Raw genomic sequence first — 576,716 nt, 5'->3', positions numbered from 1 at the left:
GTCCTATTCCCCCGCTCTTCCCCCGTAACCCTGCAAATTTTTTCCCTTCAATGGGATAAGTAAAGAAACAAAAGATGGGTCTGGAGGAGCTGTAAATGGCAATAACAGAACCATTACCAGCACCTGCTGTCCGAAAAAATGGGAGCAGTGGTTATGATCTGAAGTTATTGAAATCAACGTTGAGTCCGGAAGGTTGTAAAGTGCCTAAACAAAAGATGAGGGGCTGTTCCTCGAGCTTCTGTTGAGCTTCATTGGAACAGTGTAAGAGGCCGAGTACAGAGAGGTCAGAGGGGGAGTGGGATAGAGAATTAAAATGGCGAGTGACCGGCAGGTCAAGGTCACGCTTGTGGACAGAGCGGAGGTGTTCAGCAAAGTGATCACCCAATCTGAGTTTGGTCTCGCCAATGTAGAGGAGACCGCATTGTGAGCAGCAAATACCGTGTACTAAATTGAAAGAAGTACAAGTAAATCGCTGTTTCACCTGGAAGGAGTGTTTGGGACCCTGGAGGGTGGGAAGGAAGGAGGTGAAGGGGCAGGTGTTGCATCTCCTGCGCTCGCATGGGAAGGTGCCGTGGGGAGGAGAGCGGGTGTTGGGGGTGATGGAAGAGTGGACCAGAGTGTCGCGGAGGGAGTGGTCCGTTCAGAATGCTGAAAGGGGAGGGGAAGATGTGTTTGGCGGTGGGATCGTGCTGGGGGTGGCGGAAATGGAGAAGGATGATGGAAGCTGGCGGGGTGGAAGGTGAGGACAAGGGGGACTTTATCGTAGTTCTGGGCAGGAAGGGAAGGGGTGAGCGCAGAAGTGCGGGAAATAGGACAGACACGGTCGAGGGCCCTGTCAACTACAGTGGACGGGGAATCCTTGGTTGAGGAAAAAGGAAGACATATCGGAAGCACTGGTGTGGAAGGTGGCATCGTCAGAACAGATGCGACGGGAGATAGAGAAACTGGGAGAAGGGAATAGAGTCCTTACAGGAAGCAGGGTGGGAAGAAGTGTAATCAAGGTAGCTGTGGGAGTCTGTGGGCTTATAATAGATATTGGTTGACAGCCTATCCCCAGAAATGGAGATAGAGAAGTAGAGGAAGGGAAGGGAAGAGTCGGAGATGGACCATGTGAAGGCGAGGGAAGGATAGAAATTGGAAACAAAGTTGATGAAATTTTCCAGTTCGGGACGAGAGGAGGAAACGGCACTGATACAGTCATCAATGTAGCAGAGAAAGAGGTGAGGGAGGGGACCTGAGTAGGACTGGAACAAGGAATGTTCCATGCATCCCACGAAAAGGCAGGCATAGCCGGGTTCCCATAGTGACATTTTTTATTTGGAGGAAGTGAGGGGAGTCAAAGGAGAAGTTGTTCAACATAAGAAAAGTTCAGCCAGGCGGAGGAGGGTGGTGGGTGGATGGGGACTGGTTGGGCCTCTGTTCAAGGAAGAAGCGGAGGGCCCGCAGGCCGTCCTGGCGGGGGATGGGGGTGTAGAGGGACTGAACGTCCCTGGTGAAAAGAAAACGGTTAGGGCCGGGGAACTGGAAACTGTTAAAGTGGCGGAGGGCACGGAAGAGTCGCGGATGTAGGTGGGAAGAGACTGGACAAGGGGAGAAAAGATAGAGTCGAGATAGGAAGAAATAAGTTCCATGAGGCAAGAACAGGCTGAAACGATGGGTGTATTGGGGCAGTCCTACTTGTGAATCTTGGGAAGGAGGTAGAAGCAAGCTGTGCAGGGTTGGGGGATTATGAAGTTGGAGGCCGTGGGGCGAAGACCTCCAGAGGACATGGGATCAGTGACGGTCTGGGAGACTATGGCTTGATGTTTGGCGGTGGGGTCATGGTCCAGGGAGAGGTAGGAGGAGGTGTCAGAGAGTTGGCGTTCAGCCTCCGCAAGGTCTAGAGGTCTGTTCGCCAAACAACAACAGCGCCGTCCTTGTCAGCAGGTTTAATGGCAATGTCAGGGTTGGACCTGAGAGAACGGAGTGTTGTGAGTTCAGAGGGAGGGAGGTTAGAGTGAGTGAGGGGAGTAGAGAAATTGAGACAGCCGATATCACACCGGCAGTTCGCAATGAAAAGATCAAGAGAGGGTGAGAGGCCAGAGGGAGGGCCCCAGGTGGAACGAGAATTCTAAAGGCAGAGAAAGAGTGCGCTGTGCGGGGGGAGGACTCCTGGCCAAAGAAGTGGGCGCGGAGGCGAAGGTGACGGAAGAAGAGCTCAGCATCGCGTCGAGCTCGTAATTGATTGAGGTGGGGGCGTGAGGGGATGAAGCTGAGGCCTTTGCTGAGGACTGATCGTTCGGGGTCAGAGAGGGGAAGATCAAAGGGGATAGTGAAAACACGACAAAGGGTGAGATTGGAAGGAGGGGTGGGGTCAGAGGAAAGTGAAGGGGAAGAAGGATCAGGAGGGGTGTTGGTATCTAAGAGTTGTTGAAGCTCGCGGCCCCTGACACCTGAAAGGAAGAAGAAAAGTTTTTTGTTAAAGTGCCAGATGAGGCGAAGGATGAGAATGAACTGCGGAACAGGATAACTCTGAGGTAGAATGAGGCGGTGCTGCTGGAGAGAGAGAACATAGGAACATAGGGAATAGTTGGAAGGGTAGGCATAAGAGTTGGCAACCTTTTGAGGTCAGCTGGGAGTGCAGGGTTTGTGCCTTAAAAAGATCACCAACTGTAATTTCTACAGGCGTCGGCCTCCACCCTGTACATCCGACATTGGCTTCTTCCCCGATACATTTGGAAGTTTAGATGTTCACAATTTTGGGAGAGATGTGCTGGCATTTCTTCATTCCACACTGAGGACTGTTCCTTTTTAGTTGTCCCTACACAGCCCATTATAATCAGTAATTGATCCAAGTCAATCATTTTTTTTTATTTGGGGCAACTTCCATCTGTTTCTCTTTCCATTACCTGGTTTTCCCGGGCCCCGCACTAATACTGGAGCTCTCCCCAAAAAATTCCCTAATATCATGTGCTTCCGAAATCGTGCGTCCTAATCGGGATGGGGTTGGTCCTCCATGTGCTTCTTTCAGCTGTCATTGAGGTTACAGTGCCTGGTGCAGCCAGTGACATCTCCTTCCTCGTTCACCGGTAATGATTCACCATTCTGATTTTAATTTTGTAATTCTGCTTGCAGCCAGAGGTGGAATTCCTGGCTTGTTCCTATCATTCCTGAGTATCCCTGCTTTGCCAGAACTCCCTTTTGATTTTCCTGCTCTACTCCTTGTTCTTCTCGCTGTTTCCCTCAGACCCCTCGCTGTACTTGGTCCTTTGCCCACGTTCTTTCCTCAGTACTTCCTTCTGCCAGCTCTTTCCATCATCTCTTCTAATTATCCCTGCTTTAACCATTCTCTCATTGCAATCAGAGCAAAATACTGAGAATCATAGAAGCATACGGCACAGAAGGAGGCCATTCGGCCCATCATGCCCGTGCCAGCATTTTGAAAGAGCCATCCAACTAGTCCCACTCCCCCTGCTCTTTGCCCATAGCCCTGCAAATTTTTTCTTTGCAAGTATTTATCCATTTTATTTTCATTTATTCATTTCCTTTCCTCTTTTCATTGCCAGCTCCTTTCCATTCTCTTTTCCTTCCGCTTCTCTCTGCCTGTCCATTCATTCTCACTTTCCCTATTTCTGACACTTCCCCCCCCCCCCCTCCTTTGGTCTTCTTTCCAATTGCATCTTCGGTCATGCCAGAGGTCACGCATATGTAAGTCGTGTTGACCTGCAGAGAGGTCATGTATGGGTGAAGGGGCAAAAACCATTGAGAAAGGCCAACTGAGTGACTAGAAATGGAACAGAAGGCAAACCCAAGGTCCTCTTGAGTTAGGAGCAGGGTTGCCAACCCTCCAGGATTGACCTGGAGTCTCCAGGAAGTGAAGGTCAATCTCCAGGACATTGCTGCGAGCAACTAGGGAGAAAAATCATCGGGACATTAAAAAAAAAATTTTTTCATTTTCTTTGAACACTTTCGCATATTAATTATAAAAATATTGGGGATGGGGAAAAAAGGCTGTTTGACTGAGAGTGAAGAATCATCCAATCGGTTAATGAAGAGTCTATTCATTTCCCAATTGACTGTGGAAAGGCGGGGAGCTGCGATGATGGACGTTCCGGGCGACCAATGGCGGGAGTGTGGGGGCGGGGCGGTTGGAGGCAGTAGGTCATGTGATGAAACCTCCAGGAATACATCCAACTGGAGTTGGCAACCCTAGACGGGAGGCTTATGCAGAGGATAGCTATTGGAGCTACTGGAAGATAGGACGCGTAAGTTTATGCGTAAAGTTTATGATTTACTTTTTAGAATTGATGAATTTTTTAATGTGTTTAGTGTGTTATAAATTGGATTTTTATGGGTATGAAGTGGGATTGTGGGGAACCAACATGGCCACTTATCAAACTTTCAACAACATTTAAGGATGTGATCGGTCCCTTTTCTCTGAATGGGATTTTTTTTTACGTTGGTGAATTGTGCTGAGTGCACTGATGGATACTTATATGTTTTTGATTTGTTGCTTTTTCGTGAATAGTCCAAATTTTACAACGAGCACACTTCACAACCCCATGCCCACGGCAGATACTTTGCAAACTGTGGACACATGCACTTGAAGCAAAACTAAATATATCACAGTCCAGATCCAGCCCTTCCTTTACGCCTTTGAACAGAATAACAAAATTCTGCATATTATAAATATACTTTTTTAGAAATTTCTGCGTCCCCCAGCAAGAAAAGAAACACTTTCACCTGGAGAAGTTACGGTATCTTGTCGATGTAGAGTTACTTTCTGGGTAGATGGGGAGAAGCTATTTCCTCTGGTGGGGGGAGTCCATAACAAGGGGGGCATAACTTTAAAATTAGAGCTAGGCCGTTCAGGGGTGATGTCAGGAAGCACTTCTTCACACAAAGGGGGGTGGAAATCTGGAACTCTCTCCCAAAAAGGCTGGGGGTCAATTGAAAATTTCAAAACTGAGATTGATTGATTTTTGTTGGGTAAGGGTATTGTGGGTTACGGAACCAAAGCAGGTAGATGGGAGTTAAGATACAGATCAGCCATGATCTAAATGAATAGCGGAACAGGCTCGAGGGGCTGAATGGCCCACTGATGTTCCTACATTGGGACAGAGATGGATAATTACCCCTCCGATCTCTGCCCCTCTCTCTGACAAATATTGAGAATTAATAGACCAGCGTGTGAAACAATGTTGATTCACCCAGTCCTTGAAGTGAATCTTTGTCCTCCTTCCACTCAGCCCAGTTATGACTCACCATATCACACCGTTCGAGACAGGTGGATTAGAAAGTCTTATTAAATTGTAATTGCTGTCAGAGGCAAATAAAATTGGAACATGTGTGAAGGATTATTTATAAAAAAGAAATCTATAGCGACTGTCAACGTTCATTAATCTCCATAAAAATTAATTGGATTTGTTTTTAACTATTAGAACTAAATTCAAACGTTGCTCCACCATTCTTTTGAAAGAGCACCGTGATTAAGGTCTAAGTGAAAGGTCAAAATAATAAAACATCCTGTTTATTTGGATAAGGATTTGTAGCTAAACCTTGATCTTCTACTGGTCTCAACAAGCTTGTAAAAGGTTTAAAAGGATAAGTAACTGGAGTGCGTCAGCACAATACACCTGAACACTAAGTTAAAGGCAATAGCTCCATTGTTTTATTTCTTGAAGGGAGGAGCCTGCAATATTGGCTGTGGTTGTGCATCAAAGGCAGAAGTCTGTCGGAGTTAAATTGTGTCCAAACATTCTAGATCAGAGTGGAGAACAATGGTGGGAGTAATATATGCGAAGGAGGAACTGGGGGAAGAATGAGGAATGTCACACATTAGTAGCCATGGTCCATCTTTGTCGCATTGCTGTATCTTGGTTCCGTTTCTACCTGCCCCCCAGTAACCATCGCTAATGGCTTCTCCTCTCCATCTCCTGCATGCCCCAATTCTCCAGCCTTGCTGTCAGCCATGTGTGGCTCAGCGGGTAGCACTCTCACCTCTGAGTCAGAAGATGGTGGGTTCATGATCCCACTCCAGAGACTCACAGCACAAAATCTAGGCTGATATTCTCAGTGCCAGTACTGAGGGAGTGCTGCGCTATCGGAGGTGTCGTCTTTCGGATGAGATGTTAAACCGAGGCCCCGTCTGCCCTCTCAGGTGGACGTAAAAGATCCCATGGCAAAATTTTGAAGAAGAGCAGGGGAATTCTCCCTGGTGTCCTGGTCAACATTTATCCTTCAACCAACATCACTAAAAACAGGTTATCTGGTCATCTATCTCATTGCTGTGCGTGGGATCTTGCTGTGCGCAAACTGGCTGCCGCGTTTCCTACATTACAGCAGTGCTTACACTTCAAAAAGCACCCAGTTGGCTGTATTGCATTTTTGGACGTCCTGAGGTTGTGAAAGGCGCGATAGAAATGGGAGTTCTTTCGTTTCTATTTCTTCTTAGTGTTGCTTCATAACCTTTTGAAGGATGAGTAGCATAATTTATATCTCCTTTTGTGGTCAGATTTAGATTATTCCTCTTCCTCCCCGCCCTCTCCCCCACAACTCGGTGTCTCCTCAGCATGTCTCCTATTACCAACCCTTGGAAATGTCTGCTCCTTCACAAACAAGGCCGCCCCCCCCCCGCCACTTCCCCACTACTGCCTCCCACCCCCATTCCACGGCCTCATCCTGGATGAGTCCGTCAATATCCTGAGTCTTTTCCCACATATTCCATCATGTTTTCCGCCAAAATTTTCCCCGGTGGTGTTATGGCTCTCATCATTGGGTCCTATCTCGGCCTGTCCTCTTCCCCCTCTAGCAGGCTCTCTGGGTTTGAACACCATAGCCCCGATTCTAACTCAACCGGGCCAGAACGGGGCAGGCTCGGCATGGGGGGTGGGGGGGTCAGATGCCTGATTTACACCCCAGTCCCAATTTTACTCTCCGTTGAAGTCAACGGAATTTGGGGCAGAATATGCCAGGACGTGGCCTTCCCACAGCGGTTTCCACGGGGCCTTTGTTGGGGGAGGGTTGCTGAACCTCTGTCCAACCAAATAAGGTCGCCCTGCAGCAGAGGGGGGTCACGGCTGGAGGGGAGGACTCCGAGACTGGGATTTTCCTCGTCCCTCATCTGGCTGAAGTTACAGTTTATATAAAGCTCTGGTTAGACCTCATCTGGAGAACTGCGTTCAGTTCTGGGCACCGCACCTCAGGAAGGATATACTGGCCTTGGAGGGGGTGCAGCGCAGATTCACCCGAATGAAACCAAGGCTTAAATTATGAGGACGGGTTGCACAGACTAGGCTTGAGTATAGAAGCTTTAGGGGTGATCTAATTAAGGTGTTTAAGATGATTAAAGGAGTTGATAGGGTAGATAGAGAGAAACTATTTCCTCTGGTGGGAAAGTCCAGAACAAGGGGGCATAACCTTAAAATTAGAGCTAGGCCGTTCAGGGGTGATGTCAGGAAGCACTTCTTCACACAAAGGGGAGTGGGAATCTGGAACTCTCTCCCCCAAAAAGCTGTTGAGGCTGGGGGTCAATTGAAAATGTCAAAACTGAGATTGATAGATTAATGGTATTGAGGGTTATGGAACCAAGGCGGGTAGATGGAGTTAAGATACAGATCAGCCATGATCTAATTGAATGACGGAACAGGCTCGAGGGGCTGAATGGCCTCCTCCTGTTCATAGGTTCCAACGAACAGCCAATGAAAGGATGTGTACACCAGCCACTGCAGGAGTCCAGGCTTAGAATTTGACCATGACCCATGAAGATTTTAACAACTGGAAAGGTAGTGGCGCCTCCTTAAAGGGGGCTGATGGGGTACATGCAGCACGTCTCTGGTGGTCTCTGGTGGTCTCTGGTGGTCTCTGGTGGTCTCTGGCACCCCCCCATCGGAGCAGGTTGTCTCCACTGCTTTTTGAGGCCTTCCTTGGTTGGTTGGTTGGTTGGTGGGTGCCTAAAATACACCTAATGGTGGAGATGCCCCAACCCAGATTATTAAAATTGGGGAACACCCCCTGTCCTTAGTGGGGGGAGCAGGGAAGGGTCCCAACAACGACGACGACGACGACGACTACTACTACTACGACTACTACTACTACTGCTACAACAACAACAACTACTACTACTACTACTACTCGCATTTATATAGCGCCTTTAACCTAGCAGAACATCCCAAGGCGCTTCACAGGAGCGATTTTCAAACAAAATTTTGACACCGAGCCACATAAGGAGATATTAGGACAGGTGACCAAAAGCTTGGTCAAAGAGGTAGGTTTTAAGGAGGGTTTTAAAGGAGGAGAGAGAGGCGGAGAGGCGGAGAGGTTTAAGGAGGGAATTCCAGAGCTTAGATGTAGCACTTATGCCGGAATGAAAGGCCGGTGCTCCTTGACACACACCCCTCCCCCCACCCCCGCAACCTCCCCTCGGGTTTTATAAGAACGTGATCCCAGTGGGGAGCTTGATCCGCCTGGAGCTCAAACAGAAATTCAGGTTCACACTGCCCACTAACTATTGACTATCCATGAGGTAGGCTGGCATCAGTGCAGAATAAGTGAGTATCAGGGCAAAAACACAGGAAACATAGGAACCCAGAGGAGGAAATCATTCCTTGTTACGTCAGGAAGGGACATAAACCTTGTTTTGATTGGACCAGGACTTAGAGTTAGAACATTATTGTTATGAATCTTCAGTAATGTTATTGCCTTATTGTGAAGTGGAAGGTCATTCATGTATTACTGATCTGAACACGAGATCCAGGGTCAGTGTTCTATGTCAGTCAATCCAAGGATAATTGATCCATAACTTGATATGTATCTGTTATTGCGTTGCAATATAAAAATTTATATTTATCTGTTCTGTATTCTATATAACAATACAAACTGCTCCAAAACTATCTCAGAACCAATAAAGACGAGCAGTTTATTACCTATAACTATGATTGAACCTCATGGTGGAAAGAAAGAAGCAGGTGAAGAGTGCAGTTCTTCAGATTCAGAGGAATCACTAATCTGATTGAGCCTATCGTTAGTAAAACAAAATTATGGATTCATAGAATGATACAGCACAGCAGGAGGTCACTCGGCCCATTGTGCCTGTGCCAGCTCTTTGTAAGAGCTACCCACTCCCTCCTGCTCTATTCTCGTAGCCCTGCGAATTTTTCCCCTTCAAGTATTTATCTAATTCCCTTTTTAAAGTCAGGAATACAAAAGGAAGATAACTGGTTAAACCAGGGGGCGGGGAAGGATATTGATCATCATTATTGTGGCAAGGAAGTCCAAGAAGAGGCTTCTTCCTACGTCCTCACTTGGAGCCCAAGTGTACAAAAGCAGCTTTGATCTTTGAAAGACGTACATTGTGTCTTGGAGGGTAGTGACTTTCCACTAGCGGAGTTAGTCAACGTTTGAGGTTCATTCCTGGAATGACTTCCAGGTCCTCAGTAGGCACAATGGGCCGATTGCCTTTCTTCCATGCTGTATGATTTTATGACTGTAACTGTCATCTTGTCTACCAACACAAAATCACCTTCAAATTTGACTTTAAGGGCTGGATTTCCACCTTCCCGTCCCTACAGTGTTGAGGCCAGTCTTCTGCCACCTTCATGCTGCCCAATTCCCTGGGTTGAGGTCTTTAAGCACTCAGGGTGGGATCACTGTCAGTGGCCCCTGGCAAAATCCCGACTGAAGTGACTGGAATCGCATTAAAGGACAGAAAAGCCCTGAAGACTACATTAAATCTCCCACTGAAGGTAGGGTCGCCAACCCTTCAGGATTAGCCTGGAGTCTCCAGGAATTAAAGACTAATCTCCAGGACACTGCAGCCAGCAAAAACCCAGGGAGTAAAATCATAGGGGCAATGAAGTAATTGCGTTTTTAAATTTTATTTGAACGCTTTTGTTTACTAGTTAGAAAAATATTGGATATGGGGGAAAAGGCTGTTTGACTGACGGTCAAGAATCATCCAATCAGGTAATGAAGAGTCTGTTCGCTTTCCGATTGGCTGTGGGAAGGCGCGCAGTTGGGCATGTTGGGTGACCAATGGTGGGAGGGTGCGGGCGGGGCAATTGGAGGCATGTGATGACACCTCCAGGAATATGTCCAACCAGAGTTGGACCCCTGGTCCCCAGAGGTGCAGTTTGTCCTGGGGTTCCTGCTCCTGATCACGGTCTAGTGACTCTTGGTGGAAAATGCATCTGTCTAGACGTTGGTCGTGAACAGGATTGGATTCAACTGTAATGCCCCTGCACACCCCCCCCCCCCCCCCCCGCCCCATGGCAGTATAACTCAGCACCACCCACTGTCTAGACTCATGTGAAGAATGGCCACTCCGACGAGGTATGGGAGAATGTCCAGTGCCCACGGAACAGTCATTAGCATGGAATATTAAGGAGTACAGAAGGGTAACTAATGGAAAATACATCAGGAAGTGGAGCTGGGAGGAATATGGTCAGTGCATGTACACTATGTCAAAAGCAACAACAACAACTTGCATTTATATAGGGCCTTTAACATAGTAAAACGTCCCAAGGCACTTCACTGGAGCGATTATCAAACAAAATTTGACACCGAGCCACATAAGGAGATATTTGGACAGGTGACCAAAAGCTCGGTCTAAGAGGTAGGTTTTAAGGAGCGTCTTAAAGGAGGAGAGAGAGGCGGAGAGGTTTAGGGAGGGAATTCCAGAGCTTAGGGCCAAAGCAGCTGAAGGCACGGCCGCCAATGGTAGAACGATGAAAATCGGGGATGCGCAAGAGGCCAGAATTGGAGGAGCGCAGAGATCTCAGAGGGTTGTAGGGCTGGAGGAGGTTATAGAGGTAGGGAGAGGCCGAGGCCATGGAGGGATTTGAAAACAAGGATGAGAAGGTCATAGAATGATTGGAATTACAGCATAGAAGGAGGCCATTTGGCCCATCAGCTCTCTGCCTGTAAATAGATATGGATTCAGCTGTATTTCAAACTCTGTCATATTGATGTTTCATTTGAGAAAGTGATGACTCTTAAGATTCTAGGAACTATTTTGTAAAATACTACTTGTATTTTTGTTTTGCTTTTACATAGAATCTTACAGCACAGAAGAAGGCCATTCAGCCCATCATGCCTGTGCCAGCTCTTTGAAAGAGCTATCCAAAATAGTCCTACTCCCCCTGCTCTTTCCCCATAGCCCTGAAAATTTTTCCTTTTCAAGTATATATCCAATTCCCTTTTGAAAGTTACTATTGAATCTGCTTCCACCGCCCTTTCAGGCAGCGCATTCCAGATCATAACAACTCGCTGTGTAAAAAAATTCTCCTCATCTCCCCTCTGGTTCTTTTGCCAATCACCTTAAATCTGTGTCCTCTGGTTACCGACCGTCCTGCAAGTGGAAACAGTTTCTCCCTCTCTACAAAACCCATCATAATTTTGAATACCTCTATTAAATCTCCCCTTAACCTTCTCTGTTCTAAAGGAGAACAATCCCAGCTTCTCCAGTCTCTCCACATAACTGAAGTCCCTCATCCCCGGTACCATTCTTGTAAATCTCTTCTGCACCCTCTCTAAGGCCTTGACATCCTTCCTAAAATGTGGTGCCCAGAATTGGACACAGTACTCAAACTGAGGCCTAACCAATGATTTACATAGGTTTAGCATAACTATCGCTGTGTCATGATCTTGGCTTTGCAGAACATTGTAAAGTTCTGATATTGTGCCAATCTGTGTCTCTGTTGTGGACTTTCCATTGGTTTTCAGTCTACTGAGAGGCTCATTTAGCTTTACCTGCAATCTAATGTTACATATTGGGCTAATATTGGACTTTGTTGGTTATAAGTATCAGAAAGAATGTTCTGATTCATTTCACGATCATTTAATCAATTCAGTACAAACAAATTCACACCTTTGAGTATTTTGCAACATCAAGCTAGAGCCCCACCTCAAACAAAGCCACTGGAAACTCTGAAATCAGGTCAGGGCCCAACATACCCAGGTCCTGCAGGAGTTACAGGAGGAGAGTGCCAGAAAGGGCTGAGGGTTTTCAGCCCTCATTGTCTCTGCCTCAAAAGCCACTTGTGGTAAAGGATTCCATGTCCTCATAACCCTCCGTACACTGTGCGTGTTGAATTAGAATAATTTTCATTATTAAATGCAGTAAAACGTCCCAGGGCGCTTCACAGGAGCACAAATCAGACACAAATTGACACCGAGCCAAAAATAGGAGACATCAGGACAAGTGACCAAACGCTCGGTCAAAGAGATAGGTTTTAAGCAGAGTCTTAAAGGAGGAGAGAGAGGGGGAGAGGTTTAGGGAGGGAATTCCAGTGATTAGGGCCTAGGCGGCTGAAGGCACGGCCGCCAATGGTGGGGCGAAGGAAGTGGAGGATGGACAAGAGGCCAGAGTTGGAGGAGCGCAGAGATCTTGGAGGGTTGTAGGGCTGGAGGAGGTTACAGAGATAGGGAGGCCATGGAGGGATTTGAACACAAGGATGAGTATTGTAAAATTGAGGTGTTCCCAGACCGGGAGCCAATGTAGGTCAGCGAGCGCAGGGGGTGATGGGTGAACGGGACTTGGTGCGAGTTAGGATACAGGCAGCAGAAATTTTGGATGAGCTGAGGTTTACGAAGGGTGGAGGATGGGAGGCTGGCCAGGAGACCATTGGAATAGTCGAGTCTGGGAGTAACAAAAGCAATGGATGAGGGTTTCAGCAGCAGATGGGTTGACTTCCCCAGACTTCCCAGCATGTTTTCTATGGCAGGTGCCCTGGATGCGCTGCCAGTGATGTTGGCTCCCACCATTGGCAGGAGAATCTGGAAACCTCCCCCAACTCTGGAAAGTCAGCCAGGGTCAGCAGCGACGGCCCCCAAAGGGGAACATCTTGGCACTCCATTGTGGGGTTATTTCTAACCTTCCCTATAGTCCTTTTTGCGATTGTGTTAAACTTGTGCACAGTGAAATGCCAATTACTTTCTTTTATTATCACAATCAGGAATTGTTCCATCAGTTATCCTGAGGTTTTTCTCTGTGCTACAGCACCATCTACTGTATAATTCAAATATTGTAATAATGTCCCTTTTAATAATTCTCAAACAGCTAATGGGTCACTTAACTTGGCATGTGAAAGAAAGAAAGAACCTGCATTTATATAGCGCCTTTCACTACCTCAGGACATCACAAAGCACGTTACAGCCAATGAAGTACGCTTTGAAGTGTTAGTCACTGTTGTAATGTAGGGAAACGCGGCAGCCAATTTGTGCACAGCAAGATCCCACAAACAGCAATGAAATAAATGACCACGTAATCTGTTTTTGTGATGTTGCTTGAGAGATAAATATTAGCCAGTGCACCGGGGAAAATGGAATCTTACAATCTTACAGCGTAGAAGGGTTTTCATAGAGTAGATAGGGACTGGTAGGTACCCACTGGCAGGAAGGTCGGTCACCAGAGGACAAAGATTTAAGATCATTGGCCAAAGAACCAAGGTGGGAGATGAGGAGAAATTTTTTAAGCAGCGAGTTGTTATGATCCGGAATGTGCTTCCTGAAAAGATGGTGGAAGCAGATTCAGTAGTAACTTTCAAAAAGGGAATTGGATAAATATTTGAAAAGGAGAAATTTGCAGGGCTATGGAGGAAAGAGCAGGGGGAGTGGGACTAATTGGATAGCTCTTTCAAACATAGAAGCATAGAAAATAGGAGCAAGAGTAGGCCATTCGGCCCTTCGGACCTGCTCCGCCATTCAAAATGATCATGGCTGATCGTCTAACTCAGTACTCCGTTCCTGCTTTTTCCCCATATCCCTTGATCTCTTTAGCATTAAGAAATATATCTATCTCCTTCTTGAATACATCTAATGACTTGGCCTCCGCTGCCTTCTGTGGTAGAGAATTCCACAGGTTCACCATCCTCTGAGTGAAAAGATTTCTCCTCATCTCGGTTCTAAATGGTATACCCCGTATCCTGAGACTGTGACCCCTGGTTCTGGACTCCCCAGCCATCGGGAACATCCTCCCTGCATCTAGTCTGTCTAGTCCTGTTAGAATTTTATATGTTTCGATGAGATCACCTCTCATTCTTCTAAACTCAAGTGAATATAGGCCTAGTCGACCCAATCTCTCCTCATACGTCAGTCCTGCCATCCCAGGAATCAGTCTGGTAAACCTTTGTTGCACTCCCTCAATGGCAAGGACATCCTTCCTCAGATAAGGAGACCAAAACTGCACACAATACTCCAGATGTGGTCTCACCAAGGCCCTGTACAACTGCAGTAAGACATCCCTGCTCCTCTTGCAGTGAAGGCCAACATACCATTCGCCTTCCTAACTGCTTGCTGCACCTGAATGCTCGCTTTCAGCGACTGGTGTATAAGGACACCCAGGTCTCGTTGCACCTCCCCTTTTCCCAATCTTTCACCATTCAGATAATAATCTGCCTTTCTGTTTTTACATCCAAAGTGGATGTAAAAACATTATACTGCACATGTTCTTGCCCGCTCACCCAACTTGTCTAAATCACATTGGAGCCTCTTTGCATCCTCCTCACAGCTCACATTCCACCCCAGCTTTGTGTTGTCTGCAAACTTGGAAATGCTATATCTAGTTCCCTCATCCAAATCATTGATATATATTGTGAATAGCTGGGGCCCAAGCACTGATCCCTGCGGTACCCCACTAGTCACTGCCTGCCACCTGGAAAAAGACCCGTTTATTCCTACTCTCTGTTTCCTGTCTGTCAACCAATTCTCAATCCATGCCAGTATATTCCCCCCAATCCCATATGCTTTAATTTTTGCACACTAACCTCTTTATCAAAGGCCTTCTGAAAATCCAAGTACACCACATCCACTGGTTCTCCCCTATCTATTCTACTAGTTACATTCTCAAAAAACTCCAGTAGATTTGTTAAGCATGATTTCCCTTTCATAAACCCATGCTGACTTTGTCCAATCCCGTTAATGCCCTCCAAGTGTTCTGTTATCACATCTTTTATAATAGATTCTAGCATTTTCCCCACTACTGATGTTAGGCTAACTGGTCTGTAATACCCTGTTTTTTCTCTCCCTCCTTTTTTAAATAATGGGGTTACATTTGCCACCCTCCAATCTGTAGGAACTGTTCCAGACTCTAGAGAATTTTGGAAGATGATCACCAATGCATCCACTATTTCCAGGGCCACTTCCTTTAGTACTCTGGGATGTAGATTATCAGGCCCTGGGGATTTGTCAGCCTTTCGCCCCATTAATTTCCCTAGCACTTTTTTTTTACTGATACTGGTTTCCTTCAGTATTAGTAAAAGAGCTGGCACAGGCACGATGGGCCGATTGGCCTCCTTTTGTGCTGTATGATTCACTGATTTAAGTAATTGCTGGGCCCTGCTGTTTATTCTAGCCAAAGTGCTGTGGTTTATTGTTTATCATGAGGCATTCAGCAAGTCTTGTGTAATGGGAACAGGTAAAATTAGTGCAGTTTTTCGGAGGCAGGAGTCCCATGCTAATTAGAATTGTCTGCCTTCCCCTGTGGTCGAAGGTCTTGATGCAATCTGGAATCTGTCCATCTGGTCAGATTGTACCTGAATCCCTCGATTACACTTTACTGCACTTAATCACAAACCTTTATTTTTTCAGGAAAAAGTTGCCAAGGTCCAGAAATGAATTTATGAGAGGTTATTGGCCCAGGTGAACCGAATTCTGAAAGTAAACTCCTTATCCTGACATACCACACAACAACATAAAAACCAAATAGATCAATGCCAGGACTGCGGCCGATGGACTTTAATGGACGTTGTCTCTGGGTGTTACGCATTCACAGTCGAACACAACTACATGACAATAACAATAACTTTCTCTGAAGCCCTGTCTTCCCTCTCAGGTGGGCGTCCGTCCTCAGGCAGGGTCACCCGCCACTGGCCGCTCCTTGCCTGCCTGCCACAGGCAAACGCCACGGGGAGGAGGGGTGGAGGAGGTGTGGGGAGGGGGGGGAGGTCAGGGGGAAAGGGGAGGTGCAAGGGGGTAGGAGGAGCATGGGTGTGTGGGGAGGGGGGGCAGGGGGGAGGTGTGGGGAGGGGAGGTGGAGCATGGGGGTGTGGGGAGGAGGGGCAGAGGAGGAAGTCTGGGAACAGCAGGGGAGGGGGGAGGTGTGGGAACAGCAGGGGAGTTCTCCCCGCTGTCCTGGCCAATATTTATCCCTCAACCAACAACACTAAAAAAACAGATTATCTGGTCATTATTTCATTGCTGTTTGTGGGATCTTGCTGTGCGCAAATTGGCTGCCGCGTTTCCTACATTACAACAGTGACTACACTTCAAAAGTGTTTCATTGGCTGTAAAGCGCTTTGGGACGTCCTGACATCATGAAAGGCACTATATAAATGCAAGTTCTTTCTTTCTTTGGAAAGCTACCTCGTGAAGTGAGTCTCCATGTGCATATTAAAATTCAGTGAGGTAGAATGCCAGTCTTAAGGACTGGAGTTTCCTCTGTTATTCAGGCAGGACAGCAGCAGAAGAGGGGTCAAATTTGGGTGGTGAGGCCCAATGCTGTCACACCACTCCAGCCTGAATTTCCCTCCCCCTCCCCTGGCAGGGCCACCCACCACTGGCCACTCCTTCCCTGCCTGCCAAAGGCAAACGCCATAGGGAGGAGGGGTGAAGGAGGTGTGGGGAGGGGGACAAGGGGGAGGTGTAAGGGGAGGAGGAGGAGCATGGGTGTGTGGGGAGGAGGGGCAGCAGAGTGTGGGGGGGAGCGTCAGAGGGGAGGTGTGGGGAGGGGGGCATGGGTGGGGGGGGAGGTGTGAGGGGAGAGGTGGAGCATTGGGGTGTGGGGAGGAGGAGCAGAGGAGGAGGGACAGGGGAAGGGGGAGGTGTGGGGGGGGAACAGGGGGAGGGGGAGGTGTGGGGAGGGGGGCAGGGGGAGGGGGAGGTGTGAGGAGGGGATTGGGGGTGTGGGGAGGAGGGGCAGGGGGAGGGGGAGGTGTGAGGAGGGGATTGGGGGTGTGGGGAGGAGGGGCAGGGGGAGGGGGAGGTGTGAGGAGGGGAGGATGAGGGGATTAGGGGTGTGGGAAGGAGGGGGAGGAGGGGCAGGGGGAGGGGGAGGTGTGAGGAGGGGAGGAGGAGGGGATTAGGGGTGTGGGGAGGAGGGGGAGGTATGAGGAGGGGAGGAGGAGGGGATTGGGGGTGTGGGGAGGAGGGGCAGGGGGAAAGGGAGGTGTGAGGAGAGGGGGAGGAGGGGATTGTGGGTGTGGGGTGGGGGAGGTGTGAGGAGGGGAGGAGGAGGGGATTGGGGGTGGTGGGGAGGAGGGGGGAGGAGGGTGGGGAGGTATGAGGAGGGGAGGAGGAGGGGATCGGGGGTGCGGGGAGGAGGGACAGGGGGAGGGGCAGGTGTGAGGAGGGGAGGAGGAGGGGATTGGGGGTGTGGGGAGGAGGGGGAGGAGGGTGGGGAGGTATGAGGAGGGGAGGAGGAGGGGATCGGGGGTGCGGGGAGGAGGGACAGGGGGAGGGGCAGGTATGAGGAGGGGAGGAGGAGGGGATTGGGGGTGTGGGGAGGAGGGGCGGGGGAGGTTTCCCAGCCCCATTCCCTCCTGATCGCCCCTCTTCCTACCACTCCCTGGGCCTGGGTAGAGCCTGGAGGTGACGGTAAGAAGTTCCCCAGTCCCGAGGGTAGGTTAGAGGGCTTTGTAGCCTCCTCCTCTCCTTTGATTTCACCCCCCCCAGCGCTTCCCTGATGTCGGCTTTGGTCTCGGCCAAACTCACTCTTCAGTGGGAGATTTAATGTAGTCCTCAGTGCTCTTCTGCCAATGAATGCGATTTCCGTCACTTCTGTCTGCATTTTGCCAGGAGCCACTGACAGTGACCACTCGAAGTGTTTAGAGACCTCAACCCAGGAAATTGGGCAGGGCCAGGGAGGCAGGTGGAAGACCTGCCTCAACTCTGTAGGGATGGTGCAAATCCAGCCTTTAAGGTCAAATTTGATGGTGATTTGGTGGTGGACAAGATGACAAGCACTGTTACAATCACACAATCTTATAGCACAGAAAGAGACCATTCGGCCCATCGAGTCTGTGCCGACTCTTTGAAAGAGCATTTCAATTAGTCCTCTGTTCTTTCCCCGTAGCCCTGTAAACGTTTCCTTTTCAAGTATTTATTCAATTCTCTTTTGAAAGTTATTATTGAATCTGCTTCCACCGCACTTTCAGGCAGCGCATTCCAGATCATAACAACTCGCTGCGTAAAAAAACAATTTCTCCTCATCTCCCCCCTTTGGTTCTTTCGACAATTATCTTAAATCTGTGTCCTCTGGTTACCGACCCTCCTGCCAGTGGAAACAGTTTCTCCTTATTTACTCCATCAAAACCCCTCAAAATTTTGAACGCCTCTATTAAGTCTCCCCTTAACCTTCTCTGTTCTAAGGAGAACAACCCAGCTTCTCCAGTCTCTCCACACAACTGAAGTCCCTCATCCCTGGTACCATCCTGGTAAATCTCCTCTGCACCCTCTCCAAGGCCTTGACATCCTTCCTAAAGTGCGGCGCCCAGAATTGGACACAATACTCTTAGCTGAGGCCTAACCAGTGTTTTATAAAGGTTTAGCGTAACTTTCTTGTTTTCAGACAGTCTGGCCCAGCTTTGACGAGATGGAAGATTATGCTCGATATCTATTAAAAACACAAAGCGATATATCAAAATTTGGGCACATGGCACACAGCCAGGTGTAACCGTTCTTTTTGTTCAAATTTAATGGGTGTGGCTGGAGATCACATCATCTCTCCGAGACACCTGCGGCTCAATTTTGAAATGGTGGTGGGTTGGCGGGGGAGGGGGGGAGTCAAGGTGCGCGTGGCAAACCCGCATAAACAAAACTTACCGTTTCCGATGCGATCGTATTGCGATCGATGGTGATTAACGTCCTCTCCGAGTTTCGCGCCCGGCGGCCATTCTGATTGACTGCCATCAGGAGCTGCAACGCGAGGTGGGGGAGGGGGGAGAGAAAGAGAGAGAGGGAGACGTCATCCAACACTGGAATGGAATCGGGGGGGGTGGGGAGAGGGGAAGATCGGGAGGGGAGAGGGGAAGATCGGGAGGAGAGAGGGGAAGATCGGGAGGGGGGAGAGGGGAAGATCAGGGGTGAAGAGGGGAAGATCGGGGGGGAGAGGGGAAGATCGGGGGGGAGAGAGGGGAAGATCGGGAGGAGAGAGGGGAAGATCGGGAGGGGGGAGAGGGGAAGATCAGGGGTGAAGAGGGGAAGATCGGGGGGGGAGAGGGGAAGATCGGGAGGAGAGAGGGGAAGATCAGGAGGGGGGAGAGCGGAAGATCAGGGGGGGAGAGGGGAAGATCGGGGGGGAGAGGGGAAGATCGGGGGGGAGAGAGGGGAAGATCGGGGTGAAGAGGGGAAGATCGGGGGGAGAGGGGAAGATCGGTGGGAAGAGGGGAAGATCAGGGGGGAGAGGGGAAGATCGGGGGGGAGAGGGGAAGATCGGGGTGAAGAGGGAAAGATCGGGGGGGGAGAGGAGTAGATCGGGGTGAAGATCGGGGGCGAGAGGGGAAGATCAAGAGGGGGAGAGTGGAAGATTGGGGGGAGAGGGGAAAAGCGAGGGGAGAGGGGAAGATTGGGGGAGAGAGTGGAAGATAAGGGGGAGAGGGGAAGATCGGGGTGAAGAGGGGAAGATCGGAGAGGGAGACATCAGACATCGGAGCAGGGTGGAAAGGTAGGTTGATTTTGTGTTTTAACTTCATGCAATGGTTTGTTCTTTAATTTATTTTGTTCCTTTTTGTCTGATCTGGCCTTTCATGCCTGGTGAAACCAGGAGTGAATCAGAAGCCGTGGGAAAGCTGCCCAGGTAAATTAAAAATCGTTCTAACCATGTAATCCGTCACAAGTAAAGTGCCTTAAGGACCTCAATGAGGTACATTTGGCTCTTTAACTGTCATCCCTCCGGCGGGACTTCGGGATTCGGGACGCCCGCGTGCACACAGGTGCGTCCGTGGGGAACTCGGAAGTCGGCGGGATTTCCCCGATTTTCAGAGCCCCTCCCCCGCCCCCAACGCACCCGCAATTTCCCCGTTAAATTAAGCCCCTGATTTTACTCAGTCCTTCTGCACTCTCGATATTTCTTAGGAGTTGTTTAAGATGTTGGCGAGTTGATTATATTTGAACAACAAAGATTTTAATGTAATGCTGCAGATTAATTCCAAACCTGAGCTTCATTTTTTTTTTGTGTAACTGCACATGAAGTAAAATTCCAAAATTATGAAGGGTTTCGATAGAATAAATAAGGAGAAACTGTTTCCAGTGGCAGGAGGGTCGGTAACCAGAAGACACAGATTTAAGATAATTGGCAAAAAAAGCCAGGGGTGGGGGGAAATGAGGAGAAATTTTTTTAAGCAGCGACTTGTTATGATCTGGAATGCGCTGCCTGAAAGAGTGGTGGAAACAGATTCAATAATAACTTTCAAAAGGGAATCGGATAAATACTTGAAACAGAAAAATTTGCAGGACCATGGGGAAAGAGCAGGGAGAGTGGGACTAATTGGATAGCTCTTTGAAAGAGCTGGCACAGACACGATGGGCCGATTGGCCTCCTTCTGTGCTCTACGGTTCTATGATCTGTAGAGATCTATCTGTCAGCAACTTTTGGATCAAAGGCTGGCTCCAAAAAATAGTCTCAGATTCATCCGGAGGTCCCATTTTGATTACTCCTTCAAGATACAAACGGAGCCAGTTGACTCCTAACTCAAAGGCCCAAAAGCTACAAAAAGCTCCCAGTTTCCTCTGGAGAAAGATGGGCCAGGAAACTCAGATGCGATGGCCCACACCTCTCCTTGGACCTGGAGTACTCAGCTGAGCTAGTCGATACCGGCCCTAGTTCGACAATGTGCAGTGAGAGCTGTGTCGGAGAAGAAGACTGTAAAAAAATTACACCATTCAGCCGGCCTGAAGGGAAGATCAGTTTTGTTTCTTCTTCTCCCAAAGGAAATGCCCCAAAATTGTCGGCCGTGCCTTCAGCTGCCTAGACCCTGGGCGCTGGAATTCCCTTCCTAAACCTCTCTACTTCACCATCCCTCTCTCCTCTTTTTAAGACGCTCCTTCAAACCTACCTCTTTGGCCAAGCTTTTGGTCACCTGCCCTAATATCTTCACCTTTGTCTCAGTGTGAATTATTGTCTGATAATCGCTCCTGTGAAGCGCCTTGGGACGTTTTGCAATGTTAAAGGCGCTGTATAAATGCAAGTTGTGGCACAAAACCAGCTCCCCAGTTGCCACACAGAGACAGATCGGGATAAGACTGTATTGCCTTATGTTGTTGATTCTGATGTTGTTGATGATGAAATAACTGTGATAAGAACTAGAGATCCCTAAGCCTGTGAATATTAAAGCTGTTTGCAGCTGAATTTGTTTGCTGTCAGGTATGGTTATGTAATGGTATTTACACTGCTCCATCAACTCTTCAGGTTATGAGTTGAAATCTGTCTATGGCTGGGAACTTCCTTGAAGCAGCTGCAAGAAGTGCAGCAGGAACCCTGTTTGCTTGTATAAACAACAACAACCTGCATTTATATAGCACCTTTAACGTAGTAAAACATCCCTAGGCGCTTCTCAGGAGCGATTATCAAACAAAATTTGACACCGAGCCACATGAGATATCTTGATCATAGAGGTAGGTTTTAAGGAGCATCACAAAGGAGGAGGAGAGAGGCAGAGAGATGGAGAGGTTTAGGGAGGGAATTCCAGAGCTTAGGACTAAGGCAGCTGAAGGCACGGCCACCGATGGTGGAGCGATTAAAATCGGGGGACGCGCAAGAGGCCAGAATTGGAGGAGCGCAGAGATCTCGGAGGGTTGTAAGGCTGGAGGAGGTTACAGAGATAGGGAGGGGGCGAGGCCATGTAGGGATTTGAAAACACGGATGAGAATTTTAAATTTTAAGTTTACTGGGCAGCGCTCTATTGTGCGGGGAAAAATAGACCTTTTATCTTAAAAAGAAATAATTTTATCAGGAAACCTAAGTGAAAATCCTAGGTTGAAAAAAGTAGGAGAGAAATCAAAGCAAATCTGGAAATAGAGGCTCCCTGAGGTCCTCGAGTTTTAGCAACTTCAAAATTGTGAAAGGAGCAGAAGAATGGAGAAGGTAAGAGATTGTTACAGCTCAGAGGTCCTGAGAAGGGAAAGCCTGGATTTCCAATCAGCAATGCTTTAATGTCATCACTGAGAGAAAGAAAGAACTTGCATTTATATAGCGCCTGTCACCACCCCGGGACATTTCAAAACGCTTTTACAGCCAATGAAGTGTAGTGACTGTTGTAATGGAGAGAAACGTGGAAGACAATTTGTGCCCAGTGTTAATTGTATGATTTATATCAATGAGTGTTAATTGTATTCAGGTGGTGGGTATCAATTGGGGACTCTCTTGTATCCTTTTTATATGAGAGCTTATCAATGATGTGGGGTGTGTGTGTGAGGGGAATCTCTGTGAATAAACATTTGGAAACAGCTAAAGACCAGGCTCTAGTATTCAATCCTTCACCACATGGCTATCCAATTTATAACACACAGCAAGATCCCACAAACAGCAATGTGATAATGACCAAGTAATCTGTTTTGAGTGATGTTGGATGAGGGATAAATATTGGCCCAGGGCACTGGGGAGAACTCCCCCCTGCTCTTCTTCGAAATAGTGGCCGTGGGATCTTTCACGTCCACCTGAGAGGGCAGACGGGGGCCTCGGTTTAACGTCTCATCCGAAAGATCACTTATGAGGAACTGTTTGGGGCCAGGATGCTGTTCTTTCACCCCTGAGGCCTCAAATTGAACCCTGCCTGAAAGTCTCCTCTTTCCGTCAGCTGTAAGGGTCCTGATTGAAATGAGTTTGGATGGTCTCTCAACTCAGGCCCTTGTACCATGGCCATGTGGCTGGTCTCCCATTGGCCAGGACAGTCAGGCTTTCGAAGTTTCCACTACAGTAGTTGTGGTCTTTGCTGCTACTTTATTTTTCTTCAATAACTTTGGACAAAACAAAGGGAAACTTGTAAAACTAATTGATAACATCACGCCTACTGCCCACTATGCACTCCAGCCCCTGTGGTTCCCATCGGTGGCGGACGGCCTCGAGCTGACCGACGGACATCGCGTGCTCCTTCTCCAGGGCCACCTGGGCACGGACAAGACCGTGGAGGAGAGACAGACAGACCGACTCCACTCGCTCCCCACGGGCCGCGTCCATCCTGGACCTCTGGATGGCCACCCAGCCCAGGAGCCGACCCACGAGGGGGTCCTCTGACCAACCCAGCCCCCTCCACGCTGGGTGGTCAAAGATCAGGAACGTGGAAGTGAAGTACAGCCAGAAGTTGAGGAGCAGCCCCTACTAGTAATCGAACAGGGGGTTTTTAAAAGTTGCTGCTGGTTTAAACCTTCCCAAACTCACCAGCAGATGGCAACGACAAACGTCAGTAAATTTAAAACATTCTGTAAATCTTTCACATTGCAGAAACAACAACAGCAGCAATTTGCATTTATATAGCGCCTTTAACGTAGGAAAACGTCCCAAGGCGCTTCACAGGAGCGATTATCAGACAAAATTTGTTGCCGAGCACGTAAGGAGATATTAGGACAGGTGACCAAACGCTTGGCCAAAGAGGTTGGTTTTACGGAGCGTCTTAAAGGAGGAGAGAGAGGCAGAGAGGTTTAGGGAGGGAATTCCAGAGCTTAGGGCCGAGGCAGCTGAAGGCACGGCCGCCAATGGTGGAGCGATGGAAATCGGGGGATGCGCAAGAGGCCAGAATTGGAGGAGCGCAGAGATCGCAAAGGGTTGTAGGGCCGGATGTGGATACGGGGATAGGGAGGAGCGAGGCCATGGAGGGATCTGAAAACAGGGATGATAATTTTAAAATCGAGGCGTTAGAACATACTTTAAAAAAAATTGTTCTGGGGATGTGGGCGTCGCTGGCAAGGCCGCCATTTATTGCCCATCCCTAGTTGCCCTTGAGAAGGTGGTGGTGGGCCTCATGGTCATAGTGGTGTTGGAAGGGGGAATTAAGGATTTTGACCCAGTGGTGATGAAGGAACGGTGATATTAATGTCCAAAGCAGGATGGTGTGTGACTTAGAGAGGCACTTAAAAGTGATAGGGCTCTAACTGATGTGGAAACCCTTTAATGGTCCACAGAAAGACTTGCATTTCTATAGCGCCTTTCACACAATCTCAGGACACCCCAAAGCGCTTTACAGCCAATGAAGTACTTTTTGAATTGTAGTCACTGATGTAATGTAGGAAATGCGGCAGCCGATTGGCGCACAGCAAGGTCCCACAAACAGCAATGTGATAATGACCAGATAATCCGTTTTTTAGTGATGTTGGTTGAGGGATAAATATTGGCCCCAGGACACCGGGAAGAACTCCCCTGCTCTTCTTCGAAATAGTGGCCGTGGGATCTTTTACGTCCGCCTGAGAGGGCAGACGGGGCCTCGCTTTAACATCTCATTCGAAAGACGGCACCTCCGACAGTGCAGCGCTCCCTCAGTACTGCACTGGAGTTTTTTTGTGCTCAAGTCTCTGGAATAGGACTTGGACCCACAACCTTCTGACTTAGAGGTGAGAGAATGCTCCCCACTGAGCCATGGCCGACACACTATCAGTACTGTGTGGGGCAGCTGCATTTGTTTTTGATCCAAACTTGCAGCTTTTGTTACCACAATACAAACTGTCCTGTACAGGCTCGGGACGCTGAGGGCAATCGCAGGTTTCATTGGCGGTTCGACTGGCCAATCCCCAGGCACGGAGTGCAGGGGCAAATTCAGAGGTTAAGTTTTTTTGGCGTCCTCTCGAGTTGGAGCACTGGGAGGGGCCGGAAGAAATCCGATGCAGAAGACAGACACAGCGGGAGAGAATTTTCTCCTAAAGGTTACCGCTGACTAGTTTCAGAGACTGCCGGCCAGTAAAAAAGAAAGAACTTGCATTTACAAGGATGATACCAGAACTGAGAGATTATACTTATCAGGAAAGATTGAACAGGCTGGGGCTCTTTTCTCTAGAAAAGAGAAGGCTGAGGGGTGACCTGATAGAGGTCTTTTAAGATTACGAAAGGGTTTGATAGAGTAGATGTAGAGAAAATGTTTCCACTTGCGGGGGAGACCAGAACTAGGGGCCATAAATATAAGATATGATGTGGAGATGCCGGTGATGGACTGGGGTTGACAATTGTAAACAATTTTACAACACCAAGTTATAGTCCAGCAATTTTATTTTAAATTCACAAGCTTTCGGAGGCTTCCTCCTTCCTCAGGTGAACGATGTGGAAACGATGTGAACGATTTCCACATCGTTCACCTGAGGAAGGAGGAAGCCTCCGAAAGCTTGTGAATTTAAAATAAAATTGCTGGACTATAACTTGGTGTTGTAAAATTGTTTACAAATATAAGATAGTCACTAATAAATCCAATAGGGAATTCAGGAGAAATTTCTTTACCCAGAGAGTGGTGAGAATGTGGAACTCGCTATCACAAGGAGTAGTTGAGGTGAATAGCATAGATACATTTAAGGGGAAACTAGATAAACACATGAGGGAGAAAGGAATAGAAGGATATGCTGATAGGGTGAGAGGAATAGGGAGGGAGGAGGCTCGTGTTGAGCATAAACACCAGCATAGACCGGTTGGGCCGAATAGCCTGTTTCTGTGCTTTAGTCTCTATGCAACTCGATGTGTGTATATATATATATATATATATATAGAGCCTTTCTCAACCTCAGGACGTCCCAAAGTGCTTTACAGCCAATTAAGTACTTTTTTTGATGTGTAGACACTGTTGTAATGTAGGGAGATTCAGCCCAGTAACGGGAATAGTGTCGCGTACTTTGTTATTTTCTATGGTATAAGTGTTAGGAAATAAGTTAAAATTCACTGGACACTTCAGTTATGCGGAGAGACTGGGGAAGCTGGGATTGTTCTCCTTAGGGAAGGTTAAGAGGAGATTTAATAGAGGTGTTCAAAATCATGAGGAGAGTAAATAAGGAGAAACTGATTCCAGTGGCAGGAGGGTCGGTAACCAGAGGACACAGATTTAAGATAATTGCCAAAAGAACCAGAGGGGAGATGGGGAGAATTTTTTTTAACGCTGTGAGTTATTATGGTCTGGAATTCACTGCCTGGAAGCAGATTCAATAATAACTTTCAAAAGGGAATTGGGTACAGACTTGAAATGGAAAAATTTGCAGGGATATGGGGAAAAAGGAGGGGGGTGAGGGAGTGGGACTAATTGTGTAGCTCTTTCAAAGAGCCAGCACAGGCACGATGGGCCAAATGGCCTCCTTCTGTGCTGTATGATTCCATGATGAAGCTACCAGCTTAAGTCAAACAGGCCAGAAGATCTCGGGTTCAATTCCTGGTCTGTGTTAAGCTAGCTGAGATGGTGGTGTTAATCTAACAATTGACCTCATTGGGCTGGGCTGGAGGGAGATCAGCCAGGGTTCCCGCACCTGCTTGCTATCCAGTGGATCCTGCCTCAAAGTGCGTGTGTGCGCGGGCATTGGGTGAGTGAGAGGTTGGGATCTTACTGTGCGGTTTTAACCTCACGCCACCAGAGATGCCCGTGACACTAATGGTGAAATAAGTGGCAGGTGTTGGGAGTGCTGGACGGTGCAACCCACCAACCTTTCCCCGGCTCCAGGGCGATTACAGCTGTTCAGGAACTGCGTGCGTCCACTTGTTTTCCCCTTTACCTCCCATCCTTTCAGATCAGGTGTGTCTGTATTTAAGCAGAGATCCCAGGAGGTCAGCGCTCAGAGACTTGCAACCTCCCTGTGTTGCTCGCTCCTGTTTCTTTGATTCTTACTGCTGTTTCTAAGCTAGGCCCGGCACATTTTGTCGGTGAGAGGAAGTAATGAGGCCTATAAATTCGGCTGCACAGCACCCTTTAAACGGGCGTTAACTGGCCTTCTATTACCCCAATATGGCGGGTAGAAAGCAGGCACACATTTCCAGGGAGATATTAACCAGATAATCTCTTTTCAGTGATGTTGGTTGAGGGATAAATATTGGCCCAGTACATGGGGGAGAACTCCCCTGCTCTTCGTCAACATACTGTAGTGCCGTGGGATCTTTTACACCCACTTGAGAGGGCAGACGGGTCCTCGGTTTAACATCTCATCCGAAAGACGGCACCTCCGACAGTGCAGCACTCCCTCAGTACTGCACTGGGAGTGTCAGCCTGGATTTTGTGCTCGAGTTTCTGGAGTGGGACTTGAACCCACGACCTTCTGACTCGGAGGCGAGAGTGCTGCCCACTGAGCAATGCATAAATGCCTCATGTAAAGAGGGCGGTGTGCGCAGCCTGGTAACCTCAGCCCATTCAAGTACTTCGAGTAGAAGCGGTAAAGAGATGAAATTGTCAAGTAGTAACCCGTCAGCAAGAACATGTCCCCATTGTGAATTGCAGATCTTTTAACAGTTTCTAAAGCAACAGCCTTGAGCCTTTCTGAGGCACCTGATACAGCAATAATCTCAGTTATATAACTTGTTCCTGTATTGCTATGTAAATAGCACTACCGCCTGGAGCTGATCCTAGCACCTGCTGCTTTACTACGCGATTGTCGCTCTTGGGCTAGTTTGACACTGGGTGTAAATGGGAAACTCGTGCTTTTGGGTGGGATCGAGCTTGGCCAGGAGCAACTCCAGAGTGAAACACACTTGAGTCCTCTGAGGCTGCTGATCCGTGAAGGATTTGCCCGGGGGCTGACTCCGCTTTGGATTCCGGGAGACTGGCATCAGCAAGCTCGCACCCAGAACCTATGCTTCTAAATCTCTCTCTCTCTTATGCCATGTGAAAGTGCCATGGAAGACGGGGCCTGCACTTGGGATAATGGAGGGTAGGGTTAATGGTGGGACTCCGACTCAGACTAAAGCAGCAGCGATATAGAAATGGCTTTTAGGGACACTGTCTTCATAAAAAAATTATTTGGCAAAACCTTTCTGTTATTTGTTTAGAAGAAAAACACAATGACATAAGTCACACCAAAAGTACATTTATCGTGTACACACTGTGACTCTCCTGTCTCCTCTTCTTTCTCAAACATAACCGGATTTTCCAAGTAGATCTTTTCCATAAGGGAGGCCCCTCTAGATAAGTTTTTCCACTTCATGGGAGTTTTTTTTATTGCTCCTCCATTTTCTTCTCTCACCCCTCTGTTGCAGGTGGCAGGGAGGGCGGGGGAACTTATCAAAAGCAAAATACTGCGGAGGCTGGAAATCTGAAATGCTGGAGAAGCTCAGCAAGCGAGGCAGCATCTGTGGAGAAAGAAACAAAGTTAACGTTTCAGGCCGAAGAACTTTCGTCAGAACTGGAAGATGTTAAAGAGTTAAAGTTTTTAAGCAAGTACAGAGCCGGGGAAAGGGGAGGGAGAGGGAGGGAGGGGAGGAAAGAACAAAAGGGAAGGTAGAGGGCAAACATGATTAAATGACAAAAGGGACGATGGTGCAAGGCAAGGAGGGTGGTAATGGGACAAGTTAAGAAACAAAGGATCGGTCTAGAGTAGCTGTAAATGGCAACAGCAGAACCATTACCAGCACCTGCTGTCTGAAATAATGGGAGCAGTGGTTATGATCTGAAATTATTGAAATCAGTGTTGAGTCCGGAAGGTTGTAAAGTGCCTAAACGAAAGATGAGGGGCTGTTCCTCAAGCTTCCGTTGAGCTTCATTGGAACAGTGTAAGAGGCCGAGGTCAGAGCGGGAGTGGGATGGGGAATTAAAATGGCAAGCGACCGGCAGGTCAGGGTCACGTTTGCGGACAGAGCGGAGGTGTTCAGCAAAGCAATCACCCAATCTGACTTATCAGTTCCTTTTATAAAGAAAGAACTTGCATTTATATAGCGCCTTTCACGACCTCAGGACATCCCAAAGTGCTTTACACCTTACAATATTCATCCCTCAACCAACATCACTAAAACAGCTTATCTGGTCATTATCACATTGCTATTGTGGGACTTTGCTGTGTGTAAATTGGCTGCTGCGTTTCCTACATTACAGCATTGGTTGAGGGATGAATATTGACCCAGGACATCGGGGAGAGCTCCCCTGCTCTTCTTCGAAATAGTAATCTTGGGATCTTTTACATCCACCTGAGAGGGCAGACGGGGCCTTGGTTTAACGCCTCATCCAAAAGACAGCACCTGCGACAGTGCAGCGCTCCCTCAGTACTGCACTGGGAGCGTCAGCCTGGATTATGTGTTTAAGTCTCTGGAGGGGACTTGAACCCACGACCTTCTGACTCAGAGGCCTGGGAAACTTTTGCCCTCCTTAGACTGAGCTGATGAGATCAACTACAGCTTTGCCTCTATCTTTCTGAACAGCACATCCATGTTTTTTTTCCACGAATTCGCCAAATACAAAATCCAAGCTTTCACAGAATGTTCAGCTGAGAAAGACGCCTTCCTCAGAACTCTGCAAATGAAATTAATATCATGTGCGGGAACCGTGAGTGATGTTCAGAATGATAAAATGGCCTCCGCCACACATTGGGTAAATGAGGAAAGAGAGGGCTGCATTTATAGAGTCATAGAGTCATAGAGTTATACAGCACGGATAGAGGCCCTTCGGCCCATCGTGTCCGCGCCGGCCATCAGCCCTGTCTACTCTAATCCCATATTCCAATAGAGTCATATGGCAGCTCATCATATTATCAGGATATCCCAAAACGTTTCACATCCAATTAAGTACTTTTGAAGTGTAGTCACTATTGTTACGTAGGAACACCTAACATTGCATGTTGGAGTCTCTTTGTTCTGTTCATCATTGAATGTTCAAGATTCCTTGTTCTGTCTCTCTCTCTCTCTGTCTCTTTCTCTATCTCTCTCTGTCTCTCTGTCTAGCTATCTCTCTCTTTCGATCTTTCTCTATCTATCTCTCTCTCTGTCTCTATCCATCTGTCTCTCACTCTGTCTCTCTCTTTATCTATCCAGCTCTCTCTGTCTGTCTCTTTCTTGCTCTCTCTCTATATATATATATCCGTCTCTCTCTCTCTGTCTATCTATCTCTCTATATATATTTCTCTCTGTCTCTCTCTCTGTCTGCCTGTCTCGCTCTCTCTGTCTCTCCATCTATCTTTCTCTGTCTCTCTCTATGTCTCTCTCTATCTCTCTGTCTCTCTCTATCTATCTTGATCTCTCTCTGTGTCTTTCTCTTTCTCTCTCTCTCTGTCACTTATTTTCTCTCTCTCTGTATCTCTCTCTATCTCTATCTCTCTCTTTATCTATCGCTCTTTCTCTAGTTCTCTCTCTTTATCTATCTCTCTCTCTGTCCCTCTCTATCTTTCTCTCTCTATATAGCTCTCTCTGTCTGTAGATGAAAACATAACATTACAAAGGGATATTGATAGATTAGGCAAATGGGCAAAACTGTGGCAAATGGAATTTGGTAGACAAATGTGAGGTCATCCACTTTGGATCAAAAAAGGATAGAACAAGATACTTTCTAAATGGTAAAAAGTTAAAAACTGTGGATGTCCAAAGGGACTTAAGGGTTCAGGTACATAGATCATTGAAGTTTCATGAGCAGGTGCAGAAAATAATCAATAAGGCTAATGGAATGCTGGCCTTTATATCTAGAGGACTGGAGTACAAGGGGGCAGAAGTTATGCTGCAGCTATACAAAACCCTGGTTAGACCGCACCTGGAGTACTGTGAGCAGTTCTGGGCACCGCACCTTCGGAAGGACATATTGGCCTTGGAGGGAGTGCAGCGTAGGTTTACTAGAATGATACGCGGACTTCAAGGGTTAAGTTACGAGGAGAGATTACACAAATTGGGATTGTATTCTCTAGAGTTTCGAAGGTTAAGGGGTGATCTGATCGAAGTTTGTAAGATATTAAGGGGAACAGATAGGGTGGATAGAGAGAAACTATTTCCGCTGGTTGGGGATTCTAGGAGTAGGGGGCACAGTCTAAAAATTAGAGCCAGACCTTTCAAGAGCAAGATTAGAAAACATTTCTACACACAAAGGGTGGTAGAAGTTTGGAACTCTCTTCCGCAAACGGCAATTGATGCTAGCTCAATTGCTAAATTTAAATGTGAGATAGATAGCTTTTTGGCAACCAAAGGTATTAAGGGATATGGGCCAAAGGCAGGTATATGGAGTTAGATCACAGATCAGCCATGATCTTATCAAATGGCGGAGCAGGCTTGAGGGGCTGAATGGCCTACTCCTGTTCCTATATTCCTATGTTCCTATGTCTCTTTCTATCTCTCTCTCTGTATATAGATATCTCTCTCTATCTGTCTCTCTCTCTCTATGTCTCTCTATATATTTCTCTCTGTCTCTCTCTCTCTATCTGCCTGTCTCTCTCTCTCTCTCTGTCTCTCTATCCCTCTTTCTATCTCTCTCTTTATCTATCTCTCTGTCTCTCTCTCTCTCGGTCTCTCTTTCTCTATCTCTCTCTCTCTGTCTGTCTGTCTCTCTATCTCTGTCCCTCCATCTCTCTCTCTCTGTCTTTCTCTCCCTCTGTCTCTCTCTCTCCATCTATCTCTCTCTGTCTCTCTCTCTCTCTGTGTCTGTCTCTCTATCCTCGGTCCCTCCATCTCTGTCTCTCTTTCTCTCCATCTCTCTCCCTGTCTCTCTCGCTCTCTCTCTCTCCCCCTCTCTTTGGAGGTAATTTGAACTATCGCCAATAGTCTATTATGGGTGATATCGGATCAGCCGCCCATCAGATACCTCTCTCCATCTGCCTTCCCATTCACCACTCATTTATTCCCCGTTTTATACTATAGCCAAAAGTTAAAATTCTCTCTCTTTCTCTTTGTGTTACTTGGAAGCAGGTATCTTTATTATTTATTCATTCTAAATTTATTTTTTTAAACAAGTCTGCAGGCGGTACTCAGAAACCAGGTTCAAGAGAAAGTGACTCACAGATGCATGGCTTTCAAAATAAGATGAACAATATCTCAGACCTTAGAGTAGCTGGGTTACATAACATAGAATTATATAGAATCTGCAGCACCGAAACAGGCCAACTGCTTCGTGCCGATATTAATACTCCACACGGGCCTCTTCCCACCCTAATTGCCTCTTCCCACCCCGCCCATATCCCTCTATTCCCTTCTCCCTCATGTAAGCAGCAAGCCTCCCCTTAAATGCAGCAATGCTATCTGCTCCATGTGGCAGCGAGTTCCAAATTCTCTCCACTCTCTGTGTAAAGAAATTCCTCCTAAGTTCTTTATTTGATCTGTTAGTGGCCATCTTGTATTCATGCCCCCTTGTACTGGGCTCACCCGCGAGTGGAAGCAGTTTCTCCACATCCACCTGCGATCAGGTCTCCTCTTGGCCTTCTCCTTTCCAGAGAAAAAAGCCCCACCCTGTTAAGTCTTTCCTGATAATTATAACCTCTCAATTCCGGTAACATCCTTGTAAATCATTTCACCAGTGCTTTGGGATCCTTCAAGAGACCAGAACTGCACACAGTGCTCCCAAGGTGGTCTAACCAAGGCTCTCTACAAGTTTAACATTACTTCCCTGCTTTTGTATTCTATTCCTCTCTGAATGAACCCCAGTTCTTTGTTTCCACCCTTTATGGTCTCATCGACTTGCCACTTGCTATTTTTAGTGATTTGTGTATCTGTATTCCCAGATCTCTCAGCTCCTCTCCCCCATTTAGTTTCTTACCTTCCAAGGAATAAATGGCCTCAATATTCCCCCTACCAGAATGAACCACCTAAAACTTTGCGATATTTAATTTAATTTGCCATTTTTCCACCCATTCTCCAAGCCTACTTATGTCTTCCTGTATCTTGCTGCAATCTTCCACATTATTAGCTACACCCCTCAGTTGACTATCATCTGCAAATTTCGACACCTGACCTCCAATTTCTGAGTCCAAATCGTTTATGTATCTGGTGAACAAGAGTGATCCCAGCACGGATCCCTGCGAAAGGACGGAGGGCGGGGGCGATTAAATGGCATAAGGGAATGATGGTGCAAAAGGCAAAAGCGGGTGATAATGGGACAAGTATAGAGACAAAAGATGGGTCCAGAGGAGGTGTAATTGGTTACAGCAGAATAGCAGAGGGGGAGGGAAGTCTGGAAAATCCGGCAAAGAGAAGAGGGTTGTTCTGAATCCGGGAATGTGGCAGAAGAAAGGCAGGTAGATCCCTGAGGCGACCTGTACCGACAGGGGATTCCCACGGCAAGCACCAGCCCTCACCGCCTCCACTCCACAGACCACAAAGAACAAGACTGCTCCCCACATCCACTTTCCCGAGACAGTCAGTCATTTCCTGGGTCTACAATTCTGCCACCAGGATACAGCAGTGTAAACACGTGGAATCAGTGCGAGGACGTCAGTCTTCCAGAACATAAAGTAAGCAAGTACAGTCCCATTGTTACAGCAGCTATTTTTTTTTCAAAAAATATACTTTATTCATAAAATTTGCAACAAAACATTTTTTTTCATTCACTCATGGGATGTGGGCATCGCTGGCGAGGCCGGCATTTATTGCCCATCCCCAATTGCCCTTGAGAAGGTGGTGATGAGCCGCCTTCTTGAACCGCTGCAGTCCATGTGGTGAAGGTTCTCCCACAGTGCTGTTAGGAAGGGAGTTCCAGGATTTTGACCCAGCGATGATGAAGGAATGGCGATATTTTTAGAAGTCGGGATGGTGTGTGACTTGGAGGGGAACGTGCAGGTGGTGTTGTTCCCATGTGTCTGCTGCTCTTGTCCTTCTAGGTGGTGGAGGTCGCGGGTTTGGGAGGTGCTGTCGAAGAAACCTTGGCGAGTTGCTGCAGTGCATCCTGTGGATGGTACACACTGCAGCCACGGTGCGCCGGTGGTGGAGGGAGTGAATGTTTAGGGTGGTGGATGGGGTGCCAATCAAGCGGGCTGCTTTGTCCTGGATGGTGTCGAGCTTCTTGAGTGTTGTTAGAGCTGCACTCATCCAGGCAAGTGGAGAGTATTCCATCACACTCCTGACTTGTGCCTTGTAGATGGTGGAAAGGTTTTGGGGAGTCAGGAGGTGAGTCACTTGCCGCAGAATACCCAGCTTCTGACCTGCTCTTGTAGCCACAGTATTTATGTGGATGGTCCAGTTAAGTTTCTGGTCAATAGTGACCCCCAGGATGTTGATGGTGGGGGATTTGGCGATGGTAATGCCGTTGAATGTCAAGGGGAGGTGGTTAGACTCTCTCTTGTTGGAGATGGTCATTGCCTGGCACTTGTCTGACGCAAATGTTACTTGCCACTCATGAGCCCAAGCCTGGATGTTGTCCAGGTCTTGCTCCATGCGGTTTGCAAATGGAACTGAACACTGTGCAATCATCAGCGAACATCTCCATTTCTGACCTTATGATGGAGGGAAGGTCATTAATGAAGCAGCTGATGATGGTTGGGCCTAGGACACTGCCCTGAGGAACTCCTGCAGCAATGTCCTGGGGCTGAGATGATTGGCCTCCAACAACCACTACCATCTTCTTTTCTGCTAGGTATGACTCCAGCCACTGGAGAGTTTTCCCCCTGATTCCCATTGACTTCAATTTTACTAGGGCTCCTTGGTGCCACACTCGGTCAAATGCTGCCTTGATGTCAAGGGCAGTCACTCTCACCTCATCTCTGGAATTCAGTTCTTTTGTCCATGTTTGGACTAAGGTTGTAATGAGGTCTGGAGCCGAGTGGTCCTGGCGGAACCCAAACTGAGCATCGGTGAGCAGGTTATTGGTGAGTAAGTGCCGCTTGATAGCACTGTCGACGACACCTTCCATCACTTTGCTGATGATTGAGAGTAGACTGATGGGGCGGTAATTGGCTGGATTGGATTTGTCCTGCTTTTTGTGGACAGGACATACCTGGGCAATTTTCCACATTGTGGGGTAGATGCCAGTGTTGTAGCTGTACTGGAACAGCTTGGCTAGAGGTGCAGCTCGTTCTGGAGCACAAGTCTTCAGCACTACAGCTGGGATGTTGTCGGGGCCCATAGCCTTTGCTGTATCCAGTGCACTCAGCCGTATCTTGATATCACGTGGAGTGAATCACATCGGCTGAAGACTGGCTTCTGTGATGGTGGGGATATCGGGAGGAGGCTGAGATGGATCATCCACTCGGCACTTCTGGCTGAAGATGGTTGCAAACGCTTCAGCCTTGTCTTTTGCACTCACTTGCTGGACTCCGCCATCATTGAGGATGGGGATGTTTGCAGACCCTCCTCCTCCAGTTAGTTGTTTAATTGTCCACCACCATTCACGACTGGATGTGGCAGGACTGCAGAGCTTTGATCTGATCCGTTGGTTGTGGAATCGCTTAGCTCTGTCTATAGCATGTTGCTTCCGCTGTTTAGCATGCATGTAGTCCTGAGTTGTAGCTTCACCAGGTTGGCACCTCATTTTTAGGTACGCCTGGTGCTGCTCCTGGCATGCTCTTCTACACTCCTTATTGAACCAGGGTTGATCCCCTGGCTTGTTGGTAATGATAGAGTGAGGAATATACCGGGCCATGAGGTTACAGATTGTGCTGGAATACAATTCTGCTGCTGCTGATGGCCCACAGCACCTCATGGATGCCCAGTTTTGAGCTGCTAGATCTGTTCTGAATCTATCCCATTTAGCACGGTGATAGTGCCAAACAACACGTTGGATGGTATCCTCAGTGCAAAGACGGGACTTCGTCTCCACGAGGACTGTGCAGTGGTCACTCCTACCAATACTGTCATGGACAGATGCATTTGCGACAGGTAGATTGGTGAGGACGAGGTCAAGTATGTTTTTCCCTCGTGTTGGTTCGCTCACCACCTGCCGCAGGCCCAGTCTGGCAGTTATGTCCTTCAGGACTCGGCCAGCTCGGTTAGTAGTGGTGCTACCGAGCTCACTCTTGGTGATGGACATTGAAGTCCCCCACCCAGAGTACATTTTGTGCCCTTGCTGCTCTCAGTGCTTCCTCCAAGTGGCGTTCAACATGGAGGAGGACTGGTTCATCAGCTGAGGGAGGGCGGTAGGTGGTAATCAGCAGGAGGTTTCCTTGCCCATGTTTGACCTGATGCCATGAGATTTCATGGGGTCCAGAGTCAATGTTGAGGACTCCCAGGGCCACTCCCTCCTGACTGTATATCACTGTACCACCACCTCTGGTGGGTCTGTCCTGCCGGTGGGACAGGACATACCCAGGGATGGTGATGGAAAAGTCAGGGACGTTGGCTGAAAGGTATGATTCTGTGAGTATGGCTATGTCAGGCTGTTGCTTGACTAGTCTGTGGGACAGCTCTCCCAATTTTGGCACAAGTCCCCAGATGTTAGTGAGGAGGACTTTGCAGGGTCGACTGGGCTTGGTTTGCCTTTGTCGTGTCCGGTGCCTAGTGGTCCGATGCCGGGTGGTCTGTCCGGTTTTATTCTTATTGTGACTTCTTTTAGCGAGATTTTACAACTGAGTGGCTTGCTCGGCCATTTCAGAGGGCAATTAAGAATCAACCACATTGCTGTGGGTCTGGAGTCACATATAGGCCAGACCGGGTAAGGACGGCAGGTTTCCTTCCCTGAAGGACATCAGTGAACCAGATGGGTTTTTACAACAATCCGGTAGTTTCATGGCCACCATTACTGATACTAGTTTTTTTTAAATTCCAGATTTTATTTAATTAATTGAATTTAAATTCCCCAGCTGCCATGGCGGCATTTGAACTCATGTCTCCGGATTATTAGTCCAGGCCTCTGGATTACTAGTCCAGTAACATAACCACTATGCTACCGTACCCCTGGTAATACAATACAGTGGTCATGTCACATTCCAAACTTACACAATACAGATTATACAATTTGCAGGTTACATCAAGTACAGTTCAATGAACACATTGTACATAATTACAGTTCATGACACTCTAGGGTGCCTCATTGCATTACACTCAGTACAGATTATTGATTACAGGTACATTACAGATTCATTACAGTTACATTACATCAATTTGAATTTTACGTTCTGCCCGAGGGGGTTTTTCCCTGATTGCATCCCCTCGGTATACAATGGCGGGAAGGCTCTAAACGGTTGCCTTTCCCCACAGAGCCTTTGCGGCGGCCGCACCCATCCTCAGTGCGTCTCTGAGCACGTAGTCCTGGACCTTGGAATGTGCCAGTCTGCAACACTCGGTCGAGGACAGCTCCTTGCACTGGAAGACCAGCAAGTTACGGGCAGACCAAAAGGTGTCTTTCACCGAGTTGATGGTCTTCCAGCAGCAGTTGATGTCCGTCTCGGTGTCCGTTCCCGGGAACAGCCCGTAGAGCACAGAATCCTGTGTTACGGAACTGCTCGGGACAAACCTGGACAGATACCACTTCATCTCTCTCCAGACCTTCTTTGCAAAGGCACATTCCAGAAGGAGATGGGTGACGGTCTCGTCTCCACCGCAGCCTCCTCGGGGACAGCGCGCGGTGGCGCTGAGACTCGGGGAGTGCATGAAGGATCTGACGGGAAGGGTCCTTCTCACCACCAGCCAAGCTAGGTCTTGGTGCCTGTTAAAGCAGCAATTGTCCCACATTTCCGTGGGTCTACACAGTGGCTGTTGTTTCACTCCAGGTTGGTTCATATATACAAGAGGATGACCAATTGAGAGAGAATGCACTGTTGCTGATGGCTGCAATCCTCTTGGGTGAAAGTGCCTTTTAACAGGAGCTTCCATCTGTATCTTCTCCGGAGATGGCTGCAGACAGAGAGGGGCCATTCATTTAATTTCCCAACTCTTTCTCTTTTGTCTTCACCCAACACCATTTAGCAAACATTATGCAAAGTACTACACTTAACATCTCATTCCCCAAGATGCCTCAAGACTCTTTCCCCTTTGTCAGCTGTGGCATTTCTCAGTATTTTTGGTACCTCTCGACTATTCCAATGCTCTCCTGGCCGGCCTCCCACCTTCCACCCTCCATGAACTTGAACTCATCCAAAACTCTGCTCCCTGTATCCTAACTCGTACCAAGTCCCATTCACCCATCACTCCTGTGCTCGCTGACTGGCTCCCGGTCTGGGAACACCTCGATTTTAAAATTCTCATCCTTGTTTTCAAGGCCTCGCCCCCTCCCTATCTCTGTAACCTCCTCCAGCCCTACAACCCTCCGAGATCTCTGCCCTCCACCAATTCTGGCCTATTGCGCATCCCCGATTTTCATTGCTCCACCATTGGCGGCCGTGCCTTCAGCTGCCTCGGCCCTAAGCTCTGGAATTCCCTCCCTAAACCTCTCCGCCTCTCAACCTCTCTCCTCCTTTAAGACGCACCTTAAAACCTACCTCTTTGACCAACCTGTCCTAATATCTCCTTATGTGGCTTGGTGTCAAATTTTGTTTGAGAATCGCTCCTGTGAAGCACCTTGGGGTTTTTTAATACGTTAAAGGCGCTATATAAATGCAAGTAGTTGTTGTTGCATCCAAACTTTTGCTTTGTGAGCGGCATAAATGTGCCAAGGAGCCTTGTGGGGGGGGGGGCACAAATATAGAGCTGGATGTTCCTCTGCTATCCTGCCTTAAAATGGTGCAAAGAAGGGTAAAATGGTGCAGTAAGGCCTACCAGCATGTTCCAACCAGGAGTTATATCTCCCGAATTCCCACCCCGCTAGGACTGCCATCGATCACCGTTTTCTCCAACCACTGCATGGGGGGTGGGGCTACAGGGCCCAGTTATCCTGTCCCGTTTCTCTCTCGTTCACCACCGTCACCACCGCATGCCGGGGGGACTGCCTGGTGGAAGGTGGTGGCTGGCCCAGGGTAGTGATGTCTGGAAATAGAGGGAGAGGGTCTCCTTTACCTCCAGTCAAGCCCCTAAGACTTACCCTTGTAGGCCTCAATATCTGCTGAGACTTAACAAAACTGCAGCTCAATAACAACAACCACCTGCATTTATATAGCGCCTTTAACGTAGTAAAACGTCCCAAGGCGCTTCACAGGAACGATTATCAAGCAAAATCTGACACCGAGTCACATAAGGAGATATTAGGACAGGTGACCAAAAGCTCGGTAAAGAGGTAGGTTTTAAGGAGAGTCTTAAAGGAGGAGAGAGAGGTAAAAAGGTGGAGAGGTTTAGGGAGGGAATTCTAGAGTTTAGGGCCCGGGCAGCTGAAGGCACGGCCGCCAATGGTGGAGCGAAGGAAATCGGGGGATGCACAAGATGCCAGAATTGGAGGAGTGCAGAGATCTCGGAGGGCTCCTGTCGTCTACTGCCCATTTAAGGTCCCTCTCCCCTTCTTCAGATGTTCTTCGATTACACTGACCTGCTCCCTCTAGGCCTCCAAACAGGGAAAATAAGTCAGGATTGTGGCACTGTCAGAGGAGTGAACGGACGCTGGAGTATTGTGTCCCAATTCTGGGCACCACACTTTAGGAAGGACGTCAAGGCCTTTGAGAGGGTGCAGAGGAGATTTACTAGAATAGTACCAGGGATGAGGAACTTCAGTTATGTGGAGAGACTGGAGAAGCTGGAGTTGTTCTCCTTAGAGCAGAGAAGGTTAAGGGGAGATTTAATAGAGGTGTTCAAAATTATGAAGGGGTTTTAATAGAGTAAATAAGGAGAAACTGTTTCCACTAGCAGGAGGGTCGGTAACCAGAGGACACAGATTTTAAGGTAATTGTCAAACAACCAGAGGGGAGGTGAAGAGAATATTTTTTAACGCAGCGAGTTGTTACGATCTGCCACAATCCTGACTTATTTTCCCTGTTTGGAGGCCTAGAGGGAGCAGGTCAGTGTAATCGAAGAACATCTGAAGAAGGGGAGAGGGACCTTAAATGGGCAGTAGACGACAGGAGCCCTCCGAGATCTCTGCACTCCTCCAATTCTGGCATCTTGTGCATCCCCCGATTTCCTTCGCTCCACCATTGGCGGCCGTGCCTTCAGCTGCCCGGGCCCTAAACTCTAGAATTCCCTCCCTAAGGTTATGCACTTTGGCAGGAAAAATCAGAGAGCAAGTTATTTTCTTAATGGCGAGAGACTGGAAAGTACTGCAGTACAAAGGGATCTGGGGGTCCTAGTGCAAGAAAATCAAAAAGTTGGTATGCAGGTGCAGCAGGTGATCAAGAAAGCCAACGGAATGTTGGCTTTTATTGCTAGGGGGATAGAATATAAAAACAGGGAGGTATTGCTGCAGTTATATAAGGTATTGGTGAGACCGCACCTGGAATACTGCATACAGTTTTGGTCTCCATACTTAAGAAAAGACATACTTGCTCTCGAGGCAGTACAAAGAAGGTTCACTCGGTTAATCCCGGGGATGAGGGGGCGGACATATGAGGAGAGGTTGAGTAGATTGGGACTCTACTCATTGGAGTTCAGAAGAATGAGAGGCGATCTTATTGAAACATATAAGATTGTGAAGGGTCTTGATCGGGTGGATGCAGTAAGGATGTTCCCAAAGATGGGTGAAACTAGAACTAGGGGGCATAATCTTAGAATAAGGGGCTGCTCTTTCAAAACTGAGATGAGGAGAAACTTCTTCACTCAGAGGGTGGTAGGTCTGTGGAATATGCTGCCCCAGGAAGCTGTGGAAGCTACATCATTAGATAAATTTAAAACAGAAATAGACAGTTTCCTAGAAGTAAAGGGAATTAGGGGTTATGGAGAGCGGGCAGGAAATTGGACATGAAGCTGAGTTCGGATCGGTCAATGCCCTGTGGGTGGCGGAGAGGGCCCAGGGGCTATGTGGCCGGGTCCTGCTCCGACTTCTTGTGTTCTTTAGATTTGTGGTTGGGATCAGATCAGCCATGATCTTATTGAATGGCGGAGCAGGCTCGAGGGGCCGATTGGCCTACTCCTGCTCCAATTTCTTATGTTCTTATGTTCTTATGTTCTTATGGAATGAGCTGCCTGAAAGGGCGGTGGAAGCAGATTCAATAGTAACTTTCAAAAGGGAATTAGATTCTCGGGAATGAGATGGGCCAAGTGGAGCAAGTGTCAGTGGGGGAACATTTAGGGATCAGCGATCATAGTATCATAAGGTTTAGAATAGCTTTGGAAAAGGACACGGGCCACTCTAAAATAAAAATACTCAATTGGAGGAGGGCCAATTTCAATGGGATGAGAACAGATCTGGCCCGGGTAAATTGGAATCAATGATTGGCAGGCAAAACTGTAATTGAACAATGGGCGGCCTAGAAAGAGGAGATGGTTCGGGTACAGTCTGGGTACATTCCCACGTGGGAGAAAGGGAGGGCAACTAAAGCCAGAGCTCCCTGGATGACAAAAGAGATAGAGAGTAAGATGAAGCGGAAAAAAGGGGCGTATGACAGATGTCAGGTTGATTACACAAGTGAGAAACAGGCAGAATATAGAAAGTTCAGAGGGGAAGTGAAAAAGGAAATAAAAGGGGCAAAGAGAGAGTACGAGAATAGACTGGCGGCAAACATAAAAGGGAATCCAAAAGCCTTCTACAGGCATGTAAACAGTAAATGGGTACTAAGAGGAGGGTGGGGGCCGATCAGGGACCAAAAAGGAGATCTACTCATGGAGGCAGAGGGGATGGCCGAGGTACTGAATGAGTACTTTGCATCTGTGTTTACCAAGGAAGAAGATGCTGCCACAGTCTCAGTAAAGGAAGTTATAGTTGAGATACTGGATGGGCTAAAAATTGATAACCATAAGACCATAAGAGATAGGAGCAGGAGTAGGCCATTCGGCCCCTCGAGCCTGCTCCGCCATTCAATGAGATCATGGCTGATCTGATTTTTACCTCAACTCCACTTTCCCGCCTTTTCCCCATATCCTTTGACTCCTTTGCTGATCAAAAATTTGTCTAACTCAGCCTTGAATGTATTCAATGACTCAGCCTCCACAGCTTTTTGGGGTAAAGAATTCCAAAGATTCACGACCCTCTGGGAAAAGAAGTTCCTCCTCATTTCCGTCTTAAACAGGCGACCCCTTATTCTGAGACCATGCCCCCTAGTTTTAGATTCCCCCATGAGGGGTAACATCCTCTCAGCATCTACCCTATCGAGTCCCCTCAGAATCTTGTATGTTTCATTAAGATCTCCTCTCATCTTTCTAAACTCCAATGAGTATAGACCCAACCTGTTCAATCTTTCCTCATAAGACAACCCTTCCATATCCGGAATCAACCTAGTGAACCTTCTCTGAACTGCTTCCAATGCAAGTATGTCCTTCCTTAAATAAGGGCACCAGAACTGTACGCAGTATTCCAGGTGTGGTCTCACCAGCACCCTGTACAGTTGTAGCATGACTTCCCTGCTTTTATACTCCATCCCCCTAGAAATAAAGGCCAATATTCCGTTTGCCTCCCGAATTACCTGCTGCACCCGTATGTTGACTTTTTGTGTTTCATGTACGAGGACACCCAGATCCCTCTGTACCGCAGCATTTTGTAGTATTTCTCCATTCAAATAATATTTTGCATTTTTATTTTTCCTCCCAAAGTGGATGACTTCACATTTTCCCACATTATATTCCATCTGCCAAATTTTTGCCCATTCACTTAACCTGTCAATATCCCTTTGCAGACACTTTGTGTCCTCATCACAACTTGCTTTTCCACCTATCTTTGTATCATCAGCAAATTTGGCCACAAGACACTCTGTTCCTTCATCCAAGTCATTGATAATAATTGTAAATAGTTGAAGCCCCAGCACTGAGCCCTGCGGCACCCCACTAGTTACAGATTGCCATTTTGAAAATGACCCTTTTATCCCGACTCTTTGTTTTCTGTTAGTTAGCCAATCCTCTATCCATGCCAATATATTACCCCCAACACCATGAGCTCTTATCTTGTGCAGTAATCTTTTATGTGGCACATTATCGAATGCCTTTTGGAAATCCATTGGTTCCCCTTTATCCACCCTGCCCGTTACTTCCTCAAAGAACTCTAATAAATTTGTCAGACACGATTTCCACTTCATAAAACCATGTTGACTCTCCTTGATTGTATTATGAGTCTCCAAATGTCCTGCTACTACTTCCTTAGCTGTACTTAATGTAGATAAGTCACCCGGTCCAGATGGGATGCATCCTCGGCTGCAGAGGGAGGTAAGGGTGGAAATTGCAGAGGTACTGGATATAATCTTCCAAATATCCTTAGATACAGGGGTGGTGCCAGAGGACTGGAGAATTGCAAATGTTACACCCTTGTTCAAAAATGGGTTTAAGGATAAACTCAGCAACTACAGGCCAGTCAGTTTAACCTCAGTGGTGGGGAAGCTTTTAGAATCGATAATCCGGGACAGAGTTAACAGTCACTCGAACGAGTGTGGATTGATTAGGGAAAGTCAGCACGGATTTGTTAAAGGCAAACTGTGTTTAACTAACCTGATAGAGTTTTTTGATGAGGTAACAGAGAGGGTCGATGAGGGCAATGCAGGTGATGTGGTGTATTTGGACTTTCAAAAGGCATTTGATAAACTGCCGCATGGTAGGCTTGTCATCAAGATTGCGGCCCATGGAATAAAGTGGGCAGTAGCAACATGCATATGGTATTGGCTAAGTGATAGGAAACAGAGTAGTGGTGAACAGTTGTTTTTCGGACTGGAGGGAGGTGTACAGTGGTGCTCCCCAGGGGTCGGTACTAGGACCACTGCTTTTCTTGATATATATTAAGGACTTGGACTTGGGTGTACAGGGCACAATTTCAAAATTTGCAGATGACACGAAACTTGGAAGGGTAGTAAACAGTGAGGAGGATATTGATAGACTTCAAGAGGATATAGACAGGCTGGTGGCATGGGCGGACACATGGCAGATGAAATTTAACGTGGAAAATGTGAAGTGATACATTTCCGTAGGAAGGACGAGGAGAGGCAATATAAACTATAGGGCACAATTCAAAAAGGTGTACAGGAACAGAGAGATCTGGGGGTATATGTGCACAAATCATTGAAGATGGCAGGGCAGGTTGAGAAAGTGGTTAAAAAAGCATACGGGATCCTGGGATTTATAAATAGAGGCATAGAGTACAAAAGTATGGAAGTCATGTTGAACCTTTATAAAACGCTGGTTCGGCCACAACTGAAGTATTGTGTCCAGTTCTGGGCACCGCACTTTAGGAAAGATGTGAAGGCCTTAGAGAGGGTGCAGAAGAGATTTACTGGAATGATTCCAGGGTTGAAGGACTTTAGTTACGTGGATAGACTGGAGAAGCTGGGGTTGTTCTCCTTGGAACAGAGAAGGTTGAGAGGAGGTTTGATCGAGGTATTCAAAATCATGAAGGGTCTAGACAGAGTAGATAGAGAGAAACTGTTCCCATTGGCGGAAGGGTCAAGAACCAGAGGACATAGATTTAAGGTGATTGGCAAAAGAACCAAAGGTGACATGAGGAAAAACTTCTTTACACAGCGAGTGGTTAGGATCTGGAATGCACTGCCCGAGGGGGTGGTGGAGGCAGATTCAATCATGGCCTTCAAAAGGGAACTGGATAAGTACTTGAAAGGAAAAAAATTTGCAGGGCTACGGGGATAGGGCGGGGGAGTGGGACCAGCTGGATTGGTCTTGCAGAGAGCCGGCACGGACTCGATCGGTCGAATGGCCTCCTTCTGTGCTGTAACCTTTCTATGATTCTATGATTGCAAATACTCAAAGGGGAGAAAATTGGAGGGCTATGGGGAAAGAGCAGGGGGAGTGGACAAATTGGATAGTTCTTTCAAAGAGCCGGCACAGACACAATGGGCCGAATGGCCTCCTCCTGGCTGTATCATTGTATGATTCGAAATTCCAACCTGCCGGAACATCGTCACAAAGAGGAAAATCCAGCCCATAAAGTTTAAATCCATGTTTCCATTAGCTTGCTTTTATCTCAAGTTATTGATGTGCTCACAGAGCTTGGTGTTGGTTTAGGATTTACCCAGCAATGAGGAACAACTCGAAGGATTGCCCTTTTCAAAGCTCCGGGCCCATAAAATCCAAACAGGATCAACCAGCAAATGAGAATTATAAGTGCAAATTGGTGCAGTTGCTGAACCAGGTTGACTCAGGAGGCTGAATTAACATCAGCAAATCCATTCATTAACCCAACAATGCTTCTATTCTAGGGATTAGTTCAACCTCTCAAACAATTCCACTGTCTCACTAACTCCTTCCAGCCATTTCCTTATTGAGATCATCTGTATTTGTTGTTTAAACCATTTTTTAAAAAAATGAACAAAATAAAAGAAACAAGAAGACACCGAAAGTTAATGACTGATTTGACTTTAAGAAAGAACTTGCATTTATATAGTGCCTTTTACCACCTCAGGACGTCCCAAAACGCTTCACAGTCAATGAATTTCAATGTAGGGGTATTTTCAACGGAAGGTGTAGTGTGAGACCCTCTCCCTGGGTCTCATATGACTGGGTTCGACATGGCACGCAGTATAACTCCAGTCAATTCAAGCTAAAACAACATCAACTTGCATTTATAAAGCGCCTTCAACATAATAAGATGTCCTAAGGCACTTCAAGAAAAAAGCCTGCATTTATATAGCGCCTTTTACGACCTCTGGGCGTTCCAAAGCGCCTTACAGCCAATTAAGTACTTTTGCAGTGTAGTCACTGTTGTAAAGTAGGTAGAAGTGCTCAGGTGGTTTTTTTGGACCCCCCGAGTTCTTTTTAAACTTACCCGAAGTTGGCTTAAATGTTTAGAGAGTGGGGGCACTCGCGACCATGCTCACCAAAATATATATGGATAGATATTCTAATTGGAGGGCATCGCCTACAAATACTTTAAGTCGCTCGCACTGCACCCCTGCACTAATTCTATGTGGTTACGTATGTGACTGTTAACAACAACAACTTGCATTTATATAGCGCCTATAACGTAGTAAAACGTCCCAAGGCGCTTCACAGGAACGTTAATCAGACAAAATTTGACACCGAGCCACTTAAGGAGATATTAGGGCAGGTGACCAAAAGCTTGGTCAAAGAGGTAGGTTTTAAGGAGCGTCTTAAAGGAAAGAGGTAACGAGTTGGAGAGGTTTAGGGAGGGAATTCCAGAGCTTAGGGCCCGGGCAGCTGAAGGCACGGCCGCCAATGGTGGAGTAACATTAAATCAATAAGATGTTCTTTTTAAAATTGTTTTGTGACAAAGCACACCAATCCTTTTAAACAGAAGTAAATGATGTAAATTGCAATACAAAGAGCCCTGAAGCAGCTCCTCAGCATTTGAGCATTTTTGAATCTTGCAAAAACTTTTTCTAAGAACACATTCCCTTTAAATGCATCATTACATTTCCATGTGTGTGTCATAATATACAAATTCAAGTTTGCAGCACTCGAATTGTCCCTGCATTTAAAACAGCAGGCAGGGAGAGGAAATCAAGATAGTTGGAGTTTGCACAGGTTGGATTGGAGGTGTGTGTGTCTAGACACTGGGAGGAGTCTCTGGGATTACTGGAGGCAGCGGGTCCACACTCTGGCACTCAGTCACCGGCAGCAGGGCAATGGAAAGTAAAGAGAGCGGCAGCGCTCCCGGGGGCAATGGCAAGCGGAGGAACCTCGGCTTCTTCAAACCCAGGCTGTACATCCTGGAGCGGCGCCGGACCGACACCATCATCGCCGAGAGTGCGGGGGCCGGCGAGGAGGAGAAGAGCAGCACTCTGAGGAGAAGCCAGTCTGATCGCACCGAGTACAGCCACAAACTACAAGGTGAGAGAGGAGAGGAGGGGGGAGAGAGAGGGAGAAGAGAAGAGGGGGGAGAGGGAGGGAGAAGAGGAGAGGGGGGAGAGGGAGGGAGAAGAGGAGAGGGGAGAGAGGGAGAAGAGGAGAGGGGGGAGAGGAGAGGAGGGGGGAGAGAGGGAGAAGAGAAGAGGGGGGAGAGAGAGGGAGAAGAGAAGAGGGGGGAGAGAGAGGGAGAAGAGAAGAGGGGGGAGAGAGAGGGAGAAGAGAGGAGGGGGGAGAGAGAGGGGGGAGAGGAGAGGAGGAGGAGAGGAGGGGGGAGAGAGAGGGAGAAGAGAAGAGGAGGGAGAAGAGAAGAGGGGGGAGAGAGAGGGGGAGAAGAGAGGAGGGAAGAGAGGAGGAGGGAGAAGAGGGAAGAGAGGAGGAGGGAGAGAGGGAGAAGAGGGGAGAGAGGGAGAAGAGAAGAGGGGAGGAGGGAGAAGAGGAGGGGGAAGAGAGGAGGGGGAAGAGGAGGGGAGGGGGAGGAGAGAAGAGGGGATGAGAGGGAGGAGGGGAGAGGAGAGCGAGGGAGAGGAGGGAAGAGAGAGGGAGGGGAGAGGAGGGAAGAGAGGGGGAGGGAGAGGAGGGAAGAGGGAGCAGAGAAGAGAGGAGGGGGAGGGAAAGAAGGGAGGGGAGGGAGATGAAGAAGGTGAGAAAAGGAGGTGGGAGAGTCAACCAAATGCACTAAAATATTCCAAACAGTTCTTAAGGTTTCAAATGTCAGCTTGCCACAGTTGGTACCACTCCACCTCTAAACTGGAAGGTCATGGGTTCTAAGTCAAGTCTAGGATTTGAGCCCCTGAATCAAGGCTGGCACTATCGGGTGGAAGGGGGTACTTTTCTCTATCAGGAACTGATGGCCTGCCTTTTATAGAACCCCGCCTGATTCTTATTACATTGATTTCAATGGAATGAAAGCTGGGCGGGTTCTGCAATGGTTCCTCTCAGGATATTACCCAGGTGGTGATGTTAAAAACGACCCTAGCTATCTTTTGGGTGAGATTGCTGTGGAATATTCGAACTCGCACCAAGTCCCGTTCACCCATCACCCTCTGTGCTCGCTGACCTACGTTGGCTCCCGTTCCGGGAACACCTCGATTTTAAAATTCTCATCCTCATGTTCAAATCCCTCCATGGCCTCACCCCTCCCTATCTCTGTAACCTCCTCAGCACTACAACCCTCCCAGATCTCTGCGTTCCTCCAATTCTGGCCTCTCTCTCTCCCTCCTCCTTTTAAGACGCTCCTTAAAACCTCTCTCTTTGACCAAACTTTTGGTCACCTGTCCTGATATCTCTTTATGTGACTTGGAGTCAAATTTTGTTTGTTAATTGCCCCTGTGAGGCTCCTTGGGACGTTTTACTACGTTAAAGTCGCTATATAAATGCAGGTTGTTGTTGTCTGTCGTCCTGGTCCCAGTTACGGTGAGGCTCCCCCAGTCCATCTGTTTAAAGCAACCCCAAGGCCCTGCTGAAGAAGATGGAGTTCCTTCCACTTTCCCAGCGAACTCCACTTACCCACAGAAAATAAGAGTGACTGGTCATTTCATTTTATGTGTTGTTTGTAGTGATTGTGTTTCAGAAATAATTCCTTGGTTATGGAATTATCAAGATGTAATGAGTTCTTTCTTTTAAAAAAAATATTAATTTAAATTGGGCGTTATTAAAAAGATACTCTTTCATAGGAGTGAAATCAACAACAATTGATCTGTTCATTGGACCTTTCCTACGATGTACGAGGATTTCTTAAAGGCATACAGCATTCATGTTTATTAATGGTCACTAATATCCTTAATTTTTTTTTGTTTTGTTTTTGGTTTTAAAATTGAGTTCCAAAAAAAACTATTTGATGCTGAGATTTGCAAATTGCTTGAAGATTCAGGCTCGTAGCCCCTGAGTTATGGCTGCTCTTGACTGTGTACGTCTTATCTACGCTACATATCCCTGTCAGAATGTCATGGTTAGCAGTCAAATGAAGCCACACATTTGAGCTGTGACTAACCTTTAAGTTAGTTTGAATTATTTATTGCATCCAGTCATTTTTTTTTTAGGTAGTTGTGAGCTGAATCTATACCACGTAGAACGGTGATTTAGTGGTGTGTAGCTAGGTAACGTACAGGTCCTACAGCAGGTTAGGCATGAACTCATCGCTGAGTCATTGTGTAATCAGAGCCTGGCTCGGGCTCAGGTACGTCCCAGTTGATATGCATATTCTAAGGTACCTGAGCCAACAGGTGCATAGCTGAGCACATGATGTAATGTGTTAACAGTTCCCAGTGAACAGGTGAGTACCGCATTCTGCAAAGCTCAAAGACACCTGACTTACAAGGAAACAGCAAAATCCATGACTTCGTCCACAGACAGTACAGAGATTCTATGGTAATAAAGTGCAAAAATTATGAGGAGTATTTTAGAGTGGAGTTTCCCAATGTTTTCCAGATAATTGCTGAGGCCATTTTTATATAGTGCACAGGGCTAAGTTTTAAACTTAAGTACTTTTTTATTTAACTTTTTAATTCTTAATAATGTGAGTGTAAGAGCTGTTAGTGTATGTAATCACACCGAGCTCAAAAAATTCATGTAAAACAATAAACCAATCCACAATTCAACCAAAGCAACACAAGTATCTGTTAGTCAAGGTGACCTATGTATGTGATCTGCTTCTGAACTGCCGTTCACAGGGTGTATATTGTGAGCATTCATGTACTGGGCAGGTGCAATTTATTTCATTCTGCTCCCTGCGATCCTGGCTGAGAGCGCGGAAACAGCTCGATAGAATGCAAGAAATGGTCCTTTTCCAAATCTTGTTAGAGCTAAATCAAACTACGCTACCTTACAACAACAACTTGCGTTTATAAAGCGTCTTTAACCTAACGCTCCTTAAAACCTATCCCTTTGACCAAGCTTTTGGTCACCTGTCCCAATAACTCCGTGTGTGGCTCGGTGTCAAATTTTGTCTGATAATCGCTCCTGTGAAGAAGTTTGGGACCTTTAACTACATTAAAGGCGCTGTATAAATGCAAGTTGTTGTTTATATACAAGTGTTTTACTACATTAAAGGCACTTTATGTAAAGACATCTTGCTGTTGTCATTGTTATCTACATTGAAAATAAAGCCTAGTAGTTCTAGGAGTAATTTGTTCTTGCTCTTCCAGAAACTGACCTGTCAGAGGAGATGATAATCCCTCTCCTTAATCTGTCATTAACTAAAGATTGACATTTGAACATAAGGATTTCTATATATTTTTTAAAAATCTATTTGAGATGCATACCCATTGACAATAACAGACCCACAGTTTAGAAGCATAGAGTACAAATCTGGACCATTTGTAAATCAAATATTTCTCTGAGAAGGGGAAGCATTTTCAGTTATAATTTCCCCGTTAGTTAGCAGCATTACAAGTCTCTTCTCACCCAAAGTAAGGTGTTGAAAAGCAAAACAGTTCATTAAACATTTGGGAAAGTGGCTTAATCTCCCAAGTTCAGCAGCTTTAAAATCAGCAGGTCGATTTGTGAGGTGTAGCAGGTTAGTGAGGGAAACAAGAAATACTGAAAGCCTAGGGCCAATCACCAGTGGGACCATTGTAAACCATGCCCGTGTCAAAGGCTGACCTGGGTCCAATCACTGCTTACTGGATTAATAGCTGTAACCTGTGCCGGTGTTCGTAGCCCTGTAGACAAATGAAAACCTCAATTCAGGTCCCAGATCACTTCACTAGAATCTGTTGGTTCTGTGACGTGTGATTCCAATCACACTGGCCTGAGGGGGTTGTACAGTATTTAAATAAAGGAAAGAAAGAACTTGCCTTTATCGAGTGTCTTTCACAACCTCAGGGCGTCGCAAAGTGCTTCACAGCCAATTAAGTATTATTGAAGGCTAGTTACTGTTGTAATTTAGGAAACGCGGCAGCCCATTTGCACACAGCAAGATCCCACAAACAGCGAAGTGCTAATGGCCAGATAATCTGTTTTAGTGATGTTGGTTGAGGGATAAATATTGGCCAGGACACCGGGGAGAACTCCCCTGCTCTTCATTAAATGATGCCATTGGATCTTTTACATCCACCTGAGAGGACAGACAGGGCCTCAGTTTAGCATCTCATCTCTAAGACGGTGCAGTACTCCCTCGGTACTGCACGGAAGTGTCGCATGTCCTGGAGTGGGTTTTGAACTCTCAACTTTCTGACTCAGAGGTTGAGAGTGCTTTTGCTGAGCGAAGGCTGGCACCTTATTAAAGAAAGAAAGAACTTGCATTGATATAGCGTCTTTCACAATCTCTGGATGTCCCAAAGCACTTTAAAGTACTTCTGAAGTGTAGTCACTGTTGTAATGCAGGAAATGCGGCAGCCAATTTGTGCACAGCAAGCTCCCACAAACAGCAATGAGATAATGATAGTAGTGGTTGTTGGAGGCCAATCATCTCAGCCCCTGGGCATTGTTGCAGGAGTTCCTCAGGGCAGTGTCCTAGGCCCAACCATCTTCAGCTGCTTCGTCAATGACCTTCCCTCCGTCATAAGGTCAGAAATGGGGATGTTCGCTGATGATTGCACAGTGTTCAGTTCCATTCGCAACCCCTCAAATAATGAAGCAGTCCGAGCCCGCATGCAGCAAGACCTGGACAACATCCAGGCTTGGGCTGATAAGTGGCAAGTAACATTCACGCCAGGTAAGTGACAGGCAATGACCATCGCCAACAAGAGAGAGTCTAACCACCTCCCCTTGACATTCAACGGCATTACCATCGCCGAATCCCCCACAATCAACATCCTGGGGGTCACCATTGACCAGAAACTTAACTGGACCAGCCATATAAATACTGTGGCTACGAGAGCAGGTCAGAGGCTGGGTATTCTGCGGCGAGTGACTCACCTCCTGACTCCCCAAAGCCTTTCCACCATCTATAAGGCACAAGTCAGGAGTGTGATAGAATACTCTCCACTTGCCTGGATGAGTGCAGCTCCAACAACACTCAAGAAGCTCGACACCATCCAAGACAAAGCAGCCCACTTGATTGGCACCCCATCCACCACCCTAAACAGTCACTCCCTTCACCACCGGCGCACTGTGGCTGCAGTGTGTACCATCCACAGGATGCACTGCAGCAACTCGCCAAGGCTTCTTCGACAGCACCTCCCAAACCCACGACCTCTACCACCTAGAAGGACAAGATCAGCAGGCACATGGGAACAACACCACCTGCACGTTCCCCTCCAAGTCACACACCATCCTGACTTGGAAATATATCGGCCGTTCCTTCATCGTCGCTGGGTCAAAATCCTGGAACTCCCTTCCACACAGCACTGTGGGAGAACCTTCACCACACGGACTGCAGCGGTTCAAGAAGGCGGCTCACCACCACCTTCTCAAGGGCAATTGGGGATGGGCAATAAATGCCGGCCTTGCCGGTGACGCCCACATCCCATGAACGAATAAAAAAAAATGACCATGCAATCTGTTTTAGTGATGTTGATTGAGGGATAAATATTGGCCCAGGACATCGGGGAGAACTCCCCTGCTCTTCTTTGAATAGCGTCATAGGATCTTTTACGTCCACCTGAGAGGGCAGATGGGGCCTCGGTTTAACGTCTCATACAAAAGACGGCACCTCCGACAGTGCAGCACTCCCTCAGTACTGCACTGGGAGCGTCAGCCTGGATTTTGTGCTCCAGTCTCTGGAGTGGGACTTGAACCCACGACCTTCTGACTCAGAGGCGAGAGTGCTGCCCACTGAGCCACGGTTGACACATTATTATAGCTATAGGACAGAAAAAGACAGGTCCCCTAGTTAATTATTTTGATGCCTGTCCATCGGTTGATAAGGGAGAGTAAACTTTCCACTTCTGTGTTCGTGCCACAGGCAGCGCATATCAGAACATTGCAGGGGTTCAGCCCATGAGGTTCTGCCGTTAAAACCAACGAATGGGAAATAGAGGCCTGCGCCATTTTTCGATGTGTGCTGCAGGCGGGAGAGGCTCCGCGCCAGGAACAGGTGTGGGCCATTTCAGCCCGTCCAGCCTGTTCCGCCATTCAGTTAGATCATGGCTGATCAGTATCTTAACTCCATCTACCCGCCTTTGTTCCGTAACCGTAAATTTATTTAACAAATTTATTGTTAAATAAATTTAAAACAGAAATAGACAGTTTCCTGGAAGTAAAGGGAATTAGGGGTTACGGGGAGCGGGCAGGAAATTGGACATGAATTTAGATTTGAGGTTAGGATCAGATCAGCCATGATCTTATTGAATGGCGGAGCAGGCTCGAGGGGCCGATTGGCCAACTCCTGCTCCTATTTCTTATGTTCTTATGTAACCCTTAATACCCCTTACCCAACAAAAATCTATCAATCTCAGTGATGAAAGTTGACCCTCAGCCTCAACAGCTTTTTGGGGGAGAGAGTTTTCCAGATTTCCACTCCCCATTGTGTGAGGAATGCTTCCTGACATCACCTCTGAATGACCCCCGACGGTTATGCCCCATTTTTCTGGACTCCCCCCACCAGAGGAAATAGTTTCTGTATATCTAGCCTCTCAGAAGGAGCAGAGAAGTGGAAAATTTATTGAGATCCCCTCAGACAGATATGGCCCAGTATTTCCAACTTGGTTACAAGTGCTGGTTCACTCACAGAATTGGGTATAATGATGGTGGATCTGTAAATAAACAGCAGTTCCTTATTATTGGTTGTGACACACAGAGGTTTGAATACGCATTGTTTGTTTGTAATTCTTTTAGGATTGCAAAGCTGCCACATGCAACTTTTTAGTTCTGGAGTCAAGATTAGATAAATCATAGCACAAGCCCTTCCCCCACTTTACAGATATCCTTTAAAGGGGGGAAAATGTGAACTTATCCACTTTGGCGGGAGGAATAGAAAAGCAGTATATTATTTAAATGGAGAGAGATTGCAGAACTCTGAGGTACAGAGGGATCTGGGTGTCCCAGTACATGAATCGCAAAAAGTTAGTACGCAGGTACAGCAAGAGATTAGGAAGGCAAATGGAATGTTGTCATTTATTGCAAGGGGAATGGAATATAAAAGTAGAGATGTTTTGCTACAGTTGTACAGGGCATTGGTGAGACCACATCTAGAATACTGTGTGCAGTTTTGGTCTCCTTATTTAAGAAAGGACATAATCGTTTTCGAGGCGGTTCAGAGAAGGTTCACTCGACTGATTCCTGGGATGAGGGGGTTATCTTATGAGGAAAGGCTGGACAAGTTGGGCCTGTGTACACTGGAGTTTAGAAGAATGAGAGGTGATCTTATTGAAACATATAAGATCCTGAGGGGACTAGAAGGGGAAGATGCTGAGAGGATATTTCCCCTTGTGGGAGAGACTAGAACTAGGGGCCACAGTTTAAAAATAAGGGGTCTCCCATTTAAGACGGAGATGAGGAGAATTTTTTTCTCTGAGGGTCGTGAGTCTGTGGAACTCCCTTCCCCAGAGAGCGGTGGAGGCAGGGTCATTGAATATTTTTAAGGCTGAGTTCGATAGATTCTTGATTGACAAGGGAGTCAAAGGTTATAGTAGGTAGACGGGAAAGTAGGGTTGAGGTCACAATCAGATCAGCCAATATCTTATCAAATGGCAGAGCAGGCTCGAGGGGCCGAATGGCCTACTCCTGCTCTTAATTCGTATGTTCGTATGAAATGGGTTTCAGATTTGTACGTAGTTTAAAATTATAATTGCTTTTCACATCAAAAACATCTCTTAAGAGCTTCACGATGAATGACTATTGTTATGTGGGATACTGACTGAGGCTGGGTGTGAGGATTTTAAATACGATCTCATAAATTGTGTCTGCAATCTTACAAACAGTGCTTGCACGCACTGGGGTAGAGTTACCGCTTTTACAAAGAACGTACAGCACAGAAACAGGCCATTCGGCCCAACAGGTCCATGCTGGTGGGCGCAGTTGGTAATTGGGTGAAAATTGCGCTGGTTTGGTTACATTCCAGTAGTATCACAGTAGGTACAGCACAGAAGGAGGCCATTCGGCCCATCTGCCTGTGCAGGCTCTTTGAAAGAGCTATCCGATTAGTCCCAATTCCCCTGCTCTTTCCCCATTGCCCGCTAAGTTTCCCCAAGTTTCCGCTAAAATGCATTGGCATAATCGCAGATGTAAAATCTTCCATGAACCAATGCAATCTGGCTGTTTAATCGAGTGTAACCGTTACTTTTTATTGCTAAGAAAAGAAATAATTCCTTGGTGTATTTAAGAGTGGGAACCTGGTGTGGTTTTAGTAAAGCAGCTGAAAATGGGTTCATTGCAAAAAATAAGCATTTTTAATAAGTGTCCAGTCCTCTACCTGTGAGTAACCTGATCTAAAATCACTGAAAATGACTTTAAAAACCTATACTGAACCATTTAATAGTTTCTTTGGTGCACACTGGTCAGTTTCTTAGTAAATTAAATATTTTTTAATTTGTAAAAACGTTTAAAACATGCCGACTAGTGCCCGTGTGCCTAAGAAAATGAGCTCAATTTGAAAGACGCTCCTCGAACGGGTGCAATTGGCAGAAACTCGCCGCCTTCGTTATTTCGGGCGTGATAATTTTTGAACCGACGCGATAGATCGCAGGGACTCGATTTCCGCCTGATGTAAATTGCGGTTGATTTTCCACGATCTTTTACGCTGGTTTAGGCGGATTGCGTTGATAAAACCAATGCTGTCTAACGGAGACTCTACCCCGTTCTCTCCGTGCGAAAACAGGACCTTTAATCACGAATAATAAAAACAGAAAATGCTGGAGCTCAGCAGGTCAGTCAACGTCTGTGGAGAGAGAGAAACAGAGTTAAACACGTTTCAGGTCGATGACTTTTCGTCCGGACTGGAAGAAGTTAGTTAGAGGTTTAACAGTTTTTAAGCAAAGTACAGAGACAGGGAAAGAAAGATTGGGGGGAGGGGGTGGAGGAAAGAACAAAAGGGAAGGTCTGTGATAGGGTGGAGGGCAGGAGTGATTAAATGACAAAAGGGATGATGGTGCAAGGCAAAAGGGGGGGTGGTAATTTGACAAGTAAAGAGACAAAAGATGAACCTAGAGATGCTGTAAAAGGAGCCCTATTCAGTATGAACGTATTCATTAATCTGGTGCTTTGGTCTGGACTCTTTCTCCCAGCCCCCAGCTATTGAGCAGATGATGGACGCACTCAGTCATTGTGCAGCTGAAGCCAAACCACTCCCCCACCCGATGCCCACACATTTTCATTAACAGCAGGGATTACTGGAGAGCAATGGGGAGTGGGAATGCCCATCTATTTTCCCTTCATTTGGCTCACAGAGAGTGCTGCCAAGTGTCCGACTCTGGGAAAGGACTTTGCTGCCGACTCTGCTGCCCGTCTCCTAACTCGCACCAAGTCCCGTTCACCCATCACTCCCCTGTGCTCGCTGACCCACATTGGCTACCGGTCCGGGAACGCCTCGATTTTAAAATTCTTATTGTTGTTTTCAAATCCCTCCATGGCCCTTGCCCCTCCCTATCTCTGTAACCTCCTCCAGCCCCTCCGAGATCTCTGCGCTCCTCCAATTCTGGCCTCTTGCGCATCCCCTGATTTTAATCACTCCATTGGCGGCCGTGCCTTCAGCTGCCTAGGTCCTAAGCTCTGGAATTCCCTCCCTAAATCTCTCTACCTCTCTCTCCTTCTTTCAGATGCTCGTTAAAACCTACCTCTTTGACCAAGCTTTTGGTCACCTGTCCTAATATCTCCTTACGTGGCTTGGTGTCAAATTTTGCCTGATAATCACCATTGTTGAGCGCCTTTGTGACGTTTGACTACGTTCGAGGTGCTGTATAAATGCAAGTTGTGGTTGTTGTCTCACTTATAGCAATTTCCCCTCTCAGTCGGAAGGTTGTGGGTTAAACCTCCCACTCCAGGGACATGTGCATATAATCCAGGCTGACACCTCAATGCAGTACCGAAGGAGTGCTGCACTGTCAAAGGTGGCGTCCTTCAGATCTAACGTTAAAACCCCATCTACCCTCTTGGGAGCTTGTGAAAGACCCCATGGCAGTATTTGAAGAAGAGCAGGGGAGCGGGCCAACATTTATCCCTCAACCAATGCCACTAAAAACGTCACTGGTTCTTTTATCTCATTGCTGTTTGTGGGACCTTGCTTTGAGCAAATTGGCTGCCGTGTCTGCCTACAAAATAACAGTGTCTACACTTCATTGACTGGCTGTGAAGTGCGTTGGGACGTCCCGAGGTAGTGAAAGGTGTTGTGTAAATGAATGTCCTTTCCCAGAGTTGGACAGGGAAACTAATTGCAGCATCTCTCCTTCCCCATCACCTGGCTCTGACTTCCTGGTCTATAGAGCTAACCAGATAATCTGACTGTTACTTCCTTGAAGCCTTTGTTGCAATGTAAAACACATAGCAGGGAATGAAGTCCCTTTCATTCTCAGTGAGGTGTGGCGAGCTAGTTTTTATCCACTTACCAGTGTTACGTAACAGCAAAATCTAGCTGCGTCCTGTAACCCCGTCACGGAACTGGACTGCAGTTATTCTCAAGTGCTTTGAAGTGCGTGTTACAGGATTTGTGGTTGTATATGTTATGAGTCATTTATATCGTAAACGCAAGTGAGGCAGAGACTGTAACATCATTTAAAGTAGAATTGGGTAAGCATTTGAAAAGGATGAGTATAAAAGGGCGTGGGGGAAGGGCAGGGGACTGGGATTAGAGAAGATAACTCTTGTTGAAGAGCTAGCAACAACAACTTGGATTTATACAGCGTCTTTAACGTAGTAAAATGACCCAATGCGCTTCACAGGAGCGATTATCAAACAAAATTTGACACCGAGCCACACGAGGAGATATTAGGACAGGTTGGTCACAGAGGTAGGTTTTAAAGAACGTCTTAAAGGAGGAGAGAGAGGCGGAGAGGTTTAGGGAGGGAATTCCAGAGCTTAGGGCCTAGGCAGCGGAATGGCCACGGCCGCCAATGGTGGAGCGAAGGAAATCGGGGATGTGCGAGAGGCCAGAATTGGAGGAGTGCAGAGATGACCGGCAGAGGTGTGAGGGGCCAAATGGCCTCCTTGTGTAATATATTTCCCCCAATTCTAGGAGAAAGGTTTGCATTAAGTTGGCTAATGCGTCGACTCTCACTTCCATATAACACCCTCCAATCTGTACTTAACTTTTAGTACAATATTTACTGGTTAAAGGGCAATTTGTGTTGGGTTATGCTAATATAACTCTTACACCAATAGTTCCCCTATACTTCTGTTCAATATTAACTTTGAATGAATTGTAGTTAGAGGGCCTCCCCCCTCCCAGAATCGGGAGTTTTCCCTGTTTTAGTGGATCAGATGCAGTTGGATGCCCTTGTAGCACGTGTTTGTATCATTGGAGCTGATTTTAACTCTGGGCGGAAACCGGGCTGAGTGGGGGGATGGGCTTTTAAAATGAGGGCAGTCAATTACCCCCCTCGTATCCCGCTGACTGCTCGCCGTGTCCCGAAGTTATCCCGCTCTTTTGAGCAGGACGCCCGCGGGAAGGCAGCGAGGGGCCCGATCAGCCATTTTAGTCGGAGGCCTGAGCGGAGCGGGGATTGGGGAGGGAGGCAGTGACAGCTTTGGGCCTCCCTTGCCCCGGTCTCCCCTGATCGCATCCAGAGTTCCCTCCTCACCCCCCTCCCCCGCACACTTACCAGGGTTCCCGGCTGTGGCCTCCTGCCGCTGAATTCCCGCTCTCCCCCTACCCCGGGCGGGTCAAGGGGTTGCCAGCTCTGCTTGGACATATTCTTGGAGGTTTCAACCCAGGACCTCCTGCCTCGGGGCTCCCCGCCCCCACTCTCCCGCCAATGGTTGCCCAACATGTCCATCCTCACAGGGAATCGCCTTACCACGGCCAATTGGAAAGCGAATAGACTCTTCATTACTCGATTGGATGATTGTTGACTCTCTGTCAAAAAACCTTTTATATTTAACCCCCTGCCCCCATCCCCAATATTTTTATAATTAATAAACCAAAATGCTGAAAGAAAATGAAGGAAAAATCCCACACTTTTGTTAAAGCCCCTTTGATTTTTCCCCCTCGGGTTTTTGCTCCCAGCAGAGTCCTGGAGATTCATTTTTCATTCCTGGAGATTCCAGGACAACCCTGGAGGGTTGGCAACCCCATAGGCAGATCACCGAGATGGTAATAAGACCAGGCCCCCATGTCCCCAGACCCCCCCCCCCCCGGGTTCTCCCACCCACCCCCCGCTTTGTGGCTCGCTCGCCTGCGCCCCATATCAAAATCGGGGCCGTTGCGTTTTTTTTAAACAAAGGCGGAAGGGCATTGTTTCAGACCATTCAGAGTATTTGATGTGCGTTATTAATAATCGGCAGAGACGGAGAAGATCAACAAGAGGGTGAGTGTCCTCAGGAGAAGGCGAGAACCACGGCAACGTCCTACCAGAGAGCCGGATGTATTGCGAAAACCGACAGCCAGCAGCGAGCATTGCTACTGCCATGCAGTTGGTGCCAACAGTATTAGTTATCATGGCACAGAGTGCCCTTGTCATCCAATGCAGTGTGTTTGATCTCCCAGCTGTAGTGTGCAGCTAGAAATTTACAGCTCATAAAATCTGCACAAGTGTGTGATTTGTGCATCAGATTTCTGCACAGCTTATTCAGTAGTTTGAAACTCGAGTGGTACTTTACCTGAAACTTAAATAGATAGAAAGAACTTGCATTTCTATAGCGCCTTTCATGACCTCAGGACGTCCCAAAGCGCTTCACAGCCAATTAAGTACTTTTTTTTAAAGTGTTGTAACGTAGGGAAACGTGGCAGCCAATTTGCGCACAGCAAGATCCCACAATGTGTGATAACAACCACATCATCTGTTTGAGGTGGTGTTGGTTGAGGGATAAATAGTAGTCAGGACACGGGGGAGAACTCCCCTGCTCGTAAAAGATCCCATGGCGCTATTTCAAAGAAGAGTTTCAAAGTGCGTGAAAGGCTCTGTATAAAAGCAAGTTCCTCTGTTACAGTTGTCAGAATCCAACAGAGTGAAGCGATCGCGAGAGTAATTTTCCTGTCCGGCAGGGGACGGTGTGGGTGGTGGAGGGGGGAGCGGGGTTGGGCGGGGGTAGAAAGCAGTAGCTTCATTTTTCACCTGCGGTCGTTCACTTTTACCGTTGCCGGTGGGTTTTTTTTGTTGGATCGCCACTGCCTTAAAAAAAACCCACTTCTGTTAAACTTGCCGCTGGATCCCCCCCCCGACTCCGGCTGAGGAAGATGTCAATTGAGTCGACACAAGCTGCACATCTCATTACGCCGAGGAAAGAATTATAGGGGATGATTCCCGAGTCCCGCACTTCCGGCAGGGAGCAGCACTCGATGGGAGTGTGGGTCGGAGGCCTGGGGTTGTGATGTTGTCGCCCTGTCTCCAATCAGCGCCCTCTTCGAGCGCGACCATCCGCTGGGAGCACGGAATCGCCGCTAGTGACCGGAATGTTTCCTCACTTTCAGCTGGTTGCCGAGTGGCTTCCTGACCCCTTCGTGTTTACCATGAACGCCTGAGTAGATTGTCAGGGTGTGCAAGTCCGAGGCCAATGTTTCATGTCCATATTATTTGCATGAATTTGTTAACCTTATCCAACCTCCCAGAACCAGAGTACAAAATGAACTTGGAAACAGAGTTTGTATAATGGGTGTGAAACAATCTAATGTCGTCAAGTAAAATTCCTAGAGAGTTGGTTAAAGATGGTTACACATGAAGAACTGACATTTCACACAACTTCTGTAGAAACAGGAGATTAGCAGTAGATTGAGTAGGTGATTAAGCCTCACTGTTGATCCAGGATACAATTACAATCAGGCAGACTTTAAACCACCTTCCCTGCTGGTTGATGTTTCAAAATGACCTTGAATGTGAAGAACTCTATTGGCGGTTTGAGAAATTGGATAGCGCCTTGTATTTACACACTGTCCGTCTCTGGGACTTGGGTTACTATCCAGCTCAGACTGATGGGATTAAAATTCTCTCTCTCTCTCTCTCTTCTTCCAACATCACATTTTTTAAAAAAAACGATTACAGTCAGCACAGGCCTGTTGCACCCAATGGAAAAGAGTTGAGAGATGGGCATTGCGGAGCCCACCGAATCTTTCCCTGCTCCTTGACAGAGAGGGCGCCTGAAGGCACTACACATCGAAAACTAGTGCTGGGACCCCTGCGGACCGAAGAGGTCTTTGGGCGGGGAGGTGGTCGGGGGACGTGAGGGGACAGAGATAACCTGCAGGCAAGTTCTTTTACATACTTAAACCCCACCCCTCCCCCTGTAACGGGGAGATCTTTGGGTCTCAGAGACTCTTGGCCTCCGCCCTCCACCTTAAGGCCCCGATGTCTGGACGTCCAGGCAGGTGGGCTCGAAGTTTTTCATCCTTTATGGATGGCCCTATTAGGGAGTGGGCCTGCACTGGTGGGGTGGGGAGGGGGGTGTACCTCTGGGTCATGCTAATTGCCTGGGGTGGGAGGTTTCTGGGGGAAAGAAAATAAGTCCCATGTTAGTTTATTCTTTTAACTCGTGATAAACTTCACACGGCCACACTGCTGCATTTTGTATAATTTTACTGGAATGACACCACGAAACCCAACTGCACCCTGGAAGGAATATTGATTTGTGTCATGGAATCATAGAATGATACGCCACCCGATGTCCATTTGTGCACACTTCGAATTGTGGAGGCCATTCGGCCCATTGTGCCTGTGCCATCTCTTTGAAAGAGCTAGCCCATTAGTCCCACTTACCCCGCCCTTTCCCCTGCACATTTTTCCCCTTCAAGTATTTATCCAGTTCCCTTTTGTCTCCTAGTCACAAAGGGTTGGATCTGATAACCAGCTCCTAGCCACATTAGAAGTGTTTTTTTTTTAAAAGAAAAAGTCCGGTTGACATGACAACGCACACCATAATTTGGTGAGTTTCTCTTGTTAGGTTCAGAGGGCATTGAGGAGGAAAGGAGAAGCGAAATGAATTAGGACTGGAACAGCAACTAAATAATAACAATAGAATATTGTCTGGCTGGATTGTTTAACTGGTTGGATAACTCTTCAAAGACTGGTGTTGAAATATTAGAGCCGTGCATTAAGATGTTTGAGGGCGATATTTTACTCTCTCTTAAGTGAACTATAATGAGAAAAAGGAGATCACTAGAAATTTCCTCGGGGGGCTTCTCCCCATCAGCCGCCATAACTGGAGCGGAATCCCGTTAACACGGTGTATCTGGGGTTTACAGCAATCCTTGCTACAAGGGTTTTGATAGTGAATAAGGAGAAGCTCTTTCCATTGGCAGGAGGGTCAGTAACCAGAGGACACAGATTTAAAATAATTAGCTAAAAAACCACAGGGGGAGATGAGAATTTTTTTTTTACGCAGCGAGTTGTTATGATCCGGAATGCTTTGCCTGAAAGGGCGGTGGAAGCAGATTCAATAGTAACTTTCAAAAGGGAATTGGATAAATACTTGAAAAGGGGAAATTTGCAGGGCTATGGGGAAAGAGCAGAGGGAGTGGGGCTAATTGACTAGCTCTTTCAAAGAGCAGGCACAGGCACGAAGGCCCGAATGGCCGTCTTTTGGACTGTATGATTCTAAGTGTGGACATGAGGTGAGGATAGAATCGGACTCGGCCGTAAAAAATCTCACCTACGATCACAGCCTGAGGTCACATGCGACAAATAGTCACTTGGGACAGGGTTATATTGGTGGGCAACAGAAAAAATTGGTTGGACAAGAGAATAAAAGTTAGCTGAGTTTCCAGCTAAAACAAATGAGAACCTCGAGGATGGGAATGAGTATGTCTAGTAACTGGTTCAACAGAGATTACTCAAGTTCTGTGTGGTGACTAAGTTATTCCTGCAAAAGGCGGATACAATTGCTGCAGGGTACAAATTACATATTGAAATTATCTCTGCTTATTTTTTCCTCTTTTGAATTCCTGCTGGCAGCAATTCTACAAACAAACTAAAATATTTATGAGTTTCCTACCACGTCCTAAAGGCCCATTTCATTCCTCCTCCTTCCCCTTCTCCTCCTTCTTTGTCGCCGACCTCTGGATCCGCAGAGAGTGGCTGTGCCCTTCTGTCTTGTACAAGTGGCCGTTACTGATGTGCGGACGCTGACCAGTGTGAATGACGTGTGGACCTCCAGCGGGGGGGGTGGGGCGCTGGGGAGCAGCCATCTTTTCCTTAGTCCGTACACTCTGCCTTTCGTTTTACCATTTTGCCAAACAAACGCACAAAAAGGTTAAAATTTACATGCACATGCTGTGCAAATCAGAATTGAGAATCACATGCCCAGCGATGGTGCCTAATACTCATTTTTTGGTTACTAAGCGAAACTGCTATTAGCCACATCTGGATTCTCAATTAGTCACATGTGGAAGTCCAAGGCAAGGACTATGCTCAACAGTGGAGATTCCACCCCCCCACCCAAGGAACTGGATATTGGCTATGGGAGGGGTGAATTCTGTATGGGCCAGCAATGCAGTTTTTGCACGGACCTCCCTACGACCTCAAGGGGAGTGCCCAGCAAGAACTTCTGACCCCTGACCCTGCTGCGCTATCCAGAGCTGGGGTGAGGTTCCCTCATTTGCCTGCGTCATTATGGACCCATCTTGGAGGCCCGTCAGAGTGGGGGGACGTGCCAAGGTGGAATAGGGCAGCCGCCTGCTCTTCTGCTCGCAGCCCCAGCTCGATTGGAAATTTTTAAAGGCCCCTTCTGTCTCCTTTTGAAAGAGGTTGGTCTCTCCTCACAGGTGGTGATTGTCATTATGGGATGGAGGGGATGACCAGACCTGTATCCCCAGCCACTTGCGCCGGGCCGAGATCTGTTGTACTTCCCATCCCGGAATGGGAATTCCCTTCCCCTCCCCTCCCCTCCCCCGGGGGCCCTGACCGCCTCCACCCAAGGCATCAGGAACAATGTTTGGGGCAGGGGGTGGTTTTGTCCCAAACGTGTCCTTGCAGAAACTACCAGTGGAGGCTGGAGCCAGTGTCCAGGTCCCAGCCCAATTGCTAACCCCCCCCCCCCCGCCCCCAGAAGTGCACCAGTAGGGCCTGGACCTTTAGTCCCCAGCCTCTTTAGCTGGGAGGAGAGGTGAGGGGGAAATCCAGAGCAGCCTGCAACTTGATTTGGTGTTGCTCAGTACTGAGTAGCATAAACCTGCATCTTCTCTATGGTAAGGTCCCTGTTGTGATTTATTTTTTCTTCTTGACGTGATTCATTAAGCAATTGCTAGGCAACCTGGCAACAATCAAGAATAGGTTATCACTTGGGAAGTATGCAGGTGGGGATTGGAAAAGGATAGAGGGTGTAAAGGGAGCTTGACACTGTACAATAATTTGATCTGGGAGTAACTAATCTTTACAATGCGTGTGGAAAAAATATTCCATTCCCCTCCTTTTTTTCTTAAAAAAAAACATTTCTTGACAAAACAAGTTGTACATTATCAGGATTCAATTGTACAATCCTTGCTGTTGTAAGCAAGCGTCCTATCACACCATCGCACGGTTGATGAAAGAATGTTAAATGTAGGTAAATCCTTACCTAGGAAAGGATATACTTGCCTTAGAGGGAGTGCAGCGAAGGTTCACCAGACTGATCCCTGGGACGGCAGGACTGTCGTATGAGGAGAGATTGGGTCGACTCGGCCTGTATTCACTCGAGTTTAGAAGAATGAGAGGGGATCGCATTGAAATATATAAAATTCTGACAGGGCCAGACAGACTGGATGCAGGGAGGATGTTTCCCCTGGCTGGGGGGTCCAGAACGAGGGGTCACAGTCTCAGGATACGGGGTAGGACATTTAGGACTGAGATGAGGAGAAATTTCTTCACTCAGAGGGTGGTGAACCTGTGGAATTCTCTACCACAGAAGACTGTGGAGGCCAAGTCACTGAATATATTTAAGAAGGAGCTGGATAGATTTCTAGACACAAAAGGCATCAAGGGGTATGGGGAGAGAGCGGGAATATGGTATTGAGATAGAGGATCAGCCATGATCATATTGAATGGTGGAGCAGGCTCGAAGGGCCGAATGGCCTATTCCTGCTCCTATTTTCTATGTTTCTATGTAGGATAACACATCAGCTGGAGTACGTTACAAGGGCATAACATGCCAAGCAAGGGGTTAAGCTGAAAACATAAGCCTCTCGAACAAAGCTAGAATTCACCTAGTGGTTATTCAAAACCCAAGAGGTTACCCACTTGAAGCTCTCTCCAGTATGTGCAGTTCTGTCGAAGGTCGGCAGGTAGAGTCTACACCCAGCTTATTCCATTTTCCTTTTAGTTATGTGAAAAGTGACTAGCCTACCTAATATGGGTAGAATTACATAGAATTTAACAGCACAGAAACAGGCCATTCGGCCCAACAGGTCTATGCCGTTGTTTATGCTCCACACAAACCTCCACCCTACTCCATCTCACCCTATCAGCATATCCTTCTATTCCTTTCTCCCTCATGTGTTTATCCAGCTTCTCCTTAAATGCATCTATTCTATTCACCTCAACCACTCCTTGTGGTAGCGAGTTCCACATTCTCACCACTCTCTGGGTAAAGACGTTTCTCCTGAATTCCCTATTGGATTTATTGGTGTCTATCTTTTATTTATGGATAGATTATTTATGGTAATATGAATTTATGAAAGTGTGGAATGAGAAAAAGCCTTTCACCCCGTCAAGCCTTCTCCTCCCGCGTGGTGACTTCTCAATACATTTAACCTAATGAGAGAAAGTTCTGAATAAATACTTCCTGATCCCAAAAGTTATCAAACAGATTTGCAGCCTATCTATCAGTTTCAACATCTTCATCATTAGACCCATAGTCTGCTGTCCCTCAGGCAGTGCTACAACAACGCAGGAACACTGGGGCATTTGATCAGCTCCAGACTATACCTATCCTTATAACCACCTGTTGTATCCCGAAAGAGAAACTTGTAGAATCTTACAGCACAGGAGGACGTCATTTGGCCCATCATGCCTGTCTTTGAAAGAGCTATCCAATTAGTCCCACTCTCCTCTGCTCTTTCCCCATATCCCTGCAATTTTCTCCCCTCCAAGTATTTATCCAATTCCCCTTTTGAAAGTTACTATTGAATCTGCTTCCACCACCCTTTCAGGCAGCGCATTCCAGATCAGAACAACTCGCTGCATATATAAAAAAAAAATTCTCCTCATCTCCCCTCTGGTTCTTTTGTCAATTACCGTAAATCTGTGTCCTCTGGTTACCGACCCTCCTGCCAGTGGAAACGATTTCTCCTTATTTACTCTATCAAAACCCTTCATGATTTTGAACGCCTCTATTAAATCTCCACCGTAACCTTCTCTGCTCTAAGGAGAACAATCCCAGCTTCTCCAGTCTCTCCACACAACTGAAGTCCCTCATCCCTGGTACCATTCTAGTAAATCTCCTCTGCACCCTCTCCAAGGCCTTGACAGTTGTTTTGAAAAGGTTAAATGATATTGTCTCAACTACTCTTGCTAAGAGCCTCCATTAGTCTGTGCCCTCTGGTTCTGTGCTGCACTAGTCTGTGCCCTCTGGTTCTCCGTAGTAACGGGCCTCAAAAAGGGGTCAGTGGGCTTCCTGCCCCGTTATCGCCAACCATTGGCTCGCTATAACTTTCAGAGGGGTCAACTGCTGAGTGTCGGAAAGGTCACCTGCTTCAGGACGCAGGCCCTTTAAATATGCAAATCAGAGTCTTCGTTACGATCTGGAATGCGCTGCCTGAAAGGGCGGTGGAAGCAGATTCAATAGTAACTTTCAAAAGGGAATTGGATAAATACTTGAAAAGGAAAAATTTGCAGGGCTACGGGGAAAGAGCTGGGGAGTGGGATTAATTGGACAGCTCTTTCAAAGAGCTGGCACAGGCACGGTGGGCCGAAGGGCCTCCTTCTGTGCTGTCCCATTCAGCTGTGTTGCAACTAGGCAACATGGCACTCAGTGTTTCCCCATCCACCACTAACCCTGTCATCTCCTGGAGGAGGCTTAAAAAAAACAGATGGGGGAAAAAATACCCTAAGCCAGTTCAGGGAGAAAAGGTGAACAAAAAAACGAGTTCCAGTAGATGCCAGTGACCACAAGGTACAGTATCCAACATCTCACCTACCTTTTTATATGCAGAGATATCAGCCTCCTCCAGGAACTTTGCCAGCTCCCTTTTTGATTGTTTGTTGTGAATCTGGACCCACTGCACTAGCCGACAATTTATTCCAAAGGTCACTGACCTTCTGGGAACAGAAAACCTCCTGACATCTAACCTAGTTCTCTGCTTATGCAGCTTGTACACATATCCCCCTTGTTCTCCCTAATTTATCGAATTTGAATAATCTGTCCGCACTTTAATGCTTCAATCAAAGCAATCCAAGCACTGGGGTTCATTGGGATACAATTGAAAAGCAGGGAAGTTTTGTTAAACTTGTACAGAACCTTGGTTAGACCACACTTGGAGCACTGTGAACAGTTCTGGTCTCCATATTGTAAAAAGGATATAGAGGCACTGGAGAAGGTGCAAAAAAGATTTATTAGGAATGATACCAGAACTGAGAGGTTATACCTATCAGGAATGATTGAACAGGCTGGGGCTCTTTTCTCGAGAAGAGATGGCTGAGGGGTGACTTGATAGATGTCTTTAAGATTGTGAATGGGTTTGATAGGGAGACCCAATCCTCTGTCCCCTTCACTGTCAGGTCCGACTACCTGAAGGTGCTGGGGATCTGGTTTGGAGGCCCCAGGCCTGCACCAAGAACTGGAAGGAACGGGATGCCAAGGTCAAACAGAAGCTTGGTGTGTGTTGTGGGGGGGGGGGCGGGGACCTGGTGATACGGTCTGAGGTACTCGCGGTGTTGCTCTACATGGCCACGGTCTGGCCAATTCTCCGCCGTCACAGTCACCCGAGCTATCTTCCACTTTGTCTGGAGGTCCAAGGTAGAACGTGTCTGCAGGGTCACCATGTATAAGCCCCCAGACAAAGGGGGGGAAGGGCGTCCCCAATGCTGCCCTGATCTTGATGACCACCATTGTGTGCGGCTGCCTCAGGATGCGTGTAGAGCCCCAGTACGCAAACACCAAGTGTCACTACGTGCTGAGTTTCTACCTGTCCAACACACTGAGAAGGCTGGGTCTGGCCACACTGGCCGAGCAGGCTTAGGATGTCCCGTCCAGCTGGACCGTACCCCACCACCTGTCCCAGGTGGAGAAGTTCCTGAAGAGGAACCCCTTCGACCACAAGGCCGTCAGATAATTCGATGACACGGAAAGTTCTGGGGGTCCTGCAGGGAAAGGAGAGGGTGGATCTGAGTGGGCAGTTCCCCAACCAGACGGTCGAAGCCATTTGGCAGAACATCTCGTTACCGGAACTGACCAACAGACACAGGATGTAGTTTGGATGGTGGTGAGAAAGGCCTTTCCAGTGTGGTCTTTCCTGCATGTACACAATCTTGGCATCACCGCGAGTTGCCCTCGAGGCTGAGGCTGGGACGAGACCATCGCCCATCTCTGGGCGGACTGCCCCTTCACGCAGAAGGTGTGGAGAGAGATGAGTTGGTAGCTGTTGCAGTTCATCCCCAACAGCTCGGTAACACCAGGACTCTGTGCTCTATGGACTATTCCCCAGGATGCACACCGGGACAGATATCAACTGCTGCTGGAAGATCATCAACTCGGTGAAGGAGGCCCTTTGGTCCATCCGAAACCTGCTGGTCTTCCAGCTGAAGGAGCTGTCCATGACTGAGTGTTGCCAACTGGCACACTCGACGGTCCAGGAGTACGTGCTGCGGGACGCACTGAAGCAAGGTGCGACCTACACAAAGGCTCTATGGGGAAAGGCCACCGTGCACGACCATCCCACCTTGTATTGTACAGAATGTATTGGTAGATATTTACTGTGTTTTGTATTATAATAATGGGATCGTAGTGTGTACGATCTGTATTGTATTATTTTAAATTGTAATTGTGGTATTTACTTTGAACTGTGAGTATCCTTAAATTTTATGAAATAAAGTATATTTTGAAATTTAAGAAAGGATTGAACAGGCTGAGGCTCTTTTCTCTAGAAAAGAGAAGGCTGAGGGGTGACCTGATAGAGGTCTTTAAGGTTATGAAAGGGTTTGATAGGGTAGACGTAGAGAAGATGTTTCCACTTGCGGGGGAGACCAGAACTAGGGGATATAAATATAAGATAGAATCATAGAAATGTTACAGCATGGAAGGAGGCCATTCGGTCCATTGAGTCCGTGCCGGCTCTCTGCAAGAGCAATCCAGCTAGTCCCACTCCCCCGCCCTTTCCCCGTAGCCCTGCAAGTTTTTTCCTTTCAAGTACTTATCTAGTTCCCTTTTGAAGGCCATGATTGAATCTGCCTCCACCACCCCCTCGGGCAGTGCATTCCAGATCCTAACCACTCGCTGTGTAAAAAAAGTTTTTCCTCATGTCACCTTTGGTTCTTTTGCCAATCACCTTAAATCTGTGTCCTCTGGTTCTTGACCCTAATAATCGCTAATAAATCCAATCAGGAATTCAGGAGAAACTTCTTTACCCAGAGAGTGGTGAGAATGTGGAACTCGCTACCACAAGGAGTAGTTGAGGCGAATAGCATAGATGCATTTAAGGGGAAGCTCGATAAACACACGAGGAAGAAAGGAATAGAAGGATATGCTGATAGGGAGGGAGGAGGCTTGTGTTGAGCATAAACACCAGCACAGACCAGTTGGGCCAAATGGCCTGTTTCTGTAACTTCGATGTAAAGTCTCCCCGATGTCTATGCTTTTCTAGAATAAAAGTACCCAGTTCCCTCAGCCTCTCGTGATCGCTAAGGGTTTTTAAACTAGGTATTAATCTACTGGCCCTCTTATGAACATTTTCGAGGGGCTCTATATCTCCCACTATGACGTACAAGGTTAAAATAGTCAAGATCTAGCCACATTTTTTTAACGCAGCGAGTTGTTATGATCTGGAATGCGCTGCCTGAAAGGAAGCAGATTCAATAATAACTTTCGAAAAGGGAATCGGATAAATACTTGAGGGGGAAAAATTTGCAGGGCTACGGGAAAAGAGTGGTGGAGTAGGACTAATTGGATAGCTCTTTCAAATCATTCTATGATTATTTAGTTAGTTTTATTGATAAAAGCTTCTTATTGATTGATGACTTTAAGTCCACCCCTATGTGATACAGGGGAAGGTCCATTTGAGAAAGTCATTTCGATTTAAGATGTTTGATTCCATTTCTTCAGGTAATGCCCTCGAGCAGAAAGATCTTTGACTTGGTAAATTTTAGGGACACAAAGAGTTTCAAACATGGTATCAGGGCAAAGCTTCTGAAAAGAATGGTGCATGCTTGGTCTTGGTTTTGATGTTGCTGCTGCACTGTGGAATCTTCCAGGTCATATAAATAGGGGCCAAGACAAAGAGAACCTGCTCCATTCAACGTAGGAGAAGGACAAGAAAAAAAAAACCCCCATCAGAACCTTCCAACTCCATCCAGACAATGCTGCACCCTTGTACGCCACCCTCCCATCCCATCCCACTAACCACACCACCTCCCGGAGGAAGAGGTGAGAAAACAGAGATAGAAAAAATACCTGCGGCGAATTCAATGAAAATCCTCTCCAACTGCCTATGGCATTCGATTAAGGTTCCAGGAGAATGTGGTAGCCTGCAACACCTCATAATCCCAACAGACTGGCAATTTACCATCTATAACCGCAAATGCCCTCTTCTTTCAAGAACAGGCCAAGTTCCCTTTCAATGAATCCACACCCATCATGTGTTTTTGATAGTTTGTTGCCCTGTTGAACATAGTAATACTTCTTGCCATTTAGCCTAGCACTTTGTCTTCAGATTTAAATGCATGCTCTCTAGTCTGATCAACCCTATCCATCTCCATTTAAAAGTGACATAAGGAAGTCATTGTACTTAACCTAGTGTCAGCTGTGGCCCAGTGGGTGTATCTCTCTGAGTCCTGAGAAGGTTATGGGTTCGAGCCCCACTCCAGTGGTTTGAGCGCATAATCTAGGCGGGCACTCCCAGTGCAGTACTGAGGGAGTGCTGCATTGTCAGAGGTGCCGTCTTTCAGATGAGACATTAAACTGAGGCCCCGTCTGCCCTCTCAGGTGGATGTAAAAAATCCCATGGCACTATTGAAAGAAGAGCCGGGGAGTTCTCTCTGGTGTCCCCGCGGCCAATATTTATCCCTCAATCAACATCACAAAAAAACAGATTATCTGGTCATTATCTCATTGCTGTTTGTGCACAAATTGGCTGCCATGATTCCTACATTACAACAGTGACAACAATTCAAAAGTATTGGCTGTAAAGCATTTTGGGACATCCTGAGGTCTTGAAAGACGCAAGTTCTTTCTTTACTAGTGCAACATTGTGATATTTTCCATTTACTGCGATAGTTACCCTTCTGTTCTTTTTGACTGCGTTTGTCAGTTTTAGCGCTGAATTATTGATGCCTGCTGGTTTTGTGCGATGGCTTCTTTTCCATTATGCGCAGATGCCGGTGATGGACTGGGGTTGACAAATGTAAGGAATCTTACAACACCAGGTTATAGTCCAACTGTTTTATTTGAAAATCAGAAGCTTTAGGAGGCTTTCTCCTTCGTCAGGTGAAGTTTCCATTGGGGACTTGTAATGTGACTGCTCAATCTCATTTCACTTATAACTGGCAGGGATACAGACTTTCAACCCATCAGTCAGGTTGAATGTAAACTTGGGATCCAGAGATGAAAGGACAAGAGTTCAAAGCTCAGCAGACCAGTTGTCCCTCTGTGTGTGTGTAGCCCTGGTTACAGAAAGTCTATGACATGCACTGGTTATCACTGAGCGTGGTATTTGGTCATTGTATCTCCAGCGATAGCAAACTCTCTCAAATGACGTTTGTTGTTGATTTACTTTCAACAAAGACTAAATACATTTTCTTGATTAAATATTTGTTTTTCCATTTTTATTCAAAGAAAGGTCTAGTCACAAGACAATAGGGTAAATACAGATGAGAATGGCCATTCAACTGATCTTCGTTCATTCATCCATAAAACCTACAGTCCCCTATCACAAGTACCAACTATTTCTTGAATGACTCTTTACCTGCAAATCCATTCCTATGTTAATCACTCTCTGCATGAAGAACTTCCTGACATTAGTCTTAAATTAGCCTTTCACCAGACCTTACATAAGAATGACATAGTATTTACAGCACAGAAACAGGCCATTTGGCCTAACTGGTCTATGCCGGTGTTTGAGCTCCACAAGAGCCTCCTCCCTCCCCTCTTCATCTCACCCTATCAGCATATCCTTCTATTCCTTTTCCCCTCATGTGTTTATCAAGCTTCCCCTTAAATCCATCTACACTATTCACCTCAACCACTCCTTGTGGTAGCGAGTTCCACATTCTCACCACTCTCACACTAGAGGTAATGACCTTTAACTTTTTTGTTAACGCAGATTCAACAGAATGATACTGGGACTAAAAGAGTTACGTTATGAGGACAGGTTGCACAGACTAGGCTTTTATTCCCTTGAGTACAGAAGATTATGGGGTTTATTCAGATGCTTAAGATAATTAAAGGATTTGATAGGGTAGATAGGAAGAAGCAATTTCCTCTGGTGGGGGGATTCCAGGACAAGGGGGCATAACCTTAAAATTAGAGCTAGGCCATTCAGGGGTGATGTCAGGAAGCACTTCTTCACACAAAGGGGAGTGGAAATCTGGAACTCTCTCCCCCAAAAAGCTGTTGAGGCTGGGGGGGTCAATTGAAAATTTCAAAACTGAGATGGATAGATTTTTTGTTAGGTAAGGGTATTAAGGATCATGGAACCAAGGCAGGTACATGGAGTTGAGATACAGATCAGCCATGATCTAATTGAATGGCAGAACAGGCTCGAGGGGCTGAATGGCCTACTTCTGTTCCTATGTTTTGGTACAGTCACTGCTGTTTCCGAACCACTTCCCCAGCGTTCTCTGATCGTAGATTGTAATGTTTCTTCCTTTCTTTCCCCCCCTCCAACAAAAAAACACCCAGCTAAGATGACTCCTCATGCGATTCCGGAAGTGCCAGTGACCCCAACACTCGACCCGAAGGAGCAGAGGCAAACGATGATGCGCAGGAGGTCAAAGGTCATTGAAGAACTAGTGCAGACTGAAAAAGATCACCTGAATGATCTGGAGCTGTTCATCACGAAAGTTGTTCAACCCCTGAGAGAGAAACAGGTAATATTCTCATGGCATTTTTTAACCTTTTGGATCAAAGTTTGATTTTTCATCTTTGTAGGCTAGCTTTATCATCATACTTTTAATGCTCTAATATTTTGCTGATCAATTGGCCTTTTAAGAGTCAAAGCAAACTCCACATTATTACCTTTGTCAAATTCTTTTTCACGGGGGGAGCAAAGCTGTGCTCGTTCCAATAGGTGGCGGCAATCACCCATATCTTCTCCACCGCCAAGACCACCTCATTTCACCCCCGTAACATCACCCGTCTCCGCCCCTGCCTCAGCTCATCTGCTGCTGAAATCCTCATTCATGCGTTTGTTACCTCTAGACTTGACTAATCCAATGCTCTCCTGGCCGGCCTCCCACCTTGCACCCTCTGTAAACTTGATCTCATCCAAAACTCTGCTGCCCCCGTATCCTAACTCGCACCGAGTCCCGTTCACCCATCACCCCCTGTGCTCGCTGACCTACACTGGCTCCCGGTCCGGCAACGCCTCGATTTTAAAATTCCCATCCTTGTTTTCAAATCCCTCCATGGCCCTCGCCCCCTCCCTATCGCTGTAACCTCCTCCAACCCTACAACCCTCCGAGATCTCCGCGCTCCTCCAATTCTGGCCTCTTGCGCATCTCAAATTTTCGTCGCTGCACCATTGGCGGCCGTGCCTTCAGTCACCTAGGCCCTGAGCTCTGGAATTCCCTCCCTAAATCTCTTTGCCTTTCTACCTCTCTCTCCTCCTTAAAGATGCTCTGTAAAACCTACCTCTCACCTGTCCTAATACCTCCTTATGCAGGTGTCAAATTTTGTTTGATAATCATTCCTGTCAAGTGCCTTGGGACGTTTTACTACGTTAAGGTGCTATATAAATGCAAATTGTTGTTGTTGTAATGTGGGTTAAGGGCAGTGATAGTACCCATTGAAAAACAGAGCGTCATTGGTGAATCACAGATGTGTATGCAGGGCTGAACTGACTTTGGACCAGTTATGTATATGTGCACACACAACTCATTTACAGTTCTGACCAGCATATGTACAAGATATTCCTTTACATCGCCTTTCTCTTTCCTTCTCTTACTTTCCTTTCCTTTGCCCGTCCTTTCCACTAATGATTGACAGGTGTATAATGTTGAACTGGTAACAGTACAGTTCTCAGCTGTTCTGAGAGAGTTTGTTGAAAAAAAACAGCAGACAATCAATCTTTTCTGATAGTTATAATCTCTCAGTTCTGGTATCATCCTTGCAAATCTTTTTTGCACCTTCTCCATTGCCTCTATATCCCTTTTCATAATATGGAGACCAGAACTGTGCACAGTACCCCAAGTGTGGTCTAACCAAGGTTCGATATAAGTTTAACATAACTTCTTTGCTTTTCAATTCTATCCCTCTAGGAATGAACTCCAATGCTTTATTTGGTTTTTTATGACCTTATTAACCTGCGTCACTCCTTTCAGTGATTTGTGTATCTGTATTCCATGTCCTAACAACCCTCTGCGTAAAAAAAATCTTCCAACCTGACGCTTTTGATGTTCTGGTAGTGATCATCAAGGCCAGATGTAGTGCATGAGGCCATAGAAAGACTTGGGGCAAGAGCACTGCCTGAATGATACCAGGACTGAGAGGTTATACCTATCAGGAAAGGTCGAACAGGCTGAAGAAGAAGAGGCTGAGAGGTGACCTGTTAGAGGTCTTTAAGATTATGAAGGAGTTCGATAGGGTGGACGTAGAAAAAATGTTTCAACTTGTGGAGGAGTCCAAAACTAGAGGTCATAAATATAAGATAGTCACTAATAAATCCAATAGGGAATTCAGGAGAAACTTCTTCACCCAGAGAGTGATCTTGGCTTGGAGGATCAGGAAGTAGAATCAATATGGGAGAAAATTAGAAATATTAAGGGGCAGAAAACTCTAGTGGGAGTAGTTTATAGGCCCCCTAATAGTAGCAATATTGTTGGACAGAGTATTAATCATGAAATAATGGGAGTTTGTAACAAAGGAAATGCAGTCATCATTTTGGTCTTTAATCTTAATATGGACTGGGCAAATCAAATTGATAAAGGTAGTTTGGAGGCCGAGTTCATGGAATGTATTCAAGACTGTTTCCTAGAGCAATACGTCATGGAACCAACCAGGGAACAGGCTATTTTAGATCTTGTATTATATAATGAGCGAGTTAATTAGTAATCTCGCAGTAAAAGAACGCCTGGGGAAGAGTGATCATAATATGATAGAATTTCACATTGAGTTTGAAAGTAACGTACTTAAGTCAGAAACTAGTCTTAAACTTAAATAAAGCCAATTACATATGCATGAGGGGCGTGTTGTCAAAGGTAGATTGGAAAATTAAATGAAAGGGTTTGACAGTTGAAAAGCAATGGCAAACATTTAAAGAAATATTTCAATATTCTCAACAAGTATACATTCCATTGAGAAATAAAAATTCCACAGGAAAAGTGATCCACCCGTGGCTAACTAAAGAAGTTAAGAAGAGTATTAGATTGAAAGAAGAGGCCTTTAATGTTGCCAAGAAGAGTAATAAGCCTGAGGATTGGGAGAGTTTTAGAAACCAATAAAGGACAACCAAAAAATTGATAAAAAAGGAGAAAATAGAATATGAAAGTAAACTAACAAGAAATATAAAATCGGATTGTAAGAGTTTCTACAAATATGTAACAAGGAAGAGAGTAGCAAAAGTAAACGCTGGTCCCTTCGAGGCTGAGACAGGAAAAATTATAATGGGGAATCAGGAAATGGCAGATGCGTTAAACAAATATTTTGTAGCTGTCTTCACAGTAGAAGACACAAAAAGCAGACCAGAAATAGTGGGGAACCATGGGGTAAATGAGAGTGAGGAACTTAAAACAATTAAGAGAAAAAGTACTGGAAAAACTAATGGGACTAAAAGCCGACAAATCCCCTGGACCTGATGGCCGACATCCAAGGGTTCTAATAGAAGTGGCTGCAGAGATAGAGGATGCATTGGTTGTGATATTCCAAAATTCTCTAGATTCTAGAACAGTCCAAGCGGATTGGAAGGTAGAAAATGTAACCCCGCTATTCAAGAAAGGAGGGAGAGAGAAAACAGGGAACTACAGGCCAGTTAGCCTAACATCAGTCATCGGGAAAATGCTGGAATCCATTATTAAGGAAGTGGTAACAGGACACTTAGAAAATCATAATATGATTACGCAGAGTCAACGTGGTTTTATGAAAGGGAAATCGTGTTTTTTGAGGATGTAACTAGCAGGGTAGATAAAGGGGAACCAGTGGATGTAATATATTTGGATTTTCAAAAGGCGTTCGATAAGGTGCCACATAAAAGATTGTTTCACAAGGTAAGAGCTTATGGGGTTGGAGGTAATATATTGGTATTGATAGAGGATTGGTTAAGGGACAGAACACAGAGAGTAGGGATTAACGGGTCATTCTCGGGTTGGCAGGCTGTATCTAGTGGGGTACCGCAAGGATCAGTGCTTGGGCCTCAGCTATTTACAATCTATATTAATGACTTGGATGAAGGGACCGAGTGTAATGTATCCAAGTTTGCTGACTATACAAAGCTAGGTGGGAAAGTAAACTGTGAGGAGGACACAAAGAATCTGCAAAGGGATATAGACAGGTTAAGTGAATGGGCAAGAAGGTGGCAGATGGAATATAATGTGGGGAAATGTGAGGTTATTCACTTTGGTAGGAAGAATAGAAAAACAGAATATTTTTTAAATGGTGAGAATCTATTAAATGTTGGTCTTCAGAGAGATTTGGGTGTCCTCGTACAAGAAACACAAAAAGTTAGTATGCAGGTGCAGCAGGCAATTAGGAAAGCAAATGGCATGTTGGCCTTTAATGCAAGGGGACTGGAGTACAAGAGTAGGGAAGTCTTACTATAGTTGTACAGGGCTTTAGTGAGACCTCACCTGGAGTACTGTGTACAGTTTTGGTCTCCTTATCTAAGGAAGGACATACTTGCCTTGGAGGCAGTACATCGAAGGTTCACTAGATTAATTCCTGGGATGAGAGGGTTGTCCTATGAAGAGAGATTGAGTAGAATGGACCTATTCTCTCTGGAGTTTAAAAGAATAAGAGGTGATCTCATTGAAACATTTAAGATTCTGAGCGGGCTTGACAGGGTAGATGCTGAGAGGTTGTTTCCCCTGACTGGAGAGTCTAGAACTAGAGGACGTGGTCTCAGGATAAGGGGTCGGCCATTCAATACTGAGATGAGGAGGAATTTCTTCACGTAGAGGGTTGTGAATCTTTGGAATTCTCTACCCCAGAGGGCTGTGGATGCCCCCTGAGTCATTTAATATATTCAAGGCTGAGACGGATAGATTTCTGGACTCTAGGGGAATCAAGGGATATGGGGATCGGGCGGGAAAGTGGAGTTGGGGTCTTAGATCAGCCATGATCTGATTGAATGGCGGAGCAGGCTCGAGTGGACGTATGGCCTACTCCTGCTCCTATTTCTTATGTTCTTATGAGAATGTGGAACTCGGTACCACATGGAGTAGTTGAGGTAAATAGCAGAGATGCATTTAAGGGGAAGCTAGATAACCACATGAGGAGAAAGGAGTAGAAGGATATGCTGGTAGGATTAGACGAAAAGGGGTGGGATGAGACTCGTGTGGAGCATAAACGCCGGCATTGGCCAGTTGTTCCGAATGACCTGTTTGTGTGCTGTGGACTCTATGTAACTATATTTCTGTGGCTCAAGGAGATGAGGAGACACTTCACCATTCATTTCAATCTTGCATTGCAGTAGCATAACCTCACAGAAAGGACTAAGACATGGCATAAGTAATTAATAATTATTTTCAAAACAATAGGACTGTCTAATTGTGCATCACAGCCAAAACCACAGTTGGTGGGTATATTCTACAAACAGGATCCCGTTGGACTCTGAATCAGAGGCCTTCATCTTCACTTGGACTAAGACTAGAAAAAGTTGTCCTTGTTGTAGTGTGTCTTATGTAACTTGACCTGGATTTGTATCTGCAGATGGAGGGCCTCGATGTGGATGGTCTGTTCAGTAACATTGAATCGGTCCATCAGATATCTGCCAAGCTCTTGTCAATGCTGGAGGATGCTATCACAGAGGATGAGCCAGAAATGCAAATGATTGGTATGTAAGCAGTGACCTAGGATATATTTGTGTTTAACAATCATACATCTCTATAAGGACCGTGGATGCTTACAGAGAAGAAGGAGGCCCTTTGGTCCACTTGTCTGCACTGACATTTTGCTGGAGCAATCCAAAACTAATCACACTGCCCCGTTCTGTCCCCATAGCCCTGTATCTGCCTCTGCTTTTAATATTTATCCAGTTTTCTTTACAAGTTTCAACAGTCTCTGTTTCAACCACTCTCTGTGGCAAAGTAGTCCATGCTCCAATAGCACTCAGTGCAAATAAATTTCTCCTCACCTCCCTCTACACTCTCTTACTCGCAATTTTAAATTGATGACCCCTCATTATTAACTCCAGAGGAAATCGTTTTTCTCAATTCGCTCTATCACGGTCTTCATAATTTTAAGGTAATTGGCAAAAGAACCAGAGGGGGAGATGAGGAGACATTTTTTTAATGCAGCGAGTTGTTATGATCTGGAATGCGCTGCCTGAAAGGGCGGTGGAAGCAGATTCAATAATAACTTTCAAAAAAGGGAATTGGATAAATACTTGAAGGGGGAAAAATTTGCAGGGCTGTGGGGAAAGAGCAGGAGAGTGGGACTAATTGGATAGCTCTTTCAAAGAGTTGGCACAGGCACGATGGGCCGAATGGCCTCCTTCTGTGCTGTACCATTCTATGATTCTATGATCATTTAAAAAATCTCTATTAAATCTCCTCTTAGCCTTCTCTGTTCCAGTGGAAATAATCCCAGTATCTCAAGTCTCTCCTCAAAACTACAGTTTGCGATCTCTGGCATTAGTCTTGAACCTACACTGTACACTCTCCATGGCTTTAATGTCCTTTCTATAAAGGGAGGCCCAAAACTGAACACAGGACTCTAACTGTGGCCTAACCAATGTTTTGTACACATTTATCGTTAATTCTTTACTCTTGTACTCTATATAAAAGCCCAAAAAGCTGTTGGCCTTTTTTTTTTACAGCTTTACACATCTGCACTTACACTTTCAGAGAATTATATATTTTTTTCAATGAATTCAACTCAAGGTCAGCACATCAGTATTATGTTGGAACTTGTGCCAGAATTCATCATAGTTGCGGTTGGGCCGAGATGAGTGCCCCTTATACTTGGGACTTGTGCCCCTTATGCATTTGATTGACAATCGACGGGGAAAATGAGAAATAGTTTGAATCTTTAAACCTCCCTCCTCTTTCGTTCACGCGAAATGGGAGCTTAATTCAGAAGATCCATTGGGTGCGACGTCCCTCCCCGGCACTTACACCGACCCCACTTACCACAGGCAGCCGCCGAAATCGGGCAAATGGCGCCAATTGTTTGCCAGGACTGCAGGAGCCAGTTACAATGGCGCATGCTTATAATGTACTTCGGGCGGTTTAATGAGCACTTACCCCGTAATTACCCATTTAAAAAGCTCTGCTGATTTCAGACAAAGTCGGGTCTTCAAGCAGCTCTTTGCACCTCGTAAAAGTGCGATCACCTTTAGTGATGAGATTCTGGATGCCAACAATTAGGGAGAGGCTGCTGTTAAATGGAGATCGCCTGGTTTTAAAAGATATGTTGGTTGCTCGCCTTTTTGGTTTTAACCGCCTGTCGCGTATAGCGGGCAAATGGTGTTAACGCCAACGCGCCCGCTATAAACCCTGTGAACTGTGGTGTCAGTCTTTAAATCCTTCCCCTCCCTTTTGTGTCAATAACTGAAAATGCAACATTGAGTGAGGGTATATTGGATGGACGAGCTGTCTGAAGCCCCATTCACATCTCAGTGCAATCATTTCCCTCTTGTCTGAACCTTTTTAATTGTCTTTGGAATGACTGTAAGTTAATTAATGCCAGGTTATGGTTCCAGGGGTTTCTGGTACCTCTCCCCAATTTTCCCGTGTGGACACCAGATAGTGAGTGTCAGTAGGTTTCTCACCAAGGGGGATATCACAGTCAAGCCCAAACTAACAGTGAAACAATTTCTGTATGGGGCGGGGGGAGAGGGGGAGAAGGGAAGGGGGAGGGGGGTAATCACTGGAAGCAGACAGGAGCAAGTCTTCTAATTGATTTTTATGTTTTCTTCTTCCCACCTAGCTCAGACCAGTAGAGAAAGAAAGAACTTGCATTTATATCGCGCCTTTCACGACCTCAGGACGTCCCAATCGCTTTACGGCCATTGAAGTACTTTTGAAATATGGTCACTGTTGTAATGTAGGGAAACGCGGCAGCCAATTTGTGCACAGCAAGATCCCACAAACAGCGCTGTGGTAATGGCCAGATAATCTGTATTTTAGTGATGTTGGTTGAGGGATAAATATTGGCCCCAGGACACCGGGGAGAACTCCCCCTGCTCTTCTTCAAAATAGTGTCATGGAATCTTTTACGTCCACCTGAGAGGGCAGACGCAGCCTCGGTTTAAAGTCTCATCCAAAAGACGGCTCCTCTGACAGTGCAGCACTGGGAGCATCAGCCTAGATTTTGTGCTCAAGTAATGGGACTTGAACCCACAACCTTCTGACTCAGAGGTGAGACTGATACCCACTGAGCCACGGCTGACACAAATCTAAAACTAAATGTAATAACATCAACAACTTGCATTTGTACAGCGCCTTTAATATACTAAAACATCTCGAGGCTCTTCACAGAATTTTAATCAGACAAAAATTGACACTGAGCCAAAAGAAGGAACCATTGGGACTTAAAAGCCTGTTGAAAGAGTTTTAAGGAGGAGGGAGAGGTGGAGAGGTTTAAGGAGGGAATTCTAGAGCTTTTAACCCAGACAGTTGGAGTCACCGCCAATGGTGGGGCGAAGGGAGTGGGGAATGCACAAGAGGCCAAAATTTATCACTGTTGCTTTGGCTGAGATCAGTTAAGCATGTTCTTGCAGGTTTTATTTATTTTCTAGTATGTATAAGGGAAGGTTTTAGCCAGTTTCCAGGTGTTCTTTTGACTTTAATTATTATCTTCGTTTCTTTAAATAGGTGAAATATTTTTGCAGATTAAAACTCCTTTAGAAGAAGTCTATAAAATCTATTGTTATCACCACGACGATGCCAACAGTTTGCTTGAAGCCTACGACAAAGATGAAGAAATTCGGCGGCATTTAAGGAACCAAATTGACGCTCTGAAGTAAGTAACTGGTGTTTTATGAGGTAAATGTGTCAGCAGTGGCTCAGTGAGTCGCATTCGCGGCTCTGAGTCAGAATGTCATGGGTTCACAATCCCACTCCAGAGACTTGAGCACATAAACCAGGCTGATACTCCTGGTGCCAGTACTGAGGGAGTGCTGCACTGTCGGAGGTGCCGTCTTTTGGTAACGCGAGGCCCCGTCTGCCCTCTCAGGTGGACGTAAAAGATCCCACATCTACTATTTTGAAGAAGAGCAGGGGAGCTCTCTCTGTCCCAATATTTATCCCTCAACCAACGTCGCTAAAACAGACTATCTGGTCATTATCACCTTGCTGTTTGTGGGATCTTGCTGTGCACACATTGGCTGCTGTGTTTCCCTACATTACAACTGTGATTACACTTCAAAAGTACTTCATTGGCTGTAAAGCACCCAGGGACGTCCTGAGGTCGTGAAAGATGCTATATAAATGCAAGTCTTTCTTTTGTTTTAAATGGCCACAATAAATTGGGGAGTCCAGAACCAGGGGTCACAGTCTCAGGATACGGGGTATGCCATTTAGAACCGAGATGAGGAGAAATTTCTTCACTCAGAGGGTGGTGAACCTGTGGAATTCTCTACCACAGAAGGCAGTGGAGGCCAAGTCATTAAATATATTCAAGAAGGAGATAGATATATTTCTTAATGCTAAAGGGATCAAGGGATATGGGGAAAAAGCGGGAACAGGGTACTGAGTTAGACGATCAGCCATGATCATTTTGAATGGCGGAGCAGGCCCGAATGGCCTAATCTTGCTCCTATTTTCCATGATTCTATCAAATTGTGCACAAATTGTACATATTGCAACCCGTTAGAGATGAATTGACTTTATGGGAGAACAATGTTTGCTTCACTGTACGGGCGGTAATGTGGTGGAAGGGTTCTATAAAGGGCGGGCGATCTGCTCCGTCTGATTCAACCGCCTGCCTCTAGTGAAAGAGTCCTGCCTTTCTATTAGCTTCACTGGATGTGTTAGTTAAAAAGTGTGGAAGGTATTGCAACAGAAATGGGTTTTGATCACTGTGAATTCCTGTTGAAAGGGTAGAATTAGGTGTCAGATGCTTTATTGGCTTTGTTCCTTAATCCACTCCGTTATTAGTTTCATCTCTTTGAGAAAGATACATTGCTGACACTTAAACGTGTCTTTACTTGCCTTGCCTGTGGCATGACACTTGTAGTAACATCTGTGTTTATAAGGCTGAAGAGGCAGTGTTCATTCCCTAGGCACCGACTCCTTCCCTCTCCCTGGCCACTGAGGCTGAACCAGGCCGTTTGCAACCTCGGGTGATGGTGGGGGGGTTGCTGGTGGAAGCAAATAAGCCTGATTTCAGTGTGCGAGGGAGATCTCCACCCAGTCCCCAGGGGACAACAGCTCAAAACTTCTTTCAAACCAACCGCAGTCAGTTGTAGTTCATTTCTAAAGGGATAGAATTGAAAAGCAGGGAAGTTATGTTAAACTTGTATAGTTGTAAACAATTTTACAACACCAAGTTATAGTCCAGCAATTTTATTTTAAATTCACAAGCTTTCGGAGGCTTGTGAATTTAAAATAAAATTGCTGGACTATAACTTGGTGTTGTAAAATTGTTTACAATTGTCAACCCCAGTCCATCACCGGCATCTCCACATCAAAACTTGTATAGACCACACTTGGAGCACTGTGAATAGTTCTGGTCTCCATATTATAAAAAGGATACAGAGGCACTGGAATAGGTACAAAAAAGATTCACAAGGATGATACCAGAACTGAGAGAATATACTTATCAGGAAAGGCTGAACAGACTGGGGCTCTTTTAGACCTGAGAGAGGTCTTTAAGATAATGATAGGATCGACACAGAGAAAATGTTCTCACTTGTGGGGGAGACCAAAACTAGGGCCATAAATATAAGATAGTCACTAATAAATCCAATAGGGAATTCAGGAGAAACTTCTTTACCCAGAGAGTGGTGAGAATGTGGAACTCGCTACCACAAGGAGTAGTTGAGGTGAATAGCATAGATACATTTAAGGGGAAGCTGGATAAACACATGAGGGAGAAAGGAATAGAAGGATATGCTGATAGGGTGAGATGAGGAGGGGAGGGAGGAGACTCGTGTGGAGCATGAACACAGGCATAAACCAGTTGGGCCGAATGGCCTGTCTCTGTGCTGTAAATTCTATGTAGTTCAGTGAGTTGCCTTTACCAAAAGGAAGCTGAGACTAGTGGAACAGGAATGGGATTGCCAAATCTCCCGGAATGGGGCATTAACTTCCCCGGAGGCCTTTACGCTTTAAGCACAGGCCTGCGATGTTATTGGAGAGAACACATGTGTAATGTCACAGGACACTGGGGGGTGCGGGTGCAGTTTTGACGTGTGAAGTCCAAGTATAGATCGGCTGTGTCACAGGCCCCCGGTCCAGAGTCGTCTCCTTCACACAGAACCAGAGATCGGGCCCTATTAAAAGTGGCATCGATTGGAGAGCCTAATCGCACCTTGTGCAGTGCAGGGGGATTCTGGCTCTGGTTTCAGGGTGAATATCAGGACATTACACCTATTACTACCAGTTACATATAGACTGTCAGTGAGTTATTGTATTACTGTTGGTCATGAGGGAAATCTAAGTGTTACCAGTGTTACTATTAGTTATCAGTGCAATTTCAGTGAGTTACCATTAGTTACCAGTGAAATCAAAGTTCCTCCCACTTCTGGTTTCCCATCATTCCCCCGCCCTCGGTCCGTCCCCCACCGCCTACCGCCCTCGGTCCCCACCCCCCCCCCCCCCCGCCCTCGGTCCCCCCCCCCCGCCCTCGGGGTCCCCCCCCCCCCCGCCCTCGGTGTCCCCCCCCCCCGCCCTCTGTGTCCCCCCCCGCCCTCGGTGTCCCCCCCCCCCCTCTGTCACCCCCCCCCCACTCTGTCCCCCCCCCCTCTGTCCCCCCGCCCTCTATCCCGCCCCCCCCCGCTACCCACTGCCCTCAGTGTCCCCCCCCCCCCCCGCCCTCAGTCCCCCACCCCCCGCCCTCGGTGTCGTCCCCCCCCCGCCCTCGGTGTTCCCCCCCCCCCCCGCCCTCGGTCCCCCCCCTCTGTCCCCCCCCGCCCTCGGTCCCCCCCCCTCTGTCCCCCCCCCTCTGTCCCCCCCCCCCTCTGTCCCCCCGCCCTCTATCCCGCCCCCCCCCGCCCTCGGTGTCCCCCCCCCCCGCCCTCTATCCCGCCCCCCCCCGCCCTCGGTGTCCCCCCCTTCTTCCCCTGTTGACGAGGGGCCTCCTGGTTCTCGGAAGCTCTCGTACAACAGCTGCCGGCACAAAACCACGAGCAAAAGTAACCGACTACAGGGGACCCGAACTTTATACGGTAAAGGCAATAAAAGTTGCAGGCGTCACATGATTAAACCTCCAGGAATGCCTCCAAGTAGAGTTGGCAATCCTAAGTAGGAAGTGCCTGTTTACTAAACTTGGGTTTTAGGCAGAATGATCAGGACGCTGAGAATACTTTCCATTGCATCTAAACTATGTTCTTTTTTTGACCGGTAAGTGCTTATTGAGTTCAAAGGATCAATCACCTTGAGTGTATCAATACACACACAATGGTCTTAAAACATGCACTGTGATACTTAGTAATACGTCTTTTGTTAAACTAGAGTCTGGAACTTGTATTATTATTTTTGCTGATATTTTGATTTAAATTTCTTTTTATACTTGTTTTAATTATGGTTTATTTCTTTTAAAATTAGGAAACTATATCAGGAGCAGTAAGTATTCCCTTTTATTTAAAAAGAATTATATGCTTCCCCTTATCTTTCCATGTTCCCTTTATCCCTAAGCACACTATGATTTATGCATTAGTCCTTTAACTAGCAATAACCTCTCTTTATTCTGTGGCTGTCAATCATCATTTGTTTGCCTGGCAACGTGATTAACTCAGGAGTGTAATCTCAAAATATCTGAGCAAATATTTTGGTAACCCACCAAAATAGGCAGGACTTTATAACTTGGGCTCATTATCAAATCATTAATTTACAATTTATCGCTTTTTTTTTCTCTAAATAAAAGTATTTGGTATAAAATAACAACAAAAGTGAAATCTTTTCTGAAAGGAAATTGAGTGACAGATCTGAATTCAGAACAATATGGGAAGGTCATGTGTGAAATGTAAAAAAAAGACTTCTGCCTGGAATAAACAGAATGCAGCATTGTACAATCGTTAAATGTGTAATGGACTCCATCACGTGTGAATTGTGTCTCTTTCACACCTGTGTCAGAACGCTTGCAATGTGCCATCAGCAATGGGATCCACTGTGCATATCCCAAGAGAGTGAGTGATTTCACTCACTAACCAGCAACGTAGAAACATGCAGGTCTTAGAATCAAGGAACTATATCCCGTGATTCCCGCTTGTACCCACATTTTGCAGCAGGTACTTATCCAACTCCGCCTCACCTCAGTGCTCTTCCTTCAGTTTTTCCCCTCTCGTTTTCTGTCAGGTCCTTCCAGTCCCAAAGAAATCGCCCGCTATCTGAGTGATATATATAGTCCCATATTTGTTTCACTGGGATCCATTTTCAGTCGCCAGAAATGTCATCTCACCATTCTGTTGCAACGCTCGAAAAGGTTGATTTTATGCTTGCATTTATATAGCGCCTTTCATGATCTTAGGATGTCCCAAAGTGCTTTACAGCCAATAAAGTACTTTTGAAGTGTACCATCTGCAGATTTTGAAATTGTGCCCTGTACACCCGAGCCCAAGTCATTAATATATATTAAGAGAATCAGTGGTCCTAGTACCGACCCCTGGGGATCACCACTGTACACCTCTCTCCAGTCTGAAAAACAACCGTTCACCACTATTCTTACTATCCGTTTACTATTTACCTGTCTATAGAAGACTTTTGGATTCCCTTTTATGTTTGCCACCAGTCTATTCTCGTACTCTCTCTTTGCCCCTTTTATTTCCTTTTTCACTCCCCCTCTGAACTTTCCATATTCTGCCTGGTTCTCACTCGTGTTATCAACCTGACATCTGTCATATGCCCCTTTTTTCTGCTTCATCTTACTCTGTAGGAATGCTTCCTATTCAATCAATTTTTGCATGCGGTGTGAATAAAATTGACACCACACAATTAATTAACCTTTCGGACTGGGGTAATTTTGCACGGCCCCTCTTTGGGCGTAGACCCTTGCCAGACGGAGGATAGGGTCTTGGAAGATGCCCTGTAGCGATGTAGCCCTGTCTCGAATCACTGCTCCCGTCTAAGTGAGGCTTCCTGCCGGGGGTGGAGTCTTGATTCCTAAAGTTACCCCATTATCTTCACTTGGTATCGAACATTTGTGGCCTCTTCCTCACCAATGGAGGGTTCTCAGTATTTGATGAATACAAAGGGGTGGAAGTTATGTTACAGCTGTACAGAGCTCTGATTAGACCCCATCTGGAGACACTGCGTTCAGTTCTGGGCACCGCACCTCAGGAAGGATATATCGGCCTTGGAGGGGGTGCAGTGCAGATTCACCAGAATGATACTGGGGCTAAAAGGGTTAAATTATGAGGACAGGTTGCATAGACTAGGCTTGTATTCCCTCGAGTATAGAAGATTAAGGGGTGATCTAATTGAAGTGTTTAAGATGATTAAAGGATTTGATAGGGTAGAGAGAGAGAGAAACTATTTCCTCTGGTGGGGGGAGTCCAGAACAAGGGGGCATGACCTTAAAATTAGAGCTAGGGCTGTTCAGGGGTGATGTCAGGAAGCACTTCTTCACACACAGGGGAGTGGAAATCTGGAACTCTCTTCCCCCAAAAGCTGTTGAGGCCGGGGGTCAATTGAAAATTTCAAAACTCAGATCGTTAGATGTTTGTTAGTTAAGGGTATTGAGGGTTACGGAAACAAGGCAGGTAGATGGAGGTAAGATAGAGATCGGCCCTCATCTGATTGAATGGGCTCGAATGGCCTACTCCTGTTCCTAACAATCCGAAAGGATGTAAAACTTTGACTGTAATTATTTGTTTGTAAGTATAAGGGGGAATCCCGTTATCCGTGTAACGGTTTCTGTTTGTGTGTCTCTGTTTCCAGAGGGAAAGCTACTTTGTTGGACATGGGATCGCTGCTTATTAAACCAGTACAACGAGTGATGAAATACCCGCTGCTTTTGAGTGAGCTTTTCAACTCGACCCCAGATTTACACGCAGATCGCAAACCAGTCCAAGATGCGTTCGCAGCAGTGAAGCAAATCAATGTGAATATTAACGAATTTAAAAGGAGGAAGGATCTGGGTAAGGAGAGTGTTTTAAAAAAAAAAAGTCCTTCATTGTCATTGATATAAAAGGGAGTTATTTTTCACCGGTTTTGAGGAAAGAAATTGCCTGGTATTCTCAGTCAGATCACCCATCGATGTGACTCAGATTTCTGTACGGAGTATAAATAAGACATTATTTAGCAGTGGTATAACCCGGGAGGGGGGGAGGTGGTCAGTGGTATAACCCGGGGGGTGGGGGGGGGGAAGGGGGAGGTCAGTGGTATAACCCGGGGTGGGGGAGGGGGAGGTCAGTGGTATAACCGGGGGGGGGGGTCGTCAGTGGTGTAACTGGGAGGCGGGGGGAGGTGGGTAGTGGCATAACCCGGGGTGGGGGGAGAGAGCAGTGGTATAACCCGGGGGGGGGGGGGTGGAGGAGGTCAGTGGTATAACTGGAAGGAGGGGAGGGGAGCAGTGGCATAACCCGGGGTGGGGGGGTGGGTGGGGAGAGCAGTGGTATAACCAGGGAGGGGTGGGGGGGGTGTTGATAAGCAGATTGTGGCCCATGGGCCCTGACTCTTCGTAGCCCTGGCGATCTGACCCTTAAAGTCCAAGCAGCTCAGTCCTCTTTGTATTCATATTTCTTGTTTGCTGCTTTGTCCCATTAGAACTTTTGGTGGGTCTGGCAGCTTGGTGAATGAGTCTTAAATCCGAACGCCAAGTTCTCAATGTATCTGTAGCTTGAGGTATATGCAAATTAATGGGAATGTGGGATTTCCACTTTAAATGTGGCCCTCATAGTCCAGACAATATATGGACCAAAAAGACAATAGCCTTGGACACCCATGTTGCATGGTGATTATAGTTGTGTCCTCTCCCTTGCAAATGATGGCGAGATTCTATCAAACGATCAGGAGAAAATCAGGTGAAACCTTTTCGGTAGCAGCCGCCACCTTAAGTGTTGGGTAACGTTTGAGAATCAAACCCGACCCTGCCCACCTGCTTCTGGAGTAGAGTTTTCGAAACCCGTCCTAAGGGAATACCCAATTAAAATCTCCTGCAGTAGTACTAATTTATTTTACTTGCTACCCATTCCTCAGTGATGAAGTACAAGAAAAGTGATGAGGACGAGTCTCTCAGAGATAAGCTGTCCAAGGTGAACATTCGCTCGATCAGGAAGAAGTCCAATCGAGTAACCAGTCACCTGAAGATCCTGACCGGAGGAGAGCTGCAGGTATTTACCATGTTATTCACACCGTAGGCATTTTAAGCACTAGATCTATTTGACCCTGAGCTGACCTTCCGACCCCGAATCCTCTTCATCACCAAGACCGCCGACTTCCACCTCCGTAATATCGCCCATCTCTGCCCCTGCCTCAGCTCATCTGCTGCAGAAACCCTCGTCCGTGCCTTTGTTACTTCTAGACTTGGATATTCCAACGCTCTCCTGGACGGCCTCCCATCTTCCACCCTCTGTAAACTTCAGCTCATCCAAAACCCTGCTGCCCATTTCCTAACTCGCACCAAGTCCCGTTCTCCCATCACCCCCTGTGCTCGCTGAGCTGCGTTGGCTCCCGGTCCGGGAATGCCCCAATTTTAAAATTCTCATCCAGCCCAGTGACTCCCGCTAAGGAATGTTCGTGAAGCTTTATGGGCAAGTCAGCTCAAATAGCTGTTACCATATTCCCAGCAAGTGTTCACAGTGCAGCACAGGTAGAGTCTGAGGAGCAAATCAAAAACATTTCTTCCTGGCCACTTAAAACCACTTTGTAGGTTGAGGTAGGGGAATGAAAATGCTGCAGTTCACTATATTTCTCTTAATTATCCAGAGTAAAAAGTAAAGTGAGATGATTTTTCTTCAGCGTTGACACTGGGGGTAAAATTCCAAGGAGCCCACTCCTTTGTGGGAAAGGCAGATTTTAAAGGAATGAGAAGGCTGAGAGGTGACCTGATAGAGGTCTTTAAGATTATGAAAGGGTTTGATAGGGTAGACGTAGAGAAGATGTTTCTGCTTATGGGGGAGACCAGAACTCGGGGCTGTAAATATAAGATAATCACTAATAAATCCAATAGGGAATTCAGGAGAAACTTCTTTACCCAGAGAGTGGTGAGAACGTGGAACTTGCTTTCACAAGGAGTGGTTGAGGTGAATAGCATAGATGCATTTAAGGGAAAGCTGGATAAACACATGAGGGAGAAAGGAATCGAAGGATACGTTGATAAGGTGAGATGAAGAGGAGTGGGAGGAGGCTCGTGTGGAGCACAAACACCAGTTGGGCCGAATGGCCTGTTTCTGTGCTGCACATTCTATGTAAAACATGCAGCCCGTGATTCTTCGACCATTGACAGAAAATTGCGATTGGCGTTCCCAGCATGTGTCAAGAGCGAATGCATTGGAACTTTTACCCCTAAGTTCTCTATGCTTATATAATTAGAGTGTACATCCCTATCCTCTCCTGATAGGGACACAAGCTGATTATATAAGCATAGGAAACGCAGGTGCTGATTAGCAAGAGCCAGGGCTAAGGGACCCCAAGTTTGCTCACACATGCTGCTGGAGTTTAACTGGCTAAAACCTCACTGTTCACCAGAACAGAGCACTGGTAAGGTTCTGCTGCTTGTTCAGCCCTGACCCCCTTGGCTGGTTGAGTACTGAGTGATTTGGATGAATGTGTGCAACGGATAGGATAATGGCTTATCTGCTGCCAAGTGGAAATGCCCTCTTGTGTGCACATCTGCCTAAATTGTACTTGGTTTCAGGTCAAAGACGAGACATTCGATAGAGAAGAGAAAATGTTTCGCAAGTTGGAGAAGGCTGTGAGACTTTGTGCAAAGAATACTTCCTGTTACCGTCAAAACATTCAGGTAAATGTTGGTGCTCTTCATGAGTTGATTATTAACAATGGTTTACCCAACTTTGCTTAGATGACTGAAGTTATTGTATAATCACAGCCACTTTTGTGACCTATTTCATGTGCAAGCTATAGAGACCTGAGCTGCTACTTCATGTGTGGGAGCCCGTGCCACGGTTACAGTAAGATTTTCTATTATGCGCACGTTACGGGAATATTAAGAACGAAGCATGGGATGACAAAAGACCATTTTAGACCAACAGACCTTCTCGTTCTGCAGACCACTTAGCCTTTCATGGACCATACCCCAATTATTTAATGCACAGCTGACTGGCCAAACCAGATAGCACCAGGAAAACCTCTGGCGTACGAGCTGAACAGTCACTTAAATGTTGCAAGTAGCACACGCAATCCAGCTGTGCGAGCCCGAGATTTAGAGTCATAGAGTCGTAGAGTTACGGTAGCGTAGTGGTTATGTTACTGGACTAGTAATCCAGAGGCCTGGACTAAAATCCAGAGTCACGAGTTCAAATCCCGCCACGGCGGCTGGCGAATTTAAATTCAATTAATTAAATAAAAATCTGGAATTAAAATACTAGTATCAGTAATGATAGCCATGAAACTACCAGATTGTCGTAAAAACCCATCTGGTTCACTAATGTCCTTTAGGGAAGGAAACCTGCCGTCCTGACCTGGTCTGGCCTATATGTGACTCCAGACCCACAGCAATGTGGTTGATTCTTAATTGCCCTCTTAGGGATGGGCAATAAATGCCAGCCTTGCCAGCGACACCCACGTCCGTGCCGGCCATCAGCCCTGTCTACTCTAATCCCATATTCCAGCATTTGGTCCGTAGCCTTGTATGCTATGGCATTTCAAGTGCTCATCCAAATGCTTCTTGAATGTTGTGAGGGTTCCTGCCTCCACAACCCTCTCAGGCAGTGAGTTCCAGACTCCAACCACCCTCTGGGTGAAAAAGTTCTTTCTCAAATCCCCTCTAAACCTCCCGCCTTTTACCTTGAATCTATGTCCCCTTGTTATAGAACCCTCAACGAAGGGAAAAAGCTCGTGCCCGTGCTTTGTTCTTCCATTTCTGCCTGGTGAGAGATGCAGTATGACGGGCACGGAGAGCTGCAGAGGGACAGAACCCAACCAATAACCAGAGAGACAAACAGGCGTTAGAAGCACGGGGGACAGGAGTCACGTACCTGCAGAAGCCAGAGGGATAATGGGGAAAAAGACATCTGACCTCAAGAGAAGTGAAGGAAAAGATGCCCGGCTCTTCGGATCTCTTGGGACCCAATGGAAAAAATAAAAACGTTTGCAAAGATCTTTTTCTTAAACGCAATGGCCCCGAAGTTCCTGAAGATCCACCCCATCGACGCAAGTGTGGCGGAGCAGACAATTGTCCCATCCCCAGACTTTTTCCCAGATTCCGGGGATGGAGTAATTTGCATGGCCAAGGCAGACCTGCAAAGGTGCCTCAGGAGCACCCATACTGATCCAGCCTTATAAGGTGGAGTGGCCCTCAGTGGGGCTTGAACCCCTAAAGAAAGAACGGAAGAACTTTGCAATTATACAGCACCTTTCAGGACATCCCAAAGTATTTTACAGCCAATTAAGTACTTTTGAAGTTTAGTCACTGTTGTAATATAGGAAACACAGCAACCAATTTGCGCACAGCAAGATCCCACAAACAGCAATGTGATGGTGACCAGATAATTTGTTTTTAGTGATGTTGGTTGAGGGATAAATATAGGCCAGGACACCAGGGGAGAACTCAGCTGCTCTTCTTCAAAATAGAGCTGCAGGATCTTTTACGTCCACTTAAGTATCTGAGTTGGAGGTGGCAGTACTACCGACCGAGACACCGGACATTATGTAAATATTTACTCAATGCGTTTTCACAGAGTCTGAAAGAGTCAGCCAAAATACCAGAGCCCAGTCACATTTAATGTAAGCTCCGTTTTACAGAGAAGGTGTGCGTTTTTAATTACAAGTAGTCAGTGAAGCTAAAGTAACCTCCGGCTACAGATTAAAAACCCACGCGGCATTTGTACATTGAAAGAAATGGGCCATTTGCACAAGAGATAATGTTGAAATGAAACGTGGGACTGCTTGACTTGTTCCTGTTGAAATCGGAAATAAAAACAGAAAATGCTGGAAACACTCAGCAGGCCAGGCAGCGCCTGCGGAGAGGGTTTAAGACGATTACTTGTGATCGGGTGATGCAAGCTTCCTACTTCCCAGTCCACTGGTTGGTAGTCTGTGCGGACAGTTTTAACCAAGCGACTACAGTACTGTAGTTGGAAGTGGAGATGGGTCCATACTGGTTAAGGTATTAACCAGGTAACTTGCAGCACTCCGATACAAATTAGGAAAGAGTTTGATAGAGTAGATGTAGAGAAGATGTTTCCACTTGTGGGGGAGACCAAAACTAGGGGTCATAAATATAAGAGAGTCACTAATAAATCCAATAGGGAATTCAGGAGAAACTTCTTTACCCAGAGAGTGGTGAGAATGTGGAACTCACTCCCACAAGGAGTAGTTGAGGCGAATAGCATAGATGGATTTATGGGGAAGCTGGATAAACACATGAGAGAGAAAGGAATAGAAGGACATGCTGATAGGGTGAGATGAAGTAGGGAGGGAGGAGGCTCGTGTGGAGCATAAACACCAGCACAGACCAGTTGGGCCGAATGGCCTGTTCCTGTGCTGTACACTCTATGTAATTCTATGTTACTCCACAACATGTAGTCTACTGTCAGTGAGGACTGTCCTCCTGGAGTGAGTCGCTACACTCCGTTTAAACGTAACTTACTGGTAATTGAATCCAAGTCCATGAGTGTTTCTTCAGCTCCCAGCGTTTATGACTTGACGGGGGGAGGTACCGTCCCCTAGTAATCGGCATCTGCCACTGATCCTGTCAGTAAAAGAGTAATGAGCTTAGTTTGAAGGAAAAGTCATTCAAACACTTGCATTTTGCAGCCTCTTCATAGAATCATACAGCACAGAAGGAGGCCATTCGGCCCATCGTGCCTGTGCCGGCTCTTTGAAATAGCTGTCCAATTAGTCCCACTCCCCCCTGCCCCTCCCCCTCCCCCCCCCCCCCCCCGTAGCCCTGCAAATTTTCCCCCCTTCAAGTCTTTTTTTCTCTTAAAGCTACTTTGAACAAAAGAATAATTATTGTGTTTTTGCGGATCCTAATGTTTGATCATTTGCTTATTTTCTTGCCCAGGAGGGTATGTTACTGGCTGTTCAGAATGTCCACAGCCTTCAGAGAACTTTACAAGATTCCAGCCACATCAATGGTCACTCTCTGCAGGATCTGAAGAACTATCAAAATTCCTTTGAAAGTTTTGTAAGTACTGGACACACCCCATTATAACCCGCTTCAAGTTATGGGTTGCCAACCCTCCAGGATTATCCTGGAGGCTCCAGGAATTAAAGATTAATCTCCAGGACACTGCTGCGAGCAAAACCCAGGAAGAAAAACCATAAAAGAAACTTTTTTTTTAAATTTGCTTTGAACATTTTGTTTATTAGTTATTAGCGGGGGGGAGGAGGGTAAAAAGGCTCTTTAGGTGGGGTGTTTGGGGGTAGGAGGTCATGTGATGAAACCTCCAGGAATAACCCAACCAGAGTTGGCAACCCCACTTCAAGACCCAGTGTTACCTGCCTCTGTGGCCACTTTAGTCACTAATTTTGTACCAAACCCCCTCAGGGAAATATCCACCATAGGTTCATTCTCTCAGTTGTTAGGTGACCAATAGCAAGGCTGGGGAGTGGAATATTTCCGGTTACTTCAGTATCAGCACTAACGAGATCAGATACAGCACGGCCCAATTGCAGATTATTAGGCTCTCTCGATCAGCCGTGATCTAATTGAATGGCGGAACGGGCTCGAGGGGCTGAACGGCCTCCTACGTTCCTCGACCTACCCCTCTCTTGGAGCGCCCTCTGCTGCACCAGTGTAAAATTTCACAGCTTCCGATTCAGAGAGGGCATCAAACGAGTTCTTTTTTTTTATTCGTTCACAGGATGTGGGCGTCGCTGGCAAGGCCGGCATTTATTGCCCATCCCTAATTGCCCTCGAGAAGGTGGTGGTGAGCCGCCTTCTTGAACCGCTGCAGTCCGCGTGGTGACGGTTCTCCCACAGTGCTGTTAGGAAGGGAGTTCCAGGATTTTGACCCAGCGACAATGAAGGAACGGCGATATATTTCCAAGTCGGGATGGTGTGTGACTTGGAGGGGAACGTGCAGGTGGTGTTGTTCCCATGCGCCTGCTGCTCTTGTCCTTCTAGGTGGTAGAGGTCGCGGGTTTGGGAGGTGCTGTCGAAGAAGCCTTGGCGAGTTGCTGCAGTGCATCCTGTGGATGGTGCACACTGCAGCCACAGTGCACCGGTGGTGAAGGGAGTGAATGTTTAGGGTGGTGGATGGGGTGCCAATCAAGCGGGCTGCTTTATCCTGGATGGTGTCGAGCTTCTTGAGTGTTGTTGGAGCTGCACTCATCCAGGCAAGTGGAGAGTATTCCATCACACTCCTGACTTGTGCCTTGTAGATGGTGGAAAGGCTTTGGGGAGTCAGGAGGTGAGTCACTCGCCGCAGAATACCCAGCCTCTGACCTGCTCTCGTAGCCACAGTATTTATATGGCTGGTCCAGTTAAGTTTCTGGTCAATGGTGACCCCCAGGATGTTGATGGTAGTCTCCGCAGTACAAGAAGGACATTGCAGCTATCGAAAGGATACGGAAGAGGGCAACCAGAATGATTGAGGGATTGGATTATGAGGAACGATTATGTAAATTGGGGATGTTCTCACTGGAAAAGCTGAAGGTTGAGAGGTGATATGATTGCTGTTTTTAGGACTGTAACGGGACTAGATAATGTCGACCACGATGAGCTGCTTCACCTTGTCCAGAACAGTGTAACCAGAGGACACGGCCTGCGCTTGACGGGGGTGAACTGAAAGCTGGTTTGTGGTAACACTGGGGTCGATTTTAACTGGGGACAGATTGGGGGTGGGAAGGGAACCCCCTACAGGGAACTCAGCGTGAACCCCGGGACATTTTAACTCCCGGGCCTCGTTTAAATAACCCAGGACAGTCTTCCCCCTGCCCAAAACTGGTGGGAGTGTAGGGCCGGAGGAGGTTACAGAGAAAGGGAGGGGCGAGGTCATGGAGGGATTTGAACACGAGGACGAGAATTTGAAATGTGAGGGGTTGCCAGACCGGGAGCCAATGCAGGTCAGAAAATCTGAGTCTATAAAAAGTAGGGTTGCCAACTCTCCAGGATTGCCCTGGAGTTTCCAGGAATTAAAGGTGAGTTCCCCCGGACACTGCTACAAGCAAAAACACAGAAGAAAAATAATAGGGGGCATTAAAAAAATGGTGTTTTCATTTTCTTCAAACACTTTTGTTTACTAGTTATAAAAGTATTGGAGAGGTGGGGGGAAAGAAGGCTGTTTAACTGACAGTCAAGAATCATCCAGTCGGGTAACAAAAGAGTCTGTTCACTTTTCAGTTGGCCGTGGGCAGGCGGTGCTCTGTGATAATTGGACGTGTCGGGCAACCGATGGTGGGGGAGTGAGGGGAGGCGGGAGATCATGTGCTGAAACCTCCAGGAACACGTCCAACCAGCGTCGGTAACTCCCCAACATCTGACGCCCATTTTATGTGTTTCATGGCAGAAGGACCATTTGGAGAGGTTGGTCGTGACGCCGCTCACCACGTTGCAAGGCCTGTTCTCGGCTCCTCAGAAGCTCATACAGAAGCGCTACGACAAGCTGCTGGACTACGTCAGCTGCCTCAAGCAGACGGAGAGCGCGAGGGACAAGAAGGCAGCGGAGGAACTGAGCCTGGCGAAGAAAGACTACGAAGCGCTCAACGCCCAGCTGGTGGAGGAGCTGCAGAAGTTTAACAAAGCGGCAAAGAAGATTCTAATGAACTGCATCTACTGCTTTATGGCCGTCTTCAGGGATCTGATGAGTTCGGCGCGACAGGCCTCTCCCTCCGTCAAGAACGTACTGGTGGGTTTTAGCCTGTGGGAGGGGAGGGGGCTGGTGTGAATATTCTACCTTTGGAACATCTTATTATTAAAAAAAAAGATACTGTTGAAATCTCCCCGTGGCGTTGCTTGCAGTAAGTCGGGGGGGTGTGTCGTTTTCGAAGTATTAAAGATTAAGGGGTGATCTAATTGAAGTGTTTGAGATAATTAAAGGATTTGATAGTTTCTCTCTATCTACCCTATTTTCTCTGGTGGGGAGATTTCAGAACAAGCATTAAATTAGAGCCGGGCCATTCAAGGGGTGATGTCAGGAAGCAATTCTTCACACAAAGGGGAGTGGAAATCTGGAACTCTCTCCCCCCCCCAAAAAAATTATTGAGGCTGGGGGTCAATTGAAAATTTCAAAGCTGAGATTGATAGATTTTTGTTGGGTAAGGGTATTAAGGGTTACGGAACCAAGGCGGGTAAATGGAGTTAAGATACAGATCAGCCATGGTGGAACAGGCTCGAGGGGCTGAATGGCCTGTTCCTATGCTCCGAGAAGGGGGAGTTACGTTACGCCGAGTGAATCACAGCGGCTCGGAATTTCCTCGGAACTTCTCCCAATCAAGCACCGCACTTCCGGCAAAGTTACAGCGGCACGTAAATGGTACCGTGGGGGCTCTGGCCTATCAAGCCCCCCTCCCCTCGCCCCCCTCCCCTCATATCCCTGCCTTCCACCAGTGTCGCTCCCATCCCCACCCATGGACCGCCAGGAATGGGGGTGATGGAGGTCGATGATAGCAGTGGAAGACCCGCTGGTGCCTCTTTGGAGGGTTAGGCTGCCTCGGCTCTAAGCTCTGGAATTCCCACCCTAAACCTCTCCGCCTCTCTACCTCTGTATCTCCTCCATTAAGACGCTCCTTAAAACCTGCCTCTTTGGCCGAGCTTTTGGTCACCTGTCCTAATATCTCCTTGTGTGGCTCGGTGTCAAATTTAGTTTGATTACGCTCCTGTGAAGCGCCTTGGGACGTTTTACTACATTACAGGTTGTTGGCGTTATTGTTGAGAAGGACTAGCAGTGGGCACCCCTCCTTCCCTATAGGCATCAAAACCTCATCTTTGTTAGACCTCAGCTCAGTCTAAAGCTTAAGAACAACAACAACTTGCATTTATATGGCACCTTTAGTGTAGTAAAACATCCCAATTTAAGTTGCCCTTCGATTTTTGGGGCCCTTTACGCTGGACTCCACCTCCAGGGGATAAAACAGGGGTCTCGCCCTGCATACCTAATGCCCCTTGACCAAGGAAACTAGGCCGGGGTCAGGGCGGCAGGCAGGAGTCCTGCCCTGACTCTTCTGCAAAGAGGCTTGAAGGCAATTTAGACAAGTTGAGCGAGTGGGCAAATACATGGCAGATGCAGTATAATGTGGATAAACGTGAAGTTATCCACTTCGGAAGGAAAAACAGAAAGGCAGAGTATTATTTAAATGTTGATAGATTGGGAAATGTTGATGTACAAAGGGACCTGGGTGTCCTTGTACACCAGTCACTGAAAGCAAACATGCAGGTGCAGCAAGCAGTTAGGAAGGCAAATGGTATGTTGGCCTTCATTGCAAGAGGATTTGAGTACAGGAGCAAGGATGTCTTACTGCAGTTATACAGGGCCTTGGTGAGACCACACCTGGAGTATTGTGTGCAGTTTTGGTCTCCTTACCTAAGAAAGGATATACTTGCCATAGAGGGAGTGCAGCGAAGGTTCACCAGACTGATTCCTGGGTTGGCAGGATTGTCGTATGAGGAGAGATTGGGTTGACTCAGCCTGTATTCACTCGAGTTTAGAAGAATGAGAGGGGATCTCATTGAAACATATAAAACTCTGTCACGGCTAGACAGACTGGATTCAGGGAGGATGTTTCCCCTGGCTGGGGGGTCCAGAACGAGGGGTCACAGTCTCAGGATACGGGGTAGGACATTTAGGACTGAGATGAGGAGAAATTTCTTCACTCAGAGGGTGGTGAACCTGTGGAATTCTCTACCACAGAAGGCCGTGGAGGCCAAGTCACTGAATATATTTAAGAAGGAGCTGGATAGATTCCTAGACACAAAAGGCATCAAGGGGCATGGGGAGAGAGCGGGAATATGGTATTGAGATAGAGGATCAGCCATGGTCATATTGAATGGCGGAGCAGGCTCGAAGGGCCGAATGGCCTCCTCCTGCTCCTATTTTCTGTGTTTCTGGAAACTTTGGAGCTGTTGCATTCAATTGGTTTACCAGCTTTTCCGAATGTGGCTCCTGCTCATAGTTCCAACAGCTTAACTCTATACTCATGGTGCTAAGAAAAACTTACTACAGTCTTTAAAGGGTTTTGATAGAGTAGATGAGGTGAAACTGTTTCCAGTGGCAGGAGGGTCGGTAACCAGAGGACACAGATTTAAGATAATTGGCAAAAGAACCAGAGGGGAGACGAGGAGAATTCTTTTACTCACCGAGTTGTTCTGATCTGGAATGCGCTGCCTGAAAGGGCGGTGGAAGCAGATTCAATAATGACTTTCAAAAAGGGAATTGGAGGAACATTTGAAATGGAAAAAACTTTGCAGGGCTACGGGGGAAAAGAGCAGGGGAGTGGGACTAATTGGACAGCTCTTTCCAAGAGCCGGCACCGGCACGATGGGTCGAATGGCCTCCTTCTGTGCTGTATGATTCTATGATACAATCTTTAAAAGAGATATTTAAGTATAGCTACATGATAGATCAAATTTCTGCGCCCACTTCCTATGTCGCACTTTCTGCGTCATGTTTTTTGTCACACTTTGCGACAGTATGACCACTTTGTAATGCCTGAAGTTACACCTAAAATGTTAAGACCTATTTACGTGACACCACTCCTCTTACACTCGGTGGTGCTGCTACCTTCCTCTCATCGCCTCTGTTCTTGCCTTCAGCCTCCTTAATCTTGGCCTGACGTCGTTTGCACAGAATCATACTGTACAGAAAGGAGGCCGTTCGGTCTGTCGTGCCTGTGCCGGCAGTGAGACTGATTGGATAGTTCTTTCAAAGAGCTGGCACAGGCATGATGGGCTGAATGGCCGCCTCCTGTGCTGCACGATTCTATGAAGGCTGCCGATTCACACCTTTTTTTATTTGTTTTTAGGTTTCTCCTGCAGTGAACATTCGAGAGAGGCAAAATCAAGTCATTGAAGCAATTCATAATTTGTCGTTTGTTAAGGAGTTCAGCGGTGGATCTCAGCGGGCGATTGAAAGGAGGGCCAGTTCAGATGAACGGTCAAAGAAGAGATCATCTGCCTCCATGGTTAGTAACTACTGTCCCTTTTCACGAAGATGCACGGGTGTGGTTTTATAAATGTGAACGAAAAGTCTAAAATGGTACATTCAGTTCTCAGCAGTTTAGTGCGGAGGATGATCGCCAACTTTGTACTGTACTAGATAATGCGCCCAAAGCATCGTTGGTAACCTGTAGGGGTAGTTCAGCTGCCTCAGCCCTGAGTTCTGGAATTCCTTCCCCAAACCTCTCCTCCTTTTAAGATGCTCCTTAAAACCTACCTCTTTGACCAAGCTTTTGGTCACTTGTCCTCATATCTCCACACGTGGTTCGGTGTCAAATTTTGTTTGATAATCGCTCCTGTGAAGCACCTTGGGGCATTTTACTATGTTAAAGGTGCTATATAAATGCAAGTTGTTGTTGTAACAGCTTAGACAGCCACAGCAAAGGCCCTCCCTGCATCTGTTCTTTTTTTTTAACATAGTAAAACATCCCAAGGCACTTCACAGGAGTGCATAAGGAGATATTAGGACAGGTGACCAAAAGCTTGGTCAAAGAGGTAGGTTTTAAGGAGCAGTCTTAAAGGAGGGGAGAGAGAGGCAGAGAGGTTTAGGGAGGGGGTTCCAGAGTTTAGGGTTTAGGCAGCTGAAGGCACGGCCACCAAAGGAGGGACGAAGGAAATCGGGGATACACAAGAGGCCAGAATTTAAGGAACGCAGAGTTCTTGGAGGGTTAAAGGGCTGGGGAAGGTCACAGAGATAGGGAGGGGGCGAGGCCATGGAGGAATTTGTAAACAAGGATGAGAGTTTTAAATTTGAGGCATTGGTTAAGCGGGAGCCAATGTCGGTCAACGAACACAAGGATGAACAGACACGATGCGAGTTGGGATACGGGCAGCAGAGCTTTGGAATGAGCTGAAGTTTACGGAGGGTGGAAAATGGGAGGCCGGCCAGGAGAGCATTGAAATAGTCGAGTCTTGAGGTAACAGAGGCATGGATGAGGGTTTCAGCAGCAGATGAACTGAGGCAGGGGCAGAGACGGGGCGATGTTACGGAGGCGGAAGTAGGCGGTCTTGGTGATGGAGAGGAGTCAGATGCTCAGCTCAGGGCCAAAGAGAGCCCATGCACCATGCTTGCACCGGAGCGAAGCAGAGCCCACGCACCATGCTTGCACCGGAGCGAAGCAGAGCCCATGCACCATGCTTGCACCGGAGCGAAGCAGAGCCCACGCACCATGCTTGCACCGGAGCGAAGCAGAGCCCATGCACCATGCTTGCACCGGAGCGAAGCAGAGCCCACGCACCATGCTTGCACCGGAGCGAAGCAGAGCCCATGCACCATGCTTGCACCGGAGCGAAGCAGAGCCCACGCACCATGCTTGCACCGGAGCGAAGCAGAGCCCACGCACCATGCTTGCACCGGAGCGAAGCAGAGCCCATGCACCATGCTTGCACCGGAGCGAAGCAGAGCCCATGCACCATGCTTGCACCGGAGCGAAGCAGAGCCCACGCACCATGCTTGCACCGGAGCGAAGCAGAGCCCACGCACCATGCTTGCACCGGAGCGAAGCAGAGCCCATGCACCATGCTTGCACCGGAGCGAAGCAGAGCCCATGCACCATGCTTGCACCGGAGCGAAGCAGAGCCCATGCACCATGCTTGCACCGGAGCGAAGCAGAGCCCATGCACCATGCTTGCACCGGAGCGAAGCAGAGCCCATGCTATCGTGCACAGACCCCAGAAGAAAGAACAAAAATTGAGTGGGGTGAGTTTTTTTTCCTAACAGATACTAACAGCTCCAGTACTCCCATGACTATTTTCTGGAAGCTACTTCCACTATATTAACGGCCCTGGGACTGGGGTCAGGGGAACCCTCCCCATGGTGGGTAGAAGTCCCCTCCAGCCAGCGATGCATACCGGAAATTGTAGGCCTGCAGGTTTAATATTTTAGTTTAGAAACATAGGAACAGGAGGAGGCCATTCAAGCCTGTTCCGCCATTCAATTAGATCACGGCTGATCCGTATCTTAACTCCATTTACCCGCCTTGGTTCCATAACCCTTAATACCCCTGCCTAACAAAAATCGATCAATCTCAGTTTTGAAATTTTCAATTGATCCCCAGCCTCAACAGCTTTTTTGGGGGGAGAGAGTTCCAGATTTCCACTCCCCTTTGAGTGAAGAAGTGCTTCCTGACATCACCCCTGAACGGCCCGAGCTCTAATTTTAAGTTTAGGCCCCCTTTGTTCTGGACTCCTCCCACCAGAGGAAATAGTTGCTCTATCAACTCCTTTGATCACCTTAAACACCACAATTAGATCAGCCCTTCAACTCCCATACTCGAGGGAATACAAGCCTAGTTTAGAAACATAGAAAATAGGAGCAGGAGTAGGCCATTCGGCCCTTCGAGCCTGCTCCGCCATTCAGTATGATCATGGCTGATCCTCTATCTCAATACCATATTTCTGCTCTCTCCCCGTACCCCTTGATGCCTTTAGCATTAAGAAATATATCTATCTCCTTCTTAAATATATTCAGTGACTTGGCCTCCACAGCCTTCTGTGGTAGAGAATTCCACAGATTCACCACCCTCTGAGTGAAGAAATTTCTCCTCATCTCAATTCTAAATGTCCTACCCCTTATCCTGAGACTGTGACCCCTCGTTCTGGACTCCCCCAGCCAGGGGAAACATCCTCCCTGCATCCAGTCTGTCTAGTCCTGTCAGAATTTTATAGGTTTCAATGAGATCCCCTCTCATTCTTCTAAACTCGAGTGAATACAGGCCGAGTCGACCCAATCTCTCCTCATACGACAGTCCTGCCATCCCAGGAATCAGTCTGGTGAACCTTCGCTGCACTCCCTCTATGGCAAGTACATCCTTTTCTTAGGTAAGTTTAAAGTTTCGATTGCACTAGAGTTGCAAAAACCAAAAGTCCCCACTTATCTCAAATTTTCATGATTAATGTATAATGTCTTCCTGTATCCAAACAGATTGTTTAGTGAGCGTTAGTCATGAGTTAAATGGACAAAGATTTCTGTCAAACATAGTAACACGAAGAACAATTCAGCTTTTTCAGCGTTCTTTGTTTCCTGGCTGCCCTTTTTTCTCAAGGACCCTCATCCTCCTTTTGTTCCTGTTTCACATCAACTTTGACGCACTTCTCTGTTCTTCCAGCAGAACCTACTGACGGCCCCACCACTGAACCATGAACTTGTAATTGATTGTTGAGGGACCAGTCACCATTTACAGAGTGGCCCCACTGTCCTGCCAGAAAGATTTTTAAGGAATGGATCTCCTTAATTTCCAGGCTGCTCCTACCTTTGGCTCCCACGTTCAGAGCACTGAGGTCCCACAACCTTCCTGGTATACACGCCCCCACTCCCCACTCCCCCCCCCACTCTGTTGCATCGTTGCAGGCATGGCACCCACCCATATTATTTAATTGACTCCCATCCGCGGGGTTTAGGATGAGGTCACCGCTCGAGCGCAGTGGAGGTGGAAGTCATTTCTAGGCTAAGCTCTCCTCCATGTTTCACGGCCCCAAAGCAAGTTAATAGAGTGGTGGGGGAAACACGGATAAGGATCAAAAACCCTGGCGTTAACCCAAATGCAATCAGACTTCTTGAAAGAGCTGGCGTGTTAGACTGATGAGCTTTGATGCGCCAAATGGTATTTTCTCATCCATGACCTGTTTTGCGTTTGTAGACCACTCATGATATAATGGTTCACTCAGTGCATCCTCAACCCCCAATTTTCTATCCATTTCTGCTCCTGGCAGGTGAGACTCCACATCAGGCCTGTGAACTTGAAGAAACTGTAGGGTTAATTTTACAAGTCTCTTGCAAGCCCAGTCAACAGTTGCTTACCTCTTCCCTTCTGAATGGCTCCATCCTTAGTCCTTCTTCACTTATTGAAATTCTGGGCCCTACTGTTTCCTCTGATCTCAAATGGAACTCCCCTGTCTCCATTGATAAAGCTGCTTCCAAGAACCTCAGTTTTGTCTTATCTCCTCAATGATTCTCTATCAAGCCCCAAGTCTGTCCCAAAATTTCAAAACTACTCCCATTACCTGGGGAGGACCTTCTACCACTTCCGGACAGGATGCAAAAGAAAGCTCGTCATCTGCCTGGAACTATTTCTCTCAGCTTTAACCTCCTTCCTCTCTTTCGCTCTCTCTCTCTCTCTTTCTCTCTCTCTCTCAATTTTCCCTCTCGCTTTCACTCTCTCTTTCTCTCTCCTTCTATCATAAGCTTTCTTGTCTGTCTCTATTCTGTTGATGGGGTACTGGTTATTAGTCTTCTGGATGTACTTCTCCTGTTTCCCCTATTAGCTTAAAATATTCCATCCTGCATCTCTTCATCTTCACTGTGTTGAAATTAAGACCCATCACACTGGCTCTGACTCTGACTCATTCTTTTGCAGGACCCCCAAACTATGAAATTCCTTCCCCCCCCCCCAAAAAACAATTTTCAGGATAATTACATTCCAAATTAGATCCCACCTAAATCACTGCTTTTTTTTTTACTTCCTCTCTTTTTCTGCAAATTTTCCCCTCCCCCTGTGGGAAGGAGGCACCATCAGGGCCAAGCCTAATGCTGTCTCCGCCCATCAGATTCAAAGCCAAGTCCGAGACATAAAAGGGCAGAATCATTTGCAATTAGGAACTCATTGCTCAATCACATGAGTGCACTCCTAATTGGAATCAGCTGACGGATGCAGTAAACTGTTTTAAATAACTCCATCTGGAAGTGCTTACTGTAGCCAAATTTATAGATTCTTTTTCTTGCTAGATTTAACTTCCTCTTTTCTCACAAAGTTACGTGGAGAGACTGGAGAGACTGGGGCGGTTCTCCGTGGAGCAGAGGTTGTTAAGGGGAGATTTAGTAGAGGGGTTCAAAATCATTAAGGGTTTTGATAGAGTAAATGAGGAGAAACTGTTTCCCGCGGCAGAAGGGTCGGTAACCAGAGGACACAGATTTACGATAATTGGCAAAAGAACCAGAGGCGAGTTGTTATGACCTGGAATTCGCTGCCTGAAAGGGCGGTGGAAGCAGACTCAATAGTAACTTTCAAAAGGGAATTGGATAAATACTTGAAGGGAAAACATTTACAGGGCTGTGGGGAAAGAGCAGGGGCAGGGATGGGACTAATTGGATAGCTCTCCCAAAGAACCAGCACAGGCACGATGGGCCGAATGGCCGCCTCCTGTGCTGTAGGATCCTATGATTCTATGATTTCCTTCCTGACACATGATTCCATAACAAGCATCTGTTGCCCTTTCAATACCTCACCGAAATGGCCCATTATTCATGTCAGCTGTGGCTCAGTGGGTCGCACTCCTATCTCTGAGTCACAAGGTTGTGGGTTCAAGTTTCATACCAGCGACATTAGCACAAAAAAATCTAGGCTGACACTCCTGGTGCCAGTACTGAGGGAACGCTGCATTGCCTGGGATGCCGTCTTTTGGATGAGAAGTTAAACAGAGGCCCAACCTGCCCTCTCAGGTGGACGTAAAAGATCCCATAGCATTATTTCAAAGGCGAGCAGGAGAGTTCTTCCCGGTGTCCTGGGCCAATATTTATCCCATAACCAAAATCACTAAAACAGATTATCTGGTCATTATCACATTGCTGTTTGTGGGAGCTTGCTGTGCACAAATTGGCTGCTGCATTTCCTACATTACAACAGTGACTACACTTCAAAAGTAATTCATTGGCTGTAAAGCGCTTTGGGACGTCCTGAGGTCGTGAAAGGCGCTATATAAATGCAAGTCGTCGTCTTCTATTCCATGATGTGGGATATCACAACCAAACTTGATCTCATCCTCACTCAAAATCTGCATGTGTGCACCCCAACATCACGAGTTGTTAGATCAGGATCAGGAGTTGGAATCCTTGTGAATTGGCACCTGCATAGCCCAGGAGCCCTGAGAACAACGACAAGGAATACAATTCAAAAGCAGAGAAGTTATGTTAATCTTGTGCAGAACTTTGGTTGGACCACACTTGGAGTAACTGTGAACAGTTCTGGTCTCCATATTATAAAAAGGTTATAGAGGCATTGGAGAAGGTGCGAAAAAGATTCACAAGGATGTTACCAGAACTGATAGGATATACCTATCAGGAAAGGCTGGACAGGCTGGGGCTCTTTTCTCTAGAAAAGAGGAGACTGAGAGGTGACCTGATAGAGGTCTTTAAAATTATGAAGGGGTTTGATAGAGAAGATGTTTCCACTTGTGGGGGGGGACCAAAACTGGGGGCCATAAATATAAGATAGTCACTAATAAATCAAGTACGGAATTTAGGAGAAACTTCTTTACCCAGAGAGTGGTGAGAATGTGGAACTCGCTACCACAAGGAGTAGTTGAGGCAAATAGTATAGATGCATTTAAGGGGAAGCTAGATAAACACATGAGGGAGAAAGGAATAGAAGGATATGCTGATGGGGTGAGATGAAGTAGGGAGGGAGGAGGCTCGTGTGGAGCATAAACACCAGCACAGACCAGATGGGCCGAATGGCCTGTTGCTGTGCTGTAAATTCTATGTAATTCTATCCGTGTGACTGGAGCTAACACACCGTCACGCCAGCTAGGAAACGAATCTGGGAACTTCCTGCTCTGCATGGTTCATCTACTTACGAGTGAACTTGTTGAGTCAGTGGGACTACCTGATTTACCTCATTTTCAGCCTCGGTGACGTCCTCCTGCACTCTGGGCTTTGGCCTTTCACTTGGATTTCTCAGTTTTTAAAAATAAAATACGGTCTTGGTGATAACATCGCACTATAAAGCTTTACTCATGAAGGTCCCTGGACTTTTAAAGCAGAATTCCATTTCCACTTTGCTTTTTGACACCAGTTTAGACAGTTCATTCCCGTTAACCCATCGAACTGGTAACCAGCGAACTACTACTTCATTCTGGTGTTGCTTTGACCTTTCTGTCCCATTATGGCCCTCCGGTCATGTAACTGGCTTCAGCTTTTCAATTTGCAATCCAGGAATTTAATAATATCTCCATGACTGACCTGACTGTCTCCACCACTTTCTGTTACTAAAACGGCTAGGCTACAATCTTATTAACTCTTTTTCCGATATGAATTCAACAATAAGAGAACAACATTGTCTTTGATAATACAATGAAAATTACAGGAACCTAAGCATCAGCTGCCCTATTTTTGCTGGTGTCCTTATTTTCAAAATTGGTCTTTGTGGGTGTGCTGTTTTTTTTAAAAAAAAATGTTCCCAACAATGCTACGGACTTAAGTTTGGCAGCAGATATAACAACAAAACTGATGTTGCCAAGAACAGTACCTGTACAGTGGAAGCTGCTCCTAACGACACTCTCTCGGACGTCGGATGACTGGGTCCGCATGGGCTCGGGTGCGTGCTCACCTTCTTTCGTGGCCTCGTCAACGAGGTTGCTTTTAGATGCAGGGAATGCGGCTGCAGTGGGGGGGCGGGGGTGATTCAAACCCCCGATACCAGCAGGGACAAGAAGGAATTCAGTAACAATCCACCAGTGATCGCGATCTTCAGACTCAGACACAGTACACACTTTGAATATGTGATGTCAGGCTGTGTCCTGTGTTTTAAGGTGTAACTGGTACCTGGTGCATTGAAAGCTGTCTCTAGTTCATAATTTGCGCGTGTACGTGGTTTCAGAGAGCGCCTCGTGTATATTTTACCGTGGAAGTTATTTGGGGGGTCTCTCAATAAGTGTCTTTTTTTTGCAGGTGTCTTTTTTTTTGGGAGCGTCTGTTTATACAGGTTTCACTGTATGTGGAATTGTGTGTAAAGGATGCTGTGAGGTTGTTCGAAGGTATTTACTGGTACTTCTATTTCTATTGTCCCCGAAGCCCAGTGCTCCCCATCAGACTGAAGATCACAGGTCTAAGCTGCTGTCGACACACAGCCCTGACGAGCTATTTCAAGCAAAGCGGAAATTTAATGGCGCCCAAGATTTAGACGCATCTCTCCACGAGGGTGAAATCGTGGCGGTCCTTGAGAAGCAGGATCCCTTTGGGAGCGTCAGCAGATGGCTCGTTGATACAGGAAGTGAGTCTTTTCAATGCCCATCAGCTGTACGTTGGGTCTAGACCCGTCTTTCGTTTCTTTACTTGTCCCATTACCACCCCCCCTTTTTCCTTGCACCGTCATCCCTTTTGTTATTTAATCACTCCTGCCCTCCACCCTATCACACACCTTCCATTTTGCCCCTTTGTTCTTTCCTGCTCCACCCACCCCTACCTTTCCCCTGGCTCTGCACTTGCGTAAAAACTGTTAAATCTCTTAACTTCTTCCAGTTCTGATGAAAGGCCATCGACCTGAAACATTGAATTCTGTTCCTCTCTCCACAGATGCTGCCTGACCTGCTGAGTGCTTTCCAGCATTTTCTGTTTTTATGTACGTTGTACTGAGTTCTGCTGGACTTTTAACGTGTTGTTCTTGCTTCTCTCCTCTATTGCTCTCCTTCCTTTAGGGGTTGGAGGAGGCAAAACTATATCTTCCCACAGCACACCTCCTCAGGATTGTTGCTTCGGAAATTTTGACTGAAGCATAGCCTTTCTTGGAGCGTAACTTTTGGGTTTATTGAGATTTCATGTGTAGCGAGCTTCACACATGACAGGATGTTGGGATGAAAATCCAACTGACTCCCTGACTTAATGCCATCAGCTTCAAATCAAACTCAAGCTTTCTTTGGTTTGAGTTTCTTTAGTGATAGTTTTGAAGCAGTAGAAATAAAATACAGTTAACTGGGGAAGGCTGTACTGCTCTTCATTAAATGTGTGTCAGCCATGGCTCAGTGGGTAGAACTCTCGCCTCTGAGTCAGAACGTGGTGGGTTCAAGACTTAGAGTCATAGAGTCATAGAGTTATACAGCACGGATAGAGGCCCTTCGGCCCATCGTGTCCGCGCCGGCCATCAAGCCCTGTCTACTCTAATCCCATATTCCAGCATTTGGTCCATAGCCTTGTATGCTATGGCATTTCAAGTGCTCATCCAAATGCTTCTTGAATGTTGTGAGGGTTCCTGCCTCCACAACCCTTTCAGGCAGTGAGTTCCAGACTCCAACCACCCTCTGGGTGAAAAAGTTCTTTCTCAAATCCCCTCTAAACCTCCCGCCTTTTACCTTGAATCTATGTCCCCTTGTTATAGAACCCTCAACAAAGGGAAAAAGCTCCTTAGTATCCATCCTATCTGTGCCCCTCATAATTTTGTACACCTCAATCATGTCCCCCCTCAGCCTCCTCTGCTCCAAGGAAAACAAACCCAATCTTCCCAGTCTCTCTTCATAGCTGAAGCGCTCCAGCCCTGGTAACATCCTGGTGAATCTCCTCTGCACCCTCTCCAAAGTGATCACGTCCTTCCTGTAGTGTGGCGACCAGAACTGCACACAGTACTCCAGCTGTGGCCTAACCAGTGTTTTATACAGCTCCATCATAACCTCCTTGCTCTTATATTCTATGCCTCGGCTAATAAAGGCAAGTATCCCATATGCCTTCTTTACCACCTTATCTACCTGTTCCGCCGCCTTCAGGGATCTGTGAACTTGCACACCAAGATCCCTCTGACCCTCTGTCTTGCCTAGGGTCCTCCCATTCATTGTGTATTCCCTTGCCTTGTTAGTCCCTCCAAAGTGCATCACCTCGTACTTTTCCGGGTTAAATTCCATTTGCCACTGTTCCGCCCATCTGACCAACCCATCTATATCGTCCTGCAGACTGAGGCTATCCTCCTCGCTATTTACCACCCTACCAATTTTTGTATCATCAGCGAACTTACTGATCATACCTTTTACATTCATATCCAAGTCATTAATGTAGACCACAAACAGCAAGGGACCCAGCACCGATCCCTGTGGTACCCCACTGGCCACAGGCTTCCAGTCACAAAAACAACCTTCAACCATCACCCTCTGCCTTCTGCCACTAAGCCAGTTTTGTATCCAAAGTGCCAAGGCACCCTGGATTCCATGGGCTCGTACCTTCTTGACCAGTCTCCTGTGGGGGACTTTATCGAAGGCCTTACTGAAATCCATGTATACCACATCCACTGCGTTACCCTCATCCACACGCCTAGTCACCCCCTCAAAAAATTCAATCAAATTAGTCAGACATGATCTTCCCTTGACAAAGCCATGTTGACTATCCCTGATTAATCCTTGCTTCTCCAAGTGGAGACTAATTTTGTCCTTCAGAATTTTTTCCAATAATTTTCCTACCACTGATGTTAGGCTCACTGGCCTGTAGTTCCCCGGTTTTTCCCTACTCCCCTTCTTGAATAATGGTACTACATTAGCGGTTCTCCAGTCCTCTGGCACATCCCCTGTGGCCAGAGAGGTTCTGAATATATGTGTTAGAGCCCCCGCAATCTCCTCCTTTGCCTCACACAGTAGCCTGGGATACATTTCGTCCGGGCCTGGGGATTTATCCATTTTTAGGCCTGCTAAAACCGCCAATACCTCCTCCCGCTCGATGTTAATATGTTCGAGTATATCACAGTCCCCCTGCCGTATTTCTCTGTCTACGTCGTCCTTCTCCATAGTGAAAACAGATGCAAAAAATTCATTTAGAACCCCTCCTACATCTGCCGGCTCCACACACACATTGCCATTTTTGTCCCTAATGGGCCCTATTTTTTCCCTAGTCATCCTCTTACCCTTAATATACTTATAAAACATCTTAGGATTTTCCTTTATTTTGCTCACCAGTGTTATTTCATGGCCCCTCCTTGATCTCCTAATTTCTTTTTTCAGTATCCCCCTGCACTTTTTGTACTCCTCTAGGGCTTCCTCCGTCTTTAGCCTTTTGTATCTGCCAAAAAAGCCCTCCTTTTTTTCCTAATCCATTCTCGTATATCCCCTGACATCCAAGGTTCCCTGGAGTTCTTGGAACCACTTAAGCACATAATCCAGGCCGACACTTCTAGTGCACTACTGAGGGAGTGCTGCACTATCGGAGGTGCCGTCTTTCGGATGAGACATTAAACCAAGGCGTCGTCTGCCCGCTCAGATGGATGTAAAAGATCCCACGGCCGCTATTTTTGAAGAAGAGCATGGGAGTTCTCCCCGGTGTCCTGGGGCCAATATTTATCCCTCAACCAACATCACTAAAACAGATTATCTGGTCGTTATGTCATTGCTGTTTGTGCTGATCTACAATTCTTGGTCAGTCATGTGCTTTGTTGGATCTATTTTGTTCAATATTACATGGAATTTACAGCACAGAAACAGGCCATTCGGCCCAACTGGTCTATGCCGATGTTAATGCTCCACACGAGCCTCCTCCCACCCCTCTTCATCTCACCCTATCAGCATATCCTTCTCTTTCTTTCTCCCTCATGTGTTTATCCAGCTTCCCCTTAAATGCATCTATATTATTCGCCTCAACTACTCCTTGTGGGAGCGAGTTCCACATTCTCACCACTCTCTGGGTAAAGAAGTTTCTCTTGAATTCCCTATTTGATTTATTAGTGACTATCTTATATTTATGGCCCCTCGTTTTGGACTCTTCCCACAAGTGGAAACATCTTCTCCACGTCTACCCTATCGAACCCTTTCATAGTCTTAAAGACCTCTATCAGGTCACCCCTCAACCTTCTCTTTTCTAGTGAAAAGAGCCTTTCCTAATAAGTATATCTTCTCAGTTTTGGTATCATCCTTGTGAATCTTTTTTGAACCCTCTCCACGGACTCTATATCCTTTTTATAATTGGAGACCAGAACTGTTCACAGGACTCCAAGTGTGGTCTAACCAATGTTCTATACAAGTTTAACATAATTTCTCTGCTTTTCAATTCTATCTCTTTAGAAATGAACCCCAGTTCTTGGTTTGCTTTTTTTATGGCCTTACTGACCTGCGTCGCTACTTTTAGTGATTTGTGTATCTGTGCCCCCAGATCACTCTGCTCCTCTATCCCATTTAGACTCTTATTATCCGAGCAGTATGTGGCCTCCTTGTTCTTCCTACCAAAATGTAACACTTCACACATATCTATATTGAAATGAATTTGCCAATTACACACCCATTCTGCAAGTTTATTAATTTCTTATATTTTGTCGCAGTCCTCCTCAGTATTAACTATACCCCCCAATTTGGTGTCGTCTGCCAATTTTGAAATTGTACTTCTGATTCCCGAGTCCAAATCGTTCATGTAAATTGTGAACAACAGTGGTCCCGGTACTGATCCTTGTGGAACACCACTTCCCACCTTTTGCCAGTCTGAGGGGCTACCCTTAACCCCTACTCCCTGTTTTCTGTTCCGTAGCCGTAAACTTGAGCTCATCCAATAGATCCGTCAGCTGTTTAGGCCCTAAGCTCTGGAATTCCCTCCCTTAATCTCTTCCCCCCCCCCCCCTACCTCTCTCTCCTCCTTTAAGACGCTCCTTAAAACCTACCTCTTTGACCAAGCTTTTGGTCACCTGTCCTAATATCTCCTTATGCGACTCGGTGTCAAATTTTGTTTGATTACACTCCTATGAAGCGCCTTGGGTCGTTTTACTACTTTAAAGGCGCTATATAAATGCAAGTTGTTGTTGTGGAAGCCAATTTGCTATCCATTCTGCAATGTAGCACAATAAAAGTTTGCTATTTAGAAACTAGTTTTGAAAAATATGTCTTAACATTATATTCAAGGGTGAATAATGAATACTTTTGATCTTTTGTAGTGACACAAGGCTATGTGTATTCCTCATTTCTGAGACCGTACAATCCTGCGATTGGGCAGAATGGAGTGTCCACAGATGGATCAGTTACAGACGGTGATTTTGACGATATTAGCCTATTTGTGTCTTCTTACTCCGGAGATACCAACAGTGTAAGGAGTTTGCTCTTTAGCACCAGTGACAGTGACACCACTCTCAACAGCTCTCAGGAAATAAGTCTTTGCACCTCGGACACAATTTCAATCAATGGCAGCGACGACAATTCGAGTGACTTAGGAGAGCAACAGGTAAAGCAGCCGGCTGTTTATAAACTACCTGATGGTGTTAGCTTATAGATTTAATTACCTTTCAACCCTTTACCTGCCTCAAGCCTAAACTTGAGATCAAAATTGTGCCCTGAGCCTACGCTCATCTTTTGAGGGGAGTGCCGCACCGTCGGAGGTGCCGTCTTTCGGAAGAGGCGTTAAACCACGGCCCCGTCTGCACTCTCAGGTGGACATGAAAGATCCCACGGCCACTATTTCGAAGAAGAGCAGGAGAGTTCTCCCCGGAGTCCAGGCCAATATTTATTCCTCAACCAACACCTTAAAAACAGATTATCTGGTCATTATCACATTGCTGTTTGTGGGATCTTGCTGTGCGCAAATTGGCTGCCGTGTTTCCTACATTACAACAGTGAATACACTTCAAAGGTACTTCATTGGCTGTAATGGCTTAGATGCTGAGAGGTTTATTTCCCCTGGCTGGAGAGTCTAGAATCAGGGGGCACAGTGGCAGGATAAGAGGTCGGCCATTTAAGACTGAGATAAGGAGGAATTTCTTCACTCAGAGGGTTGTAATTCTTTGGAATTCTGTACCCCAGAGTGTGGATGTTGAGTCATTGAGTATATTCGAGGCTGAGATAGATAGATAGATTTTTGGACTCTAGGGGGATTGGGCAGGAAAATGGAGTTGAGGTCGCAGATCAGCCATGATCGTATTGAATGGCGGAGCAGGCTCGAGGGGCCGTATGGCCCACTCCTGCTCCTATTTCTTATGTTCTTAAAGCACCACGGGACGTCCTGAGGTCGTAAAAGGGGCGATATAAATGCAAGTTCTTTTTTTTTCCCTTCTGCTACCTCTTTGGTCATTGTAGTACATGGGCATTTTGTCCCTTTCTCCAAATAAAAATGGTACAATGCTCTGATAGCCACTTGCAAGCTCGACCGTTCATTTTTAGCTGGCTGTCTTCCCAGCCATTTTAACTTGAACAGGTTGCTTTCTTTTTTTGATGTCCTTTATGTGGTTCGCTATCAAATAGAAGAGGTTAAGAAGAAGATAGCTGTGTGGTATTGAACTCAATGGACCATGCCAGTGTTCAGTTACACTATCACTGTAGTGTCGGACGTTGACTCAATGGTACCACTCTTACTTCTGAGTCAAGTTAGTCATGGGTTTGAATCCCACTCCAGGACCTGAGCAGATGATCTAGGCAGGCCCTTCAGTGTGGTACTGAGGGAGTGCCATGTTGTCAGAAATGCTGTCTTTTCGATGATACGTTAAACCAAGTCTCCATCTGCTAAGTGGATGTAAAAGATCCCACTGCGATATTCGAAGAAGAGCAAGGGTATTGTCTCGGCCAATATTTGTTCTCTTTCACAGTGTCAGCCGTGGCTCAGTGGGTAGCAGTTGAACCTCTGAATCAGATAGGTCATGTGTTCAAATCCCACTCCAGAGACTTGGGCACATAATCGAGGCTGATACTCAAGTACAGAACAGTACTGAGGGAGTGCTGCACTGTTGCAGGTGCCATCTTCAGATTATGTTAAACCGAGGCCCCTTCTGCCCTCTCAGGTGGATTTAAAAGATCCCATGGCACTATTTCGAAGAAGAGCAGGGGAGTTCTCCCCAGTGTCCTGGGCCAATATTAAACCCACAACCAATATCTGGGGGAAAAAAAGCAGATAATCTGGTCATTATCACATTGCTGTTTGTGGGATCTTGCTGTGTGCAAATTGGCTGCCACATTACAACAGTGACTCCACTTCACAAGTACTTCATTGGTTGTAAAATACTTTGGGTGGTCCTGAGGTCATGAAAGGTGATATATAAATGCAAGTCTGTTTTTTTTAAACCAAAAACAGGTTAACTGGTTATTTATCTCATTTGCTGTTTGTGGGATCTTGCTGTGTGCAAATTGCCTGGTGTGATTGCCTACATGTCAAAAACAATTCATTGGCTGTGAAATGCTTTGGGACATCCTGAGGACATGAAAGGCACTTCTTCCTTGGGAGAGAAAGAGAACTCCATCCAAAATCTCCTTTCGTACCAGTGACCAGTTGAGAATTCTGTTTGCACAGCTGTGAGAGGTGGAACACGGGCTAATCTGTTTACCAAATATCTTTTTCTTGTTTGATGAACTCACACATGCAGGATTAGTCCCACAATTCAACATTCAGTAGAAATAAGATTCATAAGTTTTTGATGTAGCCCCTCGTTCTTATCACTGTTGTAATAATATCTTTTTGTGTGGATTCCTGTTATTTGAAGATAACCCATTTAAATTTAGAAGATTAAAGGGTGAATTAGGTGTTTAATTGAGGTGTTTAAGATGATTGGAGGATTTGATAGGGAAGGTAGAGAGAAATTATTTCCTCTGGTGGGAGAGTCCGGAACAAGGGGGCATAACCTTAAAATTAGAGCTCGGCCGTTCAGGGGTGATGTCAGGAAGCACTTCTTCACATAAAGGGTAGTGGAAATCTGGAACTCTCTCCCCCAAAAAGCCATTGAGCTGGGGGTCAATTGAAAATTTCAAAACTGAGATTGATAGATTTTTTTGTTACATAAGAACATAAGAAATAGGAGCAGGAGTAGGCCAATCGGCCCCTCGAGCCTGCTCCGCCATTCAATAAGATCATGGCTGATCTGATCCCAACCTCAAATCTAAATTCATGTCCAATTTTCTGCCCGCTCCCCGTAACCCCTAATTCCCTTTACTTCTAGGAAACTGTCTATTTCTGTTTTAAATTTATGTAATGATGTAGCTTCCACAGCTTCCTGGGGCAGCAAATTCCACAGACCTACTACCCTCTGAGTGAAGAAGTTTCTCCTCATCTCAGTTTTGAAAGAGCAGCCCCTTATTCTAAGATTGTGCCCCCTAGTTCTCGTTTCACCCATCCTTGGGAACATCCTTACCGCATCCACCCGATCAAGCCCCTTCACAATCTTATATGTTTCAATAGGAAACTATTATTAAGGGTTGTGGAACCAAGGCGGGTAGATGGAGTTAAGATACAGATCAGCCATGATCTAATTGAATGGTGGAACAGGCTCGAAGGGCTGAATGGCCTCCTCCTGTTCCTATGTTCTTAAATTCTAAGATGGAATGTTTCGTGGGGTTCTCTTATCCCAAGCTTCAAATCTAGCCCAGGATACTATCCAATCTAATGCATACACACAAACTATGGCCATGTCTAGTCTACTTTTAATTTGATTCTTAGTTCATTTCTTTTTATCAAGCCAAAAAAACTCTTGAGCTTTTACTTAAATTGCTTAATTCAGTTTTTTTTTCAAGCAAAAAACAACTTTGAATTAACAGGAATAGAAGAGGCTATAACTATCCAGAAAGACTGAACAGGTTGGGGCTCTTTTCTCTAGAAAAGAGAAGGCTGGGAGGTGACCCGAAAGAGGTCTTTAAAATTATGAAGGGGTTCGATAGAGTAAATGTAGAGAAGGTGTTTCCACTTGTGGGGGAGACCAAAGCTAAGGGCCATAAATATAAGATAGTCACTAATAAATTCAATAGGGAATTCAGGAGAAACTTCTTTACCCAGAGAGTGGTGAGAATATGGAACTCGCTCCCACATGAAGTGGTTGAGGCGAATAGAATAGAGGCATTTAAGGAGAAGCTGGATAAACACATGAGGGAGAAAGGAATAGAAGGATATGCTGATAGGGTGAGATGAAGAGGGGTGGGAGGAGGCTCGTGTGGAGCATACACATCGGTTGGGCCGAATGGCCTGTTTCTGTGCTGTAATTTCTATGATAGGAATTTCCCCAGCAATGCGCTTGTTGTATTTTTAACGGCACTTACTGTTTTACCCTTTACAGATCTATTATGCAGTTTATCCCTTTCAAGCGCGCAGCGAGCACGAGCTCAGCCTTCAAGAATACGAGCGAGTGAAGATACTGAAATCCAGCGACTTGAGTGGGAACAAAGATTGGTGGTTGGCAGAAGTTAAAGGGAAAAGGGGCTATGTCCCCGCTAACTACCTGGGGAGGATGTCCTATGCATGAAGACTCGTCACATGTAAACCTTTTAAAGAGGACAGAAAGATATCTCCTTGTAGTTGCTCTCCTAGTTTGCTGCACCGTGGAGAAGGAGCGAAGCCCAACTAGACGTTGAGAATGGTAATCGGAAGGTATAGCTACAACTACTTGGTCAGGGCTGTAGTGATTTCTGTTGTGACTGTAGCTGCACTGTCTCATTCCCCATTCTCCAGCTCCTGCTCCCAACAGCATCCAACAAGTCTAAAAACCAAAATCATCTGTGTTTACACAACGCAATCAAATTCTTTGCAATTGAAGTAAGTTTTACTTTTCATGAAGGATAGGAAACTATTAGCACATAGCAACTTTGTAGAGGTGTACGTGTGTGTGTGTGTACGTGTGTACGTGTGTGTGTGTACGTGTGTGTGTACGTGTGTGTGTACGTGTGTGTGTGTGTACGTGTGTGTGTACGTGTGTGTGTGTACGTGTGTGTGTGTGCGTGTGTGTGTGCGTGTGTGTAAGAGGGAGATGAACACCAGTGAGAGAAATAACAACAATCCACTTGTTTCTATTATTATAATGAGCATTGGAAAGATTGATCCATATTCATAGTGCCTAAAACGATAGACGTTGCTATTAAAACACTACTCCTATGGAGTGATTCCTTTTAAATAAGAGTCGTTGGGGCCTGAAGATATAAAATGGTGCATGTTCGTTGCAGCTTTTTATATGAAGTAGAATATTTAATCAGCAAATCTTTAATTCTCAACCATTTCAGTTCTTAACTATCACTGAAAACAAAGCTTAAAAATTATTATTCAAAGAATCGTACAGCACAGAAGGAGGCCATTCAGCCCATCGTGCCTGTGCTGGCTCTTTTGAAAGAGCTGTCCAATTCAATTATCCAATCCTGTTGACGGTGTGTGTGGGTAACGTTCGCATTGAAATAGCGGATGGAGGAATGTCGGATGAACACATTAAGTGATCATCTGCTAATACGTACCAGCAATAGTAACTTCCAGACTAATTGTGAGTCTCGCTCATGTTGGAGAACCGGGTATGGAGGGCAGCGTTCCCAATTTTCCGAGCATTGAAGTCAATGGCTGGAATATCAGGAACACCATGAATTGGGTGCGCTGACTTTCATACACAGTTGCCTGATCTACATCCCTTCTAGCAAGACTCCGTACCTGGAAACGGCATCTCACAGATTCCGGCTCGGATTAGTTGAGGTAAATTTGACTGATTCAATCCCCTCCAACCACATTACGTAAGAGCTATGAAAAGCTCCACATTGCTGAATAAAGTTCCCGATCGTGGTCCCCTTCTGGGAAGAACAGGAATGTTACTGTGTATTTTTGTGAATGCAAATAAACCCTTTAGTGTCACGACTAGAAAAGTCATTTTCTCTATGAGTTAGTGCAATAAAAACAAAGCAAGAAGGAAAACAGAAAGAATCAAGCTGTCGAGGATATCAGTTTAAGAACCCGAGGGTTGAAACTGTCGGTGGTGTTATTCAACAAACACTGATGGTACTCGTACGGAATTCTTGTGCCTGTTATTTTAACAGAGAAGTTAACCTTTTTATTTATGTATTACGTGCTTGTACAATAACATTGGTAACAGTAATGGGTGTGGTAGTGCTGTGGTTATGGTCTTGAGTGCATCCAATTCTCTGCTGCCCGAATCCTAACTCGCACCGAATCCCATTCTCCCATCACCCCTGTGATCACCGACCTACGCTGACTCCCGGTCCAGCAACGCCCCAAATTTAAAATTCTCATCCCTGTGTTCAAATCCCTCCATGGCCTCGCCCCTCCCTCTCTCTGTAACCTTCTCCAGCCCTACAACCCTCCGAGATCTCTGCGCTCCTCCAGTTCTGGCCTCTTGCACGTCCCCAATTTTAATCGTTCCGCCATTGGCGACCGTGCCTTCAGCTGCCTAGGCTCTAAGCTCTGGAATTCCTTCCCTAAACCTCTCTGCCTCTCTACCTCTCTCTCCTCCTTAAAACCTACCTCTTTGACCAAGTGTTTGATCACCTGTCCTAATATCTCCTTATGTGGCTCGGTGTCAAATTTTGTTTGATAATCGCTCCTGTGAAGCGCCTTGGGACATTTTACTACGTTAAAGGCGCTATATAAATGCAAGTTGTTATGTTAGTGGACTAACAATCCAGAAGGTTGAGAGTTTTAATCCTGCTATTTAAATTGAAACCAATAGCTAACACCAGAAGAGCTGCGATCAGAAAAACCCAGCTGGTTCATAAATATCTCTCCAGAGGAGGGAACCTGCCATCATTACTTGATCTGGTCTATTGCAGTCCCAATTGACTCTTAATGCCGTCTGAAATGGCCTTGAAAGCCACCTAGTTGTTAAAACAATTGATACAAAGCAAGAAGGCCTACTGCCACCATCTCAGGCCTCAGTGCAGTCTTGTCAGTGTGGCTGCATCATGAGAACAGAATTTCTTTTTCTGGTTATGTGGCCAATGGGATCACTTCCAAGAAAGCTAATGAATTGTTTCGAATGATTTTATCACAAATTCCTATTTACTGTTGAATTAAACTATATTCATAGGAACAGGAATAGGCCATTCAGCCCCTTGAGCCTGTTCCGGCATTCAGTGAGATCATGGCTGATCTGTATCCTAACTCCTTCCACCTGCCGTGGCTCCATATCCCTTAATACCCTTGGAAAGCAAAAGTCTATCGATCTCAGATTTAAAATTATTAATTGAGCTAGCATCTACTGCTTTTTGTGGGAGAGAGTTCCACACTTCTACCACCCTTTGTGTGAAGAAGTGTTTCCCAACTTCTCTCCTGAATGGCCTGGCTCTGATTTTAAGGTTATGTCCCCGTGTCCTAGACTCCCCCACCAGCGGGAAAAGTTTCTCTCCATCCACCCTATCAATTCCTTTCAAAATCCTAAAACCCTCAATCAAATCATCCCTTAAGCTTCTATATTCCAGGGAGTATAAGCCTAGTTTTATGTAATCTCTCCTCATAATCTAACCCTTGGAGCCCTGGTGACATTCTGGTGAATCTGTGCTGCACTCCCTCCAAGGCCAATAAGACAATACTCGTTGCCTTATTTTTTTCATTTAGCTTGTGTTTTGTTTCAAATTGCACTGTGCTAACCAATACTGAACTGCAGCCTGTTATTTTCAGACAGTCGCTCCTGACCCTAATTGTACGCTGAATTCTGGCATGATGTGATATACCTTCCTCTAATTTTCCACTTTGGATGGCTAGTTACAAGTCTAGCTCCTGTGTCAGAAGATTTAGGCAAACTAGGCACTAAAGCAGAAATGAGACAATAAAGTAGTTGATCTCCATGTAAATAGGGCCCAAAGTGCCAACTCTTTAACCCATGAAATGCTGTGCGGTCCCTGCCGGTATAGTGTTTCCTTAGGGACTGGTTCTTTTTTTAAAAAATAAATGTTGTACAGGAATTTTATGCACTTTCCCAGAACATAGTTTACTCCAGAGAGGCCTGATGTAATACAGATTGCACATTAATTGCAGGTATATACAATGAAGGTCACATATAATTCTACAGATCCATACAATAGGTTGAGGTGCTTGGTAATAGGGCCGAGATCATTTCAAGTCAGGAGGGTGGGGGCTTGTGTCTGTGTGTGGGTGTGTGTGAGATTTTGCACTCGGTATAAGCAGCCGCGAGACCCTTTTGGCATTGCTGAGGCCCATCGTTCCAGCGGTCAGCCGATGAAGCTCTTCCACCTCTATAATGCAGAAAAGGCTTTCAACTCGGTGGGTGGAGCATCCTTCACCCACTCCTTGAGCGGATAGGCCTTTGAAGATGCCCAGATGATCCATCACAACTAATGGTTATACTTTCCAGTGTTCCCCATCCATCCAACCAGGGATCATCCAGGGTTTGGCCCCATCCTTCCCTCCCTTCCCCCATCCCCCAACCCCTCCCCCGCCCCCCCCCCCCCTTAGCCCTGATGCCAAAGAATAAACCCCTGCACTCAATGAGTACAGGCCAACAGATTGAAAAATAACCCCCTGTGCAGACAATACTCTGACCTACATCATAAATCCCACCACTTTTCCAACACATTCCAGTCCATCAAATAATGCAGCCAGCTGATGGACCATTAATTTAGTGATTTCCAGAATTGCTTTCGATGCCTGGAGTACGTGAAAAGTTGAAAGGATTGTTGGTTTTGATGTGACTTGACATACAAAACTAGCCTGTGATGCTTTCCGTTCAGTCCAGTTTTTCTTGTGAGAATTTCACATTTCACATGTTTAGCGTTTTAAACCTTGGCGCAATCGATGTTTTTCCTGTGAGGAAATAATTGTATTTATCTGCCAACCTGTTAAAAAAAAATCAGTGGACGAATTGATTCACTAGTTGTATGATTAACGGCTTGTACGTGATTTTTCGAATTAACTTGCACAATAAAATCCTTATTTTTTTATCTTACAATGACGGGTGTGGAATTTCTTTAGCAACGAAAGAAATCTGGATGTGGGGTAAGTAGTTTCTCCCTCCCGTGTTGCATGAAACTCTGCACCAAAGACAAAAAAAAATGTACCCCTATTCCTGAAACTAGAGGTCATAGCTAAGTTCGGTCCAGCTGATAAACTGTTTTGAGACCACTTGAAACAAGTTTTGTGTCAGTGGGGAATTTAAGCAACAGATTTCGGGAACTTGCTTTAACTCCCATCACATGAGCTGACAGGGAATATTGGTGCTGCAGCAGACACCATATAGAATCATACAGCCCAGAAGGAGGCCATTCGGCCCATCGTGCCTGTGCCTGCTCTTTGAAAGAGCTATCCAATTAGTACCACTCCCATCCCTGCCCTTTCCCCATAGCCCTGCCAATTTTTCCTTTTCAAGTATTTATCCAATTCCCCTTTGAAAGTTACGATTGAATCGGCTTCTACCGCCCTTTCAGGCAGCGCATTCCAGACCATAACAACTCGCTGCTTATAAAATGTCTCCCATCTCCCCACATCAGCTGAGGGGTGACCTAATAGAGGTCTTTAAAAATTATGAAGGGGTTTGATAGGGTAGACGTAGAGAAGATGTTTCCGCTTGTGGGGGAGACCAAAATTAGGGGCCACAAATATAAGATAGTCACTAATAAAACCAATTGGGCATTCAGGAGAGTGGTGAGAATGTGGAACTCTCTACCACAAGGAGTAGTTGAGGCAAATAGCATAGATGCATTTAAGGGGAAGCTGGATAAACACATGAGGGAGAAAGGAATAGAAGGATATGTTGATAGGGTGAGATGAAGAGGGGAGGGAGGAGGCTCATGTGGAGCATAAACACCGGCATAGACCAGTTGGGCCGAATGGCCTGTTTCTGTGCTGTAAATTCTATGTAAAGGATTATCATCACTCAACAACAATTTGCATTTATATAGTACAGTCCCCACCACACTAAAATGCCTGAGTTTAAAACGTGCAGTTGGTTATATCGGCCAGAAAGTGACATTAACCATTATCCGTTTGCGGTTTGCCAGTTATAGCATCTTAAGTGGTCCATTTACTTTGGGCAGAAACAGCTGAGCTTCTCACTAGTTCAGTGCACTGAATGCAAGAACAAACAGAAGTAGATAACACCCTGTTAATAAAATCAGAAAATGCCGGAGAAGCTCCTCAAGTGAGGCAGCATCTGTGGAGAAAGAAACAAGAGCTAACGTTTCAGGCCGAAGATCTTTCGCCAGACCACGTGGAGTAGTCATCGACCTGAAACGTTAACTCTGTTTCTTTCTCCACAGACGCTGCCTCACTTGCTGAGGTTCTCCAGAATTTTCTATTTTTATTTCAGATTTCCAGCATCCGCGGTATTTTGCCTTTGAACACCTTGTTACTGTTCAGTTACCTTTTGTGTACTTAAGCCCATCTAATCCCCTCTAAGTTATGTCGGGGTTACAGTTTGTACTAAGCACAGACTTGCAGTTTAAATACTGCTAGCTGCATTGCATTCAGCCTTGATAGACAGCGTCCTTGTTATATGGAAGAGTACTGTGATAGCGCTACCAAATTATATCGTGTATCGCGGGCAGATCGCGTTCGCACGGACATGCCCGCTATAAACGGTGGGGACTTTATCCTGAAGGCAGAAAAATGTCCCAAGCTGCTGCACAGAGTTGCAAGAAAGATAATGGAGGCTGAGCCAAGAGGAGTGATCAAAAGCTTGATCAACTAGGTGGATTTTAAAGAGGATCTTAAAGGAGGAGAGGGAGGCGGAGGGGCAGAGGGAGGAACACTGCTGGGAAAACTCAGAAGCAGCTTTAGTAAAAATGTGATGCGATACGGTCTCTGTGCTACAAATTACAACACAGTGCAGTGAAAACGCCATCGCATTGTATTAGGGGTTGCCAGCCCTCCAGGATTGTCCTGGAGTCTCCAGGAATGAAAGAGTAATATCCCGGACACTTCTGTGTATGTTGGTCTTTATTGCAAGGGGGGGGGCTGGAGTATAAGAGTAAGGAAGTCTTGCTGCAATTATACAGGGCTCTGGTGAGACCACACCTGGAGTACTGTGCACAGTTTTGGTCTCCTTATCTAAGGAAGGATATACTTGCCTTAGAGGGGGTGCAATGAAGGTTCACTAGATTGATTCCTCGGATGAGAGGGTTGTCCTATGAGGAGAGATTGAGTAGAATGGACCTATTCTCTCTGGGGTTTAGAAGAATGAGAGGTGATCTCATTGAAACCTATAAAATTCTGAGAGGGCTTGACAGGGTAGATGCTGAGAGGCTGTTTCCCCTGGCTGGAGAGAATAGAACCAGGGGGCATCATCTCAAGATAAGGGGCTGGCCATTTAGGACCGAGATGAGGAAAAATTTCTTCACTCGGAGGGTTGTGGAATCTTTGGAATTGTCTACCCCAGAGGGTTGAGTATATTCAAGACAGATTCATGGATGTTTGGACACTAAGGGAATCAAGGGATATGGGGATAGGGCAGAAAAGTGGAGTTGAGGTCAAAGATCAGTCATGATCTGATTGAATGGCGGAGCAGGCTCGAGGGGCCGAATGGCCCACTCCTGCTCCTATTTCTCACGTTCTTATGTGAGTAACAACCCAGGGGAGAAATCATAGGGGCATTTTTTTCATTTTCTTTGAACACTTTTGTTGATTGGTTATAAAAAATATAGTAGATGGCCTGGGGGTGGGTGGGGGGAGGGTGGGAGGCTGATGGACTGACCGTCACATAGTGCAACCGGGTAACGAAGAGTCTGTTTGCTTTCCGATTGGCCGTGGGAAGGTGGGGGTGCCACAAGGATGGACGTATTGGGTGGCCAATGACTGGAGTCTTGGGGCGGGAGGTCATGTGATGAAACCTCCAGGGATATGTCCAACCAGAGTTGGCAACCTTACGTTGCATATGCACAACTTCACTGTGACAGAGGGCTACGTGTTGCAACTCCTCCCTATTCCATATGAGGGCATTTCCCTTTGAGCACGGTAGCAGAAAAGACTCATCCAAATTAAATCTCTATGAATCCTTATTATGTGACGGGGGTATACATGAACCACAGAGAAAACATAGATCAACTGAAATATCACTGTGTGATCTCTTCCACTAGCAGCACTGCTAGTTAATAAGCTGTGTTCTAATTGTATTTCCTGCCACAGGTTTGTGGCCGTGTGTGTTCACACAGCAGTGTAGGAGTGAGTGAGTGTGTGTGTTTTCACAGCAGTGTAGGAGTGAGTGAGTGTGTGTGTTTTCACAGCAGTGTAGGAGTGAGTGAGTGTGTGTGTTCACAGCAGTGTAGGAGTGAGTGAGTATGTTCACAGCAGTGTAGCAGTGAGTGAGTGTGTGTTCACAGCAGTGTAGGAGTGAGTGAGTGTGTGTTTACACAGCAGTGTAGGAGTGAGTGAGTGTGTGTTCACAGCAGTGTAGGAGTGAGTGAGTGTGTGTTCACAGCAGTGTAGGAGTGAGTGTGTGTTTACACAGCAGTGTAGCAGTGAGTGAGTGTGTGTTCACAGCAGTGTAGGAGTGAGTGAGTGTGTGTTCACAGCAGTGTAGGAGTGAGTGAGTGTGTGTTTACACAGCAGTGTAGGAGTGAGTGAGTGTGTGTTCACAGCAGTGTAGGAGTGAGTGAGTGTGTGTTCACAGCAGTGTAGGAGTGAGTGTGTGTTTACACAGCAGTGTAGGAGTGAGTGAGTGTGTGTTTACACAGCAGTGTAGGAGTGAGTGTGTGTTCACAGCAGTGTAGGAGTGAGTGAGTGTGTTTACACAGCAGTGTAGGAGTGAGTGTGTGTTCACAGCAGTGTAGGAGTGAGTGAGTGTGTTTACACAGCAGTGTAGGAGTGAGTGTGTGTTCACAGCAGTGTAGGAGTGAGTGAGTGTGTGTTTACACAGCAGTGTAGGAGTGAGTGAGTGTGTGTTTACACAGCAGTGTAGGAGTGAGTGAGTGTGTGTTTACACAGCAGTGTAGGAGTGAGTGAGTGTGTGTTTACACAGCAGTGTAGCGGTGAGTGAGTGTGTGTTTACACAGCAGTGTAGGAGTGAGTGTGTGTTCACAGCAGTGTAGGAGTGAGTGAGTGTGTGTTCACAGCAGTGTAGGAGTGAGTGAGTGTGTGTTTACACAGCAGTGTAGCGGTGAGTGAGTGTGTGTTCACAGCAGTGTAGGAGTGAGTGAGTGAGTGTGTTTACACAACAGTGTAGGAGGCTATGGACGATTCATGTTATCTGCAGCATATTTACATAACGGGGGCAGTACAGCTGTGAGGGAACGAGGGGGGACAGAGAGAGAGAGAGAGGGATAGATAGAGGAGGGAGGGATAGATAGAGGGAGGAGAGGGAGGGATAGATAGATAGAGGAGGGAGAGGGAGGGAGGGATAGATAGAGGGAGGAGAGGGAGGGATAGATAGAGGAGGGAGGGATAGATAGATAGATAGAGGAGGGATAGATAGATAGATAGAGGAGGGATAGATAGATAGAGGAGGGAGGGATAGATAGAGGGAGGAGAGGGAGGGATAGATAGATAGAGGAGGGAGAGGGAGGGAGGGATAGATAGAGGGAGGAGAGGGAGGGATAGATAGAGGAGGGAGGGATAGATAGATAGAGGAAGGAGGGATAGATAGATAGGGGAGGGATAGATAGAGGGAGGAGGGAGGGATAGATAGATAGAGGGAGGAGGAGGAGGAGGAGCCGCGAAGCGCGCTGCCGCCACTCAGCGAGTTCTGTCAAGAGGAAAGTCGCCTTTTTCAGTGTGGGAGGAAACTGGAGTCCGGCCGCCCGGGGAATCGCTGCGGATTCTCGGCTCACCGTTACTCCCGGGACAGAGCGCTGGGAGCCGCTACACACAGGTAATGGGTGGGGGGAGACGGTGTGTGTCAGTCTGGGGGGTGGGGGGGGAGACGGTGTGTGTCAGTCTGGGGGGTAGGGGGGGAGACGGTGTGTGTCAGTCTGGGGGGTAGGGGGGGGGAGACGGTGTGTGTCAGTCTGGGGGGTGGGGGAGACGGTGTGTGTCAGTCTGGGGGGTGGGGGAGACGGTGTGTGTCAGTCTGGGGGGTAGGGGGGGGGAGACGGTGTGTGTCAGTCTGGGGGGTGGGGGAGACGGTGTGTGTCAGTCTGGGGGGTGGGGGAGACGGTGTGTGTCAGTCTGGGGGGTAGGGGGGGGGAGACGGTGTGTGTCAGTCTGGGGGGTAGGGGGGGAGACGGTGTGTGTCAGTCTGGGGGGTAGGGGGGGGAGACGGTGTGTGTCAGTCTGGGGGGTAGGGGGGGAGACGGTGTGTGTCAGTCTGGGGGGTAGGGGGGGGAGACGGTGTGTGTCAGTCTGGGGGGTAGGGGGGGGAGACGGTGTGTGTCAGTCTGGGGGGTGGGGGGGGAGACGGTGTGTGTCAGTCTGGGGGGTAGGGGGGGGAGACGGTGTGTGTCAGTCTGGGGGGTGGGGGGGGGAGACGGTGTGTGTCAGTCTGGGGGGTAGGGGGGGGAGACGGTGTGTGTCAGTCTGGGGGGTAGGGGGGGAGACGGTGTGTGTCAGTCTGGGGGGTAGGGGGGGAGACGGTGTGTGTCAGTCTGGGGGGGGAGACGGTGTGTGTCAGTCTGGGGGGGGAGACGGTGTGTGTCAGTCTGGGGGGGGGGAGACGGTGTTTGTCAGTCTGGGGGGGGGGAGACGGTGTGTGTCAGTCTGGGGGGGGGAGACGGTGTGTGTCAGTCTGGGGGGGGGAGACGGTGTGTGTCAGTCTGGGGGGGGGAGACGGTGTGTGTCAGTCTGGGGGGGGGGAGACGGTGTGTGTCAGTCTGGGGGGGGGAGACGGTGTGTGTCAGTCTGGGGGGGGGAGACGGTGTGTGTCAGTCTGGGGGGGGGAGACGGTGTGTGTCAGTCTGGGGGGGGGAGACGGTGTGTGTCAGTCTGGGGGGGGGGAGACGGTGTGTGTCAGTCTGGGGGGGGGGAGACGGTGTGTGTCAGTCTGGGGGGGGGAGACGGTGTGTGTCAGTCTGGGGGGGGGAGACGGTGTGTGTCAGTCTGCGGTCTCGAGTGAGGTTTGTGAGCTGGTGATGTGGAGAATAGGGTATCAATCATTGTGACTTAATTTTGATGAAACTCACTTAGGGGGCTGGATCACAAAGTGTTGGAAGTTATGTTACACTTTATATAAAGCTCTGGTCAGACCCCATCTGGAGACACTGCGTTCATTTCTGGGCACCGCACCTCAGGAAGGATATATCGGCCTTGGAGGGGGTGCAGCGCAGATTCACCAGAATGATACCGGGGCTAAAAGGTTTAAATTATGAGGACAGGTTGTGTAGACTGGGCTTGTATTCGCTTGAGCATCGAAGATTAAGGGGTGATCTAATTGAGTTGTTTAAGATGATCAAAGGATTTGATAGGGTGGATAGAGAGAAACTATTTCCTCTGGTGGGTGGAGTCCAGGACGAGGGGGCATAAACTTAAAATTAGAGCTCGGCCGTTCAGGGGTGATGTCAGGAAGCACTTCTTCACACAAAGGGGAGTGGAAATCTGGAAAACTCTGCTCCAAAAAGCTGCTGAGGCTGGGGGTCAATTGAAAATGTCAAAACTGAGATTGATAGACTTTTGTTAGCCAAGGGTATTAAGGGTTACGGAACCAAGGTGGGTAGGCTGGAGTCATACCTAGCACAAAGGAAGATGGTAGTGGTTGTTGGAGGCCAATCATCTCAGCCCCAGGACATTGCTGCAGGAGTTCCTCAGGGCAGTGTCTTAGGCCCAACCATCTTCAGCTGCTTCATCATGACCTTCCCTCCATCATAAGGTCAGAAATGGCTGATGATTGCACAGTGTTCAGTTCCATTCGCAACCCTTCGTATAATGAAGCAGTCTGTGCCTGCGTGCAGCAAGACCTGGACAACATCTAGGCTTGGGCTGATAAGTGGCAAGTAACATTCACGTCAGACAAGTGCCAGGCAATGACCATCTCCAACAAGAGAGAGTCTAACCACCTCCCCATGACATTTAACAGCATTACCATCGCCGAATCCCCCACCATCAATGTCTTGGGGGTCACCATTGACCAGAAACTTAACTGGACCAGCCACATAAATACCGTGGCTGCAAGAGCAGGTCAGAGGCTGGGTATTCTGTGGCGAGTGACTCCCCTCCTGACACCCCAAAGCCTTTCCACCATCTACAAGGCACAAGTCAGGAGTGTGATGGAATACTCTCCACTTGCCTGGATGAGTGCAGCTCCAACAACACTCAAGAAGCTCGACACCATCCAAGACAAAGCAGCCCACTTGATTGGCACCCCGTTCACCACCCTAAACGTTCACTCCCTTCACCACCGGTGCACTGTGGCTGCAGTGTGTACCATCCACAGGATGCACTGCAGCAACTCGCCAAGGCTTCTTCAACAGCATCTCCCAAACTTGCGACCTCTACCACCTAGAAGGACAAGGGCAGCAGGTACATGGGAAGAACACCACCTGCACGTTCCCCTCCAAGTCACACGACTTAATTGTCGCTGGGTCAAAATCCTGGAACTCCCTGCCTAACAGCACTGTGGGAGAACCTTCACCACACGGACTGCAGCGGTTCAAGAAGGCGGCTCACCACCACCTTCTCAAGGGCAATTGGGGATGGGCAATAAATGCTGGCCATGCCAGTGACGCCCACATCCCATGAACGAATAAAAAAAATAACACTTTGCCTTTTTTGGGTGTTTTTTCTAAATTAGTTTTCGGAGATGTCGTCATGTGTTTGCCACACTAGTGCAAGGTAAAATTTTGAAACTTAGAAACAAAGCAAGTTTGTTGGAACAATTTATTAAACGTGGTGTATTGTGCAGTGTGAACCAAGAAAAAGTGTTTCCTTAACATCATTGAGCAGCTGCCCTTAACGTATCTTGTCAGTAAAGGCAATGTGTAGCTGAGGTTACACCCATCAGACGCCCAAGGCTCAGTCCCTGTTCTGTGCTGAGTTAACTGGTCTTGTCCGTGGTGCGGGACATAAGGTGAGGACAGGATCAGGCTTGGCCTGCTTGCTTTCCCTCCCCCTGTGGGGCTTGACGTCTCTCTTTTTTCCCCCCTTCCCTCTTCCCTCCCCCACTCCACTCCCCTCCCCTCCTCATGGTTTGTTGTTTCCCACTGTCTCGGCTCTCTCGTGAATTTCAGCTTGGATGAGATAACAGCCTCCTAGGGTTGTAGGGCTGGAGGAGGTAACAGAGATGGGGAGGGGGGCGAGGCCGTGGAGGGATTTGAAAACCAGATTGAGAATTTGCCAGACCGGGAGCCAATGTAGGTCAGCGAGCACAGGGGCGATGGGTGAATGGGGGGTCACAGTGGCTGCCCAATGCTTTCCCCCTCCCCTCCACCCTTCATCCGTGTCAGACCCTCAGACTCACTTTCTCTCTCAACTTCCCCCATGTTGTATCACCTCTCTGACAAACTCTCTCTGCTCCATCTCCAACCTGGTATCTGTAGCCTTCCATCATCCTGCGTCTTAAATAGGCCTGTTACTTTTTTCTGAAAGAAGTAAGCGTTGGATATTAACTACGTCAGTAATGTGTGAGAGTCACTCCGAAATGCTGGATACGGAAATAAAAAGACAAAGCAAGACAAAAAAAAAATTCAGAAAAATAATTGGACAAATTAACGCACACCACAGTGAATAAAAGGTGTGACAGCCGTACAGAGATGGGGGTGAGGACGAAGCAGATAGTCAGTAAGGAAAGAGAGAATTGTTTTGCATTTATTATTACATAATTATTATTATGTTATCTCACTTGTATTTATTATAAAACATAATTTTCTCCGACTCACTTGTGTACAGCAGCAGCTCAGGAGATCAATGAGTTAAAATAATACTGTTTTTAAAAACCCTTCTTATACTAAACACAATACTTGAGTAATCCCTGGAAAAATCTGGACATGAAGGATTTGTGTTCACTCTTGTCCACCGCGGTATTGCTCAAACGATTTTTTAAAAATCCTGTAACATTTTAGTGGTATGTTTATGTTGCTTGCGTGACCAGAGAGAAAGTTGATGTATAACTGGGCAAACGTGTTTTTTTACTTGTACCGGCATGTAAATCGATACACAGAAAAAGATAAGGATGTATCCAGTGGCACAGAAAATGTAAAACAATTAATCCCTGGAATATAGAAGATTAAGGGGTGATTTTTGATCGAAGTTTTCAAGATATTAAGGGGGAACTGATAGGGTAGTGATAGAGAGAAACTGCTACCGCTGGTTGGGGATTCTAGGACTAGGGAACATAGCCTAAAAATTAGAGCCAGGACTTTCAGGAGTAAAGTTCGGAAACACTTCTACACACAAAGGGTGGTAGAAGTTTGGAACTCTCTTCCGCAAACGGCAGTTGGTGCTAGCTCAATTGTTAATTTTAAATCTGAGATTGATAGGAACATAGGAACAGGAGTAGGCCATTCAGCCCCTCGTGCCTGCTCCGCCATTTGATAAGATCATGGCTGATCTGTGATCTAACTGCATATACCCGCCTTTGGCCCATATCCCTTAATACCTTTGGTTGCCAAAAAGCTATCTATCTCGCATTTAAATTTAGCAATTGAGCTAGTATCAATTGCCGTTTGCGGAAGAGAGTTCCAAACTTCTACCACCCTTTGTGTGTAGATATGTTTTCCAATCTCGCTCCTGAAAGGTCTGGCTCTAATTTTAGACTGCGCCCCCTACTCCCAGAATCCCCAACCAGCGGAAATAGTTTCTCTCTATCCACCCTATCTGTTCCCCTTAATATCTTAAACTTCGATCAGATCACTCCTTAACCTTCGAAACTCCAGAGAATGCAACCCCAATTTGTGTAATCTCTCCTCGTAACTTAACCCTTGAAGTCCGGGTATCATTCTAGTAAACCTACGCTGCACTCCCTCCAAGGCCAATATGTCCTTCCAAAGGTGCGGTGTCCAGAACTGCTCACAGTACTCCAGGTGCGGTCTAACCAGGGTTTTGTATAGCTGCAGCATATCTTCTGCCCCCTTGTACTCTAGTCCTCTAGATACAAAGGCCAGCATTCCATTAGCCTTATTGATTATTTTCTGCACACTTCAATGATCTATGTACCTGAACCCATAGGTCCCTTTGCACATCCACTGTTTTTAACTTTTTACCATTTAGAAAGTACCCTGTTCCATCCTTTTTTGATCCAAAGTGATGACCTCATATTTGTCTACATTGAATTCCATTTGCCACAGTTTTGCCCATTCACCTAATCTATCAATATCGCTTTGTAATTTTATGTTTTCATCTGCACTGCTTACAATGCCACCAATCTTTGTGTCAATGGCAAACTTAGATATGAGACTTTCTATGCCTTCATCTAAGTTGTTAATAAATATTGTGAATAATTGAGGACCCAAGACAGATCCCTGTGGGACTCCACTAGTCACATCCTGCCAATGTGAGTCCCTACCCATTATCCCTACTCTCTGTCGCCTTTCGCTCAGCCAACTTCCTAACCAAGTCTGTACTTTTCCCTCGATTCCATGGGCTTCTATCTTAGCTAACAGTCTCTTATGTGGGACGTTATCAAATGCCTTCTAGAAGTCCACATAAATAACATAATCAAGTATTAGATAGAATTACACGCAGAAACAGGCACAACTGGTCTATGCCGGCATTTATGCTCCACATGAGCTTCATCTCACCCTATCAGCATATCCTTCTATTCCTTTCTCCCTCATGTGTTTATCCAGCTTCCCCTTAAATGTATCTATGCTATTCACCTCAACTACTCCTTGTGGTAGCGAGTTCCACATTCTCACCACTCTCTGGGTGAAGAAGTTTCTCCAGAGTTCCCTATTGGATTTATTGGGGACTATCTTATATTTATGACCCCTAGTTCAGGTCTTCCCCCACAAGTGGGAACATGTTCTCTACGTCTACCCTAACAAACCCTTTCATAATCTTAAAGACCTCTATCAGGCCACCCCACAGCCTTCTCTTTTCTGGAGAAAAGAGCTCCAGCCTGCTTAATCTTTCCTGATAGGTATAACCTCTCAGTTCAGGGTATATGATGTTCTGTTCATACAATCTATCCATATTATTATGGAGTCCACCCAACAATGGTGATGTGTTAGCAGTGAGAGGTGAGAGTAAAAGTTACATATAGATGTCCATGTGAGGAAACCACCTTTCCAAGATATCAGTTAATATACTGCACTGTCTTCCCCTGTGATTTATTTATAGTCATGGTAAATGCAAAGATGATGTGCCATAGCCACTAGGAACATATAAGTTATTTATACATCAATATTTATTTAGGGTTTAAGTTATTCCATTCAGAGCCCAGATCAGAGACCGTTCTCCATTCATATGTTCTTGCCAGTAAAGAATTTTTGCCTGCCTTGCTCGTGGCTGTCTGTCGTGGAGTAGAGCCTAGTCTGGTTTGAATTCCAGGTCGGGATCTTGGGCAGTGCTGGCACAGGACCTGGAGCAAGGGTCCCAGGGCTGAGACCACATACGGAGGAGGTTTTGAGGTTGGGGCTGGTGAAGAAAGAACTTGCATTTGTATAGCACCTTTCACGACCTTAGGACACTTTACAGCCAATTAAGTACTTTTGAAGTGTAGTCACTGTTGTGATGTAGAGAAGCATGGCAGCCAATTTGCGCACAGCAAGATCCCACAAACAGCAACGTGATAATGACCAGATAATCTGTCTGTGTTGTTAGCTGAGGGATAAATATTGGCCCGGACACCGGGGAGAACTCCCCTGCTGTTCTTCAAAAATAGCGTCACGGGATCCTTTACGTCCACCTGAGAGGGCAGACGGGACCTCGGTTTAACGTCTCATCTGAAAGATGGCACCTCCGACAGTGCAGCGCTCCCTCAGTACTGCACTGGGAGTGTCAGCCTGGATTTTGTGCTCAACTCTCTGGAGTGGGACTTGAAACCACGACCTTCTGACCCAGAGGCGAGAGTGACATCCACATCCACTTCTCCCATTTGGTATCCTAACTGGTTCCCTCATCCATACCTACTATAAATTCAAAAATGTGGCTCTTCATTTATGAGCTCTGTACTTGACCAGATGGATTCAAAAACTTCACAGTCCTTATGCACAATGACTCATAAGGAGGAGGCCAGTCTGGTTAACCAATGTTTCCAAGGCTGCTGAAGCTAAAGTAGATGCTCACCAAATTGTTTCTGTCCAAATCAATCAATGCTCAATGGCCGAATGGCTTTTTCCAACAACAGCTTGCATTTACATAGCGCCTTTAACGTAGTAAAACGCCCCAAGGCGCTTCACAGGAGCGATTATCAAACAAAACTTGACGCCAAGCCACATAAGGAGATATTAGGACAGGTGACCAAAAGCTTGGCCATAGAGGCAGGTTTTAAGGAGCGTCTTAAAGGAGGCAGAGAGGTTTAAGGAGAGAATTCCAGAGCTTGGGGCCTAGGCAGCTGAAGGCACGGCCGCCAGTGGTAGAGTGAAGGAAGTGGGGCATGTACAAGATGCCAGAATTGGAGGAGCGCAGAGATCTCGGGGAAGTTACAGAGAGAGGTTTCCAGTTACATGTTTCTTTCATATGGTGATCGGTATCCACTGTGGTCCTTCCTATAAGTGAGTACAATCAATCGGTGCTCTTTCGGTTGCCCCTGATAATCCAGATACACTTTTAGACCAGGGTGTTTCTCAGGCTCATTGCTCCAATTGCAATTATCAACCTTAACACCGTTATCCCACAAACAGCAAAACACGACTGTCCCCAACCCCCACCGTCTAGATGTTGCTGGACATTCCTGCTCCAGGATATAGGTGTCCTTCAAGTGGATATTTGCCATATATTTGGGTGGAGTTGGCAATGTTTTCAAGAAAATATAAACTATGGCGCCATGAGTTTGATTTACACCAGCTCCAAACTGCACGTTGGCAGGTGAGTTAGTGAGACAGCTTTTCCATTCTCGTGTTTGAACCTAGTCATTGTCTCAAAGAGAAATGTGCCTCCGTCCACTCCTGTCTTTACTCAACATTGGAGTCTGTGAGTGCAGGTGTTCAGCTATACAGTTACATAGAGTTTACAGCACAGAAACAGGCCATTCGGCCCAACTGGTCCATGCCGGTGTTTATGCTCCACACGAGCCTCCTCCCGCCTTACTTCATCTCACCCTATCAGCATATCCTTCTATTCCTTTGTCCCTCATGTGTTTATCTAGCTTCCCCTTAAATGCATCTATGCTATTCGCCTCAACCACTCTAAGGATCAACAAAAATGACCAATTCGTCTGCTTTTTAGTGATGTTGGTTGAGGGATAAATATTAGCCAGGAGACTGTTCTTCAAATAGTGCCTTGGGAACTTCTGCGTCCACCTGAGGGGGCAGATGGGGGCCTCAGTTTAACGTAGCATCCGAAAGTTGGCACCTCAGACAGTGCAGCGCTCCCTCAGTACTGTACTGGATTGTCAGTCTAGATTATGTGTTCAAGTCGATGGAGAGGGGATTGAGCCCATAACCTTCTGACTCAGAGGTGAGATTGCTGCTCACTGAGCCACGGCTGAGACCAGAAGACCATGTATTTTAAACTTTTTTTAAAAAAAAGAACAGAACCAAAAAAAATTTAAATAATCACAGAAGGATCATCTCTAAACTTATCGATAACATACTCCTCTCCTGTTGGAGATCTGCGCAGTGAGGTTTCCCATCGGAGGCCTAACCTCTCTCAGGCCTAGGGTTTGAGTGTTGCTCTTTCCTGCCACTTGCACTCTACTGGGTCATGCCTCTGATATTCTTTGGGTGTCTACGCGTGGTGACCTCGCCATCATCTGTTGCATCCAGCCCAGACATGAGTGCTCTCTCATTGCTCCCGTTCTCTCTCCATCAGGCTCCATCTCTCAACCATCCCCTCCATCTGGCAGAGACCCCCCTCCCTCCCCCACCCCCCAGGCCCAGTTCTTGCTTGTCCCAGCCATCTTGGCCTTCCATTTCCGCTCCCGACAGGCACCCGTGAGCAGCTCTGCTGGAGTCCACCTGCAAGGGTGGTGGGAGCAGTTTCAGTGGTAACTTTCATCAGGGAATTAGATAAATACTTGAAGGGGAGAAAATGTACAGGGCTACGGGGAACGAGCAGGGGGGAGTGGAGCTAATTGGATAGCTCTTTGAAAGAACTGGCACAGACATGATGGGCCGAATGGTCTCCTTCTGTGCTGTAAGAGTCCATGATTTTATATACATACACGCCCTTATCCCCATCTCAGGAACCAGAGGAACGTGCAATAATTAAGGTCTTGCTCCATGTGATAAAATGTAAGCTGAAAGCATAGAGTCAAAGTCCACGAGCTTTGGAAGAAAGATCGTATTTAGTGAGGGCAGCAGGTGTAAGGTGCTTTCCTAACGAACTGCCGATTAGCTGAATAAAGAGTAAGAACATTAGCTGGTCCTGGTCAAGCAACCCGGAGGTCATGAGTTCAAATCCCACCACAGCAATTGAATTCAGTAAATCTGGTAATTTAAGATAATTGGCAAAAACAAATCCTGGGGAAATGAGAATTTTTTTTCACGCAGCGAGCTGTGATGACCTGGAATTCACTGCCTGAAAGGGCAGTGGAAGCAAATTGAATAGTAACTTTCGAAAGGGAATTGGATAAATACTTTGAAATTTGCAGGGCTATGGGGAAAGAGCAGGGGGAAGTAGGATTAATCGGATGGCTGTTGCAAAGAGCCGGCATGGGCACGATGGGCCGAATGGCATCCGTCCGTGCTGTATGATTCTATGACTTGTCATTTGTGCTAGCACCAGGAAATCCCAACCAGTTCACTAATGTTCTTCATGGAACCTGCCATCCTTACCCAATCTGACCTACACTTGACTCCAGTCCCTCACTGACTCTTAACGGTCCTCTGAATAAGTACGTCAGTTGTAACGCAATTGCTTCAAGAAGATGGTCCACCATCCCCTTCTCAGGGTAAATAGGATGGGCACTAAATGTGGCCTCGTCAATGTCACCCAGATCCCTAGACCAAATCTGTTGTAATTTGTAAAAAACACCCCAAAGTGACTGGACATCAAGAAGACGTATTCATAGGAACAGGAGTAGGCCATTCAGCCCCTCGAGCCTATTCCAACATTCAATTGGATCATGGCCGACCTGTATCTTAATTCTATTTACCCGCCTTGGTTCCATATCCCTTAATACCCTTACCTAACAAAAATTTCAGGATATAAAAAGTATGAAGTGCGTTTTTTGAAATGTAATACTTTATTTCTAAATGTGGGCGAGTGCAAGTGATTGTGAGTTTATTTCTGGATTAGTATACAAACCTCCTGCACTGTTCCAGGACAGCTTGGATCAGCCCCTCATCTTTCGTTTAGGCTCTTTACAACCTTCCGGACTCTACGTTGATTTCAATAACTTCAGGTCATAACCACTGCTCCCATTTTCACAGACAGCAGGTGCTGGCGATGGTTCTGCTGTTGTCATTCTGGACCCATCTTTTGTTTCTTTACTTGCCCCCTTTTGCCTTGCATCATCATCCCTTTTGTCATTTAATCACTCCTGCCCTCCACCCTATCACAGACTTTCCCTTTTGTTCTTTCGTCCCCTCCACCCTCACTTCTTTCCCTGGCTCTGTACTTGTTTGTAAACTGTTAAATCTCAAACTTCTTCCAGTTCTGACGAAAGGCCATCGACCTGAAACGTTAACTCTGTTCCTATTCCCACAGGTGCTGCCTGACCTGCTGAGTATTTTAACAACAACAACAATTTGCATTTATATAGCGCCTTTAACGTAGTAAAATGTCCCAAGGCGCTTCACAGGAGCGATTTATCAAACAAAATTTGAGACTGAGCCACATAAGGAGATATTAGGACAGGTGACCAAAAGCCTGGCCAAATGGGTAGGTTTTAAGGAGCATCTTAAAGGAGGAGAGAGAGGCGGAGGGGTTTAGGGAGGGACTTCCAGAGCTTAGGGCCTCGGCAGCTGAAGGCACGGCCGCCAGTGGTGGAATGATGAAAATCAGGGATGCACATTGAAGGAGCACAGAGATCTCGGAGGGTTGTAGGGCTGGAGGAGGTTACAGAGATAGGGAGGGGTGAGGCCATGGAGGGATTTGAGAACACGGATGAGAATTTTAAAATCTTGGTGTTGCCGGACCAGAAGCCAATGTAGGTCAACGAGCACAGTGGGTGATGGGTGAATGGGGTTTGGTGCAAATTAGGATACGGGCAGCAGAGTTTTGGATGAGCTCAAGTTTATGGAAGATGGGAGGCCGGTCAGGAAAGCATTGGAATGGTCAAGTCTAGAGATAACAAAGGCGTGGATGAGGGTTTCAGCAGCAGTTGGGCTGAGGCAGGGGCGGAGACGGGCGATATTGCGGAGGTGGAAGTAGGTGGTCTTAGTGTTGGAGCGGATATGGGATCGGAAGCTCATCTCAGGGTCAAATAGGACGCCAAGGTTGGGAACGGTCTGGTTCAGCCTCGGACAGTGGCCAGGGAGAGGGATGGAGTCGGTGGCTGGGGAACGGAGTTTGCGGCGGGGACCGAAGACAATGGCTTCACGCTTCCCGATATTTAGTTGGAGGAAATTTCTGCTCATCATGTACTGGATGTTGGACGAGCAGTGCGACAAATCAGAGACTGTGGAGGGGTCGAGGGAGACGGTGGTGAGGTAGAGCTGGGTGTCATCAGCGTACATGTTGGAACCTGACGTGTTTTCGGATGATGTCTTCGAGGGACAGCACGTAGATGAGAAATAGGAAGGAGCCAAGGATAGATCCTTACCAGCATTTTCTGTTTTTATTTCAGATTTCCAGCACCTGCAGTATTTTGCTTTTGTCAAACTTATTATTTGGTTGTTCTAATGTTTTACATACGGTGATATGGAAAGTCACAATTTATATTTTTAACTGCAGTGTCCAATTTCTAGAGTACTGTGCACAGTCCTGGTCTCCACTTTAGAAAAAGGATATGGAGGCACCGGAGAAGGTGCAAAAAAGATTCATAAGGATGATACCAGAACTGAGAGGTTATAGCTATCAGGAAAGACTGAACAGGCTGGGGCTCTTTTCCCTAGAAAAGAGAAGTCAGAGAGGTGACCTGATACAGGTCTTTAAGATTATGAAAGGGTTTGATAGAGAAGATGGTTCCACTTGTGGGAGAGACCAAAACTAGGGGCCATAAATATAAGATAGTCACTAATAAATCCAATAGGGAATTCAGGAGAAACTTCTTCACCCAGAGAGTGGTTAGAATGTGGAACTCACTACCACAAGGAGTGTTTGAGGCGAATAGCGTAGATGCACTTAAGGGAAAGCTAGATAAACACATGAGGGAGAAAGGAATAGAAGGATATGCTGACAGGGTGAGATGAAGAGGGGGAGGGAGGAGGCTTGTGTGGAGCTTTATCACCAGCATAGATCAGTTGGGCGGAATGGCCTGTTTCTGTGCTGTACATTCCAGGGGGGTGGGGCGGGGGGTGAGGATGAATTTACAGGACTGTAAGTCTGAAAAATGCTTTTTATATATTTCACACAGAAGTGGTAACCAGCTAACATTGACCAGAGCAGCCCTTTCAAAGGTTTACAGATGAATGATACAAATCTTGCCTTGGAACAGAGTGCCGTAAAGTTGGACAAACATGAATTACCTGTTGGATCCACAGTCACTTTCCACAACATTTACTACAGGGTGAAAGTCAAGAGTGGTTTTCTATGTCTTCGCAAAACCAATGTGAAGGAAGTCCTAAACGATATCAAGTATGTCTTTTCATTCTACGATTTGAATTGGGTGGGGGCGGGGGGTTGATGTGTAACTATAATGTGCAGAAATGGGATCCGTCTTGAAGTATGTAAAGTGTGAAAAGGACGACAGCGTAGAACTGTCACCCCATTTTAAAAGTGGAGGGGCATTGGCTGGAGGCGTGACTCGGAACATTGGCCCCGATATTAACAGGGACGCGGGGGAAGCGCGTCCAAATCCCGGCAAGGCTGGGGACGTGGAGGACCTGCCGATCTTAACAGCACGGCCAGCGGGCGGGAGCCCAAGCAAGCGACAGGAGGCCGCAGCCGGGGACCCGTGGGGACAGTCCCCTGCAATTGGGAAGGAGGTGTTGGGTGTTGGGGGGTGGAGGGGGATAGCTAGGCTCTCGCGACCTCCACATACGCTGCTCTGAAACCAGCCGCTAAGAAGTGAGTGAGAGCAGCCTGGAAATGACTCCAACGTGTTGCTTTAATGTTGAATGTGACCGTCTTAAAGCAGAAAACTGGTGTGGAGTGAACTGGCTGTTCGGCTGAGATCCAAAACACAAGTCAACCCAATAACACAGCAAATAGCTACTAGGAAGTTGGCGTGTTCATCAATGGGTCATTATCTCATCCTTCACTGATAAGGATGCTATGCCAATTCAGACTAAGTGGTTAATCGTTAACCTGGTTTATCATAGTGGAATGAAAGGTAAAGGTAACGTAATCTTCACCTTTAGTCACGTGAATTGTTGTGGACACGATTTACTCGGTAACTTTATTCACTTTTTGCAAGTACAGGTGGTGGTTTCTGACTCTTGGAATCCCAACATAACCTTTTGAAAATTCATTATTTTTGGATGTGTCCAGCCAAGTAATGTTGCTTAATATAGGGCTTGGATTATTTTTTCTTTTTTTAATTTTATCCCAATTTTAGAGTATGTGTAACTTCCAGTATCTAATGCGAGGATAGTAAAGGGAATCGAGGGATATGGGGAGCGGGCGGGAAAGTAGAGGCGAGGTCGAAGATCTGTCATGATCTTATTAAATGGCGGAGCAGGATTGAGGGGCCGAATGGCCTACTCCTGCTCCTATTTCCTATGTTCTTATGATGATGTGCGTGTCAGTCATCAAGTGTTTGCTGAAACCATGATCGCTTCTTCCTGCATCACCTTTCACCTTTCACCCCAGGTCACCTCAGAATACCCTGCAGTTCTTGTCTGCCTGGTTACGATCACCTGGCTCTCACTCCGGCAACGCCTCGATTTTAAAATTCTCATCCTTCTTTTCAAATCCCTCGATCCCTCCCTATCTCTGTAACCTCCTCCAGCCTCTACAACCCTCCGAGATCTCTGCTCTCCTCCAATTCTGGCCTCTTGTGCATCCCCGATTTTCATCGCTCCACCATTGGCGGCCGTGCCTTCAGCTGCCTGGGCCCTAAGCTCTGGAATTCCCTCCCTAAACCTCTCCGCCTCTCTCTCTTCCTTTAAGATGCTCCTTAAAACCTGCCTCTTTGCCCAAGCTTTTGGTCACCTGCTCTAATATCTCCTTATGTGGCTCGGTCTCAAATTTTGTCTGATAATCGCTCCTGTCAAGCGACTTGGGACGTTTTACTACGTCAAAGGCGCTATATAAATGCAAGTTGTGGTTGTTGTGATTGGTTAATTGTGTTGGCATAAGATCAACACTTGTGTGTGGGTCACAAAAGGAAAATAAATCTTCACGCTGTGCGGGACCGTTCTGAGAATGAACTCAGCTGCCCTTTCGACAATTCGGAAAAACTACAAGGAAGTGAGTGAATTCTGTCCCGCGTGAAGGGAGCCACATGATGCTTGGTTGTAAAATCTGAAGTTATTGTAAATTTACTGTAACTAATTATAGCATAACAAAAATTGTTAATATTCTGAATGCTATTCTTTACTCTGATCTCAATACAACTACTTTCTCTGTGCGGTTAGGCGGTTTCACCAGCTTTAATGAATAACAGTGAATCTATTAAAATTTGCTTCAAGAAATCCTTTGAAGGGTTTGGGGGAAGAGAGAGATGAATAATAATTCTGGGCTAATTACAGTTCTCTTCGAATTATATAAAGAAATACCAAAGAGTAAAGTAAAGGTGCGAACCAGATTTATTGGCTTGCATCGGGTTTACAGCCCAGAAACAGGCCATTCGGCCCAACTGGTCTGTGCCGGTGTTTATGCTCCACACGAGCCTCCTCCCTCCCTATCTAACCTATCAGCATATCCCTCTATTCCTTTCTCCCTCATGTGCTTATCTAGCGTCCCCTTAAATGCATCTATATTATTCGCCTCAACTACTCCTTGTGGGAGCGAGTTCCACATTCTCACCACTCTCTGGGTAAAGAAGTTTCTCCTGAATTCCCTATTGGATTTATTAGTGACTATCTTATATTTATGGCCCCTAGTTCAGGTCTCCCCCACAAGTGGAAACATCTTCTCTACCTCTACCCTATCAAACCCTTTCATAATCTTAAAGACCTCTATTAGGTCACCCCTCAGCCTTCTCTTTTCTAGAAATGAACATATGGTGGGCAGGACAGCAACAGAATTCTCCTTTTTAGGCCATTGCTGGACCCTCTCAGGATGTATAGTTTCTCTTCAACCCTCCCCCCACCCCCCACAAAAGCCAAATTCTCAGGAGCAAAGGGACAACTATTTTTTGGCCTGAGGGTCCAACTCACCTTCTGGACCTATGTTTTGGTTGACTTTCGTGGGACCCATATGAATATTTTTTTGTCTTTTTTAAAAAAAAATCTTTCCACCCTAACTTTTAGATGCTTATGGTGGATTTTTAAGGAATTCTTCAGCCAGCAAGTAAAAGATTAAAATTTTGAATTTTTTTTTAAAAAAAAGTTTGAAACCAATAAACAGCAATAGGATCTTTGCCCCTTATTGGCTCCTAAAAAAAAAACAACCTACACTTATGTCCCACTTGCTCAAAGTCAAAACGAGAAACAAACCTTGAATTTAGTGTTTGTGTCGGATGGTGTATTTGCCAAATTGGCAGAGCAGTAATGGCGTGTATTGCCTTTAATCACTTCAAGGGTCGGTTTCAAACTGTAAAATTATATGATTTTGTGATAAAACTATGTGGAAATGGTGTAAACGTTTTATGTGACAACTTATTGGATAAACTGCAATAACAGGATGATTGTTCATAGTGTCAGAGGTGACAATTGCTTTTAATCAGTAATGGACTTCGATACTTGCTGAGTAGTTTGTTTATTAGTTTCATGTTTGACTGTTGAAACATTAAGTAGGACATTTAAAACAGATACGTATATTCCTGGCTTGCTGCACCTGAGGACGAGGCTTTACCTGTTTAACAACAACAACTTGCATTTATATAGCACCTTTAACATAGTAAAACATCCCAAGGCGCTTCATAGGACAGTCATCGAACAAAACTTGATATAAGGAACATAAGAAACAGGAGCAGGTGTAGGCCATACGGCCCCTCGAGCCTGCTCCGCCATTCGATAAGATCTTGGCTGAACTTCGACCTCAACTCCACTTTCCTGCCCGATCCCCATATCCCTTGATTCCCCTAGAGTCCAAAAATCAATCTATCTCAGCCTTGAATATACTCAATGACTCAGCATCCACAGCCCTCTGGGGTAGAGAATTCCAAAGATTCACAACCCTCTGACTGAAGGCCAAGCCACATTAGGAGATATTAGGGCAGGTGACAAAAAGCTTGGTCAAAGGTAGGTTTTAAGGAGTGTCTTAAGAAAGAGAGAGAGGCGGAGAGGTTTAGGAAGGGAATTCCAGAGCTTAGGGCCTAGACAGCTGAAGGCACGGCTTCCAATGGTGGAGCGACTTAAAATCAGTGACGCGCAAGAGGCCATAATTGGAGGAGCGCAGAGATCTCGGAGGGTTGTAGGGCTGGAGGGAGTTACAGAGATAGGGAGGGGCGAGGCCTTGGAGGGATTTGAAAACAACAGTGAGAACTGTAAAATCGAGGAGTTGGTGGAGCTGGAGCCAATGTAGGTCAGCGAGCACAGTGGGTGATGGGTGAACGGGACTTGGTGCGAGTTAGGATACAGGCAGCAGAGTTTTGGATGAGTTCAAGTTTATGGAGGCTGGAAGATGGAAGGCCGGCCAGGGGAGCATTGGAATTAAGGTGGAGATTTTCCTTTTGCTAGGTGATGTGATGGTGCAGGCTTCTTTATTCAACTTCCACATAGAAACATAGAAAATAGGAGCAGGAGTAGGCCATTCGGCCCTTCGAGCCTGCTCCGCCATTCAATATGATCATGGCTGATCCTCTACCTCAATATCATATTCCTGCTCTCTCCCCATACCCCTTGATGCCCTTTGTGTCTAGAAATCTATCTAGCTCCATCTTAAATATATTCAGTGACTTGGCCTTCACAGCCTTCTGTAGTCGAGAATTCCACAGGTTTACCACCCTCTGAGTGAAGAAATTTCTCCTCCTCTCAGTCCTAAATGTCCTACCCCATATCCTGAGACTGTGACCCCTCGTTCTGGACCCCCCCCCCCCAGCCAGGGGAAACATCCTCCCTGCATCCAGTCTGTCCAGCCCTGTCAGAATTTTATACGTTTCAATGAGATTCCCTCTCATTCGTCTAAACTCGAGTGAATACAGGCTGAGTCGACCGAATCTCTCCTCATACGACAGTCCTGCCATCCCAGGAATCAGTCTGGTGAACCTTCGCTGCACTCCCTCTATGGCAAGTATATCCTTTCTTAGGTAAGGAGACCAAAACTGCACACAATACTCCAGGTGTGGTCTCACCAAGGCCCTGTATAACTGCAGTAAGACATCCTTGCTCCTATACTCAAATCCTCTTGCAATGAAGGCCAACATACCATTTGCCTTCCTAACTGCTTGCTGCACCTGCATGTTTGCTTTCAGTGACTGGTGTACAAGGACACCCAGGTCCCTTTGTACATCAACATTCCCCAATCTATCAACATTTAAATAATACTCTGCCTTTCTGTTTTTCCTTCCGAAGTGGATAACTTCACATTTATCCACATTATACTGCATCTGCCATGTATTTGCACACTCACCCAACTTGTCTAAATTGCCTTGAAGTCTCTGCATCCTCCTCACAACTCACGATCCCACCTAGTTTTGTGTCGTCAGCATAACTTGGAAATATTACATTTGGTTCCCTCATCCAAATCATTGATATATATTGTGAATAGCTGGGGCCCAAGCACTGATCCCTGCAGTACCCTGCTAGTCACCGCCTGCCACCCCGAAAAAGACCCATTTGTTCCTACTCTCTGTTTCCTGTCTGTTAACCAATTTTCAATCCATGCCAGTATATTCCCCCCAATCCAATGTGCTTTAATTTTGCACACTAACCTCTTATGTGGGACTTTATCTGAAAATCCAAATAAACCACTTATCTATTCTACCAGTTACATCCTCAAAAGACTCCAGTAGGTTTGTCAAACATGATTGCCCTTTCATAAATCCATGTTGACTTTGTCTAATCCCGTTGATATTTTCTAAATGTCCTATTATCACATCCTTTATAATAGACTCTAGCATTTTCCCTACTACTGATGTTAGGCTAACCGGTCTGTAGTTCCCTGTCTTCTCTCTCTCTCCTTTTTTTAAATAGTGGGGTTACATTTGTCAGCTGTGTGTCTGGCATGTATGGGAAATCTATTACCATAGGAACAGGAGTAGGCCATTCAGCCCCTCGAGCCTGTTCCACCATTCAGTGAGATCATGGTTGATCTGTATCCTAACTCCATTTACCCGCCTTGGCTCCATATCCCTTAATAGCAAAAAAAAAATCAATTGATCTCAGATTTAAAATTATTAATTGAGCTAGCATCTACTGCTTTTTGCGGGAGCGAGTTCCACACTTCTACCACCCTTTGTGTGAAGAAGTGTTTCCTAACTTTTCTCCCGAACGGCCTGGCTCTGATTTTAAGGTTATGTCTCCTTGTCCGAGATTCCCCCATCAGTGGAAAAAGTTTCTCTCTACCTACCCTATCGGTTCTTTTCAAAATCCTGAAAACCTCAATCAAATCACCCCTTAAATTTCTATATTCCAGGGAATACAAGCCTAGTTCATGTAATCTCGCCTCATAATTTAACCCTTTGGAGCCCTGGTAACATTCTGGTGAATCTCTGCTGCACTCCTTCCAAGGCCAATCTATCCCAAGGTGCGGTGCCCAGGACTGTACACAGTACTCCAGATGTGGTCTAAGGGCTTTGTGTAGCTGTAGCAAAACTTCCTCCCCTTTATATTCTAGCCCTCTAGTTATAAAGGCTAACACTCCATTAGCCTTTTTGACTCTTTTTGTACCCGACCGCTACATTTTAGCGATCGTGTACACGGACCCCGAAATCTCTTTGGACCTCCGCTGTTATAAGAGATAAGAACACAAGAAATAGGAGCAGGAGTAGGCCATACGGCCCCTCGAGCCTGCTCCGCCATTCATTAAGATCTTGGCTGATCTTCGACCTCAACTCCACTTTCCCGCCCGATCCCCATATCCCTCTTCCCCCCCCCCCCCCCCCCCCCCCCCGGGTCCTGGCTTTTCACCATTTAAAAAAAAATACTCGCCCAAGAGTGTGCTGTGTGCTGCATGACTTTGTGATAATGAGGGAGCAGCCCTAATCACCATCTGGGCAGCAGCAAGAGGAGCAGGAGCAGGAGCGGCACGGATCATCAGTGCCCCAGAGCTCTGAGAGCAGCTCGTTCAAGAGCTGCTTCACATGAACCAACCGTCCCGTCCTTGATGCATTTAAGGGGAAACTAGATAAACACATAAGAGAGAAAGGAATAGAAGGGTGAGATGAAGAGGGGTGGGAGGAGGCTCGTGTGGAGCATAAACTCTGGCATCGACCAGTTGGGCCGAATGGCCTGTTTCTGTGCTGTACGTTCTATGTAATCCCCAACACACCAACAATTCCGCAATCCTTATCACTACCATTCGATTGTCTTCCTCCAGTTCAGCCTTATGAGTCGTGTCCTCACTGCACTACAAATATAAACACCAACGCCAAATCCAGAACAAAAAAAAAAGAATTGTCCAACATCTAATTTCCATATTTAACAAGAAAAGTTAAGAATCACCCTTCTGCAACCCATTAGTGCCTGTCTTCTGTGCTTGTTTACCTATCTTAGTGCTCTTATGACTTGCTTGCCCCAGTGGCTACAGCTTGGGAGGTGGGAGGCTGCTGAGCTTCCGTTGAGGACCCTTCAGATGGCCGTGGTGGCCGACCTCCAGCAGCAGCTCTGGGCCTTGAAAGGCCGGCCGCAGACTGCAGCCTCTCGGCCGGGGCAGTCTGGCCCAGCTGGGCGTGTGGCACTAACCAGGGCACTGGCGGAGTGGGCTTGGGGGGGGGGTGGGGGGAAAGCAGGCATGCTGTCATCCTGAGAGAGGACAGCAGGTGACTCTCCCATGGAGCCGATGCCACACCCCTGGCACTATGCCTAGGTTTCTGTGCGAGAACGGAGTGCAGGAGTGACTGGCCCCCAGAGCCAAGGTGGCAGCAGCGTGCCATCGAATTTCCAGGCCAAGTTTCTTTTTTTGTGTCTATCTTGCATCGTCCTTTCTTTCTTCTACGTACGACTTAAAGTCCACCTCTCTTTCTGGGTATCTCTCCACAATACACTTAGAACCTTGTTTGTTTTATTTGACTCCTATTGGAAAATTTATGTAGCAATTAAATCTGCGAACCATAAATTACTGGTACACAAACACATCAGAATCTTTATGCGTGATCACTGAGCAGAATTCTATCGGGAGTTAATTACTAATCACAGCCTGAGGTTTTATTTATGTATCCCTTCTGACTGCTGCTGCTGTTTTAAAAAAAATATTGCACATGGTTTATTGGATGACTAAAATTGTGTTGTAATCAGTTTTTCTTTTGTTTAAAATCTCAGTTCTGGTACCTCTTCAGTTAATGTGTGTGTGTGTGTTCTTTTCCTTCATGCAGTAATAGTGAATTTGGGTGTTTTATTGTGTAACCTTCACAGCTGTGAGTCACATAAAAGTATATGATTTGTTTATGACATTAATTTGGTTGCTTTTTCTCACAAATAAAATCTTGTGCAACGGTTCAAAATATTTACATGACCTTTGTTTCCTGTTTTTTCTGCAGTGGCATCATGAGGCCTGGGATGAATGCTATCCTGGGTCCCACAGGCAGTGGGAAGTCATCGTGAGTATCGCTGTTACATAGAATTTACAGCACAGAAATGGGCCATTCGGCCCGACTGGTCTATGCCAGTGTTTATGCTCCACACGAGCCTCCTCCCATCTCCCTTCATCTCACCCTATCAGCATATCCTTCTATTCCTTTCTCCCTCATGTGTTGATCCAACTTTCCTTTAAATGCATCTATGCTATTCACCTCAACCACTCCAAGTGGTAGCGATTTCCATATTCTTACCACTCTCTGAGTATAGAAGTTTCTCCTTATTGGATTTATTATTGACGATCTTATACTTATGACCCCTAATTTTGGACTCCCCCACAAGTAGAAACATCTTCTCTGTGTCTACTCTATCGCACCCCTTCATAATTTTAAAGACCTCTATCAGGTCACCTCTCACTCTTCTATTTTCTAGAGGAGAAAAGCCCCAGCCAGTTCAGTCTTTCTTGATAAGTATACCCTCTCAGTTCTGGTATCATCCTTGTAAATCTTTTTTGCACTTTCTCCAGTGCTTCTATATTCTTTTTATAATATGGAGACTGGAACTGTGCACCGTACTCCAAATGTGGTCAAACCAAGGTTCTGTACATGTTTAACATAACCTCTCTGCAGTTGAGTTCCTCTAAAAATGAACCCTGGTGCTTTGTTTGCACTTTTAATGATTATCCATGCACCTTTCACTAGAAAATATTGCAGTGATTCATGGCTTACATTTTTCAGTGCTTTGTTCTCTACGATGATTGTGTTTTATATAATTCGTTGATGCCATGAAAATGTCTACAAGGGGTTGATAATTTTGACCAAATCAACAAGTTGAGGGCTAATTTGGACAAGCTCGGGGACTGGGCCCATATGTGGCAGATACCCTTTAATGTGGACGAGTGCGGTGTCCAGCGTTATAGGGGTTGGGGAAAATCTATGCATCTTTTATACTGTAAAGTTCAGGAAACCGACCTGGGAGGCTGTAATTGATCTCATTGGAGGTGCACAAGCAGTATGAGGTACGGTAACAAATGGGGATTTAGGATGTATTTTAAGCATTGTCAAGTATAGAATGAAGGGTACCATACTTGGGTTATATGAGGCATGGATACATCCGCACTTGAAGTATTGTGTCCGGTAATGATCGCTGCACATGGCGAAGGATATCAAAGGATCTGGAGAAGATGCAGAGGAGGATGACTAAGATAAAACCCAACCGTGACACCCGAGAGATAGGGGTTTTTACTTTGGAGAAACGGGGACTTAGAGGGGACCTGAATGAGCTTTTGTACTGTTGAAGAAATTGGACTGTCCTGTTGAATAGGTTACTTTGAGATGAATAGGGATGGTAGAACTATGAGTCTCCTATTAGAATCATACAGCACAGAAGGAGGCCATTTGACCCATCGAACCTATGCCAGCTCTTTGAAAGAGCTATCCAATTAGTCCCACTCCCCCGCTCTTTCCCCATAGCCCTGCAATTTTTTCCTTTTGAAGTATATATCCAATTCCCTGCAAAACAGAAAACTAGAGACAGAGTCGGGTTAGGTACCAAGAAGTACTTATTTTTGCAGTCATAGCCCTCTGGGGTAAACTACCAACCACGTGGTGGGAATGGATTTACTGCACGCCTTTAAAAGGGAACTTGACAAGCTCCTGAGGGAAAAATGACATTTTCAGTTATAGAGAGTAAGTTTCGAATTAGCTGCGTTTATGAGTAATTATAAAAGACTCGCATTTATATAGTGCCTTTCACAACCTCAGGACTTCCCAATGCACTTTACAGCCAATTAAGCAGTTTTTGTAGTGTCGTCACTAGTAATGTAGGAAAAGCAGCAGCCAATTTGCGCACAGCATGATCCCACAAACAGCAATGTGATAATGACCAGATCATCGGTTTTAGTAATGTTGGTTTGAGAGACAAATATTTGCCCAGGACACCGGGGAGAACTCCCCTGCTCTTCTTCGGAATAGTGCCATGGGATCTTTTACGTCCACCTGACAGGGCAGACGGGGCTTCAGCTTAACATGTCATCTGAAAGACGGCACCTCTGACAGTGCGGCACTCCCTCATGGGGAGTGTCAGCCTGGATATTGTGTTCAACTCCCTGGAGTGGGATTTGAACCCACAACCCTCTGACATGAAGGCGAGATTGCTACTGAGCCAGGGCTCCCGCACTGTCCTGGAACTTACTTGAATGCCTTGGGGAGTCCGAGAATAGACTATGCGGTTAAAGGGTGTTGTACGTAGATGCACCATTGTCGTGTTGGGATAGTGTAACAATCTTTTCTCGCCCTTTTTGCTCGTGCGTATGATGCTAAGTCCAGTTGAGGAAATAAATTGAGCATTAAATTGAAGGTAAAGCAGACTAAAGTTAATTTACTACCTATACTTTCTCAAACGGTCATCCAATGGGATTGAATTGCCCAATAGCAGCCTTTGGTAAATTATTTAGGTGGCTGCTGCTTGGGTTCAGTAACTGGAATCACAATTTCAGTAATTAGCACAGATTTTAAAAAAAATACAACACATTTATTTTGGATAGGAAACCTGCCAGCTGAAGTTGAACGTAACCTGGCTCTGTGCGTTTGAGCTAACACCCGCACAAGGGTTTAGGAGCTCCATAGTTCCCAAGCTGAGCTTCCAACCCCATAATCAATCCATCATCACAAAGATTGCCTACTTCCATCTCTGCCCCTGCCTCAGCCCATCTGCTGCTGATACCCTCATCCATTGCCCTTGTCATCTCCAGAATTGACTATCCTAACGTTTGCAACCTTGGCGTCCTATTTGACCCTGAGATGAGCTTCCGACCACATATCTGCTCCATCACCAAGACCGCCTACTTCCACCTCCGTAACGTCGCCCGTCTCCACCTCTGCCTCAGCTCATCTGCTGCTCCGTGCCTTTGTTACCTCTCCATTTGATTCTTCCAATGCTTTCCTGGCCGGCCTCCTACCTTCCACCGTCCATAAACTTCAGCTCGTCCAAACCTCTGCTGCCCGTATCCTAACTCACACCAAGTCCCATTCGTCCACCCATCACTCCTCTGTGCTCGTTGGCCTAAATTGGCTCCCAGTCCGGGAATGTCTCGATTTTAAAATTCTCATCCTTGTTTTCAAATCTCCTCCATGGCCTCGCCCACCCCCTCCCTATCTTTGTAATCCCTGCAACCTTGTGAGATCTCTGCGCTCCTCCAAATCTTGCCTCTTAAGCATCCCCAATTTTAATCGCTCCACCATTGGCGGCCGTGCCTTCAGCTGCCTAGGCCCTAAGCTCTGGAATTCCCTCCCTAAATCTCTCCGCCTCTCTACCTCTCTTTCCTCCTTTAAGGTGTTCTTTAAAACCTACCTCTTTGACCAAGCTTTTGATCACCTGTCCTAATAACACCTTATGTGGAAATGTGTCAAATTTTGTTTGGAAATCGCTCCTGTGAAGCGCCTTGGGATGTTTTACTGTGTTAAAGGTGCTATATAAATGCAAGTTGTTGTTGTTGTTCTCTTGGCCGGCCTCCCGTATTTCCACACTCCATAAACTTCAGCTCATCCAAAACTCTGCTGCCCGTATCCTATAGTGCCTCAGTTTTACATCTCCTAACTCCACAGCCTCCTGTGGCTCAGTGGGTAGCGCACACTCTCCTCTTGAGTCAGAAGGTCATGGGTTCAAGTCCCACTCCAGAGACTTGAGCACATAATCCAGGCCGACAATCCCAGTGCATCACTGAGGGAGTGCTGCGCTATCGGAGGTGCCTTCTTTCGGATGCGACGTTAAACCGAAGCCCCACCTGTCCTCTTGGGTGGACGTAAAAGATCCCATGGCACTATTTGAAAAAGAGCAGGGGAATTTTCCCTGGTGTCCTGGCCAATATTTATCCCTCAATTTACATCACTAAAAACCAATTATCTCTATCACATGGCTGTTTGTGGGACCTTGCTGTGCGAAAACTGGCTGCCGTGTTTCCTACATTACAACAGTGACTACACTTCAAAAGTACTTCATTGGCTATAAAGCGCTTTGGGACGTCCTGAGGTTGTGAAAGGTGCTATAGAAATGCAAGTCTTTCTTTCTTTCCTTCCTTCCCTCCCTCCCTCATGCTGTAATTAACTCTACTTCTTTGATTCCCAAATTGCTATAAGTTTTGCTATTCAACTATCAATGATATAAAAGCGAACTACACTGTATAAAAATAACAACCGAATGTATGCGTTTAACAACATAAGAAATAGGAGCAGGAGTAGGCCATACGGCCCCTTGAGCCTGCTCCGCCATTCAATAAGATCATGGCCAATCTTCGACCTCAACTCCACTTTTCCTGCCCGATCCCCATATCCCTCGATTCCCTTAATGTCCAAATATCCATCAATCTCAGTCTTGAATATACTCAACAACTGAGCATCCACAGCCCTCTGGGGTAGAGAATTCCAAAGATTCACAACCCTCTGAGTGAAGAAATTTTTCCTCATCTCGGTCCTAAATGGCCGACCCCTTATCTTGAGACAATCGCCCCTAGTTCTAGACTCTCCAGCCAGGGGAAACAGCCTCTCAGCATCTACCCTGTCAAACCTTCTAAGAATTTTATACGTTTCAATGAGATCACCTCTCATTCTTCTAAACTCCAGAGAATATAGGCCCGTTCTACCAATCTCTCCTCATAGGACAACCCTCTCATCCCAGGAATCAATCTAGTGAACCTTTGTTGCACCGCCTCTAAGGCAAGTATATCCTTCCTTAGATAAGGAGATCAAAACTGTACACTGTATTCCAGGTGAGGTCTCATCAGAGCCCTGTTATAAATTGCAACAAGACCTCCTTACTCTTATTCTCCAACCCCCTTGCAAAAAAGGGCTAACATACCATTTGCCTTCCTAATTGCTTGCTGTACCTGCATGTTAACTTTCTGTGATTTCATGTACAAGGACAGCCAAATTCTTCTGAATTCCAACATTTCTTAGTCTCCCACCTTTTAAAAAATATTCTGCTTTTCTATTCTTCCTACCAAAGTGGATAATTTCACATTTCCCCACATTATACTCCATCTGCCACCTTCTCGCCCACTCACTTAACCTGTCTATATTCCTTTGCAGTCTCTTTGTGTCCTCCTCACAGCTTACTTTCCCCACCTAGCTTTGTATCCTCAGCAAATTTGGATACATTACACTCGGTCCCTTCGTCTAAGTCATAGATATAGTGCGTAAACAGCTGGGACTGAATTACTTTAGTCCAGTTATCCCCTGCCCTCTAACCCCTGCTTCACCTAAAGGTTACACTTGACCCTGATTCTCTGAATGCAACACCATGCGTGAGCGACTAACACCTTTACGGATTTATTTTTCAATTAAATAACAACTGCTGCGCATTGCTTCCTAGGTTGCTCGATATTTTGGCTGCCAGGAAAGATCCTTCTGGTTTGAAAGGAGAAGTGTTGATCGATGGTGCTCCACAGCCAGCTAACTTCAAGTGTATTTCTGGTTACGTCGTACAGGTGAGAATTCTTCATCGCTGCGCTTTCCGAAAAAAGGTGTTCAGGAGCACCAGCGCGATAGCCCCTGATTTTCCAAGGCTCCTCTCGTCCGCATACTGTCTTTTGCTTGTGGACGGGGCGGGGAGGGGTCTAAAAATCAGGCACCTGATCTTGAATGACTTACATCTCCATTTTGAACTCTGGATGCCCGTACGACGTGGTGGTGGGGGGGTCAGTGATGACCACGATTGGCCGCTCCAGCAACACTTTCCAAGGACTGAGTTATCCAACGAGAGAGAGATACCGTTTGCATCTGTTGAAGACTTTTGTGTTTCGTCTTCTCCAAGCTGGCTGGTTGTTTGGCATAACTTGTGAGCAGCTAAAGAGGTGCTTACCTTGCACAATAATGCATTGTCCATTACGTGGAATAACTCTCCCGTCATTATGTAACAAGGGGGCAGTTGTGTGTTGCGGCCTTAGCTCCGCTGGGTTTGGGAGTGGGAAAATTGGCCAGAATTTTCACTCCTGATTTGCTTTCCTGGAAATGTATATGGACTATGATGAGGACATGACCAGGATTGGTGTAAGGCCTTTCCCTCCTTATCACTAATCACTAATCATTTTATCCTGTAGGTTAAACAAGCAGCATCTTTAGAATTCCACATCTACTTCTTAAGGGGATTTAAGGAGTCACGGTAGAGGGGGATGTAGTGCTGTAATGTTCTGTCTTAGAGAGATGTATTTTAAAATACTTTGGTAAACACGAGCAAATCTCCCACAAAATTGCTTAATGGCTCAGTGGGTAGAACTCTTGCCTCTGAGTCAGAAGGTCGTGGGTTCATAGTCCCACTCCAGAGACTTGAGCACAAAATCTAAGCAGACACTTCCAGTGCAGTACTGAGGGAATGCTGCACTGCCGGAGGTGCCGTCTTTCGGATGAGACGTTAAACCGAGGCCCCGTCTGTCAAGTCAGGTGGACTATTTCGAAGACGGGCAGGGGAGTTCTCCCCGGTGTCCTGGGCCAATATTTATCCCTCAACCGACATCACTAAAAAACAGATTACCTGGTCGTTATCATCTTGCTGTGTGTAGATTGGCTGACACGTTCCCTACATTACAACAGTGACTACACTTCAAAAGTACTTCATTGGATGTAAAGCGCTTTGGGACATCCTGAGGTCATGACACAGCGCTATATGAATGAAAGTCTGTCTTTCTGCTTTCTATGATGTCTAATTGAAATTTCAGCTTCCCACACATTGCTTGAACATACGGCTCGATCTAATAATGAATTCTCGGCTGTGCTTGATCAGTGTACTGCCTGGTTTCTTAATCTTATCAACTCTTTTTGTTTTACAGGATGATGTAGTGATGGGCACGCTGACAGTGAGAGAGAATTTCCAGTTTTCGGCTGCTCTACGTTTACCAGGGAGTATTCGTGAAAGCGAAAAGAACAAAAGGATTGACCTGGTCATTAAAGAGCTTGGACTGACCAAAGTAGCAGACTCCAAGGTACAAGAGCATCCTTATCTTCTCGCGCCAAGTCCCGTTCACCCCATCACCCGCTGTGCTCGATGACCTGCATTGGCTCCCGGTCCAGCGACGCCTCGATTTAAAAATTCTCATCCTTGTTTGCAAATCCCTCCGTGGCCTCGCCCCCTCCCTATCTCTGTAAACTCCTCCAGCTCTGCAACCCTCCGAGATCTCTGCGCTCCTCCAGTTCTGGCCTCTTGCGCATCACCCGATTATCGTTGCTCCACCATTGGCAGCTGTGCTTTCAGCCGCCTAGGCCCTAAGCTCTCCCTAAACCCCTCCGCCTCTCTCCCTTTCTCTCCTCCTTTAAGTCGCTCCTTAAAACCTACCTCTTTGACCAACCTGTCCTAATATCTCCTTATGTGGCCTGGTGTCAAATTTTGGCTGACAATCACTCCTGTGAAGCACCTTGGGACATTTTACTATGGTAAAGGCGCTATATAAATGCAAATTGTTGTTGTTGTTGTATCCTGAAAGCTGAAACACGTTCTTTTGTCCTTGTTTCATGTGCAAGACTTAATGGCCCAGAAATTGCTGGAAAAATAACAGCGGGTATAATGGCACCCGCCATTATTAGTGCATTAAGAAAAGCCCAGCAATTTGTGGTGAGGAAGAGATACACCCTGCGAGTTCCAATTCGCCACAAAGTGCTGGACGATTTGGCCGTTAGTCTCGCAAAAAAAACAATGACCCTCCCCGTTGTGTGTCACAAAATTATTGGATTTGCGTTGTCCATGTGAATTAATATCGCCGCAGCCAATTAGGGCTGGTAATTCATGATGTAAGGCCCCTGTTAATGACGTGATTTATGGTCCTGACATGAAACCCAACCTTTTAAACCCAGAAAGGGAGCAATTGAAACTGTAAAGTCTCACTCCCACAGGTAGTAAATTGTTCCGAGAGCCTTTTCACATTTCAAATTTAAGACATTATTTTCCTTTCTGTCTCTTTCTTTCACTTTTCTCTCTCTATATCTAATTTGGCTCTGATCCACCCGATTTCCTTCTCTGTCGTTCCTCTGTTTCTTTTCTCTATCCTTTTTGTTTCATTGGTTAAGGAGATAGCCCATTGGACCCAACATTCACTAAGGTCCCACATGCCCCCCATTGCCCTCGCCGCCCCGTTATCAGTTCGCACTTCCAGAAATTTGCGGCACAAAATAGTAATACGATTCTGTGCTGTACCACACCATGATACTAATGACTTTTACTTCAATGCTGTGATTCAACAGTGCTGGTTTCCACAGTTATGGTTAATATCTGCCTCTGTAGTTATACACCTCGAGTAAGCATTAAGTGGACGGAAAACTGGGAGGGCTCCTTTAGGGGCGTGCTCCCCATCCTGTCTGATTTTCCTGTATTCAGTGTACCCTGGTGATCGGTAGGCCCAGGAGCAGCACCAGGAATATCTACACCCCCTACCCCACAGCTGCCATGTCCAAAAATTCATACACCATCATGGGGTTCACCCCATATCACAAATTGGTAGGAGACCTGGACCTTCAGTTTTTGACAGTAGAATGAGGCATTAGAGTACAAAAGCAAGGAAGTTATGTTAAATCTTTATAAAACACTGGTTAGGCGTCAGCTGGAGTATTGTGCTCAGTTCTGAGCACCGCACTTTAGGAAGGATGTCAAGGCCTTAGAGAGGGTGCAGAGGAGATTTACCAGAATGGTACCAGGGATGAGGGACTTCATTTATGTGGAGAAACTGGGGTGGTTCTCTTTTTAGAGCAGAGAAGGCTAAGAGGAGATTTGATAGAGGTGTTCAAAATCAGGAAGGGTTCTGATAGAGTAAATAAGGAGAAACCGTTTCCAGTGGCGGAAGGGTCGGTAACCAGAGGACGCAGATTTAAGCCGATCGGCAAAAGAGCCAGAGGCGACATGAGGAAACATTTTTTTTATGCAGCGAGTTATGGTGATCTGGAATGCACTGCCTGAAAGGGCGGTGGAAGCAGATTCAATAGTAACTTTCAAAAGGGAATTGGATAAATACTTGAAGGGGAAAAATTTGTGGGGCTGTGGGGAAAGGGCAGGGGGGGAGTGGAACTAATTGGATAGCTCTTTCAAAGCGCCAGCACAGGTACGATGGGCCGAATGGCCTCATTCTGTGCTGTACCACACCATGATACTAATGACTTTTACTTCAATGCTGTGATTCAACAGTGCTGGTTTCCACAGTTATGGTTAATATCTGCCTCTGTAGTTATACACCTCGAGTAAGCATTAAGTGGACAGAAAACTGGGAGGGCTCCTTTAGGGGCGTGCTCCCCATCCTGTCTGATTTTCCTGTATTCAGTGTACCCTGGTGATCGGTAGGCCCAGGAGCAGCACCAGGAATATCTACACCCCCTACCCCACAGCTGCCATGTCCAAAAATTCATACACCATCATGGGGTTCACCCCATATCACAAATTGGTAGGAGACCTGGACCCCTCCCCAAGTACATTTGAAGTGTGGTCACCGTTGCAGTGTAGGAAACGCAGCAGCCAATTTATGCACAGCAAGATCCCACAAATAGCAATGTGATAATGACCAGAGCCTCTTTTTTTTTTTCAGTGGTGTTGGTTGAGGGATAAATATTGTTCAGGAACACTGGGGAGAACTCACCTGCTGTTCTTCTTCGAAATAGTGGCCGTGGGATTTTTTAAAAAGTCTACCTGAGAGGGCAGGCGTGGGCCTCGGTTTAACGTCTCATCCGAAAGACGGCACCTCCGACAGTGCAGCACTCCCTCGGTACTGCACTGGGAGCATCAGCCTGGATTATGTGCTCAAGTCTCTGGAGTGGGGACTTGAACCCACGACCTTCGTGACTCTGAGGCGCGAGTGCTGCCCCACTGAGCCAAGTCTCTCAAGTGCTATGGTGCCTCAGCCCCAAGTGCAGAAGAGGGCCCACTACTGGATTGGTCTGACACTTTTCACACTATTTGTCCCATGACCTCTTTGAGTTGAGATTTCCCAATTAATGTCAAGTGTTTCTTTTTAAATTCATTCTTTTTTTGGCATGGATGCACTCATTGTGGAAGGAGACAACCCTCTCTCTCTCTGTAATTGTTTCCTTTTAATGTTTAAAACAGGTTGGAACTCCATTTATTCGAGGAGTGTCTGGTGGAGAAAGAAAGAGGACCAATATTGGGATGGAGTTGATCACTGACCCACCTGTCTTGTTCTTGGATGAACCTACCACTGGTCTGGACGCTAGCACAGCAGTAGCTGTCCTGATGTTGCTACAAAGGTGTCTTAAAATTACTGAATGAGAATCCTAGCTTTTTTTCCTTCTTAGCCTAGAGACACTGAAACCAGCTGTAGTGATGTAATTGTCCCTGCTTAGGCCTCATTTTTGGCTTATTACTGCAATATGTTGTGTCCTAAGCTCTGGAATTCCTTCCCTAAACCTCACCGCCCCTCTCTCCTCCTTTTAAGACGCTCCTTAAAACCCACCTCTTTAACCAAGCTTTCGGTCACCTGTCCTAACATCTCCTTATGTGGCTCGGTCTCAAATTTTGTTTGATAATCGCTCCTGTGAAGCGCCTTGGGACGTTTTACAACGTTAAAGGTGCTATATAAATGCAAGTTGTTGTTAACCAGATAAATTTTAACATCTTTCTCCACAATTCCATTGTTTCCCTAATGTGGGGGTGGTGGTGGGAGGTGCTGTATAGGAGTTCTGGGGTAGGAAGCTTCATAGAATTTCTGGGGAGCTTTAGAGTTCTGTATGGAATTTCACTTTGAGGTGCATTGTAGGTTCTGTATGGGAGGATTTTTAAGGACTATGATAGGGAGCTTATAGGATCTCTGGGAATTATGCTTGGGGATTTAGAAGCATAGGAACAGGAGGAGGCCGTTCAGCCCCTCGAGCCTGTTCCGCCATTCAGTTAGACCATGGCTGATCTGTACCTCAACTCCATTTACCCGCCTTTGCTCCTTATCCCTCAATAGCCTTTACCTGCTGTACGTTCTTTAAATGGGGAGTTTTATAACCTTTTTTGTATGAGTAACGTTATGTAGGGTCATCGTGAAGCTCTTTATATAGGCTACCCACGGCAGCTTTAAAATCTGAGGTTATTTGTTAGAGGGTGAGTTTCATTCTCTACTCTTAACAGGAGTCTGATGAGATGACAGCCTGTTTAATGGCACCCCCTGAACCCCTTTTCATTGCCAAGTTTGAGGAGAGTGCTGCACACAATTAAGCGAAGTATTCAACTCCTGGTAATTATCACCCCTATTAGTAATTCAGACCATGGGGGAAATTTTCCAAATCCACACCAGAGGTCTCAACAACTAATGTTCAAGCCAATGACACACGTCTAACTTTTTGGAGCAGCAAGTCCTGTTTGCCCATCACCGACTGTGCTCACTGACGTACATCGGCTCCCGGTCCAGCAATGCCACCAATTTAAAATCCTTATCCTCGTGTCCAAGTCCCCTCCATGGCCTCGCCCCTCCATACCTCTGTGACCTCCTCCAGCTCCTCTAATTCTGGCCTCTTGCACATCCCCGATTTTCATCGCTCCCACCATTGGCGGCCGTGCCTTCAGCTGCCTGGGCCCTAAGCTCTGGAATTCTTTCCCTGAACCCCTCCGCCTCTCTACCTCCCTCTCCTCCTTTCGGAGGCTCCTTAAAACCTCCCTTTTTGACCAAGCTTTTGGTCACCTGTCCTAATAGCTCCTTATGCAGCTCAGTGTCAAATTTTGTTTGATAATCGCTCCTGTGAAGCTCCTTGGGATGTTTTACTACGTCAAAGGCGCTATATAAATGCAAATTGTTGTTGTATATTCAAAAGTGAACAAGTCAATATCTGGGATAGTTAAGGCACCTTAAATTAGTTTAGCATTTCTCACATAGCAAATATTTGCCCAATAAAAGAAAGAACTTGCATTTATATAGCGCCTTCATGACCTCAGGACATCCCAAAGAACTTTACAGCCAATGAAGTACTTTTGAAGTGTAGTCACTGTTGTAAAGTAGGAAACGCAGCAACCAATCTGCGCACAGCAAGATCCCACAAGTGGCAATGTGATAATGACCAGATAACCTGTTTTTAGTGATCTTAGTTGAGCGATTAAATATTGGCCTTGGACACCGGGGAGAGCTCACCCTGCTCTTCTTCGAAATAGTGCCGTGGGATCGTTTACCTCCACCCGAGAGTGTAGACGGGGCCTCGGTTTAACGTCTCATCCAAAAGACGGCACCTCCGACAGTTGCAGCGCTCCCTCAGTACTGCATTGGGGAGTGTTAGCCTGGATTTTGTACTCTAGTCTCTGGAGTGGGACTTGAACCCACAGTCTGCTGACTCGAGGCAAGAGTGCTGCCCACTGAGCCACAGCTGACTTGAGCTTAAGACTCTTGTTGTAGACAACTCGAATGAAAATTTGTTATGATGTTTACTTTTGATAATTTTCTTCTTAGGATGTCAAGAAAGGGTAAAACAATTATCTTCTCAATCCACCAGCCCAGGTTCTCTATCTTTAAGCTGTTCGACAGCTTGACGCTTCTGGCCAATGGCAGAATGGTTTTCCATGGCCCAGCCATGAAGGCACTCGATCATTTCGCCGCAATTGGTGAGTGCTTGCGAATGAGCCAATGGCTTATTGCTGAGATTTCCAGTTTTGAAAGGGCAGAAGCTCTTGATGTAAAATACTAGGAAAATCTGTTTGTCAAAGAGTACCATGTATAGTTTTGGTCTCCTTACCTAAGGAAGGATATATTGCCTTAGAGGCGGTGCAACAAACGTTCACTAGATTGATTCCTGAGATGAGAGGGTTGTCCTATGAGGAGAGATTGAGTAGAAAGGGTCTACACTCTCTGGAGTTTAGAAGAATGAGAGGGGATCTCATTGAAACGTTAAAAAATTCTTAGAAGGCTTGACAGGTTAGATGCTGAGAGGCTGTTTCCCCTGGCTGGAGAGTCTAGAACTAGGGGTCATAGACTCAAGATAAGGGGTCAGCCATTTAGGACTGAGAAGAGAAGGAATTTCTTCACTGAGGGTTGTGATTCTTTGGCATTCTCTACCCCAGAGGGCTGTGGATGCTCAGTTGTTGAGGATATTCAAATGTAAGGAATCTTACAACACCAGGTTATAGTCCAACAGTTTTATTTGAAAATCACAAGCTTTCGGAGGCTGCCTCCTTTCACCTGACGAAGGAGGAAGCCTCCGAAAGCTTGTGATTTTCAAATAAAACTGTTGGACTATAACCTGGTGTTGTAAGATTCCTTACATTTGTCCACCCCAGTCCATCACCGGCATCTCCACATCACGAGTATATTCAAGACTGAGAACGATAGATTTTTGGATACTAAGGGAATCAAGGGATATGGGGATCGGGCAGGAAAGTGGAGTTGAGGTCGAAGATCAGCCATGATCTTATTGAACGGTGGAGTAGGCTCGAGGGGCTGCATGGCCTACTCCTGCTCCTATTTCTTATGTTCTAAAGCTATGACATCTCACTCCAGTTCAGTCTTGTTGTAAAGTTCAGTTTTATCCTGCAGATCATTATTTGCACAAATAATAGTGGCCCAGAGTTTGCTGGGAAAATAACGGCAAGTTTAATGAGGCTCGTCGCTCTTAATGTGTAAATAACCCAGCAATTTGTGGCGAGGAAGAGAATACCCGCAATGGGATGCAAATTGCCACAAATTGCTGGACGATTTGACAGTCCCTGGCATTGGAACTGGATTGAGACGACCCAAACCGCCAATAATGTAACAGCCAGATTAAACAAATGTTTTTTTTTCAATTTTAGGGTTAGTGTTTGCCCTTGTTTTTGACTCTTCCTTTTGAAACATTAAACAGGATACAGTTGCGAGCCATTTAACAACCCTGCTGATTTTTTTCTTGACATCATCAATGGGGACGCGACTGCAATGAAATCAAATGAAGCTGAAGGCCATGATATAGGTACAGTACATACGACGGGGCTTAACAAAACAATACTGTTCATGATAATCCTTTGTAGTTCCCCCCCCCCCCCCCCCCCCAATGCCCCTCCATCTGATTAACCCTTGAATGTGGCCTTTCGGGTGTGCAGCTTTTTCCTTTTTGAAGACTTTCCAAGATTTACCCTAGAATATGTCTTGCCCCCACCCTCGGAAAACTCCCTACTGCAGCAGTATGAACAGCTCACACTCACTTTACACAGGACTCTTGCAGCTGGCAAAGAGAGGAAACAGTCGCCCCATCAGAAAATGTATAAATTGTGCATTGCCCGGCATCGATTTGAGATTAATTATTTTTAAAATTAATTCTCGTGATGTTGGCGTCACTGGCAAGGCTGGCATTTAATGCCGATCCTTAGAAGGTGGTGGTGGGCCTCCTTCTTGAACTGCTGCACTAGCGGTTTGATACAACTGAGTGGCTCGCTGGGCCACTTCAGAGGGCAGTTAAGAGTCCACCACATTGGCTGGTATCAACTGCACTGCCCAGAGACCTCCTACAATAAGCTTCAAACACCCAGAATGGTGAGCCACTCAAGTTTCAAATATGCACACGGACTGGAAACCTCTCATCATCAGGTAGCTTTAATGTGGTGCCCACATTTTAGGAGCTACGTTGGTCGTACCTCCTCGTGTTTCAACCGGATTCAAACATTAAACCCCCAGGTGCTTGATTTGTTCAATGAAGATTAAGCCTGTTGGGCCCCATATTGAACGCGTTGTGTTCAACTGCCCTGTCAGTCAAAAGTTCCCTCGTTCCTTTTTGACTTGAAAGTCTTGCTTGATTTCAGAGAGTTAAGATGGGCCTTTTTGTGGTCCTCCCTTTCATGTCCATGAATAATAGCCCAAGCTTCTGCATTCAGAAGATTCCAGACGGCCAGTGGTTTAGCCATTTCTCATTATGGTGAACCAATCAGCCAAAGTGCACTGAAGGAGTCTACCCTCTAAGCTTTCAGTCCCTCACTCAATACTTCTCTGAATAGTTGGGGGCCAAATAGCTCAACTCTTTGTTGGATCAGGACATGAAGTATCCTATCCGTCCGTAGTCCGGAAATCAGCATTAATATTTGATATGTTATCTGCGAAAGTTGATCTCCTCTAAATGGCTAGTGTTAAAATCCTATTCTGCATGCAGGAGGCATGATTTGTAATTTCTGTATCATCTAACCATGGAGATTCCCATTTGGTGCTTTCATAACAGATTAACTCTGATAGCTATTTACCTGAGAGGAAAACAAAACACTTTTTTAAAAAGTCACCACAAAAGTTTTAAATTGATAAATTGCCCCCTTAACAGAACGTTCCCATTTGAGATTTTCCAAAGACTTGGTTGCCCATCAACTGATCTGTTTGCTTTGGTTGGACGTTCCCATCTACTTTTAATTCTGCTCCATCCAACTTATTGTCCTATTTATTACTGTATAAATTCAGCCCGCTATATTTGTTTATCCACACTCCCTCTGACTCCTCTTCTGCTGAAAGTGAAGACAGACCGGAAAAAGCAATTCTGATATCATCTCATTCGCTGGTTTGTGCCATTGACGTCTTAAACAAAGTGTGAGCTCCCCAACCTGAGTCATCCAGGTCCAGTTTTACAGATTTTAGGAATGCCCTTTAAGGCTTTCTGCTGTCACTTTGTGTCTCGTTCTCTGAACGGCTTTTATTAATCAGACTAAACCCCATTATTCAACTATAATCGCTCTCGAAGAGGAGCGTAGACTACCTCTAAACAGTGGCTTTCATTAATGTTGCATAGCCATAGGCCCTGTCCTTTTTTAGTCCAGGATTGCATTCCTATGGGGGCAGGGAGAGAAGCATCCTTTGTAGAAGCTACTTTTTTGGGGTTCCCTGATGTCATCCTTACAATCTTCTCATCACCATGGTCTAAATTTAGTAGGGCCAATTCCTCTTGGATGGAACAGCATTTATATTACGTAGGTGCATTTTCGTGGTTTTATGGTTTAATTTGCCCGAGAACCCATGAAAACTGATCGGCTTACCATATTCCCCAAATATCCTAATGCAGAAAAATGAAACACACCCTTAACTCATTCACTAGATGCTGGCCTTTTAAACAAAGAAACTGCCAATGATTACTAACCTTCTTCGGACTTCTGTTTACGAGAGGTAGGTGAACAAAAGACCAGGTTTTAAAAGATGTCGCATGAGCGCGGTTTGATTAAGCGTTTATTTTTTCCTCCCATCAAAGAAATGGCCCTCGATGAATCGGATTCAAGAAAGGAAACCACCATAGCAGGGAAGCTAGTAGATGAATATTCCAGATCCACCTACTGCAGTGAAATGATCTCCGAATTAAACAAGCTGTCTCAGGGACAAAATGGAGATTCTGCATCAGTTCCTAGAAGGATCACGTATGCAACATCATTCTGTCACCAACTAAAGTGGGTGACTAAACGATCGTTCAAAAACCTCATTAGGAATCCTCAGGCCTCTGTTGCTCAGGTAGGACTAAATCTCTCCGCTGCGAATTGGTTCGTGATGACGGAATTCATCGCTTTCATTCAATTCCTGTTTTTCTGACTTCAACCACTTTACTTTCAGTAGTGCTAGAATCATAGACTGATACAGTACAGAAGGAGGCCATTCGAGCCATCGTGCCTGTGCCGGCTCTTTGGAAGAGCTGTCCGATTAGTCCCGCTCCTCTGCTCTTTCCCCATAGCCCTGCAAATTTTTCCCTTTTCAAGTACTTATCGAATTCCCTTTTGAAAGTTACTGTTGAATCTGCTTCTACCGCCCTTTCAGGCAGTGCATTCCAGATCGTCATAACTCGCTGCATTAAAAAAAAACATTCTCCTCATCTCCCCATGGGCTCTTTTGCCGATTACCTTAAATCTGTGTCCTCTGGTTACCGACCCTCCTGCCACTGGAAACAGTTTCTCTTTATTTACTCTATCAAAACCCATCATGATTTTGAACACCTCGATTAAATCTCCCCTCAACCTTCTCTGCTCGAAGGAGACCAACCCCAGCTTCTCTAATCGAGAACAGGGTCTCTGAGTATTTTACAAAAAATAAAGAAGGAAAGACTTGCATTTGCAAGATCTGTCGGAAACATCCTAAAGCACTATATGTGAATTACTTTGAAGCCACAGTCACTGTTCTTATGTAGGCCAACGCGGTAAAGCTAGGTCGTACAAACAATCAAATGAATGACTTAATTTTTTTTTTGCTGTTTGCGGTCGAGGGAGAAATATTGGCCGGGACAATGGGAGAGCTCCTTCTGTGAATAGTGCCTTGGGATTTATTAGCTTCCACTTGAAGAGGCAGATGATTCCTCACATTAAAGATCTTGTCCAAAGCACAACGCCTCTGACAGTGCAGCACTCCCTCGGTACTGCACTGAAGTGTCAGCCTAGATTATATGCCCAAGTCTCTGGAGTGGGGCTTGACCTGTGCTACCCACTGAGCCAAGGCGGTCACTGAACAGAAGGGAAAACGGGAAGGGGCACAAGCACAGGATTGGAAGGAGACCATCAGAATTTGAGAGGAGGTAGTAACAGTGGTGGAGTTGATGGTGGGGGTGAAAAGGTAAAGCTCAGTGTTAATTGATGTACATGTGGAAAAGGACTCATGCTTATGGACGCTGCTGCTAAGTGACAATGTGTAAGTAATGAAGAGGAAGAACATAGGAAAGAGGAGCAGGAGTAGGCCATTCGGCCGCTCGAGCCTGCTCCGCCGTTCAATAAGATCATGGCTGATCTTCAACCTCAACTCCACTTTCCCACCCGATCCCCATATCCCTTAATTCCCCTAGAGTCCAAAAGTCTATCTGTCTCAGCCTCGAATGTACTCAGCGACTCAGCATCCACAGCCCTCTGGGATAGAGAATTCCAAAGATTCACAATCCTCTGAGAGTGAAGAAATTTTTTCTCATCTCAGTTCTAAATGGCCGACCCCTAATCCGGAGACTACGCCCCCTAGTTCTAGACTCTCCAGCCTGGCGAAACAACCTCTCAGCATCCACCCTGTCAAGCCCTCTCAGAGTCTTATATGTTTCAATGAGATCACCTCTCATTCTTCTAAACTCCAGAGAGTACAGGCCCATTCTACTCGAGAGCGAAGGGATAGAGCTCTGGAGTATGGTGAAGGTGACCGTAGGGGAACGGAAGGAGCCTTCATTGCAACAGGTAGAATCGGAACCCGGAAAGAGCAGTGCTACAAAGGTGGAGGAGAGCCATTGAGAAGGGTGAAGTGTTCAGTGGTGTTGAAAGCAGCAGAAAGGCTGAGGAGAGACGCTGAGCTACAGTCAAAGTTGCACAGTAGGGTGCCTGATGTGTTGGAGTACTGGAGGTTAAGTTCTGGTAGGGTCGAGGGTATGGAATTGCCCGAGCTTGGGGTGCTGTTCATTGGATCTTTTTCCAGAAAGCATTACCAGCCTGGTTTTGACTTGATTTCCAGCAAGTGGGATCAACGCCCCAAGAGGCATGGAGGTCCGTAGGGTGAGTTAAGCTTTAGAGTGCCGAGTCGGCACTGAGCAATGAGCAGCAGCACACAGCAAGTAACGGAGGTGTGAGAGTTTTTGGAGGGCAGGATGGGGAGTGCATTTGACTTGCTGAGTAGCTCGTCAGCAGGAAGAGACCTGGACTGTTCAACCCAGTAGGTCATTCAGTGTCTTAGAAAAATGGCTGCATACAGTGACACCACTATTCCCGGCCAGAATGGAGATGATTGGGTAATCCCCCCGTCAATCACGCCTGGAAACTGCATCGCTCCAAGTGACTGGGATTAATTTTACGCACATAATCCGCGCATATCCTCAACTCACTGCATTTTGCTGGTGAAATCTCCTTGCTTTTATCGGGAGACGTTGCTGTAGTTTTGGTCATGAGTTCTGTTTGTAGAGACTCTTTTTAAATAGGCTGTGTTTGCTGAGTAGATAGACTGTTTATTTGCTGTCAATCCTGCCCTGCCTCCAACTCACTGGCTGACAGTGTAGGAAAATGGCAGTTAAGGGCAGTGGAGCAGTAACTTTAAATCAGTAAGTTGGGGAGAGAGAAGGAACAGGCCATAAACTGGACTCTGAGGTCGACAGACCTTTTGGCACAATGGGACAAGGAAATGCTGGCAGGGTTTAGCCTCATGTATTTATTTATTTATTTTTATATTTGTTTATTTCTTATATTAATTTTTGTGTTTTTATATATTTATTTTTATATATATTTATTTATATTATATATATATATATTTATATCGCACTAAAATGTTTTTCAATGACTTTTATATCCCAGTAAGCAACCATATTAGCATTTTTCTGCTCATTTCATAATCTGACCTCATAACTCTTTCAGGAATGTGCTAAATTGAAAATTGGTAAAAAATTAATATTTTAATTGCGTTTTATAAAATGTGGTTAGTCTTTTGTGCTCATTATGATGATACTTGCCAGCGTTGCAGAAAGGAACTCTTTCCTACCATTTGCTCTTTTCAGCATCTGGTCAAGTGTGGCAGGAGCATTTTCTCCAACTTGACCCAAAAATGTTCCTTTTAAATTGTTTAATAAACCTCCCTTTAGTGTCTGGCTGTTTCGGATATCAATAATTAAATTGAAAGTTATTTTTCTTCGATAATCCATTGGCCACCTCGCACATCTGGAAGATCAGAACTATCTCCTTGTTTGGCAGCGCGACAGGACTCTGAGGTGACAGGCCTTGCGTGTCCTGGGCCAATATTTATCCCTCCACCAACATCACTAAAAACAGATTATCTGGTCATTTATCACATTGCTGTTTGTGGGATCTTGCTGTGCATAAATTGGCTCCTGCGTTTCCTACATTACAACAGTGACTACACTTCAAAAGTACTTCATTGGCTGTAAAGTGCTTTGGGACGTCCTGAGGTCATGAAAGGCGCTATATAAATGCAAGTCTTTCTTTCTTTGCATTTAGCGCTCCCCTCGCATCAGCACTGAACTGAGCGCTGACTTTTGTTTTAGCGGTGAACTGTCTTTATTTGACTTTTCATTTCAGTATTTAAAGCTCCCATGCCGTCGTGTGATACTGTGAAGCACCCTGGTACTGAATAAAATAAGACGGTGTCTTGGTTGCTGGAGAGTTACAATAGCTACACATCGCTTTCATTGCAATGAATCCATGCAGCAACACTGTGATTTTCCTGCAGTGCAGCAGTGCATTACAGAGTTTGGCAAGTACAGACAAAAGGTGTAATGGATGCTTTTTCAGAAAGAGTTTTTACAATGGTGGGACCTAAAGTCTTGCACATTGTTGACCAATGTTCCTGCCGTTTTCCTGCCTAATAAACGCTCTCTGACGGTTCAGCTGGTTCAAGTATTGGTAGCCGAGCCACAGAGCCCAGGAAGGTTCCAGATTCAATTCCCAGTTTGTGCTCAGTTGGCTCGATGGTGGGGGTGGCTACAGTTGGCCTAAGCCCCCTTTAAGTTTAGAGGAGGGAAAAATCTGCCAGGGTCCTTGCTCCTGATGGACCATCCATTGGTAACTGTTGGAAGTGCCCGGCAGCATGGACGGCAGGCAAAGGTGGGATCAGGATCAGCTGAGATGCTCCCAAAGCTCTCTGCCTGGGCTTCGGCATGGAGAATGGTCACTTGTGTGAAGGTACCAGAGGGCAACCCACTGCCGATGGCACTGTACCCCAGCAAGGTCTCCAGGCTCTTCAGGAGGAGAGAAAATGGATGGAAAAATAAGAAATGGGGAGGGAGGGGGGGGGGAAAAGATACCATCTGTAAACATTTTATTGTTCTAACCTATTTTGCTCACTTCATTAGGTGATGGTTTCAGTTTTACTGGGTCTGATTATGGGAGCCATATTTTTTGGTGTGAAAAATGATATGATTGGAATTCAGAACAGGTTAGTATAGTTTCACAGATTTCATTACTTAATTGAAAAATCTAAAGCTCTAAGAACGGCATGAATGCAGATAGATGACTATCTAGTACAACAACTTGCATTTATATAGCACCTTTAATGTAGTAAAACGTCCCAAGGCGCTTCACAGGAGTGATTATCAAACAAAATTTGACACCGAGCCACATAAGGAGATATTAGGACAGGTGATCAAAAGCTTGGTCAAAGAGGTAGGTTTTAAGGAACCTCTTAAAGGAGGAGAGAGAGGTAGAGAGACGGAGAGGTTTAGGGAGGGAATTCCAGAGCTTAGGGCCCAGGCAGCTGAAGGCACGGCCGCCAATGGTGGAGCGCTGAAAATCGGGGATGCGCAAGAGGCCAGAATTGGAGGAGATTATAGAGATAGGGAGGGGCGAGGCCATGGAGGGATTTGAACACCAGGATGAGAGTTTTAAAATCGAGGAGTTGCTGGACCGGGAGCCAATGCGGGTTAAGATACGGGCAGCAGAGTTTTGGATGAGCTCAAGTATGTGGAAGCTGAAAAGTAGGAGGCCGGCCAGGAGAACATTGGAATAGTCAAGTCTGGACACTCCTTAAAACCTACCTCTTTGACCAAGCTTTTGGTCACCTGTCCTAATATCTCCTTATATGGCTCGGTGTCAAATTTTGTTTGATAATCGCTCATGTGAAGCGCCTTGGGATGTTTTACTATGATAAAGGCACTATATAAATGCAAGTTGTTGTTGTTGTCATTAAACTGTTTTACATTTGCAGTTTATCGTCTTGTTTATTTTTGCTGCTGGGATTTCCACACAGTCCAAAAACCTCAACAGATGGGCCCACCTGCAGCCATCTTGCCTGCCTGACAATGCATTAGTCTTGATGCTACTTCCCTAGTCTGTACTGGTGGAATTCACAAACAATGTTGAACGGCAAACAAGTATTATTATATAGAATTTACGGCACAGGAACAGGCCAGTCGGCCCAACTGCTCTGTGCTGGTGTTTATGCTCCACACGTGCCTCCTCCCTCCCCTCTTCATCTCACCCTGTCAACATATCCTCCTATTCCTTTCCCCCTCACGTGCTTATCTAGCTTCCCCTTAAATTCATGTATGCTATTTGCCTCAACCAAGTTCCACATTCTCACCACTCTCTGGGTAAAGAAGTTTTTCCTGAATTCCCTATTGGATTTATTAGTGACTATCTTATATTTATGGCCCCTAGTTTTGGACTCCCCCATAAGTGGAAACATCTCTACGTCTGCCCTATCGAACCCCTTCATAATTTTTTTAAAGACCTCTATCAGGTCACCTCTCGGCCTTCTCTTTTCTAGAGAAAAGAGCCCCAGCCTGCACAGTCTTTCCCAATAGTTGTACCCTCTCAGTTCTATCATTATAGTCATACCTGGACCTACAAATTGCACTATTAAAGGACTAGAGCAGACATTGCTTCTTGCAAGCTCTGCAGTTCATTCCCATTTGTCTCGGTAACGTTCTGCTTTTATTTTTGTTATGCTGGAGGTTTTTGAATTGGGTAAATATGGTAAAGGTAACATCCACTCATGCTGGCTTATACTTTCTTACAGAGCCGGTGCAATGTTCTTCATGAACACCAACCAGTGTTTCAGCTCCCTATCTGCTATTGAGCTGTTTGTCACAGAAAAGAAGATCTTCATGTAAGTAAGAATTGACTTTGCTCAGTAAAAGTTCAAAACCCAATGCTGGTCCTGATTTTAAATTTCTTACATTTAATGCCAAACTGTTTTGTTTTTGCTGTGATTTGAATTGTAATGGAAATCTATTTGCAGCTGACAAAGCATTCAGAACATTTAGCAAAAGTGCTTAAAAATGTACTCCTGGCGCTTTTGTGCGGGCTGGGTACATTGCATTCTGGGATAAAATGGTACCATTTATGCAACGTATTTATCTTTGACCACTTCGTAATCTTTTGTTTCTGAAATTAACATTTTAACTTTGTGATCTACTTCTCGTTCTCCACCAGCAAATTATTATTTAATGCATGTTTCTTACATTGAGCAACATTATTTACATTGGGGATAACGGATATCTGTGATATCTCAATGCAATCCTAACAAAATTGAATCAATTGACTCTCCTCCTATATTTCTAATAATTTCAGCACCCCGTGACGTGCTAATTTAATTGAAATGAACGGGGTAATGCTCTTGTCAACAATTAAAATAGTGGCCTTGGTTTAAACCTGGACCTTTTTTTTGTTCTTCACTTCTAAATAAGTCTTACACATTTGGCATAATTTCTATTTACTTTGTAAAACCACAGGATGGGAAACATTACAAATTATTCCCAGAAAGTTATTTCCATCACTTGGCTGCAGGCCACATTGCCCTCAAGGAACCTGTCCCTAGCTGTCGCTCCTAATAGCGTCATAATGTGAAATGGCTGTAAATCACAAACATACTCTCCTGCATGTGGGAACTCTTCCCCACATTAGTTGTTCACCCCTGGAGCCAGCAGCATGCAGTTGGCAAATTACTTGTGCATACATTTAACAGAAGGAAGCATGTATATTGTACTTGATCATGGTAAAGATTACACTGGTGGTGGTTTTCTATCTCTGATCCCTGCTGGTAGTAATTTGATGCTATGTTTGGTGATTTTATTTTACTCGCAGACATGAATATATCAGTGGATACTACAGAACAGCTGCCTACTTCATAGCAAAGCTATTGGTTGATCTGATACCCATGAGGACAATACCAACCATGTTATTTACAATTGTAAGCTACTTCCTGATAGGTGAGCAGCAGAACTTCATCAGTTTCAGTCTCGAGCTTCTACGGGCATAATTTTACGGAGGAGCCGCAAAGAATTTTACGGCTTTACACATGGCAGTGCTAAAATTAAAATATCCATCAAGCGCATTTAATATACGAGCAGTGGGGATTAAACCTCTGCCAGTGTACTGTGTGCTTGTCATTGGGGTGTGCAAGGACTGAGCCCTGTCTGACCCATGCCATAATTGGGGTAAATGATGACAATCATGTCGAAGTGGGGAAGGGGTAATCCATCTTCACGGACATTATCTCTGTTGTGTCAATCACAAAAGGGGAAAATCGAATGGTGAATTGGTAGCTCCACAACTTTCCCAGTTTCCTAACTCTGTTAGTTCAATACACTAATTGGAAAATTGAACAGCTATTTTTGCTATTGCCACTAGGGCTAATCTCCGGTTACTACCCAGTAATGTAGCCCCAGTGACCACTGGTATGGGAATACTTCAAGTGTATCCTCCACACTGAAAGAAGTATTGGTCAAATGTTAACTAGTAGCAGCGATCAAAGGTTATGAATGTGGGTTGGGTTTAAATCTAATGCTTAAACAACAAATAGATTTTTTTTTAAGGAAACGTTCTTTAAAATTATCACAAGTAAACTTAGTCGTGAAAAAACGATATTTAAAATGAGAGATTCAGAGACCATGTAGCATGTCAGGGTGTCTTAATAACACATAAATAAAGTCTTTCGCTAGTTCTTTAAAATGGGTTTACACGTATTGCACATAGAAAATCTTCCCCAAAATCTGATGTATGTTATATGCAAATTTTATATTTCAGATAGCAGCTTTGTTTAGAAATGCTTTCTGATAAAGATGTAACTGCTCTTATTAAAATAAGTGTTTATAGTCGAGTTTATATTTGATCAGAAAGGTCACAATTTGATTGTCACTTTGAAAATTAAAGCATGTTTTGTTTTCTGATTTTTCAGGTTTAAAGTTAGAAGTTGGTGCCTTTTTCATCGCAATGTTGACATTAATTCAAGTGTCCATTACAGCCACCTCTCTGGGTTTGGCCGTTGCCACGGGACAGAGCATTGTGGCAGTTGCGAACCTCATTATTACTTTTCTCTTTGTTCTCATGGTCGTAAGTCATATCTAATTGATTTTTGCTCACTCTTGGTTTTCAGATCCCTCCATGGCCTCGCCCCCTCCCTATCTCTGTAACCTCCTCCGGCCCTACGACCCTCCGAGATCTCTGCGCTCCCCCGATTCTGGCCTCTTGCACATCCCCGATTTTCATCCCTCCACCATTGGCGGCCGTGCCTTCAGCTGCCTGGGCCCTGAGCTCTGGAATTCCCTCCCTAAACCTCTCTCTCCTCCTTCTAAGACGCTCCTTAAAACCTACCTCTTTGACCAAGCTTTTGGTCACCTGTCTTAATATCTCCTTATGTGGCTCGGTGTCAAATTTTGTCTAATAATCACTCCTGTGAACCACGTTGGGATGTTTTAATACTTTAAGTGTTAATTGTATTCATATGATTTATATCAATTAGTGTTAATTGTATTCATATGATTTATATCAATTAGTGTTAATTGTATTCAGGTGGTGTGTATTAATTGAGGACTCTCTTGGATCCATTTATATGAGAGCATAATTAGGGTGTGGTGGGGGTAATGTTGATCTCTGTGAATAAAGGCTTGGAAGCAAATGAAGACTAGGCTCTAGTATTCCATCCTTCACCACCTGGCTAACCAATTTAGAACAAAAGGTGCTATATAAATGCAAGTTGTTTTAACGTACATCTGTGTTTTTGTTATGCCGATCTTTCCCATCAGATTGCACGCTTGCAGCATTTATAGACATTCAGCCCGTGGTTGTAAACTCCTAATGAAGTATAACGTATCACAGCAATAATGACAATTTATACACGTTTCTTCACGTGTGTAAAGCCAGTAGTGAAAATGACAGACACGAGTGAACTGTGTTCACCCAGAGAAGACATGAATCAAAGTCCTGAAAATATACAGTCAGTGGTGCAGTATCGATATTATGGGGTAGCTTTTTAAATGTGTTTTGGAATATTTCTAATAAGTAATAATTGGGGATATTTTACTTATCATTTCTAATGATTACATTTTGGGGCATAAAGTGATCACAGAGCTCAATGAGAGTTGATGTGGTTGGAATCTTGGGCTATGTGCCTCTGCTAACTTTTTGTAATTGTCTCTAGATCTTCTCTGGCCTCTTGGTGAACTTGCCGACTGTTGGGAACTGGTTGGCTTGGCTGCAGTATTTCAGTATCCCTCGATATGGCGTCACAGTAAGTACCATGGAGTTATCGTCAGTATAGAAAGAGGATGTATGAATAGAAAATCATGCAGCACAGAAGGAGGCCATTCAGCCCATCGTGCCTGTGCTGGCTCTTTGAAAGAGCTGTCCTATTAGTCCCACTCCCCCCTGTTCTTTCCCCATAGCCCTGACACTTTTTCCTTTTTAAGTATTTTATCCAATTCCCTTTTGAAAGTTATAATTGAATCTGCTTCCACCACCCTTTCAGACGGCTCATTCCATATCTTAACAACTCGCTGAGTTTTTTTTAAATTCTCATCTCCCCCCTGGTTTTTTTTGCCAATTATCTTAAATCTGTGCCCTCTGGTTACCGACCCTCCTGCCAGTGGAAACAGTTTCTCCCTAACTACTCTATCAAAACCCCTCATAATTTTGAGCACCTCTATTAAATTTCCCCTTAACCTCCTTTGCTCTAAGGAGAACAATTCCAGCTTCTCTATATAACTGAACTTCCACGTAACTGAAGTCCCTCATCCCTGGTACCATTCTGGTAAATCTCCTCTGCATCCTCTACGAGGCCTTGACATCCTTTCTAAAGTGTGGTGCCCAGAATTGGACACACTACTCTAGCTGAGGTCTAACCAGTGATTTATAAAGGTCTAGCATAGCTTCCTTGCTTTTATACTCTATGCCCCTACTTATAAAGCCAAAGATCCCGTATGCTTTTTTAACAGCCTTATCAACTTGTCCTGTCACCTTCAAAGGTTTGTGTATATGAACCGCCCAGGTCTCTCTGTTCCTGTACCCTTCCATTTCACCAGTCTATGCCTTCCTGAAGTCTATTACTATCCTCCTCCTCCTCATTTCCAAGTTTTGTGTCATCTGCAAATTATGCCCCCTATACCCAAATCCAGATCATTAATATATATCAAAAGAAGCAGCGGTCCTGATACCGACCCCTGGGGAACACGACTGTAAACTTCCCTCCGGTCTGAAAAACAACCATTCACCACTACTTTCTGCCAATTTCATATCCATGCTGCCACTGCCCCTTTAATCCCATGGGTTTCAATTTTACTAACAATATGATGGATTTATAAATTGTGATAGCACTGCTAATCCAGCAAGGGCATCATTTTCCAAATCCAAAAGATACACTCAAAGTGGATGATACTCAGTAAGGCTCTGATTGGGGACTGAGCGAACAGAAAGGATGACTCCATGACAGTTCCTACTCCATGACACTATGACTCCATTGTGTACATCAACACTCAGCACCTCCATGTTGCTCTTGTATAAGTTTTAAGATGTCAGTAAAGTTTATTATGAAAAATTCTATAAATAGTCACAAATAATAGGCCAGATAATCAATCATGTGACATATTTTTGAACTTTGGTGTAGCACGTCATACCGTGAGTGGGCTAAGTAGACTCAGAACTTGGGTTTTGTGGTTTCTTTTGCCTCTTGTACTCTCAACATTATTTGAAGTAAGGAAGTGCAAAGACTGCTGTATTTACGTAATGTACTGCTTTGGTTTTACACAGGCTTTGGAGGTGAATGAATTTGTCGGTCTGAACTTTTGTAACAACTCTGAATCGATATCTACTCCAAACGGAAGCAACTGTAGCACACTTCCTGAATTTGTAACGTAAGTTTTAAAAATACAAACATATGAGACAATGAATTGTTAATTTCAGTTTAATGTCTCAAAGACCCATTATATGCTACCATTTACATATTGTAACAGGCTGAAGCGGGCCTGGGACTCAGTGGCCAATTAGACACGCAGACCAGAGCTTAATATTTAAACAAGTGAGGTTTATTCACCCATGGCAGTTGTGCAGCGATGAACCAAACGGTAACAGGGATTACTTTCTAGCGCACACGTTCTCACACTCAGTTCCTTCTTCTCCAAACTCCTCTTCCCAACTGAATTATTTCGCTGCCTTTTATCTTCACAGGCTGGGAGTTGTTCCTGATTGAAGGCAATTATGGTCAACGATTTCTTAACGCTACATCGCCTTGCCTTGGTCGTTCTGACATTTTATACCAAAGCTGTACCCCTATCGCGGACACAGAGCTCTCAAAAGCCAATGGCTCACATATCGTCCCTCACTCGCTCTGTTACAATATGTGAATGCAGATTTCCCTCCTCTTCTCTATCTTCTCTTTCCCCCTCCCCAATTTCACCCCTTTTCTCCAAATTGAACTGTACTCCAACATGAGTTAGTGCATTCAGGAGAGGAGGGGGGGAAATTGTGGGGATGGTGGGAAAAGGGGGTAGGGAGTAATATCATTGGATAGGAGCATCATATCCCTATTATTATTTATTATTATTGGAGCCAGGAAGAGAGCTCATGCTTGAGATCTCCCACTTGCTACTTACTGATGTGGGAGGCACCAAGTGAAGACTGGACCCTTTCCCATGAGCGCAAAGGGAGGGGAGAAAGGGAAGGGGGAAGAAAATCACCCTTGTGTACCTTCCTGCACGTAGTGTTAGGGCAGATAGCCTTGTCTACCTTTTCAACTGGGGATGGTGCATGATGTGGGAAGACTGAGGTGAGGGAAAAAGGAGAGAAATACCTTTTTAAAAAGATTGGACCTGTGATTGTGGAGTTTAATGATTTGTAAACAGTCATCGTTGATTGTTCATAGAATCATACGGCACAGAGGGAGGCCATTCAGCCCATCGTGCCTGTGCCGGCTCTTTGAAAGAGCCATCCAATTAGTCCCACTAGTTGATTTCCAATTAGTCCCACTCCCCTGCTCGTTCCTCATAGACCTGCAATTTTCTCCGCTTCAAGTATTGATTTCCAATAATAATATAAACCACAGTCATATGTTGCAGCAGCGATATGAAAGATTAAACTGTTGGCATTTCTATTACAAATGGAAACTTTTAAACTTATTACTACCATCTTTAGCATTTGAACATGATGGGGAAACAGTACAGAAATTGGGCTTTTCTGGGACAATCCCATCCCTTGTAGTTTGAGTTGGCTAGTTAGCCTGTAACCATTGCTCTCTCCTTTTTAAGATGCTGCTTAAAACCTACCTCTTTGGCCAAGCTTTTGGTCACCTCTCCTAATATCTCCTTATGTGGCTCAGTGTCAAATTTTGTCTGATAATCGCTCCTGCGAAGCGCCTTGGGATGTTTTACTAAGTTAAAGGTGTTGCATAAATGCAAGTTGTTGTTGTTGTTCAGTGGTCATGACTGCCGTCAACCAAACAGTAAGATATTAGCAGAAGACCAAAACCTGCGTACCCAATAAATATGTTTTGTTTCGTGACCAAATCAACATGTTTTGATTTCTTGTGCGTTGTAGGTGCACTGGAGAACAATACCTTAAGAGTCAAGGAATTGAAGCAACTGAATGGGGCTTGTGGCAGAATCATGTGGCATTGGCATCGATGATGGTCATATTCATGATTATTTCTTACATGAAACTCCGATTTATGAAGAAATTATCATAGGGTTATGGCACAGAATGAGTTCCTTTTTTGTTTTGTCTGATATTTTGCTACCTTCTGTAAATCGCAATGGAACGGAGCCCTCGCTCGGACACGGTCACTGATTTTGTTTGAATTTGGTGAATTATCCCGCAGGTGAAGGATGATCAGCCACTCTCCGCGAGTTATCAAACGGAATGCATTTGACAGTCCGCGCACGCGCGAGAGTCATCAGAGCTGCCTTCAACTGCCTTGTCTCTCGCCTCCTGAAAGGCTTTTGCTGTACACATCAGGAACAACGAAATGTCACTTGATCCTGTGAAAGGAGATGCCTTCTTTGTACTTCAGACTGCGTTGTTTGGAGGTTGTAAATGATCAATGCCACTGCTGTTATTCCTGACAAATGTAATACATGTTCTGTGGTTTGATGCCACTTTGGAAACTCCATTCTGTTCTTGTCATAAACTGCCACCCAGTGGTATGGTTATGTATGAGCAAAATTAATATTGCTTTTTTTTTATACTTTTGAAATGTAAAATATCTGAAAACTGAAGATACTATTTGAAAATCTCTTGTAAAGGACCAAAGGGATGTTTAATTTTGTAACGTTATTTATTTTTGGAAAAATCATTCTTGCAAATTAATTTTAATAAGATGTTTAATTTGAAAGAGATCACTTTATTGGATTGGTGCTTGCTGGAAAGAAGTATAACATTCTTTGAATTTTCACAACTTTAATTACTGATGTAATGTGTGTGTACTCTTGGAGTGAAATATAAAGTGGCTGCAAGATTCACGGTGTCTGAATTGAAGTGTGTGCCTGTCTCTGTAACCTCCTCCAGCCCTACAACCCTCAGATCTCTGCGCTTCTCCAATTCTGGCCTCTTGCGCGTCCCCTGTTTTCATCGTTCCACCATTGGCGGCCGTGCCTTCAGTTGCCTGGGCTCTAGGCTCTGGAATTTCCTTCCTAAACCTCTCCACCTCTCCTCCTTTCAGACGCTCCACAAAACCTAGCTCACCTGTCCTAATATCTCCTTATGTAGCTCGGTGTCAAATTTTGTTTGATAATCACTCCTGTGAAGTGCCTTATATAAATCCAAGTTGTTGTTGTACTTCTGTTCTTGATTCTTCCCATTACAAATTTTAATGGATAGCTTCACAAGTTCCTCAAGTTAGTAATTAAATGACCTGCTATCACGGCAGAACAAACAATTGACATCCTAATCCTTGCTGATGCACAATGACGCACTGTAACTTCAGAGCAAGTAGGGCTATTATAACTAATTTTTTAGTCAGATATTGTTCTTTCACAGATTTCAACAACAACTTGCATTATATAGCGTCTTTAATGCAGTAAAATGTCTCAAGGTGCTTCGCAGGAGCGTAATCAGACAAAAACTGACACAGAGCCACGTAAGGCGATACTAGGACAGGTGGCCAAAAGTTTGGTCAAAGAGGTAGGTTTTAAAGAGGCCTTAAAGAAGGAGAGGGAGGTTTAGGGAGGGAATTCCAGATCTTAGGGCCTAGGCAGCTGAATGCACGGCCGCCAACGGTGGAGTGAAGGAAAGTGGGGATGCACAAGAGAGTTCTAGGGTTCTTTCATCCTATCTTGATAAATTAGCTCTGCAAGGTGGTGTGAATCTCAGCTATTGATACATGTGTCAAGAGTTAGGTGGGAATGTGACCTGACCCAAACTGAAAGTGTTAATAACCGTATTTCCACAACATGTCTCAGACTTTCACCACGTTTTCCTATGTACTTTAGGGATTAGTTTCCCTGCACGCCGTCTTCTAAATGCACGAATACAAACACACCACTGTAAGCCGTTCTGTACTGTTAGATAGGTCTTTGATTCTGCCACCGGATAAAGGTGTTAGCCAATTCATGGAGGCCAGTCTTCCACATTGTCAACCTACCGATAGTTATAATGGCAGCTATACTTTTCTGACAGAGGGTACACATCCAAAATCTCATAATCAGTCTTCTCTTAGGTGCTGACTGCCCTGCTGTGTATTTGCAGTTTTTCCTTTTTAATTTGACCTTTCTTGCGCAAACAGGGGGAAGAGTGCGGCAAGTTTATACAATTGACGTTTCAAATGCTTTTTTTCCCTACTGTCAATGCGGGCAAACGGATCTCTACTTAATCAAGGCCCCCCCATCCAGAGCCACTCTCACACTTGCACAGCTTTGAACTTAGGTATTTTAAACTCACAAGCTTTCGGAGGCTTCCTCCTTCCTCAGGTGAACGATGTGGAAAGCTTGTGAATTTAAAATAAAATTGCTGGACTATAACTTGGTGGTGTAAAATTGTTTACAATTGAACTTAGGTGTCAGCCGTGCCTCGGTGGGCAGCACTCTCTCCTCTCAATCAGAAGTTTGTCGGTTTAATTCCTACTCCAGCGACTTGAGCACGTAATCTAGGCCGACGCACCCCCGTGCAGTACTGAGGGAACGCTGCACTGTCAGAGGTGCCGCCTTTCGGCTGATGCATTAAACCGAGGCCCCGTCTGCCCTCTTAAGATGGACGTAAAAGATCCCATGGCACTATTTCGAAGAAGAATTCTCCCCGGTGTCCTGGGCCAATATTCATCGCTCAAAATCAATTAGCTGGTCATTATCTCATTACTGTTTGTGGGACCTTGCTGTGTGCAAATTGGCTGCCGCGTTTCCTACATTACAACAGCGGCTAAACTTCAAAAGTACTTCATTGGCTGTAAAGCACTTTAGGATGTCCTGAAAGGCGCTATATAAAATGCAAGACTTTCAGGTCCATCCAGGCTGTCGCAGGGGACATCTGAAATGGCAGTCAATGAACAATGCACAGAACAATGCACAGTTAAACTAAGCAGGTCACTGATGCTCTGATTGCTTTCCTCAAGGAAAAGCAGTAGAATGAGAGGGCCCTGCAATTCTTTCGCATTAGTTGTGGGGAAGTTACTGGAATCTATCATCAGAGTGACTGAGCACTTGGACAAATATCAGCTAATCAAAGAGAGTCAACATGGATTTGTCATGGGTGGGTCATGTCTGACTAATCTAGTTGAATTTTTAGAATCAGTCACTAGCATGGTGGAGAGGGACTTTTTTAAAAATTCGTTCACGGGATGTGGGCGACGCTGGCAAGGCCGGCATTTATTGCCCATCCCTAATTGCCCTCGAGAAGGTGGTGGTGAGCCGCCTTTTTGAACCGCTGCAGTCCGTGTGGTGACGGTTCTCCCACAGTGCTGTTAGGAAGGGAGTTCCAGGATTTTGACCCAGCGACAATGAAGGAACGGCGATATATTTCCAAGTCGGGATGGTGTGTGACTTGGAGGGGAACGTGCAGGTGGTGTTGTTCCCATGCGCCTGCTGCTCTTGTCCTTCTAGGTGGTAGAGGTCGCGGGTTTGGGAGGTGCTGTCGAAGAAGCCTTGGCGAGTTGCTGCAGTGCATCCTGTGGATGGTGCACACTGCAGCAACAGTGCGCTGGTGGTGAAGGGAGTGAACGTTTAGGGTGGTGGATGGGGTGCCAATCAAGCGGGCTGCTTTATCTTGGATGGTGTCGAGCTTCTTGAGTGTTGTTGGAGCTGCACTCATCCAGGCAAGTGGAGAGTATTCCATCACACTCCTGACTTGTGCCTTGTAGATGGTGGAAAGGCTTTGGGGAGTCAGGAGGTGAGTCACTCGCCGCAGAATACCCAGCCTCTGACCTGCTCTCGTAGCCACAGTATTTATATGGCTGGTCCAGTTAAGTTTCTGGTCAATGGTGACCCCCAGGATGTTGATGGTGGGGGATTCAGCGATGGTAATGCCGTTGAATGTCAAGGGGAGGTGTCTATGGATGTTGTCTATATGGATTTCCAGAAGGCTTTTGATAAGGTTCCACACAAGAGATTATTAGCAAAAATGAAAGCACACAGAATTGGAGGTAACCCTGTGACATGGGTCTGTAATTGGTTGGGACGTAGGAGACAGAGAGTGGGGATAAAGGAGTCGTTCCCTGATTGGTGGGATGTGACAAGTGGTGTTCCCCAGGGATCTGTACTGGGGCCTCAGGTTTTCACCATATTAATGACATGGGTGAAGGAATGGAGAGTTGTATATCCAAGTTTGCAGATGACCCTAAGTTAGGAGGCACATTGAGTTGTGTAGATGGGAGCAGGGAGATGCAAAAGGACGTAGAGAGACTAAGTGAGTGGGCAAAGCTATGGCAGGTGGAGTTCAATGTGGGCAAGTGTGAGGTTATCCACTTTGGATCTGAGAAAAGACAAACTGGAATACTTTCTCAATGGTGAGAGACTTGAAGCTGCGGAGAAGCAAAGGATTTAGGTGTCCATGTACACAAATCACTAAATGTTAATGCACAGGTACAAAAAAAAATCAAAAAGGCCAATGGAATGTCTGGTTCTGCTCACTTTCTGGCACAACTATTATCATTGGAAATGGGAACTAGCTGGGCCAGCGTGGCATTGACCAGAGAGAATTCAGCCTCACCTATGCCTACTCCAGCTGTGCCCCCTCCACTCCCTTGTCATGTCCAGCGATCTCTGTCGGAGCAGGCCTCAAGGCAACAGCTAGACCAGTGGAGACCTGCATAATGGCTCCCTCTATCTGATCCAGCAGCCTGTTGAAACAGGACAAGAGGACGGGGGGGATAGTGTTTGAAACGAAAATCGGGAGAGGCGTTTTAACGAGTGGCCTGTTTTACACTGTCATCCAAAGAAAGAAAGAAAGAAAAAAAATGAGACTTGAATTTATTTTCACAAATCTTTTCACAACCTCAGGACGTCCCAAAGCTCATTCCAAGAATGTGGAACTCGCTACCACATGGAATAGTTGAGGCAAATAGCATAGATGCATTTAAGGGGAAACCAGATAAGCACATGAGGGAGAAAGGAATAGGAGGATATGCTGATAAGGTGAGATGAAGTAAGAAGGGAGGAGGCTCGTAAACACCAGCATGGACCAGTTAGGCCAAGTGGCCTGTTTCTGTGCTGTCGTTTCGATGTAACTTGATGTAACAGCCAATGAAGCACTTTTGAAGTCTAGTCACTGCCGTAATGTAAGAAACGTGGCAGTCAATTTGCGCACAGCAAGGTCCCACAAACAGCAATGAGATAAATGTCCCGATAATATGTTTCAATATGTTGGTTAAGGGATAAATATTGGCCAGGACACAGGTCTAACATAGAACATAAGAAATAGGAGCAGGAGTAGGCCATGCGACCCCTCGAGCCTGCTCCATCATTCAATAAGATCAGGGCTGATCTTTGACCTCAACTCCACTTTCCCACCCAATCCCCATATCCCTTGATTCCCTTAGAGACCAAAAATCTATCGATCTCAGCCTTGAATATAATCAACGACTCAGCATCCACACCCCTCTGGTGTAGAGAATTCCAAAGATTCACAGCCCTCTGAGTGAAGAAATTCCTCCTCATCTCAGTCTTAAATGGCCGACCCCTTATCCTGTTTCTATGCCCCCTAGTTCTAGACTCGCCATCCAGGGAAACAACCACTCAGCAGCTATCCTGTCAAGCCCCCTCAGAATTTCAATGAGATCACCTCTCTTTCTTCTAAACTCCAGAGAGTATAGGCCCATTCTACTCAATCTCTCCTCATAGGACAACCCTCTCATCCCAGGAATCAATCTAGTGAACCTTCGTTGCACTGCCTCTAAGGCAAGTATATCCTTCCTTAGATAAGGAGACCAAAACTGTACACAGTACTCCAGATGAGGCCTCACCAAAGCCCCGTACAACTATAGCAAAACTTCCTTACTCTTGTACCCCAACCCCCTTGCATTAAAGGCCAACATGCCATTTGCCTTCCTAATTGCTTGTACCTGTATGCTAACTTTTTGTGTGAGGACACCCAAATCTCTCTGAGCACCAACATTTAATAATATCTCACCATTTAAAAAATATTCTGTTTTTCTATTCTTCCTACCAAAGTGAATAACCTCACATTTCCCACATTATACTCCATCTGCCACCTTCTTGCCCACTCACTTAATCTGTCTATATCCCTTTGCAGACTCTGTGTCCTCCTCACAGCTTACTTTACCACTGAGCTTTGTATCGTCAGCATTACACTTGGTCCCTTCATCTAAGTCATTAATATAGATTGTAAATAGCTGAGGCCCAAGCACCAATCCTTGCAGTACCCCACTTGTTACAGCCTACCAACCTGAGAATGACCTGTTTATCCCTACTCTTTGTTTTCTGTCCGTTATCCAATCCTCTATCCATGCTAATATGTTACCCCTGACCCCATGAACCCTTATCTTGTGTGACAACCTTTTATGTGGCACCTTATCAAATGCCTTTTGAATATCCAAATATACTACATCCACTGGTTCCCCTTTATCTACCCAGCTAGTTACAGCTTCAAAAAACTCTAATAAATTTGTCGAACACAATTTCCCTTTCATAAAATTATGTTGACTCTGCTAATCATATTATGATTTTCTAAGGGCCCTGTTACCACTTCCTTAATTATGGATTCCAGCATTTTCCCAACAACTGATGTCAGGCTAACTGGCCTATAGTTCCCTGTTCTTGAATAGCAGGGTTACATTTGCTACCATCCAATCCGTTGGGATCTAGAATCTAGGGAATTTTGGAAAATCATAACCAATGCATCCACTATCTCTGCAGCCAACTCTTTTAGAGCCCTAGGATGTTGGCCATCAGGTCCAGGGGATTTATCGGCTTTTAGTCCCATTAGTTTCTCCGGTACTTTTTATCTACTGATATTAATTATTTTAAGTCCCTCACTCTCATTAGCCCTTTGGTTCCCCACTATTTCTGGTATGCTTTTTGTGTCTTCCACTGTGAAGACAGATGCAAGAACCTAGAGGTAGCAAATGAAGTTGGAGAAAACCAGCAAATAATCTAGCAGCAAATTAAGAAATATAATGGCCTGGAAATTGCCCATGAAATTACGACGAGGCTAACAGGGCACACCGTTATTTCAGGGCAAATGGAAGACCAAGTTCTGAGCACACATGCGCAATCAAACACGAAAATCTGGAACTTGCTCTTCCTGATTCCCTGATGATCTGACAGCGTCGCATTAAAGGGCTGGAATAAATGGACCAGCGCCAACTTGCTCTCCTGCCCAGCTGGAAATGAACTAATCTCGCCAGAAAAAAGGTACACTGAGTTACATCAAGTCTAGACTAACTTTTAACGGCATGGTAAGTATTAATGACTGCCAAAAAAACTTCTCTGGAGCTGAAAATTAACTTTTAAAAATGTGGAGTCTCATTACTCCCAATTTTAACAGTTTTTTTGGACATTTAAAGATTTAAAAATTTTAAAATGTTTATTTTTTAACTTTTTCTTTCTGTCTCTTTTATCTCTGTCTTTTAATCTTACCCTCTTTTTATTTCGCTTTCTCTATCTGATTTTATAGTACATTTACTAATCTTATCTGACATTTCCTGGTTCTTACTCGGCGTGGTTTGTGAGTGAGATTCACTTCCTGGTTCTCGCAGTGTGGTTTGCAGATTGGCGGGGAGGTGGTGGGGACATAGACATCCTTTCCCCCCTCTCACAGTTCAAAGAACCCCGGGAAAGACCCCCTGAACTTCTTGCAGCTCTCCATTGAAGCAAGTTGGCGCCCAGAAGCCTGTGAAAAGTTTGTCGGTGCGTCAGTTACTTACGAGCGGCAGGCGACATCCATTCACTGTCCAGAGCAATTTACGGCCCAACGTGAAGGTTAATGCAACTGGCTAGATTGTAGTAATGATCACTTAAGAAAATGTTGATTGGATGCTCCACGTTTAACATAATTCTTTTCCTCCTCACCTCACCACAGAGGTGTCATTGTATTTAGACGGTATCTACACCGGTCCACATTTTCTAACATGAGCTTAACACAGCAGTAAAACTGTTATTCAAATAAAATGCAAAAAAAACCCCCAGCAAATGCTGAAAATCTGAATGAAAAACAGAAAATGCTGGATGCACAGGCGAGTCAGAATCTGTGGAGAGAAAAGATGGGTTAATGTTTTAACAAGGGCCCTGTTCAAAACATTGATACATTCTGGCAATAATTAATAGCGAGTCCAAATTAATTTCAATGACAGTGAATTCTGGGCAGGTACGTAGCTATATCTTTACAGGAGTCACTGTGTTATTGAAATTAATTTGGATCTGCTGATAATTATCGGCTGAATTGATCACACCTGGCTAAGGGTTCACTCATCTACGGACAATATGAACTTCACTCTGGAACAAAATATCCCTCCTCCGGGTGAGACATTGTACTGAGGCCCCATCTGGCCTTTCAGGTGGTCGTAAAAGATCGCATGGCACCATTTGAAGAAGAGCAGGGGAGTTCTCCCCGGTGTCCTGGTCAACATTTATCCCTCAACCAACATCACTGATCAAAGTGGCCATTATCTCATTGCTGTTTGTGGGACCTTGCTGTCCGCAAATTACAAAGGTGACTACATTTCAAAAGTGTTTCAATGGCTATAAAACACTTTGGGATGCCCTGAGGTTGTGAAAGGTGCTATAGAAATGCAAGTCTTTCTTTTTTTCACTCTTAAACCAATTCTTTAGGGTTGGGCTCTTGATTTGTGTCAGCTTTGCAGATCATAAAGTTTCACTGCTATGGTTTCCCCAACATGGACAGCTCTGTCTGTTGTGTTTCTGATAGATGCCTGATGGAGGTAACTTTTTTTTTATTGCAAAAATCATAGAATAGAATCATAGAATGGTTACAGCATAGAAGGAGGCCATTTGGCCCGTCGAGCCGGTGCCGGCTCTCTGCAAGGGCAATCCAGCTAGTCCCACTCCCCCACCCCGTAACCCTGCAATTTTTTTTCCCTTCAAGTACTTATCCAGTTCCCTTTAGAAAGCCATGATTGAATCTGCTTCCTCCACTCTTTCAGGCAGCGCATTCCAGATCATGACCACGCGCTGCGTAAAAAAAGTTTCTCGTTGTGTCGCCTTTGGTTCCTTTGCCAATCACCTTAAATTTGTGTCCTCTGGATCTCGACCCTTCTGCCACTGGGAACAGCTTCTCTCTATCTACTCTGTCTGGACCCCTTCATGATTTTGCATGTATTTATTGTCCAAAATATTTAATTGTTATCTCCCAACTCTCTGCAATTGACTTGATTCATACCTAAGGGAGAGATATATCCATTACTGCTGATTATATATGTATATATTTTATAAAAGTTTAGAAAATTTCCTTGCAGTCCTGCTCCCTTTTTTGTGCTTGTGGCTGCAAAGCCCTTGTGCGTGCGTGCGCGCTCACGGAGCGGGGATGTGTGTGGACGCGCACGCACACACGTACGCGCGCGCGCGCCCCCTCCCCTGCCACGCACCCGCGCTCCACCCCCCCCCCACCTGCACCCACACCCCGATTGGCCGACGGTGGTCAGATGCTCGGCTCCCACTCGCCCGGATGTCGAGGGGGCTGGGTATAAATAGGGGCAGAGGCGGGAGCGCCGAGCGTTTTAAAAAAGGAAAAACGGCCGAGAGGAGCGCTGAGGACACGCGGTGAGCAATGGTGAGTGGCAGCGAGTGTGAGTTGGTGTGCGAGTGTGAGTGTGAAGGGGGCCCCGGCCCCGTGTTTTTATTTGCAAATTTTTTTTAAAAAAAACAAAGTATATTTATACAACCGAAATTGGTCACTGATCGTTTCTCAACTTACTTCCAATGTTCGATTTTTTTTTCTCTTCACCCACTCCAAGAAAACAAATAATTCTCTTTTTTTTTCCCCTCCTTTTTTTGTTTTGTTGGGCAGGCTGGCGGCAAAGCGGGTAAAGACTCCGGCAAGGCGAAAACAAAAGCGGTTTCCCGCTCTCAGCGAGCCGGGCTGCAGGTCAGTCAAGCGGGCTTTGGCGCTCGAGCGCGCCGGGCGCCGCGCGCAGGCCCCGTGCTGTGGGCTCGTTCGCTCGCTCGGGCGGGCGGGCGCCGCTCGCAAACTATTAATTTTTTTAAAAAAAAATCTTTAAAATAAATTTATTGTTTCTCTCCCCTAATTTTTTTTTCCAGTTTCCAGTCGGTCGGATCCACCGACATCTCAAGTCGAGGACCACCAGTCACGGGCGGGTGGGCGCCACGGCGGCCGTTTACAGCGCGGCCATCCTGGAGTATCTGACCGCCGAGGTGAGAGGAGGGGTGGCTCTGGGGGTCGGGATGGAGCCGGTACCGGGTGGGGGGGGAGAAAGAGCGAGGCCTCGGTACTGGCGAGAGAGAGGACCCGGTCCGGGTGCTCTTCACACCCGCTTGGTTTGCGGGGGGGGGAAGGGGTCAGATTTCAAACGTTGTGAGGCCAATCTCCGGATTGCAAACCCTTTCCCTTCTGGATCAGGTAATTATCCCTGTTTAATCCCATCCTCTTTGGGGGGGGGGGGGGAAAGAAGAAGGGGAGAATTTTCATTTGAATAGGAACAGGAGGAGGCCATTCAGCCCCTCAAGCCTATCCTGCCATTGTGGCTGATCTGTATCTTAACTCCATCTTACCCGCCTTGGTTCTGTGACCCTCACCTAACAAAAATCCATCAATCTGTTTTGGAATTTTCAATTAACTCCCAGTCTCAGCAGCTTTTTTTTGGGGAGTTCCAGATTTCCACTCCCCTTCGTGTGAAGTGCTTCCTGACATCACCCCTGAATGGCCTAGCTCTAATTTTAAGGTTATGCCCCCCCCCCTGTTTTGGACTCCTTGCAACAAAAGGAATAGTTTCTCTAGCTACCTTATCAAATCCATTAATTCTTAAACCCCTCAATTAGATCACCTTTAATCTTCTATACTCAAACTTCCATACTTTATGCACTGACCTGTTGTGCTCTGGGTGTTTTTGAACAACTGCAGTTGCTTTAAATACCTAAACTGTTTTGCCAGGTACTGGAGCTCGCTGGGAATGCATCCAAAGACTTGAAGGTGAAACGCATTACTCCTCGCCATTTGCAACTTGCCATCCGAGGAGATGAAGAGTTGGATTCTTTAATCAAAGCTACCATTGCTGGTGGTGGTGAGTACTGTTGTCTTGTATAAATGCATGTGCTCCCATGGGGCTGTATAGTCACAGGTGGCCTATGCCCCACACCAATTGCACTGAGGTGTTGATGCCTTGTTTGCTGATGGTTCTTTGTTTTCCAGGTGTCATTCCTCACATCCACAAATCTCTGATTGGCAAGAAGGGGCAACAGAAAACTGTTTGAGGATGGAAGCTCCCCCCTTTTTTTTAGGTTCATAATCTCAGGACTCCATCTCAGATTAACCAGCTGTACAACTGTTTGGAGGGTGTTTGCTGGAGAAAGACACTGGACTTCTGAAAATGTGATCATTTAACTTTTTTTATCTTCATAGTATATGAGGGGGGGTGGGGGGGGGCTTTTTTTAAGTAAAACTCATAGTAATACTTCCCTGTGCACTGATCTGGGAAAGTTAAATCTGGGGCCATAATCTTCGTGGTGGAACTAAGGGACCTCTGGAGACATTCTCTAGTTACTGCCTTTTAATGGAGCCCCTGTTGCAATGTTTTAAATGCAGGAAGCGCTCATTGCTTCTATAACTTTATTTTTGGAATGGCTTTAAATCTGGATGGTTTGTTCCAACTGTCTACTTTAGTGGATGAAGTTTTCAATAAAATATGTATTGAAACCTCTGTGCCTTGTGATGTCTTTAAAGGAAGTAACCCTTCATTTTTGAGCTATTGGGAGAGGACCTGGTGATGGAGTGAGTTCCATTTGGCTTCAACCCACTCTCTCCCTTGTGAACAGGGGCCCTTCCTTAGAATGGATGATTGGTGTTCAATTACAAAGAACACAACTGGTGCAGTATGGCATGGTATATTTGGAGCTGAGCCAGGCGTTATTAAATCGACCATACTCAGTGCTTTGCCAGAGTCCTTGAAATCATAGAAAGGTTACAGCAAGGAAGGAGGCCATTTGACCCATTGAGTCTGCACCAGCTCTATGCAAGAGCAATCCACTAGTCCCACTGCCCTATCCCTGTAGCCCTACACATTTTCCTTTCATGTAATTATCCAGTTCCCTTTTTTGGAGGCAGTGATTGAATCTGCCTCCACTGCCCCCTTGGGCAGTGCATTCCTAATCATCGGTGGTTTTCTTTTTTTAATAAAGTTCTTCGTCACCTTTTTTTGGTTCTTTTCACAATTAGGTCAAGAAGGTACGAGCCCATGGAATCCAGGGTGCCTTGGCACTTTGGATACAAAACTGGCTTAGTGGCAGAAGGCAGAGGGTGATGGTCGAAGGTTGTTTTTGTGACTGGAAGCCTGTGGCCAGTGGGGTACCACAGGGATCGGTGCTGGGTCCCTTGCTGTTTCTGGTCTACATTAATGACTTGGATATGAATGTAAAAGGTATGATCAGTAAGTTCGCTGATACAAAAATTGGTAGGGTGGTAAATAGCGAGGAGGATAGCCTCAGTCTGCAGGACGATATAGATGGGTTGGTCAGATGGGCGGAACAGTGGCAAATGGAATTTAACCCGGAAAAGTGCGAGGTGATGCACTTTGGAGGGACTAACAAGGCAAGGGAATACACAATGAATGGGAGGACCCTAGGCAAGACAGAGGGTCAGAGGGATCTTGGTGTGCAAGTTCACAGATCCCTGAAGGCGGCGGAACAGGTAGATAAGGTGGTAAAGAAGGCATATGGGATACTTGCCTTTATTAGCCGAGGCATAGAATATAAGAGCAAGGAGGTTATGATGGAGCTGTATAGAACACTGGTTAGGCCACAGCTGGAGTACTGTGTGCAGTTCTGGTCGCCACACTACAGGAAGGATGTGATCGCTTTGGAGAGGGTGCAGAGGAAATTCACCAGGATGTTACCAGGGCTGGAGCGCTTCAGCTATGAAGAGAGACTGGGAAGATTGGGTTTGTTTTCCTTGGAGCAGAGGAGGCTGAGGGGGGGACATGATTGAGGTGTACAAAATTATGAGGGGCACAGATAGGATGGATACTAAGGAGCTTTTTCCCTTCGTTGAGGGTTCTATAACAAGGGGGCATAGATTCAAGGTAAAAGGCGGGAGGTTTAGAGGGGATTTGAGAAAGAACTTTTTCACCCAGAGGGTGGTTGGAGTCTGGAACTCACTGCCTGAAAGGGTTGTGGAGGCAGGAACCCTCACAACATTCAAGAAGCATTTGGATGAGCACTTGAAATGCCATAGCATACAAGGCTACGGACCAAATGCTGGAATATGGGATTAGAGTAGACAGGGCTGATGGCCGGCGCGGACACGAAGGGCCTCTATCCGTGCTGTATGACTCTATGACTCTGACTCTAATTACCTTAAATCTGTCCTCTGGTTCTTGACCCTTCCACCAGTGGAAACAGTTTGTATCTACTGTCTAGACCCTTCATGAAATAGATGGGACTTTCCTAGCTAATACATGGCTATCAAGTTGCAACCTTCAGAATTTTGCTGTGAATTTCAATGTGGCTAGATCAATGTTGCCTTCTATATAGAAGTGAATTGCAGTGTATAACTAGACCTGGTTGATAGCTGTCTAAATGCTAAATCAATTGTGCTGTTACATGGCTAAAACTAAGCCTGCGCATGATCTAAAATCCTTGTTCATTAGTTAATTGGCAAACTGTTAATTCCTTTTTGCTGCAATAGGACAATTGGGTGATTCTAGTACAGCAAGGCTAGTGGCTACAAGAATTATCATAAACTAATCTTTTGAAGGCAAAAAAAATCAGGAAAATGTATCTGGATCAATGATTTTTTTTCTATTCATGGAAAATTCCACATCTTAAATGTGGAGGGATTAAGATTTAACTAGTTTTTAAAATATCACTTGCCAGTTAGTCTTCTACCCAAGGAATATAACTGAACTTGGGCTGTAAATACCAGCCCACTTTTTTTAAAACTTAAATGAATGCTTGGGTTCACTATTTCTGCATTTTCCCATCTGGACTCTAATGCTGTGGAAATTTGATCTGTAACTGGTAAATTGCTGTTCTCTACCTTTTGTGTATCCTTCCTCTGAACTTTATATTCTGCCATTTAATCTCCTGACACTGGCTTATTTAATCACTAGAAAATTTGCTTTTTTGTTGCATTGTTTCCCTACACTTACAAGTGATCCAGAGGGGAGATGACAAATTTTTTATGCAGCAAGTTATGACCTGGAACACTGCCTGAAAGGGTGGTGGAAGCAGATTGAATAGTAACACTCAAAGGGAATTGGATAAATGCTTGAAAGGGGAAACATTTGCAGGGCTATGGGGAAAGTAGGGGAGTGGGACTAATTGGATAGCTCTTTCAAAGAGCAGTCATGATGGGCCAAATGGCCTTCTGTGCTCTGATTCTATGGAATTCTCTAATCTGATAAGCAATCACGATCAGATAATCTGTGTCAGGTTGCTTGATGAATAAGTATTGTCCTGGACACCAAAGAGCAGAGGAGTTCTCCTGAATAGTGCCAGGGGATCTTTTACGTCCACCTGAGGGCAGACAGGGCCTCTTAAAAGTCTCATCTGAAAGACTACAGCACTCCCTCAGTACGGCACTAGATGTCAGCCGAGATTTTACGCTCAAAAGATTCTGCCCACTAGGTGACAGCTGTGCGATAGTGATTGCAGCACTTGCTGCACAACAACAGATGTTGGAACATAAAGGACAACTTGCACTGATACAGTGCCTTTAACATCATAAAACGCCCCAAGATGCTTCACAGGAGTATAATCAAGACAAAATTTGACACTGAACCAAATATATTAGGACAGGTGCCCAAAACCCAGGTCAAAGTTGGTAGGTTCTAAGGAGCGCAGAGATCTGAGGGTTGTAGGGCTGGAGGAGGTTACAGAGATAGGGAGGGGGCGAGGCCATGGAGGGATTTGAAAACAATTTTGTTTAAAGCTATTGTGTGCGGTATAGAAATCAAGGTCATGTGATGGGGTTAGGTCGCTCTTATAAATGACTCAACCTTCCCACTGTACACATTATCATTGCTAATTCTGACGCATAGCCACCATTGTCTTAGTGTCTGCCAGTTCCATTTACAGACCTTGCAGGTGCGTAGAGTTACAGACTATTGGTTACCTGGTTCCAGGAAACCTGGAGGGAGAGTTAACTGAGCAGTGATTGGTGGTAAAGGCATTCTGCAATTGGATTCTGTAATCAAATCCACATGGCTAGTTGAATGGGGCTGCTCACGTACATTTTACATAGATTTACATAGAATCTACAGCACAGAAACTGGCCATTCGACCCAGCTGGTATTTATACCCCACCCTCCCTCCTTCCTTCTAACCCTATCAGCTTATCCTTCTCTTCCTTTCTCCCTCATGTGCTAAACTAGCTTTCCCCTTAAATGCATCTATGCTATTCGCCTCAGCTACTTGTAGCGAGCTCCACATTCTCACCACTCTGGGCAAAGAGGTTTCTCCTGAATTCCCAATTGGATTTATTGGTGACTATCTTATTTATGGCCCCTAGTTTTGATCTCCCCCACTTACACTTCAGGACAAGCTCGGAAGTATATTTAAATGTACACTATTGTTATTTTAGCACCCACGCTACACCGACAATCCATATGTGTGTATTGTGTATACACAACTAATTTTCTTACCTCCACTATAGATTCATGCTGGGTATGATTTGCACAAGTGGCCTTTCACTAATGTATGAGCTTGGATAGTGAGTATCAGCAGCTTATTCAACTGCAGGGGCATCACAGACAAGCCGATTCCTGGCCTCACCTGACATCCGCACACAAGTACATTCCAGTGAGGTGACTGGATGTCAATCAGGAGGAGGAGGAACTTTTGCTGAATTTTTCCATTCTTATTTTGGGGGTGATTGCAACAGCCTGCTCTCTATGCCCTTACTAGAATCGGCTAATTGAGCAAAGGTTGGGGGGGGGGGTGCCTTGTACCCTCCCAGCTCATATGGACCAGTACATTAGGCAATGCATTTACCAACCTTTTAACATCACTGCACAGTCTCAAATTAACTGTCACTTTAAGACATTTTTATGTGTCCATGTACTCGCACTCTTGCCTCTGAGTCAGCAGGTTGTGGGTTCAAGTCCCACTTCAGAGACTTAAGCACAAAATCTAGGCCAATACTTCCAGTGCCGGACTGTTGGAGATGCCATCTTTCGGTTGAGGTGTTAAACCGAGGCCCTGTCTGCCCTCTCAGATAGATGTAAAAGATCCCACGGCAGTATTTTGAAGAAGAGCAGGGGATTTCTTTCCAGCATCCTGGTCAATATTTATCCCTCAACGAACATCACTAAAACAGATTATCTGGTCATTATCACATTGCTGTTTGTGGGACCTTGCCGTATGCAAATTGCCATGTTTCCCTACATTACGACAGTGACCAGGCATCAAAAATACTTCATCGGCCGTAAAGCGTTTTGGGACGTCCTGAGATCGTGAAAGACTCTATAGAAATGCAAGTCTTTTATGTCAACTTCATTTTCTTTAATTAATTTTTTTTCCCGCTTCCTTATTTTTTCCTCCCCTTCCTGGAATGTGGCTCCACAACCCCAGTTGGTTTCCAATAACCAAACATCCATTCTTCATGTGCAAGTCTAAATAGTGGGTGTCAGTGTGCTATTCAGCTGGGGGACTGGGTCCAATTCCGTTCTCACCCACTGTCCCCTCACACACACACACTTCCAGCAGGTGTTGCTGGTTGGTGATCATGACAGGCTGATTATTTTGCTTTCCCTAACCCAGGGGTATTAAAGTCAATCGCAGTGCCCCTCTCTCCACCTGGGGATAAGATTAGCTAAGTCAGAGCAGGCCGGGATCAACAACAACAACTTGAATTTATAAAGCACCCTTAACGTCCCGAGCCCCTTCACAGGAGCATGACCAGACAAAAATTGACCCCGTGCCACGTAAGGAGATATTAGGACAGGGGTCCAAAAGTTTGGTGAAAGAGGTAGGTTTTAAGGAGCGTCTTAAAGGAGGAGAGAGGTTTGGGGGAGGGAATTCCAGAGCTTAGGTTCTAGGCACGGCCGCCAATGGTGGGGCGATGGAAATCGGGGACGCGCAAGAGGCCAGAATTGGAGGAGCGCAGAGATCTCGGAGGGTTGTAGGGCCGGAGGAGATTATAGAGATAGGGAGGAGGGGCGAGGCCATGGAGGGATTTGAAAACAAGGATGAGCATTTTAAAATTGAGGCGTTGCCAGACCGGGAGCCAATGTAGGTCAGCGAGCACAGGGTGAACGGGATTTAGTGCGAGTCAGGGTACGGGCAGCAGAGTTTTGGATGAGCTCAAATGACAATTTCAAATTGATGACTCCTCATCACTGAGTCCCAGAACCCGATATCAAAACCCTTCTATAATTTTAAAAACCTCTTATTAAGGGAGGGTGGGGGAGAGTAAATCTGGCTGGGACAAAAAAAACAGTTTAAAGAAAATAAAATGATTGGTCACTTTCTTGCGAGGAAAATGTTCACAGAATGCTTAGGACAATGGATTCTGGCTTTGAAATTTAACCAGCACCAGAAAAAAAAACCTGTTCAATGAGTAGGATTCTGGTGGTTTTAAAACTCTCTGAAATTAACGTGTTGCGTACCAAAAACTGGTACTTATAATTTTCATGAAATTACAACAAAGACATACTGGCGAAACAGTTGAGATCGAACTGCCTAGAGGCCACGCTGAAACTGCCCTGGTCAGGCTGTACCTGGAGTGATGAGTGCAGTTCTGGTCAATGTCATTAGAGGCCATTAAGCCCCTGGGGCTGTGCAGAGGAGAGTAACTCTGACATCTGAGACTACAGCTAACGGGGAGGACTTGATCAATTTAGGGTTCTTCAGCTACAAAGAGACATTTCAAGTGGATCCTGTCGAGGTCTAAATGATACTTTGCAAGATAATGGAAAGTCAAAACAATACTTTCAGGTACACCGTGACCAAGGGGGCACAGGGTCAGGTCATGAAGAACAAGCTTGAACCGATGTTAGGAAGTATTTCCGTGTATAGAGGATAATCAATTGCTGGAGTGGGTTTCCAGAAAAAGTGGTTGAGATCAGGTTGCACTGGACTCATTTTGGAAACAGCCAAATGATGTAATGGAGAGTTGGTAGGATGGGTATTTTAGAAGGATGAGCTCAAATGGATTGAAGGGGCTTCCTTCATCTGAACCTATCTTGTAAGTTATGCTACACCTCTTGAGTGATTGGAGACACTCTGACCAAGATCAGGAACTTATCCTACAAACATATGAAATTGACAGGCAGGAGAAGACCAGCTAATCCATCGAGTCTGCCCCACACATCATGATAGCCGGAGGATCATGACTAAACATTTCCTCCTGGGAAAGACAAAAAAAAGAGAAAAAACCCAGGGCCAATAAGGGGAAAAAATACACCGGAAAATTCCTCTCCGACCCTCTCAGGCAATTGAAAACCAGTTCCAGGAGATCACATGGACCAAGTGTTATCTATAAAGACACTTATCTTCTATACGATGCGATCTCTGCCCCAGTCAGGAACCGGCCCAGCTCCCTCTTGAAGGCAGAGAGTCGGCTCCCACCACACCAGCCGGCAACACATTCCAGAGGCTCACTACTCTCTGGGAAATGAAGAACCGCCCAACACCCAGTCTATTCCTACTCTTCCATAGTATAAACTCGTGACCCCTCGTCCTCTTCATCCCATGGTGAAGTTACAGCACGAACCTGCAACCTGGAACTCCATGTTGCTGTCTCTTCATTGTTGTTCTGATCGGGTTACTATCTCACTGCCATATACTTAACTCATGCTTTAGTACAACCAGTCAAACTCTGGAAGTGTTAGTAGAGGTTTTATAACCAAAAATAGAGGCAGAACGTTAAAAAAACATTTAAAATTCTGCATTTATTCTTCAGCTATGAAACACATCAAAATAGGATACACTTTTAAAGCAAAAGAATGTTTAATAGTCCATATGAGGGCTTCTTTGTGGGACACATTGGTACATACTCAGGTGGACGTAAAAAATCCTATGGCACTATTTCGAAGAACAGGGGAGTTCTCCCCGGTGTCCTGGGCCAATATTATCTCTCAAGCAAAATCACTAAAGAAACAGATGATGTGGTCATTTATCACATTGCTGTTTGTGGGACCTTGCTGTGCACAAATTGGCTGCCGCATTTCCCTACACTACCACAGTGGCTACTTTCAAACGTACTTCATTGGCTGTAAAGGGCTTTGGGATGTCCTGAGGTCGTGAAAGACGCTATATAAATGCAAGTCTTTCTTTTATACCATGGTGTGTCCTGGGTCACATGTAGAGATTAAATGCATAGTCCCTTCAAATTGCATAACTTCAAGTTGCTGATACCAAGAGATCTTGTATTCAGATTTAGAATGTATCCATCAATGAGGCAACAGACCTGAAAAAAATTGGTTTTCCAAACCTTGTAGGCCCACAAAATTTAAACAGGTCAAACCAGACAATAATGCCAAATTGGACTAAGTTGCTTGGGCTTGAAGGGGCAGATTGCCAGGGCTGCTTTATAGAGGACCTCTGTGCTCGTTGACCTATATTGGCTCCCGGTCCGGCAACGCCTTGAATTTAAAATTCTCATCCTTGTGTTCAAGTCCCTCCGTGGCCTCGCCACCCTCCCTATCTCTGTAATCCCCTCCAACCCTCCGAGATCTCTGCGCTCCTCCAATGTCAGCCTCTTTCGCATCCCCGATTTCATCGCTCCACCATTGGCGGCCGTGCCTTCAGCTGCCTAGGCCCTAAGCTCTGAAAGTCCCTCCCTAAACCTCTCCGCCTCTCTCTCCTCCTTTAAGATGCTCCTTAAAACCTACCTCTTTGACCAAGCTTTTGGTCACCTGTCCTAATATCTGCTTATGTGGCTCAGTGACAAATTTTGTCTGATAACGCTGCTGTGAAGTGCCTTAGGGACGTTAAAGGTGCTATATAAATGCAAGTTGCTGTTGGAGTTTGCAATTGGCAATGCAATAAAAGTCTGAACAGCACTGCAGTACCCTAACCAGTCACTGGAGGAGGAAACAATTCCGGTAAGATTTTTTTTAACGAATATGATCCCATTCTGCATTATCAACACGGGGCGACCACCTCTACCGTGAGGGTCGAGACACACGGGAAACATCAAACGCACAGCAAGAGGCAAAATCAAGGCGGGGACCAATAATAAATCTGGAACAGCTCGCTCCTATTGGTGCAGCAAGTCAGAGAGCGAGAGAGGACTCAACGATTCCCAATCTCCATTTCGACACCAAAAAATAAAGTGTTTATTTTTTTTGCAATAAAACCAGAGCTTCAGATATATTTCAGCGGACGGTGCACCCGCTGCCCAGTTGCTGTGCTGGGTTTTTTCAGCTTGCTCTGCTGGGCTGGTGTCCTACCTGCTGGGCTGTGTGTGTGTGGAATCTGCACATTTCCTGGTTGAGTGGCCGGGCGAGAGGTGGAGAGTGGGGGGTTTAAAAAGATGGAAGGAAACAGGGACGAGGCGGAGAAGTGCCTGCGGATTGCCAGGAAAGCGCTGCGGGCCGGCGAGCTGGACAGAGCGCTCAAGTTCCTGAACAAGGCGGAGAAGCTCTACCCGTCGGACGAGGCGAAAGGTGAGGTTGCAAAAAAAAAATTAAGGGTTTGCAAAAAAAAAAGAGGCCGAGGCTTTTTTTTGGGGGGGAGGAGGGCATCTCTTACTGACCGGGAGGTCGGGTCGGGTCGGGTCGGGTTGTGTTGGGTGTTAACGCTGTTGCAGCTGCCGCTCCCGGCGGCGGGGGGGTGTTTGCAGCGAGCGCTGGTCGCGAGCTCCCGGGGATCTGGGCTCCCGGGGATCCGGGCCAAGCTCAGCTGTCAATCAATCAGCCGGGTGGCTGCGAGACTATGCACCGTCATCTCTTCTGGGGCTTTCTTCTTGTGTTTTTTTTTTGTGTGTGTGTGTATTACTTTTTAATATGCAACGGCCCCAAAAAAAAAAGAGTAAATAGCGGGTCCCCCCCCCTACAGTGGTTTGCAATAATCTCGAATGATGTGGAATTCAGTTTATAGGCCGATTTATGCGTTGCAGATTTAACCGTGCAATGGGGGGGGTTTGGGTGAGATGCACTTTAGATGGTTCCTTTCCTCCTCTTCTTTCCCGGCCTAGATTTCGTCAGAAGAGTGCACGTGACTCACACAGTAAATGTCTCCTCTGCATGGAAGGTCCTTTTTTTATAAAAAGGATTTGTATACAATGGCCATCTCACCGGGGAGCTTTCCAACACATCCGAGGTTGCACCTTCCTCCTTATTGGCAGCGAATAGCTCTTGAAATGACCATTGAGGATTCTTAACGGAGTGCTCGTTTAGAAGGGCAAGGATGCAACAAAATGTTCTGTGCAGAATAAAGTATCGGTTTGAAACTTCATTCCTGTATAACTTGCAGTTTTTTAAAGATTTCGTGTATAGTAATACCTCTCTTTTTTGGTTTTCCAAAAGTAGTAATCGTCTCTCTGTCAAATACAACTCAGGTCCTTTCAGGAAAGTACTGGTAGGTTAGAACTGAGAGTGCATTTAACATAGAATCGGACAGCACAGTAAGAGGTCATTTGGCCCATCGCGCCTGTGCTGCCTCTTTGAAAGAGCTATCCAATTAGTACTACTCCCCTGCTCTATCTCCACAGCCCTGCATTTATTTTTTTCATTTTTAAGTATATATGTAATTCTTTCTCTTAAAAGTTGGATTTGGGGTTTTTAAAAATTAATTTGCTTGAACCTTCATTCTCAACATGTGGTCTGTAGGTGAATGGAGGGAAGCTCTCCAGTGTCATTGTGTATCAGCAAATATGAAAACAAAACTTGTTTTTGATTCATGATTCATGATTCACTGGTTCTGCATTTGTGTGTTTGTTGTCTAATACCTGGTGCAGGGGGTAATTTTATTTAAGTGATGGCTACCAGTCAAGTTTTTGAAACTTAAGTGATGCTGTGACTTGGAGCAGCATTCAGTCCATTTGCTTTGTGCAAGACTGTGATATAAATCAATGTATTTGTGCATTTTTTTATATCTCCAGTATATTTAAAAATCTTGTCTGTGTGCACTTCCTGTCTACAAAATCTTACTTCTGGTCACCTTTTCTGTATGAACGTTTTCCTCCATTATAAATTCCTATGTCTATATTTATAACTTCCTATGTAAACCCCCCCCTTGAGTCTCCCAGCTCCTCGGCCTCTACAGCCCATGGGGGGGGTGGGGGATCCTTTGTTATGAAAGATAGCAAGATTTAGATGTTATCAGCACACTTTTGGACCTATTGCTTAAAAATGTGCAAATCTACCCAATAACGAGTGCTATGGATGTTTTTTGGGGGAAACTCATTATCTAAGGGGAAGCTAGATAAGTACATGAGGGAGAAAGGCGTAGAAGGTTATGTAAGTAGGGTGGGAGGAGGCTCGTGTGGAGCACAAATGCTGGCATAGACCAGTTGGGCCGAATGGCCTGTTCGCTATGAATTCTATGTAATTCACATCTAACAGTGATATTTTATGTCCCTGATTACAGTTTTGTTTAAACATATTAAATGAGCCAACTGTGCCCAATGGTAAACATGCAATGAAATGATTTTAGGAAGAGACTAATTCCACTCAATGGGATATAATGTCCAAATCTTTCAAAACCATTATTTTAAATACAATGCAAAGGCAACCATGGTAGGCTGGAACCGGAAGGAGGTTGGGACAAGTTAATTTAAGGTCTTTGCAAAGGAGATACTAATTCAGGATTGTGGTTCAATAATTCATCACAGAAAGAAAACTCTTGAGGACTACTTGTGAGGCTGATTTTATAAATAGGAGATTTTACAGAACTGTTAACCTGAAGGGGTATAAGGACTGGTGTCATGGCTACCCTACCCTGGCCTGTCTGTATTACTGTTGATCTAGTATTCCCCTTTTTAAGGAAGTGGCCTACATGGACTCCCCTTTATGCCAAATACTGTTGCTGTAGGAACTTTCAAAATATATTTAATTTGGTTAAAAAAAAATGCTTTACCATCATCTCTGTGCTCACTGGCCTTTGTTGGTTTCTGCCCCCAACATCTCAAATTTAAAATTCTTGTCTCAGTTTTTAAACTGATGCATGTCCTTGCCCCTCGCTATCTCTTAGAACCTATAACACCCATTCCCCCCCCCCCCCCCCATTCTCTGTTCCTCTGACTCTGGCCTCTTGTGCCTCCTCTTTATCCATCCCACCATTGGTGGCTGTGCCTTCAGACGCTTAATCTCCACACTCTGGAATTCTCTCCCTAAATCCCACCCCCTCTCCTCCTTTTAACACCCTCCTTAAAACCCACCTCTTTAATCACCCTCCTAGTAACTCTTTGGCTTGGCATCCTTTTTTTGATTTATGCCTCTGTGCAGCATCTTGGGATGTTTTTCTACATTTAAAGGTGCTATCTAAATGCAAGCCATTCTTGATTAAATCTCCTAGATTATATAAATGTACATAAGAGCCCAATTTGACTCTCTTCTGAAAATAAATCACTAACACCTGTAACTGGCAGCAGTTACTATTTTTAACCAACCTCTCTGCCTCTCTCTCCTTTTTAAGACGCTCCTTTTAAAACATCCCTCTTTGACCAAGCTTTTGGTCGCCTGTCCTAATATCTCCATATTTGGCCCGGTGTCACATTTTGTCTGATTGATCCTGTGAAACTCCTTGGGACGTTTTACTACGTTAGAGACGCTATATAAATGCAAGTTGTTGGCTGGGTTGTGACTGTTTTCTTATGACTTTGCAGTACATCATAATGTAGACCAACAAGAGATATTGTGTCTGTACCTGAGTGAGTTTAGAATTTTTGCACAGTATTTATTTGCTACATGTACCCACAGAACTGAGCGGTTATATCGATCAGGAAAGATTGAACAGACTGGGGCTCCTCTTTCTAGAAAGAGCAGGCTGAGGGGTGACCTGAAAGGGTTCTTTTAAAATTATGAAAGTGATTGATTTGATAGGGTAGATGTATCGCTCCAGGTGCTGCACAGGAGGAAGCTATTTGGCCCACTGTCAGCCTTTTTGAAAGAGCTATCCAATTAGTCCTATTCCCCTGTTCTTTCCCTAGAGCCCTGCAAATCTTTCCACTTCAAGTATTTATCTAATTCCCTTTTTGAAAGTGAGTTCCACTTGTTGGTGAGTCCAAAACTAGGGGCCATAAATATAAGATGGTCACTAATAAATCCAATAAGGAGTTCAGGAGAAACTTCTTTACCCAGAGAGTGGTGAGAATGTGGAACTCGCTCCCACAAGAAGTAGTTGAGGCAAATAGAATAGATGCATTTAAGGGGAAGCTGGATAAACACATGAGGAGGGCGAAAGGAATAGAAGGATATGCTGACAGGGTTAGATGAAGTGGGGTGGGAGGAGGCTTGTGGGGAGCATAGACCAGTTCGGTTGAATGGCCTGTTCCTGTGCTGTAAATTTGATGTAATTCATTAAAAGGTATGTCACAGAGTTCTTATTCTAACTACTACTTGCTTTGTATAAATGGACTTTATACAAAGAATGTCCATTTTGGTTCATCTGTTGGTTCAATTAATTTTAATAGGGGTTTTGATAGAGTAGATGGGGAGAAACTGTTTCCAGTGGCAGGAGGGTCAGTAACCAGAGGACCCAGATTTAAGATAATTGGCAAAAGAACCAGAGGGGGAGATGAGGAGAATTTTCTTTCTTACACAGAGAGTTGTTATGATCTGGAATGCGCTGCCTGAAGCAGATTCATTAATCCCTTTCAAAAGGGAATTGGATAAATACCCAAAAAGGAAATATTTGCAGGGTTATGGGGGAAAGAGCGATTTTGGTGGGGGGGGGGAAACTAAGACTAAATGGATAGCTCTTTTACAAGAGATGGCACAGGTGTGAATGATGGTCTGAAAGGCCCCCTTCTGTACTGTATGGTTCTAGAATTGGAGAAAATGTGCAAAAATAACAAGATGGAGCGTAATATTTTGATTAGCACTGTGCATGTGGCACATCTGCTGCCTGTTATAGAGCAGGGGCTTCCCAACTCTGGCCCCTGAATCCAGGCAATCTGGCCCTTGAAGCCCAGGGAACGCTGTCCTATTAGCATAGATGCATTTAAGGGGAAGCTAGATCAGCACACGAGGGAGAAAGGAATAGAAGGATATGCTGGTGGGGTTAGATGAAGAGGGGTGAGAGGAGGCTATGTCTGTATTTGTGCCTGTATTTCTCATTCACTGTCTTGTTCTAGTTGAATTTTCTGGGCCTAAAGATTTGCTTTTTCTGGATAATTGGATCTGTTTTGCTCAGCAGTTTGAGACGCATGCTGATTAAGGGGAGCGTGATTTGGTACATAACGTGTGGTCCCCAGGGCTCAGTAGAATGCACCTCCGTGGCCCATGGAGACACAAAAAAAAAACTGTTGTAGCAGACTTGTGTTTTCTTTGGTTTAAATTGGAACAACGCGAGCGATAGTTCAACAGTAATTTCCCTTTTTTGGCTTTTGTTCTATTTATTGGCATTTTCTACATCTCTCAATGCGCGTATCATGGTATGTTACATCACAGAAGGAGGCCATTCGGCCCATTGCGTCCAAACCGGCTCTTTTTTGAAAGAGCTATCCGATTACTCCCACTCCCCTCCCACCATTTGCTCTTTCCCCGTAGCCCTGCAAATTTTTCTCCTTTTTCAAATATTTATCCAATTCCCTTTTGAAAGTTATTATTGAATCTGCTTCCACCGCCCTTTCCAGATTGTAATCCCGATTTTTGGATAGTCAAAGTTTCCTTTTTGAACATTACATTAATTTCCAGATCTAATCCCTCTTTTTTGATATATTTACACTGCCGGCCTCCAAATAATCTTGCTTTTGGATGGATGCAAGAATTGGGCACTTGCAGTGGCTGTTGGAATATTCAAAGAAATCATTTTTTTCATTCTTAAATTCAGACTTACATTTTTGCATGTTAATACAAGGCCCACAAATAATGGGCTTTTCCTCAAGAACACACTTGGCATTTATGTTTGACTTAAATAATTGTAGTCTTTGAGTGGAGTTACATGGTGTCCTGTGCATACAGTACATTAACTTAGATATATGCAAGTTTCATCATGTACATAGTTTTGAACTCATAGTCTAGTACTGGATTAGTATATGAAATGTATTCCATATGTTGTTAATAGAGCAATTGTAATTTATAAGGAAGACATCAGACCCGATGCTACTGTGTTTTTGGGGGGTATGCAGGAGGTGGGTGGATCTGGTAATTTGTAACTTGTCAGCTGTGGCTCAGTGGGTGACACTCCTGCCTTTGAGTCAGAAGGTTGTGGGTTCAAGTCCCACTCCAGAGACTAGAGCACAAAATCTAGGCTGCTGACAGTCCCAGGACAGTACTGAGGGAGTGCTGCACTGTTGGAGGTGCCGTTTTTCGGATGTGACGTTAAACTGAGGCCCTATCTGCCCCCCTCAGATGGATGTAAAAGATCCCATGGCCAATATTTATCCCTCAACCAACGTCACCTATTTTTTTTTTTAAAAAAAGATTATCTGGTCATTATGACGTTGCTGTTTGTGGGAGCTTGCTGTGTACAAATTGGCTGCCGCATTTCCTACATTACAACAGTGTCTATACTGACTGAAGACTTTATTGGCCGTGAAGCGCTTTGGGGCGTCCTGAGGTCACGAAAGGTGCTATGTAAATGCAAGTTCTTTCTGGTATAGAATCATAGAAAGGTTACGGCACGGAAGGAGACCGTTTGAATCCATATTGGCTCTATGCAAGAGGAATCCAGCTGGTCCCATACCCCCACCCTATCTCTGTAGCCCTGCAATTTTTTTTCCTTTGAAGTACTTATCCAGTTCCTTTTTGAAGGCCATGATTGAATTTGCCTCCACCACCCCCTTGGGCAGTGCATTCCAGATCCTAACCACTCGCTGTGTAAAAAAGCTTTTCCTCATGTCATCTTTTTTGGTTCTTTTGCCAATCACCTTAAATCTATGTCCTCTGGTTCTTGACCCTTCTGCCAATGGGAACAGTTTCTCTCTATCTATTCTGTCTAGACTCCATGATTTTTAAATTACCTCTCTCTCAAATCTTCTCTGTTCCAAGGAGAACAACCCCAGCTTCTCCAGTCAATCCACATAACTAAAGTCCCTCACCCCTGGAATCATTCCAGTAAATCTCTTCTGCACCCTCTCTAAGGCCTTCACATCTTTTCTAAAGTGCAGTGCCCAGAACTGGACACAATACTCCAGTTGTGGCCGAACCAGTGTTTTTATAAAGGTTCATCATGACTTCCATACTTTTGTACTCTCCCTCTATTTATAAAACCCAGGATCCCGTATGCTTTCTTAACCGCTTTCTCAACCTGCCCTGCTACCGTCAACGATTTGTGCACATGTACCCCCAGATCTCTCTGTTCCTCCATCCCTTTTAGAATTGTGCCTTCTAGTTTATATTTCCTCTCCTCGTTCTTCCTGCTGAAATGTATCACTTCACATTTTTGTTAAATTTCATCTGCCACATGTCCGCCCATTTCACCAGCCTGTCTTTATCCTCTTGAAGTCTATCACCATCCTCCTCACTGTTCACTACACTTCCAAGTTTTGTGTCATCTGCAAATTTGGAAATTGGAAATTGTGCCCTGTACACCCAAGTCCAAGTCATTAATATATATCAAGAAAAGCAGTGGTCCTAGTACCTAATACCTGGGGAACTCCACTGTACACCTCCCTCCAGTCTGAAAAACAACTGTTCACTACTTTCTGCTTCCTGTTACTTAGCCAATTTTGTATCCCTGCTGATATTGACCCTTTATTCCATAGGCTTCAATCTTGATAACAAGACTATTATGTGGCACTTTATCAAACTCTGTTTTGAAAGTCCATGTACACCTCATCTACCCTCTGTTACCTCATCAAAAACTCTTATCAAGTTTAGTTAAACACGATTTGCCTTAGCAAATCCATGCTGGCTTTCCCTAATCAATCCACACTTGTCCAAGTGACTGTTAATTCTGTCACAGATTATCATTTCTAAAAGTTTCCCCACCACCGAGGCTAAACTGACTGGCCTATAGTTGCAGGGTTTATCCTTACACCCTTTTTTTTGAACAAGTGTACAACATTTGCAATTCTCCAGCCCTCTGGCACTGCCCCCATATCTAAGGATGTTTGGAAGATTATGGCCAGTAGCTATGCAATTCCCACCCTTCCCTCAGCCACCTAGGATGCATCCCATCCGGATCGGATGACTTATCTCCTTTAATTACAGCTAGCCTTTCTAGTACCTCTATCAATTTTTAGCCCATCCAATATCTGAACTATATCTTCCTTTACTGAGACTGTGGCAGCATCTTCTTCCTTGATAAAGTCAGATGCAAAATACTCACTTAGTACCTCGGCCATGCCCTCTGCCTCCAATGAGTAGATCTCCTTTTTGGTCCCTGATTGGCCCCACCCTCCTCTTACTACCCATTTACTGTTTACATGCCTATAGAAGACTTTTGGATTCCCTTTTAAGTTTGCTGCAAGTCTATTCTCATACTTTCTCTTTGCCCCTCTTATTTCATTTTTCACTTCCCCTCTGAATTTTCTATATTCTGCCGTGTACTCACTTGTGTACTCACTTGTGTACTCACTTGTGTACTCACTTGTGTACTCACTTGTGTACTCACTTGTGTACTCACTTGTGTACTCACTTGTGTACTCACTTGTGTACTCACTTGTGTACTCACTTGTGTACTCACTTGTGTACTCACTTGTGTACTCGTCATACGCCCGTTTTTTCTGCTTCATCTTACTCACTATCCCTTTTGTCATCCAGGGAGCTCTGGCTTTAGTTGCCCTACCTCTGCCTCTAGGAATGTACCTAGACTGTACTCAAACCATCTCCTCCTTAAAGGCCACCCATTGTTCAATTAGTTTTGCCTGCCAATCTTTGATTCCAATTTACCCGGGCCAGATCCGTTCTCATCCCAGTGAAATTGGCCCTCCTCCAGTTGAGTATTTTTACTCTAGAGTGGTCCGTGTTCTTTTCCATAGCTATTCTAAACCTTATGATACTATGATCGCTGGCCCCTAAATGTCCCACCTTATCCCCCAGAACCAAGTCCAGCAATGCCTCCTTTCTCGTTGGGCTGGAAATGTACTGGTCAAGAAAGCTCTCCTGAACACACTTCAAAAATTCCTCCCCCTCTTTGCCCCTTATTATTACTATCCCAGTCTTATTAGGATAGTTGATGTCCCCACTGATCACAACTCTACGGCTTTTACACTTCTCTGTAATTTCTCTGCAAATTGGCTCCTCTATCTCCTTCCCACTAGTTGGCCTATAGAATACACCCAGTAGTGTAGTGGCACCTCCTATTGTTTTTTAACTCTAGATTCTTGACCCCTCCAGGACATTCTATCCTGGCACTACAATATTCTCCTTAACGAATACTGCCCCCCCCACTTCTTCCCCCTTCCCTAGGCAAGTATTTTAAGTTTGATTCCTAACTCATTCAAAGAGATGAGATCCTGTGGCTCCTTTTTTTTAAAAAGAATGGATTAGTATTTCAAAAGGAGCAGTCCAACCTCCCCCTCAGCACAGACAAGCAATCACCTATCCTGTACCTGGACCAAGGCACCACCACAGTTAGCCATAGAAATAAAACCGTAACCCCTGCCTATGGAATAATGGGGCGTGTGGGGGGTAAGAATTCTACCCACAGAAAAAATCTGACTGTGTAATATTAAAATGGCCTATAGAACGAGGAAAATGAAGAATCGATCAGATTGTGAAGACCTCCAGCATTCCCCCACCCACCTGCCCTGATGGCTTGGGATCATTCTGGACAGGAGCCAACCGGCACCTGCATGGAGACCCTTAATGTGTCGGGAGCTGTCCTTGGAACCCAATGGCGCATCTAGAAAGGGTTAAGGACAGGCTGCGTAGACTAGGCTCATGTTCCCTTGAGCCTAGGTGATTTTGAGGTGGTGTAATTGAGGTGTTTATGATGATTTTAAAGGAATTGATAGAGAAACTATTTCCTCTGGTGGGGGGGGGGGGGGGGAATAACCTTTTTAAAATTAGAGCTGGGCCATTCAGGGGTGATGTCAGGGAGCACTTCTTCACACAAAGGGTAGTGGAAATCTGGAACTTTTTTTCTCTCCTTCTCCTCCTCCTTTTTCCCCCCCAAAAAAAGCTGTTGAGGCTGGGGGTCAATTGAAAATTTCAAAACTGAGATTGATAGATTTTTTTTTCGTTAAGTAAGGGTATTAAGGGTTACGGAACCAAGGCGGGTAGATGGACTTAAGATACAGATTGGCCATGATCTAATTGAATGGCCTCCTCCTGTTGTAACTATTTCCCTGCCAGCTCTTAATTGTACAGCTTTGTAACTCGAAAGAAACAGGGGGGGGTGGGGAAACATTCTCTGCTCGTAACCTCCCTTCTCAAGTAATCATTTTAAGTGCCTGAAATTATTTATCTAGAATGAGCCCTTGGAGACCGACTGTCTTTCTTTTCCCAGTTCCAAGAGAACAGTTAAGTGATAAAATATTTTAAGTGCTGTGACCTTGTATATTTGTAATGGAAACGTGTGTATATATATGTGTGTGTGTGTGTGTGTGTGTGTGTGTGTGTGTGTGTGTGTGTGTATATATATATATATATATATATACACACTGCTATATTAAATGTGTGCGCACAAATTGCGAGTGATGCTCCTGTAGAACCAAGTCTTGCAAGTAAATGAACAAAAACCCAGCAAGTTTTGTGCTGTGCTATAGAAATCTTTGGTCTTTTGTTACCCAAAAGATATGATCAGTACCATAATCAGAACCAGTGTGCCCTTTTAACTAGAATACCTGGTAACATAGTCATAGTAGGTACAGCACAGGAGGAGGCCATTTGGCCCATCATGCCTTTTGAAATAGACAGCCAATTGAGTAATATTTTGAAGTGTAGTCACTGTTGACTACCGTGGTTCCTAATATTACAATTTGCACAGAGCAAGGTCCCACAAATAGCAATCTGATAGTGATCAGATCTGTTTTTAGGTGTTGGTTGAGGGATAAATATTGGCCAGGACACCAGGGAGAACTCCCCTGCTTCAAAATAGTGCCATGGAATCTTTTACCGTCCACCTGAGAGGGCGGACAGGGCCTCAGTTTAACATCTCGTCTGAAAGACGGCACCTTTAACAGTGCAGCACTCCCTCAGTACTGCACTGGGAGAGACAGCCTGGATTTTGCACTCGAGTCTCTGGAGTGGGGCTCGAACCCATGATCTTCTGACTCGGAGGCGAGAGTGCTACCCACCGAGCCACAGCTGACACCACCCCCCCCCCCCCCCCCCAAAGATCTAATTGCTAAAGAGACACCAGACAAGTTTAACTAGCAATTCAAGAATAAGTTAGCAAAACAAAAAGTAACAGCCAGGTATGACTAAGAACCTACAAGTGATTTAAGTCCAGCTGCTAAAGAACACTGAACTACAGCCATCATAACTTTTTCCAGGTAGTTCGCAATCTTCAGGAACAGACCCCGGTTTAAACACCCCTGATATTTCCCACAGTGTGTGTGTGTGTGTGCATGTTAATGAATTTGTCAACTCATTTATGGATTCATTAATGCTAATACACAGAGGAAGAGTCTTGTGTCAAACTTGGCCTGGTTTTTCTTTTTCGGAGAAGTACTTTGCTTCCTCCTAGTCTATCGGAGCCTCCTTTCCATGGGGACGACTCGTTGTCCGTTTCAGCTGAAGGATGTGAGCCAGCTACAGATTATCAGGAGGAGTTAAGAACGGGGCGGGGACAGGAAGAAATGCCTCACCGAATCTGGAAGGGAGAATGGGGAGGCCCCATCATACAGTCAGCTTTTGGGGCCTTGCAGGATAAAGCACAGCAGCGTCGAGGCCCTTCTGGTGAAGGAATTGTTTGATCTTGAATTCCAGCCAGCTATTGAATAACTCCGGGGGGCGGTGGGAACAGATCTCGAGGTGGAAATCTGTTCGATACTCTGGCCTGTTATTTCAAATCACTCTAATCAGGAGGACTGTGCTTCTTCCTATCAAAAAGGGACCTTCAGGACCTGTTGCAATAAGTGGAATTGCTGTGGTGCCCTTGATGCAGCTCAGGATCTCAACAGTCAATTGGTTATTATGACTGGCACAATCATTCATGTTGGCAGTTCAGGCAGAGACCATGTTTGTCGATTTGCAAAAAGTGTTAACTAGTTGCGGGCCAGCGGACCAGATGTGCCAAAACAGTCATCAAACGATGTGAAATATTCTGAAGATTATTAATCTCTGCAGCAAAAGTAGATGTGATGGGGGGGAAAAATTCTTCACTAACCACCAATCTCTGCGTGGGTTATTGAAGACGTAGCTGGGTAAGGGTCTCCATAGGAACAGGAGGAGGCCATTCAGCCCCTCCAACCTGTTTCACCATTCAATTAGATCAGGGCTGACCTGCCTTGGTTCCATAGCCCTTAATACCCTCGCCTAATAAAAATCTATCAGTCTCAGTTTTGACATTTTCAATTGACCCCCAGCCTCCTCAGCTTTTTGAGGGGGGAGAGCTTGTGTGAAGAAGTGCTTCCTGACATCACCCCTAAACGGCCTAGCTCTAATTTTAAAGTTATGCCTCCCTTGTTTTGGACTCTCCCTCCAGAGGAAATAGTTTCTCTCCATCAATTCCTTTTTTAAATCAGCTTAAACCCCTTAATCTCCTATACTCATGGGAATACAAGCCTAGTCTATGCAACCGGTCCTCATAATTTAACCCTTTTATCCCTGGTATCATTCTGGTGAATCTGCGCTGCACCCCCTCCAAGGCCAATATATCCTTCCTGAGATGCGGTGCCCAGAACTGAACGCAGCATGGGAGGGGATGCCTCCAACCCCGAGGCAGGAATGGGATCTGTTATTGAATGTCAGCTTGGCTCAGTTGGAAGAACTCTTGCCTCCTGATTCAAAAGGTTGTGGGTTCAAGCTCCTCTTCAGAGACTTGAGCGCAAAAGCCAGACTGACAAGTCAGTGCAATACTGAGGGAGTGCAACACCGTCACAGGCGCCATCTAATTGTGGGCTTTGGAGGCATAGAGTACAAAAGCAAGGAAGTTATGCTAAACCTTAATAAAATACTAGTTGGGCCTCAGTTAGAATATTGTCTAATTCTGGGCACCACTCTTTTTTAGGAAGGATGTCAAGGCCTTGGAGAGGGTGCAGAGGAGATTTACTAGAATGGTACCAGGGATGAGGGACTTCAGTTATGTGGAGAGACTGGAGAAGCTGGGATTGTTCTCCTTAGAGCAGGGGAGATTTAATAGAGGTGTTCAAAATTATGAAGGGTTTTGATAGAGTAAATAGGTTTCTACTGGCAGGGGGGTCGGTAACCAAAGGACACAGATTTAAGACAATTGGCAAAAGAAACAGGGAAGATGAGGAGAAATCTTTATGTAGTGAGTTGTGATGATCTGGAAATGCACTGCCTGAAAGGGCGGTGGAAGCAGATTCAATTGTAATTTTCAAAAGGAAATTGGATAAATACTTCAAAAGGAAAAATTTGTAGGGCTATGGGGAAAGAGCAAGGGGAAGTGGGACTAATTCGATGGCTCTTTGAGAGCCAGCTCGGGCACGATGGGCCGAATGGCCGCCTCCTGTATCATTCTATGATTCTAACCTGACTTTAAGATGACATTTGTATTTTGAGGTTGGTGGTAACGTTATTTGTATTAAAACCCTTATTCGTGCTTTTTGTTACCTCTGGGCTTGATTTCTCCAAAACTCCCTTGCTGGTGCACTAAGCTCCAGCCTCAACAAAATGTCATCTCATCCAGAACTCTGCTGCGCGCATCCCGCCCGGACTTAAGCTCTGCTGGTTTATCTCCCGGTCCTTGCCAACGACGCCTCGAGTTTGAAATTCTTGCTCTTGCGCACGGATCCCGCTCTGCCCACGCCTCACAACTTGCTCAATCCTTGTGTCCTTCGACCCTCAAACCGTGGCCTCCTATGAACCTCCCCCTTTTTTCTGTCCCACCAAAGGCGGCCGAACCATCCGCCATCTCAGCCCGACTCTCTGGGATTCTCCTCTTGGGCCTCTTCTTTTTCCCTTTTTTTAAACAGCTACCTATTTGTACTTTTTAGTCACTTTTGCCTCTCTCCCAGGAGATTACACGGAGGGGGAGGGAGGGAGGGAGGAAGTGTTTAGCCACGATGCTCTGGCCATCATGATGTGGGACAGGCTCGATAGACCAGCTGGTCTTTTCCTGCCTGTCGATTTTCGTATGTCACCTCTCCTCAGTCTCCCATTGCTGTTTGGTGTCTTGTTCTTCCCTGTGTGAAGCATTCCGCGAGGCTTTATATGTTGATGGTGTTGTAAATACAAATTGCTGCCACTTAAGGGACTTCAGTTATTTTGGATGTGAAACAAGAGTGTGTGCAACAATGGGCCCTTGTTTAGAGGGTTTGGATGCTTATCGTCAGAGTTGTGTTGAATCATAGAATGGTTACAGCACAGAAGGAGGCCATTCGGCCTGTCGAGCCCATGCCGGCACTCTCTGCAAGAGCAATCCCGTTAGTCCCGTTCCCCTGCCCTTTTTCCCCTGTAGCCCTACAGATTTTTTTGCTTCAAGTACTTATCCAATTCCCTTTTGAAAGTCACAATTGAATCCCCCCACCCCAAATTCAGGCAGCGCATTCCAGATCATAACCACTCGCTAGAAGTTTCTCCTCATGTTGCCTTTGGTTCTTTTGCCAAGTACCTTTTTTTTTAAAAAATCTGTGTCCTGGTTCTTGACCCTTCTGCCATGGGAACAGCTTCTTTCTATCTACCCTGTCTAGACCCCTCATCATTTTGAACACCTCTTTCAAATCTCCTCTCAATCTTCTCTGCTCTAAGGAGAACAACCCCAGCTTCTCCACATAACTTGATTTTTTTCCTTCTGATTTTTTTTTTCCTTTCCCTGTTCACTTTTTTTTTTCCTTGTTTGTGCTTCCACTGTAAAGTCCATTCTTTCTTAGCAAGCTGGAGAGTTGGGGAGCTATAATCAGAGGGTGTCAGCCATGGCTCGTCTCCTTTTTTGAGTCGAAAACTTGTGGGTTCAAGTCCCACTCCAGCGACTTGAGCACAACAATCCAGTGTAGTACTGAGGGAGTGCTGCACTATTGGATGAGACGTTAAACCGAGGTCCCGTCTGCCCTCTCGGGTGGACATTAAAGATTGCATGGCACTATTTCAAAGAAGAGCAGGGGAGTTCGCCCCAATGTCCTTGTGTGGGGGGAGGGGGGGGGGGGGAGAAAGAGAGAGAAGAGAGTCCAAAACTAGAGGTCATAAACATAAAATAGTCACCAATAGGGAATTCAGGAGAAACCTATTTACCCAGAGTGGTGAGAATGTGGAACTCGCTCCCACCAGGAGTAGTTGAGGCAAATAGCATAGATACATTTAAGGGGAAGTTAGATAAACACGTGAAGGAGAAAGGAATTGAAGGATATGCTGATAGGGTGAGATGATGTAGAGTGGGAGGAGGCTCGTGTGGAGCATGGACCAGTTGGGCCAAATGGCCTGTTTCTGTGCTGCAGTTTCGATGTGACACTTTAACCGTCTCCTACTTACCATTTAAGCACTTCACAGGTGTGTGAGAATGAAACGTCGTGAAAGGTGCTGTATAAATAAAAGTCCTTTTCTTTCTACGTGTGACTCAGCAGAAGAATTGGAGGGTTGAAAAGTACAACCGTGTTGGCAGGTGTGCAGATGCTGATTGGGTTTCCCCAATCTCTTCAGGGACCATTGCATTAGAGTGGAAACTGCCGGGTATTTGGAAGAAAGCTTTTTGCGCCCTTGTGTAGTCGGGAGAGTGATCTATTCCCTTGTCTTTTTTTTCCTCTTTTTTTCCCCCCCCTCCTCCTCCTCCTCCTGTTCAGCATTAATAGACGCAGTCACCAGAAACGGAAGTGCGGCTGGTGGCGGCGGGCATCGCACCGAATCGGGTAAACCGTACCACAGGAAGTCCGCAAGCAACGCGACGGAACATGGGGCCACGTCTGAGAAGGAGCACCGAGCCGATTCAGCCAAGGTCTATACGAAGGAGCAGCAGGAAGGGGTGCAGAGGTATGGATGGCGGGCCACGAAAAGTAATAATCAATGGAACAGAGCAGCTTTGTGTGTTACACGATGACGCAAGTGTACGGTTAATGAGACGTGGTCCGACACTGTCTGTGCTTGTTGTGAGCTCTTTAAAACTGGAGAGTTGTTACTTTTTGTTACAAGACCTTTTACGAATCTGGGTGTCCCGGGGAGACCGTCCTGGGTTCAGGCATTCCCTTAAGATGTCTGTACATCTCAGTTTTGTGGGACTTGCCTCATTCTGCTTTGTATCTACTCTGGACCCAGAGGAGTAGCAATTGGACTTGTCACCTTTTGTGACCTGAACCCGACATAGAATCTCACAACACAGTAGGAGGCCATTCGGTCTGTCGTGCTTGTGCTTGTGCTGGCTGTTTGAAAGAGCTATCAAATTAGTCCCGCTCCCCTGTGCTCTCCCCATAGTCCTGCAATTTTTTTTCCTTTCAAGTATTTATCGAATTCCCATTTGAAAGTTACTATTGAATCTGCTTCCACCACCCTTTCAGGCAGCGAATTCCAGATCATAACAACTCGCTGCGTTTATATATTTAAAAAAAATTCTCATCTCACCCCTGGCTCTTCTGTCAATTACCTTAAATCCATCTCCTCTGGTTACCGACCTTCTGCCACTGGAAACAGTTTCCTCTTATTTACTCTATCAAAACCCTTCATGATTTTGAACACCTCAATTAATCCTCCCCTTAACCTTCACTGCTCTAAGAACAACAATCCCAGCTTCTCTTGTCTCTCCGTGTCTTCTGCCTGTACGTTTCTTTGATCTCTCTGGAGGTGGGCTGAGTTGACACTAGATAAGTGTAGTCAGTGTTGTAATGTAGGGAATTGTCAGCCAATTTGCACACAGCAAGATCCCACAAACAGCAATGAGACAATAACCAGAGAATTTTTTGAGTGGTGTTGGTTGAGGGATAAATATTGGCCTAGGACACCTGGGAGAACTCCCCTGCTCTTCTTCGAAATAGTATCCATGGGAACTTTTACGTCCACCTGAGAGGGTAGACGGGGCCTCTGTTTAATGTCTCATCCGAAAGACGGGACCTCCGACTGTGCAGCGCTCCCTCAGTACTGCGCTGGGAGTGTCAGCCTGGATTATGTGCTCCAGTCTCGAGTGGGATTTGAACCCATGAACTTCTGACTGAGGCGAGATGAGCCACAGTTGACACCTGAACAGTGTTGTAGCTGCAACCTGGTATCTATTCTAGTCTCCGTGATGGTGACTAGGTCAGATTTCAAATGTGCCACTAACACTACCCAACGGACCCAAGGTAGGAGTCACCTGGTGAGTGTGATCAGCGGGCACCAGAACAAGGAATATTGCTGGCGCCATGAAGCAGCGTCTATAGTCCCCACGAAGAGCGTCCAAACTTACCAGGGCAAGAAGCAAATGGAAGTGCACAGCAGGTTGGTCGATGTCTGAAAGATAAACGCAGGTTAATGCTTGAGCTGTGAGCCCTCAAGTGGCGAACGGTGCAGAAAATAGTTTTCCTGCCGCTACATGCTGCTCTGTATTGTTGAAAAATATTATTGGCAAACAATCGTTTACATTTTTAAACCATCTAAATCAAAACCATTTTGTTTTTTGAGCAATCCCAGACAGGGCTCATCCAGTCCTTCTAGTCACTAATAACATGATTCCAACTGTAAAATACAGTGTAAACTGTTTATAACAGGCTGGCTTGTATATGCTTGTTTATCTTCCCCCCCCGACCCTCTTATTTTTAAGCGGCTGTCTTGATTTTTAGTCCTTACAATATCGTCAGTGTTGGGATCATCTGGTGTGTGAGCGATGGGTATCATGTGGTGCACAGCCAGGCAGCCATTACAGCTGATACTATTTGCATGTTTCAGTTTGCAACGTTGAGCTTCTAGACTTGTTTGCTGGCAGGACCTGTGTGCTGATGGGGGTTAGGTGAAGAGGGGTGGCCTATTTAGAATGATACAGCACAGAAGGAGGCCATTCAGCCCCTCGTGCCTGTGCTGGCTCTTTGAAAGAGCTATCCGATTAGTCCCGTAGTCCTAGAAATTTTTCCCCTTCAAGTATTTATCCAATTCCCTTTTGAAAGTTATTATTGAATCTGCTTCCACCGCCCTTTCAGGCAGCGCATTCCAGATCATAACAACTTGCTGTGTTTTATTTTTTTTTAAAAGTCTCCATCTCCCCTGTTTCTTTTGCCAATTACCTTAAATCTGTGTCTGGTTATTGACCCTTTTGCCACTGGAAACAGTTTCTCCTTATTTACTCTATCAAAACCCCTTCATGATTTTGAACACCTCTATTAAATCTCCCCTTAACCTTCTTGGCTCTAAGAACAATCCCATCCTCTCCAATCTCTTCACATAACTGAAGTCTTGCATCCCCGGTACCATTCCAGTAAATTTCCTCTGCTCCCTCTCTCTAAGATGTGGAGATGCCGGTGATGGACTGGGGTTGACAATTGTAAACAATTTTACAACACCAAGTTATAGTCCAACAAATTTATTTTAAATTTCACAAGCTTTCGGAGGCTTCCTCCTTCCTCAGGTGAATGTTGTGGAAATGAAATCTTCGAATCCTTCGCATTTATAAATCACAGAACAATGCCTGGTGATTACTGCCCGTTGCCAAGGCAATCACAGTGAGCAGACAGAGAGGTGTCACCTACAAGGCCACCGAATATACAAACCCCCAAAAAAAAGAGAGGGGCAGAGACAGAGACATCCGGAAGGAAGACAGCAAATGACCCGTTATATTAAAAACAGATAACATTTGTTCGCTGGTGGGGTTACGTGTAGCATGACATGAACCCAAGATCCCGGTTGAGGCCGTCCTCATGGGTGCGGAACTTGGCTATCAATTTCTGCTCGACGATTTTGCGTTGTCGTGTGTCTCGAAGGCCGCCTTGGAGTATGCTTACCCGAAGGTCGGTGGCTGAATGTCTTTGACTGCTGAAGTGTTCCCTGACTGGGAGGGAACCCTCCTGTCTGGCGATTGTTGCGCGGTGTCCGTTCATCCGTTGTCGCAGCGTCTGCATGGTCTCGCCAATGTACCATGCTCCGGGGCATCCTTTCCTGCAACGTATGAGGTAGACAACGTTGGCCGAGTCACAGGAGTATGAATCCTGCACCTGGTGGGTGGTGTCCTCTCCTGTGATGGTGGTATCTGTGTCGATGATCTGGCATGTCTTGCAGAGGTTACCGTGGCAGGGTTGTGTGGTGTCGTGGACGCTGTTCTCCTGAAGGCTGGGTAATTTGCTGCGAACGATGGTTTGTTTGAGGTTGGGTGGCTGTTTAAAGGCGAGTAGTGGAGGTGTGGGGATGGCCATAGCGAGGTGTTCGTCGTCATTGATGACATGTTGAAGGCTGCGGAGAACATGGCGTAGTTTCTCCGCTCCGGGAAAGTACTGGACGACGAAGGGTACTCTGTTGGTTGCGTCCCGTGTTAGTCTTCTGAGGAGGTCTACTCGCTTTTTCGCTGTGGCCCGTCGGAACTGTCGATCGATGAGTCGAGCGTCATATCCCGTTCTTACTAGGGCGTCTTTCAGCGTCGGTAGGTGTCCATCGCGTTCCTCCTCGTCTGAGCAGACCCTGTGTATTTGCAGGGCCTGTCCATAGGGGATGGCCTCTTTGACGTGGTTAGGGTGGAACCTGGAAAAGTGTAGCATCGTGAGGTTGTCCGTGGGCTTGCGGTAGTGAGGTGCTGAGGTGCCCGTCTTTGATGGAGATTCGTGTGTCCAAGAAAGAAACTGATTGAGAAGTAGTCCATGGTGAGCTTGATGGTGGGATGGAACTTATTGATGTTATCGTGTAGTCTCTTTAGTGATTCCTCACCGTGGGTCCATAGAAAGAAAATGTCGTCTATGTATCTGGTGTATAGTGTTGGTTGGAGGTCCTGTGCAGTGAAGAAGTCCTGCTCGAACTTGTGCATGAAAATGTTGGCGTATTGGGGTGCGAATTTGGTCCCCATGGCTGTTCCGTGTGTTTGGGTAAAGAACTGGTTATTGAAGGTGAGGACATTGTGATCCAGGATGAAGCGGATGAGTTGTAGGATGGTGTCTGGAGATTGGCTGTTGTTGGTGTTGAGTATTGATGCTGTCGCAGCGATGCCGTCATCGTGGGGGATACTCTAAGGCCTTGACATCCTTCCTAAAGCGTGGTGCCCAGAATTGGACACAGTGCTCCAGCTGAGGCTTAACCAATGATTTATAAAGGTTTAACATAACTTCCTTGCTTTTGTTCTCATTTTGTACTTTAGGTTTATAGCACTGAAACAATGATCAGTCACATTGCAGTAAAGGCTAATTCTGCTCACACTGCAGCTAATCCAAAAGTGAAGAATTTTGTTCCAAGCTTAGAGTTCCAAACTGAATCAGTTGCTTAAAGTAAACGTTAGCTTCCAATGGAAGCAATAGATTTCCCATCAGACTCCATGGGTTTGGTTTTAGGTTCCAGGTTTTGTCTGTCGTAACCCATTGTTCACCAGTCTACTCCCGTCAATTGCTGAATTTGAATTATCTGTCAATTTGAATTTTTTTTTTTCCTGCACCTCCCTATCTCTGTAACCTCCTACAACCCTCAGATCTCTGCGTTCCTCCAATTAGGGCCTCTTGCGCATCCCCGGTTTTCATTGCTCCACCATTGGCGGCCGTGCCTTCAGCTGCCTAGGCTCTAAGCTCTGGAATTCCCTCCCTAAACCTCTATGGCTCTCCACCCCTCTCTCCTTATTATAAGACACTCCTTAAAACCTACTTCTTTGACCAAGCTTTTGGTCACCTGTCCTAATATCTCTATGTATCGCGATGTCAAATTTTGTTTGATAATTGCACCTGTGAAGCACCTTGGGACATTTTTACCATGTTAAAGGCACTATATAAATGCAAGTTGTTGTTGCAATGTGGGAGCTGTTATTCTGCAGAAGGCATGTTGATCATTCCTAAGGGGGCTTGGAGATGGGATCTTTGTAATGTTTACCATTGGGTAGTTGCTGCTTAGGTGAACCTTGCCTTTTTGGGGGAGGGTGGGTGTTATAATTGTTTGTAGGCTACCTACCCTGGTGGAAATGAAAACTACTGTGTAACAAATGAACAGTCTGTATAAAGCCACTTTAATGGGGCATCACATTTGCTTCTGTTGTTAATACAAGATTGTTTATAGGTTTGGTTTTATCAAAAATAGAAAACTTTCTGTCTGCAGTAGGGAAGGTGCAAGCACATCACTCTTTGCTTTGTAAATATGTATTTGGATGATGGTGTGAGCTGCAATTTCAGAAATGATCTTGAAAACATTCTCTGCAAAGGAATCTCAATTTTATGCATAACATTCAAATTACTTTAGATATTGTTTCCAAAAATTGATGCGTTCTAATAAATTGAGTAGTAGTGGTTTATTCTGAATAATGACATGAGTCTATGGACTTGGGTTTGGTTCTGTTCAAGAAGGAAGGATATCTAGGTTACTCTAGGCCAGTTAGTCTAACATCTGTTGTGGGCAACCATCATTTGAGATTAAATTAGGGAGTATTTAGCTATGTATGGCTTGATCAAGGACAGCCAGCATGGATGTGTTAGTGAAAAGTTGTGTTTTGATAAATTTTTAAGAATTTTTCTTTTGAAGTAGAGATTCACATAAATTGGGAAAAGTAGACTAGCAACTGTCAGAAAGGTGGTGAATTTCTTGTGTGTCCGGGATAGTTTTCTACAGCAGTATGTCCTAGAGGCAACAGGGGGGCAAGCCATACTAGATTTAGTAATGAGTAATGAACCAGATTTAGGTAACAGCTTAACTGTGCGTGAACATCCATCCAATGGCGATCATAACATGATCGAGTTCAAGATAGTGTTTGAAAGGGGAAAAAAGTGAATCAGCTGCTAAGATTCTAGACTTGGGTAAGGTTGACTTCAATGGGATGAGACCGAGACTGTCCACAGTAAACTGGGAAAATCTGTTAATGGATAAAACGACTGATGATCAGTGGGAAATGTTTAAAGAAACATTTAATGTGATACAGAATTGGTTTATACCCCTGAGGGGCAAGAACTCTACTTGCCAAAAAAAAAAGCCATGGACAACTAGAGGTAAGGGGCAGTATAAGACATAAAGAAAAGGCCTACAAAAAGGCAAAAAATGGCACAGATCCTGGCGAATTGGAAAGATACAAAGGGTCACAAAACAGATAGTAAGAGCTACAAAAAGAGAGTATGAAAAGAAACTTGCAAGGGATATCAAAACCAATACGAAGAACTTTTATAGTTATATTAGGAAAAAGAGGGTGGTCAGGAGCAGTGTTGGCCCCTTAAAAACTGAAAGTGGGGATATTGTCATTGACAATGGGGAAATGGTGGACATGTTGAACAATTACAGTAGAAAAAGAGGATAGCATGCCGGAAATCCCAAGAGAACTAATATTGAATCGGGGATAGGGACTCAATAAAATTAACATAAGTAAAGTAGTAGTAATGAAGAAAATAATAGCACTAAAGAGTGACAAATCCCCAGGACCAGATGGTTTCCATCCCAGGATTTTAAAGGAAGTAGGTGAGCACATTGCAGGTGCCCTAACCATAATCTTTCAAAGTTCTCTAGATTCAGGAACCGTCCCTCTAGATTGGAAAATTGCACATGTCACTGCTTTTTAAGAAAGGAGAGAGAGGTGGAAACCAGGGAATTATAAACCAGTTAGCCTAGCATCTGTTGTGGGGAAAATGCTGGTGTCTATAATTAAGGATAGGGTGACTGAACACCACAAATTTTCAGTTATCAGAGAGCCAGTATGGATTTGTGAAAGGTAGGCCGTGCCTGACAAACCTGATTGGTCACCTCTTCAAAAAATTCAAAGTAGTGGACAGGGGAATGTCAATGGATGTTATTTATATGGACTTCCAGGAGGCATTTGATAAAGTCCCACATAAGAAACTATTAGCTAAGATAGAAGCCTATGGAATCGAGGGAAATGTATGGACTTGGTTAGGAAGTTGGCTGAGCGAAAGGCGATCGAGTAGGGATGATGTGTAGGTACTCACATTGGCAGGATGTGACTAGTGGAGTCCCGCAGGGATGTGTCTTGGGGCCTCAATTATTCACTATTTATTAACGACTTAAATGAAGGCATAGAAAGTCTCATATCTAAGTTTGCTGATGACACAAAGATTGGTGGCATTGTAAGCAGTGTAGATGAAAACATAAAATTACAAAGTGATATTGATAGATTAGGTGAATGGGCAAAACTGTGGCAAATGGAATTCAATGTAGGCAAATGTGAGGTCATCCACTTTGGACCATAAAAGGATAGAACAGGGTACTTTCTAAATTGGTAAAAAGTTTAAAAACAGTGGATGTCCAAAGGGACTTAGGGGTTCAGGTACATAGATCATTGAAGTGTCATGAACAGGTGCAGAAAATAATCAAGAAGGCTAATGGAATGCTGGCCTTTGTATCTAGAGGACTAGAGTACAAGGGGGCAGAAGTTATGCTGCAGCTATACAAAACCCTGGTTAGACCGCACCTGGAGTACTGCGAGCAGTTCTGGGCACCGCACGTTCGGAAGGACATATTGGCCTTGGAGGGAGTGCAGCGTAGGTTTACTAGAATGATACCCGGACTTCAAGGGTTAAGTTACGAGGAGCGATTACACAAATTGGGGTTGTATTCTCTGGAGTTTCGAAGGTTAAGGGGTGATCTGATCGAAGTTTATAAGATATTAAGGGGAACAGATAGGGTGGATAGAGAGAAACTATTTCCGCTGGTTGGGGATTCTAGGAGTGGGGGACACAGTCTAAAAATTAGAGCCAGACCTTTCAGGAGTGAGATTGGAAAATATTGATGCTAGCTCAATTGCTAATTTTAAATCTAGCTTTTTGGCAACCAGAGGTATTAAGGGATATGGGCCAAAGGCAGGTTTCTGGAGTTAGATCACAGATCACCCATGGTCTTATCAAATGGTGGAGTGGGCTGAATGGCCTACTCCTGTTCCTATGATTGATTTGGATGGGTAGAGGGAATGCAGTAGATACAAAGTTTATGGATTTCAGTAGGTGTTTGATTTAAGGTGTCTCATAAACATCTTGGAGGGAAAAAAAAAGTCAGGTGTCTGGTGTAGGAAGAAATGTAGTGACATTGATAGAAAGTTGGTTGACTGACAGGAAACAAAAAATAGTGAGGGTAAGTGGGTATTGCTCCAATTGGGGAAAGGTTGGAAGTGGTGTACCCCTGGGTTCAGAGTAGAAATAATGGGTTAATTTATACAAAATGTTGGTTAGGCCAGAGTTAGTGTATAATTTTGGGAATCCTGTTATAGAAAGGACATGTAAAGCCGTAGATTCATCAGGATGCTACCAGGGGTTTCAAACTATAGTTAGTTATTAGGAGAGACTTGAGGTACTAGGACTATTTCCACTGGAACATAGGAACAGGAGGAGGCCATTCAGCCCCTCGAGCCTGTTCCGCCATTCAATTAGATCATGGCTGATCTGTATCTTAACTCCATCTACCTGCATTGGTTCTGTAACCTTTAATACTCTTGCCCAACAAAAATCTATCAATCTCCTCAGTTTTGAAATTTCCAATTGACCCCCTAGTCTCAACAGCTTTTGGGGGAGAGGGTTCCAGATTTCCACTACCCTGTGTGTGAAGAAGTGCTTCCTGACATCACCCCTGAATGGCCCTAGCTCTAATTTTATGGTTATGCCCCCTTGTTCTGGACTCCCCCACCAGAGGAAATAGTTTCTCTCCATCTACCCTATCAAATCCTTTAATCATCTTAAACACCTCAATTAGATCACCCCTTAATCTTCTATACTCGAGGGAATACAAGCCCAGTCTATGCAACCTGTCCTCATAATTTAACCCTTTTAGTCCCGGTATAATTCTGGTGCACCTACACTGCACCCCCTCCAAGGCCAAAACCTAAGAGGAGGTTTTTAATATTATGAACAGCTTTGATAGCGAATAAAGGCTATTTCCTCTGATTTGGTTGTCAGTGATGGGGGGGTTATCAATTTAAAGTTGTCACCAAGATAGTGAGGACAGGTGTTTAGTGGAAATGTCTTTACTCGAGAGAGTTAGAGCATGGATTGTAAATGTAAATAGGGAGTGGTTGATGCAGAGACTATTTCTGCTTCCAAGGGGAAATGGGATAAATATTTGAAGCAGAGGGAGATACAGGGCAATGAGGAGAGAGTGGGTTAGTGGGATTAGTTTGATTGCTCTAGCAAAGAGCCTGTACAGACGTGATGGGCCAAATGGCCTGCTCCTGCTCCTAGTTCTTCTGTGCTATAAACTTCTTCTATGGTTCTGTGATATTTAGCTTGGAAATTCTTTTGATACTAGCCAGTATTGAGCTGCTTTCTAGCAGAGTATATTATATCTACATATCTGATGCTCCTCCAGATTATTTTTTTGATCTTTTTGCGATCCGTTAGATCGTCAGTCAGCCAGACGGCTAGAGTACTGTTCCTGGATGGCAGGACTTTATAAGCCGGATTGGATGGAGAGCGTTGCTCAATTGAGTTTAGCCATAACAAGAGCAGCAACAACAACTTGCATTTATATAGTGCCTTTTAACGTAGTAAAATGTCCCACTGCTCTTCACAGGAGCCTAAAACTTGACACCGAGCCACGTAAGGAGATGTTAAGACAGGTGACTAAAAGCTTGGTTAAAGAGGTAGGTCTTGAGGAGGGTAGAGAGGCTTAGGGAGAAAATTCCAGAGCTTGGGTCCTTGGCAGCTGAAGGCACGGCCGGCAATGGTGGAGCGATTTTAAAATTGGGGGAGTGCAGAGATCTCCTGAGGGTTGTAGAGCTGGAGGAGGTAAAAAGGAGGGTGAGTGGTAATGAGACAAACGTGGAAACAAAATATGTTGTTTTCTGTTTATTATCCAAACTTCAATGAACGTGTTGCTCTTGGTGTGGAGGGGGGGGTAGCGGCCTTAATTTATGTGTTTTGTTTGGAAAAAGTACAATTTACATGAGCAAAAATTGGCAGTGATTGCTCTTGGCGTGCTTTTGTAAGTAACTTTATTTTTTTAAAAATGAACTCCTGCTTGTTGAGAGGCCATTCACATATTGAATGTTCCAATCTCTCTGTAGGATAAAGAGATGTAAAGATTACTATGAGATTCTGGGGACCAGCAAAGACGCATCTGATGAGGATCTAAAGAAAGCTTACCGAAAACTGGCTCTGAAGTTTCACCCTGATAAGAACCATGCACCCGGAGCGACTGAGGCTTTCAAAGGTGAGTTTAGAAGTCTTGTCTGGAGTATATTTTTTTTTTAAACTTTATCCATGGACTGTTGGCTTTCCCTCCTTAAGGCTCATGTATCAAAACAGCAATCTGGTCGGGTAGCCCAAAGGATGCAGTGCATTTTCTGATGGTTTTCGGAATCGACTGCAGCTGGCGTCTAATCCCGCTGCCCTGCTCCCTCCCTGTGTCACCCTCTTCAAATATTTATCCACTTTTACCTTGGTCTGTGCCTTGACCACTCCTTGTGGCAAAGTAATCCCACAGTCCAACATCTCTCCTTTTCTGAAAATAGATTACATAGAATGTACAGCACAGAAACAGGCCATTCGGCCCAACAAGTCTATGCCAGTGTTTATGCTGCACATGAGCCTTCTCTTGCCCTATTTCATCTCACCCTATCAGCATATCCTTCTATTCCTTTCTCCCTCCTGTGTTTATCTAGCTTCCCCTTAAATGTATTTAAGGGGTTCACCTCAACTGCTCCATGTGGCAGCGAGTTCCATATTCTCACCACTCTACTATAAATCAGTCTGTTTGATGTGGATTCTTCTGCTCCAGACTAGAAGACTTGAGCCAGGCACTGCATTGCTGCCAATCACTTGCCCTTCTCTGCTCGAGTGGTTACTTCCAGTGTACATGGGGACAGGAAGAGGCCATTCAGCCCCTCGAGCCTAATCTGCCATTCAATTAGATCATGGCTGATGTGTATCTTAACTTCTATTTACCTGCCTTGGTTCCGTAACCCTTAATACCCTCGCCTAATAAAAAAAAAAAGATCTACCAATCTCAGGTTTGACATTTTCAACTTCCACTCCCCTTTGTGTGAAGAAGTGCTTCCTGACATCACTCCTGAACGGCCGAGCTCTAATTTTAAGGTTATGCCCCCTTGTTCTGGACTCTCCCACCAGAGGAAATAGGGGAGGTAGAATGAAACAGTCAACTCCTTTTGATCATCTTAAACACCTCAATTAGATCACCCCTTAATCTTCTATACTCCAGGGAATACAAGTGTACATGGAGATCCATCCTTAGTTCCTTCCTCTCCACTATTTAGTTGCTATCACTTGCTGGCATTACCTGAAAGTGTAGTCAGCTTCCACATGCATACTGATGATGCCTGGAGTCTGTATTCACCCAAAGCTTATTGCCTGTCTGATATCAAGATCTGAATGAAAGAAAACTCCCTCCAACTGAATATTGGTAAGATCTTTTGTAACTCCATCGGCTTGTAACTCTCTCAGTAGCAGTTCCATGCCTCTGGCCTCAATTCCATGCACCATAAGAAATAGGAGCAGGAGTAGGCCATACGGCCCCTCGAGCCTGCTCCACCGTTCAAGAAGATCATGGCTGATCTCCGACCTCAACTCCACTTTCCCGCCCGATCCCCATATCCCTTGATTCCCTTAGTATCCAAAAATCTATTGATGATATATACTCAATGACTCGGCATCCACAGTCCTCTGGGGTAGAGGATTCCAAAGATTCACAACCCTCTGAACAAAGAAATGTTTCCTCATCTTGGTCCTAAATGGCCGACCCCTTATCCTGAGACTATGTCTCCTAGTTCTAGACTCTCCGGCCAGGGGAAACAACCTCTCCGCATCTACCCTGTCAAGACCCTTCAGAATCTTATATATTTCAATGAGATCCCCTCTCGTCCTTCTAAACTCCAGAGAATATAGGCCCATTCTACTCAATCTCCTCATAGGACAACCCTCCCATCCCAGGAATCAATCTAGTGAACCTTCGTTGCACCCCCTCTAAGGCAAGTATATCCTTCCCCAGCTACCCTCGGGAAGTGTGCAACCTTGCAGTCTTGCTTAACCCCAAACTTTACTTCCTCCCAAACGTCCAATGCCTTTCTCTGACTTTCAGTACTGCCCACTTCTGCCCTATCTGCTGCTGAAACCCTTGTCCATGCATCCTTCATGTCGAGTGTTTGCCTCCCCATGTCAACTCTCCATAAGCTTCAATTCCTCCCTTTTTTTTAATACGGCGCACATTCGCTCCCAGGCTCAAGCTCTACTGCCTTCCAGCAAGTCATTTCAAAATTCTCATCCTTGTTTCCAAATCTCTACGCGACCCCTCTACTCTACTCTACCTTGGTGATCTCCTCCTGAATGCATATTCCATTCTACCAACATAGGACCACTCGCTCCTGCTGCACCATTGATGGCTCGTACACTCCTCCTATCCTCTAGAACTGTGTAACCACAGTCCCTTCCATTCTGCCATATCTCTCTCCCTGCTTTTAAAAGCCTCTTTGACCATACCTTTGGTTCCCCATCCTATTGTCCCCTTCCCCCTTTTCCCCAAGCTCCTGATCTCTTTGCTCCTTGATTGTAAAGCTCTCTGAGACATAATGCTTATGCGAGGAGTGCTAAGGAAATGCAAGGTGGTGTTCATGGGACTTGGGCAGAAAAAAAGTTTAAGCATTAAAGTAAGGAAGAACTTCTATTTCTATAGAACCTTTTCATGACCTGGATGTCCCAAAGCGCTTTACAGCCAATGAAGTACTTTTGAAGTGTGGTCACTGTTGTAATGTAGGGAAACATGGTGGCCAATTTGCGCACAGCAAGATCCCACAAACAGCAATGTGATGACCAGATTATTTTTAGTGATGTTGGTTGGGGGTTAAATATTGGCCCAGGACACCGGGGAGAACTCCCATGCTCATCTTCAAAATAGTGGCGGTGGGATCTTTTACGTCCACCTGAGAGGGTAGACGGGGCCTCATTATTACCTTTTTTAATGAAGTTTTTTTTTGTTTAATCTGCAGCAATCGGAAATGCCTACGCTGTACTCAGTAACCCGGTGAAACGAAAGGACTATGATCAATACGGCAACAGCCAGTCCCCTGGTAACTGTCAGCACGGAGGGTTTGAATTTCACAGGAATTATGAATCAGACATTACTCCGGAGGATTTATTTAACATGTTCTTTGGAGGAGGATTCCCTGCAGGTACAATTTTAAAAATGTCCTCGCAAAAAAAAAATAACGATAAATTTTTTTTTCACAAGTGGGAGCTGAACGAGTGACAGTTGCAAGTATGTTTTGTCACTAGTTGTGCAAACTATTTTCTGACACTCTGGTTCTAATAGTGCATATACTGCAAAAACATTTTGGGTGTCTTTTAATTTGGCTATTTTAATTGTCTATAAAAAAATGTTAAATCACTGAAGACTGTAGAATTTAGTGTTAAGTCATGAAGTTAAAACCGATGTCAGTTCTTGGTGGTAAAGTGTGATTTGAAATTGAACACTTTTATATGGTGAAAGTGTTGTAACTGCAGAGGGCGGATAGTTGTCAACAAGACTTGAGGCAACCCCCCCATACTTGGTAAAGTTCAAGTGTAACTTGGCCAAATAGTAGTAGGTCTGATTCGTAGGGTGTGCTGAGTTTAGCTGAACTCCGCTGGGGCGGTGATGGAGGCGATACAATCGGCCGCAGTGTGCCTGGGTGGGGAGAGACAAATCAGCCAGGGTTCTCCTCCTGATTTCAATCTTGTTGCAAGCGTGGGGTTGCCAACTCTGGACGTACTCCTGGAAGTTTCATCGCATGACGCTCCTGCCTCCAACTGCCCCGCTCCCACTATTGGTCGTCTGACACGTCCATCCTTGCGGGGCACCATCTTCCCACGGCCAATCGGAAAGCGAACACACTTTTTATTACCCAATTGAATGATTCTTCACTCAGTCAAGCAGCCTTTTATCCCCATGTCTGATTTTTTTTTTATATAACTAGTATACCAGTGTTCAAAGAATTTTTTTAAAAAAAAATTAATTTCCCCTGTAACTTTTCTCCCTGGGTTTTTGCTGGCAGCAGTGTCCTGGAGATTAATCTTCAATTCCTGGAGACTCCAGGGCAGTCCTGGAGAGTTGGCAACCCAATGCAAGTGTATGAACATTGGGTGAGAACTGACTCGTGGCTGTGATGATTCTTCGCTCTCCCTCCCACCCAGTTGAAATAGTCTCCTGACACTCTTGTCAAGGTTCAGACCTGAAGAATGACCACTTGGGTGAGATTCCTGATCTGTCAATTTACCAAGACTGGGACATAAACGTCCCTACCAACTCCGGTGAGAGTACAGATAGACAACACAAAGGTATTCAAGGCCTAAGAGGGTCCAGAACTAGCTGCGCCTCCAGCCAAACTGTTCCAGTACAGCTACAACACTGTCATCTACCCGACGATGTGGAAAATTGCCCAGGTATGTCCTGTCCACAAAATGCAGGACAAATCCATTCCGGCCAATTACCGCCCCATCAGTCTACTCTCAATCATCAGCAAAGTGATGGAAGGTGTCGACGACAGTGCCATCAAGCGGCACTTACTCACCAATAACCTGCTCACCGATGCTCAGTTTGGGTTCCGCCAGGACCACTCGGCTCCAGACCTCATTACAGCCTTGGTCCAAACATGGACAAAAGAGCTGAATTCCAGAGGTGAGGTGAGAGTGACTGCCCTTGACATCAAGGCAGCATTTGACCGAGTGTGGCACCAAGGAGCCCGAGTAAAATTGAAATCAATGGGAATCGGGGTGGGTGGGGGGGGAACTCTGCAGTGGCTGGAGTCATACCTAGCACAAAGGAAGATGGTAGTGGTTGTTGGAGGCCAATCATCTCAGCCCCAGGACATTGCTGCAGGAGTTCCTCAAGGCAGTGTCCTGGGCCCAACCATCTCCAGCTGCTTCATCAATGACCTTCCCTCCATCATAAGGTCAGAAATGGGGATGTTCGCTGAAGATTGCACAGTGTTCAGTTCCATTCGCAACCCCTCAGATAATGAAGCAGTCCGAGCCCACATGCAGCAAGACTTGGACAACATCTAGGCTTGGGCTCATAAGTGACAAGTAACTTTTGTGCCAGGCAATGACCATCTCCAACGAGAGTCTAACCACCTCCCCTTGACATTCAACGGCATTACCATCGCCGAATCCCCCATCAACATCCTGGGGGTCACCATTGACCAGAAACTTAACTGGACCAGCCATATAAATACTATGGCTACGAGAGCAGGTCAGAGGCTGAATATTCTGTGGCGAGTGACTTACCACCTGACTCCCCAAAGCCTTTCCACCATCGACAAGGCACAAGTCAGGAGTGCGATGGAATACTCTCCACTTGCCTGGATGAGTGCAGCTCCAACAACACTCAAGAAGCTCGACACCATCCAGGACAAAGCAGCCCGCTTGATTGGCACCCCATCCACCACCCTAAACATTCACTCCCTTCACCACTGGCGCACTGTGGCTGCAGTGTGTACCATCCACAGGATGCACTGCAGCAACTCGCCAAGGCTTCTTCGACAGCACCTCCCAAACCCGCGACCTCTACCACCTAGAAGGACAAGAGCAGCAGGCACATGGGAACAACACCACCTGCACGTTCCCCTCCAAGTCACACACCATCCCGACTTGGAAATATATCGCCGTTCCTTTATCGTCGCTGGGTCAAAATCCTGGAACTCCCTTCCTAACAGCACTGTGGGAGAACCGTCACCACACGGACTGCAGCGGTTCAAGAAGGCGGCTCACCACCATCTTCTCAAGGGCAATTAGGGATGGGCAATAAATGTCGGCCTCGCCAGCGACTCCCACATCCCATGAACGAATATATTTTTAAAAAACTTACCAGAATGGTACCGGGGATGAAACTGGAGAAGCTGCGGTTGCTCCTCTTTAGAGCAGAGAAGGTTAAGGGGAGATTTGATTGAAATGTTCAAGATCATGAATGGTTTTGACAGAGTAAATGAGGAGAAACTGTTTGTTTCCAGTGACGGAAGGGTCAGTAACCAGAGGACACAGATTTAAAGCAATCGGCAAAAAAAGCCAGGAGGCAACATGAAGAAACATTTTTTTTTACGCAGCGAGTTGTTATGATCTAGAATGCGCTGCCTGAAAGGGTGGTGGAAGCAGATTCAATAGCAAATTTCAAAAGGGAATTGGATAAATACTTTTTTAAAAGGGGGGAAAAAATTTACAGGTCTATGGGGGAAAGAGTAGGGGAATGGGACTAATTGGGTAGCTCTTTCAAAGAGCTTGCACAGGCACGATGGGCCTCCTATGCTGTACCTACTATGATTTCAGTGTGTAAAGCTACCTGCTTTACCTCGGAACCATACAAATTTGGTCACATGGGATTAGCATTACTGCTCATGCGGAGGATAAACACCAGGATAGACCGAACGGCCTGTTTCCATGTTGTAATTTCTGTGTAGGCTCTCCGCTGTTTAATTCTGTTTTCACGGGGGAAGAGAAGATCGAGTAAACACTTTTTAAAAAAAAAAAAAAAAATCTTTTGGGGCACAATCGGAAAAATGCGCCGTTTGCACAATTACGTGCAAACTCATTAGCATAAACCCGAACGTGAAATCTCCCTTGAAGCAGCGTAATCGGGCATCAACGGTTTGTGGCTGGAACGGGGCCAGTGGGGGGGGCCCTCGAGTAACTGGGGTGGGCTTTCTATAAAGGACGGTAATTTTTTTTTTTTCTCTCAAATTCTGTTCAGAGTGAGGCTGATTTGACTTTTGAACCAGCGTCAAAGATCGCGGATACTCGAGCGGTCGTGGGGCCCAACTCGCTTACGTTTTTTTAAACTCCCCGGTCTTTTGCGCTATTTCAGTCCATCGTGCCCAGATTGCACTGATACCAGGGCGGAAACTTCAGGAGTTGGTGTTAAGGCAAAACCCACAATTTAAATGTAATTCGTATTGCGTTATGAAAAGATATTTTGGTACTGAAAGCCCTTGTATTGGAGTATCATCTTACCTACTGCTCGTAACATTGATTTCCCTGTTTTCAATTATTTATGTCAGTTTCAGTGTTTTTCTGTGAGGTGGGATAATTTCTAATGCATCTTAGCAGAATAAGCAAAAATGTCTCCAGGCCAGATTGTTGGACTCTTCAAGATGCTGATGCGATTACTTGACTATCCTTAATTATACATTCCTTTAGGTAGTACACATGCATATTCCAATGGAAGACCAAGATACACATCTCATCAATCGTATCACAGAGCTGAGCGAGAGGAAGAGAGAGGCGATGTATGTAGTTTCTTATAAGTTGCCCGGAAGGGCCATGTGCCAAAAAGAAAATTAGAATTATAATTTTTACTTTTTTTCTTTGGAGCGAGGGGTTATGTTGAGGATATTCTGTTTGCTTTGATTTGATAATGAGAATTATGCTCAACCTTTTGTGTTCCAACTAGAAATATAGCATGATAGTATTTTACAGCACAGAAGGCGGTCATTCGGCCCATCGTGTCTATGCTGGTTCTGTGAAAGCTGTCTGCTTAATCCCACTTCTCGGGCCTATCCCCATAGTTTTTTTTTCCAAAATATTTATTTCCTTCCCTTTTCCAAGCTATTATGGATTCTGCTTCCATCCTTGTCCCATTCCATGTCCTAACAAGTCTCTGAGTAAATAAATAACATTCTCCTGTTAATTATGTCCATATGATTTATATCAATTAGTGTTAATTGTATTCAGGTGGTGCACATCAATTGGGGACTCTCATATCCATTTGAGAGAGCATATCGAGGGTGTGGTGTGTGTAAGGGGGATCTCTGTGAATAAAGGCTTGGAAGCAACTGAAGACTAGAATCATAGAAGTTACAACATGGAAACAGGCCCTTCGGCCCAACATGTCCATGTCGCCCAGTTTATACCACTAAGCTAGTCCCAATTGCCTGCACTTGGCCCATATCCCTCTATACCCATCTTACCCATGTAACTGTCCAAATGCTTTTTAAAAGACAAAATTGTACCCGCCTCTACTACTGCCTCTGGCAGCTCGTTCCAGACACTCGCCACCCTTTGAGTGAAAAAATTGCCCCTCTGGACCCTTTTTTATCTCTCCCCTCTCACCTTAAATCTATGCCCCCTCGTTATAGACTCCCCTACCTTTGGGAGAAGATTTTGACTATCTACCTTATCTATGCCCCTCATTATTTTATAGACTTCTATAAGATCACCCCTAAACCTCCTACTCTCCAGGGAAAAAAGTCCCAGTCTACCTAACCTCTCCCTATAAGTCAAACTAGGCTCTAGTATTCTATCCTTCACCACCTCGCTATCCAGTTTATTACATCCTAACTTCTCCCTTTTTTATGCTTTTGGTAGTGGCCTTGAAATTTATGCCCTCTAGTTAACCAACTAGTAAAATAGTGTTTCCCAATTTACCTTATCAAAGCCCTTCAAATAACATCCTGTAATAAATTCACCAGCAGAGCCTTTCATTGAACCAAAATTTTATTGTGTTTGCAGCAGTGTTGCCTTATGTTGGACTTAAGGGGTTAAATTATGAGGACAGGTTGCATAGAATAGGCTTGTATTCCCTCGAGTATAGAAGATTAAGGGGTGATCTAATTGAGGTGTTTAAGATGGTTTCTATCTACTCTCTGTCCTCTGGAAAGTCCAGAACAAGGGGGCATAACCTTAAAAAAAAAATTAGAGCTAGGCCATTCAGGGGTGGTATCAGAAAACACTTCACATAAAGGGTAGTGGAAATCTGAAACACTTTCTCTTACCCCCTCCAAAAAAAAAAGCTGAAGGTTGGGGTTCAATTGAAAACTTGCACTAAGTCCCGTTCACCCATCACCCCCTGTGCTCACTGACCGACATTGGCTCCTGATCTGGCAACGCCTCAATTTTAAAATTCTCATTGTTTTCAAATGCCTCCACGGCCTCGTCCCTCCCTATCTCTAACCTCTCCCAGTCCTACAACCCTCCAATATCTCTGCGCTCATCCAATTCTGGCCTGTTGCGCATCCCTGATTTTAATCGCTCCACCATTGGCGGCCGTGCCTTCAGCTGCCTAGGCCCTAAGCTCTGGAATTCCCTCCCTAAACCCCTCTGCCTCTTCCTTTTTTAAAACCTACCTTTTTTTGAGCAAGCTTTTGGTCACCTGTCCTAATATCTCCTTATGTGGCTCGGTGTCAAATTTAGTCTTAAAACGCTCCTGTTCAGCGCCTTGGGACGTTTTACTATGTTAAAGGGGATATATAAATGCAAGTTGTTGCTGTTGTAATTAGTGGTACAATTCAATTTTGAAGAATTTTTTCCAAATCGGTAATGGATTAGAACTAGAGAAAATAACTTTTTATTTTCTTATAACTTACAGGGAGGATTTTCAATGTTTATTCAGTTGTTGCCCATAATTGTTTTGATCCTGGTGTCAGTTTTGAGCCAATTGATGGTATCTACTCCACCATACAGTCTCTACTATAGAGCGTAAGTATTACTGACTATTTTCAATGTGTCCTTTAATTCAGTCACTAGTCATAAGTTTTTTTTTTAAAAAAACAAACTAGCTGTGGTCAGAATCTTGTCCCAAACTTAACTCTATACAAAAGTGATATGTATGGTAGTTGCATATTGTTAGCTGAACACTAGATATTCCACCCCTGCCTTAATGGGAGTAAGCACATCGTAACAATTACACTCCCATGTCCTCTCTCTGGTATCACTTTGTTATTCTCTGATGGAATATTTTAGTGGGTCCGGAAATAAAAGCAGCTAGGTTTTACCACACTGATTCGAGTGTTTTTTTCCCCGACGTGGCAAAATGCCGCAAGTATCATTGGTTGTTTGCAAAGCTTGAGGGAGGAGCCAAGTTTATTTCAAGCAAACGTAGACTTGAGATTTATTCCGCTGTGTGTGACACCCAGTTACTTTTGAATGTGATTAACAATTATTCAAACCCAGATATTTTAAGGAGCTGTAACTCTTTGGTTCAGTGTGGAATTTCTACAATATATTGTTTAGCCTAGCACCACCCCTGCAGTGGTAAGACATACAAGAAAAACTGCATCTCTAGGTATTGGCTATAAGAGACTAGCCTTGCATTTACATTATCTTTTTACTGTTTGAGGAGCTAAATAGAAATGTATATTTATGTAATAAAAATCTATTAATTTGCTTGTTTGTTTTCCGTTAAAGAAACTTGCTTAATAATTTAAACCTAAAATGACGTCTGATGCGATGGTCTGCGGCTTCTTGAAGACTGCGCGAGAGCCTATGGATAATTCCAGTAGCTAGAATAATTAACGGGTTAATCTTCAGTCAACTGAACAATTGTTAACTTGACTAATCGAGTACTTCTGTAATTCTAGTGCTGTAGGACACACTGTCAAGAGGCAAACCAGTAACTTGAAAGTCATTTACTATGGCAACAAAGACTTTGACAAAGAATACACAGGTGTGATGTTACAAAAAATAGAAAAGAGCGTCGAAGATGATTATATAACCAACCTTCGAAATAACTGCTGGAAGGAAAGACAGGAGAGTAAGTTGTTTGAACTTATCTTTGATATTTCAGTCTTTTAAAGTGGTTCTTGTATTTTATTGGCACTCTAACACCATCCTGTGTGTGGCTACACTTTTAAGATTAGCGATCCTAACGTAGGGATATTGCTTTTACACTCTTGGTTGGAATTTGCAGTTAGCACAATGGCTGGATAAGGGTTGCACAGCTGCCGAGTACCCTACAGTCGTATCAATTGACTGCATTCACTCTGCAGAATTACTTCTCCTTTTTCCCCCTCCCTCCGCACCAGGTCTCACCTCATCGATTTGGCAACTGTTGCTAAGTGGATTGGAGAGTGTGACTCATCCCCAAGATGTTGCCACCATGAGATGAGACCGAGAACAACTACTTGCATTTATACAGCGCCTTGTACATAGTAAAATGTACAAAGGTGCTTCACAGGAGTGTAAATCAGACAAAATTTGACACTGAGCCACATAGAGATATTCGGACAGGTTGGTCAAAGAGGTAGGTTTTAAGGAGCGTCTTAAAGGAGGAGAGCAGTTTAGGGAGGGAATTCCAGAGTTTAGGGCCTAGGCAGTTGAAGGCACGGCCGCCAATGGTGGAGTGATTTTTAAAATCGGGGATGCGCAAGAGGCAGGAATCGGAGGAGCGCAGAGATCTCGGAGGGTTGTAGGGCTGGAGGAGGTTACAGAGATGGCGAGGGGGCGAGGCCACGGAGGGATTTGAAAACCAGGATGAGAATTTTAAAATCGCGGCATTGCCGGACTGGGAAGCTCGAGAATAGCTCGTTCAACTTCTCTCCTTTACCATACTCCCACCTTTTTGGGGAAGAAAAATACGAGACTTCTGCTTGACATACCTGTAAGCTTAGGCAATCAGTGAGGCTAGAACCTTCCTCCCACCAACAGCGTACTCCCAACATGCTGCACCAGCTAGATTTTTGCATTCTGGTAACCGTTTCAAAACAGCAAGTTCCTGTTACATAAAACTATTTTTCTTTCAAACAGTTTCTCCACCTTCTGATTGCCTGGAAAGTGATGTGATTGGAATTTCTTGCTGTATTTATTACGCCACTGTCCCAGTAGGACCTTTTTTTGTGCCAAATTTATGGCTGTGACTGCACCAATTCACTGCAACGTTTTCCAGCCAGGTCACACTGTAATTTGTGCTCTGCCTCAGCCAGATGTGTCCAAAGACTGAACAGGCTGGGGTTCTTTTCTCTAGAAAAGAGAAGACTGATGGGTGATTTGACAGGCCTTCTAAAATTATGAAGGGCGTTTCATAGAGTAGATTTAGAGATGATGTTTCTGCTTGTGGGGACTCCAAAACGAGGGGCCATAAATATAAGACAGTCACTAATAAATCCAATAGGGAATTCAGGAGAAACTTCTTTTGTAGAATAGAATCATAGAATGGTTACGGCACGGAAGGAGGGAATTCAGTCCATCGAGTCCATGCTGGCTCTCCAAGAGCAATTCAGCTCGTCCCGCCCTATCCCCGTAACCCTGAAAATTGTTTCCCTCTTCAAGTACTTATCCAATTCCCTTTTGAGAGCCACAATTGAATCTGCCTCCACCACCCCCTCAGGCAGTGCATTCTAGATCATAACCACTCACTTTTTGAAACAAAAAAGGTTTTTCCTCCTGTCGCCTTTGGTTCTTTTGCCAATCACCTTAAATCTATGTCCTCTGGTTCTTGACCCCTCCGCCAATGGGAACAGTTTCTCTCTATCTACTCTGTCCAGACCCTTCATGATTTTGAATCTCCTCTCAACCTTCTCTGCCCTAAGGAGAACAACCCCAGCTTCTCCAGTCTATCCACGTAACTAAAGTCCCTCATCCCTGGAATCATTCCAGTAAATCTCTTCACGTCGTTCCTAAAGTGCGGTGCCCAGAACTGGACACAATACTCCAGTTGTGGCCGAACCAGTGTTTTATAAAAGTTCATCGTAACCTCCTTGCCTTTGTACTCTGCCTCTATAAAGACCAGGATCCCGTATGCTTTCTCAACCTGCCCTGCCACCTTCAACAATTTGTGTACATGTACCTCTAGATCTCTTTGTTCCTGTACCCCTTTTAGAATTGTGCCCTCTAGTTTATCTTTCCTCTCCTTGTTCTTCCTACCGAAATGTATCACTTCGCACTTGTCTGCGTTGAATTTCATCTGCCACGTGCCCGCCCGTTCCACCAGCCTGTCTGTCCTCGAAGTCTATCACTATCCTCCTCGCTGTTCACTACACTTCCAAGTTTTGTGTCATCTGCAAATTTTGACAGTGGCGAGAATGTGGAACTTGTTACCACATGGAGTGGTTGAGGTGACTAGCACAGATGCATTTAAGGGGCAGTTAGATGAGGGAGAAATGAATAGAAGGACCTACTGATGGGGAGGGAGGAGGCTTGTGTGGAGCATAAGCACCAGCATGGACCATTTGGGCTGAATGGCCTGTTTCTGTTCTATGTAAATAGTTAGTGTGATACTACAGCACTGCCTGCCTGCCAACCTAGCAACCCACATCTTTTGGAAGATGTTTTTGCTGGTCTCTCTATTTAATTTTTTGTTTTTTTTCTTTAAAAGGAAATGACTATCTTTACGCAGCCAAAGTTTACCGAGATGAAAGACTTCGGAAGAAAGCAGAGCTCATGAGGATGGAAAGTTGTGAAAAGCTGGCAAGACTAAATGATTTGTTCCGAGGAGGCTGAATTAGTTGGCAGGGTTTCACTTTTTTAATTTAAATGTTTGTGTACAGGGTGACATTTCAATTTATCAACTTTTTTTTTCTTTTGGGGTGGGGGGGGGGGGGGAATAAAAGTCTGGTGACCAAGCCTTAATGTGAGAACCCTCAGCCCTTGGACTGTTTACACAGGTGTCTGATTGTAGCCAAAGCACTTTGCAGTGGCTGTCATGCGTGTGTGTCTGTCACATCCCCTCACTTTTTTTATTGTATACAATACAGTGTATTCTAGATTAGCTTTTTAAAAAAGCACATGATCAAATGTTAATACAATTAATGTCAAGTTAGTATCAAAAGTTTTAACCAGTATCGGGTGGCAGTTTTTAATTTGGAAGTCGTCCTGTTTGTTTGTGTTAATGTCCACTGCAGTTCTAACGAAACGAGTTGGAGCGCACAGACTGGGTGACCCCAATTCTTAGCTGCTTGGGCTGCATTTGACTAGTTGAGGCGTCCCTGCTAGCATCTCCAATTGAAGTTTTTGTACTTTTTTGAGATATTTAGTAGCTATGACAAAATGACCCTCCATACAATTCCAGTACTTTGCTAACAAGTGAGAGGGATTTTAATGCATTCCTTACTCCTTTAAGTCTTGAAATTTTAAACACATTCCCATTTTTTTTTTGAGTTCTAAATCTAAAGAATTATTTTGGCATGATGTGTATACTCATTAACAATTTTTGTCACTTCTTCCTATCTCTCTTTCCTATTAACTGAATAAAGCAAGCAATAGAGTGGTATATTGACATATTCCTTATATTAAGGATTATGTAGAAAAATTATTGGGATTAATGTCCACTGTTGCATGTATAGCAGTACATAAACTACTTGATTTCTGTGAATATTGTATAGTTGTGCTGTAATTCTGTAATTTTTAAGAGCTGCATTTGTTTGTACTGAGCCTTCATTTTTAAAAAAATATGACCATGTACATACAGTTTTGAAGAAATCTCATGTGAAGATTTAGGATTTGAATACTGTGATGTCTGTTCTGGGAAAACTAGGAAAGATGAAGGTAGAATAGCTCACTTGAGACCCTTTTAACCCTTGAGGGTGAGGGGACATGGGAGCTGATTCATGCGATTTTTATTAAATTTGATGTCTTCCTGTCATTAATTCCTCTCCAGTCGGAAAATGTTCAACTTTCCTTTGCACGCCCAGTATCACAGTAACATAGCGAATAGTCAATGGGCTGCTGTCAAGTATAGAATTTCATTATTGCAAGATGTACAACACTCACACGTACTTGAATTCTGAAGGTTAAACCCTACCCAAAGGTGATAATGGAATAACCTACTTAAATTGTGAATACATAAATTCCTCTGATGTTGGCTCTGCTTTTCTTGTACTATCTTTGTGAAATCAGTAAAAATGGCCTAGTTTATATTGTAAATTTGAATTGCTGATTTAAATATATATTTAATGTATCCTCTTAACCTATATCAAATAAAAGTTATTTTAAGCGTGTAACCTGGCTGGATTTGAGTTGGGCCACAGTTTTTGTTTCAAGCCCAGGCACAATGCAATCAGCCTCCTTGTGTCCTGAAGTTTGTATAATGTTGTTCTGCCTTCCAACTCACTGCTTCCAAAGTTGCCTCTTTATCTCTCCCTGAATTCTTGCCTTGATTTTTTTTTTCTCTCTGTTTGTTTAAAGATGCTTAGGGTTGCCAACCCTCCTGGATTGTCCTGGAGCCTCCAACAATTTAAAGATTAATCTCCCAGACATTTATAGCCCCAGGCAGTTATGTTGAACCTTTTTTATTAAACCACTGGTTAGGCCTCAGCTGGAGTATTGTGTTCAACTCTAGGTACCACACTTTTTTAGGAAGGATGTCAAGGCCTTGGAGAGGGTGCAGAAGAGATTTAATAAAATGGTACCAGGGATGAGGGACTTCAGTGATGTGACTGGAGAAGCTGGGCTTATTCTCCTATCAAATCTCCCCTTCTCCTTCTCCGTTCTAAGGAGAAGTGTTCAAAATCATGCATGGTTGTAATAGGGCAAATAAGGAGAAACTGTTTCCAGTGACTGAAGGGTCAGTAATCAGAAGACACAGATTTAAGGTACTTGGCAAAAGAACCAGAGGCGACATGAGGAAACTTTTTTTATGCGACTTGATATGATCTGTACTGCACTACCTGAAAATGTGGTGGGAACAGAGTCGATAGGAGCGGGAGTAGGCCATTCGGCCCCTCGAGCCTGCTCCACCATTCAATCAGATCATGGCTGATCTGTTTTTTTAAGCTCAACTCCACTTTCCTGCCCTTTCCCCATATCCTTTAGATACATTTTTAATCAGCAAGGGAGTCAAACTCAGTCTTCAATGACTCAGCCTCCACAGCTTTTTGGGATAAAGAATTCCAAAGATTCACGACCCTCGGGGAGAAGAAATTCCTCCTCATTTCCGTCTTAAACGGGTGACCCCTTATTCTGAGACTATGCCCCCTTGTTTTAGATTTCCCCCATGAGGGGTAACATCCTCTCAGCATCTACCCTATCGATAGGGTAGATGCTGAGAGGATGTTTCAATAAGATCTCCTCTCATTCTTCTAAATGCCAATGAGTTATAGACACAACCTGTTCAATCTTTCCTAATAAGACAACCCTTCCATACCCAAAATCAACCTAGTGAACCTTCTCTGAACTGCCTCCAATGCAAGTGTGTCCTTCCTTAAATAAGGGCACCAGAACTGTAGATGTGGTCTCACCAGCACCCTGTACAGTTGTAGCATAACTTCCCTGCTTTTCTACTCCATCCCCCTGGAAATAAAGGCCAATATTGCATTTGCCTTCTGGATTACCTGCTGCACGTGTATGTTGACTTTTTGTGTTTCAAGTACGAGGACACCCAGATCACTCTGTACTGCAGCATTTTGTAGTATTTCTCCTTTCAAATCGTAACTTTCAAAAGGGAATTGGATAAATACATGAAGAAATTTACAGGGCTCAGGGAAAGAGCAGGGGCAGTGAGACTAATTGGATAACTCTTGCAAAGAGCAGGCACGCTGGGCCGAATGGCCTCCATCTGTGCTGTATCGTTCTATGATTCACCACTGCAGGCAACGTAAGAGAAAAATCGTCGGGATATAAATAACACTATCGGAGATGGGAAAAGGTTGTTGGACTTAACAGTCAAGAATCATCCAATCCGGTAACGAAGAGTCTGTTCGCCCTCCGATTCGTAGTGGAAAGGTGGGGCATAGCGAGGATGGAGGGGCTGGGTGACCAGTGGCGGCAGTGTGGGGCAGGGAGGTTGGAGGCGAGAAGTTGTGTGAGGAAACCTCCTGGAATATGTTCGACCACAGTTATCAACCGTAAAGGTGCTTCTATAAACATGTTGACATGACACCAGTGCTCAGCCCTGCCCCTTACACATGTGACTAGTGCTCAGCCCCACCCCTTATATGTGACCAGTGCTCAGCCCCGCCCCTTACACATGTGACCAGTGCTCAGCCCCGCCCCTTACACATGTGACCATTGCTCAGCCCCGCCCCTTACACATGTGACTACTTAGCCCTGCCCCTTACACACGAGCAGTGCTCAGCCCCGCCCCTTACACACGTGACCAGTGCTCAGCCCCGCCCCTTACACATGTGACCAGTGCTCAGCCCCGCCCCTTACACACGATATGCCAGTGCCGCGTTGCGTTATGGGTAGCGCGATCAGTTCCGGTGTGAAAGGCGGCCGTTGGTGGGAGGAGCTCGAGCCGCGGCGGGAACCTGGATTCAACTCCCCCTCACTCAGGTAACCGAGGCCCGGGGCTTTGGGGCCTACCTCACCTCACCTCACCTCAACCTGGGCAACCAGCGTCGTCAGCAACATGTCTGATGATGGGCCGGGCCGGGCCGGTGCGGAGGCCCAGCCTCCCATCCCCCCCAGGGGCTGTCAGTCGGCTGGAGCCCGGGGATCGACAGGCCCCTGGAAACCCGGGGGGGCACAGGGTAACAGCCCGCCTCCGGTTCGGAACATCAGCTTTAAATGTCTTTTAAAATCGCCTCAGTTCTTCAGGGATTTTTTTTTAAATTACAGACTGATCTGGAAACTTCCAGCAAGTTCCAGAGAGAGAGGCGGCGGGGACAACGGTTTGGGTTCTGCAGGGGCTGGTCAGCTGACCCACCCCGGCCACTGGTCACGTGATGTGGGCTGTGTCAACAGACCTGAGTTCACCACAGGCCTTGCAACCCTGTGCAGAAAAAAATGTAAGGAGTCGTACAACATCGGGTTATAGTCCAACAGCTTTATTTGAAATCACAAGCTTTCGGAGCTTTCCTCCTTCGTCAGGTGAGTGTTGGACTATAACCTGGTGTTGTAAGACTCCTTACATTTGTCCACCCCAGTCCATCACCGGCATCTCCACATCGTGCAGAAAAAATGCATTGTTTCCACACCTAGTGGGGAGAGAGAGAGGAGGAGAAGAAGGAAGGGAGGAGGAGGAGAAGAAGAAGGGAGGAGAGGAGGAGGAGGAGAAGAAGGGAGGAGGAGGAGAAGAAGGGAGGAGGAGGAGAAGAAGGGAGGAGGAGAAGAAGAAGGGAGGAGGAGAAGAAGAAGGGAGGAGGAGAAGAAGAAGGGAGGAGGAGAAGAAGAAGGGAGGAGGAGAAGAAGAAGGGAGGAGGAGAAGAAGAAGGGAGGAGAGGAGGAGGAGAAGAAGAAGAAGGGAGGAGGAGGAGAAGAGGAAGGGAGGAGGAGGAGAAGAGGAAGGGAGGAGGAGGAGAAGAAGAAGGGAGGAGAGGAGGAGGAGGAGGAGAAGAAGGGAGGAGAGGAGGAGGAGAAGAAGAAGGGAGGGGAGGAGGAGGAGAAGAAGAAGGAAGGGAGGAGGAGGAGAAGAAGGAAGGGAGGAGGAGAAGAAGAAGGGAGGGAGGAGGAGGAGAAGAAGGAAGGGAGGAGGGGAAGAAGAAGAAGAAGGAAGGGAGGAGGAGGAGGAGAAGAAGGGAGGAGAGGAGGAGGAGGAGGAGAAGAAGGGAGGAGAGGAGGAGGAGAAGAAGGGAGGAGAGGAGGAGGAGGAGGAGAAGAACGGAGGAGAGGAGGAGGAGAAGAACGGAGGAGAGGAGGAGGAGAAGAACGGAGGAGAGGAGGAGGAGAAGAAGAAGAAGGAAGGGGGGGAGGAGAAGGAGAAGAAGGAAGGATGGGAGGAGAGGAGGAGGAGGAGAAGGAGAAGAAGAAGAAGGGAGAGGATAAGTGGAAGGGAGGGAAGAGAGGAGGGAGGGGAGGAGAAGGAAAGAGGGGGAGAAGTAGAGTTTTCATGCATTTGGGCACAATCGGGGAAAATTGTGCCCGAAATCCTGCCGGTTCGGCTACGCTTCCAAGTTTCTGCTAAAACGCATTTGTGTAATCACAATAATGTAAAATCATGCATGAACCAGCTTTTGCGTAAAAGAAGGTAATTGTTTCTTTTCTTTCCCATTAAAAAGTATTCCATGATGTATTTAAGAGTGGGAACCTGGTGCAGATTTATAAATACAGCAGAAAATGGGGTTGTCAGCAGAAAATAAACATTTTTAATAAGTGTCTAGTCTGTGAGTAACCTGATTTTAAAATCACTGAAAATGACTTTTTAAAAAAAAACTTATACTGAACCGTTTAATAGTTTCATTGGTGTACACTAGTCAGTTTCTTAGTAAATTAAATATTTTTTGATATGTAAAAACTATTAAAATGGGGTGCTGACTAGTGCCCGCGCGCCTATGAAAACGAGCTCAATTTGAAGAGCTTCCCGAACCAGCGGAATCTGGCAATGTCGGCCTGGGGGCGTGGCCAGTTTTGTGGGCGGGGCCTTATCCCGGAGCGAATTGAATCTTAAACCAGTGTAAAAGATCGCGGAAAACACAAACGTAAGTGGGTTTTGGGCGTAACTCACATGTTTAAACTCCCCCGATCTTTTATGTTGGTTCGGCTGATTCCACCGGATTGTGCTGATATTACTGGCGGGAACGAGCAGAAACTCTACCCCCTATTCTTTATTTTTAGACCCCTAAGCACTGAAATTCCCTCCATAAAGGAATTGGAAGCAATAGTTTCCCCTTCAAACTATGGATTCCAGGTTTTGTCTGTTGTAAGCCATTGTTCACTACAGTCTACTCCCTGTTAATTGCTGAATTTAAATTATCTGTTAATTTGATTATTTTTTTCCGTTCTCTGTAACCTCCTAAAACCTCAGATCTCTGCGCTCCTCCAATTCTGGCTTCTTACACATCCCCGATTTCCATTGCTCCAACATTGATGGCCGTGCCTCCAGCTGCCTAGGCCCTAAGCTCTGGCATTCCCTCCCTAAACCTCCCCACCCCCCTCTCCGCCTTTAAAACGCTCCATAAAACCTATCTCTTTGGACAAGCTTTTGGTCACCTGTTCTAATATCTCCTTATGTGGCTAGGTGTCAAATTTTGATAACACTCCTGTGAAGCGCCTTGGGATCTTTTACAACGTTAAAGGTGCTATACTTATCAGGAAAGACTAAACAGGCTGGGGCTCTTTAGAAAAGAGAAATCTGAGGGGTGACCTGATTGAGGTCTTTAAGATAATGGGGGTGGGGGGGTTGATAGGATAGATGTAGAGAAAATGTTTTCACTTGTGGGGAGTCCAAAACCAGAGGTCATCAATATAAGATAGTCACTAATAAATCCAATAGGGAATTCAGGAGAAACTTCTTTACCCAAAGAGTGGTGAGAATGGAATGTGCTACCACAAGGAGTAGTTGAGGCAAATAGCATAGATGCATTTAAGGAGAAGCTGGATAAACACGAGAGAGAAAGGAATAGAAGGATATGCTGATAGGGTGAGATGAAGTAGGGAGGAAGGAGGCTCGTGTGGAGCATAAACACCAGCATAGACCTGTTGGCACGAATGTCCTGTTTCTGTGCTGTACACTCAATATAATGTATATGCAAGTTGTAATTTTTTTGGAAAAGATGTTGGGAGACTTTAGGGCTGATATTTCCAATCAGTGAGAGTGGAACCCCTTGCAAACTCATGTAAATTTTGGGTTTAGCTTTATTTTTTTGATGTTAAAATAGGACAGCTTTTATTTGTTTTCTGTGAAGTTTACATATGTGATAGGTGGCTCAGTGGTAGCGCTCTCACCTCTGAATCAGAAGTTTGTGTGCTCAAGTCCCACTCCAGAGACTTGAGAACAAAAATCTAGGCTGGCAACACTGAGGGAGTGCTGCACTGTCGGATGAGAAGTTAAACCGAGGTCCACGTCTGCCCTCTCAGCTGGATGTAAAAGATCCCACGGCACCATTTTCGAAGAAGAGCAGGGGAGTTTAGAAATGTATTTGTTGAGGTTCAGGAATTTCTGCACTGTTGGAGGGAGAAAGAGAGATTCTTTTGTATAGGGCAGAGAATTTGGGTGTTACTGTTGTTGTCTAGATATGTGAAGCCTGCATTTGACCACTCGATGGCTTCCTAGTATATATTCTGGAACGTGCTCTCTGTTTTGGAATGGTTAGGATTGTACACTAAGAGCTGTCCAAATTCTTAATGCTGTGGAATATGGTGGGTTTGGTCACACGTAGCAGAATATTTAGTTCTCCATTTCTCCAGAATTAGTTCATTTTTAAAATCAAGAATTAATGTTCCCAATGATATCTGTTTTTCAATACGTCAAGATTTTTGCATAAATACGTTTGTGTGATTTTAAGGGAACAGAAAGGTAAACCGTAGAAATTTGGAACAGTCAGGCCTATATGTTATGCTGGCCTAGCATCTTTGGAACCTGAGATTATATCCAGCACACTGATGGGGTGAAAGCCCCCTCTGGTTGTAAGGGCCCTCAGTGAAATGAGTTTGGGTAATCTCAACCCAGTGCCTAGCGACCATGGTCAAATTGTATAAACACTACCCCAAAATCGTCAATTTTGCCCAGATAGCTGGTACGAAAAATGTCACAGTGGTGCAATAAGGAAATGAGATTGCGGCTCTGGCATGTTGCTAGGCAGAATAGAGGGAGCATCGGACCACTGGCTACCCAAAATATTCCTTTCCTCAGAAACGTCTATTGTCTTGCTGGACACAAAGTCGCACAAAAGCCATTGATTTTTAAAATCTTAAATTCCTCCACTCATCTTGCTTCTGTGTTGTGGCTCAGTTTGTATATGATAATTAGTTGTAATTCTATCATTTTGTCTTTATTGGCCAGGACACCGGGGGGGGGAACTTCCCTGCTCTTCTTTGAAATAGTGCCATGGGATCTTTTACGTCCACTCGAGAGGGCTGAAGGGACCTCGGTTTAACGTCCCATCTGACAGTGCAGCACTCCCTCAGTACTGCACTGGAGTGTCAGGCTAGATTATGTGCTCAAGTCTCTGGAGTGGGACTGAAATCCACAACCTTCTGACTCAGAGGCGAGAGTGCTACCCACTGAGCCATGGTCAGACCCACACATAAGAATAAAGTCATGTATTTAGAAGGAAGCACTTTACCACACTGTTTTGTGTTTCAGAATTGAGTTTGTCTCGTGTGAAATTTTAAAGGAAAATGGCAGATGTAAGTAACATTTTTCTAATTACTAAGAGGAAATGTGGAAATGAAGTTTGCTAGGTTGCCTAAATTGTAGCATGTTTAAAGAGCATATGTGAAGAATCTGCTTTTTCCAAGCACTATGACGTAAATAAAGATTCCGACAATTATAAAATGTGCAGATACTGTACGTTTCAACCAAGCTGTGTGCTGCAGTGAATGTGTTCCCGCTGCTGTAACCCATACAGCCAATTTAAATGTAAACAGAAGTTCCATCTAACATCTCTGGACCCCACTGGCAAGGTAAGTTGTTATTTTTTACTTCCTTTTCTAATTCTTCAAAAAACAAAACTCGGAGGAGGAAGCTTCCATTGTTTTGTTTGACTTCAAAGCTCAGTTCCAACATAGTGTTCCGCAGTGGTTCCGTGCAATCCCCTAGACCTGATATCTGCCCCTTGGGCTTGATCTTGCTGCATGTGATCCAAGAAATAATGCAAGGTGAAGTTTCGATTATATTTACTGCACGCCTGAAGATTCACTGTGGCCTTGCCCCGTTCCTCCTCACCCTCTCTCTCAAGTCCCCCCGGTGCCTCTGTGCTGTTAGACTGATTGGCTGGCATCCAATCTAGGATGGCTAAACATTGTGAAGAGTGAAGCCGTTGCCTTTGGCCCCAACGCTTATTCCATACCCTCACTGCTGGTATATTATTTTAGAATGTTCCTGTGGAATTTCATGCGTGATTGGTGTGAGTTAAATATTTTGACCAATTGAAAACAAAAGCTTAAATCAATCTTGCATGTTGGCTGCAGGTTAACATGTTTTTAAACAATCCTTTAAAATAAATCCATGGTGGCTTATTGGAACAGCGAGAGGTTTGAACCTCAATTTTTGTTTCAAACAAAGTTTGCAATGTGGTTACATTATAATAATGCAATAAAAATCTTGAAGTGGCTTTCCTTTACACAGGACTTGAAGAGATACCTTTACAAACAGTTGCCTAGGTAAGAGTATAAATAATTCTTTCCTTATTTCTACTCTGCGTTTCCATTTCTGATTTTTCTTTAGTTAATTTCCGATTGGCTAATATCTTGCATACTACCATAGCGCACATTAATAGGCTTTGTACTATTAATTCATTAATTAGGCCTTTATATTTCTTAATTGCTAGCTTTCTTTGTACTTTTTTCATTATCTTCTAAAATCATTTTCTCTTTGACTACTAATGCCGCTTTCTCATCTTTTAAGTGTAAAGAGGCCATTGTATAATCGAAATATTTCAAATTTAAAACCTGTAATGCGGAGAGTATCGGTCGGTTTCAGCAGTAGACTCGAAGCAGTTCCCCTGCTTTTTTTTTAAGACCTTGAGGTAGTGCTGTCCTCAAAGTCTCCTGCCTCAATCTATAATACGCAAGAACTCGCTTTCCGTCTACGAGTGCCAACTGTTGACTAATGCCTTTCAAGAAACTAGCTTTGATCTGGTGTTTTTGTGCCAGGATTTAAGATTCTAAACACAGAATCTTAGTTTTACAGATTTTATTAGAGGAAATGATACAAACAACATACACAACGAAGCGAAGGCTGCAGGGGACCTTGCTGAGTTCGGTTGCTGGGCCTCCAGGTCTTCCCTAACCTACTTACAGTGGTCTCTCCTTTTAAGCTCAGCTAAAAGGCCATTACATCACCTCCCCCATGACCTTCATTCTTGGTTTTACAGCTAACTTGCATCAACTCAGCATTCTAGAGAGTATGTCTCAAAACAAAAGCTGTCCTTACAAGTACAGAAAAGGTAAAAATATGTCGCCAAACATATCAGAGGATTTGAACTAGCCGAAGCTGTCTTGTATGATGACAATCGGTACAGCCATGGAGATTTGAGCTGATTTGTTGACATACTACAGATATTGCCTGTTTCAACAGATTCTGCAAAACTGTCTTTTAATTACAAAATGGGGTCCTGAACATAAAATGGATTCTGTAATAAAACCTTTGCTGCTAGCATTCTAACGTCCTCTTCCCCCTTCCCATCTCATTCTGCTGCATGCCTGTTGTCTGTCTGAATAGCAGCATTGCCTCTGCTTGTTTTCTATCTCAGCAAAGGAGATGAGTTGGTTGAATGCTGGTTGGAAGGTTAGCTGTCCCGCCCTCCTTAGTGCCAGCGAAACTGCTCTACAACCAAAATAGCTGCACTGATATTAAAGAGGATGGGCAGCTCCCCATTCTAATTCCATTCCCCTTTCTCTTCACTGTTGGGAGAGTAGAATTAGTACCATGCTTTGGACTGAGGAAGGGTAGGTTTACAGTGTATATGTGAGAGGTCCCTTTTTTGCCTAATTTTCCCTCCTGCAGGCAGGTGTTGTCCAAGTAACTGTTATTCACGTGTGAGCCCACATAGTGAATGTTGGCAGGTTATTCAACTGGAAGGGCATCACAGCCAAGTCCGAACCTCGACTCATCCAATATCCACACTCGCCCATTTCCAGCAGAGGTTATTGTATAGCGATCAGGAGGGAGACTCCTGGATGATTTTTTAAAAATTCTTTTCCCTAACCCACGAAGTACATAGACCAATTCGGATAGCAGAATTGCTCTGGCCAAGATCAGCTAACTCAGCTCTGGCTAACGACTACCGACCAGCCTGGGATCTTCTTGGACTGCAAGTAATCAGCTACTCACTGGATAAAGTTACTATTCCTCTGGGGGAGCCCCTATGAGGTGACCTTAAATAGCAAAGAAAATGAAAGGTTTTATTTGTATCGCGTTGTTAACTCAATCGTTCAACAACAACAACAATTTGCATTTATATAGCGCCTTTAAGGTAGTAAAATGTCCCAAGGCGCTTCACACGAGTGATTATCAAACAAAATTTGGCACCGAGCCACATGAGATATTAGGACAAGTGACCAAACGCTTGGTCAAAGAGGTAGGTTTTAAGGAGCGACTTAAATGATAACTAGAGAAATTTAAGAAATTAAGGATAGTATCTGACTAAAAACAAGAACATATAAGGTAGCCAAACTTAGTGGGAGGATAGAAGATTGGGAAGTCTTCAAAAGACAGCTAAAAGTAACTAAAGGATTGATTAAGAAAGGGAAGATAGATTATGAAAATAAATTAGCAAAAAATATAAAAACAGATAGCAAGAGTTTCTGTAATTATATAAAAAGAAAAAGGGTGGCTAAGGCAAACGTAGGTCCCTTAGAGGATGAGACCGGGAAATTAATGGTGGGAAACATGGAGATGGCAAAAATGCTGAACAAATATTTTGTTTCAGTCTTTACGGTAGAGGACACTAAGAATATACCAACACTGGACAAACAGGGGGCTCTAGGGGGGGGGGAGGAGCTAAATACGATTAAAATCACTAAGGAATTGGTACTCAGTAAATTAATGGGACTCAAGGCGGATAAATCCCCTGGACCTGATGGCTTACATCCTAGAGTCTTGAGGGAAGTGGCAGTAGGGATTGTGGATGCTTTGGTAATAATTTTCCAAAATTCTCTGGACTTGGCAAAGGTCCCGGCAGATTGGAAAACTACTAATGTAACACCCTTATTTAAAAAGGGTAGTAGGCAGAAGGCTGGAAATTATAGACCAGTTAGCCTAACATCTGTGGTGGGTAAAATTTTGGAGTCTATTATTAAGGAGACAGTAGCGGAACATTTGGATAAACATAATTTAATAGGACAAAGTCAGCATGACTTTACGAAGGGGAAGTCATGTCTGACAAATTTGCTTGAGTTCTTTGAGGACATAACGTACAGGGTGGATAAAGGGGAACCAGTGGACGTAGTGTATTTAGACTTCCAGAAGGCATTCGACAAGGTGCCACATAAAAGATTATTGCTCAAGATAAAGAATCACTGGATTGGGGGTAATATTCTGGCATGGGTGGAGGATTGGTTATCGAACAGGAAGCAGAGAGTTGGGATAAATGGTTCATTTTCGGACTGGCAACCAGTAGCCAGTGGTGTTCCGCAGGGGTCGGTGCTGGGTCCCCAACTCTTTACAATCTATATTAACGATTTGGAGGAGGGCACCGAGTGTAACATATCAAAGTTTGCAGATGATACAAAGATGGGAGGGAAAGTAGAGAGTGAGGAGGACATAAAAAACCTACAAGGGGATATAGACAGGCTGGGTGAATGGGCGGAGATTTGGCAGATGCAATACAATATTGGAAAATGTGAGGTTATGCACTTTGGCAGGAAAAATCAGAGAGCAAGTTATTATCTTAATGTGAGAAACTGGAAAGTACTGCAGTACAAAGGGATCTGGGGGTCCTAGTGCAAGCAAATCAAAAAGTTAGTATGCAGGTGTGCAGCAGGTGATCAAGAAGGCCAACGGAATGTTGGCTTTTATTGCTAGGGGGATAGAATATAAAAACAGGGAGGTATTGCTGCAGTTATATAAGGTATTGGTGAGACCGCACCTGGAATACTGCATACAGTTTTGGTGTCCATACTTAAGAAAAGACATACTTGCTCTCGAGGCAGTACAAAGAAGGTTCACTCGGTTAATCCCGGGAATGAGGGGGTGGACATATGAGGAGAGGTTGAGTAGATTGGGACTCTACTCATTGGAGTTCAGAAGAATGAGAGGCGATCTTATTGAAACATATAAGATTGTGAAGGGGCTTGATCGGGTGGATGCGGTAAGGATGTTCCCAAGGATGGGTGAAACTAGAACTAGGGGGCATAATCTTAGAATAAGGGGCTGCTCTTTCAAAACTGAGATGAGGAGCAACTTCCTCACTCAGAGGGTAGTAGGTCTGTGGAATTTGCTGCCCCAGGAAGCTGTGGAAACTACATCATTAAATAAATTTAAAACAGAAATAGACAGTTTCCTAGAAGTAAAGGGAATTAGGGATTACGGGGAGTGGGCAGGAAATTGGACATGAATTTAGATTTGAGGTTAGGATCAGATCAGCCATGATCTTATTGAATGGCGGAGCAGGCTCGAGGGGCCGATTGGCCTACTCCTGCTCCTATTTCTTATGTTCTTATGTTCTTCGAGTGAAGAAAGGACCAGTGACCATGATGTCCTTATGCACAACAGGACAAGTGATTAATTTTACATCTGCCACTGTTAAAATTAAACCTGCTGTGAAGTTCACTTTTAAATTTAAATTCCTAATTAGAAGATACCTGTCTGTGACCTGGACGTGATATTTATCCAAACTGTGGACCAAATAAAATAACACAATTGATGGTCACAAGTGCCATTATGTGGTTAGGTCAGCATATTGGATAAATATCATATTCATTGGGACTGGGTCCAAGCATGTGTTCTGTTCAATTTTGTTAGAAACAAAAATAAACACCATTTTAATAGCTTAGAATAGGCCACATTAAAAGTGAGACTGCCTTAATGTGGACAAGAGTGATCCTAACTTCATACCAATGTGAGACCATCTAAATGTAGCAACATTAAATGGCCCTGTAGTTATTGCAGCAGGCCGTAAAGGTTTGTAAACTATCCCGCTTGTAGATTCTTTATGAGCCACACTACTACCATTTTCTTTAGTTTGGGATTTTCTGTAGCAAACAGAGGAAAAGGAGATGGCTGTTAGAGTTCATCTAAGTTAACATTTAATTTATAAGGAATGGAAATAGTTTGATAGTCAGTCACAGTGGTTGTTACCTCACTGAATCGAATAATGCAGCTCCTGCCAGAATGTATTTTTCTGTGCATTGTTATTTTAGATTCAAAATTTAATTTAATACAGTGGATTTAAATAAACTTTTTCCTCTATTATGCAAATCTATCACGTGAAATAATAAACTGAATGACTTTTTACAGGGGGAGGAAGGGTGGGAAATCTGAGTAACTGTTGTAATTTTAATGATACTCAAGAACGGAAGTACTTGAGTTCCAGTTAAATCAATTATGTGCTGCTGAATTATCAAGGAGCTTCAGTGATGTCGTAGAAGAGCCCAAGCAGAATGTTAATATATTTAAAATTCTTAACACTTGACAACATTGCAAGCATTGATTTCTCAAAGTTAACATACAGGTACAGTAAGCAATTAGGAAGGCAAATGGTATGATAGCCTTTGTTGCAAGAGGGTTGGAGTACAAGAGTAAGGAAGTCTTGCTGCAAATGTACAGGGCATTGGTGAGACCACACCTGGATTACTGTGTGTAGTATTGGTCTCCTTACCGAAGGAAGGATATACTTGCCTTAGAGGCGGTGCAACAAAGGTTCACTAGATTGATTCCTGGGATGAGAGGGTTGTCCTATGAGAAGAGATTGAGTAGAATGGGCCTATACGCTCTGGAATTTAGAAGAATGAGAGGTCATCTTATTGAAACATAAGATTCTAAGAGGGCTTGACAGGGTAGATGCTGAGTGGATGTTTCCCCTGGCTGGCACATCTAGAACTAGGGGACATAGTCTCAGGATAAGCAGTCGGACATTTAGGACTGAGATGAGGAATTTCTTTACTTAGAGGGTCGTGAATCTTTGGAATTCTCTACCCCAGAGGGCTGTGGACGCTCACTCGTTGAGTACGTTCAAGACCGAGATTGATAGATTTTTGGACTCTAAGGTAATCAAGGGATATGGGGATCAGGTGGAAAGTGGAGTTGAGGTAGAAGGTCAGCTATGATCTTATTGAATGGCGGAGCAGGCTCAAAGGGCTGTGTGGCCTACTCCTGCTCCTGTTTCTTATGTTCTTATTAGTTCTGTGTGTTTTTCATTACAATTTTTCAATGAATAAAATCCTATTGTGCAATAATTGCACTTTTTAAATTCTGATACAAATGTAGAGATGCCTGATTAGCACAAGGTGAATAATTTTGCGTCATTGTTTTACAGTGTCGAGGGCCTTCATGCCATTGTAGTGTCTGACAGAGATGGAGTGCCTGTAATTAAAGGTAATTTATAGCTGCTCATTAAACCTGCACCTGCTCTGTTGCTGTGATCTTGTAACTTATCAGTAATTGCGTTATGGTCCTTACCATTTTATCATCTATTTGGAAGGACTACTGCAGTGTCCAAATAAACTTCAAACTAGATAGTACAGGTTGAAAATTAATGTACTTTATCACTTCCCGATTATATAAAATTAGTTACATCACTGAACAAACTTTTTAGTCTGTCCAAACACAGTGGGGGTGAAATTCCACTTTGGCAGGGGCACAAAACGCATTTATTAATGTATTTATAAAGCGCCTTTCATGTCCTCAGGGTGTCCCAAAGTGCTTTACAACCAATGAATTACATTTGAAATAGTCACTGTTGTAATGTAGGGAAATGCAGTAGCCAATTTGCATACAGCAAGGTCCAATAAACAGTAATGAGATAATGACCAGATAATCTCTTTTAATGATGTTGATTGAGGGATAAATATTGGCTAGGACACCGAGGAGAACTCCCCCTGGTCGTCTTTGAAGTAGTGCCGTGGGATTGTTTACGTCCACCTGAGAGGGCAAATGGAGCCTGGGTTTAATGTCTTATCCAAAAGATGGCAAATGGGAGGTTCTACAAACTGCAATTGAGAATGAACAACTAGATTTTTTTTTGGCGGTGCTGGTTGAGGGAGAAATGTTCCAGGAGGTTGGAAGAACTCCCTGCTCCTCTTCAAATAATTCAGTGGGATTTTTTTTACATCCACCTGGGAATGGCAGACTACTTAACTTCTCATCTGAGAGACAGTACGAAGTGTCAGCCTAGACTCTGTGCTCAAGTCCATAATGGAGCTTGAACCCACAGGCTCCGACGTGGGGGGGAAGTAATTTAGGGTGCTTCCAAACTGAGACGACTGTGCTGCTATTCTGTGGATTGCCCTTTTTAATTTTTTTTCCTCCCCAACCCAGGATTTATTATTTTTTGGTCCATGATCTCTATGAGCAAGATACTCTGGATACTGATTCAGTAATATTTGTAAGAAATCTGTTTAATGGAGACTTCGGCATAATTCTTCAGCCTTAAATGTTGAAAAATGGGACCAGTGACTTGCATAGAATTTACAGGAGATGCTGTTCTAACTTTTCCTCATGAACTAAAATGCATTATTCATATAACACTCCATTTAATGAGTGAATGAAAACTGACCAAACTTAAGCTAATTGAAACAGGGAAGTTGGAGTGACTGAACCATACTTGAACCCATGGTTTGATGATTGTTGGTTGAGTGCTCAACCCATATGAGGCTGCACTAAAATAATAATGACGATTTAGGTTCTGTTTTCAGAGCGTTGAAGTTACTTGGAATTTTCCCCGCCCCAGTCGTACCAAAAAAAATGTTCCCTTCAGAATGTCACTGCTGCTGCTTGAATAGCGATGAGATTTTCTGTTTTGATGGAGTGTTTTGTTAATGTGCTTTTCTACAGTAACCTGCTACATTTGTGCTAGTGGAGTAGTAGAAATTAATTGCTCCCATGGGTTATTTTCCTTCAGTGGCTAATGATAATGCACCAGAACATGCACTGAGACCTGGATTCCTCTCTACCTTTGCCCTAGCAACAGATCAAGGAAGCAAGCTGGGACTTTCAAAGAACAAGAGCATCATTTGCTATTACAATACTTACCAGGTAATTTTTTTGTGAACAATCTTCTATACTTAATGAGTGTGTCAATTAAAGTGGTTAGTACATGACTCTCCTCTACCCACCTCATTACATGTATTTTTACTAATAGAATCCAAATTGCATTAAAAAAAATTAACTTGGAAGTCATATTCTAATGGACAACATGCACGTTCTTGTTGCATGTTAAGTGTGGGTGCTTTTTTTTTTAAAGAAAAAGTACCCTGGTTGATATATTGGTATAGACGTACACTTTTAACAGTCTTTCCAGGAGGATGCATTGGGTGGCAGGGCTATCCATATTGGCATAGCAGCTTTACACACCTCTAGATCAGGATGGCTGGGTCACTTGTGCAGTTGCAATCAGGTTGTGATGTGTTTCTTTCTTAAATCAGCCTGCCCCTCCCTCTGCAGAGACATGTTGAATGTATTTAAATGTGATGTTTTATATTTCCTCTAGTAGGATCAGGAATATTTATTAAATTGTGGCTACTACAGGGGAACCTTTTTATATACGTGTGCAGTAAAACTTGCTCTTGGGTCCCACCTGTGGTAGGCAGTGTAACTGCACTTATATGCTGCAGTTATACTGCTAAGCTGCAGTGCCTGCAGTATCCATCCTCAAAATAAATCTCCAAAATTGGCCGGTACTGTACTGCCATTCTGACAGGGATAAAATTGTTGACCGAGCTGTTAAGATACTGTTGACATTCCTACGCAATCTTAAACTTTTAACAGCTACAGTTATGGTACAGCTTGTCAGCTTAAATACTGATACCTCTGCCTGTTAGTGAATAATTTATTGTAAGATTTTAGTCCTTTTTAATTTAGCTGCTGAACTGCCAAAGCAGATGGTACATGTGTAGTTCTTTCAGTATATTCTACTTACATATTGGACCACAAATTATTCACCCGAGGCCTCTCCGAACGCCGGCAGATCAATGGAGTAAGTTCACGAATGCGCACGTACGTAGTAAAACCCTGAAATTGTGAACATGCTCCCATTGGTTCGCTGGCGGTTTGACAGTTATGAATTAAAGGGCCACCTACGCTACAATCGAACACAATCAGGAAACATTCGTAAACTTACCCAGTTGCAACGAAGATACTTGCACCACCAAAAGGCACGGTGGAAAATGCAGTTGATGTGGTGTATATGGACATTCAAAAGGCGTTTGATAAAGTGCGGCATAATACGTTTGTCATCAAGATTGAAGCCCATGGAATAAAAGGGGGCAGTAGCAACATGGATACAGAATTGACTAACAGGAAACAAAGAGTAGTGGTGAACAGTTGTTTTTCGTACTGGAGGGAGGTGTACAGCGGTGTTCCCCAGGGGTCAGTACTAGAACCACTGCTTGATATATAATAATGGCTTGCACTTGGGTGTACAGCACAATTTCCAAATTTGCAGATGACACAAAACTTGGAAGGGTAGTGAACAGTGAGGAGGATAGTGATAGGTTTCATGAGGGTATAGACAGGCTGGTGAAATGGGCGGACACGTGGCAGATGAAATTTCAACGCAAAAAATGCGAAGTGATACATTTCCGTAGGCAGAATGAGGAGGGGCGATATAAACTAGAGGGCACAATTCTAAAAGGGGTACAGGTACAGAGAGATCTGGGGGTATATGTACACAAATTGTTGAAGGTGGCAGGGCAAGTTAAGAAAGTGGTTAAAAAAGCATACAGGATCCTGGGCTTTATAAATAGAGGCATAGAGAACAAAAGCAAGGAAGTCATGATGAACCTTTATAAAATACTGGTTCGGCCACAACTGGAGTATTGTTTCCGGTTCTGGGCCTTGCACTTTAGGAAAGATGTGAGGGCCTTTGAGAGGGTGCAAAAGAGATTTAATAGAATGATTCCAGGGATGAGGGACTTTAGTTACGTGGGTAGACTGAGAAGCTGGGGTTGTCCTCCTCGGAACAGAGAAGGTTGAGAGGAGATTTGATAGAGGTATTCAAAATCATGAAGAGTCTTGACAGTTGATAGAGAGAATCTGTTCCCAATGGCGGAAGGGTCAAGAAACCAGAGAACATAGATTTACGGTGATTGGCAAAAGAACCAAAGGTCTCATGAGGAATAACGTTTTTACACAGCAAGTGGTTAGGATCTGGAATGCACTGCCAGAGGGGGTGGTGGAGGCAGATTCAATCATGGCCTTTAAAAGTGAATTGGATAAGTACTTGAAAGGAAAAAATTTGCAGGGCTATAGGGCAGGGGAGTGGGACTAGCTGGATTGCTCTTCCATAGAGCCAGCACGGACCCGAGAGGCCGTATGGCCTCCTTCCACACTGTAACCTTTCTATGATTCTGTGAAATACCAGCTATACACTACTTTTTGAAAGTGCGATGACTGTTAATGACTGCAAAACAACAAAAAATTAAATTTAAAAAATGTGGAAAGTCAAATTACTCTGAATATTTTTTGATCATTAAAAAAAAATTTTACATTTTTTAATGATCAAAAAATTTTAATTTTTTTTACTTTTAACTTCTGTAAGTTTCAGTAAATTAAATCATTTCCTTGGCTTTTTATAATAAGGTATGTTATTTTTATTTACGATAACAGACTGTCACTTTAAATTAATGAGTTTTACTTGCCTGCTTGTGGGCGGGGCTTCTATTCTCAGCCATTTGCTGTGCACATCAGCCCACGCCGTTCAAGGCTGGGCTGAGCTCGTGATTTAATTCAAGCAATTCCACGCCCTGGATACGGAGTAAGTTAAATTGATGCATTTCATTTGTAGGGGCTGCTGCAGACTTTGCCAAGCCAGTCGTAGCAATTTTTTTTTTAAAAATTCGTTCACGGGATGTGGGCGTCGCTGGCAAGGCCGGCATTTATTGCCCATCCCTAATTGCCCTTGAGAAGGTGGTGGTGAGCCGCCTTCATTGTATTTTTAAAAGGTACAAATTTCCTTTCTTGAGCTGCTCATTTGCAGTATTAATCAGTGGAGACAGGAGCTCCACCTCTGAATTCTGGGTTGACATCCAGCGGGATTCTCGCATCCGGTGGGTGTGGGTGACCCCCCTCCCTCATCGTATGGGTTGAGAGAGTCCATAAAACCCTCCCTCTGTATAGGACTAACTCTCCTATCGGCTGGTATAAAGATGGCTACGGCCATAGAAGGTGTGATCCTGTTGCGGCCTGTCAGACTGTGAATCCGCCTGTGAATCCTTCCATTACTTCACGCTATCCTCCAAGGGAAGAGCATGAAGATACGAAAAGCCAACAAACAGCATTCATTCACATCTTTTAATGCATTTCTGAGACTAGGTGCTGAATTGTGATGCTGTATCTTTGTCCGGCATCGTTTTCGATGGGGTAATAAAGCGGTGGGAATCAATTCTATGTAGAGATGCTTCCCGTTTCATCACTTGGCCTCAAATGATGCACCAGCAACATTTGATGGGAAGCTGGTCACCACATGATAAATGTTTTTTTAAAAACTTGCATGGTTTGGTTGAGACCCACTCGTTTTATCAGCTTTATTATAGTGTTGCTTTAACACTCAACCATTCCCTCTGGCATAGTTTTCCTGTGTCTTGAGCTCCCAGTTTCATTGTAAAGAGCATCACCAAGGAAGATGACCAGTTGGATCCTATTAACTGTTCACAAACTTTAAGTACTGAATTTTTTGATTGAGTTTTGACCAGAACAATGTTTTGCTTTAGTGATTTTTGCTGTTATTGTCCTTTTTGCTTTCCAGGTTGTGCAGTTTAATCGGTTGCCTTTGGTAGTTAGCTTCATAGCCAACAGCAACGCTAACACAGGTACTTCATCTTGTATACATTATAGTGGTATATATTTTAACATTTTGGATCAGTCTGTTATGATGCTGAAGACAATTAAAATAGTTTTTCAATTTATCTTACCACATTCATATGAAGTACATTAAAGTCACATCCAGTGCAAGTATTGTTTCAGTATCTCAAACATAGAACGGAGCTCTTCACAAAACATTTTTGATAACCTTCCAGATTGGTTGGCTAAATATAAAAGCAATTATAAGTGCTTTTATTGATAAGAGCAATATTTGCTGTGCACATACGGCTGCCGTATTTACTTACAAAACAAACAGTTTAGTGGGGCTCGAACCCACCACCTTCTGTCTCAGATGAGCTAAAGCTGACATTTGCTTTTGCTCCTTTTTTCTCTCTCTATAAGAAATGGGATTACGGATGTTTAGGCGCTGACCTTTGCGGTAGAATGTCTCTTACAGTTGAAGCAGCTGAAATTAGTTACAAATGCAGGTGCTTCTGTAAGTCATAGACAGGGAAGGCTATTTTGGCATATAGTATACTGGCTTAGCAAACTGGAATTATCACCCTGAACTTCCATGTGCACAATCTTTTTTTCTTGTTAGTAAAATGAAGTCACACAAAATAAATTGAGAAAATCCTACCAGAACAAAGATTAAAATAGGTGTCTAAATTAGTTGCGTTGGGAGTTCCTCTTTGTGGCCTGTTTTAGGTAAACTTTGTTGTTGGTACGTCTGGAGATAAATTTATAAAATACGAGGTTGATTTCCTGATGATGTAATGGTGGTAAAGACTTGAGAAGGCTATGATGGCAGAACAGTTTGTGAAACGAGAAGAGATATTGTAGGCATTGACACTTCCTTTAATGACCTCACCTCAAGGTGTTTGATATTGCAATGGGTTTCACCAGACCAAATTAAGACCAAAACATAAATGTACGTAGAAATTAGATCTGTGACAGTTGACATACTTCTATCCTGAAAACATCTATTGTTTTTTAAAAATTAAAGATGGAAGTATATATTTTTTTAAGATGGAAGTTTATTCCAGCACAATCTGTAACCTCATGGCCCAGCATATTCCTCACTCTACCATCACCATCAAGCCAGGGGATCAACCCTGGTTCAACGAGGAGTGTAGAAGAGCATGCCAGGAGCCGCACCAGGCGTACTGAAAAATGAGGTGCCAACCTGGTGAAGCTACAACTCAGGACAACGTGCATGGTAAACAGCGGAAGCAACATGCTACAGACAGAGCCAAGCGATTCCACAACCAACAAATCAGATCAAAGCTCTGTAGTCCTGCCACATCCAGTCGTGAATGGTGGTGGACAATTAAACAACTAACAGGAGGAGGAGGCTCTGTGAACATCCCCATCCTCAATGACAAGGCTGAAGCATTTGCAGCCACCTTCAGCCAGAAATGCTGAGTGGATGATCCATCTAGGCCTCCTCCCGATGTCCCCACCATTACAAAAGCCAGTCTTCAGCCAATTAGATTCACGCCACGTGATATCAAGAAACGGCTGAGTGCACTGGATGCAACAAAGGTTATGGGCCCTGACAACATCCTGGCTGTAGTGCTGAAGACTTGTGCTCCAGAACTAGCCGCGCCTCCAGCCAAACTGTTCCAGTACAGCTACAACACTGGCATCTACTCGACAATGTGGAAAATTACCCAGGTATGTCCTGCCCACAAAAAGCAGGACAAATCCAATCCGGCCAATTACCGCCCCATCAGCAAAGTGATGGAAGGTGTCTTCGACAGTGCCATCAAGCGGCACTTACTCACCAATAACCTGCTCACCGATGCTCAGTTTGGGTTCCGCCAGGACCACTTGGCCCCAGACCTCATTACAGCCTTGGTCCAAACATCGACAAAAGAGCTGAATTCCAATGGTGAGGTGGGAGTGACTGCCCTTGACATCAAGGTAGCATTTGACCGAGTGTGGCACTAAGGAGCTCTAGTAAAATTGAAGTCAATGGGAATCAGGGGAAAAACTCTGCATTGGCTGGAGTCGTACCTAGCACAAAGGAAGATGGTAGTGGTTGTTGGAGGCCAATCATCTCAGCCCCAGGACATTGCTGCAGGAGTTCCTCGGCAGTGTCCTTGGCCCAACCATCTTCAGCTGCTTCATCAATGAAGTTCCCTCCATCATAAGGTCAGAAATGGGGATGTTCGCTGATGATTGCACAGTGTTCAGTTCCATTCACAATCCCTCAGATAATGAAGCAGTCCATGCCTGCATGCAGCAAGACCCGGACAACATCCAGGCTTGGGCTGATAAGTGGCAAGTTACATTTGTGCCAGACAAGTGCAAGGCAGTGATTATCTCCAACAAGAGAGAGTCTAACCACCTCCCCTTGACATTCAACGGCATTACCATCGCCAAATCCCCCACCATCAACATCCTGGTGGTCACCATTGACCAAAAACTTAACTGGACCAGCCATATAAATACTGTGGCTACAAAAGCAGGTCGGAGGCTGGGTATTCTGCGGCGAGTGACTCACCTCCTGACTTCCCCAAAGCCTTTCCACCATCTACAAGGCACAAGTCAGGATTGTGATGGAATACTCTCCACTTGCCTGGATGAGTGCAGCTCCAACAACACTCAAGAAGCTCGCCACCATCCAGGACAAAGCAGCCCGCTTGATTGGCACCCCTGCCACCACCCTAAACATTCACTCCCTCCACCACCGGCGCACAGTGGCTACAGTGTGTACCATCCACAGGATGCACTGCAGCAACTCGCCAAGGCTTCTTAGACAGCATCACCCAAACCCGCGATCTCTACCACCTAGAAGGACAAGGGCAACAGGCACATGGGAACCACCTGCACGTTCCCCTCCAAGTCACACACCAGCCCGACTTGGAAATATATCGTCGTTCCTTCATCGTTGCTGGGTCAAAATCCTGGAACTCCCTACCTAACAGCACTGTGGGAGAAACTTCACCGCACGGACTGCAGCAGTTCGAGGAGGCGGCTCACCACCATCTTCTCAAGGACAATTAGGGATGGGCAATTAACACATAAGGCCTTAATTTGCTGTGGCAGGGCATCCACCGGTGTTGTATTAGATGGAAGGTGATGTGAAGAGGGATAATTGGAAAACTTGTAGAGGAGAATGACTGGTGGGGTTCATAAAGTGATGCAAGTATATCTGTTATGCAGCTGTATGCTAGTGACCGGACAGTTTGAAATCTGGTAGTTCTGATTCATAAACTACTGCTTCTCTGTTTATGCAATAATAGAAACAATCAATGTTCTGGATAAACTCTTAAAACCAGTCTTTCAACTACATTGTTGTAAGATTTTGTTGCTGGTTTAAACCAGGAAAACTGGTTCTGGAAAAAATGTGTGCAGACTAAGACCATCTGCAAATTGAAGTGAGCTTACTTTGAAATGAACCTTTTGGCTACTTCAAACTAGTACTTAGTGTTTGTTTTTAAATAATTGAGTATAATGTAGCCACCTCTCTCCGGAGTACATTAATTTGAAGGTTGCACCCCACACTCACTGTACCTGTTTGTCAAAAAGTGCAATGGGTGCAGTTCTAATGGCAGATTAAAGGAAGGTTGGACTGGTTCTGCTTGTGAAGCATTTTGTATTTTTCTGGACAGTCTGGGTACACCTTGTTACCTCTGTGGCTTGTGTGCCTCGCTTTGCATTATCTGTTATGCATGGCTGCATCAACAGCTTTGGGGACTTCCTAAAAGAGCTGCTTTCTGCTAAATCTCTTTCCCCTCCCTAACTATGACTTGCTGTTTCCTTTCGTTTCACTATTTTACACTCAGACCTTGTGTCTCTTAACTCCCCCCTGATTCTTTCTGAATTTATCTCTCACTGCCAATACTTTGCTGGTTTTTCCAGCGCACTCTGAATTGCTTCCTTTTCTTAGTGTGCTTTCACAATAGGATTAGTGCAGAGTGGAAGCTGGGAACAGCGCTGCAGTGTGGCAGGAGGGAGTGAGCGAGACAGCAAGCAGTAGCGAGGGATTGAATTGTTGGCCTGTGCATGTGTTCACGTGAGGCAGCCCTGCAGTATCTGGGTGTGGTGCTATATGGTCATGGCATTGGGTGGGCCCAGGGCAAGGCTGTTGATTTTGAGTATTACATATGATGGTTTAAATTTAGAAGCATATATAGGATGAGTAAAGAACTGGTGGCTGTATCCCTATATTTTTTATCACTGATGTTTTTGGGAGAAAGATTTTGAGCAATATGATTGCTCACTTTTGCCTAAATTAAAAGGGGAAAAATACACAACCAATGAGAAGATGTTAACGAGTCACTTTTTAAAATGAAATAGCTAGATGTGTACAGAAAAATCAACATACTGGTAAATGGAGAGAAAATATATATTTTAATAGAAAGTGAGTATGGATATATGCACGAGTCTATGTTTGCATCATCCTGTTATAAAGCAATTGCTCAATAGTTAAAGATGGGGCAGCAAGAAAGCTGTTAAGAGGGGAATGAGGAATGTCAAAATTTACAGATGCAAAAATAGGGAGTGTGGTTAATGGTGATGAGGACTGAGCGATTTCAGGAAGATATACGGGTTAGTAGCGTGGGCAGGTAGATGTCAGATGAGGTTTGATTCAGAGTAATGTGAAGTGATACATTTTGGGAGGAAGATTACAGAGAGGACAGATACATACAGTAAACTGCAAAACTTTAAAAGAGGCAAGTTGATAAAGCTATATATTTTTATTGAAAGTCAGCCAGCAAATGGATCCCTACGTTTTATAAATGAGGTACAGAGTACAAAAGCAAAGAAGTAATACTACAATTAGAATATTGTCGATTTGTTAATATAGCAAACATGTCAAAACTATGGAGAGGATCTGAAGAGATTCATTATTTGATGCCAGGAACGGGAGCCCTTAGTTATGAGGAGAGACTAGAGAAATGGGGGCTCTCCATCAGAACAAAGACAGTTAAGAGGGAATCTGAAAGGAGTATTCAAAATTGAGGGGTTTTGAAGTAAATAAGAAAAAAGTGCTTCTATTGGTTGGAATAAATTTTAGATAATCAAACGAATGAAGGGAGAGGTTAGAAGACAATTTTTAACACGGAGTTGTTAGGACATGGAATGCCCCATCAGAAACAGTGATGGAAGCGGAATCCATAATAGCTTTTAAAAGGGAAGTGAATAAATACTTGAAAAAGGAAAGGTTGTGAGGCAAGCGAATGGGTGAATAGCTCTGAACCCTAGCACAGGTATGATTAGCCAAATGGCTGCCTTCAGTCCGATTCTCGGTTATCTGTGGTAGTGGCTATGTGTTTTACTGCTTTTATACTGTGCTGTTTTCTGTCTTGAAAGGGTTGATTGTCAGTTTGGAGAAAGAGCTTGCACCATTGTTTGAAGAGTTGCGGCAGGCTGTGGAAGTTTCATGAAGCACTGGAGCCAGAAAATACATCCGATGCAGCGTCTAGAAGATTATGACCTTATTGGCAAGTCATTAGTGCAGCATACAGTTCCCAGATATTTACTGATTGGTATGGTGGATGTAAAGACAATTCATCAAGTTTAATGCTTTTTAAACTAAAACTCAGATCACACATAACTTTCATCCAAGCTCTGGTTGACATTATTTCCTGCATACATCTGTTCCTCTGCTCAACACCTCACTGCCACTAATGATTTGTGGGGCTTCTTAGTAAGACCCCAATGTGTTTCTTTGCTTATAAAATGAACTGGTAGCATTGTTTCTGGTATCATAGATTGGATGTCATAACTCATGGGCTTACTTTGGGGGCACAGGGAAGAGGAGAGAGAATCTTGGCTGGCTTTAAATTACTGTTTGAATTGCATTAATTTTGCCTGATCTTAATGCCTATGGTGAAGATCTTGTTACTAAAGAAATGCACAACTGCATAAAACTGTTGCAGTATGTAATTTCACCCATGTACCTTTTGGTTATGATCTCTTGCTACTAAATACAGAACCACAAAAGGTGACAGTTATTGAATGCAATACAATTTGGAATTAAACATGAGTAATCAAAACTGTCAAATTTGTTGCACTTTATTTGTTGATAACGTGCATGATTCTTTGTAGTAAGTTATGTTATAAAATCTGTTAAATTAAGACTGGATGGAAGCATTTATAGGCTGAATTATTCCAAAAATCTAGCACTTCAGTTGATCTGCATAATTTGAAGGTGCATCTTTGTGCTGTCAGCCGTGGCTCAGTGGGTAGCGCTCTCGCCTCTGAGTCAGAAGGTTGTGGGTTCAAGTCCCCACTCCAGTGCGGTACTGAGGGAGTGCTGCACTGTCAACGGTTGCCGTCTTTCAGATGAGACATCAAACTGAGGCCCCGTCTGCCCTCTCGGGTGGATGTAAATGATCCCATGGTTCTATTTCGAAGAGCAAGGGAGTTTTCCCCAGGTTCTTTTTATTCCTCAAACAACATTACTTTTTTAAAAAAAATTATCTAGTCATTATCACAATGCTGTTTATGGGATCTTGCTGTGCTCAAATTGGCTGCTGCATTTCCTACATTACAGCAGTGACTACACTTCAAAAAGTAGTTCACTGGCAGTAAAGTGCTGTGGGATGTCCTAAGGTCGTGAAAGGCGCTATATAAATGCAAGTCTTTCTTTTCTTTTACTGCTAGATGTTAGTCCCACATTATCCTTCATGCAGGGGAATGGGGTTTCATGCAGCCTGCAACCATCTCTGACAACCATGTTGCTAATTAAGAATTGGACTGAAAAGTTTTACCTAGAAATGCAGAATGCATGTTAGCGTACTTATAAATAGGTCAAGATTTTCCAGGATCATCACAAAGCTATTAAAACAAGTTTGGCATGAATATAATTATTTTAATTATAGAATGGAGTTATTTCAAAAGGTGAAATTAATACTGATACAAATGAACCTGAATCTTGTAACATTTACACACTGCAACAGATTAACTTGTCTTTTAAAAAAAAAACTGGCCTGGGATTTGAGAGAAGTAAAGTCAAAACATGAAGTCCATGTTAATTTTACTTTTCTTTAGAATGTTATTTTACACTCTGGCTTGTTTTGTCCCCTCCTTGTATTATATAGAAACCATCTAAGATTGGAGTTTCCTAATAGCATTGTTGAAAAATTAAGCCCCACCTTTTTATCAATGCAAATGACTGTTCAATGCTTTGAGAACTACACTGACTATTTTGCATTAAGTATTTAAAAAAACTGGGAGGAGAATTGTTTCTTGTGCCTAGTTTAATAAGTTATACTTGTAGATGTTGTGATTTCAAAATGGACTTTGACCTAAAGGATATGTTGCTTTCACACTTAAATAGACTGGTGGTGTTGAGTGAACATGAATTATTCCTGTATCACTTCCCTTGGTTCAGCACAATCCCTTTCTTTCTTTCTCAGACAAGATAGTGGTGGTATTGTGACAAAAAAAATGGAAACTTAACCCTTAGTACAATTGCAAACTTAAAAATGCAAACAATCACTTCAGTTATAAAATGTATCAGTGCTAAATACTGCCAAAATGTTTATTATTGCCTTAACTGCAAAAAGAAAATGATATGCAATGCTTTATCCCAAGTACCTCTCCCAATTGTGGCTTACTATCTTCACAAAGTAGTATGAGAGTAGCCATAGCTGCCATTTTAAGCTAAATGGTTATCAAATCAAAACCTGTACCAACTAATAAATGGGATTTTAATTTCAGCTTGTTTTTGTCCACAGGAATCCCTGTCGCTAAAAACGTCATAAAATTACAATAATTAGTCAGGTGGTGAGTAAAACATGAGCATGTCGAAGGAAAAATGTAATTGGCAGCTAAAATGTTTTTTTTCAAATCCTTCAATGTCAGTTTAGATCCAACATTCACCTCTTTGTTTCCTTTTAAAACAAATAGGGTTTATAGTGGTGGTTATTCATTATGCAAGTGAACGGAACACGCACAAATATTTGCATCAGAAATATCTTACAAAAATGAAATACTAAACAATCAAATGGCAGAACTTCTGCAGGGGTAGAAAAAGTATATAGAGAAATATGGACTGATGAGAAGCTTAAATAACATCTGTAAGGATATGGTCAACGAATTGTTTCTAGGTTAATTTACCGCGCTGTTAATTTTCCTTCTGTTCGTAAGTGGTGAACCATGGTTGGAGTAGAACCAGCAGGTTATTCGATGGGTAAAGTGCTTCCAGGTAGCATTTAAACACTTGTACTTCCCACCATTTTAACTCACAATACGTAGAATTAACAGCATAGAAACAGACCAACAGGTTAATGCTGGTGTGTATGCTGCACATGAGCCTCCTCCCCACATTACTTCATCTCACCCTAACATATCCTTCCATTCCTTTCCCCACTCATTTTATTTTCTAGCTTCCCATCTATGCTATGGTAGCAAGTTCCACTCTAAGTAAAGAAGTTTCTCCTGAATTCCTTATTGGGTTTATTAGTGACCATTTTATATTTATGGTCCCTAGTTTTGGACTCCCCACAAGTGGAAATATCTTCTTTACATCTACATAATCTTAAAAGATTATCTCGCAGTCCTTTTTTCTAGAGAAAAGAGCCCCCTCCTGTTCAGTCTTTCCTGATAGTTGTACCCTCTCTGTTCTGGTATCACCCTTTCTCCAATGTTTCTATATCCTTTTTGTAATTTGGAGACTAGAACTGTACTTTTAAGTGTGGTCTAACCAAGGTTCTATATAAGTTTAACATAACTTCTCTGCTTTTGAATTTGATTCCTCTAGAAATGGTCCCTAGTGCTTTGTTTTCATTTTTTTATGGTGTAAAATCTGGTGCTATGCTATAATTTCAAAGAATTAAAACAACAGCAGAATTAAGTGATTTTCCTTCCAAACTCCCACTTCATTTGTAGATAGCAGTTCCTTATCAAAAGCTTCATATCTTTGCACACTGGAGATGATAATTCTTGGTCAGATTTTATGTTTTTGCTGATTTCTTTATTTGAGTCTGAAATGAAAATGAGAAATTAATTGAGTTGTGGCTGATTTGCAGCTACTTACTTCTACAATAGTCTCGGTGGCCAACTCTGTACGTATGATGCAAAAAGAAACAAGCATTTCCCACAGGATATATTGTTTCAGGTTTCAGATTCCAATCTATGGTTATAGAGAATAGAAGGGGGATTTCAAACCTTCTGGAGACTAAGCTCATACAATGTGTAACAAAGCTACCCTGTTTACAGACATGGCTTAGCAAGTTACATTACATAAACACTCCCGCCAATTCTTAGAGATGAACCATCATAACCTTTTACAATGACCAGCTGGTTGAGAAATTCTCATACTGTGATGTGAAAATAATACTGTACTGACCACACTTACACTCAAACATTTTTCTGCTCACTTGACTCCTTTCCCCTTCCCCCCCCCGCCCCCCCTGCTTGCCCTATCCCTCCTACTTTATTACTTCAATTTTATTTTTTCCCTACCTAAAATTGCAAAGGGAGCCTTAAAGATTGTGATAAAGTGGTGATCATAGCATCCAGCAATCATAATGGGTTTGGATCCTCCTGGGGATTGTCTGACTGCCCAGGAGGATTAGGGTCAGAAAGGAATTTTACTCTAAAGTAAAGACTGTAATAAAACTTGGTGAGAAGTGCTGTCATCCGACATGCTCGTTGGTGACCTACCAAGTATCATTATACCCAGCTGAATAAATATCCTTGCCCTGCCAATGTAATCACCACCTGTACACATTACAAAACTAGACCCAGTAACATGCTGCTACGGTTATAAGGACAGGGTGACATGAGATGTCATATTTCCTGTCATTACTGGCCACTTTGGGTTCTGTTTCTCGTACACGAGTACAAAATGTAGAGTTAAATTGGTTCCTAGACCAAGGTTATTGGAGTTGGTTTCCAACTCTCAAGCTCAGTTTCATGGACCATTTGGGTTTACACTACCATTGTCTTTGGTTGTACAACAACGTAATCTCAGTTTAAAAAGGAGCCACAAGCAAGGATGGTCTATATAGCCACGTCACTACCTGCTGCACCAAGAACAATTCACAGATAGCAATTACGGTAGGAGCTAAGAGACACGGGACACCAATAAGAGTATTGCACAGCAGCTGATTAGGTAGTCCAATCTTCAGAATCAGACTATTAAAACCTTTAGTGCAGTGCCATTTGCAAAGGATGCAAAAAGTATTAAAGGGACACATCAACAAAAAGCAAGCATTGCTAGTTTGAGTCAGTAGTGATTATTTTATGGATGGTTCATAAACACCATCTCACAGGCTTTGGAATTGTAGCAGTGGGGTGGGAGGAAATGGTCTCAAGTTAAAGCCTATTGCTCCCTGGTGGCACTAAAGTAATAAATCTAACCTAAGGCACTTCCAGGGAATAAAATAAACAAGGCTTTAAAAAGCTAACAGCTTAATTGCCACATTAGAGTTTCTGATGACACTAATAAAAAAATCCATCAGCTACATCCTGCTGTCAGGCTGTTTTAATCCAGAATTTTATGGATATATCCAATAAACTTCCAGCTCTCATGTGTTAGATTACTTTCCAAGGAATGGGCCAATGAAATTCTTAGGTCTGAAATTTGTTTATTAGCTTGCTTTCTTTTTAGTACTTTCTTAATTCCAGCTCACCAGTGAGGTACTCTTAGTGTAACAACTTGTAGCAAAGGGGAGATGCTGATGAGGTGAAACCCTGTGAAGCACATTGGCTTTACTGCCATGGTGTCTAACAAGCCACCCTCATACTTGTATACTGATATACTTATCAGGGAAGGCTATGGGGTGACCTGCTAGAGGTCTTTATGACAATGAAAGGGTTTGATAGGGTAGATGTAGAGAAAATGTTTCCACTTTGGGGGGGGGGGGGGGTCTAAAACCAGAGATCATAAATATACGATAGTCACTAATAAATCCAATAGGAAATTCAGGAGAAACTTCTTTACCCAGAGAGTGGTGAGAATGTGGAATTTGCTCCCACAAGGAGTAGTTGAGGCAAATAGCATAGATGCATTTATCTAGCTTCTCCTTAAACATGAGGGAGAAAGGAATAGAAGGATATGCTGATAGGATGAGATGAAGAGGGGTGGGAGGAGGCTCATGTGCAGCATAAACACCAGCATAGACCAGTTGGGCCAAATGACCTGTTTCTATGTAACTATCCTTCCCTTCCACATTCCAAAAACAAGCCCTGTGAAAATAAATGTGAAAAGCCACAGATTGCCTGTAAATAAAAGAACCAATGGCCCCTGCTAGCACAAAACTGACCACAACTATTGGGCCAGCATTAATTTAAAAAAAAAATCAACCTCTTCCTCCATAGGCCCAGTCAGTCTACTGTTCACCTGCTCTATCTTAATGCCTCTACACTGAATTCCGGGGGCTTCCCCTTTGCCCTTTAAACTGTTGACACCGCTGTTTAGCTATGATCAGCAGTTTGTATTTCAGGACAATGCTGGTGGGAATGGCAAACTATTAAACAAAAACACATTGATTTTCACCAGTGGGCATACACAATGGAAGGAACTGTTCGTTGGCGTGTGCCTGCCAGTATGAAACGCTCCCAGAAAAATGTGTACCCCTGATGGGGAGAAAGTGTTGAGAATTGAAGTAACTAACATTGGCTGATTAAGAACAAGAAACCATGCAAAATAATGAGGAACAAAATTACGGATGCTGGAAACGTTGTGATGAAGGGTTTCACACACCGACAATGTCATAACCTGTCTTTCTCTTTACAGCTACAGATTGACCTGCTGTGTATTTCCAGTCGTTTGTGTTTTTATGAAGTCATAGAATGGTTACAGCACAGAAGGCAGCCATCTGGCTCATCGAGGCTGTATAAGAGCAATCTAGTTAGTCCCATTCCACCACTCTTATCGCATGACCCTGCAATTTTTTTCCCATTCAAGTATTTATTCAATTCCTTTTTGTAATCTGCCCTTTCAGGCAGGGCATTCCAGATCATAACTACACATTGTGTAAAGTTTTTTCTCATGTCGCCTTTGGTTCTTTTGCTAATCACCTTAAATCTACGTCCTCTGGTTCTCGACCCTTCCGCCAATGGGAACAGATTCTCTATTTAGTTTATCGAAACCGTTCATCATTTTGAACACTTCTCTCAACCTCCTCTGCTTTAAGGAGAACAAACCCAGCTTCTCCAGTCTATCCACATACCTGAAGTCCCTCATCCCTGGAACCGTTATCGTAAGCTGTATAAAACACTGGTTAGGCCACAGCTGGAGTACTGTGTGCAGTTCTGGTCGCCACACTACAGGAAGGATGTGATCGCTTTGGAGAGGGTGCAGAGGAGATTCACCAGGATGTTACCAGGGCTGGAGCACTTCAGCTATGAAGAGAGACTGGGAAGATTGGGTTTGTTTTCCTTGGAGCAGAGGAGGCTGAGGGGGGACATGATTGAGGTGTACAAAATTATGAGGGGCACAGATAGGATGGATACTAAGGAGCTTTTTCCCTTTGTTGAGGGTTCTATAACAAGGGGACATAGATTCAAGGTAAAAGGCGGGAGGTTTAGAGGGGATTTGAGAAAGAACTTTTTCACCCAGAGGGTGGTTGGAGTCTGGAACTCACTGCCTGAAAGGGTTGTGGAGGCAGGAACCCTCACAACATTCAAGAAGCATTTGGATGAGCACTTGAAATGCCATAGCATACAAGGCTACGGACCAAATGCTGGAATATGGGATTAGAGTAGACAGGGCTTGATGGCCGGCGCGGACACGATGGGCCGAAGAGCCTCTATCCGTGCTGTATAACTCTATGACTCTAAATCTTTTCTGCACCCTCTCCAAGGTCTTCACATCGTTCCTAAAGTACGATGCCCAGAATTGGACACAATACTCCAGTTGTGGCTGAACCAATGTTTCATAAAGGTTCATCATGACTTCCTTGTTTTTGAACTCTATGCCATTCCATATGCTTTTTTAACCGCTTTCTCAACCTGTCCCGCCACCTTCAATGATTTGTGCACATATACCCCCAGATCTCTCTGTTCCTGCACCTTCTTTAGAATTGTACTATTTAGTTTATTGCCCCTCCTCGTTCTTCCTGCCAAAATACATCACTTTGCACTTTTCTGCGTTAAATGTCATCTGCCACGTGTCTGCCCATTCCACCAGCTTCTCTGTCCTTTTGAAGTCTATCAGTATCCTCCTCACTGTTTACTAAAGTTCCAAGTTTTGTGTCATCTGCAAATTTTGAAATTGTGCCCTGTACACCCAAGTCCAAATCATTAATATATATCAAAAAAAAGCATTGGTCCTAGTCCCGATCCTTGGGGAACACCACTGTACACATCCCTCCAGTCCGAAAAACAACCGTTCACCACTACTCTCTGTTTCCTGTCACTTAGCCTATTTTGTATCCATGTTGCCACTGCCCCTTCAATTTTGCTAACAAATGCCTTTTGAAAGACCATATACACAACATCAACCGCATTGCCCTAATCAATTCTCTCTGTTACCGCCTCAAAAAACTCAATCAAGTTAGTTAAACACAATTTGCCTTTAACAAATCCATGCTGGCTTTCCTTTATTAATCCATACTTGTCCAAGTGACTATTAACTTTGTTAGTGTTTCTAAAAGCTTCCCCACCACCGAGGTTAAACTGACTGGCCTGTAGTTGCTGGATTTATCCTTACTCCCTTTTATGAACAAGGGTGTAACAATTGCAATTCTCCAGTCCTCTGGCACCACCCCCATATCTAAGGAGGATTGGAAGATTATGGCCAACACCTCTGCAATTTCCACCCTTACTTCCCTCAGCAACCTAAGATGCATCCCATTTGGACTGGGCGACTTATCTACTTTAAGTGCAGCCACCTTTCTAGTACCTCCTCTATCAATTTTTAGCCCATCCAGTACCTCAACTACCTCCTCTTTTACTGTGACTTGGTAAAGACAGATGTATAATACTCATTTAGTACCTCTGCCATGCCCTCTGCCTCCATGATAGATCTCCTTTTTGGTCCCTAATTGGCCCCACCCTCCTCTTACTATCTGTTTACTATTTATATGCCTATAAAAGACTTTTGGATTCCCTTTTATGTTAGCTACTAGTATAGTCTCATATTCTCTCTTTGTCCCTCTTATTTCCTTTTTCACTTCTCCTCTGTACTTTCTATATTCAGCCTGGTTCTCGCTTGTCCAACGAGACCCGAGTGTCCTTGTACACCAGTCGCTGAAAGCGAGCATTCAGGTGCAGCAAGCAGTTAGGAAGGCGAATGGCATGTTGGCCTTCATTGCAAGAGGATTTGAGTACAGGAGCAGGGATGTCTTACTGCAGTTATAGAGGGCCTTGGTGAGACCACATCTGGAGTATTGTGTGTGCAGTTTTGGTCTCCTTATCTGAGGAAGGATGTCCTTGCCATGGAGGGAGTGCAACAAAGGTTTACCAGACTGATTCCTGGGATGGCAGGACTGACGTATGAGGAGAGATTGGGTCGACTAGGCCTATATTCACTAGAGTTTAGAAGAATGAGAGGTGATCTCATCGAAACATACAAAATTCTAACAGGACTAGACAGACTAGATGCAGGGAGGATGTTCCCGATGGCTGGGGAGTCCAGAACCAGGGGTCACAGTCTCAGGATACGGGTTATGCCATTTAGAACAGAGATGAGGAGAAATTTCTTCACTCAGAGGGTGGCGAATCTGTGGAATTCTCTACCACAGAAGGCAGTGGAGGCCAAGTCATTAGATGTATTCAAGGAGATAGATATATTTCTTAATGCTAAGGGGATCAAGGGATATGGGGAAAAAGTGAGAACAGGATACTGAGTTAGACGATCAGCCATAATCATTTTGAATGGTGGAGCAGGCCCGAAGGGCCAAATGGCCTACTCTTGTTCCCATTTTCTATGTTTCTATGTTTGTATTATCAACCTGACATCGGTCATACGCCCCCTTTTTCTGTTTCATCTTATTCTCTATCTCTTTTGTCATCCAGGGAGCTTTGGCTTTGGTTGCCCTACCTTTCCCCCTTGTGTGACTGTACGTAGACTGTACCTGAACCATCTCCTCTGTCACCCATTGTTCGATCACAGTTTTGCCTGCCAATCTTTGATTCCAGTTTACCCGGGCCAAATCCGTTCTCAACCCACTGAAATTGGCCCTCCTCCAAATAAGTATTTTTACTCTAGATTGCTCCTTGTCCTTTTCCATAACTAATCTAAACCTTATGATACTATGATCACTGTTCCCTAAATGAGAAGTCAAACACTATGTACTTTGTCTAGAAAATGTAACTCAGATTCAGGAAGTATGGAGGCAACAGAGGAGCTAGTAGACTAATTCATTATCCAATTGAGCCATGACTTGAGATGTTTCCATAACAAATAATCATTTGTGCTCAATTCTGCACATAAGAACAGGAGATGGACATTTCAAGCACAACTTTATGGGTGTATTTGCCTCTTGTGCATCCCCAATTTTAAAATCACTCCACCATTGGCAGGCGTGCCTCCAGCTGCCTAGGCCCTAAGCTCTGGAATTCCCTCCCTAAACTTGTCTGCCTCTCTAGCTCTCTCTCCTCCTTTAAGATGCTCCTTAAAACCTACCTCTTTGACCAAGTGTTTGGTCACCTGTCCTATTATCTCCTTATGTGGCTTGGTGTCAAATTTCGTTTGATAATCGCTCCTGTGAAGCGCCTTGGGACGTCTTACTACGTTAAAGGCGCTATATAAATGCAAGTTGTTATTGTTGTAAGAGGGGTTCGTAGAATTCCTTTGTTACAAAATTTGGAGATCTTCAAATTATAATTGTTGGGAGATGGAGAGTTGGGTGTTGGACTGAGAGCGGAGAGCTGCAGCACCATCATCATCATCAGGGGACGTTGCTAGAAGAGAGCTTTTTCTTAGAAGCCAGGCTGGGATATTCTGCTTCATTTTAACCATTTGCCAGTACCCTGCAGTTCAAGAACCAGTCAACTCCCTCTGGTCCTGAACTTGCAAAAAAAAGTTTTTGCTAACTCTTGAAAGGTGTTTACAGCAATGGTTCTGCTCTCTCCGATTTTGTTTGGATTCTGGTGCCTTAGAGCATCATAGTAGAACTGTTGTGTTGTCACATTTGCTAGGACTTACTGGTCTTACTTTGTCAGCAGCATTGAGAGGCAGCTCATGTTGACAATGGCTATTTGTCCTCTTCAAATCATGTAACGTTCACCTTAATAAATTATACTTTGAACAGTAGATGCCATTCCCATGATTTACAAAGTACCCAACAATGTCACTACTCCAGGGACTCTTCATATTCAACCACTTATCTTAAAGTAGGCACTTACCAGTTTCCATCGTATTAACTTGATCCATTCATCGGCTTCAACTCCTGTCTTTGTACACATATAATACGTTCTTTCAGGAAATACTAAACTGTAAAGAGAAGGGAGGTTTAGCAAAATATTGATGGCCATGACGGTCCATTAGGATGAAGTGTCACAATTTGAGGGTTTTAGTTTATTTGGGTTCAATTTCAATTCCAAATGACTGTCAAATGGGCAGATAGCAGCTTTTGTTAAGAAAATAAAATTGCCCTGCTGTAAATAAATTTTTGACTACTTTTTAGTCTCTCTGAGCTATGCACCACTCCACAATCAAGCAGGCGACATTTGTCAATGGCACTCAAGGTGGCCCTTAAGGAGTTGTACGAGAGCTTTGGTTAGACCACACTTGGTGTACGGGGCACAGTCCTGGTCTCCGTATCATCGAAAGGATATAGATGCATTAGAGAGGGTGCAAAAAACATTTACAAGGATGATACCAGGACTGAGAGGATATACTTATCAGGAAAGGCTGGGGCTCTTCTCTCTAGAAAAGGAGGCCGAGGGTGACCTGATTGAGGTCTTTAAGATAACGAAAGGGTTTGATAGAGTAGACGTAGAGAAAATGTTTCCACTTGTGGGGGAGTCCAAAACCAGAGGTCATAAATATAAAATAGTCGCTAATAAATGCCATAGGGAATTCAGGAGAAACTTCTTTATCCAAAGAGTGGTGAGAATGTGGAACTCGCTATCACATGGAGTAGTTGAGGTGAATAGCATAGATGCATTTAAGGGGAAACTAGATAAGCACATGAGGGAGAAAGGAATAGAAGGATATGCTGATAGGGTGAGATGAATAAGGGTGGGAGGAGGTTTGTTTGGAGCATAAACACCTGCACAGACCAGTTGGGCCAAATGGCCTGTTTCAGTGCTGTAGTTTCGAGGTAACTCGATGTAACCGCATAAGTTGATTGGGCCCAGATGTTTGTTTCCCCTTCGCCTTTCGGAAAAGCACCTCTTTAATGACAGTCCAGCTGAGATGGTGCACTCAGTACATGGGGAAACATGGAAGAGTTAGAAGCCAGGTTGATGGATAGAGAGTCATTTCATATTTCTTACCAGAAACAATTAACTTTTTCTTGAGAGTAGTCAAATTGTATCCCAGTACATTCTGTCAGATCCAGGATCTTAATTGGTTCCGTAGACTGCAGAGTAAATAAAACGTAGAAGTAACATTTACAAAGCTATTACTTAATAAATTGGCACAGATATTACACCCCTAACGTTGGTCTTATAAACTACGGATACGTATTATATAAGCGTCTTCTCTGGGTCTGTGCTTGAATTCAAGGACAACCACTGCAATATCTGAGCAGGAATATTCTAAATTATAACACAATGTCCTAAAACATTCTGTGACAAGAGTCATTTCCTGACTGGATAAACAACTGTGTAACCTAATTGCTACAAATTAAAAAGGGGGATTCAAAATAGTTCTAAATTCTGTGATATACATCAAGCCCACATTATAAACAATTACAGTCTACTCATAATTCAAATTGATTTTTACATTAAAAAAATCTGAATCTTAGGTGTCAGCTGTGGTTCAGTGGGTATCACTCTCGCCTCTGAGTCAGAAGGTTGTGGGTTCGAGCCCCACTCCAGGGACTTGAGCATAAAATCTAGGCTGACCCTCCCAGTGCAGTACTGATAGAGTGTTGCACTGTCAGAGGGGCCGTCTTTCTGATGAGATGTTAAACTGAGGCCCCGTCTGCCCTCTCAGGTGGATGTAAAAGATCCCACAGCACCATTCAAAGAAGAGCAGGGGAGTTCTCCCTGGTGTCCTGACCAATATTTTTCCCCCAACCAACATCACTAAAAAACAGATTATCTAGTCATGTGTCTTATTGCTGTTTGCGGGACCTAGCTGTTTGCAAATTGGCTGCCGCGTTTCCTACATTACAACAATGACTACACTTCAAAAGTACTTCATTTGCTGTAAAGTGCTTTGGGACATCTTTGGGCTATATAAATGCAAGTTCTTTTCTTTTTTAACCACCATGACTCTGGGATCAGCTAACTCAGCACAGAGCAAAGATTGATCCTGGGCCTTTCTTGGTCTATACAGCTGAGTTACGCACTTTGCAGTGTATTTATCAACTGAACTATCTATGAAGATTCTCTTTTTTAAAGAATGGAGTCATGAAAGACTGTGATTAGTATAGTTCTCAGTGACCCTGATGAACTCGTATGAAAAACATTCGAGCCAGCACTGGAGATTCACAAACAAAGGAATTATTTTGGACAAAGGTTCTAAACAATGTGGAGCTTTCACTAGCAATATAACATTTCAACCACAAAGGCTTTGCTTATATTACACCGTTTCCACAATTCACATGTTTATGCATAATAAGAACTTGATGGATATGCAAAACAGTTTCGTTGGTGAATGTCATGGGTGCACACGTTACAGAAAAAAGTCTGTTCGTAAAAAGCAGATATGAAACATATATTTTACCCAAAATAGATATGAAAATATGGACTTGAATAATGGGTCTCCACTGTACACAAAAATGTCAAGATGTCAAATGTATCAACTAGTGTGCCTGGTAAGCAAAGAAAGAAATAAAATGCATTTACGTAGCGCCTCATCAAAGTGCCTCACAGCCAACGGATTACTTTTGAAGAGCAGTCACTGTGACAATGTAGGCAAATGCAGCCGCCAATTTGCAGAGCAAAGTCCAAGGTAACAAAGTGTGAGATAGTACACTTTATAGACAAAAGAATGGCAGATGGAAATGCAGTGTGAATGGAGAAGGGATTCAGGGATCCAAATACCACAAGTCATTTTAAAAACCAGCTTGCAGATGCAAAGGTGATCAAAATGTGCTAATGGGATGCTGAGGTTCATCAGAAAGTATAGAATATAAAAGTAAGTGAGTACTACAGTAATTATATAGAGCACTGACCAGACCTCGTTTGGAGTATTGTGTTCAATTTTGGGAATTCATGTTGGAGAGGACATACTGACCTTGGAGGGAGTCTTAACGGGATGATGAGACTGGGAACATTTGGGTTTTATTCAAAGAGATGAGGCGGTTAATCGGACTGAGATATTTTAAAATAATGAAATAAATTGACAGGATAGGAAATGGGATTTTCCTTCAGAAGGAGAATCCAGAACAAGGGGATATCATTTTAAAAATTGTAACTAATTTTAAGCATATCCAGGAAAACAATTCATCAAAGGGTTGTGACTACCTTAAAAGGCCATATATGCAAAAGAAATTTGGATATTCAAAAAAGGGGGGCGAGTGTTAATAGGGCCATACTCTTGCCCTCTGCCTGTCTAGGTGTGAGCGCCTGAATTTGATGGACCGGATCGTGAACGTGACCCTGTCACACTCCTGTCCCAGCTCTACACCTTGGCAGGGCCTCGTGTTGGGAATCGGGAGCAGAAATAGAAGCACAACTGTAAGAACATAAGAAATAGGAGCAGGAGTAGGCCATACGGCCCCTCGAGCCTGCTCCGCCATTCAACAAGATCATGGCTGATCTTCGACCTCAACTCCACTTTCCCGCCCGATCCCCATATCCCTTGATTCCCCTAGAGTCCTGAAATCTGTGTCTCAGTCTTGAATATACTCAATGACTCAGCACCCACAGCCCTCTGGGGTAGAGAATTCCAAAGATTCACAACCCTCTGAGTGAAGAAATTGCTCTTCAAGAGTGGCCACTTGGGCAAGGCATTGGGAGGCAACGACATGCCATGGAACTGCAACAGTGGAAGTCCGCGCATTTCAGGAGCAATTGGAAAGTGATTTCTTTTTTTTAAAAATAAGGTTGATAAGCTGCTCAGGTACAATCATGCAATTTATTCCAATACTTACCATTTTGTCCTTGAAATACTTCATTTCATTCCTATGTAAAATAAACCACCTAGTTTTCCAGCTCTGAAAGAAACATAGAAGGAAAATGAAAACAAAATCAATAGTTCATCAAAATAAAACCACTCAACTTGGGGAGCGTTTTCTCTTAGAACTGAATATAGGGGTGATTCCACAATCTGGTGCTGCAGTCACGGGGAGCCTGGCCATTGAACAACAACTTGCAATTATACGACGCCTTTAATTTAGTAAAACATCACAGGAGTGATTATCAAACAAAATTTGGAACCAAGCCATATAAAGAGCTATTAAGACAGGTGACCAAAAGCTTTGTCAAAGAGGTAGGTTTTAAGGAGCGACTTAAAAGGAGGAGGGAGAAGCGGAGGGGTTTAAGGGAGGGAATTCCAGAGCTTAGAGCCTAGGCAGCTAATGGTGGAGCAAAGGAAATCCATTAACATTCCAAGTGGCTGGAATGTGGAACTCGCTACCGTAAGGAGTAGTTGAGGCGAATAGCACAGGTGCATCCAAGGGGAAGCCAGATAAACACATGAGGGAGAAAGGAATAGAAGGATATGCCGATAAGGTGAGATGAAGTAGGGAGAGGGGCTCGTTTGGAGCATAAACACTGGCAGGGACCAGTTGGGCCGAATGGCCTGTTTCTGTGCTGTACATTCTATGTAATTCTACGTAATGGACAGAAACTCAGTGGCTGTATGCCCACAATTTCCCAGTATGCATTCCCATGAGAGCTGCTCATGGCTGGGATTGCCCATTGTACACAATACAGTGTCTGTGCTCTCTGCATCTCTAGGGTTAAAGGTTTCAAACAAGCTTAACGCAAACTTCAGCAGCAGTAACTGACTTCCTGCGAGACACTGCACCAAACCCGATCTGAACTCTTGGGGTGAATTTCCGCAGGGGTTCTCCGGATCATCCGCTGTAACTTCGACAGAGACCCCAGAATAGTGCCATTCCGTGGCTCTCCCAAAGTTACGGCAAACGATCATGAGAACCACCACGGGAATTCCACCCCCTTGTCTTTAGTAACTTCAGACTCTGCTGCCTTCCCTCATTTTCCTTTGAGTTTCTGCCATTTGCATTCCACTTCCATTTTGGAGTGGTCTTACTCAACCCCTTTGCCCTCCCGATGCCTTTTCAGAGCCTGACCGAGATGAAGGGCACGATTTCAGCGCGTCCACAGATACTCGCGTGGGGAACCCGGACGCCAAATGAATGCTTCGTAATCTGTGATCGCAACTCAACCGAAGGTATTTGTGCTTGGGGGATGGGGGGGGGGGGGGAGGGAAATCGGCTGATCACAGGGGTCCTGTCACGCCAGGTGAGCTTGTTGGACTGGATGCAGCACTCCTGCTCCTCCAGGCCCAGAAGCAGTGCAGTAAAGGCCCTCACTCACCCCATGGATCCGGCCCTGCCTGCCTGCTTTCACCTGATGAGAATCAGAAGGGATGGCAAACCCGAACAGGTTAGGTTAAATGTGTTTGACATTTCTAATACACAAAAAGTTAAGTGCCTCAACTATCGCAATGAGGTACACTGTCCCTTTAAGTACCAGTCCGCCATCTTTAAGTTGGGGGCGGGACTTCCTGGTTTCTGTTGCGCACACGCAAACACGCCTGGGTCAAACCCGGAAGTGGGCACGTTGGAGCCGGGATGCGGTCCCGCTCCAAAAATCAACTGTTTTTCCTGCCCACCCGTCCCCAGTCCACCCATTCTTGGGGGTTAAAATTACCCCCAAAGTGATTTCAGGGAGGGAGGGAGTGATCCCAACTGGTCGCCCAGCACCCTGGAGATGGCATCAACCTCACAAGTGGCATTCCTCTTTGCCAAGGCCACTCACATGAGGACTTGGATTAAGCAGTTGGTGGCAAGTTGGTTTGGTACACGGGACGTGAGCTGGACGTCTAGAAGAGCACGGTGGTTTTCACATCAGAAGCTGCTCTGTGTAGAGCCTTCCACCGCACTGAAGACAGATGAGAAAACTGAGGCTGTTGAAAGGCGTTACCTGGATCCCAGGTGTAAGAACACATGCTCATTTATCTAATGTTTGCCGCCTACCCTGATTGAGTTGCAAAGAGGTTCTGTACCTCTGACGGCTGCAACCACGAGGCATGGTGCGCGTCTGTTGCTGTGGTCAGAAAGACAGTGGTCGATGCGCTCTTATGTTACGATGAATTGTGCTGTTCACCACCCCACTCATGCACGCAGTCGCTGATATCTACCATGGGCTCAAACCTGTGCTGGTCAGTTGCCTAAAAAACCCTTCCTCTGGCTGGGCGAGCAGTGGAGGCAAGCGGCTCACCTCGAGTCCAATTGGCCCTAAGAAGACATTCTTGCCGATAGAAGTTTGGAGCAGCGGCAGACTCAGTAATAGGAAACCTGAGCGGGGCAGATCCACTGTTCTTGAGCTCACTATTGATGACTGGTCAGCTCGGCAGACTCAATGAGTAGGATAATCTCGCCACAAGCCAGTGCCCGAAAGGTGACTCCAGCTAGCAAGCAGGGGAAAGCTTACCAGTTCTCTTTGCACCAGGAGTACTTGGGGAGGGTTTAAGCCTTGTACTTAAATAAGTGGTTGCGTCCAACGGGGAAAGAGTGCGCACTCTATAAATCAACAACTTGCATTTATATAGCGCCTTTCACATAGTAAAATGTCCCGAGGTGCTTCACAGGAGCGATTATTAAACAAAATTTGACACCGAGCCACATAAGGAGATATCAGGACAGGTGACCAAAAGCTTGGTCAAACAGGTAGGTTTTAAGGAGCATCTTAAAAGGAGGAGAGTTAGAGAGGTGGAGAGGTTGAGGGCCTAGGCAGCTGAAGGCACGGCCGCCAATGGTGGAGCGATTAAAATCTGGGGTGTGCAAGAGACAACAATTGGAGAAGCGCAAAAATCTCGGAGGGTTCTGGGCTGGAGGAGGTTGCAGAGATAGGAAGGGGCGAGGCCATGGAGGGATTTGAAAAGGGCGAGAATTTTAAAATCGAGACGTTCCCGGACTGGGAGGCAATGTAGGTCATGGAGCACAGAGGTGATGGGAGAATGGGACTTGGTGCGAGTTAAGATACAGGCAGCAGAGTTTTGGACGAGCTCAAGTTTATGGAGGGTGGAAGATGGGAGGCCAGCCAGGAAAGCATTGGAATAGTCCAGTCTGGAGGCAACAAAGGCATGGATGAGGGTTTCAGCAGCAGATGGGCAGAGGCGGAGGAAAGGCGATGTTACGGAGGTGGAAGTAGGCGGTCTTGGTGATGGAGCGGATATGTGGTCGGAAGTTCATCTCTGGGTCAAATAGGACGCCGAGGTTGCGAACGGTCTGGATCAGCCTCAGAAAGTGGCTAGGGAGAGGGATGGAGTCGGTGGCTGGGGAAAGGAGTTTGCGGCAGGGACCAAAGACAATGGCTTCGGTCTTCCCGATATTTAGCTGGAGGAAATTTTTGCTCACCCAGTACTGGATTTCGGACAAGTAGTGTGACAAATGAGAGACAGTGCAGGGGTCGAGGGAGGCGGTGGTGAGGTAGAGCTGGGTGTCGTCAGCGTACAATCAGACTCTTAAACATGGCGTTGGGTCTCTGCGTGTGTCAGAAACACAGCTGATATGGAAAAACAAATAACCTTTGTATAATCAAACACTTCTCACCTCTTCTAAAACAAAATCCATCCTCCAGGCTTCTTATTTGTAATATTATTTAGCATATTTGACCTGTCGCCTTTACCCCTTCTGCTTTCATCAACCTTTATCAGTTCTAATGAATGAGTCTCCACCCAAAACATTAACCTATCTTTTCATTTTCAGTTGCTGATGGACCTGGATCTTCTGCCATTTTTACACCTGTCGTGAGTAAGGATCCAGTAAGTCCCTCTTAATAGCCTTGCCCTTGGATACATACGACAGTCTAGAAATACACTGCTTTTAATTATTTAACTTACATCTCTGAATAATTAACTTTAGTGGCATGTATTAACTCTGCTGGAATGCAGATTGTGGTTAAAAACTATTTGTAAAGTTATCACCACCTTGTACACTTCCATTTGACTCAGGGTTTATTTTTATTATTTAATCATTAAATCTACTGGAATAATTGCAATGCTCAATCTTTAAGCAGCTGAGTTGGCTGAGGGACATTCCATTATTTTCAGTGAGGTGCTGGGAACCTTACGTTGGCACTACAGACCCACCCATCTCCCCCCATACTCCTGGTGGGGAGCCCTCGCCCGTCTGTCACGCAGATCGGGGAAATTGCCCGCGCACTGTCTGTTAAAAGTGAATGGAAAGATCGTGGGCTGTTCACCTGTGATTTCCCAACTTATGAATGGTTGGTTCCCCACTGGAAATCTGAACCCAGAAAATGACCCTTTACACAGAATGTACAGCACAGAAACAGGCCATTCGGCCCAACTGGTTTGTGCCGGCGTTTATGCTCCACACGAGCCTCCTGCCACCCCTCTTCATCTCACCCTATCAGCATATCCTTCTATTCCTTTCTCCCTCAAGTGTTTATCTAGCTTCCCCTTAAATGCATCTATGCTATTCGCCTCAACTCCTTGTGGTAGCAAGTTCCACATTCTAACCACTCTCTGGGTAAAGAAGTTTCTCCTGAATTCCCTGTTGCATTTATTAGTGACTATCTTATATCCATGGCCCCTAGTTCTGGTCTCCCCCACAAGTGGAAACATCTTCTCTATATCTACCCTATCAAACCCTTTCATAATCTTAAAGACTATTAGGTCACCCCTCAGCCTTCTCTTTTCTAGAGAAAAGAGCCCCAGCCTGCTCAGTCTTTCCTGATAGGTATAACCTCTCAGTTCTGGTATCATCTTAGTAAACTTTTTTTCATCCTCTCTCAACTGATGCCACCACAGAACAACATTAACCGGGCATCTCACTGCCTATTTTAAATAAACCAAATAGGGAGTGCCCCAAACCACTGTCCCAGTTGAGATCAGCCATGTTACCACACCCCAGGTACCCAACCTGAGGACCTCTCTGGTCTGTACGGCGCAGCTACTCACCAGACAAAACCACAGCTAGCCAGAGGGAGCGAGCCATAGAACCATAGAAAAGATACAGCACAGAAGGGGGACATTCGGCCCATCGTGTCCACGCCGGTTCGAAGAACAACCAGGTGCCCATTCTAATCCCACCTTCCAGCACCCGGTCCGTAGCCCTGCAGCTTACAGCACTTTAGGTGCAGGTCCAGGTACTTTTTAAAAAAGAGTTGAGTATCCTTGCCTCTACCACCAATTCGGGCAGCGTAGGTGTATTTTTTTTTAAATAAAAGGATTTACTTGAGGATAAAGTTACATCGCCCTGGAGTTTACCTTTAAAATGTGCACACTTAAAATAATATACAGAATCTTACCTTTACTCTGCCTCCTTGTTTTGTTAGATATCCTTCTTTTGTACCCAACTGAAAGATGGAAAAACATGTTTTGGATTATTTTCCAATGCAAACTCCATTAGTTCTTAATATCACAACGAACACCATGAGCTGGTTGGAGCAGGGGCCAGGTTAGTTCGGTAAATTACCCGCCGTCACAAGCTGATAAATTACCCAAAGATGGCAAAACTGACGCACTGTGCGATACATAGGTTGTAAACTACTTATTTATACTGAGATGCAGTTCTCTGCCTAGCTTATTATAAGGCCACATAAATGTTTCTTCTGACTTACATTCCAAACCAGAGACATTTATATTTTCTATGCCTGCTCAGTGCCCACGACATTTCTGTTTGCTCCCTTCCTGTGAAATGGGCTCACAAAAAAAGGCTTGCATTTATATAGCGCCTTTCACAACCTCAGGACATTCCAAAGTGCTTTACAACCAATTAAGTACTTTTTGAAGAGTAGTCACTGATGTAATGTAGGAAATGCGGCAGCCAATTTGCTCACAGCAAGCTCCCACAAACAACAATGCGATAATGACCAGATAATCTGTTTTTTTAGCGATGTTGGTCGAGGGATGAATATTGGCCAGGACACCGGGGAGAACTCCCCTGCTCTTGTTCGAAATAGTGCTGTGGAATCTTTTACGTCCACCTGAGAGGGCAGACAGGGCCTCGGACAGGACACATGCAGGCGCGCCCACACACACCCATTCTGTCATTCTTGCACATCTCCTAGCTGCTGCTCGTTTACTGGAAGAGGCCTGTGTCAGACCCACAGATCGCGTTCTCAAACAGGGGCTGTCTGGCTGGAAAACTGCAGAATTGCAGTAGCATTAAACACATTACAATAAAAAAATATAGATCTAAGGGTATAGATACACTAATCATTAAAAGTAGCAACGCAGGTTAACAAAGCCATTAAAAAAATGTGAACAAAGCACTGGGGACCATTTCTAGAGGAACAGTATTCAAAAGCAGAGAAGTTATGTTAAACTAATACAGAACCTTGGTTAGACTACATTGGAGTACTGTTCACAGTTCTGATCTCCCTATTATAAAAAGGGTATAGAAGCAATGGAGAAGTGCAAAAAAGATTTACAAGGATGATGCCAGAACTGAGAGGTTATAACCATCAGGGCTCTTTTCTCTAGAAAAGAGAAGGCTGAGAGTAGTCCTTAAAATTATGAAGGGATTTGATAGAGTAGACGCAGAGAAGATGTTTCCACTTGTGAGGGAGACTAAAACTGAGGGCTAAAAATATAAGATTGTTACTAATAAATCTAATAGGGAATTCAGGAGAAACTTCTTTACCCAGAGAGTGGTTAGAACGTGGAACTCGCTCCCACAAGGAGTAGTTGAGGCGAATAGTATAGATGCATTTAAGGGTAAGCTGGATAAACACGAGGGAGAAAGGAATAGAAGGATATGCTGATAGGGGGAGATGAAGTAAATCGAGTGGGAGGAGACTCATGTGGAGCATAAACACCGGCATAGACCTGTTGGGCCAAATGGCCTGTTTCTGTGCTGTAAACCCGATGTAACCCAGCACTTTGAGTCAGATCAGCCCTGCTGTTACGACTGACCATTCACTTTGATATACCTATCCATTTTAATACTACCGTTACTGAGAGTTTTGGAAGAAATCATTGCCTCTAAAGCAGATTACCTGCCAAAAAGCATTACTGCTGGTGTTGCTTCTATTCAAGTCAAAGTTGGAGTTAAACTAAAATTGCACTTACGGAAGGAGCCTCGGAAACAAGATCGTCCTCCGTGCGTCCAGTCTGCATGGCCGTGTGAACTCGGACAGACTCATAAATAGAAGGTTCTGCTACTTCCCGAGGATATGGTCTTTTAAGTATAAGAAGCGTACCTTTTGTTAAATATATAAAAGAAACAGCTCAGTAGTAAACGAACGTTACATTGAAAATTTCAGATTTTTTTGTTTCCTGTGCCTTTTTATGTTTGTAAACAATTTTACATCAAGTTATAGTCCAACAATTTTATTTGAAAATCACAAGCTTTCGGAGGCTTCCTCCTTCCTCAGGTGAACGTCAAGAAATCCTCGAACCTTTCGCATTTATAAATCACAGAACAATACCTGGTGATTACAGATAATCTTTCCAACTGCCCGTTTTTTTTTTCATATAATGGCAAGTAGTGCAAAGGCCCTGGAGGAGTGACATTTTTTTCCCCATTTGGGAAAAGTCTCTGGACAGATCAAGAAATGGCTGGCGAAAAAAATAAATAAAATGTGGAGGCGGGAAAACATAATCTGCGGGTAAGCAATGGAGGACCCAAGCCCCCGTTTCGTGGACAATGAAGGTGCATGAGGTGAGTGTAGGTTTGCCAACTCTCAAGGATTGCCCTGGAGTCTCCAGGAATTAAAGATTAATCTCCTGGACACTGCTCTCAGCAAAAACCCCGGAGAGAAATCATTTTCTTTGAACTCTTTTGTTCATTAGTTGGCAGTCGAGAATCATCCAACCGGGCAATGAGAAGGCTGTTCATTTTCCAATTGGCCGTGGGAAGGCAGTGCTCTGAGAGGTTGGACATGTCGGGCAACCAATGGCGGGAGTGTGGGGGACGGGGCTGTTTGAGGCAGGAGGTCATGTAATGAAACCTCTAGGAATACGTCCAACCAGGCGAACATGAGGAGGGGGTGCCCCGTTTGGCACTCCAGGGCACCCTACATTACAACAGTGACTACCCTTCAAAAAGTAACTCATTGGCTGTGAAGCACTTTGGGACGCCCTGAAAGGCACGCTATGAATGCAAGGTCGTTCGTTCTTTAAACAGTACGCAAGCCTGGCAGCTGTGTCACACCACTGTTGCTGCTCAGTGGGAGAGGAGATGAAAATGGTGAGCAGGTGCTGGTTAACACACCAATCACCTGTTTGACACACCTGTGCGAATCGGGGGATGCTGACCTCTACGGCCAAACCCCTGTCGCACGAGCGCCCTGCGCGGGAAGAGCCAAGTCGGAAAACTTACCCCATGATGCATTAAAACCGAAGGGGTTGAAATTCTTCTGTACAATGGGCTGGAAATTGCTTCAGAAAAAAGGAACGATGAGCTCAACAGCACTCTCCGTTGTTAGTGGCCAAATGGAACAGCAAGTTCCGGCATTCGCAGTGAAACGTGGAAATCTGGAACTTGCTCTTCCTGGTTCACTGGCGATCTGTCAGCTTCCCCTTATAGGGATATCGCCAGCTGCAATCAACAGAATCAACGGACCAGCGCCAACTTGCTCATCTGTCCAGCTGGAAAGTAACTAATATCGCCACAAAACAGGCACGCTTAAAAATACACGGTCTAAACTAAGTTTTAACAGCGCGGTAACTCTTAATGACTGCCAAATAACTATAAATTAACTTTTAAAAATGTGGAGTCTCATTACTCCTTATTTTAATAGTTTTTGGTCATTAAAATTTTTTTTAAAAATTAATAACTTTTTTTTTTACATTGTCCTTCTGTCTCTTTTATTTAATCTGATTATTTCTTACCCTCTCTTTTTTTTCCCCGCTGAGAGCAGCGAGCATTGTTTGGTTCGCCGCTCTGAGCAATTTCCGGCCCGTTATAATTTTACTGTGAACGTTAAAATGTTTTTGCACTAAATTCCTGCGTGCGTTACTTACTGAAGGCGATGGTCCCTTTAAACCACACAGGTTAACAACTTCAATACAGCAGCAGCATAACAATTTGATGCGAGTGTGTTTGGTGGATTTACCACCCCACTTAAGTCCCAGAGAATTTTATACATTAAACCAATTTGTCGACTGAGCATTAACCATTGCCAGCAGAGAGAGAAAATAACTCACGAACTTGCATTTATATAGCATTTTCTGTGTGCTCAGGATGCCCTAAAGCGTTTCACAACTAATTAATTCTGGTATTTTTTTTTGAAGTGTAGTCACTGTTGTTATGTAGCCAAACACAACCACCAATTAGTACGCAGCAATGGTCCCACAAACAGCAATGAGATAAATGGCCAGTTTTTTGGTGGCGTTGGTGAGCGTTAAATGTCGGCCAGGACACTGGGAGAACTCCCCTGCTCTTTCAGTAGCACCTTGAGATCTTTTACATCCACCCAAACAGGCAGACAGACCCCTCAGTTTAATATCTCATCCCGAAGACGTTCCGCGGACATTACAGTAACTCCCTCATTACTGCACTGATCCAGTCCGCGATGCAGTCAGGCTCATTTTGATGCTGAGAAAAGGTTAGATAGGCCGGGGTTGTTTTCTTTGGAACAAAAGGAGGCTGAGGGGAGATTTAATTTAATTGAGGTATATAAAATTATGACGGGCCTAGATAGAGTGGATTGGGAGGACCTATTTCCCTTAGCAGAGGGGTCGTGACCAGGGGGCATAGATTTAAAGTAATTGGTAGAAGGATTAGAGGGGAGCTGAGGAGCAATGTTTTCACCCAGAGGGTGGTGGGGGTCTGGAACTCACTGCCTGAAAGGGAGGTAGAGGCAGAAACCGAAACCCTCAGCCCATTTAAAAAGTACTTGGATGTGCACTTGAAGTGCCGTGACCTACAGGGCTACGGACCAAGTGCTGGAAAGTGGGATTAAGCTGGATAGCTCTTTTTCAGCCGGCACGGACACGATGGGCAGAATGGCCTCCTTCTGTGCCGTAACTGTCTGGTTCTATGATTAACCCCTCCTAGCCAGCACTGAGTACTACTGATTGTATCTCTACTAACGTTAATCGCGTTCCCTCACACTACTGGGCTCAGTAACTGTGCAGAGGAACTTTGAACCGCAAATGTTATAATCTGCCAAAACAACTGCAGCAATGAAAGGTTTTCTTTTCCTTCCGAGATTTCACAGAAGGATGCAGATGTGCGATTTTATATTAACGTACATGTGAAACAGGAATTTTGCATTACCCAGAATGAAAATTAAGACTGTGCAAAACACAACTGAATCACCTGGAAAAAGGTGGGAAATTACAATGTACACAACTGTTATTGATAAGAGCCTATCCAAATTATAGCAGTCCATTAGACAGAATATAGAAGCGCGTGCTAGATTACCTGTCTCACTTCCAATAAGTGGCTGATTGGCGAAGTGACTGACAAATTCCGATAGTGAGTGAAACTCATTAAATCCAAATTTAATTGAACATTCGGTCCGCTCAATCTGAAAGTGTTTGACGGAGTCTGTCCCCCTGTAATGGTAAGTGTGGGGCTGTTATTTAACTTCAACAGTTACTACAGCTCTACAATTTCTCTCGACATATTCACCACTAAAGTTGCTGTCTAATGTGATCACCGCTTTGGCTCTTGATCTCACGAGGTGATCTCCATTGCAGATTTGCTCGGTGGATTCATTGCCAGCCTGAATCTGGTGTGATCCTGTATACCACGACAGTCCGAACTTTCACCTTCATGTTTCACATGAGCATCATAGGAACAGGAGGCGGCCATTCAGCCCCTCGAGCCTGTCCCCACATTCAATCAGACCATGGCTGATCTGCACCTCAACTCCATTTTCCAGCCTTTGACTCGTATCCCTTGATATCCTTGCCTAACAAAAATCTATCGATCTCAATCTTGAAAATATCTACTGACTCCCAGCATTCACAGCCTTTTGGGGGGGTGGGGGGGGGGGGGGAAAGAGAATTCCACATTTCCACTACCCTTTGTGTGAAGAAGTGCTTCCTGATTTCACTCCTGAACGGCCTAGCTCTAATTTTAAGATTGTGCCCCCGCCTTGTTCTGGACTCCCCCACCAGTCGGAAATAGTTTCTCTCTATCTAATCTACTGAATCCTTTTATAATTTTAAACACCTCAGTTAGATTTCCCCTCAATCTTAGAGCCTCAGTGACCATATATAACATTTGAATCCATGTTCCCATTTATTTGCATATATCTGCAGTTGCTGATACTAACAAATCATTGATGCCTTTAAGGGGAAGCTACATAAGTAGATGAGGGAGAAAGGAATAGAAGGATATGTTGATAGTGTGAGATGAAGAGGGGTCGGAGGAGGTTCGTGTGGAGCATAAACACCGGCACAGACCAGTTGGGCCGAATGGCCTGTTCCTGTGCTGTACACTCTATGTAAAATCTTGGTGTTCTGATTTGGGATTTAATCCACCAGTGAGGCCACAGCACTAAGAACAATCCTTTATAAACCTCCAGCCCCATGAAATTCAAACAAAATAAACCAGGTATTAAGTAATATAAAAGTGCAACTAGAACCCAGTTTGCTTGGGCTTCCAGGCAAGCAGTGCCAGGGTTCGAGGACTAAGTACAAGCCTTGGACACCCTTGGCCTGTACAGCCACAGCAAGAGAGACATCACTACTTCAATTAATTACCCTAAACTACTATTCAGTCATTTGTAGAAAAAAGGGAATTTTTGAACATTTTTATTTATATATTATACATATATTCTATGAACTTGACACAAAACCCAATTGTAGGCACATCCAGTTTGCAGAGGACACTAAAATAGAGAGAGCAGTAGAAACAGAGGATCCAATTACAGATCTGCAAAAATACTCAATTAGTTCTGGAACTGGGCGGACAAATGGTACATGAAATGTAGTATCAACAAATGCAAAGAATCGCATGGCGTATACTAATGCAAAGAATCGCATGGTGTATACTAATGCAAAGAATCGCATGGTGTATACTAATGCAAAGAATCGCATGGTGTATACTAATGCAAAGTATCGCATGGTGTATACTAATGCAAAGTATCGCATGGTGTATACTAATGCAAAGTATCGCATGGTGTATACTAATGCAAAGTATCGCATGGTGTATACTAATGCAAAGTATCGCATGGTGTATACTAATGCAAAGTATCGCATGGTGTATACTAATGTTGCACGTTTTTCACTCGATGAGTGGAACGGAATTAGCTCAGCTACAATTAGAAAAGGAAATGAAAATATCGTTTAGACTTATTAAACATTCGACAAAGTGGGTGCAGCAATTTTAAAAAGTTAACAGAATTTCCTCCAATTAAATAATCGGGAAGACCGAAGCCATTGTCTTTGGTCCCCACCGTGAACTCTGTTCCCTAGCCACCGACTCCGTCCCTCTCCCTGGCCACTGTCTGAGGCTGAACCAGACCGTTCGCAGCCTTGGCATCCTATTTGACCCCGAGATGAGCTTCCGACCACATATCCGCTCCATCACCAAGACCGCCAACTTCCACCTCTGTAATATCGCCCTTCTCCCTCCTGCCTCAGCCCATCTGCTGCTAAAACCATTCAGCCCATCGTGCCTTTGTTACCACTATTCCAATGCTCTCCTGGCCGGCCACCCATCTCCCACCCTAAACTCTGCTGCCCGTATCCTAACTCGCACCAAGTCCCGTTCTCCCATCACCCTCTGTGCTCACTGACCTACATCGGCTCCCGGTCCGGGAACGCCTCAATTTTAAAATTTGCATCGGTGTTTTCAAATCCCTCCATGGCCTTGCCCCTCCCTATCTCTAACCTCCTCCAGCCCTACAACCCTCCGAGATCTCTACACTCCTCAAATTCTTGTTTCTTGCGCATCCCCGATTTTAATCGCTCCACCACTGCGGCCCTGCCCATGCCCTAAGTTCTGGAATTCCCTCCCTAAACCTCTCCAGCTCTCTCCCCCTTTAAGATGCTCTTCAAAACCCACCTCTTAACTGTCCTAATATCTCCTTATATGGCTCGGTGTCAAATTTTGTTTGAAAATCGTTCCTGTGAAGCTCCTTCGGACGTTTTACTACGTTAAAGGCGCTGTATAAATGAGAGTTCTTGTTTGAAAATATAGTCAGAACAGTAGGACACCTCATCAAGTTATACAAAAATATGAATTTATATAGCTAGTGAACCTGGAATATTCAAAATAAGTTGGGCTAGTAGGACCAGAGGATATAAATTTACTATTCACTGTTAAATTTATAACAGATATAAGCAAGTCCAACACATGGAATGGACATTAAATACTGTAGAGGAGGCAAAAATCCCGGAATCATTTATGAATCAATTAGAAACTGCAATGGGGGGGGTTGGGAAACTAGAAAGATAGGAATAGGAGGAGGCTATTCAGCCAGTCAAGCCTGTTCCGTCATTCAATTAGATTATGGCTGGTCTGTTTCTTTACTCCATCTACCCGTGTTGGTTCCCTAACTCTTAATAACCTTGCCTAACAAAAATCTGTTCAGGATGGATGAATTAAGATGGGCCGACTGGCCTTCCCCCACCTGCAATTATCTTGCGACTGCGTGGTCAAATTTAAAAATCGAACGCAAAGGGATAAGCAAGACTTGATCCTGTGCCATCCCACCCACTGCAGTGCAATAATTATTTATATAGAGAGCTTTAACCGTTGCTAACCCCAACTCTGCAAGGTTAAGATAATACTTTTGCTATAAAAGTTATGCTGGGAAGCCACGTGATTGCCGACCTCCAGAAAAACTACAGCTGTTGCTGGAGAGGAAGCTCTCCGGTAGAATTTGATGTGCTGGGAAAGATCTACCAACCACATCCTAACGTTAGACTGGTTCCTTGATCCATTTTGTTAGCTGCTGCTCAATGATTACACATCCCAACTCACCTACCTTATAGGAGACAAAAAGAAACGGGCATTAGATCCATCAGGATTTTATTTACCCCTCTGCCCAAACATGATTCATCCTCCATTTTTACACTGGTCTTTAAATTAAAATCCTGAAATCTGGTGCACACATTTTTATTTTCTCTCTCCTACTTGTGTCACAATTATCAAATTTAGCGGCACTGGCGTTCACATGTTGTCCTCGCTCCAAGTGGTCCATACTTCAGACTCAACAGCAAAATACTGGATCGATTATAACCCATTCCCTAATCCCCATTCTAACACGCTGCAAAAAAAAAGCGGCTCTTTATTAACTCTGCGAAAGGAACAATTCAAAAGAAAGTTTTCCCGCTGCATTCCAATTTAAAAATCATAGAATCTTACTGCACAAAGAAGGAGGAGGTCATTCGGCCCATCGTGCCTGTGCCGGCTCTTTGAAAGAACCACTCCCCCCCCCGCTCTTTCCCCAAAGCCCTGCAAATTTTCCCCCCTTCAAGTATTTATCCAATTCCCTTTTGAAATTCACTATTGAATCTGCTTCCACCGCCCTTTCAGGCAGCGTATTCCAGATTATAACTCACTGGAGTAAAAAAAAAATTCTCCTCATTTTCCCTCTGGATTTTTTTGCCAATTATCTTAAATCTGTGTCCTCTGGTTACCAACCCTCCTGCCAATAAAAACTAGTTTCGCAACAATTAAAATTGCCTATAATCAACGCCCGCTATTTTCCAGACACGTTTGAGAATTTGCTCGAATAATTCCATGGCAATTTTCTCCTCGCTTTTGTGGTCGACTGCAAGCCTAATATCTCAGCAATTTTCTAAGTCTGAAGTACGATGTGCTTACCTTACAGACAACGCATACAACTTTGGATCATCGTGACTTTTCCTTAGAAGGTAACTCCCATCTTTCCCATTGGAAAGGAGAACGGCCTCTGCAGCATGGCGAGAGAGATCATGGTGGTACCAACTGAACAGGGAGAGGAAAAAAATATTGTAGTTACCAATTAATTAGACAGCCTGTGTGCTTGAAGTGCTCATTTCTCTTGTAATAATCAATAAACGAGGAGAACAGAGTCAAAACATTGCACTGAGTCAACCTGGTCCCAGTAAGAGAACGTTAATAACGATCATATATTTTACAGAGCAAAATTTATCATTTCTCCCCATAACAAGAGATTTGTACAGATGACAAGCTTGACTTAGCTGATAGCACTCTTGCCTTGGAGTTACAAAGTTGTGAGTTCAATTATTGGGATATGGGCAAGGCCGGCATTTATCACCCATCCCGAGTTGTCCCTCGAGAAGGTGGCGGTGGGCCCTCTTCTTGAAACGCAGCAGACCGTGTGGTGAAGGAGCTCCCACAGCTCTATTAGGGAAGGGGTTCCAGGATTTTGAGCCAGCAACGATGAAGGAACGGCCAATATATTTCCAAGTCGGGATGGCGTGTGTGACTTGGAGGGGAACTTGGAGGTGGTGGTGTTCCCATGCGCCTGCTGCCCTTGTCCTTCTAAGTGGTAGAGGTCGCGGGTTTGGGAGAAAATCTAGGTTGACACTTCATTGCCGCATTGAGAGAGTGCTGCATCGTTGGAGGCGCCACCTGCCAAATCGAGGTAAAGGATCCCATGGAGTGAGCAAGGACTTCTCTTGGTATTCTGACCAACATTCCCCATCTCTGCCACTAGAAACATTGGCCAGGCCCAACAACTGCTTCTGTGGGGCAAGTCTAGCACAGGAGGTGGGAATTCTGGCAGGACCTGGGAATGCCGGGTCTCTGCTCAGAATCTCACCGGCTGCCACAACAACTTGCATTTACACAGCGCCTTTAAAGTAGGAAAACGTCCCCGAGGCGCTGGGCGTTTGGAATGGACCCTGCACAGATGTCGAGAGCTATGGTGACTTTCATCACTTCGCACCATCCATTGTAGACGTTTGATTGCACCGTGCAGATCTGGTCCAATTAACTGGCAGATCTCAATGTCAACCTCTCTGGTGAGCCAGAGATTCCTCAGGTATTGATCTGTTATGAGGCCCAATTGGTTGCTCCTCTTTCCACTCATTAACTGATGCAGCACTATATCCTCCACCCACACTGCTGAATGCACATAAAAGGAGCTTCCTTCTATATTTGGAAGCTACTGCGTCCAATTTACAAACTCTGCCGATTCCCTCCACCGCTCCAACACAAGGCTCAGCTGCGTGAAACGGACGCACAATTTGGGGAAATTTAAAGACTGTGAAATTTGGCACAAAACCCCTTTCCCTTTAATTGTCTTTAACCAGTTAAACAAGACTTAACACTGGCAATTTCACATCAGGAACATATGCAACAGAGGAACTTTATGAAAGCACATTTACAATTCAGCAGGGTGCACCAATAAATGATTCAGCATGAAACATTCCCCTTTATTCAGGCCTTAAATAGAGCAATTTCAACGCCAAGGTATATTCTTGTAACCTGGTTTTCAGATCGTTTGCATTGTTGCCAAAGCTCGCAACAATGAATAATTTCACTCCGAGACCACTGATGACAGAAATGAAAATAGTGCAAAGGGTGATGCCCTCTGAGGTTGAGATCAGGGCAGAGCAGGGTACCAAAAGCGGAAAAGTCATTCATTGCCCAGCTCGAATTTCCCTCACCTTCATGTCCACAAAAGGTCGGCAACAACAACAAAAAAAAACATAAGTTTAAAACGAAGCATCTGTGAAAAATGAATCCCCCAATCATCACCTTAACTGGACTGATTCTAGGTAGAATAGTTTAGATCAATTTTTAAACATGCTTTTTACTAATAACTTCTTATTGCCATCACTGAGAGATTGTGCAAGAAGAAAGATTGTAAAAGGATTAAAACAGCGACCCAATCATTCATACAAGGCAACTTACACAAGCAGTGATTTTCAACTAGAAAGTGAATCTTGGGAGTAGGATCAAGACTGGTTCAAGAAAGCATAATTAAAGGGGGTTAGTAACAAACTCTTATTACGAACCTCTGGTTAGAAGAATCTGATGGCTGGATCAGGTTGAACCTCCATTTAATTGTGGGTGAAGAACCGAAACCTCAAGAGGACAAAGTGTGAAATAAGCAGAACTACACTGCTAGTCCCAGGACCGTTACTGACTTTGAACTGTACAACGGTCACATAAAGAGGAAGTTGAGTCAAATATCTAAATGCTGTACGTGTTATTTGGGGGGGGGGGGGGGGGAAAAGAGACTGGATATAGCAGGGATGAGGGGTTACATTTACGGAAACTTGAGAAGTTCGGACTTTTCTTCCCCACCAGTGCCGAGAAGGCTAGGAAGTGATCTGAACGAGATGAAGATTATGAAGGGTTGTGATAGATTGTCTCTGCTAGTCACTGAGATGGTGCACAAAAAGAATAAAGCCAGATTAATTCAATTTAAATGAAATCTCACTTTGCAATCTGCAACTAAGCTTTGTACCAGTACTCAAAGAGGAACTGAACAGTTATTTTCGTCAGTCCCTCATGCATAACTTATTCAATTGCAGCAATGAATCTTTTCCTTCCTCCTGTTCAGTTTGTCTCTTCAAGCCTCTACTCGTAGGTCTGAAGACACTCCCCTCAAAATACATCTTAAACCCAATCTCAGAACAGGAACTGCTGTTACTGTGCCAATATGACATTTTTTCCCCCCATTTTGCAGTCCAGATGTCTATGGCCCCTCAGCATCAAACAAGGAATTTGTACTAAAGTGTGTGCAGTGCAGTGCAGCGCTGTGAAATCACCCAAGCCTGAAACTGGATTGAATGGCCCAATGTTATTTCACTTTGGGCCCTAACAGACACTCGAGAAAGAAGGAAAGTTGGAGTATGTTAGAAACAGATAAGCTTTTCTGGTGTTTACACAATTCTAGAAGTGGGATCAAAGATTGAAAGCAAGAAAAACTAAAAACAAAAAAGGAAAAAAAAACAAACAAAACTTTGCATTTATACAGCGCTTTTTATGTCCTCAGGACATCCCAAACTGCTTCACAGCCAATGAAGTACTTTTTGAAGTGTAATCACTGTTGTAATGTGGGAAATGTAGCAGCCAATTTGCACACAGCCAAGATCCCACAAACAGTAACATGATAATGACCAGATGATCTGTTTTAGTGACGTTGGTTGAGGGATAAATATTATTCAGGCCACCGGGGAGAACTCCCCTGCTCTTCTTTGAAATAGTGCCATGGGATCTTTTATGTCCACCTGACAGAGCCTCGATTTACATAGAAGGTACGCCACAGAAACAGGCTGTTCAGTCCAACAGATCCATGCCAGTGTTTAGGCTCCCACAGGCCTCCTCTCACCTTACTTCATCTCACCTTATCAGCATATCCTTCTATTCCTCTCTCCCTCAAGTGTTTATCCAGCTTCCCCTTAAATGCATCTATGCTATTCGCCTCAACTACTCCTTGTGGTAGCGAGTTCCACATTCTCACCACTCTCTGGGTAAAGAAGTTTCTCCTGAATTCCCTATTGGATTTATTAGTGACTATCTTATATTTTTGGCCCCTAGTTCTGGTCTCCCCCACAAGGGGAAACATCTCCTCCACATCTACCCTAACAAACCCTTTTATAATCTTAAAGGCCTGTATCAGGTCACTCCCTCAGTCTTCTCTTTTCTAAAGAAAAAAGCCCCTGCCTGTTTAACGTCTCATCCGATAGACGGCACCTCCAACAGTGCAGCGCTCCCTCAGTACTGCATTGGGAGAGTCAACCTGAATTTTTGTGCTGACGTCTTTGGAGTGGGACTTGAACCCACGACCTCTGACTCAGAGACGAGAGGGCTACCCACTGAGGCAAGGAAAATAAATAATTCTTCAGCAGAGGGGTGATTGGCTCATGGAACGAACCATCAATGCAAGTAGTTCAACAGGAAGCTTTTAAAGGGGCTTCAAAAAGTTAAAAATCGACAAGTTCCTGCATCTGAAAGGATTTACGATTATTAATTTTTTTTACAAACGGGATTGAATGGGCAGGCTAAATGGACCAGTGCTCTCCCTCTGCCTGAAAATTCTACATTCATCCCATCCGGTCTGGCTCCATTTAAAATCCAGAGTTCGAGAAGTGAACACATCGGGTGTATTTTCCATACAGAAGGATCAGAATGCAAGGGGAAGCAGGCTCCAGATGGGGCGCCCGTTTCCTGCTGACTGAGTCTGTAACCAGTTGCAATTTTGCAGCACCGGATCACTTGTGCAGAATCTCACTTACGGCTCCTGGAATGTGTGCAAAAATATTTAAATTGAACAGCTGGCGCAACCTCCCGGCTTTTGTGCCAGGTTGCACTTTCTGCGTTCAAAGGAGCTCTTAAAAGTGCGATGTGTGCTGGAGCTCTTAAAGGGGAACAGGCCTTGTAAACGTTTGCAATGAGAAAACCACACAACACCATGTTGTTTTTGTTTCAGATTTTTGTCTGAAATTTTAAATTTAGAATATTTATTCAGGGGAAAATTTTTACTTACATATTAGTGCAGCAAGTTTTTTTTTAAAAAAAAACGTTCCACAAAAATTGTCCATTATTGTCTACCAGGTCTGGAAAGCATTCTGTAAGTGAAGCCCTTGTGGGGATTCAGCAACAGGACCAGATGTGTGTAAAAACAAAAGGGCACATAAAAAAGGGGCTCTTCCAATTTCTGCTTTTGCAGGAGCTCAGAGAGCCACAAGTTATCTGAGAGCAGAGTCCCGTCCGACACGGCACGCCAAGGTAAAATTCACGGTGATCACGGATATCAGCCTCTGCGACAGCGACAACCAGAACTTGCATTTATATAGCGCCTTTAACGTAGTAAAACGTCCCAAGGTGCTTCACAGGAGCGATTCTCAGACAAAATTTGACACCAAGCCACATAAGGAGATATTAGGACAGGTGACCAAAAGATTGGTCAAAGAGGTAGATTTTAAGGAGCATCTTAAAAAGGAAGAGAGAGAGAGAGGAGGGAACTCCAGAGCTTAGGGCCGAGGCAGCTGAAGGCACAGCCGCCAATGGTGGAGTGATGAAAATTGAGGATGCGCAAGAGGCCAGAATTGGAGGAGCGCAGAGATCTCGGAGGGCTGTAAGGCTGGAGGAGGTTACAGAGATAGGGATCAGCAGGGAGTCTGTTGTGGAGCTTTGCCATTTTCTGCCAGCCTATAATACACTCAAGGCGACCACCACCCTCAACTTTTCCGTCTCGGTCTAATTCCAGTCTAGCACCTCCGTATCAGCTAATCAAATGGGCACATGTGTCGAACAGCATAACCAGCATTTTCATCTCCTTTCCTCACAGATGTTGTGATGCACATTACAACTGGGGACCAATCAACTTCAGCACACCATAAATTCATGGATCATGCTCACATAATTTCTAATATTTTCTTGTAATTGCTCCCACTTACGATAGGGTGAATTCTGTGAGGCAAGGCTCCCAATGCAGGACCTCGCTTGATGGGAAACGGTTTGAAGAATTGCACAGAGAGATCACCATGACCAATTTGTGGTGCTCCCGATTTTCCAATGATTCAAATTTAACAGTCAAATTACAGTTACATTGAGTCTACAGCACATAAACAGGCCATTCGGCCCAACTGGTCTATGCCGGTGTTTATGCTCCACACGAGCCTCCTCCCTCCCCTCTTCATCTCACCCTATCAGCATATCCTTCTATTCCTTTCTCCCTCATGTGCTTATCCAGCTTCCCCTTAAATGCATCTAAGTTATTCGCCTCAACTACTCCTTGAGGTACCGAGTTCCACATTCTCACCACTCTCTGGGTGAAGAAGTTTCACCTGAATTCCCTATTGGATTTATGAGTGACTATCTTATATTTATGACCTCTAGTTTTGTATTCCCCCCCAAGCGGAAACATTTTCTCTACATCTACCTTGTCAAACCATTTCCTTCTCTTAAAGGCCTCTATCAGATCACCATTCAGCCGTCTCTTTACAGCCCGTTCAGCCTTTCCTGATAAGGATATCTGTTCAGTTCTGGTATCATCCTTGTGAATCTTTTTTGCACCCTCTCCAATGCCTCTATATCTTTTTTTTAAAAATATGGAGAACTGATGTCCTCGCCTAGGCAGGGGGTGGGGCGGTCCCGAGGGCCGGGGGGGGGGGGGGGGTGGAGTCCGAGGGCGGGGGGGAGTCCGGGGGAGGGGAGGAGTGCGAGCGTCAGGGCAAGAGGTGAAAAAAAAACCTAAAGTGAAGTCAACATAAGGGAAGCAGCTGATTGGTGAGTAGTTGGTGAGTGATTTATTTTTAGGTCTTTATGTTTATTTTTTTGTTAAGTTTAGTTAGTAATCTGATAAATCGAAGCATGGCAGGGCACCTCAGTCCCGTTGAATGCACATCCTGTGCCATGTCGGAACTCCAGGACGCTTCCCGTGTCCTGGACAACCACAGGTGCACGAAGTGTCCTCGGTGCATCCTTGAGGCCGAGACCTACGTGGATAGCACGTTTCTGGAGGTGGTCACCCCATAGCTTAAGAAAGTGCAGGCAGAGAGGAACTGGGTGACCGCCAGACAGTCAAGAAAGACCAGGCAGGTAGTGCAGGAGTCCCCTGAGGGCATCTCACTCTCTAACCAGTATTTAGTTCTGAATACTGGTGAGGGAGAGGGTTCCTCTGGGGAGTGCAGCCGGAGCCAAGACCAGAGCACCATGGGTGACTCAGCTGTACAAGGGGGAAGGAGAAAGGTCAGGACAGCAATAGTGATAGGGAATTCTATAGATGGGGAGGAGTTTCTGCAGCTGCAGATGTGATTCCAGGATGGTCTGTTGCCTCCCTGCTGCCAGGGTCAAGGATGTCACTGAGCGGCTGGAGAACATTCTGGAGTGGGAGGGTGGTCCATATCGGTACGATCAACACAGATAGAAAGAGGGATGAGGTCGTGCAGGCAGATTTTAAGGAGTTAGGGAAGAGATTAAGAAGCAGGACCTCAAAAGGTAGTAATCTCTGAATTACTCCCGGGGCCATGCGCTGGCGAGTACAGAAATAGGAGGAGAGCGGATGAATGCGTGGCTGGAGAGATGGCGCAGGAGGGAGGGCTTTAGATTCTTGGGGCATTGGGACCAGTTCTGGGGGAGGTGGGACCTGCACAGGCCAGATAGGTTGTACCTTAACAGAGCTGGAACCAATGTCCTCACAGGGAGTTTCACTAGTGCTGTGGGGGGAGGGGGGGTTTAAATTAATTTGACAGGGGATGGGCACCAGGATGTAGCATTGGAAAGGAAAAACAAGGGCCACAAAGGATCGGGAGAGAAGGATAGCACTAGAGCAATAAATAGTCTGGTAATAGATGGGACCAAACTAAGAGAGAATACAAGAAAGTTTAAGATAGGTTTACAGTGCATGTGTGTAAACAAGGTTGGTGAGCTGCTGACGCAATTAGCCACATGGGAATATGATGTTGTGGCGATAACGAAGACCTGGCTTAAAAAATGGCAGGATTGGGTACTAAATATTCCTGGATACAAGGCGTTCAGGAAAGATAGGGAAGGAAAGAAAGTGGGGGGTGGCAGTATTGATTAAGGAGAATATTGCAGTACTGGAGAGAGAGGATGTCCTGGAGGGGTCAAGGACAGAATCTATTTGGTTAGAGTTAAGAAATAAAAGAGGTGCCGTTACACTACTTGGGGTATTCTATGGGCCACCAACTAGTGGGAAGGATATAGAGGAGCAAATTTGCAAGGAAATTACAGAGAGGTGCAAAAGCCATAGAGTTGTGATCAGTGGGGACATTAACTATGGTAATATAGACTGGGATAGTAATAATATAAGGTGCATAGAGGGGGAGGAATTTTTGAAGTGTGTTCAGGAGAACTTTCTTGACCAGTACATTTCCAGCCCAACGAGAAAGGAGGCATTGCTGGACTTGGTTCTGGGGAATGATGCGGGCCAAGTGGAGCAAGTGTCAGTGGGGGAACATTTAGGGAACAGCGATCATAGTATCATAAGATTTAGAATAGCTATGGAAAGGGACAAGGAACAATCTAGAGTAAAAGTACTCAATTGGAGGAGGGCCAGTTTCAATGGGATGAGAACAGATCTGGCCCGGGTAAATTGGAATCAAAGGTTGGCAGGCAAAACTGTAATTGAACAATGGGCGGCCTTTAAAGAGGAGATGGTTCGGGTACAGTCTGGGTACATTCCCACGAGGGAGAAAGGGAGGGCAACTAAAGCCAGAGCTCCCTGGATGACAAAAGAGATAGAGAGTAAGATGAAATGGAAAAAAGGGGCATTTGACAGATGTCAAGTTGATAACACAAGTGAGAACCGGGCAGAATATAGAAAGTTCAGAGAAGTGAAAAAGGAAATAAAAGGGGCAAAGAGAGTACGAGAATAGACTGGCAGCAAACATAAAAGGGAATCCAAAAGTCTTCTACAGGCATGTAAACAGTAAACGGGTAGTAAGAGGAGGGGTGGGGCCGATCAGGGACCATAAAGGAGATCTACTCATGGAGGCAGAGGGCATGGCTGAGGTACTAAGTAAGTACTTTGCATCTGTCTTTACCAAGGAAGAAGATACTGCCACAGTCTCAGTAAAGGAAGATGTAGTTGAGATACTGGATGGGCTAAAAATTGATAAAGTGGAGGTACTAGAAAGTCTAGCTGTAATTAAAGTAGATAAGTCACCCGGTCCGGGATGGGATGCATCCAAAGTTGCTGAAGGAAGTAAGTGGAAATTGCAGAGGTACTGACCATAATCTTCCAAACATCCGTAGATACGGGGGTGGTGGCAGAGGACTGGAGAATTGCAAATGTTACACCCTTTCTTGAACAAGGGTGTAAGGATAAACCCAGCAACTACAGGTCAGTCAGTTTAACCTTGGTGGTGGGGAAACTTTTAGAAACGATAATCCGGGACAGAATTAGCAGTCACTTGGACAAGTGTGGATTGATTAGGGAAAGCCAGCACAGATTTGTTAAAGGCAAATCGTGTTTAACTAACTTGAGAGAGTTTTTTGAGGAGGTAACAGAGAGGGTCGATGAGGGCAATGCGGTCGATGTGGTGAATATGGACTTTCAAAAGGCGTTTGATAAAGTGCCGCATAATAGTTTTGTCATCAAGATTGAAGCTCATGGTATAAAGTGGGCAGTAGCAGCAGGGATACAAAATTGGCTAAGTAACAGGAAACAGAGAGTAGTGGTGAACGGTTGTTTTTCGGACTGGAGGGAGGTATACAGTGGTGTTTCCCAGGGGTCAGTACTAGGACCACTGCTTTTCTTAATATATGTAAGGAATCTTACAACACCAGGTTATAGTCCAACAGTTTTATTTGAAAATCACAAGCTTTCGGAGGCTTTCTCCTTCGTCAGATGAGTGTGGGATTCCATGAAGGTTACCGCATATATAGTCAGAGAACAATGCCTGGTGATTACAGATAATCTTTCCAACTGCCTGTTGTCAAGGCAATCAAAGTGTTCAGACAGAGAGACATTACATACAGGACTACTGAATATACAAACGGTCAGAACAAAAGACAGACAGAGAGAGAGAAAGAGAAAGAGAAAGAGAAAGAGAAAGAGAAAGAGAGAGAGAGAAACATCCGAAAGGAAGAGAGAGAGAATGACCAGTTGTATTAAAAACAGATAACTTTTTTTCACTGGTGGGGTTACGTGTAGCGTGACATGAACCCAAGATCCCGGTTGAGGCCGTCCTCATGGGTGCGGAACTTGGCTATCAATTTCTGCTCGACGATTTTGCGTTGTCGTGTGTCTCGAAGGCCGCCTTTGGAGAACGCTTACCCGAAGATCAGTGGCTGAATGTCCTTGACTGCTAAAGTGTTCCCCGACTGGGAGGGAACCCTCCTGTCTGGCGATTGTTGCGCGGTGTCCGTTCATCCGTTGTCGCAGCATCTGCATGGTCTCGCCAACGTACCATGCTCCGGGGCATCCTTTCCTGCAACGTATGAGGTAGACAACGTTGGCCGAGTCACAGGAGTATGAATCATGCACCTGGTGGGTGGTGTCCTCTCGTGTGATGGTGGTATCTGTGTCGATGATCTGGCATGTCTTGCAGAGGTTGCCGTGGCAGGGTTGCGTGGTGTTGTGGACGCTGTTCTCCTGAAAGCTGGGTAATTTGCTGCGAACGATAGTCTGTTTGAGGTTAGGTGGCTGTTTGAAGACGAGTAGTGGAGGCGTGGGGATGGCCTTAGCGAGGTGTTCGTCGTCATCGATGACATGTTGAAGGCTGCGGAGAACATGGCGTAGTTTCTCCGCTCCGGGGAAGTACTGGACGACGAAGGGTACTCTGTTGGTTGCGTCCCGTGTTAGTCTTCTGAGGAGGTCTATGCGATTTATTCCGTCGGAACTGTCGATCGACGAGTTGAGCATCATATCCCGTTCTTACGAGGGCGTCTTTCAGCGTCTGTAGGTGTCCATCGCATTCCCCCTCGTCTGAGCAGATCCTGTGTATTCGCAGGGCCTGTCCATAGGTGATGGCCTCTTTGATGTGGCCCTAACCACATCAACAGTTCCGACCGAAAAATCGCATAGACCTCCTCAGAAGACTAACACGGGACACAACCAACAGAGTACCATTTGTCGTCCAGTACTTCCCCGGATCGGAGAAACTACGCCATGTTCTCCGCAGCCTTCAACATGTCATCGATGACGACGAACACCTCGCTATGGCCATCCCCACGCCTCCACTACTCGTCTTCAAACAGCCACCCAACCTCAAACAGATCATCGTTCGCAGCAAATTACCCAGCTTTCAGGAGAACAGCGTCCACGACACCACACAACCCTGCCACGGCAACCTCTGCAAGACATGCCAGATCATCGACACAGATACCATCATCACACGAGAGGACAGCACCCACCAGGTACATGGTGCATACTCCTGTGACTTGGCCAACGTTGTCTACCTCATACGTTGCAGGAAAGGATGCCCCGGAGCATGGTACATTGGCGAGACCATGCAGACACTGCGACAACAGATGAACGGACACCGCGCAACAATTGCCAGACAGAAGAGTTCCCTCCCAGTCAGGGAACACTTTAGCAGTCAAGGACATTCAGCCACCGATCTTCGGGTAAGCATTCTCCAAAGGCGGCCTTCGAGACACACGACAACGCAAAATCGTCGAGCAGAAATTGATAGCCAAGTTCCGCACCCATGAGGACGGCCTCAACCGGGATCTTGGGTTCATGTCACGCTACACGTAACCCCACCAGTGAAAAAAAGTTATCTGTTTTTAATACAACGGGTCATTCTCTCTCTCTTCCTTTCGGATGTTTCTTTCTCTCTCTCTCTCTCTCTGTGTCTTTTGTTCTGACCGTTTGTATATTCAGTAGTCCTATATGTAATGTCTCTCTGTCTGAACACTTTGATCGCCTTGACAACGGGCAGTTGGAAAGATTATCTGTAATCACCAGGCATTGTTCTATGACTATATATGCGGTAACCTTCATGGAATCCCACACTTCACCTGACGAAGGAGAAAGCCTCCGAAAGCTTGCGATTTTCAAATAAAACTGTTGGACTATAACCTGGTGTTGTAAGATTCCTTACATTTGTCCACCCCTGTCCATCACCGGCATCTCCACATCATTTCTTAATATATATTAATGACTTGGACTTGGGTGTACAGGGCACAATTTCAAAATTTGCAGATGACACAAAACTCAGAAGTGTAGTGAACAGTGAGAAGGATAGTGATAGATTTCAAGAGGATATAGACAGGCTGGTGGAATGGGCGGACATGTGGCAGATGAAATTTAACACAGAAAAAAGCGAAGTGATACATTTAGGTAGGAATAACAAGGAGAGGAAATATAAACTAGAGGGCACAATTCTAAAAGGGGTACAGGAACAGAGAGATCTGGGGGTATATGTGAACAAATTTTGAAGGTGGCAGGGCAGGTTGAGAAAGCAGTTAAAAAAGCATACGGGATCCTGAGATTTATAAATAGAGGCATAGAGAACAAAAGCAAGGAAGTCATGATGAACCTTTACGAAACAGTGGTTCAACCACAACTGGAGTATTGTGTCCAGTTCTGGGCACCGCACTTTAGGAAAGATGTGAAGGCCTTGGAGAGGGTGCAGAAAAAAATTTACTAGAATAGTTCCAGGGATGAGGGACTTCAGTTACGTGGATAGACTGGAGAAGCTGGGGTTGTTCTCCTCGGAACAGAGAAGATTGAGAGGAGATTTGATAGAGGTATTCAAAATCATGAAGGGTCTGGACAGAGTAGATAGAGAGAAACTGTTCCCATTAGCGGAAGGGTCAAGGATCAGAGGACACAGATTTAAGGTGATTGGCAAAAGAACCAAAAGGTGACATGAGGAAAAACTTTTTTATGCAGCGAGCAGTTAGGATCTGGAATGCACTGCCCGAGGGGGCGGTGGAGGCAGTTTCAATCGTAGCCTTCAAAAGGGAACTGGATAAGTACTTGAAAGGAAAAAATTTGCAGGGCTACGGGGATGGAGCGGGGGGAGCGGGACTGCTCTTGCAGAGGGCCGGCATGGACTGAGTGGGCCGAATGGCCTCCTTCTGTGCTGTAACCTTTCTACGATTCTATGATTTTAAGCCACTGTAAATCTATTTAAATTGCTAAAAATGTCACATTTGCAGCTACCGATAAAAGTGGAAGTTGAAAGTTGGACGGGCGGAGCGGGGTGGTTTAGAGGGATGGGCCTCCCCTCTTGCCTTCAACACGCACATTGAAAAACATTATGCTTTCAGAACCAAAAGTTTTGCCAGCTGAAAAGCCCACGGGAAGACTGCGAAAATCTACCACTGCTTCACGGACAGGCGTTGGCTTTCCCTGACTTCTGCAGTTGTGAAAGTTTTTTTGCACTCAATTGTTGTGCGTTAATCCACATTCCGAAACTGGTGATAAAGATAGATATCAGAGCAGGGGATTTCTTTCTGGAAGAAAGGGCCAGTTAAGCAATCTTTCCCCACCACTCCCCCACCTTTATTGCAAATTAACAAATTCAACTCTCTGCTTTCTACACCTCAAATATTTTCCAATGCCATCGGTAAAGCAATTTCTTAAATGAGCATTGAATTCAGAGGGATATGTATAAAAATATATATAAAATCATAGAATGATATAGAAACTGGACATTCTATTCTGAAGTGTATCAGACACAGACAGAAAGCCACCACTTCCCTGATTATTTTTAGTGTGGTTGAACTGCTGTTGCAATGTGCATTATGCATAATTCCTGCTTTTACAATTCACCAACTGACTAATGTATTCAGGCATAATGGATTTTTGGAGAAAGGTCATTTGGTTTCCAGGTAACTGAATTTATTGCATTAGGAAAATAACAAGGCTGTGGATTTTATGGCGACAACTTTGTGTTTCAACATCACTGACCCAAGACAATTATCAAATCCTGACAAAGGGGGTGATTTTAAACCCTAAGAGCGGGTGGGTTGGGGGTGGGTGGGAGTTGAAAATAGTTGTTTTTTTGGGTCGCGACCACAACCCAGCTTTATTTCCGGGTTTAACATCGCCACATTAAAGTCCAGGCTTCCCACTGGGAATGCAAAGTCCGAAAATTTTGCAGTTGCGACCCAAAAAACCCAACTAATTCCAACTCCCACCCGCCCGCTCTTGGGGGTTAAAATCACCCCCAAAAAGTGTTTAATTCAGTCCAATATGTGAGTTTCCACCAATGATTTGCCAGTTTCTAGTTACCATAGAAACATAGAAAATAGGAGCAAGAGTAGGCCATTCGGCCCCTCAGGCCTGCTCCACCATTCAAAATGATCATGGCTGATCGTCTAACTCAATACCCTGTTCCCGCTTTTTCCCCATATCCCTTGATCCCCTTAGCATTAAGAAATATATCTATCTCCTTCTTGAATACATCTAATGACTTGGCCTCCACTGCCTTCTGTGGTAGAGAATTCCACAGGTTCACCACCCTCTGAGTGAAGAGATTTCTCCTCATCTCAGTTCTAAATGGCATACCCCGTTTCCTGAGACTGTGACCCCTGGTTCTGGACTCTCCAGCCATTGGGAACATCCTCCCTGCATCTAATCAGTCTAGTCCTGTTAGAATTTTATATGTTTCGATGAGATCACCTCTCATTCTTCTAAACTCTAGTGAATATAGGCATACTCGACCCAGTCTCTCCTCATACGTCAGTCCTGCCATCCCAGGAATCAGTCTGGTCAACCTTCATTGCACTACCTCCATGGCAAGGACATCCTTCCTCAGATAAGGAGACCAAAACTGCACACAATACTCCAGATGTGGTCTCACCAAGACCCTGTATAACTGCAGTAAGACATTCCTGCTCCTGTACTCAAATCCTCTTGCAATGAAGGCCAACATACCATTCGCCTTCCTAACTGCTTGCTGCACCTGAATGCTCGCTTTCAGCGACTGGTGTACAAGGACACCCAGGTCTCGTTGCACCTCCCCTTTTCCCAATCTATCACCATTCAGATAATAATCTGTCTTTCTGTTTTTACAACCAAAGTGGATAACCTCACATTTATCCACGTTATACTGCATCTGCCATGTTCTTGCCCGCTCACCTAACTTGTCTAAATCGCATTGGAGCCTCTTTGTATCCTCCTCACAGCTCACATTCCACCCCAGCTTTGTCTCATCTGCAAACTTGGAAATGTTACATTCCATTCCCTCATCCAAATCACTGATATATATTGTGAATAGCTGGGGACCAAGCACTGATCCCTGCGGTACCCCACTAGTCACTGCCTGCCACCTGGAAAAAGACCCATTTATTCCTACTCTCTGTTTCCTGTCTGTCAACCAATTCTCAATCCATGCCAGTATATTCCCCCCAATCCCATGTGCTTTAATTTTGCACACTAACCTCTTGTGTGGGACCTTATCAAAAGCCTTCTGAAAATCCAAGTACACCACATCCACTGGTTCTCCCCTATCTATTCTACTAGTTACATCCTCAAAAAACTCCAGTAGATTTGTTAAGCATGATTCCCTTTCATAAACCCAAGCTGACTTTGTCCAATCCCATTAATGCCTTCTAAGTGTTCTGTTATCACATCTTTTATAATAGACTCTAGCATTTTCCCCACTACTGATGTTAGGCTAACTGGTCTGTAATTCCCTGTTTTTTCTCTCCCTTCTTTTTTAAAATAGTGGGGTTACATTTGCCACCCTCCAATCTGTAGGAACTGTTCCAGAGTCTATAGAATTTTGGAAGATGATCACCAATGCATCCACTATATCCAGGGCCACTTCCTTTAGTACTCTGGGATGTGGATTATCAGGCCCTGGGGATTTGTCAGCCTTTAGCCCCATTAATTTCCCTAGCACTATTTTTTTTACTAATACTGATTTCCTTCAGTTCCTCCCTCTCACTAGACCCTTGGTTCCCTAACATTTCTGGCAGGTTATTTGTGTCCTCCTTTGTGAAGACAGAACCAAAGTATGTGTTTAATTGTTCTGCCATTTCTTTGTTCCCCATTATAATTTCCCCCATTTCTGATTGTAAGAGACCTACATTTGTCTTCACTAATCTTTTTCTCTTGACATATTTATAGAAGCTTTTATAGTCAGTTTTTATGTTCCCTGCTAGTTTGCTCTCATACTCTACTTTTCCCCTCTTAAATCAATCTCTTTGTCCTCCTTTGCTGAATTCTAAACTGCTCCCAATCCTCAGGCTTGCCGCTTTTTCTGGCAATTTTATATGTCTTCTCTTTGGATCTAATACTATCCCTAATTTCTTTTGTAAGCCATGGTTGAGCCACCTTTCCTGTTTTATTTTTGTGCCAGACAGGAATGAATAATTGTTGTAATTCCTGCACATGTTCTTTAAATATTAGCCATTGCCTATGCACCGTCATCCCTTTTAGTAAAGTTACCCAATCTATCTAGCCAACTCACACCTCATACTTTCGTAATTTCCTTTATTTAGATTCAGGATCCTAGTTTCGGATTCGACTACTTCACTCTCCATCTTAAATGAGGAATTCTATCATGTTATGGTCGCTCTTCCCTAAGGGATCCCGCACAACAAGACTGTTAATTAATCCTTTCTCATTGCACAATACCCAGTCTAGGATCGCCTGTTCTCTAGTTGGTTCCTCAACATATCATTCTAGAAATCCATCACACTCCAGGAATTCCTTCCCCACAGTACTGTTGCTAATTTGGTTTGACCAATCTATATATAAATTAAAATCACCCATGATTATAGTTGTACCCTTCTTGCATGTGTCTCTAATTTCCTGTTTAATGCCCTCCCCTACATCTCCACTGCTGTTTGGGGGCCTATAGACAACCCCCACCAACGTTTTCTGCCCCGGGCAGTAAATATTGTCCATCAGATAAAGCCACTTTCTCAATGGTTCCTATCTTAGCAGGATATAGCTTGTTGAATATGCAAGCTGGACAGGATATGTTGGAAATGGGTTGGTGGAATTTCCCTATACAACAAAAACAACTTGCATTTATACAGCACCTTTACCGTAGTAAAAAGTCCCAAGGCGCTTCACAGAAGCATTTTCAAAATTTGACACCAAGCCACATAAGGAGATATCAGGACAGGTGTCCAAAAGCTTGGTCCAAGAGGTAGGTTTTAAGGAGCGCCTTAAAAGGAGGAGCGAGAGAGGTGGAGAGATGGAGCGGTTTAGGGAAGGAATTCCAGAGCCTAGAGCCTGGAGCCTGGGCAGCTGAAGGCATGGCCGCCAACACAAGATTTTTGATGGTTTTTGTAACTCGTAGTGATGAACATTTCTATTTGTCCTGGCAATTAGAAAAACCCCATTCACCAGTCAAGTACTCCCGATATATCAACACTGAAGGATCCACAACCCCCCTCCCCCCAAACAATGTTCCAGTTTTAACACCAAATAAAAAACTAGCTGCCAGTTCGCTCCTCGTAGGCCAAGAAACCACACCGCTCTCAGATTTTGGCACTTGACATAACTTTGGTTCGCCAGTCTTGTCGCCTGTTTAAAATCCTGTAGCTTTTAACTGCACCAAGCTGTCCATATTAGGCTGCAGTTAATGCTGCCAATTTTACACTGATTTGTGTCAACATCAATGTGCAAATGACAGGGTGTTGCTGTGCTGAGTTGTTCTAAGGGGGTGGGGGGGGGGGGGGAAATCCCTCCACGGGGGCCGTCCCACACCAGGTTAGCGTTTGCGATATAACTCCACCTTAAGAGTGGAATCAACGTCTTCATTCTACGTTCAGGCCTGTTTCAATGCCACAAGCAGCTGCACATTATTAGTTACCAACAATGGAGTTAATCAACTGATTTAACCTCGCCTAATTTTTCATAGTTGTCCAACATTCCGCAGGCAAGTGTTCTTTATTTTCACTAGACTGCCCTCGTAACCTGACCCTCGGAGGTCGTTTAACCCCAACATTACCTATGCCAGCATAAAACAAAAAAAAAGGTGTTGAAACATACAGCAGGCAATCAGAAGTTCCTTGGGTTTCAAGGCCAATACGTCCACACAACTGATCTTGGAAATAATGTTGCACAATAAGAACAGATTGCTTTTTGTTATTGCTGCCCCATCTTCAATAAACAGCAACCACATCCATCGGTAGAGCCATTACACAACTGCACTGCTTCAAACTTTATAGAGTCATACAGCACAGAAAGAGGCCATTTGGCCCATCGTGCCTGTGCCGGCTCTTTGAAAGAGCTATCCAATTAATTAGTCTCACTATCCTGCTCTTTCCCCATAGCCCTGTAATTTTTTTTTTCCTTTTTAAGTATTTATCCAATTCCCCTTTTGAAAGTTATTATTGAATCTGCTTCCACCGCCCTTTCAGGCAGCGCATTCCAGATCATAACAACTCACTGTGTAAAAAAAAAAATTCTCCTCGTCTCCCCCCTCCTGGAATTTTTGCCAATTATCTTAAATCTGTGTCCTCTGGTTACCGACCCTCCTGCCAGTGGAAACAGTTTCTCCTTATTTATTCTATCAAAACCCTTCATGATTTTGAACGCCTCTATTAAATCTCCCCTTAACCTTCTCTGCTGTAAAGGGGAACAATCCCAGCTTCTCCCAGTCTCCATAACTGAAGTCCCTCATCCCTGGTACCATTCTGGTAAAGCTCTTCTGCACCCTCTCCGAGGCCTTGACATCCTTTCTAAAGTGCGGTGCCCAGAATTAGACACAATACTCCAGCTGAGGCCTAACCAGTGATTCATAAACTTTTGTTAATCTTTCATCATCTTTTTATTTATTCTGCACCGTGGATCAGTTGAAACGATAGTCGGCTCCTTTGCAATTGATCATGACGTACTGTACCAGAATGTACCTGGGTGACTCGCCCTTAAAATTCTCCTCTGTCCCTTTAGACAAGCACTTGGGCTCATTATTATTTAAGCAGTAACTTACGCACTGCGCCCAACTATACTTAATTTCCCCAACAATGTTGGTATAATGTAAGTTATTGCTATTCAGTTGGGTGTTTTTAAGTTTAAAAAAAGAACTCCATTACTTTTGGTGATTAAACAATCCCAAATTCACCTCGGATTGGGGACAGTGAACTACTTGTGAAAGGATAGCCTCGTCAACCAAGAATCAAAGGGATCTTTCGGATTATCCACAGATCAAATCAAACATCAATGGTCGGCCATTTAAGACTGAGATGAGGAGGAATTTCTTCACTCAGAGGGTTGTGAATCTTTGGAATTCTCTACCGCAGAGGGCTGTGGATGCTGAGTCATTGAGTATATTCAAGGCTGAGATCGTTGGATTTTTGGACTCATGGGGAATCAAGGGATATGGGGATTGGGCGGGAAAGTGGAGTTGAGGTCGAAGATCAGCCAGGATCGTATTGAATGGCGGAGCAGGCTCGAGGGGCCAAATGGCCTACTCCTGCTCCTATTTCTTATGTTGTTATGGTTATTGACAAGAGCCTATCGGAAATGTGGTAAACAATGTACAGGATAGTAACAGACTTCAGGAGGACACAGACAGACTGGTGAAATGGGCAGACACATGGCAGATGAAATTTAATGCAGAGAAGTGTGAAGTGATATATTTTGGTAGGAAAAATGAGGAGAGGCAATATAAACTAAATGGTACAATTTTAAAGGGGTGCAGGAACAGAGAGACCTGGGGGTATATGTACACACATCTTTGAAGGTGGCAGAACAAGTTGAAACGGCTGTTAAAAAAGCATATAGGATCCAGGGCTTTATTAATAGAGGCATAGAGTACAAAAGTAGGGAAGTTATGCTAAGCCATTATAAAACGCTGGTTAGGCCTCAGCTGGAGTTTTGTGTTCAATTCTGGGCAACACACTTTAGGAAAGATGTCAAGGCCTTAGAGAGGGTGCAGAAGAGATTTAATAGAATGGTACCAGGGATGAGGGACTTGAGTTATGTGGAGAGACTGGAGAAGCTGGGGTTGTTCTCCTTAGAGCAGAGAAGGTTAAGAGTAGATTTGATAGAGGTGTTCAAAATTATGAGGGTTTTGAGAGTAAATAAGGAGAAACTGTTTCCACTGGCAGAAGGGTCGGTAACCAGAGGACACAGATTTAAAGGTGATTGGCCGAAGAACCAGAGGCAACATAGGAACAGGAGTAGGCCATTCAGCCCCTCGTGCCTGCTCCGCCATTTGATAAGATCATGGCTGATCTGTGATCTAACTCCATATACCCGCCTTTGGCCCATATCCCTTAATACCTTTGATTGCCAAAAAGCTATCTATCTCAGATTTAAATTTAGCGATTGAACTAGTATCAATTGCCGTTTGTGGAAGAGAGTTCCAAACTTCCACCACCCTTTGTGTGTAGAAATGTTTTCTAATCTCGCTCTTGAAAGGTCTGGCTCTAATTTTTAGACTGTGCCCCCTACTCCTAAAATCCCCAACCAGCGGAAATAGTTTCTCTCTATCCACCCTATCCGTTCCCCTTAATATCTTATAAACTTCGATCAGATCACCCCTTAACCTTCGAAACTCCAGAGAATGCAACCCCAATTTGTGTAATCTCTCCTCGTAACTTAACCCTTGAAGTCCAGGTATCATTCTAGTAAACCTACGCTGCACTCCCTCCAAGGCCAATATGTCCTTCCGAAGCTGCGGTGCCCAGAACTGCTCACAGTACTCCAGGTGCGGTCTAACCAGGGTTTTGTATAGCTGCAGCACAACTTCTTCCCCCTTGTACTCTAGTCATCGAGATATAAAGGCCAGCATTTCATTAGCCTTATTGATTATTTTCTGCACCTGTTCATGACACTTCAACGATCTATGTACCTGAACCCCTAGGTCCCTTTGGGCATCCACTGTTTTTAAACTTTTTACCATTCAGAAAGTACCCTGTTCTATCCTTTTTTGATCCAAAGTGGATGACCTCACATTCGTCTACATTGAATTCCATTTGCCACAGTTTTGCCCATTCACCCAATCTATCAATATCGCTTTTATCTACACTGCTTACAATGCCACCAATCTTTACGTCATCGGCAAACTTAGATATGAGACTTTCTATGCCTTCATCTAAGTCGTTAATAAATATTGTGAATAATTGAGGCCCCAAGACAGATCCCTGCGGGACTCCACTAGTCACATCCTGCCAATGTGAGTGCCTACCCATTATCCCTACTCTGTCGCCTTTCGCTCAGCCAACTTCCTAACCAAGTCCGTACTTTTCCCTCGATTCCATGGGCTTCTATCTTAGCCAACAGTCTCTTATGTGGGACCTTATCAAATGCCTTCTGGAAGTCCATATAAATAACATCCATTGACATTCCCCTGTCCACTACTTTTTTTAAAAAAATGTAGCGAGTTGTTATGATCTGGAATGCGCTGCCTGAAAGGGCGGTGGAAGCAGATTCAATAGTAACTTTTAAAAGAGAATTAGATAAAGACTTGAAAGGAAAAAATTTAGAGGGCTATGGGGAAAGAGCAGGAGATTGGAACTAATCGGATAGCTCGTTCAAAGAGCTGGCACGGGCATGATGGGCCGAATGGCCTCCTTCTGTGCTGTATGACTATGATACAATGAGACTTCTCCAACTCAAGGGCTTATTGTTAAACCACATCGTTAGCTTGGTTCAGTTAGCTGTCCACTTGCTCAGAGTCAGAAGGTTGTGGGTCCAAAGCACACTCCAGGACTTCAGCACAATTTAGGGCTGACATTTCAGGGCAGTACTGAGGGAGCCCTGCATTGTTGGAGATGACGCATTAAACTGAGGCCCTATCTACCTGCTCAGGTGGACCTAAAAAGGTGCTATTTCGAAGAAGGGCAGGGAGTTCTCCCAATGCCCTGGCCAACATTTCTCCATCAAATCAACATCAACAAAACAAAAACAGATTGACTGGTCATTGGCCTCGTTTCGTGTTTGGGGAATCTTGCTGTCCACAAACTGGCGGCTACATTTGTCTATATAAAGCAGCAATTTGAAAGAAATTGTTCAGTACGCAAGGTGAACTGAATTCGTGATAAGGCACTATCCATATGCAAGTTATTTCTTCCTTAGTCGGAATGGATCTGAAAGGTCAATAAACTACATTTGTTGTTAGATCCCTACCCTTTGGCCAGACAAAAATTTTTTTTAAATTATATTTTGCTCTTCAAATTCAGTTGTACATTTTTAGTAACCATAAAGGAATACACCCGTCCATCCAGCAGAAAAAAATTCACTAAGTAAAGGGGAAGGATACTGTACAAAAGGAACAAACACACTTCCTCTTTCTTGCCTTCTGGAAAAACACCTGGCACCAATGTCAGTCTTTATTACCAGTGTTGCACATCTCCCTTGAAGAGATCCAACATTTAACAATCAGGTCGATTCCCTCAACTTTATTCAGTTGACGCCGAGGCGTCAGATCAGTGAACACCTCTACCAACTCGGGACCTGGAAAGGGTCAATCATTAGACAATCTCAGCAGAGTAGGATCTCCCCCGGATTACAATCGCCAAAGCACAAAAGATTACTCATTTTGCATTAAAAATACTTCCCCCATATAAAACCTTTACTCTTCAATGTTTGAAGAACCTTCTTTGATACTACATTAAGAATCTTGCGTCAGCTTACACTTCCTGTCTGCACAACTTGACTTCCTGTGGTCACGTTTGTCGCAATTTTGTGTCAACCTTTTCTATTCCTATGCCCATATTTTATAATGAAAAATGCCTATGTAAGCTTTTCCAAATAAAAATTAGATATTTTCCAATAACAATATTAAAGTTATCCACTGAATTATCTTTTGTGTCTTTTAATGCCTTGATTAACATTTTTACTTGAAGCCTCTCTCTGGCTTTCCCAGGCAGAGCTGTGATGCTGTGAGCTGAATTTAGATCACGCACGTGCACTGGACATAATTTAAACATAGAAAATGTATGGCACAGAAGGAGGCCATTCAGCCCATCGTGTCTGTGCCGGTTGAAATAGAGCTACCCAACCCAATCTCACTTTCCAGCACTTGCTCCGTAGCCTTGCAGGTTAGGGCACTCAGGTGCACATCCAGGTACCTTTTAAATGCAATGAGGGTTTCTGCCTCTACCCCCTTTCAGGTACTGAGTTCCAGACCCCCACCACCCCCTGGGTGAAAATTATTTTCCTCAGCTCCCCTCTAATCCTTCTACCAATTACTTTATATCTATACCCCCTGGTTATTGACCTCTCTGCTAAGGGAAATAGGTCCTTCCTATTCACTCTATCTAGGCCCCTCATAATTTTATACATCTCAATTAAATCACCCCTCAGCCTCCTCTGTTCCAAAGAAAACAATCCCAGCCTATCCAATCTTCCCTCAGAGCTAAAATTCTCCAGTCCTGGAAACATCCTCGTAAAGCTCCTCTGTACCCTCTCTAGTGCAATCACATCCTTCCTGTAATGTGGTGACCAGAACTGTACGTATCAGTATTGTTCGTTCAGCTAAACTGAGTTTTTCTTTTAAAAACTTCTAACAGTTTCCGCTCAAAAGATTTTCCAAAATTATTTAAAGAAAAGCTAGAGGACAATAAAACGGTGGGTTTTTTTTTTAAAAAAAGAGATGAGCGACTGTGTCTGTCTGTCTGTCTGTGTGAACTTGTTCTGATTATATACAAACTTTACAAAGTGAAAGACAGCAACTAAGAGTGGTGTGTGAGAGACGCAGAGACAGAGATGTGATGGGGAAGACAATATTTATCTTTCTTCATGTAATGTTACTTTAATTTCCAAATAAGAGACCAATTGAATTTTGAAGCCAGATGATTATGTAACAGTCAACAAAACACATTTGAGATAGAGTTTACGGCACAGAAACAGGCCTTTCCACCCAACTGGTCTATGCCGGTGTTTATGGGCTATACAAGCAACCTCCCACCCCTTTTCATCTAACCCTATCAATATATTGCTTTCTCCCTCATGCTTTTATACAGCTTCCCCTTAAAGGCATCTACACTATTCACCTCAACTACTCCTTGTGGTAGCGAGTTCCACATACTCACCACTCTCTGGGTAAAGAAGCTTCTCCTGAATTCCCTATTGGATTTATTATTGACTATCTTATATTCACGGCCCCTAGTTCTGGTCTCCCCCACAAGTGGAAACATCTTCTCTACGTCTATCCTATCAAACCCTTTCATAATCTTAAAGACCTCTATCAGGTCACCCTTCAGCCTTCTGTTTTCCAGAGAAAAGAACCCCAGCCTGTGCAGCCTTTCCGGACAAGTACATCCTCTCTGTTCTGGTATCATCCTTGTGAATCTTTTTTGCACCCTCTCCAGTGCCTCTACTTCCTTTCTACAAAATATGGAGACAAGAACTGTGCACGATACTCCAAGTGTGGTCCAACCAAGGTTATCATAGAATCATTGAAGTTACAACATGGAAACAGGCCCTTCGGCCCAACATGTCCATGTCGCCCAGTTTATACCACTAAGCTAGTCCCAATTGCCTGCACTTAGCCCCTATCCCTCTATACCCATCTTACCCATGTAACTGTCCAAATGCTTTTTAAAAGACAAAATTGTACCCGCCTCTACTACTGCCTCTGGCAGCTCGTTCCAAACACTCACCACCCTTTGAGTGAAAAAATTGCCCCTCTGGACCCTTTTGTATCTCTCCCCTCTCACCTTAAATCTATGCCCCCTTGTTATAGACTCCCCTACCTTTGGGAAAAGATTTTGACCATCTACCTTATCTATGCCCCTCATTATTTTATAGACTTCTATAAGATCACCCCTTAACCTCCTACTCTCCAGGGAAAAAAGTCCCAGTCTATCTAACCTCTCCCTATAAGTCAAACCATCAAGTCCCGGTAGCATCCTAGTAAATCTTTTCTGCACTCTTTCTAGTTTAATAATATCCTTTCTACAATAGGGTGACCAGAACTGTACACAGTACTCCAAGTGTGGCCTTACTACTGTCTTGTACAACTTCAACAAGACATCCCAACTCCTGGATTCAATGTTCTGACCAATGAAACCAAGCATGCCGAATGCCTTCTTCACCACCCTATCCACCTGTGACTCCACTTTCAAGGAGCTATGAACCTGTACTCCTAGATCTCTTTGTTCTATAACTCTCCCCAACGCCCTACCATTAACGGAGTAGGTCCTGGCCCGATTCGATCTACCAAAATGCATCACCTCACATTTATCTAAATTAAACTCCATCTGCCATTCATCAGCCCACTGGCCCAATTTATCAAGATCCCGTTGCAATCCTAGATAACCTTCTTCACTGTCCACAATGCCACCAATCTTGGTGTCATCTACAAACTTACTAACCATGCCTCCTAAATTCTCATCCAAATCATTAATATAAACAACAAATAACAGCGGACCCAGCACCAATCCCTGAGGCACACGGCTGGACACAGGCCTCCAGTTTGAAAAACAACCCTCTACAACCACCCTCTGTCTTCTGTCGTCAAGCCAATTTTGTATCCAATTGGCTACCTCACCTTGGATCCCGTGAGATTTAACCTTATGTAACAACCTACCATGCGGTACCTTGTCAAAGGCTTTGCTGAAGTCCATGTAGACCACGTCTACTGCACAGCCCTCATCTATCTTCTTGGTTACCCCTTCAAAAAACTCAATCAAATTCGTGAGACATGATTTTCCTCTCACAAAACCATGCTGACTGTTCCTAATCAGTCCCTGCCTCTCCAAATGCCTGTAGATCCTGTCTCTCAGAATACCCTCTAACAACTTACCCACTACAGATGTCAGGCTCACCGGTCTGTAGTTCCCAGGCTTTTCCCTGCCGCCCTTCTTAAACAAAGGCACAACATTTGCTACCCTCCAATCTTCAGGCACCTCCCCTGTAGCGGTGGATGATTCAAATATCTCTGCTAGGGGACCCGCAATTTACTCCCTAACCTCCCATAACGTCCGGGGATACATTTCATCAGGTCCCGGAGATTTATCTACCTTGATGCGCGTTAAGACTTCCAGCACCTCCCTCTCTGTAATATGTACACTCCTCAAGACATCACTATTTATTTCCCCAAGTTCCCTAACATCCATGCCTTTCTCAACCGTAAATACCGATGTGAAATATTCATTCAGGATCTCACCCATCTCTTGTGGTTCCGCACATAGATGACCTTGTTGATCCTTAAGAGGCCCTACTCTCTCCCTGGTTACTCTTTTGCCCTTTATGTATTTGTAGAAGCTCTTTGGATTCTCCTTTGCCTTATCTGCCAAAACAATCTCATGTCCCCTTTTTGCCCTCCTGATTTCTCTTAACTCTACTCCGGCAATCTCTATACTCTTCAAGGGATCCACTTGATCCCAGCTGCCTATGCATGTCATATGCCTCCTTCTTCTTTTTGACTAGGGCCTCAATCTCCCGAGTCATCCAAAGTTCCCTACTTCTACCAGCCTTGCCCTTCACTTTATAAGGAACGTGCTTACCCTGAACCCTGGTTAACACACTTTTGAAAGCCTCCCACTTACCAGATGTCCCTTTGCCTGCCAACAGACTCTCCCAATCAACTTCTGAAAGTTCCTGTCTAATACCATCAAAATTGGCCTTTCCCCAATTTAGAATTTTAACTTTTGGGCCAGACCTATCATTCTCCATAGCTATCTTAAAACTAATGGAATTATGATCACTGGTCCCAAAGTGATCCCTCACGAACACTTCTGTCACCTGCCCTTCCTTATTTCCCAAGAGGAGGTCAAGTTTTACACCCCCTCTCTAGTCGGGCCATCCACATACTGAATGAGAAATTCCTCCTGAATACACTCAACAAATTTCTCTCCATCCAAGCCCCTAATGCTATGGCTGTCCCAGTCAATGTTGGGAAAGTTAAAGTCCCCTACTATTACCACCCTATTTTTCTTGCAGCTGTCTGTAATCTCCTTACATATTTGCTCCTCAATTTCCCGTTGATTATTTGGGGGTCTGTAGTACAATCCTATTAAAGTGATCTCTCCCTTCTTATTTTTCAGTTCTACCCATATAGACTCAATGGGCGAACCCTCGGATATATCCCCTCTCACTACTGCCGTGATGTTCTCCCTAATCAAGAACGCAACTCCTCCTCCTCTCTTATCTCCTGCTCTATCTGTACAAGTTTATCATGACTTCTCTGTGTTCCAATTCTATCCCTCCAGCAATGAACCCCCGTGCTTGGCTTGCTTCTTTTAAATGGCCTTATTAACCTGCGTCATTACTTATAGTTAGAAAAGACAAATGCTAATGGCTTACAGCTGTAAGACAGAGCGGGTGAAATCCAACTTTAGAAGAAGTGCAAGAGAGGGAAAGAAAGATGGTTCCTTTCCTCATTCTAATTTTTTTTTTAAAAGTTGAGTTTTGAAAGAGAACAAAGACTCTTTGAAGGGAACAGATAGCAGGGTAGGAATGGGAGAGGGGACGGGAGGGGGAAAAGAGGGAAATTAGTTGAAGGCCAGTCATGTGAAATGGGCTCATGGCAGCCCGTTTTTGCACCGCGCTGATTTGCCATAAACATGTTTTACGCAACGGGTGAAGGCCAATTTCACGCCCTCTGTCTCCATGTTTATAATGGAAGCAGATGATGTAAACCTGTTGCACTCTAATTACACCCTTCCCACAGTGCAGGGACTCCAGCACCACCACTGCACTCCTCCAATTTTGGCCCCTGATACCCCACCCTATATACAGACACATACACACGCATGTACAGATGCACGCACATACGGTGTGCACAGTGGATTGGAAGGTAGCAAATGTAACACCGCTATTCAAGAAAGGAGGGAGAGAGAAAACAGGGAACTACAGGCCAGTTAGCCTGACATCGGTCATCGGGAAAATGCTGGAATCCATTATTAAGGACGTGGTAGTGGGGTACTTAGAAAATCATAATATGATTAGGCAGACTCAACATGATTTTATGAAAAGGAAATTGTGTTTGACAAATCTATTCGAGTTTTTTGAAGATGTAACTTGCAGGGTAGATAAAGGGAAACCAGTAGATGTCGTATATTTGTATTTTCAAAAAGCATTCGGTAAGGTGCCACATAAAAGGTTATTATACAAGATAAGGGCTCATGGGGTTGAGGGTAATATATTAGCATGGACAGAGGATTGGTTAAAGGACAGAAAAGAGTAGGGATAAACGGGTCATTTTCAGGTTGACAGGCTGTAATTAGTGGGGTGCTGCAAGGATCAGTGCTTGGGCCTCAGCTATTTACAATCTATATTAATGACTTAGATGGAGGGACCGAGTGTAATATATCCAAGTTTGCTGACGATACAAAGCTAGATGGGAAAGTAAGCTGTGAGGAGGACACCAAGAGTCTGCAAAGGGATAGAGACAAGTTAGTTGAGTGGGCGAGAAGGTGGCAGATGGAATATAATGTGGGGAAATGTGAGGTTATTCACTTTGGTAGGAAGAAAAGAAAAACAGAATATTTTTTAAATGGTGAGAAACTATTAAATGTTGGTATTGAGGGGGATTTGGGTGTCCTTGTACACGAAACACAAAGTTAACATGCAGGTACAGCAAGCAATTAGGAAGGCAAGTGTTAGCCTTTATTGCAAGGGGGTTGGAGTACCAGAGTGCTGCAATTGTACAGGGTTTTGGTGCGACCACATCTGCAGTACTGTATACAGTTTTGGTCTCCTTATCTAAGGAAGGATATACTTTCCTTAGAGGCGGTGCAACGAAGGTTCACTAGATTGAGTCCAGGGATGAGAGGGTTGTCCTATGAGGAGAGGTTGAGTAGAATGGGCCTATACTCTTTGGAGTTTAGAAGAATGAGAGATGATTTCATTGAAACATATATTATGAGGGAGCTTGACAGGGTAGATGCTGAGAGGCTGTTTCCCCTGGCTGGGGTGTCAAGAACTAGGGGGCATAGTCTCAGGATAAGGGACCGGACACTTAGGACTGAGAGGAGGAGAAATTTCTTCACTCAGAGGGTTGTGAATCTTTGGAATTCTCTACCCTAGATGGCTGTGGGTGCTCAGTCGTTGAGTATATTCAAGACTGAGATCGATAGATTTTTGGAATCTCGGGGGAATCAAGGGATATGGGGATAGGGCGGGAAAGAGGAGTTGAGGTTGAAGATCAGCCATGATCTGATTGAATGGCGGAGCAGGCTCGAGGGGCCGTACGGCCAACTCCTGCTCCAATTCTTATGTTCTTATGTATACACACACACACACATATATACAAATGTGCAGAAACACACAGGCAATAAGGAGTGGGAACCTGTGGTGATTTGGTAGTGCTCTCCCCACACACCCCTGTCCATCCATTCTTGCCCAGTTGAGATCAGCTGACTTAACACAGGCCGGAGACTGAACCAGGACCTTCCACAGTTTAAATGTTTACTCTCGAGCGAATGACTATCGAACTCTACAGCAGTTCCAGGGTCCTGCTTCCGTTGCCTTGTGAGTCAAAGAAAAAAGATTTGCACAATATCAAACAGAAAACCTCATCTTGTCCCACAGTCCATTTCAGAAAAGATGAACTGAGCTATTCCACAGTGCACGATATTGTGTACGTTCCTAAAGGGCACGAGATCACTAAAATATATAGTGGTCAGGTACAAAACATAACCAAAAAAGCTAATGGAATGTTAGCCTTTATATCTAGAGGGCTAGAATATAAAGGGGAAGTTGTGCTACAGCTATAAAGCCCTAGTTAGGCTGGAGTACTGTGTACAGTTCTGGGCACCGCACCTTAGAAAGGATATATTGGCCTTGGAAGGAGTGCAGCGCAGATTCACCAGAATGTTACTAGGGTTAAGTACCAAGGGTTAAATTATGAGGAGAAATTACATAAACCAGGCTTGTGTTCCCTGGAACATAGAAGGTTCAGGGGTGATTTGTTTGACGTTTTTAGGATTTTGAAAGGAATTGATAGGGTGGATGGAGGGAAACTTTTTCCGCTGGTGGGGGAGTCCAGGACAAGGGGACATAACCTTAAAATCAGAGCCAGGCCATTCAGGAGAGAAGTTTGGAAACACTTCTTCACACAAAGGGTGGTTGAAGTGTGGAACTCTCTCCCACAAAAAGCAGTAGTTGCTAGCTCAATTAATAATTTTAAATCTGGGATTGATAGATTTTTTTGCTAGCCAAGGGTATTAAGGGATATGGAGCCAAGGTGGGTAAATGGAATTAGGGTACAGAACAGCCATGATCTCACTGAATGGTGGAACAGACACAAGGGGCTGAATGGCCTCCTCCTGTTCCTATGCCCAATTTCCATCGCTCCACCATTGGCGGCCGTGCCTTCAGCTGCCTAGGCCCTAAGCTCTGGAATTCCCTCCCTAAACCTCTCCGCCTCCTTTAAGACACTCCTTAAAACCTACCTCTTTGACCAAGCTTTTGATTACCTGTCCTAGTATTTTCTTTTGTGGCTTGGTGTCAAATTCTGTTGGATAAATCGCTCCTGTGAAGCGCCTTGGGACGTTTTACTATGTTAACGGCACGAAATAAATGCAAGTTGTTGTGGTCTTTGTTGCAGACAAGTCATTTATAATGGAAATATAAAAATAAAAAAAATGTATGACTTTTAACATGGGGAATTGAATTATATCTGCACTTCCTGGTCCAATTATCCCTCACCCTCTAACCCCACCTCACCTGAAGACTGCACTTGGTTTTGATCCCCCCACCACTGATCAACTTGTACATATTGAATTAAATGAGGCTCTTTTGCCTAAGAATGAATCCTGGACTATTGGACCAAATCGAGTGTGTTTGGAAAGGATCAGTTACAGTGAGAGCAATGGCTGGTCCAATGAATACTTTCAAATACCAACATATTTACTGCATTGTGATCAACATACAAATATCATCATTTTTTGTTTACACAAATTTCTTTCAACTTGCATTCATGAATGTGTACATACATACAGTATGCGCACAGAGTGCAGGAATTACATTTTGAGACTATTATAGTGTCAGCCATGGCTCAGTGGGTAAAACTTTTGCCTCTGAGTCAGAAGGTTGTGGGTTCAAGTCCCACTCCAGAGACCGGAGCACAAAATCTAGGCCGACACCTCCAGTGCTGCACTGTCGGAGGTGCTGCCTATTGGACATAAAAAATCCTATGGCACTATTCGAAGATGATCAGGGGAGTTCTCCCTGGTGTCCCGGCCAATATTTATCCCTCAACCAACATCGCTAAAAAACAGATGATCTGGTCATTATCACGTTGCTCTTTGTGAGATCTCGCTGTGCACAAATTGGCTGCCACGTTTCCTATATTACAACAGTAACTACACTTCAAAAAGTACTTCATTGGCTGTAAAGCACTTTGGGATGCCCTGAGGTCATGAAAGTTGCTGTATAAATGCAAGTCTGTCTTTCTTTCATTCATCAGCAGACAAGTGACCCCTGCCCTGCCGTGCCCTGCAGCCTTCCTCTCAAGCCCCGAGAAAGCATATTCTCAAGACCCTCTTCTGTGCTAACAAGTCATTTTCTAGAGCTCCTCCTAGAACAAAAGTACTCTAGATGTTAATAGCAACATTCAGTTTTGCAAGGGTAGAAATCCTGTTTGTAATTAGCATCGACCCTTCCTGCTATTACTAATTGATCCCAGAACTGACTTGTACACTCACAAGGCATTTAAAAATATCAAAGAATTCCTTACTCAATTTTTTTTTTTAAAAAAACAAAATTGCATTCAAGAGTTGTGATCAGGGACGTTGTGTTCTGCTGGAAGAATAAATCAACGGATAAACTACTTTTTCCAACTTCTGTAACACCAGAGTTTTTCGAGTTCAAGTTATGGAAACAGAACGAAGAGCTCCAAGAATCGTTCCACACGTCTTCATCTCATTTCCATTCAATTTTTTTGTAGCTCATGTGCAGCAGTGTAGCTTGCAGTTCATTTTTTTTAATTTTTTTTAACAGATTTGGATTCTATTGCTAAACGAACGACCAGAGGTATAATTTATATCCCCATCAGCCATGGCTCAGTCAGCACTCTTGCCTTTGAGTCAGAAGGTTGTGGTTTGAAGTCCCACTCCGGAGACCTGAGCACAAAATCTAAGCTAGGCAGAGGGAGTGCCGCACTGTCGGAGGTGCCATATTTCAGATGAGGCGTTAAACCGAGGCCCCCGTCTTCCCGCTCAGGTGGACGTAAAGGATCCCACGGCCACTATTTCGAAGAAGAGCAGGGGAGTTCTCCCCAGTGCCCTGGCCAATATTTATCCCTCATGCAAAATCCCTAAAACAGATTATTAGAATCACAAAGGTTAAAGCATGGAAGGAGGCCATTCGGCCCATCGAGTCCATGCCAGCTCTATGCAAGAGCAATCCATCTAGCCCCACTCCCCCGCCCTATCCCCGTAGCCCTGCAATTTTTTTTTCCTTTCAAGCACTTATCCAGTTCCCTTTCGAAAGCCACCAACCGGCATGTCCCATGGGCACGCTCCTGTCACCCAGCATGGGTTTGTGTGCGTGTGAACCCAGACTTTTAGCCTGAGCTCTTTAATTAATCTCCACAGGTCTGGAGGATTAGAGCTGACTAATGCTTGATTGGTGGATTGAGACCAATGACGGAGCAGCCATTTTGGAACCAACCAGGAAGCAGCCTTTACCTGTCCTTCCTCATTGAATCATAGAAAATTTACGGCACAGGAGGCCATTCGGCCCATCGTGTCCGCGCCGGCTGAGAAACGAGCCACCCAGCCTAATCCAACTTTCCCGCATTTGGTCTGTAGCCCTGCAGGTCACGGCTCTTCAGGTGCACATCCAGGTATTTTTTAAATGAGTTGAGGGTTTCTGCCTCTACCACCCTCTCAGGCAGTGAGTTCCAGACCCCCACCACCCTCTGGGTGAAAAAAAATCTCCTAATTTCCGCTCTAATCCTTCTACCAATCAATTTAAATCTATGCCCCCTGGTTATTGACCCCTCCACTAAGGGAATTGGTCCTTCCTATCCACTTTATCTAGGCCCCTCATAATTTTGAACACTTCAATCAAATCACCCCTCAGCCTCCTGAATAACGGAGAATAAGGAAATGGCGGATGAATTGAACAGATATTTTGCATCCATCTTCACTGTAGAGGATACAAATAACATGCCAGAAATAATTGTGAATCAAGAGATGAAAGGGAGGGAGGAACTTAAAACATTCACAATCACCAGGGAAAGGGTTTTGAAAAAATTATTAGAACTAAAAGCTGACAAGTCCCCATGTCCTGACAGACTTCATCTTAGGGTGTTAAAAGAAGTGGCTGCAGAGATAGTAGATACATTGGTATTAATTTTCCAAATTTCCCTAGGTTCTGGAAGGGTCCCATCAGATTGGAAAATAGCAAATGTAACTCCTCTATTCAAGAAAGGAGGGAGACAGAAAGCAGGAAACTACAGGCCAGTTAGCTTAACATCTGTCATAGGGGAAATGCTAGAATCTGTTATTAAGAAGGTTATAGCAGGACACTTAGAAAATCTCAATGCGATCAGGCAGAGTCAACATGGCTTTGTGAAAGGGAAATCATGATTGACTAATTTATTAGAGTTCTTTGAGGAAGTAACAAGCAACGTGGATAAAGGGGATCCTGTGGATGTGATGTACTTGGATTTCCAGAAGGCATTTGACAAGGTGCCACATCAAAGGCCACTACACAAAATAAGAGCTCATGGTGTAGGGAGTAACATATTAGGATGGATAAAGGATTGGTTAGCTAACAGGAAACAGAGAGTAGGCATAAATGGGTCATTTTCAGGTTGGCATGATATAATGAGTGGAGTGCCACAGGGATCAGTGCTGGGGCCTCAACTATTTACAATCTATATCAATGACTTGGATGAAGGGACCGAATGTATGGTTGCTAAATTTGCTGATGACACAAAGGTAGGTAGCAAAGTAAGTTGTGAAGAGGACATAAGGAGTCTACAAAGGGATATAGATAGGTTAAGTGAGTGGGCAAAAATTTAGCAGATGGAGTATAATGTGGGAAAATGTGAACTTGTCCACTTTAGCAGGAGGAATAGAAAAGCAGTATATTATTTAAATAGAGAGAGATTGCAGAACCCTGAGGTACAGAGGGGTCTGGGTATCCTAGTACATGAATCACCAAAAGTTAGCATGCAGGTACAGCAAGAGATTAGGAAGGCAAATGGAATGTTGCCATTTATTGCAAGGGGAATGGAATATAAAAGTAGAGACGTTTTGCTACAGTTGGACAGGGCATTGGTGAGACCACATCTAGAATACTGTGTGCAGTTTTGATCTCCTTATTTAAGAAAGGACATAATTGCTTTGGAGGCAGTTCAGAGAAGGTTCACTCAACTGATCCTGGGACGGGGGGTTATCTTATGAGGAAAGGTTGGACAAGTTGGGCCTGTATACATTGGAGTTTAGAAGAATGAGAGGTGATCTTATTGAAACATATATGATCCTGAGAGGACTAGAATGGGTAGATGCTGAGAGAATGTTTCCCCTTGTGGGAGAGACTAGAACTAGGGGCCACAGTTTAAAAATAAGGGGTCTCCCATTTAAGACGGAGATGAGGAGAATTTTTTTTCTCTCGGAGGGTCGTGAGTCTGTGGAACTCCCTTCCCCAGAGAGTGGTGGAGGCAGGGTCATTGAATATTTTTAAGGCTGAGTTATTTTAGTCATACCTTTATCTACAAGTCACCTTCAGGTGTTCACCATTTTTCTTTCTCCCCTTCCACATTTTTTTGAAATAATTAATTTTTCCTCTATTTCCTTTCACAAACACCAGAGTACACGCATGGAGTGATGTCAAGTAAGGGAATGCACATGGGGCTATAACATAACGGTGTGATGAGTCTGTTTAGACACCAATAAAAAGCAATCTATTCTTTCCTCTAAATGCATTACAGAAACTTAACTGTAGAATGGGAGGGGGCGGGCGGGGGGCAGGGAGGGAGAAAGAGGGGAAGAGGAAGGCCCAAATAGCAGGCTGAACAAACCAACTCTGAGTGACTGAAAATTATTCTCTCTGCTAGCAATACGGGTTTTACTTAGAGAATCATAGAGCACAGGAGGAGGCTATTCAGCCCATCATGCCTGTGCCGGCTCTTTGAAAGAAAATTCAATTAGTTCCACTCCCTTGCTCCTTCCCCATAGCCCTGTAAATATTTCTTTTAACAAAAGGGTGATCGATGTACAGAAGAAACTGCCAGTGTATGTGTTTGAACAGGAAGCTTGCAGGGGTTTCAAGAAGGAAACTGCCAAGTTTCTGCAACAGAAAGGATTCGTGGTTATTAATATGTTGTACAAGAAATAACGTGCAAGTTTAGATAAGCCGACAGTATCATATTTCAGTCAGCAGAAGACCATAGAGTTACATAGAATTTACAGCACAGAAGCAGGCCATTCGGCCCAACAGGTCCAGACAAGCCTCCTCCACCTCACCTTATCAGCATATCCTTCTATCCCTTTCTCCCTCATGTGTTTGTCTAGCTTCCCCATAAATTCTTCTGTGTTATTCGCCTCAACTACTCCACATGGTAACGAGTTCCACATTCTCACTACTCTCTGAGTAAAGACACTTCTCCTGAATTCCCTATTGGATTTACTAGTGACTCACCTCATATTTATGGCCCCTATGTTTTGGGCTCTCCCACAATTGGAAACATCTTCTCTACATCTACCCTGCCAAAACCCCTTCATAATTTTAAAGACCTCTATCAGGTCATCCCTCAGCCTTCTCTTTTCGCGAGAAAAGAGCCCCAGCCTGTTCAGTCTTTCCTGCTAGTTATAACCTCTCCTTTCTGATATCGTCCTTAGAAAAACTGAATTTGGCAATCTGCCAAAGTCAATTAAGAATTATCACCTTTTATTAGCAGTAAGAAAAAAATTCCCTTTACTCTTCAAAGATTTTCTTCAATTATGTTGTAAGCAGAAAGGCATCCAATAAATCTGATCAGTCACTCTCTACATATTATGACTCAGTTGAAAAATCCCCTGAAACTACAGGTGGAACCAAGAATGACAGCAACGTGTGGTACTCAGGAGGTGTAGGCAGGCCCTTACACATAAACACGTGGGTACGTCACACTGTGCACAAGAGCTAAAGACGGACTGACCTCACCTGGAAACAGTAAAAACAAAAAAAGAGTTTAAACCGCTGGGATTATTAGAAAGCCTTTCTGTTTTACATTTCAAAACACTGGAATGTCTTACAGTGGAACCCACAAGGAATGCAGGGGCAAATTATTACTAAAAGGAAGATGGCTCCTCATAAAAATTACCCTCCATCATCATTGTAACCAAGATTACAATAAACTGGACAACCCAATGATACAATGGGTCAAGGAAATCTGGCACTGGCATAGAGAAATCACAGTTAAATGTCACAGGTGAGTGTGCGAGCGGATGGGTAGTGCTCGGGAGTAAGACAGAAAGACAGACACACAAACAAACAGAGGGAAAGACAGACAGAGACAGGCAGAATGAAAGGCAGACACTGCATTTCTATAGCGCCTTGCACGACCTCAGGACGTCCCAAAGCGCTTTACAGCCAATGAAGTACTTTTGAAGCGTAGTCACTGTTGTAATGTAGGAAACGCGGCAGCCAATTTGAGCACAGCAAGATCCCACAAACTTCGAAGTGATAACGACCAGATAATCTGTTTTAGTTACGTTGGATGAGGGATAAATGTTGGCCAAGACACCCGGGGAGAACTCTGCTGCTTTTCTTCGAAATAGCGCCAGGGGATCTTTTACGTGCACCCGAAAGGGCAGACGGGGCCTCGGTGAAAGGCGCCATATCAGTCCTACATTTACCGTCACAAGTTTCAAGCTGTTCCTAATGTTTACCTTGAAGTTGTGGTCCAGGATCCCTTTACCATCAACTGCACTCATGACAATTTTAGATTTGAATGTGGAGATATTTACATATTCTTAAACAATTACCAAAACTTTCCATTCATAAAAAGAGGGTATCCGAAAGCTATTCCTCATGCTCCTTGTTACAATCTTTCTGCTTCAATGTCCTTTCAGGTTCAAAGGGAAATATAGTCCTAAGTACAATATAAATTTGTTGGAAAAAAAGTCCAGTTCAGAAGATTTAGTTCGTCTCCCTTTCACATTGTACCAAAGTATATCATCAATAAAAGTGTCATGATCACTAATCCTAACAGGGCTTCTTATCAAGAACAGGTACCTGCACCATTCTTCTTAATTTCTCTCCCCTCTTCTGACTCGTGCTGTGATCAGTTTCACTGAAACTGAAACCAATCTATTTCATAGAGTTTACAGCACAGAAACTGACCATTCGGCCAAACTTGTCTATTACGGTGTTTTTTTGCTCCACACGAGCCTCCTCCCACTCTGTTTACTTCATCTCACCCTATCAGCATATCTTCATATTCCTTTCTCCCTCATGTGTTTATCCAGCTTCCCCTTAAAATGCATCTATGCTATTCACCCCAACTACTCCTTGTGGTAGTGAGTTCCACATTCTCACCACTCTCTGGGTAAAGAAGTTTCTCCTGAATTCCTTATTGGATTTATTAGTGACTCTCTTATATTTATGGCCCCCAGTTTTGGTCTCCTCCACAAGTGGAGACATCTTCCCTACGTCTACCCTATCAAACCCTTTCATAATCTTAAAGGCCTCTATCAGGTCACACCCTCAGCTTTCTCTTTTCTAGAGAAAAGAGCCCCAGCCTGTTTTTTTTTTAATATATTCGTTCATGTGATGTGGGCATCACTGGCAAGGCCGGCATTTATTGCCCATCCCTAATTGCCCTAGAGAAGGTGGTGGTGAGCCGCCTTCTTGAACCACTGCAGTCCGTGTGGTGAAAGTTCTCCGACAGTGCTGTTAGGATTTTGACCCAGCAACAATGAAGGAACGGCGATATATTTCCAAGTTGGGAGGGTGTGTGACTTGGAGGGGAACGTTCAATTTTTTCCGATAGATATAACCTTTCAATTCTGGTATCATCCTTGTAAATCTTTATTGCACGTTCTCCAGTGCCTCTATATTCTTTTTATAATATAGATGTTTATATTCCTTTCTCCCACGTGTACTTACTTAGCTTCCCCTTCAATGCATCCATGCCATTCACCTCACCTACTCCTTGCTGTAGCGAGTTCCACATTCTAGGTAAAGAAGTTTCTCCTGAATTCCTTATTGGATTTATTAGTGACTATCTTATATTTATGACCCTAAACATTCACTCCCTTTACCACGGGCGCACCGTGGCTGTGGTGTGTACCATCTGCAGGATGCACTGAAAGCAACCCGCCAAGGCTTCTTCGACAGCACTTCCCAAACCCGTGACCCCTACCACCTAGAAGGACAAGGGCAGCAGGCACATGGGAACAACACCACCTGCACATTCCCCTCCAAGTCACACACCATCCCGACCTGGAAATATATCGCCGTTCCTTCGTCGTCGCTGGGTCAAAATCCTGGAACTCCCTACTTGACAGCACTGTGGGAGAACCTTCGCCACACGGACTGCAGCGGTTCAAGGCGGCGGCTCACCACCACCTTCTCAAGGGCAATTAGGGATGGGCAATAAATGCCGGCCTTGCCAGCGACGCCCACATCCTATGAACGAATTTAAAAAACTGTTCATAGTACTCCAAGTGTGGTCTAACCAAGGTTTTATACAAGTTTAACATAACTTCTTTGCTTTTCAATTCTATCCCTCTAAAAATGAACCCCAGTGCTTGGTTTGCCTTTTTTATGGCCTTATTAACCTGCGTCGCTACTTATAGTGATTTGTGTATCTGTACATGTGTATTTCGCATGTGTATGCGGAATAAGTGATGGGTGAACGGGACTTGGTGAGAATGGAATATTCGGATGAGCTCAACTTTACTAAGGGTGGCAGATGGGAGAGCATTGAAATAGTCTAGCCTTGAGGTAACAAATGTAAGGAGTCTTACAACACCAGGTTATAGTCCAACAGTTTTATTTGAAAATCACAAGCTTTCGAAGGCTTTCTCCTTCGTCAGGTGAGTCACTCACCTGGCGAAGGAGAAAGCCTCCGAAAGCTTGCGATTTTCAAATAAAACTGTTGGACTATAACCTGGTGTTGTAAGACTCCTTACATTTGTCCGCCCCAGTCCATCACCGGCATCTCCACATTGAGGTAACAAAGGCATGGACGAGGGTTTCAGCAGCAGGTGAACTGAGGCAGGAGTGGAGACGGGAGACGTTATGGAGATGGAAGTAGGTGGAAATAACATCACCTCACCTCAAAAGCAAATTATTTGGGGCCAGATTCATGATATTAACCCATTTTGTGATGTGCGGCACTGACAATCCTCTGCTTAATTCCATTCATAGTTAACAGGGAATGAGGCAGAAAGATTTCATTTAAGGGGGAAAAAAATCAGATTGTGGTGTCAGTTTCACACCTAACAACAACAACTTGTTACATGATAACAAAATAGCCAATCGGAAAGAAAGAATCTGCATTTCTATAGCACCTTTCACAACCGCGGGAGGTCCCAGAGCGTTTTAAAACCAATTAAGTATTTTTCCAAGTGTAGTCACTGTTGTAATGTAGGAAACAGAAACCAGATATAAAATATAGACTATGCCTAATAATTCAAAGCCCTTTTTAAATATAAAAGCACTAAAAATTTGAATTGAGCAACATAAATAACACAGCAAAGTGGGATTTTTGTGCTTCATTTTTGTTTTTTTTGGAGTGATCAGATAATTTGAAATAAGGCACTTTTACTTAAGAGCGGACCAAAGGAACACGTCGGTACATTCGAGGGGGAGAACGGCGGTTCTCAGGTTCACTCCTTGCAATTTTAACCTGTTAGGTGTCAGACAGTGGGGAACACAGGCTGGAAACACGATTATGGTTACGGAATTGCAAAAGAAAAATGCCAACAGCGTTTTAAAAAAAAACCCTCCTGTTTCAAGATGCTGATTAAAATTACAGACTGATTAGAGATTAATAAATCACTGCTAATCCTTTTCCTCTTTTTGCAAAGCCTCAATTCCCTAAGCAGTTAACTGGAGCTTCCAGAAACCGAGATATTATTTACTGGTGTCATTTTCTAATATTATTATTATTATTATTATTATTCAGATTGACATTTAAACAGAAATTGCACTCACGACCTGGCGTGTGGCTTTTCCAGTTTGCGTTGCAAAACACACACACACACACACACTTGTACATAAGGAGAATAAAGTCCCTCCACGGAACCTTGCCGACTACAGGGGGAGGCGGGTGTGGACTCACTCGAGATCGCGGAGACCGTCGTCCTCGGTACCGGCACCGGCTCGGTCTTTGGTCAGCCAGTCGATGGATGAGTCGCTCATCTCCCCGCAGTGCGCTCCTCGCCGGGAGCCCCTACCGAAGGCAAGTGCGCATCTTCATCAGTGAGTGCGGAAACACTCAGCACTTCCCAAACACTCAACTCACACTCTCTCTCTCTCCGGGAAATGTAGTGGAACAAAACTTACGGAAGTTTCTCGCAACTCCTCCCCCCAACTAACCACAGAAAGTTTATTATGCGCTGCACCCTGGGAGCTGTAGTGCAAGTTATGTGAGAGTGCACACGTGTGTATACACGCAGACATGTACGTGTGCAAACATATACACATGCATGCGTAAATCTATACACAATGTGTATAACTGTGGCGCGTAAAAACAAATTGCATTTATGGTCAAAGATTTATCTGGGATGTAATGGAAAGAGGTGCCATCTTCGTATAGTGAATGGGCGAGAGGAATTTACTGTGTCATAGATAGAGTCATAGAGTTATACAGCACGGATAGAGGCCCTTCGGCCCATCGTGTCCGCGCCGGCCATCAAGCCCAGTCTAATCTAATCCCATATTCCAGCATTTGGTCCGTAGCCTTGTATGCTATGGCATTTCAAGTGCTCATCCAAATGCTTCTTGAATGTTGTGAGGGTTCCTGCCTCCACAACCCTCTCAGGCAGTGAGTTCCAGACTCCAACCACCCTCTGGGTGAAAAAGTTCTTTCTCAAATCCCCTCGAAACCTCCCGCCTTTTACCTTGAATCTATGCCCCCTTGTTATAGAACCCTCAACGAAGGGAAAAAGCTCCTGAGTATCCATCCTATCTATGCCCCTCATAATTTTGTACACCTCAATCATGTCCCCCCTCAGCCTCCTCTGCTCCAAGGAAAACAAACCCAATCTTCCCAGTCTCTCTTCATAGCTGAAGCACTCCAGCCCTGGTAACATCCTGGTGAATCTCCTCTGCACCCTCTCCAAAGCGATCACATCCTTCCTGCGGCGACCAGAACTGCACACAGTACTCCAGCTGTGGCCTAACCAGTGTTTTATACAGCTCCATCATAACCTCCTTGCTCTTATATTCTATGCCTCGGCTAATAAAGGCAAGTATCCCATATGCCTTCTTTACCACCTTATCTACCTGATCCGCCGCCTTCAGGGATCTGTGAACTTGCACACCAAGATCCCTCTGACCCTCTGTCTTGCCTAGGGTCCTCCCATTCATTGTGTAGTCCCTTGCCTTGTTAGTCCCTCCAAAGTGCATCACCTCGTACTTTTCCGGGTTAAATTCCATTTGCCACTGTTCCGCCCATCTGACCAACCCATCTATATCGTCCTGCAGACTGAGGCTATCCTCCTCGCTATTTACCACCCTACCAATTTTTGTATCATCAGCGAACTTACTGATCATACCTTTTACATTCATATCCAAGTCATTAATGTAGACCACAAACAGCAAGGGCCCCAGCACAGATCCCTGTGGTACCCCACTGGCCACAGGCTTCCAGTCACAAAAACAACCTTCGACCATTACCCTCTGCCTTCTGCCACTAAGCCAGTTTTGTATCCAAAGTGCCAAAGCACCCTGGACTCCATGACCAGTCTCCTGTGCGGGACTTTATCGAAGGCCTTACTGAAATCCATGTATACCACATCCACTGCGTTACCCTCATCCACACGCCTAGTCACCCCCTCAAAAAATTCAATCAAATGAGTCAGACATGATCTTCCCTTGACAAAGCCATGTTGACTATCCCTGATTAATCCTTGCTTCTCCAAGTGGAGACTAATTTTGTCCTTCAGAATTTTTTCCAATAATTTTCCTACCACTGATGTTAGGCTCACTGGCCTGTAGTTCCCCGGTTTTTCCCTACTCCCCTTCTTGAATAATGGTACTACATTAGCGGTTCTCCAGTCCTCTGGCACATCCCCTGTGGCCAGAGAGGTTCTGAATATATGTGTTAGAGCCCCCGCAATCTCCTCCTTTGCCTCACACAGTAGCCTGGGATACATTTCGTCCGGGCCTGGGGATTTATCCATTTTTAGGCCTGCTAAAACCGCCAGTACCTCCTCCCGCTCGATGTTAATATGTTCGAGTATATCACAGTCCCCCTGTTGTATTTCTCTGTCTACGTCGTCCTTCTCCATAGTGAAAACAGATGCAAAAAATTCATTTAGAACCCCTCCTACATCTTCCGGCTCCACACACAGATTGCCATTTTTGTCCCTAATGGGCCCTATTTTTTCCCTAGTTATCCTCTTACCCTTAATATACTTATAAAACATCTTAGGATTTTCCTTTATTTTGCTCGCCAGAGTTTTTTCATGGCCCCTCCTTGATCTCCTAATTTCCTTTTTAAGTATCCCCCTGCACTTTTTGTACTCCTCTAGGGCTTCCTCCGTCCTTAGCCTTTTGTATCTGCCAAAAGCCCTCCTTTTTTTCCTAATCCATTCTCGTATATCCCCTGACATCCAAGGTTCCCTGGAGTTCTTGGAACCACCCTTGACCTTTACGGGAACATGTTGCCATTGTATGGTCTCAATCTCCCTTCTGAAAGACTCCCATTGCTCCGATGCGGATTTTCCTACAAGCAGCTGATCCCAGTCCATTTTGGCCAGATCCTGCCTTATCCTATTAAAATCGGCCTTCCCCCAATTTAGAACCTTTATTTCCGGCCCCTCCCTGTCCTTTTCCATGACCACCTTAAATCTCACTGAATTATGGTCACTGTCACCAAAGTGCTCACCTACTAGCACTTCTTCCACTTGGCCGGACTCATTCCCTAGAATTAGGTCCAGTACCGCCCCCTCTCTTGTCGGACTTTCTACATGCTGGCTCAAAAAGCTCTCCTGGATGCACGTTAAGAATTTTGTACCCTCTAAGCCTTTTACACTCTGAGTATCCCAGTTAATATTGGGGAAGTTGAAATCCCCCACTATTATTACCCTATTATTTGCACAATTTTCTGAGATTTGCCTACATATCTGTTCCTCTATCTCCCCCTGACTGTTTGGGGGTCTATAGTACACTCCCATCAAAGTGCTTGCCCCCTTTTTGTTTTTAAGCTCCACCCATATGGCCTCATTTGAGGAACCTGCTAATATATCATCCCTCCTTATGGCAGTAATTGATTCTTTAATTAATATTGCGACCCCCCCCTCCTCTTATACCTCCCCCTCTGTCTCGCCTGAAGATTCTGTACCCCGGAATATTGAGCTGCCAGTCTTGCCCCTCCCTCAACCATGTCTCTGTGACAGCAACAATTTCATACTCCCATGTGTTTATCAACACCTTCAGTTCATCCACCTTATTTGCAAGACTCCTTGCATTAAAATAGATGCCATCCAGCCTTGCTCTTACATATTTGCCCTGTCTTCCAAGCTGACTTGTTTTTTTCTCAATATTTGGCTGCACATCACCCCCTATTGTAGCTCCACTCTGTATCCCATCCCCCTGCCAAGTTAGTTTAAACCCCCCCCAACAGTGCTAGCAAACCTCCCCGCAAGGATATTTGTCCCGCTCTGGTTCAGATGCAACCCGTCCGACTTGTACAAGTCCCACCTTCCCCAGAAGCAGGCCCAGTGATCCAGGAAACTGAAACCCTCCCTCCTGCACCAACTCTTTAGCCACGCATTCATCTGTTCTATCCTCCTATTTCTATACTCACTAGCCCGTGGCACTGGGAGTAATCCAGAGATTACAACCTTTGAGGTCCTGCTCTTTAATCTGCTACCTAGCTCCCTAAATTCTTGATGCAGGACCTCATCTCCCTTCCTACCTATGTCGTTGGTTCCAATGTGGACCACGACCTCTGCCTGCTCACCCTCCCCCTTGAGAATGCCCTGAAGCCGCTCAGTGACATCCATGACCCTGGCACCAGGGAGGCAACAAACCATCCTGGAGTCACGTTTACGGCCACAGAAACGCCTGTCTGTTCCCCTTACGATAGAATCCCCTACCACTATAGCTCTTCCACTCTTTTTCCTCCCAGCCTGTGCAGCAGAGCTACCCCTGGTGCCAGGAAGTTGGCTGCTGCTGCCTTCCCCTGATAAGTCATCCCCCTCAACAATATCCAAAGCGGTATATTTGTTTGAGAGGGGGACGGCCACAGAGGACCCCTGCACTGCCTGCCTGCTCCTCTTACTCTGCCTGGAGGTCACCCACTTACTTCCTGCCTGTACAACCTTTACCTGCGGTGTGACCATCTCACTAAACGTGCTGTCCACAACGTTTTCAGCATCGCGAATGCTCCATAATGAATCCATCCGCAGCTCCAGTGCCGCAATGTGGTTTGTCAGTAGCTGCAGCTGGATACATTTCCCGCACACATGGTCGTCAGGGACACCGGAAAGGTCCCTGATTTCCCACATAGAGCAGGAAGAGCATAACACGAGGCTGGGCTGTCCTGACATGACTTACCCTTTAACTAATTAATTCAAATTAAATGAATCCCACCAATTTCACTTCAATTAAAAGGTATACTCAAGGGCCCTTGCTGAACAGCAGTCCCCCACTACACAACAGAGACCAGAGAATCCACAAACTCTAACCTTAGACAAATTCAGCAGGAAAATACTCACCAACCAATCACTTACCTCTTCCTTGGTGACGTCCCACTTTGGATTACTTTTTGCTTCTTATTTATCTTAGGTCCAGGAGTTAAGTCCCTGAAAACAAAATATAAAAACGAACCTACCCTTTAAATTCCCTCTACCCCCCAAAAGGTTAGAGGAGGTGGGAGGGTGGGAGTCACTACTAGTGTAGTGTCTCGGGTTTAGCAACCGCTCCACCTATATACGGGTACCAATGAATTGGCCCCGCCCCCTGCCTTTGAAAAAGCCGCGAAGCTCCCTCCCCGCTGGGGAAAAAGACTCACGTAGGTCTCTCCTAGGTCCGCTCCCGCCTGTAGCTCCGCTCCGAGTGCGGGTAGGCCCCCGAGCCTGGGCCTTTAGTAGTCTCCGAGTCCCGCGCTCTCTCCTAGGTCCGCTCCTGCCTGTAGCTCCGCTCCGAGTGCGGGTGGGCCCTCGAGCCTGGGCCTTTAGCAGTCTCCGAGTCCCGCGCTCTCTCCTAGGTCCGCTCCCGCCTGTAGCTCCGCTCCGAGTATATGGTTTCTTTTTATAGAATTACCATAGAATGTGTAGCACAGAAACAGGCCACCCGGCCCCACAGGTCTATGCCGGTGTTAATGCTCCACGTGAGCCTCCTCCCACCCTACTTCATCTCACCCTATCAACATATCCTTCTATTCCTTCCTCCCTCATGTGTTTATCTAGCTTAAATGTATCTACACTATTCGCCTCAACCACTCGTTGTGGTAGCGAATTCCTCATTCTCACCACTCTCTGGGTAAAGAAGTTTCTCCTGAATTCCCTATTGGATTTATTAATGACTATCTTATATTTATGGCCCCTAGTTCTGGTCTCCCCCACAAGTGGAAACATCTTCTCTACGTCTACCCTATCAAACCCTTTCATAATCTTAAAGATCTCAATCAGGTCACCCCTCAGTCTTCTCTTTTCTAGAGAAAAGAGCCCCAGCCTGTTCAATCTTTCCTGATAAGTATAACTTCTCAGTTTTGGAATCATCCTAGTAAATATTTTGTGCACCTTCTCCAGTGACTCCATATTCTTTTTACAATATGGCGACCAGAACCGTGCATAATATTCCAAGTGTGGTCTAACCATGGTTCTATACAGGTTTAACATAACTTCTCTACTTTTCACTCTATCCCTCTAGAAATGAACCCCAATGCTTGGTTTGCTTTTTTTTTATGGTCTTATTAACCTGCATCGCTACTTTCAGCGATTTGTGTGTCTGTACCCCAGATCCCACTGCTGCTCTACTCCATTTAGATGCTTATTTTCCAAGGAGTACATGGCCTCCTTATTCTTCCTGCCAAAATGTACCATCTCACACTTATAGCGATAGAGAGGAATTGTTTCTACTGGCGAGATGTTCAGTAACCTGAGGACATAGATTTAACGTAATTGGCAAAAGAGATGAGAGGTGAGATGAGAATTTTTTTTACGTAGTAAGTTGTTACGATCTGGAATGCGCTGCCTGAAAGGGTGGTGGAAGCAGATTCAATAGTAACTTTCTAAAGGGAATTGGATATATATTTGAAAAGGAAAAAAATTGTAGGGCCACTGGGAAAGAGCAAGGGAGTGGGACTAATTGGATAGCTCTTTCAAAGAGCCGGCAGAAATGCAATGGGCCAAATGGCCTCCTTCTGTGCTGAATGATTCTATGATTGTATGTATGCTGCTGCATTTTTGCTCGTGCTCTTTCTCTAACCTGAGGGTCATAATTGACCTCTTCATGCTGTTGTCCCCATGATGTAGAAGGACCCGGTGCCTGTGAAATATCCCCTTGTACTCCTGAGGAAGGAAAGGGTCCTCCGTCTCCAGCCATGAGCAGCCTCGATGCACCGATATCAGTCCAGGAGCACCCTGGCCGGCCTCCCACCTTCCACCCTCCGTAAATTTGAGCTCATCCAAAACTCTGCTGCCCTTATCCTAACTTGCACCAAGTCCCGTTCACCCATCACCCCTGTGATCGCTGACCTATGTTGGCTCCCGGTTCGGGAATGCCTCGATTTTAAAATTCTCATCCTTGTTTTCAAATCCCTCACCACTCCCTATCTCCGTAACCTCCTCCAGCCCTACAACCCCTGAGATCTCTGCGCTCCTCCAATTCTGGCCTCTTGCGTGTCCCCAATTTTAATTGCTCCACCATTGGTGGCTATGCCTTCAGCTGCCTAGGCCATAAGCTCTGGACTTCCCTCCCTTATCCCCTCTATCTCTCTACCTCTCTCTCCTCCTTTAAGATGCTCCTTACAACCTACCTCTTTGACCAAGCTTTTGGTCACCTGTCCTAATATCTCCTTATGTGGCTCGGTATCAAATTTTGTTTGATAATCGCTCCTGTGAAGCGCCTTGGGACATTTTACTACGTTAAAGGCGCTATATAAATGCAAGTTGTGGTTGTTGTTGTTGGAAACATCACTTCTATGTTCAAAGGGTCAGAGGTGTTTTCCCCACTGACACTTGTCGTAGGTTGGTGTTTGCGGAGGATGCCTTCCTGCTTGGACCATTTATGACCTTCTTAAAACAGTGGCTGATGCGACTGAGGTCACCCAAAGCTGCCTGGAAGGAACAAGTGGCGTAAAGATTAAGGGCTGTGGTCCCTTTAACAACCTCTCTGATAAAGCCATGCTTTAATTCCCCTATTGCCCCTGGGAGGTGGGGTTGGGTCAAAGCATAGCTTTCTCACACAACTGCCTGTCTGAGAAATCCAAGCATGACTTCCCATCCTTTGCGGTGTCGGCCGTGGCTCAGTGGGCAGCACTCTGGTGTCTGAGTCAGAAGGTCCTGCGTTCAAGTCCCACTCCAGAGACCTGGGCGCATTACCCCGACCGACGCTCCAGTGCAGTACTGAGGGAGTACTGCACTGTTGGAGGTGCCGTCTTTCGGATGAGACATTAAACCGAGGCTCCTTCTAGCCTCGCAGGTGGATGTAAAAGACCCCATGGCACTATTTACGAAGAAGAGATGGGGAGTTCATCCCGGTGTCCTAGCCAATATTTATCCCTCAACCAACATTACTGAAGAAACAGTTTATCTGGTCATTACCTCCTTGCTGTTTGTGGGATCTTGCTGTGGGCAAATTGGCTGCCGCGTTTCCTACATTACAACAGTGACTACGCTTCAAAAATGCTTAATTTGCTGTGAAGCACTTTGGGACGTCCTGAGGTTGTGAAAGGTGCTATATAAATGCAAGTTCTTTCATTCTAACTCTGCGTTATCAGCGGAGAAGGGCGCTAGTGCCTTCTATGATGCCTTGCTGTCCTCGATTCCATCCTCGCCTCTTCCATATACTCTTCATTCTCCTCCTCTTCAAAACACATGAACAAGGGAATTCCCGGAGGAAAATCCATTACTTGCCACAAAATTTTAGAAATATATAACTACTAAGTGTAATGTTGCAATTTTATTTTAAACCATTTTTGGGATGTGGTCACCACTGGCAAAGCCAGCATTTATCGCCCATCCCTAGTTGCCCTGCTTGATGCATTTATCGCCCATCCCTAGTTGCCTACTCCTGCTCCTATGAGTATGTTAAAACAAAGCTGAAATCAATATCAGAAATACAAAAAGGGCACTGGGGAGGAATATAACAACGGAGATTAAGCACAATAATAAAGCTCTTTTCAGTATCACAAAAAAGCAAAAGAGTGAATTCTTTCCTGGACCTGTTCACCAGAGAGGAACACGTTGTCTCCACTATCCAATTATTGTGGGTCAGCAAATGTTGTTGAATTTTTGGAATCAGTGAGGAGGAGGAGGTGCTTGATAAATTAAAAGGACTAAGAGCTCAGCAAATCCCAGAGTCAGATAGGCATATACTATAGAGACAGGGTTGCCAACTCTGGTTGGACACATTCCTGGAGGTTTCATTACATGACCTCCTGCCTCCAACCACCCTGCCCCCACACTCCCACCATTGGTTGCCCAACATGTCCATCCTCGTGGTGCTCCGCCTTCCCATAGCCAATCGGAAAGCGAACAGACTCTTTGTTACCCAATTGGATGATTTTTGACTGTCAGCCAAACGGCCCTTTTAGCCCCTTGTCCAATACTTTTATAACTAGTAAATAAAATTGTTCAAAGAATTAATTTTTTTTAAAAGCCCACAATTTTTAATGCCCCAATGGATTTTTCTCCCAGGTTTTGCTCGCAGCAGTGTCCTGGAGAATCCAGGGCAATCCTGGAGGTTTAGAAACCCATCGAGTGCTAAAGGAGACTAGAGAGGGCATCTGTGAGGTACCGGCTGCAGTAATGAAAGACTCAATGGGTATTGGAAGCAAGCAAAAGCAGTGCCTACAGAAAAAAGGGACTAAATCTGACCCAGGTAGCTATACGTCCAAGATCAATACCAGGCAAGATAATGGAAACTCTACTAAGGAGGAAGTTTGAAGAGTACCTTTTTTTTTTATTCGTTCATGGGATGTGGGCGTCGCTGGCGAGGCCGGCATTTCTTGCCCATCCCTAATTGCCCTTGAGAAGGTGGCAGTGAGCCGCCTTCTTGAACCGCTGCAGTCCGTGTGGTGAAGGGTCTCCCACAGTGCTGTTAGGAAGGGAGTTCCAGGATTTTGACCCAGCGACGATGAAGGAACGGCGATATATTTCCAAGTCGGGATGGTGTGTGACTTGGAGGGGAACGTGCAGGTGGTGTTGTTCTCATGTGCCTGCTGCTTTTGTCCTTCTAGGTGGTAGAGGTCGTGGGTTTGGGAGGTGCTGTCGAAGAAGCCTTGGCAAGTTGCTGCAGTGCATCCTGTACAGTCATAGTTTAATAAATAACACCAGGCATCGATTTAGGAGGGGAAGGTCATGCTTGATAAACTGAGATTCATGAGAGACGTAGTGCCAGATAGGGAAGAGGCACTGGATGGAGTATCCTAGGGAACAGGGCTCGCTTGGACTTCTCTACATAAATAACCTGGATACATTTTATTAATTCAAATTGAACGTTGGCCTTTATCGCAAGCGGGCTGGAATACAAAGGGGTTGGAAGTTATGTTACAGTTATATAAAGCTCTAGTTAGACCCCCATCTGCAGTGCTGCATTCAGTTCTGGGCACCGTATCTCAGGAAGGATATAACGGGCTGGGAGGGGGTGCAGTGCAGATTCACCAGAATGATAGCTGGGGCTAAGAGAGTTAAATTACGAGGATAGGTTGCCTAGACATCATTTTAACAATTGGAAAATTGTGAACAGCTTGTGCCTTATTTTGCAATAAGGCCATGTGCTTACATCCTGATGGTGAGGAGGAAAATCTATTGCATGTTGTGTCAGCTGTGACTCAGTGGGTATCACTCTTACCTCTAAATCAGAAGGTCGTGGGTTCGTAGTCCCACTCCAGGGACTTGAGCACACAATCTAGGCTGACGCTCCAGTGCAGTGCTCAGATGAGATGAGATGAGATATTAACCAGAAGTCCTGTCTGGCCTCTCCGGTGAACGTAAAAAAAAAAAAAATCCCATGGCACTATTTTGAAGAAGAGTAGGGGAGTTCTCCCCGCTGTACTGGCTAATATTTATCCCTCAACCGACATCACTAAAGAAAAACAGATAATCTGGTCGTTATCACATTGCCGTTTGTGGGATCTTGCTGTGCGCAAATTGGCTGCCGCGTTTCTTACATTGCAACAGTGAATACACTTCAAAAAGTACTTCATTGGCTGTAAAGCGCTTTGGGAAGTCCTGAGGTTGTGAAAGGCGTTAAATAAATCATAGAATCATACAGCACACAAGGAGGCCATTCAGCCCATCGTGCCTGTGCTAGCTCTTTGAAAGAGCTATCCAATTAAATGCAAGCCTTTCTTTTTCTATTTTCATTAATTCACTTTGTTAAATTTTGTACTTGTGTACCTGTAATGACATTTATGTTTTGATGCTGTTGTTTAAGGTAATATACATATTTTGCATTGGATTAAATTGAAGGCATGATTATAATTATTTTTACTGATACAGTGTAGTAAAATTTTAGGATCCTTCCATGCTCGGGCTTTATTAAAACCTTCAGCTATAACCAACATATTTAAATTAAAAATATTTGAATGTATAGTACTTTTATGAGCTTTGAAACTTATTCACAATTTTAAAAAACTACCAAAAATGTAGCTGCAATTAATGAGGATGTGAATTTTCAGTACATTTTAACATTAGCCAAATACCTGTGCACGGATGTATCGAGCCAGTTGTGGATGCTTTGTTTTCTAGAGCTCGCGATTTCACCTCCTTCCCCACGGACAACTTGTGGTAACATGACAGGCTACTGCAGTGTTAGACGGGCGGGATTTCGAAAGGTCCAAGGAGACACAGATTGCACCAATGTTGCCTCATGCACTCTCTTGTCACCAGAGCGCACCATCATGCGAGTGTATGTCTGCTTCCCTGGGACATGCCATGGAGCCGTCTTCCTTATCACCTGCTGCCTTTTTGTTTAAACCGGGATTTGAAAAGTACAACAAATTGTACCAGAGACTGAACGTAGGGCAAATACTTGCACAGTTGCCAACCCACACAATAAGTTAAAAACAATAGATATTTGGTCAAAATGACGAAAGATCAAATAAAATAGAAACATAGAAAATAGGAGCAGGAGAAGGCCATTCGGCCCTTCGAGCCTGCTCCGCCATTCAATATGATCATGGCTGATCCTCTATCTCAATACCATATTCCCACTCTCTCCCCATACCCCTTGATGCCGTTTGTGTCTAGAAATCTATCTAGCTCCTTCTTAAATATATTCAGTGACTTGGCCTCCACAGCCTTCTGTGGTAGAGAATTCCACAGGTTCACCACCCTCTGGTGGACAGTAAAACAACAACAACAACCTGCATTTATATAGCACCTTTAACGTCGTAAAACGTCCCAAGGCGCTTCACAGGAGCGATTCTCAAAAAAAAATGTGACACCGAGCCACATAAGGAGATATTAGAGCAGGTGACCAAAAGCTTGGTCAAAGAGGTAGGTTTTAAGGAGCGTCTTAAAAGGAGGAGAGAGAGGTCGAGAGGTTTAGAGAAAGAATTCCAGAGCTTAGGGTCTAGGCAGCTGAAGGCACGGCTGCCAATGGTGCAGCAATGGAAATCAGGGATGCTCAAGAGGCCAGAAATTGGAGGAGCACAGAGATCCCAGAGGATTGTGGGGCTTGAGGAGGTTACAGAGATAGGCAGGGGGCGAGGTGTTTGAAAAGAAGGATCAGAATTTAAAAATCGAGGTGTTCCCGGACCGGGAGCCAATGTAGGTCAGCGAGCACAAGGCAGTGATGGGTGAACGGGACTTGGTACGGGCAGCAGAGTTTTGGATGAGCTCAAGTTTACGGGGGGTGCAAGGTCGGAGGCCAGCCGGGAGAGCATTAGACTAGTCAACTCTAGAGGTAAAACAGACATGGATGAGTGTTTCAGCAGCAGGTGATCAAGAAATTGCCATTATGGTGTCATGTTGAAACCTGCTACCGTAATGACAGTAATACCCACGACTCCTAAACTTCGAACCCAGGGCGAAGGTTAAGTAACCCGACCACCTCCAGGAAGTGTCAATGGCTATGGGTGGAAAAGCACCTGGAGGAGGGCAGTTGGACCCTTGTGGAGGAAATGCCATCAAAAAGGTGGATGAGCTAATCCTGGAATCAATGAACGGCCTCCACAACCTGCAAGTCTGTGACGCGACTGCAGTACAGCGCAAGCCAGTGAAAGAGTGACCCTGGACAGTCTGAAGCACAACACCAGGGTTCAAGCCCCCTTGCCTTAAAGAGGTGCAGGGGACAGTCACAGGAGCTCCGACGATAGTCGAACGACGATAGGAACATAGGAACAGAAATAGGTCGTTCAGCCCCTCGAGCCTATTCCGCCATTCAGTTAGATCATGGCTGATCTATATCTTAACTCCATCTATCCGCCTTGGTTCCGTAACCCTTAATACCCTTACCCGACAAAAATCCATCAATCTCAGTTTTGAAAATTTTCAATTGACCCCCAGCCTCAAAAGCTTTTTGGGGGAGAGAGTTCCTGATTTCCACTAACCCTTTGTGTGAAGAAGTGCTTCCTGACATCTCCCCTGATGGTGATCAATTAATCATTAACTGCACGTTGAACTTAAAAAAAGAAGACTTACTGTATCAACCTCTAATTTGTTCTCTTTGACCGGTAACGTAAACTTTCAATGCAATTTGAAGTAAAAAATATACCAATGCTGGGAATGAGCTCATATCTAGCTTCAAATATGCACTGTTGATGTCTTTAAAAATAGCTTTTATTTTTTTTACCTTAACTAACCCGCAAAATAAAGACAATGTGAGCGCTGGGTGTTGATGTGCCTGAAAAGACACTGAGAACCCACTGTCCGTATTCCGTCATTCCATCCATCTAAAGTACATTTTAGAAACTTAACCCCACTAGAATCCACTGCAGAAAAAAAAAGCACATGTAAGACTGACTTAAAGACTGAAGCATTATGGCAGCACAAGAGTTATTACAGCTTTGGACCTTATATGCTATTATCAGCTTTATCACCATCAAAAATATTAATGTCATTTGGCAGAACGCCTCATCGCCAGAGCTTTCAAACAAGCACCAAGACCTAGCTTGGCTGGTGGTGAGAAGGGCCCTTCCCGTCAGATCCTTCATGCACTCCCCGAGTCTCAGCGCCACCGCGCGCTGTCCCCGAGGAGGCTGCGGTGGAGACGAGACCGTCACCCATCTCCTTCTGGAATGTGCCTTTGCAAAGAAGGTCCGGAGAGAGATGAAGTGGTATCTGTCCAGGTTCATCCCGAGCAGTTCCGTAACACAGGATTCTGTGCTCTACGGGCTGTTCCCGGGGACGCACGCCGAGACGGACATCAACTGCTGCTGGAAGACCATCAACTCGGTGAAAGACGCCTTTTGGTCTGCCCGAAACATACTGATCCTCTAGTGCAAGGAGCTGTCCTCGACCGAGTGTTGCAGACTGGCACATTCCAAGGTCCAGGACTACGTGCTCAGAGACGCACTGAGGCTGGGTGCGGCCGCCGCAAAGGCTCTGTGGGGAAAGGCAACCGTTTAGAGCCTTCCCGCCATTGTATACCGAGGGGATGCAATCAGGGAAAAATAAAACCTCGGGCAGAATGTAAAATTCAAATTGATGTAATGAAATGTAATGAATCTGTAATGTACCTGTAATGAATCTGTAACGTACCTGAAATCAATAATCTGTATTGAGTGTAATGCAATGAGGCACCCTAGAGTGTCATGAACTGTAATTATGTACAATGCGTTCATTGAACTGTACTTGATGTAACCTGCAAATTGTATAATCTGTATTGTGTACATTTGGAATGTGATATGACAACTGTATTGTATGTATCGTTGCAAATTTTATGAATAAAGTATATTTTTTGAAAAAAAATACATTGGTAGCCAGTTGATTAAAAAAATGTCAAGGGTTGTGCCCGTGTTAGCAGCCCTGTGCAAACGTGGATAGATTCAGCTCCTGTGTATTAATTACCCATCCTTCAGACAATATAGAATAAGTAAAGCAACAGCCTCTGAATCCCACCATTACGCTATGCCGAATGCTTCATAGGATGCGATCGCACGAAGGAACTTTTCTCTCAGAATGTCCGTGCTGCTGTATCTGGGCAGATCCAGGGTCAGGCTGCAGGTGTGGGCGGCTGGATAGTACCAGTCGGGATCATCCCTTGTGTCACAACGGATGGTGATACTGAGGCTCCCCATGCCTCCAACTGGAACCCTGTCACATCCAGTCAGGAATGCTAGTAACGATAAACGAACAGATATTAACACTTCAATAATATAAAAGATTCAAGCACTTTCCAAAAATATTGTATCACCCAGCATCCTCTTCTACAAAGAATATACAGCACAGAAACAGGCCATTCGGCCCAACTCGTCTATGCCGGTGTTTGTGCTCCACACAAACCTCCTCCCACCCCTCTTCATCTCACCCTATCAACATAACTTTCTATTCTTTTCTCCCTCATGCATATATCCAGCTTCCCCTTAAATGCATCTATGCTATTCGCCTCAACTACTCCTTGTGGGAGCGAGTTCCACATTCTCGCCACTCTCTGGGTAAAGAAGTTTCTCCTGAATTCCCTATTGGATTTATTAGCGACTATCTTATATTTACAGCCCCTAGTTTTGATCTCCTCCATAAGTGGAAACGTGTTCTCTTCCTCTACCCTATCAAACCCTTTCATAATCTTAAAGACCTCTATCAGGTCACCCCTCAGTCTTCCATTTTCTAGAGAAAAGAGCCCCAGCCTGTTCAATCTTTCCTGATAGGTATAACCTTTCAGTTCTGGTATCATCCCAGTAAATCTTTTTTGCACCTTATCCAGTGCCCCTATATCCTTCTGATAAAATAGAGACCAGAACTGTGCACCGTTCTCTAAGTGTGGTCTAACCAAAGTTCTACACAAGTTTAATATAACTTCACTGTTTTTCAATTCTATCCCTCTAGAAATGAACCCCAGTGCATTGTTTGCTTTTTTTAATTGCCTTATTAACCACCTTCGCTATTTTTAGTGATTTTTGATTATTAACCTATTCATTACTGAAATTCTCCTATTGTGACCACTGGCTGAGTACCAAATCCAGAAAAACAGGGATCACTCAAAATTAACTGATGACGATGACTTAAAACTAGTACTTAATCATTCTTAACTTGCGCGTTTGGGAGTGAATTAGTGAGAGAGCTGGAGCAGAATTTTCCCAGGGGAATTGAGGGCAAGGGATGAGGAAATTGGGGATAGGGAAAGGCAGGATGTGGCTGTTAAGGGAAACAAGGAAGTAATCAATCAGAAATGGCTTTATCATAGAATTACATAGAATTTACAATCAGAATCAGGCCATTCGGCCCAACTGGTCCATGCTAGTGTTTATGCTCCACACGAGTGATTGAGGTCTTTGATGGGGAGACACCACAAGTGATGGTGAGGTCAAGAGGCTGGCCAAGCATGTAGATGGGAAAGTTTATGTGAGGGGCGAGAGTAAGTGAGGGTAAGAGGAAAGGGAACTCAAGAGTAGAAGGGGACCAGGGGAGTTTAGATACTGTTTGAAATCACTGGGGATGAGGAGTCACGGTGCAGGGTGGGAAGATGGGAAAAGGTTTGGGTGAGGGAGTCAGTATGGGACTTGGGAGGATGGTGTACGATGAAGATTTCGACGGAGATTGGAGGGATGGAAGATGCTCAAAATAGGAGGAGAAGAAAGAAAGACTTGCATTTATATGGCACCTTTCACGACCTCAGGACATCCCAAATAACTTTACATCCAGTTAAGTTCTTATGAAGCGTAGTCACTGTTGTGATGTAGGAAACACAGCAGCCAATTTGTGCATAGGAAGATCCCACAAATAGCTATGTGATAATGATCAGATAATCTGTTTTAGTGATGTTGGTTGAGGGATAAATATAGGCCAGGACCCTAGGGAGAACTCCCCTGCTCTTCTTCAATATGGTGCCGTGGGATCTTTTACGTCCACCTGAGAGGGCAGACGGGGCCTCGGTTTAACGTCTCATCCGAAAGACAGCACCTCCAACAGTGCAGCACTCCCTCAATACTGCACTGGGACTGTCAGCCTGGATTTTGTCTCTGCAGTGGGACTTGAACCTCTGACTCAGAGACGAGAGTGCTACCCACTGAGCCACGGCTGATGCAGGAGAGGGTGCCAGAGGAGTAAGGGAGAGGCGATGGTGGGACTTGGTTATATGGGCTATGCCGCCACCACAGTAATTTGGGTGGGGCAGTGATGGACTGCGTGGCGGGATGGGGAGGCTTTGGTGAAAGGGAAGGAGATTCCGCCCATAAGCCAGCTTTCTCTCCATGTCAGAATGTCAATAGATTTATCCATGATGTAGTCATAGATGGCGAAAGGATATCATTCTTTAGGACTGATTACAAAATCGTCTGAACCTCCGATCACACTCATGCCTTGTCACTCAGTTACAGGTATCCTTTGTCCTCTTATACAATGCAGCAAAATATCAGACTTTGAAAAGTAGGTCTCAAGATACAACTGTTGCAATAAGGTTGGAAGAATGAGGTGGACAGACTGAGGAGGGATAATTTTGAGAATTCTTTATTCTCAAAATATTTCCTTGCTGGATAAGCCCTTAGGAACACAGGAACATGGGAACAGGAGGAGGCCATTCAGCCCCTCGAGCCTGTTTCGCCATTCAATGAGGTCATGGCTGATCTGTATCCTAATTCCATTTACCCGCCTTGGCTCCATATCCCTTAATACCCTTGGCTAGCAAAAAGATCTATCGATTTCTAGGGAATATTGTCTGTTCTACATAGTGAAACACAGCAAGACCACTCACCAAGAAAATGCTTCTTCTGTTCCTCTGGCAGCTCATGAAACATCTCCCAGAAATTGACAATGGCTTTGTCAGCCTCTGTGTAACCCTTGTATTTCGTGTGCTGTGAAAGTGTACAGACGTAAACGGGCATTAACAGAAGTATCGCTGTGCACAAAACATATTTCCATAAAGCTGTTTCACAAACAATGTTATTCAATGAAAGAAGATATGACTCCTGGTGACGACGACAACGACGATGACAACAACAACATTGCATTTATAGAGCGTCATAACATGGCAAAACGACCCAAAGCGCTTCACAGGAGCGATTATCAGACAAAATTTGATACCCAGCCACTTAAGGAGATATTAGGAAAGGTGACCAAAAGCTTGGTCAAAGAGGTAGGTTTTAAGGAGCGTCTTAAAGGAGGAGAGAGAGGCGGAGAGGTTTAGGGAGGGAATTCCAGAGCTTAGGGCCTAGGCAGCTGAAGGCACGGCCACCAATGGTGGAGCGATTAAAATTGGGGATGCGCAAGAGGCCAGTATTGCAGGAACGCAGAGATCTCGGAGGGTTGTAGAGCTGGAGGAGGTCACAGAGATAGGGAGGGGTGAGGCCATGGAGGGATTTGAAAACAAGGATGAGAATTTTAAAATCGAGGCGTTGCCGGACAAGGAGCCAATGTAGGTCAGCGAGCACAGGGGGTGATGGGTGAACGGGACTTGGTGCGAGTTAGGATACGGGCAGCAGAGTTTTGGATGAGCTGAAGCTTACAGAGGGTGCAAGGTGGGAGGCCGGCTAGGGGAGCATTGGAATAGCTGAGTTTAGAGGTAACAAAGGCATGAATGAGGGATTCAGCAGATCAGCTGAGGCAGGGACGGAGATGGGCGATGTTATGGAGGTGGAAGAAGGCGGCCTTGGTGATGGGGAGGATATGGGGTCGGAAGATGTAAGAAATACGATTTCTAGACCAAATCGTAGTCATGTATCCCATCCTGCAAAGCATCAGGCACTTAGCTAAAAAGCGAGGTTGAGGGCAGAACTCGCATCTGTGAGACTATAAAGGGAGCCAGCAAGCCACAGGAAATGATAGGCCTGACATCAGGCAAAGCGTTTGAGAATATTGCAAAGACAATAAAACTGTGATGTGGAGATGCCGGTGATGGACTGGGGTTGACAATTGTAAACAATTTTACAACACCAAGTTATAGTCCAGCAATTTTATTTTAAATTCACAAGCTTTCGGAGGCTACCTCCTTCGTCACCTGAACGATGTGAAACGCCTCGATTTTCACATCGTTCACCTGACGAAGGAGGTAGCCTCCGAAAGCTTGTGAATTTAAAATAAAATTGCTGGACTATAACTTGGTGTTGTAAAATTGTTTACAATAAAACTGTGAACAGACACACTGAAGACCAAATTGTCAGGGACAGATAACAAAATGTCCCAAGGCATAATCGAAGACTCAGGACTTGGACACAGACTAATCCTGTTATGTTAATTGCGGGGGCTTTGTTCAGATAATTAGGTAACCTTCATGATTGGCATATACAGGATGAGACATCTTAAATGTATGCATCCGAACAATCAAAATGCACAGAAAGATCAGGGGATGTCCCTCCCCCATAAGCTAGATAGGATGGGCAACAGTTAACACCATAGAATGGATAAAGAGGGCACCCTGGGTGGGGGGGCGGGGCGGGGAGATGTTCAGGACAGATGACATCATGGGACTAATGTCGTTAAGTTACTAGAAGCAACTATGCTTCAGAAAGATATATAAACTGGGACACTGTCCCGCTAAAAGTTAGAAGCAGCTTCTCGGGACGGTGAAGGCCCACACACCCTACGATAAGAGGCCTGATCAGCTAGAAACTTCCTAGGGACAGGTTGTACCATCCTTGTTTATTTGATATAACTGTGTTAGAATGTTATTATATAAATGCTTGTTTGTTTGGTATAACTGCATTAGAACGTTGTTCTTGTGTCTATAATAAAGCTTGCATGTTCGGACACACTCGGCCCGAATCATTGTAGAAGTTATTATTAAGAAGGATTAACAGCCCTGGGTAACATTAATAGTAGCATATTTCCAACAAAAGTTCAGCTCAGGGGCAAATAGGACGCCGAGGTTGTGAACAGTCTGGTTCTGCCTGAGGCTGTGGTCAGGGAGAGGGATGGAATCGGTGGCCAGGGAATGGAGTTTGTGGCAGGGACCGAAGACAATGGGCCAGAGAGGCCTACCGTCCGTCTCAGACTGGGGCAGCGGGTGTTCAGTGGCAGCCCCCTTACAAAATGGCGGAGGCCACAGCGACGGTGTCAATGGAACGGTAAGTCTACCAACCCCGTTTTGAGGCCCTGACCGCTCTGTTAACGCCGGTTTCCATCGACCCCATTGTTGCGCGTTTGCCGTGCGCAGATCAGGGTGACGGTTAAATACGCAAAAACAACAACTGCAGAAGACCAGAAACGCAGCAACTTACTTCCTCCAGCAGTTGCCAGTCATATTTGGTGTTTCCGTGGACAACAGCCATCAGCTCATGGGGCAGGAAGATATCTACAACTGGCAATGGGAAAACCGATCGAAATCCTCCTGAAAAGGCTTTAAAATGTCTCTCCACTGACGTGTTAAACACATAATCCACGTAGGCATCAACAAACTGCTTTCTGAAACAGAAAATCACAAAAGGGCGTCAATCAAACTGGAAATTGTAATGGACGACCCATCGACGGGTTCTAAAATTTCTGACCCAGCGACAATCCTGAGAACAACAAAGACCAGTTAAGATTAAAGGTTGCATGTAGTGACACCACTATTCCTGGCCAGAATGAAGATGTTTGGGTAATTCCCCCGTCAATCACACCTGGAGACCGCACTGCTGTAAGTAACTGGGATTGATTTTACGCACGTAATTTGTATTATGTGACTATCCTCCACTCACTGCATTTCGCTGGAGAAATAATCCTGCTTTTATTAGGAGAAGTTGCTGTAGTTTTGGTCATGAGTTCTGTTTGCTGTAGTTCATGGAGACTCTGTTTAAATAGACTGGTTGCTGTTGTGCGCTGTTTAAATACACTCCATTTGTTGTAGTGTGCAGTTTAAATAGATTCTATTTGCTGTTTGTGGAGTAAATAGACTTTGTTTGCTGTAAAATAGATTGTTTGCTGTGAGTCTTGCTGTAAGTCCCATCCCGCCTCCAACTCACTGGCTGACACAGTGGTGTCAATAGACACTTCGAAGTTTAAAATGTATCAGCCAGAGGAGACGAGTCTGAAATGACGGTGCATATTCCATTTAATTTATCGACGGCATGTCGACAGTATTTGAACTGTTTTCCATATAGTGGAATGGGATTTTGATGCAGGAGATTTCCATCTCCTAATACAGCAAGTAGTTCAAATACTGAAGATGTTGCATAGGAACAGGAGGAGGCCATTCAGCCCCTTGAGCCTGTTCCATCATTCAATTTAGATCATGGCTGATCTGTATCTTAATTCCATTGATCCGCCTTAGTCTTAGACTTTACTCATCTTGGACTTAAAGATGAATCTCCCGTGCTGTGAGCAAAAACCCAGGAGAAAAATCATTTAAAAAAGTGCGCTTTTTTCATTATCTTTGAACACTTTTGTCTATTAGTTCTAAAAATATTGGAGGTGGGGGGAGAAAAGGCTGATTGACTGGGCGAGGCGGTTGGAGGTGGGAAGTCATGTGATGAAACCTCCAGGAATACATCCAACCAGAGTTGGCAACCCTACAGCAGACTCATCACAGTTAGTAAAATGTTAATGGCCAGAAAACGTATCTCTGCTCGCTAGTGTTCATACGTTTTGAGCTGGTCTGGCTCCAACTCCCGATGACAGAGGAAATTATATTTTCAGATTGCTAAATTCAGCAATGTGAAGGACCCCATGTAAATTGTTTAGGCCAACCAGGCATGGACTGAAACCACAAGGAAGATCCATTTAGGACAACCCAGCCAGCCACCTGCAAACTAATCTTAACATAGATCCTCGCATTGACGACCCAGAGAATTACACCAGATCACCCCTCAACCTTCTGAACTCGAGGGAATACAAGCCAGGTTTGTGCAATCTGGCCTCATAATTTAACCCTTTAAGCCCTGGTATCATTCTGGTGAATCTGCGCCGTCCCCTCTCCAAGACCAATGCTTCCTTCCTTGAGGCGCGTCGCCCCAAGCTGAAGTCTCTGTACAACAGAAGCTTCACTTCCTCCCCTTTGAATTCCAGCCCCCTTGAGATAAAGGCCAACATTCAATTAGCCATTTTGATTACTTTTTGTACCTGTGCACTAGCCTTTAATGATTTGTGTACCTGAACACTCAGATCCCTTTGCCCCTCCACAGCTCCTAGCCTCTCGCCATTTAGAAAATATTCTGATTTGTCTTTCTTGGATCCAAAGTGGATGGCCTCAAACTCTCCCCACATTGAACTCTATCTGTCACAGTTTTGCCCACTCACTTAATCTGTCTATGTCCCTTTGTAACTTCCTGCTCCCATCTACACAATCAAACCACTGAAAACCGATTACCTAGTTATTCATCCTTTTGCTGTTTGCCTGTTCAGGGATACATAAAAGATCCCATGCCACTATTTGAAGAAAATCATAGAATCATAGAATCATAGAATCATAGAAGTTACAACATGGAAACAGGCCCTTCGGCCCAACATGTCCATGTCGCCCAGTTTATACCACTAAGCTAGTCCCAATTTCCTGCACTTGGCCCATATCCCTCTATACCCATCTTACCCATGTAACTGTCCAAATGCTTTTTAAAAGACAAAATTGTACCCGCCTCTACTACTGCCTCTGGCAGCTCGTTCCAGACACTCACCACCCTTTGAGTGAAAAAATTGCCCCTCTGGACCCTTTTGTATCTCTCCCCTCTCACCTTAAATCTATGCCCCCTCGTTATAGACTCCCCTACCTTTGGGAAAAGATTTTGACTATCTACCTTATCTATGCCCCTCATTATTTTATAGACTTCTATAAGATCACCTCTTAACCTCCTACTCTCCAGGGAAAAAAGTCCCAGTCTGTCTAACCTCTCCCTATAAGTCAAACCATCAAGTCCCGGTAGCATCCTAGTAAATCTTTTCTGCACTCTTTCTAGTTTAATAATATCCTTTCTATAATAGGGTGACCAGAACTGTACACAGTACTCCAAGTATGGCCTCACCAATGCCCTGTACAACTTCAACAAGACATCCCAACTCCTGCATTCAATGTTCTGACCAATGAAACCAAGCATGCCGAATGCCTTCTTCACCACCCTATCCACCTGTGACTCCACTTTCAAGGAGCTATGAACCTGTACTCCTAGATCTCTTTGTTCTATAACTCTCCCCAACGCCCTACCATTAACGGAGTAGGTCCTGGCCCGATTCGATCTACCAAAATGCATCACCTCACATTTATCTAAATTAAACTCCATCTGCCATTCATCGGCCCACTGGCCCAATTTAGCATGGAATTCCTGGCCAACACTCTTCCCTCACCTGACACCACAAAACAGATTACCTGGTCATTTATCTTATTTACTGTTTGTAGGATCTTGATGTGCACAAATCGACTGCCAGATTTGCCTATATGAACTGGAACGGTTCAAGGAGAAGGCCCACCTCCACCTTCTCAGGGCAGCTAGAGGTGGGCAATAAAATTGCGGTTTTGACAGCGTTGCCCACATCTCAAGAACATATTAAATCAAAACAAAACAGTGGCCGCACTTCAAAAGTAATTCACTGGCTTGAAGCTCTTTGGGACACTCTGAAGATGTGGAAAGCATCTTACAATCGCAAGTTCTTTCTTTCTCAGTTTGAGACTTGCCAACTGACTGTAGGACTAGAAAACGGACTGCCAGGCAAGAGTTAGGGATTCCTTCTCTCTGTGAGAGGGGAGAAGAAGAACTTACATTTATATCATAGTATCATAGTATGTTACAGCACAGAAGGAGGCCATTCAGCCCATCGTGCCTATGCCAGCTCTTTGAAAGAGCTATCCAATTAGTCCAACTCCCCCGCTCTTTCCCCACAGCCCTGTAAATTTTTTCCCTTCAAGTATTTATCCAATTCCCTTTTGAAAGTTACTATTGAATCTGCTTCCACCGCCCTTTCAGGCAGCGAATTCCAGCTCATAACAACTCCCTGCATAAAATAATGTTTCCTCATGTCGCCTCTGATTCTTTTGCCAATCACCTTAAATCTGTGTCCTCTGGTTACCGACCCTTCTGCCACTGGAAACGGTTTCTCCTTATTTAATCTATCAAAACCATTCATGATTTTGAACACCTCTATCTATATAGCGCCTTTCACAACCTCAGAATGTCCCAAAGCGCTTTACAGCCAATGGAGTACTTTTTGAAGTGTAGTCACTGTTGTAATGTAGGAAATGGGGCAGCCAATTTGCACGCAGCAAGCTCCCACAAACAGCAACGAGATGATGACCAGAGAATCATTTTTTTTAGTGATGTTGGTTGAGGGATAAATATTGGCCAGGACACCAGGGAGAACTCTCCTGCTGTTTTTCGAAATAGTGCCATGGGATCTTTTACGTCCACCTGAGACGGTGCCTTGATTTAAAGTCCCATCCAAAAGACAGCACCTCTGACAGTGCAGCACTCCCTCGGTGTCAGCCTGGATTTTGTGCTCACATCTTTGGAGTAGGGACTTGAACTCACAACCTTCTGACGCAGAGGCGAGAGCCACGGCCATCATTCAATCCTGTTTGAATCACTACATGATCAATCAAAGAATGACACTAGTTGTAAATAATGGTCATTATGGAGAGTTTCTTAGTCTAGACTGTCTCACCCCCTGGAGCAGGATATGTATTGACCAGGGTCCTGCAATAAAATAGGTGGGTACTATACAATGATAAAATAACCAGATTAGAGAAATTTTTTTAATAAACCATTCTATTTTTTAAAAAAGGAGGAACTACCTGTTATGTTTTTGTACAGGAACGTTTTTACCATTTGGAATAAGTTGATACTCAACTGTTGAGCCATCATCCATTTCTTTCCTTATCTGAAAGAGACAATGCAAAGAAAGCAAATGAAAAGGTGTGAAAATAACTTTTTTTTGTTGCACTCAAGAGATAAACAAGCCTAGAAATGACCGCGAATGACTTTATCTTTCGAACGCTTAATGCGTTTGTATCAAAATTGTCAGGCTTCCATTTCAGCAGAGGCACTAACTCATCAGGGGTAATTTTGACTTTGGATGACATTGTAAAATGGGTGATATATCGATCGAGCCGCCAGTGACTTCTGAAAATGTAAATGGGGAGAGATGTATTCCGGGCGGCTGAATCAATAGCACCCATTTCACACTATCACCCAAAGTCAAAATTATCCCCCATTACTTTAATTGGTCAACTCTCTCGTTAGAATAGAGGAGAAAGGAATTTGATGCAAATGCGTTAAAGAGGCAGTTTCCAACTCCCGCATTCCCAGTCAGGCGCCACTTTCACAGGGAGCGTGGGTCCGAGATAGGGCTACAACATTAGTCGTCCTGATTCTCCAACCCTTGCTCCCTTTGAGTGTGGCTCCCCACAAGGGGTTGCCAACCTTCCAGGATTGGCCTGGAGTCGCCAGGAATGAAAGTTTAATCTCCAGGACACTGCTGCGAGCAACACCAAGGGAGAAAAATCATAAATTGTATGTTGTTTTCATTTTCTTTGAGCGCTTCCATTTATTAATTATAAAAATATTGGAGATGGGAAAATTGGCTGTTTGACTGACAGTCAAGGAGCATCCAATCGAGTAACAAAGAGTCTGTCCGGTTTACACTTGGGATGGGAAGGTGGTGCGTTGCAAGGATGGACGTGTTGGGTGACCAATAACAGGAGCGTGAGGACGGGGCGGTAGGAGGCAGGAGGTCATGTGTTGAAACCTCCAGGAATACATCCAACCAGAGTTGGCAACCCTACTCCCCATGATATTGCAGGATGGTGGAACTACTGCTAAACGATAATATCGCTCACAGTTTTGTGTCTGGACATGTCGGGAGCAATAGAGCTAGGCTTGCAACTGACTTTCACATAACTGGGAAAACTGAGATCTATACATTTGGACTAATTACAATCCCTGATCTACAAATTGATTGGTTAATATGAGTACAGAGGGTGCAGTGGAGAATAGGGGTTTTGTGAGTCAAATACTTTCACCAGCTTTAAAAATCACCGATACGAGGTCGGGGGGGAGCATAACTTTTGTTTCCCCATTTTTCTAAAGTATTTTCTCTCTTTTGCAGTTGCTGTTGATTTAAAAGAAAAGGGAAAATTACAACAACAAAAAATGAGACTATGAATAAAATATAATTTAAGCAGTTGATTAATTTTTTATTATTATTTCTTCTTGGGATGTGGGTGACACTGGCAAGGCCGCATTTATTGCCCATCCCTAGTAACTCAGTGGCTTGCTAGGTCACTTAAAGGGTCTTGAGTATCAACCATATAGTCGGAGTCACGCGTAGATCAAATCAGATAGGAGGAGCAGGTTACCGTCCCTGGCGACCCAGTAGGGTTTTACAACAAGTTGTCATGGTCATCTTTTCCCCCCACTGCTGACATCCCACATATTACCAGATTTATTCAACTCGTGTTCACAACTTGCCATAGTGGGGTTTGATTGCCCAACCCCTGGGTTGGCCAGTCCTTCAACCACTTCACCACTGCCGCTTAAAGTAATGACGACAGAAAGATAAACCTGGGCCTTCCCAATGGGTCCGTTGATACAATTCGCCGCCCACTCTTTGAAATTGAGCCAAACAACAGACCAGACAGTCGCAGGCTCAACGTCTGATCATTGTTCGGTCAGGTGGTGTGAGTCAGGGCAGCAACAGGATGATGCAGCTGGCCAAAGTGTCCCCAGCACGGGACTCGGGAGGGGCATCAGACTGGGGCCCTGACCGCTATACAGTTACTTCCTGCTGGAGGTTGCATGTTTCTCCACATGCTGGTGAGCACAGGGTGAGGCTTGGCTGTGATAGCCACAACAGTCGAATAAATATCACGCAAGTGAAGACCAGCTCGAGCTTGTGGGACCGTACCTCAGCATGAGTTTGTAAGCTCAGAGGGGAGAGGAGAAAATCAGAGAGAGATGAGAAATGAAGAGCAACCTACTGTGAAATCCAAGCAGAATATTTCTTCCACATCATCATACTCATAATTGAGAAGTTCCTGGAGATTTCTATGTCAAAAAGAAAAGCAAGTTAATGAAAATCTACTGACTGAACTATTGTCGAAGAAAACACATACGAATATACAAACAATGACGGACAGCAAAAGACCCTCTGGTCCATCCAACCTGTCCCACCACACAATTGTGACACCTCGCAGTATTCCCTGGGAAAAGAACCACCTCCTGACAGCTAACCTAGATCTGGGCCTTATACAACTTAAAATTGTGACCCCTGGTCCTCCTGGACTATTTAATGGGAACAAACTGTCAACTCAAACACAATCTATTCCCTTCACCATCGTCTAAACTGTGACGTGTAGCATCCCAGCTCTTTTAGCCTATCTAAACAAGCATGTTTATATGCATATTCTTTTTTTTAAATAGACGACATAAACAATTAAATTTCCCATTTTTAAATCTATTTTTTTTTCCTTTTGCCCTTCAGAAGTCTGCTGTATGACTGGACGAAGAAAATGAAAAAACTTTAGCATCTATCATGTACTCAAGATGTCCCAAAACGCTTCACAGCCAATGAATTACTTGTTTGAAGCCTAACCACTTTTAAGCAAGTGCAGCAGCCTATTTGCACACAGCAAGGTCCATAGCAGTAAATGAGATGAAATGGCTGGTTAATCTGTGCTGAAGGTGTCGATTGAGGGATGAATATTTGTCCAAGGGCATTGGGAGAACTTCCCGCTCTTCTTCGAACAAGTCCCACCGAAGCTGTTCAAGTGAATGGGGCCTCCGATCAGTATCTCATCCATCTCTGATAATGCAGCACTCTTTTGGTGCTCGACTGAACTGTCAGCCCGCTTCCATTCAAAATCATGAAGGGTTTTGATAGAGTAAATAAGGAGAAACCGTTTCCACTGGCAGAAGGGTCAGTAACCAGAGGACACAGGTCATTGGCAAAAGAACCAGAGGGGAGATGAGGAGAATTTTTTTTTAGGCAGCGAGTTGTTATGATCTGGAATGCGCTGCCTGAAAGGGCGGTGGAAGCAGATTCAATAGTAACTATCAAAAGGGAATTGGATAAACACTTGAAAAGGAAAAATTTGCAGGGCTATGGGGAAAGAGCAGGGGGGAGTGGGACTAATTCGATGGCTATTTCAAAGAGCCGGCACAGGCACGATGGGCTTCCTGACATCACCCCTGAAAGGCCCAGCTCTAATTTTAAGGTTATGCCCCCTTATTCTGGCCTCCTCCACCAGAGGAAATAATTTAAGAACGTAAGAGCATAAGAAATAGCAGCAGGAGTAGGCCATACAGCCCCTCGAGCCTGCTCCACCATTCAATAAGATCATGGCTGATCTTCAACCTCAACTTCGCTTTCCTGCCTGATCCCCATATCCCTTGATTCCCCTAGAGTCCAAAACTCTATCGATCTCAGCCTTGAGTATATTCAACTCTCTATCTACCTTATCAAACCCTTTAATCATCTTAAACACCTCAATTGGATCATCCCTTAATCTTCTCTATTCAAGGGAATACAAGCCTAGTCTATGTAACCTGTCCTCATAATGTAACCCCCTAAGCCCTGGTATCATTCTGCTAAATCTGTGCTGCACCCCCTTCAAGGCCAATATATCCTTCCTGAGGTGCGGTGCCCAGAACTGAACCCAGTACTCCAGATGGGGTCTAACCAGAGCTCTGTACAGCTGTAACATAACTTCCACCTCTTTGTATTCCAGCCCCCTTGAGATAAAGGCCAACATTCCATTAGCCTTTTAAATGATATTTTCTACCTGTCCACTAGCTTTTGGTTGATTTCTGTACTTGGACCCCTAAATCCGTTGGCTCCTCCACAGTTCCTGGGCTTCTCACTATTTAGAAAATATTCTGATCTATCTTTCTTAAATGACTTCCCATTTCCCCACAATGAACTCCATCTGCCACAGTTTTGATGTTTCAATCTACAACGAGCGGCTCAGTACTCGGTCCCTTGCTTTTTGTGGTATATATCAATGATTTAGACTTAAATGTAGGGGGTATGATTAAGAAGTTTGCAGATGATACAAAAATTGGCTGTGTGGTTGATAGTGAGGAGGAAAGCTGTAGACTGCAGGAAGATATCAATGGGCTGGTCAGGTGGGCAGAAAAGTAGCAAATGGAATTCAATCCGGCTATGGGCCCCGACAACATCCCAGCTTAAGACTTGTGCTCCAGAACTAGCTGCGCCTCTAGCCAAACTGTTAGTACAGCTACAACACTGGCATCTACCCGACAATGTGGAAAATTGCCCAGGTATGTCCTGTCCACAAAAAGCAGGACAAATCCAATCCGGCCAATTACCGCCCCATCAGTCCACTCTCAATCATCAGCAAAGTGATGGAAGGTGTCGTCAACAGTGCTATCAAGCGGCACTTACTCACCAACAACCTGCTCACCGATGCTCAGTTTGGGCTCCGCCAGGACCACTCGGCTCCAGACCTCATTACAGCCCTGGTCCAAACATGGACAAAAGAGCTGAATTCCAGAGGTGAGGTGAGAGTGACTGCCCTTGACATCAAGGCAGTATTTGACCGAGTGTGGTACCAAGGAGCCCTAGTAAAATTGAAGTCAATGGGAATCAGGGGGAAAACTCTCCAGTGGCTGGAGTCATACCTAGCACAAAGGAAGATGGTAGTGGTTGTTGGAGGCCAATCATCTCAGCCCCAGGGCATTGCTTCAGGAGTTCCTCAGGGCAGTGTCCTAGGCCCAACCATCTTCAGCTGCTTCATCAATGACCTTCCCGCCATCATAAGGTCAGAAATGGGGATGTTTGCTGATGACTGCACAGTGTTCAGTTCCATTCGCAACCCCTCAAATAATGAAGCAGTCCGAGCCCGCATGCAGCAAGACCTGGACAACATCCAGGCTTGGGCTCATAAGTGGCAAGTAACATTCGCACCAGACAAGTGCCAGGCAATGACCATCTCCAACAAGAGAGAGTCTAACCACCTCCCCTTGACATTCAACAGCATTACCATCGCCGAATCCCCCACTACCAACATCCTGGGAGTCACCATTGACCAGAAACTTAACTGGACCAGCCATATAAATACTGTGACTATAAGAGCAGGTCAGAGGCTGGGTATTCTGCGGCGAGTGACTTACCTCCTGACTCCCCAAAGTCTTTCCACTACCTACAAGGCACAAGTCAGGAGTGTGATGGAATACTCTCCACTTGCTTGGATGAGTGCAGCTCCAACAACACTCAAGAAGCTCGACACCATCCAGAACAAAGCAGCCCGCTTGATTGGCACCCCATCCACCACCCTAAACATTCACTCCCTTCACCACCGGCGCACAGTGGCTGCAGTGTGTACCATCCACAGGATGCACTGCAGCAACTCACCAAGGCTTCTTCAACAGCACCTCCCAAACCCGCGACCTCTACCACCTAGAAGGACAAGAGCAGCAGGCACATGGGAACAACACCACCTGCACGTTCCCCTCCAAGTCACACACCATCCCGACTTGGAAATATATCACCGTTCCTTCATCGTCGCTGGGTCAAAATCCTGGAACTCCCTTCCTAACAGCACTGTGGGAGAACCGTCACCACACGGACTGCAGTGGTTCAAGAAGGCGGCTCACCACCACCTTCTCAAGGGCAATTAGGGATGGGCAATAAATGCCGGCCTCGCCAGCGACGCCCACATCCCATGAACGAATAGAATAAAAAGTGTGAGATAATGCATTTGGGGAGGGCAAACAAGGCAAGGGAATACACAATAAATGGGAGAATACTGAGAGGTGTAGAGGAAGAGAGGGACCTTGGAGTGCATGTCCACAGATCCCTGAGGATAGCAGGACAGGTAGATGAGGTGGTTAAGAAGGCATTCGGGATACTTTGCATTATTAGCCGAAGCATAGAATATAAGAGCAGGGAGGTTATGCTGGAACTGTATAAAACACTAGTTAGGCCACAGATAAAGTACTGCGTACAGTTCTGGTCACCACATTACAGGAAAGATGTGATTGCATTAGAGAGGGTACAGAGGAGATTTACGAGGATGTTGCCAGGACTGGAGAATTTTAGCTATGAGGAAAGATTGGATAGTCTGGGGTTGTTTTCTTTGGAACAGAGGAGGCTGAGGGGAGATTTAATTGAGGTGTATAAAATTATGAGGGGCCTAGATAGAGTGGATAGGGAGTATCTATTTCCCTTAGCAGAGAGGTCAATAACCAGGGGGCATAGATTTAAAGTGATTGCTAGAAGGATTAAAGGGGGTTGAGGAGAAAGTCTTTTCACCCAGAGAGTGGTGGGGGTCTGGAACTCACTGGCTGAAAGGGTGGTAGAGGCAGAAACCCTCATCACATTTAAAAAGTACTTGGATATGCACCTGAAGTGCCGTAACTACAAGGCTACGGACCAAGAGCTGGAAAGCCGGATAAGGCTGGATAGCTCTTTTTCGGCCGGCACAGACACAATGGGCCGATTGGTCTCCTTCTGTGCGTAAATTCCTATGATTCTAAGCAGCTGGACAGAAATAAATTCACACTAATAAATAATAATGTCAGGTACTGATTTGCCCAAAGGAAAAACTAACATGACAGAAGAAAGGATGATCCTAATGCTCCTCTTCTGGAACAGGGAATTAGATTGAAATTTCTATTTGCTGTTTTTTGTTGAGAACAGTGCGGTGGTGTGGGCAGGATTTTCTTTTCGGGATGGGGAGAGGACGTTGGATATGGGAACGTAGGAACAGGAGGAGGCCATTCAGCCCCTCGAACCTGTTACTTCATTCAATTAGACCATGGCAATCTGTATCTTAACTCCATCTAACCCCCCATTGGTTCCATATCCAGGATCTCTGAGAAGCCAGCTTGTAGTTTGTTCCACGAGTGGGCAAAATCGGCCAGGGATCCAGAGGGTGACTAGTAGATTGGTTAGAATGTGGAACTTGCTACCACAAGGGGTTGTTAAGGCGAATAACATAGATGCAATTAAGGGGAAGCTAGATAGGTACATGAGGGAGAAAGGAATGCTGATAAGGTGAGATAAAGTAAGGTTGGAGGAGGCTCGTTTGGAGCATAAACACTGGCATAGACCAGTTGGGCCGAATGGCCTGTTTCTGTGCCGTAGATCCTATGTAATTCTATGTAATCCTTTAATACCCTTGCCGAACAAAAATCTATCAAGCTCAGTTTTGAGATTTTCCATTGACCTAAATAAGAGTTTGCCAAACCAAACGGAACTACTTCAAAAGGTCTATTTTTCAAAGAGGAATTTCACAATAAGGTTCAAACAGAAACATTACTATTCCCATTAGTCTAACAGAACGAATCAAAAGGGAAAAAAAAACATGTCTTGTCAGACAAAAACTCTAAAGCACGATGTCCAGAGGTCGGTTACGTGCCGTTGGTCTGTCAATAACTCCACTACTACTCATTGCACTATCCCGGCAAACTGATAGAAACGCAAGCCCAACTAATTGGTTTTCATTGGTTAAACTGTGGAACTGACTAGATCTGGGAGAACATCCGCTGTTTCTGTGATCTATCAAGTGATTCAAGGCACGTTTCTCCGACAGAAGGAGTAGTCTGATCAAATTTTAAAAATCAGAAATTTCGGGGATGGTTGAATGTCTTGAACAACCCCCACCCCAGCTACGAGGAATCATGGGAATGCCTGCTTGTGAAACATACAATTCCTGATAAATCCAACTTCCTTAGTGGCGACGAAAAAATAGCAGCCAAACATCTGTAACCTGCAATAATGATCTTTCAACACTTCAAGCAGTCAATGAGCCACTTCACCACTGTAAGTATTGGACTGTTTGTTAATGCAGCTGTTGAATCTGCAATTATACTAAAGATTGCCAGGCTGTTAATCCAGCTGTCGTAGTTTGTTAATCCAGACATGAAGTCTGCAATTATACTAAAGAATGGCAGTCAGTTAATCCAGCTGTGATAGTTTTTTTAATCCAGATGTGGAGTCTGCAATTATACTAGAGAATGGCAGTCAGTTAATCCAGCTGTGATAGTTGGTTAATCTAGTTTTGGATTTTGTAACTAGACTAGAGAATGGCAGTTATTAAAAATCCAAAAGTGGCAACTTGTTACTCATTCAGGGCCGTGCTGGAGTGTGAACTCAGATTATGAGTGGAGCTAGAACTCATGACCCAGAGAGCTACCAATTGAGCCAAACTAAAATGTTGGGGAAAGTCCACAACAGTACAAACTACAAGATCCATTAAAGAATATGCTTGATGGCTCAATAGACCTTTTACAGAAGTTAAGAAAAATGTTTGAATTTGACTCACCGCCCTAATATTGGTGAGAGTTCCTTTAGGTCATCCAGGGTTGGACGGACATTGAGCAGCTTTTTGTACAGGGCCGATGGGAAGTGAAAGTTTGCAACAAAGCCATGGTATAGAGCGAGCCAACAGAGAATCCCCACGTGGTGAAATATGTCTTTGATTTCTGGGTCCTGTGTAGGTAAAACAGATATTATAAATCCTCCTATCAAAAGTCTTAACACAGCTTGGTACTATTGAATGACACAGAATTACAGAGAATTTACAGCACAGAAACAAGTCTATGTCGGTGTTAATACTCCCCACGAGTCTCTTCCCACTCTATTTACTTCATCTCAACCTATCGACAGAACCTTCAATTCCTTTCTCCCTCATGTGTTTATTGAGCTTCCCCTTAAATGCAACTACGCGACTCGCCTCAACCACTCCATGTGGTAGCAAGTTCCACATTCTCACCACTCCAAAGGCTGAGCCCATTATTACAAGTTAAAGGGCGTTAACATCACTAAGATTTGACTATTTTTCCTGACTGCAATGTCTCTATACTGGGACTAGAAGCTCGTTACAGGAAATTGAAAGTTTCCACTGAGCGGGAGTGTAACTACAATGGGTTGAACTGTGATCAACCAAATATGGTGGAATCTATTTTCTCAAAGTAGTGCAGTAAGAAAGTGTTAATATTAACTCTGCAAGTTAAAAGTTACAATAACAAGACTTATGACCTTGTGGCTCATTGGGTAGCATTCCCGCCTCTTAGTCAGAAGGTTCCAGTCCCACTCCGGAGACTTAAGCACAAAATCTAGGCTAACACTGAGTGAGCGCTGCACTGTCAGAGTTTCTATGATTCACGTACCCATTCTGGAAACCAAACAAGCCTGGATTCTTCGTAGTGCTTGAATATCTTCGGTTGAGTACACAGTTCCCTGGTAATGACAGAGAAGAACTCCTGGGACACTCCGCCTTCATCAATGGCCATTTCATCCTTAAACATGACCTGAAAAAGTTGTAATGAATAGACCAGAATTAAAAATGCACAATCTTATTTTCTTTAGATTTGTACCCTCCTATTTTTCCTCTTTTTAACCCTTTAGTGATGGTTATGAACTAATAGTACCTTATCGGAATGTCAAATTGAGGGAAAATATTCAAGAAAAGCATTGAAAAAGTTGGTCACCACTGTCAATGTGATTGACACGTTGTGTACCTTACAGAGTCTGACAAGATTCTACATAATAAAAACAGCAAATGCTGGAAACACTCAGCAGGTCAGGCAGCATCTGTAAAGAGAGAGACAGAGGTAAACGTCTCAGGTCGATGACCTTTCATCAGAACTGGAAGAAGTTAGAGGTTAACAGTTTATAAGCAAATACAGAGTTAGGGAAAAGGTAGTGGGGGTGGGGAAAGAACAAAGGAGGAAGGTCTGTGTTAGGGTGGAGGGCAGGAGTGATTAAATCTACATTTATTGGTGAGAACAACACAAGAGTGTATATTGGTGGACACCAGGGCTTTGACTTCACATAGGAAATAGGTATTTCAAGAAGTGTCTGACACGAGACAGACTACAGAGAACAATAAGAGACAGCTGAAGTATGCAAGTAAAGTCAGCTCACTGCTGTTACCCTGATTATTGTAAACAATTTTACAACACCAAGTTATAGTCCAGCAATTTTATTTTAAATTCACAAGCTTTCGGAGGCTTCCCCCTTCGTCAGGTGAACGATGTGTACCCTGATTGAATAAGATGCTACAGAGGCCACTTCAGCCAAAGCTCATAACCAAGCGCCTGTACGATTTTCTCCAAGATTCTTTCTCTGATCTGCAAAGCCCCCTTTGACACTTTCACCCAAACATTCCAGACTCTTGAGATTCATTCTTGATAAAAGGATGGTTTTTGTCAAGCAAGACCATCTTGAATAAGAAAAAGAAAGAAGAAAGAAAGACTTGCATTTCTATAATACCTTTCGTGACCTCAGGATGTCCCAAAGCGCTTTACAGCCAACGAAGTACTTTTGAAGTGTAATCACTGTTATAATGTAGGAAATGCGGCAGCCTATTTGCGCACAGCAAGGTCCCACAAACAGCAATGAGATAATGACCAGATAGTTTGTTTTTAATAATGCTGGTTGAGGGATAAATATTGGCCCAGGACACTGGGGAATTCCCCTGTTCTTCTTTGAATAATGCCATGGGATCTTTTATGAGAGGGTAGATGGGGGCTCGGTTTAACATCTCATCTGAAAGCCTGGATTATATTATCAACATATCCTTCTAGAAGTAAAGGGAATTAGGGGTTACGGGGAGCGGGCAGGAAATTGGACATGAATTTAGATTTGAGGTTAGGATCAGATCAGCCATAATCTTATTGAATGGCGGAGCAGGCTCGAGGGGCCGATTGGCCTACTCCTGCTCCTATTTCTTATGTTCTTATGTTCTATTCCTTTTGCCCTCATGTACCTATCTAGCGCTTCCCCTTTAATTGCATCTATGTTATTCGCCTCAACTACTCCTTGTGGTAGCGAGTTCCCCATCCTGAATTCCCTATTGGATTTATTAGTGACTATCTTATATTTATGCCCCCCACTTATAGAGCACCTTTGATGATTTTGGGACATCCCAAAGTGCTTCACCGCCAATGATGTACTTTTGAAGTGCAGTCAATGTTGTATTGTAGGGAAACACAGCAGCGAATTTGCACAAAACAAGATTCCACAAACACTAATGAAATAAATAACCAGATAATCTGTTTTTAGTGATGTTGGTTGAAGGACAAATATTGGACAGTCACTGGGAGAATTTCTTTGCTCTTCTTTGAAATAGTGCTATGGGATCTTTTACATCCACCTGAAAGGACGGATGGGGCCTTGGTTTAACATCTCATCCGAAAGATGGCACCTCCGACAGTGCAGCACTCCCTCAGTACTGCACTGAAGTTGGCCTAGATTTTGGGCTGCATATAGTTACACCGACACAGTGGTACTTTGATATTATTAACCCTGAGAAGGCACTGAGCTGAGCAATCAAGATGATTCTGGGTATCAGGGATCTAAGTGATAAGGAAAAGTTAGGGAAATTGAACATAGGAGCAGGAGCAAGCCATACAACCCCTCAAGCCTGTTCCGACATTCAATGAAATCATGGCTGGTCCATATCCTAACTCCATTTACCTGCCTTGGCCCAATATCCCTTAATACCCTTGGTTGGCAAAAATCTATCGATCTCAGATTTAAAATTATTAATTGAGCTAGCATCTACTGCTTTTTGTGGGAGCGGGTTCCACACTTCTACCACCCTTTGCGTGAAGAAGTGTTTCCTAACTTCTCTCCTGAATGGCCTGGCTCTGATTTTAAGGTTACGTCCCCTTGTCCTAGACTCCCCCATCAGCAGAAAAAGTTTCCTTCAATCTACCCTATCAATTCCTTTCAGTATCCTAAAAACCTCAATCAAGTCACCCTTTAACCTTCTATATTCCAGGGAATACAAGCCTAGTTTTTGTAATCTCTCCTCATAATCTAACCCTTGGAACCCAGGGAACATTCTGGTGAGTCTGCGCTGCACTCCTTCCAAGGCCAATATATCCTTTCCAAGGTGCGGTGCCCAGAACTGTACACAGTACTCCAGATGTGGTCTAGCCAGGGCTTTGTATAGCTGTAGCAAAACTTCCTCCCCTTTATATTCTAGCCCTTTAGTTATAAAGGCTAACATTCCATTCGCCGTTTTGATTATTTTTTGTACCTGTACTACATTTTAGTGATCTGTGTACAGGGACCCCTAAATCTCTTTGGACCTCCACTGTTCCTAGCTTTTCACCATTTAAAAAATATTCAGATCTTTCCTTTTAGGTCCAAAATGGATGACTTCACATTTACCTGCATAGAAATCTATCTGGCAAAGCTTTGCTCACTCATTTAATCTATCAATGTCCCTTTGAAATTTTATGCCCCCGTCTACACTACTTTCTATGCCACCAATCTTTGTGTCATTGGACACTACTTTCTATGCCACCAATCTTTGTGTCATTGGCAAACTTGGATATATGGCTCTCCATTGGTTATCTAAGTCATTAATAAATACAGTGTAGTGAATAGTTGAGGTCCCAGCACAGACCCTTCTCTTTGAAAAGAGAAGTCTATGAAGTTTGAAGAATATGATTGAGGTAAATAGTTCTCTGTGACAAAGAGTTCAAACACTAGGGAACGTAAATTAAAAATTAGGAAGTTAGGAGTGATAAATCAGGAAGCGTTTTTACATCAAGGGTAAGAGTCTTGTGGAATAAGACAGCAAGGAAGGCCCATTGAAGGTGATGGTCCAAATAGATTTAAGAGGCAACAAGATCGATTTCTGAAGAGAGGAGGGATGAAGGGAAGATTAATAGATGGGTTGAGATCAATTAAAAAGAGACTGGCTTGTTGAGTCAAATCATTTTGTTCCTAAAGATTCTTATTTTCTTGTATTAAGCAAATAAGAGAGGGGAGAGACACAGAGACAGAGACAGAGACGGAGAGAGAGAACGAGAGAGACAGAGAGAGAGACAGTGAGATATAGAGAGACAGACAGAGAGAAAAAGTGAGAAAGAAACTTATCATTTGTGACATGTCCCTTCCTCGTGACATTCCAAAGAATTACTTTTGTAGTTTAGTCACTGTTATGTAGTCAATGGAAAAGCAAGATCCCACAAACAGCAGAGAGAATGCCAATTTTTTAAACTGGTAATTGTACCTGAAATGAACCACGAAGGTTTGTATCAGTACAGCATCTTAATTGTGCCAGTGTGTTTTGAAGGATCTCTGTTCTTTTGATACGTAGAAAGCACTGGGGAAAAGGAAACCCGAAAGCGGCAAACAGATTAACAAGTCCAACAGGAAGCATAACATAATCAAGACAATCATAATAATCATCATCATAATCATCAACGTCATAATCATCAACGTCGTAATAATCATCGTCGTAATCATCATTGTCGTATTCATTCCAATCAAAAAAACCATCAGTGTTGTCATCGTTGTTCCCAATAGAGGCATCAATGTTCCCACCAGAAGCATCAGTGTTCCCAACAGAAGCATCAGTGTTCCCAACAGAAGCATCAGTGTTCCCATTAGAGGCATCAGTATTCCCATTAGAGGCATCAGTACTCCCATTAGAGGCATTGATGTTCCCATTAGAGGCATCGATGTTCTCATTGGAGGCATCAATGTTCCCATTAGAGGCATCAGTGTTCCCAACAGAAGCATCAGTGTTCCCAACAGAAGCATCAGTGTTCCCAACAGAAGCATCAGTGTTCCCATTAGAGGCATCAGTATTCCCATTAAAGGCATCAGTATTCCCATTAGAGGCATCAGTATTCCCATTAGAGGCATTGATGTTCCCATTAGAGGCATCAGTGTTCCTATTAGAGGCATCAGTGTTCCTATTAGAGGCATCAGTGTTCCCAACAGAAGCATCAGTGTTCCCAACAGAAGCATCAGTGTTCCCAACAGAAGCATCAGTGTTCCCAACAGAAGCATCAGTGTTCCCAACAGAAGCATCAGTGTTCCCATTAGAGGCATCAGTGTTCCCAACAGAAGCATCAGTATTCCCATTAGAGGCATTGATGTTCCCATTAGAGGCATTGATGTTCCTATTAGAGGCATCAGTGTTCCCATTAGAAGCATCAGTATTCCCATTAGAGGCATCAATATTCCCATTAGAGGCATCAGTGTTCCTATTAGAGGCATCAGTATTCCCGTTAGAGGCATCAATGTTCCCGTTAGAGGCATCAGGATTCCCATTAGAGGCATCAATGTTCCCATTAGAAGCATCAGTGTTCCCAATAGGGTCATCAGTGTTCCCATTAGAGGCATCAGTGTTCCCAATAAGGTCATCACTGTTCCTATTATTGTCAAAAATTATAGTTTCATCAATGATCTTTCCTCCCTGGAAGAAATAATGTAATATTAGAAAAATGTTTTTCAAAACAATCTAGTTAAAAGATTATCAATATACAGCAAACCAGAACTATACAATAATACTTACTAGAATTTTCAGATGGGACACTCTCTGGAAAATCTTAATTTTGTTTTCTATATTAAAGATGCAAAGGTGGGGAATTAATTGGAGCAGTGCTCTCTGTGAAAACAATAGCAAATTAACAATTCAGATTTATATTTAATAATTAATGTCTATTAATTTCAGTTTAACTGCAATTAAAATTATTATTGTAAACCTTCCTTGAACACTGTCCAGTTCTATCGTAGTGTTAGGATAAGTACTCTGAATGATTAATGTTCATTGCTGGGATAATTCCCTCCTTATCCTTTTAACAGATTCGAAAAGCTAGGGACAGTAATATGTCTGAGAATTAACTTCATTTATTCTTGTTTCAAAACATTCATCTTAAAACTTCAGATGGAATAATACACATTTAGCCCTACGTCTAAAACCATCTGTGTAGAGAACGTCAAGGGGAAAATCGTGAGAGTGGCTTATCCAAGTCTGTTGAAGTTACCTGGTCTTGAAGGTCGGCAAAAGTTCCTACTGATTAAACGTTGCATCTTCTTTTATACCATTTTCTTTTTATGTTCCTGCTGAATTCAACACTACCACGTGTTTTATGACCTTTAGAGCTTTGAACAGATTGCTAGACAGGGATGAGGGGCCCCATATCTTGTCATATCATACTCTTACTTCCTATCATTGCTTTGTTGTACAAACCTTTGACATTATGCCCTATACTAAAAGGAACCTATTGCCTTTTTATATTGTAGTAATCTCCTTGTCTTAACCCTGCTGTGATCAAAAGCCTGTGTTTTAAAAGCCTATGTGTTTTAACATATATTTAATAATCTATATGTGTCTATCCTTACAGTACAATGTCTTTGGCCCTGAAATTCATCCTCTCCAATGTCACCAGCGTCATTGAGGGTAAAAGACAGGATTTGCGAGCAAACAGTTTAAACCAATTCTGCTATATTAGCTGTTCTGTCCTATTCTGTATTAGAATAATGTAAAAACATGTCATAGTATCATAGTAGGTACAGCACAGGAGGAGGCCATTTAGCCCATCATGCCTGTACCGGCTCTTTAAAAGAGCTATCCAATTAGTCTCACTCCCCTGCTCTTTCCCCATAGCCCTGTATTTATTCAATTCCCTTTTGAAAGTTACTATTGAATTTGCTTCTACCGCCCTTTCAGGCAGAGCATTCCAGATCATAACAACTCGCTGTGTAAAAAAATATTTCCTCACGTCGCCTCTGGCTCTTTTGCCGATCGCCTTAAATCTGTGTCCTCTGGTTACCGACCCTCCTGCCACTGGAAACAGTTTCTCCTTATTTACTCTGTCAAAACCGTTCATGATTTTGAACGCCTCTATCAAATCTCCCCTTAACCTTCTCTGCTCTAAGGAGAACAACCCCAGCTTCTCCAGTCTCTACACATAACTGAAGTCCCTCATCCCTGGTACCATTCTAGTAAATCTCTTCTGCACCCTCCCTGAAGGCCTTGACGTCCTTCCTATAGTGCGGTGCCCAAAAATGAACACAATACTCCAGCTGAGGCCTAACCGGTGTTTATTAAAGGTTTAGCATAACTTCCTTGCTTTTGTACTTTATACCTTTATTTATAAAGCCCAGGATCCCATATGCATTTTAAACAGCCTTCTCAACTTGTGCCGCCTTCAAAGATTTGTGTATGTGCACCCCCAGGTCTCTCTGCTCCTGCACCCCCTTTAATATTGTATGATTTAGTTAATATTGCCTCTCCTCATTCTTCCTACCTAAATGTATCACTTCACACTTCTCTGCATTAAATTTCATCTGCCATGTGTCTGCCCATTTCACCAGCCTGTCTATGTCCTCCTGAAGTCTGTTATTATCCTCCACATTGTTTACTACATTTCTGAGTTTCGCGTCATCTGAAACTTTGAAATTATACCCTCTATTCCCAAGTCCAGGTCATTAATATATATCAAAAAGAGTAGTGGTCCTAATATCGACCCCTGGGGAACACCACTGTATACTTCCCTCCAGTCTGAAAAACAACTGTTCACCATCACTCTCTGCTTTCTGTCCTTTAGAAACGCTGCCACTGTCCCTTTAATCCCATGGGATTTAATTTTGCTGACAAGTCTATTATGTGGTATTTGATCAAATGTCTTTTGAAAGTCCATATACACAACATCAACCGCACTACCCTCATCAACCTTCTCTGTTACTTCATCAAAGAACTAAATCAAGTTAGTCAAACACGATTTTCTTTTAACAAATCTGTGCTGACTTTCATTTCACTTTTCCAAGTGCCAATTAATTTTGTCCTGGATTATTGTCTCTAAACGTTTCCCCACTACTGCGTTAGGCTGGCTGGCCTGTAATTGCCGGGTTTATCCCACTCCCCTTTTTATGAACAGGGGTGTAACATTTGCAATCCTCCAGTCTTCCAGCACCATCCCCATATTTAAGGATAATTGGAAGATTGTGGCCAGAGCCTCTGCAATTTCCACTCTTACTTCCCTCAGTAACCCAGGATGCATCCCATCTGGACCGGGTGATGTTTCTACTTTGAGTACTGCCATCCTTTAAGTATCTCCTCTTTATCTATTTTTATCCTATCCAATATCAGCCAGGCCCTCTGCCTCCACAAGAAGATCTCCTTTTTTGTCCCTAATCGGTCCCACCCTTCATATATGTCGATATTCCTATATCTATATTTTCGGACATGTGTTGGTAATGATTCTGCTGTAAGCATTTGCAGCTTCTCTAAACCCATTTCTTGTTTCTTTAATTGTTCCATTACTGCTCCCTTTTGCCTTGCACCATCATCCCTTTTGTCATTTAATCGTTCCTGCCCTCCACCCTCTCTCAGGCCTTCCCTTTTGTTCTTTCCTCCCACTCTACCCCGCCCCGTCCCCTTTCCCTGATTCTGTGCTTGCTTAAAAACTGTTAAATCTCTTAACTTCTTCCAGTTCTGATGCAAGGTCATCGACCTGAAACGTTAACTCTGTTTCTTTCTCCACAGATGCTGCCTGACCTGCTGAGTGTTTCCAGCATTTTCTGTTTTTATTATATATTCTTACATCCATGTGTACATCTATCCCTTCGTGTGAAGGTACCTGTAAATTATGGACACCTTAGGGATTGGCATCTGCTGTCCTTTTTTTGCAGGTGTTCTTATTTTCAAAATGGTCATTGGATGGACTGTAAAATTCTCAATAGGATGGGGAGTTCTTTACCCAGCATCCATAGCGGCAGAGAAACTGCTCTATCCCCGGGACAGAGCCGAGCGAGCATTCGATCCCAGAGAAACCCCTCTATCCCCGGGACAGAGCCGAGCGAGCATTCAATCCCAGAGAAACCGCTCTATCCCCGGGACAGAGCCGAGCGAGCATTCGATCCCAGAGAAACCGCTCTATCCCCGGGACAGAGCCGAGCGAGCATTCGATCCCAGAGAAACCCCTCTATCCCGGGACAGAGCCGAGCGAGCATTCGAACCCAGAGAAACCGCTCTATCCCCGGGACAGAGCCGAGCGAGCATTCGATCCCAGAGAAACCGCTCTATCCCGGGACAGAGCCGAGCGAGCATTCGATCCCAGAGAAACCCCTCTATCCCGGGACAGAGCCGAGCGAGCATTCAATCCCAGAGAAACCGCCCTATCCCGGGACAGAGCCGAGCGAGCATTCAATCCCAGAGAAACCACTCTATCCCCGGGACAGAGCCGAGCGAGCATTCGATCCCAGAGAAACCGCTCTATCCCGGGACAGAGCCGAGCGAGCATTCAATCCCAGAGAAACCGCTCTATCCCCGGGACAGAGCCGAGCGAGCATTCGATCCCAGAGAAACCGCCCTATCCCCGGGACAGAGCCGAGCGAGCATTCGATCCCAGAGATAGAGCGGTTTCTCTGCCGCTATGCACGCTGGGTAAAGAGCTCCCCCGTTCTACAAAAGCCTTTTGTTTTCACAAAACCCGCTGTCGCCTCCATACACTGACTTCACGGGAATTTGGGGGCAGAGAGGAAGCACATTGCAAAGAGAAAACGCCAGTGATCCCGACTCAGTGAAAGCTCCAGACAGAGCAGCTTTGCAGCAGGCTGTGTGTCCCGTGCTTTAAGTTGTAAAAGGTACTTGGTGCATTGAAGGCTGTCCGTAGTTCGTAGTTTATGAGTTTTTGTGTTTGCAGAGTGCCTCTTGTATATTTTACCACGTAAATTGTTTGTGTCTCTCCATAAGTGTCCATTTTTTGCAGGTATCCATTTTTTGGGAGTGTCTGTTTATACAGGTTTCACTATTTATGCAAGAAATGCCCTGTACTTTCACTGTGCTTTGCTTTGCGTTGATCAACACAGTTGAAAGCTATGCCAATAATTCTCCAATAATAATTCGACTTTTACAAGTTAACTAGCACAGACAACCGTTAAAGTGACAAATTCAAACCAGATCCTTACCACCATACCAAAAAAAACCTGAATTTATTTTCAATTAACACTTCATTGAATCGACAGATTGGAACCATACTGATTGGATTTTGACTTGTCCAGGATTTAAATCAGGGTGAATTGGGTGGCAAGTCCCCGTGACATTGACGGTGTTATGGGCCCCGGGCAATTTTAACTCCCGGGCTTCCATTCTGTTTGATCCTGGAGGGCTGCTCTCCTGCTGGCCTCAGGAATCAGGGGGCAGCCCGCCTGCCTGACACGCGCAATTTACAGCCCGCTTCCTGAGGCCCATTTGCATAGAACTTACAGCACAGAAACAAGCCATTCGGCCCAACAGTTCCATGCTGGTGTTTATACTCCACATGAGCCTCCTCCCTCTCTACTTCATCTAACCCTATCAGCATATCTTTCAGTCCTTTCTCCCTCATGTATTTATCTAGCTTCCCCTTAAATGCATCTATGCTATTCACCTCAACTACTCTATGTAGTAGCGAGTTCCACTTTCTAATCACTCACTGGCTAAAAAAGTTTCTCCTGATTCCCTATTGGATTTGTCAGTGACTATCTTATATTTAAAGTCCCTAATTTTGGTCTCTGCCACAAGTGGAAACATCTTCTCTACGTCTACCCTATCAAACCCTTTCATAATCTTAAAGACCTCTATCTGGTCTTCTCTTTTCTAGAGCAAAGAGCCACAGCCTACTCAAACTTTCCTGATAGTTATAACCTCTGAGCTCTGGTGTCATTCTTATAAATCTTTTTTGCACCTTCTCCAGTGCCTCTGTATCCCTTTTACAATATGGAGACCAGAACTGTTCAGAGTACTCCAACTGTGGTCTGATCAAGGTTCTATACAAGTTTAACATAACTTCCCTTTAATGTAACTTTCCGATTCTATCCCTCTAGAACTGATCCCCAGTACTTGCTTTGCTTTTTTTTTTAAATGGAGGGGGGACGCACCTCATAAAGCCAGTTTGCATTCCCTGCCTTGAGCTTCGTTTAAACAATGGTGGAAACAATTGTGGCACCAGAGAGGAGTCGATGGACTGCACCCCACAAGGTTTTCTGATGCCTCCCTGGAGGTCCCAGTGGAGGAAGTCAGAGCAAGGAAGGAAGTACTGCTCCCCAGCAGGCGCAATTATTTTAGATGTTATTTGGAGAGTTGTTCCACTTACAGGATTCTTGGGAATTGCAAGGGTATTAAGGGATACCGGACCAAAGTGGGTAAATGGGGCCAAGATCCAACTGAATGGAGGAACAGGAATACAAAGAATGTTATTAAGACAATCAGATAAGCAGGGAAGAGTCCAAGGCAGGGGAAGGCTAAGCTTTCCTTGTGGGATCCAGAGGAGCACTCCTGCTCCACCTGGTCCCACAAGAGAAAAGAGAAACATTTACCTCTTTTGGCCTCTTCTTGGGTTTTTGTTTATTCGTTCATGGGATGTGGGCGTCGCTGGCGAGGCCGGCATTTATTGCCCATCCCTAATTGCCCTTGAGAAGGTGGTGGTGAGCCGCCTTCTTGAACCGCTGCAGTCCGTGTGGTGAAGGTTCTCCCACAGTGCTATTAGGAAGGGAATTCCAGGATTTTGACCCAGCGATGATGAAGGAACAGCGATATATTTCCAAGTCGGGATGGTGTGTGACTTGGAGGGGAAACGTGCAGGTGGTGTAGTTCTCATGTACCTGCTGCTCTTGTCCTTCTAGGTGGTAGAGGTCGCGGGTTTGGGAGGTGCTGTCGAAGAAGCCTTGGCGAGTTGCTGCAGTGCATCCTGTGGATGGTACACACTGCAGCCACGGTGCGCCGGTGGTGAAGGGAGTGAATGTTTAGGGTGGTGGATGGGGTGCCAATCAAGCGGGCTGCTTTGTCCTGGAATCTCATAGTAGGTACAGCACAGGAGGAGGCCATTCGACCCATCATGCCTGTGCTGGCTCTTTGAAAGAGCTATCCAACTAGTCCCATTTCCCTTGCTCTTTCCCCGTAGCCCTGTAAATTTTTTCCCTTCAAGTATTTATCCATTTCCCTTTTGAAAATTACTATTGAATCTGCTTCCATCACCCTTTCAGGCTGTGCATTCCAGATCATTGCAACTCGCTGCGTAAAAAAATGTTTCCTCACGTCGCCTCTGGCTCTTTTGCTGAACACCTTAAATCTGTGTCCTCTGGTTACTGACCCTTCTGCCACTGAACACCTCTATCAAATCTCCCCTTAACCTTCTCTGTTCTAAGGAGAACAATCCCAGCTTCTCCACATAACTGAAGTCCCTCATCCCTGGTACCATTCTAGTAAATCTCTTCTGCACCCTCTCTAAGACCTTGACATCCTTCCTAAAGTGCGGTGCCCAGAATTGAACACAATACTCCAGCTGAGGCCTAACCAGTGATTTATAAAGGTTTAGCATTAATTCCTTGCTTTTGTATTCTGTGCCTCTATTAATAAAGCCCAGAATCCCATATGCTCTTTTAACAGCCTTCTCAACTTGTCTTGCCACTTTCAAAGCTTTGTGTACATACATCACCAGGTCTCTCTGGTCCTGTGCTCCCCGTTAAAATTGTACCATTTAGTTTACATTGCCTCTCCTCATTCTTCCTAATGTATCTTCGGACCTGCTTCAGCCTGGCGGGAAAGTCGCAGTGGTTTGCCCACTCAGGCCTGAGTTAAAATTGCAGTCGGGTCCCAATGACGTCATTGGCATCTTAACTGCCTACCCGTCCAGTTTCCACCAGCAGGTAGGTTTAAAATCGCCCCCCCACCCTCCCCATCGTCCTAAAGATGGGATCCAAACTAAATACTTGATCATCAATTCTCTGAACTTACACAGGAAATGGGCGAATTGCCAAAGACCTCTGCTGGATGTATGTAGAAATTGTTCTCCTGGATTTTAAGACTTGCGGAGGAATTTACCTGTGGACAGAATTGATTGAAAGGTAATTTGCTACGACACTTTATATTGTTTATTAACATTTTAAATAACCTTTGCAGAGCTGGATAATAGCTCAGCTTAAAACAGCCTTGAAAAGGATCTAAATCCCAACACCACATTGATTCTACGAGTTGTATTTAATCCTCTTCAACAAGAGCTTATGTTGCATAGCGCAAACTGGCCTTCTGCCAGCGCTAATTAAATAAGCAATTATTAAATTAATTTTGTACATGCTGGCACTCGGGAGTGGGCACAGTAATGCACGCGAGGGACAAAGTACCGACATCGTTTTTTTCCCAATTAGTGCACAATTTAAGCGTAACACACACAAACGGTCACCTTGGCAGTGAGCAAAGGCCAGGAGCCTCTTTGCTGGGAGGACACGGCCAGAGCACAAATCGACGGGTACCATTTCTGTGCACCCACAAAAAGGGTCAGTTACAGGGTCCCACTGGCAGATCCTTGGGGGCAGGTGGGAAATGCTGCGGGTCACATTAAGATCTTGAAATAAATAGCAAAGAGAAGCAAAAGAAAGAACTTGCAATTCTATAGCACCTTTCACGTCCTCGGGAAGTCCCAAAGCGCTTTACAGCCAATGAAGTACTTTTGAAGTGTGGTCACTGTTGTAATGCAGGGAAACGAGGCAGCCAATTTGTGCACAGCAAGCTCCCACAAACAGCAATGAGATAAATGATCAGATAATTTTTTTAGCGATGTTGGATGAGGGGTAAATACTGACCAGGACACTAGGAGAACTCCCCTGCTCTTCTTCAAATAGCGCCATGGGATCTTTTACATCCGTCTCAGACGGCAGATGAGACGTTAACTAGGTTAATTCCTGGGATGAGATGGTTGTCCTACGAGGAGAGATTGAGTAGAATGGGCCTGTACTCTCTGGAGTTTAGAAGAGTGAGAGGTGACCTCATTGAAACATATAAGATTATGAGGGGGCTTGACAGGGTAGATGCTGAGAGGTTGTTCCTCTTGCTCGGGAGTATAGAACTAGGGGGCATAGACGCAGGATAAGGGGTCGGCCATTTAAGACTGAGATGAGGAGGAATTTCTTCACACAGAGGGTTGTGAATCTTTGGAATTCTCTACCCCAGACGGCTGTGGATGCTGAGTCATTGAATATATTCAAGACTGAGATGTTTAGATTTTTGGACTCTAGGAGAATCAAGGGATATGGGGATCGGGCAGGAAAGTTGAGTTGAGGTCGGAGATCAGCCATGATCTGATTGAATGGCGGAGCAGGCTCGTAGGGTCGTATGGCTTACTCCTGCTCCTATTTCTTATATTTTTATGTTAAACCCGAGGCCCTGTCTGCCCTGTCAGGTGGACGTAAAAAATCCCATGGCTACAATTTGTTTTTCTGTTTCACTAATGCTTTATTTACAACTGGAACGTTGCGATTGAGCTTACCTTGTAAAGTCTTTGCAAAATATTTAAACAATTGTGCAGTTCACCAGGGAATTCCTTTTGCTCACGAGAGGTCTCGCGAAGAAGTTGGTGAGATGCGCTTTTATACATTATCACAAGTTTCTTGAAGAAAAATTCATTGAGGTTGTTCCACCAAGATTCTGGTTAATAGAAAGAAAGAAAGACCTGCATTTATATAGCACCTTTCACAAACTCAGGGCTTTACAGTCAATTAAATACTTTTGAAGTGTAGGAAATGTGGCAGCTAATTTGCACACAGCAAGGTCCCACAAACAGCAATGCGAAAATGACCAGACAATCTGTTTCTTAGTGATGTTGGGTGAGGGATAAATATTGGTCCCAGGACACCAGGGATAATTCCCCTGCTCTTCTTCGAAATAGTGTCATGGGATCTTTTTTTTTATATTCGTTCACGGGATGTGGGCGTCGCTGGCAAGGCCGGCATTTATTGCCCATCCCTAATTGCCCTCGAGAAGGTGGTGGTGAGCCGCCTTCTTGAACCGCTGCAGTCCGTGTGGTGACGGTTCTCCCACAGTGCTGTTAGGAAGGGAGTTCCAGGATTTTGACCCAGCGACAATGAAGGAACGGCGATATATTTCCAAGTCGGGATGGTGTATGACTTGGAGGGGAACGTCCACCTGAGCGGGCAGACGGTTTTAACGTCTCATCCAAAAGATAAAACCTCCCTCAGTACTGCACTGGGAGTGTCAGCCTGGATTTTGTGCTCAAGTCTCTGGAGTGGGACTTGAACCCATGACCTTCTGACTCAAGAGGTGAGAGAGTGCTACCCTCTGAGCCACAGCTGTCAATAGATGAGGGCAAATAGAATCATAGAATCATAGAAGTTACAACATGGAAACAGGCCCTTCGGCCCAACATGTCCATGTCGCCCAGTTTATACCATTAAGCTAGTCCCAATTTCCTGCACTTGGCCCATATCCCTCTATACCTATCTTACCCATGTAACTGTCCAAATGCTTTTTAAAAGACAAAATTGTACCCGCCTCTACTACTGCCTCTGGCAGCTCGTTCCAGACACTCACCACCCTTTGAGTGAAAAAATTGCCCCTCTGGACCCTTTTGTATCTCTCCCCTCTCACCTTAAATCTATGCCCCCTCATTATAGACTCCCCTACCTTTGGGAAAAGATTTTGACTATCTACCTTATCTATGCCCCTCATTATTTTATAGACTTCTATAAGATCACCCCTTAACCTCCTACTCTCCAGGGAAAAAAGTCCCAGTCTATCTAACCTCTCCCTATAAGTCAAACCATCAAGTCCCGGTAGCATCCTAGTAAATCTTTTCTGCACTCTTTCTAGTTTAATAATATCCTTTCTATAATAGGGTGACCAGAACTGTACACAGTACTCCAAGTGTGGCCTCACCAATGCCCTGTACAACTTCAACAAGACATCCCAACTCCTGTATTCAATGTTCTGACCAATGAAACGAAGCATGCCAAATGCCTTCTTCACCACCCTATCCACCTGTGACTCCACTTTCAAGGAGCTATGAACCTGTACTCCTAGATCTCTTTGTTCTATAACTCTCCCCAACGCCCTACCATTAACGGAGTAGGTCCTGGCCCGATTCGATCTACAAATAGATTTAGGATCATTTTTGTAGCTCTTACCAAGAATCTCCAGTTTGCTTTCCTCAAGTGACACAATCGCTGTACTCAATAGACCTGTAAGTTTCACGATGTTGTTTCGCTCTGTCAGCACAGCAATGAGCTCTGGCAGAATAAGATAGACTCGAAGAGCTTCCACACCAGCAGGAGATTTAGGTAATGAAGAGATCAAATTATTCTCTACTGCTTTAGTTACCTATTGAAAGAACAACATTGGAGTGTAACTAATATATAATTATAGCGCCTTGAACATAATAAAAAGTCCAAAGGCGCTTCACAGGAGCGATTATCAAACTAAATTTGACACCGAGCCACATAAGGAGATATTAGGACAGGCTTGGTCAAAGAGGTAGGTTTTAAGGAGCGTCTTAAAGGTGGAGAGAGAGGTAGAGAGGTAGAGAGGTTTAGGGAGGAAATTCCAGAGCTTGGGGCCTAGGCAGCTGAAGGCACGGCCACCAATGGTGGAGCGATTAAAATCGGGGCTGCACAAGAGGCCAGGATTGGAGGAGCGCAGAGACCTCGCAGGGTTGTAGGGCTGGAAGTGGTTAATCCAATAATAAATTGCTGAAGGTACAGAATTTCTTTCAGGATTCCAACAATTTGAATTTGTGGGTTTTCGAGGCAGGACTATTATTATATGGATAACCTAATCCCATACCAGTGCAATAAAACTGGGAATGCTACAATGAGTCTCCCAAGGTTAGTTCTCAATTTTAATTGGGCTGTCTGGAGAACTGCAGAGCAGAGAGAGGTAAGCTATTTCTCAGAGGCAAAGAAAAGTTGAGGAACTGTCAACCTCCACTGTTCTCACATGTCTCCAAACGGCCGGGTCAAGAGTGGCATTGGCAGAGGCCTACTCACGCTGAGGCCTGAACACACTGAGCCCTGGACACACTGAGGCCTGAACGCACTGACGCCTGAACGCACTGACGCCTGAACACACTGAGGCCTGAACACACTGAGGCCTGAACACACTGAGGCCTGAGGCCTACTCACACTGAGGACCACTAACACCCTTGGGAAAAAATGTAATTACACTCTCACCTCTGTTTTGATAACATTTGCACAATACAAATAACTTTCTACACCTTTTTCAGTGTCTTTATCTCCCACTCTGTTGAGGGTATTTTCAATTACCAATTGCTGATAGAACCAGACTAGATTTAAGCAGCGGAAAGTGATCCCAATTGGTGTAATATTCCTGTTTATGTGGTTTAATACCCTGTGAATAATTTTCTTCTTTGTGGATGGAAAACTGTGGAAGAGGCGAGTTCCCAATGTGCTCAATTTCAGGAGCGTCTCCACCATCTACACGGCGCAAGTCAGGAGTGGAATGGAATACTCTCCACTTTCCTGGATGGGGGTAGTTGCAACAATACAAAAGCAAGGAAGTCATGATGAACCTTTATAAAACACTGGCTCGGCCACAGCTGAAGTATTGTGTCCAGTTCTGGGCACCGCGCTTTAGGAAAGATGTGACGGCCTTAGAGAGGGTGCAGAAAAGATTTACTGGAATGATTCCAAGGATGAGGGACTTTAGTTACATGGATAGACTGGAGAAGCTGGGGTTGTTCTCCTTGGAACGGAGAAGGTTGAGAGGAGATCTGATAGAGGTATTCAAAATCATGAAGGGTCTAGACAGAGTAGATAGAGAGAAACTGTTCCCATTGGCGGAAGGGTCAAGAACCAGAGGACATAGATTTAAGGTAATTGGCAAAAGAACCAAAGGTGACATGAGGAAAAACTTTTTTACACAGCGAGTGGTTAGGATTTGGAATGCACTGCCCGAGGGGGTGGTGGAGGCAGATTCAATCATGGCCTTCAAAAGGGAACTCGATAAGTACTTGGAGGGAAAACATTTGCAGGTCTACGGGGATAGGGCAGGGGAGTGGGACTAGCTGGATTGCCCTTGCATAGAGCTGGCACAGACTTGATGGGCCGAATGGCCTCCTTCCGTGCTGTAACCTTTCTATGATTCTAACACTCAAGAAGCTCGACACCATCCAGGACAAAGCAGTCCACTCGATCGGCAGCCCATCCACCACCTTAAACATTCACTCCCTTCACCACCAGCGCACCGTGGCTGCAGTGTGTACCATCCACAGGATGCACTGCAGCAACTCGCCAAAGCTTCTTCAACTGCACCTCCCAAACCCGCGACCTCCACCACCTAGAAGGACAAGAGCAGCAGGCGCATGGGAACACCATCACCTCTAAGTTCCCCTCCAAGTCACACACCGTGCCAAATTGGACATTTCTCGTCCGTTCCTTCATTGTCGCTGGGTCAAAATCCTGGAACTCCCGACCTAATAGCACTGTGGGAGAACCTTCACCACACGGACTGCAGCGGTTCAAGAAGAAGGCCCACCACCACCTTCTCAAGGGCATTTAGGGATGGGCAATAAATGCTGGCCTCGCCAGCGATGCCCACATCCCAAAAATGAATAAGAAAGAGGAGCTCTGAAGATGAGAATTTACTCCAAGATGTCCGATTATTATAAAATGAGCATTTTTGTTGTATTAATCAAGGGCACAGTTACAGTTTGCCGACTGACCCAGGAAGAACTATTGTCTTTTCCTTGTGGCACAGTATAAATGACACAGAAAGTACACACTGTGGAGGAGCAGAGAGTTTTAAGGGTCCAAGTACAGAAATCTCTAAAAGCTAGTGGACAGCTACAAATAATAGTTGAAAAGGCTAATGGAATGTTAGCCTTTATCTCAAGGGGGCTGGAATACAAAGGGGTGAAAGTTATGTTACAGCTGTACAGAGCTCTGGTTAGACCCCATCTGGAGATACTGCGTTCAGTTCTGGGCACCGCACCTCAGGAAGGATATATTGGCCTTGGAGGGGATGCAGTGCAGATTCACCAGAGTTTGGGAAGTGTCGGCTCTGTTCCTAGTAGACATGAAATCCCGGCCGGAAAAGTATTAGGCATTAAATGGCATCAAACTGAAATTCAGATTGGTACGGTAGGGATTATCTTCGATGTTGGAGCTGCAGTACAGTGTTGGGGCAGAATAGAGGGAGCTTCATTCTGCATCTAAAAGAAAGAACTTGCATTTGTATAGTGCCTTTCATGACTTCAGGACATCCCAATGAAGTACTTTTGAAGCACAATCACTGTTGCAATTTAGGGAAACATGGCAGCCAATTTGCACACAGCAAGGTCTCACAAACACGAATGTGATAATGACCAGATAATCTGTTTTTGTGATGTTCATTGAGGGATAAATATTAGCTACATGATCTTTTACATCCACCTTAGTTTTTTTTTATTCGTTCATGGGATGTGGGTGCCGCTGGCAAGGCCAGCATTTATTGCCCATCCCTAATTGCCCTGGAGAAGGTGGCGGAGAGCCGCCTTCTTGAACCGCTGCAGTCCGTGTGGTGAAGGTTCTCCCACAGTGCTGTTAGGTAGGGAGTTCCAGGATTTTGACCCAGCGACGATGAAGGAACGACGGATGGGGCCTTAGTTTAACGTCTCGTCAAAAAGGAAGCAGGGCAGCACTGGGAGTGTCAGCCTAGATTTATATACTCAAGTCTCTGGAGTGGGATTTGAACCCACAACCTTCTGACTCACAGGTAAGAATGCTACCCACTGAGCCACAGCTGATGGCTATTTGGCCTGGGAGTGCTCTACACTGACAGTGGGTGCCTGAAATGGAAACCATTCCATTTCCCAGCATATACACGCCTCACAAAGATGAATGCAACATGAAAAAAAATGTATAATTGCTTCACAATATCATAGAATCATAGACTGATAGCACAGGTGGAGGCCTTTTGGCCCATCGTGCCTGTGCCGGCTCTTTGAAAGAGCTATCCAATTAGTCCCATTCCTCTGCTCTTTCCCCATAGCCCTGCAAATTTTTCCTTTTCAAGTTTGTAATCCAGAATTTGACTGGTGTAGTTATGTAGAATCTCAAACATTACCTCTTGTAACAGGGTGGGATTTCTCCCCAGTTTCTCAAACCACACTGTCACTGCTGACATGTCGAGTCCTGAGATCTCTTTGCTTGTTTGGAAATAGTGACCCTTGCTGATCCAAAAAAAACAGAAGTGAGATGAGTGTTAATATATCAACCCTTGTGTAAAGTTAAGGTAGATTTTATGCAAGTCTTCGTGTGCGGAGAGAGAGTTACCTGACCCACAGCCAGCACAGGTCAGAAAATCACTCTCTGCTGACAGCCGGAAAGCAGGAGCAGGATGCCCAGTCTGATTAAGATATTGGCCGTGCGCAGTGGGTAGCATTCTCACCTTCTGAGTTAGAAGGTCATGGGTTTATATCCCCACTCCAGAGACTTGAGCATATAAATCTAGGCTGCTGACACTCCCTGGCACCAGTACTGAAGGAATACTGTATTGTTGGAGGTGCCATGTGTGGATGTTAAACCTGAGGCCCTATCTGCCCTCCCAGGTGGACATAAAAGAGCCCAAGACTACTATTTCAAAGAAGAGCAGTGGAGTCCTCCCTAGTGTCCTAGGATAATATTTATCCAACTTCACTAACAACAGATTATCTGATCAGTTATCACATTGCTGTTTGTGGGACCTTGCTGGGCACAAATTGGCTGCTGCGTTTCCCACCTTACAACAGTGACTACACTTCAAAATACTTAATTGACTGTAACATGTTTTGGGGTGCCCTGAGATCGTGAAAGGTGCTATATCAATGCAAATATTTCTCTCCCTCTAATTTTTTCTCTCTGTAGTGAGTGTACCAAGTGGCCATCAGAAGAAGTAGTTTCTCTCTATCTACCCTATCAACTCCTTTAATCATCTTAAACACCTCAATTAGATCACCCCTTAATCTCCTATACTCGAGGGAATACAAGCCTAGTCTATGCAACCTGTCCCCATAATTTAACCCTTTTAGCCCCTGTATCATTCTGGTGAATCTGCGCTGCACCCCCTCCAAGGCCAATATATCCTTCCTGAGGTGCGGTGCCCAGAACTGAATGCGGTATCTCCAGGCACAGGTTGGAAAATCGACACAGGTGAAGTACCCCCATCACCAACCCTTGCTCCCTTTGGCAGCGTGAATTCACGGAACTTATCTGATTGTTCTAACTCTCCGAACCACATGTCTCTCCCACCTCCCCCCTCAATCGGTCTTATCATACGTTTGAAACTTGCCTTGTTTCCAAGAAGCTGCCATTGAGCGATGCAGCAGAAGAGAAAATATGATTGATTTCCCTGTCAAAAATTAAACAACATCATTATTAAGACTATCCCAAGATTGCTTCTCCATTTACTCTTTCAATTAAAAACAGTTCATTTAAAATACAAAATTAAAAAGAGTAGAATTTTGTTTTTCCAATTTTCTACCTTCCTTTCCAGCCCTACAACCCGGCGAGATCTCTGCACTCCTCTAATTCTGGCCTCTTGCGCATCACCGATTTTAATCGCTCCACCATTGGCGGCCGTGCCTTCAGCTGCCTAGGCCCTAAACTCTGGAATTCCCTCCCTAAACCTCTCCGCCTCTCTCCTCCTTTAAGACGCTCCGTAAAACTCTTTCACCTGTCCTAATATTTCCTTATGAGGCTCGTTATCAAATTTTGTCTGATAATCGCTCCTGTGAAGCACTTTGGGGATGTTTAGCTACGTTAAAGGCAAGTTGTTGTTGCTGTTGTTGAAGTCAGTGACCCCCTACTGAGGTACCGTCCACAGATAATGACAGCCCTGTAGCCCTTCACCCAACTGGCTATGCTTCATTTTTGAGCCTTGATTGCGAGAGTTGGCCGGCTATTTAATTGTGGTGCCCATCACGGCAACGGCCTAATGTTTACTGGGAGCGCTGGCTGGGAAATTGTGGATCTGCAGTGTCTGACTTTCCATCCATTTAGATGAATGGAGGGAAAAGCCTGGTGCTCTGGGCCTGCGGTTTCCTGACCAGCCCTCCTGCAAGTGAGGCTACGCATCGGAAGCAACTGACCACGGAATCGTTCCCAACACCGACCCTTTCCAGCTAGTTAGAAATCAGGAATGGGAATCCTTCATATCTTTCCCTTCCCTAACCCTGATGCTAATTTCAATTTACTTGTACTTCTTCCAACTTGGTATATTGTATTCGCCGCTCCAGCAGATGCGGTCTCCCCTACATTGGGGAGACCAAACGCAGGTTGGATGATCGCTTTGCTGAACGCTTCTGTTCAGTCCGCAAGCGTGACCCTGAGCTTCCGCTCACAGCTTGCCGTTTTAAATCTCCGTCCCACTCCCGCTCTGACCCCTCTGTCCTCGGCCTCCTACACTGTTCCAATGAAGCTCGACGCAAGCTCGAGGAACAGCCCCTCGTCTTTCTACCAGGCACTTTACAGTCTTCCGGCCCTTAACACTGAATTTAACGACTTTAGATCTTAACCACTGCTCCCCTTTTCTCTCGGACAGCAGGCGCTGGTAATGGAGGAGGGCTGCACCAGAGACCCTGGGAGTGGGGGAGATGTGGGCCGGTGCTTGGGGTGAGGATCCCCTATCGGTACACGGCCGGAGTGGGTGTCCGTGCCCCTGGGGTCGACCTGCCTTTCTCCGCCACATTCCTGAGCCAAATAAGCCTTGTCTTTGCCAGATTTTCCAGGCTTCCCTCCCCCTCTGCTATTCTGCTGTAACCATTTACACCTTCCCTGGACCCACCTTTAGTTTCTATACTTGTCTCATTATAGCTTCTTTTTGCCTTGCACCATCGTCCTTTTTGTCCTTTAATCACTCCTGCCTTGCACTCTATCATAGACCCCTTTTGTTCTTTCCCTCCCCCCTTTTCCCTGGCTCTGTACTTGCTTAAAAGCTGTTTAATCTCTAATATCTCCCAGTACTGACGAAAGGTCATCGACCTGAAACGTCTCACTCTGTTTCTTTCTCCACAGATGCTGCCTGACCTGCCCGAGCGTTTTCCAGCATTATTTCAGATTTCCAGCGTCTGCAGTATTTTGCTTTTGTGCAAGTATCCCTGTGTTGGGTTTTCTATTCTCACGTTTGCCTGATTCTCGTTCAAAAACAACGAAAACCAAAAGCTAACGTTGTTAAAAAGAAAAGGCACACTTACTCTTTTGTGTTTTCCCACAGTCTCCCTTCAACTGTTGCACTCCATTTGCTCAAGAGCGATTCGTCAGCTGTGACAATCCTCTTCGTAGAAATGAATGGAGATTGATCTTCAGGGGGAACTGGACCCTGCAATAAAAAAAAAATCAGGCATGGTATTATACTCGGCAGAACACCAACACGGGACACTGGACCGGAATGTGTTGGGAAAATAACGGTGAGTTTAATGGCGCTAGCCGTTATTAGTGTGTAAATCGTCCAGCAACTTGTGACGAGGAAGAGACTTCCCCGTGAGTCGCGAATTGCCACAAGTCGCTGGCCGATTAGCGCTGCTCCGCTGTTAGCCTCGCAAAAACGGTAGCTCGCCCTCAACCTCCCCGTGAGTTTCATGAAGTTGCTGCACTTGTGCATTAATTACCAATTAAACTCGCCGCAGAAAGTTAGGGCCGGAACTTAACAGCATAAGGATCCTTTTAGTGAGGAGACTTATGTTCCTGCAATGCCGCTCAACCTCTCCGGCCCAGAAAGCAAACAATTGAAACTGTGGAATCTCATTCCTGCAGGTAGTAAATTGTTCTTAGAGATTTTTTTTCTTACTTTTCCTTTCTGCCTCTTTTCTCTCTCTCCCTTAATCCAATCTTTCTTTCCCTCTCTTTATTTATCTCTCTGTATCTGATTTGAGTCTAATTCACCCTATTTCCTTCTCTGTCGTTCCTCTGTTTCTTTCTGCGTCCTTAAACCTCACCGGTTAAGGAGATAGACTGTTGGCCCCGTCGTTCAATAAGGTCCCGGATGCCCCGCCGCGCCGTTATCAGCTCGCACTTCCAGCAAGAACATTTTCGAGCTGGGGAGGGAGGAGGGTGTTCATCACATTGACCCCAGAATCTTAAACGCACAGGCACCTGTGGTCACATTAATCCATCGTCAATGAATGGGAGCTGCAGTGAAGTGACCAGGACTCTATTGAAGCCTCACTGGGATCAGTTCCTCACATTGATGCCACAATTACTTTACATTTAGAACATAAGAACATAAGAAATAGGAGCAGGAGTAGGCCAATCGGCCCCTCGAGCCTGCTCCGCCATTCAATAAGATCATGGCTGATCTGATCCTAACCTCAAATCTAAATTCATGTCCAATTTCCTGCCCGCTCCCCGTAACCCCTAATTCCCTTTACTTCTAGGAAACTGTCGATTTCTGTTTTAAATTTATTTAATGAAGTAGCTTCCACAGCTTCCTGGGGCAGCAAATTCCACAGACCTACTACCCTCTGAGTGAAGAAGTTTCTCCTCATCTCGGTTTTGAAAGAGCAGCCCCTTATTCTAAGATTATGCCCCCTAGTTCTAGTTTCACCCATCCTTGGGAACATCCTTACCGCATCCACCCGATCAAGCCCCTTCACAATCTTATATGTTTCAATAAGATCGCCTCTCATTCTTCTGAACTCCAATGAGTAGAGTCCCAATCTACTCAACCTCTCCTCAAATGTCCGTCCCCTCATCCCCGGGATTAACCGAGTGAACCTTCTTTGTACTGCCTCGAGAGCAAGTATGTCTTTTCTTAAGTATGGACACCAAAACTGTATGCAGTATTCCAGGTGCGGTCTCACCAATACCTTATATAACTGCAGCAATACCTCCCTGTTTTTATATTCTATCCCCCTAACAATAAAAGCCAACATTCCGTTGGCCTTCTTGATCGCCTGCTGCACCTGCATACTAACTTTTTGATTTGCTTGCACTAGGACCCCCAGATCCCTTTGTACTGCAGTACTTTCCAGTTTCTCGCCATTAAGATAATAACTTGCTCTCTGATCTTTCCTGCCAAAGTGCATAACCTCACATTTTCCAATATTGTATTGCATCTGCCAAATCTCCGCCCACTCACCCAGCCTGTCTATATCCCCCTGTAGGTTTTTTATGTCCTCCTCACTCTCCACTTTCCCTCCCATCTTTGTATCATCTGCAAACTTTGATATGTTACACTCGGTCCCCTCCTCCAAATCGTTAATATAGATTGTAAAGAGTTGGGGACCCAGCACCGACCCCTGCGGAACACCACTGGCTACTGGTTGCCAGTCCGAGAATGAACCATTTATCTCAACTCTCTGCTTCCTGTTAGATAACCAATCCTCCACCCATGCCAGAATATTACCCCCAATCCAGTGATTCTTTATCTTGAGCAATAATCTTTTATGTGGCACCTTGTCGAATGCCTTCTGGAAGTCTAAATACACTACGTCCACTGGTTCCCCTTTATCCACTCTGTACGTTATGTCCTCAAAGAACTCAAGCAAATTTGTCAGACATGACTTCCCCTTCGTAAAGCCATGCTGACTTTGTCCTATTAAATTATGTTTATCCAAATGTTCCGCTACTGTCTCCTTAATAATAGACTCCAAAATTTTACCCACCACAGATGTTAGGCTAACTGGTCTTAGTTTATATGAGTTCAAGTTCAGTCAATTGATCTGTCCCTTGGTGCATCAGACCCGTGACCAGCAGCCAGTTGAAACCACTGATTGGCCTGTTTCTCAAGCTGCAGCAATTACTTGGACGCATTTTTTGGTCATCCAGTTTGTGGTTGAACCAAAAGGTCGTTCTATTGCACGTCAGGATGTGGGTTTACATTTGGGGGCAGACTTTCTGAATGTGTGCTCCCAGTGCGGAGCCTTGCCCGCAGGGGGTGCAGATGGTAAATCGCAAATACATGCCCACATGATTTGTCCATCTACAAAAACAACAACAATAACAACTTGCATTTATACAGCGCCTTTAATGTAGTAAAATGTCCGAAGGCGCTTCACAGGAGCGATTATCAAACAAAATTTGACACCAAGCCACATTTGGAGATATTAGGACAGGAGACCAAAAGCTTGGTCAAAGAGGTAGGTTTTAAGGAGCGTCTTAAAGGAGGAGAGAGAGGTGGAGAGGCGGAGAGGTTTAGGGAGGGAATTCCAGAGCTTAGGGCCTAGGCAGCTGAAGGCACGGCCGCCAATGGTGGAGCGATTAAAATCAGGGATGCGCAAGAGGCCAGAATTGGAGGAGCGCAGAGATCTCAGTGGGTTGTAGGGCTGGAGGAGGTTACAGAGATAGGGAGGTGGCGAGGCCATGGAGGGATTTGAAAACAGGGATGAGAATTTTAAAATCGAGGCGTTGCTGGACTGTGAGTCAATGTAGGTTAGCGAGCACAGGGGTGATGGGTGAACGGGACTTGGTGCGATTAAAATCTATTAACTTTAATGGATGAAAAATTGCAAGGGACGTGCGGATGATTTTCTGATATGCGCTGCTGGGGAGTGAGGCTCCGTGCTGGGAGCACACACATTCATAAAGCTTACCCCTTGGAGTAAAATTACATTCATTCAGAACTTCAGCACGTATTCATTTAGCCTAGAATACGTGCTGAAGTCTCCGCGGTGGGGTTTTAAACTAACAGCTGTTTCTTTGTTTTACTATAATTGGGTGCTGCACTCCATCTGAACTTGGTAACGGAAGGCAGTATTATGGAAAGCATGATGCAGGAAGCTTTTCCAGAACTGAACTGAGAAACTGGTTACAGAGAGCACTTTCAGAAGAGGAAGAACAATAAAACAGTAAAGGTATTAAAATATACTAAATTCCTTACCACGTCACCAAAGCACAGTGCAAAGCCTTGGTTTGCTCCTGCAAAAATTCTCCTGACAGCTGGTTGGATTATACAGTCTGTGAAGAACAAGAAAGAAAGAAAGACTTGCATTTATATAGCACCTTTCACAACCACAGGACGTCCCATAGCGCTTTACAGCCAATGAAGTGTAGTCGCTGTTGTAATGTAGGAAACTCGGCAGCCAATTTGCGCAGAGCAAGGTCCCACAAAACAGCAATGTGATAATGACCAGATAATCTGTTTTTTATTGAAGTTGGTTGAGGGATAAATATTGGCCAGGAAACTGGGGAGAACTCCCCTGCTCTTCTTCGCAATAATGCCATGGGAGCTTTTACATCCACCTGAGAGGGGAGACGGGGCCTCGGTTTAACGTCTCATCCGGAAGACAGCACCTCTCTCAGTACTGCACTGGGAGTGTCAGCGTAGATTATGTGCTCAAGTCTCTGGAGTGGAACTTGAGAGTGCTACCCACTGAGCCACGGCAGACAATTAGATGAACGCAGAACCAGTAGACAATAGCACTGGATATCTCCAGCAAAGGTGCAGATTTTGAATACAGCTGCATATAGTACGCCTTTTTTCTTTCCATTTTTCCATTCCTCGAGGTAAAGAATTTAATCTCCAGACAATGTCTGATCTGGTCTATCACAGCCGATTGACTCATCGCACTGAAGGTTTTAAAGGCCGCACCTGATACTTCTCAGTTGATTGGTACACGCTTATCAAAATAGAATGAACCCTGCAATTGAGACCTAGCAAGAGGAAAATCCTCATCCCAGACTGGTAGGAGTCTGGAGGCCAACTATCAGTTTCAACCATTAATGTCCCTTGACCAATAATGTTGTTAAAGAATGCCCTTTGGGTCTGCAGGAGGGTGAATTAGACAGCATTCCCTGCTGCTTTAATGGGCCACTGGGAGAAGTGAAAAGGTCCACAGTTTTGAGACCCTAGGGGGAGCAAAAAATAGTTAAGAGTAGGAGATTTTAGGATGAGTTTTGGCTTCAAGACATTGAAGTAGGAGGGTGAACTCCTTTTACAGCTCTGTCCCTGGTATTGTTCCAGAGTGTTCAACCAGGTATACAATTTTACAATTTTAAAGGGGGTGCAGGGGCAGAGAGACCTGGGGGTGTGTGTACACAACTTTTTGAAAGTGGCAGTACAAGTTGAGAAGGCTGTCAAAAAAAGCATATGGGATCCTGAGCTTTATTAATAGAGTACAAAAGCAAGGAAGTTATGCTAAATCTTTATAAAACACTGGCTAGGCCTCAGCTGGAATATTGAGTTCAATTCTGGGCACCGCACTTTAGGAAGGATGTCAAGGCCTTGGCGAATGTGCAGAAGAGATTTACTAGAATGGCACCAGGAATGAGGAACTTCAGTTAGGTGGAGAGACTGGAGAAGCTGGGGTTGTTCTCCTTAGAGCAGAGAAGGTTAAGAGGAGATTTGATAGAGGTGTTCAAAATCATGAACGGTTTTGATAGAGTGAATAAGGAGAAACTGTTTCCACTGGCAGAAGGGTTGGTAACCAGAGGACACAGATTTAAGGTAATTGTCAAAAGAACCAGAGGCGACTTGAGGAGAAACATTTTTATGCAGCGAGTTGTGATGATTTGGAATGCGCTGCCTGAAAGAGTGATGGAAGCAGATTCAATAGTAACTTTCAAAAGGGAATTGAACAAATGCTTGAAATTTGCAGGGCTATGGGGAAAGAGCAGGGGGTGGGGCGAGAGTGGGACTAATTGGATAGCTCTTCCAAAGAGCCGGCACAGGCACGAGGGGCCGAATGGCCTCCTTCTGTGCTCTATGATTCTGTGGTATACTGGACTGACATGAATCCACCATATGTATTATTGAAGCCCAGTCTCCTTGCGTTTACTGAAAACCTCGCTGACAGTAGTCCTCGTTACCTTGCATGTTTGAGTCTCTGTCAGCCATAATCGATGAACTCATCTGCTCTTTGCCCTCCTTTGCCTGTGGATTCTGGGGCGCCTGGCACTTTGTGAGGTGACTCCGCAGCAGATATTTCCTGCTTGTTGCAGTTGGGCGCTGACTCTTGGTTCCGTTGGCAACCGGCCGTGTGGGTGAGTTTGGTGTCGCTCCCGGTGCACCACTGATCCTCATCTTCTTTGCTGCTGCACCGGTCGGAGTGAATAAATCTGGTGCACCAATTGTCCGCTTGTGAGTATTGGCTTTGGTTGAGGCAGCCCTCGTCATTCTCTTCCTTCTTTGTGGGACGGTGGGCCCTGAGTCACTGTGGCTCATGACTGCTGAAAAGAACATAACCGGGTTAGATGTGGCAAAGAGGAACGTCACTGGTGGGGAGGGGCAGAGTGGATACAGTTCCGGTATTGAGTGAGTTAAGGGCTGTAACAACAACAAAAACATCAACTTGCATTTATATAGCGCCTTTAACATTGTAAAACGTCCCAAGGTGCTTCACAGGAGCGATTATCAAACAAAATTTGACACCGAGATATGTAGGGAGATATTAGGACAGGTGACCAAAAGCTTGGTCAAAAGAGGTAGGTTTTAAGGAGCGTCTTAAAGGAGGTGAGAGAGGCGGAGAAGTTTAGGGAGGGAATTCCAGAGCTTAGGGCCTAGGCAGTTGAAGGCACGGCCGCCAATGGTGGAGCGATGAAAATCGGGGATGCGCAAGAGGCCAGAATTGGAGGAGCGCAGAGATCTGAGGGTTGTAGGGCTGGAGGAGGTTATAGCGATGGGGAGGGAGCTAGGCCATGGGGAGGGATTTGAAAACAAGGATGAGAATTTTAAAATCAAGTCATTGCAGGACTGGAAGCCAATGTAGGTCAGCGAGCACAGGGGAGTGATGGGTGAAAAGGACTTGATGCGAGTCAGGATACGGACAGCAGAGTTTTGGATGAGCTCAAAGTTTACACAACAAGGGTTAAGATATCATAAGGTTGCACAGTAAAACTTGACCAGTCTATCAATGTCACCTCAACCTTGAGATCTTCTACCTTGGAACATACTCTGGAGTGTGTAACGGCTTGTAATACAGAGAAACAATTAATTCTTAACTTCCTCCATGTCTGACTTACCGATTTCCATTGTCGCATTTTGCCAATTAGACAGTCAGTTCTTGCTTGTGTATCCCACGGGTAAGGCTCGTGATTCGTAAGTGTAATATCAAATGCCAAATCTTATGATATTTGTAACCGAAAATGACAAGAGTGGTTTTGTCCCCAAGCAGCTTGCTTTTGTTTTAGCTTCAGATGAGATTTTTTAAAAAATATGCTGCTATCAACAAATTAGCTTGTTAAAATGTGCCCTTGAAGATAGTAGAGGTTTAAAGTTGAGTGGCAGAATCAGCTGGTACTGTATCAACTGTAAGTGCAGTGTGGCTATGCAGAAATTTTACATCAACTGCTATAAAGTACGGCCAATGCTCTATCCTTGCCCATCCTCTCTATAAGGCATACTTCAGACAGTACCATGGATGCTGGCAACCGTATGGCATCTTGGCCAAGTGGGCATTGTTCATCTATAAGCCTAGACAATGACCACAGGCTATTCAACGCTGGGGATTCTGTGCTCACCCAAAGTTTATCCAATGCCATTGTTACCTCTAGACTCGGCTATTCCAATGCTCTCCTGGCCGGCCTCCTATCTCCCACCTTCCATAAACTTGAGCTCATCCAAAACTCTGTTACCCGTATCCTAACTCGCACCAAGTCCCGTTCACCCAACACCCCCTGTGCTCGCTGAACTACATTGGCTCCCGGTCCAGCAATGCCTCGATTTTAAAATTCTCATCCTCGTGTTCAAATCCCTCCATGGCCTCGCCCCCTCCCTATGTCTGTAACCTCCTCCAGCTCCAAAACCCTTTGAGATCTCTGCGTTCTTCCAATTCTGGCCTCGTTTGTGCATCTCCGATTTTCATCGCTCCACCACTGGCGGCCGTGCATTCTGCTGCAGGAGCCCTAAGCTCTGGAATCCCCTCCCTAAACCTCTCCGCCTCTCCCTCTCATCCTTCAAGACGCTCCTTAAAACCTACCTCTTTGACCAAGCTTTTGGTCACCTGTCCTAACGTCTCCTTCTTTGGCTCGTTGTCAAGTTTTTGTCTGATTACGCTCCTGTGAAGCGCCTTGGGACATTTTATTACATTAAAGGCGCTATATAAATGCAAGTTGTTACTGTTGTTCACACATTTGCCAGAAAGCTGCGATCAGGAGAGGAAACTCTGGCTAATTTTCTTCTCAGTGCTGCTGTCCAGTGTAACGGCCAGTCCCACGAGAGCTGAGGACACTTGATCATTCAGATTAACATCCAATAATATTTTAGATCACATGTAAGATATATATAGAAACGGTTCCTTACCAGGAACCAATCGTGCAGCATCAGGTATGTCCATCGAGAACGTGACAGGACGAGGCACTAACTGATCACTGGTTCGTCCGTTCCCCAGTTGCCCATTCTCTCCACGACCAAAAGAATATATCTTGCCGGCCGGTGCAACAAGTACCAGTGTGTGATAGCTATAAAGCATAATACGTTTAAACTACCATTTAAAATTCACGATAAAGCTTACTACTGTTCGGGTCGAGTGGATTCATACACAGGACATACAGACAATGCTTATTTCTAAATTGTTGGTTCACCAGTAATTACCCTGTGCACAGATGGTGAGGTCTGAGGAGCCCCGGATATTGGACCTTGGACCTTGTTTCTCTGCAGATGGCACCGCGGGAGGAGGACGCACAGGAAAGCGATTAGGTCTTTGGGGTTGGGATCGTGGGGCTCATGTTGGGGGCACGATTGGGGCCTCGGGAGTCGGTCTCCGGTGGGGGGTGGAAAGGAAAACTGTGGGGGGGGGGGAGGGGCGGAGAACAAACCTCAGAGGGGAATGGGGGGGAGATCGGGCCTCATGAGGATTGCAATGACCTTCCCTCCATCATAAGGTCAGAAATGGGGATGTTCGCTGATGATTGCACAGTGTTCAGTTCCATTCGCAACCCCTCAGATAATGAAGCAGTCCGAGCCCGCATGCAGCAAGACCTGGACAACATCCAGGCTTGGGTTGATAAGTGGCAAGTAACATTCGCGCCAGATAAGTGCCAGGCAATGACCATCTCCAACAAGAGAGAGTCTAACCACCTCCCCTTGACATTCAACGGCATTACCATCGCCGAATCCCCCACCATCAACATCCTGGGGGTCACCATTGACCAGAAACTTAACTGGACAAGCCATATAAATACTGTGGCTACAAGAGCAGGTCAGAGGCTGGGTATTCTGCGGCGAGTGACTCACCTCCTGACTCCCCAAAGCCTTTCCACTATCTACAAGGCACAAGTCAGGAGTGCGATGGAATACTCTCCACTTGCCTGGATGAGTGCAGCTCCAACAACACTCAAGAAGCTCAACACCATCCAGGATAAAGCAGCCCGCTTGATTGGCACCCCATCCACCACCCTAAACATTCACTCCCTTCACCACCGGCGCACCGTGGCTGCAGTGTGTACCATCCACAGGATGCACTGCAGCAACTCGCCAAGGCTTCTTCGACAGCACCTCCCAAACCCGCGACCTCTACCACCTAGAAGGACAAGAGCAGCTGGCACATGGGAACAACACCACCTGCACGTTCCCCTCCATGTCACACACCATCCCGACTTGGAAATATATCGCCGTTCCTTCATCGTCGCTGGGTCAAAATCCTGGAACTCCCTTCCTAACAGCACTGCGGGAGAACCGTCACCACACGGACTGCAGCGGTTCAAGAAGGCGGCTCACCACCACCTTCTCAAGGGCAATTAGGGATGGGCAATAAATGCCGGCCTCGTCAGCGACGCCCACATCCCGCGAACGAATAAAAAAAAATCGGGCATTGGGTGGGAGGAAGATTGGGGGCCGGGGTCGGGGAAGATCAGGGTTCAGGGAGAAGGAGAATGGCATTCAAGGGGAGGGAGAACAGGCCTTGGGAGGAACACCATCAGGCCTCAAAGGGGGAGGAAGATCGGGGGTCGGGTGGCCTGGAGGTCAGATGTCAGGGATGGTGTGGGGGGAATATCAGACGTCAGGGCCAGAGCCTGGAGGTCAGAGGTCGGGGATCTTGAGACCAGGAGAGGCGGTGATCGGAACGGCAACTGTGGTAAATACTTACCTTTTCTTTTATGTCGGCGATGTTTAGGACTGGTTTTCCCTGATACCTCAGGGCCGATCAATGTCGGAGAGGGGACCTGAAGTGGGTTTTAGGCCTCTTGCTTGGAAATGCAAAGAGCCTAACGCTGCTTCAGGTGTGGGCAAATGACGCCTCTTGTTTGCCCTTACCCAATATGGCGGGCGGTGCAGTTCCGATTGGAAGTGCGGCGGGCTACGTGCCCACCGTTTTGGGGCCTTAGGACGCCGCGTAGCCCCTGAAAAGAGGGCACTACGCAGCCCAACTCAACCCCCTTAAAGTATTGCCACTGGATTCGAAGGGACAGCTGCCAAGTCAAAATTAGACAATCAAAATTACTTCACTTTTGCCACCATTCCTGCATCTGGACTTGGGTCCCGGGACTGAAAAAAAACACAAAATGGCAGATCTGGTGCTCAGCTGGTGTTAAAAAGGAGTCAGGAGAATCGGAAAATTGGCCAAGCAGGCCTGCAATTTTCCTGCTCTTTCTATGCTACACGTGCTTGTACACATTTCGTGTCATAGCTTCATTAAGGCGTAATTTCCCAGCTTTCGTGCTGGGATCGCATTTTTTGCCTTTAAAGCCCACCTGGAGTACTGGGTTCAGTTCTGGGCACCGCACCTCAGGAAGGATATATTGGCCTTGGAGGGGGTGCAGCGCAGATTCACCAGAATGATACTGGGGCTAAAATGGATAAGTTATGAGGACGGGTTGCATAGACTAGGCTTGTATTCCCTCGAGTAGAGAAGATTAAGGGGTGATCAAATTAAGGTGTTTAAGATGATTAAAGGAGTTGATAGGATAGATAGAGAGAAACTATTTCCTCTGGCGGGGGGAGTCAGAACAAGGGGGGGCATAAACTTAAAATTAGAGCTAGGCTGTTCAGAGGTGATGTCAGGAAGCACTTCTTCACACAAAGGGTAGTTGAAATTCAGCCCCTCGAGTCTGTTCCACCGTTCAATTAGATCATGGCTGATCTGTATTCTAACTCCATCTACCTGCCTTGGTTCCGTAACCCTTAATACCTCTGCCTAACAAAAAATCTATCAACCTCAGATTCAAAATTATTAATTGAGCTAGCATCTACTGCTTTTTGTGGGAGAGAGTTCCACACTTCTACCACCCTTTGTGTGAAGAAGTGTTTCCAAACTTCTCTCCTGAATGGCCTGGCTCTGATTTTAAGGTTATGTCCCCTTGTCCTAGATTCCCCCATCAGCAGAAAAAGTTTCTCTCTATCCACCCAATCAATTCCTTTCAAAATCCTAACAAAAAACCTCAAACAAATAACCCCTTAAGCTTCTATATTCCAGGGAATACAAGCTTAGTTTATGTAATCTCTCCTCATAATCTAACCCTTGGAGCCCTGGTAACATTCTGATAAATCTGCGCTGCTCTCTTTTTTTTATTCATTCATGGGATGTGGGCATCGCTGGCGAGGCCAGCATTTATTGCCCATCCCTAATTGCCCTTGAGAAGGTGGTGGTGAGCCGCCTTCTTGAATCGCAGCAGTCCGTGTGGTGACGGTTCTCCCACAGTGCTGTTAAGTAGGGAGTTCCAGGATTTTGACCCAGCGACGATGAAGGATAGGCGATATATTTCCAAGTCGGGATGGTGTGTGACTTGGAGGGGAACGTGCAGGTGGTGGTGTTCCCATGCGCCTGCTGCCCTTGTCCTTCTAGGTGGTAGAAGTCGCGGGTTTAGGAGGTGCTGTCGAAGAAACCTTGGCGAGTTGCTGCAGTGCATCCTGTGGATGGTACACACTGCAGCCACGGTGCGCCGGTGGTGAAGGGAGTGAATGTTTAGGGGAGTGGATGGGGTGCCAATCAAGCGGGCTGCTTTGTCCTGGATGGTGTTGAGCTTCTTGAGTGTTGTTGGAGCTGCACTCATCCATGCAAGTGGAGAGTATTCCATCACACTCCTGACTTGTGCCTTGTAGATGGTGGAAAGGTTTTGGGGAGTCAGGAGGTGAGTCACTCGTCGCAGAATACCCAGCCTCTGACCTGCTTTTGTAGCCACAGTATTCTCCTTCCAAGGCCCAAAGCCAAAACCCGACTCCCCGGGCCTGCTGGAAAGCGACAAGAGCTGTACCCACTGAGGGGTAATTTCCCCCCAATTGTCCTTCCTCCATTGCACCCCAGAGCCTTTTCCCAGCTATAAACAAACCCCCCCAACCCTAACCCTAACCCCTACCCCAACCCCACCACCCCCCCCCCCCACCTTGTACGTTGGTTTATTTTGGTATCTTTCTTAGCTTACCTCCCACAAGCGATCTGAGAGACTTTACTTCCAAATAGCTCACCCACCAGGCGAGGTTTGATCTCATCCCTTTTTGTGTGGTGTCCCAGTTGTCCATGTCTCCCAGCTCCGAAGGTGAGTACAAGCCCATCCTAGAAGAGAGGCAACAACAACTTGCATTTATATAGCACCTTTAACAGAGTAAAACGTCCCAAAGGTGCCTCGCAGGAGCATTATCAGATAGAATTTGACACCAAGCCACGAGATATTATCCAATTTCTTGGACAGCAGGTGCTGCTAGTGGTTCTGCCGTTGCCATTTACACCTCCTCTGGACCCTTCTCTTGTTTCTTTGCTTGCCTCCTTTTGCCTTGCACCAGCATCCCTTTTGTCATTTAATCACTCCTGCCCTCCACCCTATCACAGACCTTCCCATTTATTTTTTCTTCCCCCCCCTTTTCCCTGGCTCTGTACTTTGCTTATAAACGGTTAAATCTCTAACTTCTTCCTGTTCTGATGAAAGGTCATCGACCTGAAACGTTTAACTCTGTTTCTCTCTCCCCACAGATGCTGCCTGACCTGCTGAGTGTTTTCCAGCATTTTCTGTTTTTATTTAAGGAGGTATTAGGGCAGGTGACCAAAAGCTTGGTCAAAGAGGTAGGTCATAGAGTTATAGAGTCATAGAGTTATACAGCACGGATAGAGGCCCTTCGGCCCATCGTGTCCGCGCCGGCCATCAGCCCTGTCTACTCTAATCCCATATTCCAGCATTTGGTCCGTAGCCTTGTATGCTATGGCATTTCAAGTGCTCATCCAAATGCTTCTTGAATGTTGTGAGGGTTCCTGCCTCCACAACCCTTTCAGGCAGTGAGTTCCAGACTCCAACCACCCTCTGGGTGAAAAAGTTCTTTCTCAAATCCCCTCTAAACCTCCCGCCTTTTACCTTGAATCTATGTCCCCTTGTTATAGAACCCTCAACGAAGGGAAAAAGCTCCTTAGTATCCATCCTATCTGTGCCCCTCATAATTTTGTACACCTCAATCATGTCCCCCCTCAGCCTCCTCTGCTCCAAGGAAAACAAACCCAATCTTCCCAGTCTCTCTTCATAGCTGAAGCGCTCCAGCCCTGGTAACATCCTGGTGAATCTCCTCTGCACCCTCTCCAAAGCGATCACATCCTTCCTGTAGTGTGGCGACCAGAACTGCACACAGTACTCCAGCTGTGGCCTAACCAGTGTTTTATACAGCTCCATCATAACCTCCTTGCTCTTATATTCTATGCCTCGGCTAATAAAGGCAAGTATCCCATATGCCTTCTTTACCACCTTATCTACCTGTTCCACCGCCTTCAGGGATCTGTGAACTTGCACACCAAGATCCCTCTGACCCTCTGTCTTGCCTAGGGTCCTCCCATTCATTGTGTATTCCCTTGCCTTGTTAGTCCCTCCAAAGTGCATCACCTCGCACTTTTCCGGGTTAAATTCCATTTGCCACTGTTCTGCCCATCTGACCAACCCATCTATATCGTCCTGCAAACTGAGGCTATCCTCCTCGCTATTTACCACCCTACCAATTTTTGTATCATCAGCGAACTTACTGATCATACCTTTTACATTCATATCCAAGTCATTAATGTAGACCACAAACAGCAAGGGACCCAGCACCGATCCCTGTGGTACCCCACTGGCCACAGGCTTCCAGTCACAAAAACAACCTTCGACCATCACCCTCTGCCTTCTGCCACTAAGCCAGTTTTGTATCCAAAGTGCCAAGGCACCCTGGATTCCATGGGCTCGTACCTTCTTGACCAGTCTCCTGTGGGGGACTTTATCGAAGGCCTTACTGAAATCCATGTATACCACATCCACTGCGTTACCCTCATCCACACGCCTAGTCACCCCCTCAAAAAATAATCAAATTAGTCAGACATGATCTTCCCTTGACAAAGCCATGTTGACTATCCCTGATTAATCCTTGCTTCTCCAAGTGGAGACTAATTTTGTCCTAGGAGCGTCTTAGGTAGCGAGGCGGAGAGGTTTAGGGAGAGAATTCCAGAGCAGAGAGTAACAAAGCCACTGCTTCTGCAATGAACCCACATGTTCACTGAGCTCACGATGTGGCAGATAGATCATTTGTGGATTCCCAACTTTCCTCAGTGGAGAATGTGGCTTGGCATTCAGTGCAGTTTGCACTGTGTCAGCAACTGAACAGGTCAAGTGTGTTTACACATAAAAAGACCCCTTATTCTAATCATTCATTTGCTCTCCCATTTGCTGCAAGGGTCAGAGTATATCCACAATCACATTAGTCAAAATGCTAATTGAAAAATGTTTTTTTTACAAGCAAATCTGTGGACCTGGAGTTTTGAAAGGGACTGTTTACAGCACTGTTGCCTTGTTGGTGGGTAAATCCTAAATCGAAGTATCAAGGTCTATTCAAATGAATGAGTAAATTGTAAACAATTTTACAACACCAAGTTATAGTCCAGCAATTTTATTTTAAATTCACAAGCTTTCGGAGGCTTCCCCCTTCCTCAGGTGAACGATGTGAAATGAAGTCCTCGAAATGAAATCGCATTTATAATAGAACATTGATCTAAACTTGACATGTGTCCCCTTGGTGACCCTCAGTATACATCTAAGTGGCATATCGGGACAGCACTTGAACACTTCTGGCCCTGAGGTAATAACAGTCTTGTTTGATAGATTGTATATAAAAAAAGTCGAAAGGATCTCAGCTGGTAACATTCTCTCGCCTTTCAGTCGGAAAGTTGTGGGTTCAAGTCCTACTCCAGAGACGTGAGTGCATAATCTAGGCTGACACTCCCGGTGCCAGTACGGAGGGAGTGCTGCAATGTCGTTGGTGCCGTCTTTCGTCTGAGACATTAAACCGAGATCCTCCCAGGTGGATGTAAAAGATCTCGGGGCTGCTATTTCGAAGAAGAGCAGGGGAGTTCTCCCTGGTGTCCTGAGCCTATATTTATCCCTCAACCAACATCACTAAAAAACAGATTATCTGGTCATTATCACGGTGCTGTTTGTGGGAGCTTGCTGTGCGCAAATTGGCTGCCGCGTTTCCTACATTACAACAGTGACTACACTTCAAAAGTACTTCACTGGCTGTAAAGAGTTTTGGGACGTCCTGAGGTCGTGAAAGGCATTATATAAATGCAAGTCTTCCTTTCTTTCTTTGAACAAAATACTGCTTCATGATTAAATTTGAAGTATTCTAAGGACGAACCTTAGTCAACACAGCAGTGTGCTGTCCTCCACAGGAAATGTAGACTATTTTCTTACACTCCAATAGCTTTACATGAGAGGGATGCTGCCGGTCTGTGAGAAAATGGAGAAATGGTCCTTTATTACTGGGTTTTCAATAGAGAGAATCCTTTTGTCTGGGGTTACGTAGCTGTAACATTGCGCATATGCAGACGAGATAGCGCACGGTGGATTTAAGGATAGGGTTGCCTACTCTGGTTGGACGCATTCCTGGAGGTTTCATCACATGACCTTCCACCTCCAACCACCCCGCCCTGCGCTCTCCCGCCAATGGTCGCCCGACACGTCCATCCTCATAGTACACTTCTCTCTTCTCCTTTAAGACGCTCCTTAAAACCTACATCTTTGACCAAGTTTTTGGTCACCTGTCCCGATATCTCCTTATGTGGCTCGGTGTCAAATCTTCTTTGATTACGCTCCTGTGAAGCGCCTTGGGACGTTTTACTACGTTAAAGGAGCGAAATAAATGCAAGTTGTTGTGTATACAGCCTCCAAAACATAACGGGGTAGGTTTGAGAATCAAGGCTCTCGTGTGGAGACTTGCTAGGCAGGGACACAGGTTGTAGAATCAGCCCAGTAGTGTTGTGGTCCTTTCTGTGACCTGTACTGCTATCTAGCAGAATCCCACTTTGAAAATGGAGCCTCACAAAATGCGCGCTGAAACCTTAGTTAATTTTCACAGAGCTTGAAGGAACTTTTAGCTCTGTGACTGATTATAAAACCTCCAGTTTTAAAATACGCAAATGAATAGGGAGCAGAGGAGAGAGTCGGCTCCCAAAAATACGTAACTAAGATATCCAGGAACTAGATGATATGTTGAGCTTTGAGCTTCTGAATGTTTTGTTTTAACCACCAATTAAATCTGAAAGTCGCAGTCTTCTTGGTAATTCTCAGAACTACAGCTGCAGTTCTGTATTTTACCACTGGAGGGAGACCTGTTGTTGGTGTCGACACTAAAGCTGCTGATTCGATGAGTTGGATCAGCAACAACAACTTGCATTTTTACAGCGCCTTTAACATAGTAAAAACGTCCCAAGGCGCCTCACAGGAGCGATTATCAAACAAAATGTGACACCGAGACACAGAAGAAGATATTAGGACAGGTGATCAAAAGCTTGGTCAAAGAAGTTAGTTTTAAAGAGCATCTTAAAAGGAGGAGAGAGAGAGAGGTTGAGAGGCAGAGAGGTTTAGGGAGGGAATTCCAGAGCTTAGGGACCAGGCAGCTGAAGGCACGGCCGCCAATGGTGGAGCGATGAAAATCGGGGGATGCGCAAGAGGCCAGAATTGGAGGAACGCAGCGATCTCGGAGGGTTGTAGAGGCTGGATGAGGTTACAGAGATAGGGAGGGGGCGAGGCCACGGAGGGATTTGAAAACAAGCATGAGAATTTTAAAATCGAGGCGCTGCCGGACCGGGAACCAACGTAGGTCAGCGAGCACGGTGGGGTGATGGGTGAACGGGACTTGGTGCGAGTTAGGATACGGGGCAGCAGAGTTTTGGGTGAACTCAAGTTTATAGCAAAGGGGTGGCATTGTGTCTCCCTGTGATCTCAAGCTCAGCGACACAGACCCGGAGACGAAAACTGGAAAGAGACACGTGCGTGCGTGAGATAAAGGAAGAGACTTCCACTTTTCTTACCGGTCGTGTCCTTGAGCCCCAGCTGTCCGTGATTATTTCTTCCCCAGCCGAACACTGCCCCTGAGACAGAGAGAGCAAAGCTGTGCGCCCCTCCTGCAGCGACCTGGGCCAAGGGGATACCAGCCAGTGTCTTCACGCACTGGGGGCTGGACGGGGAGCGCTTCTCTGCGCCAAGGCCCAGCTGGCCATGAGTGTTCTGTCCCCAGGCAAACAGTTGACCGTCTGGTAGCGGAAATTAAAGAGAGAAAAAAAATCTATGTTCAAAGTTTGCTAAAATTACTCAGTAAGAAAATATTTTGTCACCTTTTCTCGGGTGTTACTGGTTTTAGTTACTTATCTTTCGAGGTACAATTCAGAGATCTTAGACATATAACAGGGGTCAGCTGTGTCTCAGGGGGTAGCACTTTTGCCTCTTAGTCAGAAGGTTGTGGGCTTAAGTCCCACCCCAGAGACTTGGGCGCACAATCCAGGCTGACACTCGCAGTGCAGTACTGAGGGAGCGCTGCACTGTCGGAGGTGCCGTCTTTCGGATGCGATGTCAAACCGAGGCCGCTTCTGCCCGCTCAGGCGGATGTAAAAGATCCCATGGCCCTATTTTCAAAGAAGAGCAGGGGAGTTCTCCCCGGTGTCCTGGGCCAACATTTATCTCACAACCAACATCACTAAAAAAAAAACAGATTAACTGATTGCTGTTTGTGGGAGCTTGCTGTGCGCAAATTGGCTGCCGCGTTTCCTACAATACAACAGTGACTACACTTCGAAAGTATTTAATTGGCTGTAAAGCGCTTTGGCATGTCCTGAGGTCATGAAAGACGCTATATATAATGCAAGTTCTATCTTTCTTGTACAGTACATACAACGCGAAATGTCACACTGTGCAGGTGTAATATGGGATGTATTTTGCGAACGTATATAAGGACAGACTTTACAAATAGACACACCTGGCACATTGCTTCATGCTCCGGAAGCAAATGTCGGCGATTCAGCATCGAGGTCAATGGGTCCAACCAGATTTTCCATTCATTAATTTTAGTGATACAATATCCTGCAGGACCCACTGAACTGCACGTGTGAAAACCCGATACATGCCTCTGGTGTGCAGGAGTCTGAATTCGTAAAACCTACCCAATAATTTGTGCAGAAGGTGTTGGCTGCATATAGTGACGCAACTATTCCCTGGCCAGAATGAAGATGATTGGGTAATTCCCCCGTCAATCACGCCTGGAGACCGCACTGCTGTAAGTGACTGGGATTGATTTTACGCACATAATTTGTATTATGTAACTATCCTCCACTCGCTGCATTTTGCTGGAGAAATAATCCTGCTTATATCGGGAGAAGTTGCTGTAGTTTGGGTCATGAATTCTGTTTGCTGTAGTTCCTAGAGGCTCTTTTCAAATAGACCCTGCTCTAAAATTTACTGTTTGCTGTGAGTCCTGCCATAAGTCAAGTTTGCTGACAATACAAAGCTAGGTGGGAAAGTAAGCTGTGAGGAGGACACAAAGAGTCTGCAAAAGGATATAGACAGGTTAAGTGAGTGGGCAAGAAGGTGGCAGATGGCACATAATGCGGGGAAATGTGAGGTTATTCACTTTGGTAGAAAGAATAGAAAAGCAGAATATTTTTTAAATGGTGAGAAACTGTTAAATGTTGAGTACAACAGTAAGGAAGTCTTACTACAATTGTACAGGGCTTTGGTGAGACCTCACCTGGAGCACTGCAGTTTTGGTCTCCTTACCTAAAGAAGGATATACTTGCCTTAGAGGCGGTGCAACAAAGGTTCATTAGATTGATTCCTGGGATGAGAGGGTTGTCCTATGAGGAGAGATTTAGTAGAATGGGTCTATACTGTCTGGAGTTTAGAAGAATGAAAGGTGATCTCATTGAAACATTTAAAATTCTTAGAGGACTTGACGGGGTAAATGCTGAGAGGCTGTTTCCCCTGGCTGGAGAGTCTAGAACTATGGGGCATGGTCTCAGGATAAGGGATCGGCCATTTAGGACTGAGATGTGAAGGAATTTCTTCACTCAGACAGTGATGAATCTTTGGAATTCTCTACCCCAGAGGGCTGTGGATGCTCAGTCATTGAGAATATTCAAGGCTGAGATCGATAGATTTTTGGACTCTAGGGGAATCAAGGGATACGGGGATCGGGCGGGAAAGTGGAGTTGAGGTCGAAGATCAGCCATGATCTGATTGAATGGCGGAGCAGGTTCGAGGGGCCACACGGCCTACTCCTGCTCCTATTTCTTATGTTCTTTTGTAAGTCCCGCCCCGCCTCCAACTCATTGGCTGACACAGTGGTGTCAATAGACACTCCGGAAGATGTTAGGCCAGTTATCAGGAGCCACCTGTTGCCAAAATATTCCTTGCTACTCTCAGATACAGTCCGGTAGTTTCCGCCTCTGCGCTTGACCATCCATGATTCCATCCCCCCATCATCCTCCCCCCTCCCCACCCGCTCCTCCTCGCCCCCATCCTCTCATCTCCGTGGCTGCTCCCCCTAATCATCCCCCTTGTCCCCCTCATTCTTTCCCCCGCCTGCCCCCCTCATTCTCCCCATCCCCACCCGCTCCCCCTCACCCCCATCCTCCCCACTCCCCACCCGCTCCCCCCCCTCATCTTCCCCCCTCCCCACCCCCTCCCCCCATCCTCTCATCTCCCTGGCTGCTCCCCCTAATCTTCCCCCTTGTCCCCCTCATTCTTTCCCCGCCTGCCTCCCTCATTCTCCCCCTCCCCACCCGCTCCCCCTCACCTCCATCCTCCCCACTCCCCACCCGCTCCCCCTCTCATCTTCCCCCCTCCCCACCCCCTCCCCCTCACCCCCATCCTCTCATCTCCCTGGCTGCTCCCCCTAATCTTCCCCCCCCGCCTGCCCCCCTCATCCTCCCCACTCCCGTCCGCTCCCCCATCATCCTCCCCCCCTTGTCCCCCTCATCCTTCCCCCCGCCTGCCCCCCCTCATCCTCCCCACTCCCCGTCCGCTCCCCTCATCATCCTTCCCCCTCCCGCCCAAGTGAATGGGCAGAAAATCATGGGCTGGCGATCGAAAATCAGAAAGCCCTGGTCACAATCTCTTCTCTCAACACAGGCTACATCCCTCTCAAAAACTTAGAATCAGAGAATCATACAGGACAGAAGGAGGCCATTCGGCCCATTGTGCCTGTGCCAGCTCTTTGAAAGAGCTATCCAATTAGTCCCACTCACCCTGCTCTTTCCCCATAGCCCTGCAAATTTTTACTTTTTAAATATATATCTAATTCCCTTTTGAAAGTTATTATTGAATCTACTTCCACCACCCTTTCAGGCAGCGCATTCCAGATCATAACAACTCGTTGCGTAAAATAAATTCTCCTCATCTCCACACTTTGGTTTTTCTGCCAACTACCATAAATCTGTGTCCTCTGGTTACCGACCCTCCTGCCACTGGAAACAGTTTCTTTTCATTTACTCTATCAAAACTGTTCATAATATTGAACACCTCTATTAAATCTCCCCTCAACCTTCTCTGCTCTAAGGAGAACAATCCCAGCTTCTCCATTCTCTCCGCATAACTTTCTACTGTTGCAGCAGAGGCAATTTTGTGAAACTTTGCCAATGGCGCACAATCTCACTAGCAGTGAGCCTGAGTCGGAGAATGGGGGCGATGTGTGTTGTAGCCCGATCGCTGATCCACATTTGCATTTAGTGAGACTCCACGCTGGAAGCAGTCTCCTAAAGTTATTCCTACAATGTACTGTGAATACAGCAAATAGTGCTGCAACGTCTACATATCGATTGACTCTGACACACACTAATGGTACACCAGACAGATATATATAGAATATTACTTTAACCCCATATGTACTGTGCATAGAGTTTTGTCTTTCCATATCAGATTTTCCTTGTGTCCATCAATTCTTGTATCCTTGACACTATTTTTCCTGTCCAGCCGCTGAAAAATCAAACCATAAACAAGCTAAGTAAAGTTACCGAGCTTACAGCGCTAAAAATACTGCCAGCTCCCTCCCAGCACTTGCCTTGAGCTGCTGGGACATTCTATCAGCGCACTGACCACACCATCCTCCTCCAACGCCTCTCCTCCGTTGTCCACCGGGTCCCATTCGTATCTATCCAATTGCAGCCAGAGAATCTGCTGCACTGGCTTCTCTTCCTGCTCCCGCACTGCTACCCATGGAGTCCCCTGAGGATCTATCCTTGGCCCCCTCCTGTTTCTCATCTACATGCTGCCCCTCGGCGACGTCATCCGAAAACCACGACGTCAGGTTCCACGTGTACGCTGACGACACCCAGCTCTACCTCACCGCCACCTCCTGTTGTTGTTGTTGACTCACTTACCCTGAGCTTCTAGTATACACTATCGACAAAAACGCCAAGTTGCATTTAAATAGCGCCTTTAACGTAGTAAAACGTCCCAAGGCTCTTCACAGGAGCGTTGTCAGATAGGATTTGCACTGAGCCACATAAGGAGATATTAGGACAGGTGAAGAGATAGGTTTTAAAGAGTATCTGAAAGGAGGGGAGAGAGGTAGAGAGGCGGAGAGTTGTAGGGAGGGAATTCCAGAACTTAGGGCCGAGGCAGCTGAAGGCACGGCCGCCAATGGTGGGGCAAAGGAAATCGGGGGATGCACAAGAGGCCAGAGTTGGAGGAGCGCAGAGGTCTCGGAGGGCTGTAGGGCTGGAGGAAGTTACAGAGATAGGGAGGGGCGAGGCCACGGAGGGATTTGAACACAGGCAGTGCATTGACTTTCACGTGCCCTGACTCAATTACCTTTTCAATATACTCCCTTTTTCTTCCCTCCTCTCCAAATAAATATGGACCAGGGCACTCAGCAGTAATCACCTGCTATTCTTCAAAATAGTACCATGGGATCTTTGGTCTGAGAGGGCAGATAGGTTTTAATATCTCATCTGAAAGACGGCACCTCTGACAGTGCAGCACTCCCTCAGTATTGGCACCAGGAGTGTCAGCCTGGATTTTGTGCTCAAGTCTCTGGAGTGAGAGTTGAATCCACAGCCACCTGACTCAGAGACAAGCGTGCTACCCACTGGGCCACGGCTGACACCGTCCATACATGGCTATCAATACACGCACTCACGCACACGTGTGTGCACACACGCATACTTTCCAGCAGGAATCGCTCAGCATCAATCAGCACCAGGAACCCTGTATAAGTTTTCTTCTCCATAGCCTGGAGTCACCGAGACCATTGTAATCCTAGTGCTGTGCTGACTGAGATCAGCACAGACCAGGGATCAGATCTGGCTCGCACCTGGTCTATGTTGCTCAGTACCACTCCAAGTGGTACAATTACCCACTGACCCATCTGTGCAGCAAGCCTCCCTCCCCCCCACCTCCCCTGAACATTTTCTTATATTCAGGGATGGATGCTATTCCACTTGTGTTTGGTAGTTTTAGTTATATTACCAAATGGTCACTTATCAGCAAAATAAATTGAATAGGATTTAATTTTGAGTCAAGGATCAAAAACAGTGGGGGAATTTTGCACCCATCTCTCATTAAGAGCACTTAAAAAAAATCTTAGACAGATTTTTCTCTTGATGCACTTGAGAGCAACAGATTGCTTGGGCACACCACATTGAGGAAGATTACTGAGGGTCTGTTATAGCAATGATCTTCCCTGCAGAGATTGCCTTTATGCCCCTCATGCACCTATTTTCTTCTTGATTTCCTTACCTTTGCACAGAGCCAGTGAGTGATCGTTTCCACAGGCAACTTGAATGACACACATTCCTGCAAAGTGTCTCAGTAACCTACGCAAACAAACAAAACCATTAATCAATAATTATCACAAGGACTTAATTTCAAAATACCTTTATACCTGCGTAACATCAATGGGTAAATCTCTGCTGCCCGTATCCCAACTCGCACCAAGTCCCATACACCCATCACCCGCTGTGCTCGCCGACCTACATTGGCTCCAGGTCCAGGAACACCTCGATTTTAAAATTCTCATCCTTGTTTTCAAATCCCTCCATGGCCTCGCGCCCCCCACCCCCCCACCCCCCCCCCCCACCTCTGTAACCTCCTCCAGCCTTACAACCCTCCGAGATCTCGGCGTTCCTCCAATTCTGGCCTCTTGCGCATCCCCCGATTTTAATCGCTCCACCATTGGCGGCCGTGCCTTCAGCCGCCTAGGCCCTAAGCTCTGGAATTCCCTCTCTAAACCTCCCCGCCTCTCTCTCCTCCTTCAAGACACTCCTTTAAACCTACCTCTTTGACCAAGCTTTTGGTCACCTGCCCTAATATCTCCTTAAGTGACTCGGTGTCAAATTGAGATGTTTAACTATGTTTTACAGACAGTAATGATTGGGATGAAAGACAAACTGGTATAGGAGCAGCAAATATGGTACAGGAAATAGCAGGTAACATGCAAGAGGAAAAACTCTTTTACACAGCGAGTGGTTAGCATCTGGAATGCACTGCCCGAGGGAGTGGTGGAGGCAGATTCAATCATGGCCTTCAAAGGGGAACTGGATAAGTACTTGAAAGGAAAAAAAATTGCAGGGCTACGGGGAAAGGGTGAGGGAGTGGGACTAGCTGGATTGCTCTTGCATAGAGCCGGCACGGACTTGATGGGCCGAATGGCCTCCTTCCGTGCTGTAACCTTTCTATGATTCTACGATTCTAAGAGTGAATATCCAGTGCCAATGGAATGTTCAAGACAGATTTCCCTCTCATTGTGGTTAAGTGTTAGGGCACTGAGCATAAAGGAAATCTCTGCAGGGAAGATCATTGCGTATAACAGACCCTCAGTAATCTTCCTCAATGTAGTGTGCCCAAGCAATCCGTTGCTCTCAAGTGCAACAAGAGAAAAATCTGTCTAAGATATTTCTTTAAGTGCTCTTAATGAGAGATGGGTGCAAAATTCCCCCACTGTTTTTGATCCTTGACTCAAAATTAAATCCTATTCAATTTCTTCTGCTAATAAATGACCATTTGGTAATATTACTAAAACTGCCAAACACAAGTGGAGTAGCATCCATCCCTGAATATAAGAAATTCCAGAGTGGGGAAAAGCCATTCAGCCCATCAAGCCCACTGTATGTGGAGTCCATGCCTGATTATTCCCTCTTACACCACCAGTCGATGCCCCTCTTTTGGGACACAAAGTTCCAAGTAAAGTTCAAAAACAATGTACTGTTCATCACTTAATGCCTCCTAGATTCATAGCATCATAGAATGATACAGCAAAGAAGGAGGCCATTTGGCCCATCATGCCTGTGCTGGCTCTTTGAAAGAGCTATCCGATTAGCCCCATTCCCCTGTTCTTTCCCCATTGCCCAGCAAATTTTTCCCCTTCAAGTATTTATCCAATTCCCTTTTGAAAGTTACTATTGAATCTGCTTCCACCGCCCTTTCAGGCAGTGCATTCCAGATCGTAACAACTCGCTGTGTAATTTTTCTTTATCCTCATGTCGAACTCCGACAACTAAAATAATTCTTACTGTGGGTTCGTTATGGAGAATGGCTTCGCGTTAACTCCACGTTTCTTGTTTTGAAATTTACTAAAAAATAAATTTCCTGCTTCGGAAACAAACAGGATGTGTGAGGTTCCACTGTCCACGAAATTAATCTTGTCCTCCTCCAATCCATTAACCTGCTCTGCACAGAAAGGAAAGCACAAAATATAAGAACCTAAGGAAGTAGAGGTCAACAGAGCACTGATAAACACGGGGCTATATTAAGCTTAGACGTTGCTTCACAAGCTTTGCACACTTTGTGCACGTTTCTCTAGGGTTGCACCAGATGTATAGCAAGTGTAAAAGGTGAAGTTTATTTTTAAGCAATGCATGTAAGGAAAGGGTTAATTAGACTGCCTTGAAGTCGCTTTATATCGTAGTTAATATCAACTTTTAGCTTTTGCCTGTTAAGTGAGTCTCTGTTAAAAGAAGAGACTAATTGTAAGACAGGCTTGCTTTATTTTTATTAATATAGAATTCAGCGAAGGGCGACGGTCAGTTTGGACAGTGATGCCACAAACTCCGTTCCTTAGCCACCGACTCCATCCCTCTCCCTGACCACTGTCTGAGGATGAACCAGACTGTTCGCAACCTTGGCGCCCTATTTGACCCTGAGCTGAACTTCTGACCCCATATCCTCCCCATCATCAAGACCGCCAACTTTTACCTCTGTAACATCATCCGTCTCAGGGTAGATGCTGAGAGGTTATTTCCCCTGGCTGGAGAGTCTAGAACTAGGGGGCATAGTCGCAGGATAAGGGGTCGGCCATTTAAGACTGAAATGAGGAGGAATTTCTTCACTCAGAGGGTTGTGAATCTTTGGAATTCTGCACCCCTGAGGACTGTGGATGCTGAGTCACTGAATATATTCAAGACTGAGATAGACAGATTTCTGGATTCTAGGGGAATCAGGGGATATGGGGATCGGGCGGGAAAGTGGAGTTGAGGTCGAAGATCAGCCACGATCTGATTGAATGACAGAGCAGGCTCGAGGGGCCGTGTGGCCTACTCCTGCTCCTAATTCTTATGTTCTTATGTCTCCGCCTTTGCCTCAGCTCATCTGCTGCTGAAACACTCATCCGTGCCTTTGTTACCTCCAGACTTGACCATTCCAATGCTCTCCTGCCCGGCCTCCCACCCTCCGTAAACTTGAGCTTATCCTAAACTCTGTTGCCCGTATCCTAACTCGCACCAAGTCCCGTTCACCCACTACCCCTGTGCTCGGTGACCTACATCGGCTCTCAGTCTGGCAATGCCTTGATTTTAAAATTTTCATCCTTGTTTTCAAATCCCTCCATGGCCTTGTCCTCTCCCTATCTCTGTAACCTCTTCCAACCCTACAACCCTCCGAGATCTCTGCGCTCCTCCAATTCTGGCCTCTTGCGCATCCCCGATTTTCATCGCTCCACCATTGGCGGCCATGCCTTCAACTGCCTGGGCGCTAGGCTCTGGAATTCCCTCCCTAAACCTCCCCGCCTCTTTACCTCTCTCCCCTCCTTTAAGAGGCTCCATAAAACCTACCTCCTGTTCTAATATCTCCTTCTGTGGCTCGGTGTCAAATTTTATTTGATAATTGCTCCTGTGAAGCGCCTTGGGACGTTTTACTACGTTAAAGGCGCTATACAAATGTAAATTGCCGTTGTTGTAAATTTAATTAAAAGACATTCCAGTAATTAGTTGATAACAAGTTCATGCTGGAGGACACATCTGCGAATCCATCATCTTTGTCGGAGGCAGGAGATTGGTACCAGAAAAGAACTTGTTAAAATTAAAGTTATTGCACAGACTCACAACAAATGGGCAGGAAAAGCTCCCTTTGTTAGGAAGGCTTTGAAGAAGCACCTGCCTGAGAAAGACCATGGATCTGGTGCATCGTTGATCTCTGCAGAACATACCCCAAAGTGCCAAATCAGACAACCCTCACCCCAGCTACCTCATCCAGCTGCATGTCCATTTAGCCATTCATCAAACAAGGGATGAGTTGGGTGTTGTACCATTCCTTCACTTGCCCACAGAATCTGTTTTGTTCCTACACGTTGCGTTCCTTTAACTTTCATTATGTCTCGCCCCAATAATTCATAGAATCAATCGTACTGCAGAGAAGGAGGCCATTCGGCCCATTGTGCCTGTGTCGGCTCTTTGAAAGAGCCAGCCAATTAGTCCCACTTCTCTGCTCTTTCCCCATAGCCGTGTAATTTTTTTCCCTTCAAGTATTTAAGCAATTCCCTTTTGAAAATTACTATTGAATCTGCTTCCACCGCCCTTTCAGTCATTGCATTCCAGATCATAACAACTCGCTGAGTAAAATAATTTCTCCTCACCTCCCCTCTGGTTCTCTTGCCAGTTATCTTAAATCTGTGTCCTCTGGTTACCATCCCTCCTGCCAGTGGAAACAGATTCTCTCTATCTACTCTAATCAAAGCTCCTCATAATTTTGAACATCTCTATCAAATCTCCCCTTAACCTTCTCTGCTCCAAGGAGAACAATCCCAGCTTCTCCAGTCTCTCCACATAACTGAAGTCCCTCATCCCCGGTGCCATTCTTTCTGTTATTTATTTTAACATTTTCAAAATGCTTCTTAGGGAGGCAAAGATTAGAATAATGGAAACAGCCACAGAGATAGGTGCAGAAAACCTTTTAATTTCTAAACGTAAAGGGGTCGAGTTTCCGTTCATTCCAGCCAGTAATATCAACGCAATCCAGGTGGGATCGGCCGAACCAGCGCAAAAGATTGCAAAATTTTAAATGTAATGAGTTACGCCCAAAACGCACTTACATTTGTGTTTTCCATGATCTTTTACACTGGTTTAAGTTTCAATAGAACCACAGAATCATAGAAAGGTTACAGCACGGAAGGAGGCCATTTGACCCATTGAGTCCGTGCCGGCTCTATGCAAGAGCAATCCAGATTAGTCCCACTCCCCCGCCCTTTCCCCGTAGCCCTGCAAATTTTTTCCTGTTCAAGTACTTATCCAGTTCCCTTTTGAAGGCCATGATTGAATCTGCCTCCACCACCCCCTCAGGCAGTGCATTCCAGATCCTAACCACTCGCTGTGTAAAAAAGATTTTCCTCATGTCACATTTGGTTCTTTTGCCAATCACCTTAAATCCATGTCTTTTGGTTCTTGAACCTTCCGTCAATGGGAACAGTTTCTCTCTATCCACTCTGCCTAGAACCTTCATGATTTTGAATACCTCTATCAAATCACCTCGCAGCTGTCTCTGTTCCAAGGAGAACAATCCTAGCTTCTCCAGTCTATCCATGTAACTATCCCTGGAATCATTCTATTAAATCTCTTCTGCACCCTCTCTAAGGCCTTCACATCTTTCCTAAAGTGCGGTGCCCACAACTGGACACAATACTCCAGTTGTGGCCGAACCAGTGTTTTATAAAGGTTTATCATGACTTCCATACTTTTGTACTCTATGCCTCTATTTATAAAGCCCAGGATCCCCTAAGCTTTTTTAACCGCTTTCTCAACCTGCCCTGCCGCCTTCAATGATTTGTGCACATATACCCCCAGATCTCTCTGTTCCTGCACCCCTTTTAAAATTGTGCCCTCTAGTTTATATTACTTCTCCTCATTCTTCCTACTGAAATGTATCACTTTGCATTTTTCTGCGTTAAATTTCATCTGCCACGTGTCCGCCCATGCCACCAGCCTGTCTATATCCTCTTGAAGTCTTTCAATATCCTCCTCACTGTTTACTACCCTTCCAAGTTTTGTGTCATCTGCAAATTTGGAAATTGTGCCCTGTACACCCAAGTCCAAGTCGTTAATATGTCAAGAAATGCAGTGGTCCCAGCACCGAGCCCTGCGGAACACCACTGTACACCTCTCTCCAGTCCGAAAAACAACCGTTCACCACTGCTCTCTGTTTCCTGTCACTTAGCCAATTCTGTATCCATGGTGCCACTTCCCCCTTTATTCCATGGGTTGCAATCTTAATGATAAGCTTACCATGCAGCACTTTATTAAACACCTTTTGAAAGTCCATATACACCACATCAATTGCATTGCCCTCATCTACTCTCTCTGTTACCTCATCAAAAACTCTATTAGGTTAGTTAAACACGATTTGCCTTTAATAAATCCGTGCTGACTTTCCCTAATCAATCCACACTTGTCTAAGTGACTGTTAATTCTGTCCCGGATTATCGTTTCTAAAAGTTTTCCCACCACTGAGGTTAAACTGACTGGCCTGTAGTTGCTGAGTTTATCCTTACACCCTTTTTTGAACAAGGGTATAACATTTGCAATTCTCCAGTCCTCTGGCACCACCCCCATATCTACAGATATTTGGAAGATTATGGCCAGTACCTCCACAATTTCCACCCTTACTTCCCTCAGCAACCGAGGATGCATCCCATCCGGACCTGACTCCCCAAAGCCTCTCCACCATCTACAAGGCACAAGTCAGGAGTGTGATGGAATACTCTCCACTTGCCTGGATGAGTGCAGCTCCAACAACACTCAAGAAGCTCGACATCATCCAAGACAAAGTAGCCCGCTTGATTGGCACCCCATCCACCACCCTAAACATTCACTCCCTTCACCACCGGCGCACCGTGGCTGCAGTGTGTACCATCTACAGGATGCACTGCAGCAACTCGCCAAAGCTTCTTCAACAGCACCTCCCAAACCCACGACCTCTACCACCTAGAAGGACAAGGGCAGCAAGCACATGGGAACAACATCACCTGCACGTTCCCCTCCAAGTCACACACCATCCCGACTTGGAAATTTAAGGCCGTTCCTTCATCGTCGCTGGGTCAAAATCCTGGAACTCCCTACCTAACAGCACTGTGGGAGTACCTTCACCACACGGACTGCAGTGATTCAAGAAGGTACCTTCTCAAGGGCAATTAGGGATGGGCAATAAATGCTAGCCTTACCAGTGACGCCCACATCCCATGAACGAATAAAAAAAAGAACAGGGTGACTTATCTACTTTAAGTACAGCTTGCCTTTCTAGTATCTCTTCTTTATCAATTTTTAGCCCATCCAGTATCTCAACTATATGTTCCTTTACTGAGACTCAGGCAGCATCTTCTTCCTTGGTAAAGACAGTTGCAAAATACTCATTTAGAACCTCGGCCATGCCCTCTGCCTCCATGAGTAGATCTCCTTTATGGTCCCTAATCGGCCCCACCCCTCCTCTTACTACCTGTTTACTGTTTACATGCCTGTAGAAGACTTTTAGATTCCCCTTTAAAAGTCTATTCTCATACTCTCTCTTTGCCCTTGTTTCCTTTTTCACTTCCCCTCTGAACTTTCTATATTCTGCCTGGTTCTCATTTGTGTTATCAACCTGACATCTGTCATACGCCCCTTTTTTCCATTTCATCTTACTCACTATCTCTTTTGTCATTCAGGGAGCTCTGGCTTTAGTTGCACTACCTTTCTGCCTCGTGGGAGTGTGCCTAGACTGTACCTGAACCATCTCCTCTTTAAAGGCCGCCCACTGTTCAATTACAGTTTTGCCTGCCAATCTTTGATTCCAATTTACCCGGGCCAGATCCGTTCTCATCCCATTGAAATTGGCCCTCCCACAATTAAGTGTTTTCACTTTAGAGTGGTGCATGTCCTTTTCCAAAGCTATTCTAAAACTTATGATACTATGATCACTGCTCCCTAAATGTTCCCCCACTGACACTTGCTCCACTTGGCCCACCTCATTCCCCAGACCAAGTCCAGCAATGCCTCCTTCCTTGTTGGGCCGGAAACGAGCTGGTCAAGAAAGTTCTCCTGAACACATTTCAAAAATTCCTCCCCCTCTTTGCCCCTTATATTATTATTGTTATCCCAGTCTATATTAGAATAGAAGTCCCCAGTTATTACTACTCTGTGGCTTTTGCACCTCTCTGTAATTTCCCTGCAAATTTGTTCCTCTATATCCTTCCCACTAGTTGGTGGCCTATAGAATACACCCAGTAGTGTAACGGAACCTCTTTTATTTTTTAACTCTAACCAAATAGATTCTGTCCTTGACCCCTCCAGGACATCCTCTGTCTCCAGTACTGCAATATTCTCCTTAATCAATACTGCCACCAACCCCACTCCTTTCTTTCCTTCCCTATCTTTCCTGAACACCTGAATCAGGCGACGCCCACAAAACTGGCCACGCCCCCAGGTCGACACTGCGAGATTCCGCCAATTGCGCTGGTTCGGGAAGCTCTTCAAATTGAGCTCATTTTCATGGGCGCACAGGAACTATTTGGCACATTTTAACTGTTTTTACATAGCCCAATGAAACTATTAAATGGTTCAGTATAGTTCTTTTTGAGTTATTTTCAGTGATTTTAAATCAGGTTACTCACTGGATACCATTATTAAAAAGGCTTATTTTTGCTGACAAACCCATTTTCAGCTGTATCAATAAAACTGCACCTGGTTACCACTCTTAAATACATCAAGGAATACTTTTTAATAGGGAAAAAAAAGAAATGATTGCGTTCTATTACGCTGCCCGATTGCGCTGGCTCCGGGAAGATTTTACGTTTGTGGTTATGCAAATGAATTTTAGCGGAAACTTGAACTGTAACCTAACCAGTGCAATTTCAAGTGCATTTTGGGTGCAATTTCCCGATTATGCCCAAAGTGGAAACTCTACCCCCCAAAATGATTTAAAATGCAAAAAAAAAATTCTGTCAGATTGTAGGGACTTTGCGTGTCTGCACAAATGGCAAGGAACCTATTAACCAGAAATCATCTGTACAGCTTGCAACAGTGCTTTGTCAATTTCTGTTGTCCCAGTTGAATTCAGGGTGATGTGATTCCCTTCCTCTTTCCAGAAGTTTAGCAACACAACACACGCTCCGTAACAGAATTGAAAGTGAAAGTAAAACAAAAGACGAACAGGAAAACAAAACTTAAGAGTGCTCAAGAGAGACTCTCTGTGAAAAAATATCTGAGTAAAATCGTGGCTGATGAGGCAGTCTTGTGACAGGCGCCCCTGGCAAGTGCTGGGAATACATGATTACATTTTGTTTTTAACCCCATACTTGTTAGGATGGAGAGAGTCTGGAGATACCTGCACCATCCTCATCCTAAGACATCTTACGCAAGCAAAGCAATAATTTATTTCAACGCAATTTACATCTGTTGTGTTTTGAGAAAAAAAGTTTATCACTTTTTAATGCAAAAAAAACCCTTTAATATCAATGAATGGTTACTATGTAAATAAATTAGAAACGCAATTCCTTATTTTAATAAATCTAAACCCAAGCAGCATAGAATCCCAGGAGAGACATTTCTATTCCTTGTTATTAATTTATGTGCCTCTCTGTGAAATAATAAATTGTTTCTTACAATTCCTGATGAGGATTTAAATATTTTACTAACTGCTTATACAGGGCCGTGGGGAGAGAGCAGGGCTCTGGATTTAGTTTACGGGATTTCACTAGCAAAGAGTTAGCACTTTGGGCTGAATGGCTGTAAACTTCTATAGTTCTATGGCCTATATTGCCTATAAATTAATTAATTAATGTGATGTTCACCAAATCCCTGTTTAGATTTGGATATTTTATTAACTTTCTGGATTTCCGATATCTAAATTAATTAATTAATGAGACATTCCCTGATAGGATTCGTATATTTTGTTAAGTTTTTCAGATTTTCAATATATGAATTAATTCATTAATGAGATAATTCCTAATTCCCGATAGGATTCAGATATTTTAATTAACTTTCTAGATTTCCGATATGTAGAAAAATAACTTAAATCAATCAATAATTTATTTATTGAGACTTTCCCTAAATCCCTGCTAGGGTGTGGATATTTTGTTTACTAACTGTAGAATGAACTTGCATTCAGGTAACACTTTTTACAGTCTCAGGGAGTCCCAAAGCGCTTCACAGTCACGGAATAAATGAAAGAATAAAACACAGCCTGTAATTCCTGGCAGAATCTGGATAATTTACTCGCTTACCTGGCTTCCCTCTCCATCGCTGCTCGTTGACCAGAGTGTAAACGCTGCCGTCGCTCAGCACAAACGCACTGAATCGACCTCTGCAACAAATGTGCTGGATGTCCTCCTTCTCAAAAACTTCACCTGAATAGGTGACTTGTGAAAGTATCCGGTCCTTCCTGGTCTTTGATCCCAGCTGCCTGCAGCTCATCTCTCCCCAGCGTAACATGCTTGTCTCCTTAGAGCTGCATTAATGTTCTGCAGCCAGTCCTCGGAGTGACAGCGATTTGTGGTTCAATTGGCACAGGGCCACTTCCTTGGCTCGGTAAACAAGTAAGAATAAATACAAACGTGCAAAGTGAAACAATGAACACCTGTGGAAAATGCTTAGATGGGGAATCCTAAGAAAGAAAATGAAAGGAAAGAAAGAAATACCTGTATTTATATAGCACCTTTCAAGACCTCAGGACATCCCAAAGCGTTTTACAGCCAATGAAGTACTTTTTTGAAGTGTGGTCACTGTTGTAATGTAGGAACCACGGCAGCCAATTTGTGCACAGCAAGGTCCCACAAACAGCGATTAAATAAATGCCCAGATCATCTATTTTAGGTGCTGGTTGAGGGATAAATATTGGCCAAGACACGGGGGGGGGGGGGGGGAACTCCCCTGCTCTTCTTCAAATAGAGCCATGGGATCTTTAACATCCACCTGAGAGGGCAGACGGGGCCTCGGTTTAATGTCTCATCTGAAAGACAGCATCTCCGACAGTGGTGCAGTCTCTCTCAGTACTGGCACAGGGAGTGTCAGCCTAGATTTTGTGCTCAAGTCTCTCTTGAATCCACGACCTTCTGACTCAGAGGCGAAAGTGCTACCCATTTGAGCTGACAATGGACTGAAAATCAAGCAGGCTGCATAACGGGCGCACAATCCTCCATGCCCAATATTCCAATTGGCGTCACCAAGAGGTGCTGTTCCACACCAGGAGTTCAAAAATGGAAAATTATCCCTCTTGTGTGTAAGTCACACCCTCACGCAATGGTATTAGCAGAACTGACAATATGGGGCAAATCCTGGATGGGAGATTTTCAGGTATAAGTCAGCCACATTACCCAAAGTCCAGAATTCCCTCCCTAAACTCCTCCACTCTCCACCTCCTTAAAACCACCTCCATGATCATGTATTTGGTCACTCCTTCTAATATCTCCTTCTTTGGCTCATGCTGGTGTGAAGCGCCTTGGGACGTTTGTCTACCTTAAAGGTGCTATAACAATGCAAATTGTTGTTGAGGCGTTGCTTAATGCCAAAATTATAAAGGTGGTTAAAATCAACAAACTACACCCAACATATAAGTTGCAATGGAGGAACTGTCCATAATTTAACCTGTTGCTGAGTCACTGATTTGCCTCGGTAACTGTTACAATGAATAAGTTATGCCCCCTGGTAGCTAGTGTAAGAAGCACTTTTAGCCAATTGCCTGGAAGAGGTGGTCTTAAACTGAAAAGCATAGTCATTTATTTTACACTTAGAATAATTTATTTTGTAACAACAACTTGCATTTATATAGCGCCTTTAACGTAGTGAAACGTCCCAAGGCGCTTCACAGGAGTGATTATCAAACAAAATTTGACATCGAGCCGCATAAGGAGATATTAGGACAGGTGACCAAAAGCTTGGTCAAAGAGGTAGGTTTTAAGGAGCGTCTTAAAGGAGGAGAGAGAGGTCCAGGGAGGGAATTCCAGAGCATAGGGCCTAGGCAGCTGCAGGCACAGCCACCAATGGTGGAGCAATGAAAATTGGGGGATACACAAGAGGCCAGAATTGGAGGAGCGCAGAGATCTCAGGGGGTTGTAGGGCTGGAGGAGGTTACAGAGATAGGGAGGGGGTGAGGCCATATACTCGGGTTTATAATGGTGGCTTTAACGTAGAAAAACATCCCAAGCCATAATCAAAAAAAGATGGACACCAAGCCAAAGACAAAAGCTTGATCAAAGAGGGTGGGGCGAGGCCATGGAGGGATTTGAACACAAGGATGAGAATTTTAAAATCGAAGCATTGCCGGACCGGGAGCCAATGTAGGTCAGCGAGCACAGTGGGTGATGGGTATCCTTCCATCCCACCATTAGGGGCATTTGCTACCTCAGACAGTCTGTGGTGCACAAAAGAGAAACTGTTCCCTATAGCGGAAGGGTCAAGAACCAGAGGACACAGATTTAAGGTGATTTGCAAAAGAACCAAAGGCGACATGAGGAAAATCTTTTTTATGCAGCAAGTAGTTATGATCTGGAATGCATTGCTTGAAAGGGTGGTGGATGTGGATTCAATCGTGGCTTTCAAAAAGGGAATTGGATAAATATTTGAAGGGAAAAAATTTGCAGGGCTAAGGGGAAAGAGCAGGGGAATGGGACTAACTGGATTGCTCTTACAAAGAGCTGGCACGGGCTCGATGGGCCGAATGATCTCCTTCTGTGCTGTAACGATTCTATGATTCTATGTTTCTATCTGAATCAAGCAAGTGGGAAATGCAGGGATTGCAAAGGGAAACACCTTAGTCACATTTCCTGTTGTGGAGATGCCGGTGATGGACTGGGGTGGACAAATGTAAGCTGGTGTTGTAAGATTGCTTACATTTCCTGTTGAAAGGATCCATCAGCTGGACAGGGTGCAAAGCTTTCGCTGGGTGGCAGAATTCCCTCGAGTGTAGGGCATTGTAGATGGCACTCATATGGTTTTCGAGGTTCTTCATGTCATTTCCATGGCCTACATAAAAAAGAAAGTCTTGCATTTATATAGCGCCTTTCATGACCTCAGGACGTCCCAAAGCGCTTTACATAGAATTATATAGTATGTACAGCACAGAAACAGGCCGTTCAGCTCAACTGTTCTATGTCGGTGTTTATGATGTGCGTGAGCCTCCTCCCACCCTACTTCATCTCACCCTATCAGCATATCCTTCTATTCCTTTCTCCCTCATGTGTTTATCTAGCTTCCCCTCAAATGCATCTATACTAGTCGCCTCAATTACACCTTGTGGTATGAGTTCCACATTCTAACCACTCTGGGTAATGAAGTTTCTCCTGAATTCCCTATTGGATTTATTATTGACTATCTTATATTCATGGCCCATAGTTCTGGTCTCCCCTGCAAGTGGAAACATCTCCTTGCAACATCCCTATCAAACCCTTTCATAATCTCAAAGACATCAATCAGGTCACCCCTCAGTCTTCTCTTTTCTAGAGAAAAAAGCCCCAGCCTGTTCAACCTTTCCTGATAGGTATAACCTCTCAGTTCTGGTATCATCCTAGTAAATCCTTTTTGCACCTTCTCCGGTGCCTCTATATCTCTTATACAATATGGAGACCAGAACTGTTCACAGTGCTCCATGTGTGGTCTAACCAAAGTTCTATACAAGTTTAACATAACTTCTCTGATTTTCAATTCTATCCCTCCAGAAATGAACCCCAGTGTTGTTTTTTTTATGGCCTTATTAACCTGTGTCGTTACTTTTACTGATTTGTGTATCTCTACCCCTAGATCCCTCTGCTCCTCTGCTACATTTAAACTCTTATTTTCCAAGGAGTATGTTGCCTCCTTATTCTTCCTACCAAAATGTACCACCTCACACTTATCGATATCGGAATTAATTTACCAATTACACGCCCGTTCTGCAAGTTTATTAATGTCTTCCTGAATCTTGTAGCTGTCCTCCTTGGTATTAACTATACCCCACAATTTGGTCTGGTCCGCAAATTTTGAAATTGTACTCCTGATTCCCGAGTCCAAATTGTTTATATAAATGGTGAACATCAGTGGTCCCAACACCGATCCTTGTGGAACACCACTTCCCAGACTTTTGCCAGACTGAGTAACTACATTTAATCCCTACTCTCTGTTTTCTGTTTTTTAGCCAGCTTGTTATCCATTCTGCTACTTGTCCCCTGACTCCACATGCTCTGACCTTTATAGCCAATGAAGTACTTTCGAAATGCAGTCACTGTTGCAATGTAGGAAACACTAGCATTCATGAACATACAGGGTTTACGCTTAATTACTGTTCAGAGGGAGTCTCACCAAAAGAACATCATTATGCACTTCAGTGGCCATTATCCAGAAGAAAGCCATGATGACTTCATTGTGCAATAATGGTGCCTGCATTATTTGAAAAGAAAACTGGGAGGTTGGTGGGAAGCAGGGCTGCTGACCCCACTGAGGAAACCCACTAACAGCAGAGGAGCACCTCAGCTTGGATTCAGTGGCTGTAAAGTGCTTTGGGACGTCCTGAGGACATGAAAGGCAACATATCAATGCAAATTATTTTTTTCTTTCTCCTGATGTACTGCCAAATGAGTTCCAGTTGCTGTATATGTTGTTCTGTTAAGTATACAATCTGTCACTATGAGTTCCAGTTGCTGTATATGTTGTTCTGTTACGTATACAAACTGTCGCTATGAGTTCCAGTTACAGTATATGTTGTTCTGTTAAGTATACAATCTGTCGCTATGAGTTCCAGTTACTGTATATGTTGTTCTTCTAAGAATACAAGCTACCAGTCTGAGTTCTTGTCACTGTTCATGCCGTGCTGTTAAGGACACTACTGTCACTATTAGTTCGAGTCGCAGTCCTGCCCACCAATCAATCCAATTGGTTTCGATAGCCATCAGCCCTGTCTTCCAAATGATCTGATTGGTTGAATTTGATAACCTTCACTTCCAATGAAAAAATTGGAAGGAAATAGGATGAATTAAGAGTCAAATCAGGAATAGAAAAAGGAGCAAAGAGAGGAAAAGACAGATTGGATTCAGAGAGAGAGAAAAAAGAGACAGAAAGGAAAAATAAGAAAAAAATAAAATTAAAATATTTTAAAATCTCTAAGAAGAATTTATTACACCCAGAAATGAGACTGAACAGTCTAAATTAGTCCCATTCTGGGCCAGAGAGGTTGATCGACATTGCATTAACAATTATCACGTCGTTAAAAGGCTACTTATGCCCTTAATTACCGGACTTAACTTTCTGCGGAGAGTTTAATGGCCAATTAATGTGCAAATCCAGCAAGTTTTTAAAAATAACGGGGAGGTTGAGGGCGAGATGCCGTTTGTGCGAAGCTAACGGAGGAGTGGGGTAAATCGACCAGCAGGTTCTGAAGATTCACAACTCACTGTGTATCTCTTAATCCCCTGAACCTGCTGGCCAATTTGCACATTAATAACACCATGCGTAGTTAACATGCTGTTATTTTTCCAGCATGATTTGGCCCAATGTGTAACTCAGGTTCTGCTTTAGTAGTTAAGTTTTAAACAGTTACTAACTGAAAAGGTTATTAAAACATGCAAGATTTATTCCCAGTAACCCAGGTATGCTTCTGCTTGCTTTGTGTGGGAGGGTGAGCTGCTAACAACCCATTGCTTAAAATGTAAGTAAAGTTGGGTTTGTGTAACCATATACTGACTGCCTGTTCTTGCTCATCTGCCATGTGAACAGTGTCAAGTCAGTCTTGTCAGTCAAAGTAAATTTAGCCTTTCGATTTGAACTCTTGTCAGCACCAATGTTTAGCCTGGTTACGACCAATACATGGAGACATGCTCTGAACGTCAAGTAGGTATGAAAGATAACGGCCCCGATTTTGCTTTGAAAATAACGGTGAGGCTAACACCATTATTTATGTGCAAATTGGACAGCAACTTCCTGCTAGTGCACATGTGCAGTTAAACGTGGAAATTCGGAAATTGCTAAATGTATTGAACGGTGTGAAGCAACATCGTGGACTAAACTCGCAACAAAAATTCAGGGCCTACCCATTCCAGTCTAAGTACCCTTTTAACGGTGCGGTAAGTCTTAATTACTGCCATTCAACCACTCTGGCAATGAAAATGAACTATTACAAGTGTGGAGTCTCATTCCTTCAGCTTTTAATTGTTGGAGATTTTTAAAATGTAAAATTTGAAATTAAAACTTTTTAAAAACTTTTTCTTTCTGTCTCTTGTCTCTCTCTCTCTCTTAAGCCAATCTTTCTTTCCCTCTCTTTATTTCACCTTCTGTCCTAATTTGACATTGAATTCACTATTCGAACTTACACTTCCTGGAGCAGACTCTGAACTGCTCATTAATGATGATTCAATCTGATTGGTTAAGGAGACACACTGTTGCTTGCCCTGTTCACACGGGTCCCAGATGCCCTGTAGGGGGCGCACACTGTCTGGATGTCCCGCTGTGTACAACACTGTAAAACCCCATTGACATGGTGGGTGCCGTTCGTTCACCGCTCACAGCAAAATCCGGCCCATTATCATTTAGTGATCATTATGCAAAAAAAAGGGGAACATTGCCGAATTTTTTCTTTCTTTCTGTAAACCTTACACTCAACCAGTTCAAATGATGTTTCTTTTTATACAACCGAATCGCATTTAGATTGTGGTGCTGTCTAAAAAATCAATTTTCTTTTGAAAAGGTAATTATTAATAAATAGATTTTAAAAATATAATCTTTGATTACCCGCCTGCCCCCCACCCCCATTTACTAGGGAGTAACTGGGCTCTGTTTTGTGGTACTGAGCGATACTAGCTAGAAAGGTTTGTGCTGAGTGAGCTGATCTCGGCTGGAGTGGTGGTCGGAGCAACTAGAATTGGCCCCTGCTGCCCCTGGACATTCATAGTATCATAGTATGGTACAGCACAGGAAGGGGCCATTCGGCCCATCGTGCCTGTGCCTGCTCTCTAAGAAATAGGAGCAGGAGTAGGCCATACGGCCCCCTCGAGTCTGCTCCGCCATTCAATCAGATCATGGCTGATCTTCGACCTCAACTCCACTTTCCTGCCCAATCCCCATATCCCCTGATTCCCCTAGAGTCCAAAAATCTATCTATCTCAGTCTTGAATATATTCTGTGACTCAGTATCCACAGCCCTCTGGGGTAGAGAATTCCAAAGATTCACACCTTTCTGAGTGAAGAAATTCCTCCTCGTCTCAGTCTTAAATGACCGACTCCTTATCCTGCGACTATGCCCTCTAGTTGTAGGCTCTCCAGCCAGGGGAAACAGCCTCTACCTTGGCAAGCGCCCTCATAATCTTATATGTTTCAATGAGATCACCTCTCATTCTTCTAAACTATAGACCCATTCTACTCAACCTCTCCTCATAGGACAACCCTCTCATCCCAGGAATCAATCTAGTGAACCTTCGTTGCACTGCCTCTAGGGCAAGTATATCCTTCCTTAGAAAAGGTGATCAAAACTGTATGCAGTATTCCAGGTGAGGTCTCACTAAAGCCCTGTACAATTGTAGTAAGACTTCCTTACTCTTGTACTCCAAACCCCTTGCAATAAAGGCCAGCATACCATTTGCTTTCCTAATTGCTTGCTGTACCTGCATACTAACTTTTTGTATTTCTTGTACGAGGACACCCAAGTCTCTCTGAACACCAACATTTAATAGTTTCTCACTATTTAAAAAATATTCTGTTTTTCTATTCTTCCTACCAAAGTGGATAACCTCACAGTTCCCACATTATACATCATCTGCCACCTTCTTGCCCACTCACTTAACCTGTCTGTATCCCTTTGCAGACTCTTTGGGCTTGATTTTCGGACCTCCGAGCCGGCGGGTTCTTGGCTGGGGGGGGGGGTCTCCGAAAATCGGGGATTCCCGGGGCGGATCCGGAGCCCAGCTCCAACCCGCCCACTTCCAGGATCCCCAGTGATGCGCTTAGATGCGCACGCAGCCACTTAAACTAATTAAGTAGATACTTCAGGTCGTTAGCAGACCTGATTGACATGATATTTTATAAGGGGTGGGATTTTCAACTCAACTGAGACTGTTTCCCGTACTGGGGAAAACACTCCCAGTTCAAATGGACGTGTTGCAGCCATCAGCCTGTGGCAGCTGCAAAGGTCCATTTGACAGGAGGTGGGGGGAGACCCTCACTCATTGCAGGAGGCCACTCTGTCACTTTGGACAAAGTTTGGCCTCCACCACCCTCCTCCTAACAATAAAATTCACCAACTTGCACACTTACCCCGGTGTGCAGACACAATTACCTAACTTGCGGACCCTCTCAAACGTACATCTTCCGGATGGGGGCCGCCGTAGCTGCAGTCATGATCTCCTCGGAGGGCGAACAGCATCACCAGCCTCGCCGGCCATGCCGTCCACCTCTGACACGTGGAGCTCCACAACACAGTGCTGTGACACATCCACCTGCACAGCAGGAGGGAGGGCAACCACAGAGAGAGATGCATCGCAGAAGGCACTACCCTCGCCACAGGGTCTACAGACCGAGGCTCAGCTTCCTGGACCTCTCTGAGCAGCAGTGCATACGGAGGCTCAGAGTCACTCGACATGTAGTCGTGGACATCTGCAGCCTCCTTCATGCCGAGCTGCTCCCGGCTGGCTCGAGCACCATCTTCTTACCTGTTGCTGTCAAAGTCACCACTGCCCTCAACAACTTCTCCTTCGCATCCTTCCAGGGTGCCACCGGGGACATCGCCGACGTCTCTCAGTCGTCTGCACAAAAGAACCCTGCAAATACACCTACACCCACTCTGCAGTGACACAATGGATGGCATCAGTTGTGGGTCTTCATAGTGATCTTCAGAAAAGGGCATTATTGCACAAACCAGACAAGATTTGCAAAGACGTGGCAGTAGTGGTGACAATATAATATGTAATGTGAGTTGATCAGAAATCAAATATAAGTAAAAACCATGACAAACCCTCAAACACCCTGGTGCATCCCCTTAATGCTCACGACATGTTTGCCTTACGCTTCCTACTGCACATATGTGATGGATGCCCTGTGGCTGCAGCACAGTAGTGGCAGGTTGAGTAAGGCTGACCGTGAAAGAGATGCATGAGAGTATGAGATAGAGCTATGAGATTGTATGAGGATTGGGTTGAGTGGTAGTGGTGGGATGAGTACTGGCGAGGTGAGTAAGTGCAGGTAAGATGAGGATGAGCTTTGAGTGGGTGTTAGGAGTGATGTGATAGAGTAGTGTTGACAGTGCAGAAGGAGATGTGGGGTGGGGGCGGTGATGTGGCAGACGGAGTGTAGGGAAACGAGTAAGTGTACTCACTTCGGCTGACCTATTAGGTCATTGAAGCGGCTCCTGCACTGTATGCAGGTGCGTGATATGTTGGTGGTGCTGGTGACCTCCTCTGCCACCTCGAGCCAGGTCTCCGTGGTGGCAGAGGCAAGCCACTTCCTCTCGTCTGCCGGGGAGAAGATCTCTGTCCTCCCCCTCCTCCTCACCCCATCCAGTAAGACCTGGAGTGAGGCATCATTAAACCTGGGAGCAGCCTTTCCCCTGGGCTGCTCCATGCTGTAATTTTGCATATTTTCTGCAGCATCAGTCAGTGGAGGACTGCCCCTTTAAATAGGGCTCCTCCAGCTGACAGCCTATGATGCGGCTGCGCAGTTCGCCCGCTGTGCAGCTTTCCAGCGCGAAACCCGGAAGCCAAGGTAAGTACCTTCAATCAGGTTGCGATCGCATGCGGAGCACCCCAAATTCACTGGGCGCGTTACCCACGCACCCAGTCGACCCCCCGCTGCCAACCCACCTCTCTCCTAAAATCGAGCCCTTTGTATCGTCCTCACAGCTTACTTTCCCACCTACCTTTGTATCATCAGCAAACTTGGATACATTACACTCGGTCCCTTCATCTAAGTCATTAATATAGATTGTAAATAGTTGAGTCCCAAGCACCGATCCTTGCGGCACCCCACTAGTTACAGCCTGCCAACTTGAGACTGACCCGTTTATCCCTTCTCTCTGTTTTCTGTTCGTTAACCAATCCTCTATCCATGCTAATATATTACCCTCAACCCCAAAGAGCTATCCAATTAGTCCCACTCCCCTCCACTTTCCCCATAGCCCTGTAAATTTTTTCCCTTTGAGTATTTATCCAATTCGCTTTTGAAAGCAGTGGGCGCCCGCCTAACTGTGGGCATCTTGGCCCTCTGCAGGGAAGGTGATGTGACCTCAACTGCTTGATGGCCAGCTTGCCATCGCTACCCAATCAACCTCCTTACTAGGGAAGGGGGCTGATAAATCCGCAGCCTTCCACTTTCCTTCCCCACCGCTCCAATAGCCTGAGCACCCAGGACACTAGAGAGGCTGGGGCATACTGGTGTGGGGTTATCCCCCCCACCGCCACTCCCGCGCCCTCCCCCTCCCCGAGCCTGCTCCCCTCTGTTGTCAGCGGCCACTTTTGTGGGGAATGAAGGTCCCGATGGAAATTTCTGACCTGGGGTCGGGACTACCGGCCGGTTTTCCTGGAGTCAAGTGGCACCCCTGGACAACTTGTGCCAGGAGTGCACTGCCGGCTCTGTGGAAATTTGGGACCTAAAAAGACCGAACAGGCTGGAGCTTTTTTCCCTAGAAAAGAGAAGGCTGAGATTTGAGCTGATAGAGGTCTTTAAGATTGTGAAAGGGGTTCAATAGGGTAAACGTGGACAAGATGTTTCCACTTGTGGGGGAAACCAGGACTAGAGTGTCATAAATATAAGATAGTCACCAATAAACAGTTTAAGGAATTCAGGAGAAACTTCTTTACCCAGAGTGGTTAGAATACAGAACTTGCTACCACATGGAGTGGTTGAGGCGAATAGCATAGATGCATTTAAGGGGAAGCTAGATAAACAAATGAGAGAGAAAGGAATAGAAAGATAAAAGGGTTAGTTGAAGTAGGGTGAGAGGAGGCTTGTGTGGAACATAAACACCGGCATAGACCCAAATGGCCTGTTGGGCCAAATGGCCTGTTTTTGTGCTGTAAATTCTATGTAATTCTATGTAAATGTCTACCAGGCATTTGAGGTACATGGGATACATCCTTGAAACTTCAAAGAAGTAAAGGAAAAAAATAGGCTTGGCACATATTTCGAGAGTTCTATAAAACATTGAAAAAGTACCTGAAGACTGGAGGGTAGCAAAAATTATACAAACATACAAGCAATGACGGACAGGAAAAGACCCTTTTGTCCATCAAGCCTGTCCTACGCAATCATGATACCTTGTGTATCACAATATATACACTCCCTACCCCACACCATGTGATATCCTGGGAGAGGTGAAAAACCAGATTAAAAACCCAGGCTTTATGGATTTCAAAAAGGGAAGAGGCAGGAGACATGAATCTGGTCTAGTGTTCTACATGTAGACATGTAGAATCATTTCAAACAAGATTAGAGGGTGATTAATTTGTGAAAGAAACAGAGCTTGTTTACATTTAGTAAATATAGAATAATGGAGGGTGACGCAATTACAAGGCAGTAATCCAGTCAAAGGGATTTGAATGACATCATAATTCTGTGGGAGGAAACCGCAAGTAGATTGTACAAGTCATTTGAGCACCAGGATTGTGTTACCGCTTGTAACATTCTCCCAGTTATCGTGCTTAAAACTTTTTTTTAGATTATATATGCAAGTTATTTTTGAAATAGTTTAATTTTAAATTCCCACCTCTGTGATTGACAGACCCTGAGACCCACCATGGGAGGTTCGTTAAAAGGGTTCTGAGTGACATCATTAAGCACATATTTCATGTTTGTTTTGGTTAAGAAAATGTATAATATTGCACATAGATAGATAAATAGATAGATGGATAGATGGATGGAGGGATGGATAGATGGAGGAATGGAGGGATGGATGGATGGAGGGATGGACAGATGGAGGGATGGATGGATGGAGTGATGGATGAAGGGATGGATGGAGGAATGGAGAGATGGATGGTTGGAGGGATGGATGGATGGATGGAGGGATGGAAGGATGGATAGGTGGAGGAATGGAGGGATGGAGGGATGATGGATAGATGGAGGAATGGAGGGATGGATGGATGGAGGGATGGATGGAGAAATAGACGGATGGAGGGATGGATGGATGGAGGAATGGATGGATGGAGGGATGGATGGAGAGATGGATGGATGGAGGCATGGATGGATGAAGGGGTGGATGGATGGAAGGATGGATGATGGAGGGTTGGATGGATAGATGGAGGAAAGGAGGGATGGAGGAAAGGGTGAAGGGATGGATGCATGGAGGTATGGATAGATGGATGATGGAGGGATGGATGGAGGGATGGAGGGATAGAGGAATGGAGGGAGGGATGGACGGATGGGTGGATGGAGGGTTGGATGGATGGATGGTGGGATGGATGAAGGAATGGAGGGATGGATGGAGGGTTGGATGGATGGAGGGATGGATGGATGGGATTCTGTTTGAGGCCTGCAAACCCAAAACAAGAAGTTGGAATCCTAGTGTGGGTCTGAGAACTACTGAGGAATTTCAGAGCTGTCACTGCCTCTTAAGCTGGTTTTTCGGGTTTTGACGGTCTGCACATTGGCCTGTGATGTTACAGGAAGAGAACAGGCTAGATTCCGCTCTCGTGAGGAATGTGTAGGATAGGTTGTGGCTTTAGACAAGATTGTAGATTGTTAGAAAGCATACAAGAAACCCACTTACATTACTTTCACCGATTTTCATAAAGCATTCGTTCAACCTGGTGTTTTGTAGGTTAGAAGTTTTGCGAGTACATTTTGGATTCTGTCTGGGTTGTGCAGTCCAGCTCCAAGGGTAGATGGGAGCCCCATCTGAACTGATCTCTCTTGAATGGGGTGGGGAGTGGGGGGGGAAGGTGGTTGTGGGTGAGGTTATTCACTGTCATGAACAATGTGTTGGATAAGAGATAGCTTCAGGACATCGATTCCTGACATTTCTAAATGCCGACAGCTTCATTATACTCGCTTGGTGTATTTCAATGAGAGTGTTGATATTCAACACTGGGCATCCCTCTCCTTATTTGGTTTGCTCCACCTGCTATGAGGTGACTTGTTCTGCCAGTACAGAGTTCGTGTTGAGATATTGGAGATTGCACAGGCGCATACAGGGCTAGAAATTGGACCTGGGCCTGAAACGGGTGGCACATCAGTGGAGCGTGCCAGCAGGAGCCTGACGCCAAATTCAGAAACGGGCCTCATCGCCATAGAACCAGTGAGCTGCGGGCACCTCCCCTCCCTCCATCCCTCTCTCCCTCCCTCCAACCATTCCTCCATCCATCCATCTACCCATCCCTCCCTCCCTCCATCCATCCATCTACCCATCCATCCCTCTATCCATCCATCTATTCATACCTCCCTCCCTCCTAACCTCCATTTTTCCATCCATCCATCACTATACATTTTCTTAACCAAAACAAACATGGTTGGGAACCAGCTGGCGGGATCCATATGCAACAATGTGGGCCAACAGCTGCCCTCAGGGTAGGTCCAGAGGGGGAAAGGAGGTGGGCGAGGGGCCCTGTCAACATTGGCCGCCAGATCCAAGATGGCAGCCACCTGAAAGCGCACGGCAGCTGTCAGAGCCGTCAGCAGAGGCTCCACCATGGTGGGTGCCACTGTGGTGTTGATGGAGCCGACCGCTCGGTCCAGGTTGGGCAGAATAGTCTCCATGCTCTGCGCAAAGCCTTGGGACAAGCTGGACCCATCCATGCTCCCCGACATTGTGCACAAAGCTTGCTGGCAGGCTGCCCAATGCACCTGGCATTTCCTGGTAGATGCCCGTCAGCCTCCTTTGGCAGCCTGGGCCCGCAAAGTCAGCAGCTGAGTCTTCTGCTGCACTAGTGTGCGATCTCGCTCTCCCAGCGAGTTGGCTCCCGTGGCGTCCAATACCCACCCGCCGCCCCCCCCCCCCCCCAACTGCCCTAGCCCCTGCGCACTCTCAGCCGGAGAATCACCATGTGAAGACCCCTGTTCTGAGTCTCAGAGCTGGTGATTGCTCGGTAAGATCGAGTGACGCTGCATCTTCAGGAAAGGCCGGCCCTCCTCTTCCTGAAGTGATGCAGGCATCTGGAAAGTTTCAGCACCTGAAATGAAAGAGAGAGTCAAGGGTGTGAAGGGAGAGCTGAAATGGATGAGCGGCTGCAGTTTGTCATGTGGAGTGTGTAGACCGAGACAGAAGTAAGAAGGGAAAAAGAGGTTGAGGTGCGAAGAGTCCCTGAGCGATGTCTCCTCCAGTTGCCACTCACCATGGCCCGGACTCTCCCCCTGCCTGTGATGGGCAGCACGATTTCCTCCAGTGGGGAGAGGGTGTGCAGGCGGCATGGACCTCCTCTGATGGCAACCTCTTGTCTCAAATTGTGCATGACCTTCTCCTGCAAGAGAGAAGCAAGTGTGTTAGTGACATCCTTGTGAATGTGCCTGTCGTGTCGAACAGTTGGTATGGTGTGTGCAAGATGTGAGGTGTGCGGGAGTGAGTGTTGCAATGGTGGTGAGAGTAGGAGATGCAGAGTGTGTTAGTGAGGAGAGCGAGATGGAGTGAAGTGTGGTGCAGTGATTGCAGGTGAGTGAAGGGAAGCAGGGCATAAGAGTATTAGTGGGTTGTGAGGGTGGAGATGGCGCAGGTGTGAGGAGAGAGTAATTGATGTGAGAGGTAAGTTTCATTCCTTGACAACTCTGGTGAGGTCATTAAACTTTTTCCAGCATGGCAGGCATGTCCTGGGAGCTAAGAAAGTAAGAAAGGACTTGAATTTATATAGCGCCTTTCACGACCCCAAGACGTCCCATAGCCATAATGTAGGAAATGCAGCAGCCAATTTGCACACAGCAAGGTCCCACAAATATCAATGTGATAATGACCAGACAATCTATTTAGTGACGTTGGTTGAGGGATAAATATTAGCCAGGACATTGGGGAGAACTCCCCTGCTCTTCTTCGAATAGTACCACAGGATCTTTTACGTCCACCTGAAAGGGCAGACGGGGCCTCGGTTTAATGTCTCATCCGAAACACGGCACCTCCGACAGTGTAGCACTCCCTCAGTACTGCTCTGGGAGTGTCAGCCTGGATTATGTGGTCAAGTCTCTGGAGTGGGACTTGAACCCACGACCTTCTGACTCAGAGGCTCCTGGCATTGTTCTCCTCAGCCACCTCTTCCCACTGGAGGCAGAGGTGTTGCTTGAAGGGCATTCTGTCTTCCTGAGGGAACAGGAACTCCCTCCTCCTGTCCACTGCCTTGGCGAGGGCCTCCAACTCTGCATCACTTGGTGCTCTCTATGTACCTCCTGCAGCCATTTTTCCAATTATGAAGTTTCCTTGAAGTTTCCCTGCTGCCTGTATCCTAACTTGCACCAAGTCCCGTTCTCTCATCACTTCCTGTGCTCACTGACCTACATTGGCTCCCGGTCAGGCAACGCCTCATATTTAAAATTCTCATCCTTGTTTTCAAATCCCTCAATAGCCTCGCCCCTCCCCATCTCTGTAACCATCTCCAGCTCTACAACCTTCCGAGATCTCTTTTCTCCTCCAAATATGGCGACTTGTGCATCCCGGTTTCCTTCATTCCACCATTGGAGGCTGTGCCTTCAGCTGCCTAGGCCCTAAGCTCGGGAATTCCCTCCCTAAACCTCTCCGTCTCTCTACCTCTCTCTCCTCCTTTAAGAAGCTCCTTAAAACCTTTTTGACCAAGCTTTTGGTCACCTGTCCTAATACCTCCTTATGTGGCCCGGTGTCAAATTTTGTTTGATAACGCTCCTGTGAAGCGCCTTGGGATGTTTCACTATGTTAAAGGCACAATATAAACACAAGTTATTTGTTGTTTGTTGTTGCTGTTGTCCTTACATGCAGCCCATGCTTTCCCTTGTCAAGGCCAATGGGTCGTTTTTAGTCACATGGCTGACGCCACAAGACTTTGGTCTGCTCAAGAGGTTCTTGAAAGTTTTGGGCTATGACCTTAGTTGTGCTCAGCAAAGCCAGGTAGGCTGAGGGTTAACGATTCTACAACATCTGCTAAAAAGAAACCCAGGGACTAGCATGCAGGATACACAAATGCCAAATGCATTTCTGAGTTGTTGATGACAGATCCATTTGGCTCTTATTACTTTTTTAGCAACACAAAACAGTTCAGCAATGTCAGTTATTCAAAAGGATTCTTCATCCCGCTATACATGTACGCACTTTTTGATTTAAATTTTTTTCCCTTAAAAATGAAAGAACTTTTTTCCATGAAATTGCACAACTAATTATTAACAATGATGCATTTTACAACATACACGTCATTCCTGTTTCATCTTAATGCCTAGCACCGTACTGCACATAGGCCATTTCAAATCGCTGTGGACTCTTATTACAGACAGGGAAACCATGTCAGATATGAGCTTTAGGACATAAAATGGGCCAACTTACACATTCCTCTGGTTGGTCAAACTTTTGTACTCATTTGACTCAAAGGCAAAATCCTTCGCTAAAGACTATTAATGTCTGCTTATGCAGCAGGCAATGGCGTTAACAGATGCACATATATCATTGTGTCAGATTTTGCTGTCAAAATAACAGGTGAGGCTAATGGCGCTCACCGTTATTTATGCGTAAATGGTACAGCGACTTCAGGCGAGGGGCAGGTGCGCAGTTAAACGTGAATATCCGAGATGCGCCACTCCACCGTTAGCTTCGCGAAAACGGCATCGTGCTGCCTGCCTCACCAGTGAAATGCGTTGAATGGCGTAATGTTGCTGTATTTGCGCGGTAGATACGAACTAAACTCGCCACAGAAAGTTAGGGCGAGTAATTACAAACGTAAGTACCTTTTTAACGATGTGATGCGTTAATGACTGCCAATCATACTTTTTGGCACTGAAAATTAACTATTACAAGTGTGGAGTCTCATTCCTTCAGGTAGTGAATTGTTTTAGGAGATTGTAAAAATGTCAATTTTAAATTTTAAAATGTTTTTCTTACTTTTCCTTTCTGTCTCTTTTTTTCTTTCTCTCTCTCTTAATCCAATCTTCCTTTGCCTCTCTTTATTTCTCTTTCTGTAACAGAGTTGACTTTGAATTCACCCCTTCTAATTCACCCTCCTTCTCAGTGTCTTCTGCTGGTTATTTCCCAATCCTTCAACCTGATTGGTTACCTGTTACTTGCCCTGTTCACCCAGGTCCCAGATGCCCTGTTTCCCTCGCTGCGACGTTATCAGCTCGCACTTTCGGCAAAATAATGGGCAAAAATGTTTTGAGCTGAAGGGTGCAGAGGAAAGTCTTACTAATGGGGCATGCCGTTACATGCCCTGCTACAGCAAAATCTGGCCCATTGTTTCATTTTTAATTTGGTTTGCAAGCGCACAACACAAAGCAACATGTAGCACACTCCTTTACATACGTGAATTTTTTTTTAAAAAGCTGGAGAAAATAAACATACAGAAATAAAATACCCAGGCTGACTGTGTTTAGCACGTTGGTTCCATGGAGGCCATTGCCCTAAAGCAGTACAGTTTATTTTGATATTGTGAAGCCCGATCAGACATAAACCCGAACTTCCCACACAGCCAATCCAAAAGGTCAGGAGAGAAAACGATGCTGCCCGGGGGATATTCTGAGACTCTTTGATTAATGGAGGAGGCCATGATTTAACATCTGCTGTCTTACAGTTTAACCATAGGTAAAATGATCTCCCCGTACATGAACTGACAGGCCAGTGATTTTAAGAGCCAACTAAATTTAACCTGGTTTGCAGGAGGTGCTGGAAAACCAGCGGAATTTGAATCTTCTGCTTGGACGGACAAAATGAGGATTATCTTGGTGTCGAGAGCTGACGGTTTATTTTTGTCACATGTAAATACAGTCATACAGTGGCTGTGCATGAAGGTATGGCATAGATTGAAACAATAGGAATTGTGTGTCCTGATCCCACCTTCATCGCCAGGAATACGACTGAACATTAGCAGATACGTGATTGATATCCAGCAATATCCTGTTAGGGATTAAGCTTATACCTGAGCCCATTAGAATTGAGATGTAAGAGCGAACAGCATATCTGGTTGCTATGATTTTGAGCCAAGGAGTCCAAGCAGATTATGTTACACGATGAGAGACACACAAGTGTCTTATGTATAAAAGTTTGCTTTTGATGCGCAAGGGGCCACTTAATAAAAACAAAGGGTCCTGAAACCTTCACTACCATATAAGTACTCTGGCAGAATACAGTTAAGTGCCTTCTCGTAATGAGTTGTTACATGGGAGTTGTATGTCCTTAGTAGTTTGTGTATTAAGTAGCGGACAATCTATCAGTTGCAATGAAATGTGGTTGCCAGGCTCAGGAAACTAAATTAGCAACAGGCAAAGCATCAGAACAGTTGCTAATTCTCACTGCTTCATGTGTCAGCTGTGGTTCAGTTGGTCGCACTCTCTCCTCTGAGTCAGGAGATTGTGGGTTCAAGTCCCACTCCAGAGACTTGAGCACAAAATCTAGGCTGCTGACACTCCCAGTACTGTGCTGAGTGAGTGCTGCACTGTCGGAGGTGCCGTCTTTTGGGTGAGGCGTTAAACCGAGGCCTCGTCTGCCCTCTCAGGTGGATGTAAAAGATCCCGTGGCACTATTTCGAAGAAGAGCAGGGGAGTTCTCCCTGGTGTCCTAGTCAGTATTTATCCCTCAACCAACATCACTAAAACAGGTTATCTGGTCATTATCATGTTGCTGTTTGTGGGACCTTGTGTGCAAATTGGCTGCTGTGTTTCCTACATTGCAACAGTGACCGTACTTCATTAGCTGTAAAGTGCTTTGGGATGTTCTGAGGTTGTGAAAGGCACTACATAAATGCAAGATTGTTCTTTCTTTTGTTCTCTTAGTCCACTGGTCTTCAATGCACACATTAACTAGCTAACAGTGAGAAAGACCTGCTAATCTGATATGCCTACCACTGTCCACTGAGAAAGAGCAGCAACATATTTAGAATGAGGCTAAGGCCCCTATATTAGCAGGGAGGCAGGTTGGTAGCAGGGTGGGGGGGGGTAGTGATTGGGCGCGTGGCAAACCCGCATGAACCAAACTTACAGTTTCCGATCCGATCGCACGTTGATTGATAATGGTTAACATCCTCTCCGGGTTTCGTGGCCAGCAGCTAGCCTGATTGACAGGCTGACTGCCATCAGGAGCAGCAACGTGAAGGGGGGGGGGCGGGAAAGAGAGAGAGCCAGATATCATTCGGCCCTGGGGGAGTAGAGGGGAAGACCAGGGGGGGAAGAGAGGGGAAGATCGTGGGGAGATCAGGGGAAGATCGGGAAGGTGAAGAGGGGGACATCGGAGCGGGAGACATCTGACATCAGAGTAAGTTTCAAAGGTAGGTTCATTTAGTGTTTTCACTTCATTGCATGTTTTTTTATTTAATTTATTTTGTTTTTTTCTCCCTGATCCGGCCCTTCAGTGAATCAGCAAGCCACCCAGGTATGTTAAAAATCTTTCTAATCACTTCATCTGTCACAGCTAAAGTGCCTTAAGTACCTCAATGAGGTACATTTGGCTCTTTAACTGTCATCCTGCCAGCTTTAACTGCCGGCGGGACTTCCGGTTTTGGGTCGCCCGCACACACACAGGTGGGTCCCTGGGAAACTCAGAAGCCGGCGGGTTGGAGCCGGCTTCTGAACCCGAACGAAATTTGCTCGATTTTCAGAACCCCCCCGCCTCCACATTTGCCTCCTAAAATCACCCTCTAAATGTCACTCTGTGAAATAACCTTGGAATTTACTACTAAGTGCAGTGTACTGTATACCTGTTTATTGTATACAGTATACTTGTCTCACGGTTAATTTATGCAGCCATATCAGTGTGAACCCGCTGGAGCTGCAGGGAAATAGCCTGGAACCCAGTTACGCGGAGTTACGTAAAATCACATAGAATCTACAGGGCAGGAACAGGCCATTCGGCCCAACAGGTATTTGCCGGTGTTTATGCTCCACGTGAACCTCCTCCCATCCCTCTTCATCTAACTTATCAGCATATCCTTCTATTCCTTTCTCCCTCGTGTAATGTAATGGCTTCGCCTAAAATCCATCTATGCTATTCACCTCAACCACTCCTTGAGGTAGCGAGTTCCACATTCCAAACACTTTCTGGGTAAAGAAGTTTCTCCTGAATTCCTTATTCGATTTATTAGTGACTATCTTATATTTATGGATCTTAGTTTTGGACTCCCCCACAAGTAGAAAAATCTGCTCTATGTCTACCCTATCGAACCCCTTCATAATTTTAAAGACCTCTATCAGGTTACCCCTCAGTCTTCTCATTTCTAGAGAAGAGCCCCAGCCTGTTCAGTCTTTCCTGACAGCTAGCACATTGGCAATTAGGGCTTTTCTCTCATGATACATGACATCAAAACATGGAACTGGAGGCAATAATTTGTAGCGAGGAGCCAAATGTAGTAAGGATAACTGAAACATGGCTACATAAAGAACAGGACTGGCAGTTAAATATTGCAGGGTATAATGTGTTTAGAAAGGATAGGGATGGAAGAAGGGGATGTGAGGTGACTGTACTGATTAGAGATAACATAATGGCTGTAGAAAAAGGAGCATAACCAAATCAAGATTGGAACAGTTTTACTGAGCATCTTAAAGGAGGCGAGAGACGTAGAGAGGCGAAGAGATTTAGGAAGGGAATTCCAGAGCTTAGCACCTAGACAGCTGAAGGCATGGCTGCCAATGGAGTGGTGATGGAAATCGGGGATGCGCAAGAGGCCAGAATTGGAGGAAAACACAGATCTCGGAGGGTTTGAGGACTGGAGGAGGTTACAGAGATAAGGAGGTTGAAACTCTCCAGAAAGGCAACGGCTAAAATATTATGTCAAATAGTTGCAAAGGACTTAGGAGTTTCCTCCAGGACTATAACAGCTGCCTTGAACCTTTTTGCCACTGTCATCATTTCAGTCGTCTAATTGTGATTTAGTGGACCTAAGCCAAAGAGCTAAAGTTCAATTGCACTGAAGGTGTGACAGATGCATCATTCTAGGGGAGCCGAAGAATCATCCATTTCCATAGATCAGCAGTTGTAGAGACAACAACTGTTCCATGCCATTGCTGACTTCTGCAGGGTGCAGAGTTATCGACTGAACTCACATGGCCATAAGAGACACCACAGTTAACCCGGTGGTATCAAACAACCCAAAAAGACCTCCATTCAATCAAAGGAGGGTCTGCAATGCAGGAGGACCTTAAATGTCAATGCACATGATGCCTTTATTCTCAGCCAGTTCTCAACTGCAACATTTGAATGTGATGACAGACTGCAAGGCTGGATTTGGACTATGGCCTGAAAACATGCCCTTTGCACAACATACAAACACCAGCAGAACAGAGTTACAACCAGGCCCATGTGCATCTAATATTTAAAAAGGGAGATAGTACAAGTCCAGGGAACTATAGACCAATTATCTTTATGTCAGTGGTAGGAAAGATAATGGAATCCATACTCAAAGATGTAATAAACATCTAGAAATCAAAAGAATAGTCAGCATGGATTTGAAAAGAGAAGGTCATGCTTGACCAACCTTATTGAATTCTTTGAAGAAGTAACAGAAAGAGTAGACAAGGGTAATGTAGTAGATGTAATATATTTGGATTTTCAAAAGGCCTTCGATAAGGTACCACATAGTAGACTCATGACTAAGGTCAGAGCATGTGGAGTCAGGGGATAAGTAGCAGAATGGATAGCAAGCTGGCTACAAAACATAAAGCAGATAGTAGGGGTTAAAGGTAGTTACTCAAACTGGCAAAAGGTGGGAAGTGGTGTTCCACAAGGATCGGTGCTGGGTCCACTGTTGTTCACCATTTACATAAATGATTTGGACTTGGGAATCGGAAGTACAATTTCAAAATTTGCAGACGATACCAAATTGTGGGGTATAATTAATACTGAGGAGGACTGCGACAAAATACAGGAAGACATTGATAAACTTGCAGAATGGACATGTAATTGGCAAATGAATTTCAATATAGATATGTGTAAGGTGGTACATTTTGGTAGGAAGAATAAGGAGGCCACATACTCCTTGGGAAATAAGAGTCTAAACAGGGTAGAGCAGCAGAGGGATTTAGGGGTATAGATACACAAATCACTAAAAGTAGCAATGCAGATTAATAAGACCACAAACAAGCAAACCAAGCACTGGGGTTCATTTCTAGAGGGATAGAATTGAAAAGCAGAGAAGTTATGCTAAATTTATACTGTACAAGGTACAGAACCTTGATTAGACCACACTTGGGAGTACTGCAAACAATTCTGGTCTCCATATTATAAAAAGGATATAGAGGCACTGAAGAAGGTGCAAAAAAGATTTACTAGGATTATACCAGAAATGAGTGGTTATACCTATCAGGAAATATTGAATAGCCTGGGGCTCTTTTCTCTAGAAAATAGAAGGCTGAGAGGTGACCTGATAGAGGTCTTTAAGATTATGAAAGGGTTTGATAAGGTAGACATGGAGAAGATGTTTCCACTTGCGGGGAGACCAGAACGAGGGCCATAAATAACAGCGTAAGTACCCTTTAAACAACCTGATAATTGTTAATGCAATGCCAATCAATCTCTCCGGCCCAGAAAGGGACCAATTTAAACTGTTCAGTCTCATTCCTGTTGGTGGTAAATTCTTCTTAGAGATTTAAAAAATTTCAAATTTTAAGCTTTTAAGTTTTTTTCTTCCTTTTCCTTTCTGTCTCTTTTCTCTCCCTCTCTTTTAATCCAATCTTTCATTCCCTCTCATTATTTCTCTTTCTGTACCTGATTTGACTCTAATTCACCCGATTTCCTTCTCCATCGTTCCTCTGTTTCTTTCCCAATCCTTAAATCTCACCGGGTGAGGAGATAGACTGTTGGTCCCGTCGTTCACTAAGGTCCCAGATGCCCCATAGCCCCCGCCGCGCCGTTATCAGCTCGCGCTTCCAGCAAGTCGCAGGGCAAAAAAATTTTGAGCTGAAGGGTGCAGGTCTGACTAACGCCGCGAGATGCCCCACTCCAGCAAGATTTGGGACAACATAACCACTTCAGAAATAATGAGCGTTGCATTTGTATCGGGTTCTGTCACCCCTTCAAGGTGGTTCAGGTCTAGTTGGAAGTGGGAACGTTGCAATTTCAGCCCTGATATATTTGCATCCTGTCATGGACCGTCTTACGAATACTAAAACGTGCGTTTCATTAATGCAGAAATCCTCCGAACAGCCAACGAGAGACAGATTCAGGACTTTTTAAGAGTTCTGCAGCCTAGTTCTCTTGTTCCACTGCGACTTGTCACTTGAACAGTCGGGTAATGGTCACATCGCCACATGTTTGAAGTTAGTGCTTGCACTGTTGCTTGTCTTTGATCTTGTACCTTAAGTGCAGTTGATGATTTGTTAGTGGTTTCAATCAATCATGAGAATGAGTCACCATCAAAGCTAACGAACCTGAAATTTGATCCTGGTGTCTCTGTGGACGACAATTTAATGACAGTACACAATTAATAAAGGTTTAAAATATATATTGTCATGGAGAAAGGGCAATGATAATATATATAACTGCAACCATGTACTCTCAATTTGCTCAGTGCTGATAGTAATGACATATACTCCATTATGACTTTGTACTATTAGTTTTCAATTAGAAAGAGGTAAAGGTTTCTTTCCGGTTCAGGGGCTGTATTGGAATCCATTTCAGATTGAAGTGCACAAAACCTGCTCCAAAATCACAAGGACCCAATCCAACAACAAAAGAAAAGGTAAGTTAACCTAGGCGTGTCATAGAATCATAGAATCATAGAAGTTTACAACATGGAAACAGGCCCTTCGGCCCAACATGTCCATGTCTCCCAGTTTATACCACTAAGCTAGTCCCAATTGCCTGCACTTGGCCCATATCCCTCTATACCCATCTTACCCATGTAACTGTCCAAATGCTTTTTAAAAGACAAAATTGTACCCACCTCTACTACTGCCTCTGGCAGCTCGTTCCAGACACTCACCACCCTTTGAGTGAAAAAATTTCCCCTCTGGACCCTTTTGTATCTCTCCCCTCTCACCTTAAATCTATGCCCCCTCATTATAGACTCACCTACCTTTGGGAAAAGATTTTGACTATCTACCTTATCTATGCCCCTCATTATTTTATAGACTTCTATAAGATCACCCCTAAACCTCCTACTCTCCAGGGAAAAAAGTCTCAGTCTATCCAACCTCTCCCTATAAGTCAAACCATCAAGTCCCGGTAGCATCCTAGTAAATCTTTTCTGCACTCTTTCTAGTTTAATAATATCCTTTCTATAGTAGGGTGACCAGAACTGTACACAGTATTCCAAGTGTGGCCTTACTAATGTCTTGTACAACTTCAACAAGACATCCCAACTCCTGTATTCAATGTTCTGACCAATGAAACCAAGCATGCTGAATGCCTTCTTCACCACCCTATCCACCTGTGACTCCACTTTCAAGGAGCTATGAACCTGTACTCCTAGATCTCTTTGTTCTATAACTCTCCCCAACGCCCTACCATTAACGGAGTAGGTCCTGGCCCGATTCGATCTACCAAAATGCATCACCTCACATTTATCTAAATTAAACTCCATCTGCCATTCATCGGCCCACTGGCCCAATTTATCAAGATCCTGTTGCAATCCTAGATAACCTTCTTCACTGTCCACAATGCCACCAATCTTGGTGTCATCTGCAAACTTACTAACCATGCCTCCTAAATTCTCATCCAAATCATTAATATAAATAACAAATAACAGCGGACCCAGCTTTTCTCTTTGTTGGGCCACATAGGTTTGGACCATGAAGCCATAAGGGGCCCGATAAACCCACGCTCCCATTCATTTGCAGATATCTTAAGTTGCCAATGCTAACAGATCTTGATGTTCTCATTTAGGAATTTTCCATCAATAAGAACATAAGAACATAAGAAATTGGAGTAGGAGTAGGCCATTCTGCCCCTCGAGCCCACTCTGCCATTTAATAAGATCATGGCTGATCTTCAACCTCAGCTCCACTTTCCCGCCCGATCCCCATATCCCTTGATTCCCCTAGAATCCAAAAATCTATCGATCTAAGCCTTGAATATACTCAACGACTGAGCATCCACAGCCCTCTGCGGTAGAGACTTTAGCGCTATGAATAGCCCTTTCAAAGCCTCCAGGCTCACAAATTCAAGCAGCACAAAGCAGCAAATCAGAAATATAAGCGCAAATAGGACCGAGTTGCCTAAACCCAGGTTTTGAAAGTTCTTAGCGCTGTTATCTCACTGGGCAACATGTGACCCACAGGATGCAGTTTGGACACCCTTGAGCTAGGCCCCTACAAACCTCTGGCTTAACTATGTTGACAGACTCATTGGGGCAGATTGTCTTTTGTGCTCGGATGATAAACAATCGCCTGGGTGAAGCACCTAGTCAGGTGCGGAGAAAGGCACGTATATAATAGAGCCTTAAGGCTCACAGCTGCTCAAGGTCGCCCACAACAACCATCTGGTGCATCCTCAATGGAAGCAGGATGTCAACAAACACTCAAATAATATAGTTTTGGTGTCAATGTTTTAATTTTTTTTATATACAATTGAAGTTAATTTTAGGGGCCAGCTAAATTTTGGTGTCAGCCGTAGCTTAGTGGTAACACTCATGTCTCTGAGTCAGAAGGTTGTGGGTTCAAGCCCCACTCCAGCATTTGAGCACATAATCTCGGTTGACATTTCAGTGCAGTGCCGAGGGAGTGCTGCACTGTCGGAGGTGCTGTCTTTCAGATGAAACATTAAACCGGGGCCCCGTCTGCCCTCTCAGGCGGGTGTAAAAGATCCCATGGCCACCATTTGAAGAAGAGCTGGGGAGTTCTCCTGATGTCCCGGGCCAATATTTATCCATCAACTAACATCACTAAAAACAGATTAACTGGTCATTCATTCCATTGCTGTTTATGGGTCCTTGCTTGATGCATGTTGGCTGCAACGTTTACCTACATTACAACAATGACCAGACTTCAAAAGTAGTTGTCTTCCAGGAACGCCCACTTTGAAGAAGGTCTGCTCTTCTCTCCGACCTCTGTACCTGCTTGTAAACTGTTAAATCTCTAACTTCTTCCAGTTCTGATGAAAGGTCATCGATCTGAAACGTTAGCCCTGTTTCTCTCTCCACAGACACTGCTGAGAGTTTCCAGCATTTTCTGTTTTTATTTAAGATTTCCAGCATCCGCAGTATTTTGCTTTTGTTCAAAAGTAATTAATTGGATGTCCCCAGGAGGTGAAAAAAGCACTGTACGAATGCAAGTTCTAGCCTTCTTTTAACCTGGGGTTCTGATGTTAATCTATTGCGGTAAAATAAATAATGGAAAGTTTTTGTTTTAATCCACGTATTCATTTCTGGTAATGTGTGATTGAAAAATTGTATTGAATGGATAGTAGTATGGTGCTACCAGCTGTAACTGTACAACTTCCCTCAACTGACAAACTTCTGTGGAGCCTTCACTTGGCACAAAACCAAAGTCTGTCCTTGCCAGGAAATAATGAACAATTTAAGCCCCCCCCCCCACAATGTAACTGGATAAATCCATGCACCAAGGACCACCTGGGCTGGTGGGAAGTAAACTGGCATAGGTTCTTGACACAACAGGTGAGAAATTACTGGGAGCGTTCGCTAACCCTGTTACAGCTGAGAAGGCATTTTCCACAGCTGGGAATATATTTGCTGCCCTTAGTCCCTTGCTGCCAAAGAATTCCGTCCAGATCATCTTTTTACACAGACCATATATTATGAGCTATCATTAGCCTTTAAACATGGGGCACAGGATTGCCAAGTCACCTATTTTCTGTTTTGTTTTAAATGTTTTCACACTGCAACGTGGTGCGGGTTGTGTCAAAAATGTGTACTTCGTGTTTATAAATCTGTAGCTACTAAGCATGATTGTGACTGGCTGTGGACTTTGGGCTGATGTAATGGAGCTGCCAGATGGTCAGACCATGTCCTGTTGTAACTTTTAAGCACTATTAGGTTACACAGTGTTGATGAATTTAAAATGCTGTCTTTTTAGACATGATTCACCTCTTCTCCGATGTTAGTCCTGAACCAGGCCCAGCTTTAAGAAAAAGAAAGAAAGACTTGCAGTGCCTTTCACCACCTCAGGAAGCCCCAAAGTGCTTTACAGCCAATGAAGAACTTTTGAAGTGAAGTCACTGTTGTAATATAAGGAAATGCGGCAGCCAATTTGCACACAGCAAGGTCCCACAAACAGCAATGTGATAATGACCAGATAATCTCTTTAATGATGTTGGTTGAGGGTTAAATATCGGCCAGGACACCAGAGAGAACTCCCCTGCTCTTTTTCAAAATAGTGCAATGGGATCTTTTACGTCCACCTCAGAGGGCAGACAAGGCCTCGGTTTAACGTCTCATCCGAAAGATGGGACCTCCGACAGTGCAGCACTCCCTCAGTATTGCACTGGGCTGTCAGCCTAGATTTTGTGCTCATGTCCCTGGATTGGGGCTTGACCTCTGACTCAGAGGCAAGAGTGAGAGCTACTACTGAGCCACAGCTGACACAAACTAAAGGTCATTATGCCAAGATTTTTGCCAAGATGCCAAGAATAACAAAGTTACTCTTTTCCCTTCTGGGTTCATCACACATTTGTTCTGGTGGGGTTTTTCATTGATAAAATGCATAAGAATCAAATATAAATATCACTACTCTTAACATACAAGGGTAGAAGCTCCTGGTTGCCCTCAATTCCAGCGGGACTGGTGCACTCCGGGAGATCAAGCAACTTTTAGCACATGTCCATTCCTGTCAGGAATCCAGGTGTAGATTACCCCCACCCCTCCTTCCCGGGGAACATAGGATGCACACATCCCCTGATAATATATCATAAAATGGTTCTGTCAACTCTCCCCAACAAATGCTTTTTTAAGCCTATCATTGTGTGGATGATCACTCTTTTGTAATCAACAACAACAAATTGCATTTATATAGCACCTTTTACCGCAGCAAAACATCCCAAGGCGCTTCAGGAGTGATTATCAAACGAAATTTAACACCGATTCACATAAGGAGATATTAGGACAGGTGACCAAAAGTTTGGCCAAAGAGGTAGGTTTTGAGGACCGTCTTAAAGGAGGAGAGAGAGGTGGAGAGCTTTAGTGAGGGAATTCCAGAGCTTAGGGCCTAGGCAGTTGAAGGCACGGCCGCCAATGATGGAGTGATGAAAATCGGAGATATGCAAGAGGCCAGAATTGGGAGAGTGCAGAGATCTCAGAGGGTTGTAGGGCTGGAGGAGGTTACAGAGATAGGGAGGGGCGAGGCCATGGAAGGAAATCTGGTTTAGCATTTGCAAAATAGTGACCTAATGGCGAGCTTCACATCCAAACACACTGATCAGAGAAATTAATTCAAGACTTAATGAATTTTAGTCCTTTGTTTAGCTGGACACATCAACCACCTGTGAGATTTGCTTTCCAAACATGAACGAAATCTGAAAACTATCGAAAAAAGGGTAAAATTAAATAGTGTATGCGAATCATTTTTATAACAGCAAGAGAACGATTAATTAGAATCATCAAGTGCATTTGTCCATAATAATGAGAGGAGGATCACCAGCATCTTCTATCCAGTCAGTGGGTAGATGTAACCTCTGTACAGCAGATAACCAGATGTGTTCTAGTGTGTCAATGAAGGAAACAATGTACAGTTGCCTCCTGCTTATGATACTAGACAAGCAATGCAGAGGATTCCATCCCATCATGGTTTGTTGTAAAATCGAATTGAATAAATCTGGTCATTTGTGGGCAGGCACCAGAAAAAAATTGACCATGAGAAACTGCTGGACTATTGTAGAAACTAACTGGTTCTCTCGTGTCCTTCAGGGAAGAGAAGCTGCCGTCCCTATCGGGCCTGGCCTGTACATCACTCCAGTCCCATGCTGTCTGGTTGCCTCCTAACGCCCTCAGGGCAGCTAGGGATGGGTAATAAATTCTGTCTTGCCAGTGTAACCCAAGACCAAATAGATGTTCTAGCAGATGTAACTCAGCCCATGGATGATAGCATTCCAAGATGCAACTACTCTGGTAAAGATAGGAGTGCTAGATTTTGGGTTGGTTACGGTAATTTGAACTTCACGGCATAGAAGAATCTATGTCAATTACCAAAAATCGGTGATTATTAGGTACTTGAATTAGATATTAAATTTTGATACTTAGGTGCCAAATATTGGCAAGTATCAATTGAACCAATTGGTCTTGAAAATAAACTCTATTTCCAACGTTGCTGGAGTCTGCATTGAAAATCATGCATTTTGGCTTCACAAATGCCATTGTCAAGAGTCCTTTAATCATTAAGATGACTGGTCGGGAGTTATTCATTTTATTTGGACAGAGTGTATCAGCCGTGGCTCAGTGGGTAGCACTCTCGCCTCTGAGCCAGAAGGTTGTGGATTCATAATCCTTTTCCAGGGACTTGAGCACATAGTCTAGGCTGAGGGAAAGCTGCACTGACGAATGTGCCATCTTTCGGATGAGACATGGAACCCAGGCCCTGTCTGCTCTCCCAGGTGGATGTAAAAGATTCCATGGCACTATTCGAAGAAGAGCAGGGGAGTTCTCCCTGGTTTCCTGGCTGACATTTATTCCCTCAACCAACATCACTAGAACAGATTTTCTGGTCATTAATTAGTAAGTTAGAAACTTAGTAAGTGAGTTTGGAAGGCAGAGGAAACAAAGGTTAGAAACTAGACAACAAAGGAGTTTGGCAGTGCTTAATGGTATATACCTCAATGCAAGGAGTATAGTGAATAAGGCAGATGAGCTAAGGGCACAGATAGACACGTGGAAATTTGATATCTTAGCTATTACTGAAACATGGCTTAAAGAGGGGCAGGAATGGCAGCTCAACATTCCTGGTGACAGGGTTTTCAGATGAGATAGAGAGGGGGATAAAAAAGGAGAGAGTGTGGCAATATTGGTTAAAGAATCAATTACGGCTGGGAGGAGGGATGATATGTTAGAAGGATCATCAAATGAGGCCAAATGGGTTAAGCTAAAGAACAAAAAAAGGGGCAATCACACTGCTGGGCATGTACTATAACAGTCAGAGGGAGATAGAAGAGCAAATATATTGGCAAATTTCTGAGAAGTGCAAAAACAACAGGGCAGTAATAGTAGGGGATTTCAACTACCCTAATATTAACTGGGATACAATCAGTGTAAAAGGTATAGAGGGCATAGAATTCTTAAATTGCATTCAGGAGAACTTTTTTAGCCAGTATGTAGCAAGCCCAACAAGAGCTGAGGGAGGTGGGGAGCAGTTCTGGATTTAGTTTTAGGGAATGAAGCTGGGCAGGTGGAAGGAGTATGAGTGGGAGAGCATTTTTCTGGTAGTGATCATAATTCAGTTAAATTTAGCATAGTTATGGAAAAGAACAAAGATAGAACATGAATAAAAATTCTAAGTTGGGGAAAGGCCAATTTTACTAAGCTGAGAAGTCATTTAGCAAAAGTGGACTGGAAACAAATACTTGAAGGTAAATCAGTGTCGGAGCAGTGGGAGGCATTCAAGGGGGAGATTCAAGGGGTTCAGAGTAAACATGTTCCCACAAAGAAAAAGGGTGGAACTACCAAATCTAGAGACCCCTGGATGACAAGGTGCATACAGGATAAGATAAGGCAAAAGAGGGAAACTTATGTCAGTCACCGAGAGCTCATACTGCAGAGAGCCTAGAGGAGTATAGAAAGTGCAGGGGTGAAATAAGGAAAGCAGAGAGGGCATGAAAAAATACTGGCAAGTAAAATTAAGGAAAACCCAACAATGTTTTATAAATACATAAAGAGCAAGAGGATAACTGAGGAAAGAGTAGGGCCTATTAGAGACCAAAAAGGTAACCTATATGTGGAGGTGGAAGATGTGGGTATGGTTCTTAATGAATACTTTGCATCTGTCTTCACAAAAGAAGGGGAAGATGCAGAGATTGTAGTTAAGGAGGAGGAGGAATGTGAACTATTAAATGGGCTAAACATAGCGAGAGAGGAAGTATTAAAGGGTTTAGCATCTTTGAAAGTAGATAAATTGCCAGACCCGGATGAAATGTATCCCAGGCTGTTAAAAGAAGCAAGGGAGGAAATAGTGGAGGCTCTGACCATCATTTTCCGATCCTCCCTGGTTACAGGCATGGTGCTGAAGGATTGGAGGACTGCTAACGTTGTACCGTTGTTTAAAAAGGGAGAAAGGGACAGACCGAGTAATTATAGGCCAGTCAGTCTAACCTCGGTGGTGGGCAAAATATTGGAATTAATTCTGAGGGACAGCATAAATCGTCATTTAGAAAGGCATAGGTTAATCAAGGACAGTCAGCATGGATTTGTTAAGGGAAGGTCGTGTCTGACTAACTTGATGGAATTTTTTGAGGAGGTAACAAGGAGGGTCGATGAGGGTAACACGTTTGATGTAGTGTACATGGATTTTAGCAAGGCTTTTGATAAGGTCCCACATGGCAGACTAGTCAAAAAAGTAAAAGCCCATGGGATCCAAGGGAAAATGGCAAGTTCGATCCAAAATTGGCTCAGTGGTAGGAAGCAAAGGGTAATGGTTGACGGGTGTTTTTGAGACCAGAAGGCTGTTTCCAGTGGGGTTCCGCAGGGCTCAGTACTAGGTCCCTTGCTTTTTGTGGTATATATTAATGATATGGACTTCAATGTGGGGTATTGATCAAGAAGTTTGCAGATGATACAAAAATTGGCTGTGTGGTTGATAGTGAGGAAGAAAGCTGTAGACTGCAGGAAGATATCAATGGACTGGTCAGGTGGGCAGAAAAGTTGCAAATGGAATTCAATCCAGAGAAGTGTGAGGTAACGCATTTGGAGGGGAGGAAACAAGGTAAGGGAGTACACAATAAATGGGAGGATGCTGAGAGGTGTAGAGAAACAAAGAGACCTTGGAGTGCATGTCCACAGATCCCTGAAGGTAGCAGGATAGGTAGATAAGGTGATTAAAAAGGCATACGAGATACTTTCCTTTATTAGCCGAGGCATAGAATATAAGAGCAGGGAGATTATGCTAGAACTGTAAAAACATTGGTTAGGCCATAGCTTGAGTACTGCATACAGTTCTGGTCACCACATTACAGGAAAGATATGATTGCACTAGAGAGGGTACAGAGGAGATTTACGAGGATGTTGCCAGGGCTGGAGAATTTTAGCTATGAGAAAAGATTGGATAGGCTGGGGTTGTTTTCTTTAGAACAAAGGAGGCTGAGGGGAGATTTAATTGAGGTATATAAAACTATGACGGGCCTAGATAGAGTGGATAGGGAGGACCTATATCCCTTAGCAGAGAGGTCAGTGACCAGGGGGCATAGATTTAAAGTAATTGGTAGAAGGATTAGAGGGAAGTTGAGGAGAAATGTTTTCACCCGGAGGGGTCTGGAATTCACGGCCTGAAAGGGTGGTAAAGGCAGAAACCCTCAACTCATTTAAAAAGTACTTGGCTGTGCACTTGAAGTGCCATAACCTGCAGGGCTATGGACCAAGTGCTGGAAAGTGGGATTAAGCTGGATAGCTTCTTATCGGCCGGCATGGGACATGATGGGCCGAATGGCCTCCTTCTGTGTCGTAACTTTCTATGATTCTATGGTTATCACATTGCTGTTTGTGGGAGCTTGCTGTGTGCAAATTGGCTGCCACGTTTCCTACATTACAACAGTGACTACACTTCAAAAGTACTTAATTGGCTGTAAAGCGCTTTGGGACGTCCTAAGGTCATGACAGGTGCTACTTAAATGCAAGTTCCTTCATTCTTTTCACTTGTGACAATGTAGTCCAATCTTACCAAAGTGTGTACAAATCCAATGCCCTGTTTAGGTTAATTGATTGTTGTTGCCATTGCTATTGCCAATTGTAAGATTAGCTGGTTACTGTACCAGTTGGAAACTTCCTTTACTGTCGGGCAAGCAGAGGGAGGTAGAACACCAAGACGTTACAGTACACTGCTCACTAGGATTAAAGTGCTGGTGAAGGACGAAACTGACTGTGAATGTTGTGCTGGAAAACACAGAACCACAGAATTTATCATGACACGTCACAGCGCAAAAAAATCAGATGCCCTCCTCACGACCCCTTTACATTGCCCACAAATAACAGCTGAGCATCAATAGAATCAGGTTCAGGATTGCATGCAAGCCATCATTGAAGATAGATTGAAGGTGAAACTGAAGGTGCCTCGATTGCTCTGGTGGTATGTTACAGTACAAGTCACACATAGTTATACATTTTTTTTGTGCCGCACTGAATGCTGCGTGTCCTCACTATTTAGAGCGGCATCTTCCTTGGCATCATGAACCAATCTATGGACTCTCAAATTGGCAGCAGTCGTACTTAACAACATCATCACTGAATGTCACTCGGATTCACAGAATCCCTGTCATCAATGTGATGCTTCGGTTGACTGTGTCCTTTCGGGGTAATGTTATGGTCATACATTACAACAGCGGCTACACTTCGAAAGTACTTCATTGGCTGTAAAGCATTTTGGGGCGTCCTGCGGCCGTGAAAGGCACTATATAAATGCAAGTTCTTTCGTTCTTTCTTTACTCCTACATTGCAACTTTTTCATCTCTCCGCTGAAGCCCAAGCTTTCATTTGATCAAAAAATTATCAATCAAGAGAACTAAAGGTAGAAAATTGTGAACAATCGTTTCTATTTACACAAATTATGATGAAAATGTAATCAGTAAACCCTTCTATTTCTTCTGGCAAAGTGCCTTGATATTTGCAGCTCTTCATAAAAGATACATAGCCCTCCTTTGGTTCCTTAATCTTATATTGCATTCATGGTGATGCAGCTTTAATCCTCCATGTCTGTTCATGCATATACACCAGAAGCAGTTAGTGATGTAGGTATACGCCCAAAGCATTAACACACAAAAACACAGTTGGCTGAGGCGTCGCATTGGTGACAGAGATTCTGTGAATTCAAGTGACATATTACGATGATGTTAGAGTCTCTGAGCAGTCCATTCCACACATTCACCACCCTCTGCACCAGCGCTGCACTATCGGAGGTGCCGTCTTTCAGATGAGACGTTAAACCAAGGTCCCGTCTGCCCTGTCAGAGGGACGTAAAGGATCCCATGGCACTATTTCAAAGATGAGCAGGGGAGTTCTCCCCAGTGTCCTGGCCAATATTTATCCCTCAACCAACATCACTAAAACAGATTATCTGGTCATTATCTCATCGCTGTTTGTGGGACTTTGCTGCCGCGTTTCCTACATTACAACAGTGACTACACTTCAACAGTACTTAATTGGCTGTAAAGCACTCTGGAACATCCTGAGGTCGTGAAAGATGCTATATAAATGCACAAAGGTGCAATATAAATTTCTTTCTTTTCTTTCTCTACGTAAAGTAGGGGAAAAAAACAAAATATATCAATAAGCAGTGGCTAGGTGGCATCAGATTAAGGCAAATTGGACTACAACATAACGACTTGACATTTCAGCTGTAATTGAGTGGGATTAATAGTAACTAGCTAACGTGCTTTTATATCTGCAAGTCCCAAAACAGGGCCCAAAAGTTTAGAGTTAAAGACATTCCAAAATCCTGAGATGACTGATCTTTTACTACACTTAAAATTTTAGCCTAGTATTTTTAAAAGGCCATAAAATGATCCTTGTTCTGTGGTGCATTGAAATATAAAGTCCATTTTAATGCAGTGCTTAATAAATCACTGTGTTTTATAGCTAACAAATCTGTCAATTAAATGGGTTGATTTGCTGCATCCTATTATTCAGTTCCATGTACATTCTTTTTCATTGCAATAGAAACACCTTTCAATCTGCTATCCCATAATTATTTTACTTTCAGTGCTAGCACAATATTTAGCCTTTTCAGTGTTGATAAACTAAGGGTCTGGCACTGGATGTAGGATTTTATAAGCTGCCAGCCATACTAATCTGTATACAAGGCATTTAGAGATCGCACAATCTTTGAAAGACTAATTCAGATAGCTGAAGGGTTTGTGGGTAGTCTTTTGGAAGGCTGTCCACCATAAATGAACTGATGTTGAATATACTTCATGAACTTTTTTTGGGAGAACTTTAGTTGGGAAAGTATTGGGAAGCTAATTGATAATCTGATTGTAAAGTGTATGCAGGCAGGACCACATCACTGTACAGTAGGGTTGCCAACACTCCAGGATTGGCTTGGAGTACCTAGGAATTGAAGATTAATCTCCAGGACACCACTTTGAGAAAAATTGTGAAGAAAAATATTGGCGCTGGGAGAAAAGACCATTTGACTGACAGTCAACAATCATCCAATTAGGTAATGAAGAGTCTTTTCGCTTTCCAATTGGCCGTGGGAAGACGGTACTCCGAGAGGTTGGACATGTCGGGCGACCAATGGTGGGAGAGTGGAGGTGGGGCAGTTGGAGGCAGGAGGTCATGTGATGAAACCTCGAGGAATACATTCAACCAGTGTTGGCAACCCTACTGTACAGTGGGACTGAAGACCGATCCTAATGTTATCTGCTCTTAAAACATGGCACAGTATAATTAATATTTTTATAACCCTTCTCAGTTATTTTTTTGATGAGAGGAATGATTTTATCCAAAAAGATGAAGTAAGACGTGCAAAACATTGAAAAGAATGGGAGTAATTGCATGGCTACATTTACCGTATAACTCATTGGTGCAAAGTGTTTTCACCTTTGCACCAGCACTACATTATAATGTAAACATAGCCTAAATCCGGAGTCAGGTCCTGACCGAACACTGGAATGAGGGGGAGTGAAACTGCCCAGAGGAGGGATTCTCAGTTCCCTTTGCTCAAGAGACATGTTGGGTCTTAACTCCATGTTTAATCTGCTCAGGTTTAGCACCAGCGCACAGCGGAAAGCACTTCACACCGACACTAGCGTAAATGCATTCCAAGACTAGTGCTGTCAGGTGTAAGGTATATTTTTACTGTCCTATTTCGTTTCCATTTTGTTTTCAAAGGGAGCACACCAACGTGACATGTTAAAGGAACAACACACCAGGATCACCACTATCACTTACATAAACATACTGCGACCGGTGACTACGCTTCAAAGGGTTAAATTGACAACAACTGTAAAAAGGTCACTGCTACGCAGCTTGCAAATAGATCACAATGGTGTTTATTGCCCTTTGCTATCTTTAGTTACCTAAGGACGACCTGAGCTTGCTTAAAGTAAGATTTGATCCCAGCTTTCATCAGTGTATACTGGAAAGCACTTATTTGGCTTCAAATCCTAGGGTGAAATTCCCAGTACAATTTCATCTAATGAACTGTGCAACTGACAGTCAAATCCCTCTAATCTAGTGTACAATTTTTGCACAGAAGTATTATTTTTCATTCTGTCCCTATCGACACATTCGGATGGGCAGAAACTCAAAGAAGATTGGCTGCTGTCCAGGGAATCAGGGATTTCATGTTCCTGTGTGAAAACTTACAGCAGCATTAACTGATGTTAGGCAGCAGATGCACATAAAACACTTTGACTCCCACACGGTGACTTTCAACTATAGCTTCTAGAATATAGCTCCCACGTATACAATGGACGCAGTAAAACCCCATAGGGTTGGCAACAACCAACTATATATAAACAACCCCAATGGTTAGGCTTTAGTACGACAATGTGGACATAACTGTGTATAAACAGAAAACAATAACAATAAAGAGAACCATCTGCCGCTGTTCTGGGGAACTGTAGATCTAATTGGGTTAACCCCTTCAATGCTGAACTTTTATAACCTGGTGCACAAGATGGATTTTCAAAAGGCCTTCGATAAGGTACCATATAGTAGATTCATGATTAAAGTCAGAGCATGTGGAGTCAGAGGACAAGTAGCAGAATGGATAGCAAGCTGGCTACAAAACAAAACAGAGAGTAGGGGTTAAAGGTAGTTACTCAGACTGGCGGAAGGAGGGAAGTGGTATTCCACACTGTTGTTCACCATTTACATAAAGGATTTGGACTCGGGAATCGGAAGCACAATTTCAAAATTTGCAGATGACACCAAATTGGGGGGTATAGTTGATACTGAGGAAGACTGCAACAAAATACGAGAAGGTGTTAATAAACTTGCAGAATGGGCACGTAAATGGGAAATTAGTTTTAATAGTCATATCGGATCGATTTTTGGGAAAGTGAAGTTCTTGGGGCAGATTTTCCTGTTCTTGCAGTTGGACGTTGAGGAAAATTGGGCAGAGAGCATTGATCGCATGCAACAGAGCTTGCCTGATCTTCCGCTCATTAATTTAAATGGGTGGAAAATCAGACAGACTCCATTACAGGCATGTGATCCTCCCCGCCTGATATTTCTCCTATGCTCTCTGCTCAGGGAATCTGTACGTCTCGGCACAAGAAACAAAAAAATCTGTTCCCTTGTTTGTGACAATAAGTAAAATAATCTAAATGTTAACTAAATACCTATATAATTAATAGTCTTGCATCTAGCGTGCATCCATAGTATCGCACCTCCCAAAGCTGTTGTAACGTGTGACATCTCAAAGGCACCATCATATCTCTAAACATCAAGCATCCATTGGGATGAAATCACCATTGGCTTAAATAACTGCCATCTGTTAGGTTAGCTATGCGTAACCTTAAAATTAGAGCTAGGCCGTTCAGGGGTGATATCAGAAAGCACTTCTTCACACAAAGGCTTGTGGAAATCTGGAACTCCCCAAAAAGCTGTTGAGGCTGGGGGTCAATTGAAAATGTCAAAACTGAGAACAATAGGTTTTTGTTAGATAACGGAATTAAGGATTAGGGAACCAAGGCGGGTAGATGGAGTTAAGATACAGATCAGCTATGACCTAATTGAATGGCAGAATAGACTCGAGGGACTGAACGGTCTACTCCTGTTCCTATGCTCTTATCGGAGGATGTAATTACAGTGTGACAGGCTTACCTAGGCAGTTTCCATTATAAATGTGAAGATCAGAATTTACAATGGGACAAAGTTGACAGGAGGTACGCAGAGATGTCAAAGGTTTAGTATATTACTTGTTAATCTCCTCTGGCATTGCACATATAGAGACAATATCGAGTATTTTTTAGGTGAAGCAGAATTATAGATGGTACAACAACAACTTGCATTTATATATCTCCTTTAACATGGTAAAACATCCCAAAGCGCTTCACAGGAGCGATTATCAAACAAAATTTGACACCGAGCCACATAAGGAAATATTGGGCTCGATGTTCGCAGGGTGGCGGGTTCTCAGCAGGGGGTCGACTGGGTGCATGGGTAACGCGCCCGGTGAAATCAGTGTGCTCCGCACGCAATTACGGGCTAATTGGAGCCACTTACCTTTGCTTCCGGGTTTCCCGCTGGTAAGCTGCGCGGCGGGCGGACTGCGCATGCGCAGTAAGGTCTGTCAGCTGGAGGAGCCCTATTTAAAGGGGCAGTCCACCAATGCTCATCCTGCAGCATACAATCAATGCTAAACCATGGAGCACGCCAGAGGGAAGGCTGCCCGAAGATTTTCAGACTCCTCACTCCAGCTGCTGCTGGATGGGGTGAGGAGGAGGAGGGAAATATTTTTCCCGTCTGATGGGAGGAAGTGCCCTCCCTCCACCATGAAGAAGGCCTAGCTGGAGGTGGCCGAGGAGGTCACCAGCTGCAGCAATGTAGCACAAACCTGGGTCCTGTGCAGGAAGAGATTTAATGATCTAACCAGGTTAGGCAAAGTGAGTATACTTACGCATTCTCCCACACTCCGTCTTCCACATCAGCACACAACCCCTTCTGCACTGCCACCACAATGCTCTCACATCACTCCTCACATCCACTCAACTATCATCCTCACCTTGCCTGCACGTACTCACCACCCCTGTCCCCATTCGAACACTACCACGCAACCCAATCCTCATACAATATCAGGGCTATGTTGCACACGCACCCTCCCATGCATCTCCCTCATGCTCAACCCCACCCACACCAATGCATGCAGCAGCTCACCATGCAACTATCACTCAATCACGCCTCTGTGTTTTGCCTTGATAGGAGAAGAGATGCCAGAACGCCCAGGAGAGGGCACGGACCGGAGGGGGCCCGCCACACCAGGTGGTCCTAATGGACGCGGAGCAGCAGGCATTGGGCATGAGCCGTACGTTGGAGTGCCTGTCTGTGGCGGATGCCGAGGCTGGGATTGCACAAGCGGCCGGTGACAGAAAGCTCACACTCAGCACTCGTGATAGCGAATGATCTTAGCATCTCTTGGCATCTGCAGCACCTCAACATCTGTCAACATGCCTAATATTGCTTTCTGTTCTCTTGCAGGGCCATCTGCAAGAGCCGTGACCGTGGAGGGCGATTCCTCAGAGGACCTGCCGGTCTCTGAGGGTCCATCGTCACATCTGAGCCATGCATCCACCAGTGCAGATACATACATCTCGGCGGGTCCCCGTCCTCACTTAGTTGAGCTTGCACAAGGTGAGTCACCACGCACATGTGAGCACGAGCAGACCCTGGTGGCAGGAGCAGCCATGGAGAGTCCGCGTCGGTGGAAGCACTCTTCTCCAGGCTCTGCTCAGCTGGACCCAGATGCTGAACCTTGGGGGCCAGCCATGAAAAGGAGAGTCATCGAGGGGCAGCAGCACATTGCCGAGGTGCTGGAACAGGTGCCACGTGCACTCTCCACAATCACGCAGAGGATGGAGGAGTCCAACTCCTGCATGAGGGGAATGGTGGCACAGGTACAGGAGGGTATCTCCAATATAGTGTCGCAGGGACGTGAAGGCATCTCTGAGATAGTGTCGCGGGTAGGTGCGGGAATGTCTGCGGTGGAGGAAAGGCTAGCCTCCCTCGAGCGTCAAGCACGACTCAACAATGAGTCCATTCAGGCCCTGACAACGGCCGTTCGGATTCAGGGTGAGCAACATTCTGCCGCCTTGAACAGGCTGACAGATACTTTACAGGTGGCCTTCCAAGGCCTCACACAAGTCCTCCAAACTGCCGTCCAGCAGGGTGGAAGGAGTGATGTGGGCCTGGGCCACGAGAAGGATGATGGTGAAAGGGGACATGGAAGTGGGGACGCCACTCAAAGCGCACCCACGTCTCACCCGTTGCCCCCCTCTCAACCAGTACCCGCAATGCTGCCCCCTCTCCAGGTGGCCGAGTCTGCCCCTGCACAGGTGCAGGTGGAGCAGTCTTTGGGCAGCACTCACGGGCACCCAAACCCAGAGGGCGTCGGCCCAAAGCATCTCATCGGTCAGGGCATGGACAAGAGCAACCTCTGCTGAAGCCACAGGAGTAGCACCACGTAGGGTTCCCAGAAACGCAAGGCGAAGTTTTTGTGAGCACAAAGGGAATGCACAAGGGTGTCTGACAATTTGTCATGTTTTTCATTTATATTTGTTTTGTTTCACATGCACAATAAATATTATTATTATCACCACTACTGCCACGTCTTGCCCATTCTTGACTGGCTTGTGGAATAGGTCCCTTTCATGGGGTTCACCATGAACACGCACACTTGATGCCACCCATTGTGTCACTGCAGAGTGGGTGTACGTGTATTTGCAGGGCTCTTTTGTGCAGACAACTGAGAGACGCCAGCGATGTCCCCGGTGGCACCCTGGAAGGATGAGGAGGAGAAGTTGTTGAGGTGACTTTGACAGCGACAGGTAAGAAGATGGTGCTCGGGGCAGCAGGGAGCAGCTCGGCATGGAGGTTGCAGATGTCCACGACTACATGTCGAGTAACTCTGAGCCTCCGTGTGCACTACTGCTCAGAGAGGTCCAGGAATTTGAGCCTCGGTCTGTAGACCCTATTGCGAGGGTAATGCCGTCTGCGACACATCTCTCTCTGCGGTTGCCCTCCCTCCTGCTGTGCAGGTGGATGTGACACAGCACTGTGTTGTGGAGCTCCACGTGTCAGAGGTGGACGACGTGGCCGGCGAGGCTGGTGATGCTGTTCGCCCTCCGAGGAGGTCATGACTGCAGCTACGGCGGCCCCCATCTGGAAGTTTGAGGGTGTCCGCAAGGTAGGTAAATGTGTCTGGACACCAGGGTAAGTGTGCAAGTTTATGCATTTTATTGTTAGGAGGGTGGTGGAGGCCAAACTTTGTCCCAAGTGACAGAGTGGCCTCCTGCAATGAGCGAGGGTCTCCCCCCCGCACCTGTCAAATGGACCTTTGCAGCTGCCACAGGCTGGTGGCTGCAAAAGTCCATTTCAACTGGGAGTGTTTCCCCCAGTACGGGAAACTGTCTCAGTTAATTGCAAAATCCGATCCCTCTTAAAATATCAGGTCAATCAGGGCTGTAAACAAGCTGAAGCACCTGTTCGAGTACTTTAAGTGGCACCCCGCCAGCTTTAATTGCTGGCGGGAGTCCCACATGCGGGGGCTGCACGCGCATGTGAGGGGAACCCGGAAATGGGGCGGGTTGGAGCTGGGCTCCGGACCCGCCCTGGGAATCCCGGATTTTCGCAGCCCTCCCCGCCATGAACGCACCCGATCGCGGGTGCGAAAATAGAGCCCATTAGGTCAGGTTACCAAAAGCTTGGGGTAGGTTTTTTTTATTCATTCATGGGATGTGGGCGTCGCTGGCAAGGCCAGCATTTATTTCCCATCCCTAATTGCCCTTGAAAAGGTGGTGGTGAGCCGCCTTCTTGAACCACTGCAGTCCATGTGGTGAAGGTTCTCCCACAGTGCTGTTAGGTAGGGAGTTCCAGGATTTTGACCCAGTGACGATGAAGGAACGGTGATATATTTCCAAATCAGGATGGTGTGTGACTTGGAGGGGAACGTGCAGGTGGTGGTGTTCCCATGTGCCTGCTGCCCTTGTCCTTCTAGGTGGTAAAGGTCGCGGGTTTGGGAGGTGCTGTTGAAGAAGCCTTGGCGTTTTTAAGGAGTGCCTTAAAGGAGGAGAGAGATAGGGAGGCGCAGAGGTTTAAGGAGGGAATTCTAGAGCTTAGGGCCTAGGCAGCTGAAGGCACAGCTGCCAATGGTGGAGCGATGAAAATTGGGGATGCAGAAGAGGCCAGAATTGGAGGAGCGCAGAGATCTCGGAGGGTTGTAGGACTGGAGGAGGTTACAGAGATAGGGAGAGGCAAGGTCATGGAGGGATTTGAAAACATATTAGAGGAGGGAGGGGGTAGTGTGAAGTATAACAGGGTGGAGAGGAGGAGAGGAGAAGGAGGGGAGGGAAAGGAGGGTGGAGGGGAGCAAATGGATGGGCCGAGTCAAGAAGTAGGGGAGGAAAAAGTGGTGTACGGGGTAGTAGTTAGAGAGGACAGAGAAGTCAAAGGTGGATTTTTTGAGGAGAGGCTGGTGACAGTGATTTTGAAAGGGAGGGAACAGTGCCTGAGGTAAAGGAACTATTTACAATGTGAGCTGACATGAGGGCCTGGAAGGGAGCAGCTTAGATGGCAAGCAGCTTAGTAGAAATGGGGTCGAGAAGATGGGTTTCAAGAACGAGACGAGCTCAGACAGGGTAGGGTGAGAAAGTTGAGGGAGAAACTAGAAAGAAAGACTTGCATTTATATGGTGCCTTTTACGACCACAGGATGTCCCAAAGCACTTCACAGCCAATGAAGAACTTCTTGAAGTGTAGTCACTGTTGTAACGTAGGAAACGCGGCAGCCAATTTGCGCACAGCAAGTTCCCATAAACAGCAATGTGATAATGACCAGGTAATCTGTTTTAGTGGCGTTAGCTGAGGGATAAATATTGGCCAGGTCACCGAGGAGAACTCCCCTGTTCTTCTTCAAAATAACGGCATGGGATTTTTTACATACAGCTGAGAGGGCACTTGGGGCCTTGGTTTAATGTCTTATCCAAAAGACAGCACCCCCTCAGTACTGGCCTGGGAGTGTCAGCTTAGGTTTTGTGCTTATAGTTTCTAGAGTGGGACTTGAACCAACAATCTTCTGACTCAGAAGGACAAGAGAGCTACCCACTGAGCCACAGCTGACACACTGAGAGGTTGCTACATAGAATGCTGTCTGGATATTGCTCTGTGGCTGCAGGTGTGTGTCTGGGGGATGACATACGTATGACATCACTTCACGCCTCCTTACACATGTTCTTCACTGAGGTCCTGGTAGGTGACATGTTGGTGGGACTCACACTGCATCAGGTAGTCCTGAACGTTTGCCTCCTATGGCCTTGAACCTCCTGGAGCCCTGGTCTCCTGCTATTACTGTTGCTCGGCTGCATAAAGTGCCGCCACTATTCCTGGCCAGAATGAAGATGATTGGGTAATTACCCCATCAATCACGCCTGGAGACCACAGTGACTGGGATTGATTTTATGCACATAATCGGTACTATATAACTATCCTCCACGCCCTTCATTTCGCTGAAGAAATAACCCTGCTTTTATTGGGAAAAGTTGCTGTCGTTTCAGTTATGAGTTCTGTTTGCTGTAGTTCGTAGACTCTTTTTAAATAGACTCTAGACTGTTTGCTGTAGTGCGCTGTTTGGACTCTGTTTGCTGAGTAAATAGACTTTGTTTACTGTAAAATACACCGTTTGCTGCAAGTCCTGCCGTAAGACCTGCCCCGTCTCCAACTCATTGGCTGACACAGTGGTGTCAATCGACTCTCTGCAATCATTCTGCAGAGTTCACCAAAAGACCCCGTCCTTTATATTTCCTACCGTGCTCAGCAAAGGAATTCTGCCAGCTCCCATTGTTGCTTAAAAGGGGAAGAGTCATGAGAAAATTTACATATTCCATCTTAATTTCTGCACAACGAGCCAAAGAAACACCTTAACACCAGGTCTGTAGGCTAACAAGCTTTAGGAATATTGGAACAGGTTTTAGGAGCACAAGTGAAATTTAATTCCTGACACAAAAATGGGATTCCATAGTCAGCAATTGCACTTGCTCCAACATACAGAGAAAATGAAACCCCTAATGATGTAATGGTCAGTCAGAAGATTGTTTGGGCTTGCGCAAGCCCACGGTCTCCCTGTTCAGTCAGTCACTAGTCAGCTGTTGCCTCTTTATTCTAACCATGGAAAAGTGACAGTCACATCTGACAGGAGGACTAATATCAGACCGAATTCCTGTCAGCGGCAGACAACTGGAGACCTACATTCTCTTTCCCAGACTTTCTGACTGCCACATTTAACACCCCCCCGCCACCCCCAACCCCCTCCTCCCCTCCCCTTCCCAAACTTTGGGTAAAAGATTCCATCAACTTTAAATAGACACTAATCCATCCAAAAGTTTCACCAAGTTGAATTTCAAAATGTCCAAACTGTTTACCCAGACAACATTTTCCGCGGGATCAGTTTCAGTCCCCTAGTTACACTGCAGCATTAAAAGCATTTCCTGCAAAAAAAAAATACACAAGCTGTTCTTTTGTGTTACTTGGGAGTTCATTTGAAATGTGTTTTGGGAAAAAACATTTATGGCAATATAAACAAGGTGGGGGAACAAAATTAAACTGTGCAATAAGCTGCACTGTGGGCATTCTACATAGAGAATTACATAGAATTTACAGCACAGAAACAGGCCATTCAGCCCAAACTGGTCCATGCCAGTGTTTATGCTCCACACGAGCCTCCTTGCACCCTACTTCATCTAAGCGTATCAGCATAATCTGATAGGTCATCGACCTGAAACGTTAACTCTGTTTCTTTCTCCACAGGTGCTGCCTCACTTGCTGAGTATTTCCAGCATTTTCTGTTTTTGTTTCAGCATAACCTTCTATTCCTTTCTCCCTCGTATGCTTATCTAGCTTCCCCTTAAATGCATCTGTACTATTCGCCTCAACTACTCTTTGCGCTAGCGAGTTCCACATTCTAACCACTTTTTGGGTAAAGAAGTTTCTCCTGAATTCCCTATTGGATTTATTAGTGACTATCTTATATTTTTGGTCTTCCCCACAAGTGGAAACATCTTCACTACGTCTACCGTATCAAACCCTTTCATAATCTTAAAGACCTCTATCTGGTCACCCCTCAGCCTTATCTTTTCTAGAGAAAAGAGCAATGGCCTGTTCAATCTTTCCTGATAGGTTTTACCTCTTAGTTCCGGTATCATCCTTGTAAATCTTTTTTGCACTCTCTCCAGTGCCTCTATATCCTTTTTCTAATATGGAGACCTGGACTGTGCACAGTACTCTAAATGTGGTCTAATCAAGGTTCTTATCAAGTTTAACATAACTTCTCAATCTAGCTTTTCAATTCTATCCCTCTAGAAATTAACCTCAGTGCTTTGTTTGCTTTTTTTATGGCCTTATTAACCTATGTTGCTACTTTTAGTGATTTGTCTATTTGTATTTTCGAGGAGTAAGTGGGCTCCTTATTCTTCTTACCAAAATGCACCACCTCACACTTATTCTTTTCTGTTATTTTGTTGCCTGTAAGGCAAAGACTGAGATCATTCCAAAAACAGATCATTTAAAAATGAAATAAATGAACAAGCTGAAATTGGAACTAGACCAGTGAGATCATATCCACTCTTTCCTCCCCCTCCTCCTCGCCCCACCACTCCCCATCTCAAACGCACAGTGCAAAAGTTCACTTTTGTGGCATCATGTAAGATCATAAGACACTTACAGATGAGGGAGGCCATTCGGCCCCTCTTAATTCATCCATCCAGAACAATGCTACACTCCTCCATCATCTCAAGCTGAAGCAGGTTTATTATCCCTCAAAAAATTACAGGTCAAGAATTGCCGATCAAATCCACCCTCCCAAATATAGTCCAATTGGTGTCAGACTCGGGTCAGTGGGTAGCATTCTTGTCTCTGAGTCAGGCCAGTGGCGGTGTTCAAGTCCCACTTCTCAGCCTTAAGCACATAATCTAGGCTGATATTCTAGTGTAGGACTGAGGGACTGCTGCACTGTCGGAGGTGCCATCTTTTGGATGAGACGTTAAACCGAGGCCCCGTCTGCCCTCTCGGGTGGATTCCATGGCACTATCCCAAAGAAGAGCTGGGAGTTCTCCCCGGTGTCCTGGTCAATATTTATCCCTTGATCAACATCACTAAAACAGATTATCTGGTCATTATCTCATTGCTGTTTGTGGGAGCTTGCTGTGTGTAAATTGGCTGCCGCGTTTCCTTACATTGCAACGGCGATTACACTTCAAAAAATATTTAATTGGCTGTAAAATGCTCTAGGACGTCCAGAGGTCGTGAAAGACACTATGGAAATGCAAATTCTTCCTTCCTTCCTTTTTATTTATACAGTGGTTTTCTTTTTAAACATAAATTGAAAAATAGGCACCTACAGCTACCAACTCCTAGACCAGGCAAAGGAGATAATCCCAATGAGGAGTACCAGCAGGAGGCAGCGTCCCCCTTGTTCACTAGTCCAACTAAACCCCAGAGACCAGTAACAATCAGATTGCTTCAACTGCATTTCTCCCAGCTCAACCTTAACTATATATATTCCTCCCACAAACATGTCATCAAAATATACAGTGGCTTGACAAAATATACCACTTACAAAACACCTTCATCGTTCGTTTTTTTTGCCACTTATTCATTTACTACTGGCATGGGAACCAAATCACAGCACTGCAGCAATAACACTGTGATTCTGACTTGAACGCTAGTGGTAAATGAAGAAGCAGCTACTGTACTATCCAGTGTTCAAACATGAGTAGTTCAAAGGGGGCAGAATGGGGGGACTTGTAATTTGTGGCTGTATGAGAACCTAGTAGCAGTAGGAATGTAAACAGCAGAAGAGAGAATGAAAGAGAAACACCTTCTTGTGCTAGATTTGAAACATGATTCATGGGCCATAGCTGTAGACCCATAGCCTCTTCCATTTATAAAAGAACGATTGATACTGATTAAAAAGAACACACACAGGATCACTAGGCTAAGGTATCAGTCTTGGCTCAGTTGGTAGCATTTTTACCTCTACGTCAATGAAGGTCGTAGGTTCAAGTCTCACTCCAGAGACTTGAGCACAAAAATGTAGGCGACACTCTAGTGAAGGAGTGCTGCAGTGTTGGAGGTGTTGTCTTTCAGATGAGATATTAAACTAAGGCCTGGCTGCCCTCTCAGGTGAATATAAAAGGTCCCTTATCACTATTTCAAAGAAGAGTGGGGGAGTTATCCCTGGTGTCCTGGCCAATATTTATCACTAAAACAGACTATCAAATTGCTTGCTGTGTGCAAATTGGCTGCTACATTACAACAAGTGACTACACTTCAAAAGTACTTAATTGGCTGCAAAGCACTTTGGGGTGCTATATAAATGCAAGTTCTTTTGTTTCCATAGCAGATAGTGACCAAACAATTCTCATGTCATAAACTATCTGCACAGTTCAGAATTGGAAAGGATTGCCAAGGACCTTGATAAGATTCCTGGTACTGTTTGACTCCTGAATGTTAACAGAATTAATGTCGCTCCTGTAACTGTAGGCACATACATTTTCTATAGGTTTGCAAAAGGATGCTCAGCTGCTGTTGATGGAACTCGTGACATTGAGAAAGCTAACAATGCTAAAGAGTGCCCTCTCGGTTCTCATTAATGCTGTTGGGAAGCTGAACTAGTCATAGATCAAATCATGAAGGGATTTGATAGAGTAAATAAGGAGAAACTGTTTCCACTGGCAGAAGACACAGATATAAGGCAATTGGCAAAAGAGCCAGAGGTGACATGAGAAGAAATTTTTTTATGCAGCGAGTTGTTATGATCTGGAATGCAATACCTGACAGGATGGTGGAAGCCAATTCAATAGTAACTTTCAAAAGGGAATTGGATAAATACTTGAAGGGAAAAAATTTGCAGGGCTATGGGGAGAGAGCAGGGGAGTGGGACTAATTGGGTGGCTCTTTCAAAGAGCTGACACAGGCACGATGGGCCGAATGGCTTCCTTCTGTGCTGTAAGATTTTATGATTCTATGTACTATGAGCAAAGTGGTGGTAACTTGACAAAATAACTTTGGAAAATAATGGCTGACAATAACAGAAGTGCCCTTGATCCATCACAAAACAGGGCTGAGATGCATGCCTTTCAGCTTGACATGGTTTGCCTACAGCTCTGTACGTGGAGGGATTTTGTACTGTGTGGTGTTCTGCGTAATTTTATGCCGTTGTAAACTGAACGCTCCTGGACAGATCAGTATTCCCCAGCAGCCCTGGCACAGATTGAAAAGATACCACTATATAGACAATGAATGGAATGGACACCTGACATGGCGCCAATTGGTATAAATCTGGACGGCCAAATTACATAGAACTTACAGCCAACTGGCCTATGCCAATGCTCCAAGCGAGCCTCCTCCAACTCTACCTCATCTAACCCTATCAGCACATCAATCTATTTGTTTCTCCCTCATGTGTTTATCTAGCTTCCCCTTACATGCATCTATGCTAATCGCCTCAACCATTCCATGTGGTAGTGAGTTCCACATGCTAACCACTCTCTGGGTAAATAAGTTTCTCCTGAATTCCCTATTGGATTTATTGGTGACTGTCTTATATTTTTGGGCCCTAGTTTTGGTCTCCCCATAAGTGGAAACATTTTCTCTATGTCTACTGTATCAAACCTCTTCAGAATTTTAAAGACCTCTAGCAGGTCACCCTTCAGTCTCCTCTTTACTAGAGAAAAGAGCCCCATCCTGTTCAGCCTTTCCAGATAAGTATATCCTCTCAGTTCTGGTAACATCTTTGCAAATCTTTTTTGCACCTTCTTCAGTGTTTCTTCTGATGCATTGTACAGATTGTTCATCATTTACTTAACCTCAAAAAGCAGTGAATATCACACTAATCAATAAAAAAAAGAATTATAAGTATGTAAGCTAAATCTGTGGCTCACCAAGTTCAGTCTTCCCTCGCCATCACTGGCTCCGGCTCATTGTTGCCCTGTATCTCATCTAGTGCTTCCTCCTCAAACTGACCACGATGTCATGCGTGGCTCAGTAGGTCGCACTCTCACCTCTGACTCGAAAGGTCATAGGTTTAGGTCCCACTCCAGAGACTTGAGCACAAAATCTACGCTGACACTCCCAGTGCAGTACTGAGGGAGTGCTACGCTGTTGGAGGTACTATCTTATGGATGAGTTTAAAGCGGTTACACACATCCAGGCAGTAGACTAGACCAATACAATTACCTGTTCCTAAATTGACTTGCCATTAAATATAATTTTCTGAACTGTCCTTCATATAGCCATATAACGATCCTTTTATGGGATGTCATTCCAAGTGCTCCATGATGTGCTACTTCTTGCTCGGTTGAGGGGAGAGTCAGATGATTCTTTTTCTCCTTAGCCGTTCTGGCATACTTGCTGTATGTGGATTGCTTGATACCTGACTAATCATCAAATTGTGCTTTGATGGAATCAGTCATCTATCAGATGTTAGCATCTATCACTTTAAGACAGCCATGTAACATAATAGGATGCTATTAATGTGCTCGTATGAATCTATCTCAAACGAGAGCTTCCCATGGAAACTTTATTATAGTTAAGCATTTCCCAAGAGTCCATAAAGATTATTACCAAAATCAAACAATTGCCTCCAAGATCCAACAGGCAATAAAACAACGAATATGTTTTCAGGTCTGCCACACAGAAATAAATGCCACTTTCCTCAAACAGTCATAGAAACATAGAAAATAGAAGCAGGAGTAGGCCATTCAGCCCTTCTAGCCTGCTCTGCCATTCAATATGACCATGGCTGATCCTCTATCTCAATACCATATTCCCGCTCTCTCCCCATACCCCTTGATGCCTTTTGTGTCTAGAAATCTATCTAGCTCCTTCTTAAATATATTCAGTGACTTGGCCTCCACAGCCTACTGTGGTAGAGAATTCCACAGGTTCACCACCCTCTGAGTGAAGAAATTTCTCCTCATCTCAGTCCTAAATGTCCTACCCCGTATCCTGAGACTGTGACCCCTCGTTCTGGACCCCCCAGCCAGGGGAAACATCCTCCCTGCATCCAGTCTGTCTAGTCCTGTCAGAATTTTATATATTTCAATGAGATCCCCTCTCATTCTTCTAAACTCGAGTGAATACAGGCTGAGTCGACCCAATCTCTCCTCATACGACAGTCCTGCAATCCCAGGAATCAGTCTGGTGAACCTTCGCTGCACTCCCTCTATGGCAAGTATATCCTTTCTTAGGTAAGGAGACCAAAACTGCACACAATACTCCAGGTGTGGTCGCACCAAGGCCCTGTATAACTGCAGTAAGACATCCTTGCTCCTGTACTCAAATTCTCTTGCAATGAAGGCCAACATACCATTTGCCTGCCTAACTGCTTGCTGCACCTGCAAGTTTGCTTTCAGTGACTGGTGTACAAGGACACCCAGGTCCCTTTGTACATCAGCATTTCCCAATCTATCACCATTTAAATAGTACTCTGCCTTTCTGTTTTTCCTTCCGAAGTGGATAACTTCACGTTTATCCACATTATACTGCATCTGCCATGTATTTGCACACTCACCCAACTTGTCTAAATCGTCTTGAAGCCTCTTTGCATGCTCCTCACAACTCACGATCCCACCTGGTTTTGTGTCGTCAGTCATAGAATCAGATTTGACTAATCAGATGAATGCAGATGCTTCCTCCTTCTTCTCTGTGCAAGTTTTGTCACACAATATGGGAAGTCAGTGACAAAGGGGTCATCAATTTAAAATTGTCACTAAGGGACTAAGTTCTGGAGAAATTTCTTTACATGGAGTGTTGTTTGCCATAGGAAGTAGTTGAGACAGAGAATATTGCATCATTTAAGGGAAAATTGGATAAACATTGGCAGCATAGGAAAATATGGGGCAATAATTTGAAACTCCCTGACAGCTTTTGGAAAAACTGCAGCAACTGTTGTCTCCACACACAGCTACTTACCGTGAAGTAGCCACATATCTTTAAATCTGGCTTGCAGCCCTTTAAAGGGGTGATAATGCACTGAATTCCTCACCTATCCCCCTTCCCCAGCAAACTCCCAACACCAGGCACAGTACAGGCCGGGATCTCACTTTGAACATTCAAAATGAATGGTCTGGTCATTAAAGCAATCCAGTAGAATAATATCAGCCGCCGAGAAGCCTTTATGCACTGTGTTGGGGAAAAGCTGATTACTTGGTTTGCTTAAGAGAAATAGTTTCAGATAAAATGCAACTTTAAACTTTTAAGATAATTGGTAAAAGAACCAGGAGGGGAGATGAGACATTTTTTTTACACAGCGAGTTATGATGATCTGGAATGCTCTGCCTGAAAGGGTGGTGGATGCAGATTCAATAGTAACTTTCAAAAAGGGAATTGAATATATACTTGACAAGGAAAAATTTTGCAGGGGGAAGTGGGACTAATTGGATAGCTCTTTCAAAGATCCGGCACATGCACGATGGGCCGAATGGCCTCCTTCTGTGATGTATGATTCTAACCTAACCAGCTCAGCAATTGTGCATTGTGTGATACAATGCCCAGTAGAAATCATTCTTCACAGCCTTCGTGATCTGGGTCCTCAGCTATCGCTCGTCCTACTGGTTCAAGGTGCAGATGCAAAAGATGGTTAAGGAAGCATCTCTTAAACCCAGTGGTTTCTGTACCCTGAACAAAAGCGATATACTGCAGATGCTGGAAATCTGAAATATAAACAGAAAATGTTGGAAACACTCAGCGGGTCGGGCAGCATCTGTGGAGAAAGAGAAAGAGAGGGAGAGACAGAGTTAACATTTCAGGTCAATGCCCTTTCATCCGGACTGGAAGATGTTAAGAGATGAACAACTTTGAAGCAAGTACAGAGCCAGGGAGGCAGGGGATATGGGGATAGGGCGGGAAAGTGGAGTTGAGGTGGATCAGCCACGATCTTATTGAATGGCGGGGCAGGCTCGAGGGGCTGTATGGCCTACTCCTCTTCCTATCTCTTATGTTCTTATGAAAAGAACAAAAGGGAAAAGCTGCTGATAGGAGTGATTAAATGACAAAAGTGATGATGGTACATGGCAAAATGGGGTGATAATAGGACAAGTATAGAAACAATAGAAAGGTCCAGAGGAGTGTAAATGGCTATTTTCTGGGTCCAATGAGGAACAACATCAGGCTCTCGTGAGTTAGACCCATCAAATATGCTGTGCATTAGACGTCACTCCGCAGATTCTCTTTTCTGCCGACTCTGTTACTCCCCTCAGATGATGGTTACCCACACTGGTGTGTCCAACACCTACCCTCCCGCCTGCCTCAACTTCTTTCTCATCTTCATTCTGCTTCTCAGACGATGGCGTCTCCTCCCAAGCAAACAGCCACAGATCCACCTATATATGAATTATTTATTCGTTCATGGGATGTGGGCGTCGCTGGCAAGGCCAGCATTTATTGCCCATCCCTAATTGCCCTTGAGAAGGTGGTGGTGAGCCGCCTTCTTGAATCGCTGCAGTCCGTGTGGTGAAGGTTCTCCCACAGTGCTGTTAGGTAAGGAGTTCCAAGATTATGTATAGATATGGTAATATGATTTATAAACATATGGCTTCTCAATTATTTATCAGCCTTGGCTTGCCTCTGAGTTACAAAGTTGTGGGTCCAAGTCCCACTCCAGAGACTTGAGCACAAAATCTAGGCTGACACTCCCAGTGCAGAACTGAGGGAGTGCTGCACTGTCGCAGGTGATGTTTCTCTTTGGAAGAAACATTAAACCGAGGCCCTGTCTGCCTTCTCAGGTGGATGTAAAAGATCCCATCCCAAGATCCTATTTTGAAGAGAGGGGGAGTTCTCCCCGGTGTCCTGGTCAATATTTATCCCTCAACCAACATCACTATAAACAGATTATCTGGTCATTATCACATTGCTGTTTGTGGGATCTTGCTGTGCGCAGATTGGCTGTCGCGTTTCCTACATTACAACAGTGACTACACTTCAAAAGTACTTCATTGGATGTAAAGTGCTTTGGGAAGTCCTGAGGTCATGTTTCTTCGTACCATTAGGATTTTAAAAATGTATATATTGCTGCATTAGGCATTGAACTAGATTGTTGACTAGGAAACCTTATATAACGCAGATTAAACTAGACAGTGAATACCATATTTGGTGTTTATACATGCTCTGTAATGTGTTACCGGCACTACATGTGATATTTTTATACAGCGAACGACATAACGTTAAAAAAACAACTGATCCGAATGAACTCCTGTTTTAAGATCCAGGAAGTGGAAAAGTGCGACCACTCGTCTTTTTGCAGCGATATGGGTTCCTGGTGGGGTCGTCTCATTCTTCCCCTTATTTTGCAGACTTTTATTATAAGCCACACTATATTAGAGTCTGGTTAATCTCCGTTCTGCAACTGTCAATATCTTTTGGAGAGATTTTTAATGTTTTATTTTTTTTAAATTAAGCAATTTTAGTTCCGCCAGTTTTCTGTAGTTGTGATTTCCTCTGCTTTTAAATGACTCCCCCCTCCCCTCCCTCACCGCCTCCAACACTTAATGAACCAGTTGTACTGCAGACTTTGCTTCAATTCCATGCAATTCCTGAACCCACCCCGGATTGCAGAGCGAGCCCAACCAGAACAAAACCAACCCTTTAAACCGATGGGACATTTTTTTGTGTGTTCTATTTCGATGTCATTATATATTCGGCTGCACTGATGGGCAGTCAGAGTTACAGGCTGGTGATTGTGGGAAGGGTCGGGTTGTCGCTCCATGTATAAAACACACCTGTTGTCAGCTATGCAGCCGACCGATTACCCTGCAAAAAAAAATTGCAATCCCTATCCACACACACGTAGAGTGATATTGAGCGAGGGGGCGCACAGTTAGAGCGGCTCCCTGTTCGGTTCAGGTTTCTCCCTCATAACTACTGCTCCTTATTTTTATCTGGTATGGCGATTATGTGTCTGCAAATGCATCTAATGTTAGAGAAGTGAGCGTAGTTATCACTTCTCTTGTTTAACGGCGGGTCTCACTGCTTTCAGTGCCGCAGATAGATCGGGTGCATTCTTGTCACTCGATAGGATTCTGTTCTCTTTCAAATAGATCCCCAAACCCCCTTAAATGATTTCTAATTTAACCTATTTTTAGGTATTACTCCACTTAATGCTGTAATTACATCTTCTGATGCCCAAATAATTTATGTTAAGATATGTAGACTTCCAAAGTGTCATGTTCTTCGTTTTCTGAGGACACAAGACATCTGCGCGTTTGGAAAGTGAAATTTGAATAGTTTGATTAATATTTTGTAAGTTATAATACAACATGCACACATTTAATTACAGCTCCTGGTGAAAGTTGATCTTAAATTAAATAACCTTACAGAATATTATACCCAAGAATATTTACTTCTCTAGAAAAGAGAAGGCTGAGGGGTGGCCTGATAGAGCTCTTTAAAATAATGAAAGGGTAGAGGTGGAGAAGATGTTTCCACTTGTAGGGGGAGACCAGAACTAGGGGCCACGAGATAAATCCAATAGGGAATTCAGGAGAAACTTCTTTACCCAGAGAGTGGTGAGAATGTGGAACTGGCCACCACGAGGAGTAGTTGAGGCGAATAGTATAGATGAATTTAAGGGGAAGCTAGACAAACATATGAGGGAGAAAGGAATAGAAGGACATGCTGATAAGGTGAGATGGAGGAGGGTGGGAGGAGGCTCGTGTAGAGCATAACCGGTTCGGGCCGAATGGCCTGTTTCTGTGCTGTACATTCTATGTAATTCTATATTCAACTTCACTTTTGTTCTGAGACCAATAATGCACGGTGCAGTTATGTTACAAAAGCCATCTTCAACAGATAAAAGATTTTTTTCGCATACTGAACGATTCGTGTGTAATCTTGCATTTACCATTTACAGTGAACTAAAATATTTTTCGCCGGGGAAAAGGACAAGCACCGTCTTTGTCCAATGCAGTACTGTACATTCAAGAGTTTGAGACATCTACATAAAACCTCCACTTCATTCATGACTTCCGTTTCCTGTTCGCCCTGACCCCCCCTCCCCTCCTTATTTTCATAATGAGCGAATGTAATGGTTAGTTTAAAATAGTACTTTATTCAGTCGGCATAACTGACGCATAGTCTATGAATAGTTTATAGTTCTGACCCAGTGATAGTGTTCACAATGAGAAGCCGCTAACAAAGACCCAGCAAAACTCCAGAAACAGCTTATTTGACTCTGTCCAAACCGCCTCAGCTCATCCTCGTCCGCTGATGGGAATGTATTTACACCCAATAACCACTGAAATGGTTGGCCACAGTGTTGGCATTGTGAGTTTTTCCTCGATCAACTATGGTGTGTATCTCTGATTAGTATTTTTTTAAAATCTGGTTTGATATATCCAGGATATCATTCCATTGCTACTGTTACATCAAAGGTAAATAACTTTCCGCTGTTATACGTGATTCATTAGCAAATATAAATTTAAGTTCAAACACTGGGGTGTTAGCCATAAAATGCTGAGCTGGGATAAATTAAGTAATAAACTCGTGTGATTGTAATTGCATTCTTGCAGCTTACAGTATGCTGCAACCAGATACTCTACGGCATTTTAACTAGTATTTTATCAACCTTTGAACAGGAATGGATTCAGTATTGAGACAACTGTCAACAGTGACACAGACAGTAAATTATTTGGTTACTGGTGGATGGGGTACATGTCCGAATTGTGCTGTAAAATGTTACACATCATACAATGAATTAAAGTTGCCGCGGTTGCTGCTAACCAGTAAATATCCACAGCTGGGGTTCAAGTCCCATGTTTAAAACTGGCAATCAAGCAAGATTAATTATTTTTAAAACAATCCCAGAGCACCTCCTTGGCAGAAATGAACATTTGGTCATTCCGCTGGCGCCAAGGCTTGTTTTTAGACACCCCCGCAGTGCGCGTGCGCGGCATTGCTCCTTTTGAAAGTCCCGGGCAAAAGTTGCACCAAAAAAAAAATCACCTTCAATGTCCCAAAGATCCGGTGCGAATAAATGATTCTATATCAGTCCAATTTTCCACAGTAGGGTTAAATTAGACAACGGATGGGGGTTAAAAAGGGCGGGGGGGGGGGGAGAGAAAACATGGGATTAGCATTTAATTGTCATCACACTATTCAAGTGATTCAAATCTAAAAAAAGGGACAATCATTGCAATTTTGGGTGGTAATTTTTGTACTTTAGAATCATAGAGCGCAGAAGGAGGCCATTCAGCCCATCGTGTCTGTGCCGGGCTCTTTGAAAGAGCTGTCCAATTAGTCTCACTCCCTTGCTGTTTCCCCCATAGCCATGCAAAATTGTCCTGTTCCAAGAATGCAAAGCTCTCCATAAAATACGGTGCGGTCAGCATAAAAGATGTGCAAATAACTAATGCATAAAGTATGCGATTTCAACATAAAACATGTTGCAACGGACGAATTGTTTTTTTCGCGTGTGTGTGTGTGTCCCATCCTTAAACTCAAAGGCTCTTTTGGTGATCAAACCCTACAGGCGGTCCTTTGACTCTGCTGTCGGATCAGTGAGGGGGGAAAACATTTGACCAAATGTCTGAGCGGTGACGTGACGCCTCGTCCAGTGAGGCTGAGAACCGCCGCATGCTTTGCCTTCATTTCTCGGTGACCGCTGTGAATGGGACTGTCGCTACCCATGGCATTCGGGAGGACGTCGTCAAAGACCGAGGGGAGAGAGACCAGCCGGGATGTCAAGTCCCGGCCCTGGTTAGCCCGCCCTCCCACGGAGTGACAGCCAGCGGGGCAGGGCTCCGGCAGGCGATGGCCACACCGCGAGGGGCTCGGCTTCCAAGGGCAGGGGCACCGGGCGGAGGCACCGCCGGAGATCCGCCGGACCGATGCAGTTACGTCGAGGTTTGCGAGGCGAGGAAGGGGCAGCGGGGCACGGCCAAAGGGGAGAGGGGCATGGCCAAAGGGGAGACCTCTCAGCCGGCAGGCGAGGACGGCAGTGAGGACACCGGGCAGGGCGAGGGACACAAGCTCAGGAGCGGAGCCCGAGGGGATTCCTCACCGGACAGCAAAGCCGGCGAGTCCGCCGCTGACCACTCGGGCTACGATACCGCCGTGTGCTCTGACATTTACGAGAGCTTCAGCGACTGTGCGGAATCGCCGCTGCACACAACGGCTGATGGGCAAGAGCGATCTGCCGGTGGTAATGTTGACTTACGTCCTTCTCTTGGGTCGCAGTTGGATGGCCGCTCTCAACTCCTATTGAACACAAGGCAAGGCAGCTCCAACGTCTTGCTGTGGGATCATTGCCAGCCGTGCGATAACGACGAGACGCATTATATCACCACTCACGAAATCCAACTTTATGAGTTAGACCATGATGGAGATTGCGAGTTGGAGATGGGACCTAGTTGGGACGTGGAAGAGAGCAGCGTGCTGTATTCCTTTGCAGAGAACAGTTCTGTTGAAAGTGATGCATCTGAGGAAGGTTCCCAGACACCTCAAGGCACAAGTCACGCCGGTGGTGATCAACCCCCCGTTTCCAGCGAGACGACCGGTCAAGAAACGGTCGGCGGCCACGGTGCACCAGGCGGGGGCGAATGCGTCTGCCCTCGGGGGAGTCTGTCCAAGAGCCAAGACGGCAATGGGAGTTCCGCCGGCCACATTCACCTGTCAATCAGAGCGACTTCTCGGGCTGTAAGTCAAAATAGCAACGTTCAAGAAAAGGGAGACCCAAATCGTGCCAATTCCGAAGGGGAGTCAAACCAGCGTTTGTGGAAAAGATCCGAATGTTTGTCAAAAAGGCAGCTGGCGGAGGATTGCGCCAGTGGTGATAAAGGCACCGTCCATGCGGGTGTTGGTGGCAAAGCGAATAGCAAGAGGTTTGACTATTCCAGTGGGGCCTCCAGTGCAGTTAGTGAGCTGGACGATGCTGACAAGGAAGTGCGAACTTTAACTGCCCGCTCCTTCCGAAGTTTAGCCTGCCCCGGCGCCGAGTACCTTGACACTTATTGCGCCGATTACAGGACATCGACCGACGTGTCATCGCTGCCAGAGGACAAGGTTGGGCTCAACCGGCGGGCCGCCTGTGTCGACATGAAGTGTCGCAGTGCCGCTGAGAAGAAAGATCGAGTCGAATTTCCTGGCAAAAGTGCAAATTTTAGCATCGGGCAAAAGAGAGACGGTCCGCCGAGAAGCAGGGGGGACCAACAGGTCGCAAGTTCGGGTTGGGAAAAGCTACCGGTTAACGGGAAGGAGGAAAATTCGGCGGGCGCAGCAGAAAACCAAACTTTCGCCAAAAGGCAAATACAACTGAGTGGGAAATTTGAACAGATCGGATCCAGGGTCATCACTTTAACCGAGACTTTGAATTTCAGCTACGATGTCAAAGAGCACATCCAGGGCGCTCGAGGCGACGGAAGGCGTCTTAAATTCGCCAGAAATGCCGCAGGATCGCATTGCGCCGATGAGGTTACGGACGCCGCGCCAAAAGAGGAGGGAAGCGAGCCCTGCAAAGAGACATGCAAAGCAGCGGATGCAATGGAGGGGACGCAGAAGAAATCCAAATTCGCCTCCAGCCTCTTGCAGAATGTCATCTGGAAGAAAATGCAATACGAACAAGAGCTTAAAATGGAGCGCGGGGAGATCACCGACACCTCGTTTGCCGGTCGAACGAGCCCGTCCGTCAACCCCGCCGAATTTTCCAAGGCGGCGCCCCGCGAAGCTGAGCCCGCGGTGGGGGATTTGCAAAGGCCGAACTCGGGCCAAGCCTCCGGCGGGAGCTCAGAAGGTTCCCCGGTTCCGCGCGAGATCGTGGCCGAGGCTCAAAAAGTTACCGCCGGGGGGTCGGTCGCCGGCGCGGACGAAAACTTTTCGGCGCGAAGCGACGTCCGCGCCGCGGCGTGCGACCCCGAAAAGGGTGCGGGCGTCGCGGAGGCTTCCAGGGGGACTTTGCCTCGGAGCCAGCACAGTGCATTTAGGTCTTGGAGGGACTCCGACCTGGAGACGCACAAGGTGCAAAAAAGCGAAGAGAGAAACGCCAAACAAGACCGGCGGGTCAGAGCCGAAATTGGCGGGCAGCCGGTCTGCAAACAAACTAAAATGTCCCATCTCTTCGTGCCAAGCATTCAGAAGGTGTCGAAAGGAAGCGACCCGGCTCCGACGGGCTCGGTGCTCAATGTAAAATGTGCAACGCGGCCGCACGAGGGGCGACCGTCCGTCAAGGGGGCATCTTACAGCCAAAGGGGGGATGAGGGCGACGCAACGAGCGGCGTTGTCACTTCTAGGTCGCCAGAAATCAAAATCAGGCTCAGGAGCGCGAGGGACAACGAGCACAGTCCGTTTAGCATCGCTAAGCTGCTGACTCCCAATATAGGACGCAATGCGGCCGGCGTGGTCAAGTCAGCTGATGACAGCAAATGCCAAGCGCTCTCCGCATCGTTTATAGAAGAGTCGCTGAGAATCGACTGCACCGAGGACAACAAACCCAAAGTGCCTCAGTTTACCGTGAGGGACATCAGGGACAACATACACAAGCTGCAGGCGCCTATCCATCAGGTCAGGGACGTTAGGAAACTGGTCAAAAGCTCCTACCACATCTTAACGCTGGACGGCAGCAACCTGAACCAACTGAAGGCCAACGACCGCGTCCCATCCAAGAAAGCCGGCTCCTTGCTGCCCATAGTCATCAAGTGCCAGTCGGTCAGCAGGAAGGATCTGGCGGACGGCGGGCGGACCAGGTTGGCAGAGTGCGTCTCCGACGAGGAGTGGACCATCTTCTCCAAAGACTGCGGCTCCCCGACTCCCGAGGCGGGCATGAAAAACGGGTCGGTCTTTGTGCACAGGGCGTCCGGTCGGATCCCCCTCAAGGAGGCGGCGTCGTCGTCGTCGTCGACGGCGGCGGCGGGAGGAGGAGGAGGAGGCGGCGGCGGCACGAGCGCTAACGCAAGCCCGCCCTCGGCGGCAACGAGCGGCGACAAGCGGAGCGCCGGCCGCAAGGTGGCCGGCAACCAGCTGGCGCTGGAGAAGCTGACGGCCGCCGTCAAGACCATGGAGCAGCTGTACGTCTTCGACAAGAACGAGTGGAAGCGGAAAACCGAGCCCGCGCCCGGGCCCCTGGTGGGCAGCCACGTGCTGTCGCTCATCACCAGCGAGGAAGCCTCGTGCTCTTGCAGCTTGGAGCGCGGCGGGGCCGGCGAGCAGGAGGCGCGAGCCGCCGGGAGAGATTCCATTTGGAACGCGGAGCAGGAGGCGCGAGCCGCCGGGAGAGATTCCATTTGGAACGCGGAGCAGGAGGCGCGAGCCGCCGGGAGAGATTCCATTTGGAACGCGGAGCGCGGCGGCGGGGCCGGCGAGCAGGAGGCGCGAGCTCCCGGGAGAGATTCCATTTGGAACGCGGAGCAGGAGGCGCGAGCCGCCGGGAGAGATTCCATTTGGAACGCGAGCTCCTCCGCCCAGAGCCGCGAGCCGGCGAAGCCGAGCAGCAGCAGCAGCAAAGGTGCGGGCGGGAAAAGCATCGCCCCGCAGCTCTTCACCGTGTCGCCGGTGGTTCCGCAGCCCCCTCCGTTCAACGTGAGCGCCAAGGTGACGAGCACCACCACCACCAGCAGCAGTAGCAGCAGCAGCAGCAGCAGGAAAGGGTTATTAATGGGCGCCAAATCCCCGCAGCCGCCCGATTTTCGCTCGTTCCGGGCGCAGCGGAGCAAGTCCCTGGAGGAGAGCGAGAAGCAATTCAACCCGGGCGCGGCGATGCAAACGTCGGCGGCCGAGGACAAGAGCTCGCAGCCACCGCCACCGCCCGAATACGAGAACTACCTCACCATACCCATCAAGAAGCCCGCCGCGCCCCGCGAGCCCCCGCCGCCGCCCGCCGTCTACGCGCTGCCGCCGGCCGGCGCTGCCCGCGTGCCGAGCTCGAGCCCCAAAGCCCCGCGCAAGCCGCCGCCGCCGCCGCCGTCCGATTCGCGCAGGCACACGGGCGAGAGCGTCGGCGGCGGCGGCGGCGGCCAGACCCGCGACCCGTCGCCCGCCACCATCTACCACCACCCGCACCCGCACCCGCAGGTCATCTGCCTCACTCCGCCGGTGCAGCCCGCGGAGCAGGTGGTTCCCGCCAAGCCGCAGCAGCTGGACAACCCCTCGGTGCCTTGCTTCCCGATGCCGCCGACGACGCAGCGCAAGATGTTGCTGGATCCCGCCACCGGGCAGTATTACCTGGTGGACACGCCGGTGCAGCCCGCCCGCAAGCGGCTGTTCGACCCGGAGACGGGGCAGTACGTGGATGTCCCCATGCCTCAGCAACCGATGGCCCCCGTGTCGGTGCCCGTGTCCCCGATGGCAATAAACCCGGGCACTTACGGCACCACCTACATGATCTACCCTGGATTCCTACCCACGCCGGCCATGCTCCCGACCCTGCAGACCCAGCTGTCCCACCCAGAGAGCGACTGCGGCGAGACGGATAAAACGAGCCAACAGGTCGAACCGCATTACATCGAAAGCCCTTACTACTTCCCAACCGGGAAATCCTTGAACCCCACACAGACTCTGACCTCTCAGCACATAACAACGAGGGTCTCCAAAGGGTTCTCAGAAGGAAAACCGGTGATCAGTATCGGGCCAAGAATTGTAGCCCCACCTTCCTTTGATGGAACCACAATGAGTTTTGTAGTGGAGCACAGATGAAACTCTTGGCAAGCCAAATGTAAGTATGAATATTGGAGTGGTGACCTGTTGGGATCAATAAAACCCATCACATTGGTTGGGGTTTTGCCATGCAGATGTTTTAGAGCGGTGAAATCAAATCTGCCACTTTGTGCGATACCCTCACGATTCTCGCTGGGCAATGTAATATCGCATAAACGGGAAATATCATGTATTTTAGGAACAAAAGGAGGCCATTCTGCCTGTTCCGCCATTCAGTTAGATCATGGCTGATCGGTATCTTAACTCCATCTACCCGCCTTGGTTCCATAACCCTTAATCCCCTTACCCAACAAAAGTCTATCAATCTCAGTTTTGAAATTTTCAATTGACTCCCAGCCTCAACTGCTTTTTTTGGGGGGGGGGGGGAAGAGAGGTCCAGATGTTAAGGTTATGCCCCCTTGTTCTGGACTCCCCCCACCAGAGGAAATAGTTTCTATCCACCCTATGGAATCCTTTAATCATCGTAAACACCTCAATTAGATCACCCCTTAATCTTCTATACCCGAGGGAATACAATAGAATTTATAAGGAATGTAAAGCTGTACTTTGAATTTTGGATGCATTCACAATATTTAGCCAACCTCTTAAGTCTCATTTGGGATGGAAACACAGCTTCATATTCACGTACCGCACCGTTTATATGGCCACTACCATCTTGGGCAGTGTTCTGATCACCCGCTTGTGGGCGGCCACTTGTAATATATAAATCGGAATCCCATGACGTACCTAGGCCCCCCCCCCCCGATTTTTTTAATTAATTCATGGGATGTGGGTGTCGCTGGCAAGGTTGGCATTTATTGCCCATCCCTAATTGCCCCTTGAGAAGGTGGTGGTGAGCCGCCTTCTTGAACCGCTGCAGTCCGTGTGGTGAAGGTTCTCCCACAGTGCTGTTAGGAAGGGAGTTCCAGGATTTTGACCCAGCGACGATGAAGGAACGGCGATATATTTCCAAGTTGGGATGGTGTGTGACTTGGAGGGGAATATGCAGGTGGTGTTGTTCCCATGTGCTTGCTGCTCTTGTCCTTCTAGGTGGAAGAGGTCGCGGGTTTGGGAGGTGCTGTTGAAGAAGCCTTGGCGAGTTGCTGCAGTGCAATTTTGAAGTCCAGATGAGCGGAGTGTGCATTGGCGACATTCCACTCATTTGTGCTGGTGTCGAGCAAGCCTAAGCAGTGGACCTTAAAGGGATGGTGGGGGGTGTTAATTGTATTATGTGATTTATATCAATGAGTGTTAATTGTATTCAGGTGGTGGGTATCAATTGGAGACTCTCTTGTATCCTTTTTATATGAGAGCTTATCTAGGGTGTGGTGTGTGAAAGGGGGATCTCTGCGAATAAAGGCTTGGAAGCAACTGAAGACCAGGCTCTAGTATTCTTCACCACCGGGCTATCCAATTTAATACAGGGTGGGGGGCCGCTCACTTACAAAAATATTTTAAAGTTTTATTTTTGTGCGGTCAGTAAGAACAGGAGTGCTCCTCCTTAACTCACAAAAATGCTCTGTCCACCGATGGCCCACATGAGGCCCCCCTGGGATAGTCTCTTCACCCCCCCCCCCCCCCCAAGTTCCAACTGGTAGAGGCTGGCAAATTTCCAGCCCTCCCCAACTGGCTCGAGTCTCACGTGGTAACAACAAGCAGCAGTGTGCAATCAGTGCCCGCCAAAAGCCCGTTACACAACCAAAATAATAAACCGCTCCAGTGTGCACAAGCAAGTGCCTTTCACTGCAAAGTCATCATAACCAAACTCGAACCTGCCCTCAACCATTAGCCACACACACACACAATACTCCAGCTGAGGCCTGACCAGTGACTTTTTTATAAAGGTTTAGCATAATTTCCTCGCTTTTATACACTACGCCTCTGTTTATAAAGCCAAGGATCCCGTATGCTTTTTTAACAGACTTATCAACTTGTCCTGCCACCTTCAAAGATTTGTGTACATGCACCCCCAGGTTTCTCTGTTCCTGCACCCCCTTTAAGATTGTAGCATTTAGATCAGCTAATTCAGCACAGAACCAGGATTGAATAATCGCTGGCAAGGCCTCAGCTGGAGTATTATGACCAATTCTGGGCACAACACTTTAGGAATGATGGCAAGGCCTTAGAGAGGGTGTAGTGGAGATTTACTAGAATGGTACCAGGGATGAGGGACTTCAGTTATGTGCAGAGACTGGAGAAGCTGGGTTTGTTCTCCTTAGAGCAGAGAGATTTAATAGAGGTGTTCAAGATTATGAGGGGTTTTGATAAGAGTAGATAGGGAGAAACTGTTTCCACTGACAGGAGGGTCAGTAACCAGAGGACACAGATTTAAGATTATTGGCAAAAGAAGCAAAGGGGAGATGAGGAGGAATTTTTTAACGCAGCGAGTTATTATGATCTGGAATGCACTGCCTGAAAGGGCGGTGGAAGCAGATTCAATAGTAACTTTCAAAAGGGAATTGGATAAATACTTGAATATTTGCAGAACTATGGGGAAAGAGCAGGGGAATGGGACTAATTGGAAAGCTCTTTCACAGGCACGATGGGCTGACTGGCCTCCTTCCATACTGTATGATTCTGAGTTTTTTTCTTGAAGGTGAAATCCAACTTCCTTGGAGTTCCCCATAGAGTAGTTAAGTTAAAAACCTTGTAAACTTATCACTCTTACCTCATATTACAACAACAACAACTTGCATTTATATAGCGCCTTTAACATAGTAAATGTTCCATGGTACTCTAGGAATGTTATCAAGTGCAGTTTGACACCGAACCTCATAAGGAGATATTAGGACAGGTGACCAAAAGCTTAGCCAAAGGGGTATGTTTTAAGGATCATCTTAAAGGAGGAGAGAGAGGCGTTGAGGTTTAGGGAGGGAATTCCAGAGCTTAGGGCCCAGGCAGCTGAAGGCACGGCCGCCAGTGGTGGAACAATGAAAATCGGGGATGCACAAGAAGCCAGAATTGGAGGAGCGCAGAGATCTCGGAGGGTTGTAGGGCTGGAGGAGGTTACAGAGATAGGGAGGGGGCGAGGCCATGGAGAGATTTGAAAACAAGGATGAGAATTTTAAAATTGAGGTGTTGCCGGACCGGGAGCCAACGTAGGTCAGCGAGCACAGGGGGTGATGGGAGAACGGGACTTGATGCGTTGTATGAGTTGAATATCTTAACTGACTTGTTATGTTACTGCGCTGCCTTTGAGACATTGCAGAGTCAATAGGCTCTCAGTCAGTGAAAAACGGTATGTGAGACAGGGAAAAAAAATCGCTTGGAAAATGGGTGGAGAAGAGAAGCTACAACAAAATCAGAGCTTGTTGGCGATATCAAATTGGGAGGTGTGCCAAATTGTGACAAGGATTGAAAAAGGCTGAATGAGGACATAAATAGGCTAGCAGGTTGGGCAGGTATGTATGTGTCAGATGCAGTTCAATATAGAAAATTGTGAAGTAATACATTTTGGACGTAAGAATGGGCAAGAAAGTACACCTGAAATGGTAAGATTCTAAATGGAGTAGAAGAGCAGATGGATCTTGGTGTGCAGATGCACAGGAGATTAAAAGTGATAGCCCATATAGATAAGGCCAGTACAAAAGGAACATAGGAACAGGAGTAGGCCATTCGGCCCCTCGAGCCTGTTCCACCATTCAATTAGATTATGGCTGATCTGTATCTTAATTCCATCTACCCGCCTTGGTTCCGTAACCCTTAATACCCTTACCCAACAAAAATCTATCAATCTCAGCTTTGAAATTTTCAATTGACCCCCAGCCTCAACAACTTTTTGGGGGAGAGAGTTCCAGATTTAAAAGGCAAACAGAATCCTTGGTTTTGATTCTAGACGCATAGAATATGAAAGCAAAGAAGGTAACGTTGAACTAATAGAGGTCTTTAAAATTTTGACGGGGTTTGATAGGGAAGAAGTAGAGAAAATGTTTCCATTTGTGGGGGAGTCCAAACTCCCTCACAAATATAAGATAGAGATTAATAAATCCAATAAGGAATTCAGGAGAAACCTCTTTATCGAGAGAGTGGTTAGTATGTGGAACTTGGAGTAGTTGAGGTGAATAGCATAGATGCATTTAAGGGGAAGCTAGATAAACACATGAGGGAGAAAGGAATAGAAGGATATGCTGATAGGGTGAGATGAAGTAGGGAGGGAGGAGGCTCCTGTGGAGCATAAACACCAGCATGGACCCGTTGGTTTGAATGGCCTGTTTCTGTGCTGTAATTTCTATGTAACTTGTACAAGTTCCTATTCGGACTGCAGCTGGAGTATTGTGCGTAGTTCTGGGCATCCCATTATAGGAAGGAAGTAAAGGCAATGGAAAAGGTGCAGGGCTAGCAGAGATGAAAGATTTCAGTTATGTAGAGAAACTTGAAAAGTTAGGACTTTCCCACTAGTACCGAGAAGATTAAGGGGAGACCTGATAGAGATCTTCAAGGTTATGACGAGGTGAATAGTGATAGACTGTTTCTACTGGTCAACGAGATGGTAACAAAAAGGCACACAGTTAAGAGAAGCACAAAAATAAGAATTAAAAGGGAGGTTAATAGAAAGTTCCTTACACTGGGTGGTTAGAATGTGGAATTCTCTGCCACAAGCTATTGCTGAACTAGAGTCCATAAATTCCTTTAAAAAGGAATTGGGTAGTTGTTTGAAGGAGAGAAATATAAAAGGGCACGGGGGGAGTGAGCAGGAGAGGGGATCAGGTTAGACGGCTCACGGAGATAAAACACGGGCTCAGATTTGACGAACCAAACAATCTGTTTTACTGCTGGAACATTCTATGATTCTTTCATCTTTCCTTCCCATAACCCATCCTGGCCAATATTTATCCCCCAACCATCGTCACTAAAACTATTTGCGACAGTCTGCCCAGAATATTCATCCTAGATCTCTTCATCTCTCCACTTCTTTTTATACCTTAACAAAAATCTCAAAAACCATATCTTCAGCCAAGCTTTCCACCTCATTTTATAATCCATCTCAATATCCAACAGCCACGAGTGAAACATCTGCATTTAATCTAAATCTAAATTAAATGCGCTATTAAATTGTTGTTGTCAGCTTTAGCAACAACCTAAGTCAAGTGTAATAATGGCATGAAATATGCTGCTCTGTGACTTTCCTGTATCTCATTACTCTCTCCATTGCATGTTACCAATCTGTACAACAGCTGCACAATGCTGAGTCAGATAGCACAATACTTTGGTGAAGGATCTTTGTACAGCAGTAGAATTTATAATGCTCAGCAGATCTCCACTGACTTAGCATATGGTGAGCTGTAAGATATGCTCTTTTATAGTGCCAGGAGTATTATAACCAGGTAATGTATAGTTATGTAACTATTATATATAAAACTAGATAATCTCCCATCGTATTGGTCGTGATAAGACAGATGATGTATAATGACGGGAGCGATATTCCATGTAGCACGACAGATGCTGCTATGGTGCAACTTTGTCCCTTTAAAGCCTAATTGCTGCAAATAAGCAGAAGCCTGAGGTAAAGTAGAGTTTAATCGCCTCAGATGAGGGAAGTTTGCAGTTTGTAAATTTATAGCTCAGGATCAGAAGAAAGCAACGTGAAACAACAACTTGCACTCGTACTTTGGCAGGAGCTTGCAAATTAACACCTTCAGCGTGATATGGCTGCCCTTTTTATAGTTTTCTTGTGTTTTTTGACAGATTGAACAGTGACAACTGAAGTATGACACATTCAAAACTTTTATCTTTATAAATAGCGGATTGCTACAATGATTCCTGATTTATTTGTAACCTAGTCAGTATAGTACTAGGTTAATTTGTATTAACAATACCTACTTTGCCTGATAGTGGTATGTCATAGAAAATATTACAGTGGGCCGGATCTTGTTAGGGTGGGCATCTCGCGACGTACCCCATTAGTTAGACTTTTTTCCCTCACCCTTAAGTTCAAAATTTTTTGTGCGCTGTAACTTGCTGGAAGTGCGAGTTGGTAACGGCGCGGCGAGGAAAACAGGGCATCCAGGACCTTAGTGTACGACAGGACCGATAGTCTGTCTCCTCAACCGGTGAGGTTTAAGAATTGAGAAAGAAACAGAGGAACGACGGAGAAGGAAATAGGATGAATTAGAGTCAATTCAGGTACAGAAAGAGAAATAAAGAGAGGGAAAGAAAGTTTGGATTAAGAGAGAGAAAAGAGACAAAGGAAAAGTAAGAAAAAATGTTAATTAAAATTTTTTTTTAATCGCTAAAGAATTTACTACCTGCAGGAATGAGACTGAACAGTTTAAATTGTTCCCTTTCTGGTCCAGAGAGATTGATTGGCATTGCATTAATAATTATCACATTGTTAAAAGGCTACTTATGCTCTTAATTACCAGCCCTAACTCTCTGCGGCGAGTTCAATGATCAACGAATGTGCAAATCCAGCAAGTTCTTAAAAATAACGGGGAGGTTGAGGGTGAGATGCCGCTTGTGTGAAGCAAACGGAGGAGCGGCGTAAATCGACCAGCAAGTTCTGGAGATTGGCAACTCACTGTGTGTCTCTCAATCCCCTGAACCTGCTGGCCGATTTGCACGTTAATAACGGCGTGTGTCGTTAACATGCCGTTATTTTTCCAGCAAGATTTGGCCCAATGCTTTTGTTTTGGTGGTGGAAAGCGATGGAGTTTATTGTAAATAATCCAAAAATAAAATCAAACTTAGGTTGTTGTGCTGCTGTAAATAACTCTAAGCTACTTGCCCTTTCTAATATTATGTACTTTTGAAGCTGTGCCAAGCAAGCAGTTGACAAGCAAAACAAAGTTGTAGATCACTGTGTTATAATTATAATGTTAAAATTCTACTTGTAGATACAGCTTAATAATGATGGTGTATTTGCCAGTTTTTCATATTTAATTGAGGAGACTAATAAAAAGAAACAACCAGAATTTTAAAGAACAGAAGGAGGTGCTTGCAGTATTCCACGGGAGTCTTTCGGGGTTCTCAAAGCACACGTAGAAACATAGGAACAGGAGGAGGCCATTCAGCCCCACGAGCCTGTCCCACCATTCAATTAGATCATGGCTGATCTGTATCTCAACTCCATTTACCCACCTTGATTCTGTAACCTTTAATACCCAACAGAAATCTATCTATCTCAGTTTTGAAATTTTCAATTGACCCCCAGCCTCAACAGTTTTTGGGGGAAGAGCGTTTCAGATTTCCACTACCCTTTGTGTGAAGAAGTGCTTCCTGACATCACCCTTGAACGGCCTAGCTCTAATTTTAAGGTTATGCCCCCCTTGTCCAGGACTCCCCCACCAGGGCTCTGTACAATTGAAGCATAGTTCCCAGCCCCCTTGAGATAAAGGCCAGCATTTGGAATATCCTGAGGATGTGAAAGGCGCTATATAAATGCAAGGTTTTTCTTCAGATAGCATTCATGAACTGTAAGATTTGCTATTGTGGTTTAGGAAGTTGTCTGACCTACTTAATTTATAACTGCCTTGTGTCAAGCTGTCATTTCAGATGGTGATTTTGAATCAAAATATTACTTAAGCAAAATGTTGAACACCTGCTTTTGAAATAAAAGTAAAATTATATTAATTGGAATGAGCATTGTCTGTAATGGGTATCCGTGAGTGATTGCAAGCCAGTAATCTAACTAAAGGGTTCAAGTTGTAAATCATAAAAGAGATCTTCAAGCAAGTTATAACTGACACATAAAAGGGAAAATTAGTTTGCTGTCTTGAAATCTCTTTGTCCTGTTATCGACATTTAAAATCTTGCCAAGGGTGTGCATTTCCTATCCACAAACCTTGCTTCCCATTGTCACAATTTTTGGTCAAGCTTTCTTCTCAACACTTAAATATTGTAAATTGCTATGTCACCATTTCCTATTCAGTTTTGCTATGTCAACTGTCACAATGTAATTGCACGCTCTGGCCACTAGTTGACTGAGTTTCTGAAGTTTCTCCAAACCCTGTTGCCATCTTGAATTTCAAAAGAAAATTTATATTCATCAAGTGACCCTGGGAAATGCCATACTATCCTCTGCATGTGGTCTAATCAGTGGGTGTCACCAAAATCGTAACTAAAAAATTTTAGAAAAAAAAACTTTTAACACGGAGGCAGGAGGAGCAGGAATGCCCCTCCCTGCTCCACAGTACTCCTGCCGGCCGAGATCTTGGTGTCCGTATCAGGATGTAGTATTGAAGGTGCAGTCTGACTAGGGCATTATATGTATTCATTTGCAAAGCTTTATATGTGTAATGTAATGAAATGGGTGCAGTCAGGTGAATGGGTGAGATTAATTTACTGTGTGTGGCTGGAAGTGTGTATGTATATACACACACATACACTGCTGTGCTCTGTGGTCCTGTGTCCTTTTGTAAGCCCTTCTCAAACCTTCATGTCCTAATCTACTACATGCTGTGGACCCTGGAAGTGTACCAGGGTTGGCAGCTGTGGGACCCTCCAAATACTTCTGGGGAAGCAGAACACACTCCGTCTCTGATCCACGAGCATCTATCCAAGGAGCATCTTGAGACCTTGGGCAGAACTTTCAATTACGATGGGGTTGTAAAACAGGCAGTAGTGGATTGGCCACCCGTTATACACCCCACCTTATTTTCATGCCCATTAACTACAGTCGGGTGGAGTGTGTAATGGGTGGTCAATGCGCTACTGCCCGTTTTACGCCCACCCCTGCCCCCCCCCAAAGTTGAAAGTTTCCGCCCCTTTCTCAAGAGGTCAAAAGTGTGTTCCACTGACACTTAATCTGGACTTGGTGCTCACTTAGGACTGCCACAGACTCTGCACACAGTCCAGTTTCATCACCATCAGTCTCAGGAGCTTCCTTTGCGATCTTGGTGGGGCGTTTACGTCGGTCTGCTGAAGCGCGCAGAGAGATACTTATTTATGAGCCACTGCAATCCCTCTTGTAGTATGGGCCGCAGTCGTGCTGCAATTGAGATAAGCTACCTGGGCACAGTGGGAGGAGGGGGCTGTACCTGAGGCAGCTGAGGAGCATGAGTGAGGCACTACCCATTGTTACTCGCACCTTGCTTATCAATTCTCTCAACTTTAACGTTACTTCTCAAAGTGAGTCAAAGCTATACCTCAAAGCTTTCCATCCTTTTGTTAGCCAGGAGTCCCCTAGCTGCAGTGTGAGCATCCATGTGGCAAGCATACACTGCTTACGGTCTCGTTCACTGAGGTTACTACAGCACTGTGCCACAAGTAGCTGACACTTGCTGCACTCCCAACAACCAGGCTGAAGAAGCCTTCCTTAATCACAACAACTACTTGCATTTATATAGCACCTTTAAGGTAGTAAAACGTCCCAAGCCACTTCACAGGAGCGATTATCAAACAAAATTTGATACCGAGCAACATAAGAAGATATTAGGACAGGTGACCAAAAGCTTGGTCAAAGAGGTAGGTTTTAGGGAGCGTCTTAAAGGGGGAGAGAGAGGTAGCATTCAAACATTTTTACTGGCAGTCTCAGCTGTACAATATGACACATAAAAGATTTGATCAATTAAAGAAAGACTTGTATTTATATAGCGCCTTTCATGACCTCAGGACATTCCAAAGCGCTTTACAGCCAATTAAGTACTTTTTGAAGTGTAGTCACTGATGTAATGTAGGAAACGCAGCAGCCAATTTGCACCCAGCAAGGTCCCACAAACAGCAATGTGATAATGATCAGAGAATCTGTTTTTAGTGATGTTGGTTGTTGGATAGCTATTGGCCAGGACAACGGGGAGAATTCCCCTGCTCTTTTTCGAAATAGTGCCATGGGATCTTTCACATCCACCTGAGGGGGCAGACGGGGCCTCGGTTTAACATCTCGTCCGAAAGACGGCACCTCCGACTGTGCAGCACTCCCTCGGAACTGGCACAGGGAGTGCCAACCTAGATTATGTGCTCAAGTCTCTGGAGTGAGACTCGAATCCACAACCTTCTGACTCAGAGACAAGTGTGCTACCCACTGAGCCACGGCTGGCACTGGCACATATTTTCCAGCTACAGTTTTAAAAATGAGATTCTCTGGTGTAATATTTTCATCAATACACATCACCTTAAATTTGCTAAAACGGAAAGCTTATTTTTTCCATTCTCCTCCCTCATCGTTTAATGGCGGTACTTTCTTTGAATGATAGCCATCTCCTTGAAACATTCTACTTTTCCGCACACCTTTATGTCATCCACAGATTTAGACTTTAGTTGTCTGGAAAAGCAGGATGTTGTGAGGAGCAGGAAGTTGTCAAGAAATGTGCAGACACTTAGCAACTGGGCACCTGAATGGCAGATGATATTGGAAAGTGCAAGTTAATATGTATTGGTGCTAAAAATAGTAAGTAGGATTACCGTGATGAGGGATATAGAGTCATAGAGTTATACAGCACGGATTGAGGCCCTTCGGCCCATCGTGTCCGCGCCGGCCATCAGCCCTGTCTACTCTAATCCCATATTCCAGCATTTGGTCCGTAGCCTTGTATGCTATGGCATTTCAAGTGCTCATCCAAATGCTTCTTGAATGTTGTGAGGGTTCCTGCCTCCACAACCCTTTCAGGCAGTGAGTTCCAGACTCCAACCACCCTCTGGGTGAAAAAGTTCTTTCTCAAATCCCCTCTAAACCTCCCGCCTTTTACCTTGAATCTATGTCCCCTTGTTATAGAACCCTCAACGAAGGGAAAAAGCTCCTTAGTATCCATCCTATCTGTGCCCCTCATAATTTTGTACACCTCAATTATGTCCCCCCTCAGCCTCCTCTGCTCCAAGGAAAACAAACCCAATCTTCCCAGTCTCTCTTCATAGCTGAAGCGCTCCAGCCCTGGTAACATCCTGGTGAATCTCCTCTGCACCCTCTCCAAAGCGATCACATCCTTCCTGTAGTGTGGCGACCAGAACTGCACACAGTACTCCAGCTGTGGCCTAACCAGTGTTTTATACAGCTCCATCATAACCTTGCTCTTATATTCTATGCCTCGGCTAATAAAGGCAAGTATCCCATATGCCTTCTTTACCACCTTATCTACCTGTTCCGCCGCCTTCAGGGATCTGTGAACTTGCACACCAAGATCCCTCTGACCCTCTGTCTTGCCTAGGGTCCTCCCATTCATTGTGTATTCCCTTGCCTTGTTAGTCCCTCCAAAGTGCATCACCTCGCACTTTTCCGGGTTAAATTCCATTTGCCACTGTTCCGCCCATCTGACCAACCCATCTATATCGTCCTGCAGACTGAGGCTATCCTCCTCGCTATTTACCACCCTACCAATTTTTGTATCATCAGCGAACTTACTGATCATACCTTTTACATTCATATCCAAGTCATTAATGTAGACCACAAACAGCAAGGGACCCAGCACCGATCCCTGTGGTACCCCACTGGCCACAGGCTTCCAGTCACAAAAACAACCTTCGACCATCACCCTCTGCCTTCTGCCACTAAGCCAGTTTTGTATCCAAAGTGCCAAGGCACCCTGGATTCCATGGGCTCGTACCTTCTTGACCAGTCTCCTGTGGGGGACTTTATCGAAGGCCTTACTGAAATCCATGTATACCACATCCACTGCGTTACCCTCATCCACACGCCTAGTCACCCCCTCAAAAAATTCAATCAAATTAGTCAGACATGATCTTCCCTTGACAAAGCCATGTTGACTATCCCTGATTAATCCTTGCTTCTCCAAGTGGAGACTAATTTTGTCCTTCAGAATTTTTTCCAATAATTTTCCTACCACTGATGTTAGGCTCACTGGCCTGTAGTTCCCCGGTTTTTCCCTACTCCCCTTCTTGAATAATGGTATTACATTAGCGGTTCTCCAGTCCTCTGGCACATCCCCTGTGGCCAGAGAGGTTCTGAATATATGTGTCAGAGCCCCCGCAATCTCCTCCTTTGCCTCACACAGTAGCCTGGGATACATTTCGTCCGGGCCTGGGGATTTATCCATTTTTAGGCCTGCTAAAACCGCCAATACCTCCTCCCGCTCGATGTTAATATGTTCGAGTATATCACAGTCCCCCTGCCGTATTTCTATGTCTACATCGTCCTTCTCCATAGTGAAAACAGATGCAAAAAATTCATTTAGAACCCCTCCTACATCTGCCGGCTCCACACACAGATTGCCATTTTTGTCCCTAATGGGCCCTATTTTTTCCCTAGTCATCCTCTTACCCTTAATATACTTATAAAACATCTTAGGATTTTCCTTTATTTTGCTCGCCAATGTTATTTCATGGCCCCTCCTTGATCTCCTAATTTCTTTTTTAAGTATCCCCCTGCACTTTTTGTACTCCTCTAGGGCTTCCTCCGTCTTTAGCCTTTTGTATCTGCCAAAAGCCCTCCTTTTTTTCCTAATCCATTCTCGTATATCCCCTGACATCCAAGGTTCCCTGGAGTTCTTGGAACCACCCTTGACCTTTACGGGAACATGTTGCCATTGTATGGTCTCAATCTCCCTTCTGAAAGACTCCCATTGCTCCGATGCGGATTTTCCTACAAGCAGCTGATCCCAGTCCATTTTGGCCAGATCCTGCCTTATCCTATTAAAATCGGCCTTCCCCCAATTTAGAACCTTTATTTCCGGCCCCTCCCTGTCCTTTTCCATGACCACCTTAAATCTCACCAAATTATGGTCACTGTCACCAAAGTGCTCACCTACTAGCACTTCTTCCACTTGGCCGGCCACATTCCCTAGAATTAGGTCCAGTACCGCCCCCTCTCTTGTAGGACTTTCTACATGCTGGCTCAAAAAGCTCTCCTGGATGCACGTTAAGAATTTTGTACCCTCTAAGCCTTTTACACTCTGAGTATCCCAGTATTTACGGTTGAGAAAGGCATGGATGTTAGGGAACTTGGGGAAATAAATAGTGATGTCTTGAGGAGTGTACATATTACAGAGAGGGAGGTGCTGGAAGTCTTAACGCGCATCAAGGTAGATAAATCTCCGGGACCTGATGAAATGTATCCCAGGACGTTATGGGAGGTTAGGGAGGAAATTGCGGGTCCCCTAGCAGAGATATTTGAATCATCCACCGCTACAGGTGAGGTGCCTGAAGATTGGAGGGTAGCAAATGTTGTGCCTTTGTTTAAGAAGGGCGGCAGGGAAAAGCCTGGGAACTACAGACCAGTGAGCCTGACATCTGTAGTGGGTAAGTTGTTAGAGGGTATTCTGAGGGACAGAATCTACAGGCATTTGGAGAGGCAGGGACTAATTAGGAACAGTCAGCATGGTTTTGTGAGAGGAAAATCATGTCTCACGAATTTGATTGAGTTTTTTGAAGGGGTAACCAAGAAGATAGATGAGGGCTGTGCAGTAGACGTGGTCTACATGGACTTCAGCAAAGCATTTGACAAGGTACCGCATGGTAGGTTGTTACATAAGGTTAAATCTCATGGGATCCAAGGTGAGGTAGCCAATTGGATACAAAATTGGCTTGACGACAGAAGACAGAGAGTGGTTGTCGAGGGTTGTTTTTCAAACTGGATGCCTGTGTCCAGCGGTGTGCCTCAGGGATCGGTGCTGGGTCCGCTGTTATTTGTTATTTATATTAATGATTTGGATGAGAATTTAGGAGGCATGGTTAGTAAGTTTGCAGATGACACCAAGATTGGTGGCATTGTGGACAGTGAAGAAGGTTATTTAGGATTGCAACGGGATCTTGATAAATTGGGCCAGTGGGCCGATGAATGGCAGATGGAGTTTAATTTAGATAAATGTGAGGTGATGCATTTTGGTAGATCGAATCGGGCCAGGACCTACTCCGTTAATGGTAGGGCGTTGGGGAGAGTTATAGAACAAAGAGATCTAGGAGTACAGATTCATAGCTCCTTGAAAGTGGAGTCACAGGTGGATAGGGTGGTGAAGAAGGCATTCAGCATGCTTGGTTTCATTGGTCAGAACATTGAATGCAGGAGTTGGGATGTCTTGTTGAAGTTGTACAGGGCATTGGTGAGGCCACACTTGGAGTACTGTGTACAGTTCTGGTCACCCTATTATAGAAAGGATATTATTAAACTAGAAAGAGTGCAGAAAAGATTTACTAGGATGCTACCGGGACTTGATGGTTTGACTTACAGGGAGAGGTTAGACAGACTGGGACTTTATTCCCTGGAGAGTAGGAGGTTAAGGGGTGATCTTATAGAAGTCTATAAAATAATGAGGGGCATAGATAAGGTCGATAGTCAAAATCTTTTCCCAAAGGTAGGGGAGTCTATAACGAGGGGGCACAGATTTAAGGTGAGAGGGGAGAGATACAAAAGGATCCAGAGGGGCAATTTTTTCACTCAAAGGGTGGTGAGTGTCTGGAACGAGCTGCCAGAGGCAGTAGTAGAGGCGGGTACAATTTTGTCTTTTAAAAAGCATTTGGACAGTTACATGGGGAAGATGGGTATCGAGGGATATGGGCCAAGTGCAGGCAATTGGGACTAGCTTAGTGGTATAAACTGGGCGACATGGACATGTTGGGCCGAAGGGCCTGTTTCCATGTTGTAACTTCTATGATTCTATGATTCTATAATATTGGGGAAGTTGAAATCCCCCACTATTATTACCCTATTATTTGCACAATTTTCTGAGATTTGCCTACATATCTGTTCCTCTATCTCCCCCTGACTGTTTGGGGGCCTATAGTACACTCCCATCAAAGTGCTTGCCCCCTTTTTGTTTTTAAGCTCCACCCATATGGCCTCATTAGAGGAACCTGCGAATATATCATCCCTCCTTATGGCAGTAATTGATTCTTTAATTAATATTGCGACCCCCCCTCCTCTTATACCTCCCCCTCTGTCTCGCCTGAAGATTCTGTACCCCGGAATATTGAGCTGCCAGTCTTGCCCCTCCCTCAACCATGTCTCTGTGACAGCAACAATATCATACTCCCATGTGTTTATCAACACCTTCAGTTCATCCACCTTATTCGCAAGACTCCTTGCATTAAAATAGATGCCATCCAGCCTTGCCCTCACATATTTGCCCTGTCTTCCAAGCTGACTTGTTTTTTTCTCTATATTTGGCTGCACATCACCCCCTATTGTAGCTCCACTCTGTATCCCATCCCCCTGCCAAGTTAGTTTAAACCCCCCCTATATCGTAACAAAAGGTAGGGAAGGAAAAATAATTAGGTGCGATGGTTGATCAAATGTTGAAAGTGTTGTCATATTGTACGGTTACAATTACTAAGGTAATTTAATTAAGATATCTAAATATGTAGCTCCAGATCGAGAGTTAGCCACAGCACAGGCACGATGTGTCCAAACTTGAAACTGTGCTGCAATTTCTCTATAAGATACAGGGAAAGACCAGATCGATAAATTTGAGTAAATAGCTGTCTGATTAAAGAGCTAACATTAACATCGACATGATGAGCCAAATGGCTCCTCCCTGTGCTGTTGTTTCTATGATAAGTAGATAAGAGTAATAAAGAAAGAAGCAAAGAACTTGTATTTATATAGCACCTTTCACGACCTCAGGACGTCCCAAAGCACTTTACAGCCAATGAATTACTTATGAAGTGTTTTCACTTTTGTAATGTAGACAACGCGGTAGCCAGTTTGCGCACAGCAAGGTCCCACAAAACAGCAATGTGACAATGACCAGATAATTTGTTTTGGTGATGTTGGTTGAGGGGTAAATGTTGGCCGGGACACTGGGGAGAACTCCCCTGCTCTTCTTTGAAATCTTTGGATGTAAAATCGGATCTTTTACGTCCACCTGAGAAGGCAGACGGGGCCTCAGTTTAACATCTCATCCAAAAGACGGCACCTCCGACAGTGCAGCACTCCCTCAGCTGTTCTCCAATATAGCACAGCTGAGATCGGCAAGAAAGAACTTGCATTTATATAGTGCCTTTCATGACCTCAGGATGTCCCAAAGCGCTTTGCAGTCAATGAAGTATTTTTGAAGTGTAGTCACTGTTGTAATGTAGGTAACATGAGTAGAATTCACATTCTGCTACTGTGACATTGTGTGCTACAGTCAAGCAAACTGCATCGCATTATCCTATTCATTTTAAGTGTTTGTTATTATTTTACAACGAAGAATGCAAAATGCTGTATAGCACTTTAGTAGAAACCTGTTTATTTTGGTGCTCCAACAGACTGTGCAGCCAACTGCTGATCTTGGTTTGTGCTGTCAGAGAGAGACACCAATGGGCCCATAGGGAAATTGAGAGGGCAGGTCTTCTCAGGGCTGCTCATGCATACTTTATAGAGGTCAGTTCAAATGTGAAGAAAGAAAGAACTTGCATTTATATAGCACTTTACAGCCAGTGAAATTCTTTTGAAGTGTAGTCACTGTTATAATGTAGGAAATGCAGCAGCCAATTTGCGCAGAGCAAGGTCCCACAAACAGCAACGTGATAATGACTAGATAATCTGTTTTTATTTAGTTACGTTGGTTGAGGGATAAATATTCTTCCCAGCCAGCACACCAGGGAGAACTGCCCTGCTCTTCTCCGAAATAGTACCATGTGATCTTTCACATCCAGCTGAGAGGGCTAGACGAGGCCTTGGTTTAATGTCCCATCCGAAAGATGGCACCTCCGACAATGTAGTACTGCGCTGGGAGGGTCAGCCTAGATTATGTGCTCAAGTCTCTGGAGTGGGGCTTTGAACTCCACAACCATCTGACTCAGAGGCAAAGAGTGCTACCCACTAAGCCACGGCTGACACCTAAGTAAGTAATAATCCAGGACCAGGTGACCTGGCAACCAAGAATGATGGGTGGTGCTGGAAGAAAATGCATCAAAATAGGTACAATATACTTTTAGATGTATTTCTTTTTAATCATAAAGATGTCCCCTGGGTGAGGCCATCAGCTCATCAAACTCATCCCTCTAATAGATTCAATCTTCCATCAAGGCATCTCGTAGTATTTTGAATGAGCCTTGTGTTTTTGTATCGTGTTACCTTGCATGCCAGATTACTCCAAACTTCTCCCACTCTGTCTTGCGATCTGAATGTGCTTATCACCAATTTCCATTTATCTCATCTGTTCCTTGTTTGCTGATTTACTGTGAAGTAATAAAGCCCGATTTTACCCGCGGGATGGTTTTGGGCGGGTGAGTAGAGGTGTGGGTTAGAGACTCACCCCCTGTTTCAGTAATGAGACCCGGAGTATTTTAATGCCCACGGCCTAATTTAAATCCCTTCGGCAGACTTCCCACCTGTTCCGGGCGGGAAGCGATGGAAAAATCACGTGACCCCGGAGGCCGCCTGCCGACAGCAAATGAGTGGCAGGATCGGCTGCCGAGGCCGGAACCCGGTTGGGGGGGGGTCTTGCGATTGGGACGGGGTGGGGGGGCGACACCGCCTCGGAGAGGCCTATGGTTTCCTTCTGGAAGCCCAGAGGAGCTAGGGTCTGCCCTAAGAATCCTGCAAGATCCAGCAGCACCTGTAGAAGAGTTCACTAGTCACCTCTGTTCAATTGGGATTGCCCGTCGTGGAGTGTCTGGCAGCTTCAGAGACCCACAGCTGAGCCCTACCCCCATGACAGTGGTCCCTTACACGCTGCAAGTATCTCTCGTGAATGCTTGGACTTGCTGGTATGGAGGCCTTGGGCTTAAGTGTAGAGTGGGCTGTCATCTCTAATTTCAACACGCTGAGGTATTAGATGGGAGAGAGTCGGTACTCAAGAATTCATATACCTCACTGCTGCCCAGAATCCCATTGCTACACTAGCCAGGACTCGCGCTAAAGGACTGACCGACGACAGGGCATGGCTGGAGTGAGCATGGATCAGAGTGCCTCTCCGGGCGACACCGCCTCTGACCTCCCACCCTTGCCCCTTCCACTTCGAGCAGATTTGGTGCCACCAGTTACAGGTCCATGTCTTGGTCTGCTAGACACAAAAGGCGCAGAGCGATCCCAGTCCCAAGAGGCTTCCACCGACAACCAGCAGCCAGCCACCGCAACTACTGCTGCCAGGGTGAAACACACTAAGCGCATAAACTTACCAGTTTTACGGTATTAAATTTGGTTGCATTTTATTTCAACAGTGTCATCACCAACAACAGCTTACATTTATATAGCACCTTTAACATAGTAAAAGCATCCTAAGGTGCTTCACTGGAGTGTTAATCAGACAAAAATTGACACCGAGCCACTTAAGGAGATATTAGGACAGGTGACCAAAAGCTTGGTCAAAGAGGTAGGTTTTAAGGAGCGTCTTAAAGGAGGAGAGAGAGGCGGAGAGGTTTAGAGAGGGAATTCCGGAGCTTAGGGCCTAGGCAGCTGAAGGCACGGCTGCCAATGGTGGAGTGATGAAAATCGGGGATGCGCAAGAGTCTGGAATTGGGGGAGCGCAGAGATCTCGGAAGGTTGTAGAGCTGGAGGAGGTTAGGCTATATTTAAGTTGCTTCAGCTCAACTACTTTTCACTGATGCTTTTAGACTCCTTAGGGTAGATTTTCAACTTGCTGCCTGGGCGTAAAACTAGCGTTGCAGATCGGCTATCTGTTATATTGTGGAAATGAAAATCGAATGGTTTCTATAACAAGCGGACAACCTGCAAGATCAATTTTAAATCCAGGTGGCAAGTTGAAAATCCGCCTCCTCAAATTTCAGCAGCCTTTTCCAATAAAGCCATGGGGAAAGACTGGGTTGCTCCAGTGTCATCAAACAAAAAAAACCTTACAAGAGTGCCCCCTTTTTAGAGGGGCACCTCTAATAAGGAACTAAACCATAAAACAAAGGAAACTTAAATAATAATATTGCCCACTACCCACTCCAGCCCCTGTGGTGCCCACCGGTCGCGGAAGGCCTCGAGCAGACCGAAGGACACCGTGTGCTCCTTCCCCAGGGTCACCCGGGCATTGGCAAGGCTGCGGAAGAGAGGCAGCCGGTGCGAACCCACAACCTCCCCACGGGGCCGCGTCCGTCCTGGACCTGTGGACGGCCAAGGCCCAGGAGCAGACCCGTGAGGAGGTCCTCTGACTTGCCCACCCCCTGCCCCGGGCGGCCAAAGATCAGGAGCAGTCGGGCTACAGGCTGTAAGAAGTGAAACCTTTGTTAATGCATTCAAATGCCCATCGAGGCTATCTTTATCTGCTGTCAGTGACAGAATGAGCTTTGTTTACTTTGCCATGGGAACCAGTGCCTCTGCCAGATAGTGCCTTCCCACATGCTGATGACAGCTCACTATTTAATGGAGTTACTCAGCTTCCTAGTAAAACACATAAAGGTCATTCCTCTTGTTGATCACGGTTAAAGATAGCTGTAGAGCAAGGCAGGGATTTCAAGTCTCATCAAGTCCCAACAAACCAAAGAAACGATCGAAAAGTTCAAAAATCATTGGAGAAAATGAAAAAGGAGAAATTTCTAGATAAATTCCACCCCCCCCAAAGAAAAGGAAAAACAAATTATCAAGTATACACAAATCTTTGACGGTGGCAGGACAAGTTGATGAGGCTGTTGGGGAAAAAAAGCATATGGGATCCTGGGCTTTATAAATAGAGGCATAGAGTACAAAAGCAAGGAAGTTATGCTAAACCCTTTATAAATCACTGGTCAGGCCTTAGCTGGAGTATTGTGTCCAATTCTGGGCACCGCACTTTAGGAAGGATGTCAAGGTTTTTGGAGAGGGTGCAGAGGAGATTTACTAGAATGGTACGAGGGATGAGGGACTTCAGTTATGTGGAGAGACTGGAGAAGCTGGGATTGTTCTCCTTAGAGCAGAGAAGGTTAAGGGGAGATTTAATACTCATTCAAAATTCTGACGGGTTTTGATAGAGTAAATATGAAGTTACTGTTGCCACTGGCAGGAGGGTTGGGAACCAGAGTCGAGATGAAGAGAAATGTTTTTACGCAGCGAGTTATTATGATCTGGAATGCACTGCTTGAAAGGGCGGTGGAAGCAGATTTAATAGTAACTTTCAAAAGGGAATTGGATACATACTCGTAAAAGGAAAAATTTGCAGGGCTATGGGGAAAGAGCAGGGGAGTGAGACTAATTGGATAAGTCTTTCAAAGACCCAGCACAGGCACGATGGGCCGAATAGCCTCTTTCTGTGCTGTAAGATTCCATGATTCTATACTATCGATGTACTTTCTCTAATTACCATATAACTAGTCTGTTTCCTTCCATTTACAAGGGTTAAAATGAATTGTCAAATATAAAACTCTTTAGATACAGTAATGCAATATATGAGACTAATTCTGATATTATCTATGTTTATTTAGGAGGAGATGACGATGAAGAATGTTGTAAGAAGACTGCTTTGCAATGCAAAACATCTACTTAAAACTTCCTTAGTATTTTCCTGTTCTCAAATGTAGTTATGTGTGTTTAATATAATTGCTTTACTGTTCAAAAAAAAAACAAGCGCCATTTTTTTTGGGAAGCATGTACAAATATTATTTTATGCAAGAGCATTCAATGCCCTTTTATTTAACTACTGACAACACTGTGGATGACTGTGCTATAAGTCATCGGTATTAAAAATGGTGACTGGTTTGTCATTGTAGTGAACACCGTGCATAACAGCACTTTCATCATCAAAGGGTATATATTGCAGTGAGTCACAGATAAGCTAATGTTATACCTTAAGGCATCTAGCAACAATTCAAAGTGACCCTGCCTGAATTTGTGCACGTTTTGAATTTGCGATGCCAGAGCACTCAAGAAAATATTATTGCAGTCAAGCCCTTACTTTCTCTCTATAATAAACTGTGTGAAATAGGTTAATTCAGTGAAGGATAAAGTTATCAAATTCATAGCAATTCCACCAGATCCATACCTCAACTGTTCAAACTTTGATTAAAGGTTCAAACCATGTAGCAGTCTCTAGTACTGGGGCTGTGCAAAAAAGCAGTGTCTAACCTACGGAATATTTCGTCTGATTTTAGATTATTACAAAATATTTGATTAGAGCTCTCTGACTCTTCATAAAACTAGATGACTGTTTACTCATGATATCGTGACTGTTTGCAATTGCAATATCTAATCGTATAATAGTGATTTAGTTTGACAGTGCTTATTTTTTAAGCAAAGACTTGCGTAAAGTAAAGCAGATGTTTCCTTGAAGCGTTCAGTGTTCGTTCTTCAACAGTCACCCAGTTTGAGCGCGCATACACGTTAACTAGTACTAGACATGGGTCCCTTACACATATATGAAAGATGTAGTGGACATTACCCGCAATAATAATAATAATGATAGCAAATTGTAGCCCTCTGTGTTTTATTTCATAGCTTTCTGCCCATAGCATTCTGTCTTTTCTACATTATGGGGCCAATTTTATGAATCGCACTCCCAGCAGGGAGCTTCACGCTCCGGGCGCACGTATCGGGATATTCCGGTCATAGTCCTCGTGAATTTCCGTCCATTAAAATTAACGTATGGAAACTTGCGCGGAATGCACCCGTGCGGTCAACACCCCCGCTGGAAGTGTGATTTCATAAAATTAGCGCTCTCAAATCACACCCAGCTACCATCGACTGATAGAAATCTGCATTCAAATTGTTACCCTAGATCGGGAATTCAAAGCAATGCTTTCAATCAGAATAGGGCACAAATCACTGGTGTACCTCGGGTTAATTACATAACACAGTTCTGTAAAGTATGAATGTAGGTGTTGGCCCATAGAATTAGTTGCTGGTGTGTGTGTGATCCTCTCTGGCCTGTTAGAGGATGTCCTGGTGCTATGTCAAATACGGAGCCATCCCTGTTTACAGCATTTCTCAGGGTTTCTGTTCATACCGTTTGCACTTCTAAAGTACAGGGAGATAGATAACCTGTTACACGCCTTGTGAATCAAAAGGGCGGTGTCTTACTTTTTTTTGAGACGGATAGTTCAAAGTATTCAGAAATCGGATCCACACAGCATTGTCCAGCTGTAGCTTTGCTCCTTTGTGTAGGCACGGTGATTAGAGTTCCCAAGCATGCTGTTCTTGCCCCAATGGTGGTGTTAATGGCAGCTGCTGTACGGCTACGCTGAGAGGCAGAAATTGGGATGGGACAACAGCTTTTAACGTGCTATTGACACACCAGTTACACTGCGCAGTTTGAGTTGGTACGAAGCAGTTTCATTATTTAACATCTGGGCTGATTTCCCTTAGATCAGACATTCCCGACATTCAAAGGGAGGGAGTTCCGTTTGTCAGGAAACCTCAGCCCAGAGCTGCCGATTTTCCATTAGTTTGTTGAACTGATTTTCCCAACTAGCGTTTCCTGGAAGCACAAACTCTGTGCCAGAAGTGCCCATCAAGCAAATGGCCCTGTGTAGGATGACGACGAATTTTCAAAGGTTTTCAGGTGATCAGCTTGACCACCTAGGAAATTTTTCCAACAGTTCAAAATCTAAGTTTAATATTGGCAAACATCTGGCTAACCCAGAGGAGATTTACCAGAATTGTACCAGGGATGTGGACTTCAGTTCCGTGGAAAAGCTGCGGTTGTTCTCCTTAGAGCAGAGAAGGTTAAGAGGAGATTTAATAGAGGTGTTCAAAATCATGAATGGTTTTGATAGAGTAAATAAGGAGAAACTGTTTCCATTGGCATGAGGGTCGGTAACCAGAGGACACAGATTTAAGGTAATTGGCAAAAGAACCAGAGAGGAGATGAGGAGAATTTTTTTACGCAGCGAGTTGTAATGATCTGGAATGCACTGCCTGAAAGGGCGGTGGAAGCAGATTCAATAGTAACTTTCAAAAGGGAATTGGATAAATACTTGAAGGGGAAAAATTTGCAGGGCTGCGGGGAAAGAGCAGAGGAATGGGTCCAATGGGATTGCTCTTTCAAAGAGCCGGCACAAGCACGATGGGCCGAATGGCCTCTTTCTGTGCTGTATGATTATAACCCAAAAAGTGCACATTTTCACATTGCACGCTCCTGGCGGACGGGAATTTCGCCGGCAGTGCAAACTAGGAAAACTAAGTGCTCGTATGCATGAACCCCGTGGCGCGGGAGTACTGAGGTCCGATACCCCACTCCATTCAGCTTCTAATATGAACCGTGTTGTGCAGGGAGCTGCAGACTGATGGCTGGGTATCTCTCCGCAGGGGGAGGGGAAATCAGATGAGGTGTCCTGTGTCTTTTGGAAGTCAACCAAAGAGCAGCATTCTGAAAATAAACCAGTCCTGGCCCAGAAGGAGCTGTAAAGGAGAGGAAACATTGGGGATGGGAGGGGGGGTAGGGAACTGAAGGTCTTTGCCATTCATTAGAAGGTGAGCATCCTCACTATAAAAGAACATAGTTCGGAAATGACAGTCAACAGTGTTATCATACAAAATGTTTAATGCCCTTGTATCAAATTTCTCTGTACCCTGTCTTAACAGGTGTTAAATCAATTTAAAATAAACGGGTTAGTGCCCCGTTAAAATAGCAGAGAGAAGAATGTCATGACAAGCATGTTAGACATTTGTATGATAACATCACCGACATTCCATGTAATTTCCAGACTTGTACGTTTTATGTATCAGACCAGGGCGTATATTTTCCTGATTAGGAAAGTTTCAGGGCCGAGCACTTAGCATTGTTTTAGACAAGCTAAAGTCTGAGTGCACAGAACATTGAAGTACAAGTGCATCAAGCATTCTGTAGCTAAACTTCACCAGTCGGAAAGTACGCCCCTGATCTCATGGAGACCAGAGTCCAATAGTTTCATGAGCAGCACGTTAATTTTGGATCGAAAACAGTCAATCTCTGCATAAACTCAGGCCATCCCCGACTTGGGAACAGTCGCTGATGAAAGTTGATGGGAAAGAGGGAAATTGCTCTCTCTCTCAGCACTGATAAGCCTTACCATGAACAGCACGAACCTCCTCAACTGTACTGTTTTCTCCCCCCAACAGAAACCCAGCACTATAACACAGGACAAGCTAATAGTTTTGTGTATCTTGACTGAGGATGACATTTGTGCCAAGCATGGGGAACATAAGGGCTTAGACATATTCATGTTTCATATCCGCATAAATTCCTGTAAAGCCTGGATTTTTTTTTTGATGGAGAAGTATTGCTGTAACATTTTTTGTGTTTTCTGAAAGAATTGATGCAAAAGGGAAATGCCAGGCGCATTCAGGTTTTCAGCAGTTTGGGAGTCTAAACAAAGCAGATAAGTTCCTTGTTGTCAGCGGAGACAAAAGGGGAGATTTTCCTGGGTCTATTGGATCGGCTGTGTGTAGCAAATACAGGAAAATCAGACGGGTTGGAGCACATACCTCTTGGAAGCCCACCCAATTTTTCGTTGATTGCTTTAAATAGAGAGAAAATTGTGCGGGCTCCCTTACAGGCGACCCACCTGATTTTTCTGTGCTGACTTTCCCCCCCACCCCCGTACAGGAAATCCAGTACACCTAGCCACAGGACTAGGAAAACCTCCCCTAGATTTTCTCGGGCCTGAAGTGATTATGAAGGTTTATCTGGAGGTGAGGGGTTGAAACATTAAAAATTAAAACAACTTCTCAAAGGAAAAGATCTGTTCAATAGCTTGTATTCCACAGAGATTTTTTAGCCTTAATATTAGAGCATTCCCTTCGATGTATATTGATACCAAATCTAAACATTTGTAATGCGATAGGGCAACTAACTCAAATACCAACACTGACAGTTGAGTGAGGAGGGGGCAAGCAATCTGCTGCTGCATGCACTGTTTATGTCTGGCTTCAAGTATTGCAATATTTGTTAAGAAATGTTAACTGTGCGCCAAGGTTCACAAGCTGCTAAGGTTACAAACTCTTTGTAAAAACTGCCATATAGTCTTTTTATTTTTTTTTCTTCTTTTCCATCGCCTTGGTTGGTACTACAGGCTTTTTCATTGAATAATTACTTTTTAAAAAAAAACTATTAAGTACATGTTGATAATGCTTCCCTGAGTAGACCGTGTTATGTACGCTAGCCCCCCTGAATTTTGTAATGTTTGCCTTCTACGGTGAACCTACTTTCACACTGTTAGAGCTCCACATTGTCTGGTGTTTACACTGTTTCAGCGTGTGAAGTGTGCAATTGCAAAGGGAAGAGTGTGAGAGTGCGCGTGAAGACTGTGCGAGTTGTGATTGACAAAAGTGTAAGGAAGAGGTCCCATGCTGCAGGATAACTGAAGTCATGACTGCACCTCCTTGGACGTGAAGAAAGAAACCAATTCAAAGGAGGAATTGTTAGTTGAAAGTAAGCATTGAGCAGATGTTGGGATGCAGGTGAAATTGAAGAGGAAGTTATTACCAAAAAGGGAGAAGAATGTGGAACGGATAGAAATGAGCTTGGAGAGGAACCTCAAAACGAAGGGTAAAGTAATGTAAAGGTACTGTTATATATCAGGAAATTGCACTAGCCAAGTGTTGCACAAAGGGAAAAGTATTTTTTAACAGTGTTAATACATGAAGGACTGTTTCTTATTTCTTTATAATGCCACGTATGGAAACAATGTGCGAGCCAATTTTATGTATGTATTGGATTTGCCTAATAAAGATTATGTAATTTTCCAGTGACCAATTGCACGTAGTTTAGCTTTTCTCTTCAGACATTCTCTTGGTGCATCAGTTTCAGCTCAACAACAACTTTCATTTATATAGCAACTTTAACATAGTAAAACATCCCAAGGCGCTTCACAGGAACGATTATCAAACAAAATTTGACACCGAGCCACATAAGGAGATATTAGGACAGGTGACCAAAAGCTTGGTCAAAGAGGTAGGTTTTAAAGAGCGTCTTAAAGGAGGAGAGAGAGGTTTAGGGAGGGAATTCCAGAGCTTAGGGCCTAGGCAGCTGAAGGCACGGCCACCAATGGTGGAGGTGCAAGAGGCAAGAATTGGAGGAGCGCAGAGATCTCGGAAGGTTGTAGGGCTGGAGGAGGTTACAAAGGTAGGAAGGGGCGAGGCCATGGAGGGATTTGAACACAAGGATGAGAATTTTAAAATCGAGGTGTTCCCGGACTGGGAGCCAATGTAGGTCAATGAGCACAGGGGTGATGGGTGAACCTGTGCCTCTTCTTGCAAATTAACCTATAGGGCGTGAACGTTCGTGGGGGTTTTACGTTTACGTCGTTTTTTCTACGGCTCTTCCGCCAAACTTACAGCAGACGTGCAAGGCAACCTCTTCTTCTCCCTCCCAACCCCGCCCCGGAAATTCACCCCCCAAATGCACAATGGTGAATCTAGCTCACAGATTGGAGAGGCTGAAGACTCACAAAGATGTTAAATAATTACGTACTTTGCAATTACTCAGCTGTTAAACGTAGAGGAATTCCCACACAGGTCCCAGCATGATGCCAGGTTCCAACAGGAAGTGGACCAAACCGCATAACACATGTAAAATAGAAAACCTTACTTCAGTTACATGAAGAGACTAGAGAAGCTGGGATTGTTCGCAGAAAAGGTTCCGGGGAGATTTAATAGAGACGTTCAAAATCATGAAGGGACTTGATAGAGTAAATAAGGAGAAACTGTTTCCACCAGCAAAAGGGTCAGAAATTTAAAGTAATTGGCAAAAGAGCCAGAGGGGCAATGAGGAGACATTTTTTTAAGCAGCGAGTTGTTATGATCTGGAATGCACTGCCTGAAAGGGCGGTGGAAGTAGATTCAATAGTAACTTTCAAAAGGGAATTGGATAAATACTTGAAGACTAGCTTTGGCATTGAAATGCAATCTGTATCTCAGCAAAGGTGTCAGCCGTGGCTCACTCTCACCTCCGAGTCAGAAGGTTGTCCGTTTAAGTCCCCACTCCAGAGACTTGAGCACAAGATCGAGGCTGATACTCCCAGTGCAGTACTGAGGGAGTGCTGGATTATCGGAGGTGCCGTCTTTCGGATGAGACGTTAAACCAAGGTCCCGGCTGCTCTCACAGGTTGACATAGTAGATCCAATGGCCACTATTTCGGAGAAGAGCAGAGGACTACTCAGTGTCCTGGCCGATATTTATCCCTCAACCAACATCATTTCGGTCTTTGGTTGAAACCAACTGATGTAACTGCAGTGCATAACAGAAAATAAAGTATCTGTAGGCTTAGTGAGACCCAACAAGATCCCAGTTGTAGGTTCTTTCCAGTGTAGCTAAATCAGTTAAAAGAAGAATGTAGATGTCAGTTCGGGTCAGCCTGAAAGTTATATTGAATGTACCAAGCCGTGTTGCTTGGGATCATCTGTACTAGAATTTAGAGCAGGTGTTTGTGGAATTAACACGTTATACTGTAAACTGAAAGAAGAGAACAGCAGCCACAGAACCACGAGCCAAATTGATACTCGAACCCGCCGAACTCGTGATTTCCCTGCGATTAAACTCTTTCTTATAAAAACCTGACATTTGAGCAATTCTGTGCGGTGGAGCCATGGAGCGATGAGTAACCCCGGTCGCAGTGTGATATCGTGGATGAATAAAGTGGATGATGCTGCTTTACCCATGATGGTGACATGTACACTAGACATTTCAGTGACATTACAGGGAAGGTGAAACAAATGCTGGCCGTGCCTTCCCACTCCATTGTCCCACAAACAAGCACCGAAAATTTTTTAAATCACCGTTTATTCGATTTCCTTGGCAAAATGCAGGTAGGGATTTGAAGCATTTTCACCTTTTGTTTTTCTGGTGCCGAAATACTCTAAGTCCTTGACATCCTTTCTAAAGTGTGGTGCCCAGAATTGTACATCAGAGAACGAAATAGTATCATTTGTGAATTTGACACAAAAAAAATCAGTGAGATTATTGGAGATATTTTCAGCGATTTCGTGACAACAACTGAAAAAACACGGCCAAGATTGGTAATGTGATAAGGATGACTTGCAAATTTATTTAGGCAATCCACACATTCTCCGACAGTCAGCTTTTACCTTCCTCTGCCTTTTGATGGGTGGAGGCAAATGCAGCGAAGAATTCCATAGATCAGTACCACTCAGAAAAGCTTTACAACTGCTCTGGTACCTGTGAGAGTGATCAATCCAGTTAAGGCAGCACTGCAAAGATATCAGGACCTGGCGGCCTCTCCAGATGTTGGGCAACTTTCGAAAACCTTTGATCAGCGTACAATACAAACCATCAGTGTCCCCCGATGGCTGATGGCAACAAGGATATTCAGGGCAACAGTATCTACATCAGAAATCCTGACACTGCACTGCAGGCAGACCTGTGGCAGCTTTCCAATTACTGTACTGCCATGGAAGCTACTGAAACTTAATATATGATAACACTCCCAAAGCTATAATGGATTGAGAATACTCTAACCAGACTTCATTTGGGGATCCTCTGATTCCACTCAACTCTCTATTGCCTTCCCAGTGTCATTTTCTAGCGATAAGCTGCACATTCTGTTGTCAATCTTGGGAAGTGTCCTGATAGGGAAATTGGCCTCAGTTGCATTTTGAGCCAACCAACTTGACTTGAAGATTTACCACAGGGTAGTCATTTGGGGGTTAATAGTTAAGAGTCATAGAATCATAGAATCATAGAATGTTACAGCACAGGAGGAGGCCATTCGGCCCATCGTGCCTGTGCCAGCTCTTCGAAAGAACGATCCAATTAGTCTCACCCCCCCGCCCTTCCCCCTTAGCCCTGCACTTTTTTCCCCTTCAGGTATTTATCCAATTCCCTTTTGAAAGTTACTATTGAATCTGCTTCCACCGCCCTTTCAGGCAGCGCATTCCAGATCATAACAACTCGCTGCGTAAAAAATTCTCATCTCCCCCTTTGGTTATTTTGCCAGTTATTTTAAATGTGTCCTGCCACTGCTACTGGAAACAGTTTCTCCTTATTTACTTAATCAAAACACTTCATGATTTTGAACACCTCTATTAAATTACCCCTTAACCTTCTCTGTTCTAAGGAGAACAACCCCAGCTTCTCCAGTCTCTACACATAACTGCATCCCTGGTACCATTCTGGTAAATCTCCTCTGCACCCACTCTTAAGTCCTTGACATCCTTTCTAAAGTGTGGTGCCCAGAATTGGACACAACACTACAGCTGGGGCCTAACTAGTGACTTATAAAGATTTAGCATAACTTCCTTGCTTTTGTTCTCCATGCCTCCATTTATAAAGTCCAGGATCCCATATGCTTTTTTAACAGCCTTATCAACTAGTCCTGCCACATTCAAAGATTTGTGTACTTACATGAAAAGAACTGGGCTTGAACGTAATATCTTTTGAATCACAGTCTGGATTTCCCTCTGGGGCAGGGTTTTCACCACTGGAGGTGGGTCGGGCAGGATTGCACCTGACACGGAACTGCTCCACAGACCCCCGCTGAAGATTGCGGGGTCCGGGTGGCAGAGCCTGTGGGAACGAGACTTTGGGGGTGTGTGGGCACCTCTGCGATGGCCCCTCGCTGGAGACCCCGGAGGCACCAATGGCACATGCAGATTATCCCAGAAGGATAATCTAGGTGCCCTTAAAAAGGGGGGCTGCATCAACCCCCTCCAAACACCTCCTCATCTTTGGGGTGGAATGGGGGGTGGGTTGCGTCCAGACCTGACACACACCCTGGCTCCACCTCTACCAGGATCAGGCAGGGTATGACTGATTAGCCCAGGCATACCTGCACCAGTCATTTGGCCAGATCCCAATTCCCAGTAGGGTAGACGTAGAGAAGATGTTTTCACTTGTAGGGGAGTCCAAAACCAGGAGACATAAGTATAAGATAGTCACTAATAAATCCAATAAAGAATTCAGGAGAAACTTCTCTACCCAAAGAGTGATGAGAATGTGGAACTCATTACCACATGGAATAGTTGAGGCAAATAGCAGAGATGCATTTAAGGGCAAGCTAGATAACTACATGAGGGAGAAAGGAATAGAAGGTTACGCTGAGGGGGGTGGATGAAGTAAAGTGGGAGGAGGCTCATGTGGAGCATAAACACCGGCATAGACCTGTTGGAATGGCCTGTTTCTGTGCTGTACATTCTATGTAATTCTATGTAACCGAGGGATTGGATGCAGGAACTCCCAACTCAAGTAGCCCCTGGCCCCGTCCTGCCCCCTTACCCCAGTGGTCTTAAAGGGGTGAACGGAAGCTCCGACCCCCCCCCCACCAGGCCATCCCACAAACCAGGCAAAAGGCAGAACCCAACTTGAGTTTGCGGCCATTCCAGCGAAAACGACGGTGTGGTTTCAGGACTGATATATTCAATGTACCTTTTCCTACAGTAGTGTTCAGACATTTTTCAGTCTGAGTTGCAATGGGTTTGAAAGAAACACACATCACTTTCCAATTTCATTCTACCAGCTTTTTTTTTCTTTAATTTTAGAATATCCAAAAGCTTCACAAAGAAAACATATTTTAACAAATCTTAATCCTTTTTTTTTGTAAGCACTGTAGTGACAGATGCAGCAAAACTTGAGCAATGAAGGTAGTGGCTTTTTTCTTTTAGGAACATAGGAACAGGAGTAGGCCATTCAGCCCCTCGAGCCTGTTCCGCCATTCAATTAGATCATGGCTGATCCGTATGAAAACGAGTTCCATTAGGAACAAGTGCACGTGGCAATCTCTCTGGCTGTTTGACAATTGTTTTAATCCAGCTAATATTTTGAGTTTTAGACCTGTCTCTCTATCTCTTCATTAAAAAAAATAATTTTTCATCTTGTGCTTTGTTCCCAACGTTTATTTTTGTTTTTAAGAAAAAAAAAAGTTTTCATCAAAAATATAGTTTGTTTCCCTATTCTAGTTCTAGTCATTTCAGGATTATTTTTTGATTTTAAAGTTTATGCTTCAGTGTTTGTCATAATTGTTGTTTTGCTTCTCACACACAACTCAGGAAAGACCCGAGAAGCATTAAGAAATAACCTGGGACTCGCACTTTAATCGTCTGTTTCATTTCCCAACATCTGTTCCAAAAAGTTGTGGACATCTGGCTAATAGTCCTAGAATTCTAGACCTGAGTCTAAATTTTCCAAGACTGTGCCTGAGACGGGAAACCTCGCCCACTGCTGGCGCATACCGGAAAATTGCAGGATAAACATCCGCGATATTCCAATGCTCCTTTACAGTCTCGGCATTTTATCTTGATTTTTCAGCTTTAATTTTTTTCTTGAAACTCTTAGGAAACGAACTCCTAATTTTAGCCTCGTAGATGAATTTTAGTCCACAACTATAGTCCCGCTCGTTTTAGACGACACATCGCTTAGGGTTGCCAACGCTCCAGGATTGCCCTCGAGTCTTCAGGAGTTAAAGATTAATCCGCGAGCAAAATAACCAGGAGAAAAATCATAGGGGGCATTAAAAAAAATTGTGGGTTTTTAAATAATATTCTTTAAACACTTTTGTTTATTAGTTACAAAAATATTGGATATGGCGAAAAAGGATGTTTGATTAACGGTCAAAAATCATCCAACGGGTACTGAAGACTCTGTTTGTTTTCTAATTGGCCGTGGGAAGGCGGAGCCCTGTGAGGATGGATGTGTCAGACGACCAAAGGTGGTCTTAACGCTGAATTATCCCAACGTGCTCAAAACTATCTGCTGTTCTATTTCCAAATACTTTTATATCGGCTGTGTCTTAAATTCTAGTTTTTTTTTTCTCTGAACAGTAAATTGCTCAGTTTCCCTCTATTTCTTAAAAAAAAACCTGCTTAAATACATGTAAAAACACAAACATCGCAAAGGTATTAAATTAATACACACACAGCCTTAAAGGGGAAGTGTATTCATCTGAATTGGAAAAAAAATCCTAAAAGGTAATACAGGGAGATACTGGTGCACTTTGTGGTGACTTGGTCTTCCCTTTAATGCCATGTCTTCATTGAATAGAGGCAGCTGGGGAAAAGATATTTTGGGGGGGAGGGAGGGTGGGAGCTTTCCAGAAAGCACTGGCACGGAGAACCTCTCTGTCCAGCAGCGTGTATCGGAAAACCACGGGCACGTTGCCCACTATCTTCCACCGGCGGGGGGGGGGGGGGGGGTGGGGGGGGGCGAGGATCCGTGCCTTTTTTTTGCGTGTCAACGCCCGTCTTCCCTGACGCCACAGGGTTGGTTTTATGTAATCGCGCTGTGGGAGAGGCGAGGCTCCCCCCGTTGGAAGCACACGCCCATGAAATCAGCGCTCGAGAGAGAGAGAGAGAGAGAGAGAAAGAGCGAGAGAGGCGGGGGGGGAGAGGGGAGGATGAGACCGGCTCTGGGGGCGGGGGCACGCTTCATTCACAATGTCCCTTGAGAGGGTCGGGACAGCGTCACCCAGAAAGGGGTTCCATGTGAAATGGTTACCGGGCCAGCTGCCTCTGACCAGCTTTGCGGGGGTGTAATTTTAATGTAACCCGCCCGGTGGGTAACTGAACGGACCAGGTTGAAAGACTGGTTTATGCCACTGGGTGATTTTACTCTCTATTGATGTTTAACGGAGAGCAGACTTCGGGCGGGGTGTAAATGAGCTCCCGCCTGGCGGGTTAGGTTAAAATTGCACCCTTTTAACTCGCCATAAAATGCAGGAACGGACAGATAGAGAGGCTTCACACTTAGAATTACCGAACGATTCAGACATGTTCTCCATTTAGTTACCGTGGCAGCTGGTGTCACCTCTCTCCACTGTTTGGTTATTTTTATTTATTATTTTTTTCCCCCTTGCAGCATCCTCAGCCATTGATAGACTCCATGTCCCCACCCCCCCTCCCCGTCTCAGAACCAGTCGGATGTCTCTGATTCCATCGTAAACACCTTCTTGCACATGTCCGAGTTTTCCTGGTGGAGAGGGAATTCTGATCCGGGCATCAGAATGTTCTTTCCTTTCCGAGAGATGTACGATTTTCCTGACGGTAAGCTTTCATATTTGGTCACAAATTGCCTGCAAACAAAACAAATACGTGTTAGCAAGAGGTCGTGGGTGTCCATGTTTTGGACGGGCGTATAACGTTCCGCGCTACGAAATGTTCAACCAGTCCAGGACATTCTGGACTGCTGTAAGGGCCAGAGTCATTTTCCTAACTTTTGCTTTTATTTTCTTCCTTGCTTGAAGGCACTGGCACAGGCAGAGGCACAGCTCTACGCATGCCTTCTGCTACTTTACCCAGTTGGTTATTATTTACGTGAGAAAAGAAAGAAAGAACTAACTAACTTGCATTTACATTGCGCCTTTCACGACCCTGTGGATGTCCCAATGTGCTTCACGGCCAATGAAGTACTTTTAAAGTGTAGTCACTGTTGCAATGGAAACACGGGCAGCTAATTGAACCTCGGCAGTACAGTGCTGGTAGGCTATTCCACTGTGGGAGCATCACAGCCGAGCCTGCCTCTCGCTGACATCCACATACTTGCCATTTCCAGCAGGGCTCACTGCTGAGCAATCAGGAGTGGGTAACTGTGGCAATTGTAGGGTCCTTTACGCCACCCTATCTGAGATTACCCAAACTCAGTGCAGGCCAGAAGTTAAACCTGAAACATTATCGGTCAGTTCCATCAGTTCCACAACTAAGCCATAATCAGAGCTCAGTATTGATAACAGATTACCAATTCAACAACTATTAGAAAGAAAACACTCCTTTCTCATTGAAAGGTGTATTGGCTTTTCCATAATTTTCATTGGACCCCAATCTCGAGATACTGCATTCAGTTCTGGGCACCGCACCTCGGGAAGGATATATCGTCCTTGGAGGGGGTGCAGCGCAGATTCACCAGAATGATACCGGGGCTAAAAGGGATGAATTATGAGGACAGGTTGCGTAGACTAGGCTTGTATTCCCACGAGTTTAGAAGATTAAGGGGTGATCTAATTGAGGTGTTTAAGATGATTAAAGGAGTTGATAGGGTAGAGAGAGAGAGAAACTATTTCCTCTGGTGGGGAGAGTCCAGAACAAGGGGGCATAACCTTAAAATCAGGGGTGATGTCAGGAAGCACTTCTTCACACAAAGGGGAGTGGAAATCTGGAACTCTCTTCCCCCAAAAGCTGTTGTGGCTGGGGGTCAATTGAAAATGTCAAAACTGAGATTGATAGATTTTTGTTAGGCGAGGGTATTAAGGGCTACGGAATCAATAAGAGTTAAGATATAGATCAGCCATGATCCAATCGATTGGCGGAACAGGCTCGAGGGGCTGAATGGCCTCCTCCTGCTCCTGTGTTCCACCTCCCGCTGAAGGGGCACAGCTGAGAACCGCGGCCTGCTGCGGGTAAGTGTTCGGGAGTTGCGAATGGAGCACCCTCGTGGCAGTCGACACCACTTCCACGAGCCCCTGGGAAGCAGCGATAAGACGGCGAGGGAGGAGGGATCAGCGGCGGTTCCGTCAGTGGCCTGGACGAGGGAAATACAGCACAAGTGGCGGGAGGCCTCACCGCCCTTCATTCTCCACCGCTAGCCCACTCAATCTCGGGCAGGATCGCGGAGGAGAATTCTGGCCTCGGGCCAGTACCAGAAGAGAGTACCAATACTGCGGGTTTGACCGGGCAGTAAGTGAAAGAGTGGGACTGGAAAGTTTTCAGCTCTCAAAATGACTCCCCCCTCCCTCCCTCGCTGTGTTACTGACTTTTTACATAGAGTTTACAGCACAAGAACAGGCCATTCAGCCCAGCAGGTCTATCCCAGTGTTTATGCTCCACACGCGCCTCCTCCCTCCCTACTTCATCTCACCCTATCAGCATATCCTTCTATTCCTTTCTCCCTCATGTGCTTATCCAGCTTCCCCTAAATGCATCTATGCTAGTCGCCTCAACTACTCCTTGTGGTAGCAAGTTCCACATTCTCACCACTCTCTGAGTAAAGAAGTTTCTCCTGAATTCCCTATTGGATTTATTAGTGACTATCTTATATTTATGACCCCTAGTTTTGGGCTCCCCCACAAGTGGAAACATCTTCTCTACGTCTACCCTATCAAACTCTTTCATAATCTTAAAGACCTCTATCAGGTCACCCCTCAGCCTTCTCTTTTCTAGACTGAACTGAACGGGATTGTTTCTTACCTGAATGGAAACTGGTCTTTGACCATCTGCATGCAGACCAGAAACGGATACTCCGAGAACTTCACTGTTGAGATGAAATCAAGCAGAGCCTCCGATTCCACACTGACCTCCACACCGCTTTTTACAAACAATGAATCCACCGTGATGTTACCAACGACAACCATTGCACCTCTGGAGGACAAATGGGAAAGGAAAAGAAAGCCCATTTTATGCCGATACTGTGTACACGAACCACTGAACACTGATCACAAAGCACGTAATGCCATGTTCACTATCTCTACTTTCTGCACTGTTCACTCAGACTTTATGTCAATTCATATACCTTTACATTAGGATTCATATACGCTTTTCATCTTCAATGGCTGCATAGATCTGTGCCATGGTACTTTAAGGGCCATATATAAAGAAAATATTAAACAAGCTAACATTTCTATAGCACCTTTCACAACCTCTGTACTTCCCAAAGCGCTTTACAGCCAATTAAATACTTTTGAAGTGTAGTCATTGTTGTAATGTAGGAAAATCGGCAGCCAATTTGCGCACAGCAAGATCCCACAAACAGCAATGTGATAATGATGAGATAATCTGTTTTTTAGTGATGTTAGTTGAGAGATAAATATTGGCCCCAGGACACCGGGGAGAACTCCCCTGCTCTTCTTCGAAATAGTGTTCGTGTGAGCTTTTACGTCCCCCTGACAGGGCAGATAGGGCCTCGGTTTGACGTCTCATCCGAAAGACGACACCTCCAACAGTGCAGTATTCTCTCAGCACTGCATTGGGAGTGTCAGCCTGGATTTTGTGTTCAAGTCTCTGGAGTGGGAGTTGAACCCATGACCTTCTGACTCAGAGTTGAGAACGCTCCCATTGCTGATTAAACCCGAATTCCTGTTAATTTGCATATATCTCAAATAGCTGATACCAGCATAGGAACAGGAGTAGGCCATTCAGCCCCTTGTGCCTGCTCCGCCATTTGATAAGATCATGGCTGATCTGTGATCTAACTCCATATACCTGCCTTTGGCCCATATCCCTTAATCCCCTTGGTTGCAGATCTTGATGTTCTGAGTGTGGATTTACCAATGAGGCAACAGCACTAAGGTCAGCCTTTTCCAAACCTCCAAGCCCACAAAATTCAAGCACAACAACAACAACTTGCATTTAAATAGCGCCTTTAACGTAATAAAGTGTCCCAAGACGCTTCACAGGAGCGATTATCAGACAAAATTTGACACTGTGTCACATAAGGAGATATTAGGACAGGTGACCAAAAGCTCGGAGGATTGTAGGGCTGGAGGAGGTTACAGAGATCGGGAGGGGAGAGGCCATGGAAGGATTTGAACATGAGGATGAAAATTTTAAAACCGAGGTGTTCCCAGACCGGGAACCAATGTAGGCCAGCGAGCACGGGGTAGGGGGGTGATGAGTGAACAGGACTTGGCGCGAGTTAGAATGTGGGCAGCAGAGTTTTGGATGAGCTAAAGTTTACAGAGGGTGGAAGATGGGAGGCCAGCCAGGGGAGCATTGGAATAGTCGAGTCTAGAGGCAACAAAGGCATGGATGAGGGGTTCAGCAGCAGATGGGCTGAGGCAGCGGCGGAGACGGGCGATATTACGGAGGCGGGAGTAGGCGGTCTTAGTGATGGAGGGAATATGCGGTCAGAAGCTCAGCTCAGTGTCAAACAGGAGGTTGGCGAGGTTGCAAAGAGCTTTATTACATCATTAGCACGTAAAACTGACCAGTGCAAAATGCAAAATGGGAAACAGAGGGGAGTGGAAATCTGGAACTCTCTCCCCCCAAAAAAGCTGGGGGTCAATTGAAAATTTCAAAACTGAGATTGATAAGATTTTTGTTGGGCAAGGATATCAAGGGATAAAGAACCAAGACGGGTAGATGGAGTCAAGATACAGATCAGCCATGATCTAATTGAATGGCGGAACAGGCTCGAGGGGCTGAATGGCCTCCTCCTGTTTCCCTACGTTCCTACAGTAAGTATCACTCACTGAAAAGCAAATCGACAGCAGAGCACACAGCGCAGTGAAGCCTCGCGTACCTGTTTGTGACGGTGGTTTTAGACTCCCGGTACCACAGGCTAAATTCCATTCCACCCGAGATGTCAATCGCCAGGCCTCCTAGAAACTCCACGGCTGCCTTCAGCCCTGACTGCAGCTGAAAGACCTGAAGCACAAAGGAAAGCAAAGGGTTTTCAATCTCCCCTTAAACGAGCCAGCAGCTACATCGACACTTCGCTGAAGCCTTGGAATTAGAACAAACTTCCCACGGCCTAGTTTATTGCTAGGCGTTCTTGGTTTAAACGCTTGTTGACCTGGACTATAAGGTGTTGCGGCAGAGAAAGATTTCCTCGCTGTTTAATCCTCAAAGTCGGCACAGAAACAGGCCATTCGGCCCAACAGGTCTGTGCCGGTGTTTATGCTCCACACGAGCCTCCTCCCTCCCTACTTGATCTCACCCTATTAGCATATCCTTCTATTCCTTTCTCCCTCATGTGTTTATCCAGCTTCCCCTTAAATGCATCTATGCTATTCGCCTCAACTGTGGTAGCGAGTTCCACATTCTCACCATTCTCTGGGTAAAGAAGTTTCTCCTGAATTCCCTATTGGTTTTATTAGTGACTATCTTATATTTATGGCCCCTAGTTTTGGACTCCCCCACAAGTGGAAACATCTTCTCTACCTCTACCCTATCGAACCCCGTCATAATTTTAAAGACGCCAGAGTAAGCAAATCTTGCTACAGTTGTACAGGGCTTTAGTGAGACCACACCTGGAGTACTGTGTATAGTTTTGGTCTCCTTAGCTAAGGAAGGATCTACTTGCCTTGGAGGCGGTGCAACGAGGGTTCACTAGATTGATTCGTGGGATGTGAGGGTTATCCTATGAGGAGAGATTAAGTAGGATCGGCCTATACTCTCTGGAGTTTAAAAGAATGAGAGGTGATCTCATTGAAATATATAAGATTCTGAGGGGACTTGACAGGGTAGATGCTTAGAGGTTGTTTCCCCTGGCTGGAGAGTCTAGAACTAGGGAGCATAGTGTCAGGATAAGGGGTCGGCCATTTAAGACTGAGATAAGGAAGAATTTCTTCACTCAGAGGGTTGTGAATCTTCGGAATTCTCTACCCCAGAGGGTTGTGGATGCTGAGTCATTGAGTATATTCAAGGCTGAGATCGATAGATTTTTGGACTCTAGGGGAATCAAGGAGATTGGACGGGAAAGTGGAGTTGAGGCCAAAGATCAGCCATGATCTTATTGAGTGGTGGAGCAGGCTTGAGGGGCTGTATGGCCTACTCCTGCTCCTATTTCTTCTAGAGAGAAGAGCCCCAGCCTGGTCAATCTTTCCTAATAGTTATAACCTCTCAGTTCTGGTATCATACTTGTAAATCTTTTTTCTACCTGCTCCAGTGCCTTTATATCCTTTTTGTAATATGGAGACCGGGAATGTGCACAGTACTCTATGTGCACATACTAAGTACGTGCATAGTAAAGCATCACAGGGATGGAATGTCGGTCTTGTACCCCGCCCAATATGGACTTCAATGGAGAGTACAATTGGATGGGGTGTAAAACCAGAGTTGCACCCAATCCCGTCAGTTTCCAATGGGTGGGTTAGGTTAAAATTGCCCACTATATATAATCTTAGTGCACAGAAAGAGGCCACTCGGCCCATCGTGCCTTTAATTGAAGCTCTGCATTGGAGCACGAACTTGTCAAAATCTACCCATCGGGCAATGCAGATTAAAGACAACGTTCCAATTAAGATCAAGTGACATACGTATAAAAACAAAAGTTCGATAGAACTATCTTGAACGGTATTTGAAAATCCGGAATTGAAAAGGTGGCAGAGGCAGATACCTGGGAGTGATCGACGAGGAGAATAAGACCTTTGACCACATTCATTGGCTCGCCGGTCGTCGTGAACACCTTGGCCATTAAGTCGCTGTAGCCGCGGAAGAAGGTGACCGGCCGGAGCTGGACATCAAACAGTACAGCGGACATCCCAGCCAGGGAGTCGAGCTGCTCCTCGCCTTCATCGGGAGACGCAGCAATTAAAGTTTCTAAGCCCTGGGCTTCAATCACAACCTGCAAAGAAAAATGTGACACTTGTTAACTCAAGCAGTCCTAATACAACCACAACAACAACAACTTGCATTTGTACAGCACCTTTAACGTATTAATATGTCCCAAGGGCTTCACAGGAGAGATTATCAAACAAAATTTGACACCGAACCACAAGAGACATTAGGACAGGTGATCAAAAGCTTGGTCAAAGAGGTAGGTTTTAAGGTGCGTCTTAAAGGAGGAGAGAGAGGTAGAGCGGTGGAGAGGTTTAGGGAGGGAATTCCAGAGCTTAGGGCCGAGGCAGCTGAAGGCACGGCCGCCAATGGTGGAGCGATGAAAATCGGGGATCCACAAGAGGCCAGAGTTGGAGGAGCGCAGAGATCTCGGAGGGTTGTAGGGCTGGAGGAGGTTACAGAGATCGGGAGGGGGGGCGAGGCCGTATACTCGGGTTTATAATGGTGGCTTTAACGTAGAAAAACATCCCAAGCCATAATCAAAAAAAAATGGACGCCAAGCCAAAGACAAAAGCTTGATCAAAGACGAGGGTTTTAAAGAGGGTCTTAAAAGGAGGAGAGAGTGAGGCACATCTCGGAAGATCACGGGTGCATTACCCGGCCATCGACATGCGCGGTAGGTGTACAAGTTTTCCCCACCACCGGTGTGTGCTCAGAACATTAACCCTACAGCCTCTGCCTCAGCAGCACTTGCTGCATGACCCATGTCCCTGGGAAGCAGTTTAATAATGGACATGACAGATTAGTCTCACAGACAGACAGGTGGTGGATGGACTCCAGTGTAACTCAACTCTAACCTCCTACTGTTACTAGAGGCACTGAACACACCACCCTTGGGGTTGTGTGAAGCTGCCCTTGCAATGTCGGTGAAGGTCTATTCTCCTGTACTGTTGAAGCATTTTACATTGAAAGCCATCAAAATAAACAGATAAACATATCTTTTTACCTTTCATATATGATTACCTAAATATGTTTCCATATTTTTCAAGTTACATTTCATTTTATTTTGTAAATAGTTATGAAGCGTCTGCTTTCTTGTAATTGGCAAATGAATTTCAATATAGATAAGTGTGAGGTGGTACATTTTGGCAGGAGGAATAAGGAGGCCACATACTGCTTGGAAAATTCAAGAGTCTGAATGGGGTAGAGGAGCAAAGGGATTTGGGGGTACAGATTCACAAATCATTAAAAGTAGCAACGCAGGTCTACAAGGGCATAAAAAATGCAAACAAAGCACTGGGGTTCATTTTTTAAGAGGAATACAATTGAAAAGCAGCGAGTTTTATGTTAAACTTGTATAGAACCTTGGTTAGACCACACTTAAGAGTACTGTCCTGGTCTCCATATAACAAAAAGGATATTGAGGCACTGGAGAAAGTGCAAAAAAGATTTACAAGGATGATACCAGAACTGAGAAGATACAACTAGCAGGAAAGACTGAACAGGCTGGGGCTCTTTTCTCTAGAAAAGAGAAGGCTGAGGGGTTCGATAGGATAGACGTAGAGAAGATGTTTCCACTTGAGGGGGAGTCCAAAGCTACGGGCCATAAATATAAGATAGTCACTAATAAATCCAATAGGGAATTCAGGAGAAACTTCTTTACCCAGAGAGTGGTGAGAATGTGGAACTTGCTACCACGTAGAGTAGTTGAGGTGTTTAGCATAGATTTAACTACATGAGGGAGAAAGGAATAGAAGGATAGGGTTAGATAAAGTAGGGAGAGAGGAGGCTCAGGTGGAGCATAAACACCGGCACAGACCAATTGGGCCGAATGGCCCGTTTCTGTGCTGTAAATTCTATGTAATTCTTCACACGTCATTGTGTACGAAAGGTTTCTGCAGCACCTCGCACAACTGCCAGGAGCAGCTTTGTAGACAGGGCCAACCTGTCCTGGGTAAAACATTGTGCCCCTCTAGTGGCCAATTGATTATAACTCATAACCAGCGAAGGCTTCTGCTCTTCGAAAAGAAAACACGATGACCTACTTCTACGTACCTGAGTAGCATGCAGCTGTTTCTCCTGGCTGAGGACAAAGATGTTCATGTTACTCTTTCTTAGGATGCCTGAGCCCGAGTATAGGATGTCCAGACTGTACGTGGATGTTGAATCCGTGCCCTCTGAAAAAACAAAATGACTCCTCCAGTAAGACCTCTTGTAGCATGGCCGCAGCGGAGACAGATATTAAGCAGATATTGTGTCAGGATTCAGCCAACCCACTACTTTTTGCCCCCAATTATTTCTCCTGATTTGCCCCTCTCCTTTCCTCATGGTGCTGACTCCTGCTAGAGTACTGTTCAATGGGTGCCAGGTCAGCTGCCCTCTGGTGTATCACCGTGCGAGTCCATCCAAGGCTTACTCTAACACAGCTCTGATTTTGAACTGATCATTCGGAGGCCCTGTTCAAAATTTCAGTTGGGATCAGTAAATTCCAGCTCAAACCATTTGATCTATTGAACTGTTGTCCATTGGTACAGTCCCCCACCGGTTATAGCGTGTTCGTGCGAACGTGATTTGCCCCGCTATATGCGATGGCCGGTGTAACAGGGCAGTGTCATTTCTGTAATAAACAAGAATCTTCCTTCTGTGTAGCTCCACTTTGACCTCCAGCTTTATTTAAATCGCAGTCAGTTTACAAACTGTATGCCCCACACCGCTTAGCCGGGATTAGAATGGCCTTAAATACACAATAAGGTAATTGAAAATTAACCAGGTGTTATTTACTTGTGTTTGTTCTTACTTTCAACCCACCTTAACCGGGTGTGAACTAGTGAGAAGCACAGCTGTTTCTGCCCAAAATAAACGAAGCACTTAAGACGCTATAACCGGCAACTTTGAAATTGACGTTAATGCAAATGGCTAATGGTTAATGTCGCTTTCCGGCCGATATAAGCAACTGCACGTTTTATACATGGACGTTTTAAGTGGTGGGGAACTGTATTAATTAGAGTCCACGGTAAGAGGTTTAGCAGGATAGCTCGGAGAGGAAAAGTCAGCCTGGGTTCCTGTTTGGATCCGTGCGTGTGAGCACGTGCGCATGTGCCTGTGTGTGGGCACACATGCGTGTGTTTTCCCTCCCTAAACCCCTCTGCCTCTCCACCTCTCTCTCCTTTAAGATGCTCCTTAAAACCTACCTCTTTGGCCAAGCTTTTGGTCACCTGTCCTAATATCTCCTTACGTGCCTTGGTGTCAAGATTTTGTCTGATTATTGCTCCTGTGAAGCGCTTTGGGACGTTTTTCCTACGTTAAAGGCGCTATATAAATGCAAGTTGTTGTTGTTGACATACGTTTCATGTATCCTGTGTAGGCCGACGAGGAGCCAATCTTGGAGAAACGGTCATAGTTATGGACGACAGTGTTCTTCAGAACCTTCCACACCATTTCACTGCAAAGGATAAAGCATATCGTTAGGAACAACTTGAATTGACACTGCGACCAATCGGCAGGTCTGAGGAGGTCTCCGGGATTAGGCGTACTTACCAAAAAAAACCAAAAATAATCCGCGAAAGACCTTATGGAAACCTGTGCAGTTTTTTTAACGTATGATTCCGAACAGGAAGATAATTGGGCTGGACCCGCCCGAGGAGGGTATTCCGTTCGCTGCCCTGACCCCAGTCCCAATTTCCTCCCCCCGCCTCTTTTACTATGCGGGGCAGACTCCTGGCAGGATCTCCCCCAGCAAGTAGGAGCCCACCAACGCTGGGGAAGGAAGCTGTGGTGGGACACCTGTTGCAAAACCAGACGGAGGGCAGGCGGAATTTATAGGGGCAGAAGTGTCACAGTGATGTGCCAGCAACTTTAATGTTAGATCTCCGAGGATTAACAAAGGTAAGATTTTTGGTGCCTCAGGGGCAGGGAGAGGTGGCCTTCTCGTTTATGCAGCGCCGTTAGTGTAGGAAAATGTCCCAAAACACTTCAGAGGAGCGTAATACATGAAAATTGGCACCAAGCCAAGAAGGACATATTAGGAGGGATGACGAAAGGCTTGGTCAAAGAGGTAGGTTTTAAGGAGCGTCTTAAAGGAGGAGAGAGAGGTGGAGAGGCGGAGAGGTTTAGGGAGGGAATTCCGGAGCTTAGGGCCTAGGCAGCTGAAGGCACGGCCGCCAATGGTGGAGTGACGAAAATCGGGGATGCGCAAGAGGCCAGAATTGGAGGAACACAAAGTTCTCGGAGGGTTGTAGGGCTGGAGGAGGTTACAGAGATAGGGAGAGGGGCGAGGCCATGGAGGGATTTGAACACAAGGATGAGAACTTCAAAATCGAGGCGTTGCTGGACCGGGAGCCAATGTAGGGCAGTGAGCACAGGGGGTGATGGGTAAACAGGACTTGGTGCGAGTTAGGATATGGACGGCAGAGTTTTGGATGAGCTGAAGTTTACAGAGGGTGAAAGATGGGAGACCGGCCAGGAGAGCATTGGAATAGTCAACAAGAGAATGGATTGGAGAATTAGTTTTGTAGCTTTATCTCTAACCCACGCAGCCTCACTCAATTTAACCAATCGTGTCACATTCTGTATAGAATCATACAGCACAGAAGGAGGCCATTTGGCCCATCGTGCCTGTGCCGGCTCTTTGAAAGAGCTATCCAATTAGTCTCACTCCCCTGCTCTTTCCCCATAGCCCTGTAAATTTTTCCTTTTCAAGTATTTATCCAATTCCCTTTTGAAAGTTACTATTGAATCTGCTTCCACTGCATTCCAGAACATAACAGCTCACTGCATTAAAAAAAAAGTCACCTCATTTCCCCCCCTGGATTTTTTGGCCAATTATATTAAATCTGCGTAGAACCGTGTATTATGTTAAAACTGCAATTTACAAAAAAAAAACCCAGTTACCTGCCCGGAAGTTTAAATCGCAGGATGTCCTGAATCTTGGAGAGTAAGTATTTGCTCATTTCAGCCGGTAGCTCGCCGATGGAGAGGAGAATGTTTTTAACCTCCATGTACGAGGGGTCGTTGTTAAAGATGATGTCTGCCGCAGACGCCCGCACAGTCTTCTCGTGGATCCGACGGTTCTGATGGTAGATCCTGTTCATCACCTTTTTCACCTGTTCGGACACAAAGCTGTGACAATGAACTTTGTAAATGTAAGACAGAGTTCTGTCCAAAGCAACACGCTCAACGTCTTTCACAGAGCCGGTGTGGCAGGCTGCCCGACGTGGAACCGAGCCTTGCAGCTCGGGTTATGCGCCAGCATCGCTCCGCAGACTCTGATTAAACTAATCTCAGCTGGGGCGCGTGACGGATAGAGAGAGCTGTCCTATTTCGCATTGTCCGCCGTGGCTCAGGAGGTCATGGGCTCCAATTCCCACTCCAGAGACTCCAGGCTGACACTCGCAGTGCAGTGCTGAGGGAGTGCCGCACTGTCGGAGGTGCCGTCTTTTGTATGAGACGTTAAACCGAGGCCCTGTCTGCTCTCTCAGGCAGACGTAAAAGATCCCACGGTCACTATTTTGAAGAAGACATGGGGAATTCTCCCCGGTGTGCTGGCCATTATTTATTGCTCAACTAACACCTAAAAACAGATTATCCCATTGCTTTTTGTGGGACGTTACTGTGTGCAAATTGACTGCTGCGTTTCCTACTTTGATTCATCATTCCTTCCTTCCTTCCTTGCTCGCTCGACAGGGCTCATGTCAATTCCAGTGAGTAAATTTCAGTAACAAGGCTGTTCTGCTCAACCCCGTGGCAATTTTACATTTGAAACGATACTGATGCAAATACTATTTATCTTTTGCAACAGTTACGATGAGTAGCATTCGCATGGGCAGGTTTGTATTACAGCAAAGACCAACAACAGTAGATTTGCAGGGCACCTCTTCATAGAATTTGCCCTGCACCAATAATCAAAAGAAACAATGATGTGGAATTTCACCTCCTCTGTGATGTGAGCCCGTTCATATTTCTGGATGGTAGTGACCGCAATATTGCTGATAGGACCAGACCCAGACTCTACATGTTTCAGTAAAATAGGAATGGCCTCGGGGAGAATAGCATTCTTCACAGAAAGGATGTACATCTGAATCTCAGATTCCTTTTCTGCCTCTTTTGCACCTTTCAGAATCATTTCTTTCGCTTCAATCACAGTCTGAAACAGAAAAATATAATTTTGGGTTTAAAAATTTAAAAAACAATACGCAATTTACTGATACTTTTTGTATCATCGCCCCGCCTTTGGCGGCCGTGCCTTCAGCTGCCTCGGCCCTAAGCTCTGGAATTCCCTCCCAGGAAAGATTAAACAGGCTGGGGCTCTTTTCTCTAGAAAAGAGAAGGCTGAGAGATGACCTGATAGAGGCACTTTAAAATTATAAAGGGATGTCATAGGGTAAATGTAGAAATGTTTCCACTTGTGGCAGAGTCCAAAACTAGGGGCCATAAATATAAGAGAGTCACTAATAAATCCAATGGGGAATTCAGGAGAAACTTCTTTACCCAGAGAGTGATGAGAATGTGGAACTTGCTACCACAAGGAGTAGTTGACGTGAATAGTACAGATGCATTTAAGGGGAAGCTAGATAAACACATGAGGGAGAAAGGAATAGAAGGATGTGCTGATAGGGTGAGATGAAGAGGGGAGGGAGGAGGCTCGTGTGGAGCATATACACCAGCATGGCCTGTTTCTGTGCTGTAATTTCTATGTAACTCTATGTAAATCACAGATGCACCAGATTCACCGGCCTATACCTATACCCACCGGCAGTTCACACAGTCCCTTCTGGCAGAATTTTCTGACGAGCGCCCCAATGATAATAACAACAGTTTCCCGGATATCGTTGCTTCCGATTTTTCCGTTAAGTTTATCCTGTGGCAAAGAAGTGACAAAGAACTAATGGTCAAAGATAAAAGTAGTTATCGTACAACAGAGACAGGGTTAAAGCAGATGGGCAACAGTCTACTGTACATATGGGCTTTTAAAAATATTATAGCACAACAAAATTTATTAGACTGAGTCTCCTGAAAATGGGGGATGGTTTACATGTCATTCAGCAAGCAGACTCTGTGCTGTTCATCAATCTAAGTTTTACTTGACATTGGTACTAGGTTGGGGTAGGGACCATACAGGAGCCTCTTGGTCCTACAAACATTAACATTCAGAGTGACCTCTTCCTGGCCTGTTTAACGCTCATGTTTGTTTGGATGTTGCTACTCGTGTCGTCAGAATTACCCCCAGAGTCATTTGCCCTTATTTCTAGCGCAGAAGTTCTGTCATTTTGTTTAAAAACGTTCTTCCTTCAACTTTGAGAACAGAAATAATACATTTCGTCATTTGGGTTTTCTTCTCCAAAGTTCCCTCCACACTTTTGAAATATCTCCTCGGTCAAGAGATTGTGGCAGGCCAGGCTCCAGATATCTCTTTAAATGCTGTGAGTTATTTCTCGCCTGGCCTGCGAACTGGAAAGTGTGGGACTTGAACTCTCCCTCCCCCAGGTCAGTACTGGAAGATTCATCCCCTAGGGGAAGCCTGAATGTGAATGTCATTTGAGGCTGGTGTTCAAAGTCAACCTTTGCTGGTTGAAAGCCCTCACATTTGTACTATTGGGCCTCAGTGTCTCAGGGCCAGAGCTCCCACTCTTGATTGCTCTCCAGTGACGTCAACTGGAAAAGTGGACGTGTGCGGGACGTCCATCAAGGACCGTTTTCATCTCTTCCACGGTTGAATAACCTACTGATACATGGCGGGGGGGCGGGGTGGAGGTCATTTTCCGAGTCTACGGCGTCCAGTGCGTATCAGAAAAATCACAGGCAGGGGACCCATGCTTTTCCAGTGTGCATTGGCAGCAGTAAATCTCCTCACTGTCATCTGCACTAAGGAAATTTAGGCTTCATTGTCAAGGCTTGCACATGAAGAATGACCATTTAGGCAATGCAGCACAGGGCCGCCAGTGCTCAGGGAACTGTACCGCAGAATGATTCATGGTCGTCAGCACAGGAAGGGGGATAATTGAAAGGAAAATTTTTTTAAAAACATTTCATGCTGATATATCGACAGTCCGGCGATAAGATGTCCCGAGATTGCAAATACTAACCATTAAAGCCCTCAGCAAGTCCTCAGTGGGGTGAGAGGCAAAACCGCAAGCGTACAGAAACCTCTCCTGTAAAATGAAGCTACTGTCGTTCCTGAAATCTAGGAACTCCAGCATAGCCGCCAGAGAAGCACTGGTCTGAGCAGAGGTCACAGCATCGACTAATGGCGGGCTGTGAGGGAAAGACAGAAATACAACTGGATGAGTGCAATTTATCGCAGATCTGGGGCAGAGCGTCATGAGCAACTTTTACATTGCGTAACTCCTTATAACTTGCCCACAGTCAAAACAGGTGCTCCTGAATATATCAACGTTAAGAAATATCTAAATACTTAGCAAGAACAAAGCAATGCAGAACCGTATTAACCAATAACTTGAGATGATTTAACACATCTTCTGCCTTAGACCCGACAGGACAATCACCGACTCATAACAGTCCCCTCAATTGGCCATTGAATGGGTGTTAAGATATGATTTAAAGCTACTCTGACTCGGGAATAAGGTTATTCCCAATCTCTGTGCTGCGCATTGACAGCCTTGTAATCTCTTTCATTTAAGTCAGATTTGACTTAAATCCTGGGGGAATAAAGAGCTGAGGAGAATGATCCAGTTACTACCTGTGATTACTCTTCTTGCTGTTTGTTGGCCTTATGGCATTGTGATCAAACAGTCTCTCTGGCCTCCGAGCAAGTCTTTTACTTCTGCCTCCCTAAACCTCTCCACCTCTTCGGCCCTAAAACCCTCAGAGATCTCTGCGTTCCTCCAATTCTTGCTGCTTGCGCATACCCGATTTTAATCGCCCCACTATTGGTGGCCTCGGCCCCAAGCTCTGGAATTCCCTCCCTAAACCTCTCCGCCTCTCTCTCCTCCTTTAAGGCGCTCCTTAAAACCTACCTCTTTGACCAAGCTTTTGGTCACCTGTCCTAATATCTCCTTATGTGGCTCGGGGTCAAATTTTGTTTGATAATCGCTCCTGTGAAGCGACTTGGGACGTTTTACTACGTTAAAGGCACTATATAAATGCAAATCATTGTTGTTGTTGTTGCCTTGTGCTACCTCTTCAGCCTCTCCTACTTGCAGTCCATGGTCCTGAAATTCCGTGAGGATTCTCCCAGTCACCGGCTGTGACTCTGGCAGGAGACCAGCAGAACCCCCAATAAAAGTGGTGGAAACCTGGCGTAACCCCACCTCAAACAAGGACACTGGCGTAAAAGGGGATGGGGTGGGGGGGGAATGGGGACTCCCTGTGTCAGGAATTCTCGTGCTCCAGGCTCTCAAAGTCAATGGGAAGGAAAATTGGTCGAGGTGGGAGACAGACAGCTGATCTGCTACTGCCTGTCTCATGAATCCTCGCCAAAGTCGAGTTTTACCGGCGCAGTTTCTTCATGTCTAATGCCAGCCCAACCAACTCTTTCTTATGCTTTGTCCTGAGCCCTTCGTCTAGTGACACTCTTGGCCTCACTATCTCCCCCCACTCCAAATGGAAATCCCACACCTCTTTCGTTGCTAAAGTTGCCACCAAAAAGCTTGGTTTTCCACTTTCGTGTCAGTCCCTTCGATTTTTCTTTTAAAAGACTATCTTTTAAGCACAATAATTTAAATATTGTTCCCTTATCTGTTGAGGCTTTTCTGGCACCTCCTGGGTAGCATAAAAGAAAAAAGCTGCCCGTCTAATTCTTCTCCCACCTCTAGCCTCCAACCTTTTCTTTTGTCTTCCTCAGAACTTTGCTTTTTCTCCTCTTAAGCGGTACGAATGCCATCCAACGTACTGTTGCTCTTTCCCACATCCCCGCTGTGTTGAAATCAAACCTGGTTGTAACGTCTTGAGTTCTAACTCACTCTTACCCAGGGCCTCAAAACTATGGAATTCCTTAAGCCGTCACCATCTTAATTTACCTTGTCTTCTCTCCTATTCTTTTCATCGCCTGGTGGTGCTCTGTACAACAGGCCTTGGCTCCTCACCCAGGTTTCTCGGTAAGAGATGCCTAGGCTGACACGTGAGGGATGATTTCTCCAACCGGGAGTGAATTCAAGAACGTGAATTCAGGACGCATAAGCAACGTCCAATTCCGAGGAAACAGTTGCCGCGATTAACTAACAGAAAAGTGTGGCCATCAAATCTTCTATAGGAACCCATTACAAGCATCATTATTTTAAATGTTACATTTAAAAGTTGTTACTAAACTGATAAGAAATATCAGAGATCATTTGAAAAAACCATAACCCACTTGTATAACAACTTGGTGATGAAGTGACCCCATAAATCAACTAAGAAAACCAAGAAAAACTAATTAATCTTTTAAAGTTCGAAACAAAATATTGGTGTTATAAATAGAATAGAAACATAGGAACAGGATTAGTCCATTCAGCTTCTCGAGCCTGTTCCGCCATTCAAATAGATCATTGCTAATCTGTATCTCAACTTCATCTACCTGCCTTTGTCCCCTATCCCTTAATACCCTTGCCTAACAAATGTAAGGAGTCTTACAACACCAGGTTATAGTCCAACAGCTTTATTTGAAATCACAAGCTTTCGGAGGCTTCCTCCTTCGTCAGGTGAGTGTTGTAAGACTCCTTACATTTGTCCACCCCAGTCCATCACCGGCATCTCCACATCTTGCTTAACAAAAGTCTATCAATCTCAGTCTTGACATTTTCAATTGACCCTCAGCCTCAACATCTTTTGGGGGGAGAGAGTTCCAGATTTCCACTCCCCTTTGTGTGAAGAAGTGCTTCCTGACATCACCCCTGAACGGCCTGGCTCTAATTTTAAGGTTATGCCACCTTGTTCTGGACTCCCCCCACCAGAGGAAATAGTTTCTCTCTATCTACCCTATCAACTCCTTCAATCATCTTAAACACAAAGAAGCACTAGCTTCTTGACTCTCTACAACCCAACCATGAGATGCATCTCACCCATTCAGACACACGTTCTCATACCCAGTTGATTGAATTCATAGCCGATATTTCACTTCATTGATTGTTTTCTAGCGCACTGTTGAAAAGAGTCCCTGCTGAAGTTAGTAGAGGGCGGAACAAACAGGTTGAACAAAAATCATCAAACACAATTTTCTCCCAGGTGGAGAAATTGCTGACACACAAGGGTGTTTTTATATCCATTTCTGAATATTAGAGAAGATTTTTACGAATAAGCCCCCTGCAACAGAGAGCTTCAGACAACAGGGGCGCTAATCGAAATATCAACACAATTTTAGCGCACCTGTTTCTCAACAACAACAACTTGCATTTATATAGCGCCTTTAATGTAGCAAAAACGTCCCAAGGCGCTTCGCAGGAGTGATTATCAAACAGAATTTGACACTGAGCCACATAAGGAGATATTAGGACAGGTAACCAAAAGTTTGGTCGAAGAAGTATGTTTTAAGAATCATCTTAAAGGAGGAGAGGCAGAGAGGTTTAAGGAGGGAATTCTAGAGCTTGGGGCCTAGGCAGCTTAAGGCACGGCTGCCAATGGTGCAGTGATGAAAATCAGGGACGCGCAAGAGGTCAGAATTGGAGGAGCGCAGAGATCTCGGAGGGTCGTAGGGTTGGAAGAGGTTACAGAGATAGGGAGGGGGCGAGGCCATGGAGGGGTCTGAATCCACCCAGTGTGGACAGAAAGCTAGGCGGGCCGCACAGCAGTCACATGGCAAATATTTACGACCAGCAATCCCAGCGTGCCAAACCCTAGCTTTCTTAAATCGTGTAAGAGCAGTGAGCTTTGTGTGCGCTAACAAAGAGCGAACAACCGTGCGACTCACAGTGTGCTGTGCCTCTCATTTCTCAGGATTTGCAGGATCTCTTCCTTCTTGGCTTTTCTCAAAACTTGTACCAGGGATAAGAAGTTCCTGGTGGCAGATGCTTTGGCGAGGTTCTCGGGCTCCAGTTCTTTCCGAATGGCCTGCCAATATTCGACAAGCTGCCAACAGAAAGACAAACAAAATTTAACCCTGGGCCACGCCTTTTGATGCCTTAGTGATGCCGCGCCACCTCACGGCTCTGCAAGAGTGCTGTTTGTTTCTCGGTGAACTGGTATGTTTGATTCTTTAAGACTATTTGCATTGAAGATCTTCGTGGCAGAGTGGTTTTATTAAAGTACAATGTGGGCATCGCTGGCAAAGCCGGCATTTGTTGCCCATCCCTGGCTGCCCTGGGCCGCCATCTTCTTGAACCGCTGTAGAGCATTTTGATGCAACTGAGTGTCTTGTTAGGTCACTTCAGAGGGAAGTTAAGAATTAATGTGGGAGTGGAGTCACATAGAGGCCCAGACCGGGTAAGGACGGCAGGTTTCCTTCCCTAAGGGACCAGTTGGGCTTTTACAACAATCCAACAGCTTCATGGTCACTTTTACTGATTTTTATTTGAACTGAATTCTCAAAATGCCACGGGTGGGATTTGAACTACTGTTACTCTGGATTATCAGTCCAGGCCTACTAGGATTACTAGCCCAGCAACATAACCACTACACTACCATACCCAGATTAATTTAGGACAGATATTGGAACTCCATTCAAAGAGTGAAATGGTTTTCTAAGTGGGGCAACAGAACCAAAAACCTTAGACTTATTCAAGATACATTTAGATGACGTGATAAGATATTTTCTGGATAGATGAACTAAGAGTATACCCCACTTATCGTATTTATTTTGTGCTCAAGATTGAAAGATACAGCACAGAAGGAAGCCATTCGGCCCATCGATGATATACAGCTCTTCCTCCTTACTAAAAAAATAAAGGTTACCAAACTGCTTTCCAAATACTTCTTCACAAAGATAATGCCTCTTTAAGGCACAGTGTTGGGGCAGGGAATGGTAAGTGTTATTCCATCCATGATATTTCTATATTGGAAGTGCTTGTTCTTGACACTGGATGAAGAACATGGAAAAATATTCCTGAGTGCTAACTCACCTCACCTTGGTAAACACAAAACTCTCACCCCTCACCTTCCACCAAAAGGACATAAAAAACCAGTTTGACTACTTACTGAAGGACAGCCTTTGCATCCAGCTTTGATTGTCCCAGAGACCAGAGACATGGACACATAGTTGGGATTCACAGATTTAATAACGCTGCTAATTTGTTTTCCTTCGATCTTTTTAGGTCCAGCCTTTGTCAACTGAAACTCCAACCTCTGTCTAAAAGGTGAAAGAAATCGTTTTAGTGCAGGCAGGGTCACATTCAGTTCTGATATTCTAGTGTTTCGGGATTTCTTTTATTGAGAGACCAAAATGAACTCCAAGGTCCGTAGTGCGGCTGTGAGGTCCTGGCTGCACAGTTGAGGCAGGTGCCTCTGTTACACCTCTACAGGTGCAGGTTGACCACTCAAATTATTCTCAATACCTTATTTACCCACTTAACAACAGTGGCTACGCCTCAAAAGTAATTTGTTGGTCGTGAATCATTCTGGGATGTCCTGACGTGACAGGCACTGTAAAACCCAAGTTCTTTTTTTCTTTCCCTACCCCTCACGATGGGGATGCACGTGGCCTCTGCTTAGCGCCTTAAACTAATCTCAGCTGGGGCAAGAGTTGGAACGTGTGACGGATTGAGAGAGCTGTCATATTTCATAGTGTCAGCCGTGGCTCAGATGGTAGCAACCTTACTTCTGAGTCAGAAGGTCGTGCGTCCCACTCCAGAGGCTGGCGCACATAATCCAGGCTGACACTCCCAGTGCAGTATTGAGGGAGTGCTGCACTGTCGGAGGTGCCGTCTTTCAGATGAGATGTTAAACCGAGGCCCCGTCTGTCCTCTCAGGTGGATGTCAAAGATCCCACGGCACTATTTCAAAGAAGAGCAGGGGGACTTCTCCCCAGTGTCCTGGGCCGATATTCATCCCTCAACCAACATCACTAACACAGATGATCTGGTCATTATCACCTTGCTGTTTGTGGGATCTTGCTGTGCGCAAATTGGCTGCCGCGTTTCCTACATTACAACAGTGACTACACTTCAAAAATACTTCATTGGCTGTAAAGCGCTTTGGGACGTCTTGAGGTCATGAAAGGTGCTATATAAATGTAAGTCTTTCTTTTTTTACATCAGTTTTTAATCTCGATTCCTTTTGTCCAAAGATCAAAATTGTGCACTTACTTTGATACAATTTTGGCTGCAAGTTCTTGCCGTAGATTGAGTGAAATCAGGTGATACTCCTCAGAAAGTACTGAATGAATGAAATTCTTCTCCAAAACATAAACGCCAGCTGATGTGGACTTTGTATTTACTCCTAATACCTGGAAAAAAAATTCAAGTCAGCATTAAAATACAAACAGGTAAAAGGTCCAAACTCTCTGCCTTTTGAGTGAAACTCTTCAGATTACTGTCGGTGGTTCTAATTTTAAATAACCAACTGATGTTGTTCCTCAGAAGTCATCAATAATGTTTAACTAGAACGTAAGTGCTAACCGCAGCCAAAACGTAATGCCTTCCTTCACACGCACCCCTTCATTGGCTCTCGTTGTCCCCCCCGCCCCCTCATACAGTGTCCCCCGTTGTCCCCCCCCACCTCGTACAATGTCCCCCTTATCTCTGAGTTACCAAGAGATACAAAACATCAACACCTGCCATTCTTTTTCAGGGCCAAGGTCCTCTCAGCAACAGGTAACCATCCTGTCCAGTAAACAAAATATACTGCCCACACACACATATAGACAGCTGCATTCCTTTCCTGCATTCCATCTTTCTTATCCTTCTTCCCAATTCTCATCCATTTCACTGTTTCACAGAATCATAGAATGATACAGAGCAGAAGGAGGCCCTTTGGCCCACCGTACCTGTGCTGGCTCTTTGAAAGAGCTATCCAATCAGTCCCACCCTCCCCCTGCCCTATCCCCACAGCCCTGCAAATTTTTCCCCTTCAAGTATTTATCCAATTCCCTTTTGAAAGTTACTATTGAATCTGCTTCCACCGCCCTTTCAGGCAGTGAACTCCAGGTCACAACAACTCATTGCGTAAAAAAAAATGACTCCTCATCTCCCCCTCTGGTTCTTTTGCCAATTATCTTAAATCTGTGTCCTCTGGTTACCGACCCTCCTGTCCGTGGAAACAGTTTTTCCTTATTTGCTCCATCAAAACCCTTCACCATTTTGAACATCTCTATAAAACCTCTCCTTAACCTTCTCTGATCTAAGGAGAACAATCCCAGCTTCTTCTTTTTATCCTTGCATGATAATATTCCTCAGTGTCTTACTTGGCATAGGTGCCATTTGCGGGGTTAAGCCTAGCAGGAGTATGTAGCGAGGCACTAATACTATGGGGAGTTCAGCTGATGTCATGGACCATGAGAGAATAGCCCTCACCGCCAATGTGCTAGCGATCAGGAAAGACTGAACAGGCTGGGTCTCTTCTCTAGAAAAGAGAAGGCTGAGGGGTGTCTTAATAGAGATCTTTAAAATTATGAAGGGTTTGGTAGGGTAACCGTAGAGAAGATGTTTCCACTTGTGGGGGGGACCAAAACTAGGGGCCATAAATATAAGATAGTCACTAATAAATCCAATCGGGAATTTAGGAGAAACTTCTTTACTCAGAGAGTGGTGAGAATGTGGAACTCGCTCCCACATGGAATATCATAGATGCATTTAAGGGGAAGCTAGATAAACACATGAGGGAGAAAGGAATAGAAAGATATGCTGATAGGGTGAGATGAAGAGGGGTGGGAGGAGGCTCGTGTGGAGCATAAACACCAGCCTGGACCTGTTGGGCCGAATGGCCTGTTTCTGTGTTGTACATTCTATGCAATTCTTCCCAGCTTTTATAGTGATAGATATACCTGTACATTATATTTAGACATCAACTGTCTGTTGATCATAACAGGGCTCGAGGAGCTGGCTGTCCTGTCGACACTGACCTTGCTGTGACTGGTGAATCCTCTCTGTGCCGCTTTGCAGCTGTCCAGTAATTTCACTTTGGTCACGTGGTTTTGTTGGACCTGGTAATTAACCTTGCACTTACCGGAGACATCAACCTAGTGATCGAAGGAGAGAAAGGCAGTGATGTGAGATAAACTGGAACAGCGGAAGGGGAATAAAGAGAGGGAAAAGTAGAATGAGAGGGAAAGAGTAAAAGTGGAAAGAGGAAATGAAAGAAGAGACCAAATAAGAAAATAGAAAGGAGAAAGAAAGAATTTGTCCTTCAGATAGGGTTGGATGTATCCCTGGAGGTTTCATCACATGACCTCCTGTCTCCAACTGCCCCGCCCCCACACTCCCGCCATTGGTCACCCAACATGTCCATCCTCACGGTGCCCCGCCTTCCCACGGCCAATCGGAAAGTGAACAGACTCTGCGTTACCCGACTGGATGATTCTTGACTGTCAGTCAAACAGCAATTTTTTTCCCATGTCCAATAGTTTTAGAACGAGTAAACAAAAGTATTCAAAGAAATTTTTTTTTTAAAACACAACTTTTTAACGCCCCTATGATTTTTCTCCAGGGTGTTTGCTCACAGCGGTGTCCAGGAGATTAGTCTTTAATTCCTGGAGACTCCAGGGCAATCCTGGAGGGTTGGCAACCCTACCCACTCATGACTTTGTCTTGGAGCTTTAGGCGATTGTTGACTCATCTCTCACTGCTGCCCGTGTGTTGTGACAACACTCTGGGAAATACAGACCAATTCTGCATCGGCAGATTGTACTCGTTAATCAATTACCGCGTTAAACTCACCGTGTACAGCAACCAAAAACACGGTGCACGTCACAAATCAAGAGTGCCTCCAGCCAAGGGTTTTAGTGGAAAAAAAAGCCCCGTTATTGCGAGTACAAAAGAGGATTTCGTCGCGCTGTTGGGGTGAATTTCTCTGATTGCGCATTCCCCCGCGACTTCGTGTCCATTAAATTCGACAGATGGAAAGATCATGGGCTGCAAGCAAGTGACCTCTGACCCGTATCCTCCAGTCAGCAAGTCCCTGTGCTGGGAGCGCGCCACTGGATAAATCTTGTGCCTTTTTCACTTTTCACCCAGCGTTTTTGAAAAGCAGACACACGCCCACGTTCTTTTGGAGTACAGGCATCCAGTTTGGGAAGATTGTGTTAAGCCGGCCGCGAGTGGAAAGAACAAATGGACTACATGGAATTATACAGAATTTACAGCACAAAATCAGGCCATTCGGCCCAACTGGTCTGTGCCGGTGTTTATGCTCCACACGAGCCTCCTCCCACCCCTCTTCGTCTCACCCTCTCAGCATATCCATCTATTCATTTCTCCCTCATGTGTTTATCTAGCTTCCCCCTCAAATACCCCATGTAATGGCGCGTTCCACATTCTAACCACGCATTAGATAAAGAAGTTTCTCCTGAATTCCTTATTGGATTTATTAGTGACTATCTTATATTTATGGCCCCTAGTTCTGGTCTCCCCTCACAAGTGGAAACACCATGTCGATGTTTACCCTATCAAACTCTTTCATAACCGTAAAGACCTCTATCAGGTCACCCCTCAGCCTTCTCTTTTCTAGAGAAAAGAGCCCCGGCTTGTTCAATCTTTCCCGATAGGGTATAATCCCCCTAGGATTCTTCCCAGAATTTCATTTATAACTTCTCCAGTGTGCTTTCTATTTATAACAGTGGTGTGAGGCACCAGGTGCAGCAATACAATCCCGTTCCCACAATAACAAAGTAGCATCACGAAGTGTGACGGCCAACTTTTCGGGAGGGAGAAAGCAACAAAGCTGCCCCTTAAAATAATTTTCCATTCCATTGACAAGAAGTGTTATAAATAGAACACGTCACAGTCAGTCACGTGATAGGACAAGTATCTCTACTCATATAGATCGTAGGCAGCACGTACGGTACAGCTGGTTGGGCCAGATTTTGCTGCAGCAGGGCATCTAACGGCGTGCCCTGTCAGTTAGACTCGCCCCTGCATCCTTCAGCTGAGAAACATGCCGCTGAAAGTGCGAGCTGATAACGGCGCAGCGAGGCAAACAGGGCATCTGGGACCTGAGTGAACAGGGCAAGCAATCGGGTACCTCCTTAAACAATGAGATGTAGGGATTGGGAACTAAACAACGGAGGGACTGAGAAGAAGGATGAATTAGATTGTGCGAGTTCAATGTCAAATCAGGAACAGAAAGAGAATTAAAGAGAGGGAAAGAAAGATTGGATTAAGAGAGAGAGAGAGAGAGAGAAAAAAAAAGAGACAGAAAGAAAATGTAAGAAAATTATAAAATTTGACATTTTCAAAATCTTCTAAAACAATTCGCAACCTGAAGGAATGAGACGCCGCACTTGTGATAGTTAATTTTCAGTGCCAGAGTGGTTGATTGGCAGTCATTAACACTTATCACGTTGTTTAAAAGGTACTTACTCTTGTAATTACTAGCCCTAAGTAGCTGCGGTGAGTTTAGTTCGTATCTACCATGTAAATACAGCAACTTCACGCCGTTCAATGCATGTCAATGGTGAGGCAGACAACGAGATCCCGTTTTTGCGAAGCTAATGTCGCAACACAGACAGCAACTTTTGGATATTTGAGTTTAACCGCGCATCTGCCCCTCACCTGAAGTTGCTGTACCGTTTACACATAAATAACGGTTAGTGTCAGTAGCCTCATCCTTATCTTGACAGCAAAATTTGGCCCAATATTTTTGTGGTAAATTTAAATTTAATTTAATTAAATTAAACGGAGTGAATTCAGTGACGAGTTTGAATAATAAGTTTCAATTAACCGTGAAGTTGCGACCCTCCCTCCCACACCTCCCTAACCCTACAAGATATATGGAGCACTATGTAAAGACGAGTTTACCTCGTTCACACTTCTGGATGTGAGCTGTACTTGGAACAGGCTGGTCAGGCCTCTCTTGATGTTCTGAATTACCACCGGCTCGTTTGAGAATGAGTAAAAGGTCTTCACCTGGAGAATGAAAAAGTAAGATTGCAGGTGACCATAGCTTGTGCTGGAAACAGGTTTCAGGAGACATCCAGCAACAACGACAAAAACTTGCATTTATATAGCGCCTTTAACATAGCAAAAACGTCCCAAAGCGCTCCACAGGAGCGATTATCAAACAAAAATTTGACACCGAGCCACATAAGGAGATATTAGGACAGGGGACCAAAAGCTTGGTCAAAGAGGTAGATTTTAAGGAGCGTCTTAAAGGAGGAGAGAGAGGTGGAGAGGTTTAGAGAGGGAATTCCAGAGCTTTGGGCCCAGGCAGCTGAAGGGACGGCCGCCAATGGTGGAGCGATGAAAATCGGGGATGCGCGAAAGGCCAGAATTGGAGAACAATCCACCGACAATCTGTCATTATTATGAATCGTGTACTTTCTTGTTATTATGAATTATCATGCATTGCTATAATATGATATTTGGTGCAGAACTGAATTTTGAAGATCGATGATAGAAGCACTGAATAAAAACAACATCCATGCAGTTTTCAGGGCAATTTACCAAACAAAGTTATCTGTGGGCTCATTCTTCTCAGCCCTGACTGTGACATCTAGGCAGCTGAGAAGTGTATCCTGTATAAGATATAAATGACTTGTGTGTCTGTCAATTAATTATTGGCAATAATCCAATGTTGGGATTCAGGTGATGAACAATGGTGCTACTTAAAGTTCAAAGTCTGCGATCCCAGTGCCTACTAAGAACAGAAGTACAGGTGGTCCACATTGGCTGTTCAAAAGGCAAGATGCTCAATCTAGGGGTCACGTGTGAAAAATAGCTAGTGATGCATTTTGGAAGGAAAAATTACGAGAGGCAATATAAACTAAATTATGCAATTTTAAAGGGGGTGCAGGAACAGAGCGATCTGGGGGTTCACATACACAAACCTTTGTTGGTGGCAAGACAAGTTGATAAGGCTTTTTAAAAAAACAAAGGGACAGAGTACAAAAGCAAGGAAGTTATGGTAAACCTTTATAAATCTCTGGTTAGACCTCAGCTGGAGTATTTGCGTCTAATGCTGCGCACCACACTTTAGGAAGGATGTCAAGGCCTTGGAGAGGGGTCAGAGGAGATTTACTAGAATGGTACCAGGGATGAGAGACTTCAGTTATGTGGAGAGACTGGAGAAGCTGGGGTTGTTCTCCTTAGAGCAAAGAGGTTAAGGAGAGATTTTAATAGAGGTGTTCAAAATTATGAAAGGTTTTGATAGAATAAATAGGGAGAAACTGTTTCCACTGGCAGGAGGGTCGATACCCAGAGGACACAGATTTAAGGTAATTGGCAGAAAAACCAAAGGGGGAAGAGGAGGAACATTTTTTTTACTCAGCAAGTTGTTATGTTCTGGAATGCGCTGCCTGAAAGGGTAGTAAATTCAATAGTAACTTTCAAAAGGGAACTGGATAAATACTTAAAGGGGAAAAATTTGCAGGGCTACGGGGAAAGGGCAGGGGAGTGGGACTAATTGGACAGCTCTTTCACAGAACTGGCACAGGTACGATGGGCCAAATGGCCTCCTTCTGTGCCCTATGATTCTATGATAGTCAGATGAGTTACTGGAGAGCTGCTGGCTACTATGGGACTGCATCCCAGCTGAGTCCGCATCTTCAGGAGCGAAGGAGAGGCAAGTGGAGAAGAAAAAGCTTTCTTAACAGGGACAATGTCACACCTTTCAATGTGGGGATGGCTGGGTCGCACGTTCATTCTGATAACCGCCCCCCAGAAAAACAATGTTGGCCCCTTCGGCCTCTCACAAAGGAAGTCGATGATAATTTTTTAAAAAAAGATAACTTATTTTCAGGGGGGTGGGAAGAGCGGGTCCAGGCCACTTCCCTGGCCCTTTACCCCTGATGGGGCCCCATTTGCCTCCTTCAGGAAGCCAGTACACCCCATCGCACTGGGGATCTCAGCTTCTTACTTTTACACCGGATCCCAGTGAAGCCAGAAGAGTGGGAACTCCCTAAACAAGGCCCTCCCCCTTCTCCCCCTTTCCCCGGAAAACCCCAGCAAAGGCTGGGACCTGGGCTTATCCGGGGAACGGCCTCTTCCACTGAACCCCCACTGGAGTTAAGGCGGGAGTGTGCCAGGAGGCCCACTCATGGCATCCAGGTAGGATCCACCTGAAAGAGAAGAGAGGAAAATCACCACGCAAGGGTGCACTTTACTCTGGATGTGACAACCAGTGAGTGTAAAGTCACAGATAAACCTATCAATTTTTAAAATTTTTTATTAGGGCTGCTAAGCACACTGACTTTTGAACGGCCAAGTTGGCCCATCTGCACTTCCGCTATTAGCATGCTCTGGAATCCTAGAGTTTGAACTTTAAGCAACATTCAGGCACAACGTTGTTAGCATCAGCGTGTAATTAACATTTTATCACTCAACAGGCGTTACAACACTTCACAGAGTTAAAGTACACCCTCCAGTACAGAAAGGTGGTGAGTTTGCAAAAACAGTGATTTTTAAAAATATAGTATTCATTCATGGGATGTGGCATCGCTGGCGAGGCCGGCATTTATTGCCCATCCCTAATTGCCCCTTGAGAAGGTGGTGGTGAGCCGCCTTCTTGAACCGGTGCAGTCCGTGTGGTGACGGTTCTCCCACAGTGCTGTTAGGAAGGGAGTTCCAGGACTTTGACCCAGAGACGAGAAAGGAACGGCCGATATATTTCCAAGTCGGGATGGTGTGTGACTTGGAGGGGGCCGTGAGGAATCTGTAAAACCGTAATTTACAAACTAAAGTTATAGTTCTACTCACTGGAGTAAGCACCAGGCAAAGCATTATCCAATGAATGCCTGTAGAATGATAGAATTTTACATACAGAAGGAGGCCATTCGGCCCATCGTGCCTGTGCTGGCTCTCTGAAAGAGCTATCCACTTAGTCCCATTGCCCCTGTCCTTTCCCCTTTTTTAAATTTTTCTTTCTCAACTGTTTCAGGGACGGATATTCCTGACAGCCCTCTGCATAATAATAAAAAAAAACAATCCCCCCATAGCTGCTGGAAAAACTTCACGAGCAGGATTCCTCGTAGGAGACTTGTGAAGCGCTTGGCGGGTTTCAGTGACAGGCATTTTCAAAAGTTTTGTTTGTTTCTGCTATTTGATTCAATAGTAACTTTCAAAAAAGAATGGGACATATACTTAAAAAAAGAAAAAAAAATTGCAAGGCTCTGGGGAGAGAGCAGGGGAGAGTGGGACTAACTGGATAGTTCTTCCAAAGAGGCGCGATGGGCCAAACGGCCTTCTTCTGTGCTTTATGATTCAATGATTCAATGAATTGGGTTGGAGGAGTTACTGAGCCTAACAGCGTTGCCAATGACTACTGCCTTGAACAGTCTGATATCAGCCATTAAATTCTTAATGCATTTGTATAAAGTTCTTCATCCACCATTTTAACAGACGTGTTCACCTATTTTAAATAAATGTGTTATTATCCCCATTAAAATGGTGGAATTTCATACTAGCACATTAAAGGGCATATTCAGCTGTAATGCATTCCCTGCGCAGAACACCATCAGATGGGAGCACAGGTGGGAGCCTTGTTTCTGACCTGTGCTTCTGCCCAGTGAGGCTGGGTGAGGGAGCTTAGGTTCAGTGGTAGCACTCTTGAGTCAGAAGGCCTCGGGTTCAAGCCCCACTCCAGAGACTTGAGCACCTAATCTATGGCTGACACTTCAGTGCAGTACTTGGGGAGTGCTGCACTGTCGGAAGTGCCGTCTTTCGGATGAGATGTTAAACTGAAGCCTCATCTACCCTCTCAGGTGGGCGGTAAAAGGTCCCTGGTACTATTCGAAGAAGAACAGCGGAGTTCTTCCGGTGTCCTGGCCAATATTTATCCTGTAACCAACACTGAAAACAAATTATCAGGTCCTTTATCTCATTGCTGTTTGTGGGAGCTTACTGTGCAAATATTGGCTGCCACATTTCCCTAAATTTCAACAGTGACTACACTTCAAGAGTACTTCATTGGCTGCAAAGCTCTTTGGGACGTCCTGAGGTTGTGAAAGGTGCTATATAAATGTAAGTTCTTTCTTTCTATAGCTGAATTTGCCCATCAGTGTTTGACTGCTAAAGGCACACAGTATAATTTCTGTGCTAATGATATATCTCTGGCGATGTAAATGAGCTCCTTCATACTGACCAGCTCAGCTGTGGAAGGTCCTCTCTGTGGTGTCACTGTAAGAGTTGTTGTTCGTAAAATGTCTGCTCCTAAGAGGCCACTAAAAAGCTGATTTAAAGCACAAGAACACAACTGAGGAGGCGTCGACATTATAACCGTAGTGTCGGTGCCAAGCAGTTTCCCTTCGCACCAGCGCCGCGGTTATAGCACAAATTCAGCCTGAATTCTGGAGTCAGGGCCTGACCTGGCGCTGGAGTGAAGCAGAGTAAGATTCCCTGGAGGAGGAAGTCTCATTCCGCTGGGCTTTGGAGTCAGTTCCAACCTGATTTACACTCTGAGTTCAGTGTCGGTGCAAAACTGGAAAGTTTCATACCAACGTTAAGTAGGGTTGCCAACTCTGGATGGGCATGTTCCTGGAGGTTTCATCACATGATCTCCCATCTCCCATTGAAACCCTCTCCCCTCCTCCTTCCCCCCGACGACTCCTCCTCTTCCCCCCCCCCCCCACCCCAATTGATTGACCATCACGTCTACCCTCTCGGCGCATCGCCATCCCACGGCCAATTGAGAAGTGAACGGACTCTTCGCTACCCAATTGAGTGATTCTCAACTTCAGTCAAACAGCCTTGTCCCCCATCTCCAATTTTTTTTTAGAACTAATAAGCGAAAGTGCTCAAAGAAATGTTTTTTAAAGCACGCAAATTTTTTAACGTCCCAATTATTTTTCTCCCGGGTGACCTGGAGCTCAATCATCAATTCCTGGTGACTCCAAGGCAATCCTGGAGGATTGGCAACCCTAATGTTAAGCCTCTCGTGATATGGACTAATGCACAGATATAATCTTTAATAACATTTGTAATTGTACAGCTCATCATTTACTGGCCATCGACAGTGAAGCCTAGACGTGAACCTTGAACTCATGTGTCACTCACGCTGTCTGCTAAATACCTGCATGCTATCAACTGCAATATAGTTACTGAGCTGAATGTGTCACAGTTTCATTGGTTTATTCCAAATCTAGAAATCCTGGCATCAACTCCTTAATCAGATTGGTGATGTGATGGCCAGGAGGTCAAACTACCACCGGTTACCTAGCGTCAGTAAATAAGTTCACTGCTGATAGATATTTTTTGAAACTGTTGGCGAAGAATTGATTCAACAGATTCGCAAGATCACAACATAGATACAGATGAGGGGCCAAGCATAAAATACCTGGCCCATTATAGCTCATCCATCCAGACAAACAGCCGACATAACCTTCTGTCATAACTAACTGCCCTTGAATAAGTCTGAGGTTTTCGCCCCCATTCCCCTATCCAGACCATTCCAAGTCTTGATCACTCTTTATGTGAAGATGTTCTTTCCGACATCTGTCCTAAACTCTCCTTTCTCCAGTTTTAACCTCTGTCCCCTTGTTCTAGTATCCTGCTATACCTTGACGCGATGCTCTGGATTTACCTTATCCATACCATTTAATATCTCGCATGCTTCAATAAGGTTCACCACCCCCCCAGCCGACTCGCCTCCTCTCAAGGCTTAGGGAGCCCCAGTTTTTGTCACTGCTGCCCTTAATGCCTGGAGTTAAAGAAATTCTAGTGCCCCAAAACTGCTGATATTGATGCATTACTGGGGGTGAGATTTAAAGAATTAGAAAGAAAGAAAGAAAAACTTGCATTTCTACAGCGTCTTCCACAATCTCAGGACATCCCAAAGCGCTTTACAGCCAATGAAGTACTTTTTGAAGTGTAGTCTCTGTTGTAACGTAGAAAACGTGGCAGCCAATTTGCGCACACCAAGGTCCCACAAACAGCAATGTGATAATGACCAGATAATCTGTTTTTTAGTGATGTTGGTTAAGGGATAAATATTGGCCAGGACACTGGGGAGAACTCCCCTGCTCTTCTTCAAATAGTGCCTTGGGATCTTTTACATCCATCTGAGAAGGCAGACGGGGCCTCGGTTTGAGGTCTCATCCAAAAGACCACACCTCCGACAGTGCAGCACTCCCTCTGTACTGCACTGGAGTGTCGTGTCTAGATTAGACCCTCAAGTCTCTGGAGTGGGGCTTGAACCCACAACCTTCAGACTCAAGAGGCAAGAATGAAAGGAGAGAACCACTCTGCTAAATTATGACATACTCTTAAGTGTCACAAAGAGAGATATCCTTAATATCTCATTAAGACTTAATGATGTCTTTCATTCGCCTCTTGTTACTCTGCTTTGTGCCTCACATCTAGAGGTGTTGGTGTGGGGGACCCCCTGAAAAATTGCCCTCCAATTTTTCTGAAAGACAGTGTCAGCTACCCAAAGGAGAACAGTGTTATCATTGCAGAAAATGTATTTTTGATTAATATTGGCAACATAAATAGTGCACTAGTGAGTGAAGAAATATTGCAAAACTATAGAACACTGGTACACTGCAGCATGTCCTGATACTCCAGTGTGCTGTGGCAGTCAGTAGGAAGGCTACATTTGCTTCCCTCATAGGAACTCATAGCTTAGGGAGTAGGCCATCCAGCCAGCCCCCCGAGCATGTTCCGCCATTCAATCAGATCATGGCTGATCTGCACATCATATCGATTCAAGGGTGAATCGCTCACAGAGTGATAACAAGGAGAAACTTGCAGGGCTATGGGGAAAGAGCAGGGGGAGTGGGACTAATTGGATAGCTCTTTCAAAGAGCCGGCACAGGCACGATGGGCCAAATGGCCTCCTTCTGTGCTGTATGATTCTATGATTCTAAGTGAAGAGAATTCCAGACAACAGGGATATAGCGATTGAAAGATCGGCCACCAGTACTGGACCAAGAGGGAGTGGGGGTACAAAGAGTGATCGATAGTCAGAGGGATGGAGGGAGATGGCAGGGGACAGAGAGGGTAAGAGGAACAAACCGGTTCTCCAGAATCAGGGAATGCAGCGGGAGGGCAGGGACAAAGGGAGAGTGAAAATTTCCTAGATAGCTTAGATTTGATTTTTTTTTGGGAGGGAGGAATTGAGCAGCAGGAAGAGCAATCGAAGAGAAAAAATATCTCAAACACTTCACAACTTACCATGAGCTGCTTGTGTAGATACTGTAAGTGAAAATGTTATCAGCAACAGCTTTTTTTTCTCAAAATCAATTTGCCATTATATACACTATCAAATTATAAAAGAAATCTTGTGTGTGATTTGCTTAATATTCTGGGATCAGCACATGATACTGATGGACTGGCTAAGAAATACCCAATGCCCATCTTCTCTCATCCCGTGTTTTGGAATTCCCTCCCTAAACCTCTCCTCCTCTCTCTCCTCCTTTAAGAAGCTCCTTAAAACCTACCTCTTTGACCAAGCTTTTGGTCGCCTGTCCTAATATCTCCTTATGTGGCTCGGTATCAGATTTATTTTAACAATCGCTCCTGTGAAGCGCCTCGGGACTTTTTACTGCGTTAAAGGCGTTGTATAAATGCAAGTTGTTGTTGTTGGAATCTGTGTTTAAAGTGAGGCAGCTCAGATATTAAAGTATTTAAGTAGGCAAAATAACAGATGAAATTTAATACAACCACAACTTGCATTTATATAGCACTTTTAATATAGCAAAACGTCCCAAGGCGCTTCACAGGAGCGATTATCAAACAAAATTTGACACCGAGCCACATAAGGAGATATTAGGACAGGTGACCAAAAGCTTGGTCAAAGAGGTAGGTTTTAAGGATTGCCTTCAAAGAGGAGAGAGAGAGACGGAGAGGTTTAGGGAGGGAATTCCAGAGCTTAGGGCCTAGGCAGCTGAAGGCACGGTGGCCAATGGTGGAGCCACAAAAACGGGGATGCGCAAGAGGCCAGAGATACAAAATTAAACTAGACAAAACGCACTAAAATAACACAGAGCGTGGTGCAAAGCAGCGCTGACTTAAGCGGGATCTCAGTCCTTCGAGAGGATCTTACCAGTTTTTATGCTGGAGTTCTGCCTCCAGTCACAAAACTATTCAGTATCTGCCCATATATTACTTTAGCTCAAAAAACAATATAGCACTGACGGTACCTTCCCGTTGATCCAGCGTATGAGTACTGGGTGCTTCAAAGCCGCCAGGTTGCTCTTTCCCAGGATTCCTTCTCCAGCGGTGCCTTTAAAGATGTTTTTGTTGTCAGTTCGTTTACTCACATTTTCAAAGTTGACATCAGTTATCTGGGAAAGGAGATGCTACGTCACTTAAGAACATAAGAAATAGGAGCAGGAGTTGGCCGTACGGCCCCTCGAGCCTGCTCCGCCATTCAATAAGATCATGGCTGATCTTCGACCTCAACTCCACTTTCCTGCCTGATCCCCATATCCCTTGATTCCCCTAGAGTCCAAAAATCTATCTATCTCAGCTTTGAATATACTCAACATCCACAGCCCTCTGGGGTAGAGAATTCCAAAGATTCACAACCCTCTGTGTGAAGAAATTCCTCCTCATCTCAGTCTTGAATGGCCGACCCCTCATGCTGAGATTATGGTCCCTATGTCTAGACTCTCCAGCCAGGGGAAACAATCTCTCAGCCTCTAACCTGTCAAGCCCTGTTAAGTGATAAGAGTTAAACTGTGAGTGCCAGAAATCCGAAATCGAAACAGAAAAATTCTGGAAATCTCTCAGTGTCTGACACGGGAAGACTTGTTAACACTTTAGGTGGAGTTCTGAAGGAAGCCCACCCCCCACCCTCTCCAAAACATTAGGTCTTTAAGATTGTGAAAGGGTTTGATAGGGTAGATGTAGAGAAGATGTTTGCACTTGTGGGGGAGACCAAAACTAAGGGCCATAAATGTAAGACAGTCACTAATAAATCCAGTAAGGAATTCAGGAGAAACTACTTTACCCAGAGAGTGGTGAGAATGTGGAACTCGCTCCCACATGGAGTGGTTGAGGTGAATTAGTTTTCAGTAATCTTTGTGAGGCTTGATTTTTGGCTAAACTGAAGATTTTTGATGCAGCAGCTAACAAGGATCAGGAAAGATGGGAGCAAATGTTCCTGAAAAATTCCAGGGAAGAAAGAATGGGCAGATGGCTGCTACTTGATGCTTAAGAAGTCTGTTTGCTTGACTGTCTTGTGCTCTGACCTCCAGTTTTCCTGCCAATATTCTCCCTTTACCTCATCTTTTTTTTAAATTCATTCTTGGGATATGAGAGTTGCTGGCAAGGCCGGCATTTATTGCCCATCCCTAGTTGCCCTTGAGAAGATGGTGGTGAGCCGCCTTCTTGAACCGCTGCAGTCCATGTGGTGAAGGTTCTCCCACAGTGCTGTTAGGTAGGGAGTTCCAGAATTTTGACCCAGCGACGATGAAGGAACGGCGACATACGGGATGGTGTGTGACTTGGAGGGGAACTTGGTATTCACCTGCTGCCCTTGTCCTTCTAGGTGGTGGAGGTGGCAGGTTTTGGGAGGTGCTGTCGAAGAAGCCTTGGCGAGTTGCTGCAGTGCATCCTGTAGGTAGGACACACTGCTGATCTACCAAGCCTGCCCCACACCATGATGGCCGGACCATCATGGCTAAATACTTCTTCCCTTCCCTTCCCTTCTTCCCACCTCCCCCCCCCCAATGCCCCACCCCTGCAGCCATGTAATCTCCTGGGAGAGGCAAAAAAGCAGAGGAAAAAACCCAGGACCATTAAGGGAAAAAATTACTCTCCGACCCCCCAATCAGGCGATTGACACCAGTCCAGGAGATCACATGGACCAAGTGTTAGCTATAAAGACACTGTCCTTCTATATGGTGTGATCTCTGCCCCAGTCAGGAACCGGTCCAGCTCCCTTTTGAAGCCATACAGAGAGTCGGCTCCCACCACACCAGCCGGCAACACATTCCAGAGGCTCACCACTCTCTGGGGAAAGATGAACCGCCCAACATCCAGTCTATTCCTACTCTTCCATAGTTTAAACTCGAGTCCCCGGGTCCTCCCCAATCTGTTCAACTGGAATAATCTATCAATAGGGACGCTATCCAGCCCTTTAATTATTTTATCGACCTCTACCAGGTCACCTCTAAATCTACGCTGCTCTGAAGTAAATAGACCAAGGTCCTTGAGCCTATCTGAGATGCTGAGGTTCTTTAAGTGAGGAATCATTCTTGTAGCTCTCCTTTGGACCTTTTCCAAGGCCACTGTGTCACCCACCATGTTGGGGGGACCAAACTGGGCCCAGTACACTAGATGCGGTCTGACCAGCGACCTGTATAGTGTCACAACGGTATCCTTTGATTTATACGGAATGGTTCTGTTAATACAACCCAATACCTTGTTAGCTTTAGCTACAGTTCCTCTACACTGGTCATCAGTAGTGTTCACCAAGGCAAAAAAAAAAAAACAGTATCTACCCGAGAAGCCTCCACCTGTCTTCACCCTGTCATCTGCGAAAGCAAGTAAGAAGAAACCCGGACAGGTGGGTGATTGATGCGTTCCTGGGAAATGTCTGTTAGTTGGATCTTGCTGCTCCTCATGACTGAGGATAAACAAAATTTCAGGAAGTGGTTAAAAAGGGAAAGAGGAGAATATTAAAGTAATGGAAAAAACAAAGGGTGTTAGGATGAAAATATTCTTCTGTCTCTCCCCTCACCCCCCCCCCCCCAAAGCAAATACCGATACAGGCACAAAGGGCCAAATGGCCCCCTTCTGTGCTGTATCATTCTATGATTAAAATGGTTACCATTAAAAGAAACCTACCCCAATTCTAACAAGTTGGTCATCTTCATTGCTTGAATTTCTCCATAACAAGTCAACATTGACATTGGATACAATCTTAAATCCTGCACTCTCATCGGTTGTTCCTCTGGCTCTGTCTAACTGCACCTCCACGGTATAACTGTATTTGTACGTCTTCTCTGCATTAAACCTTGGTCCGCTCTGTTGTGCTGATTTAAAAAGAAAAAACAGACATTAGGATTCACAGTGGCACTGCGCAAGGTGTGTTTTTGCAAGGAGTATCTCACTTTGGCTCACGTGCAGGCTGTTGTAGAGGTGGCTCAGTATTAGTTCTTGACACATAACCGATTACCTCGCCTCGTCAGAAAGCCCACCATAGCTTGGTTCGATCTGACATTGGTCAAACGGAAAAGCTGAGTCTGACACTTGTCAGTAACGAGAAATAGCAGCAGTGGAAGGGATCTCCAGGAGTGAGTGAAGGGGAAGCGAATTATGCGTATAAGATAAGGCCAGATCAACTCAGCGGGTAAAATACATACTGGGCAGGGAATCTCCCTTTAACCTCGGGTAACCACTGCATTAATATAGCCATGATGTGGAGATGCCGGTGATGGACTGGGGTGGACAAATGTAAGGAATCTTACAACACCAGGTTATAGTCCAACAGTTTTATTTGAAAATCACAAGCTTTCGGAGTTTACCTCATTCGTCAGGTGAGTGACCTGACTCACCTGACGAAGGAGGTAAACTCCGAAAGCTTGTGATTTTCAAATAAAACTGTTGGACTATAACCTGGTGTTGTAAGATTCCTTGCATTAATATAGAGCACAAAGGAATTTTACACACGCTGCCAACCAATTACTCAACAACAATAACTTACATTTATATAGCACCTTTAATGTAGTAAAACGTCCCAAGGCGCTTCACAGGAGCGTAATCAGACAGAAATTGCCACCGTGCCACATAAGGAGATATTAGGACAGGTGACCAAAAGCTCGGTCAAAGAGGTAGGTTTTAAGGAGCGTCTTAAAGGAGGAGAGGTAGAGAGGTGGAGAGGTTTAGGGAGGGAATTCCAGATCTTAGGGCCTAGGCAGCTGAAGGCACGGCCGCCAATGGTGGAGCGATTAAAATCGGGGATGTGCAAGTGGCCAGAATTGGAGGAGCGCAGAGATCTCGGAGGGTTGTAGGGCTGGAGGAGGTTACAGAGCTAGGGAGGGGGGGCGAGGCCATGGAGGGATTTGAAAACAAGGATGAGAATTTTTAAATCGAGATGTTCCCCAACAGGGAGCCAATGTAGGTCAGCGAGCACAGCGGTGATTTGGTAAAATTTGGGAATTTCTTGACAAATTCTCTGAACTGATCGCTAAAGGAATTCACTAGACGTTCATTGTTAGTTTCTTTTTTTGGCTTCATTAATGCACCAGGTTAGGGGGCATTCCTGAATTAGAATCTGCTTCAACAATGTCATCGTCAACCTAAAACACCAGCAGCAGCTGGGGGGCTGAATTATAAGGAGAAATTGGAGAGACCGGGGCTCCTCAAATTTGGAAGGAGGCAACTGAGAGGTGACCATATAGAGGAATAAAAGATAGTAAATGGTATGGGAAAGGTAGATTCGGAAAAGAACTTCCAACTAAACTGCAAGAGTATGGAATGCACTGCCTGAAAGGGCGGTGGAAGCAGATTCAACAGTAACTTTCAAGCAGGGAATTGGATAAATACTTAAAAAGGAAAGATTTACAGGGCTATGGAGAAACAGCCAGGGAGTGGAACTAATTGGATAGCTCTCTCAAAAGAGCCGGCACCGGCACAATGGGCCGAATGGCCTCCTTCTGTACTGTATGATTCTACGAGTAGGACCAAAGGACACAAGCTCAAACTAGTAAAAGGCAAATTATTGATCTCGGGAAGTTCTTCACACAAAGAGTGATCAATACGTGGAATGGACTTCTGGGTAGGGCAGTGGAGGTCAAAACCATCATTTAAGAAACTTGATGGGAGTACACTAGGGTCTGTCTGGAAGATAGGGTAAGATGGGCCAAATGTTCTTCTTTGCCCTTGTTTAATCTTGTGATCGTGGGGTGCAGGTAACCACAATCACAATTTATCCTAGTTTGCCAACTAGATTCGGGCTTAATCAACAAAGGATTTAAGGTTTTTTTTTTAAAAGTTGTTATCACAGTCACCAGGGGGCATTTTTAATTTCCCAGAAAGTGAAAGAACTTGCCGGATTATAAGGAATCAGGAACACCAGTGCGGGGATTTTAACCTAACTCGCCCCCTCGGGAAACTGACGGGATTGGGTACAACGCTGGTTTTATACGCCGCCCGAAGTCAGTCGAGAGTAACATTGGGCGGGGTGTAAAACCAGTGTTGCACCCGATCCCATGGGTTTCCCACCCGGCGAGTTAGGTTAAAATTGTCCCCCCTGTGTCTGCGAGGCCGCTGATGATCGTCTATTACCGTCTAAACCCTGAGAGACCTGACCTCTTCCCATTAATCCATCTAAAAGGAAATGTGAAGCAAGCATTTCCCAGTACTCTTCGCCACGGAGGCGTAACTCCACTTTACCATAAGAGTGAACTCTATCTTGAACTCAGCTGCTTAGGCCCTAAGCTCTGGAATCTCCTCCCCTAACCTCTCCGTCTCTCCACCTCTCTCTCCTCCTTTCACACGTTCCTTAAAACCTATCTCTTTGACCAAGCTTTTGGTCACCTGTCCTAATATCTCCTTATGTGGCTCGGTGTCAAATTGTGTTATGTTAATCGCTCCTCTGAAGCGTCTTGTGACGTTAAAGCTATACAAATGCAAGTTGTTGTTGTTATACATGGAACTAGTCCCAAATTCTTCCATTATTAAGAACACGTGTACTCGCATCTCACTGGAACCAAACAATTCAAAGAGACTGGAGCAATACACATGCACAAAAAAAATTGTATTGCCACAAAAGCCGGTTTTCATCCACTATTGCCATTAACATTTTTTTGGGGACAAGAAAAAAATAAACAATTTCAGCAAACACTTTTCATCTTCCACGTCAAGCGAGAAGCTCCAATACTTTTTTTTTTAAATTACATTGTCAATAAAATTCAATATAATTTCTTAAATAAAGCAACACTGTTGGTGACTCTGGCCTTGTGGAAAAGTACCAAATTAAAAAAAGGTGACAGGTTGGGAAAAACATTGCCAGATTTAAAACTGAAGGAGAGTCCAAGTGGTTGGCATTGCTTCCTGGTGCCATAGAGCATTGGTTGCACAAACTGTGGCACAATGTGGTGACGTGGGGATTCACACCAGCGATTCTCCACATGCTGGTGCTTCCTGATGTCAACTATCAGGACAGGCGCTGAACAGAGTCTAAGTTCTTCCTCAGAGGCAGGGAGAAAGCGGTGATAAGAGATTGGTCCAACGCAAAGTGCTGGCGTGCACCTTGAAAGTGCTGGTTGCTGAGAAGTTTTGGTAGAGGGTCTGGGAGGTGCTTGTCTCCTAAGAGGAGCACAGTGTGTGGAACAGGGAGCCTAAAGAAAGGGAGGGGAGGGGCGGATGTGAAATGAAACTCATCCTTTCTGCAGAACAAATGCTTTTTTTTCCTCAGCACTTGACCTGTATTGACTCGCTGATCGACATTGGCTCCCAATCCACCAGTGCCTCGAATTTAAAATTCTCATCCATGTGTACAAATCCCTCCATGGCCTCGCCCCTCCCTATCTCTGTAACCTCCTCCAGCCCTACAACCCTCCGAGATCCCTGCGTTCCTCGAATTCTGGCCTCTAGCGCGTCCCCGATTTCCTTCGCTCCATCATTGGCCGTGCCTTCAGTTGCCTGGGCCCTAAGCTCTGGAATTCCCTCCCTAAACCTCTCCGTCTCTCTCTCCTCCTTTAAGACCCTCCTTAAAACCTACCTTTTTTGACCAAGCTTTTGGTCACCTGTCCTAATATCTCCTACGTGGCTCAGTATCAAATTTTGTTTGCTAATCGCTCATGTGAAGCACCTTGGGACATTTCACGACGTTAAAGGCGCTATATAAATGCAAGTTGTTGTTGGTGTATTTGTGACCTCCACCAGCAGCATCATGGATCAGCATTTGGGATACTGATGTCCTGTATCACTGTGCATTGTGTGCGGGGGGGAGTAAATCTTCATTCCTCCCAACACACTCCACGACAGAACCTCTCAAACACTTCCACCTACTGACAACTGACCAGTCCGGTTGTCCCACGTGGAATACAATGCTGTAAATGCTTGTGACACTGTGAAGTACATGCATATTCAAATAAAACTGATTGTATTAAAAGCGCAGGTTAAGTTAAAGTCTTCACAGAGGCATCAGAACAATCCCCCATTCAGAAGCTTATCAAAATGTTATGTGGTCGCATACCATAAAACTCGGTGCAAAGGTCAAACCTTAATGCGGATTTTTGATCTGGAAATCTGGGGGTGAAACCTAACACCATGGAAACAAATCTTCACCCACGAATCCAGGTGTCTCAGCAGGCAAGTTAAAGTACAATGTTGAGATCTTACCGTCATGGGTGGAGTTTATAGACAGCTACAGCCTACTGCATGTTATTTTTTTAAATTCATTCATGGGATGGGGGTGTCGCTGGCAAGGCCAGCATTTATTGCCTATGCCTAATTGCCCTTGAGAAGGTGGTGGTGAGCCGCCTTCTTGAACTGCTGCAGTCCGTGTGTGAAGGTTGTCCCACAGTGCTGATAGGAAGGGAGTTCCAGGATTTTGACTCAGCGACGATGAAGGAACGGCCGATATATTTCCAAGTCGGGATGGTGTGTGACTTGGAGGGGAACGTGCAGGTGGTGTTGTTCCCATGTGCCTGCTGCCTTTGTCCTTCTAGGTGGTAGAGGCTGTGGGTTTGGGAGGTGTTGTCGAAGAAGCCTTGGCGAGTTGCTGCAGTGCATCTTGTAGATGGTACACACTGCAGCCACGGTCCGCCGGTGGTGAAGGGAGTGAATGTTTAAAGTGGTGGATGGGGTGTCAATCAAGCAGGCTGCCTTGTCCTGGATGGTGTCGAGCTTCTTGAGTGTTGTTGGAGCTGCACTCATCCAGGCAAATGGAGAGTATTCCATCACACTCCTGACTTGTGCCTTGTAAATGGTGGAAAGGCTTTGGGGAGTCAGGAGATGAGTCACTCACCGCAGAATACCCAGCCTCTGACCTGCTCTTATAGCCACAGTATTTATGTGGCTGGTCCAGTTAAGTTTCTGGTTACAACATGGAAAGGTTCAAAAATAACTTGGAATTAAATAAGTTGAATTTTAAATAAAATCGATGAACCGCAGATCTCTCTCTCCATCCCTAGAACTGAGAGGATATACTTGTCAGGAAAGGCTGAACAGGCTGGGGCTCTTTTCTCTAGAAAAGAGAAGGCTGAGGGGTGACCTGATTGACGTCTTTAAAATTATGAAAGGGGTTTGATAGGGTCGACGTAGGGAAGATGTTTCCACTTGTGGGGAGATCAAAACTAGGGGCCATAAATATAAGACAGTCACCAATAAATCCAATAAGGAATTCAGGAGAAACTTCTTTACCCAGAAAGTGGTGAGAATGTGGAACTCGCTACCACAAGGAGTAGTTGAGGCGAATAGCATAGATGCATTTAAGGGAAAGCCAAATAAACACATGAGGGAGAAAGGAATAGAAAGTTATGCTGATAGGGTGAGATGAAGAGGGGTGGGAGGAGGCTCGTGTGGAACATAAACCAGTTGGGCAGAATGGCCAGGCTCTGTGCAGTAAATTCTTTGTAATTCTATTCCTACACTGGTCTTTAAAGCCCATCATTAAAATAAACCCATAAGTAACTTTTAAATTAAGACAAAAGTTTTGGGGGATGGCACAATATTGGATGTGAGTCTGCATCTTCCCACCTACCCCTCACCCCACCACCTGCGACCACTAACCTGCTCCCCTCCCCCCCAATCCCCCCCACACACACATTGGGTTTTCAATCTCAGCTCAGCTGCTCAGGGAAAGGTAGAGTGGCATTGACTGGATGTCCGATAGCGAGGGAGGATGGAAGGGAGAGTCACCCCCCTTGCACCGTACTGCGGCCGTTTTTGCACCAACGTTTAGCAGAGGCCTCCTGGTAGGTGTGTGACTGAGGTCAGCGTGTGGAGTGAGAATTTAAAAAATGAACAGGAGAGAATCCTGTCCTTGGAAGAAAAGACTGGGAATAAACAGTTCCATTGATTCAAACAGCCATTGATGCACCTTGTATGTTCAAGCCACATGACTATAATCAAACAGGAATCCTGGCTTTACAGTCTAGGTTGTAGCCTCAGAAAAATGCTAAGCTCTTCCAACCTTTTCTAAAACTCTCAAACAGGAAAAGAACCAGAGGGGAGAGGAGGAGAATTTTTTTTTAACTCAGCGAGTTATGATGATGTGGAATGTGCTGCCAGAAAGGGCGGTGGAAGCAGACTCAATAGTAACTTTCAAAAGGGAATTGGATAATTACTTAAAAAAGAAAAATTTGCAGGGTCATGGGGAAAGAGCAGGGGGCAGTGGGATTAATTGGTAGCTCTTTCAAAGAGCCGGCACAAGCACGATGGGCCGAATGGCCTCCTTCTGTACTGTGTGATTCTATGATTCTAAGGTCTTTAAATCCAATTTAAAGTTTAAGGAGATATACAATCCACATCCACAATAATCAGACTGAAACTGCAGATGTGTTCAATTTACAATAGTTTAAAGTCACTATCAGGACTAAAGCAGGGAATATTAGCAATCAGAATGAATTCTGATACAAATTTATAAAAGATGTTCAGAGAGGGATGGGAACATTGGAAAGTACCAGAAATTACTACAGTTTATGACCAATCCCAAAATTTAATACCCCTCAATTGCCCACTCCTTAAAATATCTGTCCAATTCTCCCTTAGATGTTTCCCATCATCTGCTTCCACGGGCAGTCCATTCCCCAAATTCATCATCTTCTGCGTAGGATCGTTTAATCTAAACTGTCCGTGCACCTTCTTGTTTCTAAGCTTGAGCTTACCTGCCCTAGTTCTAGAGACTGTGCCACTCTTGAACATATTATCGAGGTTGAATTTATCTATTCCCTTAAGAATCTTGACTATTTGAGTAATATCTCCTCTGAGCCTTCTCTTCTCCAGAGTTATACAATCTCGGACTCGTTAACCTCCCCTCCAATCTCAGTTGTCTTACCTTAGGTATCAGTTTGGATGCCTTGTTTGCATCTCGTCAAATGCCTGGATACTGTAAAAGTATATTCTATCCGATTTTAACAGTGTGCAATTCGTTGTACATTAATATTCTTGTGCACACAAGAAAAACTTTTTAGGTTCACATTCCCTCCTACTACTTAATGAATGCAGTAGCTTCAAAGCAGAAGAGAAAGAAATTAGGAACAAAAGAACAAAATAAAGGCCATTCAGCCCACGTAGGAGCCTCTCAGATTACATAGAATTAAATAGAATCTACAGCACAGAAACAGGCCATTCGGCCCAACTGGTCCATGCCGGCATTTATGCTCCACACGAGCCTCCTCCCACCCCTCTTCATCTAACCCTATCAGCATATCCTTCTATTCCTTTCTCCCTCATGTGCTTATCTAGCTTTCCCTTAAATGGCAGCTACACTGTTCGCCTCAACTGCTCCTTGTGGTAGCAAGTTCCGCATTCTAACATCTCTCCGAGTAAAGAAGTTTCTCCTGAATTCCCTAATGGATTTATGGTATTCCTCTCTCTCCTGCCTCAGCACCGGACTACTGTCCTTCTATTTTTCCAAGCTTCAGTGGAACAACAAAGAGTGAAATGCTTGGCACAATCAGTAAATCATTGGATTTAAATGGATAAATTATTGTTTCGCCAACTTGTCCTGCTGATTATTGGTAAAGGATACAAAATTACAGATAAGAATGAATGCTGCAAACATACAAATGATCTGCTCCTACATACATCAAAAAATGAAAGACACTGAGAAAAAAGCACCACCAATATCTACTTACTTTTTGCGGAAGTTGAGGAGGGAGAAACTATTAGGATCAACAGCACCCAAAGTATTGACATTTTTTCCAACACACTGTACCCGAGTCAACAGGAGTAATTAGAATGGGCAACCTCGAAGAAACCACCAACACGTAGAAGAGGGAGAGAGGGGGAGATGGGCAAAAATAAAATGAACTCAGGCGAAGGGAGCCGCAGGGTAGAAAGAGTGAGGACAGAAGGTTTAACGTTTATCTAGCTAGATTGGAGGTCAGATTCCAAACTCCACGCAGTGGTTGCAAGTCCTTGGGTTAAATATTAAACAGCTGTGATTTTATACCGATCCTGACACAGAAATCAGCTGGGCACTAACTTCATCCAATAGATAAAAGGCACATGGCACCTCACATTCACTCAAGGAGTTAAATCATGTTTTAAAAACATTTCCTTCAGTGTAACTTTGTGTCTGTTTTACAGAACTTAAAATGAGCTGATGTGGTAGATTTCAAATGCCTCTTTGAAAAAGTGAAACATAGCTATTCTCACAGGTAAAAATCTCTATTCCTAGACTGCACAGTCTAGGAAGTTCCCAGGTTTAATCCCAAATCCACCCCTCAGTTAACTGATCGCACCCAGGGTTACAGATGGCTATGGCACCTTGGACTAGGTTAGGGAAAATTGGTCAGGGTTCCTACTCCTGATCACTTTACATCATGGGAGAAAAGAAAGACTTGCATTTTATAGCGTCTTTCAGGACATCCCAAAGTGCTTTACAGCCAATGAAGTACTTTTGAAGTGTAGTCAGTTATAATGTAGGAAACGAGACAGCCAATTTGTGCACAGCAAGGTCCCACAAACAGCAATGTGACAATGACCAGATAATCTGGTTTAGTGATGTTGGTTGAGGGATAAATATTGGCCAGGATACCGGGGGAATTCCCCTGCTCTTCTTCGAAATAGTGCCATGGGATCTTTTACGTCCACCTGTGAGGGCAGATGGGGCCTCGGTTTAACACCTCATCCGAAGGACAGTATCTCCGACAGTGCAGCACTCCCTCGGTACTAGCACTGGGAGTGTCGGCCTGGATTTTGTGCTCAAGTCTCTGGAGTGGGACTTCAACTCACAACCCACTGACTCAGAGGCGAGAGTGCTACCCACTGAACCACAGCTGTGCTGGGATACCAGATGAATAACAGGATTGAGTTTGGCTGTGTTGCCTTGCACAGTCAACTGGCCTCCAGCAATCACTGCCAAGGCTAAGGACACATGAAAGCTGCCCACTCTGGTGATGTACAAGAGAGCACCAGCCAGCAGTAGAACTGTGCCTCAGTGAGGCAGTTGATTACCCTTTTTCTGTCTTTTCGTTAAAAGTCCCTGGCAATGCAATGCAAAGCCACAGATTCAAGCAACACTGGGCTCCAGGACAAAGGAGCAGCCTGCTTCCATAAGCACAAGGGGACTGAATTCCCAGCTTGGGATTGCGGGAAAAGAAAAAATCAAACATGGATCCGCTCTAACTGGCTCCCTGACTCCCACCACTGTAATCCTAAACTGTTCTCCTGCAGTTTGTTTTACGTTGTATCTGCTGGAGTCAGGAGAAACAAAATGGGCGCATGTCCAGATATGGGTTAAATGGGCCAGTGTCACTGTTTGGAGTTGGGGGGATATATAATGAATGGCCTTAAGGAGGACGGGCAGAACAGGAGCAAAGAGCTTCTACCTGTTCACCAAAGGATTGGGGGTAATATCCATCTTTTGTACTTACTGCCTTGTTACTGTGTGTAACTAGTTGTACCTGATCATTAAAATCACTGATTGGTTGTCTCACCGAACTGATCTACACCACCACTTCGGAATTTCCCGCTGGAAATGTCGACAGACGTCCCACGTGTCCGCCCCAATATGGGTGCACCAATTAAAATGTATTTTGTGGCAATAGCAACACCTTTTCATGCCCCCACCGTGAGGCCCACCTGATTTAGACAAATGGATGGAAAATTGTCTGGGCTCCATTACGAGAATGCAATCCTCCTGCCCTATTTTCCCCAATGACGATTACTTGTGCCCAAGTACAAAAAGAGAAAAATCCGTCCCATTTTGCCCAAGGAGCTGAAAACTGTGGACCACCTTACCCCCCTCCCTCCCTCCCTCCCTCAGTCTTTGCTAACTTATCCAATCTTCAGGCTTTTAAAACATAACCAGTACCCCCAATGTACCTTATCTCCTCTTTTATTCGGGAACAAGACAATCCGCCCCATGTTTATAAGATAGAATGTGGAACTCGCTACCACATGGAGTGCTGGAGTCGAACAGCATAGATGCATTTAAGGGGAAGCTAGATAAACACACGGGGGAGAAAGGAATAGAAGGATATGCTGATTGGGTTAGATAAAGTAGGGTAGGAGGAGGCCAAAACCCCAGCACAGATCAGTTGGGTGGAATGGCCTATTTCTGCGCTGTAAAATTCTAGGTAATTCTATGATTGGTTCGATTTTAAATGAGTAGTTTTGACCTCTCGCCTTATTCTGGTTTTGATCCAAGTAATACTGCATTTGCTTTAAGATCAAAGTGCCTTTGTAAAACTGAAAATGTAGATCATAAAATATAGACACTGAAATATGAACAGCGCACTTTGAACTGCATTACCTGGGGATCCAATATCCTTCTTTGGAGGTCAGCTCTCTGGAGGTGAAATTCACCTTGTCGATCATTTTAGTGAAAATAAAATCAACACAACTACAGAATTAATGCTGACAATTTTGCTAAAATTATTGACAGAAGGAAATTTCCCTCTTTAGGGTTTATTTCCCTCCGTGCACATTTGTGTTAACGTCAGGGATAATTGTCTGACAGCAACCCGGGTGGGGATTTTCTGGCCTTATTCCCATCTCAGCTCCTCCAAAACTCTGCTGCCCCCATCCTAACTCGTACCAAGTCCCGTTCACCCATCACCCCTCTGCTCGTTGACCTACATTGGCTGCTGCTCTGGCAACGCCTCGATTGTAAAATTCTCAACCTTGTTTTCAAATTCCTTCATGGCCTCACCCCTCCCTATCTCTGTAACCTCCTCCAGCCCTACAACCCTCCGAGATCTCTGCACTCCTCCAATTCTGGCCCCTGATTGTCGTCGCTCCACCATTGGCGGCCGTGCCTTCAGCTGCCCAGGCCCCAAGATCTGGAATTCCCTCTCTAAACCTCTCCGCCTCTCTCTCCTGGTTTAAAGCGCTCCTTAAAACCTACCTCTTTGACCAAGCTTTTGGTCACCTGTCCTAATATCTCATGTGGCTCAGTGTCAAATTTTGTTTGATAACGCTCCTGTGAAGGGCCTTGGGACGTTTTACTACATTAAAGATGCTCGATAAATGTAAGTTGTCGTGTTATAGGCCCCAGAAAATCTTTGGCAACTCGGGTGCCCACTATTGTGTTCTCAGCTCCACTATCTGAAGAATTGAATGAAAAACTCAGACTTTCAAACTCACTGGGCCTCTGACACCCTCTAGGGGTCTGGAGAAGGCGAACCAACAACAAATCATTTGAACCACTGAAGCCTCCTGCCCAAAACTCAGACTGATATAAACACAGGAAAATTCTAGGTGTGAGATTTTTAATTGAAAGCTGTAATACTTGAGGTGTCACCTCATACCAAAAGCATAAACGTGGTGATTACTGTGTCAGCCGCGGTTCAGTGGGTAGCACTCTCGTCTCGAGTCAGAAGGTTGTGGGTTCAAGTCCCGCTCCAGGGATGAGACGTTAAACCGAGGCCCCGTCTGCATTCTCAGGTGGAAGCTAAAGATCCCCCACCACTATTTGGAAGAGCAGGGGAGTTCACCCCGGTGTCCTGGCCAATCATTATCCCTCACTCAACGTCACTAAAAACAGATTATCTGCTCATTATTTCATTGCTTAATTTGTGGGATCTTGCTGCGCACAAATTGGCTGTTGCGTTTCCTACATTACAACAGTGACTGCACTTCAAAAGTATTTCATTGGCTGCAAAGCGTTTGGAGATGTCCTGAGGTCATGAAAGGCGCTATATAAATGCAAGTTTTCAAAGCCTCAAACCCTGTCTGTCTCATGTCCCTGCATGGGTTGGCCAAGTGGTGATTTCACACTTATTGGCTACTGCCTTTTCTCTCACCAGCGCAGTGACGACAAGGACAACTGCAGGCTACCGCCACAACAGGGGCTGAAATTGGCTCGCTTAATAAAGAGTTGGGATCAAATCTGGCACCTATGGGTCCACATGGCTGTTACCACATTATGCAGTACATTTTTCAATTATCATGGCTCAATTGGTAAATGTTGAATTATCTTTATTTTAATCGTTTTTTTTTTGTTAAATTCACATAGACCGACAAAAAAAAAGTATTCTGTCTCTTCTTAAAATCTGAAGCCCCAAAAATCCACAGAGGCGCGATCCCTCCTTCATGGCTGTTATGGGGATTTTGAGCCCATGGCTTCTCCTGGGTTAGCTGTTCGGGCCTGCCTGCCCTCGTGGAGGTTTGGAATCGACAGATCCCACGTTTATTGCTGCTAACTCGTTAATCCACGTTGGGTCTCACAATTATCAGCTCGTCGTTGCTATGTTCGTTGTGTTGAGCTCGTCTGGAGGAATGTCCTTTCAACGAACAAACCAGTCACGAAAGATGTGTGGGCCTTCCGGAGGGATTTGAACCCAATCTTCTAAATATATACAGAGCCTTTGTGATTTTGTTCAGTTGCTTTTTGAGAGATCAGGTGTTCAAAAAATCCAGGCAGTCCCAGTAACTCTTTTCAATGTGATAAGAAGGTGCTGTTCTCTGTTCAAATGGGCCAAATGAATCCAGGGGCGGAACGGTTTTGGGAAAGGCACAAATGGCGTAACTGTACAACAATACCAATGAACACAGTCAGCAGGAGCTACTGGCAGCTCTTAGTGGGGGGGCGGGGGCCTAAGCAGAAACAGGCAAAAAGGCCTTGTGGGTTACGGAAGTAGCGACAGACATAAAAATATCCCGACAACTGCAAGACAGAGAGAGATTTGTTAAACTGGGCGCGAAGCCAAAGGTAGGAGGGCTTAATTTTCTGTTGGGATTTCCTGGCTTTGCTCCAGTGGGAAATGGGGAAGGGGCATCCCCCCAACCTGCTGCCATTCCCAGGACACTAGGAATGCTGGTGCATTCTTGGCATCCAATGTCCCAATGGCCAGCAGAGAGATTTACATTTCTTCAGCTGCTCCAGAAGGATTGTCCAGCACTGACAGGAAATCTGCTGGGAGCCCCCCCACCCCCCAGATTATTATAATGAGGCTGATCCCGGAACGTAGGAACAAGAGTAGGCCATTCAGCCCCTCGGGCCTGTTGTTCCACCATTCAATTAAATATTGGCTGATCTGTATCCTAACTCCATCCACCTGCCGTGACCCCGTATCCCTTAATACCCTTGGCTAGCAAAAGTGTATCGATCTCAGATTTAAAATTATTAATTGAGCATCCACTGCTTTTTGCAGGAGAGAGTTCCACACTTCCACCACCCTTTGCGTGAAGAAGTGTTTCCTGACTTCTCTCCTGAATGGCCTGGCTCTGATTTTAAGGTTACGTCCCCGTGTCCTAGACTCCCCCCACCAGCGGGAAAAGTTTCTCTCCATCTACCCAATCAATTCCTTTCAAAATCCTAAAAACCTCAATCAAATCACCCCTTAACCTTCTATATTCCAGGGAATACAAGCCTAGTTTATGTAATCTCTCCTCATAATCTAACCCTTGGAGCCATGGTAACATTCTGTTGAATCTGCGCTGCCCTCCTTCCAAGGCCAATATATCCTTTCTAAGCTGGAGTCCGTGCTGGGCTAAATGGACTTGTTGAGGGGGGGGAAGTGAACCCATACGAGCTCAGTGCAGAACCCAGCAGTCACAATGGGCTAAATCCCACCTCGTAACTTTGCACTGAATTTTTTTCTTAATTCACCACGAACAATAAAAAAAAAGTATTGCTTCCTTAAAAAGGCAAACCACGTACAAATTTTGGTATAAATACATGGCTGCAAGCTTTGATAAAACCTGAAAAAAGTGTTTGTAAACTACGCAACAGAATTAAGTAGAAATACATTCCTGAGCATTTAAATTATATTAGTCGTATATACTTTCATAAACTACACCATTATCACGATTATGCTCCTCAATTGGCCATTTGTGGGATACCTGTGGAAGAAAGTAAACATAAACTCAGCCAAGTTTGTACCGGGCAGGACTTTTCACAATTTTTCACATCTTTGAAGGCACCAAAACTGTCCCTAATTCTTTTCCCCGTTGGAATTACTGGTCAACCGACGTCACAAACAGATTTGGCCCCCGAGTATTGGTGAGGGTTTCTCCCGATCTCCAGCTGGAGATTGGGCAGAACTCCCCGAGAAAGATTGAAAATGGCCATTAACACCATTTCTCTAGGGGTTCTGCTGATCTCCTGCCAAAGTTACGGCGGGAGATCGAGACGATCCCAGCAGAAATTCAGGGCCATTAAAAAAAATGTAACAAAAGAAAAGAACTTGCATTCATATAGCACCTTTCACGACCTCAGGACGTCCCAAAGCGCTTTACAGCCAATGAAGTACTTTTGAAGTGTAGTCACTGTTGTAATGTAGGAAACGCGGCAGCCAATTTGCGCACAGCAAGATCCCACAAACAGCAGTGTGATAATGACCAGATAATCTGTTTTTAGGTGTAGGTTGAGGGATAAATGTTGGCCAGGACACCGGGGAGAACTCCCCCTGCTCTTCTTCAAAATAGTGCCCAGGGGATCTTTTACATCTAGCCGAGAGGGCAGACAGGGTCTCGGTTTAGCATCTCACCCGAAAGACGGCACCTCCAACAATGCAGCACACCCTCAGTACTGCACTGGGTGTGTCAGCCTAGATTTTGTACTCAAGGGTCTCTGGAGTGGGATTTGAATCCACGACCTTCTGACTCGGAGGAGAGAGTGCTGCCCACTGAGCCACAGCTGCCAACAAAAATTTGTAAAACACTTTTTATTTTAAATCCTTCTGACTTTTCCGACTTTTGTTCCCTTTTTCGATGATTCTGCGGCTTAAGGTTTTTAATAATTACCCTTGAAGGGACCGAATAAGCTGTTGCAGATCTTAGATTCTGGTGTTTTGTGAAAAATTCGAACGTACCTTAAATCTTAGAACGATTTTATTTTCCTATTTGCAGCTCTCCCGTCTCTTAAGTCAGAAGGCTGTGGGTACAAACCCTACTCCAAGACTTGGCCACACAATCTAGATTTCGGGGCAGTGCTGAGAGGGCTACGTTGTCACATGAGATGCTGGGGAATAGTTTTCCTGCTCCAGTCTTGCCTCTGCGCTGGACCAAGAGAAGCTCACCCTAAGTGTGCTGTGCCTGTCCAGGCCAAGTAGGGTTGCCAACTCTGGTTGGACGTTTCCCCTGGAGGTTTCATCACATGAACTCCCTCCTCCAACCGCCCCGCCCCAGTCAAACAGCCTTTTTTCCCCCCATTTCCAATACTTCTATAACTAATAAACAAAAGTGTTCAAAGATACTGAAAAAAAAACAATTTTTTAAATGCCCCTATGATTTTTCTCCTGAGTTTGTTGGCAGCAGTGTCTAGGAAATTAATCTTCAATTCCTGGAGACTCCAGGGCAATCCTGGAGGGTTGGCAACCCTAAAGCCAGGCTGCAGCAGATATTGGTGTCCTGGGCTATTAATGTACCCAGGGGGAAACCTCTGGCAGGATCCAATTATGGAAGTAAAACTTGGGGCTGATCAGTTCATGTTGAAAAGGGTAAGACGAAACAGGTACTAGTGCCACCTGACTGGTAATGTGCTAATCAGCACTCACATTTCCTGCATCATTATTCACTGATCCAGCTTTAGACCGGTCGGTGCAAGTGTAAGGAGGCCACTAGTGGTGGAAGAGGAAAACTGAATGCCAGCGAAATTTACAGCAGAGAAGGTTAAGGGGAGATTTAATAGAGGGGTTCAAAATTATGAAGCGTTTTGATAGAGCAAATAAGGAAAAACTGTTTCCACGGACAGGAGGGTCAGTAACCAGGGGACACAGATTTAAGATAATTGGCAAAAGAACCGGGGAGGGGTGGAGGGGGGGAAGATGAGGAGAAATATTTTTACGCAGCGAGTTGTTACGATCTGGAATGCAATGCCTGAAAGAGTGGTGGGAGCAGATTCAATAGTGACTTTCAAAAGGGAATTGGAGATATACATGAAAAGGAAAAATTTGCCAGGCTATGGGGAAAGGGCAGGGGGAGTGGGACTAATTGGATAGCTCTTTCAAAGAGCCGGCATAGTCATGGTGGGCCGAATGGCCTCCTTCCATGCTGTATGATTCTATGATAATTGAATCTGAAGATTAAAAAGCGCATTTCAATCCCTTGCCAATCACTGCCAAGGCTGACCGGGCAGGGGATTAAGAGTGACAGACAAAAATTGAAGGGAATAGAAACCCACATGTGCAAGCTTGAGGCCGCAGCTGACCGGTTCCATCACTTGCTGTGCCAGCCTTATGATGCCTGCTATCAGCAGACGACACAGCTCTACATCTGTCCCTCCGCTGACCCAGACCCTGTGAAGACACTTCCTGCAGCCATTGCCAGGGAGGTGCAGAAATGCCTACAAATATGATTGGCGACAATCCGGTGTGGCCAATCAGGTCACCGGCGACAACCCGGGCGCGGCCGATCAGGTCACCGGCGACAACCCGGGCGCGGCCGATCAGGTCACCGGCTAACTGACGATCACCCTTGTCAAGCTTTCTTTCACGCAGCATCACGTAAAAGCGTAACCTGCTGTGATTGGGTGAAGAACAATCCAACATGGCAGCTAGTTGGACCTTCAAATAGGTCAATGCATCGGGCCTGCTGTCGCAACCTACCTTCAGAGCTGGTGCCAACGCTTCCGCAGACAGAGGTAGATCCAGGCCGCGATTTGGCAGATGGATGGCTCGAGGCTGCTGGCAGACGGGCACAGACCTCCTCGTGCAGCTTAACCCGCTTGGCATCTTTTCAGTAGTCCTCTTGATCTTCATCTCAACGCCTTGGACAAATGGATTCCCAATGGGAAACACACCCGGTGCTGGTAATGGTGCTGCAGTCAAAAAAAAAAACAATTGGCACAAAGGCTCATGAAAACTTACGTAGCAGAAGGAAAAAAAATTACAAAAACTAAGGCCCTAAGTCGCCTCAATAAATGTACTTACGATCTCTGCGTTCCTCCGATTCTGGCCTCTTGTGCAACCCCAATTTCCATCGCTCCGCCACTGGCGGCCATGCCTTCCGCTGCCTAGGCCCTAAGCTCCGGAATTCCCTCCCTCAACCTCTCCACCTCTCTCTCTCTTCCTTAGAGACGCTCCTTAAAAACCTACCTCTCACCCACCTTTTGGTCACCTGTTCTAATATCTCCTTCAGTGGCTCGGTGTCAAATTTTATCTGATAACGCTCCTGTGAAGCGCCTTGGGACGTTTTACTACGTTAAAAGCGCTATATAAATGTATAAGTTGTTGTTGTTACTTGTACGGTTCAGCACCTAGCAACCCCAGATGCCCCCGTGCACTGATTTCACTTGCTGTATATATAAAGGGTGCAAAAAGATGCAGAGGGCGTCAGAACTGTGCTCCCACGTCATTTAAATATGATAATGATATGCCCCTTTCTGTTTCAAGAGGTCCAATTTAAATGCAGTTATGTTCATCAGAGACAAAAGGCCATTTTTCACAGCCCTCCATGTCTATTAAGGATGATACCAGAACTGATATAACTATCAGGAAAGACTGAACAGGCTGGGGCTCTTTTCTCTAGAAAAGAGAAGACTGAGGGGTGACCCGATAGAGGTCTTTAAAATTATGAAAGGGTTTGATAGGGTAGACGGAGACAAGATGTCTCCACTTGTGGAGGAGACCAAAACTAGGGGCCATAAATATAAGACAGTCACTAATAAACCCAATAGAGAATTCAGGAAAAACTTATTTTCCCAGAGAGGTGAGAATGTGGAACTCGCTCCCATATGGAGGAGTTGAGGCGAATAGCATAAGCCTTTAAGGGGAAGCTAGATAAGTATGAGGGAGAAAGGAATGAAAGGATAGATCAAGGGTTAGATCAAGTAGGGTGAGAGGAGGCTCGAGTGGAGCATAAACACCAGCTCAGACCAGTTGGGCCGAATGGCCTGTTTCTGTGCTGTAAATTCTATGCAATTCTATTGACTATTGTTATGGCCCTTGAACAGGCTACATAGGTCTGGAGAAACGTCTTTACTCAGAGAGTGGTAAGAACGTGGAACTGAGAGGGTATAACTATCAAGAAGGACTGAACAGGCTGGGGCTCTTTTCTCTAGAAAAAAAGAGGGCTGAGGGGGTGACCCGATAGAGGTCTTTAAAACCCACCTCTCTGACCGGCTTTTTAGTCGCTTCTCCTAATCGTTCCTCCGTTGGTTCCACGTCTGTCCTCCTTGGGCCTGTGAAATGCCTTGGGACCTCCTTCTCCGTTTGAAGCGCTGTATGAATCTGAGCTGTTGTTGTTGTTGTTGTTGTTGTTAATTCAGGAAGTCAGGTAGGAAAATTTCTCACCGGCATGTTAAGTCAGTGAATTTGCTCTTATCGTTTACTGCTTTTTAAGGGAAGACAAATGATCGGGGAATTGTGTTAATAGTCAGGAAGGATAAATGGTTGATATCAAGTTGGGCCAGTTACAATAGAGGATCTAGTCTGGACAGTCAGGGCTACGCTGGATCGTGAAAGGAGAGGGCAGGTGAGGGTAATTATAGCGGAGGGGATAGTGAGGACAGCTACAGGAGGAGGGCAGGTCAGAGTAATTACAGCTGATGGGATAGGCAGGGTCGTTACAGGGAAGGGCCTAGTCATGGAAATTATAACAGAAGGGCTAGTCAGGGTACTTAGAGGGGAGAGGGTACTCAGGGCAGTTGCAGGGTAGGGAGTTTTCAGGGCAATTACAGACGATGGGGTAGTTAACGCTGTCACAGGGGAGAAGGTAGTCAGGGCAGTCACAGGGGAGAAGCTAGTCGGGGTACTTGCAGGGGAGTGGGTACTGAAGGCAGTTGAAGGGGAAGAAGTCTTCAGGGCAGTTGCAGGGTAGGGAGTTTTCAATGCAATTACAGAAGATGCGGTAGTTATGTTAGTTCCTGTAGAGGGGTTAAACAGGGCAGTTACAGGGGAGGAGATAGTTACACGAGGGGGGCTAGTCGGGGTAGCTACTGCAGAGGAGTGAGCCACAGCTGTGTTGAGAGTCAGGGGACATGCTGTAGGATCATCAGTACTTAGAGCCGCAACAGGCACAGGAATCTGTTCCTGGAGATCACTTCTTGTTTGTTTGTTCTTCATGGACTTCAAATGGCTGCAATGGAAAAAAGTGGAAACAAAAGTTAAAAAGTAATGTTGATTTGTATTCAGACTGATAATTCAACCAGGACCATGAGAAAACCGTAGGGGGGCTTTATTTTTTAAACTCATTAATTATCAGGATTTGGGCATCGTTTATTGCCCCTCCCCAGTTGCCCTGAGAAAGTCGTGGGCCCCCTTCGTGAACCGCTGATTCTTTGTAGCCGTTTTGATACAACTGAGTGGCTTGTTAAGCCGCTTCAGGGGGCAGTTGAGTCAACCACATTGGTGCTGGACTGGAGTCACATTTAGGCCGGACCTAGAATCATAGAAAATTTACGGAACAGAAGGAGGCCATTCGGCCAATCGTGTCCACGCCGGCCGAAAATAAGCCACCCAGCCTAATCCCACTTTCCAGCACTTGGTCCATAGCCTTGTAGGCCACGGCACTTCAGGTGCACATCTAGGTACCTTTTAAATGAGTTGAGGGTTTCTGCCTCTACCACCCTTTCAGGCAGTGAGTTCCAGACCCCCACCAGCCTTTGGGTGAAAAAGTTTTTTTCTCTGCTCCCCTCTAATCCTTCTGCCAATCACTTTAAATCTATGCTCCCTGGTTATTGACCTCTCTGCTAAGGGAAATAGGTCCTTCCTGTCCACTCTAAATCGAGGCCCCTCATAATTTTGTACACCTCAATTAAATCACCCCTCAGCCTCCTCTGTTCTGAAGAGAACAACCCCAGCCTATCCAATCTTTCCTCATAGCTAAAATTCTCCAGTCCTAGCAACATCCTTGTAAATCTCCTCTGTACCCTCTCTAGTGCAATTACAACCTTCCAGTAACGTGGTGACCAGAACTGTATGCAGTACTCAAGCTGTGGCCTAACCAGTGTTTTATACAGTTCCAGCATAACCTCCCTGCTCTTATATTCTATGCCTTAGCTAATAAAGGAAAGTATTCCATAGCCTTCTTAACCACCTTATCTACCTGTCCTGCTACCTTTAGGGATCTGTGGACATGCACTCCAAGGTCCCTCACTTCCTCTACACCTTTCAGTATACTCCCATTTATTGTGTACTCCCTTGCCTTGTTTGCCCTCCCCAAATGTATTATCTCACACTTCTCTGGATTGAATTCCATTTGCCACTTTTCTGCCCACCTGACCAGTCCATTGATACCTTCCGACAGTCTATAGCTTTCCTCCTCACTATCAACCACGCGGCCAATTTTTGTATCATCTGCAGACTTCTTAATCGTGCCCTCTATATTTAAGTCCAAATCATTAATATATATCACAAACAACAAGGGACCTAGTACTGAGCCGTGCAGAACCCCACTGGAAACAGCCTTCCAGTCACAAAAACACCCATTGACCATTACCCTTTGCTTCCTGTCACTGAGCCAATTTTGGATCCAACTTGTCACTCTTCCTTGGATCCCATGGGCTTGTACTTTTTTGACCAGTCTGCCATGTGGGACCTTGTCAAAAGCCTTGCTAAAATCCATGTAGACTACATCAAATGCACTACCCTCATCAATCCTCCTTGTTACCTCCTCAAAAAATTCAATCAAGTTAGTCAGACACGACCTGCCCTTAACAAATCTATGCTGACTGTCCTTGATTACTCCATGCCCTTCTAGGTGACGGTTTATCCTGTCCCAATAATTTGCCCACCACCGAGGTTAGACTGACTGGACCTGTAATTACTCGGTCTATCCCTCGCTCCCTTTTCAAACAATGGTACAACGTTAGCAGTCCTCCAATCCTCTGCCACCATGCCTGTATCCAGTGAGGAATGGAAAATGATGGTCAGAGCCTCTGCCTCCGGAGCCTCTGTGCGTCCTGTGGATAGCACACACTGCAGCCACGGTATGCCGCTTGTGGAGTGAGTGGATGTTTAAGGTGTGGATGGGCTGCCGGTCAAGTGGACTTGCCTTGTCCCGGATGGTGTGGAGCTTCTCGAGTGATGTTGCAGCTGACGATTGTCCCGCAAAACAAGAGGACTTACTTTCAACGAGACCCTCTGATCTGCAGAGGGCTCAGGCACAGCTTGTGGGGTGCCTCTCTGTTTGGGCGTCCCATGGGAACAAACCTCCAGCCTCATTTAGATGCTAACACCGGGCTTGTGTCTGCTGCAGACGAGGCCTAGTTACGCCCATTCTGGACTCCCCCCAGGATGAAGGGTCGATCAGACTGCTTTGTCCTGGATAGTGTCGAGCTTCGAGTGTTGTTGCGGCTGCACCCATCCTGGCAAGAGGAGAGCATTCCATCACACTCCTGACTGGTGCCTTGTAGGTGGTAGAGAGGCTTTGGGGAGTCAGGAGGTGAGTCACTCGCTGCAGAATACCCACCTCTGACCTGCTGTAATGGACATGACATTTATGTGGCTGGTCCGGTTGAGTTTCTGGTCAATGGTGACCCCCCAGGATGTTGATGATGGGGTATTTGGCGATGAAAATGCCATTGAATGTCAAAAGGGAGATGGTTAGAGTCTCTCTTGTTGCATACGGTCATTGCCTGGCAATTGTGTTACTTGCGACTTATCAGCCCAAAGTCTTGCTGCATGTGGGCACTGACTGCTTCATTATCTGAGGGATTGTGAATGGAGCTGAACACTGTACAATCATCAGCAAACAGCCCCACTCCTGACCTTATGATGGAGGGAAGGTCAATGATGAAGTAGCTGAAGATGGTTGGGCCTAGGACGCTGTCCTGAGGAACTCCTGCAGCGATGTCCATGAGTGGAGATGACCGACCTCCAACAAACACTACCATCTTCCTTTGTGCCAAGTATGACTCCAGCCACTGGAGAGTTTTCCCCCTGATCCCCATTGACCAGTTTTACTGGGGCTCCTTGATGCCACACTCGTTCAAATGCTGCTTGATGTCGAGGGCAGTCACTCTCACCTCACCTCTGGGAGTTTTCACTGACTCGGCAACATGCTGAGAATTGTAGGCACAGTCGCTTGCGAGATATATTTGTCACCTCTTTTGCTGATATTGCTGGGAAGCCCATGAACTCAAGCCCTAGGCTTCTCAAGTAAGGCACAGGCCATCCAAGGAAAAACATTAGACTCATTTGAAACACAGAAAATACTACTGTAATTCATTATCTGTGAAGCATTTTGAAACCTCCTGAGGGGTATGTACATGTATGCAAATTATTTTTTGTAGATATATATATGAAAAAGTCAGAGTTTTCGTCATTATTACTTAGATAAACTTGATAATTCTTTTAAATTTTTGTAATTTTTTATACCTCTATAATGTTACAAGTCTTTTTATCAAGTGGTTCTCGGCTTAATGCAGAACCGAAAACGGCAGGTAAGGTAATTTTCAAAAAACATTTTGAGTGATTTGCCCTTTTTAAAAAAAAAATAAAATTGGCAGCTATTGCTGACTTGCTACATATGGTTTACAGCTTTTTGAACGTCACAACTGGTGACTTTCATTCCTGCTTGCTGCTTGCCTCGTTTCCCTACATTACAGCAGTGACTACTCTTCAAAAAAGTACTTCATTGGCTGTGATGCGCTTTGGGACGTCCTGAGGTCGTGAAAGGCGCGATATAAATGCAAGTCCCTTCTTTCTTCTTTACTCGATCGTTTATGATTTGAACCATTCAAGTATAAATGTGACAGGAGTACGTGCCACGTGAAAGATGTGATGCCCAAAAGCAATACTCCTGAAGTGTGTTGAAGCAACTTTTTAAAGAGGTCGATAGATTTGTACCTAATCATTTCCGTGCTATTAGATCTGTTCATTTTCAGTTTTGAATTGGAAATCTGAAAAGCTTCTAAGTAAATGAGATCTGTTGGAACGGTCTGTTCTGAAAACCCCTTTTGCAGAGTCCAACTGTTGATGGGTTTATACAGCGCTGCACAGGCGACAACTGATATACCGCAAACTTCCTAAAATCAGCTTATTATTCATCACAGTATTTAAATAAATTTAAGATCAAAAATAAGATTTAAGGAATTAAAAATGTGCGCCATTTCCAAATTGTTAGGGAAGCAAATTTTACCATTGAGTACTCCTGGTGTAGAGCCTTGCATGATGGGAATGCACATCAGGAATTTGGGGACAGAGATCAGTGCACCCAATTTGCAGCCTGTGAGATTTTCCATCAATTAAAACTAACAGACAGAAAATTATGCAGGCCATGAATCAGTCGAATCGCCCAAATTCCCGATATGGGCTCACATCATCTGATGCTCTGCACTGAGTGCTATTATCACAAAGTGTTATTATATTCATTACTTTAAAAGAACAGCATTTAATATTTGTGTTAATACACAAAATAACGTGCATGGCAGACGGTCCTGCACTGGATGCACTGAGCATCAAACAGAAAAACACACAGCACTCTACTTTCAAAAATATCGCTCTGATCGCAGTCAGTGTGCTATACTTCACAGTACATCATACAGTGTTGAGCCTATACCATGTTTAAAAATATTCTGCATACAGTAATAAAAATCAGCAAATAAATCTGATTGTCGCCAAGAATCTACTTTACGAAACAGAACTCACCTAGGTGGCAGAGAACTGAACAACATCAAACGGAAGTTCTTCAGACATCCTTGGCTAAAAGGGCTTGGTTTTGACTTGTACAGACCAATATACTGTCAAGAACAAACATTCAAATTGCAGAGTCCTGTTAATCAGGCAGGGTACGGTAGCAAAGTAAAAAAAAATACTGAATTTAAGCACAAAAAGTTCTTAATTACCATTTAATATAATGTCTAGATTAATTAATGTTATCCACCACTTTAAGGCAATTTTTTTTAATTTCCAGAAGATAGAGAGATATTAATGCAACAAAAAAATGCAAGGCAGTGTAACAGACAAATAAACATCAAGATGCAACATGTGAAATATCAAACTACTGTGTTTGAATTGTAGGATATGACTTGGTGGCTCTTATCCTCCACACACTGCCATATCAATCATGCAACTGGGGAGGCACCAAGCAGAAATAAGGCGCTTCTCCCACTACGACACCCAGGCACGTCCCAATAGCTGGTTTCAAAGTGCATTTGCTGAGAAGCCTGTTCATCTGCTAGACAGATGAGGTGGGAGGGTAAAACCGGAGAAAATACCAAGTGAGAGAGAAGAGAGAAAAAGAGAGAGAGAGAGATAAAGATAGAAAGGAGGAAAATATCTAATGAGAGGGAGAAAGAGAATAAAAAGTGAAGAATATACCTACAAAGGGAAAGGAGTGAAAATGGAGAAAATACTTTGAAAAAATAAACAGAAACAAAAAACAGAGTGGGACAAGAGACACGTAGCGAGAAAGAGAGAGGGAGAGAGGCTCGTCCTCAAATAAAAGTGACAAATAGTTAATTGTGCCTGCCTGTGTAAATCAATCAATCTGCTCCTGATCAAAGACAATGTATATCCAAGTTATAGCTTTAACGCCAGACGCATCTGATCGCTACATATTACCACCTTACTGCTAAATAAACTGCAGAGGTTACCTTGCCAAGCACATACCACAATCCTGGAAATTTAATGTTACTAATGTGTTATGTTAAACTGAACCAAGATAAATTTGCGCTGCTGTATTGTGGCATTAAAATGAATCCGGTTAATGCTGTTACTTTAATTCAAACTGAGTTTATTACGTGAGAATCGTGTGAACGATCATTGCACGTGTAGATGTAATGAAATAAAGTAGTTGTCAGTAGTACATTGCATTGTGCCGTGTTTCGTCTTTAGGTTGTATTTTTAGCAGTACTGTACTTTACTTGTGTTGACGGCTGGGCTGAGATTGGATCTTTTTCAATAAGTCCATTTTATATAGGATGACTCCAGAGCCAAATTAAACATCACAGCACACCCTTCGACTAAAAGGTAATGTCGGTGAGGCAAAGGCTCCTGGCGCAGAGTCTCGCTGCTCGTGAGCACGCGGTTACAGACTTGGCTCCGCAGTGTTACAAGCCTTATTTTTGACCAGCACTCCTGGGAGTGGAGCTTCGTTGAACGTACCTATATATAAAAAAACCTTAAACCCCAAGTCCATTCCTCCTATATTTTCAATAAGAGAGCAGTTGTTGTAAGCACTGGGTGAACATAATGTAAAGGCTTTAGTAAAACATTAAATGCACTACCAGCCCTGCACATTAAGAAATCTCAAACGGCCTGCCTATAATTTTATATCCGTGGATTACTTTTTACTCAGTCTTATTGTTCAACTATTTTCTCTTCATTTGCTTTTACCTGTTCGTAGGTAGTTTTTCCTGTCCATACGAGGCGAAAATGAAAAACAAAAAAATAAAAAAGGGGGAAGACGATAACACCAGACAAACAGACAAGAATAAGGCTGTGAAAGGTTATCAAGGAAAAATTATGTTTCTTCCAGGTTCTTGCAATGAGCAATAAAATATTCAAAGAGTATCATTAACAGGCTTCAGGTTCCACAATCTTCTTGTAAAAGGTATTTAAGTTAATATCACAGAAATTAATAACAAATCAATCAAATCAGGTGGAAATGCAACCAATAGAAAATTCTTAATCTTCTTAAAATAATTTATTTTTAAAACCTGGGTTAAAAATATCAATTTTTTACCTCCGATGAATTTTAAACTCCAGTGCTGTTTTTAAGCCCCCATTAGAGCGTGCCACCATGAGCCGTATCGGTGTGTGCCAGGCCTCTGGGGTCACCTATAGGGGATGATATTACTGTGTGCCGTAATGGTGGCGTAACTTCTGAGGGGCGGGGAGGGGGTAGGCCTTCTATCCTCCCCATGGCTGCACCCGTGACCCCAGCTGATTTCCTGAGGTTGGTGATTATCGCATTTGGGCAAGGACCGGAACTTTTACCCTCTGCGGGTCACCTACCTCAGGTTGGTGGGGGGGGGGGGGGGGGGGGGGGAGGAAGAAATGACGGATCCTGCCATTCCTGCTGAAGATGGCCAACATTTTCCTTCATTTAAATTGTTAAACTTCTTGACTCGGAGAGTGGTGAGAATGTGGAACTCGCTACCGCAAGGAGTGGTTGAGGCGAATAGCGTAGATGCATTTGAAGGGAAGCTGGATAAACACACGAGGGAGAAAGGAATAGGAGGATATGCTGATAGGGTGAGATGAAGTAGGTTGGGAGGAGGCTCGTGTGGAGCATTAACACCGACAAAGACCAGTTGGGCCGAATGGCCTGTTTCTGTACCGTAATATTCTATGTAATTATAACAAATAACTCATTAATCAATCATGCATTGTGTGATACAGTGCATTGGAAACTACTGTAGTGAGACACTTGGAATTGCGACCGGTTCCCATGTAACTGTCTTTAGTGTTCCAATTAAAGGATACGTGCAGATCTTTTCAACTGTATAACGCTCCTGGGAGTTCAAAAACACATACGCCAAGCAGAATGCGAGTAATGACTGGATAAAGACCAACAGGGAAAGCAGTAAAAGGAAGAAGAAGCGATAATTTCGTTTTCCAATGCAGGCATTCATGAGAGTGCAGTGATGATCAAGATTCTGTTGACAATATTTGAAAATTTCAATCCCCCACTGCTGTCATTTTTTGACCTTACAATCCCTTTTTTATGGATTCTCTTCTACTCGTACAACACAACTTTCTCTCTCTGTTGCAATTTATTTTATTCCCTCTTTGACTTGTCATTTTATTCGGTATCAATTATACTTTTTCTGTTTTCAGGGTAAGACAGGTCATAAGGAAACTGCTCGAACCTGTACTGACACCATGACACGGCTGCAACCTAGGCATCGGATTAGGACAAGGCATAGACACACCCAGCCCAATTCACCCTCCAAAGTCCCCCTCGCTAACATCTAGGGACTGGTGCCAAAGTTGGGAGAGCTGTCCCATAGACGAGTCAAGCAACAGACCGACATAGTCATACTCGTAGAATCATGCCTAACGGCCAACGTAACAGACTCCTCCATTCCTGGAATATGTCCTGTCCCAGAGGTGGGAGTACAATTGTATACAGTCGGGTGGGAGGGGCCCTGGGAATTCTCAACATTGACTCCAGACCCCATGAGGTCTCATGGCTTCAGGTTAAACACGGGCAAGGAAACCTCCTGCTGAATACCACCTACCGCCCTCCCCATAGCTGATGAATCAGTACTCCTCCATGTTAAACACCACTTGGAGGAAGCACTGAGGATAGCAAGGGCATGGAATGCACTCTGGCTGGGGGAACTTCAATATCCATTACTGAGTGGCTTGGTAGTGCCACCACTGACCGAGCTGGCCAAGCCCTGAAGGACGTAGCTGCCAGACTGGGCTTGCAGTAGGTGAAGAGAGGACCAACCCGTTTGACCTCGACCTAATCAGTTTGCCTGTCGCAGATGCACCAGTCCATGATGGCGTTGGTAGGAGCGATCGCCGCACAGCCCTCGTGGAGACCAAGTCAAATAGATTAAGCACCAAACTGTGCATCCAGGAGGCGCTTTGGGCGACCAGCAGCAGCAGAATTGTATTCCACCACAATCTGTAACCTCGTGGCCCGGCATATCCCTCTCTCCGCCATCACCACCAAGCCAGTTGTCCAACCCTGGTTCAATGAGGACTGTAGAAGAGCATGACGGGAGCAGCACCAGGGGTACCCGACAATAAGTTACCAACCTGGTGAAACTACAACACAGGACTACATGCATGCTAAGCAGAAGAAGCAGCATACTATGGACAGAGCCAAGCATTCCAGAACCAACGAACCAAGTCAAAGTTCTGCAGCCCAACCACATCCACGGCGGTAGACAATTAAGCAACTAACAGGAGGAGGAGGCGCCATGAACATCCCCATCTTCAATGATGGCGGAGCCAACGTGTGAGTGCAAAAGACAAGGCTGAATTGTTTGCAACCAACCATCTTCGGCCAGAAGCGGCCTAGTGGATGATCCTTCTCGGCCTCCTCCTGAGGTCCCCACCATCACAGATGCCAGTCTTCAGCCAATTTGATTCACTCAACATGCCATCAAGAAACACTTAGCACACTGGACACAGCAAAGGCTACAGGTCCAGGCAACACCCGGCTGTAGTGCTGAAGACTTGTGCTCCAGAACTAGTTGCGCTTCTAACCAATTGCTCTAATACAGCCACAACACTGGCATCTACCCGATAATGTGGAAAATTGCCCAGGTATGTCCTGTCCACAAGAAGCAGGACAAATCCAACCTGGCCAATTACCGTCCCATCAGCCTGCTCCCAATCATCAACAAAATGATGGGAGGAGTCGTCAACAGTGCTATCAAACAACACTTACCAATAACCTGCTCACCGATGCT

At 45.2% G+C, this 576,716-nt stretch overlaps 10 protein-coding genes across 11 annotated transcripts; 6 read left to right on the top strand and 4 right to left on the bottom strand.

Annotated features, from left to right (window-relative positions):
* Positions 1 to 46,269: 46,269 nt before the first annotated feature.
* Positions 46,270 to 116,347, top strand: arhgef38 (Rho guanine nucleotide exchange factor (GEF) 38). The gene is made up of 14 exons (XM_067984577.1): positions 46,270 to 46,474; positions 72,476 to 72,663; positions 77,657 to 77,780; positions 80,764 to 80,911; positions 84,658 to 84,675; positions 86,989 to 87,188; positions 88,249 to 88,382; positions 89,909 to 90,013; positions 93,239 to 93,361; positions 95,688 to 96,026; positions 99,139 to 99,297; positions 107,118 to 107,316; positions 111,928 to 112,211; positions 116,014 to 116,347. Exons 1-14 carry the CDS (start codon positions 46,270 to 46,272, stop codon positions 116,197 to 116,199), a joined length of 2,412 nt encoding a protein of 803 aa, XP_067840678.1. The 3' UTR covers positions 116,200 to 116,347.
* An 8,952-nt stretch (positions 116,348 to 125,299) lies between these two features.
* abcg2a (ATP-binding cassette, sub-family G (WHITE), member 2a) lies at positions 125,300 to 176,527 on the top strand. Its single transcript, XM_067994513.1, has 16 exons — positions 125,300 to 125,478; positions 138,097 to 138,317; positions 146,428 to 146,487; positions 151,832 to 151,946; positions 153,285 to 153,437; positions 156,536 to 156,693; positions 158,868 to 159,019; positions 160,252 to 160,356; positions 162,601 to 162,854; positions 167,152 to 167,234; positions 168,816 to 168,905; positions 169,883 to 170,007; positions 170,976 to 171,130; positions 172,218 to 172,307; positions 173,822 to 173,925; positions 175,604 to 176,527. The coding sequence occupies exons 2-16, from the start codon at positions 138,148 to 138,150 to the stop codon at positions 175,749 to 175,751; spliced, it is 1,962 nt and encodes a 653-aa protein (XP_067850614.1). The 5' UTR covers positions 125,300 to 125,478; positions 138,097 to 138,147; the 3' UTR covers positions 175,752 to 176,527.
* An 8,602-nt stretch (positions 176,528 to 185,129) lies between these two features.
* LOC137305811 (histone H2A.Z) lies at positions 185,130 to 187,340 on the top strand. Its single transcript, XM_067974770.1, has 5 exons — positions 185,130 to 185,236; positions 185,474 to 185,551; positions 185,725 to 185,838; positions 186,575 to 186,704; positions 186,833 to 187,340. Exons 1-5 carry the CDS (start codon positions 185,234 to 185,236, stop codon positions 186,892 to 186,894), a joined length of 387 nt encoding a protein of 128 aa, XP_067830871.1. The 5' UTR covers positions 185,130 to 185,233; the 3' UTR covers positions 186,895 to 187,340.
* Positions 187,341 to 196,029: 8,689 nt separating this feature from the next.
* dnajb14 (DnaJ heat shock protein family (Hsp40) member B14) lies at positions 196,030 to 236,439 on the top strand. 2 transcript variants are annotated; one of them, XM_067994512.1, is made up of 8 exons: positions 196,030 to 196,247; positions 211,547 to 211,724; positions 221,815 to 221,960; positions 224,749 to 224,931; positions 228,926 to 229,014; positions 231,093 to 231,202; positions 232,084 to 232,256; positions 234,816 to 236,439. In XM_067994512.1, the coding sequence occupies exons 1-8, from the start codon at positions 196,115 to 196,117 to the stop codon at positions 234,938 to 234,940; spliced, it is 1,137 nt and encodes a 378-aa protein (XP_067850613.1). In that variant the 5' UTR covers positions 196,030 to 196,114; the 3' UTR covers positions 234,941 to 236,439. The 2 variants fall into 2 exon arrangements, with proteins under 2 accessions (XP_067850613.1, XP_067850612.1); XM_067994511.1 differs by having other exon boundaries at positions 196,034 to 196,247; positions 211,538 to 211,724.
* Positions 236,440 to 238,602: 2,163 nt separating this feature from the next.
* On the top strand, positions 238,603 to 261,730 carry lamtor3 (late endosomal/lysosomal adaptor, MAPK and MTOR activator 3). The gene is made up of 7 exons (XM_067994510.1): positions 238,603 to 238,711; positions 243,402 to 243,445; positions 244,386 to 244,420; positions 250,237 to 250,295; positions 251,821 to 251,954; positions 255,664 to 255,727; positions 261,045 to 261,730. Exons 2-7 carry the CDS (start codon positions 243,437 to 243,439, stop codon positions 261,116 to 261,118), a joined length of 375 nt encoding a protein of 124 aa, XP_067850611.1. The 5' UTR covers positions 238,603 to 238,711; positions 243,402 to 243,436; the 3' UTR covers positions 261,119 to 261,730.
* A 418-nt stretch (positions 261,731 to 262,148) lies between these two features.
* On the bottom strand, positions 262,149 to 330,525 carry dapp1 (dual adaptor of phosphotyrosine and 3-phosphoinositides). Its single transcript, XM_067994508.1, has 9 exons — positions 330,301 to 330,525; positions 290,648 to 290,770; positions 286,286 to 286,419; positions 282,985 to 283,115; positions 281,220 to 281,267; positions 275,846 to 275,908; positions 273,075 to 273,160; positions 271,980 to 272,067; positions 262,149 to 264,664 (listed from the first exon to the last, which is right to left on the bottom strand). Exons 1-9 carry the CDS (start codon positions 330,378 to 330,380, stop codon positions 264,635 to 264,637), a joined length of 783 nt encoding a protein of 260 aa, XP_067850609.1. The 5' UTR covers positions 330,381 to 330,525; the 3' UTR covers positions 262,149 to 264,634.
* Positions 330,526 to 343,123: 12,598 nt separating this feature from the next.
* Positions 343,124 to 418,656, bottom strand: LOC137321766 (probable E3 ubiquitin-protein ligase HERC4). The gene is made up of 24 exons (XM_067984446.1): positions 418,425 to 418,656; positions 410,476 to 410,632; positions 408,704 to 408,780; positions 403,006 to 403,227; positions 401,331 to 401,422; positions 398,114 to 398,244; positions 394,056 to 394,213; positions 391,625 to 391,984; positions 389,697 to 389,773; positions 386,074 to 386,198; positions 384,171 to 384,230; positions 382,968 to 383,073; positions 379,034 to 379,226; positions 377,380 to 377,537; positions 375,852 to 375,938; positions 368,646 to 368,738; positions 367,353 to 368,546; positions 363,490 to 363,630; positions 362,643 to 362,809; positions 356,334 to 356,400; positions 354,150 to 354,235; positions 349,675 to 349,858; positions 347,214 to 347,313; positions 343,124 to 344,639 (listed from the first exon to the last, which is right to left on the bottom strand). Exons 1-24 carry the CDS (start codon positions 418,630 to 418,632, stop codon positions 344,425 to 344,427), a joined length of 4,458 nt encoding a protein of 1,485 aa, XP_067840547.1. The 5' UTR covers positions 418,633 to 418,656; the 3' UTR covers positions 343,124 to 344,424.
* A 55,850-nt stretch (positions 418,657 to 474,506) lies between these two features.
* On the top strand, positions 474,507 to 505,031 carry LOC137330584 (uncharacterized protein C4orf54 homolog). The gene is made up of 2 exons (XM_067994507.1): positions 474,507 to 479,657; positions 499,790 to 505,031. Exon 1 carries the CDS (start codon positions 474,590 to 474,592, stop codon positions 479,636 to 479,638), a length of 5,049 nt encoding a protein of 1,682 aa, XP_067850608.1. The 5' UTR covers positions 474,507 to 474,589; the 3' UTR covers positions 479,639 to 479,657; positions 499,790 to 505,031.
* A 4,707-nt stretch (positions 505,032 to 509,738) lies between these two features.
* Positions 509,739 to 556,368, bottom strand: mttp (microsomal triglyceride transfer protein). Its single transcript, XM_067994506.1, has 18 exons — positions 556,144 to 556,368; positions 548,180 to 548,367; positions 545,527 to 545,670; positions 537,251 to 537,358; positions 534,358 to 534,474; positions 532,604 to 532,743; positions 531,498 to 531,648; positions 530,275 to 530,432; positions 526,517 to 526,685; positions 525,184 to 525,291; positions 524,365 to 524,577; positions 523,326 to 523,537; positions 521,780 to 521,877; positions 520,491 to 520,612; positions 518,275 to 518,502; positions 516,457 to 516,581; positions 514,407 to 514,577; positions 509,739 to 512,299 (listed from the first exon to the last, which is right to left on the bottom strand). Exons 1-18 carry the CDS (start codon positions 556,202 to 556,204, stop codon positions 512,134 to 512,136), a joined length of 2,679 nt encoding a protein of 892 aa, XP_067850607.1. The 5' UTR covers positions 556,205 to 556,368; the 3' UTR covers positions 509,739 to 512,133.
* A 4,060-nt stretch (positions 556,369 to 560,428) lies between these two features.
* LOC137305718 (palmitoyltransferase ZDHHC5-B-like) lies at positions 560,429 to 574,928 on the bottom strand. The gene is made up of 6 exons (XM_067974683.1): positions 574,771 to 574,928; positions 573,679 to 573,781; positions 571,990 to 572,081; positions 566,509 to 567,475; positions 565,006 to 565,217; positions 560,429 to 562,300 (listed from the first exon to the last, which is right to left on the bottom strand). The coding sequence occupies exons 1-4, from the start codon at positions 574,917 to 574,919 to the stop codon at positions 566,797 to 566,799; spliced, it is 1,023 nt and encodes a 340-aa protein (XP_067830784.1). The 5' UTR covers positions 574,920 to 574,928; the 3' UTR covers positions 560,429 to 562,300; positions 565,006 to 565,217; positions 566,509 to 566,796.
* Positions 574,929 to 576,716: the final 1,788 nt, after the last annotated feature.

Source organism: Heptranchias perlo, chromosome 1 (genome assembly GCF_035084215.1).
Source record: "Heptranchias perlo isolate sHepPer1 chromosome 1, sHepPer1.hap1, whole genome shotgun sequence".
Classification (NCBI taxonomy): domain Eukaryota; kingdom Metazoa; phylum Chordata; class Chondrichthyes; order Hexanchiformes; family Hexanchidae; genus Heptranchias; species Heptranchias perlo.
The sequence above is the reverse complement of the archived record's forward strand: the minus strand, read 5'-3'. Positions and strand labels throughout refer to the sequence as shown.

Coding starts and splice junctions, on each gene's coding strand:
- arhgef38 (XM_067984577.1), top strand. CDS start 46,270: ATGGAAAGTAAAGAGAGCGGCAGCGCTCCCGGGGGCAATGGCAAGCGG. Junction 87,189..88,248: donor TAAAAGGAGGAAGGATCTGG/GTAAGGAGAGTG, acceptor CCCATTCCTCAG/TGATGAAGTACAAGAAAAGT. Junction 88,383..89,908: donor TGACCGGAGGAGAGCTGCAG/GTATTTACCATG, acceptor ACTTGGTTTCAG/GTCAAAGACGAGACATTCGA.
- abcg2a (XM_067994513.1), top strand. CDS start 138,148: ATGAATGATACAAATCTTGCCTTGGAACAGAGTGCCGTAAAGTTGGAC. Junction 153,438..156,535: donor CCAAAGTAGCAGACTCCAAG/GTACAAGAGCAT, acceptor TGTTTAAAACAG/GTTGGAACTCCATTTATTCG. Junction 156,694..158,867: donor GTCCTGATGTTGCTACAAAG/GTGTCTTAAAAT, acceptor TTTTCTTCTTAG/GATGTCAAGAAAGGGTAAAA.
- LOC137305811 (XM_067974770.1), top strand. Junction 185,552..185,724: donor CTCAGCGAGCCGGGCTGCAG/GTCAGTCAAGCG, acceptor TTTTTTTTCCAG/TTTCCAGTCGGTCGGATCCA. Junction 185,839..186,574: donor TGGAGTATCTGACCGCCGAG/GTGAGAGGAGGG, acceptor CTGTTTTGCCAG/GTACTGGAGCTCGCTGGGAA.
- dnajb14 (XM_067994511.1), top strand. CDS start 196,115: ATGGAAGGAAACAGGGACGAGGCGGAGAAGTGCCTGCGGATTGCCAGG. Junction 196,248..211,537: donor CCCGTCGGACGAGGCGAAAG/GTGAGGTTGCAA, acceptor CCTCCTGTTCAG/CATTAATAGACGCAGTCACC. Junction 221,961..224,748: donor AGCGACTGAGGCTTTCAAAG/GTGAGTTTAGAA, acceptor TTTAATCTGCAG/CAATCGGAAATGCCTACGCT.
- lamtor3 (XM_067994510.1), top strand. Junction 244,421..250,236: donor CTTTACAAACAGTTGCCTAG/GTAAGAGTATAA, acceptor ATTGTTTTACAG/TGTCGAGGGCCTTCATGCCA. Junction 251,955..255,663: donor GCTATTACAATACTTACCAG/GTAATTTTTTTG, acceptor TTTGCTTTCCAG/GTTGTGCAGTTTAATCGGTT.
- dapp1 (XM_067994508.1), bottom strand. CDS start 330,380: ATGAGCGACTCATCCATCGACTGGCTGACCAAAGACCGAGCCGGTGCC. Junction 283,116..286,285: donor ACTTATTGGAAGTGAGACAG/GTAATCTAGCAC, acceptor ATTTAACAAAAG/GTACGCTTCTTATACTTAAA. Junction 272,068..273,074: donor GAAAAAGTTAATTGTTTCTG/GTAAGAAATATG, acceptor TTCTCTTTACAG/TTTAGTATTTCCTGAAAGAA.
- LOC137321766 (XM_067984446.1), bottom strand. CDS start 418,632: ATGTTACGCTGGGGAGAGATGAGCTGCAGGCAGCTGGGATCAAAGACC. Junction 383,074..384,170: donor GGCAGCTTCTTGGAAACAAG/GCAAGTTTCAAA, acceptor TTTTTGGATCAG/CAAGGGTCACTATTTCCAAA. Junction 344,640..347,213: donor ACAGAAGAAGCATTTTCTTG/GTGAGTGGTCTT, acceptor TATCGTTACTAG/CATTCCTGACTGGATGTGAC.
- LOC137330584 (XM_067994507.1), top strand. CDS start 474,590: ATGCTTTGCCTTCATTTCTCGGTGACCGCTGTGAATGGGACTGTCGCT.
- mttp (XM_067994506.1), bottom strand. CDS start 556,204: ATGTCAATACTTTGGGTGCTGTTGATCCTAATAGTTTCTCCCTCCTCA. Junction 548,368..556,143: donor CTCCTCAACTTCCGCAAAAA/GTAAGTAGATAT, acceptor TTTTTAAATCAG/CACAACAGAGCGGACCAAGG. Junction 512,300..514,406: donor AAAGACCAGTTTCCATTCAG/GTAAGAAACAAT, acceptor TTTTGTTTGCAG/GCAATTTGTGACCAAATATG.
- LOC137305718 (XM_067974683.1), bottom strand. CDS start 574,919: ATGAATGCCTGCATTGGAAAACGAAATTATCGCTTCTTCTTCCTTTTA. Junction 573,782..574,770: donor ACAGTTGAAAAGATCTGCAC/GTATCCTTTAAT, acceptor AACCTTTCACAG/CCTTATTCTTGTCTGTTTGT. Junction 567,476..571,989: donor TTCAGTTCTCTGCCACCTAG/GTGAGTTCTGTT, acceptor TTTCCATTGCAG/CCATTTGAAGTCCATGAAGA.